The sequence below is a fragment of the Xenopus tropicalis genome, chromosome 9 (assembly GCF_000004195.4).
Source record: "Xenopus tropicalis strain Nigerian chromosome 9, UCB_Xtro_10.0, whole genome shotgun sequence".
NCBI classification, from domain to species: domain Eukaryota; kingdom Metazoa; phylum Chordata; class Amphibia; order Anura; family Pipidae; genus Xenopus; species Xenopus tropicalis.
The window spans coordinates 24,339,376-24,764,168 of record NC_030685.2 but is presented as its reverse complement, the minus strand read 5'-3'; the positions used below and the strand labels follow the sequence as shown (position 1 = coordinate 24,764,168).

Below are 424,793 nucleotides of genomic sequence, written 5' to 3'. Positions count from 1 at the left end.
AAAAAATGTCTGAACCCCTCAATAATATATTGGCAGTGAACAAGTAATCTCTAGCCACAATCCATTTCAACTAAGAATGAATTCTAAAAAGGGGGTTGTGGGAGCACAAATACAAAGTCAAATACAAGTGGAGTGCAACAGACGTGCTGCTGCTGATCAGGCCAGTATCACTACAAACATGCAAACGAATGGATTGATCAATGCACATTCCATGGCTCCATATGCTAATATAGTATCTGTGCAAGTGCCTTTATTTTCAAAAACAGGGGTAACAAAGTTATAACCATTAAACATTAAAAGCATATGTATGTTTATATTATGTATAAAGTATAAAGTATCCAGTTTTATGGAGCAAAGATGAAAATGATTCTACCATATCTATTTAGCATTACATTCTTTATTGGCATTAATTTCATAGGGTTGGATGGACTGATCTTCAATACAAAGGGGCTGATTTACCAAATATCGAAATTTGGAATCCTGAAAAATGTCCAGCACTTCATTATTATCTGTCATTATCAAATCTCTCCTGACTGCGAATAAAGGTTTTAATGAATTTATCAAAAATGAATGTGTTCAGGCGGCAGCGCCAGGCAAAAAGCCGCCCCTGGTAACTTAAAGAGACAAAATTCAGACTTTTAAATTGAAATATCTGCTCTTCTACTGCACAGAGCTCAATAGTGAAACCTAAAGCATCTTGTCAGTTACTTACTGCCCAACCCTAAAACTCACTAAAGATTTGTCTAATAAAATAAAAGATATATGTATATTTACAGACATATAATATATATGGAGTAATATAATACAGTAACCATTTGTATATTGCAAACATATTGCAGAAGCTCATCATTATTTCTGGACGTAGTTTGTTATAAACCCTAATATAATCTCTTTGTCTAATTCGTAGGATTTCTAGCAAATTTCCTTTCTTTTTGTCTAAATCTAGCAGTAAGGTAAGTCTGATAATAAAACACATTTACACTTTAAGCTATAGCTTTATATTGCAGCAGAATCCTATGATCTTTTACTTAATGGAACAAGGATTATGCCAAAATGGGACTGTAATGTGTGAATATGGCATAAAATGTCACGCCACTGATATTGCTTAGCAGAACTTGTTCTGATAGAGACTAATCTTAAATTTTAATTTTAATGGCTGGGGTGATAGATGCATGGTATAAAGCCAGTGGCATGACATTTGGTGGATGGTACTGGACACCAAAGCAAATTTATTTTTGCGCCCCAATAATGTCCCTGTTTTACCAATATATATATTGTACTTTTCATTAATTAGGGCCTCATGGGCCCCCTATACCTCCTTGCCCCCCACTGTAGCCACAGGGTCTGTTTCCTCTGCACTTACACCCCTGTATAAAGCCATGCAATATAAAGTACTTAGATGCACATTTATTCAAATTAAAGTTCTATTAAAAGCAATGGGCACATTATTGTTTGTTTGAATGGAAATCTTTCTATCACTTTGTCACTATCTATCTATCTATCTACCTATCATCTATCTATCTATCTATCTATCTACCTATCATCTATCTATCTATCTATCTATCTATCTATCTACCTATCTACCTAGCATCTATCTATTTATCTATCTCTATCATCTATCTATCTATCTATCTATCTATCTATCTATCTATCTATCTATCATCTATCTCTATCATCCATCTATCTATCTATCTATCTATCTATCTATCTATCTATCTATCTATCTATCTATCTACCTAGCATCTATCTATTTATCTATCTATCTCTATCATCTATCTATCTATCTATCTATCTATCTATCTATCGATCATCATCTATATCTATCATCTATCTTTCTATCTATCATCATCATCTATATCTATCTATCTATCTATCTATCTATCTACCTAGCATCTATCTATTTATCTATCTATCTCTATCATCTATCTATCTATCTATCTATCTATCGATCATCATCTATATCTGTCTATCATCTATCTATCATCATCTATATCTATCATCTATCTTTCTATCTATCTATCTATCTACCTATCATCTATTTATCTATTTATCTATCTATCATCATGTATATCTGTCTATCATCTATCCATCTATAATCATCTATATCTATCATCTATCTTTCTATCTATCATCATCATCATCATCATCATCATCATCATCATCATCATCATCATCATCATCATCATCATCATCATCATCATCATCATCATCATCATCATCATCATCATCATCATCATCATCATCATCATCATCATCTATATCTATCTATCTATCTATCTATCTATCTATCTATCTATCTATCTATCTATCTATCTATCTATCTATCTATCTATCTATCTATCTATCTATGTCTGTATATTGCCTCATTGTAGTGCAATGCTCTTTACAAGCCAGATTCAAAATTTACAGATTCTTTCTTTTCAGTCCAAAAAATCTGCCTCTAATCCTGAGATTGAAAATGAACACCCACGACTATTATCTGTCAGGTAATTATTTGCCTTTATTATTTGCCTTATCTTCTTTCTTTTGTGATATCAGTCTCTCTATATCACTATCTCTATATTTTTCTACTTCACTTGCAGGTTTCTTTTATTACACTGCTATTCAGCCATAATGCCATAAGATTTACTCATAGGAGCCTACTGCCTAAATTTATGATGGGGGCAGGACACTATTTTGAAGGGGGATTAAGTCTATCAGTCCCAGCATGTCGTTTTTGCTCATTCCTCTCACTCACTGTATGACTATTTCTAAACGGTGTTACTTAAACTTTCAGCTCCCCTTTCATGGATCAGATAAGAATGAGCTAATTTGTAGTATCACTAAGGATGATCCATGGGATCTGGACCCTGCAGGGAAAGACTTAATAAAACAGGTAAGGCATGGACCTAGACTTCTCCCATGACTTCTTCCCCAAGGACCGCAAAAGTCATTTTTATTGAGAGATTATGTGACTTTCCATGTTTGACCCATTGCACTTACTGTAGGGGACCTGACAGTTACCCAACTATGACCATAAACTCTATGGATTGCACTATTGTCCCTGCAGTTGGTCATTTATAAATACAGGGATGATAAATTGTTGCTCTCCATATGTGGGCAGCCAAGTAGACTAATAATTAAACCAACATTGCTTCAGTCGCCTGAAGTTGCCTTGCAAGGTAACTTCAGTCGACTTCGGAAAACTGAAGTGACCCATATGCCACCCCACTGAGAAATTACATTTTTCCTGGTGGGATTCCTGGTGGGCGACGTATCTCCCCATGTGCCACTGCCCTGAATTGTATATTAAATGTTATTAAAGGAGAAATAAAGGTAAATATCATGATGGGGGGGTGCCAAGTTATCTGAGCTCCCTCTTAGCCCAATAGTCCTGTCACAAGCCTGTGATATTCCCCAGCACCAACTGGGCAGAACAAGAGCTGTAATCCTGGTTGGTCCTGGTAAGTCCTATACATACAGTGTATTTATAAATTAATATAATATTTGTTATATATATATTTTTTTTTTTTACCTATTGGATGGGACCCAAAATTGGCTCCCATTGCTATTAAGAGTCGGTCTCCGTAATCTCCTTTTGTCCTGATCTCCTGCTTTGAGTATCTTTATTTCCATGTGCAGTAGTACAGCAATAAATATTGTTATACTGGACTAAAAAAATGACACTTATGTATTGAATATTTGGCCTGGCTATAGTAATAGTTTATACAAATTATACAAATAAGTACAGGTATCGGACCCCTTATCCGGAAACCCGTTATCCAGAAAGCTCCGAATTACAGAATGCCTGTCTCCCATAGACTCCATTATAATCAAATAATTCAGAATTTTGAAATTGATTTCCTTTTTCTATGTAGAAATAAAACAGAACCATGTAATTGATTCCAACTAAGATTAATTAATCCTTATTGGATACAAAACAATCCTATTGGGTTTAATTAATGTTTTATTGATTTTTTAGTAGACTTAAGGTATAGAGATCCAAATTACGGAAAGACCCCTTATCCGGAATACCCTTGGTCCCGAGCATTCTGGATAATGGGTCCTATACCTGTACAAGTTGACAATATGCATATAAACAAGGGTCTCAATGCAGGATGATCAAACTCTCTATGTTTCACGAAGCACTGATAGAAAAGAAAGAAAACCTTTATTTCAGAGGATGTAGGGAGGATTTAAATTATCTCTAGAATAACTGTAGTCTCTGACGCTGATTTCTTGACTTTGTCTTTTTTTGTGAAAAAAAAAAAGAATTACAAGGCTTGGTAAAATTGCATGGATTCCCAGATTTATCACTGAAAGAACTCATTATATCTAAGTGACAGGAGCTGCAGAAGAGAGGCCTGAGTTATGCAATGCACACATTAAAAAGGGGCAGAGCAACGTTCATGACTGAATAATAAATAATACCAAACTGTCATATATTCTAAACCCAGCATAAACAACCCTGAGGTAGGTTCCAGTGTATCCTGTCTGTGCAAATACGTTTTCTTGTATTATACAACTGCATTTATTGCAGGGTGCAGTATATTACTATATCCTGAGATGGTCTCTTATTTGCTATTCAGAAATAGCAAATAAGAAATATTCAGAACTATTGTTTTTCACAATTAATTAGTAGTGGGATCTGAAACCCCATTAACCAAAAAACTCTGAATATAGAACAGCCATTTCCCATAGTGGGGTTGGTTGGAGGGTTCTGTATATAAGCAAGTGTGGAAGGTTCATGGGCTGTTGCATCTTACTTTACAGGGTGGGGCCTTGAAAAGTTTGTTTTGCCCCAGGCCCAGCCATAAATAAACATAGCTCTGACAGCACTGCACTTACACCCCTGTATAAAGCCATGCAATATAAAGTACTTAGATGCCCATTTTTTCAAAAAGATTTATTAAAAGCAATGGGCACATTATTGTTTGTTTAAATGGAAATCTTTCTATCACTTTGTCACTATCTATCATCCATCTATCTATCTCTATCATCTATCATCTATAATCTATCTATCTATCTATCTATCTATCTATCTATCTATAATCTATCTATCTATCTATAATCTATCTATCTATCATCTATCTATCTATCTATCATCTATCTATCTCTATCATCTATCTATCTATCTATCATCTATCTATCTATCTATCTATCATCATCTATATCTATCTATCTATCATCTATCTATCTCTCTCATCTATCTATCTATCTATCTATCTATCTATCTATCTATCTATCTACCTATCTATCATCATCTATATCTGTCTGTCTGTCTGTCTGTCTGTCTGTCTGTCTATCTATCTACCTATCTATCATCATCTATATCTATCTATCATCTATCTATCTATCTATCTATCTACCTATCTATCATCATCTATATCTATCTATCTATCATCTATCTATCTATCTATCTATCTATCTATCTATCATCTATCTATCATCTATCATCTATCTCTGTCATCTATCTATCTATCTATCTATCCATCTATCTATCTATCATCTATCTATCATCTATCATCTATCTATCTCTGTCATCTATCTATCTATCTATCTATCTATCTATCTATCATCTATCTATCTATCTATCTCTGTCATCTATCTATCTATCTATCTATCTATCCTACTTTACAGGGTGGGGCCTTGAAAAGTTTGTTTTGCCCCAGGCCCAGCCATAAATAAACGTAGCTCTGACAGCACTGCACTAGGTGGGATTCCATTCATGGTGCAGAACAAGAAGTTATTCTCTCCCAATGCAATTTAATCAGAAATAGAGACAAGAGGATTTAAGCGCCTTCCATTAAATTACATTTTTATTATTTTCATTTTCTTGAGAGACTCTTTTGTATGAGCGTTTATTCTGCTGTAGAAACAAGTGGAAAATATGAGCTTTCAGCACTTGAGGCATTGTTGCAATACTGACAAATAGTTGTAAGGTTGAGGAATCATTGACAAAGACTGTTCTCTTAGAAATATGATTGTTCAGAAGTTAGACTGGTCACAAATTCACCATGCATGTAGAGATACCAGTCAGGAACATCATGCTTTGCCAGTATGGTTCTATTATTATCACCATATAACTATATACCAGTGGTCCCCAACCAGTGCCTCAGGGGCAACATGTTGCTTCCCAACCCCTTGGATGTGTCTCCCAGTGGCCTCAAACAAGTGCTTATTTTTTATTTTCTGGCTTGGAGGCAAGTTTTGGTTGCATAACAAAATAGTTGTATAAATAACCAATCACAGCCCTTATTTGGTACCCCAAGTAGATTTTTCATGCTTGTGTTGCTCCCCAACTGTTTTCACATATGAATGTGGCTCACAGTTAGGGATCCCTGCTATATACAAACATTATCGTTTCTTTGAACCATATTGATTGTCAACCTGTTTAGTCAACTAATTAAGTTATATCTATGATACGGGGACTTTTTTAGCTGTTACATAGTAAGGTAGGTTGAAGAAAGACGAACGTCCATCACGTTCAACCATAATGGATCATGTTCAACCATAATGTTGAACTTGATCCATTACTGTTGTTTTTTGGATAGCTTTATTCTGCTTCTATGAGGATCTCTAGAACTTATGAGGCCCTAAACAGATGCTCACAAAGACTGATACCTGCATTAATATATTCACTTTTACTGTTATCATATGTGCTACTTGTACCAACTGCTCCGATCCTAGTCCCAGAGGCTATACATCAGCTGTTTCATGTGCCAATCAGACAGCACTAGGTTCCATACAATCTCTTATCTTATATGAGCATAACTGTTGTCATGTCCTTCCCTTCATGACACTGCCCTCAAGGAGATGATAATTGAAGTAAGATATGTCATTAGTTCTCGGATATCATAAAGAATATTCTCCAGCACAGGGCCAATAGCTTAGAAATTCAGATTGATATATAGCACATGAGATATTCTTTGATTGCAAGGTCTCGCAGTATGACTGCTTAGAAGGTAGATAAAGGTGACACAATCTGTGTGATAATGTGTTCCCCTCTTAAGAGAAGCCAGAAGACTTCATCTTTTATTTGAAGCACCAAACTAAATCCACACATTAGAGATAATCCTGCATACTGTAAAATGATTGCTCTTTCTCACTGGAGGGACCATCCCCCAAGTAGAAACCACATAGACTTTAACCTGCACTGTCAGGGTCTGGAATTAGGATACTGATCTCTATTCTCTGCAGTGTACAATAGCTGAATGTAAAACATGTTCCCAACATAATATAGTGTTGATTGTATATATGGTATATATATATATATATATATGCTTGGGGGCAGATTTACTAATCCACGAATCCGAAAGGGAAAAAATCGTATTGGAAACGAAAATGTAGCAAATTTTTCGCCGCCGTCGCAATTTTTTGTATTTGCCGCGACTTTTTTGTCGCCATCGCAACTGTATCGTATTTTGCGTGACTTTTTCGTCGCCGTCGTTATTTTTTCATATTGAGCGATAGTAAATGGCGGAAAAACCAATCCGTTTTTTTCGCGGCGGCGACGAAAAAGTCGCGGAAAATATATGAAAAAGTCGCGCCGGCGACGAAAAAATCACGGGACATACGAAAAAGTCGCGGCGGCAACGGAAAAGTCGCAAAAATACCGATCATTATGAAAAACTGCATTCGGACACTTTCGGTCCGTTCATTGATTAGTAAATCTGCCCCTTGGTGTGGATTGGAGAATTGTAAAATACTGATACTGGAGCACAAAGACCTGCAGTAGTTCCCAAACTGTATGGCATCCTTAGGGGGGCTCAGAGCTTGGACTGGAAGGGGATAATCTTAAATTCTAAGACAAATTTGCAATTAGTTTTCATTTTTTTGTGGTTTCTTGGTTAATAAGCTTTTGGTTTAGCAGCTCTTCCTTTTTGAATTTCAGCAGCTATCTGGTTGCTAGGGTCTTGTTTAGCTTAGCAACCAGGCAGTGGTTTGGAATTTGAACAGAAAAGGGCCCGGATAGAAAGATAAGGAATAAAAACTAACAAAAATAATAAAATTGTAAGCTCACAGAGCAATAGATTTTTACTTGCTGGGGTCAGAGACTTCCATTTGAAAGCTGGAAAGATGAAGAAAAGGAAGGTAAACCATTTAAGGCTAGTCATAAAATGTTTTTTTGAAATTCCAGGTAAAGTAGAGGAGAAATTTGAGTAAAAACTTATGTGATGTCCTAAATATATTATATATACATTAATGGAAATATTGCTAAAGGGCTGATAAAGGTATGTTTTGATATATCTATAACCTTGATATGAATAAAGTGGGGCCCTGGACAAATGTGTGCCTCCAAGCAGGGCCCATATATATTTTTAAAGGGGTTGTCCACCTTTGAGTTATTTTTTAGTATGGTGTAGAGACAATTTGCAATTGGTCTTCATTTTTTATTTTTTTAATTATTTTACTTTTTAATCAGCAACTCCTGTTCGAAATTGTAATGTTATCTGGTTGCTAAGGTTTTAATTACATTACCATGAAGTGAATTGAATAAGAGACTGATATATAAATTGGAGAGGACCTGAATAGAAAAATTAATATTAAAAAGTAACAATAATAATAAAATTGTAGCTTCACGGAGCAATGGTGTTTTGACCCCCATTTGAAAGCTGGAAAGGATAAAGAAGATGTAGAAGGCAAATAATGGAGACCAATTGAAAAGTTGTTTAGAAATGGTGAACCACATATTTACCAGTGGTTTTGTACAAAATCCCATATTCATAGAAATAAAGCATGAAGGCATAAAGTATATATTCCATAATATATCAGATTAGTGTCACAGATTAGTTTCCCACAGATCATGGAAATGTATGCGTTGCAGAGAGTTTATGCCAAAGCAAGTATGTTATGGAGCATTTCTGGGGCAATAAACCCTTACACATCACTAATGTCACAGCATGAAACTCTTTATTCCAAAGTGGAAAACATTTTGCGTAACAGAGACTTAATATTCAGACAAGACTATTAATCTGGGTTTCTTTCCCTTCGTACATAAATAATTGGGTGATGGAAATTCAAGCCATGTCTCCCTTTAGCAGGGATTAGACCATGGTCAAAAGCAAGGCATGGATTACAGAAGTCAAAATGATTCTAATATATCACAAGTGCTCTGCAAACCCACACCGAAAGCCGGAGAATAAAATCTAAATAAAGGACTAGGCACCCATGGAAAATAAGCAATACATCTCAAATATCATTTATGAAGGAGATGCAATACCAGGATAGGATATTGTTTATCTGTAGTGTGTATAGATGGGCAGATGTGATGGCTTTGTTAATAACCCTGACCTATCAAACTCAAACATTTTTTGCCTATCTTTTTACTTACATTTCATGTAAAAATAATATATATTTATATATATTTATTGTATACACACAGTATACAATTTACATCCTTTTGCAGTTACTAGGCTCACGTATTTTAGTCCCCACCATTAGGGCAACATGTTCATAGACCAGAAGCCTTCTCTGTGGGCTGTCTACCTACAAATTGGTTGGAAGATGACCTTGAAAGGTGCCATCCTCCTCTGTCAGAAAACATTATTATGGCCCCTATAGACTCTATGGGCCCCCTAGAGCATTTGACCAAAGTTCCATTGTCTAAACTGTGGATTATTACCCCTGGTTAAAAGGCTTTCTCCATGGGTTGTCTATCTATGTATGGCTTGGAACATAACCCCGAAAGCTTCCTTCCTCCTCTATCAATCAGTAAACATTATGATAGTTCCTATCTTTAGACTCTACAGACCCCTAGAGCTTTTGACCAAAGTCCCATTGCTCCGTCCACACTGTGGATTGTTATCCCTTGGTTAAAATTCATTCTCTGTGGGCTGTCTATCTATATATTGGTTGGAACGTGATCTTGAAAGTTTCCTTCCTCCTCTGTCAGTCAGAAAACATTATAATGGTCCCACAGACTCTATGGACCCACAGATCTTCTGACAACAGTTCCATTGCACTGTCCACACTGTGGATTAAATGGGAATACCTTTCCATAAGGAATACACATCTGATGTTTTTTAAGATATAAAATGATAAGAATAACAGCATAGCAATATATGTGTTTGTGAGCTGGCTACTATGGAGAGAGCTAAAACATAAATTCTACTGGTTTTTTATTACTATGAGAGCCAAAATATGACTATGCACAATATGGTGAGCCAGCCTGGCTGATTTATTTGCAACTTGGCAACCAGTTTGACCAGACTAAGATCAAATTGGACAAATAATATAATCTGCCATTACTCATGTCTCCTCATGTGTGAGGTATCAACAGATCTGAAAGGGACAGCGAGTAAAATGTCCTCTTAATAAAGTTCTGATTCATTTGCTTGAGCCTTTAAAGAAATGCTATTCTTGTGGTTGGCCAAATCAGACCTTATCTCATTGGGCCAGCTCTGCTCATTTTTATTAGCAGAGAGAGGTAGGGCATGATTACTATTGGTTAGGGTTTAGGTGCAATAGGCAAGTTGTATTTACTGGCTTTTTAATTGCTATTATTAAGCCGCAGGCATATTCTTGCATATTTTTACATCGCTGCTGTAGTTGACAAGCTGCTCCTTTGTGCACCTACTTAGATCTTTCAGATTTCTTTCTGAGCCATTGGCCTTGCTCTTGTTTACCTTATATATTTTCCACAGTGCTTTCCAGGCACTTGACATTGTCAGAGCTTATATGTAATTAGCAAAGCAGCCTCTGGTGCAGCGATCGGAATTCTTATCAGTAATTCACAATATGAAGCTGGTTTTTCCCTGGTGATAACAGGTGGTCTTCATATCTCCAAGGACAATGACACATGAGCTCATATTGAACATATTTCACGTCATGTAGCCAAAAAACAGGAGCCACAAAGTCCAAAATTGCCATAAACTGCCGACCACGTGTAAGAAGTTGGAAGTTAGTTTAAAATATATTGAGGAGAGTTGTTTAATATACTGTAGGTTTTAAAAACAAACACAATCCCATTCACAAAATGTTTCTGGACCATCTTTGTGAGGGAATCTTTAGGAATTTGTGCTTGTGTTGAACTCTGTATAATACTTTGATGGAAAATGACAGATTGACGTATAATAATAAAGTCCCCCATTTTGTGACTTCAGCGCAACATCTCAGTATCTTGTCGTATAATAACTGATGTCTTTATCCAAACCCAGAGCCATAGCAATTTAAAAATAAACAGTCCTCTCAGACCAGGGATAATTTTAGGTCTGGGCAAAGGGGAATTGGCCCTGGGAATACAACCTAAAGGTGGCCATACACGTAGCAATTCCGATCTATTGTGCGATCATTGGTGACAAGAAAGATTGTTCCCACCCTCCACTGATGTTCAGGGCTGAATCGTCAGACATGGAGGTAGAAACAATAGGATTTCTACCTCCACCTGCCGATTCAGCCCTAAACGTAAGGCCCCTTCAATGGCACCCTATCAAAATCTTTAAACCTGTCTATCGACGAGGTGACCGATATCCACAGCCTTTTGCGATCAGTCACCTCTTCGAGCCGCCATACACGCACAAATAAAGACTGTGATTGGCTATTTGGTAGCCCCATAGGGAATGCTGGCCTGCAGGAGGCTCTGCTTGGAGTTAAACTGTGTCTCTGCATTTCCAAAACTTGCCTCCAAGCCAGAAGAAATTTAAGAATGGGCACCTACTTTGAGGCCACTGAATGCAACAACAAAGGGGGTGGTTGCTCCTGAGCCACTGGTTGGGGATCACTGATGTAGAGAAACCATACATATAGGGATGTTGTTGCGTAGGGCAGAAAAAACATATTATTACTTAAAGTACAGAATAATTTTTATTTACTATCATCTATGATTTATATAAGGTCAATACGTTCTACACAGCTCTTTATAGAGATTATATCGTTCACAGCACTCCCTGCCCTGCTGAGCTTACAATCTTAGCTCCCTGTCACATAGGGTCAGTTTTATCAGGGGTCAATTAGAAGAAACCAGAGTAGCTAGAGGAATCTAATGAGACATAGGGAGAACATACACATTCCTTGCAGATAGTGCCCTGGCTTGAGTTGAACTCTGGGCTTCAGCTCTGCAAGGCACAAGAGAGACACCAGTCATGAAGAGAAATACCAGATTAACAGAAATTATAATACAGGACACAAATGTCAATTTGCTTTATTGACATTTTTGAAATATGGATCCAGCCTGAGTGTCTGTTGTCTGGAACTCCATCTTTCATACAGGGAATTAAACTCATGGCCACAGAGCAGAACTCAAATTATTTCATTTCCATTCTCATAGTCTATGAAACTGCACATGATCTTTTATGTCCAGTAATCCATTTGGAAGTCATTTGCCATTAGGGTTGATACCCTTTGAGATATCCTAGAACTACAGAAGCAGCTTTGGTATACACTGGAATTCTGGGACATATTGCTGCCTTGTGGGTAAAAAATCAAGGTGCAAGTTTGTACACTGGAATAGGTTAAGGAGGCTGCCTATGTAACAAAATACACAAGCTGATGCACAACGGGCTGGATTAATGGCTTTAATTAATGGATTAATGATAATGAATTAACATGACGTTTTAGTGCTATAAAAGTACCTACAGTACCTCAGACAAACAAACATTGCTAATAGTCACATTGCATATATTTATATACAGAAACACTGCCCCACCAATCACACACTCCAGACAAAAATAGTCCAAAATGATTAGAAAATAAAAGGGACAGATTAGACAACAAATTAGCTATAAAAACCCTATGGTCCAAGACCTTTAAAGCATCAAAGCATCTCATGTACAGTATCATTCCAAAAGGGTTTGATTTCCTCAATGATCTCACGTGCACTATATTGTGGTTGCTATTTTTCTAGAACTGTTTATTAATAGGAGGGACCAATAGTTTTCATATAAAGAAAAGGCAATGTGTGGAGATCCATATTGCAGTAGCATATGCAGTACAGGTATAGGACCCATTATCAAGAATGCTCAGGACCAAGGGTATTGGGGGTAAGGGGTCTTTCCGTAATTTGGATCTCCATACCTTAAGTCTACTAAAAAATCAATAAAACATTAATTAAACCCAATAGGGCTGTTCTGCCCCCAATAAGGGGTAATTATATCTTAGTTGGGATCAAGTACAGGTACTGTTTTATTATTACAGAGAAAAGGGAATCATTTAACCATTAAATAAACCCAATAGGGCTGTTCTGCCCCCAATAAGGGGTAATTATATCTTAGTTGGGATCAAGTACAGGTACTGTTTTATTATTACAGAGAAAAGGGAATCATTTAACCATTAAATAAACCCAATAGGGCTGTTCTGCCCCAAATAAGGGGTAATTATATCTTAGTTGGGATCAAGTACAGGTACTGTTTTATTATTACAGAGAAAAGGGAATCATTTAACCATTAAATAAACCCAATAGGGCTGTTCTGCCCCCAATAAGGGGTAATTATATCTTAGTTGGGATCAAGTACAGGTACTGTTTTATTATTACTAAAAAAAGATATCAGTTTTAAAATTCTGAATTATTAAGATGGAAGATTAAAATGGAGCCTATGGGAGACAGGCTTTCCGTAATTCAGAGCTTTCTGGATAACGGGTTTCTGGATAAGGGATCCAATACCTGTATTACAAATCAGGTAGCCTGGTATTCCAGATGGCCTGCTCTTGTAACTTGAGTGATAAAAGCATTCCCCATCTTATAATGACCCCTAAATTTAGAACATACTGCCTGACCATGCAGGGATGTATTTCCAGTTGAGAGGTTGTTCAGACATATAATCCTGTTGGATTGAAGATTATTGGCTCTCATTACTTAGATACAATACTTACAATAGAAAGATGGCTATACACGATGTATGGCCCCTAGTATGTTTGTTCCACTTGTGGGCCGATTGGTAGGATATTATGCCCGGTAAAAGCGCGTTTTAGCATTTTTTGGCACCTTCAACCAAACAGCCCCTAAAAAATAGTCCTGGGGATGACTATTATTTTGTATTATTTTATTAAAATTTCTAGCAATAGTTATAACTAGTGATGAGCGAATCCGTCCCGTTTCGGCCAAAAATTTGCAAATCTTTGAAAAGATTTGTAAAACAGCGAAAAATTTACGAAATGGCGAAAATGTTGTGCGTAAAAAAAAATTGTTGCACACGTCGTTATTTTGACATGTGCAACAATTTTTTGATATGGGTGACAATTTTTTGACATGCGCAACAAATTTTTTGACATGGGCAACAATTTTTTGACATGGGCGACACATTTTTGATACGGGTGACAATTTTTTGACATGGGCAACAATTTTTTGATACGGGTGACAATTTTTTGACATGGGCAACAATTTTTTGATTCATGACAAATTTTTCTGCAGCGAATTTTGTCGCCTGTTTCGTGAAAAATTCTGCCAAAGGCGAAGCGCGGAAATTCACCACAAATCCATGCCTATCACTAGCCCATCACTAGTTATATCCACAGCATGCAGGTATAGTGTATTCTTGCCGTTGGACAGACCCTACCTAGGTGTCTTGTCTTCGAATGACAAACGACATGAAAAACAGATGGGTTACAGGCAGGCAAGTTCATTTTAAAAAATCTCATTTGCCTGTTTTACATTTACATATTTTCTGCCATTATTATGCATGTGGTGCCAACAGCGAATGTTAAAATAAAACCTATAAATGGCTCTTCTCGGATTCCAGTGTTCTGGCCCATTTGCTTTGAATTTCATACCCCTGTGTTTTTGTCACTTTCATCTCTTTTCTTTATTCATAAGAGACTCCGCGCCTCTGCCGACAATATACAGAGACAGCAGGGGGTGCAGGAAAATCTGCGGCGATGAGACCAATTGTTCTCATCATGAGTCAGCCAAACAGCTTAGGACTCGCTTCAATATGTTCTGCAAATGCTGTGCCCTTTTGCATTAGCCTAAGCGCAGTCAGCATTCTCATTTTATAACAATTATACCTTCAATGAAATGGACCCAGAGACAAGGTGGCAGACAGAACTTGCACCCAGAGGGGTCCGTAGTTTATCACGGACCATGTACCCAGCTGTTTGGCTGGGAGTCTGGCAGCTCAGAATGGTATCCTGCAGTTTGATTTAAGCGGTATTAACTCTTCCTTTGTTTGGGCTAAGATTGAACAAGTTTATGGGGTGAGATTTTAAAACCTGACCGTTATCTAGAGACCCGGACTGGCAATCTGCGGGTGCTGGCAAATGCCAGAGGGGCTGCTGTAAGATGCCAAGATTTATTGGGCTGGCGGGGGGCTGTTTGTGCCTTTGTGTACTTAAATTGCCAGGGCTTTTTTTGAATTCCATTCTAGGCCTGGTTATCTGGTGAATCAGCAGCTACTGTTGGCCCATATTTTAGCTTTACGTCAGGTTCAGAGGAGCTACTTTCTAACCAGTAAATACTTTATAACCAGTTACTGAGATGGACCTCCTTGTGCCCGTTAGAGGTTCATCCTTTGGTCAACTACTCATTCTTTCGTTCATCCTCTGGTGAATAACATGGTTACAGATATAGGAAAACCTTGTTGCATCAGCCATTCAGCCACAGAAATTGCTAGGAGGGCCAATAGGTTTCCACCCCAAGTCTAAACCTTATTGACCCTCAAGCTTTGCTTTCTGGTGTATATAGGAGGGCAGATTATCATTCTCCCATGGATCTTGCCCTAACGAGTCTTTATCCTTGACCCCTCTAGCCACTCCCCCAGGGAGCCAGATTCCAATTCCATTTTTAGTGGGGGCAAATAAAAGACAGATGGCTCTGGTTGACTTTGCTAGATGGGAATATCAATAGATAATTGAACAAAGAGAATTGTCAAGCTTTGTTTTTTATTCACACTATAGGGAACCCCTTTCATCAGGGCGGTGGAGGAGGTTATATCTGATGCCCCCCCCCAATCAGCTGCACTTTGTTTATTACAGGATTACCACCTACCTCACTACATACAAACAGGGGAAGGAGGATAAGGTCATTATACCCCAAAACCCCCATTAAAAAGGCCCTTGTAGGACTATGTTTTGGTTAATTTAGAGGAATTTTGTCTGGTTTCTTTATTTGATGACCCAACCCTTCCTGACATGAGGCAAAAAAAGGTTACCAAAAACATGGCCCCAAGAAATCTGGCATTCACCCCTGAAAAATGGGTGCATTATACACATATATATACATTTAGCACATAATCCAAAGTGACTAATTCATTTTATTAGAAATCCGTATTTCCTTTTCCTATTTCTGTAATGAGGTTTATTTAACAGATGAGCTCAGTATAAACAATCCGCCCATTTCCTCAGCTGCAGCCTGAGTATCATTTACAGATACAACGTTCATTAAAGGGGGAAGAGGGGTTAGATGTGACAGGCAATTTGATTAACTACCTTCTTCTCCCCCCACAGTTGCTGGAAAGGTGTGGGATCACATGTTCAAAGAAAGTAATTTCAGTTTTACTGTTCCGCATTGGTGATTTTTCACTAGTTTTTCACCAGACAGGGATTCACAGTGAAATTCAGCTTTTTGCTACTGGCGAATTGTTTTGTGAAACAAATGCAAAATTTTGCCGCAGAAAAAGTTGCAGGCGTATCGAAATATGCAGCGCTCGTTTAAAAAAACGTTGTGGTCACATAAAAAATGTTGAGTGCGTCAACAACAAAAAAAAAGCTGCAAGCATTTAAAAAGTTGCGGTTCACAAATTTTCTGGGGTTTTTGCTCATCACTATTCTGCACTTTTTTAATGCAGAAATTAAATATTATAACATTTTTATATATCCGCTTAATAGATAGAAATGATCTACCGTATATACTCGAGTATAAGCCGATCCGAATATAAGGCGAGGTACCTAATTTTACCTAAGAAAACTGGCAAAACTTATTGACTCAAGTATAAGCCTAGGGTGGGAAATGCAGCCGCTACTGCTAAGTTTTAATAATCAAAATATATACCAATACAATTACATTAATTGAGGCATCAGTGGGGTATATGTTTTTCAATATTTATTTCAAAGAAAAACAGTAAACTAGCTCTGTAAGCGGAGAACAATAACAATATGAGTACTACCCCACGCTCATTGCACATTGGCAAACTGGCAGCAGACCCGGTCCCGGAAAGATGTAAGGGGAAATAAGTATTGCTAGTGGGAGCCTAGGCCAGGGCACTGGAGGGTCTGGTTGCGGGTGGCCTAATTTGCACACAAAGGACAGAGGGTGCTAGTCTAGAGGGACCCATGGCACCCGACTCGAGTATAAGCTGACTTTTTCAGCAAATTTTGGGTGCTGAAAAACTAGGCTTATACTCGAGTATATACAGTAATCATTAAACTCATATTGGCCTTATGAATATATCAAATAAGCTATATGAATCTGCTAATAACAAGTGATACTCATGTAGCCCACTGTGGGACTTTCTAACAAAATCTTACATTAAATGAATTTGGTTCCACCTTGACCAAACATTATGGTTGCTAAATAGTGCATTCCATTTATTTATCTCTGCTGTGTAGCATTGTCTATATACATATACAGGGCTGAGATGCAGTGAATACCCTGCCTGCTGTCTATATGCCTAGCTCCCTTTTGCAGTTGTGTGGCCAGATATATAATTAAGCTTGCCCTTGTCATTCTGTATCACGCTGGCAAGCATAACTGCCATCTAGTGACAGTGATCCTAGTTCTGGATCATGTTATCAGATACACAACGCCATGTTATCATACAGAGCCAGGGGATGATATTGTGGAGAGCACACAGGAAGCCTGACAGCATGATACACAGGATCAAACTGTAGGGAGTCAGGCACACAGAGAGAGGGCAGGGATTTAATTGGCGGAATCTCGCTTGCATTTCAAATGAAGACACTAGAAAATAATGGATGCATTTATAGAAAAAAAGCTGGGGAAAATGGTATCCTAAAGACTGGAGACTGTTGTCCTCGGCTTTCCTTGTGATCTGTAAAGACAATGAATAACTGAACATGGTCTGTAGGGTATTCTACTACAAGACCTGCACCACTGTATACTATGTGTTCTTCCAAGCTAAATAAACACATATCTATAAACCTATGGAAAATATGCAGCTTAGAACTTGTGTCTCTTCACTGTGATTGCCTGTCCTTTTTCTTTATAGCGTTTCTACATTTCATAAGCCCCTGCTACAGCCTAGATACCGTGACAATGAGCAAAGCAATCACTGAATTCATGTGACCGGCTGCTGGAAAATCAATAAGCAGTCACTTATTTGGCTTTTGAGGGGATCATAGAACTTTCTTAGGTGAGCAGCTGAAAAACAGATGGAAGAAGACATCTCACAAAGTGAAGTGGCTACACAATACACTCGGCTGGTTGCAATTCGCTTGCATTTATTGAAAGTGTAAGAGGCTTTTTTTTGTTTAAATGGTCTACAGACTGCAAGTCATGAATTTGCACCGTAAAAGAAATGGCAAAAGATCTTTAGAAATTTGTACAGTGAAAAAAAACATCTCAACACATAAAGGTAACCACATGGCTACAATCATAATCATGGGGACCCTTGAAAGTCAGTAGAACAGTTCGATATACCAAGCCCTTCTCTGACTCGGGTTATCTTTTAAGATTGACCAGGAAACATGCACATGTTAAAAAATTTGGATAATGTAGTAACTCATAACATGAATACAAGTTATTAACCATGCATGAGCATTGGGTTAGCTGCCAGTTGATACAGGAACAAGCTGAAGGAGAGGTTGTCCACTTCCAGAAGGTGGATCTGTTCGGAATTTCATGCGGATCCTGCTCTCTGGATGGTCTTCTGCTGGTTGTACGGAGACAATAAACCTACGCCTGAAGGTCTCGCACAAGATAATGTAGATAAAAGGGTTAATGCAGCTGTTTGCATAGCCCATGCTAATTGCAACACAGTAAGCATAATGGAAAGCAAGAGTTGGCTGGTCCATCACCAACTGAATTATCTGAAGAACATAAAATGGAGCCCAGCAGATAAAGAAAACCAGGCATATCGCAATAGCTGTCCTGGTTACTTTCTTAGTCCTTATCCTTGAACTTCTGTGAGCTGTCAGAGCTTCCGAGGATGCCATTTTCAACAGGATTCTACGGTAAGCCACTGAGATCACAGCAAATGGAATGGCAAAAGCCAGAAAAAACTGATACAGTGTGTACCAGTATATGTCACTTTCTGGGTTAGGGAGTGTGATTCCACATCCCAGAACCCCTCCAGGCAGAGCAATAAGTCTTGCATACATCCAAACGGGTGTGATACTTAGAAGGGACAAAACCCAAAGAATGCAGATGACCATAATCGCTATAGGTGGCTTCCTATACTTTGCCGAGGTAAAGGGGTACACGGTAGCAAGGTAACGATCAATGGACATGGCAGTGAGTATATAAGTGCTTGTAAACTGGCTGTTGGTATCTAAAGCAGTAATAAGCGTGCACATGGTCTCTCCAAAATGCCAAACTCCATTGCCCAGAAGCTGGTGGATTAGAAAAGGCATGCCCAGGAGGAAAAGCAGGTCGACCACAGAAAGATTAATGATAAATATATCTGGCACGCTGCTGCTGCACCTGAACTTGGACTTCTTGAAGACGGTGTATATGACCACACTATTGCCAATGATCCCAAGCAAGCAGATGACTCCAAAGACTGTCGGCATTATAACACTGGCGTAGGTAACATTGCTGCTTGGATCTGCAAAGAGAAGAAAATGAGTGTGTAAGCAGAAATTAATAAAGATAAAAGCATTATTTCCACGCTCCATTACACACAGTCACCCACAGAGCTTAGCTATCGAATCACTACGCTGGAACGGGCTTTATACATAGCACCAAAGACATCACTTTAGTAAAGCTTGTTACATGTCATGCCTCGCTGAACATTGCTCCACTGGCCAATTAACCAGCTCAGTGTTTGTAAAATAAGTCACCCGCGTATCTCATTCACCTCTACTGACAACCGAGGCATGTGTTATGTAAGGAATCATTAATATTCCTTCCAACCTCTTGCTAAAATAATACTTTTTAAATATTAAAACCCCACATTTTGCATGACATGGTTCTCTATTACACATTAATTAACTTTTATTTTCTCTCACAATAATATATTTCTAATTGACCCTCCTGTTCCTTGTCCACTCTTACCTTATACCCACTGTTACCATTTTATAGAGCAGTGATCCCCAACCAGAGGCTCGTAAGCAACATGTTGCTCACCAACTCCTTTAATGTTGCTCCAAGTGTCTTCAAAGTAGGTGGCCATTTTTAAATCTCTAGCTTGGGGCAAGTTTTGGAAGCAAAGAAACACCTGAGGAGCCTCCTGCAGGCCAGCCGTCCACATGTGGCTACCACATAGCCAATCACATAGGTCATCTCCAAAGAACATTTATTCATATCATCCATGTAGCTTACATAGTTTCTTCAACCCCTCCAAATTACCTTCAGGATATATATATATATATATATAGGGACCCATAGGGTTAACAGCCCTTATGTCCCCACAGCTTTAGTTGCTAGGCAGCAGCCTGTGCTCCAACAAGGATTGATAGCTGGAGGTATGTCTCCTCTCGGGCAGGACTGGTCTGTAGTGTAGGGACCATAATACTGAATAGGGATTTAGGTTATGTATATTCCCTGATCCAATGTGAGGGATCCAGGTTATTTTACTGAGGTCCTGAGAATGCATCTAAAAACCTGGCAAACTGTCTCTATAGGGGCATCAGATGGTGCTGTCTCTCATTGCTGTGATTGTGCCTGACAAGTATGTGAGATACCTCAAGAAGAGTATAACAACCCTGTGCCACTTTAAAAGAACAAAGCCTGTTGCTATTTTTTTGTTCAATAACCTTTTGGCATCCAGTTGTTATATTTAGTCACACAGCACAAGTGAGATGTAGTTGCACAACACCTCCCCTTCACCATTCCTCATTGCAAAGGCCCATCCTTTGGAGAGAGGGTGCAATGTAACCAATGTTCTATCTGTTCCCTAGCTGACAAGGTCTAGCCTAGCCTAGATGGGGTTACATGTACTGTATATATACACATACCTATTCAATTCATTCACTGCATAATAGCCTGAAATCACCACTTCTCTCTGTGTATTTTCTCCTCTCGTTTCATAATAATTGCTATTCTTATCATGTTGACTGTACATGCCTAGCTGGGTAGAGGACAAGAATACAGTAATTTCTGTCATTTCCACAGCTGTCCTTGGGTTGACATAAACCCTATATTTATCCAGTGGCTCACAGGGACAAGAGCCCAAGATGCCACCTGCAGCCATCCCAATGTGTTACTCACAGCTCAGCTTATACTTAGATACAAGATTCATTCATTTCAGATACGTTTGTAATGGTTTTTGATTTAATTGTAAAAGCACAAAAAATGGTGTAATGCATAGCAATGCACTAAAAGGTTTTACATCCACAGCTGCTGGTTGGACAATAAGCCAATATAATGTAGTTGGAAAAAAAAAACCTGCCCCTCCCCTATTCCCATTTTTAATGAGGCAAGATTCCTTTTTATTGACCAGAAATGTGGTTCTTTTCACATAGAGAGCACAATCACAGTCTACACTGGCCAATCTGCCCCTCTCCATGCCACAGAATATACACTGGGGATAAGCATGGGGTGGTTTGCTGCCTTAGCTGGAAAATGACCCACAAGTTCCCCTGTCCATAGAGTGATATAACTCCGCCTATAGCCCATAGGTTATAATGGTCTTTGCCTCCTCAGAGCAGGTCGTGTTTAAAATCAAAAACTAAAAATGCTCTTGTAAGTATCAGAAAAAAGGTGCATTCCTTAAAAAGATGGGTAACTTTTGTAATGAACTTTTCATGAATAGGAAAATAATATTTGCACTAATGGAAAGTCATTTTTACTTAAATGTGCAAATAAGGAAATCAATATACCTATAGTAAACCTGATTCTATGGAGGAACTACTACTTCTTTAGTTGCAGACCTCCAGCTGCTAAACTACAAACTCCTATCATTGTTAGCCATCTGCTGCTCTGCTAGCTATCGGTTATTGGGAAGCAATATGTTATTGGGTAATTTTATGTCATTTGGCAGCTATATATTGAATTTGAATCGAAGAGAAAAACTGATCTCCATATTCAATTCCCGATTTCCCTATAGGCTTCTATTGAGTTTTCATGAGGTAAACCTTAATATGGTTTTCTTCATTAAACTGAATCTGGCCCTATATTGCTGCTTAATGTTATAGGTTGTCATATGTTATTGGGTAGGTATATGTTATTGGGAAACTTTGTGCTATTGGAAACCAGTATGTTATTGGGTAGTGATATGTCATTGGGTTGCTACTGTATATTTATTAGTATGGAAAATGTTATCGAGTAGTTCTGTTTTATTTGATAATTTTATGCCTTTATGTAGTTATATGTTTTTGGGTAGTTAGCTACCTGTTATTGTGAAGTTTTGTGTTACTGGGTAGTTATATATTATTGGGCAGCTCTGTATGTTATAGAGTAGCTCTGTTATTGGGGAGCTCTTTGTTATTCGGCACCTACATGTTATTGCGTAGTTGTAGTTGTATGTTATTGGCGTGCAAAATGCTATTGGGTTGCTATATGTTATTGGGTAGTTCTGTGATATTTGGTAGTTGTATGTTATTGGGAAGGTCTATGTTAATGGGTAGCTATATGTTATTTGGTTGAGTAGTTATATGTTATAAATATAGGGGAATATGTCATTGGGTTGCTATGTTATTGGGCAGTTAAATGGTATTGGGTCAATATATGTTATTGGGTAATTAGGTTGCTATGTTATTGGGAAGCTATATGTAAATGTGTAGTTCTGTGTTATTTGGTAGCTGTATGTTATTCAGTAATATTTTATTACACCTATATGTTATTAGGTAGTTATATATTATTGGGCAGCTATTTGTTGTTGTGTAAAATGTTATTGGGTAGTTTTATGTGATTAGGTAGCAATATCATATTGGGCAGCTATTTGTAATTGGGTAGTTATATGTTATTAAGTAGCTATAACATACTGGGCAGCTATAAGTAATTTGTCAGCTCTACATTATTGGGTAATATGTTATTGGCTAGCTATATTTTATTGGGCAGCTCTAAGTAATTGGCCAGCTCTACATTATTGGGTAATATGTTACTGGCTAGCTATATTTCATTGGGCAGCTATATGTAATTGACCAGCTCTACATTATTGGGTAATATATTATTGGCTAGCTATATTTTATTGGACAGCTCTAAGTAATTGGCAGCTCTACATTGTTGGGTAATATGTTATTGGCTAGCTATACTTTATTGGGCAGCTATAAGTTATTGGGTAGGTAGACTGAATGTTTTTGGGTAATTGTATGTTATTGGGCTGTATGTAATTGGCTTACATTGCATGACAAGACACAAAAGGATGGTAAGAGCAGCACTTAATGAGCCCTGATTCATAAGGCACAGAGAAATTTCCCCTGCTAACCGCATAAGCTGATAGATATCAATATGAGGTTTACTGAAAGCTGGAATTGTCAGTGCCATTGGCAATGCCACTGTTTACATCCGCTGGATTCTAGCTATCTGCCAGCTGATTCTGCTGAGGTTTGATTTCCATACTGTATCTCAAACTTGCCTCCCTCTCCTCATTAAACATTGCAGAGGCTCCAAAACCAAGAGAGTAAGGCACCTACACACACTAACGGGGCTGCTTTTAGAGATGATGGGGTCATTTACAGTCCTGCATCCTCCAGACTTTATTACACTATAACTCCCAGTATCCTCTGACAACCTCCCCCTTGAGGGGTTTATCTGATAGGGACCAAGATTAGAAGCCCTCTCTACACTACCCTAAACCAGCCCTGCAAATGAATAGATATAGATGCTAAATGAGGTGTATAGGTCCATACATATTCATGCTTAATTAGATTTGCTTAGGATGAAAAGGAATGGTAGAATATGCTGTAAAATGCACTTAAGCAGTTCTGATAATCCTTTTGGTATAATAAAACATCTGCTCCATTGTCGGTCTGTTATTATAGAATAATGACCTTGTTTATAGGAATACCCATACTTGTATCTATCTATACATATATATATCTATAGATAGATATACTGTATAAGAGAGAGAGGCATAGAGAAAGCTAACATCCCAGTACTAGTCACCTTTACTTTACATTGATATAAGGATCAGTTTTGAATGAAACAAAATGAAAATACAGAACAGATGAATGAAATGTACTGGAAATTCAGGCAAAACTTACCAGACATGGAAAAGTTGTGAAATATCTGGGAATTGTTATCTTGAATATTAATATCCTCTTCCAAATCAGCCTGGAAATCCATCTTTCTGGTGGAAATCCTTGCTGGGAGTTTACCTGGAATGTCCTCAAATGAGAGCTTGACTGGTAACCTGGAAGAGTCAGGGGGATCATTGGGATTGTCGGTTCTTTCTGCCTCCCCTGGATGAGCTTTTCCACACTGAGAGCTGCAGCGAAGAATGAATTAAAGAAAGAAATTGGTCTGTGCTCTGGTTCTCTGGCGCTCTCTGTGCCGCCCTCCCCTGCTAAAGTGACACCGCTTCTTTAATAAGGCAAGCTGTCAGCCTCAGCCTGCTACTACAGCGTATCCTCTTCTTATCCATGTGAATCTGGCAGTCAGCACAGGCTTGCAAGACTGGCAGAGACCAAATATTGTTATTTATTTCACTAGCTGAACACCGCAGTGCCAAGGGAGGGAAAAGGCTCCTGCTGCCATTGGTTGTTCTGCATGTCCCCCCTTCCCCGTGCCCAAAGGGTTAAACATTTTGGATTTATTTTAGAATGAAATACCTCTAAATTTTCAAGATGGGAAGGATCCAGTCTCCTCTTTACTGTACAGTTTAATACTGCTGGCGGGGGGTAATATGCTGGTTAAAAATAAAAAGAAGGTCAGAGGATTATTACATAAATAATTTTTATTCATTATAATGTGTCTTCTGTACCTGTAGCTTTATTTATATTTCCTCCCCAAGGGGGCCCTTCTCGTGCTGGGGGCCATATCCCCAATACAGAAACAAGCCCTGCAGATCTCAGTGCAAAGTGTTTTTTTTTATTAAGGATTACAGTAAGATGGAGAATTTCCAGTAAAACAGAAGCTGCGTGCTGACTGCAACAGAGTAGCCCTGACTTAGAGCCTTGGGGAGGCTACCAACAAAAGGTTTTCCACTGGAGCACTGAATGATACAAATATATAGAAGTTGATCTCTTTTTGGGGATACTAAGCCTCCCTAAATCTTCATTAACAAGCTCCTATTGGCACTGGTCCCAATGTATTTAACTATGGAGTGTCCATGAAAGGGACAGATTAACCCCCCTAAGGATCAAGGAGCAAACATTGATTCTCTATTTCAAAATGACATTCACAGCAGGCTATAAAGCTGAGATAAGAAAAAAGAGTCAGTGCTATGGGAGCAGGGGTTTGATGTGGAAGTGGTTATTTTAAAGAGCAAATTGAGTCTGCCTGCAATGTGCCTCTGATCTGAGCTCTCTGCGTATCAAAGTGGCTGCAATCTGCTCTCTGCACCCAGGGGTGTCAACAGATTTGTGGCTTGGAATTGTGTGAAGAGCCAGCAAGCTTGTAGAACATGAGGCATAGTGGAAATAAGGGCTGGGAGAACAGTTGTCATTTTGTGCAAGCAGGTTGCCTCATGGTGGTTTCAGCATTATTCTCAACATGCCTGGCTGGGTGGGGGGGGGGAACTAGTCCTAAAGGGGTTGGGTTGGGACATAAATGGGTGTGACCTTAACATCACAGGGCGGAGTCTAAGAGTGAAGGGTGCCACACTGCAGCATCAAGACTGAAATTTAGTGAATTTGGTGAGAAAGGGGTGGATTGGAGGCAGGCTGAGGCCTAATTGAATAGCTATTACAGATTTATTCAGATTTATTCTGGCCCAACCTTGGCTGGTATTTTACCAGCTTTGCCATGTGGCAAACCTACCCCTTGAAGAAGTAGCTTCAGAAGCTGTGAGCTGATTGCTGGAGCAAGAAGGCTGCTGGGCCTCATTAGTGAGCTTGGCTTTATGGTTTCATGGAAGATTTCCTGTGGTTCTCTTGACCAAGCTGGGCCAGCTTGCCTATGTAGTAGTCTGGCTATCTATAAACAGAGAACCTAGGTCTCTCTTATCTTCTGAATAAACCCACTGAGATGATATACACAGCACTTATAAGAATGCAGGGAGCAGTGCACAGATTCTCAAAGAGAATTTTCCGCAATTAATGTAGTTAAAAATAATCAATGACTGAAATTATTGTAAGTTACAAAGGCTCATTTACTATGAGTAGGCACAAATACTATGGGTGCTGATGGGCACAAACTTGTCAATCAGCGCAATACATATAATAGTTACAACTCCTGTGCTGTACCTTCCGCCAGCTTTCTAAGGCAGAATACAGAGCATCTGAGACGCCTTGTAAGTGCAGGACAGAAATGGGGCAACAGCTTGGCATTCATACTGCACAGTGCAGGGGGCAAAAAAGAGGGGGCAGGGTACATTGTGGCTAAACAATGGCAAAATACCCTTTTTTCAGCATTTTATGCCATTCACATAGCTTTAAATCATCCCTAAAAAATTTTGAGTAGCTACCATTTGTCCTGTGCTAATGAGCAAAGGTTTCAAAACTTTCAGTATGTTAATGGCCAATTTTAAGCATCTTTTCATTTGGCCATCATTATTTATTATTTATAGATTTAAACAATTTGCCTTCTTCTTACTCTTTTCAGCCTCCAAATGACTCCAGCAGCCAAAAACCTATTGCTGGGTGAGGGTACAGTTTTCTTGTTACTGTTACTCACTGTCCTCTCCTAGTCTCTCATTCAAACCACGCCCTGGTTGCTATAGTAATATGGACCCTAACAACCAGATAGCTGCTAAAACGCTAAACGGGAGAGCTACTGAACAAAAAGTGAAATAACTAAAAAACTACAAAAGACCAATTGCAAACTGTCTCAGAATATCACTCACTACATCATACTAGTAGTATTTTGGATGAATGCTTGATGGGGAGAACAAGGCTTTCACATAGTTTGTGGTACCATTGAAGTCAAAGATGGCACCACCAAGGGCTACAATAAACTATGTGTATGTCATGGAATGAAATGTTGGAATGCTTTAACTGTAACTGAAATGGTGTGTCGAGACCTCTTTAATTTCAAAGGGAACCAGTGCAAGTGCATTTTAATATTTTATGTTTTTGTATATCTTCAACCATCTCTTCCCATTTCATATTTTTGCTTTGGAGCTTGATCACAATCATGCTTTTCCCAAGTTTTCCGTTTCTCAGCTGCCAACCAGTCCTTCCACATCAAGTAAGAGAGGTCATTAGCTACTCTGCCCGGTGTTATCCTGTTTTACACAAAGAGCAGTACAGGTGCTGAACCCATTGCCCAAGTCCAGAGACTACAGAACCCATTGCCCAGTAATTGCAGAACTAAGCAATGCAAGCAAAAAACACCTATTTTCCAGCAATTACAGATATTTCTGGCCTGTGTTCAATCCAGCAGCCCACTGCTGCCAAGCGATTTTTCTGTAAAGCTTTAATCCTGTTCCCCTACAGGCTTCTGATTAACTGGGCAATAACTGCCTCTCTCTTTGCCAAATCTGTCCAGTACAGATGCATCCAAAATAAAATAACAAAAAATAGAGCAAAATAAAATGTAATTACCAAATCAGGAGCCATTGCACTGAGAAAGCTCCCAGACCTTACTTTCTATAGACAGCCGGATGGGAATTCTATACACCCTGCCAAAGCTGCCAGCCATCTACAAGGGGCCTGTGCCTGCTGGCCTAGTACTTTCTGCAGCATTAATGGTTTAACAGGGACTACGACTGTATCAGCTTCATTTGTGTAACTGTCGTGTAATGAGTCACAAGTGGTTTGGGCCTGCCTTTAATCTGTCAGGCAGAAATTGAAATAGCATTAACTTGCCACCCGAGCCGTTGCCTGCAAATCGTTGAACTGTAATTGTGTTCTTATGTTGTAGGTTACAAAGTCAGTTTAAATAAAATGTTACCAGTTTGGAGTATAAACAATGTAGAATATTATAGACATATCTGGGAACTCTGATCCACCAAAGCTGTGCCTAGTTGCACACAGTCATGGCCACCATCCACCCTAAGCTCCATTCACCCAAGTCACCTTTCAGGCCCACAAGTACCAACTAACTATAAAAACTATGGGGGATATGCCCCCATGTTCTCTACTGGTTTCCAACCACTAACACATACATGTAAATGGCATCTCTCCTTGCAGAGATGCCAACTATGAGGCCTTATATTGCAGGTCTGACTAACAGCAACCACGCCTGTTACACCTCCTTACTTTGCCTGTCTCTGAGGATTTTGGACTGGGGGTGTCTGGGGCTCACTGGGACTACTAGTTGAGGGCCCTTGCCCTAGTCGCAACTTCAAGACCCCTCTCCCCCCACTGCATGCTTCCTCTTTGCAGCTGCAATGGGGAGGAGATGCGCTGGTGCCTGCAGTTAACGGAGGGAGCAGGCCTGCGTTGGTGGGGCCATGGGCCCCCAAGTTTTTTCCTGGTGCCTCATTGCCTCAGTCCAACCTTGTTGGTGCATTTCAGTTGTGAGGTGTGGATGTGCAGTATAGTAAAGGCAGAAAAATGTGTCTTCTCCTGCAGTTGCGCTGTGTCTGGTGCAATGGCGTCAGATTTGCCAAACGTGCAAGCATTTTGGAGCAAGTTGGTTCGTCTGCTGTCATTTCTGGTGTTTGGCATGCAAGTGAAGTCTGCAACCTATTGGGTGCAAAGGGAAACCCAGAGCTAACACCTTGCCAGGAGGTGGCGGTAGCTCCAGGGTTCCCCTGCATCAATAGGCACTGACTGAGAACCAAGCACAACTATACGGAAGTGCAGGGGGTGCATTTTGACACAAGCTCAAGGCACAACTGATTGTATATTGGATATGGGAGTATAACAGTTGGAAATTACCCCCCTCAAACCAACCCCTCTCATATTTATTCTAGGTTGTGTGAACATGAAAATGTAAGGAGTTTTGTGAAGAGATCCTTATAGTTTAACTCAGAAGCTAAAATAATCAATTTGAGGTCAGGGTCGGACTGGGCTGCCCGGGGCACTGAAACTTTAAGAAACCCTGCTCCCGGCATCTGCCTGACCATCCCTTTCCCTACACGCTGTGTATGCGCATCTCCATTACACTGTACACAGCGGGGCCCACTGAGTATTTTCCACCTTGTCCTGCCGGCCCAATCTGACACTGTTTGCGGATAAATTATATGTCCTAAATCCTTGGAAATTCTTCATTTCATATTCAAAATTGTAACTAGCTTTAAAAATTCACATTGAAGTGTGTCCTTAATATTATGTTACTATAGCAACACAGGACAAGTCCAGCAGCATTGTAGTGCCAGAGGGTACATACCCCTAGGTTGTTTTTTCGAAGTATCGTTGTACAGGTGGAATTGCACCACATTGCAATGCCTTAGTTGACGGATCTCAAAATGCCCGGCAGACAGAGATTAATGCTGAGCACAACACCTTTTCCTCTTCATTTTTTATGAATACAGGCAAGAGGGCTCATTTACTAGTGCAAATGCAGCGTGAAAAGTACAATTTGGAAGCAAATTCCTATATTTCTTACTTGCTTGTGCATCATTGATAAAGGTGTTAAGTACTTGGCCGCCATCATAAATAAGTTATTTATATGGGGTCCCCCATGAACAGAAGCTTTTGACCACACCCCTTGTGTGTGCAATATAAACAGTTGATTTTACTCTATAATAAGCAGTTCATAAAAAGAGTTCTATTCAGTATTATGCTAATTAACAGTCAGTTTATTGGAGGTCATAAGTCATTAAAGTCATAAGTCAATGGAGTTTATACATAAGCTGTATACGTTTCTTTGACAGTAATGTGCGTTTTTGCTCAATTCCATTAAAACCATGAATGTCTAGTCATTTATTGATTCCATGGGGCACAATTTTGCACCACCTAGTGCTCTCGGGCTTGGATGTGAAGCAATGCTAAATAAGGCCTATTATCTATAATCACTCAGCAGATGTAGCAAGGATGAAAAAGGATGAATAATATGAGTTAATTCAAGAAAATAATCGATCGATTAAATGTACATGACAGGAACATCCACGTCAGCCCTGATATAGTGATGACTGTGTACAAGGCAAGGTCATGGCCTCCATCCCCTTTCTGTAAACCTGACAGTGGTGACAGATTGCATGAAGTGACTGCAATACCTAAGCACCAAATACTGATCCATATGTATCATGAGTCACAGAAGTACTGGAACCTGTGTATGAGTGCAGAAACGTGCAATAAGTGTTGCTCTTAGGCGAGTTACTGTTTTGTAATATAATATGAGTCAGTGTGTGTGTATATTTTTTTCTTGTTTTCTTGCCCTTGAAGCCTTTCACATACTTTATCAAGGTGCAATTTTTTATCTGAATGAGTCTTCTTCCTTACTGGAAACCTAATACTCTCTAAGAGTAATGTCCTTCTATGCATCACAATAGCCCTACAAGAGACTTGCTGCAGCTACTGTTCAGCGGAATAGAAGAGCACAAGAACTTTGCTCAGCTATGGATACAGCATTCTCCTAAAAAAAGCAAAGGTGCCATTTCTGTGAAATGAGAAATATAGTTGTAGTTGCAGTAGTTACCCTGGGGCAGGGCTAGAGATAGAGACATGGGCAGGAGGATAAGGGTTGTTGTCTTTTTTCCAGCTTACCCAAAAAAGTGGAGCCTGACTAAGTATTGTTGTGCAAAGAGGGGTTGTTGTGTAAATGGGGGGGTTTGAGGAAGTGTTGTGGAGTACAAAGAGGGTCTTACCAAGTGTTGGAGTACAATGTGGGTCTAACCAAGTGTTGGAGTACAATGTGGGTCTAACCAAGTGTTGGAGTACAAAGTGGGTCTAACCAAGTGTTGGAGTACAAAGAGGGTCTTACCAAGTGTTGGAGTACAATGTGGGTCTAACCAAGTGTTGGAGTACAATGTGGGTCTAACCAAGTGTTGGAGTACAAAGTGGGTCTAACCAAGTGTTGGAGTACAAAGAGTGGCTCACCAAATGTTGAAATAAAAAAAGGGTTTGACAATAGGTTGACTGAAAAAAGGGACAAACAAATCTGGACTGCAAAGTGTGGCCGTCCAGGTGTTAAGATTGTAATGGTGGGCTAAGGGAAGGTATGGGGATAAAAAGGGGGCACCGACAAAGTGTTGTGGTATAAAAGGTCAAATGTTGGTGAACACTGAAAATACCAGGCGAGGAAGTGTTGAGGTTACAAGGATGGAGCTGGCCAAATTTTGAAGTGTAAGGAACCTGTTGCACTGTGTTGCACTGAAAAGAGGGGCTGACCCAGTGTTGGGCTGAGAAAATGCAAGGCACCTGACCAAGTGTTGGTGTGGTGTTGGAGGGCTAACCAAGTGTTGGGGTACAAAGGAGTGCAAGGGGGCTAACCACATGTTACACTGAATGGAGGCTAAGTATTGGAGTGGAAATTGAGCCAGCCAGGTGTTGAACTGCAAATAAGAACTGCCAAATGTAGGGCTGCAAAGCGGGCTTGTACTAACACATCTGAATAGCTCAGATTTTCAATCCCTTAAACACAATATTCCAATATTATCAGTGTCTGCTACTGCAATCATGTAATTGTGAGTTTAAGTCCTGAAACATCTGAATCTTTATTTTCCTCCCAGACAGCAGAAAATTGCAGACTCAGGGCTCTGGGAACTAAGTGATAACTCCATAAAAATAACAGAGAGGTGCTGAGCATTTGATGAACAGGCAGTTGTTAACAACAAATTTATTTCGGGCACAGGTAGTTACAATTGCTCACCTTTTTCAAAGGCAGCTGGCTCCCCTCATCTCTGCATATAATTCCTGTGGCTAGGGCCTTCTTTTATACACGCAAAGGTCACAGATACGGAGTAGCCGTGCCACATTCCCCTGCAACATACTCATACTCGCAGCCCTACTATTAACCTTTTAACAGCCAGAGTGACAGGTGTTTAAAGATATTATAGAGGCTGTTTACTTATGAATATTTCTTGTGGGGGGTTTACAGAAGCAACTCAAAGGTTGCAAGATGCATTGTGGGCAAAAAACATGGCACCTTATCACTCCTTTGTAAACAAACCCTTTTATGATGTTTAAAAGATGTCCCTGAGAACTTAATGGTACCAATAACACAAAAATATATACAGAAAAAAAACAATGAAACTGAGCTGCACTAAAAAGTTCCATGCTGAATTAAAGTTCATTGAACACTGTAAAGTCCCAAACCAATGTCTCTGTATTCATATTAATGCAATTTGTGTTGCCAGGGAAGCAGGTCCAAAGCAATTGTGCTTGTCAGTACATCAAGGCATCAGAATCAACCCAGGCACAGAGCACAGAATACCTCAGGCACTTAAATATAAAGGGAAGAAGCACATAAAAGAAGCATTTTAATTTATTGACTTGGAATCGCTGTGCCACTCCCTGGAGTATATGTTCATTATATAAAGGAGAGTGCGTATAGACGCCCCAGGAAAAGTTTTTAGATTCAGCATTGATGTAACATAATGATAGCAGCTAAACAGGGACCATAACAGATAATACAGGCATAGCAATGACTCCAAAATACAATAGGCAACACTACATTTATCATTGTTGCACCCCCCCCAACATCAGTGCTATTTGCCCAGTGTTCCTGACCCTCTCCAGTAAATCATCATTCATTTCTTTCTCCAGATGGGTATCAACTTGTGGTTTGGCAAGAATGTGGTGGCTCTGTAATTTGGCATGAAGCCATATATATTTTATTCTGCTGGAAACAATAATTTATCTAGAAGTGACCTGGCTCTTGAGAACAAAGACATAGACAAAAATGTCTCAGGAGCTGAGGTTCTTACAACCTACTAGAGCAACATGTTGTTTCCCAACCCCTTGGATGTTGCTCCCAGTGGCCCCAAAGCAGGTGCTTATTTTTGAATTCCTGGCTTTTGGGCAACTTTTTGTTGCATAAAAACCAGGTGTACTGATAACTAGAACCTCTAGTAGGCTTATAGTCCAAATAACCAATCACATATTTGGTACCCCCAGGAAATGTTTTTTTATGCATGTGCTGCTCTCCAACTCTTTTTAAATTTAAATGTGGTTTACAGGTATAAAATGTTGGGGGCCTCAGTACTTGAGGCATCTCAGATAATTCACACAGTTACTTGGAGGAGAGTCAATATGGGTGTTAGTATGTACACTGCTTGGCTTGGTTGATCAGAGAAGTGCACTATGCAGGAACAAAGCACCATGATGCACCATGAACTGGGCATAGTAGATAGGTAGCTAAAATGAAACTTCCCCAAACCAAACAATGTCCATAGAACAAGAATATTGTCACTATACACACACAGATAATTTTTGGGCCAGGCCTGAACAAAGATTAGACTTCAAGGCAAAGAGGGCATTTATAGGCTAAATAATGCACAGGGTCTGTGTTCCCATTTGGGTTTGGGTTGCCAGTTCATGAAGAGATACGGTATTTACAATATAACAAGGGTATATTGCTCACTGTTGAAGATAACCTAACTTGTGAAACATTTTGCTCTTATTTACTGGTTATTAGTGAGAAAATACAAATAAACATGGGGAAACCCAAAGGACTATGATATTTGTTGATTCTATTTGTGGAATGATAAAGATTGGCATATAGAAACAGAACCAGAAATGTGTTGGCACAAAAGTTACTTTTTTTTTGTTTTTTTGTAGAACTATCTTATTCTTTCCCTAAGAACCTACAATCTAAATTCATAGTGCATAAACCTTACAGATGTTTCAGAAGGTTTGCCAGAGAAACCAACCCAGTCTACTCCAAGGCACAGGCAAGTCAGTGAACCACTAAACCAATTGCTGTGATTTATAACAATACAATGTAAATTTAATTATACAAAAGGATCAGACAGCTTGGTCACAAAAATGTGAAATAAAAGATGAATCAAGGTATCAAGGTATAGTTTCATGCAACAGTAACTACATCAGCTGAAAATGTAAATTGGAGTAGAGGAGGTTTCAAATTCACAGAAGAATGCACTAAGGAAATATGGATAGCCAGTGGAGTATAGTATGGGCAAGGAGCATTGTTAGAAATTTGATTTCTAAAGGCTGCAGGTGGTATATACACTGATTCAATATTTTAGATGACAATTGCAAAACTATAATTAACCCTAATAACATTATAGCAGGAAATGAATCTAATGGCTATAATGAAGAATGGCGCGGCAGTTATTAGCTAAATGAATAAACAAATTGTCAGTAAGGTTAAATAAAGATAAATAAGGCTTTTGGAGTACTGTGAGCTATGCCAATGTGTATTACTAAGGAATTATAGGAGAATGGTTAATGTAAACCCTACCCTTAGGTACAGTTTGCCTTTAAGGTTTTCATGCAAGAATAGTACTTTTAGGAATGTGAGCAGTCCTTGGTTGTGAACCTGGAACATGGATTTATATTTGTAGTGCATGAAACTTCCCGGCATCTTCACAGGCCATTCACACCAACCCTGTTTTGTGCGTATGCCATTCTCACTTTTGTAGCCACACTTGACTCGCTAGATACAATTCTGAGACATGTCCTGTCCTGTGCACCATAAAGTAACTCAGCTAGTCCAGGTATCAAATGGCAATAGAACCCCAAGATAGGACAGCTATGTGATTTACAGCAACCTTTAGTATAGTAAGTTTAATATATAGATCAAATTAATAAAAAAATTAGAAAACTTTACTGTGTAATGATCTAAGTAAAACAAAGGTCACCCACCTGGGTCACTAGGCCATCTTAACAAATGAGTTATAATAATAGAGAGATCAGCTGGGATTTCATTTAATAGGATGGCCGAATGAGTCACTAAAAGACTTCAGTATTTCACCCTTTACTGAATTTAATAAAAGGGTAACTCAATATTAGTCTGTAAGAGATCTACAGGAAGAGATTCAGAGAGCAATACAGAAAAACACAATGTTGGAAGTTTAGTGGTTCCAACATAAATAATTTGTATCTCAAAACCTATTTAGAAATATGAAGAAACCACAATTTGATTCGAATTATTAAGTAATACTGATATATTTTATGTATCTACAGAAACATGTCAGGATAATTTAATGGGGACTGAGAAGATATTTATTTGCATTATTACTTTTGTTTGCAGGTATGTTGACTACAACCCTGGATGTACAGTTTGTCCAAAAAAATATCTAACCCTTTTTAAAAAAATACCAAGGGAAATCTGCCATCACAATATCCTGGCAAATAAGTCCATAATCTTACTGTTAAGTGAATAAGCATCTACATTGCATAAGGCAGTCATTGCCAAACATTTTCAGCTCAAGCCCCACTTGATGGTCCAGCCTTGATTAAGAGCTCTGTACCAGGAAACAAGAGATGTGGAACTGACTGCAAGGAGCCTATTTGCCGTGTAACCATGTTTAAGGAAAGCATGTTAGGAGCTTCTTGGATGAAATATATTTTACTTAAATAGTCCATAAACAGGCAAGAATAAATCCATAGTAACAGGTCAAAACAGAAGATCAGCACTGAAGAATAGACCACAGGAAAAGGTTTCATGATCCAGCACAGGGAGCAGAAGAAGCAGGCCTAAATAGCCCCTTAATTGGGAAACTACCTATAGCTGAACCTGATTTTGTAAACCAATAAGGGCAAATGCAGAGAACAGAGTCATCACTAATAACTAAACAATAACTAAAACATTGCTTTGCAGGTATACACAACAGTATATTCCCCTTGTAAGCAAGGAGAGGCATCGCAAAGCAAAACCCTTATGGCTGAATAAGAGAGTTAAGGTCGAGGTTGGTAATAAAAAACGTGCTTTTAAAGCATTCAAGTTAGCTGGGACAGCGGAAACTTTCATCAGGTACAAGGAAGCAAATAAAGCATGCAAAAAAGCTATCAGGCAAGCTAAAATAGAGATGGAAAGGGATATTGCAGCTAGGAGTAAAAAGAATCCAAAATTATTTTTTAATTATGTGAATAGTAAAAAAATGAAGCAAGAAGGGGTGGGAACTTTATTATCACGGGGAGGTACGTTGGTTGATGAGAACGGGGAAAAAGCTGAAATTTTGAACTCTTATTTTTCATCTGTCTATACATCTGAGGAGCCAGATAATGAAGGCTTCCCTTTTAATATACCCAGTGCTAGTAATTTAGCTACTGGCGCATGGGTCACTCAGGAGGAAATTCAAAAGAGACTTGAACATGTAAAGGTAAACAAAGGTCCAGGACCGGATGGGATTCATCCCAGGGTATTAAATGAGCTGAGCGCTGTGATTGCCAAGCCTCTTCACATAATTTTTCAGGATTCGTTGAGGTTTGGCATGGTGCCGAGAGACTGGCGGATTGCTAATGTGGTGCCGTTATTTAAAAAGGGATCTCGTTCTCAGCCTGAAAACTATAGACCTGTTAGTCTGACATCAGTAGTAGGAAAGCTTCTGGAAGGGGTAATAAGGGATAGGATAGTTGAATACATTGCAGTTCACAATACTATTAGTTTGTGCCAGCATGGTTTTATGCGTAACAGATCTTGCCAGACTAATTTAGTTGCCTTTTATGAGGAGGTGAGCAGGAACCTTGATGCTGGAATGGCAGTTGATGTCATCTACTTAGATTTTGCTAAAGCGTTTGATACAGTACCTCACAGAAGGTTAATGATCAAATTGAGGAATATTGGCCTAGAACATAATATTTGTAATTGGATAGAAAACTGGCTGAAGGATAGAGTACAAAGAGTGGTGGTAAATGGAACATTTTCTAATTGGGCCAGTGTGGTTAGTGGAGTACCGCAGGGGTCAGTCCTTGGTCCTTTGCTTTTTAACTTGTTTATTAATGACCTGGAGGTGGGCATAGAGAGTACTGTTTCTATTTTTGCTGATGACACTAAATTGTGCAAAACTATAAGTTCCATGCAGGATGCTGCCGCTTTGCAGAGCGATTTGACAAAATTGGAAAACTGGGCAGCAAACTGGAAAATGAGGTTCAATGTTGACAAGTGCAAAGTTATGCACTTTGGTAGGAATAATATAAACGCAAACTATCTACTGAATGGTAGTGTGTTGGGGGCATCCTTAATGGAGAAGGATCTAGGGGTTTTTGTAGATCACAAGTTGTCTAATTCCAGGCAGTGTCATTCTGTGGCTACTACAGCAAATAAAGTGCTGTCTTGTATAAAAAAGGGCATTGACTCAAGGGATGAGGACATATTTTTGCCGCTTTATAGGTCCCTGGTAAGGCCTCACCTTGAGTATGCAGTGCAGTTTTGGGCTCCAGTCCTTAAGAAGGATATTAATGAGCTGGAGAGAGTGCAGAGACGTGCAACTAAACTGGTAAAGGGGATGGAAGATTTAAGCTATGAGGTTAGACTGTCGAGGTTGGGGTTGTTTTCTCTGGAAAAGAGGCGCTTGCGAGGGGACATGATTACTCTGTACAAGTACATTAGAGGGGATTATAGGCAGTTGGGGGATGTTCTTTTTTCCCATAAAAACAATCAGCGCACCAGAGGTCACCCCTATAGATTAGAGGAACAGAGCTTCCATTTGAAGCAGCGTAGGTGGTTTTTCACGGTGAGGGCAGTGAGGCTGTGGAATGCCCTTCCTAGTGATGTGGTAATGGCAGACTCTGTTAATGCCTTTAAGAGGGGCCTGGATGAGTTTTTGAACAAGCAGAATATCCAAGGCTATTGTGATACTAATATCTACAGTTAGTATTACTGGTTGTATATATATAGTTTATGTATGTGAGTGTATAGATTGGTTAGTATAGGTTGTGTGCTGGGTTTACTCGGATGGGTTGAACTTGATGGACAATGGTCTTTTTTCAACCCTATGTAACTATGTAACTATGTAACTATGTAACTGAATTCACAGTCTACTATGGCTCAACCAAAGAGGTAGCACATAAATACAAAATTCCTGGCCTAGAACGGGCAGGTCCTGACAGCTGCCATTAAAGAAAGTCATAGTTTCGAAATATATTTTCACATCTCTGACCTTCTTCTGCCCATCAGTACTATTCTACTCGTGAGTTGGCCTAAAACCCTACTGCACACTATAGGTGTTGTCTTCATAAGATGCTGGTAAGCCTATTCCTACAATATACACTGTATGTTGTGTCTCTTCAGTTGAACCTGCATGGTGTGTAATCCTAATACAAATAATAGAGGTATCTAGAATACCATCAATCCTAACCTACTCTCCAGTTGTAGTGCAAAGGTCAGTTTTTCATAAGTTAGACTCGTTAACCTCTTCATTTTGTGGTCTGGAATGGTAGACCTTCAGTCAGAAACCATAAAACATATCTATGATAAGCATGGTGTACCCCTGCTAGACTCAAAATCATACTCCTGGACAGTCCAGCTAAGCTCAACAAGTTCCAAAGTGGAGGTTGAATGATACAATGATACAGAATTACAGAAACCTTTTGCAATGCTTTTTAACTATTAACCACAAGATCCCTGTAATACGAAGCAGCGCCTTTATGAATTTCATGTTTGCTATTTATTATGGTGCAAATAAATAGAAGATAAAAGCTTTAATTTGGAGTTATATTACTTGCTTCTCATGGAAACCATTCTCTGCTATTAGGTTTAAATGAATGGAAAACAACATGCTGAAATGAAATGAACCATTATATGAATTGTTAGGGAAATGTAATTGACTAAGGACACAAAATAGATTTGATATCATTTTACACCATTTTTGTTGAGACCGAACGTTGCAGTTCTGTTATTATTTTAATCTATAGTGTCTCATTGTTAAAGGCTCACCATCTGTTCATTTATATCTCCATTTGTGTGGGGCGTCAGCTTATTATAAGAAACGATTGGTCTCCTGCTTTGTGCCAATTAGTGTTTTGCTTAATAAAATATTCCCCTGAATAGAACATATTTTTCTGCTGGGAAAACTTTACTAAACTCCCTCCGTTGTCAATTCATTATTTATTGTCTCGTCAGAGAAATTTCCACTTTTCCTGCTGTCATTGTTTATTATATGCCTCAGTGACACACAAGGAAGGACAGCCATTCAAATACTTATTGGAATGTATAGACATGAGCACATTTTAATATGATATATATTATGAATCTCTTTGTAACTATAAAATGTATTAAATTAGAATAAAGATATTACATTTCAGCTCAGCTACACCTAATTTTCTTTATAATTACATTAGTCTGATTTGGCTGTAGTCCCATTGGTTGGTGACTCACCAAAGCAGACCAATTAGATGTACCTTCAGAGCCATTTAATGACAAATGGTTTATGCAGTGGCCTTTATTTTTATGCAGAGCGTCGCAGACTATGCTGAATGATATGGTAGCTGTCTATTGTCTAGATCAGTGCTGTCCAACTTCTGCGGTGCCGAGGGCCGGAATTTCTCTAGCACACACGGTGGAGGGCTGCTATTGGAAGCCAGTTTTGACCACTCCCCTTTTTTTAACCACACCCACTTTATCACAATGGTGGTAGTGCAGCAAAAACCCAAATGCTTGGTCCTCACTGCAGGGATATCAACAGTTATTCATATATGAAAGAATTATATTATGTCATATTAAGACACACCCTTAAATCCATATGCCTCCTTCTCCCCTTTGGATAGCACAGCAACCCCCAGCAACATAATTACACACCTTAGGGACCATTTACTGGCTGTTTCCAACTACTAACAAACTCCCAGAACAAACCCCTGCCAGGTTCACCTCTCACAGGCAGCATAGGGTAGGCAGAGTATGACACACACAGGCAGCACTCTGCCTCCCTTATGCTGCCTGTGTGTGCCATACTCTGCCTGCCCTTAACTCTCTGTGTGTGCCATACTCTGCCTACCCTATGCTGCTGGTGTGTTCCATACCCTCCCTGCCCTATGCTGCCTATGTGCCATACTATGCCTGCCCTATGCTGTCTGTGTGTTCTATACCCTCCCTGCCCTATACTGCCTAAGTGCCATATTATGCCTACCCTATGCTGCCTGTGTGTTCCATACCCTCCCTACCCTATACTGCCTATGTGCCATACTTTGCCTACCCTATGCTGTCTGTGTGTGCCATATACACAGGTAGCATAGTCCAGGCAAGTACATACAATGTCTGAGGTGTGAACAGGGGAACAATGTGGGTGATTACAGCCTGAGCCTGAGGTGTGAACACTGCAGGGGGTGAACAATGCAGAAACTAAAAGGTGTGAAAACACAGGGGATTACATGTTTAAACAATACAGGGGGATTACAGCCTGAATCTGAGGTGAGAACCATGCAGGGGGCTAGTTAATCTCAGTACTGATACTATTTAAAGTTTACACAAAGGTAAGCCATCAAAGCAGCCAGACAGGTGGGGGGCCACAAAGAGGGGGGTCATGCGGCCCGCGGGCCGCCAGTTGGACAGCACTGGTCTAGATGTTCAATAGCAAGTACGTACAAGGTCTGATTTATAAACATAGATGCTAAATTGCACACATGCAGTCTCCACTAGCAAGCATAAACTAGCTGGCGCAAATCAAGGTCAGAGTCAGATTTCTGCAGCTACAAATCTGCTCTGCTCTCCTACAACACCACCCTCTGCCAAGCTAAACAAACCTACTTCACTGCACTTATTAACTCCCTCTCTAAAAAACCTGCACAACTCTTCTCTACCTTTAACTCTCTGCTGTCCCCTCCTCCGCCCCCTCCGTGTGCTTCAGTCACTGCTCAAGCTATTGCTGAGCACTTTAAAAATAAAATTGACACCATCCGAAGTGACATTGCACAACTAAATCCCCATAACCATTCCCCTCCCTCCCTACATGCTCCCCAGTCTCTTCTTGGCTCCTTCTCCCCTGTGACTGAAGAGGAAGTCTCAAAACTGCTGTCTTCCTCCCACCTTACTACCTGCCCGCTTGATCCCATTCCTACCAAACTTCTACGTAATGCCAACCCCTGTCTTATCAAAGCCTTAACTCATCTATTCAATCTCTCGCTCTCTACTGGAATCTTTCCCTCCCAACTGAAACATGCACTGGTAACCCCTATTCTGAAAAAACCCTCCCTAGATCCTTCCAATCCTACTAACCTCCGACCTATCTCTCTGCTCCCATTCATTTCCAAACTGCTTGAGCGCCTAGTATACAACCGACTGGCGCTATTCCTCTCTGACAATAACCTCCTGGATCCCCTACAATCTGGTTTTAGACAACAACATTCCACCGAAACTGCTCTAACCCGACTAACAAATGACCTCCTTTCGGCTAAAGCCAAAAAACACTACTCGCTACTAATACTTCTCGATCTCTCTGCTGCTTTTGACACTGTGGATCACCCTCTTCTCCTCCAGACTCTCCGCACTCTTGGCCTTCGTGACACTGCCTTATCCTGGTTTTCATCTTATCTCTCAGATCGATCCTTCAGTGTCTCTTACAATGGGGAATCATCTTCTCCCTTGCCTCTTTCTGTCGGGGTTCCTCAAGGCTCTGTCCTGGGCCCCTTACTATTTTCTCTCTATACCTCCTCACTTGGCAAACTAATCAGTTCTTTTGGCTTTCAGTACCACCTCTATGCTGACGATACTCAGATCTATCTTTCCTCTCCTGATCTCAACCCAGAGCTTCTAACTCGCGTCTCTTCCTGCCTGTCCGCTATCTCCACTTGGATGTTCCAACGTTACCTGAAATTAAACCTCTCTAAAACTGAACTGGTTCTCTTTCCCCCATCCAACACCCACATTGTTCCCGAGGTATCTATAACGGTTAACAATTCTACCATCACCCCATCTTCCCAGGCCCGGTGCCTTGGGGTTATCCTTGATTCTGCCCTGTCCTTCACCCCTCATATCCAATCACTTATCAAATCATGTCACTTTCACCTAAGAAATATCTCCAAAATCCGATCATTTATCACCCAAGATGCTGCCAAAATTCTTATTCACTCTCTTATAATATCTCGCCTGGACTACTGTAACTCCCTATTAATTGGCCTTCCCCTCCAAAGACTGTCCCCTCTCCAGTCCATAATGAATACTGCTGCCAGGCTCATACACCTCTCCAACCGCTCCTCCTCTGCCATGCCGCTCTGCCAATCCCTGCACTGGCTTCCCCTACCATCCAGGATAAAATTCAAGCTATTGACCCTCACATTTAAAGCAGTCCATAACTCTGCCCCACCCTACATCTCTGAACTCATCTCTAGGTACCATTCAACCCGCTTGTTACGCTCCTCTACTGACCTGCTCCTCAACTCCTCTCTCATTCCCTCCTCACACGCTCACATTCAAGACTTTGCAAGGGCTGCCCCCCTTCTCTGGAATTCGCTCCCACAAACTGTCAGACTTTCTCCCAATCTCTCTGCCTTCAAGAAATCTCTAAAAACACATTTATTTAGAGAGGCTTACCCTAATCTAGTTTAGCAATACCCTGTGTCACACCTCTCACAACTCTGGTCATGCCCATTCCCACACCTTGTGTCTCAACCCTTTCTCCTTGTAGATTGTAAGCTCTTTTGGGCAGGGCCCTCTTCACCTCTTGTATCGGTTATTGATTGCTTTATATGTTACTCTGTATGTCCAATGTATGTAACCCACTTATTGTACAGCGCTGCGGGATATGTTGGCGCTTTATAAATAAATGTTAATGTAATGTAATGTAATTTAGCAAAAATGCTTTGAAAAGTCTACTGTTGCCTTACTTTCGGACTATGGGCCACTGAGGCAGGTCTAGTAGTACTCACAATGCTACACATTTTTTAGCACCTCGGAACAGAACCTCAGAACTGGCACCAACCCCCCATCCTCTAACACAGGGATCTCCAAAATTTTCTACTGGTGACCAATATTTCAATGAAAAAAAAAAAGCTGGGGAGCAACAAAAGCACAAACACTTTTCTAGTATGTGACCAATTAGTAGCCCAATGTGGACTGGCAGACTACTAGAGGCTCTGTTGAGCAGTACACATGGGTCCAGATTCACTAATCCGGATCACAAAATCCAATAATTTCTGATGATTGCAAATGTCACGAAAATTATTTTCGTTTGAATACGAAAAATTTGTACTTAAGATCTGAAAGTTCTGAAATTTTCGTACTGAAACGAGATTATGAATGGAATCCGAAACTTTCGTACTCGTTGCAACAAATATGATTTTGTTGTACAAATTGGTGCAAAGTACAAAAAAGTCACGCAAATTTACAGAAATATTCCAGAAAACACACAAAAATTGTAAACTTTAGAGAAAATACACACCTGTCGTACTTTGATAAATGTGCCCCCATGGTCTTTATGCCTCCAAGTCAAAAATTCAAAAATGGCCACTGGGAGCAACATCCAAGGGGTCGGTGAGCAACACGTTTCTCACAAGCCACTGGTTGGGGATCACTGCTCTAACACAGGTCTTGGTAACTTCTCCAATTAAAAAAATTCCACTTCGATCCCATCTCGTTCAGAGTTTTTAGAATAACAGTGATACATTACATATCAAATCAAATGACAAAGGCCATTTAAGTCTTTTTCAAGCTACTTAATATTTGGCAGCTTCTTAAAACTATTGACCCCCCCCCCCCCCACAAAATCTTAATGCTCTTGGTTTCAGTTTCACTGCTTTGGACTGTATCGCCTCATAGCTTGAATACAATTACATAGCATATTGTATGCTACTATCCATTTCCATTCTTCTCTGCCTTGGTTCCCTTTTTTAGTTACATTTTTTTAAATACAATATTAACATGGTTCATATGACTCTATTACACTTCTCTGCAGTTGGTTCTTATAGTGAATACAATATTATAAAAGAAAGAATTCTGTTATGCGTGTTCTTAGAGATGAGATATATACCACTGATTATTATTAATAACACTTACCGTTGGCAACAGCAGAAAACATTTACCAAGGAATACAGCACAAAAACACTGCAAACATTATACACCACAAAAATTGCAGACATGTCTCTAGCTAAAAGCTAAAAAGCTTTCTGCTTGTTAGTAAAATATGTTCAATCAACTTTGTTGCTTCACTGTCACAGGATCAATGACCCCTACAATGGGAATAATGTCAAGTGGTAGATTCCCATACTGTATGTGAGGCATTCTGCAATGTGAGACATTTTCTTCTACATGGTCATCTTATAGCCTTTAGATATATATCCTGAAAAGCTATATGTGGATATTGCATGAACTTGCTACCTTGCTAGATGGTTTTGTCTGTGGACCTCTGGTTCTAATAATATAATTATTCCAAGACTGAATTCCTTGATTATAATCTGGAATGCTGTAGCACATTTTATTGCTACAAATACTTGCAAACCATTATTTTTCAGAGCGTGTACTCTAATTTAGTTTCTAATTTATTTCTATCTAAATGCCATTTGTTTGTCAGACTAGTAGTGAAAATATCCTAAGGACATAAGTAATATTTCATAGATGCTCCTTATTAGAGCACAGAAACCTGAGGCTGTCCTAATAAGTAAAGGGTGGTGGTGGGGTAGGAATGTAGACTCCATACCCCATTAGTCTGCTTGCACTTCTGTCCAGGTTCTTCGTAAATGACCCCATAATGGGGTCATTTACGAAGACCCTGGATAGAAGTACAAGAGCACTAATGAGCACAAGAGTCTACATTCTTCCCCTGCGTATCATTCATCAGGGCAACCTCAGGTTTCTGTGCTCTGATATGGAGCACAAAGACTTATGGCAATGCATCTAACCCAGATGGCATTTGGATTGTGTTTTTTTGCACTTTGCACTCTGCCCTGCATGTTGTAAATGAACCCTTATGTCTGGTAAAATTAAACACTGCATTCAACAACAGGAATATGGTGTCCAATATGGCAGTGAAACATTTATGATTTAGTGGTGCTTTGCTGTGTCAGTCTCGCTGCTACTGAAATGTGATAGCTTTTTTTGGGAACTTATGAAGAAAACTGGTCTAAATGAGTAAAGCTATTTATTAATCAGTACTGGGCAAATTTTTACATGGGCGGTAACCCATAGCAACCAATTAGTGATAAGCTTGTTTCAGCCAGCTGCAGGTAGATTAAAGACAACACACAATTAATTGGTTGGCATGAGTTACTGGCTGGGTGCAAATATGCCCAGTGTTGATAAGTGTGCACTACTCTGCAATATGTGTCAGGCCGGTCCATCTGTCAGTGTATAAGAATAATGTCTTGACAGTTTATTGAAGAAATGTGGTATTTGGTGGTGGTATTTTCATATCTATTATATCATTTGAATCTTATGCACATATCTCTAGATAGATAGACGATAGATGATAGATATATAGATAAATTGATAGTAAATATCTATATACAGTAAAACCTCAATTTTAGCTACCCTGACTTTTTTATGTTTTCTCCCATTTTACAACATTTTCTTTGTGGTCCCACCAGTATAAAATGCATAATGCATTTTCACGATTTTCGAGGATTATACACTATTTTTTCTCTGTCCTCTAATAACCCTAAATCTAAGCTGCATAAATCCATATTGGTGGCAAAACCATCCTATTGGGTTTGTTTCATGTTTAAATTATTTTGAGAAGGTAAGGTGATCCAAAAGAAAAGATCCCTTATCCCGAGCATTCTGGATAATAGATCCTAGACGTACTAAATTGCTGTGCAAGCATGGATATTAATATTAAAGGAATAGAATATTAATATTTTAAGTAATTAAACTTTAATGTACTGTTGCCCTGCACTGGTAAACATTGTGTGTTTGATTAAAAAAGAATACTACATTTTTATAAATAAGCTGTTGTGTAGCCACAGGGGCAGCCATTCAAGCTGGAAAAAAGAATAAAAAGCACAGATTACATAGCAGATAACAGATACACTCTGTAGAATACAATGTTGTTTAAGAGAGCTTAGCAGTTATCTGCTATTTAAACTGTGCCATTTAGCCCTATTTCAATTCAAATGGCTGCCCCCATGGCTACACAGCAGCTTATTTATACAAATTATAGCAGTCCTTCTGAAGCAAACACACAACTTTTACCAGTGTAGGGCAACAGTAGATTACACAGGGAAGGGATGTTATCCAGAATGTTTGAAACCTTGGTTTTTCTGTAAATGGAAACACCATACCTTAAGGGGCACATTTACTAACCCACGAACGGGCCGAATGCGCCCGATTGCGTTTTTTTCGTAATGATCGGTAATTTTGCGATTTTTTTCGGCGTCTTTACGATTTTTGCGTGAAAATGCGAGTTTTTCGGCGTCTTTACGATTTTTGCGTAAAAACGCAAGTTTTTCGGCGTCATTACGAAAGTTGCGCAAAGTCGCGATTTTTTCGTAGCGTTAAAACTTGCGCGAAACATCGCGCCTTTTAAGTTTTAATGCTACGAAAAAGGCGCGACTTTGCGCGCAAGTGTTAACGCTACGAAAAAATCGCGACTTTGCGCAACTTTCGTAAAGACGCCGAAAAACTCGCGTTTTTACGCAAAAATCGTAAAGACGCCGAAAAAAATACGAAAAAGCCGCAAAATGTTCGTTTCCAATCGGAATTATTCCAATTCGAAATCGTGTCTTAGTAAATCAGCCCCTAAGTCTATTAAAAAATAATTTAAACATTAAATAGGATTTAAATATTTAAAAATGATTTAAACATTAACCAATAGGATTGTTTTGCTTCCAATAAGGATTAATTATATCTTAGTTGGTGTTAAGTACAGTGTACTGTTTTATTATTACAGAGAAAAGGGAATCATTTAACCATTAAATAAACCCAATAGGGCTGTTCTGCCCCCAATAAGGGGTAATTATATCTTAGTTGGGATCAAGTACAGGTACTGTTTTATTATTACAGAGAAAAGGGAATCATTTAACCATTAAATAAACCCAATAGGGCTGTTCTGCCCCCAATAAGGGGTAATTATATCTTAGTTGGGATCAAGTACAGGTACTGTTTTATTATTACAGAGAAAAGGGAATCATTTAACCATTAAATAAACCCAATAGGGCTGTTCTGCCCCCAATAAGGGGTAATTATATCTTAGTTGGGATCAAGTACAGGTACTGTTTTATTATTACAGAGAAAAGGGAATCATTTAACCATGAAATAAACCCAATAGGGCTGTTCTGTCCCCAATAAGGGGTAATTATATCTTAGTTGGTGTTAAGTACAGTGTACTGTTTTATTATTAGTAGTAATGAGTGAATCTGTGCTGTTTGGGAAAAACATTTGCGAAACATTTTTTTTGTTGCCCGAATCTTTTTTGACGCAACCGCGCCCAAATTAATGTGACCACACCCAATTTTGGCACGACCACTCCCAATTGGACGTGCGGTGACATTTTTTACATGCTGCAAATTTTTCACTGAAGTTTCGCAAAACAATTAGACAATGGCTAAATGCGGAAATTCGCTGCAAATCCATGCCTGCCAAAAAAATTTGCTAATGCACTGCCATCATCATTTAGAATCTGCAATTTGGCTGAACATGAGTGAAAGATCTACATGTCAAGATCAATAAGTAGCTTGCTTTTTTTTGGCTATTTTACATACATTTGGATAATATGTATGTTTTTTTTACTTTGTTGTGGTGATAGGATTTATACTTTGGGAATAATTCATTGGTAGGATTGTCAGACAGATGGATTAATGCATTTAATATGAATATTTATATATATAGCACTACTTATGTATGCAGCACTGTATGGCAGAACAATGACTGTAGTCTCCTTACCATTTTTATTTAGATGTTAGAATTAAAACAGGGTTAATTTCTAGTGTGACTATAGTCGGGTCCTTTTAGGTCACAGCAACGGGAGCTTGGTGGATAGCGGATGTTTTTTGTTGTTTCATAGGTGAGCGGCTAATTATGCACCATGTCAGTCCCAGTGAGTGGATACAGGAATCTGTATGCAAGAAAGAAATAGAGCTGTCAAGCAAGAGTAACATTTCTTCTTCCTTAGATGATGGATGTTGACTTCCCTCAGAATAATCGCCTGTCATTTGCCAGTATCTCAGTCAGTTTCATGACACTGGAGGCATCATGTTCGCTATAATGGCCTTTTGCCATCCAGAAGCAGAAACTGTCATTACAATGTAGGCTTTACGCTTATCTCACGTAGCAGAAACATCTTTTAATAATGATGCCAAAATTATAAAGGCACTAAAATCAGTTTCCTCAACCTGAAACGAATGTGAAATTTAATTTATCCAATCATTCAGAAAATCCCTGGAGCTGCCATTTGATTATTGCCTGCGTGATGTGTTCTTTTCAGACATGTTTGATCAAACAATACACTGCTAACTGCACTGAACATAATTCCAGATTTGAAAGCTAAAGATCTAGGCAATATGAAATACATATCATGTTATACTATGTGTCATTAAAGCACAGGTATGGGACCTATTATCCAGAATGCACAGGACATGGGATTTTCCAGACCTGGGTCCTTTCCATAATTTGAATCTCCATATGTTAATCTACTTTAAACATTAATTAACCCAATAGGATTGTTTTGCCTCCAATAAGGATTTATGATATCTTAGTTGGGATCAAGTACAGGTACTGTTTTATTATTACAGAGAAAAGGGAATCATTTAACCATTAAATAAACCCAATAGGGCTGTTCTGCCCCCAATAAGGGGTAATTATATCTTAGTTGGGATCAAGTACAAGGTACAGTTTTATTATTACAGAGAAAAGGGAATCATTTAACCATTAAAGGAGAAGGAAAGGCTAAGTCACTTGGGGGTGCCAAAATGTTAGGCACCCCCAAGTGACTTAGAGCGCCTACCTTGTACCCCGGGCTGGTGCCCCTGTACGGAGGGAACAGCACCAGCCCGGGGCACCTGTAGACACCGCTTCCTCCTTCCTTTGCGCGCTGCCGGCGAAATCCGCCGGCCGGCGCATGCGCAGTAGAGTGAAAAGCCGACTTTAATGTTTAAGTTCGGCTTTTCACTCTACTGCGCATGCGCGCGCAAGCGAGGAGGAAGGAGGAAGCGCCGGCAGCTACCCCGGGCTGGTGCTGTTCCCTCCGTACAGGGGCACCAGCCCGGGGTACAAGGTAGGCGTTCTAAGTCACTTGGGGGTGCCTAACATTTTGGCACCCCCAAGTGACTTAGCCTTTCCTTCTCCTTTAAATAAACCCAATAGGGCTGTTCTGCCCCCAATAAGGGGTAATTATATCTTAGTTGGGATCAAGTACAGGTACTGTTTTATTATTACAGAGAAAAGGGAATCATTTAACCATTAAATAAACCCAATAGGGCTGTTCTGCCCCCAATAAGGGGTAATTATATCTTAGTTGGGATCAAGTACAAGGTACTGTTTTATTATTACAGAAAGAAAGAAAATTGTTTTTTAAAATGTTAATTATTTGATTAAAATGTCACACCCGTAATTTGAAGCTTTCTCAATAATAGGTTTCCTGATAACGGATCCCATACCTGTCTTATAAAGTGACATAACATGGATACATTGCAAAGGAATTCAATAACATATAAATTAAATCCAGTTTCAGGTTTGAAAAATGAAATGTGTTATCTTTCAATGTTATTTAGCATTATCAACACTATGGGGCCCATTTACTTAACAACTTTGAGATAATTTCGTATTTTTTCGAACTTCTTTCTAACTTTTAGAACATTTTAGAATGTATGCAAAAAATGTTAAAATCTCTCGAATTTTTCGTTAAATTTCCATGAAAAAAACGTACTTTGCGCAAAGAATACGAACATTTTGGAATTTGTTAACGCTTTGGTAACACTTTCCGCGGGACTATTTCTTCGCCAGGTTTGATCTGACGAGTACCATTGGAGTCCTATGGAAGGCTTCCAAAGCCAGAAAGGTTTTTGTGGCTTAACGAAATCTTAGTAAATGTACCCCTTAGACCCTGGGGAATCCTCATAATGACAATGCTGTGTGCCCTTTAGTTAGAAATCTTCACTGAGGATGTCCCACACAACCAAGTATTGTCCAACAGCTTTGTTGTTCTAGAACAATTTGGCCCAGCACTACTCCATTTTACTTGGGTAGGCACTGAATTTATCTGTTTTCTTCAATCAGTCAACCAACCAAGCGCTACGGATCTCCTTTCACCTTGTGATTTGGGAAGACTTCTAAATGTTTATTTGAGCACATTTGAACCAAGGCTGCCCACCTTGTGTGTCCTTAAAATTTCCATAAATCTCACTTCAGTGACTAACTCTTCATCTATCAGGCCATGTGAGGCCAACTATAGAGAAGGAACAGTTGGGCAGATTTTAGACATAAAATAAGGTCACTTAATTAAGTAACACTTAGGGGCAGATTTATCAAAATGTGAGTTCAGAGCTTGATGAATCAAAACTCACCCTCAATCTATTCATTCCTATGCAATACTTAGAAGCGTATTTATCAATGGGTAAAAGTTAGAACTCACCATTTGTTATATATGCTTCTAAAAATCTTATAGGAATGAATGGAACGTGGGTGAGTTTTTATTTATCAATCTCTAAACTCACATTTTGCTAAATCTGCCCGAGTGTAGGTCTGCCCCAAAACTATTGGAACCAGGTGGTGTTTCTGTTGGTGCAGCAAGTTTGGTTAATAAAAGAAGGATATTGGCTTGGGTTTAGGCCTGTGGCATGTCTGGGGGAGTCACCAATGGTTTCACAACACAGGTAGGTAGATGTGCATTTTTAAACACAGCTGGGGCTCAAGTGGTCAACATTTTTCTGATGCTTTCATCACTAGAGGATGACCTTAACTTTTTCTTTTCCCTGTCCACATGAGATACCTCTCTGACCTGTACTTTTTTTGGGGCACAGGAAAGTTGTTTTTTTTAGCTGAATGAACTATATCCATTATATATATATCCATTATATGTTATATCCATTAGTGCATTTGTGGCAGACCATATGAAATTTAACACATGTGAAGCATATAGTTAAGACTACAGGGGGTTGTTGGGGCAGTGTACAGACTTGTTTCTGAAATATGAGTTTTATTAATATGGATATTGTTCACCATATTTGTACTTATGGTAGCTGGCCTTTTATCTCTTATTCTTTATGTGTGCTACTCCCTTTATTCTCAAAGTTCACTCATTCTTAAGATCTCATCCTGCTTTTCCTCTACCCCTCATCTTTTCCTTCCTCATTCTTTAGATCCCATCCCACCTTTACTCCCCCAATATTTCTCTCCCTTATATCTAAAATATAGTGTAAAAATCAAATAAAATGGAATTTAAAAAAGTATTTTACTGTATTCCTCACAAAACAAATGCTAAAACCAATAAAACACTTGTGAAGGGGCAGATTATTCCAGGGGGGTTATCATGTAATGATTATGTTGCTTGCAGGGAACATGTCTAAACATATGTACAGTCAATTGCAGCTTAATGTCCTGGCCCCCTGGGTGTATAGATTTCAACAGAATTAAGCTGTGAGTAATTAGAGTGTACTGAAGTAGTATTTTCATTACAGAGCCATCGAAGGGTTGAGCCAAGTTTAGAATTTGTGTAATGGAAAAAGCACAAATGATGTGGTGGGATTAGATCAAAAAGCGTAATGTGGATATCAGTGTCAAAGAGTAATTTGTGCTATATGGGAAGGCATTTCGGGGAGATAAGTCACCTGCGGGAGTCATGTGCCATTGCCCTTAAGGAGAGGGAAAAATCATTGATAATCCCACGGTGGGGAGATGGGGTGGTAATTATGTGCCAATAACTTAAGGATCTTGTTTGGATCAAAATATTACATTGATTTGATTAGGACTAATAACCCATGGCAACCAATCAGATGTTTGCTTCCATTTTCTAAACAGCATTGCAGCTGCTAATTGGATGCTATGAATTACTAACCCTACGCTTACTCTGTTTTTCTTTAATGGAAAGAGTGAATTCAATAGGTTGTTCATACCTTTGGAAAAATACACAACGAATGCCATAGATATATCCAACAAAGCACCTTATAATTCCTTACTTTACCCATCGCTTAAGCCTTCAACCTTTATGCTGTATCCACCAATAAAAATAACACAAGATTTAGACACAAAGGCTTAAGTCATGGAGAAAAATATGGCATCTAATTTTCCAGTCAAACATAATGTTCTTTTCTGGAGACAAACATTCCATCAGCAGAGAATATGGATTGAATCGTGATAGACAATTTTCACCGCAGAGAGATACATACTCCTGTTCCATAGTGTCATTATTTGCTGGTAACTCATCTAGTAAATAGAATACAGCAAGTCCAATAAAATGTATATAAATTACAGCAAGTCCAATGAAAATATATACACAGCATACCAATATACAGGATATAGCTCATTTATAGATTTGCTGGCCAGCATCATATTGATATTATAAAATAAACCATGAACATTTTTGATGGAAATAGATAATCCATTTGCAAGCCAACTGCTCAGAATTCTTAGAATAATGGATATCCTTTATTAAATGGCCTGACATATATATTATATATATATATATATATATATATATATATTACACACACATCTTATGATAAGAGAATTTCATCTTAAGGACAGTTTGCTTGACATTCCTTTAACAATACAAAATAATTAACCTCGAGAATAAAAGTGCTTTAACATGAGCATGAAGGAAAACACCAACAAAGGAGACATTTTCCTTCTTGTAACAGTCAGTAAATATGAGAAGAAAACTTCTGGACACAGACAAGCAAAAAGGCAATTTGCAGTTACTTTAATCCCTTATCAACTGGTCTTAAAAGATTTTTCAGCCGTTGTCATTTCACGAGCTGGTAACATAGGTCCAGATCTCTGTGTTCCAACTGCCATCCTAAATATGTGAGAAAAGGAGGAAAAGATTATAGGTTTGCAATCAGATGCAGCAAAAAAGTACAAGATAAACATTATTTGGAAAGACTCCTTGAATGAATGCTTGGCTATTGGCCTCAATGTGAAAGCCGGGGACAGGAAGGGGCCTGCAGTAGACACAGCACATCGCACAAAATTTGTTTATGCCACACCTACTTTTTGGCCACTCCCCCATTGCTGTATACCTGCTCAACATCATAGTCACATATTTTAATCTGAATATATTTCCTAGAAAAGTTCCAAAATAATTTTATATAAATATTCCTTCCTTCAGCAACAGAAAAGCTGGCACAGGAAGTCTGAAGGATGTGGGAGAAGGGAAGGGGGTCAGGTTAGAGAAGATCACTCCTTCCTTTTTCCTGTCCTGGAATAGCAGTGATTGGCAGAGGCGGCTCTATTGGGGCAAGGTAATGTTGATTAATATACTTGTGCCATTATAAAAATGAATAGATCATTCATCAGAGTGGTTGATATCAGAAAGCTAGACAAAAGCAAAATAAAACAAATCCCAATAGTTTGCAAATGATCATAAAAAAATATTTTTTCAAGCATTTTAGTTTTTTTTATGCTTAAAGTAATACTGTCATGAGAAAACCATGTGACTTGCTTTGCGTGTGTTCTAATAAACTTCAGTCACACCTCACTGCTGCAACTTGAATTGATATCACCCCCCTTGCAGCAGCCGATCAGCAGAACAATGGGAAGGGAGCAAAATAGCAGCTTCCTGTAGGTATCAGAATAAAGGTGGCCATACACGGGCCGACTATAGCTGCCGATATCGGTCCCTTGGACCGATTCGGCAGCTAATCGGCCCGTGTATGGGGAGAGCAGAGCGGCCTGGCCGACCGATATCTGGCCTGAAATTGGCCAGATCTCGATCGGCCAGGTTAGAAAATCTGGTCGGATCGGGGACCGCATCGGCTTGTTGATGCGGTCCCCGATCCGACTGCCCCATTGCCGCCCACATAATCCGATCGTTTGGCCCCAGGGCCAAACGATCGGATTATTATTTTTTTTACCTAAATCGCCCACCCGTAGGTGGGGATATCGGGGGAAGATCCGCTCGCTTGGCGACATCTTTGCTACCCAATGGGTCCTGCAGCATGGGAATCTCTGTTATAGAGAATTCCAGCCAACATCTCCACATCATATTCTGTCTCTGCTTTGTGATATGCAGGGAGCATAAAAATGCAGAATTGTTGGCTTTAGGTCATAGTCACAGCAAGTCAGGAATATGGCATAGCATAGTGGATAAATCTTTTTAACCAGTGGAAGAACTAGAATTACTATGCCTATATTGTTTGTCTCAAGTCCTCACATTTACAAAACATCTTTGGGAGATAATCCCAATAAGTCTTGCACAAATTTACTGAAACTACCAGACTCCCAAACTAATAACAATCCATTAAAATGGTAGCTGCGTCTTAAAGGACTTATGGGGTACCATAATAAAATGTGCAGGTCTAGTAACCAATAGCAACAAACCAACAGGTACCATCTAGTGATCACCTGTATGAAAGCAAACACACGATTTGTTGCTATAGATTACTATTACTATACTTTGCACATTTTATTACTTTACCCCTTAAAGTGAAATTCAGTAATATGCAGCACTTTTATCAGCCAGTCCTGCAAACAATTGTAACCTTAAAAAAAAACATACGAATTGGCTTGTTATCAAATGTGATGCTTTTATTCGTTATCGATTAATTATAACATCTTAATTTCCAAAAAAACGAATTACTACGTGTCAAATGTATTAAGAACAATGCAAAGCGGAAACATGATTTCTCATCTAACATCTGTGTATCAGTAGAATGATGGCAGCTTATAGCAGATATCTGCTACATTTAAAGGCTGTGATTGCAAGATAAGAAAGATTAGTCCATAAAGGCTAATGTTCTCATAATCTCTGAGAAAGGTCTCCCATGGCGTAGAAGTAAATAGGACAAAGAGGATTTAGCTCACTATAGTTTGGAAAGGCAATTTTTTCCTCAGTACATTTATATATTTTCCAGCGATACATGAGCCCCCCTCGAGTTATAAAGCATCACGCTGTGTGTACTTTTCATTAGTTAATACCATACTAACAGTACCCTCGTGCTACAAATGGAACAGAGAACATACGTCTCCCCTTGATATCTAGGTGGGTGTTTAGGAAATGGTAAACAGTCAGTGTGAGGACAAGGGGGAGAGAGGAGATTACACTTTCATAGAATCACAAACACAGAAAATAATCTTCATTCTTTTTGTTTTATAGAATCGGGAATGAGTGCTCACATTGCAAGGAGTGAAACAAACAAAAGCAGCCAGTTGTTAATAATACAGGCATAGCTTATTTAACAAAGAAACACTCAAACACCAAATGAATGCAGGCTGGCAGAGGAATACAGGGTCACTGATGAACACCAAGTACTTGAGTATTACAAGCCTAATAGGATCTATATGTTCTATAAAGCAACTGGTGTGCTAGGTTTCTATCACAGAAGTGCAAAAGTTATATATTAGTGAATCTATCCATCCATCCATTCACTTTCTGAAGAGAAGGATACAGGGAAAATACTGTTTGCATGTTTTACTTTTCCTCAAATAGCCTGTAACGGTAATGGTACAGGGCACTGAACTTGTCCCCATCTTGGATTCTGTTAGGAGTGTCAGTGACACTGCACATGCTCAGTAAGCACTGCACATGCTTTGGACAACACTAGAGAAGCTAAGCTTAGGGGCTGCCACAAATCATTAAGCAGAAACTGAGGTTGGCCTGTCACAGAAGCTGATTCTAAAGGGCTGATTATTACATTCTGATGATAATTGCACTGGTCCCTGAGCTGCCATGCAATAAGAATCTGAATTACTAATCAGCCTTATATTGTGACATTAATATTCTATACAGTATATTGTGAGGCTGTCCCTTAGCCCAGTAAATTAAACAGTACAGAGCATGTGCTGGGAATCATTAGAAAAGAAGATGGGGAGCTACTGGGGCATCTTCAGGTACAGATCTTCCCTGCTAAAATGTTGTGGTTGCCTTGGGCTGGTACAGAAGCCCAAAACATAATGTGCAGCATTTCTAGCTTACTTCTATGTTAGGCTTCAGTTCTACTATAAACCATTTGTCCAGTTGCATTCAACGATGACCTGCCGTGAGGTGACATGCACCATTATGGTCTATGGCCAAAATTCTAACAGACATTCAAAAAGTCAACATACATTTTGAAAAATCTTATTATGGCTGTTTTCTACTTGTGGCCAAAGCTGCTGCTTGCACTATTGTGTTTTGCCACCCATGCACCCCATAACTTTGTTAGATGAATCCCAAGCAAGTGGAGCCCTAGAGCTACTGTCACCAAGAAGTGGGGAATAGCAACATTGTTCCCAGCATCAAAACTTGCAGCTAAACTTGAAGCACAGAGAAGCACAGAGTTTTACTCTGAGCCTCCTGCAGGCTAGCAGTCCACATGGTGCTACAAAATAGCCAATCACATCCCTTATTTGGCATTCTCATGCTTGTGTGACTCATCAACACTTTCTACATCTTCGTGTGTGGCTCACTAGTAAAAAAGGTTGGTGATCCCTGATCTAAGCCAAGGATCTCCAACTGAAGGCCAACAGGACACATAGAAAACTCCTCCAAGGCATTTTTATGCCCTTCCGTGTATTGTGGGATCATAGACATAATTTTATGAAACCACCGATGTTCATTTTTTTCTATGAGGAGTTGTGGGTTGATAATTGGATACACTGGACTGCACTAACCTAGTGATATTATGCAAAGCAGTCTATAGCTGTCATGGGATTCATAGACAGTTCTGACTTAATCAGATAAACTTGATGTCCTCCAGATTATTTTGATCTGTCATGGGATTTTGGTAGACAATCAAGTGCCCCTTACTGTCAGATGTTATGCTTAATGAAGGGCAGTTACATTTCCATGCTAGAAATTGTATTTTCCTCCATCTATCTCTGCCTCACAAGTAATTCTCACTGCAAATTCTATTCCAATACTAACTGAACTGGCAAATATTTCCCCTGTATTATTTAATCATTCTATGTCTGGCAATCGGAAATGAAATACCAAAAGAACACAGAAAACGTAGATGGCAATTATTCTGCTGAGATTTTCGAGACAGTCCCATGATTTCCATCTCCACTTTGTATGTTATACATGGTACACTCTGCATAGAAATTCTCTCTGTACATGGCTATGGCTTCAGGCATCTGTCATATCAGCACGGTTGATGTCTCAAGATGCCTTAATCTTGTGCTATGAACAACAGTGATGTCTTCTCACAGTATTGGCATATCCATTATCCTCTTAATTTCAAGAAGAAAAAAAGGAAAGGTACCCTTTCTGAAGAGGAAAGACTGATTTTTTTTTTTAGAATAGCCATGTTATTCTAACAGGTTTCTTAGAGCGTCTTTTGATTTACAGTCACTTCGCTTTCTGTTTTCAAATGTTTCCAGAGATGTCGCATAGGCTTGTAGTCCGGTGACTACACCTTGATTAACTGGTACATGGCTTCTTAGTTTATTGTTTAAATCCAGGATGAAAATGCTTTCTGTTGATACACTGATTAAATACTGCTGTCTAAAGGTGGCCATACACATACCAATGACAATCTTTCCTGCGACCATTGGTCGTTCGTTCCCTCCATTGACGTTTAGGGCTGAATCATCAGATATGGAGGTAAAAACAATCGGGATTCTACCTCCACCTGACGATTCAGCCTTAAACACAGATTTTGCTCGGGCGCTTTTCAAAATCTTTTGACTCACCCGATCGACGAGCCAACCAATATCCAAAGCTTTTGCGTTTTTGGACGTCGAAACTAGGTTTTATACGATACTAAGATTGAGATTTGATAATTTATGACGTTCAGGGCTGAATCATCAGATATGGAGGTAAAAACAATAGGGATTCTACCTCCACCTGCCAATTCAGCCTTAAGCACAGATTTTTCTTTGGCGCTGTTCAGAATCTTTTGACCCTCCCCATCGACAAGCCAACCGGCATCCAAAGCTTTTGCGATATCGGACGTCGAAACTAGGTTTCATACGATACTAAGATTGAGATTTGATAATTTATGATTTTTTACGGTGAAAAAAATTTATTTTGTGTTATTAAATGGATGTAATTTGAATAGGGCCATATTAGGAAATTGTGGCATTAAATGATGCTTTGATCAACAGTGTACAGATAGGCCACAACATTAAACAGCGGTATTTATTATGTATAATGTAATTTTTTTTAAAAAAAAAACATTTTTTAAATACAAATTTGTCTATATGATTGGACATTACAAAAATGATTCTTTTCAAGTTTTTACTTATGTAATCTTGATAAAGTGTGTATTGCATAGAATCCTAATAATGTATACTAAATGCTATAGAACCCTCAATGGATTTGTAAAACATTTGGTATGTAGGGAGTGGTCTCTCTTTAATAAATTATGCTTTTAATGATGGGTGGGGCAATTGTGTGTTTAAAAATGTGCTTTGGAACCTATGACTAAGTACCGGAAGGGTACAAAACGCTTAAGGCGGCATCTTGTGGGGTCTGTAAATTTTTAACATGGATTTTTGAATAAAATTGTGATTTTTTTTCTTTTTAAATTTTGTGTTGAGTATGGGATACACTTTGGATATTGTTGAATAATAAAACGGTACCTTGTACTTGATGGTAACTTATATGCAACATTTATATTGGTGGCAAAGCAATCATGTAGTAGTTATTTAATGTTTAAATGATGTTTAGTAGACTTAAGGTATGGTGATCCAAATTACAAAGAAAGATCGCTTATCCAGGCGCCCCCTTTGGTCGCGCCTCCCATAACACCCCCCCCCCGTGTGCGCATGTGGGGAGCCAAATTTACAAAGTTTGTTGCGGCGGGTCAGCAAGCCTGTGTGGCCTTGCCACAAATCTGGGCCTGGTAGTAACTATTTTTTAATCACTCAGATTTAAAGAAACTAACATTAAAGGGGGTTTCTATCTAACTAAATTTGATTACCATAAGTTCAACACTTGCTAAATGCTTTGTTTCACACTGCATTCAGTGGTGCATCCAAGGAAGGAGGTGCTGGGGGCCACAAGGTGCTAGGGAGCTTGAAATGTAAGTAATGTTGAATTAAGGGCCACCTCCTGGGATCAAAGGATTCATGCTGCACACAAACAAGCCAAGGCACACATACATGTTAGGTCACATCAGCCAATGAATGGACAGAGTTCTGTCTTTTGCTTCTACACTTCTTCCTGTTAGAGTAGTATTATTTCGGGTCATGTGATCTCTGAGGCAGCACACAGCCCATCACTAAATTGTGGATAAAGGGAAAGTATGTAAAAGAGCAATATTTACTGATATATATATATATATATATATATATATATATATATATATATATATATATATTCCAGTTTGGCGAGATTCTTTGATAGATCACTTAACATTTAACTTGTTGGTTAAGTATTCATTCTGGGGGTACAGGGCTCCCTTACACCTGTCATAGCTTCCACCAACAATCCAGCAGACACAAGGAGGAGGCCAAATTTTGTGTCACCTAGTGCACAACTCATGGTTGGGGCAGGTGGATTGTAGACAAACCCATGGCACTTTGTGGTGGTTTTATGCACCCTGCCCAAAAGAAGACAGTAAATAACATGGTAATAAATAGGCAGACCATATTTTTGCAAGTCACTAATCAGTTTCTTTTATCAAGGAAATAATTATCTCACCACAGTAAAAAGTAACTGACAAATGTCCAATATTTATCGTTAACACAAATGCTTTTCTGTTGCTTCTAAAATAGAATTCTATTCTGCACAATGGGCTTTGGCATCTGTATAAGACTGCACAGGAAGCGATGATCCTGTGGAACGACCAGTGAGATTTCCAACTCAGAATTGGCATAACCATTATCAAGACAATTACCATGAAGAATATAGAAAAAGATTCTTACTGAGAAGAAACTGTACTCGTTTTGTATCTAATTAGTATTTCAATTCTCATATTTTGAAGACAGGCAATATGTGACATTCAATACCTCTAGTAATGTCACTTCACAAGGGGGGGTCTATACTGTTGCCTTTATAACAATGCCACACAGCTCGGAATATGCCACTTTCTCCTGGGAAGTGTAACAGTTATTCCAGGAATATCTGCAGGAATCACACTCCAATTGGACCCCCTATAATCCATAGCATGGGATTATTGCTTGCAGGTGCAGACGTGTAATTTGGGCAGCAACTGCAATTTGAGGTTAAATTTAATGCTTTTCATTACAGGCATTTTGAAGCAGCCCACAGGGGTTCCTGCTATTATAATCAGTACTGTTCCAGTGCAAATTACAGGCAATACCAAATCTACATTTACTGTAGCCCTGAGCATGTGACTTTTGAATAATTTTTTTCAAAAAATTCTATATATCAAATTGTAACACTAGGAATCTTGCATGTACTGAAGCAAAAATTGATTTACACTTTCAGTGGTTTTATGTGCTCTACACATAAATTATTTTTGGCCCAATCCTATTTTTTCCCCTTTCGGATCACTGTTCATTGAAATTAGTTTTTGAAGTGTCTTAATTATTAAAGACGCAAGAGCTTGGCATACAGACAAGGTTACTAATACAGATGTTAAAGGAGAGCTAAAGTTTGTCTTAATTATTAAAGACACACAAGCTTGGCATACAGACAAGGTTTCTAATACAGATGTTAAAGGGGAGATAAAGTTTAGCAATGAAGTAGAGTAGAATGGCGTCATGTTATGTTTCTGTACCAGCCAATGGCAACTACATCCCTTTAGCAGTGAAGAGCTGTGCATCCAAAGATGCCCCCAGTAGCCCCCATCTTCTTTCCACTTATTCGAAAATATTCTCTCAGTTGCCTGAGCTTAGGGACTGACTTACAATATAGTGTATAGTTAGAATATAAATGTTCCAATGCAAGACTCATTAGTAATTGATTCAGATTTACATTACATGACAGCCCAGAAACCAGTACATTCTGTATCAGAATGTAATAATAAGGCCTGTGGCATCAGCTTCTGACAGACAAACCTAGTTTAAAGGCCTGGATCATTACTGGTGTACTCTGCTGGTACAGTATGTTCAGTATATAAAATACTGCCATTCTGGCCATATTTATTTTTAAGATTAACAATTAGTTCTGATCACTTTTCTACAAGTTGAAAAATAAAATATATTTTTAGATGATTTAAAGAGGACCTGTCACCCAGATATAAAAAGCTGTATAATAAAAGTCCTTTTCAAATTAAACATGAAACCCAAATTCATTTTTATATTAACACATCCAAACCCATTATAAAGACATTTAAAAATCCCAGCTGTCAATCATATATTGCTTGCCCCGCCTCTATGCCTTAGGAAACAAGATTTATATTATTTATATAGAGTAAGTAAAGTTTATTTTGCTCAACTAACAATATGGAAAATAATTTGGAGTTATTTCTTAGGGTGACAGGTCCCCTTTAAGTAACTGTGCTGGTACAATTTATTGCCTAGCCAGAGAAGTGCTAAGATTCTTAATGTTCATCCAAACTGCTTCTGAGCCAATAAAATCATTTTGAACTTTGGACCACTGAATGTGACAATTTTTTGTTCACAAGGGGACATTGTGTGGAAAACAATATTGTGTCAATGAATTGTACTCATCTAAATATAGAAGAAATATTTATTGAAAATTTCTTCAAAAACCCCACTAGTCCTGCCCATCTGTTCCACTTCCTGCTGCTTCCTTTCCCAGGCTGTGCAGGAGGCCGGTGGCACTCAGCACACTACACTGTAGGATAGGAACCAATCAGCAGCTAGGCTGACCTAACAGGGAACTGAAGCCTGTCTTTGTTTGTGTGATTGCAGGGCTGTGATTGGCTATCCCCCATCTGCTGTGTGCGCATAGTGCAATAGGGACCTTAGATTTTAAGCTTCACTTGGGCAGGAACTGGTTTAAATGGTAAACAGTCTCTTTGTAAATATGCTGTTTAAAAGTGTCCTAGACACATAAATAAAGGATTAAAAACATTCTGGTGAAAATGTAGATGCCTCTACTGTAACGAGAAACTGAATGGATGCAAAATAAGAAGGTTTTTACCTGTATGCATGCATGTAGTTCAAAATACTTGAACCCACTACATAGGACACGCACAGAACTGCTGCCACTCCGAGTGACATAACAGCAAGCCCGAAGAGGACACAGAACAATGCTACTCCACCGACGGATATCACAATACCTGACAACAAACACAGAAAGAGATCAGGGTCACTTATAGTCAATGGGGAAATATAATGCAACAATTGTACTGCAACACTGTCACTACACATTTTATTGCAATGATTTTTAAGCAGAATTTCTTCAGATGACTATAATGGTTCCTGCAGAACTTCATCTGAAAATCTGATGTGAACTCAATATCTTGACATGTGCTGATACAGAAAGACCAGTAGGTGATTTTACTGATCTGCAAAGCTTTAACTCCACAATTTACCCTGAAATGAAGCGTGTCTCGGCCAGCACAGCCCTGTTTACTAAGAAGCAGTGATGTGTTGTTTAATGTGAAGGTGAAGAAGTTAATCAGGAGTTAATGTTCTTTCTGTACCAACCTAAACAACCTGTCAGCCTGTACAACCTATATAAACAATGTCATGCTGCGGCCGTGCGTTTACACTGGATTTCAGCATCAAAGACAAATATTTTCAGAAAGGTGTAAAACAGCAATAAACTCCTCTAATGGAACTGACAAGTGTTTGATGCAACGGTATGGTACCTAATGACAAAATACTATACACCCACTTAATCGTGCTATATAAGCTAAATGGGAAAATGTCTTCATATGACAAGCAGAGAGGTAAAGATACCGAAAATAAACAGTGTTTTAGAAATAAAATGACTTTTTGTTGTATGTTTTCATGTGTATTTTCTTGCTTAATATTTCTTCAAATGACAGTAAATACACAATATTTAGTTGTAGTTTAATGCCAATGGCACACAGTACCTGTAAGGCAAGTGATTAGTGGTAGAAAGTGGGTATTAGGGGGAAACATAATAATAGATGCCAGCTTTATTAACTTAGAGCAGCCCATAAGATGTTTGCTTTTAAACAGCACATTGATAAATGTCATCTACTGATTGCCTGCCATGGAGTAAACTTAAAAGAGAAATAAAGAGGAATTTCTAGGGGATACCAAGCAGTTAGGCAACCTCTAGTGATTCTACTTACCTATTACCTCACAACATTGTCCCTCTGACAGTAGTCAGGAGCAAGGCACTCACAAATTAAGTATCCTGGCTATTATTTGAAGAAGAGGTGTGTCGCCCCTGGTAGAAAGCATATAGGGTTGCCACCTGGCTGGTACTGTACTAGCCTAGTCAGTAAAATACCAGCCAAAGCCCTGGCCAGTGTTACAAATTTAATAGCAATGTAGATGCTGCTAAATATGAAATAGCTAGTTATTATGCCTCCAACGCGCTTCCAATCCACCCCAATTCATCCTTCACCCTACTCCTCCATTTGCACCTTTACCTTTCTTACCTTGTCTCCTCCCCAATTCTCCCTGCGATTCGGCCTACAATGTTACAGCCCGACCACCTTTACGTCACAGTTGTTCTCCCATTTGTGTCATATATCCACCCATTTTTGGCCCTGCCCCCATGTCATTGGTCTGTAAGAGGCCAACCAAGGTGGCAACACTAGAGATTTATGACTAGAATTCCTGGTAGTTTCCTAATTTTGTGTGCTGAGCAATTCTGTTCCTTCTCTATTAATGATCAAAGTAAAAATATTTGCAAAATTCTTCTCTTTTTTAGTTACATTTATTTGTCTATAAAATATAGAGTATTTGTAAGTGCCACAAAATTCTGCATCTCACTGTAAATTGTGGGCATAAGTCATAAAGCGATGGCATAGCTGTTTTTACACACATTTTATGTGGGCATTCTTTAGCTGGCACAAAAAATGGTGTTACAGGGGTCCACAGCACTAAAAGCATAGGTGGTTTAAAAAGTTGTTCACTACAGGGCTCTTTTTCCCACTATATTCATAGTTGCAGCTTAGGCTGGGAAATCATAGGTACAACAAGAATGATACTAATTGGCAAGTAGCATGGTGCAAATATTTTCTGTATGCCATTTGTGTGGATGTAAAATTGCAATCATTACTGTTCTTTGACCACAGACTTTGTTAAATGAGGCACCAAATATTTGCAGTGTCTTGTTTTAAATTTCTTAATATTTACAAGCTAGAAGGCTACAAGCAGAGCTGGTACCTTAAAATAATAATAAACAGGGGTTTGGGGAATACAACTAAACTGGAGCCCAAAGGCATGAGTGGATAGAGGGCCTAGGATGAAGATTGTGGGCAACCACTGGTGTAAATATCAGTGGTGCAAATGCACCATGCCCTGAGGGTTCAATTAAAAAAATGTGCACCAGTGCCCAATGGGCCCTAGCTACACCACTTGGCTGTATTATGTCTCTAACTAATACTTTATTTATGGATATGATTTGCTAAGCAGTTAGCAAAGACAGGAAAGAAAAATGAACGCTGTCGATGCCAACCGCTGTACAGAAATCATAACAATGGAAATAAAATGCGTCATGTCTTTAACACAAAATAAATACCTTAAATAACCCCAAAAAATGCAAAGAACAAAATATTCTGACATGAGAAACTTTATCCATATGCTGGCAATTATGAGGAAAGATATGTAGAATGGGGGCGCAGATTAAATGAAAAGTGAAACAGAGGGTTTAATGGAGTGGCTTGAAGTAAGCAAAATGAGGATCCGATACTGTGTGCTGTCGAGTTTAGCAAAAGCAATCATGCCGTGTTCCTACTGCGAGCAGTCTTACTTCTTTCAGCGTCCCAAGACAGTTCTACGAACGCACTGTACGGAATTTCAATGAGACCCATTAATCTTGCTCAAATTTGTTTTATACCCGGAGTTGGAGAAATTTCAGGAGCTAGATTTCAACTCACTTAAAGCAAATGTGGCATATCCGTCTTTTTTCATCACTGCATTTCTAGAAGCTAAACAAAAGAGCCCTATATACAATTGAATGCATATTATATCTGATTTCCTAGGTCTTTTTCACCCCCTCAAGCAGTTAACTTACAGTGAGCTCATCTTTCCATTCATTGGGAGCTGATTTATATCAATTGGGGAATCCTCAAGGATTTCAGACAGTATGATATTTCCCCCTAAACTTCAAGACTGTCAGCAAAGTCTTTCGGACAATCAAGAAGGCTTTTAAGAATGGACACATTTGTTAAAGAAGACACCAGTGTCAAATCATTGGAATGTGTTTTGCAGTCCAACACCATTCTATTTTTACAGATAATGGTCAAGAAATTGCTAAGCACTACCAACTATTCAATTATTTTCGCTACAATGGGTATTGTATGCAGGCAGAAAAGATTTAAGGCCATTATTTTTCAGGCTAGAAATATACAGTTAAATTTGAAAGGTTCTGTAAAGGTTTACTGACCAATAAATCAGCCCTTAAGATTAGTGAACTCCTGGGAGGGAAACTTGAATCCAGTTTACATAATGTTGTAACTACATGCCCCCCCCTCCTATATAGGAAGTAGACCCTGCAGTCCGCATCCCATTTCCCTCAAGTTCCCCCCTGTGACCACGTCCCTGACCCTGGGGGTCTGCTTCCTTTATATTTATGCAACGGAGTTTACAATGTCTGTCTTAAAATCCAGATGGATTCCAAGTTCAGTCTGTTTTGGGAATCATCAACATTTTCAGGAAAGTTTTTAACAAATTAACAGATTTATCAAAGAAGATAGATGCATCGGTTTATAAGAATGAGCAGTTACACACCATTCTGTTCTGTGAAGTGGTAATACTCAGCACATGTATCGAATAGGGGGAGAAAGTCTGACTATTCTTTTTGGCATTGGAACAAATTAAAATGGTTACATTGGTATCATGGCTCTTCCAGTGCAAAGAATACACAAACATCAACTTGTCGTAATATTTATTTTGGCATGTTTTTGCCAAACCAATAATGCCCTGACCATGCCCCCAGCCCTATCTCTTTTGTATGTAAATTCTGAAATGTTCCATAGCGACATTAAAATGAATTCTGGGTGCAAACTAAAAGCAGCAGGAGACTGTGCTTTTACTACCTGGCTCTATATTGGTCAATCAGATGTACTGCGCCCATGAACCCCAATAAGCACAAGAAACTAGAAATATGTTCAGCATACTGCCCTGGCTGTGCTTTTAACACACTGAGTGAGATTTAGCCTCTACAATATTCCAAGCATGGAAATGTTAGAAAGAGGGCATGTTCTCAACCAATCTTGTGGATCATCTTTTCTACGATTATATACACTGTCCACAATCCATGGCTTTCTACCTGTTGCTGCACAAAAACTTCCAGGCACTTATTCACTAATAATAATAAACTGAACCAATGCAGTAGCTGACATCAACCAATCAGCAATTAGCTGTGATCAGTTTACTATACACTGGAAAATGAAGGATATTAGCAAATGTAGTACAAACATATATATAAAAAGTGAATAAATACTACCGGTATTATTCTCATTTTCCAAACACTAGAGGATATGGATAATTATTTGTAATGCACTAGCTAGTATAAAATAGAACAAATAGAATAATGAGCCTTATTTGTAAGCCTTCAGCTCCCCCAGGCAATATATGGTATATAAGATGCTATAAGGTCCCCTGTATAGGTCCTTATGTCTGTCTTTTTATGAAATTTGTTCTCGTTCCAGGGCATATTTTCCTCCCTACCACTTTGCTGCTATGATTCTAGTTTTCAGAAACTAGAAGGAACAAAATGGCTTGTGTGGACTTACAGTACATAACGGTCATTACTGGAAGTGCTTTATTTAGCCCTGTATGTTTTTCTGATGAAGACAGACAAGCGTAATTGGTACTGAAACACAGTGAAATGCAAAGTTGTTAAAAATAATTTCCTGCCATTTCTGCAAAGGGCCTAGTAGATATGAATATGTCAGATTAGCCATTCACGAGGAGGCACCAGTGGGAGCGAATACAGGAAATGCCAATCATTAGCAGACCATTTACTGAGAATAATATTACTGGTCACTGGCACATAGCTGGACATTACATTGAACTTTAAGCAAAGGCAGAAGCCTTTAAGAAAGCAAATAACCGTAGAAGCTAAAAATGCTCAGTGTTTAGATGTGTAATGATCTGCTGAATTCACCGGAAAAGGGCCTTTGCTGTACCTAACAAGACCTCTGTGAATGAATTATTTATTGAAAATGAATATATGTAAAGTAATTCTTGATTCCTGTTACGCTTAGGGGCGATCAACTTAAATTACAGACCTATTCTAGTAACTGTGGTCTTGTACTGATCTGGCACATCAATGCATTCCAAATATGAAGCTGGTCTGCTTTCAGCTAGCTACATGCCTATTTTGTCCCCTGCAATGTATCCCTATAACTAATATTAGGCAAGAGAAACCAATATACTATGATTCATTTTTTGTGTGATTTTTGTTTCTGACTCACAGTGATTGCTGAGTGATTTTGCAGCACAAATCACTCAGCAAATAAATCAGCAAGCTTCTTCTATAATGGATCATTTACATTGTTAGAAACAGTAAGCAAAATGCAATTTTGTGTATAGTTACCATATTTTTTCCCCATAATGCAACATTTTTTCTCCAGAATGCAAGCGTCACTGCAGAGAAAGCGGGCGTCAATTTGCCAAAATGGACGCAACTGAAAGTCTTTGCAAATCAGACGCAGCCAAATATTTTAAAAGTCTGCTTGGCATCAATTCCACTGTTCAGTCTGTGTGTCAATTCTTTTAGAGCAAGTGTGCTGCACATATTTATGCAGAGCCCAAAGGGAACCCTGGTGCTATCGCTTGGTCAGGAGGTTTTGCTCCCTTACGTAAATAGGCACAGCAGTGCCATATTCATGATAGAATGCAAAAAGGACTGAGCATCCCTAAGCACAACTATATGGAAGTCCAAGGAGCACATTTCCCCCCTTTTATAAAAAAGTGGTGTTACACGCACCTGACTGTGGAGAAAAGCGCAAGTTGCCTACTGCGCTTGTGGATGTAAATGAGCCCTAGAGAGTATCAGAAGCCAAATGTGAAGAAAATATAAACTGCCAGCCAAATATGCTTTTAAAGCTGTTTAGAATTTTAAATTAATTTGTACTGGAAGGTGGGTTACATTTCATTATGCTATATAAAAACAGTTCTTAGGTATCCTTTAAAGTCTACAGTGTACAAAGTGCAAAGTAAAAAGCGCATAGAAAACCACGGGCGATTTATATACATAATTATTAGAGCATCGATTTTCATATAACAAATGGCTGTATTTTAAATTGTGCGTTTCAGTAATTTGCTCATTTAACAATGCACAGGCACACTGGTCCCCTGCCTATTAAAAGGAATTGCATTGATAGAATTGACATTACCTTCTATTATTAAGACTGCAAGACAGGCAGCAATTGCTGTTCCGACAATAAGAGTCAGAAATAATCCAACTGGCACTGCTGACAGGGAGACAAATACTAAAAGCGAGAGGGTAACAAACGGATGTTGATCCAAGTATTGACCGAAAGGAGAATTCAGAAAGGCTTCTACCTATAAATAACAAAGAGAGATGACAATGTAAGACACAGAATACAAGTTAAGCCTTTGACAGAATGGCATTTACACACCCACGCCAAACTCACACTGGGGTTCTAGAACAGTGCTATTACGAAAATAAGTTCAAATTTCCACATAAAATTCAGGTTATTATGGTCACTCAATAACACACTGGTCTGCCATAAACCTGCCCTTTTTCTACTAAGCCAAATTCAAGGGAAATGACTTTTCTACTATTAGTCTCCAAGAGATAACTGATTTGATATCTGATTTGAAACCCAGGATTTAAAGGTGTTGTTTACCTTTAAATAAATGTGTAGTATGATATGTAGGGTGATATTCTAAAACTATCTGTAAATGGTCTTTATTTTTTATTATGTGCTTTTTTGAATTATTAAAGGAACAGTAGCACCAACTTCCCTTATCTGGAAACCCATTATCCAGAAAGTTCCGAATTACGGAAATGTTGTCTCCCATAGACTCCATTATAAGCAAATAATTCTAATTTTTAAAAATGATTTCCTTTTTCTCTGTAATAATAAAACAGAACCTTGTACTTGATCCAAACTAAGATATAATTACCCCTTATAGGGGGCAGAACATTCCTATTGTGACCATTTGAAAGCACAAAGTCTGTCACAGCCTCAAAGTCACATTGTGTTAAGTTACTGACATGGGGGGGGGTAAGGGTGCTGTATAAAAGGGGGGCCCAATGTTAGTCTGGGACTGGGGCCCATGACCCTGTAGTACTGCCACTGCACCAACCCAAGTGAGGCAAATCACTGACTTTGTGGCCTGGTCTGTCAAAAATATCATACCAGCATTGGGTACTATACATATAGCTAGAGTAAAATTGTCAAGTTTACTATACTGGGCATGCATCTGCCCAGGGTGGTGTAGGGGATACTGAAATGGTTCAAACATGAGGGTAAGTCAAAACATAATGTCATCCTCCCAGTCTTTTCAACTTTTTTGTTTTCTTTATCCCTATAACATATAGAAATGACAAGGATCCACTCTGTGTGGCAGCCCTTTAAGAGACCAGTGAGATGCCTGATATAATGCTAGTGGGGTGGGTTTTCACTGAGTCTGGAATTTAGTTTGACTTGGCTATTTTAGAGAATTATGGAGCACAAACAGAATGTTCTTGGAAAGGTTTATGTCTCCTATCCTGTAGATCAGGGATTCCCAACCTTTTTTACCCATGAGCAATATTCAAATGTAAAAAGAGTTGGGGAGCAACACAAGCATTAAATAAGTTCCCAGGGGTGCCAAATAAGGGCTGTGATTGGCTATTTGTACTGGCTATGCGTACTGGCAGCCTTTAGAAGGCTCTGTTTGGCTTTACACTGGGTTTTATGCAACCAAAACTTGCCCCCAAGCCAAGTATTCAAAAAATCAGCACCTGCTTTGAGGCCACTGGGAGCAACATCCAATGGGTTGGTGAGCAACATGTTGCTCACGAGCTACTGGTTGGGGATCACTGCTGTAGATAATGATACAAGCATTTGGAGGGCATGCTGGTAAGAGGCGGCTGTGCCCTGTAGAGCAGTCAATGAGTGCTACTTTTTTCTACCATGGTAAGACACCTAGGGGGGGAGCGATCCATGGAACATACAGTGTCTTAAGGCTAGTTATGGATTCATACTTGTACTTAGAGAAATCATAAATAATATTCCAATCAACTGGTATATTGAGCAGTTTAGAATTATCGGCATCTTTAAAATTGCAGCCTTGCTGTCTGACATTTATGAAATACATAAAAAAAAATTAAATAGGCTTTACTTTCCCTTTAAACAAAGAACCGCTTTGTTTTTGTCTATTGTTTCAATTACAAATTTACAGCTTTGAATGTTTGTAGAATAGGGTTTTTTTGTTTTTTTTTTACCGTCACCTTCTAGTTCACTAAACAAAAGCCTATATCAATAAAGGCAGCCAAAGAAAACACATTTCGATTTATTATTTTAGAAAGGAAAGTGGATCTCCAGCTGAGCAATACAGCATTTCTTCTTTGAATGTTCCTGGCCATTCTTACAGGGAACGCAGAAATCAATTCTAGTCGCACAAGTACACATTGGATTTGCTATGACTCTTATTGCAAAATCATTTCAGCTGCATTATAAGAACATCAGACCTAAAATAATCATAGAGAGTTTGTATGTCTTAGTCTATTGGTCCAATCTTTCTGGGGAAACGTAACATCAGTACTGTTTAGTAAGCCACAGCATAGTGAAATGCGGGTCGACGCACACCCGACCCTAACCCGCCCACTCCCACCCAATCCCAACCAGCACCCAACCTGCTGCCCAGCAATCCATCTCTATTTATAGACCTGCACAGGCCCTCCCCAATACCTAGCGTCACAAAGGAGGCTGTGTGGAGCAGATGCGCATTTAAAAAAATGTCTGACAGAGGCGGAAGCAGGGCATTGGGGTGGGGGGCCAAAAGGTAAAGGTTGGCCCGAACCCATCCGCGACAAGCAAATCTTGTGTAGATGTCAGCCTGAACCCACCCGAGGTGCAACTTTCATGCTGACCCACACATCACTACCACAAATTATCCCTGTGTAATGGGCCCATGAGGGGTAAATGGGTGCACAGGTCTGGCTGCCGGAGAGGAAAAAAAAAGAAGGAGCCATTAAAAAAAAATAGCAATAAGAATAAGTAAAGTAATGAAGAAGTGATATAGAAAAAAGGGATGAGTTTACCAAAAAAAAACAAAGGGGACCCGTCACCCTAAGAAATAATTTCAAATCCTTTTCTATCATGTTAGTTGAGCAAAATAAACTTTACTTACACTAAATAAATGATTTAATTTTTTTTTACTTCAGTATTGGAATGTACAGTCACAGCCAGCAGGCCGGCGCCATTTTGTGAACAATGTTATTAAGGCAAGCTGTGTATTCCCCCAAAATCTTATGCATTCACCATCGAGGTGATATCTGGGAGGTGCTGAATGGAAAGTGAAAGTAATTAAAAATCTGAGCCGTCAATCGGAGGGGCAAGCAATAAATGATTGACAGCTCAGATTTTTAAATTCATTTATAACAGGTATGGATGATTCAAATAAAAAAGGATTTTGGTTTTCATGTTTAAATTTTAAAGAACTTTTATTATACAGATTTTTATGTGTGGGTGACAGGTAAGAGACAGTAAGAGAAAGGGAGCTGGCTTATAGTCGAATGCAACGGAAGCCTGGGCCAATGCAGAAGTTAAAGAAGGGTGGAATGAAAGCCGCAGTTGGGGTAAGGAATGTGCAAGAATGAAAGACCAGGGGCTATATATAGAGGCCGCACACTAATGTAGAAAGGGAGATGACAGGTACAGGGACAGAGTTACAGAAATTGGCAATAGTGCTCAGCATGACAGGAGAAGGCAACAAACAGCATAAATCATAGGTTCCTAAACTTTCAGACTGGGCCCCTATGGGGGGGGGGAAATAATAAAAATCTGGGGGGACACTTGAACTTTTGGGCAAATAACACATTTACAGTCTATATTATAACAGACTGACACATCAGACTATATATATTACTTTAAATGTGTTATTATGTAAGGGGGACTTGAAACCAAGAATTGTTTAAAATATTAGGAGAATGTTAGGCATCCCCCAGTGATTCCAATAGGTTACTTGGTACCTCAGGGCGGTGCTCTTTCTTCTGTTGCCTGGGATGATGCATGCACAGTAGAGTGAAAAGATGTTTTTTTGTTTAAAGTTCAGCTTTTCGCTCAACTTTGGATGCGCACCTGTGCTAAGAAGGAAGAAGCGGTAAAAGATCACTGTTGGGTGCACACACAGAAACACCCTGGTGCATCTGTTAGCAGAAAACTGCACCAGCCTGGTGTATTTCTGTACATGGTATCATGTGATTAAAATCCCTGGGGGGGTCCTAACATTTGGCACCCCCAGTTTTTATTACTTTTCTTTTCCTTTAAGCAAACCAGGGTCAGAGAAAAAAGCAGCAAATGTAAGGGTCAGAAACATTGAGAAAAAAATCAGGACTGGCGAAAAGGGTTAAAAGCAGGGCTCAGAGTCTCAAAAAAGACTGGGTGTTAAGAAGGACATAAGGGCAATGTTTTCCGGGGTGCCAACAATGTAACTTTAAGTAGGACATAAAGGTTTTATAGTGGAACCCAGTAATTTCTTTTCCTTGTCTATGCAGGGCTGCTTCAAGGTACCAGTGGGCCCAGGGCAAAGATCTTATTGGTGGGCCCCCATTGCCCCAATAAATTAGACACTGCAGGTGAAATGTAATACAGTAAGGTAGGCAATAAAGAAAGGGTATTTACTGGTCTGAAGTAGACATGAGGCCCAGATATGCTGCCCTGGACCAACAGCTGTGAGAGTGGATAATTGGGACAAAATAGGGACACCACACGATAAAAAAAAAAAGCAAATAATTTCAAATAGGCATGTTGTAGAGCCCTTTTGGTTGATTAAAATTAGAGATCTGCCATCTCCAGGGAATGCTTCTGCCAAAATATCCAGATACAAGATAAAATGCTTGATGGTGGACCCTGGGCAAATGTCCCATTTTGGCAATTTATTACAATGGCCTTGTGTCTATGTGGGCTTACATTGGGCCCTCTGGTTTCTTGCCGTGTTACAAAAAGATACAGGCGGGTTAATTGGTTCCTGATAAAATTAACCATAGTGTAATGTGAATATAACAAGGACCGATGTAAGCTCTGCTAAGGCAGGAGCTGATGTGTAGGATCAATAAACGCTGTAATGTACTGCAAATATAAATAAAAGATCATAAGAATAATAGCACTCCCCATACAGGAGGAGGAGGAGGCATATTGTTCTGTCTGACACAAGGGAACTTAACACATTGTTGGGGCAAACCTATACTCAACCACCTTCTTCTACCTTAAAGAAACAGGAAGGTTCCCTCATCTCTACTATGTGGCACTGCATGGTAGGGTTCCCTGCATTACCATATTCCTACATGTGTATAGTAAGGTAACATGGTACCAACAGCTCCCAGCATCCCCTTTCATCTAAAGATTAGCTGCTATACATATTATTCACTTATTATATTTGATAACATTGGTTGCAATGACCCAAATTGTTTCCTTTAAAATTAATGCTACAGGCACCTCTGGTACAAATACAGGTCTGTAGCAACAAGAATATTAAAATTCCATTTTAACTCAGTAAGAGAGCTGAGAAGTACCAATCGTGCCCAAGGGATAATTTCACATGAATAATGATCTGTAAACACATTACATGCTGATAATGTAGACTGAGTTTCTAACCTTGGAGTGGTTATTGATTGTCTGCATTACTTTGTTCAGCTGCTTTTGTAATTCTTGCATTTTTTCTCGATAGATGTTTTCTGCACTTGCCATTGTTAATTAACACCCAGTAATAGGCTGAAGTTCACCAGGGCAGCAACTAAAAAGAAAAGAAAAAAAGCATAGTTTATTATTGCCCCCCAAATTCCCCATTGCCTGCCCCACCCACTCTGGAGATGGGCGGTGTGGGCACAGGTATATAAATAATGATGGCGCAGGGGGTGAAGTAGGGTAAGGGCTGGGAGTGGGCGGGCAAGGGACAGTTACAAGTCGGCTTTTTTCAACTATAGAGCAACTGTACCACCTTTGTACTTTCCTGTGGCTCTGGCCCAGCATATTGTAATGTGGTGTGACCCTGCACTTGCATAAAATAATGTACAGTTCCCACAGAGGTTCACTTTTGCTAACGTTCTTTCATCCAGGCAATAAATGTGGACCATGCCTCCTGGCTTTAAGGACAGAATTATATCATAATACTATTTACGATGCAAGTGCAGTTGTGTTAGCGTTTGGCCATACATGGGGCGATAAAAGCAACTTACTGGATGATCTGAATGTTGGGTCTATAGCCAATGACTGAATCAGTCCAATTTGGTCAAACACGTGGGAATCTAATCCAGATAAGCTTATACTTTTCTCTGTGTGATTTAAAGTGGTTTCCCCACACCTGCATATTGCTCCATGCGAGTACTCCCAAGCCTTATACTGCATAGCTATAAGGTATAAGCTATATATATTCTCTAAGCGAGAATGATAGCTCAGCACATGAGCTGTATTACCGGCAGTGAAAGCAGCTCAGATTTATCACTTTATCAGAGAGTGATTTCCTCTAACCACAAGTACTCTGATTTCTGGGTTTGTGCAGTAATGCTGTTTCTTATCAGGCATTTTCCTGTATATAGTACAGTCGGAGGGCATTTTGTTGAGACCTTAAATCTATACCGCTCTTTCTGCTACACTCAAGCTTGTCTCTTACAATAAATAACACAGCTCTTTTCATGACAATACCGTATTTCTTGACAAGATACAATGAGAAAATTTCCCAGGCCCGGCCTTTACATCAGCTTCTATTCTAAGAGCCCAGCTGAATGAGTGGAAGTGCGCACACATGGTGGCCCCGCTGGCATTTCCTCTATAATAAGCGCTTCCATTACAATATTCTCCCAATGGGTACGACGGCTCTAAAAGCAATTTTGCTTAGAACCGTAGGAATTTAAGTCAACTGCTTCCATTTTCCAAAATAAATTGCTCATCAATGGGCACACACAGTATGAAATGATACACTTACCAAAATGATAGTAGGTAGATCAGAACAAGCCAGCTACGACTAGATAGAAGGACGTATTGGAAACAATCCCAGTAGACAGATCCAGTCCAGCACAGCATTATATCTTATCTTTCAGTTTTAAATGTATATTATGACTGGGTTCAATTTTCATCATCATCATCAAAAAAAAAACAAATACCCCAAACAGCTGTATGAGTCCTTTTTCGTTATTTATTTTTTATTTATTATAAAGGAAGTTTACATCTATATATACATGATCAATATAAATAGAACTTTTGCTCAAGATTTTTTTTTATGATTCTAAAAATGTTAATTATAAAACAGTAATGAAGCATTATTTTGCTTTTCACTACCTTATTGTTTGTTCCTTACAAACACTTCCTCCCCTGCAGTGGCATAATTATGTAGTGCCAGGTCCACTTGCAAAAAAAGGGTACGGCCCCTACCTGCCCGCTTCCCTGCCCTCTCTCAGGTAGAAAATCGGAGTTCTATGCTATAAAGAAACCAGACCTGGGGTCCCAGACCACCCAGCCTCTACCCCAAGACTGTAGGATCTGCTTCCTCTATCCTTACCCCATTGCTCCCCTGTAATTAATTAGGTTAGTTTAGGTTCAGGGTTCCCACAGCAGCCTGTGTCAATCTCTGCAGTGCAGTAAAAATATAAAATAAAATATAAAATAAGCCACACACAATAGCGTAACAATAACAATTTTTGAAACCTGGACCTGTGTACTGCAACCTCCATTTTTACCCACTTGGACCAGTAACTGCCTTATCTGCAACCTGATGAACACCATTAAACAGGAAATGCTGTTGCTACAAACCAGAAGTGACATTATCAGAAGTGGGTTGGGATAAAAACAAAAAAGGTTCAAAAAAGCTTAAATAACTACAATATTAATAATATAGTTAATGCAATACAGGTATGGGATTCGTTGTCCGGAAAGCTGTTATGCAGAAAGCTCCAAATTACAGAAAAGCCATTCTCCCATAGACTGCATTTTAATCAAATAATTCAGATTTTTAAAATTGCTTTCCTTTTTCTCTGTAATAATAAAACAGTACCTTTTATTTGATCCCAACTAAGATATAAATAATCCTTACTGGAGACAAACAATCCTACTGGGTTTCATTAATGCTTTATTGATTTTTTTGTAGACTTAAGGAATGGAGATCCAAACTACAGAATACTCTAGGTTCCAAACATTATGGATAATGGGTCCTATACCTGTACAAGATAAGCAATACAAAAAAGCAATAGTATCAATATTATCCCCCCTTATGGGGGTAAACAATACAGTACCTCTCAGTCAGGTATATTTGAGCCAGGAAGGGATGTGCTATGCTTTTAATAACTCATGCTTTTATATTTCACTGTCTTTTTAATAAAAAAGAATTATATAACCGGCCCTGAGTTATGATTTTCAGCTGACGCAACTGCCTGTGGCCCTAGGCCAGACAGAGCTTGTGAATCATGATTTGAGCAGTAGCTTACTGACATGAGAAAACAATTACAAGCTGTCACCAGTATGCTGGCACTTATGAATATATTGGCAAATGAACAGAGTTACTATGCAAGCTACAACAATGTATATACAGCAATCAATATGCCTTTAACTTGCAAATGCACATGCAGACAGTAACCTCCCTCCCACCGTATCTCTTGGTACATCTCTGCCCAGGGCTCTGTATTTTTAATATACAGGCAAGGGAATACAGACATTATTTTGAAACTATAGCAGAACCACCTCAGGACCCGATGCACATTTTTTCCCCTAATCATTACATTTTCATTGCTGGAACTCAACTCACCCCATCCCTACCCCCAAGATTCTAGGGCCTTGCCACCTGACTTTGTACTTTTAATACAAGTTTAATTTTTTATATTAGATTTGGATTATGACCTCAACCCTGCATTATACACAGCAACAGGAACTGGCAAGTGCCACGTAATTTATTTATTTATATTATTCCTGTATAGGAATTTTGGGTGTTGGTCTGAGACACCAACTAGTGGAATTAAAATAGATACTTATGCAGCATAAAAATATAATACAGAGAGGTGGTAAAATAGTATTTATCAACACTTAATAGGACAATATTTTTTAACCCTGACCCATGTCCGATGTCCTATTCTGCTTTGTGACCCACAATTGACTCTCTCATAAATCTGATGGGGAGTCAGCACTATTACAACAGCAAAAACATGGGGTTGGATAATTGTGACCCATCATCCGCACATGGTACTCACCTTCTTGGCCTAAACAAGGGTGACAGGCCAACCTACTCATCACTAGCGGAATCATTTACATTCCAGCTACTGCAGAACTAATTCTGATCATATGCATGGAAGCTGTCCTGCTGCTCAGCACCACTGAGGTATTTTCCATAGCTATAAATAGAATGTTGCCATCTAGTGGTTAACATCAAATTATGCTCTTCAGCCTCATTTGAAGCAAGTGACATGACAGCTCCCACAGAACACAAATACAAAGAGGGAAGGAAAATGTTGTGCACACAAACAGCCTTGTGCACAACTAAAGAACTAAAGCCTAACTAAAGAACTAAAGCCTAACTAAAGAAGAAGTAGGGCAGAAATGTTGTACATTATGTTTTGGGCTTCTGTACCAGCCCAAGGCAACCACAGCCCTTTAGCAGGGAAGATCTGTGCCTCCAAAGATGCCCCAGTAGCTCCCCATCTTCTTTTCAGCTGCTTCCCTACACATGCTCTGTGCTGCTGTCACTTACTGAGCTTAGGGGCTGACTCAGAATATACTGTATATATAGAGTATAAATGTAACAGTAAAAGGCTGAGTAATTCATTCAAATTCACATTACATGACAGATCTAAAACCAGGGCAATTGCATCAGAATTGAATAATTAGCCATGTAGCATCAGCTTGACAGACAACCCTCATTTTCAGCTTGCTAATATGCAAGAACCCCTAAGCTTCTCAACAGCTGCTCAGACCACACTGAGCATGTGCACTGCCCCGAACAGTTCCAGGGGGGAAGGGGGGGGGACAGAATCCAAGATGGGGAGCTCCTGTGACAACTGTAACGACCTATATCCTTACTACTATAGAGATGCTGAAACTTTATGCCAGTGCAGTTTATAATAGGGATGCACCAAATCCACTTTTTTCTGCCGAACCCCCAAACCCACCCTGATGGATTCTGCAGAATCCCGAACTGAATCCTAATTTTTTTCCCCCTAAAATTTAACCATTTTCGAATGCTAATTAGGATTCGGGATTCGATGCATCCCTAGTTTATAATATAAAATATGGCATTTCTAGCCATATTCATTTTTAGGGGTTTAGTTCTCCTTTAAGATATTCCTGACAATTAAAAGGGCAATCCATATATTCTCCCTTGAATCCACAGTAACCTCCATTTCCCCATTCCTGAGTATGGGCTCACAGCTCAGCCTCTTCCATGTTTACAAACTCAGTCAGGCTGGTACTAAAAACACAGAGCCCCCATGCTCTCAAACTTCATCTCCCAGCATTACCACAACTGACTAAGCATGCTGGGAAATGTAGCTAAACAGCTGGAGACTCGCAGACTAGAAATAGCTGTTGTTGCTTTTTCATACAGTTTTAGCACGGTACATAATGGAGCTCGGAACAAGCTCCTTCCTTAGCATCTTACCTGCTGCCTATTAGATCCCAAACACACCCATCCTGTAAGAGACGACTAAGATACAAGCACTTCCCTGCCTTGTGTAGATTAGCAGACATAAAGCGGCTCCAGCTACTAATGTGCATTCGTGCTCAGCCTGTCCTTAGTACAATTCTGCGCTGCCAAAGAATCGTCTGAGGCGTGAGAGAACTTGTTCCTGGTCATAAATATCCTGTCACAGTTCCTCTTCCTACGTCTCTGTTGCATGATGTTGCAAAATAAAAGCCTCTGCTTCTATTGCCGAAAAGCAATAAGCACTTACAGAAAACAGTACTAATAATCCATTAAATAAGGGACTTATTCCCTTCTAAGGCAATAACACACATAAATAGATATAAAATAAAATTATTATTCTTTATTGTCCATTTCTGCCAGCATAATTAGAAAACCCTAACCCAAAAAAACCACCGAACATTAGCTACTGTAATGTATTCACATTGCGCGAGCTCCAACCCCCAACATAACCGCAAATCTAAGGTGGGATGTTTAAGTCCACAAATAGATAAATGCACTGATGATTAAATATATTGGGATATCACATTATGTCCATATTGATGTGTAGTGATGCACAACATTTTTTCAAGCATGGATTTGCGGCGAATTCTTTTGCAAAATGGGCACAAAAATTCACAGCAGACAAAATTGTTGTGCGTGTCAGAAAAATTCTGTGCGCAACATTTCTTTTTACACGTGCCATTTTTGCTGTTTTGAAAATTTGCAGTGCGAATTTTATGGCGAAGTAAATCCGAACAGATTTGCTCATCACTATTTATGTGCATTAACCCTTTGGTGGTGGTGTGTTGTGAATAGGATGCAATACATCAAACTTCCAAATCCAGGATCCTATTGATAAAGCCATTGTAATGGCAAAACAATCGTCGAGGTGGTAACAAATGCCATCAAGAGGTGGGCCCCCTCTCTTTTTCCCTGGTATGGTTGGATGGACACGCAGATTATATACTTGTTCCAGAGGATCCTTGGACAAATCTTATGCTGAGATAAATTAGCGCACTACCGCAGTCACTGGAGTTTGGCCTGGCGGAGTTCTCAAACCGATGTAAACAATATTTGTATTCGCTGATGCGGGCGTATTATGCACTTTAATTTATCTGAGCACCTTGCATAGGAACTGGATATTTATATAGTGAATATCTACCATTTGAACAGATGTGAACTGAATACATTTGTCACAAATAGGATCCTGGATTCGGAAGTCAGATGTACTGCATGTAATTCACAACACACCGCCACCAAAGGGTTAATGAACATTAATTAATGAACAGAATGTGATATCCCAATATATTTAATCATCATTCATTTATGTATTTGTGGACTTAAACATCCCAACTTAGACTTGTTGTCATGTTGGGGGTTGTAGTTCGCGTTATGTGAATACATAATATGTTTATTGGGTTACATCACTTTTTGGGCCCCTCCAGTATTGGCTAATGTTTGTTGGTTTTATGGGTTAGGGTTTTTTAATCATGCTGCAGGATTGGACAATAGTTAGTTATACTTACAGAAAACAGTTTCCCTTATTTGGGGAGGCATGGGGTCTAATTTTTTCTAGTTGGTAAAACTTTTAACTAAATGTATAAAGTAATTTGGATATAAATGTTATTGGTGAGCACAAAATATTGCAAAATATTGGGGGCAGCCAGACTGGGCACTTGCATATCAACCTAATCTAAAGTTAGGGCAGTGTGGATGTGAAGCTATGCTGTACCCTGATAGCCTTTTGTTCCCGGTCTGTTTTGCCCTACTAACTATTCACATCTTATACTTGCTGGTGGGTTGGGCCCTGGGCAATCATGTAGGTATCTAGAGAGACAGATGATAGATTGATCACAATGCAATTTGAATTTGAAAATAAATATATGATATAATGTTATATATACAGTAGGCCTGATCATAGGCAGCAGAAGATGGTTTTGGGGCGGGGGGGCCTAAAGGGGAGTATATGTGGTGTGCTATGCGCGTATGGTGAAAAAATTAAGCCATGCCCACTTTCCAAAGCCACACCCACTGTCCGAAGTCACACCCTCAATAACACATGTCTTTACAAGCCTTAAGGTAAAATGTAGAAAAAACGAATGTTGCTCCAGTTCTAATAACCCACAACAAACTGATATTAAGATTACTTTAAGTACAGCTGGCTGGTTGCTTGCTTTGTATTGCTGAAGCAAACTGAAACAAACTCTGCACTAGTTATATTTCCAACCCTGAGGGCTGAAACTTCTGAGAATCATTTTTAATGCTGTATGGTGGGAATTGTCACTAACAGCATGGTGGAAGGGATGAAAAAGATGTCACATTTCCACAGGTGTTAAGATCTAGGATGTAATGGAAGCATTACTGCCAGGCAGACAGCTGGTGTAAACAGTCAATGTAATGTCCAGCATGTTATAGTGTAAGATAAATGGGCAATGCAATCACCATCATATAATACAATGAAATCAGTAGATCCTGCACCCCAAAACAATATAAAATAAAAAGGTAACTCCAAATACATTATACAGTGAACAGTTCTGGTACAACAATACAATGAAATCAGTAGATCCTGCACCCCAAAACAATATAAAATAAAAAGGTAACTCCAAATACATTATACAGTGAACAGTTCTGGTACAACAATACAATGAAATCAGTAGATCCTGCACCCCAAAACAATATAAAATAAAAAAGTAACTCCAAATACATTATACAGTGAACAGTTCTGGTACAACAAGTGGATTATACAGTAAAAAGCAATTGGTACTGTCAATCCAAGGTACATTACATAAACTGAAACAAATGGCTACTAGCAGCAAAAGTATATTATATACAATGATAGGTCCTGGGTAATGATACCCAAGTACATTATATACAGTAAGAGGCATCGCAAGTACATTATATATATATATGAAGGGAAAGTGTTTACGGACATGCAAGAACATAGACAAAATGGGTACTGTCCCACCAAACATATTACACACAGTAAAAGCAGTGGGTACTGACACCTTAACTACATTATATAAAATGATGGGCAGGGTGTTCTGGCACCGCAAGAGATTATATACAGTGAAAGGCAATGAGCCCATATGTTTGATTTAAAAAAAAAACCAACATTGACTGCAGTGATAAGGCTGATTCAAACTGGTCACCATGCAACTTTGCCTCCTGCCAGTTAGATTATAAAGTAACATAAAGTGATACGGTGTACCAGCAAGGGTGTTGCTGGCACCCAACTGTCCCAAAGCACAGGCCCACAACTTTGTTTCTCCTTTGTGTAGTTATATTATATCACAGTTAACTTATGGCAAATCATCAGGACAGCTGACCCCTCCCCAACAGTGAATGTGGATATCTATGTACACTAATCAGCATAGCATTATAATGGGGTGGGTCACCTTTACATTAACTTTTTACTACATTATAGAATGTCCTATTCCTAGAAAAATTGCAATTGGTCTTCATTTTTTATAGTTTTTAAACATTTGCCTTTGTCTTTGTAGATTGAAAGCTCTTTTGGGCAGGGCCCTCTTCACCTCTTGTATCGGTTATTGATTGCTTTATATGTTACTCTGTATGTCCAATGTATGAAACCCACTTATTGTACAGCGCTGCGGGATATGTTGGCGCTTTATAAATAAATGTTAATGTAATGTAATGTCTTCTGCCTCTTGCTAACAGAGGTCGCTGACCCCAGCAGTTAAAAAAACTAGGTTCTAGGTGGCACTAATGTGACAAATCTATTGGCAGCAAAATACCAAAATGACTTTCCTTCTCCTTTAAAGGAACACTGTCATGGGAAAGCCTTTGGCCAGTCCCATAGATAATGTTATGCTTTGGGTTCATTAGGGGTCCCTGGCAGAGGTGGGGGTGGAACAGAGAAATGTTTTAACCCTACATAATAATAACAACAGAATGTGCTCATTTATTTCATTCCTGTATCTGTGCAGAGTTATTATGCCCCCTTGCTCCTGGCAAACGACTGCAGGTTTACTAGTAAAAACCAGAACTAATCAGCAATGAAGTTGCACACAAAAGCTGCCTTTCCTGCTCCACTGTCACTAAAACACACACACAGCTCAATTGGTGCCACATACTTGTAACTTGAAACGCTTTCCTTCGGGTGAACTTGCCTTTTCTCTGTCTCTGCTACACCCAGTCCCCTCCCTTTCCCCTGTGCTCTCTCCAGGACTGCCCATCTAAAAGAGCAAAAACTAATTGGATCAAAAAATGATTGACATTCACTGTGACTAATCAGAGGCAAGGAAGCTTCTGCATTTGGCTTTTCTCTTGCAGCAGTAGCAGCACTTAAATAAACGTATAGGATTTGCTTGTAACAGCGGAGTTAGGTTAGCGGAAATGGGTGCGGGTTGGCATTCAATCTTTTTCCCAGTTTAGTCCTATTCCCTGCCAGAAGTTTTAACGCCCCCCCCCCCCATCTCCGTTCCAAAGCCTATGCGGCCTGATGGCGTTGTTCTGTACCACTTGGGGATCTTCTGACAGAGCAGTCCGGTGTGCTTGTATTGTATCCTATCAAGGAAAACACACATATAATGTGAATACAAAGAACTAGGGTTACCTAGCCTCAGGTTTATGGGGGCGGGGTTAGCCAGTAGTTCAGTCTGGCTGATTTTCAGTGCTGATCTGCAGCACCTAATGGAAGCTCAGTTATCAAATTGTGAATTCGAACTTTTACCCACTAATAAATGTGCTTCTAAAAATCCCATAGGACTGAATAGAAAGAATTTATCTGTGGTGACCTCTAATTTCACACATACATAAATCTACCTCTAAGAGTAGTGAAATAAAAAAATAGCTGCAGGGATTTAAAGGAGACATATCCTATAAAAATTATGAATGTACCAATGAATTATACTCCTCTAGATATAGAAGGATTGTGCTTAAAAAGTTGTGTTTCTGACTGATTTATTGTGAAATTCCACAAAAACCCCACTAGCCCCGCCCATCTGTTCCACTTCCTGCTGCCTGAATTCTCTGGATGAGCTGGGGAGCCTCTGTAGGATAGGAACCAATCAGCAGCTAGGCTGACCTGATAGGGAACTGAAGCCTGTCTGTGCTTGTGTGAGCGCAGGGCTGTGATTTGCTATCCCCCTCCTACTCTGCTTCTGGCAGGGACCGTTAGGACACGCCCACTCTTCATTTCACACTGGACGTAGAAGTGATACGATCTATAGGAAGCTCCAATAAAGGGGCCATTTTTACAGAGAGGATTAATTTTTAGCACAAAGTGAAACCAGCAGCGTATATTATTCACAATTGCTTACAAAATAAGCGTTTTTCCCATTTATCCAATATGTCTCCTTTAATATGGAAACCTGAAGCACTGACCAAGGAATTATTATTATTATTAACATTTATTTATAAAGCGCCAACATATTCAGAGGGTTAGTACTCTTGGTGTGATTCACCATTAGGGAATCAAGTTTAGTGTAGCAGAGAAACCCTAGGCAGTCTACTGGGTAAGTAGAGTGAGTACTACTTCAGCTGTGACAAAATAGGACTGTGTGTGTGGCAAAATAAAGTAATTTTATTCTGCACCCTTAAGTTCTGGTCAACAAACTGATTTCAGCTTTTAAGGAGTTATACTTTTTGAGTTATTTTTTGTTGCTTTGGAAGTTTTTTTTATGGCAAAATGTGTTAGATATTTCCTTCTTACAATACATGTTAAGAAAGGGACAGATCACATTATATTTTAACACTTTAATGTTATTTTTTCCCAGGTGGCAATATTAGTTAGTAGAAACTAAAGTTTGTAGTATTACAGCCACATTAGCAGCCACATTACAGGAGTAGATCACGAGCAGGGTACATAATGTACTCCCTATAGTGTATTTTTGCTGTTAGCCTGGAAGATTGATGGTGTCTTCTTCCTCCTAATTAAAGCACACTAATCTAGCTGTTTTTTTTTCTGGCAGAAAACGCCCAAGCGATCAATTGTTACTGAATATCATTTGACCTTTAGGAAAAGTCTAAGGCAGCTCAATTAATAGACCTGATGAGATAGGGATTAAGAGGTTAGAAGAAGATAATGGCTGAAATCATAGAATACAGTCTAAAGTTGGAGGGTTGAAAGATGAATGGGAAAAACTTTTTTACAGACGCAGTGACAGATACATGGAAGAGCCTTCTAGCCAGCGGAAGATATAACTTTAATTTTAGGCAGCTTTTGTTGTTCTTGTGCAGCCTCCAGCTGGTAGGTTGATCCACGACCCTTGCCACAGAACAATTTAGAGCCATTGGCAGTAAAAGTTTACAACAAATATGATTTTAAAGGGGAAATATAGCATTTGTGAAAACACTATCATCATCAGCCAATGATACTGGGAATTGACTGGCATTCTATAATTCAAATTACTGGGTGCTGCCATTTTTCTTATACTGGCTGGGAAAGCAGAAAGTGAAAAGGCTGGCTGGTGCTAAATAAATTTTTAAGGAAACTTTCAATAAAGCAGTTCAAAAGGTAGCTTTTAAACATTCCTTCTAATTTTAATGTGGTATAATGAGAGCTTTGGGTTATGGCACACCTCTCAGGGGGGTACTGTAGTGGGCCGGTGGCCAAAATGCGCTACACCTCCTTACTTCCTGTTTAAAATATAGGAAATGCTCTATTAAAGGAAATATGAAGAAATAAAGGTACACTTAAAATTGCCCACAGTGCTCTTCAAAGCACTATTTCAATTTACATTATATTTCTGCATTTCAAAGCCATTAATCTGTTTTTAAACTGCTAATTTAATGAATTTTATAACCACAGCATAACCTCCTGGTCATTTTTTCCGACTATACATAGGGGCACATTTACTAACCCACGAACGGGTCGAAATGAGTCCGATTGCGTTTTTTTCGTAATGATCGGTATTTTGCGTATTTTTTCGTATTTTTTGCGATTTTTTCGGCGTCTTTACGAATTTTTCGTTACCAATACGATTTTTGCGTAAAAACGCGAGTTTTTCGTAGCCATTACGAAAGTTGCGTAAAATCGCCCGATTTTTCCGTAGCGTTAAAACTTACGCGAAAAGTTGTGCCTTTTTCGTAGCGTTAAAACTTAAAAGGTGCGAAGTTTCGCGTAAGTTTTAACGCTACGAAAAAAGCGCAACTTTTTGCGCAAGTTTTAACGCTACGGAAAAATCGGCAGATTTTACGCAACGTAATGGCTACGAAAAACTCGCGTTTTTACGCAAAAATCGTATTGGTAACGAAAAATTCGTAAAGACGCCGAAAAAATCGCAAAAAATACGAAAAAGTCGCAAAATATTCGTTTTCAAGTCGGAACTTTTCCAATTCGGGTCGGATTCGTGGGTTAGTAAATCAGCCCCATAGTGTTGCATGCTGATGTCACCACTGTAGGTGACATCACAGGTTCTAAGTAGGGATGCATCGAATCCACTATTGTAGGATCCAGCCAAACCCCGAATCCTTTGCGAAAGAACCGAATCCTAATTTGCATATATAAATTAGGACAAGGAAGGCTTAAAGGCAACTGCTTGCTTCGCATGTAGTGAAAAAAATGTCAATTTCAGTGGCTATGTGAGAACATAACACATGATTTTTAGGTATGGATTCGGCCGAATCTGAATCCTGCTGAAAAAGGCCGAATCCCGAACCAAGTCCTGGATTCAGGGCATCCCTAGTTCTTAGGATAAATGTTTTTGTAGAAGCCTATTGCACTGTATTAAAAAATACAGTAGGTGGTTGCTCTTAGCAACTGAGTTATGAGTGAATTTGAAAGATAGGAGCTTTGTCGAATTTCAGCAGATGGTTAAGAAAAGCTTATAATATACATAAATAAAACTTACAAAAAAACCCTTCCCGAAAGATTATCTTTACTAATATTTCTGATGTGCACACATTCTTTACATGTACACACTGATCAGAAATGTTGTTGTATGCAACATCTTTAAAGAGAATGTTTTTTTAAAAAAAGGGATTGTTTGAGGTGGCAATATTGGGCTGAACTGGAGAGGTGCACCATAACTGGTCCACTGGAGGGCCTCATACATGAGAAGATATGATTTTGACTTGGTTTGAATCACTACCTTAAATATGCTTGTGTATGGCAACCTTAATTCGGGATCTCTAGGAAAAAGGTTAATAAATTCAAGTATAGAGATCAAAGATTGCAACTTGTAGCTCACACCAGCTTTGATGTGTGTTTGATGTGCTTGCTATATGAATTGCTCTAATGATAATTTTTGTAAAGGGAGGGACTATCTTTTCCCCCATATAAATCTGGAAAAAAATTATTTCACAGTCAGTGGCTGTGCAAGTTTATTAAATGAAGAAAATGTTTTTCCTTGACAAATATGTTTTGGTAAAAATACTCTTTGAAAGCCGTTGCCAATTACAAAGAGCAGTGCAGAGAAAAAGGCTGAAAATAGATCATCTGTATGTTAATTGTCGCTTTAAAAAAATGTGAAAATAATTTTCCATGGCCTAGCTGGCAAATTCTATAATCTTTTATGAAGACATCAAAGTATAGCCATATTTCTGTTTAGGGCTGAAGGCACATACTGGTTTTACTATATCTGTAACATTTGTCCCCATTTATGGCATTAATTGCAGATTTAAGAAGTCTTTTTGTGGTGGTAATGCTTGATATTTGGCTCTTAAAGAGGTAGTTCACCTTCAAGTTAATCCTTAGTATGTTATAAAGTGGCCAGTCCTTAGCAATATTTTAATTGGTCTTTCTTTTTTTTATAGTTATTAAATTATTTGCCTTCTGACTCTTTGAAGCTTCCAAATGGGCTTCCCTCTACATCATACTAAAAGATAATTCAAAGGTGAACAACCCCTTGAAAGTTTTGGCAAGGTTGCCAAACAACCAGATCTTTCCACCAATATGCCCACCTAAAGTGGGCGATATAGTTCTAATCTGATCTTTTGGCCACAGGGCCAACAAATTGTATTACAATGAAGGGGATAGGAGACGTCGGAGTGAGGATTGCATGAATTAGCAGATGTGGTCCTTGATCCAGCGGGAAAATCGAGGCTGCCGATTGCCATCTGCATGATTTTTGGCCAGATATATGTTGGACAGGTCTGAACTGGCAATCTGTGGATTCCGGCAAATGCCAGAGGGGCTGCTTTAAGATGCCATAGACAGTCACTATATAGTGGGCTAGTGAAGGCTTGTTTGGGCCTCTGTGTACATGGAATACCAGGGCCTGTTTTGAATCCCAGTCCAGACCTGAGGTCGGGGAGGCCTGTCGGAGGGCCCCATACACGCGCAGATAAGCTGCCTAATCGGTCTGAAGGACCCGAATCAGCAGCTTAAATCTGCCAGTGTATGGCCACCTTTAGTTTATGGTTGAGTCCAGGGCCGGAACTAGGGGTAGGCAGAAGAGGCAGCTGCTTAGGGCGCAACAATTGGGGGGCGCCAGGCAGCCTCTCCTGCCTACCCCTAGTGCTACTTTGTCATTGCCTCCGCCGCTTGTCATTAACGAGGCAATGACCGATCTAATCGCCCCGCCCCCCTGCACCGCCTCCTGTGCTTTGGCGCGCATGCGCTGTTCGGGGGGCGGGGAGGTGGGCGGAGTTGGCCGACCGGTTTGCCTAGGGCGCCCGGTCGGCTTGGCCCACCCCTGGTTGTGTCTGTTCTAAAACAGGGGTTCCTGGTCTCCATTTAGGCATATAAGGACTGATTCACATGTTTTTGCAATGCTATGTGTATAGCAGATGGCATGTGAATAGCTTTGTTGGAAGAAGGCTTAAATTATAATGTTATGGCTTTTAGTTGTCAGCAGCCCACATCCCCATAGCCCCTCCGCTGGCTGAACTGACTGAAATCAAACCTCTTAATATCTTTACCTGCTTATGCCCTCCCTCAGCCCTATTTCAGAGCCAGCTGTCTTTATTAAAAGTACTAGGAGAAAGAAAGTCCCAGTCCGTTCTTACAGCAGTTCCATGTGTTTGTAACAACTGGAGTCAGTAAATAAAATAGCACAAGGGGAAGCTTCCTATTAATTACACGGGGGCAATTGTAACAGAGATTTATAGGCCCATAAAGCACGACCACACCAGATCCTCGGCTGCCCTTTAGCTGATAATACTCCCCTCCCTTGTCCCCACACGGGACAGACAGCGGCAGGCTACTATTCCATTCACAGCATGGCTGCTGTCACAAGCCATGGCCCGCCTCCCTGTCTGACTGCTAGTAACCAGGGCGCGGTTACCGTGGCAACCAAGCCACCTTGTGCGGAGTTGGGAAAAGTTTGTTTTCCTGCAAAGTGGGACCCAGGGGAGCAGCCCCAATTTAGTGCCACTTTAATTCCCTTGCAGCCACAACTTCTTTTAACTAACAATGTAAAGTGTATTTGTGCAGAGAGGATCGATACAGGGGCGCAGTGAGACTGTCAGGGCTAATTGCCGGGCAGGGGACAAACACAAACACCTCTCTGTATCTTAGTTACCAAAGTTTGCCTGCTGCCTCTAGTCTCCATTCTGTCTTTCACCTCAGCTTTCCCCAATATATCCGATATTGGCACTTTTGTGCAAATAATAATAGGTGCTTGATGCGACATAGGCTATGAGAGAAATCAGACCGTAAGCATACACTGCTATTAGCCATGGAATCTTCCCACACACCGAGACTCCTAAAGGTAATTGAATGTTATTTTCTTTTCAATACTGAGATGTATAATGTTTGTGTTTTTCTGTTTTCTTTGGTGTGTGTGCGTATATATTATATATATTGCCAGGGTGCTAGTAATGCATAGTTATTTTACAAAGTACAGCACCTTGCAGCAAAGTTTATTTATTACTACAAGAATCCAATGTTTCAGTCCCTAACTGGGACCTTTCTCCATGCACTGTTTGTTCCCTTGTCCCTGGTGACCAAAATGTAGGGTTTTTGAATCATTAAATACACTTTTGTGTCGTTGAAAAGACCTGCAAAGTTATGGGATCCGTCTCTGGAATCCCGTTATCCAGAAAGCTCCGAATTACGGAAAGCCTGTCTCCCATAGACTCCATTTTAATCAAATAATTCAGATTTTTAAAATTGATTTCTTAATTCTCTGTAATAACAAAACTCTACCCTGTGTTTGATCCCATCTAAGATATAATGAATCCTTATTGGATTCAAAACAATCCTATTGGGTTTAATCAGTGTTTTATTGATTTTTTTTAGACTTAAGGTATGGAGATCCAAATTCCAAAAAGACCCCTTATCTGTAATACCCTTGGTCCCGAGCATTCTGGATAACTGGTCCTATACCTGTACTTTGTAAAAAGGAAAAAGTATTTATATATAGAGAGAAAGAGATGTCATGCAGAAGAAACCACATTCATAAGGCTTAAATCAAATTCACGTGAAATTAATTATGTGGAGATGGACATTTCAGCTAATTGGTTAGCCTTTTCCAAAGCTGACTAGCTGATGTCTATTCTACAGTCTTCTGGACTGCACCCAGGCACAGAATTTTGCAGGCCCTATTAGCCCACACCTCTGGTAGGGGAAACAATTAGAGGGTGATAGGTGCATTTCGAAATGGACTCTAAAAGGAGATGGCCTTCCCAAAATTCTGGATGACTGGTTTCCAGAAAAGGTATCACATACCTGTAATATATTGTTATTATTCTGTACAATCTCCAGCATATTCCACAGTACTTTATGGTGATTATACATTATTCTCATCAGTCTCTAGCCCAGTGGAGCTCATGTTCTTATTACATTCACGTGTTATGGTTAATTTTGGTGGAAACCAATTAGCCTTCCTATTTGTTTCTGGAGTGTGAGAGAAAATCTGATTCATATATGTAGTTGCCATTGAAAGCAGTTTCCTTTTGTCTGTTTATATTTCTGCCCAGGCAATAAGGGTGGCCATACACGTAGCAATAACGATCTTTCTTGCGTCCTCCCACCCTCCACTGACGTTCAGGGCTGAATCTGGCAGAAACAATAGAAATTCTACCTGCACCTGCTAATTCAGCCCTAAACATAGATTTTGCTTGGGCCCCTTCAATGGTGCCTGATCAAAATCTTTTAACCTGGCTGATCGACGAGACTACTGATATCCGCAGCCTTTGCGATATTGGTCACCTCTTGGCCGGCCGGCTGGCTTTATGACTCCTGAAACAGTGTAGCAGAAGCCAGCTGGTTAACAGACTTGGAGGAAATCTGAATTCATCAACTGACCATACACAGATAAACAAATACTGCTTTCAATTGCAGTATCTTTTCTAAATATCTTTAAATCACTGACAATATGTAATTAATGAAATTTGGACAATTAGACAATTTTGCTGATGCCTTTTAAATGGCATCTGATAAAAGCTGATGATAAAACTCCCCCAAACAGCTATCTAGTGAAGCCTAACACCACTTTTGCAAAAAAATAAAATATATATATTTTTTTTAAATCCAAAATGTTCAAATGCCTTTTTCAGATCCGGAAAGACACTGTAAATAAGCCTTTATTCTAACATTTAACTTCTGGGTTTAAGCAATGATGCCCGCAGCAGCTGGGATACCATTGACTGCACAGACCCCTTGTTCAGCTCACAAAGAAATGAAATAAAGGGGAATGCTTCTGCAGAACCTTGTGGGACTAAAGAATGTTTCTGACCTCAGTTACCATTGGCAGAATGATATCTGCACTGGAATTCTAGCTTGTGTAAATTCAATTCCTGCCTTTATGTTCTTCGGTAATACAGCAGCATGTTTTGTGCCCTGCAAGATGTCATTTTATTATAACATATGCCACAGTGAATAATTGTCTTGCTATATGGAAACAGTTGGACAGCACTTATCAAACAGATGGCTCCACGTGAAAAAAAACTGCTATTACCCTTTGCTGATTTGAAAGCTGGACACCTCAAAGACTGGTCTTCATTACTTTTTGGCCCTTTTATTGTTGATCTCAGTTTCTGTAGGTGCATACCTGTTAACCAGTTACGTGCACAGCAACCCCCACCTCCAAATGTCCAAAAGTTTCTGTCCAAACATAAAAACAAAAAAAAATCTCAACAATTTGTAGCCAAAACACATTTACTGAAATCAAAGAATATGGCTTGGCTTTTTTTTTTTTTTACTTGTGTGTATATGCTTGGCCATCATCTGATATCATGGGGCCCCATACTACTTAATAGGGGGCCTGGGTCATTAGCACTACCAACTTGGGAACCCTCAACTGCAGGCTCGACAAACTAAGTAGAATAGAATGGGCCCAAGTTAAAAAAAAAGCTTACCCTTATAGCACACTTGACCAAACCTCTGATTTTCCCACACCATGCCTTCCACACCCATGACCCACCCAAACTGCACCCATTCCCCACAATAAGGCAATTGGACCATCACAACTGTCCAGGGCCCTCATATGATTCCCAACTGCTCATCCCTTATGGCGGACCTGTGCGTATATGTGTGACATAGCCATCTATATATCTATATGGCCTCCCAGTTTTGAATATTAGGCCACAAGCACTGTATAATATCAGCACAAAGGAGTTTTACTCAGACTGAAACAAGCAGTGTGGCCTTATTTATAATTATAATCCCAAGTATCCTACTTAATTGTGCTATTTTTCCTACACTAATCCTTTGAAAGTGTCAGTAAGTGCCAGATGCAGCGGTAAGTCATCAGATATCACGTAAGAAGGCTTCCTACTAATCTGTCATTAGCTTCTATGTTAATCTGCCAATAATGCCACTTTGTCACAGACTTGGAGCTGGCAGTTATGGCTAAAGCTGGTTATCCCTTGAGAAAGGTCTTAGTGAGGACCGAAACGTCTTTCTAGTATTATGTGTCTACAATTAAGTTGTTAAGATTTTTTATAGGTTGTGCCAGTCTATAAATGATTTTATATATTGTGCCATATCTATATCTTACTCCACTGCAGGTGTTCCAATCACCCAATGTTTATTCCCGCATTTAAAAGTCACGCCAATCCTCAGAAGCAATCTGACTACAGAGAGCTGTTGGGGGCGTGGCCTGGGCAAAACAGGGTGTGGTTGGGAGGAGTGGCACATCCAAGATACACCCAGATCTCCCAAAAAAATGTTCTTTTGTGAAGGGTTCCCTCTTGTATTGGTTATATATGCAGAATATGTTGGCATTTTATATACATGGTAATAAAAATTGACCATTGTAGATGTGATAGGGACTTAGAATGTAAGCTCCGCTGTGTCATGGACTGATAAGAATGATGTAAAATCTACAGGTTTCTATTATTTCTTTGTAATATTTATATGAAGACTGAAGGTTGCACTTGCATATGTATGTGCCTAAATGTACTCAAATTCTGGTACACAACATTTCTTGTTGTAATATCCATTCTTCTAAATATTTTGTTTTGTGCATTATAATATGATTTTTATATGGCATTTAATGTATTCCAGTACAACTGTAAAATCATTTCAAATAAAAGGTCACAATTCAGAATGCCGAATATAGATTTCTGAGTGCAACTACATTATCAGTAGAGGCACATGGCTAGTAGTAAGTAACAGGGCCGGAACTAGGGGTAGGCAGAAGAGGCAGCTGCCTAGGGCGCAACGATTGAGGGGCGCCAGGCAGGAGCCTCTCCTGCCTACCCCTAGTACTACTTTGTCATTGCCTCCGCCGCTTGTCATTAGCGGCGGAGGCAATGACCGATCTAATCGCACCGCCCCCGACTGCAACTCCTCCTGTGCTTTGGTGCGCATGCGCCGTTCGGGAGGGGGGGGCGGGGAGGTGGTCGGCTTGGCCCGCCCCTGGTAAGTAATGATACAAATCAAGGATGAAAACAGGTGAATTTGTCAGACTTACAGATATATTTTAGTTTGTAGCATTCTTTTGTTTTAGTCATGGTTGGACAACTGGGCCCAATATCTCTGTTTCTCTGCTGGTAAACTGGGAAACCCTCCAGTAATTATGCCTTTTTAGAGGATCTCTGAAGAAGGTCTGTTATTTAAGTATTTAAGCATTCTACTCCTATCTGATGATTTAGCATTAATGTTTGCCGGTGTTCGGGCACCCAGTCAAATTTCTCCATCCTGCCTGATCGACAAGATGACCAATATTCAAGGCTTTTTTTTTATATTGGTTGCCTTGTCTTCCACTATACCTGAACTGATTATTGCATGAAACGTTTTGTGCGATAATATTGGTGAGTGTATGGCCACCTTAAGTGGAACTACTTAATGGTGGTGGGATATTCTAATATGGAATACATGACCCAAAGTCACTTGACTCATAAAGCTTTTAAATAAAGATGCGGTCAATTTCTGCAGATAAAATGTGCTATCTCCTTATGAATTGTATGTTTGGGCTTGACAGACTGATGTTTTTGTTGGACTGAAGCATTACTAGATGGTTCTGCAGCCGTGGTTTGAACCAAGAATGGAATCATCAGGAGGAGGGGCACATCCAGCTTTTTAATTATAAGAACTCTATAAAATATAGAAAAATGTAATTCTGTGTCTCTCTGTGGGAGGTCATACTACAGGTGCACACCATAGATTTAATAGCTGGAAGCATATTTCCATCTCTTGAAGCCCATTAGAAATGCTCTATACTTACTTCAAAGAACTGGCCTGTGATGAGAGTTGAAAGCGTCAATTCATAATTCTCTAAAGTGACTCCCACTGAGTTTATTTTCTGAGTCTGCTTCCATTAGATAATACATACAGACCAATTCCCCTTCTTCAAATCTTCCATTTTAAAAGACATGTAGGATCTAATGAAATCAGACTCAGAAAATGGGCTCAGTGGGAGTCATTCAAACAAAGTAAACAGAATAATGCTCTGTAGTAAAACTTAACTATTTGCTCTTTTTATTGATCAACTTAACCGACTGGTATTGACTTGATGGGAGATAGAATGGGTTAACCAAACCTTATCACTGGCTTTCTGGCTTTTTGGCACAAAATATTTGTTATATTTTAAAGTAGGATTTCGTAACCCTCTTGGATGGGATCCAAATTTACATATCGGAGTCTGTATTCAAGTCAGCAGAGGAAAAAATATTTTGTGTAAACCTTGAGAAAGTTTTGCTTAAAATTACGTTTGATCCTTGATGAGGACATGTCACTGTATGTTGTTTCAACTGATCTTATCAGAAGGGTCTATGTAAATACAGCCATAAACACTCACAGAAAATCTGCACTGAGTCCTCTAGAGCTGCAGCAAGAAGTGGGAGACCAAGCTAAAATTGCAGCTGCTATCTTAAGCGAAAGGAGGGAACTTCTAGGGCACTTTACTCAGGTATGGTAAAGCTTAGTGCAGAATAAATATTGGGATCTAGGTGGCTGATCTATTGGCACTAAAATGCCAAAATGAGTCAACCATGGACCTTAGTAGATAGTCAGTACACCAGTTATTAAGATCAATTTGAAGAAAAAATACATACTATAAGATCAATGTTTCTGGTAGGTAGCAATGTATTTCTAGTACCCTTATGTATAAATATATTGACAGATTTGGGCTATTAATCATAATAAAAGGAAAAGTAGTTCTCACTGCTAAAGAATTTTAGGAGGGGGTGCAATGAGGGTTTGACGACAAATTCATAAAGACAGAGGAGATCATCTCCACTGAGTTAAAATATAAACGGTATATTAAGACATTTTGTCCATAAAGCACCAAAGTCTGCATTCTTTTACTCTAATGGATAATGGAACTTGAATAAAACAGTGTTAAATAGCTGAATAGTAATTTATTTTAAGTACTCCCAACACCTTAGAGTTTAAACATAATCCCTTTGGAATAGGGTTGCATTACCTTGAAGCGAAACATGATTAATTTAAATAAATTCCTTACAAGTGTGTTGTGTGTCATATAGTGAAAAAATATATATTTTGCAATCTTTTTTTGCATATAAATGGATTCATTTGGCATTAATTTACTTTCCCACAGTACCAGAAGGTCTGCACACCTTTATCTGGCCTTAGACAGTGAGGTGCCTTTCTACTAGGGTTGCCATCTGTCCTGTATTTTACTATGCTGGCTGATAAAAACAGTACCGGCACTTATTGCCCAACATTATTAATAGAGAAAAAAGCTATAAAGATAAGAAAGCTGATTTTTTTTTTAGAAAGGCGCCATCCCTACTTCTACTGCTTTTTGCATTCCCCTGATGCTTGAGTCAACAACTTGGTGGTCAATAAATCTGAGTTCCCTATTTCTATACAAGGACTAGAGGGAATTTATGCCTTTATTATCAATATTTTCAGTAAATAACCCAGTCTTATACAGGTGCCGCTGCCATTTCTTCTACCATCTTATTTAAAAAAAGAAAACCTTCATTTCTGATTGATTTGCTTATTCTCTGTAATAATAAGCGCAAAAGAAGGCCATAATAAGCCATTTTTTAAACTCAGTTTTGGAGCTTGGAGACCTGCAGCTTACCCTACTAAGCTGACTAACCTGACTACACATCAGAAGCACTTGATGTGTTAGTCTGCACTGTATTGGTGAGGGGTAGTCATGGGAAGGCATGTTAGCATCTCCTCCTTCCCCCTACCTTCTGCCTCTTGATGCTACACTCTCTGCACTCTACTTCATCCACCGAATTTAATCTGGAGCAAGGAGTAGAGCACAGAATTCCCTGGGCAAAAGTTATTGTCAGATGACCATACACCTTTTAGGGCGAAGACACACGGCCAATTAAAAAGTTGTGGCGACTAATTAGCACACCGCAAACAATGCACGATTAGTCACTGCAACTTTTAAAAAACTCAGTTGTGGCGACTAATAGTAGCAATTATCTGCCATATATTAATATACAAGTCGTTGCAACTAATCGCACATTGTTTGCACCCTGTGTGTCTTCGCCCTTAAGGTTTAAGGTCCCCATACACGGGCCGATTGTAGCTGCCGATATCGGCCCCTTGGACCGATTCGGCAGCTTATCGGCTTGTGTAGGGGCAGAAACGACGGCCATACCCGACCAATATCTGGCCTGAAATTGGCCTGATATCGATTGGGCAGGTTAAAAGATTCAGTCGGATCGGGGACCGTATCAACGAGCCGACTGCCCTATTGCCGCCATTATAATTCTAGGGCCAAACGATCGAATTAGCCTACATGTTCCCCGATATCGCCCACCCATAGGTGGGGATATAGGGTGAAGATCAGCTCGCTTGGCAATCTCACCAAGCGAGCGAATCTTCACGTGTATGGGGACCTTAAGAACCCACGGTAATCCGAATTTGTACAGTTTTCTCCTGCAGGCAACTTTGTGCAACGAAGCAATGGAAAGGGCTTTCCACTGGCGACTCCTCTTATTGCTGGTGGAAAGCCTCTTAGGAGCGGTTTGTCGCCCGCGATAGCAGAGATTTATTACCCTGAAGCTCTAGCGCTTGCTCCCAGGGAATAAAAAGTTATCCCTATTTTGTTCCACATTATGGAAAGACGCCTTATCAAAGTCCCACTCCCAAGCATTCCAGATAATGGGCCAGATTCAATTTGGTGAGAAAAGCTTATCTCCTAATTCACTTCCATATTTTCTCATAGAGCCGGATGCAATTCAATAAGAAAAACTTATCTCACTGTTTATCACATGGAAACTCTTTTGATGTCTTCCTCAAATTGAATCTCGCCTATAAGTTTTTATACAATAAACAAGAAAATAACGTTTTCTAATCAAACTGAATCAGGCTCACACATTGTCTACACAATGTCTGTATTTACTATGTCTGTATTTGTAAATGAAATGCTATTTTAAGCAGAATGTATTTATCTCTTTCTATTCTAAACACTGCTGGTTTTGACTCTTGAAACACTGCAGTATAAGCCAATGGATTAAAAGAACTGTGAAAAAGCATACTACTATGACTGATAGGGTTGCCACATTTTCTGAAAAAAATATCTGCCGCCCTATTTTTTTATGTTTCTTACCCTATTAATAACATTGGCATCAAGCAACATTTTTACCGGCCAGGCCATTAAAATACAAGTGGCAACCCTAGCAATACAAGTAAGAGTGATGTGTGGGATAAACATTTACAAAATTACAAAAAACTTACAAAACTAAAAAATGTATAAACAAACCAAATGAACCATAAAGTTTCCCAGAAAACAAGTCAGCTTTGTGGTTTTTCTGACTTACCTATAAAGTAACAGTAAACTGTGCCTTTAAATAGTATCTTATTAAACCACATTGCGCGGCGAACACCAATTATTAAACCATCACATAGTAATACAGTCGCCATGGTAACTGATCTTCTTATTCTTTCTAAATATTATCTCTTAAGCATAGCAATTATCTAGCTTAAGAAATGAAGTATTTACTGAAAAAATAACCATTTGAGTTTTGTAGAATGTGTGTCAGAGATGACGAGAGAACAAAACCATTATTTTTTAACATGTCAGATCATTTGAAGGAAACTTCATGCAATATTTGATATTTTTCTATCACAAAAACATATTTGTTTCTGAAAAAATTGCATTTGATGTTTTCTGTGAATTGATGGTATGGTATCAGATGGGAAAAAAGAGGACTATAAACAGTTATTATCACCAGAAATGATCTGTCTCCATCTGCTTATATAAAAATCTGATGTTAGTTATATAGTGGGGTACTGTACCATGGTTTTTAGTATTATGTTCTGATTTTATAGTTTTCTGCCTTCTGTAATGAAGTTTTACCCAAAATTACAGCATGGATCTTAAAGAATTAAGGTGACCATATAAGGTGACCATCTGCTTGTTTGGCAAGGTCGCCAAGTGAGCGGATCTTCTCTTGATATGCTCACCTATGGGTGGCCAATACCAAGCTAATTAGATCAAATTAAAATTATGGGCATAGGCGCTATCAGTTTGGGGACCACATCAACAAGTCGATGCGGTCCCTGATCTGAGAGAAAAATCAAACCTGCCTGATCTGGCCGATTTCATGTTGGTGGTGCCCATACACAGGCAGATAAGCTGCTGAATTGGTCTAATGGGCTGATATCGGCAGCTGAAATTGGCCCGTGTGTGGCCACCTTAAGTTATTCTTTTTCTATTACTACAATTTGCCTTCCTCTTCTGCCGCTTTCCTGCTTGTAGTTTAAAATGCTATCTAGTTGTTGGGAGTCACCAACCCTGGCCTCCTCATATTCTTCTCCCAGTCTCTCATTCACCCCACTACGTTATTGCTACGGTGAAACGAACCCAACCCGGCTTCTTTCCTCTATTTATAGACCGGTGCCCGCCCCACAATGACGTCACAAAAGGGGCAGGGCGCGTCGGGTGTGCACCTATAAATGATAGAGCTGGAATAGGAAGCCGGCAGTGTGAGGTCGCAGGGTGAGCGGAAGAGCTCAACCCAAACCCGCCCGCAACCCGCCTAACCCACCTGACATGCAGGTTAACCTGTGGGTCCTGTGAGTATTGGGCTGACTCACACATCACTAGTAAGCGGTACTACCTGCAGCTGGCTCCAGTGCTGGGCCAAGCTGGCTGGGCAATCTAAGCAACCCACCTGGCCACCTTGTCCCCCACCACTGGCTGCACAGCTGTGGAATGCACGATCACGGTGCATGAACAAACAAATGTTTGAACAAGCTCAGTCACAAGGGCCCAGACTAGGGGTAAGTGACAGAAAAGGTACATGCCTAGTGCCCCCCCATTGTTCTCCTGCCTACACCTAGGGGCACATTTACTAATCCACGAATGGTCCGAAGGTTCCGAATGCGTTTTTTTCGTAATGATCGGTATTTTGCGATTTTTTCGGAAATTGTCGCGACTTTTTCGTAGCCATTACGAATGTTTCGCAAAATGTCGCGACTTTTTCGTAGAGCTACGACTTGCGTGAAAAGTCGCAACTTTTTTGCAGCTTTTGCGCCGAGTACGAAAGTTTCGGATTCATTCAAGCTTCAGTATGGTGACTTTTCTTGGGCCAGGTTGGAGCTGCAGAGTGCCATTGAGTCCTATGGGAGGCTTCCAAAATCATGCTAAGTCTGAAAGTTTCGGCCCCGCCGCTTATGAACACTCAATACGAAAAAGTCGCGACAAGATACGAGCAAATCGTAACGGCTACGAAAAAGTTGCGACTTTTCGCGCAAGTCGTAATGGTTACGAAATCACCCTTTTTGTATTTTCTATTCATTCTCTAATCTTTATCTTAGATTGCAAATTCCACTAGAAATTAACAATGTGTAATCTTTGTAAAGCACCGCTGAATATGTCATTTATTTTAAAATGTAAATTTTAGAAAAATGTAAAATAGAAAGCTATTGGAAGAAATCAATATTATAGTGGTATCATATCTGAAAATGCTGTGTTTTGTAAAGGTCAACAGCTTATTTAATCTTTACTAAATCATAGCTGCAATGCTGAGTTTTGATTAGTCAGTAGAGTAATACTTCTAAAGCTGCCAGTAAATAGCATTAGCCATTACTTTCTGTCAGGAAGGCCAGAAAGTATGCTTTCTAATTATTTGTGTATATTAATGGCAGCTTCATTTAAGGCTTAAGGGCTCTTAAGGGCACAACAAGAGCATACCATTTGGAAATTCAAGTGGCCAAAATGGGCGTATGATTTATTGGAGATGAATGCATGATTTCTGTTGTTCATGCTGTTCATTAAGATGCTGCTCAGAATAGGCAAATATTAGTTCATGGATGCCACTCTTTTTTGCTTATATGCTGCAAAATAGCGAGAATGTTTGTTAAAAAACATAAATGTTTGCCCTCTCTAGGGTACTGATTCATATATGCTTAATATTTGTTTTCATATACGTTTATATGTCCAAAGCATTTCACGTTTCGTTGTGCTGTAAAATATTCACACACTGTGTATGAATACATGCCTTTAATGTTTACATATAGGTACACTGAATAGTAGCACAACCCTCTATACTACTTACTGATATACTGAATGTTAATACACCTATTTACTTACACTGTTTACATATAGGTACACTGAATAGTAGCACAACCCTTTATATTACTTACTGATATACTGAATGTTAATACATCTATTTACTTACACTGTTTACATATAGGCACACTGAATAGTAGCACAACGCACTATATTACTTACTGATATACTGAATGTTAATACATCTATTTACTTACACTGTTTACATATGCTGCATGCTGATACATGTCTGTAATCTACTGCAACGTATACAATATTTATACACTGCATAATAATACATATTTTTTGCCCTATTTAGCTAAAAGTGGATTCTTCGTACAATATGAGCCATTCCAGAGGGCTTCCAGGTTTGCCTCCTTTACCAACATCATCTTCAACAGAGCCGTCAGAATTATATCAGGTATGCTAAGAGTAAAAGTATTTTCATCAGTTTTTACAATATACAATATGGGAAAATGGTAATTGTTCTTAACGGTGTCATTGCTAGCTATGGCACTATTATCCTATAGGAAGTGCTCACAAATTCATGGGGGGAGCGGCAATAAAAATTCTGCTGGTCACATTAGTTAACTTTTAGTATGATGTAGAAAGTGCTATTCAGAGACAGTTTGCAATTGGTAACCATTTTTTTTATTGATAGTTTTTTAATGACTTCCCTTTTTGCTTAGGAGCTTTCCAGTTTGGAATTTCAGCAGCTATCTGGTTGGTAGGGTCAAAATTACCTTAGCAGCCAGGAAGTAGTTTGAATGAGAGACTGGAATATGAATAGGAATCTGAATACAAAGAAAAGTAACTAAATGTAAAAATAAAATTGTAGCCTCAGACTACAAAAGTTTTTTGGCTGCTGGGGTTTGACCCTTGTTTGAAAGCTGGAAAGAGTAAAAAGAAGAAGGCAAATAATTAGATAACTATAAAATATAAAAAATAAAGACTAATTGAAAAGTTGCTTAGAATTGACCATTCTATAACATACTAAAGGTTTACTTAAAGGTGAACTACCCCTTTAATATAATAATACAGGTATAGGACCTGTTATCCAGAATGCTCGGGACCAAGGGTATTCTGGATAAGGGATCTTTCCATAATTTGGAACCTCATACCTTAAGTCTACTAAAAAATCAATAAAAAAATTAATTAAACCCAATAAGATTGTTCTGAATCCAATATGGATAAATTATATCTTAGTTGGGATCAAGTACAAGGTACTGTTTTATTATTACAGAGAAAAAGAAAATACATTTTAAAAATCTGAATTATTTGATTAAAATAGAGTCTATGGGAGATGGCCTTTCGTAATTCAGAGCTTTCTGGATAACAGGTTTCCGGATAACGGATTATGCCGTTCCAACCAATTCATTTTGTCCTATTGATTTTCAAGATGAATGTGCTATACAAACCCCGATCAGCGCAGTGAAAGTATGATGGTGAGTGCGAGTGAAAATGATTTATCAGTGATCCACACGGGTTCAAAACCTAAATCAAGTTTCTATCCTATACAATCAAGAAATCATAATATTTTCTTGTTTCAGAAATTGGTACAACAAGATATTGAGAATTTAGCAATAAGATGGGATAGGGAACGTGCTAGATCTAATATAAGCAATTTGACGTTGGGGGAGAGAAAAGCTTTAAAATCATTGAGTATGAATAAGAAGGTAGTTATTAAGGCAGCTGACAAAGGAGGGTCTGTAGTGGTCATGGATGCGTCAACCTATGAGATCGAGGTGATGCGCCAACTTGGTGATACTGACACCTATAGATCCCTGGATGAGGACCCCACATTATGGTTCCAGAAGTTACTGAATGATTTGTTACTTGAGGGGTTGTCCATGGGGATACTTGATAGGAAAGAATATGAATTCCTTTATTGTGCCCATCCAACCATTCCTATCTTTCACACTCTCCCGAAAGTACACAAATCTCTGGAGAATGTGAAGGGACGCCCTATTGTGGCAGGGATTGGATCCCTGAATGAAGGGTTGTCTCGGTACGTTGATAAGCTGCTTATGCCATTGGTAGTGCAGCTACCAACGTACCTTAGAGATACCACCGTGTGCATTAACAAAGTGGCGGACTTGGTATGGAAACCAACCTACAGGTGGTTTTCAATGGATGTGACCGCCCTATATTCTTCGATTGATCATAATTTAGGTTTGCGGTCCATACAGTATTGGTTGGAATTGGATGGGGGTTTCTCTCCGTTACAAATGGATTTTATGTTACAGGCTGTTCATTTTCTTCTACATACTAATTATTTTTTGTTTAATGGGATATTCTATCTTCAGAGACGTGGGGCCGCCATGGGTACTTCCTTTGCCCCGACGTATGCCAACCTTTTTATGGGTTGGTGGGAGCGGCTCCATGTCTTTGGGACTAATAACCCCTTTACGAATCGATTGATACGTTTTTACCGCTACATAGATGACTGCATTGGGGTCTCGGATGGGGATGAATCTTCATTGCAGTCTTTCATCAATTATTGCAATGAAGCTGTGGAAGGTATTTATTTTACTCATGAGACCGATCCAAATAAGATTCCATTCTTGGATGTGGTGTTTTCCATAACAAATGGGAGAGTTAATACGGATTTGTATCGAAAACCAATCACACGCAACACCATTCTTCATGCTTAGAGTGCTCACCCCTGTATCAGGGGCATCCCAGTGGGGCAATTTCTGCGGCGGATTTGCTCGACATGGGATACGTTTCAGGAACAGGCTATGCAACTCTGGGACAGGTTTATTCAGCGGGGTTATGACACTATGGTCATCAAAATGGCCTATGAGAGAGCTGTAGCAACAGACAGGTCTGATCTATTGGGTCCTGTGGGCAATAATAGGACACGCCGAGGGGATTTCAGGATGAAACCTAGATTTTGTACCACATATGGGCGCGGCATATATGATATACAGAGGAGTATACACAAACACTGGGGTATCCTTATGCAGGATTCCATTCTGCAGGATGTCTTGGATAGGACCCCCCGCTTTATCTATAGGAGGGCCAAGAATGTTTCATCTTGGATTTCTAGAAGTCTGTATTCAACTGATACTAAGGAACAGGAATCTATTTGGTTACGATACAAAGGTACCTTTAAATGTGGAAGGAACAGGTGTAAGGCCTGTGGAATCATAAATGTGTCTAGGACATTTGCCTGTACTTTCTCGGGACAGGTTTTTGACATCCCACAATACTTCAATTGCCAGTCAAAAGGGATTGTCTATTTAGCTACATGTGAATGTGGGGCCCATTATGTCGGTAAGACTATCAGAAGGGCTGGCACTAGGTTTTTGGAACACCTGTCGGCTGTGGAAAGACATGATTCCAAGTCGGCGATTGCTAAGCACATGGGTGAGAAACATGGTGATAGTGCCCGCGTGACTTTCCAAATAATAGATAAAGCATGGGCTAACATTAGGAGAGGCAATTTGGATAGTAGGTTATTGGAGAGAGAAGTTTATTGGATTTACCGTTTGAAAACATCAGAACAGTATGGGGGTCTTAATCGAGAATGGGAAACTTCATGTTATTGTAGATAATAAATAACCGGGATGCAGCGACACTTTGTAATGGTTATGTAATATACAACATATGTTATGGGGCCCACTAACACTTGACCCCCCCCCCCTCTTTTTTATAATGCATAGTAACAATGTATTGCAATAATGTAACTTTATGACTATCATAAGTTATGCATACTGTTTTATTGTGTCAGCATTATATATACTTACTTTCTTATTGGAATTATTTCTTTATATATATATATATATATATTTTTTTTTCATATATTTCTTTTTTGACATATGGTTATTTCTATGCTTGAATTTTTGGGCTAGGGGGTGCTATGTGTTTTTCTTTATATTTTTCCTCATAAATTTTTTGTTTATGTTTTTAATCATGCATACTCTGGTTTTAGGCATCCATTGGGTTAATGGTTAATTGGTGGGCGTGTTCCCTTGTGGGGTTAAGTGAATAAGTACTGGTGGTGGTATGGGCTTAAGTTCAGCTTCTGAGGGAGTGGCATGCTAGCCACGAAACGCGTCAAGCTGGATGGGTGAGGACGCTCCTTTCATGTTTTTAAAATAATGAAATAAATACGTGTTTTTATTGAACTTGCTACCCGGTGCTCCACTTCAGTTTCTATTATTCCGGATAACGGATCCCATACCTGTATTTTAAAAGTTTGGTACTGGTCTAGTAGCCTACAGTAACCAATCAGCAGGTTGCATTTACTTGCAAGTACACAGTTTGTTAGTTGTTTAGGGTTAACAGAACTGGGCAAAGTTTTTATTAACGTATGACTGGTTATTTTAAGAAAGGTTCATTTTAATGGGACAGGACTTTTCTATTAATAATTTGAACAAAGTGTATAAATATAAATTTATAAAGATTTATTGTAGGACAATCAATCAGTTATGGTAGACTTTATTGTAGAACAATCAATTAATTTTTGATTCTCACTTTTTGTATCTGAAGCACAATTTTACCCAGAATTTTCTGCAAATGCTTTCTAAGTAGGGTGCAGGCCCTTCATATGATTGATATGTATAAATATATATATATATATATATATATAGAGAGAGAGAGAGAGAGAGAGAGAGAGAGAGAGAGAGAGAGAGACAGAGTAAAGCACATGCTGGGACTTAATATACAGAAAAAAGGTAAACATTTCAAACACAAACAGGGACAAACCAACAGACTGAAAAGCAGCACTTTTAAACCCTAAAAAAAAGAAGAACGTTTGTTCGCGCATGTGCGGGGGGTGGGGCGAATGGGGGGCAGACTCGGGGCGCCTGGATTTGAAATCTGGCGCTGGTGATCCTAGTACTGTTTTTGGTGTTAATTTTTTTTGGTATTTATCTATCTATCATCTATCTACCTGTCGCTTGTGTGTGTTGTTAAGCCCCTTTCTTTCTGACTTAATGCCTCACATAACCCTTACAATTGTAATATTATTTATCTATCTATCTATCATCTATCTATCTATTTTTATGTCTGTCTATCATTTTAAGCCTGTTGACTTAATGCCTCACATAACCCTTCAGCTTGATGGCTGATACATTATATAGCTTTAAGAAGGGGCTGGATGGATTCTTAGCAAGTGAGGGAATACAGGGTTATGGGAGATAGCTCTTAGTACAAGTTGATCCAGAGACTGGTCCGATTGCCATCTTGGAGTCAGGAAGAAATTTTTTCCCCTCTGCGGCAAATTAGAGAGGCTTCAGATGGACATACAGTATATACTCGAGTATAAGCCGAGTTTTCCAGCACTCAAAATGTGCTTAAAAGGGAATCCTCGGCTTATACTCGAGCCCCACCCCATGTGTCGCCCAAGCACTCTCACTCTTAATCCCACCATGCAGGCGCGCTACCGCCTCCCCCCCGTGCGTTGCCGGAACACTTTTGGTTGTGCATGCATGCAGGCGCCACCAGCCTGGCGACCCCCCCCCCGTGACTCGTCGGAACACTCCGGATACTTTGTTTGAAGGTTTGGCTGTGTATTTCCAAATCAAGTTATGCAAGGGGCGCCGCTGCCATCCCCCCTGCTTCGCCGGGACACTTTCAGCTGTGCACGCATGCAGGCGCGGCACCGACACCCGCCCCCCCCCCCCCCCCCCCATGCGTCACCGGAACACTCCGGGTACTTTTTTTTGAAGTTTTGGGCTGTGTATATCCAATGCAAGTTATGGATTCAGTGGATACAGAGACCGAGTGGAGGAGTAAGTAATTTTGGGAAGGAGGTGGAGTAGGCACAGATACTAGAATGGTGGGCAAAGAATGTGAAGGTTGAGTGGATACAGAGAGTGGGGAAGGAGTGGAGTGGAGGCTGAGTGGATACAGACACTTGGGAAGGAGGTAGAGTGGGCACAGAGACTAGGGGATTATAGGGGATAAGGTGACGTGGGCAGAGTAAGGAGCAGGCACAGAGATTTGGGAAATAGAGGGAAAGAGAGAGATCAGGCAATATATATATATATATATATATATATAAAAGTGAAGAGGGGTGACGGCGCTCACAGGAACTTTCAAGCTTGGAGACATCAGATGAGGTGTAAGAATTGAGGTTTTTATTTAGTCCGACGTTTCAGTTCCTCTTGGAACTTTCATCAGGGACAACAACAGTGAAATGCAAAGTGAACGCTATTTAAACCCAAAACGGCGCCAAAATAGTTGCTAGGCAACCCCCATAAACAGTGAACGAGTGTCAATATAACATAAAAACAAAAACTGACAGTAAAATAAAATATATGATACAAGAACTGGAGCCAACAGGCAAATCATAATAAGCACATAGTCACACAAGATCAGTTCATATGACCCACGAGCGCAATCTCGTAGCGCTGCAAATCGGATCATATTCAGAGAGGAACGCCATAAAGAGCCCCAGGTATACCCCGTGTAGTACGCACAGAGATTGGAATCGCATCAGGGGCTTACCGATTATTGGAATCGCATCAGGGGCTTACCGGTTATTAGCCTTGCACTGGCAGAGTCACCTAGAGACCCGTACGGGCACGATCCTGTTAAGCACACATACTTGCGGTTGCTAGGCAACCCGCCAGCGGTGAGCCGGTTATATAGACCGACGTGCATTAGCATACACATTAGGCATACACTGCCACTTGGCTGCTTTATCTAAGGAATCTACTCTCTGCCGTGTGTTAACTACATGAACTTGGCTGTGCTGATCTATCTACAATTATTTTGTGTCCCATATATTTTGCTACAATATGTACTAATTATCTGTTTGCAACAATTTTTGTATCCTTTCTGCTGGGTTTGTTGAACGTTTACACTTAGTTACACTGTCCTAATCTTTTGTACTGTTTCCCACGCCATATGCAGGTTCCCCTTCCGTTACGCACATAGGGGAGGGCAGCAGGTGTGCCCTTCTCCTTGTTCTTTTGCTTAGCATAGTGCCCCGCGTGGGGCCACTTGATAACTGCCGGCCTAACGCCTTTGCCCATGCAAGTTCCTAGTGATCCTTTTCTTTAATTGACTCTTGATGCCCTGCGCAGGGCAAATACTTTCCCTCTTGCAACCCCCATGTGAGCAGTGCAGAAGGCAACACCAACTTTTATACAATCCCCTTTGGGAGCACGGTGGCCGCTATGAATGCAGGGGGTATGCGCTGACATCTGGACACAAAGGGGCCCATTTACTTACTCACGAATGGGCTGAATGCGTCCAATTGCGTTTTTTTCGTAATGATCGGTATTTTGCGATTTTTTCGGAAAATTATCGCGACTTTTTCGTTACCAATATGATTTTTGCGGAAAAACGCGAGTTTTTCGTAGCCATTCCGAAAGTTGCGATTTTTTCGTAGCGTTAAAACTTGCGCAAAAAGTTGCGATTTTTTTCGTTGTGTTAAAACTTGCGCAAAACATCGCACCTTTTAAGTTTTAACGCTACGAAAAAAGCGCAACTTTTCGCGCAAGTTTTAACGCTACGAAAAAATCGCAACTTTCGGAATGGCTACGAAAAACTCGCGTTTTTTTGCGCAAATCGTATTGGTAATGAAAAAGTTGCGATAATTTCCGAAAAGTCATAAAGGCGCCGAAAAAAATCGCAAAAAATACGAAAAAGTCGCAAAATGTTCGTTTTCCAATCGGAATTTTTCCAATTCGGTCCGAATTCGTGTCTTAGTAAATCAGCCCCAAAGTGTACTGTGATGTACGGCTGCAACCCCTTTTTCTGAGGACCCGGCCCGTGTCCAGACTGTATGCCTAATGTGTATGCTAATGCACGTCGGTCTATATAACCGGCTCACCGCTGGCGGGTTGCCTAGCAACCGCAAGTATGTGTGCTTAACAGGATCGTGCCCGTACGGGTCTCTAGGTGACTCTGCCAGTGCAAGGCTAATAACCGGTAAGCCCCTGATGCGATTCCAATAATCGGTAAGCCCCTGATGCGATTCCAATCTCTGTGCGTACTACACGGGGTATACCTGGGGCTCTTTATGGCGTTCCTCTCTGAATATGATCCGATTTGCAGCGCTACGAGATTGCGCTCGTGGGTCATATGAACTGATCTTGTGTGACTATGTGCTTATTATGATTTGCCTGTTGGCTCCAGTTCTTGTATCATATATTTTATTTTACTGTCAGTTTTTGTTTTTATGTTATATTGACACTCGTTCACTGTTTATGGGGGTTGCCTAGCAACTATTTTGGCGCCGTTTTGGGTTTAAATAGCGTTCACTTTGCATTTCACTGTTGTTGTCCCTGATGAAAGTTCCAAGAGGAACTGAAACGTCCGACTAAATAAAAAACTAAATTCTTACACCTCATCTGATGTCTCCAAGCTTGAAAGTTCCTGTGAGCGCCGTCACCCCTCTTCACTTTTGCATTTTGCTATTTTGCACTGGCACCCAGGTAGTATCTATTGCTATTGGTGTGCAGCTTAGAAACTGTTTGTATATATATATATATATATACAATGAGCACATTGGCTGTAGGATACACTGATATATTGGCTCAAAGGTAATGGATAATTCCACCACCATGTATTACTGGTGGTATAATATATATATTACATATAATATATATATTTCCATAGACATGATCCTCACAGTGGGAGGAAACCATTATAAGTCTGTCACTGACTCACAGGGACCATTTCTGTATAATTTAACATGTAAATATCTTTGATTCTATCTTTGAGAGATTTAATACACTGTAGAACTCTCAGTATCATTCCTGTTACTTACACACTTTTTGTGAGTGTCCTTTTATTAAATAATTTGATTATTGAAACTTAGCAGTAGCAGCTGCATTTCCCACCCTAGGCTTATACTCGAGTCAATAAGTTTTTTTAGGTAAAATTAGGTACCTCGGCTTATATTCGGATCGGCTTATACTCGAGTATATACGGTATGTCTTTTTTCAACCTAACTTACTATATTACTATCTTACTATGTTGAATGGCCTCTTCGACTGTGAAGAAATCCCTGCAGCAAGTACAGGTGGCAGTGTACAAGGCCAGTGGATTGTCAATTCTTAGAATTAAATCCCAAGATTTTTGAATAATGTCACGGCTTCCATTTTCCTATTGTGTCTAAGAGAGATAAAGACGATGCCGGCCTTGTCCTCATGCGTTTTAGTGGCCTAGGAGAAAGCTAAAGCATTTTCATTTATGTCTTTAGGCGAAGATTTGCCCCAGAAATAAAAGCAATAAGTCAAATCCTACTTAATCCCTTTTGCTGAATAAATTTATTTTAACAAGGGAAAATGAGTAAATTGCCACTTCTAAATGGGGATTGCATGTAAGAGAAAGCAACCCTTAGTATAAAGTACATGGCATATTTATAAAGCTATGTTAGTCTTTACTCATCAGTGAATGCAATGCATTACAATCACAGAAATAATCCATTACAATGAGCTAATCAGTGTATTTAGATGCAAATTTACATGGTAACTGTGGCGTTAAAGTGGCACACACCTTTTTTTTAAGAAACGTAGGCTGAAGAAACCCCTTTAAAACAGTTAAAGATCTCTAACCTGCTCTTGATGGATTGTGAAAGCTATAATTCCTTACCCACTAGAAAACTCCTGACAGGCCACCTTAGATTTGAGAACCAGTACAGAATTCAGCTCCATCTTTCCTAGGTGATAGAAAATATGCCACAATTAATAATTCAATATTATTTAATGTTTTTTCTTTTTTTTTATCCTGAAAGCTAAAATGGAAAGTTACCATCCTTCTTGCAGAACTATAGAGGAAAGAAGCTGAATGTGTTTTCATTATTAATGCACTGCAGGCGTTCTGGCCGTGATGGGCCCTAACAGTGCTGCTGTCAAGAGATGATCGGTTTTAGACTCTGCACTTGAGAAGCAATTCCAAAGGGAGGCAATTCAAGGCAAAGTTAGAGATCTGTAACAAGTGAAAGAACAGCATAGCATCAGCCTGTCAGGGCAGGAGATAGACAAGCTAAAATGTTATTGTGTACTGTAAGATCACTTTTATGTTTAAAAGACACATGGGACTTTGTATGAATGGAGCTTAGAGATGCTTTTTATGGCACACACAGCTCTCCACCACTATTAATGTAATCCACTGCAAAACCCTGGAATTATCAGCAGGTCCAGACTATGCTGATGGTGATTTGCAGGTTCCCTTGCATTAGTAGTTGCACTTGCATGTAATTCATCTGATTAGATTGCAGGGGCACATTGCTGCTTGCAGCAGGTTGCAAAGAAGCATGTTTGGATGCAAGCATCTTTCTGAATAACATCTACACACTCAATTTTGTGTCCATTTCAGCACTTTGCTAGAGTTGCCACCTTTTATAAAGTAATTACTGGCAGGTAAGGAGCCAGTGACAAAAGGGGGCAGTCTCTGACATCAGGGAGGTGGGGTAACAATGCAGTAAGTTGTAGGAAGGTGGGAAAATTATGAGGGGGGGCAGAGCTACGACATCACCACCAGTTCTTGCACTGATTGCTAGGGTTCAAATTACCTTAGTAACCAGGGAGCAGTTTAAATGAGAGGCTGGTATATGAATAGGCGAGAACCTGAATAGATAAAGAAATGATAAAAAGTAACAATAACAATACAACTCTAGCCTCATAAAGCAATAGTTTTTGGCTGCTGGGGTCAGTGACCCCCATTTGAGTTAGAAGAAGAAGTCAAATAGTTAAAAAAAAAAGAACTATAAATAACGAAGACCATTTGAAGAGTTGCTTGGAATAGGCCATTCTATAACATACTAAAAGTTGACTAAAAGGTGAACCACCCCTTTAAAGGAGAAGGAAAAGCTAAGTCACTTGGGGGTGCCAAAATGTTAGGCACCCCCAAGTGACTTGAATCGCTTACCTTTTACCCCGGGCTGGTGCCCCTGTATGGAGAGAACAGCACCAGCCCGAGGTAGCAGCGATTGCTTCCTCTTTCCTGCTTTGCGAGCGCGCATGCGCAGTAGAGTGACTAGTAGAACTTTAACCGAGAAGTCGGCTTTTTCACTCTACTGCACATGCGCCGGACTCAGAGTCGCAGTGAAACGAAGGCGGAAGGAGGAAGCACATCGCCCCAGGTGCCCCGGGCTGGTGCGGTTTTCTCCTAACAGGGGCACCAGCCCGGGGTACGAGGTAAGCGATTCAAGTCACTTGGGGGTGCTTAACATTTTAGCACCCCCAAGTGACTTAGCCTTTCCTTCCCCTTTAACGGTATTTCAAATGTATTGGCAACTATTGGTCTTGGCAGGTGTTTTACGGACTAGGTCGCAACCCTTCACTTACATTTCTATTTTTTGAAAGTGGGCACAAAAGATTATTTTTTTATCGTTAGCTTACATAGCATTCCATGAAAATGGATATTTTAAGCTGAATACCATCTGCTTTGCATAAGGATGAGGAGAGGATCATAAGCACCAAAAAGGTCCAAACCGGTCTGGCTATTCTTTATAACTCATTGGTTGAACTTGGCTACTGTATTTTTTTGGGATAGAATTTTTTTAAACACAAAAAGATTGTTTTGGATGTTGGACAGGTCTTTTTTATATGATTAAAATGCAGACATATAAAAGTGCAAGAACACATCAAACATCAAACCCCTTTTCTGTTGGCAGAACCCTGAGTGTTGGCACAGAAAGGCACATCTCTGCAAAACTAATAGCCAGTGGTTGGCATAACCTAAAGTCCCTTTTCAGACTACAAGGTGCAGCCCTGCACTGTTGTTGTTTATTTTGTAAAAGTGAATACAGGTATGGGGTCCATTATCTGGAAGCCTGTTAACCCGAAAGCTCCAAATTACATGAAGGCCATCTCATATAGTCTCAATTTTAATCAAATAATTGCATTTAAAAAAAATAATTTCCTTTTTTCTCAGAAATAATTAAACAATACCTTGTACATTATCCCAGCTAAGCTATAATTAGTCCTGATTGATGGCAAAACAATCCTATTGGTTTATTTAATGTTTAAATCATTTTTTTGAAGACTTAAGGTATGGAGATTGAAATTTCAGAAAGATCCCTTATCCATGAAAACCTCTGGTCCTGAGCATTTTGGATAACTGGTTGCATACCTGTATAATAAAATTAAGGAGAACAAAATGGGCCAAGGGGAACTCCCAAAACTGCAAAGCTGGGCACGGGGAAACCACCCTTCCTACTCACACTCTAATCATATGGTGTAACAGGCTTTCATTACCCATAAACCATAACATGTTATATTGATCAGGCAAGAGAACTTAGAGGTCAGGAATAGAATTTTATAGTAATTTTAATAAGCAATTAGCACAAGATGTTGGTGTAATTTTGAGAAATAAGTTCATATAGTGAGCGCCACCAACTGGCAGGATTTACCTAGATTGTCCTACAGAAAGTCCATGTGTAGCCAAGCCACAGATTAGCACAGATCCAGTAAGGCTGATGGTTCCATTGGAGTCCATAGTGCTTTAGTGGGAGGAATGTTGGTCTCTGGGCCTCCCCTCATTTGGAAAGGATAATTCCTCTCCTTTAACAGGGTTTACAACTCTGCCAGTTGCTTCCTCTTCCTAAGCCTCCAAAAAAACTACCCAGTTGTTCACAACCCCTAGAACATACTTCCTAAACCATCTATTGACATTCTTTACCCCTCACCTCAGATAGAGGATGCTATTTCATCCCTTTGTCTCAGACCTTTCTGGGCTCTAGCTATGGACAAGGTATGGACAGGAAACACAGTACAGCTCCCATATCGAAGGGGTTAGGTTCAGCAGACAGAATGGCACCAGTGCCTCTAAGGGCTAAAACAAGATTACTATCCAAATTACAGAATAATTCAACCCTGTATATCCTGTAACATGGTACTAAACCACCCATATTAAATCAAGTCATAAGTACAGGATATATGGTGATAGCATACAAGCCCATGGCATAGGGCATAACAGCCATCTCATATCATCTCTTACAACCTGAAATTTAAAGAAAAAGAACAAATTCTTTGCCGTGTAAGAGTTCTTTCTGTAGAAAACCAAATTAAAAATGCTTGCGGGTTGTAGTTAAAAAATAATGAAGTCACCTTTCCGCCCTTGCTGTGTCGGGGTGTAGTTTCGAATATACCTTTGATGTTTCTGTGGGCCCCTTACACTCACTCGGGGTGAAGTGTTTACCTTCATTTCAATGCCTAGTATATAGGAAAGGAGATTGTATATTAAAGAGTATGTTCTTTGATATCGAATGACATGACTTTCATGTCTGTGCCCTGAGTCTCCAGACGGAGCTTTATGTAACAGGCACATTTAATATCTGTAATGCATCACTGCTTTAACTTCCCACACACTTTTTAGCATATCACTAGAACAGGGATATGGAGATTTGCGGCTTTTTTCAGTTACTCCCTAAGGGGTGAAGATTTCAGCTGTTTTCTATCTCGTGCCATGTACGAGAGAGCCTTCAAAGCAACCATTACTGTATGTGTCTATGGGCACAAGTATATCACTGTGTACTAATTAAAAATGAGGTAAAGTATAATTGGGTTTTATATAATGTAGATGTAGCAAAAAATCTATAATACCAGTATCTGTATGATGACACCAGAAAAGAGACTTTTTCTCTAAAGTACTTTCAGCTGTGTGAAGAAGAAAGGCAACTTCACTGGTTAATCAAAGGGGAGAAATCGAAGGCAGTTCAGAGTCCTCCTTTGATATGTTCAAAGACATTTTTCTTTTTTGCTTCTCAGTTTTAAGTACTTTTATAAACATAGCACTGATATCTATGTTCTCAGCCTACAGGTAATAACATGCACTTATATGCCTTTGATATGTATGTGTGCTGGTAGAAAGGTAATACATATATAACATAACATGACTGATACAGGGAAAATGTGGGTCTTTAGCTGAACAACATCACCCAGCAAACCATCAACCACTGTCTCATTTTGTGGGTCAATCAACTGCAGATTGTAAATCTATAGAACTGACTCTTTAATCTGGGCCATTCCACCTGTCATCTGGCAGAATATGGTGCAGAAGGTCTAAGCTGGTGCCCAAATGGTGAAATGACCTGACCACATGGGGCAGGGCTGTCAGCCCACCATGTTTTTGTGAATTTAGAAACTATATATACTCCTACAGTATATACCATAGGCAAGAATTAGTCAATAAACATTTTGTCATTTGACCCTTAAGAATGCAAAACAAATTCAGTTAGAATAATGTGAATACATCTTAAGCGACTGCCAACTTGAGTTAAATCCCCTTAAAGGGGTTTTCCACCTTTGAGTTAACTTTTAGTATGACGTAGACAGTGCTATTATGAGACAGTCTGCAGTTGGTCTTCATTTTTTATTATTGGTGTATTTTTTTAATTCTTTCACTTTTTGTTCATCAGCTCCCCAATTCGGAATGTTCAACTGCTATATGGTATCTAGGGTCTAAATTACCCTAGCAAGAGTAGTTGAATAATAAACTGGAATAAAAATAGGAGAGGGAACAGAAAGATAAGTAGTAAAAAGTAAAAGGTGATCCCCATTTAAAAGCTACAAAGAGTCAGGAGAAGAAGGCAAACCATTCAAAAATGAAGACCAATTAAATATACTTAGATTTGCCCATTCTTTAACATGTTGAAAGTTAATTTAACAGGAAACTGCCCCTTTAAATTAGGGATCTTGGCTTGTTTCTTGGTTCGTGAAAAATAGTCCTTATGCTGTTTACAGTGAGTTTCTGCGCTCATTTTCATGGTGATTTTTTTTTCTACAATCAATATTAGTACTTAATTAGGGTGCCTATTTCATTCTAAAGCATTTCAGTGTTGTGGAGGTGACTTCCAGACTTCTGGAAAAAACAAAGAAAACCTGCGTTAAATGAAGCAATGATACAAGATATAACTAAGAATAAACTGCCATGGACACATACATTTAGATTTGACTGCTGTTATGGGGGGCTGGTATCTGGAATGTTCTCCCCTTTCCATTCTGCAATTCATGGTCCATAAACCATTTCAGTTGTGTTTGGAGGATCTGATGGAATTCTTTTGTGATAATGACACTTTATGTGAATGACTCCGCTTATTAACCACTGCTGCCTTTGAAGTGATGTTATCAAAATGTGAAATCTGTTAATCAGTTGTGCATTGACTCAGATTGTGTTCTTCTATTGGTATAACTCTCCTGAGAGAGAGTGGCATTATATATGGTATCTAAGAATGTTAGGCTAGCATGTATTTCAAGTGTAAAAACAGCTAGAAGGCTTTATCTTTTGTTATGTGACAGGATTTCTGCAAATGGGAACTATACCCTAAAAAAGAGTATGGCTTCAAATGCTTTATTGTATATACTGAACTTATTAAACTATCCTAAATCTTTAGCATCTGTGTAGTAGTAATGATCTAGGCCAGTGATCTCCAACCAGTGGCTCAGAGGCAACATGTTGCTCACCAGACTTTTGCTCTCAGTGCCCCCAAACCAGGTAGTTATTTTTGAATTCCTGACTTGGTGACAAGTTTTGTTGGATAAAAACAAGATTTACTACCAATTAAAGCCTCCTGTAAGCTGATAGTGTGCATAGAGGCTGCCTAATAGCCAATCTTAGCCCTTATTTGGCACCTCCATGAACTTTTATGGTGCTTGTGTTGCTCTCCAAGTCTTTTTACATTTGACTGTGGCTCATGAGTAAGAAAGGTTGGGGACCCCTGATCTAGGCCTTCAAAGTTGTGCACAAGAGCTCCCCAACTTAGATTTTGTTAGGAGTGTCAGTAGCACTGCACATACTCATACTATGTTCTAAGCAGCTGTTGAGAGGGTAACCTTAGGGGTTTTATGAAGCAGATTATCAAGAAGAAAATGCATGTGACATAAACTGATGCCACAGGGCTGATTATTAAATTTGCATATATTGTATATTGTGAGTTGGTCCCTAAGCTCAGGTAAGTGACAGTAGCACAGAGCATGTGCAGTGAATCAGCAGAAAGGAGATGGGAAGCAACTGGAGGCATCTTTGGAGTCTAAAAGGTATGTGGTTGCCTTGGTCTGGTACAGAAGCCCACAACATTTCTGCCTTACTTCTATAGTTAAGCTTTAGTTCTCCTTTAATATGGAATATTCAAATCTGTAAGCACTTATCTTAAACTCTGTAAAGATGTTGCCCATAAGTAAAGCTGAGTACCCTGACTATTACTGAAAGTTCTGTATCAAAGTGAGAGCAGCTGTGGACAAGGATGCAACGGCAACATTTGAATTCTATGTACAATGTAGGTATTATTTCATAATAGCAATTAATAATAACAACAAGCATACTTTAAAAATGTTTTTGTTATAGGCAGATTGCATTGTCTGGTGATCAGAGCAGGTGTTCTAATGTCATTAGGCTTATGGTCAAAGTGGCTTATCTTGGCAGAGAAAGAGAGGCAAAAAACTAAAATGACACCAAAAAATATTGTAATTTTGCTTATAGCTTTAAGCTGGCCATACACTTTGAGATCTGCTGATTTGACAAAGTCACCAATCAAATGAATCTCTTCCCAATCTGGCTACTCACTCGCCAGGCCAAATTAGGCTGATCTGGATCATATTGAGGGCCTATGGAAACCAACTGGCATGCTGATTCGGACCTCACCCTACAAGATTTTCAAACCTGCCCAATAGATACCTAGCCAATTTTCATGCAGATGTTAATCGGCCAAGCTATCAGGAGGCCCCAATAGATAGGCTATTACGCTGCCAACTAAGTCTGGAGGAGCCAAGTCGGCAGTTTATATTGACCCATGTATCGACAGCTTTACAGAGATATACCATTAAAGGAGACATATCCTATAAAAATTAAGAATGTACCAGTGAATTATACTTCTCTAGATATAGAAGGAATATGCTTAAAAAAGTTGTATTTCAGACTTATTTATTGAGAAATTCCACCAAAACCCCACTAGTCCCGCCCATCTGTTCCACTTCCTGCTGGCTGAATTCTTTGGATGTGCAGGGGAGCCGGCGGCCCTCCATAAACTGCACTGTAGGATAGGAACCAATCAGCAGCTAGGCTGACTTGATAGGGAACTGAAGCCTGTCTTTGCTTGTGTGAGTACAGGGCTGTGATTGGCTCTCCCCCTCCTACTGTGCTTCTGACAGGGACCGTTAGGACACGCCCACTCTTCATTTCAAACTCGGACAGAAAAGTGATAGGATCTATAGGGAGCTCCAATAAAGGGGCCATTTTTATAGATAGGATTAATTTTTAGCACAAAGTGAAACCAGCACCGTATATTATTCATAATTGCCTACAAAATTAGGGGTTTTCCCATTTATCCAATATGTCTCCTTTAAACCATGTAATAAAAGCTGATCACTATTACTCAGCACTTTTCAACTTATAAAAAGGTATTGTGTGTCTTGAAATGGTTTTAGCTAAAGAAGAGATGGGTCATTTTAAAGGTGTATGTGTATTTCCCTATCAGTATGTGTATTTCTTTCACCAATGCACCCAAGATTTCTAGTTATTGTAATGTCACATAAAAGAATCTTTCTGAGACAAGACAATGGTAGCGGCAGTATGGAATAATATCATAATTTGAACTGACATAATTTTGTAAAATCTGTTTTTCAGCTTGTCCTCAAACACAGTAATTACCCTCCATTGATGCAGAGCATATCATGGACTGTGGCTGCTCCATTCAAAGAGCATCGTTTTCACCGCAGCCCTAGCAACTCCATAGGAAACAACTATTCACCCACAGCCCGTGATCTAAAACTTACTGAAATGATGAAAAAGATACCCTCTCCAAGGCCAAGTGCAGAAGGGATAACACTAAGAAAGAGATCTGCATCATGTATCCTTTTAAGATCTTTAACTGGAATATTTTCTCAACACACTTTCTATTAATTTTTTAATTTCTGATAGCATTTTTACCCCCAACACATTGTAAAAGTTTATTTTCATGTAACTGGCTCCTTTTGCCTGTAAAAGTCTTATGCACTTCTAAGAGTTTTCTGACATAATTTCAGGATGGTGGATCATGACTTGGCTTTCTTGGGAAGAGATGTTTCTGATTCTGCTTGTTTATCAGGGCTAGAACTAGGTAGGGGTAGATAACGGGTGCAACTTGGGTTAGGTTCAAGCAGGCATGAAGTTTTAGGCAGATATTGATGGTAGGAGGTGGTTGTCAGCTTTAGGTAAACTTGTGCACCCTTAGGGCAATGACACGCATGGAGATTAGTTACCAACGATACATCTCCTCCTGCATTATCACTATGGGGAAAACATAAGTGCCGCTTTGGCACTGCAAAGTAGCCCGAAGTTGCCTTGTATGTTTTTCCACCAGTGATTTGCATTTTAGCTGGTGAGAAGGACACAAGGGATGTTAGCCAAGATTTATCATGGGCCAATATCCAATGTGTCATTGCCCTTAACTCTTGGCTTACTCTGTTGTAACTATTTCAAAGTATCTTCTTTATTACTTATCAAGGAAGGATGGCCTTTTATAAGTGGGGGTTGGCAAGCCAAGTGTGGACTGATTCCAATGGTGCAGCAGCACTTTAGTCTTTAGAGTGCCTGTTCATAAATACATGCCTAGTATTTCAGTACTAATGCACCTACTATGTCCATTCAAGGAGCCCGAGTTGGAAAAAGATTCTGCAGTGCATTAGAGGTCAGACTGGAAAGAGTTATTTAGTTACCTAATGTGACATCCGCCGCTAATATAAACTATACCGTCTGGAAAGAACTGCATACATTTTTTATAGAAATTTTCCTCTTCAAATACATTTCTTGCTGATCTTCTGCAAGCAAAATAATTGGACAAAAGCTGAAGTCTGCCCCAAGCCAAATTGTATTCCATAGACACCCACGCCTTCTGTAATTCTGCTTACAAAATGTCATCTCCGGAGGTTTATTTATTTAGTTTTCACCGTAACAAACAGCAAATGCAAAATACAGTGGTGTTCTCGAAATACTCTCTGTAACATATTCATTTACAGAGCTGGCCTAGCATTACAGCGGGAAGAATATATAATTATCTCATGCACATAAAAATATGTATATACAGTGTAAAGCTTCATTTAAAGTTCCAGGTAAACTTATGGTTATTGCAAGTCAGGTTTACACAGTAAATAGCAGTGGAGTTGACAGATTTGACTAATTATAATAGTGTCAACAATAATTTAGAAATGGAAGAAATAATGTGAAAGAAACTCAGAAATGACAGGGTTGACAAGATGAAGAGACAGAATGAATCTTCTCGGGCAGATATTGTTGTGCAATGAAAACAAAATGTTATGATCGGAACAGGTAACAGGAGTATCATTATATAAAAGGGGTTGCTGGCCCTTGAGTTAACTGAGAGTGCTGTTCTGGGACAATTTGCAATTGGTCTTCATTTTTTATTTTTGTAGTTTTTTTATTGATTTCACTTTTTGTTCAGTAGATCTCTGATTTGGAGTTTCAACACTCTGGTTGCTAGATTACCTTAGCAACCAGAGAGTGGTTTGAATGAGAGACTGACAAATGAATAAGAGAGGACCCATACAGGTCATTGATCCCCATTCGAAAGCTGGAAAGGTTAAAAAAAAGAACACAAATAATTAAAAAACTATACAAAATAAAGTCCAATTAAAGTTGCTTAAAATTGGCTTAAAACTTAAAGGTGAACTACTCCTTTAAAGCAAAAGTAGGCAGTAAAGGTATAAGACCCGTTATCCAGAATGCTCAGGACCAAGGGTATTCCGGATAAGGGGTCTTTCCGTAATTTGGATATCCATACCTTAAGTCTACTAAAAAATCAATAAAACATTAATTAAACCCAATAGGATTGTTTTGCACCCAATAAGGATTATTTCTATCTTAGTTGGGATCAATTACAAGGTACTGTTTTATTATTACAGAGAAAAAGGAAATCAGTTTTAAAATTCTGAATGATTTGATTAAAATGGAGTCTATGGGAGACGGGCTTTCCGAAATTCTGAGCTTTCTGGATAACGGGTTTCTGGATAATAGAATAAAATAGATAATAAGAATTTTTCATGTATCTGATATTCCAAGATGGCATTGTTTAACCGAACCGTACACAGAGCAAGGTAAAACTTCTTTTCAAAGATTATTCTGCTAAATTATGGCCTTTGCCATAATTTGAGGTGTATGTTATGCAGTTATTACTTTTATTGCTTTAGCAATTAGCTTGGATAAAAAGGCAGACCTATAAGAACAAGGCATCTGGCTCAGGAAAGGTGCCAAAATCCGATAATGGCATTCCATATGCCTGATTTTTGTTTAAGTTCCACTGAATTTAGTACGTCATTTGTAAATACTGGGTGCATTGCTTCAGAGCAGCATTTCTAACTACTGCAATCAGTTATCTTGGCAAAAAATTGCTGACCACCTCTTAAATAGTCACCCCATGGTGCCTCTGGCAGAAAATAGCAAAAATTATCTCAGGAAAGCAAATTGCTGCTGTCAGTCCATTGAAATGTATTGCAGCACAGCTGCCTTGTGATAGGGTTGGAACTGAGAAGGGTTTTTTTTTATTTCATAAAGCAATTTAAAAGACCGCTGTGATGATAAACTTACCATTTTGAAGAATAAACTACTTGTATAAAACTTGTAGAAAAGCTTTAAAAAAAAGTCATAAAAACTCTAAAACTCTTTATTGTTAAAAAAAACTCTGCGAATCCACTCAAATAAGCCAGTGTGTACTGCATTGAATGGAATATGGCTTATTAACCCTTGCTTAGTAATAAGGATAAACAAAGTACCAATGCCAAGCTGAACCAGGCAATGCATATTGTATGCCCTATTCACTAAGCCCCTTACGAACTGCTGTAGGAGGTCCCTAGTTGGCTTTGGCCTTTAATAGCAACAAAGACTGAAGACAAAATAAGTATATTAAAGGGGAACTCCAGCTTCCAAACCAAAATTGTTAAAGAGCCCCACACAACACAAAAAAATCCCAATATATCTATCACTGTAATCTGTTCCTTCAAATAGTATGGATAAATACCTTTTTATATGCTGAAATCCAGCTGCAAGCTTTTAGTTTCGGCATCATTTGAAATTCTGGGAGAGGAGGAGGGACTAACACCTTGATGTTACAAATTGTAACAACTTCTCCACAGAATGCAGGAACTACATAACCAATAATGCATTGCTCTGTGATGTTGCTTTCCTTATTGACATCACCATCACATGTGCAGGGGATTGTGGGATTGGGAGGATGCAGGCTGAAGGCAGGCTGAGGACAGTTGACTAAAGTTGCATTTTATTTAAGTGTCAAAGTAGTCATATTAATGACCAGCGTTCTGTTATTGGTTTAACCATCAGAAAGTTTAACATTGGCTTTAGCCAAGTTGGCCAGTGAGGGTGGGTAAATTCCCAAAAGTACTTTAGAGATGTGTCGTGCAGAAGGATGAGAAAGGTCCTAAGAAGGTTCGAAACGTTGGATCTTTGTGCGATGTGCTCCATATAGAAATATTGTTATTTTTTAAAAAGGGTGTCGGTCTGAAAAATATATTTTCTTTACAATTTATGTGACTGAGCACCCCGAGTGCAGACACTAGAGAGACTATATATATATATATATAAATATATTTATATATATATATATATATATATATATAGCCTTCTGTGATACCAAGTCTTTTATTTTACCATCGGTTCTGATGAATATATTCCTTATTCCACTCTGTTAAAAACATATTCTGTGCTTTAAGTACATTCTTTTCTTCTAGCTTAAGTAGCTGAATTGACAGCTATGTCTTGTGCTTGTTCAAGCGTATAACTCTTTGTAGCAACAATCTGTCACTTGCTTCCTTTAACTGATGCCTTCAGCTTCAAAGGACTCTTCATCTGTCCAAAGGAAACCAAGACTATCTGCAATAAGCAAATATATCTCTGAGAGGTAATGAAGCTTGTCATTCAATAAAATGCTTTAAGAAGATTCTGTAAAGATCCATTTCATCTGCAGAGACATACTGTTTTTACTTTACAGTGACTGAGACTGACATTGATACATTCATTTGTCACACTCATCTGCACTAAAATTATATATCCGAAAAGAAATAGCTTGTCTAAAATATTAATGCTGGTGTAGAGAAGAAAGACACAGCTTCAGGCGTGCAGGGTTTACCTTTAAGTAATAGGAAAATATACTCAAAATTGTAGGCTATGTCCAACAACTTACCACAAAGGAAGAAAGGCTCAGGTGCACCGCCCTGAGCCTTCAGCTAGGGGAGCGGATATCAACACTTTTTGAAGAGCAGGCACTCTGAGCAAATCTTCAGGCAGAATTTTAAAATAGTTTTATTGAAGTACCATAATCGCCTTATGTGTTTCATTTTCGCAGATGCTTAATCATAGGCCTGATGCATGATGTTGGTGGGCCACATTCAAGGGGAAATAGTAACTAGGGAGGGCTAGAAAGGGAGCTAGGAGTGGAGATAGGAGGTGGGCAAGGGATGGTCAGAGGTGGGCCAAGGGCAGAAGACAAAAAAATTGTTGGTAAGTTTGTAATACCATCCCCAGCACTGGCTGGTAATGGACTGGCTTGGTGGCAACCCTAGAGACATATGACAGTACAGTTTTTTGTGCACTTGGAATACTCCAAAGGTTTTTAGGCTATGGCTACACAGGGCTAATTATCAGCTTGCAGATAAATGCAGGCTCAAAATCAGCCCCTTTCAGTCTTCTTATGTGCCTGCAAAAACATACTGTAAACTGTACTGGCTTGATCCACAGAAATGCAATACCATAGCAGTAAAGTTTCTGGACAATCTTAATGGTAAAATAATGTCTGCATTGATAACTCAGTGCGTACTGTACATCGTAGCCTTTTACCTGAGAGAAATCTACCCAGTCTGTGTTTCAATCCTCAAAATAAATCACACAGCTGTTTGTTAGGGGATTCCATGACTTAAGTGTCCTCTTGTCACCACTTCCCAAGGGTCTGGAATTACTGAAATACAGAAATATTTTTTATATACCTTGTATATATTTGTTGTTTGTGATCATATCACTTTTGGAGCTCAAAAATATATTTCAGAGTCCTTTTCTATCTGATATACTTATTGCAAGCAGTCTGATCTTGATCTAAGTACACGGACATTTATTTATCTACACTGATTCACATTTTCAGTTGACCAGACCACTCTGCTTTATATAATGCTGTTTTATAACATGTCTTATAGTAGTTTTATCTGCAAAAAAGTGCCTTGCTTTGTCAGATTGCTCAGGTCACTATTCTATTCACTGTTTAAGAGCTATTTATGTTTTTATTATCTGCTAATATAATGAATTTTGTAACAAGTGTACCACCTCCTTGTCAGTTACTATAACAGGTCAGTCAGAGATATACCTTCAAAAGGAAAACAGAGAAGTATTGCTCTGCTTAAAGAGATCAGGTACTCTTTCCCATCTACTTCTCGAGCAGAGCAACATCAGAACACTTTCTTGTCTTCCTTCAGAACCAGCAGGTGGCACTGCTGTTAAGAAATTCATGATACTGACAGATGATAAAAACTCTAAACTGAAAAAGCTCCGAAACTGAAAAAATAATGTAAATTGCAAAAGTGCTTAGAAAAGTGCTACGAGCCATTGTACACATTTTATACATTAATTTTTTAAGGTGTACTTGTCCTTATTATGCAAGGTAGGTTCTCTGCGGCTTAACTGAGCGTGCAGAGAAAAACCAGGAAGCCACAGTGCCACTTTCCATTGCCCTCTAGCACATCAGTCACAAGCAGCTATTGGCCTTAAAAAGCTGTAATATAGGTTTTTGGGTCAAAAACCACCTGTACCTTCTATTTTATGTAATCACACGTGGCAGCTCATGAAACCACCCATGCTATGATGCATTGACTTTAATGGTCAGTACTTAACAGCAGACACAATGCTCTGTAGATCAGAAACCACCTCTGCCATCTGTGTAAGGAGAATTGGAGAAACTGCCTTATGTGGCATTAGCCTTAAAGTCAATGTGAGGCAGCAGGGGCATATTTGGGCATTTTAACACCAGGCATCAATCACACATATAGATTAGTACTAGCTAATTGTTGCTGCTTAGAAATTAAGGGGGTGTGTATATAAGCTATTTACGACACAGAGATACTACCACCCACAGAAATACTACCACCCACAATTCTCATGTGTTCTCAATTGGATTTTAGATAATAATGGCAACTTGGTGATTTCAAGAATGGGGGGCAATCCATAATTAGGTGCAACTTTAAAGGAGAACTAAAGCTAAAGTCACCGGGGGTGGCAAAAGTTAGGTACCCCCAAGTGATTGTATTTACTTACCTGATACCCTGGGCTGGGGCTCTTGTTAGCAGAAAACTGTCCTTCTTTGGGTTTCTTCGCAGCGAGCACCATGGAATAATCCTCTTCTTCCACTTCGTCTTTCTTTGCTTCCCTGGGGCCGATGCATGCATTGTAAAGGATAAAAGACAGCTTTTTTGTTTGGCTTTTCACTTTACTGCGCATGAACAACCACGTTAAAAAAGGACTCTGGGCCAGGTAGGGTTGCCACCTTTGTGCGGAGTTAATATCAGCCTTTGGCATGGGAAGTGGGCAGTAAGTATACTTGGGATCAGGTTGGTGGCATAATGGGGTGGGGAAATGGGTGAGTGAGGCAGAGACAGACTTCTAGTTAAAAGGGAAGATTGCTACTGAGAGGGTCAGGGAAGGGTCCTACCTGTAGGAAGGGTATAAATATATTTCTGATAAATTTGTAATGCTGGCTAGGCTGGTGAAATACCAGCTGTGTGGCAACCCTATGGCCAGGGCAGTTTCCTGCTAACAGGAGCATTGGCCTATCAGGTAATTACTGTAAATACAATTGACAGGGGGTACCTAACTTTTGGCATCCCCCAGTAATTTCAACCGCTCTCTTCTTAAAGCAAATAAATGCAATGTGTATTAAAACCCATAGAAATAACTTTTGTTTTATATAGTGAAAACAGTCAAGCCTATTTCTTGCCACCTACACGCAGCAGCTAATAATTTGCCTGTCAGTCAGGAACCTTGGTGGATTTCATCTCAAGCAACTAAAAAAGCTGAGGCAGGGTTTAAATAACAAAATCATGCAAATGTGAAAGCAGCTCCCATCTCTTATTGTAGGCCAACTCCACATAAACTGAATGTTTTAGATGAACCTTATGTGTATGATCCAGCTTCTCAACAAAGTACCGGGGCCTATCCAGAAAGCAGACCTATCTCCCCGGAGGAACAAGTTTTGGTAATGTTGAAGCACGAGGAGGAAATAAACAAAAAAGAAGCACATCCATCTGAAAGAGATCTCGAGGTTAGAGCTTACCTTTTCTAAAGGTTAAAGAAAGAAAGAAATAATTATTTTGTCTCATGGGGCTTATTTATAAACTGAAGGCTGCCAAAGCGATCTAGCAGTATCCTATGTGCGTCAACATCAAACACAATTCGTAAAAAATGCAAGCGAACCCGGAGTTTTGACAGAGGGAGCATGGAGCCAGAGGTAGCAATGTTATCAGAATGTGCCTAGGTCCAAAGGCATCTATATAACAGCCAGAGTAGGCAGCAAGCAAGATGAAGTCAGGAACAGGGCACAAAGTAGTAATTAATTTCAATGTAATTTTATGTAAACCATGGATATCCTGTAAATTATATTCTTAGTGATGTCATCAGTTATAATTGGTGGTTAGTGATGTTATTTCTGTCACATGACTTGTGTATCCCCCATTGAAAAATATGAGAATATTAGAGGTCACCTGGGCTTTCGGCCTCGTGATTTTATACAGCCATGAAACTCCTTGGTGACTTCTAATATCCTTGTATTTTACAGTAGGTGGTACTTTATTAACTATATAGTAGCACCCAGGTACTCATCAAGAGCAAATTCCTGCAATAAGGCACCTACACCTAGAAAGCGTGATATAGTTGCAAATATACATGTTATGTGACAAACACACAATGGTGCACCATAGCACAATGACATAATGCAACTGTTGAGACTCTACAGCACAACATGTTGGCGTGACTATGTAAATGGCATGACAAACGGCCACAAGGGTAATATTTTTGTTTGATTGAGACTACTAATAGAAGGCATTCCACTGGAGAATGTATAATTATAAAAGAATATATAGCAGTTAATATTAGGGTTGCCACCATTCTGGGATGGCGAACACAAAAGGGGGGCACATTGGGCAGATCAGGGGGTCCCAGGGGCCAATTTTAAGAGTATTACAAGTTTACCAGCAACTTAATTTCCATTAAATTTGTAATGCAGTCCCTAGCATTGGCTGGTGTTTTACCAGCTAGGCCAGTGAAATACCAGCCAGGTGGCAACCTTGGTGTAAATACGCCTAAAGCCAGGATTTCTCGTCCAATAAATCTCTCCAAAACATTTTTATGGTGCACAGCCAGGAAGATCGACAGCCATCTTTGTAAAATATCATTATAATACAGGAATAATGAGCTCACTTCGTAGTAGAAGTTGGGCAGCACCAATACATACTAGCAACAGAGCAATAGAAGACCAGGAATAATTCACTTTCAACTGTATAACCACACAGACAGTTTTGATGCACACAATGGAAATACCCTTAAGGCGAATCTTATATCAAGTTTTAAAAAACTTCTGGCTAACCTTATTCTCTCATTAAATTTCGACTTCTCCAGGAGAACAAGGTATAAGTGCACAGCAGGTGTGAAAGATTCCTGCTTTTATAAACATCACATGCAGAAGGGGCCATTATCAATGTATTGCACACTAAATAACTTTGGAAATGTTTCAGAGGTATTTCTTCTACATACACCATGGGATTCAGAAAGAGATGCTAGCACCTCAGGAGACTGAACAGATGGACAGAATATTAACAAGCGTTCCTAACTACCTTTTGAACAACCCAAGCTTGGAAAAAATAATTGTGAAAATAAAGGAAGAGATTGAATATGATTATTATACAAGCCTCAGGAAAACTATTGGTAAGGAAATTCATGTTTTTGCAGTTCATTTTCTAGAGGGATGGGACATCAGCTGTTACATTTTCTGAGTTGAATAAAATAAGAGGTATTTTTTTGACAAATCCTATCTGTTCATTTAAGTATGGTATTCAGAACATTTAATAAGCCACATTATTAAGAAAATATTCTTCTGCTGTAATTAGTGTTTATTTATTATTTCCATCAAAAGTGAATTATGAGATTTTAAAGTAACAAATGTTTATTATAGTCTTTCTTTTCAGAGTTAAATTAGTACCTGCCATTGTGAGATTCACAAATAACTGCAGCAAAGCAGCAAATTCCTTTAATAAGGAATTAGGCACTCTATTTCCACCCCCCATCCCTTAAAGTGGTGGTTTACCTTCAAGTTAACTTGTAGTTAATGTTATATATAATAGTTTATGTTATAGAATGCTCTGTGGTGCTACAGTTTTATCATACAAAATAGTGATCATTTGCTCCTCCACTATGTGTTTAACTACAGGTATATTACCTGTGTAGCCTCTTTTCTGCTGGGCTGGCATTCATATTGGTTATAGAAGGGGCTTCTGCTATTGTGTGCATGAGATTGTGGAGGGCTAAGGTGAAGGCCAACTAGGGCAGGGATAAGTGATGTGGCTCCCAACTTCCTTGGAGGGAAATTCACATAGGTCCCAGCATCTCTCTCTCTCTAACTCTATCCAGGGAAGCCACAGCAGTTCATTGTCATAGCTTTCCCCCTGTAATTGCGCTCTGATGGCCTCCATTAATCTAATCCTCTTCACCTTACTAACAAGCATTCGGTGAGTGGGGAGGGAGGTCATCTTCCAGCTAGCTGTGCGAAGTGTTTGGGGATTTGAGTGATCTAAAGAGACATACCTAGAAGATAGGTCAGAGAGTTATGATCTATTCTATGCTTGAAGATGGCTGAAAGAGTGTCTGTCACTATCTCAGTGACCCACATTTTAAAGCTGGAAAGAATCAGAAGAGGAAAGCAAATAATTCAAAAACTATAAAAGATAAATAATGAAGACCAGTTGTAAACTTGCTAGGAATAAGACATTGTATAACAAACTAAAAGTTAATGTAAAGGTGAACCACCCCTTTAAAGTACACTCAACAATTGCAAGCTAATTCCTCCTACCTTTCTCTGGCGTATTATCTGTCCATCTTCCTAGACCCCAGTATTTAGTTATGGAATGAGTGATTCCCCAGACAAATTAAAAAACAACTTGTAAAATTCTAATGGATAGTGCATGATAATTCATTATTAGTGCTATTTGTTTTTGCACACAAATAGGCTGCTTTGTCTTCAAACCACAAATGAAAACCAAGATATATGTCTAACCATGCTAAAAACTGAAGAATCTATTTATCATTCTTGAAAAGGAAATTGATAAAATATATTTTCTGGAGTCAAGTTAAAAGTGCACCAACAAACTGTACATAGTTAAGCAAACAGGTCTTTTTTATTGTGAAGAAACCTTCACAATTTTCTGCAGCAAAATATAAAAATAGGAGTGGCAATAAAAATAAATTGAAGTGAGATAATATTCTAACTGGGCATATTTTGGCAGCATACTGACTCTCCCCACACCAAGGCCATTTGCATGTGGTTTGATAAGGTTATCTTTGCACTATACAGTTGCCCCACAAGTGATACAATCTTTCACTTCCAGTTGATTACATCCTGAAGGATCCAGAAGAGAAAGAAAGACTGTTTATTGCCAACACCCCTCACCCTTTTCCGCTCAGAGTAATCAGGGCACCAGTTCCCTGGCACATCTCTTATAATGAGGCCCACGGATGGAATCAAGACCACCTCTTCACCGTAAACCCAATGGTGCTGTCACTGCAGGAACTCTGGATTAATCAGTAAGTTCTAGAATGTAACATGTTCAGCAAAAAAGGTTCCATGCGATGCCTCATTTCCATGCAAATGCATAAAAGAAGAGCTTCAAGGAATACATCAGCAGTTACTAAAAATTATTATAATTGAGGGGTCGCCAATAAGGTCTTGTGGGTAACTGGTGCCCTCAGGGAGAGACCACTGAAGAGCACATTGTGTTCAGTGTGAGGATATCTATCCAATGCTGCCATAGCATCTGTCCTCTTTTGTCCATTATTGCTCTTTCAATTATATTGTTGCTTCATCCATGGCTTTTCGCCACTCCTGTAAGGCTTCAGTGATGAACTTTTTTGTGAACCCATTTAGAGAATTGTTCAAGTCTGTTGCCAAAAGGCAGGCCCTAGGGCAGGTATCTCCAACCACACTCAGATGTAAAAAGTGTTGGGGAGCCACACAAGCATAAAAAATTACCTTGAAAATGCAAAATAAGGGCAGTAAACCTGGTTTTTATACAGGCAAAACTTGCCTCTGCCAGAAATGTAAAAATGGGAACCTACTTTGAGGCCAATGGGAACAACATCAAAGGGGGTGGTGAGCAACATGTAGCTCATGAGCCATTGATTGGGGATTACTGCCCTAGGGTTTACCTTAACCTCTCCCTGGATGGCCTTAGACAAGGGTGCTATTACCCCCTGCCAGGATTCCTGTAGTTTTGAGTGCTTCATTTTGAAAATGTTCCGTGACGTTTCCATACACGGTAAGCTTATATTTTCTTATTTTTTTTAGAGGAAAAACAAGAGCAGCACATACACAAAACATTTTGGATCTTTGCCCTTTGAAGAAAAAGATTTGGGAGGGAGCAAACCAGGAAATAATTCCTGGTAAAGGGAGAGTTTGTTGCCCCCAAATGTTAGATCTCTTATCCGGAAAACCCCAGGTCCCAACTATTCCAGATAATAGCTTCAATACCTGTATTCACCTGGGATACAGTATTTCTTTTATCTGGGGCAAATTATCAGTCATAGGGGCTGATTTATGAATGTAGGTGCAAAAGTGGAGTTGCCATTAGCAACAGTGGCAGAAAAGAACTAATTGGCTTCTTTCAGCAACTGCATTTGTTTAAGTGCCTTTAGCAAACTTACAGAATAAAAAATAATGTGTTTTCTATGACATAATACATTTTTATGTGTAGATCTAGTTTTGAACGTTAAGAGTGAGTTACAGGAAGTGTATTTGTGTTTCAGAAAGGAGGAAATAGGGAATAAATGTATGATTACATGTAATTACTCTTGTAATTTTCCATGCTATGGTCTTCTAATAAGCAATGTTTAACAAAGATTTAAAAAAGCAAATGATAAGCAAGGCAACTGGGCATGTAAAGAGATACAGAGACACTGTAGGTTTATTGAAATACACAGTAGCTTTTTAACCACTTGGAAATGCATATTCCAAATCATTTTGTGGGGCTTGCAAATCAACAGGCAGGATAATGGGGTACTGCAAACTCTGTGCTCTATAGTTCAAATTGAATGGTATAATATTAGGCCAGGTTTGTATAGTAATGCTTGGCTATGCTTTATGAACACCTGTATGTGAAAAACTTGTTCCAGAGCAGATGTTCCAAACCACATGTGCTAACCTTGGTTATTACCCAGATCTCACCCAGTGGAAACAGTAAACCTAAAATTACAGGTAGGGGAGCTGGGTTGGTCCTAATCTGAATTGTGCAGAAAGTGCTTGGATTCGGCTGATTTCCAAACCAGATACTGGACTCAGAGCACTGATACAAATTTGTGCACACAAAAACTACAAAAAGCCATTGAGTTTCCTTGCACCTAGCAAGAATGCGCCCATGACAAATTTCTAGGCTCAGGGTGCTGCATGCAGAGGTTCAAAGGATTTCCCATTGTGGAAAAAAAACTTGGCAAATGGCATTGATTTATTTGCCCTTGGCACTTTTCCATATAAGTAATTTAGGCCCCAAGTGTCTTTATATATGCACTCAACACTTCTCTCTACAAGTAATTTAGGTCCCAAGTGCCATGTACCAGCACATTTAAATTCATATTAGTCTTGAAATTATTTCATTATGTAACCAACACAAAGACAGGACTCATCAGGACTTCATTTTTGGAAGAAGAGGAGTGCCAGCCTAGGGTCTAAAGCAGGGGTGGGCAAACTACGGCCCGCGGGCCACATCCGGCCCGTCAGTCCTTTTAATCCGGCCCCTTTAAAAGAATGACGGGCTCTGATTGGTTGCGCCCCGTGCGTGCGCACAGCGTCAGCACGCACGGGGCGCAACCATATAAAAGAATGCACTGGGGAGCCGGGGAACAGAAGGACGAGACGGAGGAAGCAGCGGGTCGCTGGGGAGGAGCTGAGAGGCCCCATAATTTTTGATGGTTTTGATTTTTTGAACGCTGTCCCGGCCCAGTCCGGCCCGTATGTTAATTAATGTGGCCCCTGAGCTAAAAACTTTGCCCACCCCTGGTCTAAAGTAAGCAACTACCATAGAATCAGTTGTGCTTAATTACAGGACTCGACCTGTGATTCTACATTTCCATGTCCTTTAGGGTAAAGACACACAGAGCTGCTAGTAGCAGCTACTTTTCCATGGCTACTAAACGCCAGAAAATACCCTGTCATAGACAATACTGAGATTTGCTTCTGCTAAAACACATGTAGGGACTGTAATCAGTAAATAATCAACATTGTCTATTTTAGTAACCTTGAAAAGTAGCTGCTACTAGTAGCTCTGTGTGTCTTCACCCTTAAGGGGCATCCTGTGCATTTTGAGACCTGCTAAAGTATCTTACTTAGCTACTGTAGGTACACAGTTCACTGCTAATTGAATGCAAACTCACTGGCTAAGCTTTTAGCTGAGTCTGGGTGCAAATTTATTTATGGGGAACTAAAGCCAAAAGAGGCACAGTCAGGTGCTGTTAGAAAAAATCATTTTACTGGATTCACTTTAATAATGCAATGTTGTTGCAATGTGTACGGCACATCATGCATTCTCATTATACATTTGGAGGGCTTTATTATATAATTTTTTTATTTGAAAGAAAAATCATTACATCATGCCCTGCTGTGTAAGTAGCGAAATAAGTGTGCTTTTAACACAGAGCTAGCAGTCATGCTGTGTTAAATAGCCATGTCAGATAATGTTACTTTACCTGCCAAGTGTTTTTTCCTTCCTCTAACAGCGATTACAATTTAAACCTATAAACATGTTCCATCTGCAGATTTGATGACTTACGTTTCGTCCGTACAGAGGAGCTGCTTTCTGGCTGTCTGCCTCTGCTTCCAGCTGAGTTTGAAGAAGTAGTCCAAAGGCATTGCCGGGAAGCACACACTGCTTTACGTAACAAGTAGGTACATGATGTGCATTGCTGGACTTTATTTTGTATGCACAGCAAAGCCCATATCTACACCTCAAGTGCATATATCAAGAAGTGGTTAGGAATGAAATCTGGCGGGTTGAGAACATCAATGACAATTGCATTAAACAGTAATGGCCTGTTACCTGGATGACTGTTTGGTTTGTTTGACAACAAGGTAACCCAGGAAATGTGGCCATCTGTACAGAATTGGATTGGGTCAAAACAAAAGACGGAGCATAGTTTTCCTATTCTTTGGGCTGCTGTAACACTTTGTAAACATTATTATAAACATGTATTTATAAACATCCAACATATCCACAACACTGTACAGTAGATGGGAGTATACATTGAACAAACAGGTTATATACAAATATTGATCAATCAATTACTCAATGCACACCTACTAACCACAAAAAGGCAGCAAATGGTATGTTTAACATATAATGCTCTTTATATGGAAAATATTCACAAAACAATAAATATAATTACAATGCATAATATACATACCACCAGTTGGACAAAATGTAATATACAGAAAAAGCAGACACGTGTGGATTGAGAAAACCCCAACATTTCAGAATCCCCTTGACAAAGGACTGTGTTCCGAAACGTTGGGGTTTTCTCAATCCACATGTGTCTGCTTTTTCTGTATATTACGTTTTGTCCAACTGGTGGTATGTATATTATGCATTGTAATTGTATTTATTGTTTTGTGAATATTTTCCATATAAAGAGCATTATATGTTAAACATACCATTTGCTGCCTTTTTGTGGTTAGTAGGTGTGCATTGAGTAATTGATTGATTTGTATTAATATTCTGTTTGCCCCTATGAGGGCTTGGGGAACAGATTCTCATTTGCACCCTTTTTCTCTTCTTTTATTTTTTTTGCTGTCTTTGTTTTAAAGCCAGATTTTTTTGCTTTAGCAATTGTGGTGTGTCCTCCAAAACTATTTGTTTATATACAAATATTGACTCAGGGGGTAAAGTGAGCCATGTTTAATGGAGCCTACTATCTAAAAGATATGTGATGTGTGGAGATGAGCTTAAATCAGGTCTGGGACTCAACTGTTTTTTTCCTGGTATCCTGCCCAGTCCAACTTTGGATATGGCAGCTTAGCAGTTGGCAGCTACACAGTAGATACAGAATGTACTGTACTGAGGGAATTCTATGCTAAATTAGTGTACACTTATTTAAAGAAATTGTTTTGCAATTATTTAAGGGTACGGAGATTGGGAAAAAGTCAGATGGAACATGGGGGGGAATTCCTGAGATGGGGTACAGCTCAAGCTAAGTCTTCAATGCATGTATGTAGAACTAATGAGTGAGGGTATGATGAGTGAAGAAGAGTGGGAGAAGCTAAGATAACCCCAAGTCACCGGGCATGTGGAATTGTTTATGTTGACAGAAAGTTATGGGAATGGGGAAAGAGAACCATTTTTAGGTTTAATTTAAAGTAGGCTGGGTAAAGAGAAAGGGCTGACAAAAAGAGACAGATTGGGGATGAGAAGTTAAGACATTTAAGTTACCTCCTAAAATTAAAATCTTATAAGTTATTTGAAAACTTGAGTTTGGCTTGTTATATAGAATCATATATAAAATGAATGTAATTTTCTATTGTGACATATATTATTGCAGAGGAAATAATACTTTAGAATAATCCCTTTGTGTTGATATATTTTTGTGCGTTTGTAGAATGTAAATTAGGTGTTCTAGATAAATCAGCAGAAAATTTGCCATCTAATTTCTCTGTTTTCAGGTGGATACCAGCCTGTGCTTCACTCTTCACGTCTCAAAAGGATAAATGGATCCATTTAGTTCCCCAACATGACAACGATTCCACACTCCAAGTACAAGAGTTCTTTGCCTGCATTGCCTCTCTTATGTCTCTACAGCTGCGTGGGATGGTCATCAATTCTCTCCAAGACTTGCTTTCCTTTTTCACTCTGCACCAGGTAATTAGAGGCAGAATGAGCGTGGCACTCTCAAACGGCACCTGCTAAATCGACAGCATTAAGAGCAAACAAGCCGAGACGCTTGCTTTATGCAGAGAAACACGCTGCTAGCACAATGGCCTTGGATGTACCACTGGGGAGTGAATAGTTTATTAAACTACCTATGTTTCTTTTCATTTCTTTGTGTACTCAAACCTCCAGCACTTACTGAAATTTAAATTTGTGCTTATAGAATCCTCTCCTCATTGTGTCATTTAACAAGCTCCTGCAGTAATTTACTGTAACCTTATAGTTTTTGACAAAATATGCACTGATTGGAGAGAAAGGAAGATGCAAAATTAAAAAAGGTTTATAATGTGAAATCCAGTGGGAAACATATTCGTGAAATGTAAGCATAACCTAGGCGCTAATAAATACATTGCTTGCCTCTGTAATTGGTACATACTTCATTTGTTTTGCATTTTGCTGCATATCTTTGCTTTCTATGCAGCTACCCTTAACTATTATGCATCTGGTATAATATTAAAATAGTATGGACAACTAATCCATTTTAAATTTCTACATGAGGCATATGTCACACCAATTCCATCAATCCTCAGTTAATTTTTTACACATGGTCTGGATCCGCTCTAAATTATGTTTTTATTTGGTCGCCTGTAACGGAATTTATAGCCAACATCCTTGACCTACTAGTCCCACTAGACCCTCAGGTGACTCTGCTCAACCAGGTAAATAAATGATCTAGCCCCAACTAGAGCAGAGAGAATGCTAAGATCAATACTGCTAGCCTATGCCAGGGAAAGCATTACCCCTCCCCACCACAGTACCTTTCTAGTAAAAACTGATAGTTCAAGCCATACCCTTGTACAAATTGATGTACACTAGGAGAGGTTGCCCAGGTAAATAGTTTGATTCCCTTGGGTGGACTAACTAAATCCCAGTCTTCTCTCCTCGGTTTGCACAGAAACAACCCCACCTCTTGGACTCACTTTTCATACCACCAAATGAGACAACTCGTACTGTGAGGTTAATACTGGGAAAATTTCACATGCTTTCCTTTGTATTTTACAATTTTTTTTTTTTCTTTACATTTTCTATTTCCTTAGTTTCCTTTGTTATTGATAAAAAAAAACACACACACAAAACATTTACACTATTTGACTGTTTGACCTGCATTCTACTATGTGTCAGAGTTTCTGTTCCTGTATTCATTACTGAATACACTGCCACGCATGTACGTTTTCACTTAGATGCAATTGCACTGTTATGTAATATAATGATCTTTAAAAAAAAAAAAAGGAAATTGTAAAAAAAAAAAATATATATAAAAATGGTAAAGGCAATGCAGGGAGATGTCCAACAACAAGCTATGTCTTCCCTCAGTTTACAAAATATACCTTTAATCATCCTTCAAGTTCTAAAATGGTTCAGCGATGCTAACAGTTAGCAACAATGCAAGAGACAGTGCTCTCTGATCTCTCCTCCATACTTCATCAAGTGACGGAAATGATTTTGTCGCTGTTAGAATAATTAGAATGTTTCACAAGTATGATATAAATGGTACTCTTTTCCTTGTTTTTTGTCTTATCAGAATGGAAATGATTTTGGAGATACCTATGAAGAGATGAAATTCTGTACTCCTCAGATCCTTATAGTCAAGCTCAGAGTCGAAGAGCCCAAAATAGCGTTTGAACCAGCCTTGGAAGAATGCTGGGCTCTAATTAAGTGCTGCTTCTTGGAGATACTGAAGAGTGCCGAGGGGCTTCCCAAAGTATGTTATGAGAGCCTCTAGCATTATTTTGGCTATTGTTTGTGTAATACTGATCATTAGTTATTTGTAACTCACTAGATACTAGTGAGAAGTGTCCAGTAGATACGCAGTCTAGTTTGCAGGGCTGATGGTTTGGGGATATGCACAGACTTGGTACAAGCCTCTCTTATTCAGATTCTGAAGGTCTGTTGAACAGTGTGGTCAAAATCACCAAATCGCATAACCTAAACTGGGATTAAAAGGTAACACATTCAGTTACACGTGCAATGTCTGTTTTTGGGTTAGGGCAGTGGCACACAGGGAGATTAGTTGCCCTGCAACAAATCTTCATTACTGCAGATGACTAATCCCCCCGAAATGTCATCCCACCGGCAAAAAGTTGCCTCTCAAGTAAACTTCGGGCACCTTCAGGAAAACGAAGCAAATTGTCAAATTGTCTTAGAATTCTGCTGCCTACATAACACCAAGTATCATTTTAAGGTGAACAACCCCTTTAAAATATGTAGCAGAGGGCACAGAGGTCAGGCTATCTGTGTTTTTAACTTGGCATATTATTATATTCATAGAAAACTGCAGACAGTTAGAGCAACATTGCAGGTAAATGTAATTGTTATATTGGTGCCTTTTGGGAGCATGCCATCCTATAGCTGCTGAAGGTCACGGTATGATTCAGAGCTGATCAATTGTTCACTGGTCAGTAAAAGTCATTTTATGGAGCAGATTACGGGAGTTCACGGGTGCCAAGTGGCTTTATATCTGTGATTCTGTTCTAGAAAAGAACAGTTAAGAGTGCCTTACCAAATGACAAACTAAGGCAAAATTGTTTTTAAAATCTCAGAACTTAAATATGAATGGAGTATAGCATCCGTTATCCGGAAAACTATTCTTAATTAGGAGAAGGCCATCTTCCATAGACTCCATTTTAATCTAATTATTTTAATTTTTAAAAGTGATTTCCCTTTTCTCTATAATAATAAAACAATAGCTTGTACTTGATCCCAAGTAAGATATAATAAATTCTTATTGGAAAAAAAACAATCCTATTGGATTTGTTTAAATGTTTTTTTAAGACTTAAAACATGGAGATCCAAATTACAGAAAGACCCTTTATTCGAAAAACCCCAGGTCAAGAGCATTCTGTATAACTGGTCCCATACCTGTGTTTTAGGAGGGTTATGATTATTTTTTCTGGTGCTTACCTGCCTGTTTGCTTCATCTGCACATTTAATCCATCAGTACATGAACCCAAATGCACAATTTCCCAGTCATTTTTTTGCTAGAGACATAAAAGCACTGCCTGTCATAGGGTCATGGGCTTCCTAGTTATTATTGTCAATTCTAATTACTTATATGAAACCCATATTTAAACAGACACATTCACTACATGCCTTAGTCAATATAGTGTGAATTATAGTGCCCCAAATTGACATTCTAGACAAAAACAGCCTACTTTGTGGCCACAGTTTGGGGAATTATCCCATTCACAAAGCAAGGTCTGTGCAGAATTAGTTTTCTGAGATGGAAAAGGTAGAACTTGTCCTTCACATGGGGCTAGCCATATTCTTAATTTCCCAGGGTGCCACAGTCACGTGACCTGCGCTTTGATAAACTTCAGTTACACTTTACTGCTGTGCTGCAAGTTTGAATTAATCACCCCCCTCCCAGCAGCCAATCAACAGAATAATGGGAAGGGAGCAAGATTGCAGATCCCAGTAGATATCAGAATAGCACTCAATAGTAATAAATCCAAGTCCAGCTTGTGATTCCTCCAGGTACATGGGAGTAGGAGGAAACAATAGGTTACCTGAAAGCAGCTCTAATGTGTAGCACTGGCTCTTTCTGAAAGCTCAGACTCAGGAGAGTATTTCACTTAGTAAACTTTGAACTTTACTTGCAGGTAGAGGTTGATCTCTTTCCTGATCTTCAGACTGAAAACCTCACGCTCAGCTCAGTCACTCAAGACGAATCTTTGGTTTCAAACTACATCAATAAAACCATGGAGGTCTTCAACTTGAACATAGTTGGGCCGCAGAAGTAAGCTTTCTTTTTTTCCTTAATTCAGAATACTGTACTGTATAATGATCATTTTCTTTAAGGTGGTACAGAAATATGGGGGATTGAACTGTGAAATCTGAAGGTTTTCCTTTTATACTAGGTACTTAAACGTTTACAAAAAGTATAGTGACCTTTTAAACCAGAAGGCCCAACAGGATATCAGCTCATTTCTGAAAGAGGAACACTCCCTCCATGCATTTACAAAGGTAATGGCCCAACTGTCTTCTGATTCTAGAGTTTCTTTTCTTTCTATCTTTCTCAACCATGCAGCACTGATGAACAGAATGCCAGATGAAACTCCTGAAACCTTTTTCTCTCCTTTTTTTCGCTTTCTTCCCCTCCCCTAAAATGATTATAAAAACATGCTTCTATTATATAGAAAGTGCAGAGACGTGCAACTAAACTGGTTAAGGGGATGGAAGAGTTAAACTATGAGGTGAGACTGTCGAGGTTGGGGTTGTTTTCTCTGGAAAAGAGGCGCTTGCGAGGGGACATGATTACTCTGTACAAGTACATTAGAGGGGATTATAGGCAGTTGGGGGATGTTCTTTTTTCCCATAAAAACAATCAACGCACCAGAGGTCACCCCTTTAGATTAGAGGAACGGAGCTTCCATTTGAAGCAGCGTAGGTGGTTTTTCACAGTGAGGGCAGTGAGGTTGTGGAATGCCCTTCCTAGTGATGTGGTAATGGCAGATTCTGTTAATGCCTTTAAGAGGGGCCTGGATGAGTTCTTGATCAATCAGAATATCCAAGGCCATTGTGATACTAATATCTACAGTTAGTATTAGTGGTTGTATTTATAGTTTATGTATGTGAGTGTATAGATTGGTAGGTGTGGGTTAGGTGTGCTGGGTTTACTTGGATGGGTTGAACTTGATGGACATTGGTCTTTTTTCAACCCTATGTAACTATGTAACTATATATAGCCTTTAAGGAAAAGAAAAAAGGTAGCCAAGTAAATGGCTAGTTCTAATAATCAAATAAAATCAGAGGGTATTGTTTCACACAATATTTCTTGACTGCTGCAGCAGCATCCTTTCCTGTCACTTATTAGCATATAATGGGAATTGCATTATTGATTTCTTGTTATCTTAGCGATTGGTTGGCAAGGGCAACTGATGTAACTAGGATATTTCTTATAGACTGATTCAACAGTGCTGACACTTGTACACCAGGGTTAATAGATCAGATTTGATAACTTATCCCCAGCAGGTAAATACAGCTTGCAAGCAGCGGACTTCAGTGAGGCAAGAGATCAACCTCATTCCATGCATTACTCGGTGTAATATTGATCCTGGCTGAACCATACTTTCATGTTATGGCCCAGCTGCTAAATAAAATAAATGCAAAGAGATTTTACGGGTCATTTACTTAACCAAAGGCATTGTTCAGAATGCAAAAACATACAGTTTTCCATTTGTTTGCATTTACCTTCTGGTGTTGCCAAATTGCTGAAGGTTGCTGTTTCAAATCACAGAGACTTGGGACAACCCCTCACAGATAGAATGTGGTATTTGTGAAGGGATGAGAGAAGCTCCCCTCCTTCTCCCTACCTGTCCAATGAGGGAGCAGCAGAGCATGGGACTGCAACAGGGCCCTGTCCATACTACATATCATAGGGCAATGATAGGGCTGGCCTGCACCTCCTGACAATGTGCTCTGCATTTTATGCCAAAGTGCTTGCTGAATGAGCACCAAGGGGTCCACTCCTGCTCTGTCCTTCTTCCTCTGATCTATAGTAAATTAACCCTGTAATTCTCTGGCAAAGTTACTATATAATGCTTAAATAGCAGCCCAATGATCTGTTATGCCTCTAAAACATGTATCTCTAAGCATCAAATATATAAGATCTCTGATATGCTCTTTAGGTTCCATACGCAATCTCCATTTTCTGTCTTCTGAAAACTCACTGTTATTGGTTCCTTTTAAGACTCAGTCTGGAATAACATATCTTACAACTACCACCTTAAACTGACTTTAATTTCTTTAACACAGAAAATCAATAGCATTTCACAGCTAAGGGGAGAAATTGCCTCCATGCATATTACAGTTCCACTTGCTCTCTTCTGCCTTGATGCCCTAAGACTGAATGAAGATCTTTGTGCCAGAGCACAAACGTTAAAGGATCAACTAATTCAGTTTGTAGTGGATGAAAACAGAGTTCTGAACAAAAGGTAAATTGAACTTCCAAAGCATGATTTGTAAGCTAATGGGAATCTACAGTACATAGCCAACCGGGGTCATTAGAAAGGTAATAGTGAATGGTGAGTGTATCTGGTATAACTGGGCACGAGCAGGGTGGTACCAGTACCGCTGGCATAAAGGCACAGAACAAGGCACAAAAATGCTTGAACTTTTGAGTGGCAATTAACTGAAATATGGCCGTGGCAATAGCCATTTTACTCTACTGGAATATTTTTGGCTTTTTCTACGTGATAAAAAAAGTGGGCAAAACATCTGTAATCCTTTCCCATGTCATTGTATAGAAGTGACTGACCTTAAATAACATACTTGGAGAAAACATACAAGCCTATGTGTGCCAGGCAATATGCAAACAGAAATGTTGCTCTTACTTATACAGAATTACTTTAATCATCTTTTTTTCACAAGGCTACTAGTCTCATTTACTAAACTATATACATTACAGTTTAGTGAACAAGTTGAGATCAGGGTGAATGGTTTTTTTAAAGGAAGGGGCCAATAAGAATTGGGGGAAAGTAGAACATGGGGCAAGATTCAATTAAAAGAGAACAAGACTTTTTGATTGAATTTTTGCAATGCTTGTATTGTAACTGGAGTTTCCCCATTACCAGTATATATTGATATCAAGTCACAACCACTGGGCTGCAGGGCAACACCTGTTAGCATCTTATAAAGCTATTATAACATAACAGGACAACTATGGTGGTGATTAGAAATGTTGTGTTTGGACTGCAGTGTTGAAGTCCAATTTAGTGTCTACTGAAAGCCATTTTTATTAGTTTGCAGATTACTTCATCAGCTTTGCACCCACAATACATCAAACTCATTGTTATGTTGGATTAACACACTTACTATTACAGATGTATCATCAAATGCGTCTGCTGATTCTTAGTTACCAGGGCCTAACCAAACCATCACTATGCAGCCAATTTCCTATTTCTACTTGTCAATGCTACTAGATGCCAGAAAACCTCCCTGCCATAGACAGTACTGAGAATTGCCTTCTAAAACACACGTAGAGACAATTATCAGTAAATGGTCAGCATTTTGTTGCTGCTTCTAGTAGCTGCTTCTAGTAGCTGCTTCTAGTACCTCTGTGTGTCTTCACCCTAAATGTCTGTAGCTTGGATCTAATCAACATGTAAGCAATCCATGCTTATAAAACTGATTGAGGGCCCTTATCTTACTGGTCTTACATGGAGATATGAAAGACACTCAAGCAAAGTATAGCATATCTCCTGTATTAAGAGTTGGTGAAGTGGTATGTGCAAAATCTCTGCCCATGTAAACACCACTCAAAAGGAATATTGTAGCACCTAGGGCACCCAAGCCTTTGTGCCTGTTAATTTTGGCTGTGTTAAAAGTTGTATTACAAGCATTGCACTATGGACACAATAGGACCCTGTACTTGTGCACTGTGTCCATACACTATTTATGTTGTGATGGAATAACATGGAACTTAAGGGCATAGATAGGTATTCCTATGCTAATGCGATGCCCATATCAATGTGAATGCAATTAATATAAGAGGAGCAAAATTTGTGCTTATAATGATGATCCCCTTTTGGTTAGGGTGGGTGAAATGGAAAAAAAACATCCCCCAAACCCTGTCTGTGCCACACACTCTTTGAACTGTATGCGCTACAATAAAACATTTTCATGGAGGGATGTTTTTTTTCATGGAGCAATCTTTTTTTCTTTATAAATCAGTTAATAATTAACCCATTTCAGTGACACTGCCCAGCCAAAGGCTTACCTTCTTGGCCCTTAACAGGGAACTCCTCCCAAACACAACTCAAACTTTTTGAAAAGTAAACATAATTTCAAGCAACTTTGCGATATACATCAATTAAAAATATGCAGCCTTTTCACGTTTTTTAATGTAATAATATGGTTTGGAACAGTTATCTGATCCTGGCCTCCTGTTTTCCTTCTGATCTGGCTGACTACTTTGAGACTTTGTAACAGTTGTCAACTTTCCTCAGCCTGCTTTCAGCCTGCATCCTCCAAATCCCACAATGCCCTGCACACATGATGTCAATTAGGAAAGGAATGTTACAGTGCAATGCATTGTGGATTATGTCATTTCTGCACAACGTCTGCAAGCTGTGGAGAAGTAGTTACAGTTTGTAACATCAATGTTTTAGTCCCTCCTCCCCTGCCAGGATTTCAAATGATGCAGAAAAAGAAGAATGGTTTTGCAGCTGGATTTCATCAAAAATGGTATTTGTTGATACTTTCTGAAGGAACAGATTACAGAGATAGCTATGTTAGAGGTTTCTGAATTGTGTGTGGCTCTTTAACAAATGTTGGTTCGGAGGCTGGAGTTCAACTTTTAACGAGGATATATGACTTATTGTTCAGTAACTGCTGCTGGCAGATTGATTGTAATATACAGTATGCATTAAAATAAATATTATTTATCTTCATTTTTGACACATTTCTCTTATGCTTTTCTCTTAGCATCTGCTCCAAATACAGCCTCATTGCTGATAAGGTCAATGAAGTGCCCTCAACCACAGAAGAACTGGTTGCTTTAATAGACTTTCTCAGAAAGTCAAGGGATGTTACAGTTTATAAACTGAAAGATGAGATTTCAGAAGCCGCCAGTAGATTAGCTTTCCTGCTGGACTATGCTACCCTCCAGTGTAAGTGAAATTCCCAACACAAACATTCATTCTACCTAAACCATGCTATTTTTCTTGTAAATTGATTTCCATTTTTAAATATATAACAGTAGAAAATGACCAATACAGTAAGCTAAAAGCATTATTGTTTTATCAACCTTTTGCAGATGATGACCTGAAACTAAATAGCACAGTTTTTCATTGGCCCGAACAGATTGAAACAGTGTTTGAAGTCAACAACAATCGATTAATGGCTAAGAAAGATCAGGCAGAAGATGATCTAAATAAAAGGTGAGGGTAATTCTGATATTTTGGCTCGAAATTGAACAGAGACTTAGTTTGTATTGTACTGTATCTATTTATATAGCACAAAAAACCCCAACCAGAGTATGGGCTCTATTAGCCCATACCTCTTGTGGGGAAAACAATTTTGGGGTGACAAGTGCCCCTTAACCTTCTGGGCAGAAACTTAAACAGATATGGAGATAACTTGTTGCATGGAGTCACCAGGTCAGTACCAAACTCGGGACACTAAGGGGCATATTTATTAACATTGGAGATATCACTGGCTATCACCATAGCAATCAATCAGCAATTAGATTTGAATGGTGACCTACAAGTTAGAAAACATAGGCAAAGATCTGATTGGTTGAATACGCACAACATCACCTGTGATGTTTGTTTCCAATGTTAATAAATACACCCCACAGAATAGGGCTACTACGCCACTTAATGTATACTACTGGATTTGTATAGCATCAATTCTAACAGTAAACTACATAGGCGGCTACATATTTGCAAAGATGATTTCTAGATCTATTTTTATCAAGGCTGATACAATGATTGTTCTTTATTGGCAACCCTCCCTGCTTCAGTGAAGCCGGTAATCTAAATTTCCTTTCTCATTCACACAACAGACACCAGGGTCAATTTCTTTGAAAGCAAATTAACCTGCCTGTAGGTTTTCGGAGTGTGGAAGGAAACCGGTGTTCTGTTAGAGAAAATATTTTATCTTTCATTGTGAGCCCTTTGAATGGTCTGATTGCAATACTTTTGAATAAAACTTGTAATAATGCTACATGGACTCCGATATCTCTGTGCTCCTCTAGGATTTTTAATCATCTATTGGTCCGGTTAGTTCTGGCTCCATCAGAAGCTGTGCAATTATGTTAATTGGCTATATGGTAGCTGGAGATTAAAACTAAAAATAGAGAAGGAATGCTGCTTAACAAAATTGCTCTTCATAATATCCATAATATTCTGTATGAAGCTGCTCTACGCTTAGTGCACTTTTCAGATCAGGCCTCTCACACTCAAGTGCTTACTCTTGACAGATAATACTGACGTACTTGAGGTATTATTCATTAATATAAAAGCGGAGACTTTGCTATGATTGGTAAGTCATAAGGCCCTAGTGTAAGATGGGCTTATTGTATCTATGTGCAGTTTGTTTATTTTGCTAATAATTCTGGCTGCCCTTACAATAAAACATCTTTAGATGCTAATAAAACATGGAACATAAGGCTATGTTAGCTACACAACACAAGATCTCCAACTATTTTACAATAAATATTAAGTAAACAGAAGGCTATTCTCTTTATTGTAGGCGTTCTGAATTTGAGAAAAAGCTCCAAGGCTATGTTACAGAAATAGAAGCCTTTAAAAAGAGAGAGAATATGACCCTAGACGAAATGAAGGCCAATGTTGAAAAACTGAATGAGCTGGACAGAAATTTAAATGCTGCTCTCGCTGAATTTGAGGTGGGTAAAAATGCTTCAAAGAATAATGTAAAGTGCTAAATGTAAAGCTATTGTACTAATCACATTAATATGTAATTGAGGTTTAAAGCTGAATTGTTAACTAGTGTTCCTTGTGGGGGCACCAAGGAAGATTTTTTGGATGCATCTGTTCCCTAGATAGAAAATTAATTCTGCTGATACTTCCCATTGGCTTATGTGAAAGTCAGTCAGCTGAAATTGGAGTTTGTAGGGCCACACCTTCCTTTGTGATTAAAATTCATATGAATCAGCTTTACTGTATGTGTATACTGTATGAAAAGAAGGACCTTCTTCTTGAGATGTATGCATGATACACATTGATTAGTTGGAAATATACTAAAGAAGTAGGCTAGAAATGTTTTACATTATGTTTGGGCTTCTGTACCGGCCCAAGGAACCACAGACCTTTATCTGTTCCCCTGAAGTTGCCCCCAGTAGCTTCCCATCTTCTTTTCTGCTGATACACTGCACATGCTCTGTGCTACTGTCAGTTAATGAGCTTAGGGACCAACACACTATATAATATACTGTCTATGAAGATTCTCATTCATCCAGGTCATGATATACAGTATCTAGTAGAATTAAGTCTAAAACAACTGGACTTTTCTGAGTTTTTCTTGAAAACGTTTCACCACTCATCCGAGTGGCTTCTTCAGTTCAAATGACTGGTAGGGAATTCCCCGGTATTTAAACTCTTGATGGTAGTAGAGTCACAGACATCCAATCACAATGGTTCCATTGAACTTGTTCAGTTAGGTGTTAGCTGAAACTGACAGGTGTAAGAAGGTATGATCCAATCACAATGGTACCAAGATTCTCATTGATGAAGGTGTTAATCCTTCAAAGTACATGACTGGAAGTGTGAACTGTTGTGAAACTGCCGGGGTAAGGATGTCAACGCGCCTTGACATCCTTACCCCGGCAGTTTCACAACAGTTCACACTTCCAGTCATGTACTTTGAAGGATTAACACCTTCATCAATGAGAATCTTGGTACCATTGTGATTGGATCATACCTTCTTACACCTGTCAGTTTCAGCTAACACCTAACTGAACAAGTTCAATGGAACCATTGTGATTGGATGTCTGTGACTCTACTACCATCAAGAGTTTAAATACCGGGGAATTCCCTACCAGTCATTTGAACTGAAGAAGCCACTCGGATGAGTGGTGAAACGTTTTCAAGAAAAACTCAGAAAAGTCCAGTTGTTTTAGACTTAATTCTACTAGATACTGTATATCATGACCTGGATGAATGAGAATCTTCATAGACATATTGCTACTCAATTTGGGGAGAATACCCTAAAATTGGTACGGGAATATGAGAGGACGGCCAGAAAACTTGCGGATTACAGAAACCATCTTCGTTTTAACCTACGATGCCGATATCAGGGAATCACACCATGCAGCCTACGTCTGGGTTCTTCGGTTAAAGGTCACAGGGCCAAGGTGATCCTTCAGAAAGCCCAGAAACAACTGTTAAATGAACGGGTGAGGCAGACTAACTTCTCAATTGAGGTCCTGGTTCATAAATTTGATAATGCAAAACAGAGACTGACAGCAAAACTACCGGTGCTGACGTTGCAAAGAGTGGTTGAATTCACAGAGCGGGCGCAACTTGCACAACATGCCAAGGGCAAGGAGAGGCAAATAAACAAATTCACCAGTTTATTATCACGTACCAACAACACCCAGCGAACAGACAAATCAACAGGGAGGAAGGAAGATGAAAACAAGACATGCCAGAACATCAAGGATCTGTGGGTAAAGAATTTATCAGACAGGGAACTCACAGAACCAGAGAAGGATGTCTTAGCCAAGGGACTGAACTTTGCAGTGGCCCCACGGTATGTACCAGTGGTAGACTTCATCACAGCCACAGAATCATCCATCCACAACAATAAGATACCAGTGGATGAGGCTGAAAACATCCGGTTAAAAGTATCAGCAGCCCTAGCTAATGCTAAAGCTCCCCCTTCCAATCTAAGTCTGCAAGAGAGGAGGGCTCTGACATCACTTGCCAAGGACTCAAGTGTCACCATCCTGCCAGCAGATAAAGGAAGGTGTACAGTGGTACTGAATACATCAGACTACCATGCCAAAGTGTCCACACTGCTCAACGATTCAGACACATATGAGCAACTCAAGAGAGATCCAACAAGCAACTACAAGAAGAAGGTTATAGACTGCTTGCAGCACCTTGAGAAGGAAAAGGTCATCAGTCCAGCTTTGTATCGTCGCCTTTACCCAGGCGAAGCCACTCCATGCCTATATGGACTCCCAAAAATACACAAAGAAGGAGCCCCTTTGAGGCCAATTGTCAGCAGCATTAACTGTGTGACTTATAACATTGCTAAATACGTGGCCAACATCTTAGCCCCCTTAGTTGGAAACACAGTACACCACATTCAGAACTCCATGGACTTTGTCAAAAAAGTGAAGGAGTTAAAGCTGGAGATCGATGATACAATGGTGTCCTATGACGTAACATCTCTGTTCACATGCATACCCACTGCCGAGGCAATTGATACAGTGAGGAAACGGCTGAAACAAGACACCACCCTCAGCAGCAGAACAAAGCTGACCCCAGAACAAGTTTGTTCCTTACTGGACCTATGTCTCAATACCACTTACTTCAAGCACAAGGACGTTTTCTATAGACAAAAACATGGCTGTGCCATGGGTTCGCCTGTGTCTCCAATTGTAGCGAACCTTTACATGGAAGAAGTGGAAAAGAAAGCCCTGGACACCTTCAAGGGAACAACACCAAGTCATTGGTTCAGATATGTGGATGACACCTGGGTCAAAATTAAAGAACGCGAGGTTCCAGCCTTCACCAAACACATAAACTCGGTGGACAAAAACATCACGTTCACAAGGGAAGATGTGAAAGACAGCAAACTGGCTTTTTTGGACTGTGCTATAGTTATCAAAGAGGGGAGGGACCTGGATATTGAAGTATACAGGAAACCCACCCACACAGACCAGTACTTGCTGTTTGATTCCCACCACCCTTTGGAACATAAACTGGGTGTAATTAGGACTCTACATCATCGGGCTGAAACTGTGGCATCCAATGCAGAGGCCAAGGAGAAAGAATATAAACATCTAAAAGGAGCTCTGAAAACTTGTGGGTACCCAGACTGGGCCTTCATCAAAACCAAATCAAAGACCAACAGAAAGACCAGACCTACAAACAGAAGGGAGGAACACAGCAGGCGAAACAACATAGTCATTCCATATGTTGCTGGAACATCAGAAAAACTTAGGAGAATTTTCAACAAACATCGCATTCCTGTGTTTTTCAAACCCAGCAACACCCTGAGACAGAAGCTGGTGCACCCGAAAGACCCAACACCCAAGCACATGAAAAGTAATGTGGTCTATGCTGTCCAGTGTAGTGAAGAGTGCTCAGACTTATACATTGGGGAGACAAAACAACCTCTCTGTAAGAGAATGGCCCAACATAGGCGGGCAAACTCCTCAGGACAAGACTCAGCGGTCTATCTACACCTCAAAGAAAAAGGTCACTCTTTTGAGGACAGTAACGTGCATATTTTGGACCGAGAGGACAGATGGTTTGAAAGAGGTGTGAAAGAGGCCATTTATGCCAACCTGGAAAAACCATCCCTGAACAGAGGAGGGGGCCTGAGACACCGCTTGTCACCAACATACAATGGCGCGTTGACATCCTTACCCCGGCAGTTTCACAACAGTTCACACTTCCAGTCATGTACTTTGAAGGATTAACACCTTCATCAATGAGAATCTTGGTACCATTGTGATTGGATCATACCTTCTTACACCTGTCAGTTTCAGCTAACACCTAACTGAACAAGTTCAATGGAACCATTGTGATTGGATGTCTGTGACTCTACTACCATCAAGAGTTTAAATACCGGGGAATTCCCTACCAGTCATTTGAACTGAAGAAGCCACTCGGATGAGTGGTGAAACGTTTTCAAGAAAAACTCAGAAAAGTCCAGTTGTTTTAGACTTAATTCTACTAGATACTGTATATATAATATACTGTATATATAGAATAAAATGGCATGATATAAAGCTGATTAGTAATTAATACAGGTAATTACTGAAATGTAATGCAGCCCTGTAGCATCAGCTTATATGACAGGCCAACCTTAATTTTTACACAACAAAATTATTATTAGACTGAGAAAGAGAATCTAAAGTTATATCCCACTGATAGGTCCTGAATATATAGACAATTAATCAACAAGTTGGTCAGTGAGACAAACAACCATTTATTGGCTCAATTTACAATAAAACATTTCAGATTTTTTTTTTTACAAACATACTATACCAAACGACAGACAGGTGTTACCCTTACTCCGCCCTCCTAACATGTTTCGCACCATTGGGTGCTTCATCAGAGGAAGTCACTGGGAGACACCTGTTTGTTGTTTGTAAATTTTTTCCTGAAATGTTTTATTGTAAATTGAACCAATAAATGGTTGTTTGTCTCACTGATCAACTGATGAAAATGTTTCCGGGGTGGGGGGTGGGGTGTGACGCGATGAATTCGCGCTCATCTGTGCCTTTATACATCTGGACCGGTGGTTGGGGACCCCTGCACTATATAATACAACTGCTCTGCATAGGAAAAATGTCTCCCATGTTGCCATTTTCTTCTAAATATGGCACAGCTTATCCATCGATATCATTTCTTCCAGTAGCTCAGGCCATAAATTCTCCAAATCAGCTTGATAAAAACAACCTTTAAATGGTACATTAATTCTGCACTGTATTTTGAGGCAGGTGCCTTTGTGATTTTGTTCTTTTAGTGAGCTTTATAATTCTTTTTAGGAAAGCATAAAATATCTGACTTGGTAACAGAATCTTTATTTTTGTTAGGCCATCAATGTAGAAGAGGAGCTTCTTGAGTGGGAGAAAAGTCAGTTTCCTTTGTTGCAGACCGCAATGCTTAATAAGGTCCCCTTTGAGCAACTGTGGATAACGGCTTACAATTTCCATTGTAAATCTGAGGAATGGATGAACGGTAAGTAAACTGTTTTCCATTGTTTCCAGAATTGTGATGGATGAGTAGAGGGCGGGCAGTTTAGTTTACGGAGGAAGAGAAAAATTACAGGTTTTGTTTAGAGCTAGATGTTATTAAAAAAGTGCTGGTCAAACTAGAACACACCTGAGTATGCCCCCAGTTAAGACTCAATTTGAGGGTTCTGGCAGATGCCATAGACCAGGGGTCCCCAACCTTTCTTACTCGTGAACCACAGTCAAATGTAAATAGACTTGGAGAGCAACACAAGCACCATAAAAGTTCATGGAGGAGCCAAATAAGGGCTAAGATTGGCTATTAGGGGCCTCTATGCACACTGTCAGTTTACAGGGGGCTTTATTTGGCAGTAAATCTTGTTTTTATTCAACCAAAACTTGCCACCAAGTCAGGAATTCAAAAATAACTCCCTGGTTTGGGGCACTGAGAGCAACATCCAAGGGGTTGGTGAGCAACATGTTCCTCCTGAGCCACTGGTTGGGGATCACTACCGTAGACAGGCACTATAGAGTTGGTAGGGGGCTTTTTGGGCCTCTGTGTAGTTGAAATGCCAGGCACTCCCTTGTCATTGACACCCCCTCCCCCCCGTGCAATGACATTGCGCATGTCCGCGGTGGGGGGGGGGAGGGAAGGGTGCAGGGTCAAGAAGGTGGCCGATTGGGCTGTCTTGCCTATTTTGAAGCTCAGTCCAGACCAACCCCAGTTCACAGTCTTTCATCGTTATGTCCTTACAAAGCCTGGCTCCCATTTGTGGTCACAAATTGGACCATTGTGTATGTCCGTGCCATTGGCATATTGAAACAAATAGAGGGCTGGCTGTGAAAATGAGAACTTGGGTGAGAAATCAGAACAATGAATGGCTGCACTGTGAAATCTCTTTTTTTATGCTTCACGATCTTGGTTCACGTAGGATAATTGCAGTAAAGCCACAGCTAATACAGCCAAGTGCCAAGTTACTGACTTGTACTAATGAAAAGATTAAATACTGGTGGCTGGTTACTGATATGTGGCATTATGTTTGATTGCTAGGGTGGAAAAGAGAAGGTTTGGAACAGAAATATATTGAAAGGGAAAGGGAAGGTATTGATAATCACATGTGGTATGGAAAGATATTGGTAATTGTTGCTGGTAATGTTTGGATGGTTGGGCATAAAAACAGGTTGGGTTAAGGTAAGTTAATGCAGGAATACATTATGAATGAGAATAAGATTTTGGACCTCATTTATTCTTAGTGGCACAGTGCCAGGCACAAAAACACAAACATAATTCTATAATGCCTTTACTTCTGTTTAGTGCAAAAAGACACAGTAAGGGTTGCCCAGGTCAGGATTGGCAATCTGTAGATTCTGGAAAATGCCAGAGGGGCTGGAAAATGCTTGTAGTCCTGTGGGGACTGTTTGGGTCTCTGTGTGTGTGAAGTGCCAGGGCCTATTTTGAAGCCTATTTCATACCTCATCCGTTTTATACCGGCCAACTATTGAATCCACATCCTGCATAGCTAATTAGCCAATCATTTAGATGCATACTGCAGACTGAACTGATGCACAGCCATGCCGCATGCATTTAAATTGATTGTTAATTAACTCTGCAAGATGTGGATTCAATATGTGGTCAGTATTAAAGGGGTGAGGTGGCAGTGCTAGACACAGGAGAGCCTTGTGCCTGCTCTGGTTGCTCTAGGTTATTTTACCTTGACCATGTATTAGGAATTCGAAAGTTTGAAGTTGCCAATTGCATTTGCAGTAGGATTCTGGGAAAATACACTGCAGGACTGCACCATTTTTTGAGCTTTGCATGTAGACCCCACTGGTAAATAAAGCTCATGAGTAAAAAATATGATCTTGAAAAAAAATTAATAAATAATAATATTAAAATCTTTAAAGTATTTAAATTTATGATTACATTTGACAGGAGTTACTGAACATTCCCAGCTAAATAAGAGGCAGTAATGATCTCTTATTGTAAATAAATGACAGCAGCATTAAAAGTATTGACTGACGGCAAAGAGAATAGTAATCAGGCAAAGGGAAGTCATGTAGGGAAGCCCCGGGCTGCCTTAATTCCACTTTCTTTAATGTGCTTCAGGCATTTGTGGCACCTTACCAGATGCATCTATACCACAGATAATTTTGAATAGAGGAAAGGGAAATAGAAGGGTGGCACATATGTATGTAGGTAACAAGAACACAACAAAAATAATATAATTAAGAATAATTATGTTTCTTTTATTTTTCTACAAATGATCAGTAAACCATATTAGTATGTGTTATTATGCATATGCTGTCCTATTGAGCTGCATGTTTGTACAGTACTAGTTCAAAGTGGGCATTTACAAAAGATCATATTTTTTTTCAAAATCCATATTTTTTTGCGCAAAAATACAATTTTGTCATAGAATAAAACCCACAATTTTTTTGCCATTTATTATGCGTCAAAACTGCGACAAATCCAAATGAAAATACACACCATCTAAAAGCTGTTAAGATCATGAAGAAGTCAATGGCAGCTGTTCATTTTACAACTGGAAGATCTCTCTCTAGATAGGTATTAGAGGTTTTCCGGTGTATTTTGACATTTAAATTTGTGCAACAATATGTGTTTTTCTAGTTTTGTTTTCATTCATGCTTTTTGTAAAAGGCTGTTTTAATCAATCACTTGCCATTTGTGGTACAGGTATGGGATCCCTTATCCGGAAACCCGTTATCCAGAAAGTTCAGAATTACGGAAAGGCCATCTTCTATAGACTCCATTATAAGCATAGGCGGACGGTGATTTTTTTGTTTGGAGAGGCTAAAATGTTGCGTATCTATATGCAATGACAGTTACCCCACTCATACAGAAAAGCATTTTTTACATGCGTTTTCCTGCGCTGGTTCTTGCATGTGTTTCGGCGCAGGGGAACACAAAAAGAAACGCAGGCCTGTATTTCCTATATGACTGTAGTCACTGTGGCACAGGCAAGCGTGAAATGTAGGTGGAATGCAACTTGCTGTGTTAGGAGCTTCCCTGTGCCACACAGAGTACAGCCTAATAGGGTATATAGGCCTGCATTTCTTCCTGTGCTGAAACACATGAAAGAGCTAGCACAGGGAAATGCAGGGAAAAACACTGTAAGAGCCGTGAACAATTTTTAAAAAATGTTGTCACACACATACATTGACAACTTTAAAATACTGAGGTAAAAATGCAGTTTGGAGCAGTAAGGGTGACAGAAAAAAAACATTCAGTTTTTGGTAAAGACAAAAAGGAACACCAAGAGCCCCAATAGTGTAATATGTTTTTACAAGGAGTAGTGGTAGAGTAAACAAATTAATACTCACAAGCCAGGGTTACCAATAGGCAACCACTGTATAGGCAGGTGGGGAGATTATCCTGACCCCACTCAGGAATAAGAAGTCGCTCTCTGTAGAAGGAAGAAAAATGGGGATGACACCCCTCCACTCGGGGTGGACTCGGTATAATGATAAGACTCCTCCAGGCAGATACCAACAAAAGTGGTAATTTTCAATAATAGTTTATTCACAACAATATTGCAACGCGTTTCGCAGGCTTTTCCTGCTTCATCAGGCAATGTAATAGGAGCAAAAAAAAACAACAGTGTCTTTGCATAAACACACCAGGAGCCTCTGTTCATTTTTTGGTGGCATTGGTCCTACAGCTGAATTTTTTTTTTTTTAACTTTTTTCAGTTCCATAACGCTGTCTCTCTAAGAACACTCAATATGAGTTCATATTTCTAGCACCCCAAATCCTTTATCACTCCCTATCATTTCCTAGAAAGATTAATCATAAAAAAAAACTATTCCTCTTCAGACAGGGGTGTTTCTGGGGTCTATGCTGCCCTGAGGCAGCCTTTCAGATGCCGTCTCCCTCGCAGAGGTGTGAAGAGGGGGCCACATTGCTAGTACTGAGTTGAAAATGCCATTTAAAATCTGAATTTCAGTTCTTAAAGCTACCAGGAGCGGCTTTTTGCTGCCCATAGTAACTTGCAGGCTTATGGCAGGGGCGCCCCTGTCTTCAGAATATTCAGCTATTGCTGATCTGCAACTGCTTTCAGTCTTTTACCGCCATTGGCATTGGTCTGATATCTAGTGGGCTCTCATAGTTAATATCACAAGCATCAGGAATGTGTATCAATTGACTTCTTATTGCCAGTAGAAAGAAACTGATTTTTCCTGTGATAGTTGCTTTCAGCTGCCATAGACATCTCAGTTCCACTAACTGTGGCAGGGACAATCCAGGCAGGCAATTTCATAGCTGGTATTAAAAGGTAAATGTAGCCACTGAAAAAGTAACGGCTCTCAAGCTGCCCCGCGCAGCTTGCCTGGCCGGGACATCGGTATGTAGGTTAAGTGACTTGTCCAAGGTCACAAGGTGCACCTAGGGTGGAATCGAACCCGAGTCACAGTGGATCACCACACTGAAGGCCGATTCCCTAACCACTAGGCTATCTGAGTCCTCCCACTTGTAGGAGGATCTTTTCGTTCTGTTGTCTTAGATATGACAGTTGGTGCGTCCTAACTGTGTGAAGGAAACATGCAGGGTTAAAGCCGGCTGCTTTCAGCAAGACCTGTATGAGTAGGGGGACTGTTACATAAGTAAGGGGGACTGTAAATAAGTAGAGAGAATGAATCTGGAAACTGTGCTGCACTATTCATAACATAAAAATAGGCACAACATCTATTTGAAAAGTGTTTGATCTGAAAGCAGGTGCTTGTATGGCTATCCAAGCTGGAGCCAATAAAGCCCTATGTGGGTTATATGAGAGACTTTCCATAGAAGGCTGGGTGGCCACTATTATATCATGTATGTTTCCTGCTTTATAAATGTGTATATTGACAGACATATTGGTAGATAGTTTAGAAGCAGGATGGGCAAACAGGGACAGAGCTGCCAATCAGTGGGAAGTGCCAGAACATAAGAGACTTTTATCAGGGCTGCCATCCGGAACTTTGGGGCCCCATACAAGTTATTTATATGGGTCCCCCCATGAACACAAGGATGGCACTGGGCAGTGAGTGACACATGGGGAATGGCATATGGGTGAAAAGCCTGTTATGACCGGCATTACATGAGGGATATATGGGGATAGGAGAGAGAGTGGGGTTAATAAATGAAAATAATGAAGAAGGCAGTAACTGACACATAGTGGTTGGATGTGAGTGGCATACAGGGAGAGGAGGTGGCACATGAAACACATGAAAGATCCAGCACAGGGAAACACTTGTCTGTAAGAGCCATGAACAATTTTGTTTTAAAATTTTGTCACACACATATGTTGACAACAGTAAAAATGCAGTTTGGAGCAGAAAAAAAAACATTCATGTTTGGTTGGCATTGGTCCTTTACAGCTGAATTTTTTTTTTAACTCCATAATGCTGTCTCTCTAAGAACACTTAATATGAGTTCATATTTCTAGCACCCCAATCCTTTATCACTCCCTATCATTTCCTAGAAAGGTTAATCTAGATAGCCCCAAAAGAATCAGTTTCCACCTCAGACGTAACTCTTGGATGTACTTCTAATTTATATGAGCTGAACATTAGATCTATTACAGCTATGTAAAACTTTGCCAGCACTCCTACAGTTCTGATATAGTACAAGACTATAAAAATAAATGATATATAAAGGAATATATGTGTGCTTATCTTACTAATAAGGTAAAGCAGCACCTTCTCCAGCTCTCTGCATTGCTTTCCCTCAGTAATTTCAGCTCCGTGTAGCCTCTGCTGGGCAGGCTAATGTTACACTGGGAAGAAAGGCAGAGAAGAGTAGCAGACTATGAGCAGAAACTAAGGAAGATTGTACTTAGCCTGAAAGGTGGAATACATTAAGGCTGGATTATTATTGCCTTATACTTGCACCCCTTCACATCACAACCCTCCTTTCCCCTGCTACTGATACGCTGATGTCTGATCTTAACCTGCAACCTCCCTCACGTTACGTTAGAAACATGTACAGCATTATATTATCCCTCAGTCTTTTTTTAAAACTAAACTTAAAGACTACCTTTTGGAGCACTCGCCCAGCACCTGATCTGGAAACTTGCACTTATATGGTAGTGTCACCCACTGTGACCTACAGCACTTCTATTTGCCTACTTGTGTCTGTAAGTTATCCTCCCATATAGATTGTAAGCTCTACGGGGCAGGGACTCCCATCCTCTTGTGTCTTTGACTCTTATCTTATTGCAACTATCTATCTTGTATTTATTTGTTTATTGTAATACTTTGTATTTATCTTAATAACCCCCTGTTTGTATTAATGTATTCTACTTTACAGCGCTGTGTACATAAGTAGCGCTTTATAAATAAAGATATACATACATTGTATTGCAAACAAGTTCAGGTTCATTTACCTGAACTTTTAGGTCTTTGGTTTGGACTTAGGTTTGGGGAGGCTTAGCCTCCCTAATCCTTCATTAAAATCCGCCTATGATTATAAGCAAATTATTCTAATATTTAAAAACGATTTCCTTTTTCTCTATAGTAATAAAACAGTACGTTGTATTTGATCCCAACTAAGGTATAATGAGTCCTTTTTGGAGGCAAAACAAGCCTATTGGGTTTATTCAAGGTATGGAAGATCCAAATTAAGGAAAGATCCCTTATCTGGATCCCATACCTTTATCTAGAAATCTCTGAATTATAGGAAGACCATCTCCCATAGACTTCATTTTAATCAAATAATTCAAAATTTTTTTGCAGCTGATTTCCCTTTTTTCTGTCTTAATAAAACCTTATACTCAATCCCAACTAACATACAATTAACCGTAGTTGGGGTAAAACAATCCTACTGGGTTTAATAGTTAAATGAGTTATAGCTGAATTACAGATCAGAAACACAGAAAGAACCCTTATCTGGAAAAGCCCAGGTCTTGAGCATTCTGGATAACAGGTCCCATACCTGTATAAGAAAAAATGAGTTTAGTCATGCTTTCAAAAACCTTCAAAATAAGAATGTTGATAAATAAGCCTCATAGTATAAACTGCCATAATGATTGTTCCAAATAGGAAGTACAGGTATGGAACCTGTTATATTGCAAATTTTTTTTTAATAATTTGATTAAAATGAAGTGTATGGGAGATGGGCTTCCCATAATTCAAAGCTTTCTAGATACAAGTATGGGATCCCTTATCCGGAAACCCATTATCCAGAAAGCACCAAATTACGGAAAGTCCATATCCATAGACTCCATTATGAGCAATTAATTCACATTTTTAACAATGATTTCCATTTTCTCTGTTATAATAAAACTGTAGCTTGTACCCAATCCTAACTAAGATATAATTCATCCTTATTGGAAGCAAAACAATCCTATTTGGTTAAATTAATATTTAAATTATTTTTTAGTAGACTTAAGGTATGGAGATCCAAATTACAGAAAGATCCCTTATCTGGAAAACCCCAGGTCCCAAGTATTTTGGATAATAGGTCCCATATCTGTACCTGTATGTAATCACATAGCCTGTAATGAAACAGTGCCCTCTGGTGATCAAATTTCAATAAAAAGAAGAATAAAGCTTTCTTGGCTTTCCCAAACTGTAAAATAAGAACTGATCGTCTCACTGTTTTTTTTAGTCCATAGCCAAGCCATATAATGCCAGTTTAATAGTTTGCCAGGCCTTGTTAGAAACTATCTCTGCTGTGTTCCTATAATAGGTGCCTTCCAAGATCTGAATGCAGAAGACATCACAGAAGAAGTCGGCAACATGTGGAGGAATATGTATAAACTTTCCAAAACATTTGCTGACATGGCTGGGCCCAAGCGAGTGGCAGAAAACATGAAGATCAAAATCGACAAGTTCAAAATGCATCTTCCTATTATCTCTGTAATCTGCAATCGTGGAATAAAGAAACGCCATTGGGAACAGGTATTTCTGACAAATCTTCTTGCTCTCTCTTCCACCATTAAAGTAGGATGCTGCTGATATCGGTCGACTCAACGATCGGGCCGGTTAAAAGATTTTGATCGGGCGCCATAGAAGGCACCTGAGCAAAATCTGTCTTCAGGGCTGAATCGGCAGAAGGAGGTAGAAATCCTATTGTTTCTACCTCCTTATCTGCCGTTTCAGTCCTGAACGGTTAGTGGCAGATTGTACGATCTTTCGTGCGACCGGTGGTCACACGAAAGATCTAAAATCGCCACGTGTGTGGCCACCTTAACACTCTTGTTCTCTGACGTGGACATCACAGCTTGCTGAGCCTGCCAGATGGATACCTCACAGATGGTACTTTGCTGGTTCATTTAGTTTAGAAAAGAGTATTGGCTTTCTGTTTTAATGTGAAATTTGGGACATTGGGGATCTATATTTGAATGTTTATATTTTCTACAGATGTATATTAAAGGGGTGGTTATCTCTTAGTACGTTATAAAATGGCCTATTCTTAAGAACTTTGCAATTGGTACTCATTATTTATTTTTAATAGTTTATGAATTATTTGCCATCCTCTTCTGCCTCTTTCCAATTTTCCCCAGCAGTCAAAAACTATTTCTATGTGAGGCTTCAATTTTTTTGTTATGTTACTTTGTATTGCTTATATTCCCATTCTGTCCCTCTACTATTCATCATCCAGTCTCTCATTCAAACAACTGCCTGGTTTCTAAGGTAAATAAGACCCTAACAACCAAATTGCTGCTGAAATACTAAACTGGAGAGCTAAAAAAAACTGTAAAACTAAATAAAAAAAAGACCAGTTGTCCAGTGTCTCAGAATAGCAATGTATACATCATACTGAAAGTTAATTTAAAGGTGAACAACCCCTTAAGGCTATATGAATGGGACTTAACTACTTTTAGTTATGCATTTCCCAATGAAATGGCTTCCTATATCTTGTTCAAAAGCAGCATTATCTTAGATTAGGATTTACTTTATAGAACATAATAAAGCACAATTTATAAGTCACAATTTATAACAGTGATATGGCAGTTAGAGCAGCAGGTGCAAAATTTGCCCCATATCTAGAAACCTATATCATTTTTCACCTATATCAAAATTCACCTTTGTTTGGCTGTTATGGGTTACTAGAGCTGATACTTTGTACTTTTTATTATATTACCAATCCTAGCAGGGTTATCAGGCAGACTAGATCAAGGTTATACAATTCCAGCCATGGTCTGACCACCAACAATTTGGGAAGGGAAGTATAATTAACAGTACAGCCAGAGGGAAGACCATGCAGACACATATTTACAACAGCACAACCATCAGATGTAATTACAATCATCAATATTACCTTAATCAGACTTGGCATAAAAAAAAACCTGTATAATTAATGTACAGCTTTTCTAAAGCCTAGTGTTAGTATTCCTCTGTTCCACTATTTGTATTCCACTCACTGTAGAAATAAAGTTCATTATATTGAATATTAATTAACACCACCATTGGAAGAATAAAGATTTTGCTTTAGAAGGTAGTCATATATTATTATTGTGCTATACATCATAGGTGGTCCAGTAAGAGCCCATTATAATTGCTTGCCTTGGCATAGACTACACATGGACACCACAGAAATTAGTGTTGAGAAAACTGAGCCAAGCAAAAAAATACATTTTGAACATTAATGCAATGTGCGGAGAAACAATGTTCTCTGTCCATGTTAATAAAGGGTATGTTGGCATTTAGTAACAGCTGGACTACTTCTAGCATGCTTCAACATATTATCAAGGGGTAAGACATGATGGGAGCTGTGGAACATGAGGGACGAATCCTAAAAGCAATTTGCTAAACATTCCCCCCAGCGCTCCAGGGCAAGGATCCTACACTGTAAATCCTGCTTGCCATAAATACATCAGGCTTACTGTTATTTATTAGTTTATCACAGGCGGCATTAGAGTGCAGACACATGGAACTACTAGTAGCAGCTACGTGTCATGGCTAAAAAATAAACAGTATTGAAACTTTAATGATAACTGCCTCTACATATTCTTTAGCAAAGGCAGTACTCAGTATTGTATATGGCAGGGTATTTTCTGGCATTTAGTAGCCGGGACAAGTAGCTGCTACTAAGTAGCTCCATGTGTTTTCGCCCTTAGGGGGAAGACACACAGAGCTACTAGTAGCAGCTACTTTTTCCATGGCTACCAAATGCCAGAAAATACCCTTCCATAGAGAATACTGAGAATTCCCTCCGCTAAAACACACGTAGAGACAATTATTAGTAAATAATCAGCATTGTCTTTTTTAGTAGCCACAACAAATAGCTGCTACTAGTAGCTCTGTGTGTCTTTGCCCTTATTGAACACTGAGCTTTAAGCAAGATAATCAATTTAGCACTTGTAGTCACCAAAGAATCCTCTTAGCATCTGTAATCAAGGGTTGCCTGTTATTGCAGAGTCTGGTAGATCTTAACAATAGCTTTAGATCTCCTTCAAATTTTGTCCTTCAGCTTAACTGTCTATAAGCCTATATACAGGGTGATGGGCTCCTATCTATTGCCTGCAGTCTTTGACATTAGGATTAAAATTAAAGTCTTAAATGAAATGAGAAAAAGTTACCAAATGTGCTTTTTATATTATCTATAGCATTTTATATGAGCAATTTTGTTGTGTGCATACATTTTAAATAAAGCAACCTTTACAAAGGCAATATAATGACGCATTTATTTTACCTTTAGATCAGTGATGTTGTGGGCTATGACATTACACCAGCTCCAGATACATCTCTCCTTAATATGTTGGAATATGGATTATCAAAATACATTGAAAGGTAAGAGCCCATTTTCTTTAACTCAAAGATGTAGCAATATACCAGCACGGGGCCAATGGACAATAACCCGACTCAAACAGTCCGTCATTTGCATTTTCAGCCAGTTTCAAGTAAAACAATAAAAGCAAAACTAATTGGTTGCTATGGGTTAAACCGCTCATTTTCAAATTTCCCCTTTGTTTGCCATATGTAGGTCTTTTATCAACACTGGGCACAAATCCATGTCAACCAGTCACATAGTTGCATTCATTGTTCTACCTGCAGCTGACTGAAAAAATCAAATCACTAATTGGTTGCTTTGGGTTACTGCCCACAGGCAAATTTGCCCAGTGTTAATAAATGTGCCACATTCTAAAATTGGGCCATCTCACGCTCATTCTCTCTCTCTCTCTAGTCAGGCACCACTGGGGTGTTGGATTGGCTGAGCCAATGCCTTTGGAGGTGGGCCCCAAAAGGCTTCATGCATTATCATTCAGTGCATTATGTGTAACTTACTGCTCAGTGTGACATTATAGCCTCATAGGAGGCAATAGATCCCATACTGGGTGACTGACTGACTGACGGCACATGGATTGAATTTTATTTTTTACCTTCCATGCAATTTTCAGTTAATTGTCTAGAAAAATGCTCCAATTTTCCTTTTTATAGACTTCCATGTGTGTGTAGGCAATTACCGATTGGAAATTTGCCATGTAAAGCCTGCATTTGCCTACAATGTATATCAGTTGGGCATGTCTCCCCCACCCAAATGGCATTATTTGTACTGCATATATCCCCTCTGTTTGCTAGTACCATCACATTTTCCTAAAGCAAATTACAGCTTTTACCCAGTGGCCATTTTTCCTCTGATACACAATCAGATATATTAAAATCTATCTATATATTAAACAGCATACATGCACAAAAACCTGTATTCAGCTGAGCTCAGGAGAGAAAGTTAGAAGAAAAAAATTGAAGCAGACAGTTAGAGAGTTTCTATGGGAACCGGCAATTATTATTATTATTAACATTTATTTATAAAGCGCCAACATATTCCGCAGCGCTGTACAATAAGTGAGTTTCATACATCGGACATACAGAGTAACATACAAAGCAATCAATAACCGATACAAGAGGTGAAGAGAGCCCTGCCCAAAAGAGCTTACAATCTACAACTTTAAATATAAACCAATGAAATCTAATGGGTGAAAATGGATTGGCTATTGGTGGCTTCGCCCATTTGTTCTAACCCTGAATACTTAGTCAGCCAGTGACTGACTGTGCAAAGTTTGGGAACCCTGACATAAATAGTGTGAGAAAAGCAGCATTTTAAATTTAAACCAAAAAAATTCAATAGGTGAAGTCTGATCGGCTGTTGGTAAAAGTGGTTGGGAAAAGTGAGGCGACAGAAAAATCAGAGACAAGTGAAACATGTGATGAAGAAACCACACAGCACATTGAGAAAAGTAAGAAAATAGAAAGCAGGAAAAAAATACATAAGGCTTTAAAAAACACAGAGGACAGTGAGAAATTGGAACACTCCACAAAGAAAAGAATGGGAGACAAATCTGCAATGACTCGCAGCACCTACAGTGGTTTGTCTGAGCAAGTGCTGCTTCATGAGAAACCAAGAAAAAACAGTAAAAAAGGTAAAAAGAAAAACTCACAGAGGCAAGAAAAGTAAGAAGGTAAAAAAATGCAAAAATCAGCAAAAAGAAAAAATGCCATAAAAAGAAAAGAAAACAAGTGAGATTTGCTAAGAATCTATGCACCAACTATGTGATCCCAAATAGGGGGTAGTATTGTAAGAAAGAACATAAGAAAATCAGTAAAAAGAAACAACTTCATAAAAAGAAAAGAAAATGGGTGAGATTTGCTAAGAATCTATGCACCTACTATGTGATCCCAAATAGGGATGAGACATGTAAGAAAGAACATAAGAAAATCAGTAAGAAGAAAAAACTTCATAAAAATCCCAAATAGGGGGGAGTCTTGTAAGAAAGAACATAAGAAAATCAGTAAAAAGAAAAAACTTCATAAAAAGAAAAGAAAACGGGTGAGATTTGCTAAGAATCTATGCACCTACTTTGTTGCCCACACCAAGTTTTTAAACCACACCCACTGAAAGTCATGCCCATGTTACCGCACTTACCTATAAGAGACTAGCAGATGAATTGAAGAGCTCAACCCTCTGTTAATATACCCATAAGGGTAATTTCAATTTAAGGTCACTAACTGGATCAACACTGGATACTGTGAGAGTGGGCGATTATTCCAGCATACAACATTGAGTCTCAGGAAGGTACTGAGTATGATATGCTGAACTATATATGTCTCATATGTTAACACTTGACACATGAGAAGTTTCAAGGACTGAATCGATATTATGCACATATGTGGATTAAATGGACACTTGTTAACACTTTATATACAAGAAGTTTCAAGGACTAATTTGTTATTATGCACATATGTGGTTCAAATGGACATATTGTTGAATTTGATCATGACATCACTAAGGAAGGGGAGGGTTTCTAATCTCCACCCACTTCACAACCTTTATAACTTTAACACTAATTGGTGCACCGTTAGCTTGAGAAAGGGCCTGGAGGGGCCCAAAATGTTGCTCTTTTTTGTATGTACTTGGGCGAATAAACACATTTTTACACAATCTTAGTGTGCTACTGGATTTTTTTGCTAAACTACAAGAGGCTGACTGCCCAAAAATAATGTCCTGCATCATACGGCACTGACCGGCCAACATTAAATGACACAGTTATGTCCAGCATCACAGGCACTGACCGCCAAATGTTAAATGGGAAAGTACTTCTAGCATTATATTGCACTGATTGGCCAACATTAAATGGGAAAGTAACTTCTAGCATCATATTACACTGACCAGCCAACATTAATTTGAACAGTTATACAGCTGATACATTATATAGCTTTAAGAAGGAGCTGGATGGCTTTTTAGCAAGTGAGGGAATACAGGGATAGGGGAGATAGCTCTTAGTACAAGTTGATCCAGGGACTGGTCCGATTGCCATCTTGGAGTCAGGAAGGAATTTTTTCCCCTCTGTGGCAATGCCATCTCTTCACTGGCTGCTAGACTGGGGGGCGTGTTTAGTAATCTGAGCTTAGAACAACTGAGCATGCCCACAAGCCAGTAATCAAAGACGAGTGGGATACAGGAGGAGAAGGAAATCTAAGTTATTAAGGGGATGCTGCAGCCTTACTATTAACCTCTGGACAACCAGTGTGGCAGGTATTGAAAGATTTCAAAGAGGCTGTTCACTGATTACATTTTTGTGTGTGGGGTTTACATGTCCTTTAATGCTTTTTTAAGCAGAAATTGCATGGGCATAAACAAACTTGAATTTGCCTCATGTGCCATATCCCAGAAAGTCCAGTTTTAAGTAATAATCTTACAGACTAACCCTGGAGCCCTGACATCATGGTGCTGTGACAACAACCTGCTGCTCAACGTCAGCAAAACTAAGGAGCTCATTGTGGATTACAGGAGACTGCAGGGAGGAGGCCATACCCCCATTCACATTGAGGGAGCAGAGGTGGAGAGAGTCAGCTGCTTCAGATTCCTGGGCATCAATATCAGTGAGGATCTGAGTTGGTCTCACCACGTTGGTGTGATCACAAAAGCGGCTAAACAGCGGCTCTTCTTTCTGCGGCGCCTGAGGAGGTTCGGCATGGACTCCAGAATACTCACAAACTTCTGTCGATGCACCATTGAGAGTATTCTGTCCGGCTGTATCACCACCTGGTATGGCAGCTGTAATGCTTTGGACCGCAAGGCTCTGCAGAGGGTGGTGAGATCAGCACAGCGCATCACCAGGACTGAACTGACAGCCATGCAGGACCTGTACAGACAGCGCTGTAGGAGGAAGATGCAGCGGATCCTCTCTGATCCCAGCCACCCCAGCCACAGACTTTTCACGCTCCTACCATCAGGCAGGCGGTACAGGAGCATCCAGACCCGCACCAGCAGATACAGAGACAGTTTCTACCACAAGCCATCAGGCTTCTGAACTGCTGACATTCTGCCTAACACACACTCCCCATAACTACTGGACTCTTCGCAGTGTCACTTTAAGCAAAGCCACTTTAAATCCTCACTGCAAAATTTCAAATATTTCATTGCATTTTTTTATTGTAAATACTTGTACTTTTATTGCTCACTTTTATTATATTTAATATTTGTATTATTTTTTTTTGTCTATGTAAAGTTGGGAGGAACACGGGTCAAAAAATTTCATTACAGTAATGATGCTTCATTGTTATTTGTATATGAAAATAAAACTTGAAACTTGGATTATCATAGAGTGATTCCACCATTGCATTTTACCAACATAATCCTATTTTCTATACTTTAATTAAATAAGGTACATGTTTGCTATCTTAGAAACACATATTATTATAAAAAAACTGCATACAAAGAAAACAGATGTTTTTAGTGCAAAGTGTGGGAGGCATAAATCCACAGACTGGCAGACTCCAGGGAATAGAGAAGAAAGTATATTCTAAGCATATGTTGAAGTATTATGACAGGTCTGTGAATTGGAGGTCTGGTTCTATACTGAGTCTTGTGTTTAAGTTAAATAACTCAATTTTCAAGCAACTGGCTATTCAAAATCTTCTTAAGCCTGCTACTGTTCTCCTATTTTGTTTTAAAGGGGTGGTTCACCTTTCATTTAACTTTTAAAGGAGACATATTGGATAAATGGGAAACCCCTAATTTTGTAGGCAATTATGAATACTATATGGTGCTGGTTTCACTTTGTGCTAAAAATTAATCCTATCTGTAAAAATGGCCCCTTTATTGGAGCTCCCTATAGATCCTATTAGGTCTCTGTCAGTGAGAGCCAATCACAGCCCTGCACTCACACAAGCACAGACATGCTTCAGGTCCCTATCAGGTCAGCCTAGCTGCTGATTGGTTCCTATCCTACAGTGCAGTGTACTGAGAGCCGCCAACTCCCCTACACATCCAGAGAATTCAGCCAGCAGGAAGTGGAACAGATGGGCGGGGCTACTGGGGTTTTGGGGGAATTTCCCAATAAATCAGTCAACTTTTTTAAGCTCATTCCTTCTATATTTAGAGGAGTATAAGTCACTGGTACATTCATAATTTTTATGGGATATGTCTCCTTTAACATGTTATAGAAATGCCAGTTCTAAGCAACTTTTCAGTTGGTCTTCATTTTTTATCTTTAAATAGTTTTTGAATTAATTACCTTCTTCCTCTGCCTCTTTCCAGCTTTCGCTCTGTGATTCTACACTTGTATTGTTATTGTTACTTTTTATTACTTATCCTCTATTCAGCCCCTCTACTGTTCTTTACTGTTCATTACTCTCTACATCATAAAAGGTAACTCAAAGGTGAACAACCCCTTTACCTGGTTGCTAAAGTAATTAATGTGTTATGTTTAAATTTAATGCCTGGGAGCTCCTGAAATGTTTTTTTTTTTTTTTTTTTTAAATGCAAACCCAATTGCATATACTCTTACAATTCTACTGTCTACACCAGTTCTAAAAGATAAAGGGAATATAAGTTTGAATAACTGGGGGCTCCAAGTTGTTACTTCCTACCCCAGGAAGCACTCACCCCCTTCAAAAAATGCACCAGCCCAGGATACTTTTCCTCTGAGCACTGCTGTTGTGTATTTGTAATTAGTGATATGAGGTTTTCAGTACATTGGCATGAGCATAAGGGATATTAATTTGGAGGCAGATGAGCACAGGCGTACAAAAAGAAGGAGTGAAGTGTATTTATTGTTTTTTAGTTGACTTAAGGCAGGGGTCCACAACCTTTTTTACTTGTGAGCCACAGTCAAATGTAAAAAGACTTGGAGAGCAACACAAGCACCATAAAAGTTCATTGAGGTGCCAAATAAGGGCTAATGTTGGCTATTAGGCAGCCTCTATGCACACTATCAGCTTACAGGGGGCTTTATTTGGTAGTAAATCTTGTTTTTATTCAACCAAAACTTGCCACCAAGTCAGGAATTCAAAAATAACTACCTGGTTTGGCGGCACTGAGAGCAACATCCAAGAGACTGGTGAGCAACATGTTGCCCCTGAGCCACTGGTTGGGGATCACTGACTTGAGGTATAATGATCCAAAACCCCTTATCCAGAAAACCTCAGGTCCCAAGCATTCCCCATAAAATATCCTGTACCTGTATTTACAAACAGACATTTGCACCCTGTTCAGTTACCAGTGCTGTGAGTTTTATGATGCAGTGAACCCATCTTGAACATGTGCAATAAAGGTTCTATGGCCAATCTAGGGCTGGCAGCTCAAATGATTCATAAAAATAAGAATTCATTGTGTGTATCTGGCTCCCTGTTCTGGGAGCATTACATGCTTTTCTTCTACCTCCAAACTCCAGAGCAATATTCTATTTTTCCTTCTGGTGTTTGATAACTGTGTCATATCAGCAAACTAAAACTGCAAGCTTCCTTTATTAGATAATAGCAAAGTGATGTACGTAGCCCCAGGATGCCGGAATCTCACTGGAGAATCCACTTGCATCTGTAATTAAATTTGGGCTGCCTACTTTAAAGAACTAGGAAAATGCCTGCCGTCTAAAAGGTAAACAGAGTAAAAGAGATTCTGTGTGTCAGTGTTACCTCTTATGTCTTAAAACAGAAAGCAGCTAAGAAGCAAACACTGAGACAGTTGAATCAGGCTTTGGCTTTTTTGATCTAGATGCACCTTTGTCCTGTCTTTCTCTTAAAAAAAATTAATTCTACCATTTCTGTATTTATTTAGGGTTGCCACCTTTGCTGGTGGCTAAACCCGAACAAAGGGGGCTGATTGCATCAGGAGTGGTGCAGTAATGCTGGGGGTGGGCATGATGATGTCAGGTGGGGCTATTGCCTCACTAAAGGTGGCCATACACGGGCCAATTCTAGCTGCCGATATCGATCCCTTAGGTTGATTTGACACAGGGGTGGGCCAAGCCGACCGGGCGCCCTAGGCAACCCGGTCGGCCAACTCCGCCCACCTCCCCGCCGGGGCGGTGCAATTAGATTGGTCATTGCCTCAGCCGCTAATGACAAGCGGGGCGGAGGCAGTGACAAATTAACACTAGGGGTAGGCAGGAGAGGCTCCTGCCTGGCGCCCCCCAATCGTTGCGCCCTAGGCAGCTGCCTCTTCTGCCTACCCCTAGTTCCGGCCCTGATTTGACAGCTTATCGGCCCGTGTATGGGCACTAACAACGGGCCTGCCCGACCAACGGCTGGCCTGAAATTGACCAGATTTCGATCGAGCAGGTTTGATTTTTAGTTGAATCAGTCGCTGAACCGACATAGGCCTATACCCTGTAGGTTGGTATATCAGGAGAAGATCCACTTGTTTGGCAATCTTTGTGTGTATGGTCACCTTAAAACGCAATTCTTCTTATGCAGGACAGTGTTCCTCTTCCATCTTATTTCTTTGCGTCAGGTATTATTGCGCAGTAGAGTGAAAAAAGTTGGCCTTTTGATTTGCTGGATCGCAGTGAAAGGAGAAAGGAAGAGGGTCGCGCTTCTGCATGTAGCCCCGGGCTGGTGCAATTTTCTGCTAATAGGGGCACCAGTCTGGGGTATTAGGTCAGTGATTATAATATCTGGGGGGTGTCTAACATTTTGGCACCCTCCAGTGATGCCACCTTTTTCTTTTCCTTTAAGGCCTAACTGCTGCAATTGAGCTGTTTGTTGTAATGCTTTCACTGAAAGATGCTTCGTGCCCCTGGGAACAGCATTTTTTTTTTTAACTAAATTATCAGCAACTGCTGCCTAAGACACATCTTTAAGCAGCATATTAATATCTCATTAACCAAACCAATTGGAAGCACCCTAGAGGCAAATTTAATGAAGCTTGTTGCCTCTAAATCTTTTTTTTGTTGTGCTATAACAGTCACTAGTTAAAGATCTCCTGTTTTACCGCCATCTGCCTTATGGGCATCACAAAGGTTTATTGTATGTTGTGCATATACAGCCTATATATCTGTCTATAAAATGGCCTAACATACAGAAATGGGAAAAACTGTCCCAATGCAAACAGGAAATATACAGTTCTGCACTCCAGGGATTTCTTGCAGCTATTTATGCCTACAAATTTCCAAAAAAAAGAACAATTCCCTTCAAAAGAACAAACATTTCTGTCTCTGTTTAGACATTTTATAGTATGCATCCCTCACATATCTCAGCACTCTGGGTGGGTGGAGACACAGGATAATCAAATGGCCCATCAGGTTTTTTATATATCTCATCACTCTGTATCATTTTTAAATGACCCACATTTTTCTGGCAGTGGAATAAATGCCTGTGGCCGCCCAAGACTTTCTCTGCTTCCTGCCATTTGCTTCACTTGCATCTGTCACTGTAAAGATGGGTGATTATGGTCACTTGAGCATTTCAAGGTGGAATTTAGATGCAAATAGTGACATGGATACACGTTTAGCGGATGGTAGGAAGTGAGTATTTAGCAGGCCCTGGCATTTCTGTTGGCAGAGAATCTTCTTTGTGCACCTTTAGTCTTAAGGTGCCCATACACTATAAGATCCGCTCGCTTGGCGATGTCGCCAAGCGAGCGGATCTTCACCCGATATCCCCACCTACGGGTGGGCGATATCGGGTAGAAAGTAACTTAAAAAAAAAATAATACGATCGTTTGGCCCTGGGGCCAAACGATCGGATTACATTTGTGGTTATGGGGCAGTCAGTTCGGGGACCGCATCAACGAGCCGATGCGGTCCCCGATCCGACCGGATTTTCTAACCTGGCCGATCGAGATCTGGCCAATTTCAGGCCAGATATCGGTCGGCCAGGCCGCTCTGTTCTGCCCATACACGGGCCGATTAGCTGCCGAATCGGTCCAAGGGACCGATATCGGCAGCTATAGTCGGCCCGTGTATGGGGACCTTTAGAGTGCTGGTGGGATCATATAATAATAAATTTTTTTTTTTTTTAAAGGTAGATTTTATTTGTTTTACAAAAGTCAAACAAGACAACAAAAATAAGAGCATGAATGTTGCTATACAGTTTGTTACAATAAATCAAGAACATCATATTGCGGTGTCGTCATTATTTCAGTGCATATTAAAGTAATCTGTCGTTGGTGGCAAGCATGTTTATTCAGGGGTTATGCGGATATGGTTGGTGGTGGTCTATGTTGGGGTTACTGGTCCTCAGGGTTTGCGTTGTACCAGTCACTCCACACTTTCTCGAATTTGTCCATTGCTCCCCTTGTTTCATACGTGAGTTTAATAAGCGGGAGGGCGGTATCTACTAACTGCCTCCAGAAATTCAGTGAAGGTAAGTTGTTCCCCATCCAGTGCATAATGACTGTCTTTTTTGCATAAAACATGAGAGTGCGGAATCTAATTCTGGCTGCATTGGTAGAGAGGATATCATCAATGACCCCCAGTAGGCAGACTACAGGGTCGATTATTTGGGGGGTGCCCAGCTCTTGAGCCATGGTGCCCATTACATCCTTTCAAAATCTATTCATAGGGGGACATGCCCAAATCATATGAATAAAGTTTGCACCAGGGGCGTCACATCGGGGGCAGAGATCGTTCTGTCTCTTGCCTATTCTCAATAGCTTCAGGGGAGTTATATAGACTTGATGGAGAGATTCGTACTGTATAAGCCTATCCTTAATTGAAATTAAGTAGTCATAGGCTGTATCTATGGCTTCTTCCCATTGATTGTCCTGTAGATTTGGGATAGCTTGGTGCCAGAGTTGGTAGGCCCGATTAAAGGGTGTTGGGAGGCTCTCCATTACGTTTTTTTTATAGGTTCGATAGTAGTTTTTTAGGTGTAGGAAAGTATAAAGTATCCTCGAGGGGAGTAGTCCCCTGTGTGAGGGAAAGGGAGTGAAACTGGGCTTGGAAGGCGTGGCGGAGTTGGAGATATCTATACAATTGGATCCGTTGGTCAGGTATCCTTTCCTGAAGGATTTGGAGGGTTGGAAATTGGTCTTCTAAGAGAAGGTCAGATAATTTTTTAATACTTAGGCGGGCCCAGTATATAACATCAGGTAGGTCATATAATTGCTGTAGAATATAATAATAATAATATTAATGCATTCTTTATAAAATTTAAGTTCTCCACCCCTAATTGCAGCTATTACAAGTACAAGTGGTTTGATTTTAAATAGGTGTGCTACCTTCTGTCTTAGGGCTGTGTACCCTGTCTTTGGTGAAAACTCTGTACACCCTCAGATAAGCCAATCTTATTTCTAGATCTATCCATCCCTTTATTGTGATCCCTTAGAACACTGATCCCAACCAGTGGCTCAGAAGCAACATATTGCTTACCAATCCCTTGGATGTTGCTCCCAGTGGCCTCAAAGCTGGTGCTTATTTCTAGAGATGAGCTAAATTTTTCGGCAGGAACAGATTTGCAGTGAAATTTTGCATCTCGCAATTGACTGTTTTTTTTTTTTTCAAAACTGCCGCAAAAATTTGTGAGTGAGGAAAATGTTGCAGTTGCATAAAAAAAGTCACAAGTGCGTCAAAGAAGTAGTGGGTGCGTCAGAAAATTTGCTGGTGTGTCAAAAGAGTTGCACATACCCACATTTTGCTGGATAACTGCTTTGTAAACCAGCCACAGCCTTTATGGGTTAACAGGAACAGGTTTCTCCTTATCCTCATTTCCTGCTCCTGGAAGATCCTCTATAATGTGGTCTGGATGTGGTAAAAATATTCTCAGTGTTTCATACTCTGTTCTGTTATTAACACAACCAAGCACCTCAGGTATCCTTCAAAAGTCACCATATTTTGCTATCTTTATAAGTTGCAATAAATAACTTCTATAAGAATTTTGCCCCTGCCTGCTGGGTCCCGTTTCTTCATTGACAGCTTTTTTGGTAACACAGGAATCCCATACAGGGGCTGAGAATATTGTCAGACTGGAACTGGATTGGCATCTTGCAAGTTTATCTTTTAGAAAATTAAACTCTTTTGTATATTTTATGGAATCTGCACATGTAGAGATAGAGTATTTGTCTCTCTGTTGCCCTTCATATGCCATCATCATTTTTGCCAAAACCTCGATTTTCCTGCTTTCATTTTGAAAAGTCAAGGAGTCTATTTCAGAAATTACAGTCATGAATTGTTTCCATAATGATCACCATGCATGGTCACATCTGGAATCCTTAGGAGGTTATTTTATTATATTTGCTTTGCCCTGCCTGTATCTTTAAGAAATGCATCATTTACAGGTGGGGGTGGATGAGGCTTATAAATAGGAAGTAACTTATTGTAAGATAAAATAGTGTGAGCTACACAAGTATTCAGTGGCAGTTATTGCTTGTGTAGTTCAATGATGAGAATTCCATGTGGGGAAATGAAGGTCAGAGAACAGAAATGCATATACAGTGGCTTGCAAAAGTATTCGGCCCCCTTGAACTTTTCCACTTTTTGTCACATTACAGCCACAAACATGAATCAATTTTATTGGAATTCCACGTGAAAGACCAATACAAAGTGGTGTACACGTGAGAAGTGGAAGGAAAATCATACATGATTCCAAACATTTTTTACAAATAAATAACTGCAAAGTGGGGTGTGCGTAATTATTCAGCCCCCTGAGTCAATACTTTGTAGAACCACCTTTTGCTGCAATTCCAGCTGCCAGGCTTTTAGGGTATGTCTCTACCAGCTTTGCACATCTACAGACTTGCCCATTCTTCTTTGCAAAACAGCTCCAGCTCAGTCAGATTAGATGGACAGCGTTTGTGAACAGCAGTTTTCAGATATTGCCACAGATTCTCGATTGGATTTAGATCTGGACTTTGACTGGGCCATTCTAACACATGGATATGTTTTGGTTTAAACCATTCCATTGTTGCCCTGGCTTTATGTTTAGGGTCGTTGTCCTGCTGGAAGGTGAACCTCCGCCCCAGTCTCAAGTCTTTTGCAGACTCCAAGAGGTTTTCTTCCAAGATTGCCCTGTATTTGGCTCCATCCATCTTCCCATCAACTCTGACCAGCTTCCCTGTCCCTGCTGAAGAGAAGCACCCCCAGAGCATGATGCTGCCACCACCATATTTGACAGTGGGGATGGTGTGTTCAGAGTGATGTGCAGTGTTAGTTTTCCGCCACACATAGCGTTTTGCATTTTGGCCAAAAAGTTCCATTTTGGTCTCATCTGACCAGAGCACCTTCTTCCACATGTTTGCTGTGTCCCCCACATGGCTTGTGGCAAACTGCAAACGGGACTTCTTATGGTTTTCTGTTAACAATGGCTTTCTTCTTGCCACTCGTCCATAAAGGCCAACTTTGTGCAGTGCACGACTAATAGTTGCCCTATGGACAGATTCCCCCACCTGAGCTGTAGATCTCTGCAGCTCCCCCAGAGTCACCATGGGCCTCTTGGCTGCATTTCTGATCAGTGCTCTCCTTGTTCGGCCTGTGAGTTTAGGTGGACGGCCTTGTCTTGGTAGGTTTACAGTTGTGCCATACTCCTTCCATTTCTGAATGATCGTGGAACAGTGCTCCGTGGGATGTTCAAGGCTTTGGAAATCTTTTTGTAGCCTAAGCCTGCTTTAAATTTCTCAATAACTTTATCCCTGACCTGTCTGGTGTGTTCTTTGGACTTCATGGTGTTGTTGCTCCCAATATTCTCTTAGACAACCTCTGAGGCCGTCACAGAGCAGCTGTATTTGTACTGACATTAGATTACACACAGGGGCACTCTATTTAATCATTAGCACTCATCAGGCAATGTCTATGGGCAACTGACTGCACTCAGACCAAAGGGGGCTGAATAATTACGCACAAAGTTCAAGGGGGCCGAATACTTTTGCAAGCCACTGTATAAGGGCATACTCTAAATCAAATTTGCATCTGTCCTGTTGATGTGGCAAGGAATTCCTCCATAGAACATATAATTCAGTAGCTGTTCAGAATTTTCCAACATTGGGGACAGTGGTTCAACAAGAGTAGTGCCAAGCTTAGCTACTGAGGTGTGACTGGCAGGTAGGAGCCTATATAAAGGATAACTTGGAGTGTAACTTTAAATGGCAACTCTGACACTGGAAGCTGTGTATGGTAAGGTTATAATACAAGAAGGTATAGCAAAAACAGATTAAGGTGCAAAACTGAAACAAACAGCAAGATTAGCCAGAGTCTAATAACAGGACAGAAGTCAGGGCAGGCAAAGTTCAAAAGGCAGGCTGAAGTCTGGACAGGCAGCAGGCAGGTGGAGGAAGACTGGCTAGAGGTTAAAACCAGGAGATCCAAAAGAACAGTGCAAAGAGAGGTACTGGAGCACAGTACAACAAGGAACATGAAACTGGGCAGGAATTCAGGAAAAAGGAACCAATGAACTTAGAGCAGCAAGATCTGCTGATGTCTCCAAAGGGAATTCAGATATATGCAGTAAAATCATGGGTGGGGAAAGTACATTTAAAAACTTTATTGTATATCATTTTGTATTTGTGTGATACAGATTGGAGCAGATTGGCGCATCAGCCAGCAAGGAATATTCCCTAGAGAAAGCTTTGGAAAAGATGAAATCAGAATGGTCCAACATCAATTTTGTTTTTATTCGATACAGAGAAACTGTAAGTATTAGCTCCTGGTGGGCTTGCTTTGCAAAGCTTGGCACGTGGGTGGGCTGCTACTGCGCCGATTTCAATCGCTGTAATTGTAGAGCAACTGTTTTGCCCTAAATTGTTTTAGCTTGGTACAGTATATTCACAGCTAAAATAATTACATAGTCTGTCACTGAATAGAAAGGTATAATTTGTTGTAAACCCAGCTTATCCAGTGCATAGGATATTGACATGTACTTTCTTAATAGACAGAGAATAATAGGTTCTGCTTATTATAATATAATAACCAGTTACTAGTGCAACAAAAGGTTATAGATATAAACAAGTAGCTATGAATAGGAAGAAATTCATGTTTATGTCACAAAAAAAACTCTCTGCCAACAATCATCTGTGCGGAGGCCATGTGAGGGATGCACCCACCACTTTTATGTAATAGACTTTTCTGCTGAGCTAATCCTCTGCATGTCATCAGCATGGCTTTACAACAGTGTTACAAAAGAGTGTTTATTTTATCGTTTTATATAAGAACTGAGAGGGCTGTTTGCCAAAACAGGCCCTACAGATCCAGGGCCAAAATTGCTGCATGCACCATGACTATAAAGGACTGGACCAAACATATTACTATGTTAATAAATGTGAAACACTAATGTATACTTTCATATTAAAATCTGATATCAGTGAGAGGGTGTTGGCAAAGAGGGTAAGTTGCAGTTACATTAACAAATAACTTATATGGGGCAGTTTTCTGTCTAAAACTGATTATTGCCCATTTTTTGGAGGGCCCCCTGGCCACTTGATCTGCACCCTGCCTTCTTGCACAGCAGTGCCCCTTCTCATTCTCCCAGCTCTCCCTACTCAAGTTCCGTCAGTTGCACCCCAAAGCACATGCCTACAGTCTGCCTACACCTGGTTCTAGCCTTACAGCTACTCCAAGGAAATATGCAGTAACTCTATTGTTATTCTAGCCCATTAACAGTCGCATCTTTATTAAAAGTGCATGCATTTCCTAAGAAAACCGCCTTTTATTCTTTATTCTTTTCTGCTTTCAATACCATCATTCTCTCTTAGAGGGTGTCTTTGACTCCTTCCTAGTTTTTGCAAGTCATGTCTTTTTAATATTTGAGCAATGAGAGCTTGTTAACAGGCTTCTGTGCCAAGACTGCCAAGTGAGCCAGCACTGCCTGTTGTCTGATACAGGCCTACTAAGAGACATGGCTCCTAATCTTTCTTATGGGAATAAGAGGGCGCTGGAAGCTGACTGTTTAGCTTGATCTTGGATCTTGGATGAGAGTAAAGAAACAGCTGATGGTGGATGCACAACCAGAGTGTAATGTAGTTATTTTTTTTGTGGAAAGCACTTACCTATGTCTGGTTTTTATGGAACGTATGAGTTACACGATAATGAGATCATAAAACGGGTTTAAGCCCACTGAGGTCTATAGAAACACCTTTGCTGGTAGGTGACTTGGCTAAGTCGGACTGGGCAGGCAGGACACTGGGAAAAAAAACCTGCTGGGCCCCGGTCCTGGTGGGTTCTGACAACCCAGGCCTGATACCTGTAAGTACTGTTGTTCCCCCACTGCCTTATCTCCCCCCGATCATGACAAAGTAAGTATAGGAGCTCAGGGAAAAAGGGTCTGGCTAGAGGGTGAGCGGGGGGCCACTGAGTAGGTGTGGGAACCCCTGGGGCTTGGATACCTAGTCTGACGCTGAGCTTGGCTATTGATATCCCATAAACTAGGAAGATTTAATGAAAATAAATAGATGTAGCAGTTACTATTGTATGTATATATGTAGATAGGCAGAAAAGAGAGGCCACACAAAATGTGCTTAGTGAATGAGCACCAAGTGGCACAATTTTGCACCTATTAGTGCTCATGCACTTGTCTGTGTGTGTCTGGGGTCTTTGTAAATTACCCCCATGATCTTTTGTGCATACAACTGTGTGTCGTTCTTTGGCTTTGGTATAAAGAAACATACTGTAAAGCAACCCACAGCAGTCAGGATTGCATATATATAATATATATATAACCCACAAATATAGTTAGTAGGGACATTAAGACAGTATAAAAATATTATGTGGCTTCTTAGCAATAATAAGTGGATTTATGGGGGTAAGAAGGAAGGGAGATGTTAAAATGAGTGGTTCACCTTTTACGAAAAGTGGTGGGGTGGTTCATCTTTAAGTAAACTTTTAATATGTTATAGACTGCCCCATTCCTAGCAACTTTGTAGTTAGTTTTCATTTCATTATTTTTTTTTTTTTTTATAGTTTTTGAATTATTTGCCTTACTCTTCTGCATCTTTCCAACTTTCAAATGGGGGTCACTGACCCCAACAGCTGAAAAACTATTGCTCTGTGAGGCTACAATTGTATTGTTATTGTTACTTTTTTATTCCTTCTCTTTCTAACCAGACCCTCTCCTTTTCATATTCCAGTCTTGCTAAAGTAAACAAAACCCCAATTTTTGAGAGTCTGATTATCGTTTGAGGGCAATAAAACGTGAATCACATGAATACATTATATATGAGGTGTCAAACTCAATCACATAAGGGGATCGAAATCTAAAACACAGGCTATGTTGCCGGCCAAATTTTTTATTAAGATACTGTACGGTCAGGCACAGACACAGTGCAGTCAGGCGATTGGTGCTGCACAGTCAGGCACAGGCACCAGGGGCCGCATAAAACAACCAGAAGGGTTGTATTTGGCCCACAGGCCTTGCAATAGCAAATGAATCAAAATCACATGGGCAACCGAGCACTAGTGCTAGAGGCCACCATTTTAGGATCCCTAGAGGCGCTAGCCAAACTACCCTACAGGGGCAATTCTCCGTATTATCAAACTACACTCCCTATAAAAACAGTGGTAGAGTCCTTTCAGAAGGCACTTAAAGTAGCTCAAAATGGACAACCTGTATGGTCCAAATGGACACCTATATGGGGCAACAAGTACCTCTTACACTTCCAAACAGTGCCTAAAGTTGCCAGGTGGGCTGCAGCGGGAATAAAGACATTAGGAGACATCACGGTGGAGGGGGAATGTAAACAATTCAATGCACTTCGAGCTGAATTTCAGCTCCCAACGAACATGTTATTCCAGTATCTGCAACTAAAGCATGCCTTCCAGTCGCAATTCCCCACAAGGCCGCTAACAATTACTGAAACTACACTGGAGAGATACCTCCGCAGACCTGATTTGGTGAAAGTACTAACATATATGTACATAATAATAACACAAACACATACCCCCCAACAACATAAGGTTAAACAACAGTGGCGTGAAAACATACCAGGCCTAGAGGAAGAGATGTGGAAGGATGCTTTAGAACAGGTACCCCAAACAACCATTTCCAGTAGAGATAGATATATACAGATCTTACCCCACAAAGAATTGCTAGAATATATCCTGGGGCCTCTGATCTGCGCCCTAAATGTCTCAATGAGGTGGGGACCTTCTACCATGTCTTTTGGGAATGCCCAGTAATAAAGGGTTTTTGGCGAGAGGTGCTCAGCTATGCTGAGTCGGCACTGGCACTTCCCAATATTTTGTCACCCAGCCTATGCCTACTAGGTATACTGGACACCCTACAATTGAGACCCCCAGTCAAACTGTGCTTCTTACAACTGCTATACTATGCCAAAAAGGCATTGTTACTACATTGGAAATCTACAGGTCCACCCTCGCTGAACTTCTGGAAAAAGCTTATTGATGACTCCTTACCGAAACAGAAACTAGTGTATCAAGCCCGCGGATGCCCAGACAAATTTGAGGCCATATGGGGGGCATGGCTCCTGGCAAACACACCACCTTAACCAACTTTGAACAGTCAGCAAAAAAAAAAAGACACAGGGTACCTTCCCTAGCTTTGTACAAATATAACCCCTGGGTTATACACCCCCCCCCAGCTCATTCCCCCCCTTTTTTTTTTTTTTGTTTTCTTCTTCCTTTTTCGACTCCTCTTGATCTTCTCTCTTCTCCTCTTATTTTCTTTAAAGGGATTGTTCCCTTATGTTGTTGTGTTTAAAAATCAAAAATGTAAAATAAAATCTTTAAAAAAAAAAAAATCACATGGGCTTCTAGCAATTAGAGATGCAACAGTGACTTCTTATCCTGGGAATCCCATAATCTGTTATGTCCCTGTTGTGCTCATAATAAACCATCTAGATTACACTTTGGCCCTCTCCTTTCCTCTCCATATGCACGGGCAGTAGAAAGGGAGAGGAATATTATTTATGGGGCATCAGCAAAGAGAGAAAGACATTATTTTTAACACATCAAATGGAATTGCTGCTCACTGCAGACCTGATATTTAGCCAGAGATGTATACAAACAAAGCTTAGAGCCATTGGTTAAAGGAAAAATATACCCCCAGAATGAATACTTAACCAACAGATAGTTATATTATGTTAAGTGGCCTATTAAAGAAAAATCTCGCCAAACTGGAATATATATATATATATCAGTAAATATTGTCCTTTTACATGCTTTCCCTTGATCCACCATTTAGTGATGGGCTGTGTGCTCCCTCAGAGATCAGAGGAGTGTGGAAGCAAAAGGCAGAACTCTGTCCATTCATTGGCTCATGAAGCCTAGCATGTATGTGTGCCTTGTTTGTGTGCATTGTGAATATGTCCTATGATCCCAGGGGTGGACCATAATTCTTAAAATTGCAATTTTCTGTTTAGGATTACCCAATAGCACATACTACTAAAAAAATATATATTTTCATGAAAATGGTTTATTTATATGAAGCAGGGTTTTAGATATGAGCTTGTTTATGAAATATATATTTATAGAGACCAACATTAAAACCCTTCTTTCTCTAAGCTAAAGAGCCCTACATGCTCAAAGCTGGTCAGACTGCCCAACCAGCTTTGATCATGTAGGGCTCTTTAGCTTAGAGAAAGAAGGGTATTAGGCACAAATAAACAAAAAGAATACACTGGTTAACATGTCTTTTTTTAGGAAAGTTCTTCATATTCTTAGTCAACACAGTAATACTAATACTTTCAAATGAGAGCTCTGCTGATATCAATAGGGATTCTGTAAAAGAGCCCAGCACTCTGTTCAGTGTGAAGTTGTACTGGAGCCAAAATATTTTCACTGATTCCTTAAATGTAACCAATTTACAGTATCTAATTACATTCCACAGCAGCGAAATAAATTGTGGGTCTGATACAAAAGACTGAATAATTCAGTAGTTTCTGGCAGGAAACCACTCTGCATCTTTATTCATTTCTCCCTGTGATTCCATTGCAAATTACAGTGTTTTAAATAAAAACCCTCTATTAACAAAGAAATAAGAAGGGTGTTTGGCATGAACCGAACTGCCACAAAAAATCCATTCTGTAAGAAAGTACAAGGGTCTAGTTGGTTTCATTCCCAGCACAGTAGATACACACTGCATACAAACTGATTCACAAGTACTGGGGTAATGACTGTTTAAAGGCATGGAACGGGCAATCCACAGCATTATACTATATGCAGGAGATGCCAGGACACTGCACATTGCCTTTTAATTATTTTTATTCATATATTGCTCTATTCATATAAGCAGAAGGAACTATGTTACTGTGAAACGAGGGAATTAAATGAACTATCATTCAGAGATATAGGGATTTGCAAGCAGAAGCTGCCCCAAGCGTACCCATCTTACTCCGATCATTAAGTGTCCTCATCCCAAAGGAGACATTATCCCTCTTATTTAAAAATCAGCACATTATGTTCCAATAATAAGGGACTGGTATAATAAGGTGAATAAGTGTAGCATATAAATGAGATACTGTAATTTGTCCAAGGCTGTACACTAGATATTCCACAGAAAGAAGGCAAAGCCGTGCAAGAGGACAATAATTAAAAATTTTTTTTTTATTTACAGTAGAAACTCTGTTTTACGTTTTTCAGGTGACAAGGAAAAATGGTGTAAAATCAGGGAAAATTATTATGCATTATATATTGGTGGGACTATAAAAAACTGTGTATGTAAAAATGAGGTTTCACTCTACTTAATAAATAAGTGTATGGGAGAGGGGGCAGCCAGCAGTTAAATACGCTGAGATCTGGGGTTAAAAACGTCTTTCAAGGCCAGGATGCTCCTGCATCAAAGGTGGCCATACATGGGCAGATTTTGTCGATTTTAGGACGATCTGATAAAATCGACTTATCATTACATTCATCAACAATCGATTAGACAGGTTTACATTTTTTTAAACGCAGGCCGAGATTCTGCCCCTACCTAAAGCACAGTGGGGCTCATTTGTCAACACTGGCCAAAGTTGCCCGTTGGCAGTAATCCATAGCAACTAATAAGTGATTTCAGCCAGCTGCAGGTAGAACAATAAATGCAATTATTTCATTGGGTTACTGCCCACGGGCAAATTTGCCCAGTGTTTATAAATGACCCTCAGTACTCTCTTACAACAATATTTTTTATATAGCTTTAAAGTTGTTATGAAAAAAGGGCCTAACAATATTTTGTAACCTTGAAAACAATAATTCTTGTACCTGAAATTTGAAAAGTAAATGGAAAGAAAAAAAATGACTTTCCCTTTAGACTCACCCTGCATGAACCAAAAAAAAATGGGAGCGATAAAAAAAACTTCCTTGTACTATTTTACATTCCTTTACCTAAACCAAACCTCAAATCATAATTAATGTGTCTCATTGTGCCATACCAAAGGTGCATGTCTTCCGAGGCACCAGTTATTAATTGTAGATAGTGCTGATTCCAGCAAACTCAAATCCCCCTAAGACAATTACAGTTTTATTATTATTATTATTATCATCATCTCTAAAGTGCGTAGCTCTAAGCTGGAAGGTATGTAAAAGCAAATACAGCTTGCACTGTACATTCCATTAACCCAACTGTTATAATCCAACTTCTCATCACTGACTAATGTGTGACCTAAAGGTATTTAATGATATATAATGGGTTTTATACACTGGAAAACTGAGACATGTTAATTCTGTAGGGATGTGGCACTACTTAACTTGCACGTAGGAGAGTCAACTGTGTAGTTGTGCTGAAATTATATTAATCCAGGCAATTTGAGTGTCAGTATGATTTCAATGTAAGTTGAGTTCTAACATTTCAGAACCCCCCCTGCTGCTAAATGATTTTTAAAGGAATTGAGCTCTGTGCACAGCCATCATTATTGTTAGTTTGGTTAAGGGCAGAATAACTTGTAGCTTTCCAGCTGTTACTGAACTACAACTTTCAGCGTTCCCTGACAGCTAAAGAATACAGGGACAGTAGTAGTATCAGCTGAAAACTGGGTTGAATAAGCATGATACCATCCAAGGAAAGAAATCTGTGGTGCAAAGAAGAGTGGGGATCAGGGAGGCTACCACATTTCACAAAATTCCTGATTGGAAAAGGGTAATATTGTAAAGTGTCCCCCTGAACCACCCAGTTATGCACATACACACCGCTGGCTGCAGTGTCTACTTCTGGGAGGTTTTAGACCAGTGCAGTCCAACTGGAGGCCTGTGGGCTAGATTTGGACCTCCAAAGGATTTTTTTGGCCCCTAGCCTGCTCATAGGCTCCATATATTCCACTGTATGACATCTCCATTTTAATGTAATCTAGCCCTCAAACATGCTGTATTACAAGTTATTGCCCCACTACTTGTAATAAGTTGGACAACACAATTTTAGACTATACCCCTACCAAGTCAAGGGCTTTATACCCAAACACATCCTTGCCAGCCCTACCTAGATATCAGTAAGTCCTACCCTTTTCCAGGTTTGCAGATGGAACTATTTTTATTGGGTTTATTAATATTGTAATGTTTTTATTAGCCTAAAGGCATGTGTCCCTTTATTTGGAAAACACAAGGTCCCAAGCATTCCGAATGGTCCCATACCTGTATGAAATAAATAACACAATATTGATTTACTATTTTTATGGCCACAAGGAGCCATCACATTATTGGTTTGTCAATGGCTGAAACAGATCATTGCTAGCAAGTAGTGGTTCTTGGGTTGACCCAAAACCTAAGGGACTTGGGCAGGGTGTTAGAACAGGTTTGAAACTTTCCTTTCTTACAATAAAGTCACCACACACATTCCAACCCATCGATGACAAGACTAGAAATATTCCATCCACTCTGGTGATATCTACACCTATACCCCACCTATATGTTAGATCACCAGTAGGAGCACAGCGAGTGTGGGTAGATAAGCCTAGTGGAAACTTCTGAATCTTTGGGCTCGATTAAGCATGGGTTGCTGGTGCGGATTCAGGGCAGGGATGTAAGGTCTCATAAAGGCCTGGAGTGGAACATTATCTCCCTCATGACATGGGGGTGGTTGCTAGCTCTGTTAAGAAACAGTACACTCGGTTTCAGAACACAGTTATCATATTTAGTGCTGAAATTAGTTTTCTGTTCTAATAATTATAGAAATAAACTGTGAATTTTGCTGGGAATTAACAGAAATGATATGCATCCTTTATTTTCTTCACAGAGTACAAGTATCTTGTCTGCTGTAGATGATATCCAGTTATTGCTCGATGATCACATAATTAAAACTCAGACCATGTGTGGCTCTCCTTTCATTAAACCCATTGAAGCTGAAGCCAGGGTAAGCTGGAGTTGTATTAGCAATGGTCTCCTCCAATACACCACGACATGTAATTGTTTCTAATGAGACTGGCACTGAAGTTTTTAAATGTTTTAAAATAGCAAATAATTAATTTAAACAGTGTCAGTTATTAATACCATTCAGCCCTGTGTTTTTTCTTTGCTTAATTTAGTATAGCATTCACGGGGGAACCGTCATAGCTATTAATATGCAACCAAAATATAGAGGAAACTTTGCCCCTTTTATTAGATTTCTTCCATTAGTTACTACCTGCTTTCTGTTTGTGTTTCCTGTCTCTGTAGAGTTCTTCTGCCCTTTCTATGAGCTTTTTACCCCCTTTTTACCTCTTTTTGAAGACACACAGAGCTACTAGTAGCAGCTACTTGTCGTGGCTACTAAAATAGACAATGCTGATCATTTACTGATAACACTCTACGTGTGTTTTAGCAGAGGCAATTCTCAGTATTGTCTATGGCGTTTAGTAGCCCTGAAAAAGTAGCTGCTACTAGTAGTTCAGTGTGTCTTCACCCTTAAAGCTCACCTTCCTTACAAAGTTGCTCCAGCAAAGCAATGGAAGATTGCTAAGAAGATGTACAGATAATCCCTCTAATACCTGGCCCCTGTAGGGAAGGCAACTCAAATATAATTATACACTGTATATGAAGCATCTGTCATTTGTTAATCATAGGTACAATATTATTAACAAGAATGGCTACAAGTAATGAATATACCTTCTAGGAATGGGAGCAGACTCTTGTTCTGATTCAGGAGATCATGGATGCCTGGTTAAAGTGCCAAGCAACCTGGCTCTACTTGGAGCCGATATTCAGTTCTGAAGATATTATTGCACAGATGCCAGAGGAAGGACGAAAGTTTGGCATTGTGGACAGCTACTGGAAGAATATTATGGTAGAGGCAGTAAGTACAGCCATCAGTTTCTTCTGTAATATTAATATTATTAAAAAGACTATTGAATTATTTAGATAGCAAAACATCTATGAACAAAGCATATGCCAGAAATATATGTCAGACTCCACAGACTCCACAGTGCACTGACTGATGGCTTCAAGTTGTACTTGACAGACAGCCTATTAAAAGCTGAAGTACAGTGCCATATGTAGATGTATATGTTGTTTCGCAGGGGCTGTTTGCTGCAGCTATGTGGTCTCAAAAAGCAGCTGACTTCTGTTCCAGTTATCCTAAAAAATAATTCCAAATCCTTTTCTATCATCAAAATAAACTTTACTTACACTATATAATTTTTTTTTTCAATTCAGTCCTGGAATTTACAGTCACGGCCAACAGAGAGGTGCTATTTTGTAAACACTTATTAAGGCAAGCTTTGTATCAACCCAAAATTCCATGCATTTGCCATCTAATAGAAAGTAATGGAAGTAATTGTAATCAAATCTGAGCTGCTTTATTGCCTGCCCTGCCTCTGTGCCTCAGGCATAGAGGTGGGGCAGGCAATACATAATAATTGACAGCTTAGATTTTCAAATACATTTATAACAGGTATGGATGATTTAACAAAAAAAAAAGACTTTTATTATACAGCTTTTTATGTGTGGGTAACAGGTCCCCTTTAAGCCACATGGGCCTAAATGATCAGGAGGACATCTTGAAACTTCAAATATATATTAGAGTAGTGGTTCCCAAATGTAGGGGCCGACCTGAATGCAGTCTTGAAGAAATTTGAATAGAGTGTTGTTTTAATCCCTTCCTCATAAGCTGATAATGCAATGTTTTCATATACAGGTATGGAACCCATTATCCAGAATGTTCAGGACCTGGAGTTTTCCAGATAAGGGATAAGTCTACAAAAAAATCATTTAAACATTAAATAAAGCCAATAGGGGTGTTCTGCATCCAATAAGGATTGATTTTAACTTAGTTGGGATCATGTAGAAGGTATTATTTTATTATAACAGAGAAAAAGGAAATCATTTTTAAAGATTAGAATTATTTGCTTATAACATCTATGGGAGATGGCCTTCCTGCAATTCGGAACTTTCTGGATAATGGGTAACGGATCCCATACCTTGACCAAATGTGATCTAGAGTCCAAAAAATACAGAAATTATTGATCTAGACTCTAGAGCTTGCCCTCCTAAAGGTACTGGCACACAAGACATTTAACCAACTCCTGTGCAGGAGACAAAACATCTGAAGTTCTCTTTCCATGGGTATGAATGTAAATAACCAGTAGGAAAACATACGCAATGTGTAGCAGCCCAAAGTTTCCTCACAAGGCTGTGCATACATTTTCGCACCAGGAATTTACATTAAAGGGGTAGTTTCCCTTCTATAACATAATAAAACTTAACTCAAAGGTAAACTACCTTTACATACCAGTGCTCCAGTGTCAAAAATACAACTCCAAGGTAGCGTATACTAAGTTGCCCATCATCCCTTAGAATCCCAGATGCTGTTGGGAGCAAGTTACTGTGCACAAAACCATTCCTGGGAGCCAAGAAGTTGGCATCTGTACTTTAAAAATAGCTCATTAATCTAAATCTAAAGTCTACTAGCAATAAAGAAATCAGTTTTAATTACCTGCAAATTATCTTCCCACTAATTGCAATCTTGCATAATATAAACAAACATTGGCTCACTAATAAAGGAACAGAAGTGCTTGCACACTAATCAGTTTAGTACCGGCTACTGTAAGATAATAACCTATTCTCCTGCAGCCAAGTTGTTCAACAATAAATTAGTGTCCATCTCCAGTGATCCAGAGGAGGTTCAGAGCAAATAACTGGGCCATGGATGCCAGACATGATATCATTACATAGCTGCTGTGCTTTTATTTTATAATGGTCCCTTTCGAAAGTGGCGATCTGCCCAGCTGAACCCCAAAGTGAGGTTGTACAGATATGGCCGACTATCATCAACTTCCTCAAAGGGGCTGTTCTCTTTTAAATTAACTTCAGTATAATGTAGAGAGTACTATTCTGGGACAGTTTGTAATTGGTCTTTATTTTTTATTTGTGGACTTTAAATTATTTTGCTATTTGTTCAGAACCTTTCCAGTTTGGAATTTTGGCGGCAACCAGGCCGTGGTCTGAAAGAAAGATAGTCATATGAATAGAGGAGTGCCTGTGTAGGAAGATAAGCAATAAAAATTAACAATAATAATAAAATTGTAGCCTCACAGATCAGTAGGTTTTTGGCTGCTGGTGTCAGTGACCCCCATTTGAAAACTGGAGAGAGTCAGAAGAGGAAGACAATGAAAAAACTATACCAAATAAAAAATGAAGACCAGTTGAAAAGTTGCTAAGAATAGTCCTGTCTATAACATACTATAAGTTAACTTATCATTTAAGCTTTATCACAATAAGGCCAACTAATTGCACACAGGGAATATAGACATGTAAGACCAATTAACTATGGTAACAATGGCTGTTTGCTTTCATTAAACAATGTACATAGAACATAAACTCTTATTAACTACCTCCCAATGGATTAGGGAAAGTAAGTGTGGAGCGTAATAATTTGGCTTCCCTCTTCTTTTCAGTCGATCCCCCTAAATTATTACTTCTTTACAGGCAGTGCTAAGCTGGGGGTGCCTATTGCACTTTATTTAATAGCACAAAGCAGATTTGGGCAGTTTTTATTTACCTTAGCTTTCTTTCTGGCATAACAGTACAGTGGTGTGAAAAACTATTTGCCCCCTTCCTGATTTCTTATTCTTTTGCATGTTTGTCACACAAAATGTTTCTGATCATCAAACACATTTAACTATTAGTCAAAGATAACACAAGTGAACACAAAATGCAGTTTTTAAATGAGGGTTTTTATTATTTAGGGAGAAAAAAAATCCAAACCTACATGGCCCTGCGTGAAAAAGTAATTGCCCCCTGAACCTAATAACTGGTTGGGCCACCCTTAGCAGCAATAACTGCAATCAAGCGTTTGCGATAACTTGCAATGAGTCTTTTACAGCGCTCTGGAGGAAATTTGGCCCACTCATCTTTGCAGAATTGTTGTAATTCAGCTTTATTTGAGGGTTTTCTAGCATGAACCGCCTTTTTAAGGTCATGCCACAACATCTCAATAGGATTCAGGTCAGGACTTTGACTAGGCCACTCCAAAGTCTTCATTTTGTTTTTCTTCAGCCATTAAGAGGTGGATTTGCTGGTGTGTTTTGGGTCATTGTCCTGCTGCAGCACCCAAGATCTGCTTGAGTTGACGAACAGATGGGCGGACATTCTCCTTCAGGATTTTTTGGTAGACAGTAGAATTCATGATTCCATCTATCACAGCAAGCCTTCCAGGTCGTGAAGCAGCAAAACAACCCCAGACCATCACACTACCACCACCATATTTTACTGTTGGTATGATGTTTTTTTTCTGAAATGCTGTGTTACTTTTACGCCAGATGTAACGGGACACGCACCTTCCAAAAAGTTCAACTTTTGTCTCGTCGGTCCACAAGGTATTTTCTCAAAAGTCTTGGCAATCATTGAGATGTTTTTTAGCAAAATTGAGACGAGCCATAATGTTCTTTTTGCTTAAAAGTGGTTTGCGCCTTGGAAATCTGCCATGCAGGCCGTTTTTGCCCAGTCTCTTTCTTATGGTGGAGTCGTGAACACTGACCTTAATTGAGGCAAGTGAGGCCTGCAGTTCTTTAGATGTTGTCCTGGGGTCTTTTGTGGCCTCTCGGATGAGTTGTCTCTGCGCTCTTGGGGTAATTTTGGTCGGCCGGCCACTCCTGGGAAGGTTCACCACTGTTCCATGTTTTTGCCATTTGTGGATAATGGCTCTCACTGTGGTTCGCTGGAGTCCCAAAGCTTTAGAAATGGCTTTATAACCTTTACCAGACTGATAGATCTCAATTACTTTTGTTCTCATTTGTTCCTGAATTTCTTTGGATCTTGGCATGATGTCTAGCTTTTGAGGTGCTTTTGGTCTACTTCTCTGTGTCAGGTAGCTCCTATTTAAGTGATTTCTTGATTGAAACAGGTGTGGCAGTAATCAGGCCTGGGGGTGACTACAGAAATTGATATTGAAATTGAAAATTGAAATTGATAAACCACAGTTAAGTTATTTTTTAACAAGGGGGGCAATCACTTTTTCACACAGGGCCATGTAGATTTGGAGTTTTTTTTCTCCCTTAATAATGTAAACCTTCATTTAAAAACTGCATTTTGTGTTCAATTATGTTATCTTTGACTAATAGTTAACGGTTTTTGATGATCAGAAACATTTTGTGTGACAAACATGCAAAAGAATAAGAAATCAGGAAGGGGGCAAATAGTTTTTCACACCACTGTATATACAGGCATAGGACCTGTTATCCAGAATGCTCGGGACCTGGGGCTTTTTCGGATAAGGGATCTTTCCATAATTTTGATCTCCATACCTTAGGTCTACTAAAAAATAATTTGAATATCATTTAAACCCAATAGGATTGTTTAGCCTCCAATAAGGATTAATTATATTAATTGGGATCAAGTACAAGGATCTGTTTTATTATTACAGAGAAAAAGGAAATCATTTTTAAAACTTAGAATTATTTGCTTATAATGGAGTCTATGGGAGATGGCCTTTCCATAATTCGGAACTTTCTGGGTAATGGGTTTCTGGATAAGGGATCCTATACCTGTAGTATACTGTATATACTGGTACACAGCCCTATAGTAGTCCTATAGCATTTGTGACATGTAAACTCGTTTTCTGCTTGCTAATTTTCAACAACCCCTGCTGGCCACTTCTACATTCTCAGCAAAGTGAGCAAATTGAATATCCCTCTTACAGTAGGTGTTACTTGCCCTTTAAAAATCAATACAAATATTAGTTGTGAATAAAAAAATAGAAATTGGTATTTATTTTCAAACCCCCCTCCCCTGTATGCAAACTGAAAAAATAGAATATTAAATATGTTCAAGTAATTGCATCCAAGAACTTAAAAGCTGTTCCAGCAGTAAATAAATATGCTGATATCCTGGATACATTTTCATGTCCATTAAATGAATGTATTACTGATAATAAGCATGTGCTAAAAGCATGCTAATTTAGCTGAGCTGCAGTAAGCTACTGATTCTGTGTGCTGATCATTTCAGCAGTATATAAACTAAGCCATAAGGAAGACAACTCATTTATTTACCAAACAAAATATGGTTTGTTGTGAGAGAGGTTTGTGGCAGGCATTCCGAGGTAAGCCTAAAGGACAAGCAATGCCAAACAATAAACAGGTAGTAGGGACAGTAAAGGTTCCCTACCATTCCAATGGCAATGGAACCCATCCCTACTAGGCTATAACAGCCATCTTATATAAAATACTGAAATTACCATGTAACACCCAACAATCTACTTCTATGGTTGTTGGACTACAGCTCATATCCTGCTTAAGCCCTTAATAATGTGTGGGAAATTGCTACAAGTTTTAGAGCATGGAGTTGTGGCTGGAGCTATGGAATTGTAGGCCCCATTTTCTGTATTGCACATGTGCACAATCCCAGACAGTTGCACACAGCCTAAAGCGCTATTGGCAAGCAGACAAAGATTGTGGAGAAGCGCTCTTAAAGGAACAGTTCAGTGTAAAAATGAAACCCGGTAAAATAGATAGACTGCACAAAATAAAAAAATATTTGTAATATAGTTAGTTAGGCAAAAATGTAATCTATAAAGGCTGGAGTGAGCAAATGTCTAACATAATAGCCAGAACCTCCTGCTTTCAGCTCTCTAACCTCTTAGTTAGTCAGTGACTTTAGGGGCGGGCAGATGGGACATAACTGTTCAATTATTTTGTGAGCATGCAGGTCAGATTCAGTTAGAAGTTAGAGAGCTGAAAGCAGGAGGTAGAGTTCTGGCCGTTATGTTAGACATGTGCCCACTCCAGCCTTTATAGATTATATTTTTGCCTAATTAACTATATTGATAATAGTCTGTCTATTTAACCCAGTTTCATTTTTACACTGAACTATTCCTTTAATGATTTAACCCTGGGTTAGAATAATTTATCAGCAAAGAGGAGCATCTTAAGTGATTGTAATCATTTGTCTGACATATAAACAACCCCCCAGTGATTTTTTCTTTCCATCACTTTTAAGACCAATAATGCTTATAAAGTCATGGCTATTTGAATTTTATTATTGGCCATAATATTGTCATGAACAAGTGGGGCCTGACCAGATGTTACACCCCAATAGAGATAAACCCAAAAGCCTGAAAACATATGTGCTATATTGTACACTGTATACTGTGCATCAACAAGGAAAAGCCACAATTTGGACATATGGCAAGTAGAATTGGGCCTACTATCCCTTTTCGTGTTAAAAGCTCCTGCTTCTGAGCCTTAAAAAGGTGCTTATCACAATTGCATTCTTCACTTGTGGTGTTGCTGCTTATTATCATCACCCTAGAGTGCCCCATCCTTATGTATGCGCTACAGTGTCAATGAGAAACATAAGTGTCACATCTAAGTACAAAGCCTTCATGCTCATAATTAGGTATGGCACATGATCCACGCACCCTGCTTGTTTGGATGGCACACTGGCTTAGCTCCATAAAACCAAAATGCCTGTTAGTGTGTGGAAATATCCCTTGTGTGGTTTTTATTAAATAGCAGAAATACAGAACTGCATATGGAGCTACTGAGAGGTCGTTCTTCTCCAGTATTCTGCAGAATCAGCATTCAGTGTTCATATCTCTTTATGCACACACTTGTTTCCAAACAACTGCAAAGCACCTCAATCTTCTACAAAATAATAAAGCCATCATAAAACCACTGTTGACTTTTAAATATTTCTTTCTTTAGGTGAAGGATACAAGAGTTCTCATTGCAACTAAACAGGATAACATGTTAGGAAGACTTCAGGAATCTAATGTGTTGCTTGAAGATATTCAGAAGGGTCTCAATACCTATCTGGAGAAGAAAAGACTGTACTTTCCAAGGTAGACCATTTTATTGACAACCTAAGGGGCCCACCCACGTTATATAGTATATATACCCCCATGTGTAATGCCAGGCACTATGTTTAACCTGTTGCAATAAACCATTGCATCCAATATGATGTTTGTTTTGAAACAAGCGACCAGTAAATGCTACCTGCTGATTGGTTGCTATAGGTTTCTGCTCCTGGGCAAACTTAGTTGCTTTTATTACAACCCCAAATAGAATCTAAAAATCACAATACAAGGTTCATTCATTATTAATTCAGATTCATTTTACATGGCAGCTCACCTGTACATTCTGCTTTAGAACGCAATAAGGAGCCATGTAGCATCAGCTTCAATGACAGATGCACCTCATTTTCTGCTTGGTGCATACCTCCCAACTGTCCCGATTTTCGTGGGACAGTCCCTCTTTTGACAGCTCAACCAGCAGTCCCGGATTCTTACTGAAAAGTCCCTCATTTCCCTTTGATCTCCTGCACTGAATGCTAAAAAAAATACAAATGTAGGCTAATGCCACACGAGGCGTAGGGCGGATATTTTGAGAAAGCGTAAAAGCGCTTGCTGAAAATTCCGCCCTACGCCTCCTACATGTGCCCGCACCCAAATGAATGAGATATGCTCGGACAAAAGGCACATGTAGCCGATATACGCATGAAAACGCAAGACTTTGCATTATCTCGCGTGTATATCGGCTACATGTGCCTGCACCCGACCGTAGCACAGAGTGCACTCAGTGACACTCAAAAGATAATAAGATGGCAAACACCTGTTATAGTGCTGCTAAACATCTTTGCTACTACAGTTCAGAATATAAAATATACAGTAGCTTTTCTAGCCATATTCATTTTTGGGTTTTAGTTTTTCTTTAGGCTGAAGACACATAGTTACATAGGGTTGAAAAAAGTTCAACCCTTCCAAGTAAACTCAGCAGACAACTTTTTTTGTCCCCTGCATCTTTTTTTTATGTGGCCGCGCCCTTTTTGAGACGCAACAAGTTTTTCTGAGGTGAATTCTCTTGGAAGTTTTGCTAAACAATTCACCAATGGCAAAATCTGAAAATTTGCTGCGAATCCATGCCTGGCGAAAAAATTCGCTCATCACTACCCAACTATTGCTTTTCGAGGCTACAATTGTATTGCTATTGTTACTGTTTATAACTTAAAAACAATAAAAAATGAAGACTTATTGCCAGCTGTCTCAGAATATCACTGTCTACTTCATAATTATTTTGATCCCATCCTTGTGTATATGCATATGCATGTAGAGATCAAGGTTAAGGTAAAATTAGAATTTCTCATTTTTCCCATGGAAGTTAGTTTATACAGAAGCCAGTTTATTTGATAATCCTCATTAAACTAAAGTTTCTAACATATTTACAGACATTTTTTTTAAGAGCTAAACTTTAAACAGCCATTGGCACATTTAGTACAGAGGAAGAGGTGCTAACAGAATTCACTAGCGCTGTTTCATTGCCCCAGCCAAGGTTTCGCAGAACTACAGAGACGGTGTTGATAATAATTTAAGTGATGCTCATTAACGTTCCGGCGTTTCTCCCTTTTTAAGATTTTTCTTCCTCTCCAACGACGAGCTGCTGGAAATCTTATCGGAAACCAAAGACCCGCTGAGAGTGCAGCCTCACTTAAAGAAATGCTTTGAAGGGATTGCCAAACTGGAATTCACAGAAGATCTGCAAATCACCGGAATGATCAGTTCAGAGAATGAAATCGTTCCTTTATCGCAGAAAATTTACCCAGCAAAGGCAAAAGTAATTGGTTCCTGACATTTTATTCCTGGCTGCTGTGCTCACTGCTCCTCTTAAGTGAAACAGCTGGCACAAGCACATTTTTCCCCCTCTTTTTGTGTAATAAATGATATATGGATGTTTCGTTGACAGTTTTCTTACAGTATTGTTCAATTGTTTTGGATGGGTACCATGTTAGCTCAATTCAGCATGTTCTTTCTTACATTAAAATGCCTCAGATTAGAAATGTGCTTGTTAAGGTATAAGCTCAAAGTGCATTTGGAAGACTTACTAATTAAAGGTGGCATTAATCTTCCCTAAAGAACAAGGAAAGCTTCATTTGGCGTGTTGATAGGCACATGCCAATAAATGGTGCTCCTTTTATAAAAAATATGCACCAGCCCAGAGCAAAACGCATGTAGTACCACTCCTCCATTTTATTTAAAGGAACAGTAACAGAAAAAATGAAAGTGTATAAAAGTAATTACAATATAATGTACTGTTTCCCTGTGCTTGTATAACTGGTGTGTTTGCCCCAGAAAGGCTACTATAGTTTATATAAACAAAGCTGCTGTGTAGCCACGGGGGCAGCCATTCACGGGAGAAAAGGCACAGGTTACTTAGCATATAACAGATAAAACACTATTATATTCTACATAGTGTATCTGCTGATATGTTACCTGTGCTTTTTCTCCTTTTTCCCAGCTTGAATGGCTGTTCTTGTGGCTACACAGCAACTTATTTATATAAACTATAGCAGCGTTTTTATAGCAGTCACACCAGTTTTACCATTTTAGAACAGGACATTATATTTATTTATTACTTTAAAACACTTAAATTTTTTGGTATTGCTGTTCCTTTAACATGCCCTGGTAACAATACTGCACAAGCACAAGCCGGAAATTTATGTATGATTTTAAAATCAATGGGGCTAAAATGGGGCTAAGAGGTATACCAGGATGCTTAATGTCATTACATGTATTACCCTTTAAAGGAAAACTATACCCCCAGAATGAATACTTAACAGTTAATATCATGTTAAGTGGCCTATTAAAGAATCTCACCAAACTGGAATGTGTATATATGTATAGGCAGAACTCTGTCCATTTATTGGCTGATGGGGCCTAACATGTATGTGTGCCTTGGCTTGTTTGTGTGCACTGTGAATCGTATAATCCCAGGGTACGGCATTTAGTACTTAATATGGAAGTTTTCTACTTAGCATTACCCAATGGCACATTCTACTAAAAAAGTATATTTTTTATGAAAATGGTTTATTTAGATGAAGCAGGGTTTACATGAGCTGTTTTATGCAATATATTTTTATAGATACCTACATTGTTCAGGGGTATAGTTTTCCTTTGATCAAACTTTTTATCATTAAAAGCATGCCTGTATTGTCTTTGATTTTGCAAAACACAGTTTTGGGTGGAGGACCCCTTTAAAATTATGGAAGGTACACATTGAGCAAAGTTGTAATTGGGCACATTCATCTGATTTTAGGGCATGGTTGAAAAGTGGCTGCTGCAGGTGGAGGAAAACATGCTGTCCAGTATGAGACAAGTCATACGTGATGGGATAGATGGATATGTAGAGGTAAGAACTGCAACCCTTCAACAAACATTCTTATATCGCTGGGCATTCAAACTTGAGTGCCTATATGAGCCTGACACAAACACAGCAATTAGGGAAATATTGTTTGTGCCATATAGAGGATGCTGTAAGTATACAGCACACTTTTATAGTGCTCAAAGGTCACTTTTTACTGTTAACAATACCTTCTGCATACCTCTGTAATGGAGATTTTAAGTCAGTGTTTATGTTGGGCACGCACTGGCAGCCTTCTACAAGGTGCGGTTTAACAACATCCAGAGGACTATTGGTTACCCATATCATCCTTATATCTGCAAATTTTTTGTCAAAAATGTGAAATCTAAAGAGGGAGAATGTATTGGGCAACAGAGAAAGACTGGATTTAATTAATGAGAACATTAATCAAGGTGTGATTAATTAAGGTGTGAGAAACGTTCTATACTATAAAAATGGCAGGATAAGCAACATATTTACGCTACTCTAGACTTTTAGAATTCTGTCAGTCACACTTAAACAGGCTTCCACATTTGTTAAAGAAAACTTGCCCTATGATTTTCTGTTATGTTTTCTGATAAAGGTTCCTCGGAAGCAGTGGGTTCTACAGTGGCCTGGCCAAGTGGTCATTTGCGTTTCCTCTATTTACTGGACCAAAGAAGTATCAGAAGCTATTGCAGAAGGAACATTACCAGTAAGTTATTGGTATCTCCTCCCTAAACTGATATATTTAAGATGATTGACATCAAAACTTGCAGAGGTTTTTGTAGAAATGATAAAGAACCTCATATTAGGCATCTTGATTTTATTGCTGTAACTAGGGCAGCAACCCGCAAGTTACCAGGGGTGGCAACAATAAGTTTAGGAGCCAAAATTCAGATACAATTCTTAAAAAGTATGGGGGGGGGGTGAGTGGGGGCGCCTTTGGCTACACCACCTCACCACGACAGTAGGTACTGAATCAGCCCTGGGTATAATGGAAACTTCCCACAGCACAAAGTTGGTCTAATCAGTTATTTTCTTCCTCAGGCTTTTCTGGAGAAAAGCAATCAGCAAATTGGTGAGATTGTTGAACTGGTGCGAGGGAAACTTTCTAGTGGTGCAAGAGCCACTCTTGGAGCACTTACTGTCATTGATGTCCACGGTAAGTGATAATGAGGAAGCAATACAGGTATTCTGTGTGTGTTTGTTTGTCTTGCTGACAAGGGCAATAAAGGCAAAAAATGTCACTTGAAAATTTTAGACAAAATGGAACATTATTACAATGTATTATAATTATTTTTTTATGTTTTAGTTTTTTGTGCTTTGATGATTCAGAGTTCCTAATACCTGTGCCATCGTGCTCTAGTCACATGCACTATTTACCATACCAGCTTTCAAATCAAAATTCTGTCTTGTCTGCTTTCTTTAAAACAGCAGCCCTGCTATGATGATTTGGAGCTCTGCTCATTGGCCACTATTGTACAGTGTGTGGGACCACAACCAACTGTGTGACTTTCCTCTCCACCTTGTTTTGAGCACAAGTGTTAAATTTGCTTTCTCTTTCCTCTCCCTGTGTTATCCTAAATCCATTTGCAGATTACTTAAAGGAGAACTATACCTGCCCGGCTATGAAAGCCCCCTTAACTGGCCTGCCTTGACTTCCCTCACCTCTCCCTTACAGCATTGTCACTAACTTAAAACCCTGCCTCTATCGCAAACCCCAACCTAAAAGAGCAGAGCAGCGCAGAGCAGAGAAGCGAACATTCTTCAGGTCTCTCCACCGATACGAACCCTGCTTGAGCAGTTGGGGCTAGCAGGAAGCGCAAAGAGCATTATGTGCAGTACTTGCCCGTGTAACAGTAACAAGCTATTGACGAGGCTGCTGTTTTCTGTAATGTGTCTTGGTCCTGGACTAAAGAATTGGGGTGGTCCCAAATGCACATGTGATAGAAGGGCAGTGTATTTGTGCATAACAAAAGTGTGGAATATAATGAATCTGAAATCTTTAGAAGCACAGATGAATACTGCTTATAGGATTGCCACTTTTTTTTTTTTTACTTTGATACGGCCTTTGGATTGGGGGAGTGGGTGGGGGGCGTCACATGGGGTGGGGAAATGGGCAGAGTGGGTGGGGAAATGGGTTTACTGGTTGGGAAGGTAAAATACTGGCTGGGTAGTAACCCTAACTGCTAAAGGACTGTGGTCACCTGTGGCAGCCCAAATATAAAATATGTCATATCTAGCCCAGTTGTTGGGCTTTAGTTCTCCTTTAAGGATTGCTAAAGACTGAGAATAACTATTGGCATAACTGAGTCTGTAAAGAGTTAATAAGGGGTTATGAGGTTAAGCCCAGCAATGGTTCCTCTCAATTATTATTCAAAGAACATTAGTAGCATGAGAACATAGACTGGAAATGAATTGTGGATGTGAAGGGACAAGACCCAAACCTCCAGATGTAAGAAATATGGAAATGAACTAGAGGAATGTGAGGCAAATGGGAAACAGGGATAAAATGTGTCTTTAGAAATCAAGTTTAGGGCAATTAAAAATGAATTTATGTGTTTGGACTTAGGCTAATTGGTATAAAAAAGCTAAAGAATGTGCATTAAGGATGATTTTAGTGCATTTGGAGAACTGAGTGAGCTTTTTAAATGATCTTTAGTAACTGTCAGCATGGGAGAATTTCTGTCATTATGTGTTATTATGCAGCTAGCAAGCAATTAGATTACTACATGTGCCTTCTAATGGGATGCTTCCTAAAAATAATCCATAAGCCTGACTGTGCCTGAAAAATCTCCAGGAACATTATAGGGATCTCCAGAACATTATAGGGATCACTTACATTACAGATTCCTGTGATGCCTATTTTTTGCTCTTTGTGTGCTGCATTCTGATGTTTAGGAATTTCTGCAGGTTTTGTGCTCCATCTGGGCTTCCTGCTACAGCAGTCAACTCCTCCAGATTTTAAAACTGACCTTCAAGCTGGGCTTTCAGGTTTATTGAGAAGAGCAAATGGCCATTATCCCTAATAGAGAAAAGGTAGTGGCTCTTAAAGGAGAAGGAAAGGCTAAGTCACTTGGGGGGTGCCAAAATTAGTTTGTTTCTCTCTTATAAGCAGCTGAGCTGCAGTTCTTTTAGTTACTTCCTTGTCTAGGTTAAGCTCCGCCCCCTTTTGCTGTCTAAACCCTTCTTTTCTTTCCAACTATGAGGACCTCAAAAGGGTTCCTACTTGGCACGCTACTGCCTCTGCTCGAATTTAAATCAATCAGGTATGCGCAGTAGACACCTCTTTGAGGTCATCATAGTCAGAAAGAGAAGGAATGCTTAGAACGCAAAGGAGGCGGAGCTTCACGCTAGACAAGGAAGTCAATAAAAGAACTGCTGTTCAGCTGCTTGTAATAGAGAAACAAAATACATCTGCATGCAGAAAGAAAGGTATGTTATTCTGGGGGCTGTACAGAGTCATTTTAGAGATTTAAAAAAAAAAAAAAAGATTTACTTATTGTTTAAGTGACGTGAAAAAGAATCTACATTTTTGCAATATGTCAATAAAAGTTGAATCTGCTGAGGCAAAAAAAATCTGAAATCTGTGAATAAAATCAGTTGTACTGTATTATTAAAACAGAAGGTTTTCATTATGCATAATACTATGGAATTAGGTGGGTGGAAATGCTCCCAGTATCAACAGCTTCTTCTGAATGCCGTTTGAATATATAACAACTTTTTTCTTTTTCAAGATAATCTCCCAAATTCCCTCTCTGTAGCTTGGTAAAACAGGCGGGTGCTCAGGGACCGGCTTAATAGCAAGGCTACTGCTTTTGAAGTGAAAACAATTCAGCGCCAGCCCCTATCAGTCTTTGTAGCCTTTAGTAAATAATATCTTCTTTTTGGGCTTCAGGTACCAAAGCAGGAGCTTGCTAATTAGCAGCAGAATATACTTGTATTGTGCAGGGATAATCAAACATCTACACTGAAAGGGGGGGGCTAGGGTTTAATTAAAAAATGTAATTCCAAATTACAGAAAGACCCTTTATCTGGAACTCCTACTGAGTCGGAGGTAGGATTTTAAACACAGGAGCCGGCTAAATTGGCATCATATTCACCTGCCTGTCTACCTTTAACCCTAGAGACACAGTGAGTCCCTTACTCCACAATAGATAAATAGCCATAATAGATAAATAGCTCTATATAAATACATATAAACACACAGGGTGTCATTGTTTTGGCTTAGACTCTTGATTACTGTTAGAATCCAAGTAACATACAGGGCTGCCATCAGTAACTGTGAGGCCCCATATTGCTAAGTCAGAATGGCCCTCCCAAGGCCCCAATTATTTACCCACTAGTCACCTGGAATGTATGGACACTGGTCCCCCCCCCCCACAAAAAAAATTATGTCCCCTAAATGCATGGCCTTGATCCATCCTCAATCAGCAACACACACAAATGTCATCCATTCCCTTTAAGCCCTGCCTCTATGTTAACTGCCCTTTTCCACAAAGCCTGACTGAGGTACCTGCGGTGCCCCCCTGTTACCCTCATTCTAGGGATGCACCGAACCCAGTTTTATGGGTTTGGCCGAACCCCCGAATCCATCTCAAAGGATTCCTATGCTAATTAGGATCTGGAAAGGGTGAAAGTCGCCGCCAAGACCGTGGATTCGGCTGAATCCGAACCTTGCTGAAAAAGGCCAAATCCTGGCCGAATACCGAACCAAATCCTGGATTCGGTGCATCCCTACCTCGTTCATATTTTCATACAAACTGCTTTTGTTTATGAAATCTGCAACTGGTTTCAGGATATCATGGGGAGAGAAAAGGACTAAAGTTAACCCTTGTTTTTATTTCATGGTAGGGGAAATCCATACAGTTTACTTGTAGCTCATTAAAGAGTGAGCAGTTACAATGGTGACCAAACCTGTGACAGCCGGGCTATAGTTTCATAGGAAGCAGGATTGTGACTGATTAGCTTGTAAACATACTTAATAGGGAAAAGGCAGTGACTAGACTCTTCAACACTGGATATTTTCACAGCCCGTGATGTTGTTGCGAAACTGGCCCAGGATAAGGTGTCTAATTTAAGCGACTTCCAGTGGATCTCTCAGTTAAGGTATTCCTGGGAAGGTCAAGATGTTATGGTCAAAATGATCACCACAGAAGTCAAGTATGGATATGAGTACCTGGGAAACTCTCCAAGACTGGTTATTACACCACTGACCGATCGATGTTACCGGTATGGAACTTTTATTTTGACTTTTAGTGAGTTACACATAAAGACATAGAATATCTGTCTGAACAGCTGATCTAAAGTGCATCTTTTGCAAAAAACTGTAAACTATTGGAATATAGCTCTATAGGCGAAGATAAACAATTGGTGATTTTGCCTTAGCTACACATGTACATTTAAGGGCGAAGACACTTAGTCGCGGCGACTAATCTGCGCAGCGAAAACTCACAAGTATTTAGTCGCCACGACTTCTATTATAGCCTAAGGAAGAAAGCAATTAGTCACCGCGACAGACTTACCTAATAGTCGCGGCGACTAATCGGCCCGTGTGTCTTCGCCCTAAAACACACAAGCCATCTTAAAGCTATTCTTATGAGAAGTGCTTAGTTAGAGAAGTCTCTGGTGTCACATGACTCATTGGATCTTGTGTATAAAAGGAAACAATCTACATTTTGTATATTTTCTTCTTTATTAAATGAGTCCTTAAAGGGGTTGTTCACCTTTAAATTAACTTTTTTTATGACATAGACATTGATATTCTGAGACAACTTGCAATTGGTTTTCATTTTTTATTCTTTGAGGTTTTTCAGTTATTTAGCTGTTTGTTCAGCAGCTCTCCAGTATGGAATTTCAGCAGCTATCCGGGTTGCTAGAGTCTTGATTACCTTAGCAACCACATAGGAGAGGGGCTGAATTGAAATATAAGGAATAAAAAAAAACAATAATAATAGAATCGTAAGCTCAGAGCAATAGCTGCCAGAGTCAGTGACCCCCAATTGAAAGCTAGAAAGATGTTGAAGAGAAATGCAAATAATCCAAACATTATAGAAAATAAATAATACAGAATAATGGTAAACTTGCTAGGAATAAGATATTCTATAACATAATAAATGATAACTTAAAGGTGAACCCTTTAAAATATAAGCATATGAGAAATTGCTTTGGAATTGAATGTGTAAAAAATCCTTTATATAGTAATGGACATTTTTTATATATTTATCCTGATTTATACAGAGGGACAGCATTTTGAATATATCTGACATTCATTCAAACCTAGCAGGCCAAAAATGAATGAATAGTCATGATGGTTATCATTTGACGTGACAAGTTATTATTTTTTTTTTCCTATAGGACCTTGATGGGGGCTCTAAAATTGAATTTAGGAGGGGCTCCAGAAGGACCAGCTGGGACTGGTAAAACAGAAACAACAAAAGACCTAGCAATAGCCTTGGCCAAACAGGTAATTTATCAGGCCTGTAAAAGAAAAAAATTGCAGTAATAAAAATTAATTCCATTAAAAGGGTTGGAAGAATTTATTATATTTTTTCTTTGCAGAAGAATTGCGTAAACACTGACCTTATCAACGCTGCTTTCATTACTGCTTTTATCAAATCAATGTTTCTTGCTCTGGATCTGTGCAATGAAAAAGGGCTGCTTGGTAGTTATTGCTATTGGGGGTGGGGTGTTTTGAAAGGAAAGAGTAGACTTGACTTTCTGTTTCATTGGTCCTGCTCACATATTGGTTCTGACTTTCTATAGGAAGTTTGCCCTGTGGAAATGTGTTCAGTTGTAATTAGAAGGTTTGGAGGGTCTCTATAAGCAGGATTGACCAAAGGGATTCTGGGAACAAATTTCATAAGGCTCCTAAAAAAATCCCATTTACTTGGGTTTATCCTATAGGCTAAAGCTCACCCACTGGGTTTTTAACAGGGTCGGACTGGGGGGTGCAGGGGCTCCCACCCCAGGGGCCCTGCAGGTGCCCCAGCCGCGTCCCCTAACCCCCCCAAGGGCCCCCCTAACCCCCCCGCAGGGCCCCCGCCTGACGTCCTCCCCGGGCGCGTATAAATTGAACGTGTCGGGGAGGAACTGTCAGTAGGGGGAGCACCGGCAAAGGTCGGACTGGGAATTTGGTAACAAATTCCATTGCAGTCATACACAAATGATTTAGAAATAAACTGCCCCTAACAATTGCAGTTGCACTAAATTTATGGGAGAAAAAGCATAAGGTGTGTCTGCCGAATGAATTCTCAGTAGGCCTGGGGTTGATGTCACCTATTGCATTGAGCAGAGGTAGCGATTCAGAGTAAAACCATGAGGCTGAGCAATTCCAAACCAACCCCTAGGTCACAAAACTAGCCTGCAGGCAAACAGCCAAGATTTGGGTATTTAGTGCCTGAGGGAAAAAAACATGTAAAATGAGCTTACAATCATTACAATACAAAAATAAGTAAAAATATCAACTTTATTGTTACTTTTATTGCTTAATTTTTTATTCAGGTCCTCTCCTATTTGTCTCTTATTCAAACTACTGAACCGTTCATAACAATATCCTTTTTTTTATCTGCTTTTGTTATTAATGCTAACACAAATAATATTTATCTATAATTGAAAAATAATGCCACAATCTTCTTTCTTAGTGTGTTGTCTTTAATTGCTCTGATGGCCTTGACTATAAAGCTATGGGAAAGTTCTTCAAAGGACTTGCACAATCCGGAGCGTGGGCTTGTTTTGATGAATTCAACAGAATCGAGGTATTTGTTCACCCCACAATATTTTCCCACAGACAATGATAATAGAATTAATAATAAATATTTAACCAGAAGAAAACACTGAATTATTGCTATGAGTATAGACAAGAACGCTACTTACCTAAAGTTCCCATAAATACTGTATAGCCGAAAATATGTCAACATCTGCCTGTCCGGCTTTTCAAACTAACACCAATGAAGTTGGTTTTTTGAGAAACTGCCCTTTTTCCTCTACTTTTCTGAGAAGGCTATCCAGTTGTTGGGACATAATTGCTGGGATATGCTTCCATTTATGTGGTTGGGCACTGATATTGGGTGGTCAGACTGGCTCACATTGGCATTCCAGTTCATCCCACAGGTGTTCAGTTGTTCTGCAGGCCAGTCATGGTTTTTTTACTCCCATCTTTCAGACCAATTCTGTATGGACCTGATTTTATGCAGCATGTTGCCACAAAGTAAGAACAGAATTGAAGTGTAATGGATTTGACTTATTTCAAATAAATATAATTTCATAGGAACACACTGAGACTGATAAAAAATACATTTTTAGTACTTATATTTATCTTCCAGCGTCTCATTCAAAGCATTACCTGGTTGCCAGGATAACTTAGACTCTAGCAACCATAAAGCTGCTCACATTCCGAACTGGAGAGATGCTAAACATACATACAGTACATAATTTCCATGAAGCTGATTAGTTGATAATAATAAACCAAAGAAGACAAACAGTCCTTACTCCAAATCCCTAGTCTGAGTTAGAGTCAATAGACATAAGAGGCAATATAGGGCAAGAAAGGAGAATAATACCGAAAAGAGAGACAGCTGGGCCAAACAGAGTCTAAGTGGGTAGAGTAAGGGTTGTATATGGCAGCTAAAAACGTGTGCCAGTTGGATTTACAGTGCACGACAATGGGATAAGGAAAAAAATAACAGATCAAGGTTGTATCAGACTAGCAGATAATTCTCTAATCTGAACCTCTAACAGTAAATGAATAATGTTACTGTTCGGCTTGTAGAACTATGTGACACAAACTAAACAGTTACTCGCGTCTATACAAAACAAGCTTGCATGGGTGAAACCAATTAGATTGTCACAAATAAAGCATGCTCAGTGGAGTAACTAGGGGACCACGGACTTGGGGAATATGCTGCATTTGTGGTTAAAAAACAAGATGTTTTGCACATTGTCTGGCTAATTTCACTGATTTAATTCTGGATAGGTTCCCAGGTGAAAGAGCCATGTTATGAATACTGATAAAAATACATTATTTTATGCAGGTTGAGGTATTATCAGTGGTGGCCCAACAGATTCTGAGCATCCAGCAAGCAATTATCCGAAATATGAAAACTTTTTTCTTTGAGGGCACTGAGCTGACATTGAATCCAACCTGCTCTGTGTTCATTACCATGAATCCTGGATATGCAGGTCGAGCTGAACTTCCAGACAATCTGAAGGTATGTACTTGTGAAATGTGTATCTGAGAGGATAGAGAATAGGAGCACAGATGAACAATAATGCTATGTAGGCAAATTATAGTTCATCTACATTATGAGTATTTGTTTGAATGCATTTTGGTAAAAATTTAAGGAGTAGCAAAGATGAAATCACTGGGGGTGTCTAGCATTTGGAACTCCCTCTGGTTTCACCTTTCCTTCTCCATTAAGACAAGTAAAAAATAAAAGTAGTTGTATTATATTGTCTAGCTGGTGGTGCTGTCTAGCTGGCGGCCCACCAGCCCTTGTGTGGTCCCCTATTAAAGCCTGGCTGCTGTGACTGCTTACCTTTGTGTAATCTATAAAGGCTAAAGTGAGCAAATATCTAACATAATAGCCAGAACTTAACTTCCTCCTTTGCAGCTCTCTAACCTGTTGAAAGTCAGTAACCAATCAGTGACTTGAGGAGGTGGACATATGGGCCATAACTGCTTTTGAATCTGACCTGTGTGCTAAGGATCAAAAGCAAACTAAGTGAAAAGTTATGTCCCATGTGGCCCCCCTAAAGTTGATGACTAACTACGAGGTTAGAGAGCTGAAAGCAGGAAGTAGTGTTCTGGCTATTCTGTTAGACATCTGCTCAATCCAGCCTTTATAGATTAAGGGGCAGATTTATCAAAATGTGAGCTCAGTACATAAAAACTCACCACATTCTGTTACAGCAGAAATATGTAGATGCCTAAACCCCCCCAACAATACTGACGTTCCTATGGAATTTTTATAGGAACGTATCAGCATCGCTTTTATAGTTTTATTTGTCAAGAGAATCAAATTCGTTTCTGGTTGGGATCCTTTTATAAATACACTTGAGGAATAATCAGAATAGTTTTGCTATCCACTGCACACTTATCCTTATATTACTTCATTACAGCTCTGGGAGCAACTACTTTATTTTCACTTTCAAAGCTTTTTTTTTTTTTTTTCATTTTAGGCTTTATTCAGAACAGTTGCTATGATGGTCCCTGACTATGCCTTAATTGGAGAAATTTCACTGTACTCCATGGGATTTCTGGACTCTAGAAGGTAAATGTGCATTTTGTTCTGCATTTTGTAGCAGTGAATTGCTTATTATTCAGTAAGTGATGTAGACAACAGGAAACCCAGATTCACATATTATCCAAAGGTTCAAAGGAATTGGCAGAAAGTTTTCTTTATAAAGTACTTGTTACAGGTATCAGACCCCTTATCCAGAAACCCATTATCCAGAAAGCTCCGAATTACGGAAAGCCCATTTCCCATAGACTCCATTATAATCAAAAAATCAGAATTGTAAAACAGATTTCCTTTTTCTATGTAGAAATAAAACTGTACCTTGGAATTATTCCCAACTAAGATATAAATCATCCTTATTGGATGCAAAATAATCCTATTGGGTTTAATTAATGTTTTATTGATTTTTTAGTAGACTTAAGGTGTTGAGATCCAAATTACAGAAAGATCCCTTATCCGGAATACCCTTGGTCCCGAGCATTCTGGATAATGGGTCCTATACCTGTATAACCACATTCAAAAAAGTAAAGGAAATGGGACTTTGAGATATTATGCAGATCTTAATATGTGTAGGCCGGCAGAATGTAAAAGATAGGGTTAGCAGATGTTTTATGTATACAAGTATGGGATCCATTATCCAGAAAGCCGTTATCCAGAAAGCTCTGAATTATAGAAATTCCATCTCTTATAGACTTCAATTTAATTGAATAACTTCACATTTTAAAAAGGATTTCCCTGTAATGATAAAAGAGTACCTTGTATTTTATTTTAACTAAGATATTATTATTCCTTATTGGAGGCCAAACAAGCCTATTGGGTTTAATTGACGTTCAAATGATTTTTTAGTAGACTTAAGATATGGATATCCAGGTTACGGAGAGATCCATTATCCGGAAAATCCCAGGTTCTGGATAACAGGTCCCATACCTGTATATGTTTCTGTGTGTGTGTGTGTGTAATATATGTAAGACTACATCATTATATAGTTATAATTTGTTTTTCCAGCTTTTATAGGAAAACATTCCTGCTAATTGCGTTTGGCTGAATATTTTCTTTCAACAGTATCTTGTTTTTGTTTATTTACCTGCTCGTCTTACATTTTGGTATGATAATATATAACATGGTATGTGAGTTACAGTAAAGGAGTGTAATAAAAGAACTATAAGGCTCTGTTACACTTTGTCGGTGTAGAAGCATACCCATGTATTTTATAATAATGCTGTACTTGCCAATTAGGGGTTTTAGATAAAGATATATTGGGATTAAGCATATGTGTGACAATAATACTGAAACGTTTTTTGGGACACTTAGGAGATTTGACGTTGTACAGGTATAGGATCCGTTATCTGGAAACTCATTATCCAGAAACTTGACTGCATTAAGTCACAGAAAAAATTTGATCTGAATTGCATTGTTCTATTTATTTTTGCACGAGTTTGACTGCTTTAAATGTCTGGAAAAGCAACCTTGATTTAGGGGCACATTTACTAATCCACGAACGTCCGAAAAGCGTCCGAATGCGTTTTTTTCATAATGATCAGTATTTTGCGACTTTTTCGAGCGCTCACTACGAAAAAGTCGCGACAATTCGCGAAAGTTGTAATGGCTATGAAAATTTGCGACAATTCACGAAAGTCATAATGGCTATGAAAAAGTCGCGACAATTCACGAAATGTGTAATGGCTATGAAAAAGTTGCGACAATTCACGAAAGTCATAATGGCTATGAAAAAGTCGCGACAATTCCCGAAATTTGTAACGGCTACGAAAAAGTCGCAAAAAATACGAAAAAGTCGCAAAATGTTCGTTTTCCAATCCGAATTTTTCCCATTCGGATTCGTGGATTAGTGGATCAGCCCCTTAATGTTGCAAAATACACTTCCCAATTTATAGAAAGGGGAAACTTGCCCCCTTTCTATATTTGCCAATTTTTTAATTCAGATTTTCAGGACTTTATAGAGAACTATAGGGATCTAAAAATTAATCCTGGAGAGATTCCAATAAATGATACTGGCCAAATTATCCCATTGGCATAGAGACAGAGGTGTATCCTGGATATAGGTACATATAAACAGTGCTGCCCTATTATACACATTTGGTGGAAATTAACAAAAATATTGTAGAAAATATGCACAGTTGTAAAAATTAGAAAAAATACGTTGTTTTTGTAATCGTAAACCATCGTACATTGGTAAATGGGCCCCATATTGTTTGTGCAGAGATTCCGCTGTACATATCATGTTGTCCTGCCTATACACTTACTTGCATGGTTTGGCCTCTTCCCATGTGTAATGCACAGAAACACCAATGCAACTGGTTCATAAACACTTTGAGACAAGTAAATATTTTTTTTCCCCTATGTGGGAGCGGCATATGGTGTTTTCACTCTATGGTATTTAAGTGATAGAATCAACATATTTTTATGTTTAATTAAGAAAATAATGCTTTTAAATAAATGTGCTGAATTCAGTTTTCTCTAAGCTCATTTGTAACAAGGCGGAAAGAAAAGTCACACAATAAGGATTCAGCTAAAGTCTAGCTCCAAGCTCAAAGTGCCAGATCAGGATTTCAGTTTTTCATAGAGCAGCCAGACAGGACAGTGATTGGTCGGTTTGTGTGCATGTTTAATAGTGAACAGGCAGAGACTAGAGCAAGCAGGCAGGGGAAAGAAGAAAATTGGCGATCCTCAGGTCATTGACATCAGCCTAGAGCAGACTGAGCATGTGCAGTGGTTTGGCAAGGCATAAGATGGAGAACTTCTGTGGACATCTTCAGAGGATGAAGATGGATCATGGATCTTTATTTCTATAAAGCTTTGGAGATGTTGGGGCTGGTATAAGAGCTCAATACACATGGCCAAACATTTCTAGCTATATTCTTTTTTTAGGCTTTTGTGAGCAGAGCTTTGCTGAGGTCTCTTCTCTGACATCATGTGACATGCAGGTTATTCCAATAATTTCTCACAATTCATGGGGATATACCATCATAATATATTGTGCAGTCAGAGAGCACCTGCGTGTTGTAAATTCTTGCTTTTTATTTCAGCTGGTAGCACCTAGGCTATATTTGAGATTTAAAAATGGACATCTGCTTATTTTCAGCTTGGCCCAGAAAATTGTTGCCACATACAGACTGTGCTCGGAGCAACTGTCATCTCAGCACCATTACGATTACGGGATGCGGGCAGTAAAATCTGTTCTGACTGCCGCAGGAAACCTCAAACTCAAGTACCCAGAGGAAAATGAGAGCGTGTTGCTGCTGCGGGCTTTACTGGATGTGAACCTGGCTAAATTCTTGGCACAGGATGTACCCTTGTTCCAGGTATGAACGCATCCTTGAATTTAGAGTAGATGTGGCCATAAACAATACTTTGGATGTATTACTGTGGTATTGTGCCACAACTGATCAGCCAAATGGCAAACCATATTGGTCAATGACTCCTTTTTGAGTGTGTGATTTCATTGACCAATAGTTTGCGACTTTTTGGTTGTACCCCAATCCTTCCATAATAAGAAAAAAACAACAATAAACACTAACAGTGGTTCCACTGTGGTCACAGGGAATATGCCCAGTCTATCCACTCAAACCTTTACTCGTGGGATTGTCCCATGGCTTCTGCTTCTTCAGTCCTGGTCTAGAGCAGTGGTTTTCAGTTTAAGAGACCATAAATAGGGGTAGGCAGCAGAAGAACCTCCCTAGGGTGCAACAATCTTGGGGGAGGGGCACCAAGCAGGTACCACCCGCTTGTCATTACACGGCGGGCACAATGACTCCCATTGCCCTGGGGGTGGAAGGTGGATGAAGGTGCAGGGGCGATGTGGCTGACTGGGTTTCCTAGGGCACCTGGTTGGCTTGGCGCGACCCTGAGCTTAAGCCCCACTTGAAGATCAAACCTTTTGGTCAGTGCCCCTAGTAGCTCATGAAATGATTACAGCTATAGGCAAATATGGTGTTATTCAGTTATAGTTTCAAGATTATCTAAGACAGCCAACACATGGTTCTTTGCATCTTCAACCTAGGTTTTTGGGCATATCTAAGAGAGTATGTAGCCATTTTAACCAATTCTCACCCCTGACTGTTCCATTCCCATAATTTGGGAAGCACTGATCTAGAGAGATACTAAACAATGGTTTATTTCTGGAACTTGTAACAATATTGGGTTCTATAATAATTGTTTCAGTAACAGATCCTAGCACATGATCATTGCTATATGGCACAACTATGAACTTGTCAACCTGCGAGAGAAATTGTGACAGATTAAACTGATTAAAAGGGAAAAAAAAAGATGTGGTAAAATGTTACCTGTTTAACTTTTGAGGAATAGAGAAATGAATAGCATGGTATTACTATGCTGGCTATACAGCTATTACTAGGATAATAACTGTGAAGACAAGATAATTAGTTGACCCTTTTAACACTGTTTATAAACCTATAATTACCCCAACGCCAGCTACTATGTGGCATGATCCACATTTTGGCTTTGTTTCTGTGACAGTTTTTTCTGGACTGCATCTTAAAAACAGATGTGCAAAAGGTTCATGCCATAAGGCAAATTAGCCCTTTTAGGTAATTAAACCAGCAAGTCACTTGAGTACCACTGACACTGTCATTTCCTAGCATTCATAATTCCCTTTATAATGACTGCAACTAGCCTAAGGGGGTTCCTTTATGCAGTGCAATGGGCTTATTTTTGCAGCTGTGTGTTAGTTAGTGGAACCCCTAGTGGAACCAGCTGAATGTGCCGCAGGTAAAATGCTACTTAGGGTAGTTTGTACTTTTTAGGAATCAACAGGGCCAGGGATCAATGATGGGAAGCACCTCTTATATCTGCCTAACCCTAGTTTCAGCCTACCTGTAAAGGTGACCATACACTGGCAGGTTTAACCCTTATACTGGCAGACGATTTTTTGTAAACGGAACATGTATTGCCAAGCAATTTTGAAGCATTTTGCGCTCATTACATTTGTTACGCTTTTCTGACAGGAGAACCTTTATGAAATCAGGGTTATTATATATTTTTATTATTTTTTAATTATTCTTAATGTGTAACCAAAATTTTGGGGTAAATATGCAAAAAAAACAAATCAAAAGTGATATTTTTAGTGTTTTTTACAATAAATATTATGTTTACTGACAATATTTTTGTTTGAAAAAGCCCTGATTCTGCTGAACACAACGATACCAAACATGTGTAGGTCACCCACTTTTTCTGTCCAGGAGACCCCCCCAAAATAAAATAGTAAAATTGTTACAGCAAAACTGAACAGATAAGCATATATTTAAGTTAAATGGTGTAACTATCATCTAAATGTGTTGTATATTTTTAGAAACTATATACCTCTAGGTTTGTAGATTTGGTATACTTTTTGGTGTAAATGTACTTGTGGAGATGCAGTTCATCATCGAATTTGGGGGTGTTTTTTTGTTTTTTTTTCTGAAACACTTACACAGTCACAATGTCCAAAGTGAATTTGTGAAAAAAAGTTTAATAAAAATTTTCCAGCCACATCAAATATCAAAGACCAAATGCTCCCGAATAAAATGATACCCCACATGTATGGGAGTTTTTACACCTAAACATCCCCTTACCTCTAAAATACCCCCACAAACTATATATTTCTTGAAAGTGCACACCTTCAGTGATATAGGTGCGCCATCCTTGCCTTTCTACATGGAAATTTCTTGATGCAGTTCTTCATAGAAGTCTGCGATTTAGCCTAAAATAAATAAAAATCCATTCATTTCCACAATGTTAGTGGGATGCCATGCCTGAGCTCTAGCAAATCTAGGAAGGGGATTTTGGGCAAGAAACTGCTCGGCATACAAATTAGTATAGAGGACTATATCCTGTAGCATGGCCTCAGTAACAAATAAGTGAAAAAAATCAATTAGCTAAAAATTACTGGTGTCTACCTTAACGCCAGAGACTGCAGTAAATGGGGAGATCTCAAGGGGAAAGTTACTCTCCTCCAGCTGCAGCATCAGCATTATTACCCTTATTTTGATTCTGCACATATGCATCTAGTTCCATGGGCTCCTCGAGAGCAGTAACAGTACTACTGCTACCACATGTCTCATCATGAGATGAGTCACTTTCTGATCCAGAAGGCATGTACTCAGAATCGGAGTCATTAAACTTCTCTGAGCTACATGCCATGCACAGTGCAGCAGCCTCTTCAACAGAATGCAACCTTCCGGCCATGCTTCCAAAAATACTCAGCAAACTACTCAACAAAAACTGTATAAACAATAACAAATAAATTCAACTCTCTGGCACACAAAAAAGTCCTTGAACACCCCTTCAATGATCTGAAATATGTATACCAAATGAAATAAAATGTGATATGTGATCAGTAGTCACAAAGCAATCGATGAAAGCAAGAACAAGTCAAAAAAATCAACACAGAACTGGTAATATAAAAAGCTACTGATCAGACAGAAAGGTTAGTGCAGGGGTGGGCAAACTACGGCCCGTGGGCCACGTCTGGCCCGTTGGTCTTTTTTATCGGGCCCGCTGACTCTGCAAGTCTCATCACGTGAGACTTGGCGTCTGGGGACTGGAAATGGCATAATGCTGGCCCAGCCCATCTGTAAGTCAATGTGTAGCCCCTGAGCCAAAAAGCTTGCCCACCCCTGCTGTATAGGAATTGCCTCTTATATTCTTGTAGTAGTTCAATTTCATCAGAAGCCAATTTACCAGAGCAGGGCCAAGAGGGGAGGTACCCCACCAGTCACTGTCTAACCAACTCCACCTTTGCTCACCATTACCAGGCTGCTCCCATACCCACCATCCCACCCGGTATAGTAAGGGAATATGGTACAAATTTTTTTTCTGGGAATTGCACCCCACCTGCCCAGTTGCATTTAAAGGCACATGCATATGTTGCCTACCCCTAATTCCAGCCCTGCAATAAACCAGTTTATATATTTGTTTTTACTCTCCATTCTGGTATCCTGTTGCCTCCAACATAAACCTCCCTCTTACCTCTGCACTTCCTGTAAAGTGTAAGCTTTACACTGGGTCTCTTCCCTTTGTATCAGTGTAAATGTACTGACATCCCTTTCTGTTTCCCTGCAGGGAAGGTTGGCACTTTATGATGCCACCTAAGATTTCAAGTAAATACAAAGAGCATGGTCTTCAAAAATAGATTTTTTTTATTTTTGCAAATTACATTGTTCTTATTTCATCAAATATAAATTTCAGTTTAATAAATAGGCAAAAGGGACATTTGCCCAGGTCCATCAGGATAGGGTGGCTGCCATAGACCTTTTATTTGAAACTTTTGAATGCAGCATTGCCCAGAAATGGCAGACCCTCATTTTTATAAGCATTTCTGGATTGGGTTGCACATAAGACGCCTGGTGGAGCTCGGCAGCAATGGCTTTTTCTTGGCTGGGGTTCCTTAGAGAGCTCAGTAGGGGGTTAAATGCGATTTCCTTTCCCTGCAGCCGCTCCATCTCTTACCTGGAAAATAAACAGCAAGAATTACATATGAATGGTCATTAAGGGGAACTACTGTCAAAATGAAAATGTAATATCAGCTTCGACTTTTTGTAATAAGAAACTTTTTAAGTATAATCAATTTAAATTTTTCTATCCCCCTCTCAGCAATCTGTCTCTCTCCATGCAGAAGTCAGGGGGTAGTGAAGAGTAACTTGGTAATTCCAGAAAAAGTACCATATTTATTATATATAGAAAGTTTCTTATTTCTATGAGATCAAGCTTATATTAAATTTTCACAGTAGTTCCCCTTTAATTATAACCCAGGTTGATGTAATAGAAAATTAATTCAGAAAAACTTGAAATATATGAGAGCAGCTCCTTCTTATCCCGGGTCCCTAGGAGAGCGCAGGGGAGAACTCGATGAGATTTCCTTTGACCGCAGTCGCTCCATCTCACTCCTGAGAAACAGAAACACAGCAGCAATTTCATCTAAACGCCCATTAAATCTGAGATACAAGTTGGTCCAATGTGAAAATACATTCTGACTGACTTGAAATATTTGGTTTCTTACCTTAGTACAGGTATGGGACCTGTTATCCAGAATGCTCGGGACCTGGGGTTTTCCGGATAAGGGTTCTTTCTGTAATTTGGATCTCCATAACTTAAGTCTGTTAAAAATCATTAATCAAAATCATTAATTATATCTTAGTTGGGATCAAGTACAAAGTACTGTTTTATTATTACAGAGAGAAAGGAAACCATTTATACAAATTTGAATTATTTGCTTATAATGGAGTCTATGGGAGATGACCTTTCTGTAATTTGGAACTTTCTGGATAACGGGTTTCCGGATAACGGATCCCATACCTGTACTAGATATTTCTTGTCTGATGCAGACGGTAACATAACCTGCAACATTTTTTCTGTGGAAACATTTTTTTTTTTAAATGCTGCAATTATTTGTTTTTATTCAACATGTGCATCTGCTATTGTGTTTTAGTAACTGAACTTATTAAGGTTTATCTGTAAGAATGTGGGCTCACCTGCAGGTACTGTTGTTCCACCATTAGGCTGTTCCTCCACAACTTGATGTTGGGGAATCCAATATCCATTTCGTACCAATGGGGCTTCTCATGTGTATCTGGGTCAGGCCCGGGGTGGCAATCTGTAGATTCTGGTAAATGCCACAGGGGACTGTTTGGATCTTTTTTTACTTGAAATACCAAGGTTTTTTTTGTTAATCTCAGTCCAGACCTGATATAGCCACTGCACCTCAGTCATATATTTGCCCCTTCCAACAGTCTGTAGCTCACTTATTGGCTCTTGAATGACTCTTCAGGGCTGATGTACAGATACTCTGGAGCCACCTGCAGATACTGTTGTTCCACCATTAGGCTGTTCCTTTACAATCAGGTCAGGCCCGTGGTGGCAATCTGTAGATTCTGGCAAATGCCACTGGGGACTGTTTGGATCTCTTTGTACTTCAAATGTCAGGGTCTCTTGAATCACAGTCCAGACCTCTGCTCTTTAGGGCTGATGTACAGATACTTTGGCGCCACCATTAGACTGTTCCTTCAGAAACTGATGACTTGGGGCATCTGATATTAACTTTAAGTCAATGGGGCTTTTGATTTGTATACGGACTGGCCCTCCACCCGCCCTTTCCAGTCATATATCTGCCCCTTGCAATTGCCTCTCACTCAGCTGAATAGTCGAATCCTTCAAATAACGCTTGTGCTTCTGCTGATATCGCTTCAGCTGGTGGCATTAATCCCCAGGCTTGGCATTCAGATTGCCTGGTACTCTCTGTAAGGCCACTGACATCTGGTTTAAATGGAGGCATCAGTTCTCTTTCAAGAAATTCTTCCCAATCAATATCCTGTAAAATAGGTGAAATTAAATAGTGAGTATCTAACCTGAAAGCCTCTAGAATAATGGAACAGCTGATTATTCTGTTACATACAAACACTGACAGATACAGGAGGTATAAGTGGATTTGTTCATTAGCGCTTCCTACTATATTCCTGGCTTGATGCACAATAATTACAATATAAACTTACTTCAAAGAATTCATGGGCTTTAACCTCTTCAGCACCAGCTTCGCTGGATCCGAGGCGATGACATGGATTTTTCTCCAGTAACTACAATAAAGGTAAAATCAGTGTTAAATTGACAGAACCATCAGGCCCCATCCCAGTCCCACAGCCAAATCATCATCCACTTACTCTTAGTATTAGGCACTGAGCTTCCTCTGACAATTCCTCTGTCAGGGCAGGTTTGTCGTTCCTGATGCTCTCAAATAATTCCATGTCATCTTCTGCATCAAATGGGAACTGAAATATGAAACATTATTTCTTTGTTAAACCAGTGTTCTAATTTTACATTATAAGTATTTTAAAATCGCATTCATCATATTGGCAGTGATAGCTGATTTCTAGGCATTATGCTTACCTGGAACATGATCATGACATATAACACAACCCCAAGGGCCCACCAGTCAACGGCCCTGCTGTATGCCATCTCATCAATGATCTCTGGGGCCATGTAGCAGTTTGTTCCGCACCGGGTCTTGGTGCAATCTCCATATTTGAAACCTTGGAGACAAAAAAACACTGTAAGATGATCTGTATCCTGCACATATAGATATATTTCTAAAAAAATCATCCAGATCCACCCCCAACTATTCTCTTATATGTTTTGCAATTACAACAAACTTTACCATCTTTGCTCAGGCCAAAATCCACAATTTTCAGATAGCCATGTACATCCACCATTAGATTTTCCAGTTTCAAGTCTCTGAATGAAAAAAAAAATAAACATTGTTCAATAGTAGACATTACAGCAAGGGGAAGACACAGATAAATCACATCATTCTTTATTTTATATTGGTTTGTGTGATTTGTACAGTGCTATAAGAGCTGTAACACTTACCTATGAACAATATTATTTCGGTGCAATTCCTCCAGGCCGAGGACTACACAGGCAGTGTAAAACCTACATTAAGAGGAAAATAATTCAATGAGTGATTTGATTTAGATATATAGGATATATATGTGAATGCTACTCTATATAAATGAGATTTTCAGCGTGCCAAGACTCTCTGCCAGTCAGACAACCCTGAATCCTAATCCCATCCCACTTACATGGCTTTTGATTCCTCAAATGCTCCTTGATGCTCGAGCAGATGGCACAGATCACCTCCAGGAAGATATTCCATAACAAAAAAGAGGTGATTCTCACTCTGGAATGTGGCGTATAAGGAAACCAGGAATGGGTGCTCTGCGCTGGTAACCTTCTGAAGGATTCGCTTCTCCTTGAAAACACTGGGGGGAGAAAGTATAAATCTTTCACCACATGAAGCCTGAACAGGGGAACTTGTACACAAATAGACCATTAACTACTTTTAACACTTTGTTGAAAGTAGCAATAAACATTAATCATACTGACAATACTTTGACATTTTGTTGTGCAGAGAGACATCAAAAGTAAATCATTATCAAATATATATATATATATATATATGACTGCATTAAAGATATCAGTAGATAACAGAGAGCAAGTAATGACCACTCTTTAACTGACCTCTTGATATCATTCTTGGCAATAATCCTCTCTTTCTTGAGGGTCTTTATGGCACACAGTTGTTTTGTGTCCTTGTACTCTGCCAGGAACACCTGGAATGAGACAGTAAGTTCAGTGCCTATGCTTTAGCAGGGTAATAACCCTTATTAGGGACACAGCAACCCACCTTTCCAAAGGTGCCTTCACCCAATACCTTTCCCAGATTGAAGTTTTCCAGAGATCTGGGCATGGCGCTGAAATGAAAAGAGTTACAGGCAGAGAGTTATTTTATAATAATGGTAAACAAATAGCAGAATACTAATAATAGTGAGAATATAGTCCAAACTAATACCTGTCAGAGGGTCCTTCTGCGCCTAGTAGCTCGGTGACTGACTCTGAGCCATTGGAAGCTTCTCCACACTGTAAAAGAACAAAGGGAATTATATATATCATAAAAAGACTGATATATATATATATGAAACATATGTAAAGAATACATGGAATATACTTACAGCTGAGGGGACACTAAAGGAGGTGGCAGTGAAGTTTGCCACTGTGTCCTCTTCAGGCTCAAATCCACCCTTCTCCTGTTCTAGGATCATTTGTCCAACAGTGTGAGACTTTCCAACATCAGGAGGCTTAATCACTTCAGGAGAATCTATAACAATTAAACAACATGGCATTATTAGCACTCTACCCTGTGGTTGTTATTGTAACCAGGACACCCCCCAAAAAATAGTTATAATCGGGAAATAATAGACTATAATATTCCTGTAAATGGATGAGTATTGAGCTATGAAAGATATTACTCAGTAGTTAAGAAATTAGTGAATGCTAAACCTGGTTGTTATATATAACGTCACCCCATTTCTTATTGTTTTATGAAAGATATCAATAGTGAATCAGAGTCAGGAACTCATAGTATAAACATTACAGCTACATATTAGTCTCTTTATGATCACACTTACCCAATAATGGAGCGGGGTGGTCGGGCATCTCTACAGTGGCAATGAACTCCACCGGAGGCTCCCACACATCAGTAATTTCATGAATCTTCACAAATGTAGGTTCAGTATTGGAATAGTTCTGTAAGAAGGTGAAGAAGTTTAGAAAATTACAGGCAGAATATTAAGCAAGCACAAAAGGGCTCATTTATAAATGTGGGCAATGTGATGAGTACAAAAAAAAAATCTATACAAGTGACCATGTTAACAACCATGTTCATTTTTGCCCACTAAAATGTAGTGTTTGCCACTATCCATATGCTATGCTATAACATACAGTAAGTGCATAGTACACACTTGTACCTGTGCCATTATGGGCAATAAGACGGTGGGCATGGACATAATGTCTGGTTAATGGAGACTATAAACTACAGGATTCCATTGCACCATAGTGAGCTGGGATTTTACACACATAATTTAGCACCTAGTCCTGTGTCCCCAAATAGTAAACAAGGCCCTAGATTCCTAATAGCCAGTCCCTTTGCAAAGTCAGTTTTGTGCTGCTTGATAACCAGACACTAGAGAGTATATTGAAACAGAGAAGAGAATCAATTTACCTTGGATTTAGATGTAGAAGTAGTGTAACAGCAACCCATCACCTTTTCTCCTGTAAAGAAAATGACATGGAATTAAAAACAGGTCATGGAAACTACTCAATGATGCAGGAAAATGTACTTACAGAGAGAGAGCAGGCAACAGGCAGGGATCTGTAGCTTTGCAGCTAACTTTCTGCCAGCAGTTGGGAGCTCAGCTTTAGCTACTGCACTAGGGGCATCATGGGATATCATTGGAAAGCAAGCATCTGATTGGCTGCCATGTCATACTAGACCTGGTACAAACTTTGTGACTGTGATTGCATTGCCCCAATAGTGCTGCCATACTGCATTCCCTTTCTTCCAATCATTACCCAGCTGCCTATGTCTGGACTGGGATTCAAAATAGGCCCTGGCATTTCAATTACACAAAGGTCCAAACAACTCCCCTCAGACCCAATATAAAGCATCAGTCTATGGCAGCTTACAGCTCTGGCATTTACCAGAGTTTCCAGATTGCCAGTGCAGCCTGCAGACACCTAACTTTCATCAACCGCCAACCTGCCATCCATTATCAGTAATGGCACCACTGATATAAGCAGCACTAATGTTGTACTAAATATAATATAAAGCAAAAATGAGGAGGAAATATTAATGGGATTAATAATAGTGTGAGTGCCAGAGAAGTGCCAGTATTGCTGTAATTACAATAGAAAGTCACGTGCCAGTGAGCCCACTGGATATGGGAAAAATCATACTTCTTGTGCTTTTAGTTTTTATTCAGTGCAGCCCAAGGACTGGAAATGCCTCCCTATTAAGGAATTAGCAATGTAATAACAGGATTCTTTCCATATTTAGCAGGAAAATGTACTTACAGAGAGAGCAGGCAGGATCTTTAGCTTTGCAGCCAACTGTCTGAAAGCAGTTGGGCAGTAAAGGCATCATGTGACATTATCTGAATGCAAGCATCTGATTGGTTGCTCTGCAACACTAGACCTGGTACAAACTTTGTGACCGTTATTACATTGTCCCAATATTGTTGCCATACTGTGTTACCTTTCTTCCAACTACTGACCAGCTGTGTGTCTTTAACTGTCAAAATAAAGCTTCAAATCCATACTCAGTAATGGCTGGAGAAATGGAAACCTCTGATACAAGAAGCTGGAGTGGAAACAATAACACAACAGCATTTTGTATCTCATTAGATCTGTCATTAACTTTTCATATAATACAAATATGGTGATGGTTGGGCCAAGGCCACTTCTTTATAGGAAACTTATTTTTGTATTTATCCCTTATACCAACATTTACCAGTCATACCCACCCCTACACTCTTCTCATACATCCCTGTGCCATGTGTAGGTTCAGGTTTTCCAGCCTGTACAGGGATGTAACACTTGCATTTATGATCAATTCTAATTCCCAAAGCCACCTAGACCTGGTCTCACACCTCATCACCCCCCAAATAAAATGTTTTTTCTAGTAGGCTCCCACACAATTGGAGTTCAGAACCTGTGCTGGTGTGTGTGTGTGTATCCATGCTGTGTGTGTTTGTAGGTACAACACATCTATAATACTTACAATTTCTCCCTCCAGCTGTTCCAGCATCTTCTAGTAATTGTAGTTCAGCAACATCACCATCTGTTCCAAGATATATAACACAACAGGTTGCCTGTGCCTAAGCCTATAAGTGTGGCTGCTCGGTATAAGAGAGGGTTTTTTTTAACATAAAGGTGACATGATGGATTTATTTTATCTCTAGAAAGCAGCAGAAATTGCTCTACTCTTGCATATAATAAACACATCACAGTTTTAAATGCTACAGACATCACATCACAGCTTTAAACCAAACCAAAGCAATACTCAAAGGAAATGCTACGCTGCCCACACTGTGATTTATTAAAAGCATAAATCAAAACAAAAGTTCAGACTGTTGTGGACATGAGAGCTTACAATCTAGGGGCAGTGGCATAACTAGGGTGGAGCAGTCCCTGTGGTGGGGCCTACAGACAGAGGGGCCCAGACCCCACAATCTGCAGACCCCCTTTTCATCCTGAGATAGAATCCCGCACAGAACCAGTTTTTGAGACCTGGGCCCAACCCGAACCCGCATTCCGCATCTTTACTTGCTTTTACCCATTATCCAACCCACAACTGCCTTATCAGCAAATCCAATCCCTCACCCCCTGACCACCATTAAACAGGTATAAAGATTCTCATTCATCCAGGTCAGGTCATTCATCCAGATTTACATTATCTAGTCTAAAACAGCTGCACTTTTCTGGGTTTTCTTTGAATAATAATGTAATTATAGATATAATGTATACTCTGTGTTTCTATATATATGTGATTTTCATATATGTGTATATATGGAATAAAAAAGTAAACCAGCACCAAGTTACTTATTAAAAAAGTGTTCAATATATTTTCAAAATAATTGTATGTGTAAATACAAATACTACCCTGAACTCCACACTCACCCACTCCCTGCCCACCGCCAGTGTCCTCTGCCCGCCTGAGAGCAGCTGGGGAGAAGGGATTTCTATCATTATAGAGCAGGCGTATCAAACTCAATCACATAAGGGGGCTGAATTTTTATTAAGATACTAAGGGGCTGATTTACTAAGACACGAATTCGAATCCGAATTGGAAAAATTCTGATTGGAAAACGAACATTTTGCGACTTTTTCGTATTTTTGCGATTTTTTTCGGTGACTTTACGACTTTTCGGAAATTATCGCAACTTTTTCGTTACCAATACGATTTGCGCGAAAAAACGCGAGTTTTTCGTAGCCATTCCGAAAGTTGCGCAAAATCTGGCGATTTTTTCGTAGCGTTTAAACTTGCGCGAAAAGTTGCGCCTTTTTCGTAGCGTTAAAACTTGCGCGAAAAGTTGCGCCTTTTTTCGTAGCGTTAACTTAAAAGGCGCGACGTTTCGCGCAAGTTTTAACGCTACAAAAAAAAATCGCGATTTTGCGCAACTTTCAGAATGGCTACGAAAAAGTCGCGTTTTTTCGCGCAAATCGTATTGGTAACGAAAAAGTCGCGACAAATTTCCGAAAAATCGCAAAATACCAATCATTTACGAAAAAAACACAATCGGACACATTCGGCCCGTTCGTGGGTTAGTAAATGTGCCCCTAAGTCTTAGTTACTATGTGAGGAAAATGGAAACTGATCATGCTGGAAGGTCAGACAAACTCACCAAGGGCCACATAAAACAGCCAGGCGGGCTGGATACTGCACATGGGCCTTGTGTTTGATATGTGTTATGGAGGAAGCAGACCCCATGGTCCAGGTTCCCATATCCTGCGACCGCAGGGTCTGCTTCCTATGGTTACGCCAGTATTGACACTGGCTGCTTTGGGAACATTACTATATTATATTAGTACAGGTATAGGGTCTGTTTTTAAGTAACCCATTATCTAGAAAGCTCAGAGATACAGGAAGGCCATCTCCCATAGACTCCATTTTAATCATAATTATTTAAAAATAATTCCTTTTCTGTGTAATAATAAAACTGTACCTTGCATTTGATCCCAACTAAGATATCATTAACCCTCATTGGAGGCAAAACTATCCTCTTGGGTTTATTAAATGTGTAAATGATTTTTGTAGTGGACTTAAGGTATGGAGATCCAAATTACCTAAAGACCTCTCATCTGGAAAAGAGGTGTTATCATTCATACGACACACGTGATGTGAAATAAACATATCACTGACTTATTTTTCTAACTGTATCAACAGCAAAGTTCCATAATATATTTCTTTTACTTAAAAAAAAGAGAGCAAAACCAGCTGCAAATGGGTCGTCAGCTCATTTTACTCACAGAGCTGCACAAAGAAATAACTGAATCATACAGTTCGCTGACATAGATAATAACCCTGCATTGTTTTTGCCACAAACTAAAGGCTGGTTTTCTAATATAGAACCCAGAATTTCGCATATTTGTGAAAATGAGAAAAAACAGAGCTAAAATAAAGATGAAGCTGGGGAAGTGCCTTAAATAATCAGTTTTGTAGGAAAGGCAGGATAGCAGCCAGGCATTTATTCTTATCTAGACAATGTTTCAAGGTCAGGATGTTGGAGAATCACTTAAAGGGGAATAATACACACATAAACAAATTATTGTAAAATTGTTCTCAGTGCTATTCGAAGAATTTTTGCAAATTACACACATTTTTCTTTTAGTTTTCATAAAATTAGCAGTTTTACTCTACTCATATAAATATGCTATTTGGGTGAAAGTTACAGATATATACAACTAAAAGATGGAATCATATACTGCTGTATGTTTGTATATGTAATGGGGCAATTCTGTGTCATTTGAAATGTTTGGAGGTCAGGTTATATTAAAATAAGGCTGTTACACAGAACCTATTACCAGCCTGGGGCCATAAAACTCCCTTGGATGGGTGACTTTGCCCATGGTCTCCAATTGGACTGTCCTAATAGCCTATAAATTGTTGTTTTTCATATTAAAATTTGGCAAGTGTTCACCTGTAATGACCAAAAGGAAGAAAAAAATGGTGAGCAGGTTAAAGGGGATCTTAATCCAGAAATTTAGTTTGATGTAAACATACTTTCCATGTATTCCTTTGTATAAACATAAATTACATGGGGTTAATAATAATACAGTTACATTCAGAGCCATTAAAGGAGAAGGAAAGGCAAAGTCACTTGGGGGTGCCAAAATGTTAGGCACCCCCAAGTGACTTTAATCTCTTACCTTGTACCCCGGGCTGGTGCCCCTATATTAGGAGAAAACAGCACCAGCCCGGGGCACCTGTAGCGAGCGCTTCCTCCTTCCTGTAGAGCTGCTGCTGTTTGTCCGGGACAGGCGCATGTGCAGTAGAGTGAAAAGCCGACTTCTCTGTTAAAGTTCCACTATTCACTCTACTGTGCATGCGTGCGCAGCGAACAGGAAGTGGGAAGCGCTGCAGCTACCCCGGGCTGGTGCTGTTCTCTCTGTACAGGGGCACCAGCCCGGGGTAAAAGGTAGGCTATTGAATTCACTTGGGGGTGCCTAACATTTTGGCACCCTAAGTGACTTTGACTTTCCTTCTCCTTTAAAGAGGTGGTTCACCTATACATTAACTTTTAGTATGATTCTGTGACAATTTGCACTTGGTCTTTGTTTTTTTTTGGGGAGGTTTTCAGTTATTAAACTTTTTATTCAGCTGCTCTCCAGTTTGGTATTTCAGCTGCTATCTGCTTCCTAAAGTCTTATTTACCCTAGCAATCAGGTAGTTATATGAATGAGATACAATGAATCCCAGCTGCAGGGCAGTCTATAATATACTAAACGTTAACTTACAGCTGAACCACCCCTTTAAGCCAGCATCAAGCTTGAATATGAGAGTAGTGGTTTCTGAGGCTTCTGTAAGCAAACAAATCGACAAGTTAGGGGGTAACCTCATTTTTCCCTATCCCACATATGTCGGACTAATTTCACTCAAGTAAGGAACATATGTGCCACAAGAGGGGTTAGTGAGTCTTCTTAAGGGCATAGAAGCCTCCTGGTTCTTTGTGGCACCACAAGGGCAGCAGTGCTGAGAGCAGCACCGGCAGCAATTTGCTCTATTTTCATTCATCCATTCCTGAGTGGAAGTGGGCAGCGATTAGCTCTATTTTCATTCATCTGTTCCTGAGTGGCAGTGGGCAGCGATTTGCTCTATTTTCATTCATCCATTCCTGAGTGGCAGTGGGCAGCGATTTGCTCTATTTTCATTCATCTGTTCCTGAGTGGCAGCGGGCAGCGATTTGCTCTATTTTTATTCATCCGTTCCTGAGTGGCAGTGGGCAGCGATTTGCTCTATTTTTATTCATCCGTTCCTGAGTGGCAGTGGGCAGCGATTTGCTCTATTTTTATTCATCCGTTCCTGAGTGGCAGTGGGCAGCGATTTGCTCTATTTTCATTCATCCATTCCTGAGTGGCAGTGGGCAGTGATTTGCTCTATTTTCATTCATCCGTTCCTGAGTGGCAGTGGGCCTTATTACTCACACTTCATGCATGCAGGATTCATGTGCTAACCTTCTCCCCGTTTGAAGGTTAATGTTTCTCACCAGGATTAAATAGGCCCTAATGTGAGATATCAGTTTTCATATGTCACGCTTAATTGAATAAAATCCTATACACATCTTTTCACACTGACATGACTGGCAGCTGCACAAGATAAATGAATACACTGCTTTGCTGCAGAACATCTTCCATTCGCTTCTATTTGTTTGAATCGTTGCATATAATCTTATTCTAACATTTCACAGTTATCAATTTCCGTAGGAGACATCAAATTTACTTGTGCTGTTCGGTTCTCAAAAAGCAAAGTGAGTTGATTGTGTTCTGCGGTATTCCTGCATTTACTGTACATTCGCATCACGTTACTAATTACTTTATTGATTGTTTTCCTTGGCTCCTGATAATTTGATTTTTCACCTTCTCAGGGAACCAAGTACATTTCCCCCCTCATTGTTGTCTGTACTACCCCAATTAACCCATCGGTATCACAGCTTTTGAGATATTTGACTTGTGGCCCTGTTATCATATCTGCAATATTGTTTAATTAGAAAAAAAATCGGTATTTTGCAGATAAATATATACAGGTATTGGATCCATTATCCGGAAACCCATTATCCAGAAAGCTCAGATTTTTTTTTCTTTTTCTTTGTAATAATAATAAAATGTATTTTGTACTCAACTAAGATATAATTACCCCTTATTGGGGGCAGAACAGCCCTATTGGGTTTATTTAATGGTTAAATGATTCCCTTTTCTCTGTAATAATAAAACAGTACCTGTACTTGATCCCAACTAAGATATAATTACCCCTTATTGGGGGCAGAACAGCCCTATTGGGTTTATTTAATGGTTAAATGATTCCCTTTTCTCTGTAATAATAAAACAGTACCTTGTACTTGATCCCAACTAAGATATAATTAATCCATATTGTCTGCAAAACAATCCTATTGGGTTTAATATTTGTTTTACGGAAAGACCTCTTATCTGGAATACCATTGGTCTGAAGCCCCACTCTGCAAAATATATATCTGAAAAACACTGATTTTTTTTTAATCGCAAATATGATCATAACAGCTGCGTTTGAACAAACTTGTCTTAAAGAGGTTGTTTACCTACAACATTTACAAATCTAACAGTTCACATTAATAAAACAATCTTTGCCATATACGTAGTTAGCAAAAACAAATGTGCAACTGGTTCCATTTTTCATTCATCATTCATATGAACCTTCCATAACAGTGTTGTTTAACTATGGGTTCTAATGTTTATGGCCTACAGTTCCCACAATACTCCAATATATTAGAAATAAGTGAATGCAATTTGAGTGTAGACATCCGCCAACTTCATAGCTGAACTCTTAACGATAACCAATCAATTCACACTTTCCCTGTACTTGGCAGCAGCTAAAGATGAGCAAAACTTGGCCATTTCACTTTTCTGAAAAATTTGGGAAGGCAAAATTACATTATTCTGAGACAGTTTGCAATTGATCTTTATTTTTTATTTTTAGTGGTTTTTGAAATATTTAGTGATTTGTTTAGTAGCTTTCCAGTTTGGATTTCGGCAAAAATTAAAAAATGACCCTAGCAAACAGGCAGTGTTCGAATGAGAAACTGGAATATGAATAGGAGAGGGGGTGATTAGAAAAAAAAGTAATAAAAGTAGCAATAATGATAAAATTGTAGACTCACAGAGCAATCATTTTTTCCTGCTGGAGACATTCACCCCCTATTGAAAACTTCAAAGAGTCAAAAGAAAAAGGCAAATAACTGAAAAACTATAAGAAATAAAAAATTAAGACTAATTGAAAAGCTGATAAGAATCTGCTATTCTATAACATATTAAAAGTTAACTTAAAGGTGAATCCATACCTTGCGAAAAAATTTGCTCATCACTAAACTGGACATAATATAATATGATAAGCCATATGTTCTGCATGTACCACATTGCCTTTGTAAAAATGAATAGGAACATAAAATCCACCCCCACAAAAAAAATCAAAGAGGCAAAAACAATTTTACATCTTCTTTTTATCTTTCTTCCCCAGGGCATCATCTCTGATCTCTTCCCTGGAGTGGTTCTTCCCAAACCAGATTATGACCTTTTTATCCAGGCTCTGAAAGACAATATTGCAAAACTAAAACTGCAGCCCGTTCCTTGGTTTATTGGGAAAATAATTCAGGTGAGATTATCACTGCCAAGTACTTATTATTCACATATATTGCCACTAGTGCAACCTAGTCCAGGCATTTTTAAGTTATGAGTATTTATCACAGACTGTATTATTGGATCATCAGTTACTTCAGAATCTTTCCTATTCTTTTTTTTTTTTTGCTGAATCTGGAACAGATACTGTATGAAAAGAATGAATACATATTTTTAAGGGACTGTTTAGTATTTATCTGGTTTTAAGATTTCTCTATGGTTTTTAATAAAAGCCAGTGGGCACGTTTAGTAGCACACAACTTTATCTGCTATAAGTAAGGTTGGACTGGGCCAGTGGGACACCAGGAAAAAACCTAGTGGGTTTCTGCCCTTGTGGGCCCTGCCAACCCTAGCCCGATCCCTGCCTGGAACTGTTCCCTCCAGCCACTGCTGACGGGGCCACATAGAGGAAGGTAGGTGGCACATATGCCAGGGGGGTGGCTCGGTCATCATCGCTGGGCTCTGTGCGGAAGAAGTCACAACTGTGGTGAGTGACCCCTGAGGTTTGCCCCAGACACCCAGACCACTGGCTATAGAAAACGTACTTGCCCATGTAATAGATTGTGCCAGTCAGGCCCTGACTCAGGGGTGCTCCTATGATTAGGCAAGGTGAGAACCTTGCAACTGAAACCCCCACCAAGTTAGCAGGGGTGGCAAAAAGCCACCGGGTATTCAATGGTAAAAAAATATGGTTTTGAGGTTTTTCTCCCCTCTTTATAATGTCATTTATAGAAAATGTACAGAGCATTTAGACCATTCTAGCACTGCAAAAGAAAACAGCTACTTTGCCAGAACATAGAAATCATCTTGCATGTACGTATATGTTTTTTATGAAATATTTTGATAAAAATATGGCACTTACGCAAGTCTGCAGAACATCAACTTAACTGATCCATTTAGAGTTTCCCCTCACTTCCCATCTGTCACATAGAAGCGTTCAGGCAGGCTGTGTTTTGCTGCCTTTACTGCCTCATTCAAAATAAATGCTGCAAGAGTGAGATTATATCTGTCTAAACTCTGCCTTGAATGTCTGTAAGTTTTCATAGGGAGCTAAATCCATTACCATGAAGCTAATAGCATAGATAAGGAGTAAATATTTGTATACTGCTGTACACATGGCTTTAATTCTAATTTTTGGTTATTATTTTAGATTTATGAAATGATGTTGGTACGCCATGGCTTCATGATTGTAGGGGACCCCATGGGTGGTAAAACATGTGCTTACAAAGTCCTCTCGGGAGCACTTGCCGATCTGCATGCAGGTACAAAAATGCTTCTCCAGTACAATACCACCCAATAATTAAGTGTTTTTATCAAGCCAACGATAACATGCAAACATAAATCAATTGTTTTTATAACTGTATCTTGTATTTTGTCTTGGTCAAAATAACTACCTATACAAGTATGGGTCCTCTTGTCCAGAATGCTTGGTACCTAGGGTTTTCCGGATAAGGGGTCTCTCCGTAATTTGGACCCATATACCAACTCTACTAAAAAATCATTTTTATAAATGTTAAAATATTTGATTAAAATGAAGATGGCTTTCCCATAATGGGTTTTTTGGTAATGGATCCTGTACAATCCTGTACCTACATAGTAGTACAAGTATAAAGGTGGCCATACACAAGCCGATTTTTTTACTTTAAAACGACTGATTCCAGAACGATCCGATAATATCGTTAACTTATCGTATAGTTAATAGTGTATGAACGATCGTTGAGCCACTAATCGGCCCGGCCAAAATATTGATCGGCTGGGTTTAAAAACTTTTGATGCTCAGCAATAAAATCTGCCGGTTGGTGTGAGTGCCAGACATTTGTCATGAACGATTGTTCTCTGTTCATGTTATGATTACCAGCGGAAGTCAACAAACATATACTGAAGTACAAGAATGTTCTTTGTGGAACCTTAATTTGCTTATTGCAGGGTTCGCTCGTATGTGAACACTACACATTACATAACCTTTAGCAAAACATGTTTTTTGGATAGTGCAACAAGTTGCAACCAAAATGCTGGCAAAACTCCCCAGAACTACTGGTAGAGTAGGGTATGGCACACACAGGGGCATGGGGCAGGCAGGAGTATGGCACACACAGAGCTTAGGGCAGACAGGGTTAAATACTGCTTCTGCTCAATGACGGATCGTAGATGTATGATTGTTCTGTATTTTATGTCAACAATACGATGACATCTTTTCAAATAATTGTTGTCTGTGGATGGCATATCGTATGGCAAACGGATCGGCAAACGATCGTGTAACGATTAGATCATTCATCGCAGAACGAGTGAAATTGGCTTGTGTATGGCCACCTTAAGATCTGTTATCCAGGAATGTTTGGGATAAGGGATCCTTTTCTAATTTGGATGAACATACCATAGGTTTGGTGGAGTATTTTTTAGTTAGGGATACATTTCAAAAGTTAGAAAAAAGTTACATACACTTACATAAAATGACTGAAACAAAAATAAAATAATATCTCCTTCTTGTTCAGCCAACTCTATGGATGAGTATGCCGTTGAGCTTAAAGTGATCAATCCAAAAGCCATAACAATGGGACAGTTATATGGTTGCTTTGACCCAGTAAGTCATGAGTGGACAGATGGTGTGTTGGCAACTACCTTTAGAGAGCAAGCTTCTTCAACCACAGATGACAGGAAGTGGATTATATTTGATGGTCCTGTTGATGCTGTTTGGATAGAGAATATGAACACAGTTCTGGATGACAACAAAAAGGTAATTATGCTTGTAGCGCACAGCTGTACTACTCTTTGTTAAACTCCTTCCCATGAAAAAGCGGCCACTTGACCTGTTATGAAAACCATAATTTGATGAATATATCTGCTTTGTAACGATCCAAAAGTTTGTGTATTTTTTCCTTACTTAGATATTGTTTTAAACTATATATGAACACCCCTGTGGTAATGTTAACAGTAATAACCATCAGTGGCTTGCAGTTCTGGGCTCCTGTGTTGAGTCCTAACATCTGCATGTTGTTTGTATGTTCTTCCTGTCTATACATGGTTTTCCTCCAAGTACTTCCTTCCACTCTCCAAAAACATACAGGCCATTTAATTGGCTCTTAATGAAAATTACCTTGGTGTGCACAGTAGGTCTCTATAATGGGATGGATTAAATAATGGTACTGCAGAGGCAGCCTGCAATCACTCTGAGGTGTCTTGTGCCTCCTGTTTGGGTTATGGAACTGGGTTCATGCACCTCTAGGCACTTAGCCTCCTCATATACATAATGAGGGATAAACAAGGGTATAATCCCTTCATTGATAGCTTCAAATATATATGGTATAACTACCAGGTAATGTAAGAGACAAGGGAAAGCTGATCTAGCTCATTAAACTAAATAAAGGCATCAAAAAAGTGGTGAAAAATGTAATTAAAAGGTAGGTGGATTCATAGCGATCACTAACAAGACAAAATACTGTAATTAGATTTTAGTTATGCTTTTTGGCATGCACACAAGCTTTATTACTACAATATATATATATATTATTAGAGCTTTATCAGTTAAGCAAAAGGTTAAAGTTTTCTGCAATATAATTAATGTTTTTACTCATTTTTGCAAATTTATTAAAATTTGAGATTAATGCTCACCGCAGAAAAACTCACCCACTTTATGTTCATTCCTATGAGATTTTTAGAAGCGTATTTATCAATGGGTGAAAGTTCGAGTTTGCCATTTGATAAATATACTTCTAAAAATCCCATAGGAATGAAAAGAGAGTGGGTGAATTTTTCTGTGGTGAGCTCTAATCTCACATTTTGATAAATTTGCCCCATACTGTGCAATCTCATGAGTTCAGCAAATGTCATTAATGTCATAAAGAAAGTTTGGTTACTTCCTTGGGCCATGTTATTTATGGGCATTTTATTTCTTTTTCAGTTGTGTTTGATGAGCGGAGAAATAATTCAGATGAGTGCAAAAATGAGTTTGATTTTTGAGCCCGCTGACTTGGAGCAGGCATCCCCAGCCACCGTGAGCAGGTAAGGGCTATTTACTTCAGATAGTAACATAGTAAGTTAGATTGAAAAAATATGTACGCCCATCACGTTCAACCATAATGCCTATATATACCCTGTCTAACTACTAGTTGATCCAGAGGAAGGCATAAAACCCCATGTGAAGTCTCTATAATTTGCCCCAGAGGGGAAAAAATTCCTTCCTGACTCAAAGAAGGCAATCGGACCAGTCCCAGGATCAACTTGTACTAAGAGCTATCTCCCATAACCCTGTATTCCCTCACTTGTACTAAGAGCTATTGCCCATAACCCTGTATTCCCTCAATTGTACTGAGAGCTATCCCCCATACCCCTGTATTCCCTCACTTGTACTAAGAGCTATTGCCCATAACCCTGTATTCCCTCAATTGCTAAATTGCCCCTTGTATCAGCCAGATGCTTAAATGAATGCAGCACCATTGCCCTAGTTTTTACTTTAGTGTGTGTGTGTTTCTCCAGGTGTGGTATGATCTACATGGAGCCTCATCAGCTTGGCTGGAAACCTCTCCAAGACTCCTACATGAACACTTTGCCAGAAAACCTCACAAGCGAACACAGAGAGATGGTAGGAATACATGTCAGCCTGCTGGAATCAGATAAAGTCCTGACAGCTTGATTGTGTCCTCATTATTTGCTTTGACATTTCTATTAACACCGTTTTGTTTTTATTGCAAGATGATTTAATAAATACTAGGAGCTCAGCTAACTTAAAATTCTGTTTGTAAATTGAAAATCAACAGAAGATCAATATTACAGATTGCTGCACCTGCCGGCTTTCATCGCCGTAGGAAGATTTAACTCATTTGGGATTTAAAACCAGCCGCTTCCGGTGTTGTCCTAGAAAATGCATTCAATCTGCCGCATTTTACTCTGCAAGAAACAAAATGGTTTTGTTTTTTTTCCAACAGAATATAGCTAAAATGAATCTCTCTTTGAATAGCACTAGATAAGCACTGGTCTGGCTGTCTCTAAATGTGACATAAAAAACATTTTTGCCAGTTTTCTGTAACAAAATTAATTAAAAAATATCAAGATGGAAAATTCATACATGATTGTTGGACAAAAGCATCTGCTACCCATCAACCCCAGTGATACAATGAATTTCAGCAGGGCCATCATTTATAAAGAGAACCTCTGATATTGCCATTGTTAATGGCATTGTTGATTAACCTAATGAAGTTAATCCGTATATTAGAAAATAATTACGTGTGGAACAGCTGCCTAATTATCCTTTATTGTGACTAATTCATTAGTGGCTCATTAGCACACTCTTTAAATCAATGAGATGCATTTTAGTTTGCAGTAATGTATTAAAAGTTCCTTTTTAAGGGTCTACTATTTAAAAGCAGAATATCCAGCATAAAGCCATGCTCTCATTCATACAGACATAGTCCATGTCAGCTGGATGTAATGCCCTGCATTATCATTATAGGGAAATATTCAATGATGTGGCTTAAAAACTGCATATAAACCAGGTTGAAATATAGCAAGATCTCCTCTCTATAACCATCCCTATGCACCATGCAGCTGTACTCTTGCAATGAGTATCTATATGCAGAAAATACTGGTATACCAGTCATGCATTCATAGTCTTAAGATTATCTAAGATAGCAAATACATATTTACTCCAGTTCTCGCTCTAACAGACCTTCAAGCTGGGATTTCAGTTGTTTCTAGAAGTACAAATGCCAACTCTCACTCTAAGTGGCCTTTATGATGAACCCCTCCCCACTCAGGGTTGGAATGGGCAGGTGGGTTGAGCCCCTTCTACTCAATCCCACTCCCCGCTTGCTGTCTCATCCCTCTATGTGGGCACAAATAAGAGCGAAGCAGTTCACAGGGAAAAAGCGTGTAGGTTTGTTACTGGGGGTGGAAGATCCATGACTCGAGTGTCAGGCCTCTGAGTGGACATCCCCGGCGGGCCCCAGACACCCTAGTCTGTCTCTGGCCCAACTACATCTTTAAGGGTAAAGACACACGGAGCTACTAGTAGCAGCTACTTGTCGTGGCTACTAAAATAGACAATACTGATCATTTACTGATAATTGTCTCTGTGTGTGCTTTAACAGAGGCAATTCTCTATTGTCTATGGCAGGGTATTTTCTGGCACTTAGGGACCTGGCACACGGGGAGATTAGTCGCCCGCGACAAATCTCCCTGTTCTCAGGCGACTAATCTCCCCGAAATGCCATCCCACCTCCAAAAATGTAAATCACCGGTGGGATGGCATACGCGGCAGGCGCCTAATCTCCCCGTGTGCCAGAGCCCTAAGGCTAGAGCCTGATGTGGCTCCCTGAACACTCACTTTTGCTCCATGATGTTTTCTTTAACCTGAAGGCATGGCGTTGACCTGGGTGCTGACAAACATAGTGAATTTCTGCACAAAAATGCATTTTCTAGCATTTCCGCACTAAAATCCTCTGTGTGTGTCATCACACAGTGGAGATAAGTTATCAGAATGTTTTACAGTTTGTGTGTATTCAGAAGCCAATAAACATTTACGTCTGACCATAGCCTAAATTTACATGCCTGGGAAAACCAGTATGTCCATATGTACCAGAACATATACAGAAGACAGGCTATAACTTTTTTCACCACGCCACTTGTTATTTATAAAGCGCTACAAAGATATGCAACACTGTAAAATTGTATGATATACAAAATTACACACAGGGAGGACACATATTATAATAAATACAATGAATAAGTATAAATAATACACAAAGATTAAATGTTATATGGTCTGAGACCCCAATAGAGCTTACAATCTACAGTCAGGTAAAAATAAATTTGTAATGATTGTGTTCCTTTAATAGCATATCGCCTGTGCCAAGCTAGTCAAATGTGCAGCCGTGCCTGGCTTTGTAATAGCCTGCTGATATAGATCTGGTGTTAAGCTCTTCAGTGATAACATTTCCACATTATTCTTTCTTTTCAGATCTTTGACATGTTCAACTGGCTCCTTCAACCCTGCTTGGATTTTATCCGCTCAGAATGCAAATTCTTAGTGTTTACGTCTCCTATTCACCTGGCATATAGCATGATGAGACTGTACACCTGTCTCCTCGGTAAGCCTGTCAGTTTCCCTTGTGATGATAAGACAAGCACATATCTCATCTGGCATTGCAGAGTTCAGCCTCTGTATCTCAAGCCCAGCCATGCAATGTGCTTTTTCCTGACAATTTAAGTGACAAGCCGCTGCAGTGCTCTCCTTCAACACTTGCTCACTGGATGTCTCTTTCCTGAGCTAAGTTGACAAAACAGTGTAAAGAATTTCATAACATAGCAAAGAGTGTAAGATTTATGAAAGACAGTGCAAACTGAAATTAAAAGGTTAATTTTTAGTATGTTATAGAATGTTCTATTCTTAGAAACTTTTCAATAGGTCTTTAATTTTTATTTTCTATAGTTTTTGAATTATTTGCTTTTATCTTCTGACTCTTTCCAGCTTGCAAATAGGGGTTACTGACCCCAGCAGCCAAAAACGGTTGCTCTGCAAGGCTACAGTTTTATTGTTATTTTTTTATTACTTATCTTTCTATTTATACCCTCTTCTATTCATATTCCCGTGTCTCTTTCAAACCACTGTCTGGTTGCTAGGTTAAATTGGACATTAGCAACCTGATAGCTGCTGAATAATTCAAAAACTGCAAATAATAAAAAATGAAGACCAATTGCGAATTGTCTCAGAATAGCACTCTCTAATTCATACTAAACGTTAATTTAAAGGTGAACAACCCCTTTAATGTTGTACGGGTATAGGATCCTATAGGATTTACGGAAAGGCTATCTCCCATAGACTCCATTATAAGCAAATAATTCTATTTTTTTAAAATTATTTTCTTTTTCTGTGTAATAATAAAACAGAACCTTGTACTTGATCCCAACTAAGATATAATTAATCCTTATTGGATGCAAAACAACCTATTGGGTTTAAATGATGTTTAAATATTTTTTTAGTAGACTTAAGGTATGGAGATCCAAATTACGGAAAGATCCCTTATCCGGAAAGCCCAGGTCCCAAGCATTCTGGATAACAGGTCCTATACCTGTATAAGGTTAAGTTCTTTAATATTAATATGAAACAATAGGTCTAATTGGACAAGAATCATGGCTTAATGCTATTAATTACTGATGATCTTGTGCCCTGGGTTGCCAAGTCCAGATGTGCCAAATTGATAGACTCTTGTCCAAACTGAGTTGCTTAAACCAAGTATTAGTTTAGGGGGTGTGCACATTAATGCAACCATGTTTTTGTATGATTTCTTTTTTGCAATAAAGGTGAGTACTTTCAGACATGATTTATATTGGTTTCTTTTTTTTTATTGAACAAAAACCTGTTATTTTGCACGGGTGTTTAGAATTTTTATATCCAGTATATATGCTTAGTAGATATTATACTATTCCAACATGATGAAGAATTAATCAAAGAATATGAATCTCAGCAGAATGAGCACATTGTCATAAATGTGCCAAATCTTAAAGGAGAACTAAACCCTAAAAATCAATAGGGCTTAAAATGGCATGTTTTATATAACGTACTTACTGCACCAGCCTAAAGTTTCAGCATCTCAATAGCAGCAATGAACCAAAACTACAAACTTTTCACATTTTGAAAAAGTGCCTGCTATGCTCGGTGTGCTCTGGGCAGCTACTAAGAAGCTAAGCTTAGGGGTTGTTGCAAATTATGAAGCAGAAAATTAGGTTTGTCTGTCATATAAGCTGATTCTGCAGGGCTCATTATTAAATTCTGTTGCTAATTGCACTGGTTTCTGTGCTGCCATGTAGTGATTATTTGAATGAATTCTTAATCTGCCTTTTATTGTGACATTTATATTCTATATATACAGTATATTGTGAGTGAATCCCTAAGCTCAGTAAGTGACAGCAGCACAGAGCATATGCAGGGAATTGGTAGAAAAGAAGATGGGGAGCTACTGGGGCATCCTTGGGGGCACAGATCTTCCCTGCTAAAGGGCTGTGGTTGCCTTGGGCTGGTACAGAAGCACAAAACATAATGTACAACATTTCTGCCCTAATTTTTTTAGTTAGTTCTTCTTTAATTTAGGGTGTAGGGGTGTTTTGCTTAAAAGACATTAACCAAACAGCTACTTTCTGATGTTGTGTTTCCCTGCTTTATTGTAGATGAAATAGTGAATTCTTCTGAAGAAGGCAATGAACCCATGTCCAGCCAGCAGATAACACTCTGGCTCCAGGGACTCTTTCTCTTTTCTGTTGTGTGGACCATAGGAGGAACAATCAATACGGACAGCAGAAAAAAATTTGATATATTCTACCGAAACCTTTTAATGGGTTTGGATGAGCATCATCCAAGGCCCAAATCTGTTAAACTGACAAAGAACAACTTGTTCCCAGAAAAAGGTACATCCCTGAGTACAGTGTAAGACTGGGGTACCAGGGCTTTTCCTGTGCTCTGTCCTTAGTGGGCCCTTTGCATTAACTCTTCTACCTTTGCCAGGTTCTGCTTGTGTTTCTTGTATCCCCATCAGTTAGATAGGAAAGCGTAAAGCTGGCCATTCATGTTCAGATTTTTCTCTCAGTCTCAGACCAAATTCAGTGGGATCCGACAAATCTGTCAAATTATCATAAGGTTAGTGGGCACCAAACATTTAGGCTGTTTTGAAAACTTTCATTGTTAGCTATGAAATGTGCCTATTGTCCAATAATTTGCAGGACCAAATAGGTAGTTTTCCTAGCCTCAACTAGACGAAATGGTCATTTTTGTTGATGGGCAAATTGTACTTTTGAACAATCATTTCAGGATAAGCTTGGTTCTACAATAAAGAGAAGATCTTTAAGAAATCTTAACATGTATGGCTAGCTTTAGTTTAGGAGTCTGTAAGGGGGTCAAATTTATTGCCACAGATAAGCAGGAGAATGCAGGGAGGCTGTTAATTATACAGTTTTCAGTTTTCAGTATGGAAGAGCAAAAGCCAATAGATCCCTTAAACAACAATATCATCTGGGCTATAAACAGCACAGGGATAGAGATGTTCTACCTGCACATTTTCCATCTGTCTTCTCTACAGCTGTCTGTATCCACTGTATTGCTTTTTGCTCTCACACAGCTTGTACAGCAGTAATGCAACAAACAGAACACACAGGGGAGCACAGCTGCCCACACAGAATTAGTTCTTTATGTGTCTTTTTGGAAGTAGCCAAGCTGGTTGCTGTTTTATCTCTCTGTATAAAATGTTTCCCATAGACTTCAGTGAACTGACATCTAGTGGGCAAAAACAGTATCTTTATAGCTTATAGCAGGGGTCCCCAACCTTTGTTACTCATGAGCCACAGTCACATGCAAAAAGACTTGGAGAGCAACACAAGCATCATAAATGGAGGTGCCAAATAAGGGCTAAGATTGGCTATTAGGCAGCCTCTATGCACACTATCAGCTTACAGGGGGCTTTATTTGGTAGTAAATCTTGTTTTTATTCAACCAAAACTTGCCACCAAGTCAGAAATTCAAAAATAACTACCTGGTTTGGGGGCACTGAGAGCAACATCCAAGGGGTTGGTGAGTAACATGTTGCCCTGAGCCACTGGTTGGGGATCACTGGCCTATAGCAACATTTGAACAATGAACCTCTCAAACATGGGGATGCCAGGGTTCTAGTGCTTGAGTTCTAGTGGTGAGTCCTTGATATCAGCTTCTCTTGTGGACCCTTTTTGTCCCAGTCCGACACTGCCTGTGTATTAATAAAATGGCTCTTAGTCTTCCCATTTTTGGTGCGATCAATTAGACTCACACATAGTCAGATAGATATACAGTATGGTTGGAAATTTTGGCAGTGGATAAACTATCAACAGTATTTGTGGCTCATTTCTTACATCATCAACTGACAGATTGTCTCTCAGCTTGACCATATCCAAAACAATACCCTCACTGGCAAGTATCTGGTCTAGGCACATGTATAATATCCCTTGTGATCAGATAACTAATGACCTGGCAAATTTGAACAACAAACATATACCTTGTAATAGTCTGTCATACATTCATAAAACCTGGCACTTGTTTTGTTTTCTGACCCGTAGGCAGTGTCTATGACTTTTACTTCCACAAACAAGCAAGTGGCCAGTGGAATATGTGGACCGATTACATTACAAAGGAAGAACTGATTATTCCCACCACAGCCAAGGTAAGAAAAGCTGCTGCGACTTTTGCTGTTTCATCTCTTTGTTATTTATCCTGTTTGTATACAATCACAGCTATCTGAGACTGATGATCTGTGTAATTATTATTTGAGCTAGAATATTAGTTTCTTTTATTACAAGCTAAAGATTCTGCATGGCTGCGTGAAAACGAATAGACCTTTTTTTTCAGTCATTCCGTTGTTTCCTTTTTCCAGGTATCAGATCTCATTATTCCTACAATGGAGACTGCCAGGCAGACCTTCTTTTTGAAAACGTATTTGGAACATTCGGTGCCGATGCTGTTTGTTGGGCCAACTGGAACAGGGAAATCTGCAATAACCAACAGCTTTTTAATAAAACTCCCCAAAAACAAGTATGTTGCCAACAGTATTAACTTCTCAGCAAGAACGTCGGCCAACCAGACTCAAGATATCATATTTTCAAAGTTAGATCGGAGAAGAAAGGGACAGTTTGGTCCTCCTGTAGGAAAGCAGGCTGTGGTTTTTGTGGGTAAGGTTGCTTTATAGATTTATGTTCGGTTTGTGTGATCTAAAAGACTTTCCATAAAAAAAGCTCTTTTCTCCATATATTTGGTCTAATGAAAAGCTGAATTTATATTGAGTTTCTTTATTTCCCCCTGCTTCTATGAAGGTGTTGCTGGCAATGCTTTAGTTTAGCCTTGTCCAAGCACCCATTGTGGTGATGTCCCATGGGGAGATTAGTTGCCTGCCGTTAATAATCTGCTACCGTGGATGACTAATCTCCCCAAAATTTCTTGCAAGGGAAACTTTGGGCAATTTATCAATGCGTATGCCTTCCCACCAGAGATTAAGTGCTGACGATTTATCTTCCCATGGGGGATTAGCTTTGTTGTTATATCTATCTTTTTATGTTCCAATTCTTCTACAAGAAACCAGAAGTGGCCATAGCCTAGGTGTCCATGGTCCTAAATTGGGGTGTGGTAAGCCAAATGGAGCCATAAATTGAATTAGCAGGGACAAATAATAGCCTGTATGGGATAATGAAGTGACTAGGAAAACTTGATTATTTTTTATAATTATTTATTATTTAGATAGGCCTGACACATTTACACAGTGTTTTACAGCAACTGTTCATCATTTATATCAGTCCCTGTCCCCGTGCAGGTTGCAGTCTAAGGCCCCTATCACATTTACACACACAAATCATACATGCATTATTTCTTTTCCTTAGTTTAGTAAGGGCTGACATGTTTATACAGAGATTTACATCACTCCCTGCCGCATCGTGCTAAGAATGTAAGGTCCATATTACATTCACACGCATACACCAGGGTCACTTTCATCAGAAGCCAATTAACCTGCCTGTATGAAATTGTAATGCCACTATATTAAAGCCATAATGTTGCAAGTGGTTTTAAAAGACATGTAAAGTCTATTTCACTGGGGGGTGCAAAAATGTTAGGCACCCCCCTGTGATATAGATTGCTAAGTTTTTTCCCCAGGCTGGTGGTTCTGTTAAGAAAGAACTGTTTATGGAAAAAACTGAACGCTGTGCTACAGTTTTACTTACCTTTCTACCAGTGACCCAGGCATCCCCTGCTTGAATTCCTGCACATGAGCAGTGTAGCACTTTTTCTGAATGCCCACGAAAGGCATATACGTGACTTTTTCTTATAAATGAAAAAAACATGTTTAATGAATTTGCATTATTTTCTGCCGTGAAAGATATGTTTTTTCAAAATCCTTTTAAAATAATAAAAATGTGCCTACATGTCCATACACTCGCATATATATGGTGTAATTCATTCTATGTTTTGTTGACCACACACAGAAGTGTAGACAAGTGTTGACATTGGAGAACATAGTAGAGCTCATTTATGTCCTAATACGCAGTCAACTTGCGCTTTGTGCGTAACATCCCTTTCATTAGAGGTATTTGTGTCAAAATATGATTCTTGCTCTTCCGTATAGTTGTGCTTGCCACCACTCAGTCCTTCTTTCCATTATATGCTGCTGCTCCTATGACACAGGGGAGCCATGGAGCTACTGTCACCCCCTGACCAAGCGGTAGCTCCAGGGTTCCCTTCACACCCTCCACACTTGCACCTAAAGAATTAGGTGCAGATGTCACTTGCATGCTGAACACCAAAAGAGACACCAGATAAATATCCACCCAATTGCATCTGATTTGTTACAAAATGCGCACAGAGTTGTGTTAATTTTTGCCCAGTCGGGTGCAATGGCGTCAGACGCAGCACAGCTGTGTGAAGCACAACACTTGCTTGTGGCCACAATGGCGCTTGCATTGTGGGAAAAACGCATTGTGGAAAAAAAACTACATCAATTGAGCTCGAAATTGCACCTTGCTCACTGCGTCTGTGGGAGTAAACGAGCCCTACTGTCATCTAAGGCTCAGAGTTGTATTTCATTTTCCTACAATCCATATCTAGTTACTTATATTTCTACTATATACTAACATCTATTCTTAACCTATGGAACTTCAAATATTATACTGTCACTAAACTAATACTTACATGTGTTTATGTAGCTTGATGCATATGCATGGAAAACTGTGTATGTACTATATGTAAAATATTGTGAAAATACCACTACCATTAGAGATATTGCATATGGGTGAATGTGTGCATGTGTGCTTATGGCAGTGAATAAGTAAGAAGAACACTTACATTACCATTATATTACACGATACATACAGCATATTCCCCCTTTTGTCCGTGACAGTTGGGGTTAATCTTTGGCATTGGTATGCAGTCTCTAGGTTGCTGTTGCCTGTAGCCTGTTAGACTGATTGGGAGAGTCAAATATAACAAGAATAGCTGTATAATTCCAAACAACTTAATAATCTGCATTTGTATTATGATAAAATGATATTATGGCAAATGATAGTAGTTGTCTTATGAGAAGTCTGGAAGTAGAGACCCAAAGCTAATACTTGTCTCTGTTTGACTCCAGATGACCTAAATATGCCAGCAAAGGAGGTGTATGGAGCACAACCACCCATAGAATTACTGAGGCAGTGGATAGACCATGGGCACTGGTACGACAGAAAAGACACATCACGACTAGATATTCTAGACGTCTTGTTTGTATCTGCAATGGGGCCTCCTGGTGGAGGGAGGAATGACATTACAGGTAAGATAATTGTTAGTACAGATCTGACTTTAAACCAACGGTAAAAAGCTTTTTAAAAGATGTTTCCTTTGATATATGTGTAATTTGTAAATTTAGCTAGTATAATAACATGCCTGATATTAACTTATTCATTTCAACCCCAGAGAGTTTGCGTTACTCCCAGCACCCGCGATTCAGGATTCAGTCCATCTGCCTACAGTACAGAATGTCTAGAGGCATATTTGTCAAATAAATGAAATGAAAAATTTCTGAAAAATTACGGTACTCAAAAAGGGTATAACTCAGGGGTGTAACTATAGAGGATGCAGACCCTGCGGTTGCAAGGGGCCCTGGAGTGTAGGGGGCTCAGAAGGGCCCTAAATAAATGAGCAATTTCAACATATCTTGGTAGAACAGGTTAATTTACTAATGTTTACTCATGTTTTGGGGGACCTAAATTGAATTTGCTGTGGGGCCTGTAACATCTAGTTTTGCCACTGGTATAGCTATTAAAGCTATAGCTATTAAATGAAGGGAAAGAATAAAAACAATTCACAAAACATTTTAAACATTTTAAAAAATTGTTGAGAATTGTTAAAGGGGAACTTTGGCTTCCAAGCCAACATTTGTTAAAGAGCCCCACACAGAAAAGAAACCCCTAATATACCTATCACTGTAATCTGTTTCTTCAAAAAGTAGGAATAAATACCATTTTATATGCTGAAATCCAGCTGCAAAACAGTTCCTCTCTTTCTGCATCATCTGAAATCCTGGCAGGGGAGGAGGGACTAAAACATTGATGTTACAAATTGTAACAACTTCTTTACAGCTTACAGACAGCATGCAGGAACTACATAACCCACAATGCATTGCACTGGGATGTTCCTTTCCTTATTGACATCACGTGTGCAGGGGATTGTGGTGGGATTTGGAGGATGCAGGCTGAAGAAAGGCTAAGGTTGCCAACTGTTACATTTTATTTGAGTCTCAAAGTAGTCAGTCAGATCAGCTGGAAAACAGGGGGTGGGGCTTAGGCAACTGTTTCAAACCATATAACTGCATTAAAAATCATGAAAAGGCTGCATATTTTTAATAGATATATATGTATATTGCAAAGTTTCTTGAAATTATGTTTTCTTTTGTAAAATCTTACATTGTGTTTGGGTGGAGTTCCACTTTAATGTAATTTTTGCAAAGCTAATCATGGCTTGCTTGGTTTACATAAGGAATTGATAATGTTCTGTTCTTAGCTTTGGTTTATGTAGGACTAACTAAAAATCAGCCGTATTTGGTGTAGCACAAAAGCCTGGGCAGCAGAGATCCAGCGAAGCACTCAAGGTGGCAGCATATTCATTTACCTATTATAGGAGATTGACATAAAGGCCATTTGTTCTTTCAGCACTTGTGCTGAGCGATGATAACTCAAACAGACGAAGCGGCTGGAAAGAATAGATGTATCATATTATTCAGGATAAGTGTGGGGCTGCCAAACTTTATTGCTAAGATATAGGGTAGAAAAATGTTAAGCCCACACTGACATTTGCTGTTTTCCTCCCAACAGGGCGCTTCACCCGCCACTTGAACATTGTTACTATAGACGCCTTTGATGATGAAACACTGACAAAAATCTTTGGCTCTATAGCTGACTGGCACTTCAGCAAAGGATTTGATATTGCTTTTCTGAGGTATTGCTTTAAGATACAGTTTTATCCACAAGATATTAAAACATTGGGCTTATATATATGTCTATAATACAACTGAAAACAAGTCCTTCTACTACTCTCCAGGCTATAGTCCTATATATGTCCTATATATATTCTAAACTCAGAAAGACTGTATATAAACCGTACATGTATGCAAAGAACATGGGGATGGATGAGTGGAGAGCACTGAGGATATAGAGTAATGTCATTATAGTTACGTCAGAGGGACCTTATGAAATGCTTCTGTGTGGGAGAAAGGGCTCATCCAGTCTGCTCTTTTGTTAACTTACTCATTTACAAACCTTCTTGCTGCAATAGTAACTCTCAGAGCTATCCTGACATTATTGTTCCATGGATTCTCCCATTAACCCAGTTACTGGGCTAATCCATACGATATGCATGTTATGGTGACAGCTACGCTGGCCATATGCAAATAATATTATTGTATGAATAATAGTGTCTGTGTGGTGCCTTCCAAGCCTGATGGATGTCTATGTACAATGAATATTAGAGACATGAATAAAAAGAGTGTAATCTATTTAAAAAAAAAGTATAAATAGGATCCAATTACACATCTATATTGTACCCCTTAGGGCTGTGGCAGACGGGGAGATTAGTCACCTGCATCAAATCTCCCTGAAATGCCATCCCACCGGCAAGTATGTAAATGGCCGGTGGGATGGCATTTCGGGGTGATTAGTCGCCTGCGACCAGGGAGATTTGTCACGGGCGACTAATCTCGCCATGTGCCACAGCCCTTAGGATTATTGTTGCTGGTTGAGGTTCCAGGAGGTGAGATTGAATCCTCAATTGGTTGTAAAAAGGCACTGGGAATTATATACATTTTTTATGTACAATGAATATCAGTTAGTTCCAGACCATAGGATGGTGATTTTTTTTTGTTTGGGGAGGCTAAAATGTTGCGTATCTATATGCAATGACAGTTACCCCACTCATACAGAAAAGCATTCTTTACATGTGTTTTCCTGCGCTGGATCTTGCATGTGTTTCAGCGCAGGGGAACACAAAAAGAAATGCAGGCCTGTCTTTCCTATATGACTGTAGTCACTGTGGCACAGGCAAGCGTGGAATGCAGGTGGAATGTGCTGTTAGGAGCTTCCCTGTGCCACACAGAGTACAGCCTAATAGGGTATATAGGCCTGCATTTCTTCCTGTGCTGAAACACATGAAAGATCCAGCACAGGGAAATGCTGGGAAAAACACTGTAAGAGCCATGAACAATTTTTAAAAAATGTTGTCACACACATACATTGACAACTTTAAAATACTGAAGTAAAAATGCAGTTTGGAGCAGTTAGGGTGACAGAAAAAAAACATTCATTTTTTGGTGGCATTGGTCCTTTACAGCTGAATTTTTTTTTTTAACTTTTTTCAGTTCCATAACGCTGTCTCTCTAAGAACACAATATGAGTTCATATTTCTAGCACCCCAAATCCTTTATCACTCCTATCATTTCCTAGAAACTATTCCTCTTCAGACAGGGGTGTTTCTGGGGTCTATGCTGCCCTGAGGCAGCCTTTCAGATGCCGCCTCCCTCGCAGAGGTGTGAAGAGAGGGCCACATTGCTAGTACTGAGTTGAAAATGCCATTTAAAATCTGAATTTCAGTTCTTAAAGCTACCAGGAGCGGCTTTTTGCTGCCCATAGTACCTTGCAGGCTTATGGCAGGGGCACCCCTGTCTTCAGAATATCCAGCTATTGCTGATCTGCAACTGCTTTCAGTCTTTTACTGCCATTGGCATTGGTCTGATATCTAGTGGGCTCTCATAGTTAATATCACAAGCATCAGGAATGTGTATCAATTGACTTCTTATTGCCAGTGGAAATAAACTGATGTTTCCTGTGATAGTTGCTTTCAGCTGCCATAGACATCTCAGTTCCACTAACTGTGACGGGGACAATCAAGGCAGCCAATTTCATAGCTGGTATTATAAATTATTAGAGGATTGGTTAGGGAAAGGTAAATGTAGCCACTGAAAAAGTAACGGCTCTCGAGCTGCCCGCGCAGCTTGTCTGGCCGGGACATGGGTATATAGGTTAAGTGACTTGTCCAAGGTCACAAGGTGCACCTAGGGTGGAATCGAACCCGAGTCACAGTGGATCACCACACTGAAGGCCGATTCCCTAACCACTAGGCTATCTGAGTCCTCCCACTTGTAGGAGGATCTTTTCGTTCTGTTGTCTTAGATATGACAGTTGGTGCGCCCTAACTGTGTGAAGGAAACATTCAGGGTTAAAGCCGGCTGCTTGCACCAAGACCTGTATGAGTAGGGGGACTGTTACATAAGTAAGGGGGACTGTAAATAAGTTGAGAGAATGAATCTGGAAACTGTGCTGCACTATTTATAACATAAAAATAGGCACAACATCTATTTGAAAAGTGTTTGATCTGAAAGCAGGTGCTTGTATGGCTATCCAAGCTGGAGCCAATAAAGCCCTATGTGGGTTATATGAGAGACTTTCCATAGAAGGCTGGGTGGCCACTATTATATCATGTATGTTTCCTGCTTTATAAATGTGTATATTGACAGACATATTGGTAGATAGTTTAGAAGCAGGATGGGCAAACAGGGACAGAGCTGCCAATCAGTGGGAAGTGCCAGAACATAAGAGACTTTTATCAGGGCTGCCATCCGGAACTTTGGGGCCCCATACAAGTTATTTATATGGGTCCCCCCATGAACACAAGGATGGCACTGGGCAGTGAGTGACACATGGGGAATGGCATATGGGTGAAAAGCCTGTTATGATCAGCATTACATGAGGGATATATGGGGATAGGAGAGAGGGTGGGGTTAATAAATGAAAGTAATGAAGAAGGCAGTAACTGACACATGGGGGGGAATTCACAAAAGTGATGATATTGAGACAAAATAAAAGTGGAGATAGATTTGTCGGATTTTCAACCTAATTCACAAACCTCTATCTCCACTTTTGTGAATTTGTCTTTTAAACAGTTTTCAGATTTTGTCATTTTCCAAACATTTTTTTATGAATTTGCATTTAGCTCTTAGTAAATCTGTCGGTGCCCCCAAACCCAGTCCCACATATACATGAACCTTGGAATAAGGATTTTACCAGCAGGATTTTGCATTTCATATGCAATTTGTCATTTCACTTTGGGGGCATTTCCTGGGGGGTAATATTAGTTTGCCCAGGGAAACTATACATCATTTTTTTCAGGACAATCTGGGCTTTCTAATGTTTTCTATATTTCTGTGTAATTCCACTTCTGTAATGAGATTTAAGGGTCTAAATACAGTCTTCTCTAGCCCCTACTCATTACTGGTCAGCAGCAATCCGGCCCCCACACCAACATGCTCGCATAATCATGCAAATGTCAGGTAAAAACTTTTTATACATAAGATATAAATTAAACTTTTTTTAATCAGTGTTTTACTTGTTTATAAAATGTTAATGAGGCTTTTTGCACCTATTGTTCTAGGGTTAGACAGAAACTTGTCCCCTAACAATGAGTCTGCTAATCCCTATTTATATGTTAATGATCCCCCAACTGGGCTCCTACCTTAGGTGTGAAATGGAGACTGGGTGAATCCAAACAAAACAGAAGAGCTAAAAATTGGTCTGACAGAGTTACACTGAGCTTTACTCCATTTTGAAAATGTCGGGAAAATGTCGGAAAAAATGGCGTTAAAACGTCATATAAATGTCGTTTGAACGACAAATTCACAAAAGTGTCTGTAAACTGTCTTTCTTTCACCAAAAACAGAAAAGTGGCGGTTGAGTCGGAATTTAGGCGGATTTCTGTTTGTGAATCTGGAGAAAGTGTTTTCCACCAGTTTTTCCACCACTTTTACTCCAAAAAAGGGCTATCTCCACTTTTGTGAATTTCCCCCAAGGTGTGTAAGAGCCATGAACAATTTTTTTTTTAATTTTGTCACACACATACATTTATAACTTTAAAATACTGAAGTAAAAATGCAGGTTGGAGCAGAAAAAAACATTCATTTCTTGGTGACATTGGTCCTTTACAGCTGATTTTTTTTTTAACTCTGTTCAGTTCCATAACGCTGTCTCTCTAAGAACACAATATAAGTTCATATTTCTAGCACCCCAAATCCTTTATCACTCCCTATCATTTCTTAGAAAGATTAATCAAAAAAAAAAACTATTCCTCTTCAGACAGGGGTGTTTCTGGGGTCTATGCTGCCCTGAGGCAGCCTTTCAGATGCCGCCTCCCTCGCAGAGGTGTGAAGAGGGGGCCACATTATTAGTACTGAGTTGAAAATGCCATTTAAAATCTGAATTTCAGCTCTTAAAGCTACCAGGAGCGGCTTTTTGCTGCCCATAGTAACTTGCAGGCTTATGGCAGGGGTGCCCCTGTCTTCAGAATATCCAGCTATTGCTGAACTTATTTCAGTCTTTTCCTGCCATTGGCATTGGTCTGATATCTAGAGAACTCTCATAGTTAATATCACAAGCATCAGGAATGCGTATCAATTGACTTCTTATTGCGAGTAGAAAGAAACTGATTTTTCCTGTAATAGTTGCTTTCAGCTGGATAAGACAGCTCAGTTCCACTAACTGTGGCAGGGACAATCCAGGCAGGCAATTTCATAGCTGGTATTATAAATCATTAGAGGATTGGTAAGGGAAAGGTAAATGTAGCCACTGAAAAAGTAACGGCTCTCAAGCTGCCCGCGCAGCTTGCCTGGCCGGGACATCGGTATGTAGGTTAAGTGACTTGTCCAAGGTCACAAGGTGCACCTAGGGTGGAATCGAACCCGAGTCACAGTGGATCACCACACTGAAGGCTGATTCCCTAACCACTAGGCTATCTGAGTCCTCCCACTTGTAGGAGGATCTTTTCGTTCTGTTGTCTTAGATATGACAGTTGGTGCATCCTAACTGTGTGAAGGAAACATTCAGGGTTAAAGCCGGCTGCTTGCAGCAAGACCTGTATGAGTAGGGGGACTGTTACATAAGTAAGGGGGACTGTAAATAAGTAGAGAGAATGAATCTGGAAACTGTGCTGCACTATTCATAACATAAAAATAGGCACAACATCTATTTGAAAAGTGTTTGATCTGAAAGCAGGTGCTTGTATGGCTATCCAAGCTGGAGCCAATAAAGCCCTATGTGGGTTATATGAGAGACTTTCCATAGAAGGCTGGGTGGCCACTATTATATCATGTATGTTTCCTGCTTTATAAATGTGTATATTGACAGACATATTGGTAGATAGTTTAGAAGCAGGATGGGCAAACAGGGACAGAGCTGCCAATCAGTGGGAAGTGCCAGAACATAAGAGACTTTTATCAGGGCTGCCATCCGGAACTTTGGGGCCCCATACAAGTTATTTATATGGGTCCCCCCATGAACACAAGGATGGCACTGGGCAGTGAGTGACACATGGGGAATGGCATATGGGTGAAAAGCCTGTTATGACCGGCGTTACATGAGGGATATATGGGGATAGGAGAGAGGGTGGGGTTAATAAATGAAAGTAATGAAGAAGGCAGTAACTGACACATAGTGGTTGGATGAGAGTGACATATAGGGAGAGGAGGTGGCACATGAAACACACGAAAGATCCAGCACAGGGAAACACTTGTCTGTAAGAGCCATGAACAATTTTTTTTTTAATTTTGTCACACACATACATTGATAACTTTAAAATACTGAAGTAAAAATGCAGTTTGGAGCAGAAAAAAAACATTCATGTTTGGGTGGCATTGGTCTTTTACAGCTGAATTTTTTTTTTAACTCTGTTCAGTTCCATAACGCTGTCTCTCTAAGAACACTTAATATGAGTTCATATTTCTAGCACCCCAAATCCTTTATCACTCCCTATCATTTCCTAGAAAGGTTAATCTAGATAGCCCCAAAAGAATCAGTTTCCATCTCAGACTTAACTCTTGGATGTACTTCTAATTTATATGAGCTGAACATTAGGGGGCTGATTTACTAACCCACGAATCCGACCCGAATTGGAAAAGTTCCGACTTGAAAACGAACATTTTGCGACTTTTTCGTATGTTTTGCGATTTTTTCGGATTCTGTACGAATTTTTCGTTACCAATACGATTTTTGCGTAAAAACGCGAGTTTTTCGTATCCATTACGAAAGTTGCGTAAAAAGTTGCGCATTTTTCGTAGCGTTAAAACTTACGCGAAAAGTTGCGCATTTTTCGTAGCGTTAAAACTTAACGCTACGAAAAATGCGCAATCGCAAAACATACGAAAAAATCGCAAAATACCGATCATTACGAAAAAAACGCAATCGGACTCCATTCGACCCGTTCGTGGGTAAGTAAATCAGCCCCTAAATCTATTACAGCTATGTAAAACTTTGCCAGCACTCCTACAGTTCCGATATAGTACAAGACTATAAAAATAAATGATATATAAAGGAATATATGTGTGCTTATCTTACTAAGGTAAAGCAGCACCTTCTCCAGCTCTCTGCATCACTTTCCCTCAGTAATTTCAGCTCTGTGTAGCCTCTGCTGGGCAGGCTAATGTTACACTGGGAAGGAAGGCAGGGAAGAGTAGCAGATTATGAGCAGAAACTAAGGAAGATTGTACTTAGCCTGAAAGGTGGAATACATTAAGGCTGGATTATTATTGCCTTATACTTGCACCCCTTCACATCACAACCCTCATTTCCCCACACAGCCCTGCTACTGATACGCTGATGTCTGATCTTAACCTGCAACCTCCCTCACGTTCCGTTAGAAACATGTTCAGCATTATATTATCCCTCAGTCTTTTTAAAACTAAACTTAAAGACTACCTTTTGGAGCACTCGCCCAGCACCTGATCTGGAAACTAGCACTTATATTGTAGTGTCACCCACTGTGACCTACAGCACTTCTATTTGCCTACTTGTGTCTGTAAGTTATCCTCCCATTGAGATTGTAAGCTCTACAGGGCAGGGACCTCCATCCTATTGTGTCTTTGACTCTTATCTTATTGCAACTATCTATCTTTTATTTATTTGTTTATTGTAATACTTTGTATTTATCTTAATAACCCCGTTTGTATTAATGTATTCTACTGTACAGCGCTGCATACATAAGTAGCGCTTTATAAATAAAGATATACATACATTATATTGCAAACAAGTTCAGGTTCATTTACCTGAACTTAGGTCTTAGGTTTGGACTTAGGTTTGGGGAGGCTTAGCCTCCCTAAGCCTTCATTAAAATCCGCCTATGTTCCAGACTTAGGCAAATCAGCAAACTAGGAAGTTGAACAGCAGCTGCAACTTTTCTTCGTTTACTGCTTTTCCGATTGTTAATGCACAAATGATCGTAACTATAGGAAGATGACCAAACTGAGTGCTGCCCCTTGTTTGTTCTTCGTCCATTCAGCTCACAGGGCTATTGTATAGAAAGGGTACGTTGTTGAATCATGAATGGCTGCCTTGAAATTTTCCCCTGGTTAAAAACTGATGTTGTGTTCATTGCTGGCATTCTAACTGACTTATATGTTTGGACCCAATAGTCCTTCCCTTTGCTTTTTAGGGTGGGGCTTCATGGTCCCCTTTAATACAGTAACATTTGTTTCTGTGGGTTTTGGAGGCCCCTGGTCCAATATAGGACCTCTGAGAAAAGGTTTAAGATGCCCTAAACTATAGTGTGAGCAAGCTAGCATGATGCCGGTAAAAATAATGGTTTAACCTCATGTTTCAGTGTCAAGAAAACCCATTGTCTTATGTTAGAATTATATGATTGTAGAGGCACCCAGCACTGTAGAATTTTGTAAACCAGTGTTTTTCAACCTTTTTTGGGCAAAGGCACACTTGTTTCATGAAAAAAATCACGAGGCACACCACCATTAGAAAATGTTAAAAAATTTAACTCTGTGCCCAGCAGCAGTGCCCCCCTAGTACATTGGTGCCCAGCAGCAGTGCCCCCCTAGTACATTGGTGCCCAGCAGCAGTGCCCCCCTAGTACATTGGTGCCAAGAGCAGTGCCCCCCTAGTACATTGGTGCCCAGCAGCAGTGTCCCCCTAGTACATTGGTGCCAAGAGCAGTGCCCCCCTAGTACACTGGTGCCCAGCAGCAGTGCCCCCCTAGTACATTGGTGCCAAGAGCAGTGCCCCCCTAGTACATTGGTGCCAAGAGCAGTGCCCCCCTAGTACATTGGTGCCCAGCAGCAGTGCCCCCCTAGTACATTGGTGCCAAGAGCAGTGCCCCCCTAGTACATTGGTGCCCTGCCTATGGCACACCAGGCAACATCTCGCGGCACACTAGTGTGCCGCGGAACAGTGGTTGAAAAACGCTGTTGTAAACAACCAAGGTCTATCTACGACTCACAACAAACAGAAACTAAGTAATGCTCAGCCTGTTGAATAGGAGATTCCAGTTTTTCAAACAGTATAGATGGAGTGCAACATGGGTTAACTAGACAATAATGTTTTAGGCTTCTGAATATTTTATTAGGCCCTAAGTGACCCATGATTCCCCAAAACCAGAATAATTTTATTAACAAAATGCAATGAGGTTTGTCAATCACAGAGCTAAGCTTGTTTAGTACCCTGGGATGAATCCCATCCGGTCCTGGACCTTTGTTTACCTTTACATGTTCTAGTCTCTTGAATTTCCTCCTGAGTGACCCATGCGTCAGTAGCTAAAATGGGTCTTTTTAAAAGAACACTTTTATTAGCTGGTTTCTGTGTAGACAGATAAAAAAAAGCAATTCAGAATTTCCGCTTTTTTCCTGTTCTCATCAACCAATTGACCTCCCTCTGGTAATAAGGGTCTCGCACCTTCTTGCTTCATTTTTTAAAATAATTTAATTGGCATTTGCATGAAATCAACTAAACGCGCCCACAGCAGAGGGAACCCTAGATGCTCAAAGCTTAATATGCTGACTGTGATTCATCAGAGAAAATGGTACTGAAAATCTTGCCAAACACAATAATTGTGTCAATTTTTGAGTGACCACAATGGTGGCTGCAGTTGTAAGTGAGCCCCGTTGTCAGTGGAGCTAGAGTTCTAACTTTTTATACAGTGTGTTTTCCTGTATATGTTCCTACTGCTCTTCAGGTGGTTACCAGTATATTTCCTAACATTTGTAGGAGATTGCAATGAGTTAACTGTGTTAGAATAGATTAAACTCTAATGAGAACATTTTTAGTTAGTTTTCAGGACACAATCAATAATCTAATCTTAAATGAGGGCCTAGATAAACAAACTTGTAATTCATATTCAAGGGCTATACGCCGGCACTGTACACATGATCCCTTGGTGATTGGATTAAAGGGAATAGATACTTAGGATGTAAATCATCATGGAATAGAGTAAAATGTACGTGGATGCTGAAAGACACCTAGCAAAGTACTAATCAATACAGGAAATTATATTACAAAATCTAATCTTCAACTTTCATGTGTGTCTTGTAGTTATATGAGTTTGGAGGTTAATACATTTCCACTCAAGGACGGCCAGTGCTTGTAGAAAGGCTATTAAAGAGGCAGTGTTCCCACCTTGTTCATGAATTCAACGAATAGGACTTGTGCTGAACACTTTTTGCCTAATGTTATAATTACAAAACATGTATGATTTCTGCTGTTACCTCTTTAGCCAAACAGGGAGATTGAAGATTCTCCATGTTTGGCCCTTGGAAGTTGATTAAACGAGATTATCTACTGTACTTTGGTAATTTAAATGATCAACCTCACAGTTTATACCATATAACTGTTTGGCTGTGTACCTTTATTCCCTCATCTCAAACATAGAAATTCAAGTTTCCCTGCTTATTGGTCTGCCTACCTCCTTGCACCACTGGTGATGTATCTGTATAGAGCAAAGTCCAGCAGAAACTTGGTTGGCGTGCATGAGTGTGAATCCTGGCACATACATGTTTTGTATGGTTTCACTGCTCCGGTGGTGCTTGGAAGCTATGGCACAATAATTTAGGGGCCCAAATATGGTCTGTATACATTCAGAGCAATAGAGTAACCCTATGTAATGCCACAGGAATATACTATAGAATATTATAGAATATAGAATATTATTTTATAGATATTTTTTATAGAATTTTATTTCAAAGAATGGTATAGAATATATTTCACTGTGCTGAGAACTTAATACATGTGATTTGGGTTTGCAGAACAGGAAAGCTCATGATACAAGCTACAATGGCAATTTACAAAGCAGCGGTGGAAAACTTCCTTCCGACCCCATCCAAGTCTCATTATGTCTTTAACCTGAGAGATTTTTCTCGTGTGGTTCGGGGAGTATTGCTGTGCCCTCACACCCACCTGCAGGTAATACTGAATGTTCCTCACCTCCCCATTATTTGTGAAGAAAACCTTCTGCTGTACAAAACACACTGTTCTGGAAGATAAAGAACTAATGGATGCAAAGAGAACATTTTACATTGTCTTTGTACATTAATGAATCCACAGAAACTATGCTTGTGGGATGGGTTCAAACACGAATTGTTTTAGAGATTATTAACCCTTGAATACACTGCAGCATGTAGTCTGGGCGCAGACAAGAGACATCCGACTGGTTTGGCCAAGCATTTAGTCAACCATATTGGGCAGGGATTTGCCAGTTTGGCAACCTTACCAGATGATTGGATCTAAAATTGTATGGCCAATTTTAGTCATTTGCCTTGAGCCTTTCTGATAGGTCAACAAGGACAACGCTGAGGCTAATACGGTAGATTGCCTTATGATATCTAATCCCTTTACTTCATTTGTAAATGAAACTTTTTCTAGTTACATAATGGCAAATATATTTAACTCTGCCTCCTTCCATTTTTAGACAATTATTATGGTCTTTATCTAAATGACTACCGGTAATTGTTCATTTAAATCCTAAAAAAATATAAAAGCTAACAGGATACTATAATGATATATATCATTATACAACGGTTATGGCAGATTGTGACATACGAGAATAAAGGACAACTGAGTCATCAACTCTTTTTTAGGTCAAGCTAAGCTTGAGTCACATAACTAGTGGAATAGATGATGTGCCAGGAAATTTGCAGCAGAAAATTGGCTATAACTTAAAATGAAAGTAAAGTATTATTTTCTAATGCTATTTTCCTTCAGGCAACAGTACCAAGGGTGCTGGTAAGTAAGGATTATAGGTACTTTAACTGACAGTCTGCCTTATTCTATACACAGAATACTGGTTTTCTGTTTCTCTTCATATTTACACGTAAGTATGAGGAAGATCTGCTTGAGCTCAATACTTAGGGGTAGATTTGTCAAAATTCAAGTTTAGAGCGTAATACATAAAAACTCACCCACGTTCTCCTCATTTATATGGGATTCTTAAAAACGAACTCTAACTTTAAATCTTCTAAAAATCCCATAAGAATGAATAGAATGTGCATGAGTTTTTATGTATTAAGCTCTAAACTCACATTTTGATAAATGTGCCCCTTTCAATAGCAGCAATGATCCAGGACTTCAAACTTGGCACAGGAGCTCCCCATCTTGGAAAGTGTCAGTGTCTCTACATAGTGGGCTCTGGGCAGCTACTGAGAAGCTGAGCTTAGGGGTCATCGCAAATTATCAAGCAGAATTTGAGGTTGGCCTGTAATATAAGCTGAAACTACAGGACTGATTATTAAATTCTTATGCTAATTGCCCTGGTTTCTGAGCTGCCATGTAGTAATTATCTGTATTAAAGGAGAAGGAAAGTCATTTTGGCATTTTACTGCCAATAGATTAGTGCCACTTAGAACAATATATTTATTCTGCAGGAACCATTACCATACCCGAGTAAACAGCTTTAGAAGCTTTCTCTGCTTGCTTAAGGCAGCAGCTGCCATTTTAAGTAGCTTCCTTCTGCAGCTCTAGCTGTTATAGCCCAGATCACACATTCCTAAGGGAAGTGGGAAGGGAGTTCTTAGCATTCTGGTGGGAGCAGGAGAGGGGAGAAAGGAGAGAACTGTACAGACTCTGGCCACAGGAATTAAGGATGTTTCTGAGAGGAAATCAGACACTGGAACATCATGTTTACAAAAAAGAGACAAGAAATACTGTGTTTCTTTTGATAGAGGACTCAGTGCAGCATTTCTGTGAGTGCTCATAGCTGTATTTACATAGACCTTTCTGATAAAGCTTACTTCGTTTTTTACCTTTCCTTCTCCTTTAATTACTAATCAGCCTTATATTGTGACATTTATATTCTGTATATACAGTATATTGTGAGTGTGTCTTTAAGCTCAGTAAGTGACAGTAGCACAGAGCATGTGCAGTGAATCAGCAGAAAAGAAGATGGGGAGCTACTGGGGCATCTTTGGAGGCACAGATCTTCCCTGCTAAAGGGCTGTGGTTGCCTTGGGCTGGTACAGAAGCCCAAAACACAATTTTCTGCCCTACTTCTTAAGTTAGTCTTTAATTCTCCTTTAATAGCTCTGCTTCTTAGGAAAGAAGTTCTGTTGCAGACTATGCCAAACGAATAAAGGTGTCCATACATTGAAATATCCAGTGGTGTGGCAGTCAGCATATGAGCAGATTTCAGATCGATCCAGTTGTTTGGCCCTCGGGCCACATTAACAGGATACAGGCTTTTAGGATGAGGACCACATCAATGAGCTGTTGTTCTCCTTGTTCTAAAGGTCCCCATACACCTTCAGATCCACTCGCTTGGCAATGTCGCCAAGAGAGCGGATCTTTTCCCGATATCCCCCACCTACAGGTGGGTAATATTTGGAGAATCCAGGGCCAAACGATCGAATTATAACGACGGGTATAGGACGGGTATAGGCAAAGCCGGTTCGGGTTAGATCCAACTAGATTTTTTAACCTGCCCGATTTCAGGCCATATATCGGTCGGGCAGGCCCGTCAGTAGTGCCCATACACAGGCCGATTAGCTGCCAAATCAGTCTAAGGCACCAATATCGGCAGCTAGAATCTGCCCGTTTATGGGGACCTTTACTTTTAAACCTGCCCGTGCTGATTTTTAGCCAGATATCAGTTGGGTAGGCCAGTCTAAGGGCCTGTTGGCAGCTTCCACTGATTAAAATACAGTTATTTTTATGCATTAAAGCTATCCCTCTCATGTCTAACTGCATGTGAAGGTGCAAGCAAACAAATGACCTCTACCTATAACTATAATAATGGCCATGCAAATATTATAAATATAATACATAATACATTTTCTTATATGATTCCTATGCAATAAATCATAATTTACTCTTTTCACTTGGTAAAAGCTAAATATAATTGTATTTCTTTGAGCTGCCACGTTATCTTTGCCATGTAGTTGGCTATGGCCTAAATCCCTAATATTTTTACATAATACAGCGCTGCAAACATACGTGTTGGCTTATCATTTATAATAATAATAATGATGATGTTCTTCTAGTCCACTTTAGATGAGCACTTGAGAATTGAGTATGGGCTTTTATAGCTACTGTAAGTGCAGCGAGACTTTGTTTATAACCTTACACTTCACTGGCTGCAAATATAATAAAACAGTGAACTGTACGCCTCCAAGGCTAATTAGCCTTCAGTTAAAAGTAAATATGTTACATGCTGCTTTACCCTAGATAGTAAACAGTGAAAGCTTATTAGCCCCTCCTGATATATTATTTAGCCTCCTTTTTAGATAATTATCAGAGGACACTCAGATACACTTGGCACAGAATTATGGTCCTTGTCACAGTTCTCTACTTAGAATTCATTTAAGATTATTAATTGCGTTCACTGGGATTCTTGTTACATCAATAATGAACCATATATTCTCTAAGTGCATATTACAAAGCGACAAGAGAATGAGTGTAATTTACTCTTCAATATAATGTGATTTTCAGGATAGTGACAAACTAATCAGGCTTTGGATCCATGAAGTATACCGCGTTTTCTACGATCGCTTGATTGACCCCGAGGATCGACAGGTTTTTTTTAACATGGTTAAAGAGACAACCTCCAATTGCTTCAAACAAAGTGTTGACAAGGTATGATTTATAATCAGCCGGAGAAAGAGAAAACAGAAGAGCACTGGCATTATACATTGGGTTTAAGTGGTTCTCCTGCTTTGTAACTGCGTGTAATAATGTCCAGTTCTTTATAACAAAAGCTTCAGAGGAAAGAAAGCTTTATGGGAGATGGCCTTCCCTTTAGAGTTCTGCAGGGGGTTGGGTACCATCAGGGCACCCTCGGATTAACCGCAAGAAAAGCAGCTTGCGGGTATAGATGAACGTCTGCGGGTTGCAAGTCTGCAATTTAGATTGTGGGCCTTATCTATATTTCTTAGTTTATATTATTTATCTCCTTTAAACATTTTTTGTAACCATTTTTCTACCCCGCCCACTTCCGGTTTGTAGCAACAGCACTTCCTGTTTACTGGTGGTCAGCGGGTCCCAGATTGCAGATAAGGCAATTGCAGGTCGGGTAGTGGGTCCAAGCAGATAGAAATGTTGGTTGCGGGCCACAGGTCCGGATCGGGTTTAGGGTTCAAAAATTGGCTGCACTCAGGGCTCTTCCCTTATTTCTGAGCTCACTGGATAATGGGTTTCTGGATAAGGGATCTCATACCTGTACTGGAATGTATTCTTTTATAAATCTTACCAGTGTAATACATTCTCATGTGCACTGTCAAGCAAATGGAGATTTTTGTTCTAGAAGCTAAAACCCCAATTATAAAAAATCAAGTCAGTATGAATGACGCAACATGCAGCATAATTGGTGTTTGTCAGCGAAAGAAAAAGGGACGTTTCTATGTAAAAGAACTGAAGACAGGAGCCCTCTAATTGACTATATAATTGGTGTTTCATTATTTTAAGTGTGTGTGGATATGAGTGTCTTTTCTCCCTTGTCTCTTATATATCTCTCTTAAATTTAGCAAATAATTATTAATATTATCCTTTAGCTATATAGGGGAAACATACTCCACAGCCCTCTCTAGAGATGATATCTATAAGAGATGATGATCATTCACATCAGCTTCTGCCCCAGTGGCCAATATGGTCAAATTTATTAGGAGCCATTTTACCTTTCTGTATGTTTTTTGGAGTTTGGGATAAAACCCAGTTATCTGGAACAATCCCACAATTGTTTTGTGGTAACCCTCCCCTATCAATATATATACACACTGTCAGCTGACAATAATAATTGCACATTGAGTTACTATTAGAAACTATAGAAACAATGTATATGAGCCATTTGAAAATAATTTTTTAAACATAAATACATGTACAGAAAACCCTTATCATCTCCCATTTACTCAATTATAAGTAAATAATTCTAATTTTTAAAAATGATTTCCTTTTTCTCTGTAATAATAAAACAGAACCTTGTGCTTGATCCCAACTAAGGTATAATTAATCCTTATTGGGGGTAAAACAATCCTATTGGGTTTATTTAATGTTTAAATTATTTTATAGTAAACAAAGTATAAAGATCTAAATTATGGAAAGATCCCTTATCCTGAAAACCCCAGGACCCAGGAATTCACAATAAAAGGTCCCATACTGGTACCGAGGTAGATTCGTGGCATAGTTGGTCAGATGTCATGGGCATATCTAGGGTGTAGCCAAGGGTATCCTGGTTTTTACATTGAGATTGTAGAGGGGTATGAATCAATAAACTTGTACTGCTCAGAATCCTACTAATATTCTATATATTTTTTATACCAGGCTCTTAGCCACCTGGCTCCTACTGGAAAAGTGGTTGATGACAATATTCGAAGCCTTTTCTTCGGAGATTACTTTAAACCAGACAGTGACACCAAGATCTATGATGAAATCACAGATTTAAAGCATCTCACCTCAGTCATGGAACACTACCTCGAAGAATATAATAATGTCAGCAAAGCACCCATGTCCTTGGTCATGTTCAGATTTGCCATTGAGCACATCTCAAGAATCTGCCGAGTGTTAAAACAGGATAACGGTCACCTACTATTGGTTGGAATCGGTGGGAGCGGGCGCCAGAGTGCGACCAAACTGGCCACGTTCATGAACTCGTTCGAGCTTTTCCAAATTGAGATCACAAAGAATTACACCATCAGCGAATGGCGCGACGACGTGAAGAAAGTAATGCTGCAAGCCGGGGTGGCCGGCAAAAATACTGTCTTCCTGTTCTGTGATAATCAGATCAAAGATGAGGGCTTTGTGGAAGATATAAACATGCTGTTGAACACTGGAGACATCCCCAATATATTCCCAGCAGATGAAAAGGCAGAGATTGTTGAGAAGATGCAGGCTATTGCCCGGACAGAAGGCAGGAAAATCGAGGCCACTCCATTGGCAATGTATAACTTCTTCATTGAAAAAGTCAAAGCAAACTTGCACATGGTGTTGGGTAAGAAGACTACCAGGGTCGTGTAATAAAGGTGGCAACGTTTGCTCCAGGTCTAGTAACCCATGGAAACCATTCAGTCAAGCAGCTGCCATTAAACTGTCCATGATCAGTAAATTGGTTGCTGGTTGCTGTAGGTTTCTAGAGCTGGTGCTTACATTATAAAGTACAGGTATGGAACCTGCTATCCAGAATGCTCTGAACCTTGGGGTTTTCCTGACAAGGGGTCTTCTGTAATTTGAATCTCCATACTTGATTTTTTTCACTTTTCGTAATTTTTTGCACAAAAATATGATTTTGTCATAGAAATTAGATTTTTTTTTACATATATTATGCAACAAAACTGCGACAAATCCTAAAGAAAAAAATATGCCATCTAAAATCGAGATTATGTAGAAGCCAATGGCAGGTGTCCTTTTTACATCTTGAAGATCTTTCTTTGCTCTGTGTTTTTTTGAGTTTTTGAAGCTTTCATTTGTTCGACAATATGAAAAAGTCACGTGTTTCATGTTTTTCCTCATTTGGTGCTTTCTCAATTTGGATCTTTTAATAAATGATTAGACATTTGTGGTTTTAGTTGTGGTTTCTACTAAAAAAATGTTTAAACATCCATTAAACTCAATAGGATTGCTTTCCCTCCAATAAGGATTCATTATATCATAGTTTGAATCAAATACAAGGTACTGATTTATTGTTACAGAGAAAAAGGAAATCAGTTTTAAAATGTGAATTATTTTATTAAAATTGAGTCTATGGGAGATGGCTTTCCTGTAATTTAGAGCTTTCTGGATAATAGGTCTCCTGATACGTGATCCTATACCTGTAAATATTTTATGATCTTGACTTATTTTAATGGGCACAATAATACCAAAAATTTCTTTGTTTTCTACCAGCCATGAGTCCAATTGGGGATGCATTTCGTAATCGACTGCGCATGTTCCCATCACTGATAAATTGCTGCACCATTGATTGGTTCCAGACCTGGCCAACAGATGCGCTGGAAATGGTCGCAAACAAATTCTTAGAAGATGTGGCACTTGATGACGATATTAGGAAAGAGTATGTATATTTATTGCTTACTAGTTGTTCCACCAGGAACTCTATATATTGTGAATCAGCACATTTTAATAGCAGCTTTGAATTGTTTCTTCAAACCTAATTAAAATTTACTTTGCGCTTTTGAAAGAAAAATGCTAGAGGTGCATAAAATCATTACATTGTACAAGCAAAATCCATAGTTAATATGTTGCTAGGTATAGAGATCTAACAGCTTATATTCCATGGTTCATATAACAGTGTAATGGCTTCTGCAGCAATGAAACTGCTGCTTGGAATACTGGGACTTCACAACAACTTGATAAAAGTGATTAAAACAAGACTTCAAACACAGTGGGGGTCATTTATAAACACTGGGCAAATTTGCACCTGGACTGTAAAGGTGGCCACACACGGGCCAGTTGTAGCTGCCGATATTGGTCCCTTAGACCGATTTGGCAGCTTATCTGCCCGTGTAGGGGCAGCAATGCCCAGGTATCGATCGGGCAGGTTAAAAGATTTAGAGGCCAATTCACTAAAGTCTGAAAAGACGAGTGATATTTATAGAATGCGATAAAAATATTATCACTTCTTATTTTTTGAGAGTTAACGATCAAATCACTAAAAAGACTGCAGGGGGTTCTGCACTGTCTATGGCACACAGTAAGGACATTGCCCCATACCCTATAGACTTCTCATGAAGTCCCATTGCCAAGTTTGGCATTATGTATAGGCACACACATATAAAAATGCAGTAGTGAAATGCGGGTAGACAAATAGTCAACCTGCACCCAACCCTAAACTGCCCACTCCTGACCCATGCCAAACCTGACCTGGCAATCCACCCCTAGATAGAGAGGAGACTAGCCCGTCCTATCTTTGGCATCACAAAGGGGGCAGGCAGTTGTGCACCTGTAAATAGAGGCTGCCGTGGCAGAAACTGAGCACAGTAACGACGCAGACAGAGGAGGGCAAAAGGACAGACAGAACCCGCTAACAAGCAGCAAATCTTGTACGAATGCTGGGCAAAACCTGCCCCATCCATGGGTTTCAAGCCGGCCCACACATCACTAAAATGGAGATATGGAGTTGGAAGCAATGGCGTGTGATCACAATACACTATGCTGTGCTCTCATATCTTAATGCATATCTTGGGGAATTAAATAGACGATAACACATATTTAGGAGTGGGGCATGCTTTCTCTGTATAAGCTAAATTCATTTATACATTCATGAAATGATGAGATGGACAATTTGTTAAACATGCTAAAAATGCATTTTGTAGGGTGGTTTCCATGTGCAAGTATTTCCAGGAGACGGTCAAGCAGATGTCGGACAGATACTACAACACTCTTCGGAGACACAACTATGTCACCCCAACTTCCTACTTGGAGTTGATCCTTACTTTCAAGACCTTGCTGAACAGCAAACGGCAGGAGGTGGAAACCATGAGAAATCGCTACATGGTTGGTTTAGAGAAACTAGAATTTGCATCATCACAGGTAAATCGTTGAAGAAACGGTTAGTATATGACTTATAGTATAGGAACACTGTCAGCAGTGAGATAATATGGGCAGCAGCATTCATTGTAGTGCGCACAAACACCTTGTAGTCAGGGTGGAAACTAGAGGTAGGAATAGTAGGCACGTGCCTAGGGTTCTACCCCCTACTTAGGGGGCACAAATCTAAAAAACAAGTTACTGACTGGAACCTTCCACTTCCATTCCCAATCCACACTGGCTGAAATTTCCCAGAGTGTGAATTAAGAAGCCTGCGGGCAAATAAGGCTAAGCCGACTGGGCGCCCTAGGCCATTGCCCCCACCACCGTTGTGCCCTAGGCAGCTGCCTCTTCTGCCTACCCCTAGTTCCGGAGGATGAGAAAAGAGTATAATTGCGGAAAACGGGCAGTGGGAAAGCAAGTGGGAGGAGGTGGGGGTATAAGGTACTTACTGGGGCACCAGTACCTCCTGGTCTGGCCCTGTTTGTAGCTGTCTACCTGTTGCAGGTCAAGCAAGGTTACCTTATTTCCTAGGGACACTTTTTTTTCCTGCTGCAAACAACCCAACCAGGACAAACAGCACCTGTTTCCATAGGAGATAACAGATACGCTCTGTAGAATACAATGGGTTTAGTTCTTAAACAGGAGGATAAACGGGGTTCAAATGTCATTTATGGCTCCCTACAGAATGAAAACCTCTAATATAAAGTATGACATTTGGCATGTTTTTTCTCATAATGCATTTCACGGGATTGGAATTGTTATTTGTGGAAGCTTTATACTGACGGCCTTTGGTAGTTCTAATGAATTGCACTGCTACTGTCACTTGCCACTTACTGGCCCTGCTGTTACATACTGCTGCTTTGTCCTGGTATTTCCATCAGGTCTCAGTTATGCAAAAAGAACTTACAGCTCTACAGCCAGAACTGATCAAAACATCAGCTGAAACAGAGAAGATGATGATCAAAATTGAAAAGGAGACAATTGAGGTTGATGCTAAAAAAGAACTGGTATCTGCCGATGAGAAGGTGGCGAATGAGGCAGCGGCAGCTTCCAAGGCAATCAAGGTAGAACACTGCACGCCAGACTTCTATCTAGATAGTCTTAAAGGCAACACCAAACCTTTTATGATGACAGTAAAGTAAGGTCTTCCTATTTATACATTACATTTATTTATGTCTAAATGGAGTGCCATTTTGGTTGCCTTAACTCAGTTATCCTCTATATGCTTACCCCCATATGTAAGTAAAGGAACTAAGTTTACCCTATAGCAGTAACCCAAAGCAACCAATAAGATGTTTGCTTCTAGTCCTGTTATGTATTTAAAACAGCCTTACTTTACAAAGCAAGAAGAAAATAAATATTGAGTTTTAGAAAATTAAACATTTGTAATAACTTTAATACTTTTTTTCTATGCAATACGCTATATTTCTAGATGTATAGACTATATGCATAGATATGCATTTGTAACTGTACTTTCCCTTTGAAGCTGGCCTACATTCTGTTATGGGCAGTGTAAAGAAGACATGCTGTGTTTGTTTACATCTGTCAGGGAAGAGGCTGCAGTATATGTCATACCTTTATTAGCTGCCTTCTCTCCTGTCTGATCCCAACACAGGGGCTGCCTAGCTCTGTACATACAGCATAATCCCTGTAAATATTCCTAGCAAGGCAACCACAGTTATTAGATACTCAATATTAACACAAGCTATGGTAAAAGCTATAAGCCTACCATATATTATATAAAAATAAAAAGGGGCCGTGTGACCTGAGCCATACAGAGATTAACATTCATAATATACGTGTGATAGTTATCCGCTTTCTGGATCAATAAACATGTTTTATGTTGTGTGCGGCTTATAACATTACATAGTCTGTATTACATTCTTTGTGTGTGTAGGATGAATGTGAAGGAGATCTCGCCGAGGCAATGCCAGCACTAGAAGCTGCCTTATCAGCTCTGGATACGCTCAACCAATCCGATATCACTCTTGTGAAGTCAATGACAAATCCGCCAGCTCCTGTAAAGCTTGTCATGGAGAGTATATGTGTTATGAAGGCTATAAAGCCGGATAGGAAGCCTGACCCAAGCGGAACAGGTGGGACTATCAGACAAAAAAATAACCATTATTTTAAAGATATATCACAAAATATATAATAATTCTTCATAACTATAATAATCCTTTGAAACATATCTAGAATTACAAAATATTCAGTTTGTTTATTTATACAGCTTAATTTTGTGGTTATAATTTTGGGTATAAATCAGAAAATCAGAATATATAGCATCTTTTGTAAAAGCTTTTAATAACCAATATTTACTTTTTTATTTTCCTGTTTTGTTTCTCATTACTTTAGGTAAAATGGTAGAAGATTTTTGGGGGCCTTCTAAAAAGGTTCTAGGTGATCTAAAGTTTCTTGACGGTTTAAAGGCATTTGATAAGGATAACATCAGTCCAGCGGTGATGAAGAAAATAAGAGAAAAATTTATAGACAATCCTGATTTTCAGCCTTCTGTAATTAAGAATGTTTCGTCAGCCTGCGAAGGATTATGCAAGTGGGTGAGAGCAATGGAAGTGTATGATCGAGTGGCTAAAGTGGTTGCCCCAAAGCGGGAACGTCTTAAAGAAGCTGAAGGTAAACTCTTTATACAAATGCAGCAGTTAAATACCAAACGGGCAGAGCTTAAGGCTGTAGAAGATCGTCTTCAGGCTTTAAATGATGAATTAAGCGATATGAATAACAAGAAGATGGAACTGGAAAATAACATTGAACTCTGCTCTCAGAAACTGGTACGTGCAGAGAAACTGATCAGTGGCCTTGGAGGAGAAAAAGATAGGTGGACAGAAGCAGCAAGATTGCTGGGCATAAGGTACAATAACCTTACAGGGGATGTACTGCTATCATCAGGTACAGTAGCATATTTAGGAGCATTCACAGTAGATTACCGTCATGAATGCCAAAATCAGTGGCAGATTTTATGCAAAGAAAAGAAAATTCCTTGCTCAGATGATTTCAGTTTAAGTTCCACTTTGGGAGATCCAGTTAAAGTTCGTGCTTGGCAAATTGCTGGTTTGCCTGTCGATTCTTTTTCTGTAGACAACGGCATTATTGTTTCTAATTCGAGAAGATTTCCTTTGATGATCGACCCTCAAGGACAAGCCAACAAGTGGATAAAGAACATGGAGAAAGCCAACAAACTGTTTGTTATCAAGCTATCCGACGCATCATATACAAGGACCTTAGAAAATGCCATCCAGTTTGGAAATCCCGTTTTACTTGAAAACCTTGGTGAAGAAATTGATGCTGTTTTGGAGCCTCTGCTGCTAAAACAGACATTTAAGCAACAAGGTGTAGAATATATAAGACTAGGTGAAAACATTATAGAGTACTCCAAAGACTTTAGACTTTACATGACCACCCGTTTAAGAAACCCTCATTACCTTCCAGAAGTGGCTGTTAAAGTATGTCTCCTCAACTTCATGATAACCCCCCTGGGTCTTCAAGACCAACTTCTTGGCATTGTAGCAGCAAAGGAAAAACCTGAGCTGGAGGAAAAGAAGAATCAGCTGATTGTCGAAAGCGCCGCCAACAAGAAACAACTGAAAGAAATAGAAGACAAAATTTTGGAAGTCCTTTCTTCCTCGCAAGGAAACATTTTAGAAGATGAGACGGCCATTAAAGTTTTGTCTTCATCAAAACTACTCTCCGAAGAAATTTCTGAAAAACAACAAATCGCCTCTGCAACGGAGAAAGAAATAGACTCAACGCGAATGGGATACAAGCCAGTTGCAGTTCATTCGTCCATTATATTCTTTTGCATTTCTGACTTGGCCAACATTGAGCCGATGTACCAGTATTCCTTGACATGGTTTATTAACCTTTACATTCACTCCCTTGCGCATAGCGAGAAGAGTGAAAATCTGCATGAGAGAATTGAAAATATCATTGGACACTTCACAATAAGTATTTACAACAATGTTTGCAGATCGCTTTTCGAAAAAGACAAACTTTTGTTCTCACTTCTCTTGACAATCGGTATTATGAAAGGTGAAGACAAAATAAATGATGATGTTTGGCGTTTCCTCCTGACTGGTGGCGTCGCGCTTGACAACCCATACCCAAACCCTGCTTCTCTTTGGCTGTCCGACAAATCTTGGGCTGAAATTGTACGTGCCTCAAATCTAGAGCCTCTTTCTGGCTTCATGAACCACGTCAAAGACAATATTTCAAAATGGAAAACGATTTATGACTCTTTAAAACCTCAAGATGAAAAGCTTCCAGATACGTGGCAAGAACTCAATGGTATAAATCGCTTGGTGGTTCTTAGGTGTCTCAGGCCTGATAAAATGGTTCCAGCGGTCCAAGAATTCATTTCAGAAAACATGGGCAAAAAATTTATTGAGCCACCGACATTCGACCTTGCTGGAAGTTACAATGATTCCAACTGCTGTGCTCCTTTAATTTTTGTGTTGTCACCTGGAGCTGACCCAATGGCAGGTAATTATTTTTTACAGTTAAACATTTTAAAGGCAAAATAAATTTGTTTTCTGGAAAATAGAAAGTATAATAGAAACAAGAAAACCCAGAAATAATATCGAGAATCACACAGAGTTGGACTGGGGTGTCTGAGAACCACAGGGGCTGTCCCCTCAGGGACCAGTCATGGACTTTTCTCCCCCCAGTCATGAGCCTCCACCCAGTCCCCCTAAATGCTGCATCACTCTTATTTGTGGCCATGATTGGGGGTTGAGGGTGGAGCGCCTAGGTCAGGGAGCAGGACTGGGTCAGCGGGGGGCCAGGGTCCTTTTTTTTTTACCGGGCCAGTCTGACCCATGCAGCACAACTTTAGGCATTACAGTTATGAAGAACAACAGTAAAAGGCTATATCTAGTATAAATAAATTTAAAGCAACTGGACTTGTTAAGTAATCAATGAAGACGTTTCACTACTCATCCGAGCAGCTTCTTCAGTTCAACTTCAGTCCCTTAGACCTATTCGGCAGCTTATCGGCCTGTGTAGGGGCAGAAATGACGGCCATACCCGACTGATATCTGGCCTGAAATTAAACGATCGGGGACCGCATCGGCTTGTTGATGCGGTACCTGAACCAACTGCCCAATTGCTGCGATTATAATTCGATCGTTTGGCCCCAGGTGGCCGTAGGTGGGGATATCGGGTGAAGATCTGCTCGCTTGGCGACCTCGCCAAGCGAGCAAATCTTCACGTGTATGGGGACCTTTAGGTGATAAATGGCCTGTGTCACGCATACCAGTGAGACAATGGCTGCTCAGGAAAGGCTAAGGGCAATGGCATAGAGGACGATTTGTGGCACTTAAGGCCCCTTACTTATAGTACTTGGGCAGGTCACCTCATATCTCATTATTAAGCTCTAAATATTTCAACTAGACAAATGCATATGGAAAATATAAATTAAGGTTTAAAATCTGCTGTCAGAAGAAGGAATTTCATACCTATTTATAGAGAACATCATACACATTATAAGACAGCAGTTCCAAATTAGAACTAATGGTCATTGTATAGAGTAATGAGGCTGTCTAACAGGTCTGTGAGCCTAGGCAGGAATAATGTATTGTTTTCATATATAAGCTAAATTGAAGCAATATATTTAGAGAGATTAAATAATATTCAGAGGGCTTAGTCATATATATATATATATATTTGCAACCACATCATGATTAGTCTCTTATGGCAGGTAATTTAATGTGGCAATTATAAAGCATGGGTCTTATGAAACACAAACCCTGTTAACACAAGAAATCAATAAAAATGTACTAGAGCTTTGACTCGCCAGCATTTAAGCAATAGGATTCTTTAGTTCTTATCTTCAATGTGTTTTCCTAAAGACTTATTTAAGAAAAAAGCTTTTATTTTGTAGAAAAGGAAAAAAACAACATAGTCCCATTGTTATGAACCATGCACAGAACATTTTCTGCTTTTTCAAGCAACAAGCGCTAAGGGGCAGGGGTAGATGTTGGGAGCTCCTTTAACAACTGGAGAGCGGTTGGCTGAAAGAGATCATGATGGAAGGCTTGTAGCCTTGGGCTCTTGTAAACTACATCTTCTAGCAGTTGTAATTGAAAGTTGCTGGGATTTGCAGTAGAAAGAACATTGCAGTGTAATGAGTATTAAAGTAGTCTGTCTACATAAACATATTATGTAGGAAATATAAACCCTCAAAATAAGGTTGCCACCAGAGCTGCAATTTATTTGCCATTATTACAAATTTACTGGCAATGTTCTTGCCGGTAAATTTGTAAACCCTTTTAAACCCAAATATTTGCCTCTGGCCCACCGCTGATCCCCCCCATCTGCTCCATCATGCCCATTACCTCTTTCACCCAGTCTTCTCCCCAATTCTGCCTTTGCTTTGGCCACCAGCATCATAGCTGTGCCCCATTTCCATCATAGTTCCATCCCTTCTCGTCATAGACCTGCCCCTTCTCTGTCCTGCCCCCACCTCTATTTCATCTGTTGGTAAGGGGCCAACCAAAAGGTGGTATCCCACCTCAGAGACAAATAAAAAGGGATCTAAACTGATTTTTTGGGTTTAAATCCCCTTTAATGTCAAATTGCCCAGAGTGCTCGTCTGAGCACTTTTGCATTTTACATTAATTATTGCATTACATACAGTAGATCATGAGGTTATTGAAAAAATTAAGTAACAGCACAGAGAGGGGTCATCTGACTTTTCTCTGGTCGGTTTTAAGAAGAGCAACATTACAAGACTTTACATTACCAGATGTCCCTAACGGAGGTCTCCAAAATACTTTGTAGTTGCATTTTTGGGTCAAATAGTCACCTCCTGATTTTACTTATTCAGTTTGCATGCAGAGCCTGATACAGTTATTGCTGCTGTAGGCCAGGAGATGGGATATACAGCGCTTCATAACTCATTCTGATAATGGCAACTAATTCTCAGAAGACTAAAGGTGGCCATACACAAGTCGATAAAAGCTGCCAATAGTTTGGGTCAACAGGTTATTGGGCTGTGTATGGTGCCCTCCGATGGACCTGCCTGACCGATATCTGGCCAAAAATCGGGCAGATGTCAATGAGCTGGTTTAAAATCCCATCAGGGCAAGGAGCACATCGCTTTGTTGATTCGTTCCTTGCACCAGGGCCTGCAACCCGCCAGTGTCATCTGATCGTTTGGTACATTTTAATGTGTATGGCCACCTAAATCTGTAGATCCAGGCTCATTGGGACTACGTGACAAACTGAGGCTTGATAAACATAGAAAGTAAAGCACTGGGCAAGCTGTATCAGCTAAAATGTGGCCTCGGAATAAGGTTTCCTACACCCTTCCTTGAGCACCATACTTTGTGAATCACTGCCTGTTCATTTCCAGTGCTGTAATCTGAAGCCATTCAGCAAGTTTTTATTTAGGGATAATGTTTCAGTATCCCCTTAACCTGTGACCCCCAAACCAGGTAGTTATATTTTGAATTTCTGAGCCTCTAGTAGTCTGCCAGTCCACACTGGGTTACTAATTAACCAACCTGAGTCCTTATTGGTCACCTACTAGGAAAGTTTTTTTGCTTGTGTTGCTCCCCAGCTTTTTTAAAGGTTGGGGATCCCTGCCTTAAACCCACGTGTTTCCGTTTGGGCTATCACTGATCTAGGTTTTTGTGCAGCCATGTTCTGTTATAGCAGTAGCTAGAGATCCATCCACACTACAGTATAAAGCTGTTCCTTTTTACAGAATGGAAGTAGCCAATCAAACAACTCCCAGGAAATCCTTCCTCATGCAAACAAGAAATGTAATGTTTCCAAATTAATATAAATCAGTGATGTTGCCTTAGTCATCATTACTCAATGTAAACAGACACGATATGAATCGATATATAAAGTTATATTTGTCAAAATATACAAAGGTAAGAATTATTGATTGAATATCAAGCCTGAAGAACAATATACATGGGAGAAAATCCCTAGCCTTTCCAAAGTCTATTTCCAAAGCCTATTAATGCATATATTTTCCATATCAATTTCAGGGATAAAGGGGAAATTATACCTTATGTATAAGCAGGATTTATTTTTCATTTCTTATATATGTTGGCAGTAAAGCATAGTGTACTTGGCTTATAACCTTATTTTTACCATGTTGCCTGCCTTGGCTGGGGTATGGATACATCAACACCATTCAATGGCCATATAGATATCCTGCCTTTCTGCTGTCTCTTGTAATGTTTCACACCATGGCATCTCACACTCATCTGTATAAATATATATATGTATAAAGGTTTCAGTATATTATGTGATCCTAGATATAAAGGGAAACAATCTTCACCAATCACATCACACATGAATACCAGGATTATACAGCTCACAGTATTAATGGGTACGTGTATAAACACAATGTATAAATACATTTAAATCTAATGTATTGTATTTATGCCGGTTTCCTTGCCAGGCTTGTTGAAGTTTGCTGATGACCTTGGCATGGGAGGAGAAAGCATTCAAACCATTTCCCTTGGGCAGGGCCAGGGGCCGATAGCAGAAAGAATGATACATACAGCCATCAAAAAGGGCTCTTGGGTCGTCCTACAGAACTGCCACCTTGCGACCAGCTGGATGTCGGCTCTAGAGAAAATATGTGAAGAGATAATAGTTCCGGAGAATACGCACGAGAAGTTCAGGTATAAAGGGTTTTTAGGTTTATAACAGTTTATAACATAGTCTTTGTTCTGTTAGAGGGGATACTCCGGGGGTCAGATACCCCTACCATGTGTGTCAGTATGTGGCCAGGTTGAGATAACACAGTTCCTATCTGTATTCCAGGCTCTGGCTAACCAGTTACCCTTCAGACAAGTTTCCTGTCAGTATTCTTCAAAATGGGATCAAAATGACCAATGAGCCTCCAAAGGGCGTGAGAGCGAACCTGCTACGTTCCTACCTGAACGACCCAGTATCTGACCCGACATTCTTCAACAGTTGCCAAAAACCCCAAATGTGGCAGAAACTATTGTTTGGGCTTTGCTTTTTTCATGCTCTTGTTCAAGAAAGAAGGAATTTTGGCCCCTTAGGTAAGGAACACTTATCTAAAAAAGTCATTTGAAAAAGTAATCAATGACTTCAGTTATATATTGTTTTGCCATAAATCTCATATTACATGTATGTGTAAAACTATATGGAGAAGCCGGGCTGTTCATAGAAGACCCTGTGAGTGACTTTAAAGCTCATTGTAAGCCCTTTTCTTCAATACAGGTTGGAATATTCCATATGAGTTCAATGAATCGGATTTAAGGATCAGTATGAGACAGCTCCAGATGTTTTTGAATGAGTATGAGGAAGTACCATTTGAAGCGCTGACATATTTAACAGGTAAAGGCATTGAGATATGAATGTAAAATACAAAACTTTCACTTAGTCTTTGCTTTCTCATTTCTTTTTTTTAGAGTACAGGTATAGGATCCATTATCTGGAAACCCGTTATCCAGAAAGTTCCAAATTATGGAAATGCCATCTCCCATAGACTCCATTTTAAACAAATGATTCTGATTTTTAGAAATGATTTCCTTTTTCTCTGTAATAATAAAACAGAACCTTGTACTTGATCCCAACTAAGATATAATTAATCCTTATTGGAAGGAAAACAATCCTATTGGGTTTATTTAATGTTTAAACAATCTTTTAGTAAACAAGTATGGAAATCCAAACTACAGAAATATCCCTTATCCGGAAGACCCAAGGTCCTGAGCATTCTGGATAACAGATCCCATACCTGTATAATTTTATTAAACAAAATGCTCAAAGTGAGAAGTAGATGTAGTATATTAGCAAACATTACATACATATAATATTGATAAAGTATATATGTCAGCATTTCCAGGGTTACAGCTTATATATACATGGGAATCCTTGCTTTCTCATTTCTATTGCCAAATATTTCCTAAACCGCTCTCTCTCATCCCCTAGCAACCTGGCACTTTGCTGCACAGGCTATGTCAATACACTGTCTATAAGAAAGCGGTCAGTGCAGAGCTGCCTTGGATATGGTGTCAGCTATTATTCCTGTATTTGCACTTCTTTATTGATGCACAGTGTAGGCACCCCCAGTGTGTGTCCCCAATGTGGTAGTAAATGAGCAGTATGATCTCAAATATCTAAGGTATATAAATGGCAACCAAGAAGCCCCACACAGTACAGAAATCCCCTAATATACCTATAACTGTAATATGTCCCTTCAAAAAAGTAGAATAAATACCATTTTTAAATACAGAAATCCAGCGGCCAAACAGTTCTTCTCTTTCGGCATCATTTGAAATTCTGGCAGGGGAGGAGGAAATAAAACATGGATGTTACAAATTGTAACAACTTCTCCACAGCTTACAGGCAGCATGCAGGAACTACATAACCCACAATGCATTGCACTATGATGTTCCTTTCCTTATTGACATCACGTGTGCAGGGAATTGTGGGATTTGGAGGATGAGAACAGTCGGCTACTGTTATATTTTTTGTAAGTTTCAAAGTAGTCAGCCAGATCAGCAGGGGAACAGGGAGCCAGGCTTAGGGAACTGTTCCAAACCATATTATTACATCAGTGGAGTTCCCCTTTAACTACATGGTGTTACTGGCCTAATAACCTTTCATTGGTACATTTGTACTTTAGCAATGCCTGCCATCATTATATGATGTGAGTTCTTTTTTCTTCAAAGGAAACAGTTTCTGAACATCATCTTTGCCAGTCACTGTGATTATTAATAATAGCAGTGTTTTACCTTGGCTGCACTTTTGTCCTCATATTTGCAGGTCACAGTATTAGTGCTAAGGGTTGTAATTCTCTGGGAGTTCTATGGCTGCCCCAAGCACATTCTATCATTAATAGATCTGATTTGCAATGTGTATCCTTACATTCCCTGGCACTTTCACACGTTACATACACTGATCTTTGTTCTGTATCCTTTAAACTGAGGCCTTCCAGCTAATTATCTTGGCTGCTGACTGTGAGACAAGCGGATTAACTTGAAAGAATAGGGCTGTGCAGGAGTTTCTAAAAAAAATCAAATTAATTATTATACAGGCACTTGCAATGGGATTCACTGACATGACGATAGGGTATAACAAGCTCCCAATTAATGCATTACATTGGCAATATAAGCAGTGACGGGCCACCTGAAGGATTTTGGGGGCCTCACGTGTGGCCACTGACAGCCCAAATGAGCCAAACCTTATTTTGTAGACTATTTCATTAGACAGTTTCATTAAACTGAATAAATAATCATTATCTTGATTTAGTGCACTTGCGCACAAAACGCGTCAGGCATGATGCTTTTCATGGAACAATAAAGCTGATCTTTAAAAGTGGATATCCTGCTGTCCAGCGTGTTTGGAGTCATCTTGTTCATTTTATATTTACAGTTTAGCAATAAATAGGATGTGAAGTCATTAGGGTTGCTGCCTTTCTTACCAAATAATACCAGCCAGGGGATAGGGGAGGGGGCGGGTCACTAAGGGGTGTTTTGGCCTCTGTGTACTTGAAATGCCAGGGCCTATTTTGAATTCCAGTTCAGGCCTGGTGCAATTTTAAACTAATTTGCCCGCTTCAGCCCAACTACGTATCCCTGCCAGAGATGTTCTTCATGGACTACACATGGTCACAGCTCCTACTCACACTATCAGTGATAGTTGCCCCTGCGTTCAGTGGCTTATCTGATCCTGCCTTGCTTGCCAAAGCAATTCACACTTATCAGAATCAACCCAGAGATACACTTGCCCTTAGGTAAAGACATTAAGACATTCCCTAAAACATTATCATCTCAGCATCATGTTCATCATTGAGCTACTGCCCCTTACTTTGGGCATTGGCTGCAAAATCTAATTATTTAAATGTTACTGTGTAGATCACAGGGGCATTACCAGCCTGAGAGTTCTGCCTTACAATCCAGCCCTCATTGGTTCCTTTACCATATCACACTGCCAGCTGCTCTTGCTCAAAGGCTCAGCCAAGGGGTTTATAGCTGCTGTAACAGGACCAATACACAGACAGCCATGATCATGATCAAAGAATAAGGGCAGGATGGTCATTATTAGAGCAAAAATCCGAAGTCTCATACAGCAAGGAGCCCACAGACACCGGATAATGAAGCTTGTAGCACAGTGCTGCATACTGTCATTATCCTTGTATACATAGCATCACACAAGGCACATTTCTATTAGCAGTATATAGAAGCCTAGAAATGATTAAGGAACCTTGTCCATAAAATACATTCTGAACCCAGAGCACTTACTGAAGCAATCCCAGCCTGCCTCAGACAAACACTGCCATCTGAGCACACACAGTAGTATGTATGTATATCTTTATTTATAAAGCGCTACTTATGTACACAGCGCTGTACAGTAGAATACATTAATACAAACAGGGGACAGTATGCAGCAGATACACACACCAACGATTCCTCAAATTCAATACAGATAATGTAAATGTCCCTGGAGCTGGTAATCTCATACGTACCATATGCCCAAGATTACAGTTAAGCAAAGGTGCATGTCTACGTCACATAGGCATAAAGGAATCTTATTCTGCATTAATACATTTATATTATTCTGGGGTCTGTTTTTGTGCTTTGTAACTTGACCCACTAAACAAGCTCTTCTGTCATTCTGTTCAGGAGAATGTAATCATATTTTATTATTGGCAGGTGAATGTAATTACGGAGGAAGAGTGACTGATGACAAAGACAGGAGACTTCTGCTGTGCTTGCTGTCTATAGTCTATAACAAGGACATACAGCAGGACAAGTATAGACTCTCAACAGGAGACACATACTGTGTTCCTTCATATGGTACATACCAGGTAAGAGCAAGCATTGTGTTAAAGGAAAACAGAAAACAGCTTGTGATACCTCTTACTCAGACTTTCATTACAATGTCAAATAAGCCAATGTTCCTCTTGAAATCGCATAAAGTTTATCAGTTTTTGTTACTCCAAATGGGCCATAACAATCATGTAAGCACTCTGGTCTCAAAACATGAGTCACAACGATCAGGCAAAATAAATTGGCTATTTACAATGAGATCCACATTTGGCAATCAGTTTTCTGAGAGTTAGAGGTAAGGTAAGGTTAAGGGCTGTGGCACACGTAGAGATTAGTCACCCGCAACAAATCTCCCTTGTCGCGGGCGACTAACCTCCCCGAAATGCCATCCCACCGCCGAGTATGTAAATCGCCGGTGGGATGGCATACACGGCACTGCAATTTCCCAGAAGTTGCCTTGTAAGGCACCGCGTATGCCATCCCACTGGAGATTTACATACTCGCCGGTGGGATGGCATTTTGGGGAGATTAGTCGCCTGCAACAAGGGAGATTTGTCCGGGCAACTAATCTCTACATGTGCCACAGCCCTAAGGTATGCCTAGTAGAATGTTTTGTAGCTAGAGTCATAGTTTACACACTGAAATGAGTATGTGTCCAGTTGAAAGGAATAATATAGATCAGTGATCACCAACCAGTGGCTCAGGGGCAACATGTTGCTCCCCAACCCCTTGGATGTTGCTCTCAGTGCCCCCAAACCAGGTGTTTATTTTTGAATTCCTGGCTTGGGGGCAAGTTTTGGTTCCATAAAAACATGATGTACCACCAAACAAACCCTCCTGTAAGATGAGATTATGCATAGAGGCTACCAGTTAGCCGATCACAGCCCTTATTTGGCACCTCCATGAACTTTTATGATGCTTGTGTTGCTCCCCAATTCTTGTGTTTACATTTGTCTGTGGCTCACAAGTAAGAAAGGTTGGGGACCCGTAAAATAAATGTATAGGTTCTTCTTTATAATCATTTGTTTACTAATCAACATTGTCTTCTTAGTCCTGCGTTGACTACATAAGAAGTTTGCCGCTCATCACCCACCCAGAAGTGTTTGGGCTGCATGAGAATGCTGATATCACCAAGGATAACCAAGAGACCAATCAGCTTTTCAGTGGAGTTCTTCTTACTTTACCCAGACAAACCAGCGGTAGTGGCAGATCTCCTCAGGTAAAAACATGCTATATAGTAAGGATGTCCGTCTAGCTAAATGCTATTTAATGTATGCTGGGATCTGCAGTACAGCAGCTTGAGGATCTTTGTTCTACACTGAGCCACAGCAGTGACATTTTGTTAGTGGTCCCATTGTTCTATGCTTTACTAACTGACTATGAGCTCCAGCTATTTGCAATCAGGCCAGGTCAACAAATGGGGTCACATGAAGATTTCTCACAAATTGGCACCACCCTAGATTTAGAGTTGACAAAATAAATAGACTGTTTGTGGGTATTATAATTGCTCCACTTTTATGTCTGTAGATGTATGGGCCAAACATAATTCCTCTGTCAGAAGAAATTATGAGCTCCGTAATATTAAGTGAGCTTTATAAATTGCCTACACCGCTACAGTCAGATTAATTCTGATGTATAAGCGGATGGTTCCCTCTGTTATTTTCAGTGACACAATAAAGAGTCATTTGATGCAATGAGGCTTAGATCCTGTCTGTATATCTGATACAGTTCCAGCCATTGATGCTTTACAGTTGGCCCATAGCAAACATGCGATTGGAATGATAAGGGAATATTAATAATATCTATGGAGCCTGGTTACTAGGTTGTCCAGCTTCAACAGGACTTGCTTAGAGTCTCATTAAAGGGCTAGTATACCCTTATTACCAAAAACACATGCACTCTTACCAGTGAACAAAATGGGGACTACCCTAGTGACTGAGCTAATGATAACCCTGCCTGTCCTGGTTAAAATGTGTCCCTGGGTGCTACATTATTATTATTATACCTTATATAGTACCAGCTTAGTTCCCAGATATATTTATCATTAGCACCAGTTGAATTTATAATCAAAAACTTTCCTGCATGGTGTGAGTGTGGGAGAAAACTAGGGTTTCCTGTATTACAAATTTACCAGCAGTATATCTGCCAGTTTGTAAGGTTAATTAATTTGTAAGGTTGACAGCCCAACCTATAATCCCTCCCTTTCCTGACTCTCTCTGTGGCAGATCACCCCTCCCCTTCCTTTTGCATAGAAGCCAGCCTCTGCCCCACCCATTTCCATGCCCCATCTGCCCATTCCCCTGCCTAGCCAACCAATTTCCCCACCCCCAAGTGAAATCACTGCCCACCCCCCCAACCTAAAGGCCAGTATTAAAAGCAAAAATGGTAGCAACCCTAGAAGAAACCAGTGGGAAACAAACAAGCTCCATGCCACCCAGCCCTACATACTGTTTGTTTGCTGTTTTGTTAGCTGGTAATGGGCTACTGGTTGGGATGGCATTTATTGCTGTGGATAGCACACTAAATGAGAACTAATATGATCATTGTGTGTAAATATGTTTTACAAGTTCAATTTTTATATCTCATATAATATTTTAATTACAATAAATTTTCAGTTTAGAGAATTTCACAACAAATTTCCCTACATTATCCCTTCTTTTTATTTACTGTTTCCCCATCTGATTCCACAGGAAATAGTCGAGGACTTGGCCAAAGATATACTCAACAAATTGCCAAAAGATTTCAACCTGGAGAAAGTTATGGAAAAATATCCGGTTGTCTATGAAGAGTCAATGAATACTGTCCTCAGGCAGGAATTAATCCGATTTAACAGGTAGGACTTGACGTTAAGGTTGACATTTCTGCAGAAGCAGAGCTTTAGGGCCCATGGGGTTTGGGGAAGGAGAGGAACTAGGTTTAATGTTCATTGCAGAGAGGAGCTCCGAGCTAGGAACGTTTATTTGCATTATATTCAATGCAAACACCAGCTCATTGCATAGAGAGATACTTTGTATTACTATTCACCACAGGCAGCAGTGTGAGAGTGAGAGGGTGGCATGGCTTCTCTGCTGTCCTTTATGCTACAGTACAGGGAAGGGGAAGCTACTGCATTAATCCATTAGGCCACTAATAGTCTTAGGCATAACAATGCTAATTGGCAAAACTATTAGTGCCCTTTTAAATTATGTTTAGTGGCCAATTGCGGTGGGGGTTCTTTAAGGCAGCAGACACCTTTTTAATAATAATAGAATACATACATACAAATAACCTGCAGGAACTCTGTGCAAATCTTTATCTCTGCTGATACATTTTCTCTGTGAGTTCAGGCTTAGTTATGTTACAGTGTGGAAGCGGCAGGACTGATCTGCTTTTCCCTTTGTTCTTGGGCACAGGCTGACAGCAGTGGTACGAAGCAGTCTCATCAACCTAGGAAAAGCAATCAAAGGCCAAGTACTCATGTCTGCCGAACTGGAAAATGTGTTCAACAGCATGTTGGTGGGAAAAGTACCATCAATGTGGGCATCAAAGTCTTATCCATCCCTAAAGCCCTTGGGTAGCTACGTGGCCGACCTTCTGTCCCGACTACAGTTCCTGCAGGTACGGTTTAGTAACGCAGCACTTTATAGGCTCTGTGGCAGAATATTGGGGATTATGGGTGCCAACTGGTATGGTAAGGATACCTCATTGGGAGGGAGAACACTGACTTATAACTAATGTCAACCAATCAAAAAACTGACTATTAATCATAGTGATCAAGTCTAATAAATGCTGATAGATTGCCATGGGTTATTAGACTTGACCAATCTTCCCCCTGGTATTGTATTAACCACTAAGTGGGTCATGCTGTAAAATGCTGATAAATAGGTCTTCAACAGATAAAATAATGAACGTTGGCATCTCATTAGATGCTGCAGGGTTATTTTTTTCTTGATAATACAGAATTTGTACAGGTAAGCACATACTGCCCTCAAGTGGAATATTTCTGTAACTGTAATATATTCAGCCAGTTTAAAAAACTCTTGAATCATTTAGAAGGAGACTTTGAGGGTAATATGATAAAAGTCACAAAGTATAAATCGGGTCTAGACGCTCATACCAATCATAAGGTAGCATTTACATGTTTAAAAGCAAATATCTGATTGGTTAATATGGGTTAGTATCATTATCTTATTATCCATTGACAAAAATCCCTATTTAAGTGAATATAGAGTTGTGTTCCCTCTGGAGAACTCTATTTTCACCCGTTGATAGATATGGCCCAAGTGTACTAAGACAGACAAAGGCAACAGTGCTGTGTAACAGTAGTAGAGTAGGTATATAACATGCATAATAACTTTCCTCTTTGTAGCTGGGGAAAGTGGTGAAAGATAAAAACTGTATGACCTGGCTTCCTCACCGCTAAGGGACATTGCAAGGTGTTTATGCACCACCAAGGGGAACAGAGGCCTAACACTGAGCTGTTATTGGAGCAGTCTGTTTTAGAAGCTGTTGTTATATCCAGATCATTCTGTATCTTATTCCTAACAGGGCTGGATAGACAATGGGCCGCCCAAAGTATTTTGGATATCGGGATTTTACTTCACTCAGTCCTTCCTGACTGGAGTCTCACAGAACTATGCAAGAAAATACACCATTCCAATTGATCACATTGGCTTCCAGTTTGAGGTAAATGCTACAAATTGACTAAATGTAGCAAAATGCAGTGTTCCTAATTATGGAATAAGAATATGCCAAATAAATCACAATAAGAGTAAAAAAAGACATGGTAGTTTAAAAAATGAGTGAGTTAATTAATCCATGAATAGGGTAGCCACCTTTTTTTCATGTAATACTGGCCTTTGTGTCTGGGGAGTAGGCAGGGACTTAACATGGGGCAATAATGTCACAGGGCAGGGCAATAATGTCACAGGGCAGGGCAATAATGTCACAGGGCGGGGCAAAAATGTCACAGGGCGGGGCAATAATGTCACGGGGGGGTGATGAGCAACATGGGTGGTGAATGGGCGGAGTGGGCAGGGTAATGGTAGTTCTGTACTTATAAGGAGTAACCTTTAGTGGAGCGGGTCAGGGAAGGGAGGGATTTATAGGGTATAACAAATTTACCGGCAATTATATTGCCAGTATGCTTGTAATTCCGGCCCTAGCTGGTGGTTTACCAGCTGGGCCAGTTAAATGCCGGCCTGGTTGTAACCCTATTTATGAAGTCAGTAGACTAAATGGGTACAAATAAAAAGGTGTAAGTTGTCACTTTGTGCCACGGGGCTAATGAATCTTTGAGCTATCTGTGCCAGTCATGCTTTGGCTGCCAATTTTGTCATCTTATTAATCATCAAACGCTTTTCCCCACCCATGTAGGTGACAAGGTATAGGAATGATGTGGATGAGGCCCCAGCAGATGGAGCTTATGTGAAAGGACTTTTCTTAGAAGGAGCCCGATGGGACCAACAGGCAATGCAAATTGGCGAATCTCTTCCAAAAATACTTTATGACCCGTTGCCCATAATTTGGCTGAAGCCAGGTGAAAGCTCTAAGTTTCAGCACACAAATACATATTTGTGCCCTGTTTATAAAACCAGTGCAAGACGCGGAACCCTTTCAACAACAGGGCATTCTACCAACTACGTCCTCTCCATAGAGCTGCCTTCAGACAGGCCTGAGAAACACTGGACCAACCGTGGGGTGGCTGCCCTGTGCCAGCTCGATGATTAGCTTGTGGCACAGTCCCAGGTCTCTAATCTCCAGCTTTATTCCAACATGTGCCTTAAGTTATATTTTTGTGTACAAAAGATGAAATTAACAAATAAATAATATATTTTACAAGTTGTAAACTTTGAATTGACTGGCTTTGTACTAACTAATTGCTATAAACTATTCTTTCACATTTAGTTATATATTCATGAGCAGTTATTTCCAGTGCCACCCCCAGTGCCAGCTTAAAGGCCTCATGGCCTAGAGATATGAATATTGGATTTTTTATACATTTACAATCTTTTCACGTTGTGGTGCTTTTGCTGAAGAAATGCCACATTGTGGGTCTTGGTTTAGAACAGAAATGTGATTGTCCTGTTCAGTAATCTTTGAAATGAAGTAGGGAACTGTCCCAGAATAAGTGCATTAGAGGAATTTGGAGAAATCTTGCTGTCACTCCATAGTAAAACTGACTGTAGTCGATTGTGATCTGGGAAGGAGCCCAATAAGGCCCTTAAGAATGGGCAATTCCAATATACAGTATCTTGATAGAATAGGGCAATTTTCCAATGTTTTTGGGCCCTAAATTAAATTTGCTGTGGGGCCCAGTAACATCTAGTCATACCACTGCATCTTGGCACAGGTCCAATAACAGTAAAGAGATAGGCAAGTGTAGATAGAGAGATAGAGATAGGCAAGTGTAGATAGAGAGATAGAGATAGGCAAGTGTAAATAGAGAGATAGAGACAGGCAAGTGTAGATAGAGAGATAGAGATAGGCAAGTGTAAATAGAGAGATAGAGACAGGCAAGTGTAGATAGAGAGATAGAGATAGGCAAGTGTGGATAGAGAGATAGAGATAGGCAAGTGTAAATAGAGAGATAGAGACAGGCAAGTGTAGATAGAGAGATAGAGATAGGCAAGTGTAGATAGAGAGATAGAGACAGGCAAGTGTAGATAGAGAGATAGAGACAGGCAAGTGTAGATAGAGAGATAGAGACAGGCAAGTGTAGATAGAGAGATAGAGATAGGCAAGTGTAGATAGAGAGATAGAGATAGGCAAGTGTAAATAGAGAGATAGAGACAGGCAAGTGTAGATAGAGAGATAGAGATAGGCAAGTGTAGATAGAGAGATAGAGACAGGCAAGTGTAGATAGAGAGATAGAGACAGGCAAGTGTAGATAGAGAGATAGAGACAGGCAAGTGTAGATAGAGAGATAGAGACAGGCAAGTGTAGATAGAGAGATAGAGATAGGCAAGTGTAGATAGAGAGATAGAGACAGGCAAGTGTAGATAGAGAGATAGAGACAGGCAAGTGTAGATAGAGAGATAGAGACAGGCAAGTGTAGATAGAGAGATAGAGATAGGCAAGTGTAGATAGAGAGATAGAGACAGGCAAGTGTAGATAGAGAGATAGAGATAGGCAAGTGTAGATAGAGAGATAGAGACAGGCAAGTGTAGATAGAGAGATAGAGACAGGCAAGTGTAGATAGAGAGATAGAGACAGGCAAGTGTAGATAGAGAGATAGAGATAGGCAAGTGTAGATAGAGAGATAGAGATAGGCAAGTGTAGATAGAGAGATAGAGACAGGCAAGTGTAGATAGAGAGATAGAGACAGGCAAGTGTAGATAGAGAGATAGAGATAGGCAAGTGTAGATAGAGAGATAGAGACAGGCAAGTGTAGATAGAGAGATAGAGACAGGCAAGTGTAGATAGAGAGATAGAGACAGGCAAGTGTAGATAGAGAGATAGAGATAGGCAAGTGTAGATAGAGAGATAGAGATAGGCAAGTGTAGATAGAGAGATAGAGACAGGCAAGTGTAGATAGAGAGATAGAGATAGGCAAGTGTAGATAGAGAGATAGAGACAGGCAAGTGTAGATAGAGAGATAGAGATAGGCAAGTGTAGATAGATAGAGATAGGCAAGTGTAGATAGAGAGATAGAGACAGGCAAGTGTAGATAGAGAGATAGAGACAGGCAAGTGGGAGACTAGAACTATTTGCAATCACATGTTAGGAAACATATATATAATATATAAACTGGAAGGGTCATGGACAAGCTTGGAGAAAAATGTTGGAATAAAATTATATGCAATATTAATATTCTAGGGTTGTCGAAGTCTCTTTTTTTCTAGGAAGTAACTTGGTTGTTGCCTACAGCTAAGATGTCCAGGTAGCATTAGTAACAAAAAATAAGGAGTATCAACCAGTTAGCTCTCAGGGTGAGGGAAAATATGAAGGGAAAACATAATGGGGAAAAAAGGAGACTACTGTATGTAGCAAGATACAACACAAATATAAAGGAAACGAAAAAACCATGTAACAAAGACAGAAGAAATGATGTATCAAAGAACAGTAGTGATTATACAAGTCCCTCCGGGTACTAATGTAAAGACCCTAATAAGCACCACTCATAACGGCTCTGGCACACAGGGAGATTAGTCGCCCACGACACATCTCCCTTGTCACGGGCGACTAATCTCCCCGAACTACCATCCCACCGGTGAAAATGTAAGTCGCCGGTGGGATGGCACACATTGCGCAGGCGAAAAGGCCTCGCGAGACAACTTCGGCGATTTGCTGAAATCGCCTGCGCAGCATGTGCTTTCCTATAGTCAGTCATCACTTGAAATTGTGTGAAAAAGTGCACCTGGCAACTACTGGTTTGTCCTCTGTGAGCATCTGTAGGGTGAACGAAACTGGCGTGCAGCAAGGGGATTATGGGAAGCGACAGGCTGCACTAATCTATCCTGTGAGTACCACTATGCAATGGGCTAATAATGATAAACACTACTGGCATCTCTTATGTGTGAGGTTGGATGGACTGACAATGCAGTTGGAGCAGAGACTGAATTATCCCCTTCCAGACACTGCTAATGTGTGATAGAATTCCTCTCTCCATATAACATTATATCCAAGCAATATTACCCCATGGGCCTGTCTTCATATTGTTTATTAAGGTCTGAACAAACAATCTAAGTGAGGCATCAGAGGGGGAGGAACAGAGGTTGGTACTTCCATGGTGACGCCATGCTTTATATTATTTGTGGAGACAGTGATGCCAATGCCACGTGGCAGGCTATTATTTTTTCTAAAGCACCGCAAGTTTTTTTTTAGGTGAATTAGGCCACATCCCCTAGCCTAGTAAAATGTTTCGTAATTAGAATCATGGTTTCCAACAAGTTTTCTGCCAATTAGAAGAAAAAACATAAATGTATATAATCCTCTAATCCTATTTTTGTAATCACCATATCATGTCTTCTCCTTAGCCCGGCGTTGCCTGCGTAACACATTTACCACTTATCAGCCACCCAGAAGTGTTTGGGCTGCGTGAGAATGCTGATATCCCCAAGGATAACCAAGAGACCAATCATCTTTTTTTTTTTTTTTTTTTTTTTTTTTTTTTCTCTCTCTCTCTCTCTCTCTCTCTCTCTCTCTCTCGTGTCCCAATGTTCTGCTGTGGGCTCTGCAAATCTGCAGAAGGTAAATGAGTGGAGAACAGGCTCATCTGCTAGGGAGACCAGATCAACACATGGGGTCACAGGCATGAGTCTTACAAATTGGCACCCCCTTAGATTCTAAATTGACAAGACTTGTGGGTATTATATATTGCGCCACGTTTATACCTGCAGATAAATGGGCCAAACACAATCCCTCTGTCAGAACAAATAATAAGCTGAGTAATATTAAGTGAGTTCTATAAACTGCCCATGCCACAGGCTTTAGTACTTACTGTATGCACATCCAGCTCTTGGTCTGTACTTGGGAGCTTAAGTATCAGCGGAAATGACAGAGCCCTGGCTTCTGATGATGTTGGGGAATGGCCGTACACAGTCACAGATCAGAACACAACCTTAATTTTTTATTCACTTTTTCAGGAAAACATCAATTTCTTTTAGGATTTCCTTGTGCTATAAAAATGCCTGTGGGGCTGCTTACTGTTACTGACACCACTGTCAGTATCATCAGTTAAAGTGTATGCGTTGTGTAGGGCTAAAATGACAGCCCTCCCTGCAGGCCTGGCACACAATAGCAATACATTGTCACCTGGTACAATATTACCCCCTACCTGGGTATTGCCATACAATTTTGGTAAACTGGTCTACAGCAGATAAAATAATAAAAGTTAAGATCTAATTGGATGCTGCGGGGCTTATTTTGTACTTGAGTAGATGATAATACAAAATCAGTCAATGGAGAAATATAGGTAAGCACACACTGCCCTCATGTGGAATATTTATGTAACTGCATCTTGTATTATTTAAGTTGTCGTTGTTTTCTGCACTCCTCTAGTATTAGATGGGCACTAAACTGTATGCTCTGGCGCCCCTTAGTGCTCCTGCCCAGGGGTTCAGTAAATGACCCCTAACGTGGGGGTTATACCGGGAGCTGTAGCAGCAGCAGAGACTGTATTTGTTGGACACTGGAATGTTTTTGTGATATTATATTACATATTATAATAATCTCTTTTTTCTTGGTCTTTGGCTGCCATCCTTGCCATCTTATTAAGCATCAGTCTTTCTTTTATTTACTATTTAAGGTGACCAGGCATAGAAATGATGTGGGTGAAGGCCTAGCAGATGGAGCTTATTTAGGGGAAAATTTATTAGAATATGAGATTAGAGCTCATTACAGAAAAATTCACCCACTTGCAGAGAAAAGGCACAGGTTACATAGCAGATAACAGATAAATTGCCTACATTCTCCCTGTATTCTACAGAGCTTATTTGCAGGGGCGGGCCAAGCCGACCCGGCGCCCTAGGCAACCCGGTCGGCCAACTCCGCCCACCTCCCCGCCCCCCGCATGCGCGCCAAAGCACAGGAGGAGGTGCAGGGGGGGCGGTGCCATTAGATCACTCATTGCCTCCGCCGCTAATGACAAGCGGCGGAGGCAATGACAAAGTAGCACTAGGGGTAGGCAGGAGAGGCTAGGGGTAGTTCCGGCCCTGCTTATTTGTTATCTGCTATGTAACCTGTGACTTTTCTCCTTGAATGGCTGCCCCCATGGCTACACAGCTGCTTTGTTTATATTGACTACAGTAGTCTGATGCAATACACAACTTTTACCAGTGCAGGGCAACAATATATAATATATTAATTACTTTGATACCATTTTATTTTTTTGGTGTTTTTTTTGCAACATTTACAAAAAATGTCCCTGTTTGGTATCCAAGTAAGCAAAGGAGTAGCCAAACGTAACACATACTGTATGTTCCTAGTGTGCACCAACTCGTAATACACAGTAAGCCAGGGGTCCTCAAACTTCTTAAGCAAGGGGTCAGTTCATGATCCCTTAGACTGTTGGGGGGTTGGACTATAGTCTGCCTATTTCCTCCTCCCTAGCTCCCTGCTGCGGGGTCAAACTACAGCCCACTCCTGCATCCTCTCTCTTCCAGCTCCCCACTCCGTCCGTCCTCCCTCTCCCACTCCCTGCTGCGTCTTCTCTCTTCCATCTTCCCCGTTCCGTCCATCCGTTCTCCCTCTCCCAGGTCCCCCCTCCCGGTCCCCACTGAATCCTCTCTCTTCCAGCTCCCTCCCTCTCCCCCGCTGAGTCCGCCCTTTTCCAGCTCCCGTTCCGTCCAGCTCCGCACTGTCTGTCCTCCCTCTCCCGGCTCCCCACTCTCCACTGAGTCCGCTCTCTTCCAGCACCCCCCCCCTGATCCCGCTCCAACCGTCCTCCCTCTCCCAGCTCCTCCCTCCCACTGCCCGCTGAGTCCGTCCTCTTCCAGTGCTCCCCCCCCATGCACGGTCCGTCCTCCCTCTCCCAGCTCCTCCCTCCCACTGCCCGCTGAGTCCATCCTCTTCCAGTTCTCCCCCCCCACCGCATGGTCCGTTCTCCCTCTCCCAGCTCCTCCCTCCCGCTGCCCGCTGAGATTATGCACTTTGGTCCCATGTTGCTCCTGGCTCATAACCTGGCTGCCCTCCCTTGGTCCCTTAGGCTCCCATGCAAGCATTATCTTAGCCGCTGGGCTGACCATTTTACAAACTGCTGAAAAATCTTTTTGTGGAAGTTCCTGTTTTCAATGTATTTGAGTATTTCCTTATTTTTGAGGAGCTTTGAAAAGAATGCCTGTTTGCTCTCCTACATACTCTTAAGGGGCACCCTGACCAGGGTTGGACTGGCCCGCCGCTGTACCAGGAGAAAACCAGGTCCCCAATAGCCAGAGCACAGCGGCAGGCTGCGTGGTGGAGCACAAGGGGGCCGGAATACATTGCTTGATATTTAACAGCACTGGTGCCGGTATTTATGGGGAGCGGTGGGCCCTTAGCTGGGGGGGGGGGGGGTGAGCCCTTTCAGCGGATAATTTGGTAGGCCCCAATCTGACCAAATATTATGCCTAAAATGGGGCTAGAACCATGTCCTGGATATACGCATTGCAATGATAAAGATATGTTTTATGTATAGGACAAAATGGTTTAAATATAGAATAGCAGACAAAAGGGAAGAGGTAAAGAACAGAAAGGATAAATGCAATGGTGGGACCACTTAGGTCTTCTAGAACAGGGGTGGCCAATACGTCAATCGCAGCCCACCAGTAGATCCCCGGTGGATTTCTGGTGGAACGCGATCAAGCCCGGAATGCGGAAGTGCTGCGCGAATGCGTACGTACACACCGCTATCGTCAGTCGCTACCGGGGAAAGTCCGGCCACCCCTGTTCTAGAACATACTACAAACCTCTAATTCAAATGGTGGTACAATTCTGATACATACACACAGACTTCTTATTTTACTTGCAAAATTTATTGAAACGCTTTTAACCTGTCACTCAGATATAAAAAGCTGTATAATAAAAGTCCTTTTCAAATTAAACATGAAACCCAAATTCATTTTTTCATTAACATATTCATACCCATTATCAAGGCATTTGAAAATCCCAGCTGCCAATCATATATTGCTTGCCCCGCCTTCAGCATAGAGGCGGGGCAGACAATAACTTTTACTTTCCATTCAGCACTTCTTAGATGTCACTGCTCTCCTCACTCTCCCCCTCCCTCCTCACTATCTAATTGTGTGCATGGGTATGGGTATCAGGTCCCCCCATTCTGGCACATAAACAAGATTTTGGGGTGATACAAAGCTCGCATTAATAAAAATGTCCACAAAATGGCGCCTGCCTTCTTGCTGTGATTGTGTAATTCCCAGACTGAAGGAAGCAAGATTTATATTATTTATATAGTGTAAGTGAAGTTTATTTTGCTTAACTAAAAAAAAAAATTGAAATTATTTCTTAGGGTGACAGGTCCCCTTTAAGGGTAATAAACATTTCAAATAAAGACTTATTTACATTAATGAAACGGAGACTCTGAAGACAAAGGTGAGATTGTGGGCACTACCACTGATATTCTATAATCTGGGGTTCGGAAAGCATCACCACTGTGTCAGGAGTAAATTGCGTATCCAGTTCCAGTTTGTCACAATGACTAAAGCTGGCCATACACACACCAATGATATTGCCTGAAACCTAGTTTCGTACAATATTCGGCCCCTGAATGGCGGCTCGAAGAGGTGACTGATACTTCAAAAGGCTACGGATCAAAGATTTTGATCAGGTGCCCAAACAAAATCTGAGTTTAGGGCTGGAGAGGCAGGTGGAGGTAGAATCTCTATTGTTTCTGACGATTCAGCCCTGAACGTCATTGGGGGAAACGATCAATCGTTCCTGAGACCTATGGTTGCAGGAAAGATCGGAATTGTTATGTGTATGGCCACCTTAAGGGACTGACTCAGGTGCAACTTGGTATCTTGTCACAAATATATCTAGAAGTTGTAGTCCAGGTGTGTCACCCCTTTGAAAACAGTAACAAACAGAGTGAGTAGAAGATCCAGATGCCGACACAATGGTTGACAGTTAAGTACTTTGATTGACAGTCACTATTTATTGGGCTGGTGGGGGGCTGTTTGGGCTTCTGTGTAGATATTATTTCAGGGCCTATTTTAAATCAAAGCAGTCACTGCCTCAGTTTCCTTCTACAGAGAACTGTGAATGAAGATTAAGTTGGGTCCTAAGCAATCGGCATATACACAAAGACATTCCCATATTTTTTGTGGGTGGGGGGGTTGTAACAATTACCCCTGGTTCACCAGTACAAATGAAAAATATTGGTCAATTATATTGGATGGGTGTGGAAACTTAGGTGCACTCTATTATGAATGGAATAAATCTTGGACCCCCCCCCTTTTATTACAAATAGGTTCCTTGCTGAATAATTTGAGTGACTAACCAGCATGAATGGGAATGACCCTGTTCTGCAGTGCAACACAGTGGCAGCTTTGATTTACAGAGTCCATCTTGTGGTTAAACCTCATCATACCGCAAACATGGCTTGTGATACAACAATATAATTTAATTATGATAGATCTGCTGCCATGACTAGGAGATTTCATCATATGACTTTAAATAAACAGGCTTGGCTTGCTTCCTGAGCTTTTCCTGGGTACGCAGAACTTTACTGTGTGGGACGGCAAGTCCCAGTGGAGGCAGATGGATCTGTGAATAAAAATTAGAGTTTATTCTGTAAATGCTTCTCTTGGAAAGGGTACAAGCAGCAGGGAGAAAGGTAAATGACCAACAACATAGCAAATAGGTGAGTGTAAGGGCTAAATAAGTGCAAAGAGCAGGGCAGAGATAGATCTGTGCAGAGTTAAAGGGAATAAGTAGTATCTAGGAAGAAGGGCAGAGACAGAAGGAAAAACATGAAGGGGACAGGAAAGAAAGTAACAGTATTTGGTTTGGGAGGGAAGTAGGACTAATGCTTACAGGCCTGGGGTATGGATTCCTATAATGCAATCCAATCTCCACTCTTGCCTTGCATTCTTCTATACACATTTTAATCATCTGAAGATCTGTAATCTACAAAAAAAGAACAGTGCTTACTGGTTATATGTGGCACAGCAGGATCACAAAGACGTGGCAGTTAAGGGAGACTAATAGCAAAAATCCCGCCCCCCCCCCCCCAAATCTTGTAGGCAATAGTGAATATTATTCCTCCTTTCCTGGAGCTCCCTATATGCTTGTGTCCCTGTTTGTGTCACCAATGAGAGGTGGGTGTGTCTTAACGGTCCCTGCCAGAAACACAGTAGGAGAGGGATAGCCAATCACAGCCCCGCAGTCACACAAGCAAATACAGGCTCCAGTTCCCTATCAGGTCAGCCTAGCTGCTGATTGGTTCCTGTTTAACAGTGCTCCCCTGCACAGCCTGCGAAAGGAGGCAGCAGAAAGTAGAACAGATGGGTTGGACTAGTAGCATTTTGGTGGAATTTCTCAATAAATTTAAAAAAGCATAATCCTTCTATATATATACACGTATAATGCACTGGCACATTCTTGTATTTTACACAATATTTCTCCTTAAGGGTTAACATATAACACATTTCAGGATTACAGGAACCCGTCAGTATCACTATATATTCTAATGTGTTAACATTCCATGCCCCGCCTACACTCCGGTTTCCAACCCTAGATGCCGCTTCTAAAATGGCTGCTGTAGAAGTGAAATTTGACGTTGGGGGTTGGGTAAAGACTTGATTGGTTAGGGCAGAGTTTATATGGGTGCTCCAGCCTATCATGTCCAAGACCTGTCCCCAAGAATAATGCCATTGCTGCAGCGACCCAGGCTGAAGAGGTGTAAGGTGTTGGGTAGAGGTAACAGGACTGTGCAGTTCCGCCCCCTGATAAATACAGGCCTTTATTGGGAGCAATAGTTGCCCCTACATAAGCCCAACAGTACTTTAGTGCCCCACGTGATCCTGATGTGCTAGAGGTTAAAGGGAGAGCCTGCCCATAGGGAACCCACGTACAGCACAGTTATATGTACCTTTTTGTTTTTATAGAATAACTTTCTAGCTTCATCCACAATGTATTTTTTCTCTTTTATAGTTTCTTCCTTAAGTCCTGATGCTGCCTGCCATTTTCTTGCTATTCGGAAAATCTGCCGATAAAGGCTTAAAACCTCGTGACGGGTCCCCATTGTAACCTGCAATTAAAAAAAAATTATGTATGTATGAATTGAAAAGAGAAGCAGAGAGACCTCACACTCATCTACTAAAAAGTGTTGTTCAACATTGTATAAGTTATACAGTTATACCGTGAAGTCTATGGAGCCCATGGGCAGGCTGGGGGCCATTAAAATCATTTTGAGGGCCTCCAGTTGGACCGCCCTAACTCCCTGCAGCTCCACCCATGTTACCTCTGGTGGGGGCACCAGAGGAAATGAATTGGGGGAACTGTGGGGTGGCAGGGGATTTATTCATATTTTAAGGACATGGAAAGTCAAAATGATCATGGGTGTCATTAGTCGGACACCCCGCCCAGGGAACAATGGCTAACCTCCTTCCGGAAAAAGTGGACTGCTTACAGAATGCTGTGCTGCCACATTCAGGCTTCCCTGGCGCTGTTCTGGGTGTATGGGCGCTATAGTACTGGCATATGGGCACCATTTACTACAGACATTTAGGCTTCCCTGGCACTGTTCTGGGCATATGGGCGCTATAGTGCTGGCATATGGGCACCATTTACTATAGACATTTAGGCTTCCCTGGCGCTGTTCTGGGCATATGGGCGCTATAGTGCTGGCATATGGGCACCATTTACTACAGACATTTAGGCTTTCCTGGCGCTGCTCTGGGTGTATGGGCACTATAGTGCTGGCATATGGGCACCATTTACTACAGACATTTAGGCTTCCCTGGCGCTGTTCTGGGCATATGGGCGCTATAGTGCTGGCATATGGGCACCATTTACTACAGACATTTAGGCTTCCCTGGCGCTGTTCTGGGCATATGGGCACCATTTACTACAGACATTTAGGCTTTCCTGGCGCTGCTCTGGATGTATGGGCACTATAGTGCTGGCATATGGGCACCATTTACTACAGACATTTAGGCTTCCCTGGCGCTGTTCTGGGCATATGGGCGCTATAGTGCTGGCATATGGGCACCATTTACTACAGACATTTAGGCTTCCCTGGCACTGTTCTGGGCATATGGGCGCTATAGTGCTGGCATATGGGCACCATTTACTACAGACATTTAGGCTTCCCTGGCGCTGTTCTGGGCATATGGGCGCTATTTACTACAGACATTTAGGCTTCCCTGGCGCTGTTCTGGGCATATGGGCACTATAGTGCTGGCATATGGGCACCATTTACTACAGACATTTAGGCTTCCCTGGCGCTGCTCTGGGTGTATGGGCGCTATAGTGCTGGCATATGGGCACCATTTACTACAGACATTTAGGCTTCCCTGGCGCTGTTCTGGGCATATGGGCACCATTTACTACAGACATTTAGGCTTCCCTGGCGCTGCTCTGGGTGTATGGGCGCTATAGCACTGGCATATGGGCACCATTTACTATAGACATTTAGGCTTCCCTGGCGCTATTCCGGGTGTATGGGCACTATAGCGCTGGCATAGGGGCACCATATACTATAGACATTCAGGCTTTCCTGGCGCTGCTCTGGGTGTATGGGCACTATAGCGCTGGCATATGGGCACCATTTACTATAGACATTCAGGCTTCCCTGGCGCTGCTCTGGGTGTATGGGCACTATAGCGCTGGCATATGGGCACCATTTACTATAGACATTTAGGCTTCCCTGGCGCTGCTCTGGGTGTATGGGCACTATAGCGCTGGCATATGGGCACCATTTACTATAGACATTTAGGCTTCCCTGGCGCTGCTCGGGGTGTATGGGCGCTATAGCACTGGCATATGGGCACCATTTACTATAGACATTCAGGCTTCCCTGGCGCTGCTCTGGGTGTATGGGCGCTATAGCACTGGCATATGGGCACCATTTACTATAGACATTCAGGCTTCCCTGGCGCTGCTCTGGGTGTATGGGCGCTATAGCACTGGCATATGGGCACCATTTACTATAGACATTCAGGCTTTCCTGGCGCTGCTCTGGGTGTATGGGCACTATAGCTCTGGCATATGGGCACCATTTACTATAGACATTCAGGCTTTCCTGGCGCTGCTCTGGGTGTATGGGCACTATAGCTCTGGCATATGGGCACCATTTACTATAGACATTCAGGCTTTCCTGGCGCTGCTCTGGGTGTATGGGCACTATAGCACTGGCATATGGGCACCATTTACTATAGACATTCAGGCTTTCCTGGCGCTGCTCTGGGTGTATGGGCGCTATAGCGCTGGCATATGGGCACCATTTACTATAGACATTCAGGCTTTCCTGGCGCTGCTCTGGGTGTATGGGTGCTATAGCGCTGGCATATGGGCACCATTTACTATAGACATTCAGGCTTCCCTGGCGCTGCTCTGGGTGTATGGGCGCTATAGCGCTGGCATATGGGCACCATTTACTATAGACATTCAGGCTTCCCTGGCGCTGCTCTGGGTGTATGGGCACTATAGCGCTGGCATATGGGCACCATTTACTATAGACATTCAGGCTTCCCTGGCGCTGCTCTGGGTGTATGGGCGCTATAGCGCTGGCATATGGGCACCATTTACTCTAGAATATTCCCATAACATAAGTGCACATAATACCTGAGAGGAATGTTGGTGGGTAGGAATTGCAGGGGGTTAGTGATAGGAGTCACAGGGTACCACAGGGTGACTTTTGCCCTTTCAGAGTTTCTGTTCCTATTTGTGGGCAGATTTACCGGACTCCCTACCCACCCCCTATATGTATAACCCAGGCCCCGCCCTCCTTCAGTAGAGCAGCTATAGTTATATATAGTTATATTACAGAGAACCCTCAGTATCACCGGCAGTGACAGCGCACCTACACCTACAGGCCGAGCACTGCCCCTACCCAGCATGCACAGCGCCCCGCCCCAGCTCTATACTGCCCAATACTGCCGCTGTGACTGACCTGACGGTACCACGCCTCTTCCGCGACACAACACGCCCCCCCCCCTGACACCGAGACACCCGTGGGCGGACTCCGTGAGAATACACTGATGTCACTTTTTCTTTCCTCCCTTGTTTAGCCTGTGACGTCGGTAGAAGTGCGCCGGGCGCAGCGGGCACGTCACGGCTGGAGGAAAGGAAGGAGGGGGAGCTGGAAGGTGCGGACGTCGCAGGCTCACAAGTGATTGGGGCGCTGCCGGTCCCCCTGTAACACCTGAGGCAGAATGGGGCAAAGCGGGAAGTGATGCGGCAGCCATGGTGAGCGGGGGGGGGCTTTGTGTGTGTGTGTATGTATGTATGTGTGTGTGTGTGGCCGCTGGGCTCAGCCCTGATATATACAGTCTGTACCTATTGTTCCACTGCAGCTCCGCACTTACCCACCCAGGGAATAGCCACGGCTGGGGGGCTCCATGTTGGATTATTATACCCCCCCCCCCAGCCAGGGGCTCCTTGTGTTGCTATGGGGCCACATCTCCGCTACCTGCAGACTGAGGCCCCTCACACACACACACCCTACTGTATCGGTAATGGGGAGGCCCTGCAGCTGTTTGGGGATGGTTTCCCCTGGCAGCTACTGAACTACAACTCCCTGCTGTTCTGCCATGGGCTGATACTGGGACTTCTAAGGGCTGGAGAGGCTGAGCACCTCACTACCCCCATGGGCAGAGATGTAGTTGAACTATAACTGCAGATACAGTGGCTGCAGATCCCTAGCCAGAACAAACAGGGGAAAGTTGTGTTTTAAGCATTAGGCAATGAGGCTGTGACCCCAAAATCCATACAGACAGCAACACAAGGGGTCAGATCACTGTGCCGAGACATTATAGCTTCCTTCCCTGCCACAGATAGGGGGGCAGTTATTGGCCCCAGGGCTGGGGTTAGTTAGGCTGTCACTTATCCTGCTATTCTCTTTATATTCAGTCTGATCTGGTTCGATGGAACCAGGATCTTTTTTATACTGCATGGGGGATGGGTGGATTAGTCTGACAAAGCAAGAAAGGCATTCATAGTTTTATATGGCCTTTATATGACTGTAATTAGGACAATGACTCGAGATACAGACGCCACATATTAAGGTGGCTATACACTATCTGCTCATTTGGCCAGGTTGCCGAACGAGCCGATATTTCCCCCTGATATTCCCATCATTACAACAATGTTGGAGCCGTCAGAACAAGAACTGGGTCTATGTGTCAACCAGCCCAATCCATATCCGGGCAATTTGTAGCCAGATATCGGTTGGGCAGGCCTGTCGGGGGGTCCTCATACACGGGCAGATAAACTGCTGATTTGGTCTAAAGCTGCCCGAGTATGGCTACATTATAAAACAGACCATTGCATATCAAGGAACCTATAGGCCTAGCAGATAGGGGCATGTCCTGACATGTTGTACCTAAAGATATTGTTCTAGAATGGGCCAAGAATGTGAATTGAATTTGTTTATCCACATAGGAGATCGTTGGGATTGTAGCAGCTGTTTAATATCAGCATTTGTATGCCCCCCCAACTATGATTTTGATCTGTATTATAATATATGTAGTTACATTTCAACATATAAATAGCATGATTTGAGTTAGTGTTATAAGTATTGTATGTATCTCTCATAGTCTGGGGTTTTACCTTGTTTGCTGGATTATTTGGAGGCCTTCTGTTTATCTTTGTGTTTTATATAGAATCCCATTATTTGTAAAGCAACAATGGCTGGGGCCTATTAGCATGGGAAAGAAATGTGTGCTCTGGGGACTGTCTAAAAAGTGCCACGTAGGTGCTAAATGGCTTACTTTGTGTTAATTAGCTTTTATCACAATGCTTGGCTATAAACAATGATGGGAGGCTTTTTCTTTAGGGCCATGGCAGACGGAGAGATTATTCGCTGCGATTTCGGGAAATTGCGGCGCCGCATATGCCATCCCACCGGTGATTTACATTCTCGCCGGTGGGAGGCCATTTCAGGGAGATTAATCTCCCCATCTGCCGTGGCCCTTAGGGTGAAGACACACAGAGCTACTAGTAGCAGCTACTTGTCATGGCTACTAAAACAGACAATGCTGATCATTTACTGATAACTGTCTCCACGTGTGTTTTAGCAGAGGCAATTCTCAGTATTGTAAGGGCAGTGGCACAGGGGGAGATTAGTCACCCGTGATAAGGGCCATGGCCCGCGACTAATCTCCCCAAAATGCCACCCCACTGGCTAGAATGTAAATCATGGTGGGATGGCATACGCAGCGCCAAAATCCCTAAATTTTCCTTTCAAGACAACTTCCGTGATTTCAGCAAATCACCGTCCCGCGTATGCCATCTCACCGGCGATTTACATTCTAGCCAGTGGGATGGCATTTCGGGGAGATTAGTCGTGGGCCCTTAATCTTCACTTTTGTTGGCGACTAATCTCCCAGACAAGAATGTGAATCACTGATGGGATGGCGTGTTGCTTTGGTTTTCCTAAGTTTCCTTGTGAGGCAAAACCGTTTCCTCTTTCTAATGCCAACACACAGGCTTGGTTACCAACACTGGGTAATTTGCACCTGCAGTAAACCACTGGCATTCTGACTTCTATTGGCATGAAATCTGCTGTGTGTGTGCCTACAGGCTGATGGTGTCCCCCATTGGGCAATAGCCTGAGACTGCTGTAACAATCTGGTGATACAGGAACCCTATAACAGTGAGGGTATCTTCCATAGCTCTGCAATTTGGTGTTCTTGCAAGGCTGCCATAGGTCGATGATTGGCCATATTCTGCTGATTACAAAGTCAATTTAAGATTTTTGCAGTTTCAGTGCGGGCCTATAGCACTTAAAGAGCTTCAGCAGAACTGTAAGTGTTTTGATCTTCTTGAAAGATTTTTGGAATGCACCAAATTATGGAGGGGCAAGTTCTAAGAAGGGCATTCTGCTTTCATGGGCTGTGTAGACAGGAACTCCATGACTGATGTAAAGGTTCTGTGTCAATAGGGGCAGTCAAGTAACCCATAGAAATCAGTTGAACATTTTACTGTATGTTACCAGGCCCGGACTGGCAATCTGTAGGTTTTGGCAAATGCCAGAGGGGCTGCTGTAAGATGCCATAGGCAGTCACTATTTATTGGGTTAGTGGTGGGCTGTTTAAGGCTTCTGTGTACTTATAATTCCAGGGCCTATTTTAAATCTGGGCCTGCATGTTGCTATATAACCCTACGTGTTAGTTACTGTATATGCCATGCCACTTCTAGCTGCCAGGTTTTACACTGCCTCTATGACGAGGGTGCTGAGATAAGGGTAACACTATAATTGGGTGGCTCTGCGCAATGGTTGTGAGAGGTGGATATTCTCAGGACAGAGCTGTCACATATTGTTATGCTTATTTCTTTTATAAGAGCAGATTATATGCCGCTTGCCCAGGATTGTTTATTCCAGCCCCTGACGTTAATTGTGTTGCCCATTCAGCAGAAATCGATGGTCCAGATGCATAATGTTTTGCCTGACCTTCTGCCTAATTGTTTAATACCTTTAAAGCCATACGCCATTTGGTTTTATGATGGATCTAAAGCAGGGAGTGGGGTGGGGTATCTGAGCTAACCTACTTGGCACGAGGATGTTGAACATTGCATTAGGCAAAGAATGTAGCAAGCAGGATTCCAATGAGCGCCGCTACCAGCAGGATTATGCTACAGGGCTATTGTAGCTCATACTTTTGTTTTTTTAATATTTGCCTTTATCTTGTGACTGTCGCTAAATTAAGAGTTAAAACTGATTTTTTCAGGCATGGACAGGACACTACAAATACAAAGGGAATGATACAGTGGAGGAAATAATTATTTGACCCCTCACTGATTTTGTAAGTTTGTCCAATGACAAAGAAATGAAAAGTCTCAGAACAGTATCATTTCAATGGTAGGTTTATTTTAACAGTGGCAGATAGCACATCAAAAGGAAAATCGAAAAAATAACTTTAAATAAAAGATAGCAACTGATTTGCATTTCATTGAGTGAAATAAGTTTTTGAACCCTCTAACAAAAAAAGACTTAATACTTAGTGGAAAAACCCTTGTTTGCAAGCACAGAGGTCAAACGTTTCTTGTAATTGATGACCAAGTTTGCGCACATTTTAGGAGGAATGTTGGTCCACTCCTCTTTGCAGATCATCTCTAAATCCCTAAGGTTTCGAGGCTGTCTCTGTGCAACTCTGAGCTTGAGCTCCCTCCATAGGTTTTCTATTGGATTAAGGTCCGGAGACTGACTAGGCCACTCCATGACCTTAATGTGCTTCTTCTTGAGCCACTCCTTTGTTGCCTTTGCTGTATGTTTTGGGTCATTGTCGTGCTGGAACACCCATCCACGACCCATTTTCAGTTTCCTGGCAGAGGGAAGGAGGTTGTCGTTCAGGATTTCACGATACATGGCTCCGTCCATTTTCCCGTTAATGCGAATAAGTTGTCCTGTGCCCTTAGCAGAAAAACACCCCCAAAGCAAAATGTTTCCACCCCCATGCTTGACGGTGGGGACGGTGTTTTGGGGGTCATAGGCAGCATTTTTCTTCCTCCAAACACAGCGAGTTGAGTTAATGCCAAAGAGCTCTATTTTGGTCTCATCAGACCACAGCACCTTCTCCCAGTCACTCACAGAATCATTCAGGTGTTCATTGGCAAACTTCAGACAGGCCTGCACATGTGCCTTCTTGAGCAGGGGGACCTTGCGAGCCCTGCAGGATTTTAATCCATTGCGGTGTAATGTGTTTCCAATGGTTTTCTTGGTGACTGTGGTCCCTGCTAATTTGAGGTCATAAACTAACTCCTCCCGTGTAGTTCTAGGATGCTTTTTCACCTTTCATTGACACCCCACGAGGTGAGATCTTTCGTGGAGCCCCAGAGCGAGGTCGATTGATGGTCATTTTGTGCTCCTTCCATTTTCGAACAATTGCACCAACAGTTGTCACCTTCTTTCCCAGCTTCTTGCTAATGGTTTTGTAGCCCATTCCAGCCTTGTGCAGGTCTACAATTTTGTCTCTGACATCCTTGGACAGCTCTTTGGTCTTTCCCATGTTGGAGAGTTTGGAGTCTGCTTGATTGATTGATTCTGTGGACAGGTGTCTTTTATACAGGTGACTAGTTAAGACAGGTGTCCTTAATGAGGTTGACTAATTGAGTAGAAGTGTCTAACCACTCTGTGGGAGCCAGAACTCTTAATGGTTGGTAGGGGTTCAAAAACTTATTTCACTCAATGAAATGCAAATCAGTTGCTATCTTTTATTTAAAGTTATTTTTTTGATTTTCCTTTTGATGTGCTATCTGCCACTGTTAAAATAAACCTACCATTGAAATGATACTGTTCTGAGACTTTTCATTTCATTGGACAAACTTACAAAATCAGTGAGGGGTCAAATAATTATTTCCTCCACTGTATATGCAATGTGTGACATTTACACTACAGGATCTTTCATCCCCCCCCCTCCCTGCTCTACCACAAGATATCCCCGTAATGACAGTAGATTCATTTAAGTACTTGGGAATCCAAGTCCACCTATACCTAAACACCTATACGACAAGAAACCTAGACCCAATCATATCCTCCCTAAATAATATCCTACCCATGTGGTCCAAACTTCCCTTAACACTTTGGGGGAAAATTAACATTTTTAAGATGATTTACCTGCCACGCTTTCTATATACCTTCCACAATTCTCCTATTCATATCCCAAAAAGCTTCTTTAAAGCCGTTAACCAGACCTTAATACATTTCATATGGGGAGGAAAAACCCCTAGAATTGCTTGGAAAAAACTAACCCCCCCCACCAAAGAAGGGGGATTGGGATTACCAGATCTGTACCTCTACTACCTAGCTAGTCAGTTGCACTATATTAAATGGTGGTTCGACCCTGACCCATACAACCCAAATATGAATCTGCAAGCAGTAACAGTAGGGTCAGTGGAGGGCCTTAGACATCTCCCATATAGAGCAACCACAGACCACAAAAACCTTCCAGCAGTAATGGCAACTCCGAGGACAGCCTGGAACCTAGCACTCAAGATATATCCACAACACTCCCCAACTTTAACACCCAATATACCCTTATGGGCAAACTCTCGACTCCCCCACTTCTATAAGTTCCCTGATTTCTTGTACTGGCCTCGTAAACAGATCAGGCGTCTGCAGGACACACTTGATGGCTCTACACTGGGAACATATGAGTTCTTTAAAGAGAAGCTTGCAGAACCCACTCTCTCCCAATTCCGATACTTCCAATTTAGGCAGGTATTTCAAGCACAGTTTGGGGGAGTCGACATACAAACCTCCCAACCACAGTTTGAAACTGTACTCTGGTCCCCCACTTTAACCAAACCTACATCGACACTGTATAAAACTCTACTACAAACAACTCCATCCCCATTCAAAACAGCACACCGCAAATGGTTGGTCAACGTTCCAGACCTTACAGAGGAAGACTGGGAAGAAGCAACAGACAGAGGGTATTATTACTTATTTTCAGTAAGAGATAAACTTGTCCAATTTAAATGGCTGCACCAATTTTATCTCACACCTATACGACTGAGGTCCATGGGACGTAACCCCGGTGCATGATGCCATAGATGTGGAATGGAGGAGGCAAATTTCCTACACATGGCCTGGTTGTGCCCACATGTAGCCAAATTTTGGTCTGAAGTTATGTGCATCTTAGCAGACAAACTAGAATTCCCCAAAATTCTGACGCCCCAGGTATGTATACTGGGAATCCTGGACGAATTTATAACGACCAACCATGCTAGAACTAGATACAGAACACTCTTATACTACGCAAGGAAAATTATTGCAATGGCTTGGATGGGACCTGAACCTCCTACAGTTCAAAACTGGATTACCCTGGTAAATCAAGTTTTGCCCCTTATTAAACTCACTTTGCTAGCCAGAGGTTCCCAAAAGAAATTTGAGAAAATTTGGAGTCCATGGTGGGAGGCAGGCTTAGGTGGACAAGGAACCTTGACGTAAAATGCAATACCCAAATTTGCACATACAGATTACCTTAATTTCCTAGCTAGTCTCTCCAGGTAACAGTCACCTTAAAACGTCCACACTATATGCAAGACCTAGTATAATATGATTGAATGGACCAGCGCTGTACAATTGAGAATTTTGTCATACCTACCAAACCTATTTTATTATATTGCTATTGCCATATCAGAACTGAAACATATTTAATATGTTACCGTAGTGCTGGGCGGTATACCGGTAAAAACCGATCACCGGTTTTTTTTTTGAAACCGATATGAATTTTCTACATACCGGTGTGCTGAATACTTCCGGGTGCACACGTGACGTCAGCGCGCACGTGACGTCAGCACGTGACGTCAGCGCGCACACTCTACAAAAGCGCCATCGCTAGGACGCATTCAGAGTCGGATACCAATGTGAGCTGTCGGGGGGGGTGCCTGGCCAGTAATTATATTTTATGTGAAGGGGATGGGGTTGTGTTTGGGGGGGTGGGGTGGGGTGGGGGTTATATTTATGTGAAGGGGATGGGGGGGTGTTTGGGGTGGGTGGGTTATACTTATGTGAAGGGGATGGGGTTGTGTTTGGGGGGGGGGTGGGGTGGGGGGTTATATTTATGTGAAGGGGATGGGGGGGTGTTTGGGGTGGGGTGGGGGGGGGTGTGTGCGTGTCATACCTACCAAACCTATTTTATTATATTGCTATTGCCATATCAGAACTGAAACATGTTTAATATGTTACCGTAGTGCTGGGCGGTATACCGGTAAAAACCGATCACCGGTTTTTTTTTTGAAACCGATATGAATTTTCTACATACCGGTGTGCTGAATACTTCCGGGTGCACACGTGACGTCAGCGCGCACGTGACGTCAGCGCGCACGTGACGTCAGCGCGCACACTCTACAAAAGCGCCATCGCTAGGACGCATTCAGAGTCGGATACCAATGTGAGCTGTCGGGGGGGGTGCCTGGCCAGTAATTATATTTTATGTGAAGGGGATGGGGTTGTGTTTGGGGGGGTGGGGTGGGGTGGGGGGTTATATTTATGTGAAGGGGATGGGGGGGTGTTTGGGGTGGGTGGGTTATACTTATGTGAAGGGGATGGGGTTGTGTTTGGGGGGGGGTGGGGTGGGGGGTTATATTTATGTGAAGGGGATGGGGGGGTGTGTGGGGTGGGGTGGGGGGGTGTGTGTGCGGATGGGGGGGTGTTTGGGGTGGGGGTGGGGTGTGCGGATGGGGGGGTGTTTGGGGTGGGGTGGGGTGGGGGGGGGTGTGTGCGGATGGGGGGTGTTTGGGGTGGGGGTGGGGTGTGCGGATGGGGGGTGTTTGGGGTGGGGGGGTGCGTGCGGATGGGGGGGTGTTTGGGGTGGGGGGGGTGCGTGCGGATGGGGGGGTGTTTGGGGTGGGGGGGGGTGCGTGCGGATGGGGGGGTGTTTGGGGTGGGGGGGGTTGCGTGCGGATGGGGGGGTGCGTGGGGGTGGGGGGGTGCGTGCGGATGGGGGGGTGGGGGGCTGCGTGCGGATGGGGGGGTGTTTGGGGTGGCGGGGGGGGGGTGCGGGTGGCGGGTGTTTGGGGTGGTCACCTAATCATGCATGGGGAAAAAAAAATACCGTCAAATACCGTGATACCGATATAATTTTGAAAAATACCGTGATATAAATTTTTGGTCATACCGCCCAGCACTATGTTACCGCAATGCTGTATATAACCTCTCGTCCTATTTTCTTTCTTCGGTTTTTTTTTTTTTTTGTTTTGTTTTTTTCTTTTTTCTCTCCCCTTCTTGTTTTGTTTTTATGTTTATGTATGTTATATAAAACAATAAAAGGTTAAACTATAAAAAAAAAAAAAAAAATGTGTTTTAGTAGCCTTATGATGTGGTGATCAAAAATATAGAAAAACTTCATATCTGAAAAACCCAGGTTCCAAGCAAACTAGATCCCATAGCTGTATGTTAGAAGAACGTCAAACTGAACATTGAAGAGCAGCCAAGGAATCTTCTATTACCTCCAGCTATGGTCACGTTAAAGGAGAAGGAAAGGTAAAAATGGCAAGTAAAGGTAAGTCATTAGGATCACTAGGGGGTGCTTAACATTTGACACCCCCCAGTAATTTTACCTTTCCTTTTGCTTTAAGATACACTTCCCCTTTAAAATGACCATTTCCTTACATCTCTAAAGTTATCATATTGCTGAGTAACTGACTTTTTTAATTCTATTTATCACTGATTGCCTGTAAATCCATGTAGTGAACCCCCAACCTATTCCTTGGGACTACTATCATACAGTCTGATTGGAGGCAGAGTGGTTCTCACTACTAGCTTTTTGGCACGGGGGTCCATGATTTGATCCCAGCCACTGGCTATTTATCCCGTTTATGACTGCGCTACTGGGCAAGCTAAGAGATATAGTTCTGTATACCTGGTTGGCTGCAATAAATCATTTTTACATGTACTAAAATAAGTAGCTTGGAGATGTGTTTAGCCCAGAGCTGGCACAGTCACCAGGGCCTTGTTAGTATAAATACCCATGTGGCTATGTTAATACTAGAGCCAGTCGCTCTGTGGCTTCTTTACTTGTTTGTGAAAGTCACAGCCGACTGGGATTTTATTTCTTGGATGAAATGAGAACATTGGGCAGAGTATTAGCAATTAGGGATGAGGTGGTTCTCTCTCTGTCAAGGAAAGCAGTGTGTCATACAGCACAATATGCCGGAATACGTGTGACAGAAGCAAAGCAGTAAGTAGCGACCTGTATCATATGGGGATTCATATCTAAATAGCAGGGGATAAAATTTTGCCCTTTTTGGGGGTGGGGGGTTCTTTGTTCAGCGTGAGTTCAACAAACATACTTTTTCCTGTTATTTCTTGTGTTAAACTAGATAATTGAATTGACTCCATGTTTGGTCCTTGTCCTAATTATCTGCCTTACAAACAATAATGACAAATATTCCATGATTTTACTGATTTAAGCAATACAGTCCAAGCCCTATTCATTGTACTCATGTGGAACAGAGTGGTATAATGACCCTTTAAGAGTTTTCAAGGGGAATTTTACATTAAGGCCCAAGGGAGAACTAAAAGAAAAGTAATAGCAGGTGTCAGCTTTTGCAAAATGCCCCAGGTTTAAGGGTGAAGACACACAGAGCTACTAGTAGCAGCTACTTGTCGTGGCTACTAAAATAGACAATGCTGATCATTTACTGATAATTGTCTCTACGTGTGCTTTAGCAGAAGCTTAAGGAAGGTTCCCTGGAACAGTGGTGAAACTGCCGGAGGTGCAGTTGTAACCGGGCATGATACCCAGGCATGTCTGGCACAAATCTCCCACGTGCTCGTAACCATAGGTCTGACTCTTCTCACTTTCTTAGTTGAGAGCATTTTGGTGATCAAAAATCTCTGTCCTCAATTATGACACATTCCTGATAAATGTGGAATGTTCAGCATCACTTTAATTAGCTCTTTTGTGAGACCCCCTCCGACCCTTTGTCAGGCTTGTGAAGTTCCCATAGGCTGAAGACAAATGTAAACAATGCTCCAACCTATCAGGAGTTTGGTCTGCCCACAAAGCATTGACTGCTGGGAAATGAGTTGATTTGGGGTCTGACACATGCCCATAATGGGGGTCCACAGGGAGGCATGAATGCTTTATTAACAAATAGTGACACCTTTATGCTGTGGTTAATTGCACATATCAGTGGGAGCTGCCATACAACATGCCCTGGCAGGGTAATCTTGGTCTTTCACTGTTTTCGCTGTCATTTAAAATGTCACATTGATGTATGAATGACAATATGCATAGAATGAAGGCTTCTGTACATGTAATAAACTGGGCCTGTTTGAAAGATAATTCCTATTTACATTCCTTTTTATAGGGCAATGAAAGCGTCAGTAAAGTGTTTGCTTATACTCTGTGCATATGGGTGCTTTATCTTGTGATATAACTCTGTGCCCTTGGGGAGGCACGTAACTGGCACTAGTGCCCTGTAGCATTGGGGTGTCAAGGTGAAGTTTGGCACGAGTGACATGTGATTCCAGCTGCAGGGTGGCTGATGTACAAAGCCAGGCATACGCCACCCTGAGCATAGCACATTAGCTTTCATCAGGACTCAAACTGTGATACATTAATAAAATGGAATTCCACTCACGTCCCGTAGAACCCTGCGTTAGGAGCCCATGCATGAAAAGTGACTGAATCAGCTCCTTTGTAACCTGTGCAGCTTTAAGAATTCTAGGAATTTCCTTTATTGGCCGACGTGGTGTATTTCAACCAGAAACTGAAAGTCAAGCCCAGTATTCTGTGTATAGTAACCACTGAACCGTTCAGCATGTATGGAGCAGGCATGTATTGGGGAGGTTGATCAGTATAAATATAATATATTTTATATATATATATATTTTTTTTTTTTTTAATTTTTTTTTAAAGCAGAAACTTGGCTTGGAGTAACAGGTTTTCCTGGATTAATCAGAGTTTGAAGCCGATGCATGGCTTTTCCTGCTGAGGAGCAGAAGGAGGGAACTCCCATGACTGACTCATGATTGTTATAGAGATATTATAGCCTGGTAAAGACAAACAAGCAGCCTGACATTCTTTCGAGGTCAGCTGCTTAGAAACGTGCGCTTGTATTTTGTCCTGTTATTCCTGTATATTCTTACTGAAATCTACAGTAACCTCATTTCATTGGAACTCTCCTCTTTCTCCCCTAGGTTAGAGCGCTCCTCTGGATGGTATGTTGATGCGTATGGAACATCGGTTAATACGGTGTCTGGTACAGCGGGGACTGCTCTAGCACTGGGCATACTCATCATGGGCCAGTGTGTCACAAAGTGCAAGAACCCTTCATCCACGCTAGGGAGTAAAAATGGTGAGCGGGAGTCGAGCAAGCCCCACAAGCGCAGCTCTAGCCACAAGGACGAGCACTTGTCCATCTGCGGGAAGGCCTCCAGGGAGATTCTGGTCAACGGAACCAAGAAAGGAGACGTGTCCTTAGAAGCGAGCCAGCCTCTGGCAGCGGGTGGTGACACTAAGAAAAAGGAGCAGGGGACGGGCGCAGAGTTGTCCTCTGTGCAGAGAATCGAGGAATTATTTTGGCGCTATAAGGACGAGCGCGAAGATGCCATATTAGAAGAAGGCATGGAACGGTTTTGCAATGACCTGTATGTGGATCCAACGGAATTTAGAGTCCTCGTTCTAGCATGGAAATTTCAGGCGGCTACCATGTGCAAGTTTACCCGGTAGGTGCGCACAACGGTACTTTGTAGTATTATACACATGAGTGCCCCCATAAACATTTCAATCAAATCTCTCCCTACCTACCATTGGCCAGTATTTCTATAAATGGTGATATTGGTGGCAGCAGTGCTCAAACTGAATATGAAAAGGTTTTGGGTTTGGTATTTGCCCACATGTTTTCATAGTTATTCATAGAGTTCATTGCATACACCTAGGCTTCCCCTTGTTATCAACCTAGTCTTGTTTATACTTGAGCCTGCCCACCTCTGGTGATGTCAGAGGCAGTGGGTACATTACTGGAGAGTGTAGGATAAAGGAGGTGGCATCTTTGGAGGGGTTTGGACAGATCATTGACATCACCAGAAGTTGCTGGCCAGTAAGAACCAAGCAGTAGGCTGTGTTACCCTGAACCTAGGTAAACTCACAGATGCCAAGAGTTACGGGCTGACCCGCATGTCACTACAGTAGTGCTAACATGGTACATAAGGCTGCTGCTCCCACCATGGCCCAGGGTTTCTTTTATAGGTCTGCCCGAGAAAGAGCAGGGAGTACGAGGAACAAGATGGCGGTAGGCTCTACACCAAAAACATTGGCCTCTTGCCAGTGATTTGGGGTTTATCCTCCCCTTAACCTCTGCTCATATCTATATTTCACATGTCCTAGGGTACAAGAACTTCTTTCCTTTAGCCTTTTTAACTTTGAATCTTTTTTTTTTTTCCCTGCCGATAACAGGAGGGAGTTTTTCGAGGGCTGCAAAGCAATAAACGCAGACGGTATAGAAGGCATCTGCGCCCGCTTCCCCAGCCTGCTAAACGAAGCCAAACAAGAGGACAAGTTTAAGGATCTCTATCGCTTCACGTTTCAGTTCGGCCTGGACTCCGAAGAAGGGCAGCGGTCGCTTCACCGGGAAATAGCCATCGCCCTGTGGAAGTTAGTGTTCACCCAAAACAAACCCCTTATTTTGGACCAATGGTTAGACTTCCTAACTGAGAACCCCTCAGGAATCAAGGGAATCTCTCGGGACACGTGGAACATGTTCCTAAACTTTACTCAGGTGATTGGACCGGACCTCAGCAATTACAGTGAGGACGAGGCCTGGCCGAGCCTCTTTGATACATTTGTGGAATGGGAAATGGAGCGAAGGAAAAACGAAGAGGAAACCAAATGTATTCCATGTTCAGGCACAGACGATCAGAGTACAGAGGGGCAGACTTAGCGCCGCGCACGCAGCAGGAAGGCCAAGCTTTCTGTTTCCCGGTTATTTAATCCAAACTCTGGACATTTCCTGGAAATTTAACACAGAATCTAGTTTTTTTCTGTTTGTTATTTTTAACAACTTTACACCTTTTTCTGCCTTGAATTTGAAAGGGCTCTAAACGCTGGTAAATTGTTCAGGCACTTTGTTACCATGGCTTCGTTATTTTCTTCTGTTTTAAGGATCTTCTGGTGCCAGAAAGTGTTTTATCTTTATATTTCCATGTCCACCCAGCACTAAAAGCATTGGAAAGGGTGGCCGGAATGCCTGGGGGGATCATTTATTTAATTTACCCTGCACCTCAATGCATTGTAGGACCGCTGGAACTGAGTGCACACACTCCGGCCACGTCCTGCACCACCCTTTCGAATTGGTTAAACCCCCCCCTTCCGTGCCAAAGGGGTCAGTAATGCATTGAATGCCCGCTTGGCACATAGTAGCTGGGAGAAAGAGAGCCCTGGGTTCTGTGTGACAGTGCCAGGGCCATGTTTATCCCCCCCCATCCCGGTGATCCCATGTGAGTGACGGCAGTTCAGTACTGTGTGTAGTGGTGTTTACATTGTTGGATTTTAAAGAGTTGTAACCATTCAGTGGGGTCGGGGTGGGAACTGCTTTTTCTCGGATGATATCAGAGCATTAAATGTATGTGCATTAATTCAACTTCAAATACTATGACAGAGCCAGCTGCTTTTCTCTTTTTCTTTTTTAATGGATTATATTTCATGATACTGCCATTTGTGGATTTGTAAAGGACAGCGACTCTGTTGTGCATTTTAATTTATTTAAAGGAAAAATATACCCTATTTATTGGCAAGGTTTATGATCTGCTGGTTCTTCCCTTGAATAGGCAGGGAAACATTGGGGCTAAGCTGGGCACACCGACCGGCCCTTCCGCCAGGCAAACAAGGGCGCCCGCGCATTTGTGGCTACTTACTCGTGCTGCTTTATTCAAGCCTGCAGATAAGGATTTCTGTTTGGGCATATGGCAGCTCCCTATCATGTAGGCAGTCATTTCTGCACAACATTGTTTTGTACCCGCATAAAACTTCTGTCGCACTTCTGTCTTACCTATAACAGACACAAATAACGCTTGAAAAATGGTATATTTTCCCTTTAAGGCAACACTCATGCTAAAGCTATAAGATCTGGTGCTGTATGCAAGGATATGCAGTCAGACATGCGTATATACCATTCTCTGTCCAATAAATTGTAAAATATTAGGATATTATAAGTCACCAAGGTGTTCTTTTATACAGGAACTCCTAGACTTCTAATATCCTGATATAACAGGGGGTACATTGTTTATTATGATATACAAGCTTCAGTGAGTCATGTGACAGGAATTACATCACTAAGCAATGGTTATAGCCAACATCACTAAGCACCTTTTATAAGGATATCATTTACAGGATATTGTGTATAACAATGTTATATTTGTTTTATAAAGGGAAAATACCTTCCTGCCGCCCCCATCAGACCAAGGAGGGTTCTATGCAACCGGCCAATGAGCTGGAGATTATCCACTTAAACTAAATGCTGAAAGACTGGATCTGGGCCTTTACTGGCCATCATGGCCCATGTCAGAATGGGCAGTTATGGTGTAGTTTAGCCCTCAGGTATAATGCATGGATACACCCATTACGGACAATTTTCAACAGACTAATTCAGGAAAGTAAAGATGTTAAAGGGGCGGTTCACTTTAGAATGAGCTTTTGTTATTGTAGGTCAAATTGCATTTGGTCTTTTTTATGTTGTATTATTGACTTTTTGTCCTGCACTTCTCCAGTTTGGGGTTTCATTTGCTACCTGGTTGCCAGGGCATACTTTCCTTAGCAACAGGGCAGCAGTTTAAGCTGTCTATACACAAAGATCCGCATGTTTAGTGACCTCCATGCTGGGCCATATCAGACCGATGTGATTGATTCACCCTGGGCCAACAATCGGATCACGATGACTGTGCTGGCCCATAGGAAGAGGCTGCATCACTTGCTCATGTGATCCCTGCCCCAGGGGGATACCCAAACTGGCCAGATATGTGTCGGGGGTATTTCCATAGATGGGCAGCTGAAACTATGATGATAGATAAATAGAAAAGGGCATAGTAGCGCAACTGCCTTTTTGTTGCTGGGTCAGTGACCCCAACAACAGGCTGATTCCAAGAGGTATCAATATTCCTAAGGAATTAAAAAGGAAGACTAATTGAAAAGTTGCTGAGGGCAGGTTTATATAAAACAATAAAAGCCAGCAGGACTATAGTAGCCAGAACCTAACCATTGTTTCCCTTAAAGTTCTGTTAAAGTTGGGAAACCTACAGGATGGCAGTTCCTATCCCTACAGCCCGTACTATTATCACTGGTGTTACCGACCGTACGGCAAAGTGAAAGCTAATGGTTTAGCCAGGCTTTGCTAGGCCCAGCGCATAGGTTGGAGTTGGCGCACTGTATAACTGAATTCACTTCAGTTTCTATATAAACTATACATTGATAAATATCTAGAGAATTTTCATTCTATTGGATTGGGCTCATTTACTAAGATTTGAGCTAAAATTGTTTTCTGCGTTTACAAAATGTTGACTCTATGGTGAAATATTTTTGCCTCCGTGGCATCATCCATTATTCCCTGTAGCTAAGCGAGTAGGATCCTCCTCTCTCTTTTAAATTGATTTTAAAAATCACCCCACATTTTTTTTTTATGAATTTTAGTAAATCAGCCCCATCTAAAAGGCCTTGTGTTTCTGCCATGCATTCATGCTTTATACATTTGGGGATCTCTCTCCCCCCCCCCCCCCATTGATGCTTATGAAGGGCACAATCTTCCCCATTCTGATTGGTCATCCTGCAGGTCACATGAGTGGATTGCCTACTGTCACCCCATGTAGCCTGTTATTATAACTATGAGGGTTGGACTCCTGACATTTCTTATTTATTAAATAATAGCCAAGCCGTTAGATTTCTGTTATACTCCATATGGTGATAATACATATTTATTCAACTTATATCCCCTACTACTGCTCCGCGCTGCTGTACATTGCCTCGTGCAACATGTCTCTGCAAAGGGTTAACTAGGTACCGATATAAATTCTGACCTTTTAGCTGCACTTCATGTGCCCCCCAAATACTCCTGCTGTAGGTCACTTGTTTGCATTTGGGCCTCATAACCCTCCTCTAGTAACTTGTCCAGTTATTATTATGACTGATAGTGGGAAGGGAGGATGGGCCGTACCATTCTTACTGTACTTCTAAGAGTAACTCGTACAGCTATTATTGGGATAGGAAGATGGGCCGTACCGTTCTTGCTATACTTCTAATGCAGCAGAGAAATGCAGTTACACATTTATTGTTCCGATAGCCCGCCTATGCAACATACAAGCACATTCATTCCTTTTCCTTATATTGCACTTTCCATTTCTTTCCTTTAATGCCTAGGAAAGTAATAGATTATGGCTCACTGTATTTCCATAAAACTCCCCCCGTGTGTATCTGGATTTCTGCATACCTTGGAGCTGCCATGTTGCTTGCCTTGGCGAGGTTACAATAGATGGGTAGTAACTGAGAATACAAGGCCAGTGCAGATCCTGGGTACTGATCAGTTCAACCCTGCTTGTCCCCTTTATTGGGTCAAACTCAGTCCCATGTTTCGGGTGTGTTGGCCTGTGGTGTCCAGTTGCAGCATCAGTTTATGGCCTCTAGGGGCAGTGTGCTTGATGGAGCCCCTTGTAGCCCCCTATTAAAGAGCTAATGGTGGTTCTGCTCATCATGGCATGAATCCCACATAACAGAAGTCCTATGTAGAACAGAGAGCTTCCCATGGAACCCAGTGAATGTTTATGGTAGTTACGGGATATGAGAGGAAGTTTCAAGTTCTTTAAGTCTAGATTTTATTTCCCTGTAAGCAGCGATACCCTCAGCCATATAATGGTGTGTATTCAAGATGGCCGCCATTAGCACAGGAAGCCTTTAGGCCAAAATCTAGCCCAGATATGAATGCTTTTGGCTACTGCTTATGGGAGACCTAGAGCCTTGCCTGGTGGCTCCTCACACTCTCCTGCTTTTATTGGAATGTTCTGGGGATCAATTTAATTGTTAAGCATAGAAGACCCTGGTTGTGAGGGAGATGTTCTAAGCTTCACAGCTTGCTGTAACCTAGGCTTGAGATGTTCCATTGAGGTACATGGTGAGCTGCCTGATTGCAGTGGGGCCAGCAGTCTGTGGCGCTACAGTAATGCAGCTGGCAGCAGGGGTTTGTCTATGCATGAACTGCAGCCGCTAGCCTCGCATAGATATGGGGGGGGGGGGGGGTTGGGTCAGACATGATACTTCTGCTGAGAAGGAACCTTTGCACTGAGCTCATTTGGGTTGAACCTAGGAAAGATCCAGCTTGAAATGAACTTCATTATTTTGGATTTTGATTCAATAGAAATGTATAAAAGGAAGAATGAGCTATGTACCTGTACTTGCGCCATCTCCTGTAAGGAAACCGCCATGCAAGCTCCGCCTTTATTTTGCCTCTGCAAAAACAGCCCTCTCCTGCAGTCCAGCCCGACCAATCCCACTTTCCTTTTAAAGTAAGGAAACTGCAGGGCTGCTCATCTGTATGTGCTCCTGTGTGAGTAATACCCCAGCCTAGCAACATTGTCCCCCCCCTCAGGGCAGTGGAACACAGAGAATTTACCCTGATTACAGTTCATAGGTCCAGGGGAAAACCCTTGAATTTGCCTCTCCATAGACGTTTCTGGGCAGCCTGGACCCCTGCCAGTGCCCCTATTGGATCTCTGCTGTGTTCTGTGCAAGGGCTGGAACTAGTTAGCACTAGTTATTGGCTTACTCTGGGCCAACCAGCTGATGGGGCACGTGATAAGGGAAATTAAAAAAAAAAAAAAAGACAATAATGCAACTGATTATTTTAAAGGTATTTCTCACACACACACACGCATGTATGGTCAGATTTCGAATTAAAGGGGAACTCTTCAAATCTCTAATTTTGAGCAACTTTCAAATACAGTACAGTTGGCACAATCTGGCAGTTTATGATCTCTAGGGATATTTGAATAGAAAGGCCCAGACTGATGCTGCTTTCATTTCCAATTCCAAGTAACTTTAAAATGGGAAAATTGTAATAAATGTTGGAAAGCAGCTTTAAATGACACTCATGCAAAAGGAAATGTAGGTGGAGTTTCCCTTTAATGTATCTAGATCAGGAATGTTGCTTTTTCTTAGCCTCTGGATGAGTAATGGGTAACCCGTTGTTAGCTTTGTGCAGCAGCCATGTTTGATCAAGCGTTTTGCACACCCGCCGGTTGAGTTTACAAGGTGAGAGCGATACCTGAGCAAAAACATCCATTTTGGAATTTACTGTAAATCTGAACTTTTTACATTTTATTTGTGGATTCATGGAAACTTTGCTTGAAGCAATAAATTATTAAAATGACTGCATCTGTTTGTCCTGCTCGGCCGAGTCTGCTCCCTTTGCACTCACAGACAGAATGGAACCCCCAAGGGGTAAAATTGCGCAGGTTGCTTATCTAAGCACTTTTGCACATTCATCATATTTACAGTTTCAGAGCTATTTATTTAAGTTTATATTAACTGGCAATGTAATGAATTGTGTAACGACAGCACCGCCTGCTGGTCAGTTCCTGTAACTGTACCGTCAGAGAGAGAGACTTTCAGAAGGAAAACAGAGAAGTGTCCTCATGTCGCTCTGCTCAGGAAAGAGATGGAAAAGGGCATCTGGGGCTTCTGATTTATTTTCTGAGCAACATTAGGAAACTTCTCTGTTTTCCTTCTGAAAGTATCTCTCTCTGACTGTACAGTTACAGGAACTGACCAGCAGGCGGTGCTGTTATTAAACAATTCATTATATTGGCAGTTAATTGTTTTGTGAAAGGTTTACTTCTTCTTTAAGTGTGCTTAACCCATGGCGAGTACACCAGCAAATGCTTCTCTTTTTCCTGATTTCATATAGGCTTCTCTATTGGTTTGAACCAATTAGTTGTCTGCATAGCTGCTCATACTCTTAGTTGCATCTCTTCCCAAAGGTCAAGTGCTTACGGCAGACATTCTCTGTACTGATAGTGTAGCTGCGGCCTGCCGCCTCAGGTATCAGTATATTTGTGCATCACGGGTGGCCATATCAAGGCCATTGCCATTCCAAGCTAGACCAATGGGAGGGGAGAGAAAGTGACATGTGGGAGGGGCTGCTGGAAGGACTTGGTGCTGGAAAAGATATTAGCAGCTCACAAGGGACCTGTCTTAGCACCTGCACCCCCACCCATCTCTCATACTATGGCGCCGCACAAATAAGCAGAGGGCCAGGGGATATCTCCAAAGGATCAGATTAGAGCTAAGGTGGCACTTGAGTGACTGCTAGTGGGAAGCTGAGAAGCCATTGGTGGGAAAATCATCCCAAAGGAAACCCTTAGCCTCTTACAGAACCCAAATATTCAATTTGCTTCAAGCATAAAAAGGGCTTCTTTTTTATACCGGTCAGGCATAGTGTACATAACAGGGGCCAACTTTGACTTTATTGTTGCCCTTGGAGCAGAGAGAATATTGAAACAAAGCACCATTCTGGATCTACTAGCTCCCTAACTCTAAGCATGGCTTGTGTGTTTAGCAAGCAGGGGGGTAATTATAGGGAGGGTAGGGACTGGTGTTAGGAACTGAGGACTCAGAATAACCTATGAAATGAATTAATTATTTTACCACTGGGCCTTCAAAATGGCTATAAATAAGCAGGAAATACATAAGCCTTGGCCTAGAGTACTTCCCCCCCCCATCTCCCCATTTTTCCCAATTGCCCCGTTAGCGTTTGGAGTGTGCATGCTGTCAGCCATGTTTATATTGATAATGCTCTTGTCTGAACTGCCCTAGGGTTGGCTGGCCCAGCTGGTAAATCTCCAGCTAGAGATTTACACATTTGCTGGCAATTTCATTTATAATACCCTATTTCTACTCCCTCACCCGATATCACAAAAAAGGTGGCAACCCTACCAATCACATGCAGGAAGGAAGGAAGCAGGCAGGTAGGTAGGGATGGCACCATTTCCAGCCAGTGGGGTTCATTAGCAGGCTCAGTGCCAGGCACTTTTCCTTTATGCCTATTACTTGCTATTATTACTGAGCAATAAAGTGAAAAGGAACCCATGGCTCCCTTGGGACATGCCAATTAAATTGCACTCAGATGGTGGGTCCATGCCTTGCTCGTGTGTCGGCCATAATGATGTAGATTCAGTGGTGTCCAGCGATAATGAGGCCTCAGTGAATGCTGGGAGATATCAGCCTTGGATTGACAGCACTAATTACTGGGCTACTCTGATTATCCTTACATAAATGTAGCTGCTCTGTTATGGCCATTAGCCTGTCGTTGTATAGCTAGCACCTCTGTAACATGGATCAGCAGTACATGCACAGAACCTCTGCCCAGCAATATGCCAATACGTGGCAGTGGGAAAGATGGGTAATATTCCATATAATTGCGATAAGGTGGCATTGTGGCACAGTGGTGATTGGCTACAATCTTATGTCCTTTCCTAGTCCTTGAGCAGCCGCAGAATTCCATCAGGGACAGTATGCACACAGCTATAATTGCACCCACACAACATCCCCTCCACTCAGGCATCCTAGGAAACCCCAAACTCTGACTTGGGGGGGCAATAAAGAATGATATCAGGGATAGTATCCAGACAGCTTATTGGAAATAGAAAAAGAACAAATGGCTAACAGAGGTCCTAGAGACCCCCAGGCACCTGGGAGTGGGAAGGCCAAATAATAACCGGGCAGAGCACTTTGAGAATCAGCTTGAGTCACAGGGTTCTGAATGACCCCATTGCTGGAAGACAAGAGTGACTGATGGGCTCAGGCTGCTGTGGGGCCCCAGTTTTGGGGTGCCCCCCAAGGGATTGACCCTGTCACATTACCCACCCTCCTACCAAGAATTCATTCTGTGCAAGTGCAGCCATTTTCTCCACACCAAGGGTTATTAGTTATAAATGTCTGACCAGACACCATAGCTTTTTATAGGGGAGACCTCTCCAAAAGCAAAGCCCACTTTTAAAGGCATAAGACCATCATTGTGGGTATGGGTTTGAGACAAGGTAACTGTTGGGCAGGAGGAACACATACAGTGGAGGAAATAATTATTTGACCCCTCACTGATTTTGTAAGTTTGTCCAATGACAAAGAAATGAAAAGTCTCAGAACAGTATCATTTCAATGGTAGGTTTATTTTAACAGTGGCAGATAGCACATCAAAAGGAAAATCGAAAAAATAACTTTAAATAAAAGATAGCAACTGATTTGCATTTCATTGAGTGAAATAAGTTTTTGAACCCTCTAACAAAAAAAGACTTAATACTTAGTGGAAAAACCCTTGTTTGCAAGCACAGAGGTCAAACGTTTCTTGTAATTGATGACCAAGTTTGCGCACATTTTAGGAGGAATGTTGGTCCACTCCTCTTTGCAGATCATCTCTAAATCCCTAAGGTTTCGAGGCTGTCTCTGTGCAACTCTGAGCTTGAGCTCCCTCCATAGGTTTTCTATTGGATTAAGGTCCGGAGACTGACTAGGCCACTCCATGACCTTAATGTGCTTCTTCTTAAGCCACTCCTTTGTTGCCTTTGCTGTATGTTTTGGGTCATTGTCGTGCTGGAACACCCATCCACGACCCATTTTCAGTTTCCTGGCAGAGGGAAGGAGGTTGTCGTTCAGGATTTCACGATACATGGCTCCGTCCATTTTCCCGTTAATGCGAATAAGTTGTCCTGTGCCCTTAGCAGAAAAACACCCCCAAAGCAAAATGTTTCCACCCCCATGCTTGACGGTGGGGATGGTGTTTTGGGGGTCATAGGCAGCATTTTTCTTCCTCCAAACACAGCGAGTTGAGTTAATGCCAAAGAGCTCTATTTTGGTCTCATCAGACCACAGCACCTTCTCCCAGTCACTCACAGAATCATCCAGGTGTTCATTGGCAAACTTCAGACAGGCCTGCACATGTGCCTTCTTGAGCAGGGGGACCTTGCGAGCCCTGCAGGATTTTAATCCATTGCGGTGTAATGTGTTTCCAATGGTTTTCTTGGTGACTGTGGTCCCTGCTAATTTGAGGTCATTAACTAACTCCTCCCGTGTAGTTCTAGGATGCTTTTTCACCTTTCTCAGAATCATTGACACCCCACGAGGTGAGATCTTGCATGGAGCCCCAGAGCGAGGTCGATTGATGGTCATTTTGTGCTCCTTCCATTTTCGAACAATCGCACCAACAGTTGTCACCTTCTCTCCCAGCTTCTTGCTAATGGTTTTGTAGCCCATTCCAGCCTTGTGCAGGTCTACAATTTTGTCTCTGACATCCTTGGACAGTTCTTTGGTCTTTCCCATGTTGGAGAGTTTGGAGTCTGCTTGATTGATTGATTCTGTGGACAGGTGTCTTTTATACAGGTGACAAGTTAAGACAGGTGTCCTTAATGAGGTTGACTAATTGAGTAGAAGTGTCTAACCACTCTGTGGGAGCCAGAACTCTTAATGGTTGGTAGGGGTTCAAAAACTTATTTCACTCAATGAAATGCAAATCAGTTGCTATCTTTTATTTAAAGTTATTTTTTCAATTTTCTTTTTGATGTGCTATCTGCCACTGTTAAAATAAACCTACCATTGAAATGATACTGTTCTGAGACTTTTCATTTCTTTGTCATTGGACAAACTTACAAAATCAGTGAGGGGTCAAATAATTATTTCCTCCACTGTACATGGGCCAATAAGCTGCCGGCTCAGGAGGGGAGGGGCTAAGCAGGCAGCCTTACTAACTTTCAGGATCCCCCTATTCACCATGACTGTGGGACGGAGCCCTGAAGCAGTTGATTGGATAGGCCAACCTGAAACGCAGAGGGAAACGCCATCAACTCTATATAGACATGTTTTGGTTTTGCCAGTAGAGTAAAAATAGTTGTATAAACTCTAAATCATAAAAGATGAACTAGCCCCCCCCCCCTTTGGTTTCTAAAGGGGGATGTTCACCTTCAGACAACAGTCCAAATTTGAAGAGCTCTTTCAGAAAAACATTTTAGTAAATGATCTGTATTATTTGAACACACACCATACAAGCTGTGCATCCGCAATGCTATTCCCCTCTCTGCTCTGGCAGGGGAGCCCCAACCCCACTCACTGCAAGATGGCAGGAAGCCAATAAGGGGGCTGGGGAGGAGGCTGTACTGCTCATGGCTTGTCTCTCATACTTCATTTGCATTTCACTGATCTGATTGGCTGAATCTTTTCAATGGGGTGAACTTTACTCTTCCAAGTTAAAAACCAGGGGCATAGGTCCCATTTAAATAACTTTTAATACTAAAAAAATGCCTCTTAAAATTTCAGTCATCCACACGATGCTTTTATTCCCATCAGTCCAAAGCCAGGGACAGATCCACAGGAACTGCAAGACAGACATTAGGAGAAATGGTCCAATCAGATGAAGGCATGAAACATACTGCTATCTGTAGGGTACACCAGCCGTAAGGCTGCAGAATGTCACAGATGCCTGTTCTAATAATCCTATCCCAGAAAATAAACAGCACATACATGAGCAAGTATGTAAAGAATGAGTTACTCATTCTCTCAAAGGCTGCAGTTTAGAGTTTGTTTATACAGAGATCATTTTCTCCCCCTGAACAAAAAAATGACCCAAATGACAGGGGGAGAAAGGAAATGAGTTCAGAGTCATTTTACACAGTGTGGCCCTAAAACGGTGATATCTGGTGTATTTCACTGATGTTTTACGCACCTTTATATACCCAGCCCTAAATGTACTATTTGTTCCATATGAATGAATGAATTAGGACACACTCTGCACGGGAAAACATGAAGTTCAGACAGTTTCTTGCTGAAATGAAGAGAAACACCTCCTTACCTGTTTGCACCAGGGAAAAGAACAAGGCAGAGAGTGTTTTCTGGAAGGTTCTCATAAACCTGCATAACGTTACTATCCAAGCTCTCCATGATGTCACACAGGGCATCTTCCTATCAGAAAAGGAAAAAACAAAACCACATTCAGTACCAAATAAGAAACAGATTGCTGGTCGATCCAGGGGATAATCCCATGGAACAGCACGGCTCGGCACTTTCCTAGGGCAATAGCACAAAGATGGCTGTTGTGGGGCAAGAATCATTTGACTACTGCCGTTGTAGGAATTTTTAATAATTCTCACTGGGGCAATTTTGGGTGATTGGCGCCAGGTTTTTAGCATGAATAAAAAGTTTGGGGCAAAACTACTTGTGTGCCATTGCCCTCAAAGGCAGTGTCAGACTGGGGTAATCTGCGCCCACAGGGTATCCAAGCCAAGGGCCCGACCACCCTGCCACTGCAGCACTGCGCACCCAGGCCTGCCTCCTTTTTTTTAAGTATCCTGGTGGGCCAGTCGGACCCTGCTCAAAGGGAATCTATGGCAGGAGAGTGCAGATAAACGAGAACTGTTGTTTTTATATACAGCTGACCAGACATGCCCATAGGAAATAGAAAATAGCCCCTCTCACTTCCTCATGGTAAAGTGCCCATGTGTCCCATTCTGGGAAGGAAGCAGCGGAAGGTACAAAGCGGCAGATGAGAAGCCGGCCATTGCCATAGGGAGGCTGCACACTGCGGCGCATACAGCAGCACTATGCGGTACATGTAGTTCAATTCAGGGCGGTCACGAGGCAGTCACATGGCTTTATTACCTCAGGAAGAACTTGCTGCTGCTGCTCCCGAGGGGCACATGGCTCCCCTGTTTGTAACCACTGATGGAAGTGGCAGGCTGTGAGTGCTCTTCGACACCGGAGCTCACCTTCTCCTGTGATGTGATCGATTGCCGCAGTGGCGCTCTGGGACTGCCGGAATTCTTATAGAAAACATGAAAAATGTAAATATACCTTTCACAACCTCTGTGGCACAGACTTCCTGAACTTGTAAAGGTTTTATTGAATGAACTAAAAGCTTGGTTATATATTTGCCAGAAAAATGAATTTCCTCATCTCGTTGGCTGCTGAAATAATAGGTTGCTGGCAATGCCAAACTAAGCGCACACAGGCTGAGCACTATTGGGAGCAGCCCTTAATGGGTTTCTATCTATATATCCTACAGAATTCTAGGAAATAGGATTATCCAGGCAAGCACAGAAAGTAATTACCTCTCTTCTCCTTTAAGATTATAAGCTCTTTGGGCAGGGCACGGATTTATAAATAAGTAGTAATAATGTTAATAATGAGAACTTCTGTATATTATATGAACAGTTTTTATATGGTTCAGTCCCCTTAAGCCATATTGTGTGGGGTAGGGAGAGGGGAGAATATCCTTAAAAATAAAGGTTTGTGTTATTATTGCAGCCTCAGATTAGGGGTTATCCTTATTATTCTAAGATAATGCCTGAGTCTGCCTTGGCACAGTATTAGTAGAGGAAATACATAGTAAGTTAGGTTGAAACAAGACACATGTCCATCGAGTTCACCCTTTTTTTGCCTATATATAAGGTGTCCAACACTGACGGATTCTGTCGAATCCCGAACCAAATCCTAATTAGCATAAGCTAATTTCGATCGGAAATGCTTAAAAATTGCGTGCGGCGGAAAAAAAATTTCCAAACCAAATCCGGGAATTCGGTGCATCCCTACAAAAAACCCCACCTGAAGCCTCTCCAATTTGCCTCAAAGGAAGCCAAAAGTTGTTCCTGACTCCAAGATGGCTTCCGGACAAGTTGCTGGATCAGCTTGGTACTATGAGCTATTTTCAATAACGCTATGACGCAGTGCTGGTACCATGCAACATGCCCTCTACTATAGGGATACGTATCATACATTAGAGAAATATATATATTTTGAATAACAACTTACTCAAAAAGCAGTATTTTGCAGGTTTCCCATTCAGAGGACAGATGGGCAGAAAAATGGCTTTAATATCACTGAATTGGCCAAAGCGCCGCTGGAGAAATTCCTCAGTTAGGGACTTCGTAAAACCCGAAACATAAATAACATCTCTGTTCTCCGGATCTTCTTCCATTGCCTTCAGAAGCAGCTGGCAGTCGAGTGTTTGCTCCGTGACCAGCCTCTGCACCTGCCCAATAGCAATAATGCATGAAGTCAATGACTGCAAATATATGGGGCTGCCCTATAACACAGTCTATAGCTTCCTAGTGCGGGTTTCATTGGGCAGCAGCAGAGGGACAGTAACTAAAGCTACTGGAAGGGGTGGTTTACCATTACGTTAAATTTTAGTTTGTTATAGAATGATCTATTTCTAGAAACTTTACAACTGGTCTTCATTCTTTATAGTTCTAAATATATTTGCCTTTATCTCCTGCCTCTTTTTAGTTTTCAAATGGGGGTCACTGACCCCAGCAGACAAAAACTATTGCTCTGTCAGGCTACAATACTGTTGTATTTTTTTGTAGTATTGTTAGTACTTTTTTTTTTTATACTTATCTTCCTATTTAGACCCACTACCATTCATATTCCAGTTTCTCATTCAAACCACTGCCTGGTTACTAGGTTAAATATAACCCTAGCAACCAGATAGCTGCTGAAAATACCAAACTGGAGAGTTACTGAACAAAAAGCTTAGTGACTGGATAATTAAAAAACGAAACCCAGGATCAGGCTAATGAACTTTTCATATCTAGCAAACAAGGAAAGGCCTGTTTTCTGTAATGGCAGTCAAGCTGTGCTAATCACTGTAGAGATTAGCAGGTCAGCCTGAAACTTACCGGTGTGGGTGATATAATATTTAAAGGAAATACTTGGAAATGGTGATGGAGGTCAGTATATTTGCTTTAGATGAACATATAGAAGGTTTTGCTAAAAATGAATTTAAAAGAAGGAAAGGGTCTAACCACTGGGAGATGCCAAACTGTTGCCACCCTTGCTTGCAGGTACCCCAGGCCAGTGCAGTTTTCTGCTAACAGGAGCACTAGCCCAGGGTATCAGGTAAGTAATTACAATCACTGGGGGGGTTGGGGGGAGGTACCTAACATTTGGCACCCCCCAGTGATTGCACAAATTCAGCCCACCTACTACTTTAAACTGCAACTCCCATCATTCTTTCTTATCTGTTAGTAACTAAGTTCACTTGCCTTGATACAATGGCCATCAATGTGTGCACCATCCAAGGTTTCCACAGCAAGCTGAGCAGCTTCCAGTATGATGTACTCCACACTGATATATGGCTAGGGGGCAATGCATAGAATATTAGTCTCATACCTGTACAATGTTGCTAGAATGGTCCCAATGAAAGTGACACTGATACATTTATAGAATTAATACCAGGAAATTAATAGGATTAATATTTCAATACTGAGATTTTGCTTAAGGCCCTTGAGCGCTGAGTGTTGGTTCCGTCTCTCAAGCTGGGCTGGGGGCAACATAAACCTTCAATATGATAGAATATGCTCTCTACTTGTACTCCAGCCTATAGAAGTACTTCTATATCCCCAGCTCAGCATGATAGATGGAACTGCCCTCCCTGCTGTTCTTAGAGATGCTGGCCATGATGGTGGGGGGGGGGGGGGGGTCATTATAGGAACATATTGGTCTCATATTAACACTAATATTTAGCCTGAAAGTGTCTAACTTTAAAGTAAAAGGAGCTATACATATTATATTATATATACACACACATGAAATTAAGATAGAGTCTATGGGAGATGGCCTTTCTGGATAATGGATTTCCAGATAACGGGTCCCGTACCTGTGTATATATATATATTTTACAGTCACAAGACAACTGCAGACTAGCAGCTACCACTAAAGCCCATAACCCTCCATAATGTTAGGTTGATATCGAATCCTGAGGATCATCAGACTGCTCTGTGAGAGAGATGTCTGGCTGCAGTATCTGACTAACAAGTCATCAGAACAGAATGAGATCACACAGTCTTCCCATTCCTTACTGGGAATGTGCTAGTTACTGGTGTCTCGGCTGAATCATAAAGACCTATTCTGGCCCACAGTCATAAAGACAGAGGAGAACAGAACAAATCAATAAAGTCAGGTCCTGCTAAAAGAACAGAATTAATTTGAATTTGCTGCCTAGGGGAATCAAGGGGCTGGGGGGCCCAGCTGCAAACCTTTAGCTAGAGGAGCAGATCACGTAACAAAACTTACAAACAAGCCAAGGACAGAAAAAGTACATAAAATGAAGTTTTATTATAAAAATATATCCAAACAGAAAGCCCTACAGGTTTTGTGCCTGATGGTATGAAACGCGCGTGGCTTCCTGTTTGGACAGGTTTTTAGAATAAATTGTCTTTAATTTACTTAGACCTGTTTGTTAAGATTTTTGCTGTGCCCAGTTAAGAACAAAATGTAGAAATGTGTAACCGAAAAGAATTTGGAACAAATAAATGATTTTAGGTAAATTTTATTTAATCTCTTGATCCCCTTTGCTGTCTGTGCACCCAGGTGTAAACCAGTCTGAAGTGGCCAGGGCTAGCCAGCATGTAGCCAAGCAAAGCAAAAATATAAGAGTAAAATTCCCCTCTCCATGATGATCTGTGCATATCCTTACCCATATAGCCTCACATTATATCATATTAGCTGGACAATCAGAAATCAGTTCTTCATCTTTACTTGTAGCTCACCTGGTACGTCTGGGACAAGACTTTTAATGACTTGATTGGGCCGCAGGTCCGGAACACCCTCCTTACAGATTGTAAGCAAAAAGACTTCTCAAATGGTCCAGCAAAAACAGTCATCATGTCCGAAAACTTACTTCTCAACTTCAGTGGAAACAGCAGAATTTCAGTGAACACACGGAAACAGGAAAAAGAAAGTTAGAGCGGTGACAGCTATTACCCGGCACTCCTGTGATAAGTGTGACCGCTTTTATAGGCACTGGGAAATGCATTCCTGGGCCACCCTTTATTAGCAGATGGTCAAAATCTATTTCCTGTTGTGGTAATGTTAGCAATCTGCACCAGTTCCCAATTTGCCCTTAAAGGATAAGTAAACCTTTAAAATAAGTGAATGTAAAATTGAGCACTTTTGAAATTTGCATTCATTATTTTTTTAAGATTCTAAGATATAAAGGGAAATATGTACTGTTAATATGAACAAGGCTTGTTACAAACAGCGCCACCTGCTGGTCAGTTTCCGACCATGATGTTGTCGAGGATGTTGTCACGAGAAAGAAAGAGGGCTGGTCGGATGTTCTTCTGGTTAAAAAAAAATGTAAGAAAAGTTATCTGAGGTTTCTAATGTTTTTCCTAACCAGAGAAACAACAGATCAGCCCCTTTACTCTCTCCTGACAAGTTCATAGACTGCTTCATGGTCAGAAACGAACCAGCAGGTGATGCAGTAACAAAAATGTATTTATATATTTATTTTATATTTATAATTGTAGACAGTGCTTTAACAAGGTGTGAACAAAAACAGGGGTAAAGTTATATGAAGTTATACAGTAATAATAGATACATCAATGCTTAAGAGGTAAGAGCTTTGAGTACACAGTTTGGATTAGGTCCCTGCCCCAAGGAGCTTAGAATAGCACTCTCATCAATTTTACATTCACTTATTATTAAAGGTTTACTTATCCTTTAACCAACAGCAGTCTACTAACACACCCTTTGAAATTATTTCAATACCTGATGTGTAGGTGAGCATGCATTACAAAAACAAACATTTAAAGAATTAATTCTTCAAACAAACACATATAACCCTTCATCATACAGGGCTAGTGAGACAGGTATAACTCCTCATTGGCAGGTTATGCCTCAGCAACTCCTATTGGCTACATGACTCAAGGGCTCTCGTGCCAGTATCATGCAACAATGTGACCCCTGTTGTGAGTGACAGTGTTCCTGTAGAGTTGATAAAATCAAAATTACCCTTTTGTGCATCTCATTTGGGCCTCTGCTGTAACCATTGTTGGTGGAAAATGTAACAATGCCGATGGAGGCCAGTTGGGGCAAACTGCAGGCATTTTTCAGAACCTGGAGAAAACCCAACACAAAGAAAAGATTGTTGTATTATAGGGAGCTTTAGTTACAGAGGTTCTGCATAATCTTAGAATCGGGTCTATTCTTAGTTTTATTTTTAATGCTCATTTTTAAAACCATATGCCCTTTTACACCACTGTGCAGAATTAATGGTAATGGAACCAATTGAAAAATATAATATTTAAGATGGGGTATGCTCATTTAGACTACAGGTAAAAAAAATACTACATTTGCTGACGCACCTCTTCCTCGGATGAACACCTGATATTCTCCAGTAGTTTTGAAGAAACTGAATCTTTCATGCCATTGATTCTGCCCATGTAAATGATCTTCCTTCCATAAGAGTTCAGCGATTCCAACAGACTGAGATGTAAGAAAAGACATCACTTACTTAAATGATACCTCCAGCTAACAAGGCTCTGACCCAACCTACTCTCAATAAGGCACTGACCCAACCTACTCTCAATAAGGCTCTGACCCAACCTACTCTCAATAAGGCTCTGACCCAAACTACTGCCAATAAGGCACTGACCCAACTTATTCCCAGTAAGGCATTGGCCAATAATGAGCTGAGCCAACACAATTGCTTAAGGAATTGTGAAATTAAATTTCAGAAAAGGGAAAGAATAAACTGAATCTGGGAAAGTCAAATGCAATTCCATGGGAACTAAAACTCTCAGTTCTCTAAGAGCAATGGTACTTCATAACCACTGAAGAAACCATTAAAAATGATTGTATTTCGCCGCACCTCCAGTTGTGGGGCAACTCACTTCCCCACCTCTACAAATTGCCAAGCCTATTGCAACTGATGGTGTATGTTATTTTAATAAAACAAAATTAAACTTTGCCTACCTGTATAATAAAATGATTGATTAAACTCACATTATAATGGAAATATTAAGAGACAGAAAAGCATTCAAATACAAAATGGTCACAGACCTCCATTTTCACAATGATGTGGGTATGTGAACACTATTCATAGCGTTTGAGTCTTTGGTGATTTATCTCACATTGGCATTTCCTGTGCTTATATGTTACACAAAATTATTTTTATAAATAAGGTATACTTTCCCTTTAACAGGCTTAATAAATACAAATGAAACCTGTGAGGCTCTTCTGAGCGTTGTTTGATTGGGGTTGCGACCGATGGGAAGAGGAACCCATTCTGTTTGGTTGGCAAAGTCTCCTCCTGAGCTGGCAGAGTTCCGTTTGGGCTGTTTATGCGTCTAAAGACGGCGTGCAGATAGAGTTGCGCAACCTAGCAGAGCGTGAGAATGCAGATCTGGTTATGAGTCACTTTGCGAGGCCAGTGGCAACAAATTCCATGCTAAATATAATTTTACAGCACAGATGTAGTTCGTTTGTAACCCAACTGATACTTATAAGGACAAACTAGCAGGAATGAGACACAGGCATAAAAATGTAAGCTTTGTGTCAATAACTCCTAGTTGTCTGGTGTTGGTTAACTGATGATTTAATGTCCAACATCAGGGCTGTCCAACTAGAAGCCCGCAGACTGGGTGTGGCCCACTAAAGGAATTCTATGGCCCGGTATGACACAGTATGACATCGCCATTTTAAAGGGGAACTCCATCCAAACACAACTTTTTGAAAAGTAAACATTTTCAAGCAACTTTGCAATATCCATCAATTAAAATATATGCAACCTTTTCATGATATTTAATGTAATAATATGGTTTGGAACAGTTCCCTAAGCCCTGCCCCCTGTTCTCCTGCTGATCTGGCTGACTACTTTGAGACTCAAATAAAATGTAGCAGTAGCCGGCTGTACTCAGCCTGCCTTCAGCCTGCATCCTCCCAATCCCACAATCCCCTGCACATGTGACGTCAATAAGGAAGGGAACATGACAATGCAATGCATTGTGGGTTATGTAGTTCCTGCATGCTGTCTGTAAGCTGTGGAAAAGTTGTTACATTTTGTAACATCAATGTTTTAGTTCCTCCTCCCCTGATGCAGAAAAAGAAGAACTGCTTAGAAGCTGGATTTTAGCATATAAAAATTGTATTTATTCATACTTTTTGAAGGAGCAGATTACAGTGATAGGAATATTAGGGGTTTCTATGCTGTGTGGGGCTCTTTAAAGCTGGAATTCCCCTTTTTACTGAATCTGGCCCTTCAACATGTCACATGAAAAATAATCGGTCCACTGCATGTAATAAGCTGGACAGTACTGTCCTCAATATTCCCAAATGGTGAGCCTGAAAATCAATTTGTGTTTTATTATGGATGTGGTTTTTATATGTTATCCTGTATCTTAAAGGATAACAAGATGATTGGTAAAATGTTATCCATACCAGCTCCATGCATATGTATTCAGCCCTTCAACCAGTTGCCAAAACTTTGTTCACTGTGCTGCTGGCATAACCAATCAATAGACTCTAATTTTAGGTGGGCGGAAATTTCATAAGGCATAGCATATAAAAGTTTAATAGGTACCAGATTGTAGCTATAAAATAAAAACTTTTTGGAAGTACTCATTGTCCTTGTCATAGTGGGTCTGTGGTTGGTAACAGTTATTGTACTGGTGCTCAAAGAATCCCCAGTGCACCCATGGCAGCCAAATCTGAAGGTCTAAAGGGGGCCATACACTGGCACATTTAAGCTGCTGATTCGGGTCCTGTAGACCAATTTGCCAGCTTATTTGCCCCTTTATGGGGCCCCCCAACAGCCCTACCTGACAAATATCTGGGCAAAAAAAGGGCAGGTGTCGATCAGGCAGGTTTAATTTTCACATTGGATCAGGGGCCCGTGTCCCAGGTCCTATTCCCATCACTGTAATTCCATAGCTGATGGAGTTAGTATATCATCATGACTGTGTAAGTGCCTGACTGTGGGAACTTGCCCCCTCAGCTTACAGAAAAATAAAGAGGGACAGGCCGCTATACCCTGTTCTATTGCAAATGCTTTCACGCAGGACAGTGTTATATGGGATGTAGGAGAATACCAGAATAGGGGTTTCAATTATAAAACAGAAACACGCACCTTTTTAGGCCCATGCTGGATAAAATACTGAGCCAAGTTTAATGCAGCTCTTGCATCTTCAGCCGGACAGTGACCCATCACATCGTCAGTCTGAATCTCCCTCCTGGGAAACAATTCACGTGAAAAAGAAAAACAGTTACAGATTTAATGCAGTTCAACCCACACGCAGTGTTTAATCAGATGGGTTACTACAGTCATTTCTACATCAATTTGTGGCAGCTGCCATTATTCTTCACAGTGACTTACATGGTACCCATATACTTATATGTAATGACAAGGTAGCAACAGGCATACACTGGCAGACTTATATTATAGCACAGGGATATTAATGCACAGTGGATTCCTGAAAATAATGGCACTGCCCCCCAGCACATAATGTCATAGTCATTTCTAACTGCAATGACAGCTAACATTATTCCCTGCCTTGTCACTGACTCAATCACCAGCATGTTGGCTTATTCCACTGTGAACTGGTTATATTTGGCTTGGCGCCTACAACCTCCACACTGATCTGGCTTCATGTTACCAGTACCTATGGCACATCCGGTGTGTTAGGCTCTGTGCCAACCTGGCAACACTTTATAGCAACCAAAGCAGGAAAGAAATGATGTTTAACATTAAAAAAAATGGGTTCCTATTTCTAAATCTAGTGAGCAAGGAAACACATAGGAAACTATATCTAATAACAATATAAGGAAGCATTAAAAGAAATCCCAAGAACAATGTAGTAAAGGAAAGGAAACGTGGCAGGTCACCTACCCCAGAACTGCTTGAGCCAAGAACTTGAGCCTGAATTTTCTACCATATTCTCTTGCAAATAGCAACGCTGTATCAATAACACTGGTATGGATCATCTAAGAAAGAACATCAATTGTCATTTTATTGCATTTACCACAATATTTTTCTATACCTTATTTTATCATTGGGCCTAAAATTAGTTTTAAATTCACTGCTGTCTGGTTCCAGGCCCCAAGTGCATTAGCAGAATTTATAAAAATCCCTGATTTTAAAAGGGATACTGACACCAAAAAACTATTTTTCAAAACATGACTGCACATAAAAAGTTACCTATAGGTCACTTATAGAGGAACATAGGGGATCAGACAGGTAATGTAAAAGCATCCGGAAAATACTCAAAACAAAATGATAAAAAGCATAAACAGACAATGTTATAATAGCTGTAAAAAAAAGGTTTCATTTCTGGTGTCAGCACCATCATGTTACATTAAAGAGATACTGATTGTCTAACACCAGGAAAGAGCAACACCCCCCTCCCCCCAGTGCAGTGATCTGCAGCAACCAATAACAGATTGGCTTTCATTATTATGCCAGCTGTAAAGTAATAAAAAATATGTTCTCATTGGTTGCCAAGGGTTACTGCAGTAGGATAGATTTATACAGTTATACAATAATCCTAAATTATAGGTAATTACACTGCTCAAAATAAAATAAAGGGAACACAAAAATAAGACATCTTAGATCTGAATGAATGAAATATTCTTATTAAATACTTCATTCTTTACATACAGGCACATGGAGGCCACACACACTACTGAGCCTCATTTTGACTTGTTTTAAGGACATTACATAAAAGTTGGATCCGCCTGTAATGTTTTTTCCACTTTAATTTTGAGGGTGACCCCAAATCCAGACCTCCATGGGTTGATAAATTTGATTTCCATTAATAATTTTTATGTGATTTTGTTGTCAGCACATTCAACTATGTAAAGAACGAAGTATTTAATAAGAATATTTCATTCATTCAGATCTAGGATGTCTTATTTTTGTGTTCCCTTTATTTGCAGTGTAATTTACACATCTAACTTTAAACCTAAGAAGGGGAAACAGATAATAGGAGGCAACATATTGTGCAACTAACCTGTAAAGCCCGTAAGTCATTATCCAGTGAGTGACCAACTAGAACAGCATCAGGAGGGAGAACTGACTTGAGCTTTTGCTGCACGTCCTTTAATTTAGTTTTCACTGGAAGCAGCAGCTTTCTTGTAATTCCTGAGTACCTTTAAAGAGGGAAAGACTAAAATATGAAATGATCCATAAAACCCAGAATCAACATATTATATAGATTTATAGTGTTAAAATATGCATTTTCAGGTATCAGCTTGCATAAACCTGTTTCCGATTCCTGTCATTTCTGTTTTTGCTCTCCAAAATATTGTTTTCTCCTGAATTTTAGTTTCCCTGTGGCATGTGCCAATTTGTGGTCAATCCCCAAACTACATTCCAGCCTGCTACAATGGCTAAAGAATTTAAATGGCTGGATAATATCCATTACGGGTGCACAGACTCCTGTTTTGGATTTGTTTAATACCAGTCCCCTTGCAAAAGATTAGGCCACTTAAACTGAATCCAAACTCTAATTTGCACATTCAAATTTAAACAACATCCAGAATCCATATTCATATAAACTGCTCGCAGTTGGTTAGCAGTTTAAAAGGATTTGTATTTGACTTGGCAGAACAGTAAGGATTTAACAAAGTAAAGCATTATGTATACATTTTAATTTTATTTTGCAATGAATACAGTCAATTCTGTAGGCATGTAGCCCTTAAATTTACAGCTTAAAGCCCACCAAGGTCTGAGGTCATAGCCCCTTCTGCACCGCAGGTCACTTTCAGACAAACTCCTGGTGGCCAAAATGGTAGCAGTGTAGGTATTATCTGATTCTAGTAGGGGTTGGTAAGCACCTTGATTTACTAGGCCCTCAGCAACTATGCACATTTTCTGAATTTGTATCAAAAAGACATGATTATTCACATTCAACAACCATAAGAGCAAATAATGTCTGTCAGTGCCATGCAAACATATACTCAGCTGTATACATTCCCCGAAAAACCTTAAATGTAATGGTAGAATATGCCTTTTCCAGGAGGTGGAAGAAATGATACCACCAAAGCAGTTGTTTCCCTAGATCTGACAGTATTGGCAGGCAAAGGAGTTCATCTGTAGATGCTTTTCGCTATGACTGCACCTAATTGGTGCCAGTGTAAGAAATAATCTTTGCCAGTCAGGGCCAGTGTAAAATAATGTTCACTGCTTCCTCCAGATGACTTTAAAAAAATTCTGGGTGCAACATTATTTAACTGTAGTATTTTTATTTGATTATGTTAAACAGCTTGGTTTGGCAAGAGGAAATGCGGTCATTTAAAGTAAACCTCTTATAAATCTCTGAAATTACTCTTTACAGCCCCAAGAATAACATACCTTTTTCTCTGCATCCAGATTTATTTTGTTTCTCTATTACAGTCAGTTTAATTACAGCTCTTTTACTGACTTCCTTGTCTACCATGAAGCTCCGCCCACTTTTGCTTTGTGAGCACTTCTTCTCTCCAACAATGATGACCACATAGGTCTTCATAGTCAAAAAGAGAAGCTCAGAAAGCACAAAGGGGCATTCACACTGGACAAGGAAGTCGATGAGAGCTACAGTCCAGCTGCTTGTAATAGAGAAACAAAATAAATCTGCATGCAGGGAGACCGGGAGCTGTTTAGAGTAATTTTAGGGGATTTAAAAATAACAGGCTTACATATTATGTCAAGTGGCATTTAAAGGATAAGTAAATATACCTGGTCATATAATCCCTAATAGTATTGTCCGGTTTGACAAGCTCATCCATAATGCAGGAACCACTGGCATCTACCAGTGAGATTCGAGTGAGTTCACTTCCTTTATCCGTCAAGCACTGAAATAAAGAGATCACAAGATTACAAATGATACTTCTGATAATAATCTAGCAAAAACCTGCCATTTTATTTAAAAAAAATTATTAAAAAGCTCCAATAACTCACCATTTCACAGTCTAATCCAAACAGAGGGCTGTCATCGGTTATCTCCCTTGAGCAGCCAGAGTTCACATAATCTATTGAATCGGGAGAGCCTAGAAGGATACAGTTGCGAAAAAGGTCAGCCTGCTACAGATATTTGAAGCAAGCCTTTATACCAAATAGCACAATAATAAATTTAAACAGAAAGAATGTTGGACAGTGAAAGAATAAGGGCAAAGTTTGCTCATATCTAAGATCCATATGTTCACTTTCTAACAGCTGACCTGTAAGTGCCTTCTCATAACTGGTTTCTAGGGGTTACTCTGTAGCAAACACTGCACCCTGTTACTTTCCACCACAGTAATTTACACAATGTATATTAGTATATTCTTATAGAAACAGGGTTTGAATTCTGTGGTGTTCTACAAACTGAAAATATGAAATAAATTGTTGGTTTTTAAATTTGGAGAAAATTCATAGTATTCCTGTTTATTAAGCACCAAAATGCGATGGTAAGCTGTTAAATAAAGGATCCACACTTCTAGAGAAGGTCTACTCATCATATTTTAGGAATCATGGAAAATGGGTCAAACACTAAAGGGATACATTTAACTTGTTATACAATGCATCTGCTTAACCTCAAAATAAAAATGGCTTTAGGGTAATGGCGCACAGAGTGTTTTGTCTCCTGCAAGAGACTGCCTGCCTTTAAGACAGTTGACATAGCACACACAAATATTTGTTCATGGCCTAGAACTGAAATCTCTGCATCATTGTTTCAGTGCAAAGATATTATTGGTTATCTTGCCATCCACCTAAAAAGAGACTTTGCCTGGGCAAAAAAATACTTTGTGCGCCATTACCCTTAGTGGAGGATTTCTGGAAGTTAGGATACAAAGACTGACCTACTAAAGGATACTTATTTTTCCTCATCTCCTCCTGAGAAAGCAGATACCTGGTCAGGCCTAGCTGCTCAGTTCCATATTTCAGTACGATGGGGTCATGTTTAAAAGTCTCTCCGATTTCACCAGATAAGCAAGCTGTTTCAGCAGGATCTAAGCGACATAAAGATAATAAGTTCAGTGGTGAGTCTTTATTAAAGAATAATAATCATTCCAGTTCTGTAAACATTATAAATATTATTAACATGTATTTAAAAAGCACCAACATATTCCGCAGCGCTGTACAATAAGTGGGTTTATAAACTGAACATACAGAATTACATATCAAGCAACCAATAACCAATACAAGAGGTGAAGAGGGCCCTGCCTAAAAGAGCACCGTGTCATTGCCCTTGGTAAAAGGATTTTATCTGGATTTCAGAATATTAATACATGTGATGGAGAATGATGGCTCAGACAATAACCGTTATGATAAAGAGAGACAAGAATGCATTGTCATTACAATACATTACCTTTTAGGCTGAAGTTGGCTTGAAGAGATCTGAACTCTTGTTTCTTTATGTCAGATGTGCCATTCTTTTCTGCGCCAATCAAAGCAGCAATAAAATCAGAAGGAGGAGGAGGCATGCTGAATCTCTATGTGAAAAATATAAAAAGTAAAGGAAAATAGCTCTGTACCTTGCAACATTTTATGGCTAGATAGAATCACCATCAGGGAAAGGGTGACAAGCCCTTTCCTCGTTGATGTGACTGCCAGTATTTCTTGAAGAGCCCAAACAGGATGTAGGAGATTTTTGTACTCACGTGTTTAAACAGCTTCCTAAGATAGGGAAAGTGCAAGTAAAACTGATAAAAATGGAGCTGAGCGAGATCCTGCAGTACAATAATAACAACACTTTGAAGGCGTTTCTGATGTTGAATGTGGCACCAGCTGCAATAAAAAAAAACATGAATCAACTGTCCAGACCTAGTGTACAGATTATTGGCCCATGTATTCCCTAACATATATTTGTCCATAAATTTGGCTAGATATCTATTGGGCGAATTAAAAAAAATCCCAGGCTGACAACCACATGAGCTGTTGATGCAATCCACTCCTGACAGACCTGCATAGGCCTCCATTATGAACCAAATATTGCACAAGGGCCAAATGATAGGATTGGTCTGATCTGGTCCAAATTAGTCAAAGATCTATACTTGTTTGCCAAATTAGCAGATCTCGCTATAGATAAAATATGTTATCGATATACATTTGAAAGTTGTCTGACAGTGCCCTGTCCTCTTCAAGAAGGAAAACTTGTACTGTTGTAAAGCCAAATATAAAATTTTTCATTGTGAGCAAATGTTATGCTAAACACTGTTGGTTCTGAGTACATATACCATTAAAACAATGTACAAAAAGACAGCTCTCCTCTAGTCAAGACTCCATTTCCTACAATGCCTTGCATCAAAGAACCAAGAACTTAGATCCACAGCTGTGCAGCTATTATACACTATAACAATTAGGTCTATACAGTGGAGGAAATAATTATTTGACCCCTCACTGATTTTGTAAGTTTGTCCAATGACAAAGAAATGAAAAGTCTCAGAACAGTATCATTTCAATGGTAGGTTTATTTTAACAGTGGCAGATAGCACATCAAAAGGAAAATCGAAAAAATAACTTTAAATAAAAGATAGCAACTGATTTGCATTTCATTGAGTGAAATAAGTTTTTGAACCCCTACCAACCATTAAGAGTTCTGGCTCCCACAGGGTGGTTAGACACTTCTACTCAATTAGTCAACCTCATTAAGGACACCTGTCTTAACTAGTCACCTGTATAAAAGACACCTGTCCACAGAATCAATCAATCAAGCAGACTCCAAACTCTCCAACATGGGAAAGACCAAAGAGCTGTTCTAGGATGTCAGAGACAAAATTGTAGACCTGCACAAGGCTGGAATGGGCTACAAAACCATTAGCAAGAAGCTGGGAGAGAAGGTGACAACTGTTGGTGCGATTGTTCGAAAATGGAAGGAGCACAAAATGACCATCAATCGACCTCGCTCTGGGGCTCCACGCAAGATCTCACCTCGTGGGGTGTCAATGATTCTGAGAAAGGTGAAAAAGCATCCTAGAACTACACGGGAGGAGTTAGTTAATGACCTCAAATTAGCAGGGACCACAGTCACCAAGAAAACCATTGGAAACACATTACACCGCAATGGATTAAAATCCTGCAGGGCTCGCAAGGTCCCCCTGCTCAAGAAGGCACATGTGCAGGCCCGTCTGAAGTTTGCCAATGAACACCTGGATGATTCTGTGAGTGACTGGGAGAAGGTGCTGTGGTCTGATGAGACCAAAATAGAGCTCTTTGGCATTAACTCAACTCGCTGTGTTTGGAGGAAGAAAAATGCTGCCTATGACCCCCAAAACACCGTCCCCACCGTCAAGCATGGGGGTGGAAACATTTTGCTTTGGGGGAGTTTTTCTGCTAAGGGCACAGGACAACTTATTCGCATTAACGGGAAAATGGACGGAGCCATGTATCGTGAAATCCTGAACGACAACCTCCTTCCCTCTGCCAGGAAACTGAAAATGGGTCGTGGATGGGTGTTCCAGCACGACAATGACCCAAAACATATAGCAAAGGCAACAAAGGAGTGGCTCAAGAAGAAGCACATTAAGGTCATGGAGTGGCCTAGTCAGTCTCCGGACCTTAATCCAATAGAAAACCTATGGAGGGAGCTCAAGCTCAGAGTTGCACAGAGACAGCCTCGAAACCTTAGGGATTTAGAGATGATCTGCAAAGAGGAGTGGACCAACATTCCTCCTAAAATGTGCGCAAACTTGGTCATCAATTACAAGAAACGTTTGACCTCTGTGCTTGCAAACAAGGGTTTTTCCACTAAGTATTAAGTCTTTTTTTGTTAGAGGGTTCAAAAACTTATTTCACTCAATGAAATGCAAATCAGTTGCTATCTTTTATTTAAAGTTATTTTTTCGATTTTCCTTTTGATGTGCTATCTGCCACTGTTAAAATAAACCTACCATTGAAATGATACTGTTCTGAGACTTTTCATTTCTTTGTCATTGGACAAACTTACAAAATCAGTGAGGGGTCAAATAATTATTTCCTCCACTGTATATTCTGTGAAGGTGAAAGAGCCCAGACATGGCATTCCCCATTTTAGTTACAGTCATATTTCTCCATGGAGGAAAAATCCTAGCGGTTGCAAACCTAGCATTATACCGGAGAAAAGTGGTATGACAGATGAACCAAGTTATTTTAGTAGATGCCACAGCAGTAAAATGTATAGTAGGGCATGGAATATCTGCTGTGCTATATACTCAGTAAGCTCAGCTGGATAAGGAGCATTGGCAAACTAACTGAAATGAGCTTACCTTGGCTGGGCTGAACGGGAACCTTTTCCTAGACAGGCATATTTAAGAAGCTTGTGGATTTGTTGGTGCTGGATGGCACAGTTATCCCGAAACAATGCTGTGGAAAGTCTGGGCGACTTCTGTATCAAAGTGAAATAAAAATGTGTTTCTATCCTTCTATAAAATGTTCCACCTGATATAGCCTTCCCACTTAACAACACAATAATGAAGCTGAAGGCTGCTATGGCTGACTACGCAAACAGTTCTTTTCCTGACATAACAGTTTCTGGTAAACTATGGTAAACTTTCTGAACTATGGTGTGACAGTAGGTGGCAAGGGAGTCTTGGGCTGGGCATCCCCAGCACAGTATAAAAATGCTTTTATAATATTGAGGCACTATAAAGAAGGCTGTGCTTTGTTGTACACAAGGGGCAGATTTACTATTATTTTTTAAAAATTGACTAACCTCATTTCCATGAATGTCTGATATTTACTTAAAGGAGAAGGAAAGGCTAATAAAGAGTTAATCCCAAGCTGCAGGCATACCTTCAGTTGTCTCAATAGTGCCCTTAAGTCTCCCCATACTTCACCCGTTCAGAAGATCAGAAGCCAAACAGAGAAAAAAAACGCTGAGCAGTGTAGAGAAGATTCCCAGAATGTCTCGCTTTTTCCAGGACTTGAGGACTCGTTTCTACAGGCAGCGCATGGGCAGAGAGCAGAAGCGTCCGGTTGCCATGGCGACGCAGCGTTGCCGAGTTCTCTCACAAGCAGGAGGGGGAAAGGGGGGGGCGGGCTGATGCTGCGAGGAAGATTGTTTGTGGCAGGAGTGGGGGTTTGTGGAGCTTGGGGGGGGTTTGTGGAGCTGCAGAAACTTTCTAACAGGAGCAGGGAGCCGGCTTGTGCTTTTCAGCCCATACAGACACGCTGGACAACATGGCGGCGCCGTTCACTGAAACAAGCATGTAAGTTCTAGTATGTGTATCTCTGTAAAGCTTACATTAGGCAAGCCAGGAATATAGCGATTCTACACAGCAATAGTAGTACTTTTTAATAGTGTGCTTATTAGATTTTGCCTTTCCTTCTCCTTTAAAAGTTCGAACTGAGAGCCTGCACAGGAAAAGAAGCATCAACCCGCAAAGTCAAATTTTTCGAATTGTCGCACAAAAAACAGTGTAAAAAATTCAAAATCACTAAAGTTTTGAGGCAAAAGAATGATCTTTCAGCAAAGGGAAATTTGCCACAGATGACAAATTGTCAGATTTTTAGCCGTTAGGATGTAAATAGTAAATCTAAAGCAACTTTTTTTCTGCGACTTTTAGTGCTAAAAAGCCCAATCGGGGGGAAAAAATCTGATGGTTAGTAAATGGTCCCCTAGGTGCCCAATACATTGTGTACGGTGTCAAAACTGGATAGGCTGAGCCAATGATGCATGGAAACCCTGTATAATACCTTTCCCATGCACATTGGGCATTCACCATAGGCGCTGGAATTCGAAGTACACAGAGGCCCAAACAGCCACCCACTAAATAGTGACTGTCTATGGCAAATATGAAAAAAAAAAGTTTAAATATGAAAAAAAAAGTTGAGCAGCAATGTAAGCATGAAAAAAGTTCCTAAGGGCTGACCAATAAGGGCTGCGATTGGGCATTTGGTAGCCCACTGTGGACTGGCAGACTACGAAGGCTCTGTTTGGCAGTACACATGTGGTTTTTATGCCTTCAAAACTTGCCTCTTAATTAGAAATGCAAAAATAAGCACCAGCTTTGAGGCCATGGGGAGCAACATCCAAGGGGTTGGTGAACATCATGTCCACGCTACTAGTTGGAGATCTGTGGTCTATAGCATCTTACAGCAGCCCCTTTGGTGTGCATATGCAGTTGTGCATAGTGCCAGGTACATGCAAAACATGCAAGGTGCACAATTCCTAGCTTCTTCTAAATCAGCACTTCCAGATCTACCATATGCTGGAGAAAATGACTTGTTATCAGGGGGGAAAACAGGGTTACTAAATACCCTGCTGTCATTTACTAGCACACAAGATTTTATTTTTTTTTTAAAGCAGGGTTAAAGGAGAAGGAAAGGCTAGTAAAGAGTTAATCTCAAGCTGCAGGCATACCTTCAGTTCTCTCAATAGTGCCCTTCAGTTTCCCCATATTTCACCTATTCAGATGATCAGAAGCCAAACAGGAAGAAAAAACGCTGAGCTGTGTATAGAAAGTTCCCATAATGCCTCACTCCTGCACAGACACCCAGACCAAGTGAACATGCTCAGTTAGTAAGACTATGGGGCACATTTACTAACCCACGAACGGGCCGAACGCGCCCGATTGCGTTTTTTTTCGTAATGATCGGTATTTTGCGATTTTTTCGGAAAATTGTCGCGACTTTTTCGTTGCCATTCCGAAAGTTGCGCAAAATCTGGCGATTTTTTCGTAGCGTTAAAACTTGCGCGAAAAGTCGCGCCTTTTTCGTAGCCATTCCGAAAGTTGCGCAAAATGTTGCGATTTTTTCGTAGCGTTAAAACTTGCGCCTTTTAAGTTTTAACGCTACGAAAAAAATCGGCAGATTTTGCGCAACTTTCGGAATGGCAACGAAAAAGTCGCGTTTTTTTCGCGCAAGTCGTAATGGCTACGAAAAACTCGCGTTTTTTCGCGCAAATCGTATTGGTAACGAAAAAGTTTCCACAATTTCCGAAAAGTCGTAAAGGCGCTGAAAAAGTCGCAAAATGTTCGTTTTCCAATCGGAATTTTTCGGATTCGTGGGTTAGTAAATGTGCCCCTATGAGTCAGCTTGCTGCTGATTGGCTCAGATCCACATTCCTAAGGGGGGGAGTGAGTTCTTAGCATTCTTGAGGGAGGGGGGAGCAGGAGAGAGCAGAAAGCTGCATGTCTCTGGCAGAGGAAAACAGACACAACTCATCTTTTGACAGGGAACTCAGTGCAGCATTTCTGTGAGTGCTTATGGCTGTATTTACATAGACCTTTCTGATAAAGCTTACTTAGTTTTTACCTTTCCTTCTCCTTTAACGATACATGAATTGTCTCTATAAAACACTTTCTCAGGCAGATCATTATGGTTGGTTACAGTACCTTGAGTTTGCATATGGTCGAGCCATTAATGCTTTGGTGTTCAGAGTCCACTCTCTTCTTTTTAGGTTCCCTTTCATCCTCGGTTGTACAGTTTCGTCTTTTGCAGGGATTTATTAAAGGCTCCTCAGCCATTTCCCACAGGGCCGAGTGCAGTTGTAGTTGTATTTACGTCATACGATAATATGCCTGAAAATGCATGTCAAGGAATAAGAACACCTTATTAACAAATTACCACTGATATAGTTGAAATATTTATAATTACATTGCCCAAACTTACTCTTTCACAGGAAGCATGGGTTTTCTGCCTCTTGCTTCAATACCAAGTTGTTATATGCAGGGTCCCTATTAGAGGAGTAACTTGGTAGCAAAACCAAGATAAATGTACAATGGAAGAACTAATAAAAGCTTTATGGGATGTAAGCAATGGCATATGACAGGGTGGAACAGTGCAATTTCAGTTGATGTTCAACTACAACTACAACTACCCTCTAACTACAAAAAAGTCACATGGTCTCAAGAGCTCACACACCTATTAAGCGCCAGCTCTTACTTATCAAATTCACCGGTGTATCTGTATCACAATAGAGAAGCGTAAGCAGCTCCCACATAAATCAATGTGCTCGGCAGATAAAACCATAACCACATGCCTCAGGGGAAATTATTTACCTCAGCACGACTCTGAATTCAATGGGTATTCGATTACTCTCCCTGTCCGTTACTGTCCCTAACCCCTGTCAGGCTTCAACAATCAATCCCCGCATGCTCGACCACTATCCCCACGCTTACGTTGTGTTCCGGAAGTGACGTATCGGCCTGGGTCTCGGAGGGGGAAATTCGAATGAGGGATCACAAACAGCCCAGATGGGGCTGCAGACGGCGGCACCTCGGATTGTAAATGGTTATACGGTGCGTATTATTTATTGGTATAGTCATATATTTATTTATCAAATTCTTGCAGGTTTACCTCCCCATCATAGGTTTGTAATTCTCTAGGGTGAGAACCATAACTCTCTGTATTAGTTCCCCTGTGCAGTGCTACTGTTATAATCACCTTTCTCTCATACTAGAGGAAACACTTTTTTTTTTTTTAATTTCTGTCTTATTAAAAATTTCTTGTTAAACAGCCATTCAGTTCCACCTAAGATCAACTTCTGCGCAAGTCTGACATGGCGACTAAACAACTGGCAAAGTAAGTTATAAAAGGTACCGAAATGTCTGATTTCATAAATGGACTGGGGTTTCATTAAAGGTTATTGGTGACATTTTTAAAGGGTAGTTCACCTTCAAGTTACCTTTTTATCTTGTAGAATGATATATTCTTAGCAGCTTTTCAATTGGTCTTAATTTTATAGTTTCTGAATCATTTGCCTTCATCTTTTGCCTTCTTTCAGGTATTAAATAGGGTTTGCTGGCCCCAGCAGCTGTGTGAGGCTACAATTTTCTTGTTAATTCTACTTATTTATTACTTTTCTTTCTATTCAGGCCCTGTCCAAATCATATTCTAGTTTCTTATTCAAGCCACTGCCTGGTTGCTGTGGTATATTGGACCCTAGCAACCAGATAGCTGCTGAAATTCCAAACTGCAAATTGTTTCAGAATATCATCATCGGAATATACATCTTTATAAAAGTTAAAAGAGAAGGAAAGGCTAATAAAATGTTAATCTCAAGCTGCAGGCATACCTTCAGTTCTTTCAATAGTGCCCTTAAGTCTCCCCATATTTCTCCTGTTCAGATGATCAGAAGCTTCATAGGGAAAAAAAACACTGAGCTGTGTAAAGAAAGTTCCCATAATGCCTTGCTCCTGCACCAAGACTGGTGTACATGCTCTGTTAGACTATGAGGAAGCTTCCTGCTGATTGGCTCAGATCACACATTCCTAAGGGGGGAGTGACTTCTTAGCATTCTTAAAGGAAGGGGGAGCAGGAGACGGGAGAGAGCTGCGTGTCTCTGGCTCAGGAAAACAAAGACAACAAATCCTGTTTCTTTTGACAGAGAAGTCAGTGCAGCGTTTCTGTGAGTGCTTATGGCTGTATTTACATAGACCTTTCTGATAAAGCTTACTTAGTTTTTACCTTTCCTTCTCCTTTAAGATAAAGGTGAACTATCCCTTTAAAGACAGAAGAATGTGCCAATATGTTCACTTCTTTTCTTAAAAACACTGGACCTAAGAACTTTCTAATTAAGTGTCACAACTTTATTGTTACCAGTAATTCCCAGGGATCATTTGAGTCTAGGGAATTTTACTATACTGCGCATCCACAGCTCTGGCTACAGTGCATGGGATCCCTGGGAAATACTGGTAAAATGGTGATGTGACATTTATTTAATAAGATCTCAAGGCTGTTTTTTTCTTAAGAGTAGTGCAGACCTGGGGGGAAAAGTTAGTGATTTAATCCACTTGGGGGTGGCTAACATTTTGCCTCCCCCCCTAAGTGAATAAGACCTTCTTTGTCCCTTAACTTAGAATGCTTTTCAGCCACACTACTATAAATAAATAGACCATGTTTATATGAATTCCATGTACTAGTTGGTGGAAGGAACAGTCTGAATAATTTTTAGAGGATAATTTATAGTATATTATATATTTATATAATAAACACATGGTAGTGGGGCATCAATTTACTGTTAATGTGTTTCTTTGTTTCCATAAGAGCATCAAAATGATCAGAATCAGTATATTGTTAATCCCGCCTATAGGTGCACAGAGAGATGGAGCACAGCTTCTCTGATTTCTCTTCATGTCTCCGCTTGATAAATTCTCATCAGAATGAAAGTTTGTTTTGCCTTTGTTTTCCTAGCTTAGGCCATATTATTCCAATGATAAGAGCACTTTCTTTGTCAGAGAAGGGAAAAGGCTCACATGAGAAATAATGAAATGAAGAATATTGCATTCCGTTAATACTTAACTTACATTTCTATAATGAGTTTTTTTTTGGAAAAAAGAGAAAAGGAGAAAAGTATGTTAATTGGATTAAAGAGCACATTTTGTATTTTATGCACAGACAGCTTGGCTTAATAAGGAGAAGCTCTAAAACGTCTCTGTCTTCAAACAATATCTCACATCCCAAAGCTAGTAAGTGTGTTTTTTTTTTTTTAAATGCAAACTTTTATTATAAAATGTATTGCGCTATAAAACCTGGTCTATTTTGCAGGACAATTTTTTGAATACCTAATCATCATAGACTTTGAGTCAACTTGTTGGAAAGATGGCAAGCATTCTACTCAAGAAATCAGTAAGTAGTAAAATATTAGCTTAGCTTTACATTTACATAGTGAACTTTTCATACTTAAAGGAAAACAGTACCCCCAGAATGAATACTTAAGCAGCAGATAGTTTGTATTATGTTAAGTGACCTATTAAAGAATCAGGAATATATATATATATATCAGTAAATGTCGTCCTTTTACATCCTTTCCCTCGAGCCACCATTTTGTGATGGGCTGTGTACTCCTTCAGAGATCACCTGACAGGAAATAATACAACCCTAACTATAACCAAACTCTGTCCATTAATTGGCTTAATAGGTTAATTAAATATGTGCACCATTAATTGTATGATCCCAAGGGGCGGCCCCTGCTATCTCACTGAAATATCAAGTCAGGATGAGATTGTAAATCTCAATTTCCCCTTAAGCTGGCCACGCACGCGGCAATCTTCAATCTTTTGTGCGTCCCTTGGTCGCATGAAAGATCGTTCCAGCCCTCCACTAACGTTCAGGGCTGAATCGTCCGATATTGACGTAGAAACTATAGGATTTCTACCTCCTTCTGCCGATTCAGCCCTGAACATAGATTTTGCTCAGTCTCCTTCAATGGCGCCAGATCAAAATCTTTTAACCCGCCCAATTGGCGAGTCGTCCGATATCTGCACCCTTCTGTGATATCAGTCGCCTCGCCTAGTTGCCATACACGCACCGAATATTGTACGAAACAAGGTTTCGTACAATATTATCGGTGCATGTATGGCCAGCTTTAAATTGCCACAATATTGTAATGGTAACTTTTGACCATGTGGGCCAATCTGTTTGCTTTTTTTTAGGCTTACAATAAGAGCATTACCCATTTAAAATCTATTCATTTTTTTCTGTTGGATAGTGTGTGCACTGTTGTTTAGGGCCAAAGCTTAAAATTTATAGGGCAATATAGATCCATGTGTCCAACAATGTCTGGATCACATGTTCCCCTGTTTGTGGATCACACTTTTAAACTGCTCTTTTTGTTTAATTTCACCTCACTATTAAGCAGCCACTGTTAAAAGGTATGAGATTTAAGTTCTAATTATCTTAAAGGTTATAATAATTTATTTTACCAAATATTTAAAAATACACACAAACTGGTCTTTTAATATAAGAATAGTATTACTGTTGCTTGCATTTGGAGCTTTCTAGGGCCAAATATGAACTTTACTTTGCAGTTGAATTTCCAGCCGTTCTGTTAAATGTGGCAAATGGGGAGATTGAGTCTGAATTCCACACATATGTGCAGCCCCAGGAACACCCAATACTGTCAGAGTTTTGTACAGAACTCACCGGTATAAAACAGGTAAAGCAATGTGTTTATTATTTTCTATCATTTAGGTTGTATGACACTGACTGCAAAAGGCTATGGTAATTCAGATAGCTTACAAATGATGCTTACTATTTTTAGACACATAACAAACACTTGCCTGCTCATCCTATAATGCAGGTTAAATGCCTGCTGTGTATTAAAGCATTTATTTAACATTATAGGATTTGGTAATTACTAAATTTTTTGATAGTGATGGCAGCTGATTAAGGTTAGCACAGTCTTTAAAAATGTAATTTTTCCCTTAGTCTGGTGAGCAAATTTCCCACTAACTATTCCATTCACCTGGACCTACTGCTTCATGTCTGGCTTTATCATGTTTTTTTAACAGTTACAAGTTGACAATGGGGTTCCATTGAAGATCTGTTTGTCCCAATTTAACAGTTGGATTCAGAAGCTCCAAAAAGAAAAGGGTATTGCTTTTGTTACTGCTGTACCAACTCATTCAGCAGCAGAACACAAGATGTGTGCCTTTGTCACATGGTCAGGTAAGGAAAAAGCATTGGTTTACCTGTCTTGGCAGTGGGTCAGCAATCTCCCCATCAGCTTAGGAAAATATATTTGTTTTTTGTCAGGAGAATATGTTATGTTTATTTGTTTTTAGTATTCATCAGTTCTAATTTCTGAAAATATTTTACTTTTTTTTTTTTTATTATTATTAAAACATGGCCTCTCCGTTATCTGTAGAATGCCAGGCCCCATTTCCTAATTGGGCAAAGTACAAAAGCAAAAACCCAATGTATTTTCCCATATGTGCATCATAATTATTGAAGTGACTGCAAAATTTTGTGTGCACTAGAATATGGGAGCATGAGAGTGGCTTACACATGCACATGAGAGTGGCTTACACATGCACATGAGAGTGGCTTACACATGCACATGAGAGTGGCTTACACATGCACATGAGAGTGGCTTACACATGCACATGAGAGTGGCTTACACATGCACATGAGAGTGGCTTACACATGCACATGAGAGTGGCTTACACATGCACATGAGAGTGGCTTACACATGCACATGAGAGTGGCTTACACATGCACATGAGAGTGGCTTACACATGCACATGATAGTTGTCACAGCATCACACAGGTGGGTAATGGCTGTTAACTCCCTTCAATGTTGTGTGCAGGCATGGAAAAGTGAAAGCTTAGTTAGATTACCAGTGCACAGATAAACCTCATGCATAACAGACATTTGATAACAAAACAGTCACAACAGAGGGGAGAGGGAGGGGCTTGTATACTGGCAATCTACCTTGCAAGGACCTAAGATGGTATACCTTTGGTTTACCTGTTTAGATCAAGAAATAACAAACACCATAGCTTTTTTTAAGATTAAAACAATAGGTAAAAAGTACAATAGGCTGCTGTAGTAAATCAGCATGCTTTTTGTTTGTTTTTTCTTTCTTCAGATTGGGATTTGGGAGTCTGTTTGTTGTATGAATGTAGGCGGAAACAAATGAAAAAACCTGACATCTTGAATTCATGGATTGATCTAAGAGCAACGTACAAGGTGAGCTAGTGAACTAAACATTCATATTAAAATCTGTAATAAATATTTGCACAGGTATGGGAATCCGGAATGCTTGGGACCTAGGGTTTTCTGGGAAAAGGGGTCTTTCTGTAATTTGGTGTGTGTATAAAGCCAGCTTGGTTTGCGGGTCACCATCGCAACCATCTTAGTGAGTTGCTATTGGTGCACGCATAGTGGTGGGAGGGCTCTGAGTGATTATTGTGGGTGAGCACTCCTTTGCCGTCCTTTCAATGAACGCTCACAAGGACTTTTAAAAGCGCATGTTAATGGGCCTTGGTGTGGGAGGGTTAAATTCTGGGTATTTCTATTTTTTTCTACTATAATGCTGCTGATCAGACAAACATCTTAAAACAGATCCTTAAATGAAAGATGACACCACCGAAGGTATGCCTCTCTATGGAGGTTAACTCTTTGTTGCAATTTCCTTGTCCTTTAAAGGGGAACTCCACCCAAACACAACTTATTTCTTTTAGAAAAGTAAACTTTTAGAAAAAGCAACTTTGCAATATACATCAAGTAAAAATATGCAGCCTTTTCATGTTTTTTAATGTAATAATGTGGTTGAAACAGTTACTTAAGCCCGGCCCTCTGTTCTCATACTGATCTGGCTGACTACTTTGAGACTCAAATAAAATGTAACAGTTGTCGACTGTCCTCAGCCTGCCTGTAGCCTGCATCCTCCAAGTCCCACAATTCCCTGCACACATGATGTCAACATGACATCATGGATTATGTAGTTCCTGCATGTTACAATTTGTAACATCAGTGTTTTAGTTCATCCTCCCCTGCCAGGTTTTTAAATGATGCAGAAAGAGAAGAACTGGATTTTATATAAAAATGGTTTTTATTCATATGTTTTTTAAGGAACAGATTACAGTGATAGGGATATTAGGGGTTTCTCTTTTCTGTGGGGCTCTTTAACAAATTTTAGTTTGGAAGCCGGAGTTCCCCTTTAAACAATTAAACAAAATGTGCTTTATTCTTATTTCAGCTTTTTTACAACCGCAGACCAAAAGGACTTAATGGCGCTTTGCAGGATTTGGGAATTGAATTCTCTGGAAGGGAGCATTCTGGTATGACCTCCTATTAGGAGTAGTAGATTACTGAATCTTTTTTAAGCTATGATAGATTAACCTGAACATTCTGAACTGTTTGTTAGCAGTACATTTTACTGGTGAGCTGTCTTTGCATGTACAATTAAATAAAGATCTGTCTTGTAGGTTTGGATGATTCCCGCAATACTGCAAAGCTGGCTTGGAGAATGATCCGTGATGGATGTGTGATGAAAATAACCAAATCTTTAGATAAGGTTAGTTGGTTCCTCAGGTCTCCCTTTTTTCTTGCATTAGCAAGGGAAGATATATAAACTCATGCATGATGCAATACAAAATGAAGCAGCATGTTATAAAGTTCTGGTGAATGCTCCTTGCTGCCTTTGTCAGCTTTCTTTCTGTGGAGATGAAGCATTTTCAAACCTTCTGGATTTTATTTGTGAAACCTAGGTGAACCATAAGATTTCCTATACAAGACCTGCGCAAGTGCTGCCAGCTCAGGATGCCAATTCTGTACAAGTGGGTAACATCCAGACATCTAAGAAGGATTCAGAGAACAATCCCCAGCAATCTGGTAAAAATGACACTTGTGGCAATGCTGTGAACCTACAGAAGGATCTAGAGCCTAGTTCTTTAAAAATAAACAATAAACCTGTTGTCGGTGGAGACAAAACTGTTACAATGTTAACTGGACACCAAGGTCAAAAAATATTACCATCTCAGACTTTAATAAATGGATTATCTACAACTCTTGGTAATGGTCCCAAACGTTGCTTCACCAACAGAACTTCACTCGGCTCTCTGCAAACTGGGGCACCGCTTGGAGCTTTTACTTCTACACCAGCCGAGCACTCTCTGGTTTCAGGACATGTTCTTATGTCAACCACTGTTACCTCAGTTACTGACATCTCTGCTTTGGAAATAAGCTCTACATCCGAGTGCTTATCCATGCTGGCTGATTGGGAAGATGCTGCTGTTATAGAAGACTCTCAGGAAGAGCCAAGTGTCACAACAAATGAACAATCAGATATGTTAATGGCAGAATCATCAGGTCACATAACGTTGCCTGAAACAAATACGGGAAACTGCAACAGAATAGGGAATGATAAATATGGGCATTTTCGACCACAAATTTCTCATTCACACTCTGTAGCATATCAAAGCCCTAATACGACAATTTATAATGTTAATGTAAAGCAAACTGTGTCTAGTAGTTCTGCATTTAAAATACCTTGTGTGTTGGCAAGCAGATCCACTGAAATGATGTCAGGCTCTGCACAGCTACACAACATGCCTCTACCTTTGCCTTCATTTCCAAAGAGGAAACTTTCAAGTGTAAGCTTTTACTCACCCCCCAAAAAACAGCCTTTTATTATACACGAAGATAAGTGCTCTTCTAATAACCGTTCTCTGCCCATTATCTCTAGCCGCCCTCACAATGTGCCTCCTACCATTTTAAATGCTACAGTGAATAACACCTTCAAAGCTGCCCGGTCTGGAAAAATCACTGCCCCTATGTGTAACTGTGGTCGGAGGGCAAAGAGGCTTACGGTTTCTAATACAGGCCCTAACCAGGGCAAAGCTTTCTACACCTGCTCTGTAAAGAAAAGAAATGAGGAAAACAAAAAAGGCTGTGACTATTTCAAGTGGGAACATACAGTTGTCAAGGAGAAGTCTGCTCAATCCACAATCGTGCTGTCTAAAAGCGGAATTTCATTTACCTCCAACAACAGCTTTACGCCAGCAAACTCTGCCTCTCGCAGGTCGTTTGTTTGCTTAAGACCCTCAATGAGAACATGATTTTTAAACAAATTCTTTAGCACAGAAAAGGGAACATAAATGTAATGTCTTTTTTTAAAATCATTTTTATTAGACACTTGCTTTTGAGCTCAGATATCAGAGCTTTTTAATGAATTGTAAATATACTGTATATTTTCAATCATATGCTCTGACAGTATGCTAATGGATTTATTTTAAAGTCAGTGCCTACTCATGAAGGTAACAGATATTTGTGATGATTTTTATACATTTTTTATATTTAATAGACTATGAAATAATGACTTATTTTTTCATGAAAAAATATTTAATAAACTTTTTAAAATCTACTTTTCAAAAATGCCTGTTTTATCTCCTATAAATGCATACCATGGCCAGTAGCCGCTTTACTGGAATACGTGTAAAGCAATGGAACAAAGGAAGAGAAAAATACATAGATATGCCAAATATCTTTAACCAAATGTTGTTGCAGGAAATTGTTTCGCTACAACACTTATATCACTGGTTTGGGTAGGAAAGTGCTGTACAGCTTGGTGCACTTAAATTCTTTATTTATACAGAGCCATCCTTTTCTGTGGTGCTTTACACAGGTAGATTATCATTTACATCAGTCTCTGCCCCAGTGAAGTTTAAAATCTAACCCCCATATGTAATAAAAGGCACTAAGTTTGCCCAAGAGCAGTAACCCATAGCAACCAATAAGATGTTTCCTTTTAAACAGGTGACCAGTAAATGCTAACTGCTTATTGGTTGCTATAGGTTACTGCTCCTGGGCAAACGTAGTGCCTTTTATTATATATCCCACATTCTCACACACACTGACCAGTTTTGTCAGGAGCCAGTTAGCCTGTTGGTGTGTGTTTCAATTATAAAAGTAATTATAAATGTAACATTAGGTTTAGTTTATCTTTCAGTTTGCTCACATTTATACAAGGTACAGGGCCCAGCCTTTATGCACAGGTATGGCTTTGCAGTTATACCTAATCTATGAATGAATTTCTATTTAGTTATATTCCACAGACTTCAGTGACAACATAAAAGAACATGCCTTTTTAATAAGAAATTCTCTACCTTGTCTAATATATCAAACATAGATTTGCACAAATATTTACTTTTACTATTTTTATTCCCAATTTGCCATAATATCTTGACTAAGGCTTTATAGACCAATGCATTATACATTTTTATGACCTCTGGTACAGCTTCTTTTAAATTATTGTAGGGTTCTTGTTAATGGAAAACAAAATGGACAAGTGGACAAGATGTTATTCCACCCTTTTCTTTAACAATATTAGACCAATCCTATACTTTGCCATTTTAAAGGTAAGGGATCTGTTATTGCAAAGACCATATTGATACAATATTAGGCAGTGGATGTTTTAATTTGACCTTTGTAGCATTTTCCTTTAACAATGCTGGAACCTACAAAGGGGAAAAAACAAACTTTTTTTTTTTCCCCTTTTGTGTCGATTATTCTACACATTTCCCCACTCTCTGTTTCTCAGCTCGTTTCTTCGAATCTTGCCACTGACTGTCTTGGGTAATTGCTGAACAAATTCTATCTGTATATATGAAGGAAAAAACAATGTCATGTTGCAGCCTTGCACTGATAAAGTACAAAAAGTAAATCATTTGAGTTAAGCATCACATGATTAACCAATATCCTTTAGGTACCAGTCTCATCATAAGCAATCTTATCTCACCCTGACCCAATGCACACTCTCAGTCTCTCCCGCCCCCTTAAGATGTTACAAGATACTACTTTCTTTCTCTTTTTTTACCTCCCAGTTCACCCAACCCTCCCTTATTTCTTCGTACACTATGCAAATTCTCTAAGCCATGCCTCTTGCCTTTTACGAAAGGCTCCAATAGCTGCTCTCAATCAAAACAATAATTTTTACAAGTGATCGGGGCACTGAGGAACTACACCTATACTTTTGTAATTAACACACAATTTCTTTGTTTTATTTTTCAATAAAAATGTAAGGTGAAAAAAAAAAGAAGCTGTGCTTTTGACAGAGACCAGAAAATGCTACGAATTGAAGGCACATACACTGGCCAAGCCTGTATGGTATCCATCTGACCTGCCTGTTGGCTGAATGGGCAGACACCATATGAGGAGCTACAGATGGTTAAGGTACCTTTGTATTGTTGGGGCGACAGCCGAACGACCTGCATGTAGTGATGAGGAGCTGTGGCTTCTCATCCACCAATTCAATATAAGCTGGTTGGCATGTTGCATTGGCAGTTGCGACTTTCAAACTTGCCCTATCGACAGATATCTATGTACCATGCATAGCTATTGGTTGCTATCATCTGGCCATAGCACGTGCTGAAAATGTGCTAATGCTTTACTGGAATATGTATAACCTGCTTAAAGAAAAGCTCAACTCACTGGGTGGTGCCAATATGGAAGCATAACAATCAAATTCAGATTGCTAAGTTTATATCCTTTTCGTCTTTAGTGTCTAATTCTGCACTAGGGACAACTGGGAAGAATAAGAAACATAGAGGTGCGTGCTGTCTTACTCTTTTCTTCAGGCTAGTACACTTTTGCCAAAAGTAGCACTGGCCCAAGGAAAAAATTGATCTCTTGAATTCTGTGGATGGGGGAAGAATGAGGGGCTAACAAAAATATTGGCCTTCCTTAACATATTGGGCTTTCCCTGTCCTTTAATAAAAGGAGTGGAGAATTTAAACTTACCTTTCTTGGATATTTATATGGAGCTGTTATGTTTCTCACATGTTCCTGTAGCTCCAGGGCCAGTTTTTCAGGGTCATACCCATTATAAGCAGGAGCAAGGACAACAAAGGCTTTTACTACCTGCAGAGCAAATATTATGTGTTAGTTTCATAGCATCTATATGCAAGCAGCAGATAATGTTCCATTATACAATCTGTTTAGCAGCCAGATTATGATAATTGGGCATTTTGTCACATCAAATGTTTTAGAAACTAAAAGTTTTATCACACCACTTTGCAATTTATTTTGTCCGAAATATGTCTCCTTAAACAAGAGGTTCACCTTCAGATTAACTTTTAGTATGCTATATAATGGCCTATTTTTATCAAGTTTTCAACTGGTTTTTGTATTTTTATAGTTTTTGTTATCAATTGCTGCCATAGGCGGATTTTAATGAAGGCTTAGGGAGGCTAAGCCTCCCCAAACCTAAGTCCTTTGTAAATTTACCTGAACTTGTTTGCAATATAATGCTGTACAAGTTTGTAACTGAAAACGGAACGTGAAGGAGGTTGCAGGTTAAGATCAGACATCAGAGTATCAGTAGCAGGGCTGTGTGGGGAAAGAAGGGTTGTGATGTGAAGGGGTGCAAGTATAAGGCAATAATAATCCAGCCTTAATGTATTCCACCTTTCAGGCTAAGTACAATCTTCCTTAGTTTCTGCTCATAGTCTGCTACTCTTCCCTGCCTTCCTTCCCAGTGTAACATTAGCCTGCCCAGCAGAGGCTACACGGAGCTGAAATTACTGAGGGAAAGCGATGCAGAGAGCTGGAGAAGGTGCTGCTTTACCTTATTAGTAAGATAAGCACACATATATTCCTTTATATATCCTTTATTTTTATACTATATTGGAACTGTAGAAGTGCTGGCAAAGTTTTACATAGCTATACAGTAATAGATCTAATGTTCAGCTCATATAAATTAGAAGTACACCCAAGAGTTACGTCTGAGGTGGAAACTGATTCTTTTGGGGGTATTTAGATTTCTAGGAAATGCTAGGGAGTGATAAATGATTGGGGTGCTAGAAATATGAACTCTGGTAAGGCTTAGGGGAGATATGTTCTGCTGGAATTGGTTATTGCGGGGGGGCTTAAGTTTTGGAACTGGAGATATTAAGCTGATAATGGCTGGACTGGCTGGGAGTTGACAGAAAAATGCAAGAGACAATCTGTAGAACTTAAAAATGAATGCTGGGAGTAGATTGTAAGCAGCTGTTGGTTTAGAATTAATCTCATATTAAGTGTTCTAGAAATGAGTAGAGTTATAAAAATTTCAGCTGTAAAGGACCAATGCCACCAAAACATGAATGTTTGTTTTTTTTTCTGCTCCAAACTGCATTTTTACTTCAGTATTTTAAAGTTGTCAACTTATGTGTGTGACAAAATTGAAAAAAAAAAATATATTGTACAGACAAGTGTTTTCTCTGTGTTTCCCTGTGCAGGATCTTTCATGTGTTTCATGTGCCACCTCCTCTCCCTATATGTCACTCTCATCCAACCACTATGTCAGTTACTGCCTTCTTCATTATTTTCATTTATAAACCCCACCCTCTCTCCTATCCCCATATATCCCTCATGTAACGCCGGTCATAACAGGCTTTTCACCCATATGCCATTCCCCATGTGTCACTCACTGCCCAGTGCCATCCTTGTGTTCATGGGGGGACCCATATAAATAACTTGTATGGGGCCCCAAAGTTCCGGATGGCAGCCCTGATAAAAGTCTCTTATGTTCTGGCACTTCCCACTGATTGGCAGCTCTGTCCCTGTTTGCCCATCCTGCTTCTAAACTATCTACCAATATGTCTGTCAATATACACATTTATAAAGCAGAAAACATACATGATATAATAGTGGCCAGCCAGCCTTCTATGGAAAGTCTCTCATATAACCCACATAGGGCTTTATTGGCTCCAGCTTGGATAGCCATACAAGCACCTGCTTTCAGATCAAACACTTTTCAAATAGATGTTGTGCCTATTTTTATGTTATGAATAGTGCAGCACAGTTTCCAGATTCATTCTCTCTACTTATTTACAGTCCCCCTTACTTATGTAACAGTCCCCCTACTCATACAGGTCTTGCTGCAAGCAGCCGGCTTTAACCCTGAATGTTTCCTTCACACAGTTAGGACGCACCAACTGTCATATCTAAGACAACAGACCAAAAAGATCCTCCTACAAGTGGGAGGACTCAGATAGCCTAGTGGTTAGGGAATCAGCCTTCAGTGTGGTGACCCACTGAGACTCGGGTTCGATTCCACCCTAGGTGCACCTTGTGACCTTGGACAAGTCACTTAACCTACATACCGATGTCCCGGCCAGGCAAGCTGCGCGGGCAGCTCGAGAGCCGTTACTTTTTCAGTGGCTACATTTACCTTTCCCTTACCAATCCTCTAATGATTTATAATACCAGCTATGAAATTGCCTGCCTTGATTGCCCCTGCCACAGTTAGTGGAACTGAGCTGTCTATGGCAGCTGAAAGCAACTATCACAGGAAACATCAGTTTCTTTCCACTCGCAATAAGAAGTCAATTGATACACATTCCTGATGCTTGCGATATTAACTATGAGAGCCCACTAGATATCAGACCAATGCCAATGGCGGTAAAAGACTGAAAGCAGTTGCAGATCAGCAATAGCTGGATATTCTGAAGACAGGGGCGCCCCTGCCATAAGCCTGCAAGGTACTATGGGCAGCAAAAAGCCGCTCCTGGTAGCTTTAAGAACTGAAATTCAGATTTTAAATCGCATTTTCAACTCAGTACTAGCAATGTGGCCCCCTCTTCACACCTCTGCAAGGGAGGCGGCATCTGAAAGGCTGCCTCAGGGCAGCATAGACCCCAGAAACACCCCTGTCTGAAGATGAATAGTTTTTTTTTTATGATTAATCTTTCTAGGAAATGATAGGGAGTGATAAAGGATTTGGGGTGCTAGAAATATAGAGAGAGACAGCGTTATGGAACTGAACAGAGTTAAAAAAATAAATTCAGCTGTAAAGGACCAATGCCTCCAAAAAATGAATGTTTTTTTTTCTGTCACCCTAACTGCTCCAAGCTGCATTTTTACTTCAGTATTTTAAAGTTATCAATGTATGTGTGTGACAACATTTTTTAAAAATTGTTCATGTCTCTTACAGTGTTTTCCCTGTGCTGGATCTTTCATGTGTTTCAGCACAGGAAGAAATGCAGGACTATATACCCTATTAGGAAGCTCCTAACACAGCAAGTTGCATTCCACCTACATTTCACGCTTGCCTGTGCCACAGTGACTACAGTCATATAGGAAATACAAGCCTGCATTTCTTTTTGTGTTCCCCTGCGCTGAAACACATGCAAGATCCAGTGCAGGAAAACGCATGTAAAAAATGCTTTTCTGTATGAGTGGGGTAACTGTCATTGTATATAGATACGCAACATTTTAGCCTCCCCAAACAAAAAATCACCATCCGCCTATGATTGCTGACTCCTGGTTCTTTCTAACTTTTAAATGGGGGTCACTGACTCCAGCAGCTAAAAAAACTATTTAGGCCCTCCTCTATTCATATTCCTATCCCTCTTTCAAACCGCTGCCTGGTTGCTAGGGTAAATTGGATGTTAGAAACCAGATAGCTACTGACATTCCAAACTGGAGAACTGCTACAAAAGCTACAAAAAGCTAAAAAAAATAAAAAACTGCAAACAACAAAAAAATAAAGACCAATTACAAATTGTATCATTGTGTACATCAAACTAAAAGTTAATTTAAAAGTGAACAACCCCTTTACCACAGTATTTCCCAATGTATGGAGCTGGCTAGATAGGCTGAAATTTGAGGGCCATTTTTATTTTACTGTCTTGTATATCCATTGAATTGCATTTCTATAAAAAGTTATATAGGGAATATATACTTCTATTTCATTTACTAAAAACACCTTTTAATTGCCACTAAAGCCCATTGCAAAAAGAGCTTTTTTCTATGGCATAGAATTTCTGCCAGCCATATAAGCAGGACCATTGAGTTACTTTATGGGGTCCCTTAAATGTAGCTGTCCGCATCTTCAGGGTTCTTGGTACTGGTACCGGTACTGCACATGACAAGTCTAGGGTTGCTAACTGTATGCACTATGTATCCCAGACATACAGGATAAGTAGGCCTACAGTAGGGAATTCAGCAGGGTTATTGACACTGAGCTAATAATTATAGGATTTGCCATAGCAACTCTGATCTATAATAGGTATTTCAATAACCATTTTTCTTTATAGCCTTTAGTTACTTATCTGTTTTATGTGAGGTCTGATAAGAATTCCAAATTACCTCTCCTCTGATTGGGTCTGGGCTGCTCACAACTGCAGATTCTGCAACTGCCGGGTGTTCAATCAAAGCACTTTCAACTTCAAATGGGCCAATACGATAACTAATGATGACAACAAAAAGATGTGACTTTTTTCAGTCTGGTATTGTTTTGCATCAACACTATTTTACCTCATTTTTCTATAATATTTGAATCTTTTCTACACAAGACCAATGTCTGAAAGTCATAAGATTAGGGCACTGGCACATGGGGGTGGGTTTTCAGACAGGAATCCCCCCCCACACGCTGGACATTTAACAAGCCCCCGAAAAAGAAGTGCTAGAGCACGAAGGGTGAAGACACACAGAGCTACTAGTAGCAGCTACTAAAATAGACAATGCTGATCATATACTGATAATTGTCTCTACATGTGTTTTAGCAGAGGCAATTCTCAGGGTATTTTCTGGCATTTAGTAGCCGTGATAAGTAGCTTTGTGTGTCTTCAACCTAAAGGGAACAGAATCATGCCCAGTGAACCTGCACTTGAGGGGCACTTCTATACTTAGCACCAATGCAAGGAGTAGAGTGTGTAAGTAGTAGGTGCAAGGCTTTGTTGGGATGGGTGACTCCTGTGTTTCTTCCCCAGTCTCCCCAACATGAATACAACTGTTGAATGGGGAAAGTGGCTTGCCCCTGTTTTTTAAACTTTGCACCTTGCCCATCAATTGCTAAATGAGCTCTTGTGTGTGTATCTGATGCCACTGAATATTATGGCCTCTCTTATAGCTCTTTTTGGTTATTGAACCTTCCTTTTTTCATGCAACCAAGAATAATAATTAATCCTCTTTATATTTACCCTGAGGATAAAATCACATCATCTGATCTTCCCACGAACCAAAAGTAGCCATCCTCATCTTTTATGCCTCTGTCTCCAGTAAGGTAGAAGTTTCCTCGCCGCGTGGAAGCTGTTCTTTCTGGATCACCCTTAGGGAATGCATACAGTTCTGTGACAGGTCCAAGTTTCTTGCAGCACAATCATTTATTCTCTTTCCACATCTATTATTAGCTTGCGTTATAAAGTATCTTGTGCAAAGGAAGACTTCACAGGTAGGAATGAGTTTTTGTCTTGGACCTGTTCCTTAGAGGTTTTAAATACATTAATAAAAAAGCTACAGCAGGTTGGTGCAGCAATAGGGGGACTGCAACTGCCAGCACCCCCACCATCTGCTGAGCAGCCAGTAGCAGCTCCTAAAAATATTATTCTCAATCTAAAAACAACAAAGTTCTAAATTATTAATTTAATAAAAATACTGGGAATGATTATAATTATAACATACATAATTGATAGAGGTTATTCAGCCTTTGTTTTAGCCCTTACTGTGTATTGGGAGAAAAGACAAAATGGTTTCTGTGGTAATATTCGGATGGCGATATCCCCTTCTTTTCCCTGCGGAAGTACATTACCATTTTCATCAACAATCTGTAAAAAAAAGAGTTTGCAAAAAAAAAAAAAAAAGTTATTGTTGAGATTTAGAAAGAAGAAAGATTAATGGTATGTGTTTTTGGTAGTAGATGCCCACAGTATATCTTACAGTTTATAATCATTCCCTTAGTTACAACTGAAAGTTAATGACATATCCAATTACATTAGGGGTAGATATTTTAAAAATTGGTAACATTTATGGGCCCTTTCTACTTTTTCTTATCATGATAAAAAAGCTGCCCCCTAAAATGACAAAGTGGGAATGATCCTAATTCAGGCTTTCTAGGGTTGGATTGAGACATATTCCTGCCCTTTGTAGACAGAAAAGGAGGGGTGCAACATTTATAACCAATAGCAGCAATGGACAGGTAGAATTTACATATTTGTGAGTAGTTACATAGTACAGGTATGGGACCCATTATCCAGAATGCTCGGGTACTGGGGTTTTCCGGATAAGGGATCTTTCTGTAATTTGGATCTCCAAACCTTAAGCCTACTAAAAGATTATTTAAACATTAAATAAACCCAATAGGATTGTTTTGCTTCCAATAAGAATTAATTGTATCTTAATTGGGAACAAGTGCAAAGTTCTGTTTTATTATTACAGAGAAAAAGGAAATCATTTTTAAAAATTAGAATTATTTGCTTATAATGGAGTCTATGGGAGATGGCTTTCCCGTAATTCTGGATAACGGGTTTCTGGATCCCATACTTGTACCATATTTGCAGTCATTATTCATATTGGAGCAAACTTTGCACCTATTACTTTGCCCATATATCTTTTACATTAACTGTGTAAGCTTTCAAATGCCAACCCCTCCCCCTAAAATTAAGCACAGTGTTCTTATTAAAATGTGCTAAAACCATTAATGAGTTACGCTTGTCCTGTAACCATAGTAAATAATTGACCCTTAATCTTTTCACACATTTGCCATGTGCAGGGGTTATACATTAACTGTATGTCCCATAATGTTGCACAAATGTCACTGTTCCAGCACAGGACCTCTCAGCAGAAGTGTTAAAGTGCCACAAGCCTACATTGTTATTAACACCTTGGAAACTAAATATCTTCATGCTGAGCCTCAGGAGGTATCCCCCAAATATTATGCCTATATTTTAAACTGTTTGCCTATTATTTCTGACATTTTCCAGCATAATATCTGAAATACATAGGGGTTATTTATCAAAATTCCATTTGTGTAATTTTTTTCAAAAAAAAAAAAAAAAAGCAAACGTTACCTTATTTATTAAAAATCCAAATTAAAAAAACCAAGTTTAATGAAACGGTTAATGAAAATAAAAAACTCGAATATCTCAAATTCATGATTTTCACGACAATTTTAATTGGATGCAAAGCTCAAACAAATTTGAAATACTCAAATTGACTTAATAGTTATATTTTTGCCTTCGACAGATTCCATTGACTTTTATGTGATCTCACAAGCTTTTGGACGCCATATCATTACATTTGAGTTCTTTTTTGCCTAATAGTTATCGATTCCAGGATTCCCGTTAGGGATTCGGCCTTTTTCAGCAGGATTCAGATTTGCCCAAATCCACGCTCCTGGCCAACAGAATCCTTAAAATCATGTGACTTTTTGTCACATAACATAGAAGTTAACAAATTTTTGCAGCGCACTGTGCTTTTTAACCCTTCTGTATCCTAATTTATTTATGCAAGTTAGGATTCGGATTCAGTACAGTATTTGGCCAAATCTTTTAGGAAGGATTCAGAGTTCAGCCATATCTGAAAATAGTGGATTCAGTGCATCCCAATAGAAAATTGTTGTTTTTAAAACCATAATTTCAATTCATGATTATTAGCACAAAAAAACTTGAATTGCGGGAAAAAAATATGAACATAAATAATCCCCCTTAAGAAGTAAAGACCAGTTTTAATCTTTACAATTCCACTGTCTGTAACATACTGTCCCTGACCATTTTGTTGCCCAAAAGTCCTGATAGATTAATTTTCCATTGGTGTGTATTATGGCCAGTTAGCAACTGCTGTGACTATTGTATCATGCAGCAACTGATGGAGTTAGACTATAATAGTTAACGGATATAACCTGTTTCAGCTGTTAAAACCAATTGATACATTTACTCATTCTTTAAACATTTTTTTTTAAGAGACGGAAAGGTAAAAACGAAGTAAGCTTTATCAGAGAGGTCTATGTAAATACAGCCATAAGCACTCACAGAAACGCTGCACTCAGTCCTCTATCAAAAGAAACACAGGATTTCTTGCCTTCCTTTGTGTAAACATGTTCTTCGGTATCAGACTTCATCAATCTCAAAAATCTTGCCCATCTCTCTCCCTTCTCCTGCTCCCCCTCCCATAAGAATTCACTCATCCTCCCATCAGAATGGGTGATCTGAGCTACCAATGGCTAGAGCGTTTTTTAAACGATTTAAACATTTCCCTTTTTTTATACCTCAACATCATATGCTGGAGACGGTTTGCCCATGGATCCTGGCTTTATCTTCATTCCCTTAAATGTACCACAGATTAGAACCTAGTAAATGGTAAAAAAAAGTGTAATTCTAAAGTAATCTACCAGCAGTGTTACAAATACAATCCTAGAATATACTATACTACTGAAACTGTGCATCTTATAATATCCATAGCCACTAAGGTACTCGGGACCTGGGGTTTTCCAGATAAGCGATCTTTCCATAATTTGGATCTGCCAAAAGATCATTTAAACATGAATTAAATCCAAGAGGATTGTTTTGACTCTAAAAAGGTTTTATTATATCTTAGTTGGATTAAGTACAGTGTAACAATGTACTGTTTTATTATTAAAGCGGAAGGAAAATAAATCATTTTTAAAAATTACAATTATTTCATTATAATGGAGTTGATGGGAGATGGCCTTCCTGCAATTCTGAACTTTCTGGATAACAGATCCTATACATGTACTAAGGAAAGTTAAATGCAACGTACTGTTTCTGTTTGGCCATAGCCTTCATAAATGTCCAACCCAGTCTGTTCTTTCCACTGTTCCATGACTTGAGGGTTGATGGGCTCCCCAGCGCTCACACAGTGCTGTAGGCTCTTGAATTTATAGCTGTAGAGAAAAGCAACGAAAATATGTACTACTTATGGTTTTTTTTTTTTTTTTTTTGAAGCATTGGAAGTCACCCCATAAGGCACAAATATCAGCACAAAACTGCACTCCTACTTGCAGCAAACTTTGCCCTTTATGAAATAGTACTAGGCCCTACTGCATAATTCTTCCCCAAACCTACTCATTGGTTTCAGGTTTAAAAAAAAAAAAAAGCAGCATTTGGCTTTTCAGCAAAGTGCTATGAGATCCATAAGGCTTACACTTACCTTGCAAAGTTCTGTAGTACGAGCATTCGATAGGCCGTTGGTGCTGAGCAAAACGTTGTTATAGGAAATGTGGATAGTGTCTGTATCAGAGAGAGAATTATGGACATGTCCCTTATTTCACAGCAATAAATACATTGATAATGATAAAACAGATCTTGAGAAAATCCAACTATATATTTTATGTTTGATTTCCATAACTAATGTAAAGGAAAAAAATTCAGGATTTTATTTCTATGCAGCTTTAGGTTTCATGTATACCTTTAATCTAAACTATATATATATATATATATATATATATATATATATATATATATCTCAACAGATATACTAAAAATGTCCAATTCCAGATATCTATGAATACTGCTTTATGTATAGGGCCACTATTTCTTCATTTTTTATTTTTTCCTACTTTATCAGATGAGCTAAACATCATCCAGTTGTTTAATTTCTATGAAGTTCTATGTAACTTGCAATGTTAGTCTTGTCTAGGCAGCCATTGTCTATCTGACAGGCTGCCCACAAGTCTCCTTGAGAAAGTGCCTAGCAATCCAGGGGTGTGAATGACCTCCCTATGGAGAATAGCCATACAGAGCTATAACAGTTTATTGGGCAAAACTTCCTAATGTTTCTCATTACCCATAAAAGGTGATACTATAAATCTGCGTCACTATAAGTCAGGGATCCCCAACCTTTTTTACTTGTGAGCCACACTCAGATGTAAAAAGTCTAGATGAGCCACGCAAGCATGAAATAAGTTCTCTAGGGATGCCAAATAAGGGCTGTGATTGGCTATTTGGTAGCCCATGTGGCCTGCTAGCCTGCAGGAGGCACTGCTTGAAGTAAAACTGTGTCTCTGTGCTTCCAAAACTTGTCTCCAAGCCAGAAATGTCAAAATAACCTCCTACTTTGGGGCAACAGGGAGCAACATCAAAGGGGTTGGTGAGCAACATGTTGCTCCCGAGCCACTGGTTGGGGATCACTGCTATAAGTATTCCTCATAGTAAGAACAATTCTGCAGGAAATTTGAGGTAATAATGGCCCTTTAATAAATAATCACATAGCCTTTTGTACATGAATGATCACGGCACTGGACATTCATTTAGTGCCATTTTTTTTGGATGTAATAGTAAAATGTTATGGCCTAACTATAATTAAGAATCCACTCAATTTTTTTCGAGTCTGATTACCTTTAAGACAATATTTGTGTCAAAACGGGGCATGCTGTGAGCGAATACACAGGAGCCTTGAATCCATGGCGCAAAGACACTGCTCCAGGCAGATTTTGCCCAGCCAGTGTCTGACATATTCCACACTATGTCAGTGGGGGTCAGGTCCATCCAGTATCTGATGAAGAACAAAAGCATTTCAGCAATGTCTAAAGTGGCTGCATCCCTATTAAATTACATGATATATAAGGAAGCCCTTAACATTATCTTATTTAGATTTATTTCAAAAGAACTCTTCTATTAAATGGACAGTTATCTCTTTAAATGATACTGTCATCAGAATACAAGTGTTTACTTTTACCTGAAAACAATTAAATATAAAATGTAAAGTACTTTGGTTTTGAAAAAAAAAAATAACATTTGCTTCACTTAAAGGGTAGTGGCACAAGGCCAAAAAAAAAATAACGCTGAGTTCTAAAGAAAAAAAAATAACGCTGAGTTCTAAAGAAAGTTCCCATAATGCCTTGCTCCTGCGCCAAGACCGGTGTACATGCACAGTTAATAAGACTGTGAGGAAGCTTCCTGCTGATTGGCTCAGATACACATTCCTAAGGGGGGGGAGAGTTCTTGGCATTCTTGGGGGAGGGGGGAGCTGCACACACTCTGGAACAGGAAAACAAAGAGACAAGAAATCCTGTTTATTTTGACTGAGAACTCAGTGCAGCATTTCTGTGAGTGCTTATGGCTGTATTTACATAGACCTTTCTGATAAAGCTTACTTAGTTTTTACCTTTCCTTCTCCTTTAAGTGCTGAGAACATTAAACTTTTGAATAGCTTGGTCCCTTCATCCCTTCTGAAACGCAGTACTGGGGACACCCCTAAACTTCCCCTGTTGATGTACCTGGGTTTAAAAAGCAGAGTAGAAAAGCAGGGTTGGCAGGCACCATCGTTTGCCACTTTTGGTCCTCTTCTCTGCAGCCTCCCAACAGGAGCATACACAGTTAAATTTGAGTGATATGGTGCTTTTTAGAACCAGGTACATACAGCAAATTAAAATTTAAAAAGCTCCCAGTAGATGACTCTAAGGGAACATGGTCATTTTTCTGCTTTAGGTCACTCAAAAAGGTGGTGTTATAGGACAAGAACAGCCCCATTCAGTGGGGATGCCAAAATATCAGTCACCCCCCCTCCCCCCAAGTGGATACATTCACTAGGTTTGTCTTCAGGTAGGTGCATTTACTGCACTGCCGCTTTGTATGCATTTAGCTCGCTTACAGTGGCCATACAGCAGCTGGTAAAAAGCTGCCAACTTGGCCCCTCCAGATCAAGTCAGAAGTTTATTGGCTTGTGGATAGGACCTCCAACAGGCCTACCCAATAAATATTTTGCCAAAAATCGGCCAGATATCAGTTGGACAGGTTTGGAAGTCCTGCCAGATGAGGACAGCATTGGTGTGTTCATGCAATCTTCATCCAATAGACCTCTGTAGGCTCCACTGCCAGCAAAATCAAGCCCCAATCATCTTATTTGGAGACCTTACCAAATTAGTGGTTTTGCCAGTGAATGGACACCTTTAATTGAAGTCATGTAAACTGATGCATTGGACTTACAATATAAATACACAATATAAATGCACTAAATATGAACCTCTAATCTAATTAAAAAAAGAAAACCAAACACTTACATGTCACCAGCTTCCCCCTTCAGATATTAATGTGGCAGAATTGAAAATATAAAGTTTGCCAAATGGTAGGAATGGAAATACAGGTTCCGAAGTGTTAGATATTTGCCTTTTATACGTTAACACATATTATGTGATTACGTTTGGATACAATTCTGCAAATAAGGCTAAAACGTGACATGGAATGTACTTTAATCAGGCACAATACCATCCTGTGGATCTTCTCCATATTGACTTACTTTCCATTCACTTTCAAGCCAAGCCCATAGCTGCAGTGGCTGTGTTCTGTCATTTTAGGAGAACCTGTGGTTCCACTGGTAAAGAAGATAGTCATGGGATCACTGCTCTTCGTCTTCACACAAGTGTGCTTGTCATTAGCCACTCTACAGAAAGTGTGAAAACATTATATCATTAATACAATTTCACTGCATTCTTGATATATTCCATATGTTCTATGCTGGACACTTACTGGAACAGGCCTTTAAAATCCAACCACCCATCTCTTCTTTCTGTAGATATTAGCATTTTTGTTTGCAAAAATGGAGACTGAGCAGCAACAGAGTCTACTGCTTCCACAAGGCAATCGCTGGTTATAATACATTTAGCCATTGAGGTTTGTAGCCGGTGCAGAATGTCTTTTGCTGTCAGTTGGGTCGTTCCAGGGATGAGAACCACACCTTGTAATGACATTATAATGTTAAACACATCAGCATCTGTCATAAATTGTCTACTAGACTTAATTTTAATCAGTTAAACCCTACAGCCTAACTTTTGTGCTTGTTGATACAAATCCATATTAGATATATGAAACATATCTATTTTTTAATGCTGATCGTGTCTGTTAGAACTGTTAGTATTCCTGATATTGCCCTGCTGATTGACTTGATCATATATAGGTGATTTTCCTTTGCGGTGATCAGTTTTTGAGTCTTTAAATAATTTCCTGTCCTGCGCTACAACAGGGCTGTCCAGCTGGAGGCCCACAAGGCAGATATTGCCTTCCAAGAGATTTTTATGGCTCACAGTCTAATAGGGCCTTATGTTTCTTTATCGAACATAATAATCATTTTGATATAATCAATCCAATGACAATGAAGAATTTAAGATGACAGCACTACCTACAGTTGGTAGAGCCATCTAGTAAGAATGTTGGCATGGAGAGGGTTTATTATCCCCCTTGCATAGGGCTGCCCTTGAAATTATACTGTAGGTGGAAAGGCATAGGGTGTCCCTATTTTCAGTAAGATTTAATTGTGTATTATATAGTCAATATTATAAAAAAAAAAAAAGGGCTGCTGCTGTTCTGTGTTGCAAGAAAGCTACCATTTTCTTACTTTCAAACCAGTCATTTGTCTAAATTCACACAGTGAAAAAACAGGGTAAGTTTACACTTTGACAAAGAATTATTATCTTTGGAAATAAAATTGCAGTTGCACACCTGCTCTTATACAGGCTACGTTTAACAGCCACCATTCTGGCACCCGCGGCAGAATCACAATGACTCTGTCCCCTGGTTTCAGGTTGCAGGCATCAGACAGAACGTTAGCTGCTTTCCTGGAGAGAAAACCCAACTCTTCAAAGCTCCACTTGACCTCTTCTCCGCTGCCATCTATCCACCAAAGAGCTGGGTTAGAGGACTTTCCTGCTTCCTAGTAAAAAAAAAACAACACAACAACAACAGAACCATTAATTAGCATTATTCTTAGTGTCTTCTATTGACATTTAAGCAAATGTAAAGAATAGGTTACTAGACCTAAAGCAAATTTATACCCTTTCCCCACTAATACTATTTACAACATTCCATCATACTTTACTCCAGTGGCACATTAGGCATTTTATACAAAAATGAAAAATATGCATCTATACTATAGGATAAGGATAACAACCCTAAAAACAAATATGGTTAAAATGCCATGATGTGAGATAGTGAGATTGATAGTGAGATTAATGTACTAGCCTAAATGTTCAGCATCTCTATATCAATGACGATCTAGGCCTTCAGAGATGTCACAGGGGCTCACCATCTTGGAGTGTCAGTGACATGCTCATTGGGCTCTGAGCAGCTGTTAAGAAGCTGAGCTTAGGGGTCCTAGCAAATTATCAAACAGAAAGTAATGTTTAGATGTCATATAAGCTGATGCTTATATGACATCGCCCAGCACCTGATCTGGGAACTGGCACTTATATTGTAGTGTCACCCACTGTGACCTACAGCACTTACATTTGCCCATTTGTGTCTGTTAGTTACCCCTCCCATATAGATTGTAAGCTCTACGGGGCAGGGACCTCCTTCATCTTGTGTTTTTGACTCTTATTGCTACTGTACCTTGTATTTATTTGTATTTATTGTTGTACTTTGTATTTATCCATTATCTTTAACCCCCTGTTTGTATTAATGTATTCTACTGTACAGCGCTGTGTACATAAGTAGTAATTTCTGATGCTAATTGCACTGGTTTCTGAGCTGCCATGTACTGAAAATCTGAATGAATTACTTATCAGCCTTATATTGTGGCATTTATATATTGTATACATACAGTATGTCATTATATTGTGGGTCAGCCCCTAAGCTCATTTACTGACTGAAGATGGGGGGTTACTGGGGACATCTTTAGAGGCACAGATCTTCCCTGATGAAGGGCTGTGGTTTCCTTGGGCTGGTACAGAAGCCCAGAACATAAAATACAACATTTCTGCCCTAATTCTGTAAGCTTTAGTTCTCCTTTAATGGCCAGTGGCAAAATAGGCAATTTCTCCGCTTGTGTAGAAACATGCCCAAAAGAAAAAAACTGATCCACTAACTTTGCCAATGGATTACAGCGAAGTGCGTTTTCATGCCAAAAAAGCAAACTATTTACTTTCCCATTAGGAGAACGACTATGGATAGTTAATTACCATTATGAATATAGAACAATATTCAATGTTTAAAATGGAACTGTAGACCCTATGTACAATAATAATCCAAATCCCTGGATAGATCTCAGTTTGTTTTCTTTATGAAAGGAGTTTTCACCTTTCTATTTATGGCCCATTCATCTATGATATCATTTGCAAAGTTAAAATATTCTGGCACTTTGGGCTTGTAGTTGAGTTTAATATCTTCATAATTTGAAAAGTTCTGTGGTGTGCCGAGCTTCTGGTCCTTGCTGAGTAGCCTGGCGCATGTTCCAGCGGAGAAATGGGCACCGAAAGCTCTGGCTTTGCACAGGATTTTCATTGCTGTGTTGGTCACTGAGTTCTTGGTTGAATTGCTCGGGTATCACATCATATATTCCCTGAAAAAGAAAATCATGTAATCAGCACATGTAGAACAGTGGTCGTCAGCTCCCTCCGGATGAATATTCTTTGGTTAGGGCCCCTTAGCTCGTAACAAGGTTACAAACGGAGGAAATTAACAGCCATTCAGCCATATTTCTAACAGTATCTAGGGCAGCTTATACCTGTTCACCCCTCACTTCACCCTAATTTTTATTAGGAAATAGCTGATATTCATGCTAAGCCCCCCCAGTACTGCTCTAGGCTCCCCAGGGGCAACAGTTTAGGAACCTCTGGTAGAACTAATAAGCTGCAAAAAGGGCTGTTCACCTTTACATTTAATATGATGTATTCTGAGACAATTTGCAGTTTGTTTCTATTTTTTGTAGTTTTTTTAATGATTTCACTTTTTGTTTAGCAGCTCTCCAGTTTGGAATTTCAAGAGCTATCTAGTTGCTAGGGTCCTATATATATATAAAAAAAAAAATAATGGGGACCAGTTGCAAGTTTTTTAAAGGTGAACCACCCATAGTAACTAGCTGCAAGCCTCACACTCTGCAAATGTAGCTTTATAGTGACAGTTGTATCATCGGGCCGGCCCTTTGGGGAATGTACATCTCTTGTCAAAACAGATTCCATTTCCGGACGAGGAAGTAATGAGTGCCAATGACATGCACCGTCCCCTTGTCAAAAACAGTTTGTCCTGAAAATAAAGTCCTGGAACTTTACATGAAGTAGGTGCAAGTTGGATCTCAGCTTTAGGGTGCCTTAGAGACAAGTCCAGATACAGGATTGACACCAAGCTATCTCCTTCATGCACGGACTACTGCACATTTGTAGCACAGCCAGTACTATAAGGCACTCTCACTCTGTGCTGCAGCTGAATAGAATGAGAATCCTGGGCAGAAATAACATTGGCTGCACATTTACAAAAACATCTTTACATTCCTTGCCCCTTTCAGTTACTAAATCAGTTTATGTTTATAGATTTGGGCAAGTGGTTAATGCTATATATATATATATATATATATATATATATGAGTGAAGTTGCAATACTTACAGCAGGACTGCTGAGTGTATGTGCCGGAAACCTGATCCCTCTTCCCCTTCAGCTCGAAGAATGTTTGTGAGACTCAAGAGAAAGGCAGAGCTGGAATTCACTGATTGACATGCAAAGGAGCATTCTTAAAGGGAAAGTGTTCCCGAATATTCTCGTAGGGTTGAATTTATGTTCATTCTCCTGAAACTTTGGCTTTGCAATATTTAACTTCCAGTACAGAGGCAAATGAATGATAAAAAGGGGACGGCTGACCTTTGAAATGCTGATAAATGTGGCTGGAATTTTTTTATTACAAAAGTCAATAAGTAATTGGAAATTAACTGTTAAATCTGTGAATCTGACTCTAGTAAGAGAAAAGAGAAATAGTTAGAGTCCAATAAGGCACACTTGAATAACTTGCCCAAACAGTACCATAAAGAGAGCCCGAGAGCAAAATCAATTTATACCCCTGTTGCGACATGTTGCTTTCTTTTTTTTGGAATCCACAATTACAGCAAACTGGCAACAGCCATTTTGTGGGAGCAACATGTGTACCATCCCAAAACCTTGCATGTACCAGAAAAGGGGACCTGATTTCCAGGGGCCTGAGGTGGACTTTCTGATGCCGCCTCCCGCGACTAATATTTGGAGTTTCAGCGCAGGTTGAGGCGGGGGGCTGCTTTGCTAGTGCAGAGAACACAAATGCCCTCTCTACGCTAGAAGAGCCAAAATTCTGATTTATTGAGCTCCAATATGAAAATACATTCTGACTGACTTGAAATATTTGGTGCGAAATGAAAGTAAGTTGGTTCTTACCTTGGTACTAGACATTTCGTTTCGCAGACGGTAACATAATCTGCAACATTTTTGCTGTGGAAACATTTTATTTATTTTTATTTATTTATTTTTTTAAATGGTGCAATTATTTGTTTTTATTCAACATAATCTGCAACATTTTTTCTGTGGAAATATTTTATTTATTTTTATTTATTTATTTTTTTAAATGGTGCAATTATTTGTTTTTATTCAACATGTGCATCTACTATTGTGTTTCAGTAACTGAACTTATTAAGGTTTATCTGTAAGAATGTGGGCTCACCTGCAGGTACTGTTGTTCCACCATTAGGCTGTTCCTCCACAACTTGTTGATGTTGGGGAATCTGATATCCATTTCGTACCAATGAGGCTTCTCATGTGTATCTGGGGCAATCTGCAGTTTTTAAACAGGGGTCCTGACCCCAGTTGCCAGAAAATTATTGCTCCTTGAGGCTACAGTTTCATTGTTATTCCTACTTTTTGTTCTTTATTTTCTATTCAGGCCCTATTTATATACCAGTCTCTTATCCAAACCACTGCCTGGTTGCTAAGGTAACTTGGACCCTAGCAACAGAAGAGCTGCTGAACTGAAAATGAAATAAGTTAAAAACTACAAATATTAAAAAAATGAAGACCAATTGCAAATTGTCTCAGAATATTACTCTCTACATTAAACGTTAACTAGAGGTGTACAACCCCTTTAAACAGCAGGGACACAAATAAGTAAATTTTATATATTACAACTACTGGGACTTTCATATTGTACGTTGCATTGCCCACTGTGTGCCATCCAGTGTTGAACTGGGGTGGCAGGGGCCCACGTTCCTAATTATTTTTCCTCCTGTCCTCACTCAGCCTCTTTATTCTTCTAGTCTGTTTTATTCACATAATAAACTATACTGCTAGCTAATACATTATGTTTGGGTAAGCTATTAGTGGCTGAAGTGCCCAGTATAGGAGGAGACTTTCAAAGCATGAGGGTCAGAGGGAGAGATTTGAGCTTTTTAGCAGGGAAGAGGGTTGCTGGTTTCTTAATTGTCACTGGTTGCAAAAACTTGTTTTATGATTAACCCCCTTACTGCTGTTAGGGCTTTTTACTATGCCTTATAATACCTCTATGATCCCAACTCAACAGCAGTAAAGGGGTTAATCTGAATTATAATTCATATAACAAGTTTTATCAACCAGTGACAACTAAGGAGCCAACAACCCTCTTCCTTATGCTGAAAGCTGCAAACATTATTTCTCTAAACGTATATGTCGTTATGACAAACTTTCCTTAACACTGACAGATGCAGTGTGCCTAACAGAGTGGTATAAATAATAGTGTTTATTGGGGGCCTTATCTGCTATTGGTTTGTTACCTTAAGACAAATAGCTACAGATTCCTTGGACGTTGGCAGGCTAGCATATTGGTTAATAGAGCTGTAACTGCTTTGTCCTTATTTACTACTTCAGGTATGGGATCCCTTATCCGGAAACCCGTTATCCAGAAAGCTCAGAATTACGGAAAGGCCATCTCCCATAGACTCCATTATAAGCAAATAATTCTAATTTTTAAAAATTTCTTTTTTCTCTGTAATAATAAAACAGAACCTTGTACTTGATTCCAACTAAGATATAATTAATCCTTACTGGAGGCAAAACAAGCCTATTGGGTTTATTCAATATTTAAATGATTTTTAATAGACTTTAGTTATGGAGATCCAAATTACGGAAAGATCCCTTATCCGGAAGACCCCAGGTCCCAAGCATTCTGGATAACAGGTCCCATACCTGTACTACAACTCCTCTGGACTAGATACTAGACCCTCCTTCTCTGTTCGGCTTTGGCATAATCAAAAGGTGGCAACCCTTGTTGACGTTCAGTTTACTGTTGGTGTCTTGATGAAATGGGCATTTGTCTGCTTTAAAATCTATAATGCATAAAGAATGTTTGCTTTAGAGTTTTCTATTTTTCAGTAATTACAGACAAGCCATTAGAGATGGTGGGTGCTGACTTACTCTTTACCTGCTTTCTGTCTCAGCACAGCAAGGAGGAGTCCAGCCTCACTGCTCTACCCTTTCTGATAATATGTCTATATTTCCTCACAGGAACTGTATGGGCTGCTCTGATATAGGGAGCTCTATAAGGAAATTGGTGTGTGTAAGTTATTTATTAGCTGTAACACACTATATAGGGTTTTTCTTATATTCTTGTAGTTGTTCAATTTCATCAGAAGCCAATTTACCAGAGCAGGGCCAAGAGGGGAGGTACCCCACCAGTCACTGTCTAACCAACTCCACCTTTGCTCGCCATTACCAGGCTGCTCCCATACCCACCAGCCTACCCAGTATAGTGGGGACATATGGAAACCATGCTGCAAATTTTTTTCTGGGAATTGCACCCCACCTGCCCAGTTGCATTTAAAGGCACATGCATATGTTGCCTACCCCTAATTCCAACCCTGCAATTAACCTGCCTATATATTTGTTTTCATTCACCACTCTGGTGTCCTGTTGCCTCCAACATAAACCTCCCTTTTACCCCTGCACTTCCTGTAATGTATAACCTTTACACTGGGTCTCTTCCCTTTGTATCAGTGTAAATGTACTGACATCCCTTTCTGTTTCCCTGCAGGGAAGGTTGGCACTTTATGATGCCACCTGAGATTCAAGTAAATACAAAGAGCATGGTCTTCAAAAATAGAATTTTTTATTTTTGCAAATTACATTGTTCTTATTACATCAAATATAATTTTAGGTTTAATAAATAGGCAAAAGGGACATTTGCCCAGGTCCATCAGGATAGGGTGGCTGCCATAGACCTTTTTATCTGAAATAACGTTTGAATGCAGCATCACCCATAAATTACTTGTCATGTTAATCAGGTGACATGGCTCCTCAGCTCATCCTGTCATTTCTCCCCATTTCTGGATTGGGTTGCACATAAGACGCCTGGTGGAGCTCGGCAGCAATGGCTTCTTCCTGGCCGAGGTTCCTCAGAGAGCTCAGTAGGGGGTTAAATGAGATTTCCTTTCCCTGCAGCCGCACCATCTCATACCTGGAATATAAACAGAAAGTATTAAATATAAATGGTCATTAAGGGGAACTATTGTGAAAATGTAATATCAGCTTCAACTCTTTGTAATTAGAAACATTTTTAGTATAATCAATTTCCATTATTTACAGTTTCTGACAAATCAAATTCCTCTTCTCTATCCCCTCTCAGTAATCTGTCTCTCCCCATGCAGGGGTCGGTGGGGTAGTGAAGAGTAACTTGGTAATTTCAGAAAAAGTACCATATTTATTATATATAGAAAGTTTCTTATTTCCATAAGATAAAGCTTATATTAAATTTCAATTTTCACAGTAGTTCCCCTTTAATTATAACCCAGGTTGATGTAAAAGAAAATTAATTCTAAAAAACTTGAAATATATGAGAGCAGCTCCTTCTTATCCCGGGTCCCTAGGAGAGCGCAGGGGAGAACTCGATAAGATTTCCTTTGACCGCAGTCGCCTCCATCTCACTCCTGAGAAACAGAAACACAGCAGCAATTTCATCTAAACGCCCATTAAACCTGAGATACAAGTTGGTCCAATATGAAAATACATTCTGACTGACTTGAAATATTTGGTTTGAAATTTTTGTATTTGAAATGTAAGATCTGGTTTCTTACCTTGGTACTAGATATTTCTTGTCTGACGCAGACGGTAACATAATCTACAACATTTTTTCTGTGGAAACAATTTTTTTTTTTTTTAAATTGTGCAATTATTTGTTTTTATTCAACATGTGCATCTGCTATTGTGTTTTAGTAACTGAACTTATTAAGGTTTATCTGTAAGAACGTGGGCTCACCTGCAGGTACTGTTGTTCCACCATTAGGCTGTTCCTCCACAACTTGTTGATGTTCTGATAGTGAATCTGATATCCATTTCGTACCAATGGGGCTTCTCATGTGTATCTGGGTCAGGCCCGGGGTGGCAATCTGTAGATTCTGGCAAATGCCACAGGGGGCTGTTTGGATCTCTTTGTACTTGAAATGCCAGGGTCTCTATTGAATCTCAGTCCAGACCTGATATAGGTTAAGTCCTCCCAGTGCGCTCCAGTCATATATTTGCCCCTTCCAACAGTCTGTATCTCACTCATTGACTCTTGAATGACTCTGCTCTTCAGGGCTGATGTACAGATACTCTGGAGCCACCTGCAGATACTGTTGTTCCACCATTAGGCTGTTCCTTTACAATCAGGTCAGGCCCGGGGTGGCAATCTGTAGATTCAGGCAAATGCCACAGGGGGCTGTTTGGATCTCTGTACTTGAAATGCCGGGGTCTCTTTTGGATCTCAGTCCAGAACTCTGCTCTTTAGGGCTGACGTACAGATACTTTGGCGCCACCATTAGACTGTTCCTTCAGAAACTGATGACTTGGGGCATCTGATGTTAACTTTAAGTCAATGGGGCTTTTGATTTGTATATGGACTGGCCCTCCACCCGCCCTTTCCAGTCATATATCTGCCCCTTGCAATTGCCTCTCACTCAGCTGAATAGTCGAATCCTTCAAATAACGCTTGTGCTTCTGCTGATATCGCTTCAGCTGGTGGCATTAATCCCCAGGCTTGGCATTCAGATTGCCTGGTACTCTCTGTAAGGCCACTGACATCTGGTTTAAATGGAGGCATCAGTTCTCTTTCAAGAAATTCTTCCCAATCAATATCCTGTAAAATAGGTGAAATTACATAGTGAGTATCTAACCTGAAAGGCTCTAGAATATTGTAACAGATTGTATGTAACAGATTATTCTGTTACATACAAACACTGACAGATACAGGGGGAAAAGGGTTTTGCTCATTAGAGCTTCCTACTGTATTCCTGGCTTGATGCACAATAATTACAATAAAAACTTACTTCAAAGAATTCATGGGCTTTAACCTCTTCAGCACCAGTCTCGCTGGATCCGAGGCGATGACATGGATTTTTCTCCAGTAACTACAATAAAGGTAAAATCAGTGTTAAATTGACAGAACCATCAGGCCCCATCCCAGTCCCACAGCCAAATCATCCACTTACTCTTAGTATTAGGCACTGAGCTTCCTCTGACAATTCCTCTGTCAGGGCAGGTTTGTCGTTCCTGATGCTCTCAAATAATTCCATGTCATCTTCTGCATCAAATGGGAACTGAAACATGAAATATTTATTTGTTAAACCAGTGTTCTAATTTAATTTCATTAAAGTACTACTTTAAAATCCCATTTATCATTATAATGGCTGTGATAGCTGATTTCTAGGCATTATGCTTACCTGGAACATGAGCATGACATATACTAGCACCTATAGCTATTGGCCCAGCCAGTTTGGTGCAGTCTCACTAACACTAGTTCATCCTAAGACCACGAGAGGAGACCAAACCAGTAGAAAACAACACATTCTCCTGCCTCGTTATAAAAACACAAGGCTTTTTTTTTTGCTTTTATTTTTAAAAGATAGAAATGCTTCCAGATTCCCCTGTGCATTAACCCCTTCTTATACGTTCATAACAGCACTAGCTTTTTAATGTACAATTTGTTATTTCCAATGCCTAATTTATAAAGATTATTACCATACAGACCAGAACCCACCCCCAAGATGCTCCCACCTTGTGACCATTCTCTCTCGTTTAACCTTTATGATGATTTTACCCACAATACACTTTCCACATGGTTATAACATCTTGTGAATATTAATCAAAACACACATCCAGTCCATTGACTGTTGCCAAACCCCAATAGCGGTGCATTTGCATAGGCCCCTGCAGCTTAGAGACATATGAGCAGTTACAATAAGTGACAGTCTGCATCCTGATGGGAAGTTACATCCCTTCATTGGCATCTACGTGAGTCTTATAAGTAAAAAAGTCACCATTACCCCCAATAATTCTATTTTAAAGCATAAAAGTAAAAAAGACTTCAATTTTTTAAAAGAAGGGGTTACTGCATGTAGAATCTGTAAAAGTGCCAATTTGTTAGAGTGAAACTGCATCCTCCACTAATAATGCTTCTCTCCTGGACAGAATTCCTGGGAGTCGCTTCCCTGTATAAGTCCGTTAATGCTCCCAAACACTTAGGGGCACATTTACTAATCCTCGAATCCGAATGGGAAAAAAACGGATTGGAAACGAAAATTTTGCGATTTTTTCGTCGCTGTTGTTTTGTATTTGTCGCGACTTTTTTGGGTGCCGTCACGACTTTATCGTATTTTGTGCAATTATTCCGTCGAAAAAGTCGCGACAATTCGCGAACAAGTCGTGACGGCGACGAAAAAGTCGCGACAATTAGCAAAAAAGTTACGACAGCGTCGAACCAATCGCAAAAATACCGATCATTACGAAAAAAACGCATTCGGACATTCGTGGATTAGTTAATATGCCCCTTAGTGTAGCGCCAGCCGGGCACAGCCTCAATGCCTGAAGTGACTGCACTGGAACATGGTAGGGCGGCTCCTTATTCATATATCCAGCTCTCTGTGCTATCCTGCCAGCAGACAAGCTCATCAGGTTGGAACCAAAGAGCGATCTCTCACTGGGCGCTCTCCCTGGAGTCACTGCCGTGTATAACATTCCTGAGGGGGAAACAGAGGAACCCCATGAGCATGTAGGGAAATAAAGAGGGATGCAAAGAATCCTAAAAAGCAGAGTAGCGCGGTGGGGTTACCGGGTGTCACCTCATGCCACTTGATTTTCTCTTCCCAGTGATCTCGTGCTAGAAGCATGCTCAGTTGAAGATGATCTGGACCTAGCATCAGGTGCACATGTTCCAGGTCAGCAACCAGTCAGTGAAGAGAACATTAAGTGGTGTGAGATGGTGCCCACCAAATCCACAACTCCACTGAGGGTCTGTGGTGGTGCTGCTCAGGGAGGGGTAGTGCTGAGATTCTCAGTAATCATGTCACAAATGGCTCAAAAACCCCTTTGCTTTCCTGCTTCCCTTATTGCTATGCCCTAGTGCCACCCCTTAATGCCATCCACAAGGCAGAAGAGCACTGCACAGATCCTACCCACGACTCTCTCAACCTAATTAAAAAGTCTGTTTGTGTTCATATTTACATTTAAAATCAGAGATACTTCCAGTTAATCTCTATCTCCTTGTTGCTTTATAATGCCAAAGATGTTTCTGTATTAAGTGTTACCTATGCTACCCAGAGCTCTGGCATACACCAGGTACTTGAAGCTCAGCTTATTAACGCGGCATCTATTAGTAGTCCATTTAATGACAGTGGCTCAATGCTGCTACCTCCAAACTCTGGGAACCTACCTGCCAACATCTACACAGAAATCCCCTTGGATTGTGCCTGGCAAAGAATGAGCATACAGAGCGATAAATAAAGCAACCAATAACCGATACAAGAGGTGAAGAGGCCCTGCCCAAAAGAGCTTACAATCTACAAGGAGAAAGGGTTAAGACACAAGGTGTGGGAATGGGCAAGATCAGAATTAAGCAATGTGAGAGGCACAGGTTATTGCTTTTAGCAGCACAATGCGGTTATGTTAAATAAATGTATTTTTAGAGATCTCTTGAAGGCAGAGAGATTGGGAGAAAGTCTGACAGATTGTGGGAGCGAATTCCAGAGAAGGGGGGCAGCCATTGCAAAGTCTTGAATGTGAGTGTGTGAGGGGGGAATGAGAGGTAATAACACATGCTATAAAAGAATGAAGGGATGTCAAGTCTAAGAAAAAACCTAAATAGATTTTCTGCAGGTTTAACTGCCATCTTGTGGCCTTTTGTTAAATTGCACAGGCTTAAAGGGCACGTAAACCCAAATATTAATTTGTTACTAATAAAAGAATTTAATTCTAAGCAACAAAAAAAGAAATCAGAAGTGCAAACATGGGTGGGGAGAAGGAACTGTCCTGGTCTCTTCATCAGCAGCACAGTGCTCTTCATCTTGTACAGTATGTAGGTATGAGTATGGTATTAACATTGGCTACTGTCTGCATTTGTTAAAGCTGAATTTGATACTCCAGAAATCATAATGAAAGAAGTTTAAAGAGTAATAATGATACATTTTGTTCCAGGTTTAGTAACCACTAGCAACCAGTTATCGGGTAGCACTTACTGGTTAGCAACCCGGCGCCGCTCCAGTGCATGCTCCCCCCACCCCCCTGCTGTGCCCACACTGTGCTGCAGGGGAGTTGGGGAATATACACTGGAGTGGTGCTGACAATCGGCAGTGGGGGACGAGGGCCCATAATAGGGGTAGGCAAAGGAAGAGGTACGTGCCTAGAGCCCCCCTTTCCCCCATGCTTGCACTGTAGGCATGTGCTTTTTATGCCTACCCCTAGTTCCGGCCCTGCTGGTTACATAATTGAATTGAAGTAGTATGTTGCCGCTTTTATTGCTGTGCCTTGCATTAGTATTTGCCATCTTGTAATTTTTCCACATTTATAAAATGGATGGATTTAATTTGATCTCCAACTTTCAGCACAATACTATAATGCCAGGGGACAGGGCACTTCTTTGGCTAAAGGCATGTGGGGAGATTTATCGCCCATGGTTAATTGTGGGAAAACATTCATGGCTCTTTGTCTTACAGAGTCACCCGAAGTTTCTTGCTGATCAGTGCTTTGTTGTACTCAGGTGTCCAATACATGGGAACCCCGTGCCAGGGTATTCCAGCAGGATAAAATACAGACCAGGTGTGTCCATCGACTTCAACAATTACATTGTGCTGTATAGATATGCTGTGGTTTCACTATGGTTTTCTCTATGGAAGACTTTCTTGGCATAATCACTGTGGTTAAGTTGAACTGCCTTATGGTTCTGTCTTTGATGGGGCATTTGGAGAAATCTTTTTGCCCATTTCCCATGTCAGGGGTTGCTGGCACTGGGCTCCCTGGTAATGAATTTATATAAAAATGTAGCTGAAAATGCTTCAGTCAAAGAACATGCAAATGTTATTAAAAAGAAATTACAATACAGTTTTAAAGGGGATGTTTATATTTAAATGATCTTTTAGTATGATGTAGATTTTGATATTCTGAGACAATTTGCATTGGTCATTTTTTAAAATTTTTTTCTGCTTTTTCGGTTATTTAGCATTTAGTTCAACAGGTCCTTAGTTTGGAATTCCAGCAGCTATCTGGTTTCTAGGGTCTTATTTACCCTTGCAACCAGGCAGTGGTTTAAATTAGAGACTCAAAGATAAATAGGAGAGGGAATAGGAAGACAAGTATTACAAAGTAGTAAGCTGGATAGGGGCAGAACAGGAATGGATAGGGGCAGAACAGGAATGGATAGGGGCAGAACAGGAATGGATAGGGGCAGAACAGGAATGAATAGGGGTAGAACAGGAATGGATAGGGGCGGAACAGGAATGGATAGGGGTAGAACAGGAATGGATAGGGGCAGAACAGGAATGGATAGGGGCAGAACAGGAATGGATAGGGGCAGAACAGGAATGGATAGGGGTAGAACAGGAATGGATAGGGGCAGAACAGGAATGGATAGGGGCAGAACAGGAATGGATAGGGGCAGAACAGGAATGGATAGGGGCAGAACAGGAATGGATAGGGGCAGAACAGGAATGGATAGGGGCAGAACAGGAATGTGAATATTTAAAAAACTATAAAAAATAGAGGAGCAATTAGAAAGTAGAACCACCCCTTTCATATTTATTATTATATTGAAAAAATCTGCCCTCTCCCATGACGAATCCTCTTTCTGCCTCCTGCTTTATTACCAGGGAGTTTAATCCAGGCAGGAACAGATATATAAAAGAGCAGTGAAACTTAGTGGGAAAATGTAGGTCTATGTACAGGCAAATGTTATGTAACCACCTATAAGATCATTTTTTACATGCAACTTCCAGTATGTCAGTAACTACAAAAGGCTGTTGGAGGAATACTGGGAGTCACTGCTCACCCACAGCTAGATAGAGTGAGAATTTCCTTGAATGAATCTGCATCCTGAATTTAGCACAATAATCATTGGGTCTATTTGCATCTGCACAACTAAGCATTGAATAGGTATTCGATCATTCTCCCTGAAACTGTTCTGCTGCACCTTGTCAGGCATGACTATACGATCGACTATTATCCATTCTAGTCTGTTCCATTCCGGAAGTGAGGTATCTGATAGGGAACTGGAAGCGGAAGTTCAAATGAGGGAACGCAGTCGTTCATAAACTGCGCAGGTGGGGCTGGAGGCGGCTTTACCTGGGGCTGGATATAGTATATGCTTACAAAACGTTGTGTCTTTGTATTATGGTTCTTTTTCTAACAACTAAGTTTAAGTCTTCAGCCGAATGTTGTGGCTGTACTTTTGAAAAACTGGGGGGAGGTTGGAGTGGAAGCTCTCTCTCATATAACGGCGTCCCTTTCCACTTTTATTTATCAAGGGTTATAGCAATACTCACACAGAGCAGATATCAGGCAAATGCATATAAGGTAGAAAAATATGGTGTCCACCCGTATAGTCCACCTCAGCTGAGGGTGGGGAAGATAAGGACCACCAACCAGCATGGCCTCCTAGTGGAGAGTAGCCTGGCCAAGTGTCTGTATCCTCAGGGTGTCCCTTAGCAATCAAGGATCCCTCACAGTCGACTATGGATCAGGGATAGGAACTGACCTGATACCTGCCTCTTAACTGTGGTCCTGCTCTAAGGCAACAATGCCTGTAGGGAAGAATACTTCCAGCTACTTCTTACTTTCCTAGAAAGTGCTCTTATAAATTATCCTGACACTTACTATTCCTCATTCACGGGGTCCCTGTTCCCCGACTTCACTAGAGTTAGATGCAGCCTCTAGGGTACTCACTTTACTGGGGCCCTGTTGATCCCAGGCTCAGTGGAACTTCCAGCCAAAGAGGAAGACCCCCCTGCTAAGCACTATATCAGAGTGCCAAGGGAGTGGTCTCCCTGTAAACCAATAAGATACATATGCAAACTCTAAACTGATGGGGTCTTTGCCCAGTAACAGCACAAAACAAGGAAACTGCAGGGCTTAAAGCCACAGGGACATGTTAACCCTATGGGTCCCTACATGGTGTTTTATGTGTTTTCTGACACCAGAAACCTGACCACCAGAAATAATGGCATAAAATAAAATGTACTTGATAAAATCACCTTTATTTTGCACAGCTTTTTATAGCATTTTTTTGGCAAAATTGGTTTTACACAGTATAATCAATAGGCCCATTTATGTATGACACTTTACATTTTATTAATAAATGAGGCCCAAAGGTAATTGCTTGGTAGAACTTAGTCAGCATAGTACCATTTTTAAGGCAATTTGTCAACTAGAAGGCAGATTTTTACTGGAGAATGAGTTTCAACTGTTTGTTTTACCAAGCATTTTAAACACTTTTGCAGATAAATAAAGCCTTTTGTTTAAAATATGTGTCATTGAGCAGGGAATCCCTAGGAACCAGCACAGCACCTTAAGTTCTTTTGCCTCAGCTTCTGTCATTTCGAAGGAACTATAAAAAATCTTCTAGAAGAATATCTTCTGGCCTATTTAGCAGACAGGAATCACTTCCACTGTTAGAATGATTGCCGGAGACTATCATTAAACCAACATAGAGATTTCATGATCAGGCTGCAGAAACCGTGAAGACCTGTAGATGATAGTGGGCTGGGCCTTTCCTTTCAGATATAAAATATCTGGAACTTCCAGTTTGAGATACTTTTCCCCAATCTCTGTTTCTCAGCTCATTTCCTCAAATCTTGGGTAATTGCTGAACAAATTCTATCTGTATATAAGGAGGAGAGAACATTGTCATATTGCAGCCTTGCACTGATAAAGTACAGAAATAAAATCATTTATGTGAGTTGCGACAATACTAGACAATATCCTCAAGCAGAAATCATAGCTGTGCTTTTACTTTTATATTTACTTTTAAAGGTGCCATGCACTGGCCAAACCTGTATGGTATCCATCTGATCTGCCTGTGGAATGAAAGGACATACCATATGTGGAGCCACAGACGGTTTAGGCATCTTTGTATTGCCCCATTCATTTGAGCTTGACTGTGGTTCTTACATGCAACTGTTGTTTAAGTTCAAGTTATACAGGTAAGGGATCCCTTATCTGGAAACCCGTTATCCAGAAAACTCCGAATTACGGAAAGCCCGTCTCCCATAGACTCCATTTTAATCAAATAATTTAGAATTTTAAAACTGATTCCCTTTTCTCTGTAATAATAAAACAGTACCTGTACTTGATCCCAACTAAGATATAATTACCCCTTATTGGGGGCAGAACAGCCCTATTGGGTTTATTTAATGGTTAAATGATTCCCTTTTCTCTGTAATAATAAAACAGTACCTGTACTTGATCCCAACTAAGATATAATTACCCCTTATTGGGGGCAGAACAGCCCTATTGGGTTTATTTCATGGTTAAATGATTCCCTTTTCTCTGTAATAATAAAACAGTACCTGTACTTGATCCCAACTAAGATATAATTACCCCTTATTGGGGGCAGAACAGCCCTATTGGGTTTATTTCATGGTTAAATGATTCCCTTTTCTCTGTAATAATAAAACAGTACCTGTACTTGATCCCAACTAAGATATAATTACCCCTTATTGGGGGCAGAACAGCCCTATTGGGTTTATTTCATGGTTAAATGATTCCCTTTTCTCTGTAATAATAAAACAGTACCTTGTAACTGATCCCAATTAAGATATAAATAATCCTTGGATGCAAAACAATCCTGTTGGGTCACCCTTAGGGAATGCATACAGTTCTGTGACAATCACTTATTCTCTTTCCACGTGTATTATTAGCTTGTGTTTTGTAAAGTATTGTGCATTGTTGAACACTACATAGGTAGGAATGGGTTTTTGTGTTGGATCTGTTCTTTAGAGGTTTCAAATACTTAATGAAAAAGTTACAGCAAGCTGGTGCAACAATTAGGGGGCCATTTACTAACCGTTGGATTCACTTTTTCCCGATACAGATTTTTAGCTCTAAAAGTTGCAGGGGAGAAAAATTGCAACTTTTTCAAGATTTACTATGTGTCCAAATGACTAAAAATCCATAGCCAACAATTTGCCAGCTAAAACTTGCCGAGATCATGTAGAAGTCGATGGCAGATTTCCTTTCCCTTTTCCTTCTATTGCCTGGGATTTTTCTGTGCTTTTTTCCCACGCAGACTTTTTCATTTTGGATTTTTTTTGTAAATGTCAGACATTTGTGGAAATGAGTTTAGTCTAATTTTTAAAAATATGAGAAATATTAGAGTTTCAGTAAATCTGCCCCTAAGCGTGTTACAGTTGTAGAAGCAACAGCGATATATGTTAAAAACCGGCCTGCAACGTTTTGTAGATTATATCTTTCTAAATTACGAATCGCACGTTGAAAGACACATGACAAATATAAATGAGCATGTCAGAACTACTTGCTTATAAAAATGTTGAAACAATTGTAGGGGCAGTTTTATTTATTTGCCATTTTAAGCTGCCTCTGTCTTATACTTGAATATTATATGCTGGAGAGGGTTTGCCCATGGATCCTGGCTCTGTCTTCATTCCCATAAACGTACCACAGACTCAAACAGTGCTGTAGGTTCCTGAACTTGTAGCTTTAGAGAAAAACATCAAAATATTTGCTATTCTGCGAAGCATTACTTTTTCAGAAACTCTTATACACAGTGTTCTATACTGGGCTACCAAATAGTTTTTTTGGAACAGTTACCCAAGCCCGGCCCCCTGTTCTGCTGATCTGGCTGACTGCTTTCAGACTCAAAAAAATATATAACAGTAGTCGACTGTCCTCAGCCTGACTTCCGCCTGCATCCTCCAAATCCCATGATTCCCTGCACACGTGATGTCAATAAGAAAAGGAACATCGCAGTGCAGTGCAATGCATTTGGGTTATGTAGTTGCAGCATGCTGTCTGTAAGCTGTAGGGTAGTGTTATAATATGTAACATCAGTTTTCAAGTTCCTCCTCCCCGTCTGGATCTTAAACGATGCAGAAAGAGAAGAACTGTTTTGCAACTGGATTTCAGCATATAAAATGGTATTTATTCATATAGGAACAGATTATAGTGATAGGTATATTAAGGGTTTCTTTGTTGTGTAGGGCTCTTTAACAAAGTTTGGTTCAGAAGCTGCAGTTCCCCTTTAAAAATACATCAAAATTCAGGTGATCTACAATATTGTGAGTTTTAATTCTATAACTATAACTACGAAATCGTATTGTATTTTTTCTTTGGATAGAGACATACTTGGCCAGAATACAGGCCCACAGGCTAAGAATAATCAGCCTTTTATACACATTCTGTTGCCAAAGAAAGTGTTAGATTTGCTTGTAAGAACGACTAACTTTCATTATATTTTCCCCCATATGAACTCTCACTCTTGGAACAATCTGTAAGTAAGCCAATTTTTTAATCAGGTTATGAGACGTGGGAAATTGCCACTTGTTGAGCAGATAAGGTGGAGTTTAGTTCCTTTAGAAGTGCTGGAAAATGCAGCTGTTTTTCTTTTCATTTTTACCCCAGGGAACAGAAAGCATATTATCGGCATGAAGCTGTTCCTCCTTTTGTGCTTTTCCTTCTCTTTCTCTTTAGCAAAGGATGCTCAGGCAGACAAAGGTTCCAAAGTGAAGAAGCACAAGCCTCCTAAAATTAAAGAGGAGAATGATGTCCTTGTTCTTACAGGTTCAAATTTTGCCAGAGCCCTTAAAGAAAATAAGTATTTATTGGTCAAATTTTGTAAGTATGAAGTTGTTTTTTGTGATAACTAACCCTTGTTTTCGTGATAACTAACCTTGCACAATGAAAAAGGCCTGATTTTGGTTACCATATTGTTTCTAGTCTGTGTTGCACTTCTTTTTCAGATGTCATTTCCAGGCCCCAAAACTTTCCACAATGTGTTGACATAGTGGTTGAAAAAGGATTTGAACCATAGTGACAATTACTAGGCCATCCCTTATATACCTTATGGAAGGGCAAAAGGGAAATAATAGGTTTAAGCTGCTAATGATCATTAACTTTAAATTAATCCCATCCCCCTAACAAAACCTTTAAACTTTTCAGTTAATATTTAGTATATAGTTAGTTGTGATTTCTAATAATGGTCTCTGGTGGATGTATTTTTCTTAGTGAGATATAATTTCTGTTTATTCTTACCTGGAGAGCCCAACTCTCATATCTATAGACACATGGTGTCCCTTAATATATTTTACAAGCTTATTGTGACCATATTATTATGATCCATATTAAGACAGTCTGGTATGGTTTCTTGAGATTAAGTATGTATTTCCTGTGTAGGCTAAATCAGGCTTGCAACATTAACTGCATCAATATCCCATGACCATGCATACATAGGGGCTGATTTACTAACCCACGAATCCGACCCGAATTGGAAAAGTTCCGACTTGAAAACGAACATTTTGCGATTTTTTCGTATGTTTTGCGATTTTTTCGGATTCTGTACGAATTTTTCGTTACCAATACGATTTTTGCGTAAAAACGCGAGTTTTTCGTATCCATTACGAAAGTTGCGTAAAAAGTTGCGCATTTTTCGTAGCGTTAAAACTTACGCGAAAAGTTGCGCATTTTTCGTAGCGTTAAAACTTAACTCCTGTAGTAAGACCACCAAGTTTATATTAGGGGAACCAAAGTAATTATCTACAATAACTATGATAATCCATTCTTGTTAAACGGTTAAGAACCCATTCAGTGTTGCAATATAATGCTGCAATATACAGTACAGATTTTGTTTCTGAGAGAATATATTGTGTATACAAGGCTGGTGTTCAAATATTTGTAAAGCACTATTTAATTTCTCTTACTCTCTGATGTGTGATAAGGCAGGAACATTTACACTCCTAGAGACTTGTGTCCTTCCATGACATTGTAAAGACAAAAAAAGACTGAAAGTAAAAGATATTTGGGCAGATAGCCATTTTAACACTTTTACTGGCATAAGTTATAATCTTCCTTCATTCGGTTGGAATGTGAGTACTCAAGATTCCAGTATTCACATTTCACATGTACAGTCAGTGCGTAGGCGAAAGTACCTCATCTTTCCTTCTAAAACCACATGTTGAATTAGTTTTCACCCTCACTGGCGAGTTCAAGACTGCCTGTAGAAACGTGGGATGAGATGGCATACACAAGCCTAATATCACCAAGTGCAATGCTAAGGGTAGGCTTGAGTGGTGGAAAGGTTGTCATCAATAGACTTTGAATCTATGGAAATGCATTATCTAGCATTATAAATTGAACTTCACTATCTGGCAGTCTAATAGAAAACCTTAACTTAAAATCTAAACCTTAACTTATAGGGGCTGATTTACTAATCCACGAATTCGAATCCCGAATGGGAAAAAATCGGATTGGAAACGAACATTTTGCGACTTTTTCGTAGTTTTTGCGATTTTTTTTCGTCACCAGCGTGGCTTTTTCGTGAATTGTTGCAACGTTTTCGTAGCCGTTGCGAAAAAATTGCAAAATACCGATCATTACGAAAAAAACGCATTCGGACGCTTTCGATCCGTTCGTGGATTAGTAGCCGTTACGACTTGCGCAAATTGTCGCAACTTTTTCGTATTGAGCGCTAGTAAACGGCGGGCAAACCTTTCCGATTTTTTTGTGATGGCTACGAAAAAGTCGCGACAATTCGCGCAAGTCGTAACGGCTACGAAAAAGTTGCGACAATTTATGAAAAAACCGCAAAATACCGATCATTACGAAAAAAAACGCATTCGGATGCTTTTGATCCGTTCGTGGATTAGTAAATCGGCCCCATAGTGTTCGTGACAATTTTGTGTTTTTTACTTCCCCCCATGCACGAAATGAGCTCTATAAAAATTAATTTGCGGAGATGGGAGTGGAAGAACTTAAACACCTCCAGTGAGCCAGACCTGATCACTTTATGGCAAACCTTTCTAATGCTTTTGTGGTTTAATGGAAGCAAATGCCACCAACAATGTTCCAACATCTACTGGAAAGTGCTGCCATTATATACATGTAAATGCGCTTGGTTTGAGAATAAAATGTTGGGTAGGCATGTATCTTAATACTTTTGGAAATATTGTGTTTATAATGATTTCAGCAAGTCCAAAACATTACTGAACCACTATTTTATTTCAGACCTTGCTCTATCTGGCCCTTCGCAAACCGTTAAAGAAGAATTTTCAGTAGCAGCAGGGAAAATAAAGAAAGACTCCTCAGAAATAAGGTTTGGTCAGGTTGAAGTAACTCAAGAAAAAGAACTTAGAAAAGAGTTTCAGATCAAAGAATTTCCTACAATAAAGTTGTTTGTTGATGGCAATCGAAAAAACCCTACTGAATGCAAAGGTAACGTATCGTGTTAATGGTTTACTTGAAAAATAGGAAACTGTTATTGGCTTGTTTGGCTAAAGATCCAGAATCTTATCACGATATTATTGTGACTATTCCGATTTTTTCGTAAGCATTTTTGTGATATTTGCGATCAACCGAAATTATCGTATCCAATCTGAATTTTACCTATTTTGGGATTCAAACTCGTGATTTGATGAATTAGCCCCTAAGGGGCACATTTACTAACCCACGAATCCGAATCCGAAAAATTCCGATTGGAAAACGAACATTTTGCGTCTTTTTTGTATTTTTTGCAATTTTTTCGGCGCCTTTAAGACTTTGTCGGAAATTGTCGCGACTTTTTCGTTACCAATACGATTTTTTCGTAGCCATTCCGAAAGTTGCGCAAAATCTGGCGATTTTTTTCATAGCGTTAAAACTTGCGCGAAAAGTCGCACCTTTTTCGTAGCGTTAAAACTTAAAAGGCGCGACGTTTCGCGCAAGTTTTAACGCTACGAAAAAATTTCGACTTTTCACGCAAGTTTTAACGCTACGAAAAAATCGCCAGATTTTGCGCAACTTTCGGAATGGCTACGGAAAACTCAAGTTTTTTCGCGCAAATCGTATTGGTAACAAAAAAGTCGCGACAATTTTCCGAAAAAAATCGCAAAATACCGATCATTACGAAAAAAACGCAATCAGACGCATTCGGCCCGTTCGTGGGTTAGTAAATGTGCCCCTTAGTGTGAGTTCTTATTTACCATCATAGCCAACATCCTTCCTTTACTTTTTCCCAATGTAGAAGTATTTGCATTGCAAATATTTAGGTCTTAAAAGTGCAATTTTTGTAAGAAACAATGAGGTATAGGATAGAGGGCTCACATATCCATTTTCTGCATTTTTAAGGTGTGAGAACTGCATCTGCATTTGTTACATGGCTGAACAGAAGAATGGGACCCAGCTCTCTTTACATTAACAGCACAGACCAGTATGATTCTTTTGTTCATTCGGGTGAAGTGACTGTTGTTGGGTTCTTTAAGGTATGTGAAACAAGGATTATATGGTAAATACTGTACATAAAGCAAAGTGGGAAAGGTTCTCTGTTATAAATAAATAGAATTTATAAATGAAAATCAGGGTCCATTTACTAATGCTCTTTTTAATCTCTCTGGAAAACTCCCTTGGTATGTAACAGCTACAGAGTTTGCAGTTTGTTTACAGAATTTTGTACAAGGAGATGAGATGTAGATAGAAACAGTGGTCTGTTACACAAGAGGCAATATTTTCATCAGTTCTCCATCGTATTTAGTCTCCGTCTGTCCCCCATTATCACTGTTAAGACAGCTATTTCTGAAGAAGGCTCAAAAGTTAACATAATTATAGCAACTTAGCAATATATATTGATTAAAAAATATGCAGCCTTTTCATGATCTTTAATGTAATAATATGGTTTGGAACAGCCCCGCCCCCTGTTCCCCTGCTGATCTGACTGACTACTTTGAGACTCAAAAAAAATGCAACAGTAGACGAGTGTCCTTAACCTGCCTACATCCTGCATCCTCCCAATCCCACAATCCCCTGCACACATGATGTCAATAAGGAAAGCAACATCACAGTGCAATGCATTGTGGGTTATGTAGCTCCTGCAAGCTGTCTATAAGCTATGGTGAAGTTGTAACTTTTATCCCTTCCAACAAGTACATAAATCATAAGAACCATGCACACCTTCAAACGTCTAATCCACAAAAGCATTTCCATTTTATTACAGGTATCGGACCCCTTATCCGGAAACCCGTTATCCAGAAAGCTCCGAATTACGGAAAGCCCGTCTCCCATAGACTCCATTTTAATCAAATAAGTCAGAATTTTAAAACAGATTTCCTATTTCTCTGTAATAATAAAACAGTACCTTGTAATTGATCCCAACTAAGTATAAATAATCCTTATTGGATGCAAAACAATCCTATTGGGGTTAATTAATGTTTTATTGATTTTTTAGCAGACTTAAGGTATGGAGATCCAAATTACGGAAAGACCCCTTATCCGGAATACCCTTGGTCCCGAGCATTCTGGATAACGGGTCCTATACCTGTATTTCAAAAACATCATCTTTCCAGCTAAGATATAAAACCATATTTATTCTTTTTTGAAGAAACAGGAGCCGGCTAGTAAGAAAGAATATTTTAATGAAGCTGCCAAGGATATTCCTGACTTTCCCTTTGGACTGGTCAGCAACGATGAGATATTTTCACATGTTGGAATCACTACAAATATGGTTGCAGTATACAAAAAGGTACAGGAGAGTCTTTCTCAAATATAATCAGTATGACCGGTATCTCTGTTTGAGTTTAACTAATATCTGTATAACTAGTTGAGATTTACCAATATCTGTAGAACTCATGCTATGTTGTTAATAAGCCAATTTTGTTAATTTTTTAGGATAGACGTCATTAAAAAATTCTTTACCATTTCAACATATTTAGGGGGAGATTTATCAATTTTTCAGTTTTTTTTCACGATTCGAATATTTTTGAGTTCAAAAATCGAATTTAAAAACTCTAATGTCTGGTATTTATTAAGTTAAAAAAAACAGAAACTCAAATGTAAAAATTTACCATCGGAAACTTGTGAGTTTCTATAGAAGTCAATGGGAGTTTGACTAGGCAAAGTCAAGCCGTGTTTTCAATTCAAGATATTCAAGTTTTTTCCGAGTTTGTAAACTAGAAAATTCATGGTATTTGAGTTTTTATATTCGGACGAGTTTAATAAGTTTTCCCTATTAATAAAGAATTGAGCATTCAATATGTGAGTTTATTCGATTTAGAAAATGAAACTCGAATTCACAAACTTGAAAAATTGATAAATAAGGCCATAGAGTTAAATCCGCTCCCCTTCTCAGCATCACAGCTGATTTTCTTTGCCTCTGGGGCTGTGTTTTGGGACTGAGGCTTTTGAAGAAAAGTGCCTAAATCTGTGTACCAATCTGGCGAATGGGTTTTGGCCCAATTTATAAGGTTAACAGGTCATGATACTTTAGGTGATTAATAAAAATGATTATTGACTGTTGGCTAAGAAGGTGTCAAGCTTATCACTTTTTGTCCAGTAAATATTTCTTGCTAATTGGTTGCTATAGGTTACTAGACCTTAAAAAAACATTGCATTTAGCTTTTAACATCCCAATAAAAGGTAAAAGATTATGGAGAGAATATGTCATGGCGGCCTCTGCTAATAAATGTGGTAGATTACTGTATTGCTCACCTAAACTTGGGAGGTGTAATGGATGGGATTCCTATATCCATGCTAATTGAAAATGAAACAATTAAATCACAGGAGTGCAAACATATTGTACATACTGTGTGGTTATTTGAATAACATTATATCAGTGACAAAAATTAGGATTTTAACCTAGAAGACCAAAATGGTGACTGTAGAAAAGCCTTCCCCTCTTGGGTTCATGAGCATCTTTCTCCCTGGCACAATCATAAAAATATGATAACAGAGTTCTAAAATGATAGATCATTTGGGATGCGAAAAGTACATTGTGGGAATATTATGCTTGAGTACAGGATTATTGTGTGGGATCCTGTGAAGCACGGGGGAATGTAATATTCCATAACACAAGACTTTCACTATAACTAATAGCTTTTCCATAATCCCTTTATTAAAGTTGGACTTATGAGACTGTTTCAACTTGGATAATGGTGCAAATTCACTCTCTCTAATTTCTTTTATAAATATCAAGTCATTGCTCGAAAAAAATGATCTACTCATTAGTTACCTAGGGGATTTCATCCTACAGCCACATTTACATTCCCATATTTCTGCTGATCATAAAGGACAAGCCTACCAACTATTTAATACCAGAAGAAGAAATTGAAAGCAAGCTGGACCTAGTGAGGTTAATCCGAACCTACATCATGGACGTGGTGACTGAGTATAATTTAGAGGTAGGGTACCCTGTTAAGGAATTCGTGTTAAAGCACTGTGCTTGGGGTGTTAATGTTTCTTGTTTTTGATATGTCTTGTGATGATCTTGGTTTATTTTATTTATAAAGAAAAGGATATAAATAATGTCAGTTCATGAAATGCCAATTATGAACCTGAATGTGAAATGCACTGTACGTAGGATATTTATGGGTGCACCACAGTGATGTATTGGTCAAAAATTATTCGACCTGATGAACCTAACCCACCCTCCCCGTGCCAACTTATATACCTGTGCTCAACCCCTACATCCATGGCAACACCACAGGGGGAAGGACAGAGGGTGCAAGTATATAAAGGACAATGGCAGACCATGTCAGCCATTAGACATTGGGTTGGGACAGGAGAAATAATAAAATGGCTTGGCAAGTAAGGTCTGCAAAAAAAACTGCATGGGGGGCGGTATTTTTCTGACTAAACCACCTGACAAGCAGGTTTCATGCTGATCCATACATCACTAGTAAAGATTTCCATATTTCAAGGCGATTTGAGATGTATGATATTTTTACTTGCTTTGCTAGATGTCAAGTTCCCACTACTGTTTAAACTTCCCAGCATAAAAAAAAAACAAATAGAAAACAAATAGCAACAAACGTTGGGGTAGATTAATTGCAGATGGAACTGAGAAATTCAGGAGAATTCCCAGCATTCTGGACTTTTTCATTATCTCACAACACTTTATAGATAGAAATGCCATTCCATTTTTCTGTATCTATAGCTTTACTTACATTTTTTGGAATAGTTATAGAATTGCATATTTTTATTTTTAAAACATTTTATATGCCGCATAGTTTTATATTAGCAGAATAAGCGTTTGCCCAAATAGATGATTTATTGAAATGCTACGTTATCAGGTGACTTAGGTATATTGGATATATTGATGTTTGTCTTGGTTTTTCCAGACTCAAGTCACTATTTTTGATGTCCCTGTTGGCAGTCACATTCTGCTCTTCACCTCCAAAACCTCTCAATCATTTGGTACAATTTATGAAAATTTTGAATCTGCGGCACTTGAATTCAGAGGAAAGGTTTGTATTGCAACGTTGGAGTTTTTCTGAAATGCCAGGTTACGTACAATGTTTTTTTTATCACTTCATAAAGCTATAATATCTTAATTTAATTTCAAAAATATAGTAAGTTATTAGGAAAGCTTATATACTAATCTTGTTCATTCATTCATTTATTCAGTTTATTTTAATGTAATGTTTTTAATTTATTTAGTTTCAAAACATTCATTTTTAAAAATAAGGAACAAAGGAAGGTTGGAGCCATAGCAGGAAAATGAATATAGGAAAATATAGTGGGAATATAGTGGGAATTTCTAAGCAATGCAAGTAGGTTTGATGTTCAAATACTCTATCCTGATGTAGTTATATATTATTATGGCCTTGGTCTGTTAAGTCAATATGGTTCATTTACGTCCACAATGCATATTTGACACAGTCAGATGATCAAAAAAATCCCATTATTAAAGGTACTCGTGTCCACATGTACTTCTATGTACATGGCACCACTGACTTTCTCTACCGGACAGTAGCATCAGGGTTCCCACAGCGGCCTGCATCAATCACCTCAATGCAGTCCAAGCACACACATCACATGTAAAGAACCAGGCACACATTATTCTGGTGCCGAGTGTCAGAAATGACACGCACTAGACATTTTCAGTGCAATTGCGTCCAATTTGTGTCAAAGTGTACCAATTGCAACTTTCCCTGGTGATCACAATGGCACTGGAATCAGGGGAAATACACAGCATTGTGGGTAAAAACATGGCATTTGTGTCTAAAATTGCACTTTGCACACTGCACTTGTGGTCATAAATGACCTCTTATGTGACCTTCTTCAGTTACAAAATCATGGACAGATCATATCTTATGATACTCAGTTTAGCCCTCCTTTTTTCCTTGGTCACCCATAGTCTTTAATGCTTTCTCAGCTTGTCTTTATACTAGTTGACACTGACGAGCCTCGGAATGGGCGTATATTTGAGTATTTCCGCATAACAGAAGTGGATACACCTGCAGTTCGTATCTTAAACTTGACCAGTGATGTGCAGTACAGAATGCCCGCGGATGAGGTTAACTTTGAGAATCTGAGGCGATTCTGTAGGAGTTACCTGGATGGGAAAGCTAAGGTAAGAAATTAAGGATAAGCAAGGGTGTAATTATAATGGAAATGGACCCTGTAACTGCTGGAGGACCCAGGAAGTAGAGGGGGTTTCAGTGAGACTGATAAGCAGCGGCAATATATATTTATGGAAAATGTCTTGTTCCCAATGTTTAGGGAGCCCAATAACAATATAAACAGTTGATGTTACACTATAAGAAGTAGGTCATATAAACAGTAAAGTCTTTGCTAATTAATGTGCTAATAAGTCAGTGGACTTTACCTTAACTTTTGAATTCACCAGGACTTTTGTCCGTGGAGTTTGCCTTTAGTTTAAATCCTACTCACTTCCTGCCCTATAAAGCTGTGCTTCCTTGTAACTTATAAGGTAAGTTACACAAGTTATGCATGGCCAGTCCCTCCCTTGGTTCAAAAATTGACTGAGCTCCTGACAACAGGCCCCCCTGTGCCCCCTGATGGTGGCCCTGCTAGTATATATTGGATAAATAAGCTTAATATAATTAGTTATATAGGGAAGGATAAGAAAAAAGGTGATCTACCTCATTCCAAATTGTGTTGCTGCTGATAGGAGCAAACTATGTCTATTGCTTTCACTTGGAGGAGTGTCTTCAAAATGGGGGAAATAATGGTGATCATCCAACTTTTTTTGTTTTTTTTTTATATACGTACTTCAAAAATAGTTCTATTGCAAGTATAGTTTCTATAGAGAGGCATCATCATTTGTACAAACAGCTGATGTACCATCAAGGCCGTGCAACAGGCATATACCTTTTAGTGCTATATCCTCTTCCAAGGGGACAGTTCAGTTTCTGAATGCTGCCTTTTATGCTGGACAACAAAAATAAGTAAGAAGAATTCCAATTTTAGCAGAAAACTAGAGAATGCTTGAAGTATTGTTCTTTTTCTCGAGACAGCCAAAAAGAGACAGCGAAGAAATTCCTAAAGACTGGGACAAAAACCCTGTAAAGCTGCTTGTTGGAAAAAACTTCAATCACGTTGCATTCAATAAGACTACACATACGTTTATCATGTTTTGTAAGTATAACTACTCGTGACTTTCCACAGTTCCGCTTGGTTGTATTTATTTTAAAATAAAGTGGCCCCTTAGTTTGTCAGATTTAAAAAACTGGCATTAGCATGTGATTCAATTTGAAGTCAGTTGTGTGTTTACATGGAATGCATTAAGAATAAGGGCTGGTGTTAATTCTAGGGCTTAATTGCATTCTTGCACCCTGTACTGTACAATTTGTGGTCTATTGTTTGTGTTTTTATTTAAAGCAGGTGTATTGCTGCTTGGCACAAGTAGAAAGGAACATGTGGCTTCTGTTAGTCAAGCCTCGGAGTGACTCCAATACTAAATGAGTTATTGTATCATACTGAATAGCATTTTACATTAGCAATTCAATTTCATCTGTATTATGTGTAGATTCATATTAGGTTTCAGATATTTCATGAAACAGATACATGTCTGTGCTGTAATTGCCTCCAGCAGGGTTTACCACAGGGTAAGGAGCACTTTGTGCAACATAGTCTAGTCGGTGTGCCTTGCAAATAGGAAAAACAGTATGCAAAATATAAGATTTTCCCTTTCATTGTGTATATAGGGTTTCATAAAACATTACTGGCCAACTTATTCAATGTAGTGAGCCAATTATTTCTCATATAGCATGTTCAAGGGCCAGATTAAATAAAAAAGATATTATACAATTAATTCTTTGGAGAACTTGTAGGCCTCCAATTGGACAGCCCTGCTTTTGAATACTAAATTTACAGCAATGTGTGGTACAGATGTTTTTATAAAAAGGTGAAGCTCATTCTGGCCCCCCCATATGACCACACAAGTCACACCTGAGCCATGTGCTTAATACTTTGTCCAACCAGATATGCACTCTATTCCCCTTAATGCGCTTCCACTAAGGCAGCCCCGTCTCCTGTAAGGATGAAGCACCGCTGAGACTTGGAAGGAATTTCACTTTTTAAAGACTGTTGGTTTGGGTTTTGTAAAGCTTTGTCGACATTTTTAATGAATTAATTTGCTGAAAATAAGCAACTGGAATTCATAGAATTCTGATATGCTTTGGTCATTGCCAAAAATGGCATGTTGTCAGTTACCTACGAAACAGGAACTCAGAGGGGCTCAGAACAAGGGATCCTAATAAACAAACTACTTTTTTTTTTTTTTTAATAAAAAATAACATATTTTTATTCAGATCTGATTGAACTAATTTTTCCTTGCAGATGCACCATGGTCCCAGGAATGTAAGGGTTTATTCCCAATCTGGGAAGAGTTAGGGCGGACATATCAGAATCATAAAAATGTGACCATTGCCAAAATAGACTGCACAGCCAATGATATTCAGCTGATGGTACTGGATCGCTACCCTTATTTTCGCTACTTCCCTGCTGGATCAGACACCAAGGTAAATTTTAAAGGGGATCTAAACCATACTTTATTCAAATGTTGCATATTATCATATTGTAGCATGCTAGGGCTGTAGTCCAGCACCAAAGGGCTTTGTTTTGTTAAAGCAATGTTCTCAAGGCAGCTGCATTGAAATGGAAAAAAATCCTCCAATGAGAATCCCAGCTGATCTGTGTAAATAAGGCTCCCTGTTCTTTGTTCCTGCAATTGGAGTTGGGAGCAATAAGCACAGTTTCCCAGCACTGAACAAGTCTGTTCTTTATCCCCATGTCTGATTCCTGTGTCATATAATGAAGCCAAAATGGCAAAATAATCTCTGTATGTAAGATAACAACATGATGCCTGACATAGTGCTGGGAATCTTGCATCTGTAATTATGTTTTGGCCAAGAAGTGTAGAGAACTAGGGGGGAGTGGAGTTTTAAAGCCTCCTTAATGGAGGAGTCATCCTTTCATAACAGTGTAGCTCCGTACAAATGTTGCAGCAGGGGTTAAAGCTTTATGGGAGCTGTAGTCCCACAGCATCAGAGGCTTCTTTAATAACACAACATTCTCTTTTGTATTATTAGTTATATAAAGCACTGACCCTTTCATTACAACTTAGACAATGAAAGTAACATTTCGATTGGTTATTTTTTGTCCCTGCACTGGATCAACCTTGTTCCTCAGTAAGTAAATGAGTTCTGTCCATAAGCCCTATGTCCATATATAGCTGGGACTGCCTTTTTCTGAATTTACTTACAGAGAGTGTCGCTAGGTCAAACACTAAGGTTATATGTCTTTTTTCAACCTTGCTTACCATGTGACTATGTCATGTATGTCTTTGTTTGCCATTGGCCACTGTTGCTCTTCCTGTCTGTGAGTCTTTCAGTGCAATGCCTTGCTAACGCTACAGTAACACTTAACTAATATAATAGTGCTGAGAATTAGAATTCTTATTGGTGCATTCTCTTGCATGTATGATACATATTGGCCAGCTGAATTCTTTAGCCATCTCTGACGCTCTTTTTGTCTGTGAGTCTGCGTAATTTCTTTCTAACGCTACAATAAGACTTATGGGATACAATATGTTTTCTTTCTGTAAGTCCATTCGCTACACTGGGGAACGGACACTTTCAGCGTTCATAGAATATCTGGAGAATGAAATGAAATCTACAAACACAGAGAAACTGGATAAGGTAAATGGTTTATTTTGTTTGTGGCATAGAAGATGCAAAGAGGTTTGCTTGCAATGTCCTGTCAGCAAACAACCAAGGCATTTCAACTCACCCACATTTTTTCAGGAGTCACCCAGATGTAACCCCCTCTCTCACCTTATCACCTACTGAAACAGGTTTGTCACACCCTGTTAGTTATTTGCACCCATCATCTGAAATCCTAAACAGATTAGAAAAGAGCACAATCCGGGCGCAGGGCCAGGGCAGAATGGGGGCGGGTAGGGGCAGATCTGAGGTCAGGCTGAGGGTGTGATAGGCAGAACCAAGATGCCCCCAGATCAGTTCTGAACTGGGTTAGCAACTCTGCGGACGGAGGATGCCAAGAAGTGCTGTCCTTGATAACTGCCCTATGGTAGGCAGTGAGGACAGGTCTTCCTTTCACCCACAAGCACTGTGTTCTGCACCGTACAGCATGTTTGATATTGGGTATGAAGTGGAGAGCACAACAAGGCCCTGGAGGAAAGGTTTAGTGAATAAGCACAATACATGCCCTGACCCTTATAAGTACCGAGCCTATTAATAAAGATCTTTTGTTGTGTGAAGCTTAGCAAAAGGGGCCAGTTTTTTAAACTTTTAAGTAGTCTCCATATGTTAGGTCATTGCTACACTGGGTAGATTCTTAGCCTGCAGATAAATGCAGGCTGACAATCCACCCCTATGCGCCAAAAAGCTTATTGATGTGCCTGCATCCGCAGCTATTGCGTACGGCTGGGTACAGGAACACAAAGTGAATTTTGGCAGAAAACTGCTCACATATGCAGTTTAAAGTTCGAAATTCTATCAGGGGATTTTGTAATTGGGGTTTTTTTTTTTTTACTGTTTTCCTGGTTTTGACTTTTTTTGAGTTCTTTTATACCCCCCCCCCCCTCCTTCTGCCACTTCTGATAAGGAATTTTATGGTTTTCAAAGGAGTCTGTGCGCTTAGGTTTCGATTGAGTCTAGACGATAGTAGGAGATGGGGGCATGGGGTACCTCTAAGAAAGGATTGGGTGTATTTTTTTATTTAGTTCAGATCTTTTACCCTGAGATACTGTATGCTGGGGTAGGAAAAGGAGAGGAGAGTTGTATTCTAGCAACACCTGAGTAACTCATGAAAGGTTTCATTCCCTATTGAAAAATGCTTAGATGTCAGAAGGGGGCATTGCCATATAATATAGAATATAGAATATAACTTATTTTAGGGGATTTTCCAATTATTCCTTATCCATTGGCTGTGCTGGAATGCCTTACCCTTGTAGGACATCTACCCAGGGCTGTATCCACCATATAGGCACCCATAGGCACCTTCATATACATTTAAAAAATTCCCACAGCAGAAGGCTGCACCAGACCTAAATAATTGATTCCTCACTCAAATACATTTTTTTATTTTTGACGAATGAAAGGAAATGAGTCACTCATATATGTATGTTTTTAAAGGAATCTTCTGGGACAAGGAAAACAGAAAATGAAGAGAAAGATGGCGAGAAGATAACAAAAGAGGAGCTTTAGCCGGTTGCACATACCTCGCAATTTCTAGTCGTTATTACTATCAGCCAGATATTACTGCAAGCACTGAGATTTTGTCCTAATTAAAGAAATGTATCACAACTCAGTAGGTGTTTCTTTCATTTATATTGGGTTTTATTAGCTGTGGCAACTATAATATATCTCAAGCTAATTTCTTAAGCATTTCTTTCTGTAAACATTGTTTGTACCATTGTACCATTTGTACTGAACAGATTAAGGATTGGACTGGCCTGCCGGGTACTGGGACTTTTCCTGGTGGGAACTGATCTTAGTGGGCCCTTTGCCTTTTCTGGAGCACAGAGCATTTATTTGTTTCTACCTTTTCCAGGTGCTGCTTCCCAGTAGTAAGACAGAGTTAGTTTAGGAGTCAGTGATGTGGTCAGAAAAATAACTTTAATCAAATTTATTACCACAGGTAAGCAGGAGTGGCTGTTATATTGAGCTGGCAGGGGGAATTTCTCATAAATAATTTGCACAGCAAGAGCTCTGTAGTCTGTAGTCACTGTATTGCTGTGTGCCTGTATTTCCTATATGACTGTAGTCACTGTGGCACAGACAAGCGTGGAATGCAGGTGGAATGTGCTGTTAGGAGCTTCCCTGTGCCACACAGAGTACAGCCTAATAGGGTATATAGGCCTGCATTTCTTCCTGTGCTGAAACTCATGAAAGATCCAGCACAGGGAAATGCTGGGAAAAACACTGTAAGAGACATGAACAATTTTAAAAAAATGTTGTCACACACATACATTGACAACTTTAAAATACTGAAGTAAAAATGCAGTTTGAAGCAGTTAGGGTGACAGAAAAAAAACATTCATTTTTTGTTGGCATTGGTCCTTTACAGCTGAATTTTTTTTTTCCATAACGCTGTCTCTCTAAGAACACTTTATATGAGTTAATATTTCTAGCACCCCAAATCCTTTATCACTCCCTATCATTTCCTAGAAAGATTAATCAGTCTATGCTGCTCTGAGGCAGCCTTTCAGATGCCGCCTCCCTCGCAGAGGTGTGAAGAGGGGGCCACATTGCTAGTACTGAGTTGAAAATGCGATTTAAAATCTGAATTTCAGTTCTTAAAGCTACCAGGAGCGGCTTTTTGCTGCCCATAGTACCTTGCAGGCTTATGGCAGCGGCGCCCCTGTCTTCAGAATATCCAGTTATTGCGGAACTGCAACTGCTTTCAGTCTTTTACCGCCATTGGCATTGGTCTGATATCTAGTGGGCTCACATAGTTAATATTACAAGCATCAGGAATGTGTATCAATTGGCTTCTTATTGCCAGTAGAAAGAAACTGATTTTTCCTGTGATAGTTGCTTTCAGCTGGATAAGACAGCTCAGTTCCACTAACTGTGGCAGGGACAATCAAGGCAGGCAATTTCATAGCTGGTATTATAAATCATTAGAGGATTGGTAAGGGAAAGGTAAATGTAGCCAATGAAAAAGTAACGGCTCTCAAGCTGCCCGCGCAGCTTGCCTGGCCGGGACATGGGTATATAGGTTAAGTGACTTGTCCAAGGTCACAAGGTGCACCTAGGGTGGAATCGAACCCGAGTCGCAGTGGGTCACCACACTGAAGGCTGATTCCCTAACCACTAGGCTATCTGAGTCCTCCCACTTGTAGGAGGATCTTTTTGGTCTGTTGTCTTAGATATGACAGTTGGTGCGCCCTAACTGTGTGAAGGAAACATGCAGGGTTAAAGCCGGCTGCTTGCACCAAGACCTGTATGAGTAGGGGGACTGTTACATAAGTAAGGGGGACTGTAAATAAGTAGAGAGAATGAATCTGGAATCTGTGCTACACTATTCATAACGTAAAAATAGGCACAACATCTATTTGAAAAGTGTTTGACCTGAAAGCAGGTGCTTGTATGGCTATCCAAGCAGGAGCCAATAAAGCCCTATGTGGGTTATATGAGAGACTTTCCATAGAAGGCTGGCTGGCCACTATTATATCATGTATTATGTTGGTAGATAGTTTAGAAGCAGGATGGGCAAACAGGAACAGAGCTGCCAATCAGTGGGAAGTGCCAGAACATAAGAGACTTTTATCAGGGCTGCCATCCGGAACTTTGGGGCCCCATACAAGTTATTTATATGGGTCCCCCCATGAACACAAGGATGGCACTGGGCAGTGAGTGACACATGGGGAATGGCATATGGGTGAAAAGCCTGTTATGATCAGCATTACATGAGGGATATATGGGGATAGGAGAGAGGGTGGGGTTAATATATGAAAATAATGAAGAAGGCAGTAACTGACATAGTGGTTGGATGAGAGTGACATACAGGGAGAGGAGGTGGCACATGAAACACATGAAAGATCCTGCACAGGGAAACACAGAGAAAACACTTGTCTGTACAATTTTTTTTTTTTTTTTTTTCAATTTTGTCACACACATACGTTGACAACTTTAAAATACTGAAGTAAAAATGCAGTTTGGAGCAGAAAAAAAACCATTCATGTTTTGGTGGCATTGGTCTTTTACAGCTGAAATTTTTTTTAACTCTATTCAGTTCTAGAACACTTAATATGAGATTAATTCTAAACCAACAGCTGCTTACAATCAACTCCCAGCAGTCATTTTTAAGTTCTACAGATTGTCTCTGGTATTTTTCTGTCAACTCCCAGCCAGTCCAGCCATTATCAGCTTAATATCTCCAGTTCCAAAACTTAAGCCCCCCCGCAATAACCAATTCCAGCTAAACATATCTCCCCTAAGCCTTAACAGAGTTCATATTTCTAGCACCCCAATCCTTTATCACTCCCTATCATTTCCTAGAAAGGTTAATCTAGATAGCCCCAAAAGAATCAGTTTCCACCTCAGACGTAACTCTTGGGTGTACTTCTAATTTATATGAGCTGAACATTAGATCTATTACAGCTATGTAAAACTTTGCCAGCACTCCTACAGTTCCGATATAGTACAAGACTATAAAAATAAATGATATATAAAGGAATATATGTGTGCTTATCTTACTAATAAGGTAAAGCAGCACCTTGTCCAGCTCTCTGCATTGCTTTCCCTCAGTAATTTCAGCTCTGTGTAGCCTCTGCTGGGCAGGCTAATGTTACATTGGGAAGGAAGGCAGGGAAGAGTAGCAGACTATGAGCAGAAACTAAGGAAGATTGTACTTAGCCTGAAAGGTGGAATACATTAAGGCTGGACTATTATTGCCTTATACTTGCACCCCTTCACATCACAACCCTCCATTCCCCACACAGCCCTGCTACTGATACGCTGATGTCTGATCTTAACCTGCAAACTTGTACAGCATTATATTGCAAACAAGTTCAGGTAAATTTACAAAGGACTTAGGTTTGGGGAGGCTTAGCCTCCCTAAGCCTTCATTAAAATCCTCCTATGGCAGTGCTGCGCCGAAATCTGCTCCGAGTGCCTGCAACTGGCCCAACACAATGGCTTTGGGTACAGGCACATCAATAAGTCTTTTGGAGCTTAGGGGAGGATTCTCAACCTGCCTTTATCTGCAGGCCCAGAATCCACCTTGTGTGGCAGCGCCTTACGAGACCAGTGAGATGCCTGATATAATGCTAGTAGGGTGGGTTTTCACTGGGTCTGGAATTTAGTTTGACTTGGCTATTTTAGAGAATTATGGAACACAAACAGAATGTTCTTGGAAAGGTTTATGTCTCCTATCCTGTAGATAATGATACAAGCATTTGGAGGGCATGCTGGTAAGAGGCGGCTGTACCCTGTAGAGCAGTCAATGAAGGCTACTGTTTTCTACCATGGTAAGACACCTGGGGGGGGGAGCGATCCATGGAACATACAGTGTCTAACACAAACATCTGTAACTTAAACTTTTTAATGTATAAGCGCAGTTGCGTGAAGGCACAAGAGCATTACATTACAGCAACCCCATTAGACTTTTGTTGAGTTTGTCGTATTATTTTCAGTTAGAGGAGATCATGCAGCTTTGTTGTGCCCTTTACATCTTTTCTTATCCCCTCAAGAAAAAAAAATCCTTCCCAAGTCTATATATTTCACTGATACTTAAGATTAACAAATATTTCACTTCTTTTTAAAGTTCGAAATTCTATCAGGGGATTTTGTAATTGGGGTTTTTTTTTTTTACTGTTTTCCTGTTTTTTTACTTTTTTTGAGTTCTTCTATCCCCCCTACCCCTCTCCTTCTGCCACTTCTGATAAGGAATTCCATGGTTTTCAAAGGAGTCTGTGCGCTTAGGTTTGGATTGAGTCTAGACGATAGTAGGAGATGGGGGCATGGGGTACCTCTAAGAAAGGGTTGGGTGTATTTTTGTATTTAGTTCAGATCTTTCACCCTGTGATATGCTGGGGTAGGAAAAGGAGAGGAGAGTTGTATTCTAGCAACACCTGAGTAACTCATGAAAGGCTTCATTCCCTATTAAAAAATGCTTAGATGTCAGAAGGGGACATTGCCATAGAATGTAGAACATAGAATATAACTTATTTTAGGGGATTTTCCAATTATTCCTTATCCATTGGCTGTGCTGGAATGCCTTACCCTTGTAGGACATCTACCCAGGGCTGTATCCACCATATAGGCACCCATAGGCACCTTTATATACATTTAAAAAATTCCCCCAGCCCTGGGTGTAGAAGGCTGCACCAGACCTAAATAATTGATTCTTCACTCAAATAAATTTTTTTATTTTTGACGAATAAAAGGAAATGAGTCACTCATATATGTATGTTTTTAAAGGAATCTTCTGGGACAAGGAAAACAGAAGGTGAAGAGAAAGATGGCGAGAAGATAACAAAAGAGGAGCTTTAGCCAGTTGCACGTACCTCGCAATTACTAGTCGTTATTACTATCAGCCAGATATTATTGCAAGCACTGAGATTTTGTTCTTATTAAAGGTATCACAACTCACTAGGCGTTTCTTTCATTTATATTGAGTTTTATTAGCTGTTGCAACTATATTATATCTCAAGCATTTCTTTCTGTAAACATTGTTTGTACCATTGTACCATTTGTACTGAACAGATTAAGGGTTGGACAGGCCTGCCGGGTACTGGGACTTTTCCTGGTGGGAACTGATCTTTCTCATAAATAATTTGCACAGCAAGACCTCTGTAGTCTGTAGTCATTGTATTGCTGTGTGCTATTACACAGCTTGTACAGCAGTAATGCAACAAACACATAGGGGGGAGCACTGGAGTAAACTGGCATCTATTAGGTGAAACAGTGCCTTCTAGGCTATATTAATCAGTTATTATCCTTTCAAATATGGGGATAACACTGGTACAAAAAAGAAAAGGTTTTATGGCTCTGGTAGGTGGGTCCTTGATATCAGGTTTTCTGGTGGGCCCTTGGTGTCCCGGTTGGACACTGATTAAGAGTAAAAAGTAGAACATATAGTACCCAGTCTGGATAGCCCAAAAAGCACAAATACATTAGTAAATGGGTGGATAATTATGAAGATCGTCTTGCTTTTTATGGGGTATCTTTAAAACATACATTGGCTTGGTACTAAGAACACGCATGAAGTCCACTCTTGTGGTTCAGGGGTAGCCTGCCCAGACCTACAGCTATTAGTACTTTAAGCCAGCAGGGCATGTACCAGGGCCACTTTAAGTTACCAGTGGGCCCTGCACAAAATTTCATTGACAGGCCCCCAATTCCCCAAGAAATTTGTGATAGAATAACCATCAAGCATGTGAGGTTCAATATAGTAAGGTGGGCAGTGAAGAAATGGTCTGTGTTTACTGAAGTAGACATGATCCCCAGGTGTGCAGCCATGGACCAACAGCCTGGGGAGCAGAAAAATGACAAAATGGTGATGCCAGAAGAAAAAAGGACAATAAACCCTACTATAGAGCTTTTCAAGTTGGTTAAAATTAGGGGTCTACTATCTCTGCATGATGATTCTGCCCAAAGTGATCCCATTTTAAAGGTGTTCTATTGGACCACCTTTGCCCTTTTATTAAAATGGCCCTGGAAGGTACCATCAAATATGCTACAGTAAAATCAGCCAAATATGCCAGGGATGCCCAACACAAAGCCCAGTATGCCAAAGGATGTAATTCAAATCTGCAGAAGTGTTTCTCCGGTTACTCAGCAGAGCACCAATATCACCCAATACCAATCAGCCAATGACTGTCCAACCATAGTCCTGGTGCTCCTTCCTCCTACATAGTGACTACGTGCAAAGAGAAATAAACCCCCCCTGAGATATCCGTGGGAAGCAAGCTAAGCTAATCTCTTATAACTGTAATGAAATATCTTCTCTTTATTCATAAGGAATTGCCTGAAACTAAACACAACCGCATAGCTGAAAATCGTTCTAACAGTCTGCCCAGTTCATGCCCTGGCTTTCTGTCTGTTTCACTTCTGGCTTCTTTTTTAAAGATTATGTAACTACATAAGAGTATTGCCTCAAGAACATATAGGGAAATGCCTCTACTTACAGCAAGGTAGCACACACAAGGTAGAACAGACCAGTGCAAAACACTTCCAGCGTATTTGGACTCTGAGCTTTGGGCATATATGCATGAGGCACTGCTTACTGCTAGGTAGTAACCCACCAGCACCAAGGATGACTAATAGGTTATTGTATTTGCTAAACAAGCATGGACAGTAGGGAATGTAGTACCCATGGCTGCCTGTGACTGGTACATTGCAGTTAGATTTGTTTTTAAGGGATTTAAGGCATCTCCAGGGAACAGTCATTTATATTATGATTACTTGGCATACTACAACCACCTTTTGTGGCTCATCCTGGAGGAGCAGTGGCCAGAATCCCTCAGGTCTCTTTCTAGACACTATCCCAAGTAGATGAGCAACTAAACTGGTAAGAGGAATGAAAGAATGAAACTATAAGGGTAGACTGTCAAGGCTGTGGTTGTTTTGAAAAGACACTTGTGAGGGGGCATGATTACTTTTTACATGAACATTAGAAAGCATCATAAACAGGTAGCCATAGAAAAGATCAAATAACCAGATGCCACCTCTTTAGGCTTGAGTAACCAAGCTATTATCAGCGAATAATGTTCCTTCTATTGTAAAATATAAGGATATTAAATGTCAGCTGGAGTTATATGACCCATAGGTCGTGGAACTCAGAGGTGACATAATATCCACATACTATATGACGGGGCACATTATTTCAGTGAGGCATGGCCAATTAAATCACTAAGCACCGATTATAACTGACGATATCCCTAAGAACCCTTTCTAAAGATATAATTTACAGTATATTTATGGCTCTATACTGTATATAGTGAATAATGTAATGTAATGTAAATATAAGGATATTATAAGCTACCAAGGAGTTCCATGCCCATATAACAGCATGAGGCCGAAGGTTGCATGCTTTTATACAGGCTATGGTACTGACTTCTAATATCTTCATATTTTACAATAGGGGGTACTATATTTATTAGTAATTCAGAAATTACATCACTAATCTCTGATTATAACTGATGACATCACTAGGCACCGTTTATTAGGATATCATTTACAGTTTCGTCCCATAGGGAAATTACCAAACTGTATATTCGATATATATGGTATATATATAATAAATACATACAGTATATGAACAGGTGATAATTTGAAAGCGTTGAAACTTGATGGACTACTGTCTTTTTTTAAAACCTTACATTAACTGTAATGCTGGCTGCCTAGAGATATTAATTGTCTCTAACTTGATGATCCCTGTGTAGGTCTTTGAATTTTATTATAACTATATGAGTGTACCCATGAACTGCTTACCTGTGCCTTAATATAATCTAATGTAGAAGAGGAAAGACACAATGCCAGTTCTGAGTACTCAGCCGTCCAAAAATGTGCATTGAATTCCTTACCATAATCCAATACAGTACATTGGGTATTTTGCAAGAGGGTGGTAATAAACGTGATTCTTTTCCTTATGAGACACAAAGACAGTCGTGCTAAAATCTGTAAGTTAAACCTTGAAAATCAGCACTTTCACTAGTGTGGCACAGCCCAAAATATAATAGAATGAAATTGACCACCCTGCCATGCAACAGGAGAACAAGGAAACAGGTGCATTTTATTTTTTCCTGGTGATATATTTGTCAATGAACACCCTAAGGAATACCTCCTTTTAATGAAAACAAGGCAAAGGGAGGGCAAACAAAACTGTGAGGATATTTAAGCCCATCTGAAGTGAGTTCTTCAAAGGGGTTTGTGTCACATTGATAGAGAACATTTCAACAATAATATTTCATTTCAGAGCAAAGACCAACCATCATGCCTTTGCTCTTACTGCTGGCTCTCATACCTTGCTGTGGAGGGATCGTTCCCATCACTGTTTCCACCACAGCCAAGTGGAGCTCAGGTATGTAGCCTACTGAATTGCAAGTACTTAGATTACCCTTAGATTACTACACTAAGGGGCTGATTTACTTACCCACGAACGGGTCGAATGGAGTCCGATTGCGTTTTTTTCGTAATGATCGGTATTTTGCGATTTTTTCGTATGTTTTGCGATTTTTTCGGATTCTTTACGAATTTTTCATTACCAATACGATTTTTGCGTAAAAACGCGAGTTTTCGTATCCATTACGAAAGTTGCGTAAAAAGTTGCGCATTTTTCGTAGCGTTAAAACTTACGCAAAAAATGCGCAACTTTTCGCAAAATGTTCGTTTTCAAGTCGGAACTTTTCCAATTCGGGTCGGATTCGTGGGTTAGTAAATCAGCCCCTAATTGTTACTATATTATGAAGTGTAGGTGGGAACTGGAGACATTAGGTCATGGACAAGAGAGAAAGAGAGAGGTGTATGATCAATAGATAAATATAATTAGACAGATTGATAATAGACAAAATGATAGATGGCTAGATGGGAGACATGAGAGATATGCCTGGTATTGCTATACTGAGGCTATGTCAAGATTGACTTACCATTTGCGCAATAACAGTTTTACTTTTTATTTCACAGCTTCCATTTACAACTACAGCGAAATTCCTGCAAAAACAAATTGCACATCACAGCAAGGTATGGCATGGGCTTATCAATGTTAAGAAGTACATTACAGTCAGTAGAGAAGTGTAAATTGTTAATGGCCAGATGTTATGAAAAGCACCAAACATACTACACTATTGTGGTGTTTTTGTTATAATATCTGGTTATTAATAGTCATTAATTGTGCAAAGTGCAAAAGATATGCATAAAATTTCATCTTTCAAAATGCTGTTCCCAGGTACCTGCGTCTATAATGGTCCTTGCTACCTGTATGCACCTATATGATAATTCTATATGATAGTTCCACCGACTGTACCCTAGTATAGCTTGGTGCAAAGTACATAATACAAGGAAACCCTGGAATTATCTATATATCTAACTGTATGCTCAAAAGGGTCCATTTTGCAGTTTTTGCTTGTATTGATGCCATTCATTGCGCCTACACAAACACACTCTTGCACTTGTGAGTATTTCCAACTATCACAATTCTGCCCACCAAATTAGTCCCAGTGAATTGCATGCAAGTGACCCATTGATCCAGGAGTAGGTCGTAATTGCAGGGTCCCCACTTGGTCTGGGTCAGTAGGTGCAGCAGATATGAACCTTGAATATATCATATTGATGGTGAGTGGCTTTAGAGTTGGCAGAACACAAGCACAATTGCATGCCTTTTGATGCACCAGGTACAATTGCACAAGATGGACGTCTGCTTGGTCTGCAGTTTTGATGGAACGGTGGGAAAATCACTGCATGATGGGTAAAAACAAGATGAGTTGTGTCTGAAATTACACTGCACCCTGAATTTCGTGCCTGATTCATTTTGCACCCACATTGACTTTACCAATGAGGATGCTAATTTATTGCACACAAGTTACATAGTTACATAGGGTTGAAAAAAGACCAGAGTCCATCAAGTTCAACCCTTCCAAGTAAACCCAGCACACACAACCTATACTTACCAATCTATACACTCACATACATAAACTATATATACAACCGCTAATACTAACGGTAGATATTAGTATCACAATAGCCTTGGATACTATGCTTGTTCAAGAACTCATCCTGGCCCCTCAACTCATCCAGAGCACACTACTTTGTTGGCATCCAAATGATACTAGTATTCTGGGAAATACTGCATTGTGGGCATCTTGCACGCTGCATTTGCTTTGTGAATAAGTCCTTCAGTCTTTAAGAATTGTCAAGTAATGCAATGGCACTCAAGGCTACAAACGGGACAAGCCCTTAAATTCAAACTTTATTGCGGTAGTGCAAACTTTATTGTGGTAGTGGCACTACCGCAATAAAGTTTGAATTTAAGGGCTTGTCCCGTTTGTAGCCTTGAGTGCCATTGCATTACTTGACAATTCTGGACTTTTGGAGGGTGCCGATCCCTCTGGCAGTGAGCACCCGGCGCTTAATTCATCTTGGAGAGTTAAGGGTGTGCGAGGAAGGTCTCTGTTGTAGGCTTCAGTCTTTAAGACCCATTTTAAGTTCACACCACAAGACAAAGTATAACATTAGTTGCATGCACCTTAATATAAATAAAATGTGCCAAGTAAATTGTAAATTTTAACTTCTTTTTCTTTCTTTGTGTTCCCTTGTTTTATAAGAATCTTCATCCCTGACCTACTTGGTGGACACTACTGGTTCTATGTCTGATGATCTTCAACAACTAAAACTGGCCAATGGATGGCTCCTTGATCGTGTATATGCAAGGTTTCCTTGTGGTGTGCGGCAATATACCATGGTGGAATTCAATGATCCAAGTAGGACTCCAAGAACTGCTTAATGTTAACCGCATCTTATAATTTTACCCCATATAGATAATATATTTTTAAATATAATTGTGTACTCAAATGCTTGTGTAATGTCCATTTTTATTAATAATGATACAATTACTGTAAAGGTTGGCTGGTCTTCAGCTTGCAGTGTTGCTCCAGCCAGTTGTTGGAATAGACTCCTACTGTACATCCCTGTTGAATTCTAAAAGCAACACTTTTCCCCAGGTCTTTAGGGTCATTGCTCCAGTGAGTTTCCTCCCCTTCTTTATGCATCCAGTTTCCTGTTCACTAATCATAAGATCATTGCTGGAGGCATTAAACATATTTCTTTCGTTAAATACTTTATAACGCTATATATATATATATGTTACGTAGAACCAGTGTCGGACTGGCCCACAGGGATACCAGGAAAACTCCAAGTGGGCGCAGGGGTCAGTGGGCCCTCTTGCTCATAACCATTTGGCCTGTTTCATGGTCATTTGCTATTTCTGAATGGGAACAAAGAGAAAGAAGTATAGATGCCAGCATGTAATTAAAAATAATAGGAGAATAAAGACGTTGAGTGAGGAAAGGAGGAAACATATTTTGGAGAGTGGGTCCATGGTCTAAGGTTTTCTGGTGGGCCCCTGGGGTTTCAGTCCAACACTGTGTAGAACAATGCTCCTCTAGATTATGGCTCAGGTGTTTTTGAGAAGAAGCCAATTTCTCCAATTAATACACAAAAATGTGTTTTTGGGGGCAATAATAACACTATATGACCAGCTGCCATTGTGCCAAATGTTAATCTATGAATATTCTGTTTTCAATTTGGGATTTGGATGATTCTTAGATCTTTTTGCAGGAATCAGATTCAGATGAATCCAGAGAGGCTAATTTATCATCAGTAATCTCTACAGGTTTTGGATGGTGAATTTTTTTTTATTCAAATGTTTGTGATTCCATTAGGATGTGTAATTATTAGTTATTCAAAGTTTTTTTGGTTCCCCTGGTATCTGGTATCCGCCATAACCCCCAAGACACTTTTTTTTACATATTTAATGGCTTATTCTGAAAGTAATCCTGTATTGTTCTCTTGCGGGCTAAAGGGAATTTTTACACCATTGCCCATCCATACCTTACTGAAATTGTGCTGGACTGCAAGTCCCATGATATTGTCCAGCACCATCATATTTGTATCCTCAAAGGGGCATAAACATTCCATAGCATTGTTGCTCTACAGTGATCAAAAAACCTCATCTCAACCTCATCTCAAGTCAAACAAAGAAAGCTGCAGATAATAAACCGTATTACTGTGTTTTTCAGCTGTGGGTCCTGTGAGAGTCACAAATTCCAAATCCATGTTTGGAGATTTCTTCAACAGCCTGGTGGCTTATGGAGGCGATGACTGTCCCGAGCTGGCAATGAGTGGACTTGAACTGGCTCTCCAGAGATCTCCACCCAACTCTTTCATTTTAGTGCTAACCGATGCATCAGCAAAAGATTACAATAACATTACAATTGTAAACAATGTGCGTTCCCTTATAAACACGACAAATTCTCAGGTATGGAATTCTAGCTCAATTCAACCTAAAAGCTGATTCATTAAGCTAATGATTTATATTACATGGAAGCCCTGAGCAACCTGTCAGTGGACTTAAGTGAACTTAGCTTCTTCTAAAGCTTAAGGGCTCATTTATAGACACTGGGGGAAGGTATAGATTAGAAAAAATGTGCATGCACACCATCGGCACCTATAGGAGCGTGAAAAACAATGATTTCCCTATGAAGACAGCACTGCCCATGGTCAGCAAAGCTGTAATTATGTGGGGAGGCACATAGTCATCCCTCCTTTTGCAGTCTAACTATGCCCCAACCTGGATGTCATTTAGACACACAACTTTGGAGGCATTGTTGGGTATAGCCCTGTACTTAGTACCGATCTTATGGCGAGTAGGAAGAGTAGGGTTGCTTTGAGCCTGCCAGTGCTGTACAGATTTTTAAAGATGAATACAAAATAGCTAATGCAATTTATTAATAATTTCCTTCTCCGTTTTTTACCCCAGATATTTTTCTTGATCACTGGACTTTGCTTAGATTTGAATGACCCCCAGTTTCTTATATATAGAGAGCTTGCAAAACTGAGTTTTGGACATGTTTTCCAAATTAGCCTTTCTGATTTGGGCAAGGTAAGTAGTAACCCATTTTGGTGGTTTAAAAGTAAATAAACATGGATGTTCTGCCTTTTCTATTGCATATTCCACAGTACATGGTTTATATCAAGGGGCATTACTGGAACACACAACAAAACACATTTAAGGGTATTCTCCCACCCTAAAATCATCTACAAAATGATCATTCTCAAATATCTTACTACAACAACTTTTTTTAAAATTGCTTTACATTTCCAATTTCTTTTTTTTTGTTTTGTTTTTTTAACTCTGGTAAGAGATTAGACTACTACTTTCCTCACTACTTAATGTGACCTATTAACAAAAAAACTTAAGCAGCTGGTTCCCTTGCTGCTACTCTTTAAATATAAATATTAAATATACATGCAGATAGAAATAGGGTGTACAACATGGAATCACATTTGGTACAACATGGAATCACATGTGTCTATTATAGCGTTTACACTATAGAAAAGGTGTAGCTATAAGGTAGCAGGAAGGGATGCACAATGTAGAATGTCCCAGGAACGGGTTGTCATCACTAAATTGCGGGCGCGTCAAAATAGGCATGGCCGTGACAAATTGGGCATGGTCGCATAAAAATGGAAGCGGTTGCATCAAAACTGACACGCACGCGACAAAAAAGTTGTGCCGACAAACGCGTTTCGTAGATTTTTCTCCGTTTTGCTAATTTTACTGTTGTTTTGCGAGTTTTTCACAGAAGGAAAACGGGACAGATTCACTCATCACTAACTATAACCGCTCCTGCATCAGTGACACATAGACCAACTTTAGTAACCACATTTAGAAACACAATAGTGATCAATATTCAGTTTTTCATAATGGTCTGATACATCCATACTACCTGGTCAGCACATAGACATATTAATGCTCGTAGTAGAAAGCAATCAGTATATTTTGTAGATTTTGCGGACACTGTTAAAATGGGGTCAGATTATAAACTTTATGTAGCTTTTACAAGAACAACCAGGAGACAACTGAGCTTCACAGGAGACAAAGATGTGGGGATTTTATTTTACAGATCCCATTGGTTTGTAAACACACATTTCAAGAAGAAGTGAAACATTGTAATACAGGTATAGGACCTGTTATCCTGAATGCTCGGGACCAAGGGTATTCCGGATAAGGGGTCTTTCCGTAATTTGGATCTTCATACCTTAAGTCTACTAAAAAATCAATAAAACATTAATTAAATCCAATAGGATTAGTTTGCATCCAATAAGGATTAATTATATCTTAGTTGAGATCAAATACAGGTACTGTTTTATTATTACAGAGAAAAAGGAAATCAATTTTAAAAATCCTAATTATTTGATTAAAATGGAGTCTATGGGAGACAGGTTTTCCGTAATTCGGAGCTTTCTGGATAATGGGTTTCCGGATAAGGGGTCCGATACCTGTATTTATTTAATCCAGAGGAAGATGAATCATCCCATCCATCTCCAATGTGTGTTCATGAAAAATGCAAGGACCCAATAGAACTTAGTTTGGAAAGCCCTTTTATATGCAGCACTGTAACAATGTTTGGACAGAATCTTACTGCAATCCCATTGTCCAATTTCCTTCTTACTATTTACTTTTTTTAAAACATAACTTGAATGTGATTCCTAATGTAAGTTATGGTCCTGTAATTGCCAGGATGAAATCGTAGTCCCTTATGAATACATTATTTTCACATTTTATCACTTCTAAAATGCTTTTTGGGATTAGTCTTTGCCTGTGAAGTAATCAATTCCCATTTTTTGTACCGTTTGCCTTCTTGATTACTGCATTAAAACAATAATTGCAGTATTTCTTTGCTTCAAAAAGTGCCTATTTACAATACAATAAAACTAAAGGCTGCTGGAGATGGGGGTTGTATTTGGCCACAATCTCACGATATTCTGCAACACTTGTAATTTTTGCTAATACTGTTACTTCTCTTATTGATTGCTAGTAACGTCAATGCCAATAAGCTTCATGTGCTCTATTTAACTGAGTTATATATTTTACTAATGTAATTACATATTTTATTTTTTGTCAAGGCCTTTAATTATTTGGACTTTACTCTCTCAAGACCTGCTAACAGCTCTGTTCAAGTGTTTTCTGGAGAATATAGTGCTGGAAATCACTCAGACAGTTTTCCTGTTCAAAGTAACTTCTCCTCATTGATAATAACAACAGATGGATCTGTTTACTCTATACGAGTTCTTGGGCCAGGCTGTGAGTACATCCTACACCATAACTGGACTTGCTATTGCTACACTATACATAGGGCTTTATATTAATATATCTAACAGTTTTCCTGCAGTTTAGCTGCTCCTAACACAAAAAGTGCTAGTTTCTTAATTTTTATTTTGTCTTACATCACTACCAACATACAAGTGGTTTCATAACAGCATTTTTAGAGATTCACTTTAGCTATTCTGGTGTTTTTATTTTATAAGTTTAGATTCAGGATCAGAAAAAGTTAATAAAATGCTTATATTAGGCATGGGAGCTATCACTTTGAGATGTCCTCCACTCTAAACAGTTATATGTTATCTGACTTATAGATGACAGTGCTGCACTTTGTAATAACCTTGTAAGAAGGTAAAATAAATTGTAAATAATGAAGAGTAGCTCATACTTTAGAACAGTAGGGGGAGGACCAAAGGCTTAGTGCCTATATACGAGGTACAGCACAGAGGAAGAGTCTCTTTTGCCTATGTACCACTTGCAGTTACTGCTGCAGGTCTAGCTAATGACAGGATAGAGGAGAGTGGAGCTCACCATGGAAGTGACAGATTAATCAGGCTAACAAGTCGGCAGCCCAGGCCCCAATGAGGAGTTTAGTGGGATTAGAGACCCTGTGGTGAATTCACAGTGTACAGTAGTCAGGTTAGAAGAGAGAACCAGAGGTACTTAGTGCCGTTTAGTGATGGCTGGCACACAACAGAGAGGGTCATGGATGCCTGGATTAGGACACAGGAGCAGACTGGGAAAGGACTGTGGTAGATCAATGAAGGGCCCAGAGCCTTTCACACACCTTTCTGCCCCTAACATGAACAGCACTGGAGTAAAGAAAAACAGTTTTGGTCCACTGCTAATTGTCTCCTGTGTGATATCAAGGCCTTAGATAATACCAATATTTCAGGACAGGAATCCACCCACCACAGCTGTCCCTCTGCATGCTTAGGCTAGTGTAAGATTTCTAGACTTTTACTACTGTGTTTTCCAATACTGTTCTGAATATCACACCAAAATGCAGGTCAGGTCAGAATTACACGGTTTGCTGTCATTTGCTTTCGCAATAATTGCATGGAATGCAAGAAAAGTCCCACATTTCCTTGCCATAGGTTTTCCAGGGAAATCTGAAACATCCATAAGGCACTAATTTAAAACTAATTTAAGTTTCAAGAGGGAAAAGCACAATAGAGGGAAGAAAAGTTTGCTTTTTTGTAGTAATAAAAATTACATTTCCCATAGAAAAGTTAAAAATACAGTATCGTCATTTTATGTACAATTATATTTTTTTAATTTATTTTTTCCCCAACTAGCTGTTGATGTTCCTTTAAAAAACATTGTGTCCGAAATGTGGGGATCCATGTATGTTGTGAAGTATCCTGGGAAAGGAATTTGGATGTATAACATATACGCAGGCGGGCCACATTCAGTTCGAGTAGAGGGATTTACAGGTACAGTATAGCATCTAATTAATAGTAATTAACAGATAAGGATACACACATCTTTGTTCACTTTATTTTTATTGGCTTTTCTTTGCACTAAAATTAAAGTTCTCAATATAATAATAAGGTTTGAGGGGGGTTAGGGAAGAGAACAAACATAGATAATCAAATGTAAAAAGCCTTGGAGAGAAACACAAGCATCATAAAAGTTCATGGAGGAGCCAAATAAGGGCTAAGATTGGCTATTAGGCAGCCTCTATGCACACTATCAGCTTACAGGGGCTTTATTTGGCAGTAAATCTTGTTTTTATTCAACCAAAATTTGCCACTAAGTGAGGAAATCAAAAATAACTCCCTGGTTTGGAGGCACTGAGAGCAACATCCAAGGGGTTGGTGAGCAACATGTTGCCCCCGAGCCACTGGTTGGGGATCAGATTCAGAAACATCAGACACTTTGCCAGCCTGTGCTTTCTGGAAGAAGATTAGGATTTTGGTTCATTTTACAACTCATTGGGCGATGGATGCTCCATAGTTTTCAGAAGAACATTGCTTCTTAGGGTAGTATGTTTCCTTGAAATGTACAGGCTTTTGTTTGCAGGGGAATCTTGAACTTAATGCCTACTATAGGCAGGTGGTACGTTCAGGGCTCTACTGCACCTTGTGGGCCCTGGTGTTCCTAGCTTGCATATCTAAATGATACTAGGGATGTACCGAACCCACTTTTTTGGGTTCGGATGAACCCCCAAACCCACCTAGCAGGATTCGGCCGCATCCCGAACTGGATCCAAATCCTAATTAGCATATGCTGATTAGGATCGGAAGGGGTTAAAACAATTTTTTCCACTGCCCATTTAACCCTTTTGGAATTCTAATTAGCATATGCTCATTTATGCTAATTAGGGTTCGGATGCGGTTTGCCCGGGACCACAGATCCGCCCGAAACGGAATCCTTAAAAAAACACCGGGATTCGGTGCATCCCTAAATGATACACAGTCTAGGGTTCATTTCAGGGGATGTCTAGATGCCACCCATTACTTTGAAAGCATTCAGAGTGAGGTTCTATTGTCAAAATTTTATTAAAGGTTCCAGCTCAGTATATCAGTACATAAAGGTTGGCTTACATAGCTACAAATACATTTTTTCACATCATGTTTACATTTTGTGCCAAAAGCTTTTGCACGTGAACATTAGGTTTCCCACTGAACATGTCAACATGTGAAATACATATCTAGTTTTAATATATATCTATGTACTCATTGTTAATTTCATGTCATTTTTATCATCACTGTGTGTTGTTCTAATGATTTCATTATTCTTTTTTCATTTCAGCTTCTAACATATCATGTGAGTATTTTTCATCAGTTGTTTATTAACTATCAAAGAGTAGTGACAGCAGTCCTATGTATCAGAGCTACAGTGTTTTCTTTCAGGCTTTATTTGCCCAAGAGCAAGACTACAGCAAGCCTCTTATAAGGCCAAAATGGCTAACAACAGAGGACAATACACTTGCCTGTATTAAAGTAGCTACAAAACCCAGTTTCACATTAGATCAGAACACACTCCTAGTATAATATCTGCACATTGCCAGCTAAACTTTGGGAAGTGTCTCTTTACCCTAATACTAAAAAACTATAATAGAAGCTTTAACAGGAATATTATTGCACAGATAGGTGTAGGGTTCTTTAGAAGGATGTGTCTTAAACATTGTGTGTGCTGCTGTGGAACAAGATGTTGCTATTACAAAAGCAGACCAATCCATTTGGTTTGGAAAGTAAAAGCTATGATGACATAATTTATATAACTACTTATACAAACTGTTGTATTGTTGTGTACTAGTAATTATATGCCTTTGCATCTTTATAGCCGCAGCACGTTGCTCCGATTGCCATACTAATGCATCATGTGAAGAAGCTCTTGGAATCCTGCAATGCTTGTGCAAGGATGGGTTCATTGGAGATGGCTTCACATGCTCAGATGTCGACGAATGTGCCTACTCCTGGTCCAACAACTGTTCCTCTGGAATATGCAAAAATACCTTTGGCTCTTATATTTGTGACTGCAGGCCTGGCTACAAAAAAACTCTGGCAAACACTTGTGTTGATATTGATGAGTGTTCCCGTCCAGACCTTAACAACTGCAGTGCTTTGGCATCATGCATAAATAGTGCTGGCTCATATTCGTGTGTGTGCCCAGCTGGCTATTTTGGCAATGGGTTCATTTGTTCAGTTGATGAGTGTTCAGCAGGTGTGTGTGGAAAAGGAATGGAATGTATTAAGAACGTGTCGTACTCTTGTTCTGACCCGTGTTTATATAATACTGTGCTCGATGAGCCTTGGAGGAGCACAAATAATACCTATTTAACACGATACAATTGTGATACAGATAAAGTGGGATGGTACCGCTTTGTGGGTGCTGGAGGTGTACGCATGTCGGAGAGTTGTGTACCAGAACTAAGATGTGACACACATGCTCCTATGTGGATAACTGGGTCCCATCCATTGGTCTCAGATGGCATTGTTAGCCGCACTGCTTGTGCTCACTGGAGTGGAAATTGTTGCTTATGGTCAACAACTGTCCTTATTAAGGCTTGTACTGGTGGATACCATGTCTACAAACTCAATAGAACCCCAGTCTGCCACCTGACTTATTGTACAGGTAAGCGTGCCGCAAGTTTGTTTTACTGTTACTTTAAAGAGATTTTTATGGATCAATCCTCGAATCAAAAGAATAGCCTCCTACACCATTTCTAGTAGCTGAGAACAACTTTGCAAATGTCTTTTATCTCTCTCGTATTCTGTTTTAAATCTTATCAGATCCATCCACAGTCAGTGACTACTCCACATGTGCAGCAGATGAAGTGAAGAGATTTATAAATGGAACATACCAATGTCAATGCAAAGATGAATATAAAGTGTCTGGTAAGTACTAATGGATTACAGTGGAACATCATGGTGGGTATAGGTCTTAATGCTGATAATAATGTAGCAATAATTTACAAGGCCCATGAATAGGATGAACTGAGAAGAGAATAAAGGTGATATTTGCAGACTGCTTCTTGCACCTTTTAGGATTTGCATTTTTTGTGGCAAGATCCTGATGTTAGGGAAGAGCAAATTTTTCCACCTGATTCCCCCATGGATTTTTGTTTTGGAAAAATGTGGGTTTTTTTGCACGGGAAAACCACCCATTGCCCCAATGCATTTGGCACAAGAAAAAACATTAGGAAAAGCTCCAGTGCATTCGGAGCAAGAAAAAGACGTGAGAAAAAAATGCCCATTAACGCCAATGCATTTGGTGCAAGAAGAAACTCTAATGGATTTGTCAGAAGTTTCCACATTTTTCAAGGTTTTGCAGTTTCTTCAGCACTGCAAAACCGGGCAGTTTCACTTATCATTAGTGATAATTCTGTCCCTTCTGAGGGATCATCATAAGGGATGAAGTTATGGGATTGGCCCTAGTGCAAAATGAGGTACAGAGTCCCCTTTCAAATAATTATGGCCCTCAATGGCAGTCATAGTTGCTTGTAAGGAGGTGTATGACTGTCAGAGAGTTGTGTACCTGAACTCCATATGACCATTCCAATTGAGGTTATAGTTGTTAGGGAGGAGATTATGCATGTGTACCTGAAATGAGATGTGATACACATACTCTTATGTGGGCCTCATCCACAACTCTGAGATGGTATTGTTAGCCACACTGCTTGTGCTCACTGGAATGGAAATTGTTGCCTATAGTCAGCAACTGTCCTGAAGGCTTGTCCTGGTGCAAAATGAAGTACAGAGTCCTCTTGTTCTTCCTTCCAAACAACAATGGTGGTTGATTTTATGCTCATATATCCCTCAACCCACGGATATTCAATGTGCATTGACCCATTTAAATAGCAGATTTTCGCTTTTCGTTAGTTGTGAAAGTTCTAAATCTTTGTATCAAGTTGCCCTTTGTTGAGACCCTGGTGTGGTTGAAACCTCTGCACCCATTGCATCTATATCCTTCATTATGTGAAAAGAATTAGTCTTGCCTAGTGATGGGCGAAATGTTTCGCCAGGCATGGATTCGCGGCAAATTTCCGCGTTTCGCCATTGGCAAATTTTTCGGCGAAACGGGACAGATTCGCTCATCACTAGTCTTGCCACAAGTAAATATTATCTAACACTCATAAAAGGTCCACTATTATGGACCTGCTATACATATCCATATATGACAGCCTTCCTAAAGAGAGGGGGTTTGTTTAACACATTGAAACAATCTTTGCCTTTCTCACCACACCTTTATTAATTACATGATCAGTCTTGTAAGGAGGTATATACCTAATATACCTAATACAACATGCTTAATCTTCATGGTAAATCTTGTTGGGCACCAAAACTTCTTATACATAAAGAAACTCTGTATTAAACAAACAGCCAAATTAGAGCTGAATCTGTTTATGAATCAGAACTTTTTTACCAGATGATTTGGGTACATTTGGGTGGGCAACATTTATGGCACCAAAGGCTGACAATGCCATCACTCTTGTTTTATACAGCATAGGATTATAAACAATACTAATATAATCTCTGTGTTTCTAGCTCTTTCAGAGATTCGCCCTACATTGACATGTGAGAATCGCGCTATAAGAGCGACATTTCATAAATGCCAGCTGAAAACACTGAACATTAATATCCAAAGTATTAATCTGAAAAACAGCAAGTGCTTTCTTTATCAGGAAGATAGTGCTACAAACACCATTTCTGTCCTGTCGCCTCTCCAAATGGACGTGGGATGTGGGATGCAGTTAATAGTACGTGATTTGTATTCTCTATTGTTGAGCCCAATACATTAAGCCCGTCAGTCATTGACCAATAAAATCTCCCGACTCGACCCCTCCAGCTTTTATGGCCTTTAATGGATGCAACCCCTATGCAATTAACATGCATAACAGAAACTCATATAGATGCTGAGTATTCATTTCATTAAAATAAGTGTAATTAACTAAAAATGATGTGATTTTTACATCTTATCAGTGCTATTGCCTTAATGATAAAAAGTAGATTTAGCACTTGCATACCTGCTCCATCTCAGGATTATTGCCCATATTCTAACCTCACTGTACTTTACTAAACATTTAATGCCAATGCTTCATTTTTTGCACTTTATATTTATGTTTGTAGAGAAATGACACTCATGTTACTTATATAAATGTATTGGACCTTTCCATGGAATCGGGGGACCTCATCATAAGGAACGAGGAGCTGATTGTAAAACTGTCATGTACATACCAGGTCAATATGTTAGTCAGTCTCAGCACAGCCTTGCATCCTTTTGTCAGGTATGTATTTTCATGTGTATTTTTTAATTAACAAATAAATGGGGTTTTTAACTGTTTGTGTGCCAGCCAAAGAGGGATTTCCATGTTGCCAGCACCCTGTAACTTGAGTGTCAGGGCCATAGATTCTACAGTCAGTGGCATTCTCCTGTATTAAACACAATTCTGCACATATTTGCCCACTTACCATTCATCTTGACCTCAGGTTTATGCATAGGGCTGGACTAGAGTTAAATATCCAGGGTCCTAGGCCTGTAAGGAAAAGGGAGACCAAAATCTCGGAGACAAAAAAATGATGTAACTCAGAGTAATCCCCTTTATCACTCTTCAGCTGTATTTCTAACTCCCAGCATCCTCAGATGTTAAGTATAGTATAAGCATTTCCTCCGATTTCTCAAAAAATAAGGTTAGTTTAAAGTTCTGAGTCTTACATTCATACCTCAGATCCTGCTATATTAATTTATAGTATATTCATGTGTTGAAGCAAATACATGATCTCTACATTGTTTTTTGAAGGAAACCAAGTTCACACTCAAACAATATGGTGCGGATTGCTTTAAATACCCAGTAAATACAGAATCTAATATGCAACTATATACATGTAGGCTGGCTCTTGGCTCAGAACTGCCTAAACCACCATACCTTTACCAAACCTGCCCCTTAGGCATTAGAGCTCATTTTTTCTAGGACAACATAGTTGCAAATTATCTAAATTATATGTTCTGTTTAATAATGAATATCTGAAGAACAGCAGCATAACTTGAGGCACAGAGATCATAGAGCTTTGCCCCACAACACCCATGCCAACAATTTCCACCATTTACTTAACCTTCACTCCTTTTCTTTGCTCAATATCCTTCTAGCTTTAGACTGCAGAATATTTATGTCTATTGTAATTACCGTTTGCCCCTACCTTGAGTTCAAAACCAACATATAGACCCAGGGTGTTAGTATCTAGTCATATTGCCAAATAAAAAGATAAACGCGTATGGATATGGTATTGAAACCATTTGATGAGAAAATATGACACGCTTGTTATTTATTATGTAGTGTCTGAGATCAATAGATAGTAACATCTGAACACCATGTTGTTTTATACTTGTAGCTCAACAAATATCAGCATTGGAGGAACAGGACAATTCAAAGCATACATGGCTCTTTACAAAGACAATAATTACCTTTCTGTATATGAGGGAGCAGAAGTCATATTATCATCCAGCTCTCTTCTTTATATCGGGGTATTTCTTGATGGTCTTGATGTATCTCAGTATGCTGTGGTGATGGGGAACTGCTACGCTACTCCATCAAGCAATGCTGATGATCCTATAAAATACTATATTATTCAGAACAGGTAAGGTTGGTTGTCATTTTCAGGAATATAATGATGCCCTTTTTATGATCTGACAAATGTAGTGCTTTAAGATGCAGAGTTATATGGGCAAATGAATGAAGACTGAAGAAGTATTATTATACACTTGTGCTAAACAAGGCAATGAACCTAGTAGGTCACCACTAGTGACTGTTTTATAATCCCATGCTAGAAACAATGATTGGAACCGCTTGATCACACCTAAACATGTTTATCAAACATGGAAACAGATTTATACAGGCAAATAAATATGATAGAGGAACATGCACAGAAATCGTGATCCAGCTGGAAAATCTCATTGGAAAAAACTGATATAATGCTCTGTTGGACATTTTGTTCAAAGCAGGGTTATGCTTCAATCAACTCCAGGCCTTTACCTGAAAAACAAAGGATTACTTCATGTTATTAGTTAGAAAATGGTAAACCTGCCACTTTTATGCCCAGTGCCCTTCCCTAATGGGGTCAGAGGGTCCAACCAGAAATACAAACACCAATATAAATAAATGAGATAACATTTAACTTATGCAGGTATCGGACCCCTTATCCGGAAACCCATTATCCAGAAAGTTCCGAATTACAGAAAGGCCATCTCCCATAGACTCCATTGTAATCAAATAATTCACATTTTTAAAAATGATTCCCTTTTCTCTGTAATAATAAAACAGTACCTTGTACTTGATCCCAACTAAGATATAATAAATCCTTATTGGAGCCAAAACAATCCTATTGGATTTACAGTAATTACTGTTTAAATCATTTTTTAATTAGACTTAAGGTAGGCGATCCGAATTACGGAAAGACCCCTTATCTGGAATACCCCAGGTCCCGAGCATTCTGGATAACGGGTCCCATACCTGTATATCAAAAATGATAAACCAATGGCCATCTAATGCAACAGTACAAAACCTTTAAATGGGGACACATGGGTCCTGTCTGGCTAACACTAATAGTACAGGCTAACTCAGGGATCCCCAACCTTTTTTTACCTGTGAGCCACATTAAAATGTAAGAAGACATGGGGAGCAACACAAGCACCATAAAAGTTCATGGAGGAGCCAAATAAGGGCTAAGATTGGCTATTTGGAAGCCCCTGTATGGACTGGAAGCTTACAGGAGGGTCTGTTTGGCAGTACATCTGTTTTTTTTGCAACCAAAACTTGCCCCCAATCCAATAATTCAAAAATAAGCACCTGTTTGAAGGCCACTGGGAGCAACATCCAAGGGGTTGGAGAGCAACATGTTGCTCATGAGCCACTGGTTGGGGACCACTGGGCTAACTCATTGACCAGCACAGCCTGTTTAACTTATCAGTCCCCTCATTAACCTCAGAGGGGCAATTTAAAGACATGATGATTGGTTTAAACTCAAAGTCCCTTCCCAAGAACTCTTATTAACCCACAGGTAATTTTGCAAAAGTAAAAGTAGGCAGATTTTCCCATGTGGCGGGTGCAAGCACAAGATCTATTCCTGTGAGATCCGTAAGTGTTCATATGCTCAAAGCTCTGACAATATCCTGCCAAAGGTGATATATTCACTGAAGGCCCTCTCACTAAAAATGACAGACAACTCTGTACTGCTGACACTCTTAACTGTGGTGTTGGCTACCTCCTGGGTATCCTGCAGCTTGGCTGGTAGCTAATCCGTCTATGGACATAGGCAATGGAACTTGAGGTATCAGCAGGGTCACCTTCCTCCCTGCTTCTCTGGATATTCTCTGCCCAAGCTGCCTGCTGAGGCTCCCTTTAACCTCTGGTGGTGCCTCCAGTTAGTTTTCCTATGATCCTTAAAGCTACAGCTTCTACCGATATACAAGCCCTAAGTTATGCTTGGTTTTAGTTTTGCTTATGATGTTTGACAGTCACTAAAATGTTTCAGTGGGAAGGTGATGTCTTTGTTTTGCATTCATACGCCTACACCAAAAAAGATTCGGGATAGGAATTCAAACAAAACCAAAAGTGCCTTTTGTATTTATTTTTTTGTTATGCAGCTGTCCCAACAAACAGGATTCATCTATAACTGTAATGGAAAATGGAGTCTCTAGCAAAGGCCGCTTTTCTGTGCAGATGTTTAAATTTGTTGGTGGTTACGACCTTGTGTACATGTACTGTCAGATATACCTGTGTGATCTGAAGACTGGATCCTGCGCACCCGTGAGTACAATTCAGTGGACTGAGATAGGGCCATTATATCCAAGACTGGAAGTAGAATTGGGGATCTCTAGATAATGCTGGAAGGCTCAGCCTCCATTCTGATGTAGTTATTAAACTACATTGATTAATGCCCAACTCACCTGTGCATTCATTGATGTCAGCATTGTGATATATGAATGGAGTGACAGTTTTTTTATACCAAATGGTCATTCAGTACAGAAGCCCATTAAGACTAAACTGATGACTTTAGCGAGCTATTCACGTGATGCCTTCCATGCAATGTACTTTCTTTTGCTTTGTGGCTTTTTAAGCCAAAATATAATTGAAGGTAATAAACTCCCTCATATCTTCCCAGTAAGAATTTTCCATTATATGGATATAAAAGCCATTCTTATACAACTTGCTAGTTATAGTTTTCCTTTCATTTATATAATAATAGCCTATCAGTGTTCCTAGAAATCATAAACATCATAAAGGGTTTTCACAGTTGTAGCTGGTAGTATGGAAATCTTACCCTTCGTAGAGATGGGTCCAGGTGCTCATGCCCCAGACCTTCAGCTTAGGGAGCCATTATGGAAATAACACATAGGAGAAAATGCTGGCAGGCACTCCGGGTTCCCAAAAAAATGTCAAATAGCAGCCAAGTCGTAGGTAAAAATGTATACATTTTTTTTAATCCATATATAAAAAAAAACAGAAAAGAAAGCCTTACGCGTTTCGTACCAATAGGGTACTTAATCATAGGCTCCTATTGGTACGAAACACGTAAGGCTTCCTTTTCTGTTTTTCCTAGAAATCACATAAATGGGTTGAAAAAAACCCCACCAATATGAGTAACCTTAAGGATATTTTCCTAAACGGGCAATCTATGCTTATGTCCAGCATGGGCGGGGGTTTCATTGGGAAGGGAAGTTTGAGTAACTGCCTTCCTCCCATATTTGCTCTGAAGAACCAAGGGGTTCTGAAATTGTAGCTGAAATTAGAAACATAATGCATTTTCACAACAAGCCCTCATAATCCAAGTACTGTTGACGAAGGCTCTACGTGGCTCCTTTAAATATATTCACAGATTTATATGCACAACAATAGCAACAGTCTGTTATGCCTCAAATGTGTGTGCTAAACTGTCATGTAAATACACTCATTCAAATATTATTATTTTTAGGTCTGCTCTGGAATTAGGTCTCTTAGTGGCCCTGATCAAGAAAACTATTCCTTGAAATTGGGTCCAATTAAACGTCAAGGTATGTTTAAAAAAAAAAATATAAAAATAAAATATATATATATAGATTATTAGGTATATTAAAGCAGGGGGCCAGCACTCCAGATTCTGTGGATCTTGATAAAGGTCCCCAGGAGGGACTAAAATGGTTGAATCACAGTATGGTAAAGTCTTGATCATTTACAGAATCTGGGGTGCTAGTCCCCTGCCCTGAGATAATATATACATCACATTCATCATATATATTAATCATATTGGTATGTTATATCAGTGTTTTAAAAAGTTTTAAGTTAAGTAGTGTTTAAATAATAAAATAAGACTGATTCCATGTTGAAAATGTGATGATACCTTTAAAAAAGCTTTAAAAACAAAACAAAAACATACTTTCATACATGATGCCTAATATTATTCTTTCTTTGATATAGATCCCCCGAAATCTGGTGCAGATGGTAAGCATTTTTAGTACCTTATATTTTAAACCAGTCTGGTATGACACAGACAAACTATACAACATACATAGTAACATAGTAAGTTAGGTTGAAAAAAGACATACATCCATCATGTTCAACCATAATGCCTATATGTAACCTCTAGTTGTAACTTCTAGTTGATCCAGAGGAAGGCAAAGTTTAATGTTGTCAAATAATGCAAGGATTTTTCTGACATTATAAATCCAAATTTTTTTTTAAAGAAAATACCCCCATTTAGGCAGATTCCAAATCAGTATCTAAACCCTCCCCCTAATGTGCAGGATAACCTCAACCTGTTAAAAATAGGTTCTCTTGGTATTGGGCTTTGGTAGATACATTAGATAGCTTCCAAAAGGAGTTGTAGATGTCTTTTAGCAAGTGTAGAAATACAGGGCTGCTGAAAATATCATTTAGTACAAGTGGATACAGGGGCTGGTCTGATTGCCATCTTGGAGTCAGGAAGGAATTTTTCCATCCTGGAGACAAATTCAGGAGGCTTCAGAAGGGTTTTTTTTCCCTTCCTATGGATCATGTAGCAGCTGGCAGGTCACTTAGACACAAAAAGTTGAACTTGTCGGACAACATATGTTACTATGTAGTGATAGTCTATGGGAAACTAATATTGGAACCCATCATTATAATAGAAAGGAAACACTAAATTCTTCTTGAGAAAACCTTTTTCCACCAGAAGGTAGAATACTTCGGATGAGATACAAACAGTTTTGGGGGCATATTCATGAAAAGAAGAGACATACTGTACTCTTTTTACCATTTGAGCAGTAGGATTGCCCTCAAGTGGGTTGATGCATAAAGAACTGAACAGAACATAAGTTTCTACTTTGGCCTACATATCAGCGTACCAGCTTGATACAGAAAAATGAAAATGTGGACTTTTTAGCCCCATTCACACTGATCTGGAGTTGTAATGTAGGTCCATGGCTCCAGGGCCGGAACTAGGGGTAGGCAGAAGAGGCAGCTGCCTAGGGCGCAACAATTGGGGGGCGCCAGGCAGCCTCTCCTGCCTAACTCTAGTCTGCTCTCTTTAGTCATTGCCTCCGCCGCTTGTCCTTACGCGGTGGGGGCAATGATCCATCGAATCGCAACGCGAACCCCGCCCCCCTGCGCGTTCATCTGCGCATGTGCGCCAAAGGGGGGGGCGCGAATGAGGAAGGTGCAGGGGCGAGGTGGCCGACCGGGTTGCCTAGGGCGCCCGGTCGGCTTGGCCCGCCCCTGCATGGCTCTCACACCTAGTTAGCAGCCATCTAACTGAAGTGATAATTCTTATTTCCTAATCCACTTCTTTGGTGTCAGAATCTGATCCCTAAGGTTCCTACTATAACACTGGAACTGGGAAGGTTTTATTCTTTTGAGTCAAAAGACATCAACAGACTGACAGTAAAATGTATCTTCAGTTAGTTCAGGAATAGACCTTATTGTGTAGAATTCTGTTGTGGTTAAGTGAATCACTTCTCACACAGAGACGTCACTAAGATGTCAATAAATGTGCACACTGTTGTGATAATTATCATTAATATTAACATTTATTTATAAAGCGCCAACATATCCCGCAGCGCTGTACAATAAGTGGGTTTCATACATTGGACATACAGAGTAACATATAAAGCAACCAATAACCGATACAAGAGGTGAAGAGGTAATGACAAGTGAAGAGACCTCCAAGCTGGCTCTCTTGCTGTGTCTGAATCTTAAATTCCAATTGGATAATGCAATTTAAAGTACAAAACCGGTTCTCAAAACCCATAGTAACCCATTAGCAAGCAGCATTTACTGGCCTGCTGTTTTAAATAAAATATCTGATTGATAGCTGTTTAGTTAATGCAAAGTACAAAACTTGCTCCAGTTCTCAAACCCCATAGTAACAAACATTTATTGGCCTTCTGTTTCAAACAAAATATCTGATTGGTAACTGTAGGCACATGATTTAAATCTATATACTACTAATTATTGTTAATCCTGCATTGATATTGGTATTTTATTTTTTTCATCCCAGGCACACAGGCTCCATGGGTTCTTCTCATATCTGCTCTCCTGTTTTTGGCAAAAGCTTAGTTTGTATAACACATGCTGTGCATCGAATGATCAGACTTTGCACTGATATTTGTTATTGAAACAGCAATTAGTGTGCTATACAGGCATGAAGTGCAGTTTATATCTGGTAATTGGGAAAAAAAACCCCACATCAAGATCATTGGGCCCCTAAACCTACGCAAGTTATGTAATTTATACAAAAACTAACATAAACTCAAGCATTGACAGCACAGAGCAGGGAGGTAGGAAGGGATTAAACTTAGGGCAAACTCCACTGACCCCCTATAAACTGAATGTCTTATTAGCACATTAATCAATGGAACTGTTTAAATGATCTGCACACACAAGGGGGCGTGGCCAAAATGTTGGTACTGTGTGCTTGTGTTTATGGGGGCCCTGTTTAAATAAGTTGTACGGGCCCCCAAGGTGTCTGTTGGAGACCCTGGGTGTAGGTGAGGCTTCATAAAATAAATAAGTTGGCTCTTTATGTTCAGAGGTTGTGGATGATAGGGCACAGTCCTTCACATATGATGGCAGTACTCTGGGCTACAGTCTATGCCCATTTTAAAACCTACTGCATAAAAACCCTTGTTTTTAGCACTTTGAACCCCTTATATGTTTATTTTTTTGTATCAGTGACAATGTAACCATTTCTTTGTTTTGAAAATGAAATAAACTCTTTTAAACAAACAGATGAATCGGATGAAATATATCAAGTTATAGCAAGCTATCAAATGAAGAGCTGTTTATTGTTATGAATAAGCATTTTTTTTGCCTGATACAGATTTGTTGTGACATTTTGCGAGTGGCAAACATTTTTGTAAATCTGGGCTAGACTTTCTCTATGTGTTTTGCTTAGTTGGGGAAAAATAACCCATTGACGCAAAAAAAAAAAAAAAACAGGAGAAAAAAATGGCCGTTGACTCCAGTGCATTTGGTGTGAGAAAAAAACACAGCGATAAAATGCCCATTAATTCCAATGCAGCTAATGAGTTCATTTAGAAGTCTATGGGAATCTGAGATTCCCCCCAGCACTGACAACCTGCTTGTGAATGGGGTACTGAAGAAAGGAAATAGAGCACTAGATTAGAGGAGATGAAAAGAGCATTGAAGCCTGTCTCCATCTTTACTTACTATCTGCATTTCTACCCTTGCAGTGTAAGGTCCCTTTTGCTCATTTCCAACCTCCATTGCTGCATCTCCCTGTTCTTTACCTTCTCTTTGACATTAAACTCTTTCATGGCTGTCTGCTGCCTGTCCCAAGATTTTTCATCTCTTGACTTCAAGAAAGCCTGTTGGGGCCTGGACCTCTGGTGCCTTCTCCACACAAAACTTCTAAATCTGCCCACAGAGAGTAATGGGGTTTCCTACATTGAATGTCATTTCAGTGATGCTTTAGTTGAAATGAAAGTCACAGTCCTTTATAAATTAAGAAATGAAAATAGATAGTCAAAGTTAAATTGAATACATTTCCTACTAGTGTGGTATTCAAACTGTGCCACAGAATAGAGAAATTTTACAAGAGAAGAGATCATTGCATAAATCGTCTTGGCTCTAAAGCAGATGCCTATCATGGCACAAAGCGTATTTCTTCTTAAACAAACAAAAACATCAGCTGAACAAGTAAGTAAATAGCAAGGACTGAAGGTCCCTGACATTTTAATTCCATGGAATGGTTGCAATTTTGATTAAGTTATACGGGTAACTTATTAACTTAATACTTATTAAGATTTGGCAAAAGCAGAAGTTATCTACTACCACTCCAACCCACTATATACCCCAATGGGTATATACACTCATAACTAAATGCTATATGTTTCATCAAAGCAACCTATTCATTTAATTAGTCCTGTCTTTAACTTGCTCTATTAATATTCTTATGTTTTACATGTATTTTTGAAATTTCGATGATGCATTTTATAAAAAGGGGTGTGCAAAAGCCTAAAATTGCTACATGAGCCACGACCCTTGTACCAGTACCCCATCATCTGATATGTGCAGATTTCACAAACATTGATTTCAGCATTAAAAAAAATCAATCGCTTGTTTTACGGGAAAAGGACATCAAAATAAATAAGACAAAAGGTTAAAAAGAGACATCCAGGTCCCAACTATCAACAAACATCATACGCCTGGCAGTGATATTTTTAGACTATTGTTTGAATATCTGAATGCAGTTGTCTGTGCGTTATGAAGATATTAAGTGGCCTCGCAACATACAATAAAGAGTTCTGTTAAAGCCTTTATGGTAACAGACCAACATATTTTTAAAAGTTTGTCAGAAGCTGTCAACAAGCAATCTTACTTCCAAATTTCTTGGCCTTTATCTATTCTAAAGAACTCATCTCTGGCCAGTTGCTCGGGAGCAACATGTTGCTCACCTCCCCCTTTGGTGTTGCTCCCAGTGGCCCCAAAGTAGCTGCCCATTTTTACATTTCAGGCTTGGAAGCATAGAGAACCAGTTTTACTCCAAGGAGAGCCTCCTGCAGACTAGTAGTCGACTTGGGCTGCCAAATAGCCAATCACAGGCCTTAATTGGCATCCCCAAAGAACTTTTTTCATGCTAGTGTGGCTCCCCAACACTTTTTACACAAGCAAAAAAAGTTGGGGATCCCTGATGTAGAGAACCATAGGGCTCATCTACATCCGCAAGTACTTTGGACGGCTTGTACTCTTCTTCTATAAAAGTAAGGATCCTAATTGTTATAAGCACCTTTTTCATCTTGTTAGATAGTTAAGTTGGGTTAAAAAAGACCAAAGACCATCAAGTTGTTAATTCCATACCGTTAGTATGCAGTGCAGTTTTGGGCTCCAGTCCAT

The 424,793-nt window shown here is 39.9% G+C and overlaps 12 protein-coding genes and 1 long non-coding RNA gene across 22 annotated transcripts; 5 read left to right on the top strand and 8 right to left on the bottom strand.

Moving 5' to 3' along the window:
• Positions 1–18,292: 18,292 nt before the first annotated feature.
• mchr1.2 (melanin-concentrating hormone receptor 1, gene 2) lies at positions 18,293–24,388 on the bottom strand. The gene is given in 2 exon segments (NM_001078775.1): positions 18,293–19,634; positions 24,175–24,388. Coding segments are annotated over 2 exon segments (1,083 nt in total). The 5' UTR covers positions 24,257–24,388; the 3' UTR covers positions 18,293–18,633.
• Positions 24,389–51,810: 27,422 nt separating this feature from the next.
• tmem159 (transmembrane protein 159) lies at positions 51,811–82,819 on the bottom strand. 3 transcript variants are annotated; one of them, XM_004917987.4, is made up of 5 exons: positions 82,744–82,819; positions 73,609–73,747; positions 68,173–68,341; positions 61,821–61,959; positions 51,811–52,679 (listed from the first exon to the last, which is right to left on the bottom strand). In XM_004917987.4, the coding sequence occupies exons 2-5, from the start codon at positions 73,699–73,701 to the stop codon at positions 52,595–52,597; spliced, it is 486 nt and encodes a 161-aa protein (XP_004918044.2). In that variant the 5' UTR covers positions 73,702–73,747; positions 82,744–82,819; the 3' UTR covers positions 51,811–52,594. The 3 variants fall into 3 exon arrangements, with proteins under 3 accessions (XP_004918044.2, XP_002932005.2, XP_002932004.2); XM_002931959.5 differs by having other exon boundaries at positions 82,708–82,813; XM_002931958.5 differs by lacking the exon at positions 82,744–82,819 and adding an exon at positions 78,590–78,809.
• A 5,992-nt stretch (positions 82,820–88,811) lies between these two features.
• Positions 88,812–278,367, top strand: dnah3 (dynein axonemal heavy chain 3). Its single transcript, XM_012971313.3, has 61 exons — positions 88,812–89,229; positions 100,715–100,816; positions 117,928–118,150; positions 122,140–122,209; positions 125,425–125,608; positions 127,077–127,266; positions 128,943–129,138; positions 132,358–132,483; positions 134,255–134,450; positions 136,042–136,221; positions 138,119–138,255; positions 138,377–138,482; positions 140,274–140,452; positions 142,944–143,128; positions 143,275–143,398; positions 144,714–144,867; positions 149,758–149,902; positions 157,579–157,790; positions 160,534–160,625; positions 174,063–174,177; positions 182,640–182,756; positions 183,495–183,674; positions 190,519–190,655; positions 192,222–192,423; positions 193,903–193,995; positions 194,570–194,680; positions 195,016–195,130; positions 199,002–199,200; positions 200,326–200,434; positions 201,612–201,725; positions 203,001–203,177; positions 204,148–204,239; positions 207,307–207,526; positions 224,815–224,949; positions 226,123–226,234; positions 227,465–227,706; positions 228,871–228,971; positions 229,446–229,551; positions 231,925–232,054; positions 234,132–234,368; positions 236,043–236,146; positions 236,357–236,651; positions 239,096–239,275; positions 240,816–240,939; positions 251,060–251,216; positions 254,733–254,876; positions 256,557–257,223; positions 258,114–258,279; positions 259,541–259,757; positions 260,639–260,821; positions 261,655–261,853; positions 262,113–264,254; positions 268,192–268,417; positions 268,560–268,804; positions 268,986–269,102; positions 272,423–272,577; positions 273,591–273,758; positions 275,230–275,372; positions 275,932–276,136; positions 277,067–277,204; positions 277,895–278,367. The coding sequence occupies exons 1-61, from the start codon at positions 89,197–89,199 to the stop codon at positions 278,246–278,248; spliced, it is 12,207 nt and encodes a 4,068-aa protein (XP_012826767.2). The 5' UTR covers positions 88,812–89,196; the 3' UTR covers positions 278,249–278,367.
• On the bottom strand, positions 212,456–216,043 carry LOC116407608 (serine/threonine-protein kinase N1-like). Its single transcript, XM_031893154.1, has 8 exons — positions 215,398–216,043; positions 215,232–215,323; positions 214,793–214,972; positions 214,581–214,643; positions 214,369–214,445; positions 214,101–214,243; positions 213,710–213,982; positions 212,456–213,528 (listed from the first exon to the last, which is right to left on the bottom strand). The coding sequence occupies exons 1-7, from the start codon at positions 215,458–215,460 to the stop codon at positions 213,863–213,865; spliced, it is 738 nt and encodes a 245-aa protein (XP_031749014.1). The 5' UTR covers positions 215,461–216,043; the 3' UTR covers positions 212,456–213,528; positions 213,710–213,862.
• Positions 278,368–284,954: 6,587 nt separating the features above from the next.
• lyrm1 (LYR motif containing 1) lies at positions 284,955–291,193 on the bottom strand. Of its 2 annotated transcripts, none has more exons than XM_002931960.5 (4): positions 291,069–291,193; positions 288,045–288,203; positions 286,988–287,080; positions 284,955–286,717 (listed from the first exon to the last, which is right to left on the bottom strand). In XM_002931960.5, the coding sequence occupies exons 2-4, from the start codon at positions 288,195–288,197 to the stop codon at positions 286,601–286,603; spliced, it is 363 nt and encodes a 120-aa protein (XP_002932006.1). In that variant the 5' UTR covers positions 288,198–288,203; positions 291,069–291,193; the 3' UTR covers positions 284,955–286,600. The 2 variants fall into 2 exon arrangements, with proteins under 2 accessions (XP_002932006.1, XP_031748626.1); XM_031892766.1 differs by lacking the exon at positions 291,069–291,193 and adding an exon at positions 290,741–290,881.
• dcun1d3 (DCN1, defective in cullin neddylation 1, domain containing 3) lies at positions 291,188–305,367 on the top strand. Of its 3 annotated transcripts, XM_012969971.3 has the most exons (4): positions 291,275–291,364; positions 302,488–302,624; positions 302,769–303,296; positions 304,027–305,363. In XM_012969971.3, exons 3-4 carry the CDS (start codon positions 302,869–302,871, stop codon positions 304,508–304,510), a joined length of 912 nt encoding a protein of 303 aa, XP_012825425.1. In that variant the 5' UTR covers positions 291,275–291,364; positions 302,488–302,624; positions 302,769–302,868; the 3' UTR covers positions 304,511–305,363.
• A 9,493-nt stretch (positions 305,368–314,860) lies between these two features.
• Positions 314,861–336,425, bottom strand: rexo5 (RNA exonuclease 5). 2 transcript variants are annotated; one of them, XM_012970129.3, is made up of 20 exons: positions 336,307–336,425; positions 335,641–335,826; positions 332,572–332,690; positions 329,989–330,115; positions 329,697–329,820; positions 329,188–329,337; positions 328,307–328,395; positions 328,085–328,200; positions 326,379–326,517; positions 325,259–325,353; positions 324,500–324,602; positions 322,599–322,753; positions 321,738–321,858; positions 321,385–321,489; positions 320,139–320,276; positions 318,633–318,725; positions 317,398–317,617; positions 316,249–316,409; positions 315,443–315,552; positions 314,861–314,968 (listed from the first exon to the last, which is right to left on the bottom strand). In XM_012970129.3, exons 2-20 carry the CDS (start codon positions 335,770–335,772, stop codon positions 314,911–314,913), a joined length of 2,355 nt encoding a protein of 784 aa, XP_012825583.2. In that variant the 5' UTR covers positions 335,773–335,826; positions 336,307–336,425; the 3' UTR covers positions 314,861–314,910.
• A 4-nt stretch (positions 336,426–336,429) lies between these two features.
• Positions 336,430–344,898, top strand: eri2 (ERI1 exoribonuclease family member 2). 2 transcript variants are annotated; one of them, XM_002931961.5, is made up of 10 exons: positions 336,447–336,546; positions 336,765–336,829; positions 338,645–338,715; positions 338,795–338,875; positions 340,057–340,184; positions 340,540–340,696; positions 341,620–341,720; positions 342,733–342,814; positions 342,962–343,050; positions 343,244–344,898. In XM_002931961.5, exons 2-10 carry the CDS (start codon positions 336,807–336,809, stop codon positions 344,591–344,593), a joined length of 2,082 nt encoding a protein of 693 aa, XP_002932007.2. In that variant the 5' UTR covers positions 336,447–336,546; positions 336,765–336,806; the 3' UTR covers positions 344,594–344,898. The 2 variants fall into 2 exon arrangements, with proteins under 2 accessions (XP_031748622.1, XP_002932007.2); XM_031892762.1 differs by lacking the exon at positions 336,765–336,829 and having other exon boundaries at positions 336,430–336,546.
• Positions 344,641–363,707, bottom strand: acsm3 (acyl-CoA synthetase medium chain family member 3). Its single transcript, XM_002931983.5, has 14 exons — positions 363,566–363,707; positions 362,264–362,525; positions 360,689–360,899; positions 359,720–359,927; positions 359,490–359,633; positions 357,590–357,746; positions 356,403–356,482; positions 356,013–356,136; positions 355,501–355,581; positions 352,961–353,062; positions 352,439–352,566; positions 351,606–351,705; positions 347,274–347,393; positions 344,641–346,131 (listed from the first exon to the last, which is right to left on the bottom strand). Exons 2-14 carry the CDS (start codon positions 362,465–362,467, stop codon positions 346,045–346,047), a joined length of 1,746 nt encoding a protein of 581 aa, XP_002932029.3. The 5' UTR covers positions 362,468–362,525; positions 363,566–363,707; the 3' UTR covers positions 344,641–346,044.
• A 3,984-nt stretch (positions 363,708–367,691) lies between these two features.
• On the bottom strand, positions 367,692–368,400 carry LOC116407500. The gene is made up of 3 exons (XR_004220363.1): positions 368,202–368,400; positions 368,020–368,077; positions 367,692–367,872 (listed from the first exon to the last, which is right to left on the bottom strand). It is a non-coding gene; the product is annotated as an uncharacterized LOC116407500 (long non-coding RNA).
• Positions 368,401–368,429: 29 nt separating this feature from the next.
• Positions 368,430–369,553, bottom strand: LOC116407499 (serine/threonine-protein kinase N1-like). The gene is made up of 3 exons (XM_031892765.1): positions 369,412–369,553; positions 369,250–369,330; positions 368,430–369,059 (listed from the first exon to the last, which is right to left on the bottom strand). The coding sequence occupies exons 1-3, from the start codon at positions 369,526–369,528 to the stop codon at positions 368,877–368,879; spliced, it is 381 nt and encodes a 126-aa protein (XP_031748625.1). The 5' UTR covers positions 369,529–369,553; the 3' UTR covers positions 368,430–368,876.
• A 9,040-nt stretch (positions 369,554–378,593) lies between these two features.
• pdilt (protein disulfide isomerase-like, testis expressed) lies at positions 378,594–397,718 on the top strand. Of its 3 annotated transcripts, none has more exons than XM_018097350.2 (11): positions 378,594–379,036; positions 381,422–381,628; positions 382,520–382,653; positions 383,766–383,906; positions 385,450–385,560; positions 386,500–386,625; positions 387,537–387,734; positions 388,642–388,762; positions 389,966–390,147; positions 391,234–391,326; positions 397,579–397,718. In XM_018097350.2, exons 1-11 carry the CDS (start codon positions 378,721–378,723, stop codon positions 397,648–397,650), a joined length of 1,701 nt encoding a protein of 566 aa, XP_017952839.2. In that variant the 5' UTR covers positions 378,594–378,720; the 3' UTR covers positions 397,651–397,718. The 3 variants fall into 3 exon arrangements, with proteins under 3 accessions (XP_017952839.2, XP_031748624.1, XP_031748623.1); XM_031892764.1 differs by lacking the exon at positions 397,579–397,718 and adding an exon at positions 392,785–392,959 and having other exon boundaries at positions 383,772–383,906; XM_031892763.1 differs by lacking the exon at positions 397,579–397,718 and adding an exon at positions 392,785–392,959 and having other exon boundaries at positions 378,596–379,036.
• A 3,321-nt stretch (positions 397,719–401,039) lies between these two features.
• Positions 401,040–422,667, top strand: umod.3 (uromodulin (uromucoid, Tamm-Horsfall glycoprotein), gene 3). Its single transcript, XM_031893707.1, has 17 exons — positions 401,040–401,182; positions 401,785–401,841; positions 403,422–403,577; positions 404,895–405,133; positions 405,635–405,757; positions 407,785–407,962; positions 409,279–409,416; positions 410,738–410,752; positions 411,272–412,063; positions 412,222–412,326; positions 413,977–414,188; positions 414,559–414,716; positions 415,819–416,064; positions 418,070–418,232; positions 419,398–419,476; positions 419,880–419,903; positions 421,936–422,667. The coding sequence occupies exons 1-17, from the start codon at positions 401,095–401,097 to the stop codon at positions 421,992–421,994; spliced, it is 2,832 nt and encodes a 943-aa protein (XP_031749567.1). The 5' UTR covers positions 401,040–401,094; the 3' UTR covers positions 421,995–422,667.
• Positions 422,668–424,793: the final 2,126 nt, after the last annotated feature.

Coding starts and splice junctions, on each gene's coding strand:
- tmem159 (XM_004917987.4), bottom strand. CDS start 73,701: ATGGCAAGTGCAGAAAACATCTATCGAGAAAAAATGCAAGAATTACAA. Junction 68,342..73,608: donor CAATCAATAACCACTCCAAG/GTTAGAAACTCA, acceptor TGTTATTTATAG/GTAGAAGCCTTTCTGAATTC. Junction 52,680..61,820: donor AACTACATGCATGCATACAG/GTAAAAACCTTC, acceptor TCACATATTTAG/GATGGCAGTTGGAACACAGA.
- eri2 (XM_002931961.5), top strand. CDS start 336,807: ATGGCGACTAAACAACTGGCAAA. Junction 340,185..340,539: donor AACTCACCGGTATAAAACAG/GTAAAGCAATGT, acceptor TTTTTTTAACAG/TTACAAGTTGACAATGGGGT. Junction 341,721..342,732: donor ATCTAAGAGCAACGTACAAG/GTGAGCTAGTGA, acceptor TTCTTATTTCAG/CTTTTTTACAACCGCAGACC.
- umod.3 (XM_031893707.1), top strand. CDS start 401,095: ATGCCTTTGCTCTTACTGCTGGCTCTCATACCTTGCTGTGGAGGGATC. Junction 401,842..403,421: donor AAATTGCACATCACAGCAAG/GTATGGCATGGG, acceptor TTGTTTTATAAG/AATCTTCATCCCTGACCTAC. Junction 414,717..415,818: donor GCCTTGCATCCTTTTGTCAG/GTATGTATTTTC, acceptor TTATACTTGTAG/CTCAACAAATATCAGCATTG.
- LOC116407608 (XM_031893154.1), bottom strand. CDS start 215,460: ATGCCCAGATCTCTGGAAAACTTCAATCTGGGAAAGGTATTGGGTGAA. Junction 214,973..215,231: donor GCCAAGAATGATATCAAGAG/GTCAGTTAAAGA, acceptor TTCTCCCCCCAG/TGTTTTCAAGGAGAAGCGAA. Junction 214,244..214,368: donor TTTTGGCCTGAGCAAAGATG/GTAAAGTTTGTT, acceptor TTTGTCTCCAAG/GTTTCAAATATGGAGATTGC.
- pdilt (XM_018097350.2), top strand. CDS start 378,721: ATGAGACGTGGGAAATTGCCACTTGTTGAGCAGATAAGGTGGAGTTTA. Junction 387,735..388,641: donor ACCTGGATGGGAAAGCTAAG/GTAAGAAATTAA, acceptor TTCTCGAGACAG/CCAAAAAGAGACAGCGAAGA. Junction 391,327..397,578: donor ACACAGAGAAACTGGATAAG/GTAAATGGTTTA, acceptor ATGTTTTTAAAG/GAATCTTCTGGGACAAGGAA.
- rexo5 (XM_012970129.3), bottom strand. CDS start 335,772: ATGGCTGAGGAGCCTTTAATAAATCCCTGCAAAAGACGAAACTGTACA. Junction 321,859..322,598: donor CGCTCAGAAGAGCCTCACAG/GTTTCATTTGTA, acceptor CTTACATCTCAG/TCTGTTGGAATCGCTGAACT. Junction 321,490..321,737: donor GGTGTTCATCCGAGGAAGAG/GTGCGTCAGCAA, acceptor GGTTTTCTCCAG/GTTCTGAAAAATGCCTGCAG.
- dcun1d3 (XM_012969970.3), top strand. Junction 303,297..304,026: donor ACCATGTGCAAGTTTACCCG/GTAGGTGCGCAC, acceptor TGCCGATAACAG/GAGGGAGTTTTTCGAGGGCT.
- dnah3 (XM_012971313.3), top strand. CDS start 89,197: ATGGAATCTTCCCACACACCGAGACTCCTAAAG. Junction 100,817..117,927: donor AGCCGTCAGAATTATATCAG/GTATGCTAAGAG, acceptor TCTGTTTTTCAG/CTTGTCCTCAAACACAGTAA. Junction 138,483..140,273: donor CCCTCCATGCATTTACAAAG/GTAATGGCCCAA, acceptor TCTTTAACACAG/AAAATCAATAGCATTTCACA.
- lyrm1 (XM_002931960.5), bottom strand. CDS start 288,197: ATGGGGACCCGTCACGAGGTTTTAAGCCTTTATCGGCAGATTTTCCGA. Junction 287,081..288,044: donor TATTCTATAAAAACAAAAAG/GTACATATAACT, acceptor CTTTTTTTGTAG/ATTACAGATCTTCAGATGAT. Junction 286,718..286,987: donor GGAATCCATACCCCAGGCCT/GTAAGCATTAGT, acceptor TTTTATTCACAG/ATCCATCTGCCTCCACTGGG.
- acsm3 (XM_002931983.5), bottom strand. CDS start 362,467: ATGAAAATCCTGTGCAAAGCCAGAGCTTTCGGTGCCCATTTCTCCGCT. Junction 360,900..362,263: donor AATGGGCCATAAATAGAAAG/GTGAAAACTCCT, acceptor TTTTTTTACTAG/GAAGCAGGAAAGTCCTCTAA. Junction 346,132..347,273: donor CATATAAATATCCAAGAAAG/GTAAGTTTAAAT, acceptor TCATATATACAG/ATAGAATTTGTTCAGCAATT.
- LOC116407499 (XM_031892765.1), bottom strand. CDS start 369,528: ATGTTTCAGTTCCCATTTGATGCAGAAGATGACATGGAATTATTTGAG. Junction 369,331..369,411: donor CTCAGTGCCTAATACTAAGA/GTAAGTGGATGA, acceptor CCTTTATTGTAG/TTACTGGAGAAAAATCCATG. Junction 369,060..369,249: donor AAGCCCATGAATTCTTTGAA/GTAAGTTTTTAT, acceptor CCTATTTTACAG/GATATTGATTGGGAAGAATT.